The sequence below is a fragment of the Plectropomus leopardus genome, chromosome 13, assembly GCF_008729295.1.
Source record: "Plectropomus leopardus isolate mb chromosome 13, YSFRI_Pleo_2.0, whole genome shotgun sequence".
Taxonomy (NCBI): Eukaryota; Metazoa; Chordata; class Actinopteri; order Perciformes; family Serranidae; genus Plectropomus; species Plectropomus leopardus.
The window spans coordinates 8,145,433-8,716,597 of record NC_056475.1 but is presented as its reverse complement, the minus strand read 5'-3'; the positions used below and the strand labels follow the sequence as shown (position 1 = coordinate 8,716,597).

Below are 571,165 nucleotides of genomic sequence, written 5' to 3'. Positions count from 1 at the left end.
GTTTTCAAAATCAACAGTCGTTTTTTTTTATACAATGCATTGTAGTATTTTGAATATACTGTAATTCTGTTCAGTTCTATTTTTATTATAATCAACTGACTATGTTTTTTTCTACCATATATTTTAAACAGATTTTGTTACTAGGTTAATTATTATTTTTATTATTTTTTCAGACGTGTATTTATTTTGTTTATTTGCATATTTCATTAAGTTAATTTTATTTTTTCTGATTTTTATCAAATAACATTGATAATTTGTTGTTGTTTTTTGTACCATACATTCTATACAGTTTTATTTTTACTAGATTCATTTTTATTTGCACCTATTTATTTTATATAGATAGATAGATAGATAGATAGATAGATAGATAGATAGATAGATAGGTGTGTGTGTGTTTATTTTATTGTATGGCCATTTTTATTTTTCGTTTTTTTATTAGATCAACTATTGCACTTTTCACAATGCAGTATACTAAGAAAATGTTTTTTCTTAATAAATTGATGTATTTTGTTAACATATTCTACAGTCTTTAATGCTGTATATTTCTTTGCAAAGGAATTTCTTAGGTTGACTGTTAAAGAGTTACTTAATATTACATATTCACTTTGTCAAATAAACAAAAATACATCTGTGTTTATGTAACTCAAATTAGGTTAAAATCAGTGCTATTTGATAAACACACCCATCTCTGTTACGGTTTACTACTTTTGGTAAATGAATCAGTAGCAATTTATAACAAAATGATATGCTTTCTCTATAAAAATAATTCAAAGAAATTATTAATTTCTTAATTTCTTCTGTACTTTCACCATATAAAGATATGCAATTATTACCGCTGGGTAATATATATGCTCATGTTGTCCAATGTCAAGTCTATATGATCATGTGAGAAGAACAAATGGTATATGGTTGCTAGTTTAGTCTGTCAAGACTTAACAAGTTGAGCACATCTACAAGCCAAGCAAGCAGTTATTCCTTATGAAGTTAATATGGCTCATTTCCACACCTATGGAGCAACATTAACATTCATTTGAGGTTTTGGTTGTTTCCACCTGGTGGATGTTAAGTCTGTATTCTCCCTCCTTTTAGGTCAATTTTGGTCTCCACCAAGTCAAACTAAACTATGTTCACTATTTGTTAATCTTTTCCACCTGCTGTTTGGTACTGGACACATGGTTGAGTCAACCTGAGACTGTTAACGGATAGGTCCTAAAGTACTTCAAACCTTCACTGGCTCAGAGACAGTGAGTCTCGGTATGTGAAGGGGTCACTTGATTTGACTGACTCAGACTAACAAAGCCTCATATTATCTTCAGCTGAACTTTGGAACTTTTTTACGCTTTGCGTCTGGTATAGCGAGGCGGAATAATAATGCCGACGTCGCCCAAACTCTTAACATACATGACAGTTATATAAGGATAGACTTAAAAAGTCAAAGCATTCAATTGGTTGCACTATGGGCTGCATACAATTAACATTTGCAAGCAGAAGTGTAAGACAAGAACTTTTTCCCTTTAGCTAGATTACTTTTTTTTTTTTTAAAAGATGCTTACCTGGGTCGCTGCTCTGCTGTTTGCTGTCCACTGCCTGCAGTCCACCCTTTGGTTCAGGGAATGCTGGAGAAATGGCACAGTACAACAAACTGTAAGTTAGTTTTAATCTTTTAGAGACTATTCTAACAGTATTACTGCAATGCCAAATGAAACCACAAGGTGGTGCCTTCCTTTGGTTCTCTTCACTGTTTACCAGTGAAATACAGAATTTATCATAAAATTGTCTTATTTGTTTTAAATCACAGCAAGGACTCGCACCTCGTTATATCACTCAATTGCTCATCTCCTATTCCACCTCCTGACCCCTCAGATCTGATGACCAATCACTCCTCTCCATTCTGAAAATTTTGCAGTTTTTGGTCCTTAACTGTGGAATTGTCTCCCTTCAACAATCAGATTTTCCCCGTCCATTAAGACATTCAAAACCTGTCTGACAACCCATCTCCTTTCTTTCGCCTTTGGACCATCATTATGATGACATGCTCGACCACACTGCTTTACACAACCTGTATTTTAGTTTGTTGTTAGGGCAATGCTCCTTTTGTGTTATAGTTTTGTCATATTGTATGCTGTCATTGATTTGACTTACTTTCTCTAATTTATGGCTGTTTTTATTTGATCATTTCCTGTGTTTTTATTTGATCATGCCTCTGTTTATTTTATCTCATTGAGAAGCACTTTGGTCAATGTTTGTTGTTTTTAAATGCACTGTATAAATAAATGTGACCCTTTTGTGATATACTAGAGTTGAGAGTTGAGCGCAGAGTGTCGCTACACTCCTCCAACAGACCGTGACGTGAGAGGACTCTAAACGGTAACGAGCAAGTGAAGGTTATGTTGTCTGTGTTTTACTGCTCATTTATAACAAGAGAATATAATGCCCTGGAGACCTGGCATATTTGATGTTAAGTATTGCAAAATAAATTAACAGTGTGAAAATCTCTATTTCATCATCTGTCAACTCTCTGAGCAAATCTGCTATCCTAGAGCTCCTGCTAACTAGCCCATGTCACGAGCTCTCTGCACCGTCACCCCCCACATTACACCATGAGTGCCCCACTCAAAACAGCTTTTCATTTTGTATGAAAACACTATCCCACTAATTTTATTTATTTTACTTATTTCAATTATGTTTTATTTATTTCCTTTTATTTGTGGGTTTATTGCTTTTGTTGTTTTGGGTCTTTTTATTTGTGTTATTTTAATTTGGTTTTACATATGCATCCTGCATCTTGCATTATTTGACCTCTAGTTTTAATTTTATCACAATCTTCCCTGTACACCATTGCTTGCATTCAGTATGGCTTTGGCTTTCTGTTCTTGTATTGCCCTCTAAGTATCCAATTTCTAGTTTTGCTTTGCTTGTCAAAGAACTTTGCGATCTCTGTTTTATAGGTGCTATATAAATTAAGTTATTATTATAAATAATATTATAAGTAATATATAATAATATATAAATGATTTTAGGTAAACCCTGAAATGAATGAAGTGAAATGTCCCTCCATGTTGTATGTCCTAAAAAAATGAGAGACACATCTGTCTGCTGTTTTTCAGTGGTGCTAGCCATTCCTCACCAAGTGCCCTCAGCGAGTTTGCTGCCCTGCACACCTGTGGCTCCTTTGCTCATCAGCCCTCCCTGCTGCCTGCCTCACCATCTGCACCTCATTAACTCTCTATCAGAGCTGCAAGGAGGGAAGCTATTGTTTAGATTAAACTGCTGGGAAAAATGACATGCCGTCTTCAACATAATTTGCTCTGCCATCAGAAGCCAGTAGTAAATTTGATTGATCGCTGATATTGGAGGTACAAGTCTTGTGGTTGTCAGAGCTGCAAATTAAAGCAGGGGTAATTCGTACAGCATAATATTTGTGATGATTAAAATTGAAAGTAGCAACAAGTGATGAAATGTACAGTTCAAAGGTGGTTTCTGACTAATTTCCTTGGTAATTATTGAACTAGCACGCTCAACCAGACCAAACTCAGAAACTGAAAACCTGATAGAGTGCCCCAGAGAAGACTCATTTCTGCAGGCTAACCTGGAAGCTTGCGTCACCTTGATTTGATTTTTTCATTAGATTATAATAAGTTTTTACAGTAAACAAATGTTTATGATACTTAAACACTTGTTCAGTAGGATAATCTTCAATAATGAACACCCAATTTCGGGATGTGTTTTAAGCCTAAATGTAATTCCTGGAAGTAAAAAGCTATTGCTAGGCTAGTCCCATTTCGCCAATTTTTAACAACCATCTTTTTGAAGATACACAAAAGCTTCAACGTTTGCCAGTGGGGTATAAACTGATGCTTTTTTATGTCGTAGAACAAAACGTCTAGTCTTTTGTGTTAACCAGAAATCTTATTTAAGGCTTCTAAACAAAAACCTGTTCAAAAAAACCCACTGAGATTAAGAAAAAGGAACCGGTGGTGCTAACATGCTAACAGATTTCTGGGTTTGAGGACTCATTACTGGGGTTCTCTGTTCTCTCATTAGAAATAAAAAAAAAACATGTAACAGACAGTTGTGTTGTGTTGAATTTCTTTCTGATCTTCAGCTAAACCTGCTGTTTTGAAAGAGCTACTGTCCTTAATTCAACATAGCAGGATGCTAAACTTGAGACAGTGCTTTAACTTGTGCTGCTAAAAAGCTACAGCTAAGCTAATAGTCAGCTAAGTGACAACATGTCTGACATGTCTTTTATTTAGTTTTTTAATTGAACTAATGTAACTACATTCATCTCAAGCCTCTGTTAATCCCTGAACCAAAGTGCTTTTACGAATTTTAAAGTTAACTTAAGCTAGGTTGTTACTTGTTAGCTAGGAATTAGCTTAACTTAGCTTAGCTTAGCTTTACTCTGTTATTTTGAGAATCAAACCTTCTCAAATACTTGAAAGGTGACTGCAATTGTGTTTGCAGACAGTTACTCATATGGAGGGGTGCAGTTAGGTAAATAGTGGAAATTTCAATTATCAACATGTGTCCTGGCCACTGGAGGTGTAGGCTGGTGCACCTATTTATCTGTATCTGTTCAACCAACAAAATTATCTAAAATTATCTATAGGCCTGTTAGGATGGAGGTCTGGAAGTGGGTTTGGTTTTTTCAGAAACTTATGTTAAGTCAGGAAAATGTTGTATTTTCTGACCTTGCTTTAATCAGATATATATATATATATATATATATATATATATATATATATATATATATATATATATATATATATATATATTAGTGCTGGGCATAGATTAATTTTTTTAATCTAGATTAATCTCACTGCAATCCTGTAGTTAATCTAGATTAATCTAGATTAAAATTATAGATTTGAATTTTGCCAAAGACATTCAAAATAATATCTATCTATCTAAATGATGAAAATGCATCACAAACTGCTTGAGAAAGCTGTTCTACTATAATATTTGTTAAAGAAAAATAATGTTCCATAAGATTTACTTTGGTGTTTAACTTTTTTTTATTTTGTTAAACACAGACATTTAGGAACAGGTTCTGTCTCCATGTGGAAAAAGCTTTTTCCTGCTAACTGGAATGAACAGCAGAGGGCGCAGCCTCTGATAACATGACCCTAACTGAACTGTGGGCCTACATTAGAGGTCATGAAGAAGACCATTAACAGTCAGCAGCTTTGTGACACGGCTTGAGCCTAATCACTCCAGTCACTCAGGCAGACCAGCTTCCGCCTTGTTCACGCCCCCTCCGCGTAATTCGACCAGGTATACATCCGCGCTTAAACAACAAAGTGAAATTGGTGCCTTGCTCACTGTATAGACCCAACTTAGTGAATAGTTTATCGCGCGATAATTTCCTTATCGCGCGATAAGAATCCCGCGTTAACGCAGCACGTTAACGCCGTTAACGGCCCAGCACTAATATATATATATATATATAAATCTCTATAGATCAATAAATCAATAAATAAATAGATTTCTTTGTTTTTTGTTTTGTTTTAAAGGACAATTATCAAAGTACTAGGCTTGTTAACATTTGATTTTTGTATGTCATGTCTGATATTTTATTTTTATTCCATTTAATCCTGAAAGCATTTTCTGCGTCATGAGTTGATGTTTTTATCTAGTTTTAAAGCGTCTTCTTATACTACACTTTTAGATCCTGGGTGTTTTACCTTCATGTTTTAACGAGGTCGTAGATTTTAACCCTCACATGTTTGGATCTGGAGTTTATTTGGCCTACTGGCCGCTGGCTTAGCAGGTTTGTTTTTAGCCTGGTGGCTAGGCTAGTCGGTCGCTTCTAATGAAACTTTAAAGCTCCCACAACTTGTACGGACAAACTGCTAGTCTGATGGCTGAGTGTGGATCCGGGTGTCGGTCATGCCACTTTACCGTTTCAAGGCTGAAGAAAAGCATCGCTGGTCTGGAAGCTGAGCTCAGGGAGAAGGACGAGCTCATTTTGGAGTTTTCCACCGTCGCCATAGTCCAGGAAAACAGATCACAGTTCTGGGCTCCTCTGGCTGCATCAACCGGATGCGACCAGCCCGAGACACTCGGACTCTGATCCCACTGTCCAGTGTAACGGATCCATCATTAACGAACACCGGAGCTCGAGGCTGTTTCAGCGCTGCTCGTGGGAGCTGAGCCCCGAGCAACGGCAAGTTCGACCCCACGTCAACCGGAGCACTGGACTGTGAACCGCCGGCTCCACCTGCTCCACCTCACAACCTCCCGCCGACCAACAGGTTCAACATCCTGGACATGCAGGATTTCCCTCCACTGGAAGGAGGCTCCAACCCTCCAGCGGACACGTCCTCCAAGAAGTCCTCCGCTCGCCGCAGGTTGCTGACGGAGGCCGTCAGGAGAAGCACCGGAGGTCTCACTCGTCCGATGATGGCCGGGTACCCCTCTGCTGAGGACGCCACCGCCGCCTCGCTGCAGCAGTCACCGGTAACAACCCAACATCCTCAGCCGGTGAATGCGGCGCACTCAGCGCTACCTCCTCCATCAGCGCTGGTGGTCGGCGATATTATCGTGAGTGGATCGAGGGGCTGGACGTTTCAGTGGCTTTACAAGAGTGGCTTCAGACTCAATGTCCAGCTCAAAACTTTGGGTTTACAGACAATTCCAATGGCAAACAAATTTTGGCAAACAAATTTCGTCGCACTGTCCAGCCCACCTGCATGACTGTTTAAAATCGCCAGAGGTGTGACCTCCTCTGGATACTCACTCCTCATTGGTTGTCAGTTCTTGTTCTACGCAGCCATCTATTGTTGATTACACCGCCCATCACAGGCAGGAAGGAGACATAACCTCTGCCATTCCTGTTACAACCAGTTTAAAACATTATTGTTCACATTATTAACAGTATTAATAAACAATGAAATACTTGTGTTAGAGAATGCCATGTCAAAAAGTAAGGTGTTAATGGACAGTAAGTCAAAGCTGTATCACTGACACATACAGCATATTACATCATAAATGACATGTACTGAAATCAAAGCAAAACAAATGGGTTTTTTGTTTTTTAAAAAACAATATTCACTTTCATATTCACTATTCACTTTGTTTTTTAAATGAAAACGATGACCACATAAAGTAAAAAAAAAAACTGCAGGTTCTAAGTTTTATTTTGATGTATAATTTGTGTGGGCTTAAAAGAAATCCAGCTGCTACACCAGGCTTTTTTTGTTGCTGCTGCTCCTCCTCAAAGCCAGGAATGGTCAGCCTTCAACTCGCTGCCTGCTGTGCACTTGCTGGGGGCGACTATAGCATATAGCAATCTTTTTTTTTTGTTATAATGTGTAGGAAATGAAACAGCTATCGAGTGAAATCAAAGTCCTATGTTGCAAACAGAATGGGTATTTTTATCTTTTGACCATCCAAAATTATGTGAAGAAGATGTAAAGAAGTATCAATCATGGTTTTATTATCTCCTGAATAATAACGAGCAACGATGGGAAGAATAAATCTCTGTTTCCATCGCATTATCTGTGCTTCCTGAATATGTTTTTTAGATTTGGGTTCATTCTAAGGACAGAATAGGCAACTGAGCCTGAATGTATCAAAATGACCTCTGGACCGGTCAGTTTTGACTGAAGTTCTATTTGAATGTTGTCAGCTTCAGCGATGAATATCACCAACTGAATTAAAGCAACCCTTTAAATTATGAAACTTTTTGGATCTCAATTTGTGCACATCAAACAATACATATATATATATATTCAAATTAAGCTGTTGGAATCAAAAATTAAAAAAAAAAAAAGAGTTCAGAACAAATAAATTCAGATACATGCTTTTCAAACTAAAATATTCCAGTGCTTTGAATTCTGTGATGTATAAATTTCAATAAAAAGTACTCAGTGGCTTTTAGGTCATTTATTTGCTTCCACAGTTCATCCACCTCAGCTACAATGGACTCCAGTATTCACGACCACAGAGCTAAAACATTCATAGAAACCTCTCAAACTACCCCTGCAGCATAATACAGCTCTCCTCCGCCAAGTACGTTCCAAATGCTCTGAAACACAAGCAGGCACATGCATTGGCTAGCACGAGAGCACCTATCTTCTGCTCTTTTTCTGAACACTTCAATCTTCTTTATGTCCTTTGAGGAAACGGGTTATGTTTCTGGCCACCTGATGAATGTAAGTCCAATATTAACTCCCCTCTTAGGTCTGTCTAGGTTTCCACCAACTCCTGAAAAAAGAATATATCTGTAATTTTAGCAGAATGCTTGTTGCTATAACTTTGCTATAGCAATATTGTAGGTTCATGAGATCTTTTTTGGAATGTATTTATACATATAAAAATATTGTACCTGAAATAATCATTTCTGTGAAAACTACACCAAGTCATTATCCTGCACTAAAAAAAACACAGATTTTGTAAATATGCTTATTTTTACTTCAATTCTAAATGAAACAGGATGTCCCTGCTTCACCAGAAGGTCAATGTCTCCCAAGTACACACTGGAGATTTCAGGTTAAACACACTTGTGTAGGTTGCATGCTGGACCATGACTGGCTAAACTTGACACAAAATCATGTCAGTATACACAAATTGACTGCAATGAACTGCATTTTTTAGCGCTTTACCAGTGCTAGCAACCACTCAAAGCGCTTTACAACAGCAGCCAGCATTCACTCATTTATACACACATTCATACAACGGCAGCTGAGACATAAAACACTTCTTAAACTGAGATTTGAGCAGAGAAAAGCAGATGAATTTGAGAGCAGACCTCTCAAACTGTGCACATGCATCACTCTGCACAGTGAAGGTCAAACATCCACGTGAACTAACAAAAAAAAAATAAGAAAAAAAAAACATTTTTGAGTAGAGGGGACTGTAACAGCCTTGTGAGTCCTTGGGTGGCAGAATCACTATTTAACTACTTCAGACTTTAACTACAACATCTTAAAAAGCACAAAAATATAAAATTGAAACAAGTGAAACATTGCATTTCCTGTAAAGAGATCTTTCAACAGTAAATGTTGATTCCATTCAGAGTAAGGTATAAAACTGAGACGAAGCTTTGGCAATATCAGGCTCATCATATTGGCTTGAAGAAATGCTAAAATCCACAGGCTAATTAGTGCACTTCCTCTGAAAATAGGACATTCTCTGCAGTGTGATACCAAAGTCTCCTTGAACAGTTTATCTCGACTTCAAATATACCCCAAAATAAGAATAAAAGTGCCTGCAAATTCCTCACATCATTATTTGCATGAAGTCTGTTTAAATCAAATATGACTACAGGAAGCAGCCATTTAAAGAGCTGAAACATACAGCCTTAAATGTGGGACAATACATGACAGTCAGGGGGTTGGCTGGCTCAGGTTTGTCTTCACACGGTGTCACTGAACTGACAGATATTGGTAGTAGGGTTGCCAAAGGAGTGAAACCTAAATGTGTTATACAGGTAATAACTGCAATCTTAGAATTACATCTCTGCTTAACAGAAAGCAAGAAGAGTGAGGCTAAGACTGATGTGATGCTGACAGGGCTGCACAATATATGCTTTATTTATTTTAATTCAAATATAAATAATCATTTGTGTCTGTTTTTCCACAAAAAAGTAAATAACCTTGTCAAAAATAACAAATCTACATCAACCCCTTGCCTCACATTGAAAAATCCAGATTCCATTGCACATACACAGCACAGTGAAGGTCAAACATCCATGTGAACAAACATTAAGCAAAAACACGTTTTTGAGTGGAGGCGAACTTTAACAGCAATGCAAGACCTTGGACGGAGGAATCAAAACTGAACTGTAACTTCAATAATGAACAAATACAAAGTAGCAACATTTCAGTGGAATTGTACCTTATATGATTATATGTGACAAATAAATGGACTGACTGATTTAAACAACCGTTTAAAAACATGAAAATACATAGCCTAATTGAAACAAGTGAAACAAGGAATAGGAGAAGAAGAAATAAGAACTTCCCAATTGAGGGAAAAATAAAATATAGGGGGCCCTTGACTAATAAATGTTGCTGAATCTATTCAGTATGGGTTATAAAACTGAGCCGAAGCCTTGACAAAATCAGTTTCATCACATGGGCTTGAAGAAATGCTTAAATCCACAGCCTAATTAGTGCACTTCCTCTGAAAATAGGACATCCTCTGCAGTGTGATACCAAAGTCTCCTTGAACAGTTTATCTCTACTTAAAAAAAATCCCCCAAATGAGAATAAAAGCAGCTGCAAATTCTTCATACCATTATTTGCATTGAGTCTGTTAACATCAAAGACGACTACAGGAAGCAGCCATTTAAAGTCTTAAAAACAATGGAACATTATGAGCAAGCCACTGTCCAACATATACGGTATGTCTTTCTAAAACACCGGATATGGTGGAGTTTTCCTTTTAAGCTTTAGTTCTTAACAGCAAAAAAATGGCAAATTTATCTATATATGCTTTTCATTTAAACCATACGGGTCTCAGGTAGCAGTCAAACCTAAATATGCTTTAACAGGTAATCACTAAAATCTTAGAATTGTATTTTTGTTCAACAGGAAGCCAGTGGAGTGAAGTCAAGGCTTTGGTGATGTGATGTTTTTTTAGCCAATGAATAGTTCAAATTTTGGCAATAACTCTGAGTTGGAAGAAATAAGACTGTTTTGAAATGTGGTTTATCATTTAAAAAGGAAAAGGAAAGCAAAAGATTTTTGGCAGCAGTGACTGACAAGCCAAAAGGATGCCGAGAACACCCCCTGCAACTCATGTAAAGTTTCAAAAGTTGAACAATAAAAATTCTCTTCTTAGAAATTAAATGCAATTTAGTTAGTGGAAGTATTTCCCATTTGAGAGCAAAGTACATAATAATGCTAAGAAAATTAGCATGAATTCATATTAGATGAAAAAAACTCTTACATCAAGGGCCAAGACATTTCCCAGAATAATGTTACTGGTGAGTTTGAAGGACCTAAAGCACTTATTTCAAGGGAACTCAATATAGAACCTACAATAAACTATTTATTTGAGCCAGATGAGCATTGAATTACCTGAACCAAAAATACAACACATCACCTTTTCCACGTTTAATCAAACAAGAAAAACAACAATGACCGTATCAATACATCTGAGGAATGACAGTTTATGAAGCATATAAATTGAATGCAAAAAGACAAGTTAATTTAAAAATATTAAAAAGCTGTTAAACATTTTATGACTGCCCATATCTACAGCTGTAAAAGTAAAATAAGTGTAGAGAGTAAATGTAGAATTGCCATTTGCATTTTGGTTTTAGAAAACACATTGCAGATTGTTACAAAATTCCAACAACAGAGGCACTGCAAAGCGTCCTGCACTGAACCATTTCTGGCCTAATTTCTTTGCCGTGTAGTTCTAGCTGAAATTAACATTGTGCACAAAGTTATGTTTTCCCTCTTACTTGGAACTTTTACAGTTAAAAGTCCAGCCAAATGAACAAATTTCGTCAGTGACTGCTTGCACTGTTCATCGCTTCACAGAAGTCACCTTCTCTCAACACCAATTAGCCTAATGACTGTCAATCACTCATCCAAAGTGAAGCACAGGTAGAGCTGTGTTCCTTGATTGGACTTTTATCTTGGCATGATGAATCACTGCCCAACTGTTTTAAAATCCCAATGTCAGAACCAGGAAATAAATATAAACTGATCAACCTTTTAAATTCAACTCATTTTTTAGTTTCTTTTCTGGCCTTTTTTTCTAACATCCTCCAAAACATATGTGCTACCAGGGCCTTTTACAAAAGGTACAGTGTGTAGAATTTAGGGGGTTCTGTTGGCAAATGGCATTTAAAATTCATTCATATTTATGGTTTGATTAGTGTATATTCACCTGAAAATGAGAATTGCAGCATTTTTGAAGATGCTTTTATCTACAAATGGAGCAGGTCCTCTTTTATCGAGGCCGTCACGATCTTCTATGGAAGCTCAAAACCAATCCATGCTTATTTCCAACTCGTGAAATGAAGTCAGTGATTTCAGTGTCAGACAACAATTCAAAAAGGCACCTTTTGAAAGAGATGATACGCCACTGGGCACCAACAGTTTAGTACGTGGCCAGACGGCACTTTTTGTTGCAGTATGATGTGAGACATATAGAGTATTTACGGTTTTCATTCCACATCTATGTGTTACAATGTGCAAAAGAACATGTAATATATAATATTGAGATCCTTAGGGAACCGCAGATTTCAAGTTCGTTTAGTAAATTATTTCCGAGGAAAGTGCAATCCAAATGCAACACCCCAGTATTGACCGTTTAGCATTCACTTAATCATCAATTTAAAAATTCGGGTGGTCAGTTTGGCTACGTGATGTTAACAGCCACTTCTTGACATCGATGAAAGAAAATAGGATTAAAGGCTCAGTCAGTGAAAAAAGATACCCCTTATAATCTTAACTAAACTGAATATTTGGTCTCAAGTGGCTTGCCCTCAGGACACATCTATTTTGGTTTGCTAACAAAGCGTACTAATGCTTTTACCACTCATCACAGGCATGTAGAAGTGGAAAACAAATGTTTTTCTTGGTCATTTTGGAGAACGTCTGCAAGAAAAATGAGAATGACATCTAAATGACTATATAAATCAGTGTTGCTTTGAGAGAGCTCTAACGTAACGATTTTTCTTGGTTTTGCTGCATAGATAAAGACGACTCGAGGACCTAAAAAGCTGCAGCAGAATCAGGTCATCTCAGGGATTTAGCACCAGTTCTCAGAGGCGTTCAGTCAGACATTTGGTGGATGTGCTTGGCTAGGGAGTCAATGGTGCAAAGCCTCCATCTGTGGGATTATGGCCTGAAATGATAAACTAATTGTAGCAATATGTAGTAGTGGTCTGGCATACAAATGTTCATAGGTTTATTTCTCATAATGTTGCATTTGTGACACTGTCTCCCTCCCTATCTCTCTCACACACATGCCCATACATTCCTTCTTACATGCTGAGTAGGTGTGGATGAGCTGCCAGGGATGATGGAGGAGACTGAGACCATGTTCACAATAAGCTGGTTAAATGTGCAAAAGTGTGTTCTCCTCTCTGTTGTGTCCTTCGGTCTAAACAGTGTCACAGTTTTTCACACCAAAAAGATAAATGGAGCTTTTCAGACACACTCGAGTCTGCTCAGGTGCTGTGTCACAGAAGCCAAATTCCTGCCACATCTAATTCATTTAACTACGGTATGTTAGCATGTGTATCATTGAAACCTTCACCTTATGATTAAAATGTGTCATTGCACTAAAACCCTCTCACTGAACTGTATCTGACACAATGGAAAAAAAGTCTGGCCTACTTACTTTCAAACATCCTATAATTAAAAGACCAGTGTGTGGGATTTAGTGGCATGTAGTGGTGAGGATTGCAGATTGAAACAATCTTAAACTTACCCCGGTTCAGATACCTTCAGTGTAAATTGTTGAAGAGGTTTTTATCAGGAGGTGAATTATCCACAGATTATATCTCTTTCTCTCCAAAACAAGTGGGCCGGGTGATTTAAACCAGTAAAAGGTTTCACAGTTTCACATTAAAGATCTGAAAACCAGTGTTTTCCCTATGAATTCTTTTTTTCCTCAGCAGTTTGCGACCTGCAGGATGGAGAATTAATCTGCCGGTCCAGACTGAACTGGTCAGATCAGATTAATGGATAAGAGGAGCAGCTGCTGCGAGTGAATGTAAACTGACGTTTCAGTTTCAATTCACTTGACATTCTGCTGCTCTGTCTCTGCCCCAAGTACACTCTGCACTCCAACAGTGTGGTGCTATAAATTAGAGAACAGTATATATATTCCAGTAGCACTCCTAATGAACACTCCTGCACCCAAAATCCAATTGTGACAGCAGGTGTTTTAATTCTGATTGGCCGCCACAAATGAATAAATGTGCGAGAAACCCTGAAAATGGCCCTGCCTGGACCCAGTGTTTGATTTGCATGTTCTGGGCTACTGTAGACACATGGCAATGCAACATGGCAGACCCTGTGGATGAGGACTTGCTCCCATTGTAGATATACACACCTCATTCTAAGTTAACAAAGACTTGACAATTCTTATTTTCAGATGATTATACACAAAAGAAAACTTACTTTAAATATAATACTCAATTTTTTGCCAGTATATCCCCCTAAATCCTTCAAACAAGACCTTTAAGTTGATTGATTTTTTTTTTAGAAAACTTAGAATACAGGAAAAAACATTGATTTTTTAGGGCGGGTAGTTGTATACAAGTCATTTTATTTAGCTCACCAGCAGATTTTCAAAAGTCTCTCTCTGTTGGTGCTTTTCCAAGCCTTCTGCCCTTTAAAAGTATATTAAAGTATTTCTTTCTATCAAACAGTTCAAAGCAAAAACAGAGATAACACCAAGAACAAGCATCAATGGATCTACAGTAAGCTAATGGACCCGGCCCCTTCAAGAGCTCACACGTAGAAATTAATCTCAGAGCATTTGTAACCTTTAGACAGGTATCTCATTGTATATTCTAAAAGACCATGCTAACCACATTAACCAAACCTACAGGCACTAACACAGATGCAATAAAACAAATCATATTCTCTTGTCACTTAAATAAGGTAATGTGAAATGTACCATTAGAACTAATTTTATGTTCTTTTTGTCACTGTGACTGCAATGATGTGGTGTATCAATAACGAAATCAAATACATTATGGTGTCAGAAGCATAATTCTAACTGCAAAAGACAACTGTATCATTGATTGATGCAGAGAAGAGAGGCTAATCCACAGGAGGTGAGAGGAAGCTTTTCTTCAAGCAGCCTGATTCCGTTAGAGGTGATTAATGCATGCGAAAAATAAGATGGATTAAGAGACCTGTCACGAAAAATACCAGGCAAGCTTGGGACAGAGACAAGAGCAAATCAAAGTCTTAAATGTGACATGCTAGAACTGCTACACTGCAGTGGGGCAAAGGGACCTAATTCACACAGTACATGAATTAACTCTGGGCCAATAGTTTTAGTGATTCAAGCAGAGTGTGCTTACTAAGCAGAAAATTACAGCGAGAGGAGTCTGACAGATGCCCCCCTGGTGTTTGTAGGGAGAAGATAAAGCTTGAATGGGATGGAAGTCTCAGTTGAAGAAGTACGATGTTTGCTCCACTTAAATGCCGGGTCAATATGTATGAGGCACATTATTGACTTGTTTAAAATTGCTTGAACTTTGAAGTGCGCTCTAGTAGAAAAAGCAACAATGTATATCAAGTTGGTTGTCATCACAGAACAATCAGTCAGATATTTTGTCTGACACAATAGGTCTTGTTTACTCTGAAGGGTGTGAGGAGATAAATCACTACCCTTATCTATATATTTCACCTATAAAAGAATATTAAAACACCTGGAATTAAAGTGTGTGTCGTGTAAATCCAGAAAATGTAGCAGCCTAGTCACCAGAAGAAAATGTTGAAAATGAAATTGGTTGCTTAAAAATGCAGCCCTTGTAGGTATCCACAAATCACAAATACATTAAATTTGCATGTTTCATATGTAACATCAATATTTCCAAATTAGCATGGCCACTGTGTTACTACAGTCTATAGGCGGGTTTTCATTACAGATTTGCGTAAAGTGTAGGCGATTTTTTCAAAATGTTGATAAAACACAATTGCGAGATGACTGCGTTTGCATTGACTGATGTTATGCACTTCTCCTCTCACAATAACATTCCAAAAAGCATGACCATGGATGTTCAAAAAATTAGGAGGTTTACTTCTATTGCAGCCGCCGCACTAGCCGTTATTATCTCCTATCGAAGGCGCCATAAATGTATTATGCAAGCCCCATTTATGAGGGAGTGGCCACATATGAGGGATATGCGGAGGTGATAGTCCACAAATCTCACAGAGGCATTGTGGATTCAAAAGTTCCACATCTGCCCAACTTTTGAAGAGTTATGCGATGCAATAACACCTCTTGTAGGGCCTGCTGTATCATGCCCTAGGGAGCCAGTTCCTACCTACTAACACGTTGCCATACTCGCCATCGTATCTTATATTTGCAATTTCAATGTGCGTAATTTAATGGAAACCTGCTTTATGAGTCAAATCCAGCCCTTGCTCCTCCATAGCCCAGCCTCTTGCCCAAATATGGTCACTTCTGGCTCAAATAGTCCAAGATGGCAACAGCCAAAATGCCAGATTTCAAATTATGGGAGCTATGTGCATCATTTTTTATTCAGTCTATTGTCTACACACTGCTGTGCTCATCCATGTCCATTTGAAACACATCAGAGCTCCGGTACAGCCGTGTCAATCTTGTGAGTGCACTTTCCTAGCCATGCCTCACCTGTCCACAACGGTGCCCTCAGTGTGCTCCCCTGCTCAGCACACCTGTGACTCGCCCCCTCATTAGCCCTCCCCGCTGCCTCCTTCAGCAGCTGCTCCTCATTACCTCATTAGTAGCTCTGAATATATAAAGAGTGTTTTCCTGTGTCAGTTTGATTGGATGCTTGTTTCAACATGAAATATCTAAAGCTCCAAGATTTTACAGTAGGGCTGTCTTGTGTGTGTGGTCTTCTCTTTATACCATGGAGAAAAATCAAGGGAAATGTCCTAAATGATGACTGATATATTTTGTTTGTAATTCACATGGTGACAGCTGAGCAACAAGACATTGAATAAGGGACATGGGATGCCCCTAAAGTATAACACCCGAAACCACTTGAAGAGTCAACTTGACAGATCTCATCTGGAATCAGGAAAACAAACGCAACTCCCCACATGGTGGGTGCTTCTCATTATGCTAACACATGTCCCCACTCCCTCACTCGTGCCTCTTCATCATGTGAGAAAGGATGTAAGAGAGAGATTCAAGGAAGAAATGCAAGGACAGAGGAGCCACAGCTCCCAAATGAGTCTTATATGATGTCAGTCACTTTGCCATAGGTGGAGTAGGGGCAGGGGAAAAAATGATACAGCATAGTACTGTGATATTTTGTGTGCTGATATTATATTGATACACAAATGTCAAGTGTTATACATGACTGATATTTCAAATACAAGTTAAACTTTTGGTAGCCTACTGGAATAATAAAATCAATGCAATCAGTCCAACAGATATAATCTGCTGCATTAAAATGGCTGAAGTGAGAAACTATTAGTTTTATTATTATTATATATATATTATATATTATAAATATATATATATATATATAAAATAATGTGCGGAGAAATTTTACCTTGGAACATAGTTTACAGTTTAAAAAAAGGATATATATCATATATCATATCATATCTCTAGTGGTTCCCACCCATAATGTCGATGTGTGTATACATCATGTCACTTGATAAAAGACTTCCACAAAGGGTACACTTGTGTTTTCTCGTTTTCAACTCCTCCAGAGGCCTCCTCTATCCTCGACACTTTGAGGTGTATTTAAACAAGTGTTTCACCAATATCTAGACAATCCACTCATATAACTAGGCTGTCTCTGGAGTAGATGCAAATACTTTTGAAACTGGTACTACATAACTAGCGAAAACAGAAAAAAAGGACACTATTGCACAAGAGGTAGAAAACCTACAACTACCAGAATGCATTGCACCTGACCAGACACTCGCTTCTCTGTGCATGTGTGTGAAAGCGAGTGGCACAGGGGCGTATGTGTGTACATGCATGCACAACTCTTTTCTCTGGACTGTCACCTCTGTGAGATTGATGGTGAGAAATGTCCAACAAGGAGGAAACCTGTCTGACATTTTAAGGCCAGGGTAGAAGACATGCAACTCGCAGTGTTTGTGTGGGTGTCTTGGGGGATGACATAATGCGAACGGGTTCAAATGAAACAATGGTGGCTGGTGATTACATATTACAGGTAAACAATCATGTTTGAGCTTATTGAGGCAAACAATATGCAACTCAGTAACAGAATCTTGGCATATATTTGAAGAGCGCTGCTTAGTTTTACAGTTTAATCTCAGTTTTATCAGCCTCCGTTTTCACTGTGCAAGAAGGAGTATGATAAACACTTCCTGATCACAAACTCTCACTATTACATCTAACCTCACTTAAATATGTTTCCGTAAACATCTTAGGAGAGAAACAAGCAGTGCAGTAACATTATCTTTATTTAGATTTGATCAGCACTTCCTAGTTTTACCATTTGGTCAGATTTTATTCCAAGTTTGAGAGAAAGAGAGGAGCGGGCAACTCTCTTGATCAACTCTGTCTGCATTGTTGGAGGCACGGGTGGTGAGCAATATGAAAATGTGGAAGTACAGTCTGTAGTTCGAGCATCAGCCCATGAGCAGGCGAAACTCCTCCAAATAATGTATATTATGTCACTTGGAGGAGTTTTACCACGTGGGGAGGAGGTATATCTAGGCACTGGTTAGATGGAGGGAAGTTTACCACAGTTCATCCATAAATACACAGTGTTTCGATCCAAAGCTAGTTGAAAATTACCGAAATATCCCTTTAAGGGATTGGAAGATCCCCAAAAGTGGTGAAATGGGAACAATTTCTGGGTAACACAAATGGCAAGTTCTACTGAAAACTGAACTGATTTTAGATTCACTGCTGCATTTGGCTCAGAAATGCTCACAGTATACCAGCTTGGAAAATTGTAGATATTTCACTTCACAAATACGGTGAGGCGAATGTCAAAAATCATAGAGATTAAAAAAGAAGAAAAAGAAAATTGCAGCTTGAACCTGACATGCAGGAATTGAAGCAGCATCAAACAAACTGCGCATCATGGCAGGCGAGGAAGTGATGAAATTCAAAGTGTTGTTGATTCCAGCCATGCTCACCCAGCAGCTTCCCCCGGAGCAGCAGGGGAATCTCGGCCCGCAGCTGAAGCTTGTCAACAGGCTGTCATGGAGGCTGAATGTGAGTCAGTAACTCACTCTGCCCACACTTCAAAATAACCCCTCTCCTTCACTCGATCTCTGCTTCCTCCTCTTTTAGTTCCACTTCACCGAATGGCTGGCAGTCCCCTGCTCTGATGTGCCCTCTATTATGTAGGCATGGCGCCAAGATGCAGACACATTGTGAGACGTCCCTCAAGGTGCTGATCTGAGTCAGGCTGACAAGGGCGTCCAGGTTATTTACAAGAAAAGATATTGCTATTCAGTTCCCTGGTGTCAGTCTCCACAGGACATTTATAGGTTTCCGTGGCTGTGTTTACTTTCTCTTCAGGAGATGATGGAAGCCCAGAGAGGAGGTTAAAGTATTTGTTTCTGTCTGCATGTCACCATGTTCTAAGTGGTTAACTTGTGCCCTCTCAGTCAAAAGGTTACAGATTGGATTCTCTGGTTTTTCTCTCCCTGTTACATGTGACACGTTTGCCAGCATGTTTAGCTTCTATTCTAGAGTTCAAAGCATTCAGGTCAGGTGGACTACAGGTAGAACTTTGCTACAGGTAAAAATGTAATTGATGGGATTTCACTAAACTTTTGGCTTCTTTACAACCATATTTTGACTGCTTATCTTTTAACCCAATCACCAGAGAAAATGTTGGCATTGTAGGTTTCTACAACAGATATGTTACATTTGCACATTACTACATAGCAGATGCGGTGAAATTTTACAGTTCAACAACACTGTGATTGCCATTTAATTCAGTTTTGCCACAAAACCACTTGGTTATGATTAAAAAAAGGTCATGTTTTGGCCTAAAATACAGGGCAGTATCCCTACTGGAAAAACACTGAGAGGTTACTAAAAAATGCCAAGGTTTGGTGGCTAAAGACCCAGGAAAACAAACTCAAATAGTGCTCTGCAGATTGGCAACTCAAAGTCAACGCATAAACTACGTCACTTTAGAAAAGTTGACATATGTATTAAACATGCAAATGTGATGTATTCATGGTTTGCAGAAACATACACAAGCAACATTTTGTTCTGATGACTACATAAATCTCAGAAATTACTTAGATCAGTACAATTTCAGCATAACCATTAAATATAATGGGCAAAGCTATGAGAATAAGATTCATGTTGTTACTAACTGAAATGAAACTGGATTTTTAAAATTCATTTATGTTTACAAATAGATTTTTCTCAGACTGACTGTGAATGTCACGCTGCAGGAGGCTGAGTATCATTTGACGTGTCTTACATTCGCATCTGATCGTGTGATCACAGGGTTCACAACTGTTTGCTACATGGCCTCATTTTTAAAAAGGACATTTCTCAAATCAGGCCGTAATGACAGCGCTCTCCAGGGACTGTTTCGAAGTGCCCTGTGGATGGCAGTGGTCAAAGTCATCATTAAAGTATTTAATGACAGTCCTCAGGAAACCATTATCATTTGGGGAGTGATTCATTAAAAATTAATCTCTTCCTTCGACCCCTTATTATCACCACCAAGGTTCATTATGGTGTAGAGTAGCACTGGGAGCTGAGCCCAAACCTCAGCCCTTAGTGGAGGGAAAGGGGCTGACCTGATGAGATATGAAATGAGCCCTTAAAAACACTGAAGAGGGGCTCCAGTTCAATGAAAGATCTGAAGAAAGAAGTGTCTTAACAGTTGAGGAGAAAGCTATCAATGTTTTCTCATTTTGATGCTTAAAAATGGAGACTGATAGCATACTCAGACTTATTTTTGCGGATTTTTACCTTGAAACCTGGATCAGTTTTCTTGTGCCACATTCAAATGCCTTTCCCAAGCATTTAAACATTTGAAGCCTGAGCACATTTGGTTTGATTTCTTTCAAAATATTTGGAAAAAAACAATCACCAACTTGACATGAAATGGAGATTGCTGATTTTTTTTTTTTTTTTAAATGTGAAAGATGATGAAAAAATGCCCTTAAAATTAGCTTTACAAAACTAGAGAGAACCAGTAAAAATGATCATATGACTCACATAAAATATCAAGAAAACTATAATTATTATAATTATACATTTAAAATTAGGTTACAGAAAAAGTATTACTATTTTGATTTATATTTCTAATTTTTATTTATCACTTTTTCAATGTAATTTCCTGTTTTTATTCTTTTACTTTTCTTGTGCTAATTTGAGATGATTTTATTGAAGACTTTTCCTAATTGTTTTGGTCGTTTCTTGTTTAGTTACTCATTGCCTTTTTTTTCCTTTTTTTGAGAAATCAAGCCAATTTTTTTAGGTAAGGGTTAACCAATTACAAATCACAAAAGCCTACGCATGTTTTTATGCTATCCTGTATCAGTAGCATGTTTGGACCCACTTAGTTCTCTTGTAATCTGCTGTGTGTCTGTAGCACCTATTATATCAACATCAGAGAAAGAAACAATGACAAAACTGACTTAAAAACATCAAATATTGAAGAATTCAGGTATTTTGCATCCTGGGTCTGATCTATCATATCTTTTTGTTAGCATTATATAACTTCATTCAAAACTTTGTAGAGAATGCTTAACTGAATATGGCTTTACCACTAAGTCAAAGGGAAAACAGAAAAGGAAAAAGAGAGAGAATTTCCATTAAAACCGTGATAACACGCTTTTAATAGCAATGAGCAATTTTTTGTTATCTTCAGATAATGAGGCAAAAGACCAAAGTTAAGATCAAACCGCTTTCCTATCTTCACTCAGCAGGCCTGGAACATTGAAACAGACTACCGGTATTTGGTCTGTTATGTAATAACTTCTGTGGCAGAAATGTTCTGATATAAGCAGAGCAGGATCTGAGCTTTGAATGCAAATATCACAGATCCATCCAAACACCCATTTCCCAAGACTTATGGAGGAGAAATCCGTGTCTTCAAGCCATGCACATTATTATGTTCACTGCAGTCACACACAAATGGTTTATGCCTCATTTTCTTCAACTGTATATGATCTCCCAGGCTCATAACACCACATGACTCTGTTTGCAGTATCCCAGGAAGATGCACGGTTGAGGCAGACGGAAGGGAGTGTGGAAGAAAATACTGAGATGTTGGAAATAGATAGGTTATGGTACAATTCTGCTTTCACCATAAAGCAAAAATATAATAAGCAATGGCATGCAATTAGTAAATTCCAAAACAAAATCTATAAAATTGTCATCTACTTGGATTTAATTAATGAGATGACAACTGTATCGGACATGGACTAATGAGTCTTTCTGTACTCTGTGATGTAATTAGGTCTGAGGTGATTACCACTGCATGCTCATCTTTGACTGCTGAGTGACGCCAGTGACAAATGTGCCAAAACTACGACAGTTTCATGAATTTCATTTAGATAAGAAAGTTGTACTTTTCTTTCTGCTTGAATTTTATCTTAGTCACTCACAATGGGTCAACTCAGTCAGTCAGACGGGAGGTTTTAATAGTGTGCACCTTTCAAAATGGCTGATAAACACACTCTGGTAAACACACCGTGTATTCATACGCTGTTATTTATGAAGGTAAATTCTAGCTCATTTTTTTGGTTTGAAAGCATTGAAATTTTGTTCCAGCATTTCACAGGAAGACTTGTCAACATGTTGCCTGACTTCTGTTCTGCTGACTGTTTGACGAAAAGAACAGTACAGACTGCTGGAGGCTGTAGCCAACAAAACTCAGCACTTACTATCTGCTGACCGAATACCTCATACAAATCATTTTCACTGGGAACTGAAATGGCTGCATGGCTTACCGGCTATCTCACAACATGTTTACTGCAATCATGGGAATTGCAGTAACTGCATGGCATCACATTATTTATCTCTAACGTCTTTATCCGACCCAACGTTTCTGAACACAATGAGAGTCATAATGTGACAGTAGGTCCTAAATTTCACCCGAGACATTGGAGGATTATGACACTTTGGGCCCCTGGGCCTGTTCTTGGTCATTTAGTAATCTATAGATTGTTGCAGAAACCCATACATTGTGATTGGAAAGCATCACTAGAGTCACTTCTACAACCTGGATGAAGGTCAAAAAAGTCAATCTGAAACAATGGGGTGGGGAGAAATGAGTCTATTTAAATGAAAAAACATTGATACCTTGTCTTGTTTTAGCCAACAGTGTATTTCATCTCCCTCGACAGTTTACCTCACTAGCATCAAAATTTCCACAGAGGGTTTTCCACTTACTTAATCCTAATTCAGAGTATTTTATTTCACTAAACCCTTTATAAAGTTCTGGCCCAACACGACAAACTGAAAAGTCTTGTTGATGAGTTTTACACAGAAAACTTTTTTTTGCCATGAAGGCAATATTTCAGTCAGTGAAAAAGGGATATTCTCCACCCAGATGAGACTGAGTTAATATGACACAAGTGCAGCACTGTAGAATATAATTTACAGTAAATTAGTTATATGAGCAGCAAACACTTATACAGGGGAATAGACTTCCTGAACTGACTGTTGTGCAATATGAATAATTACTGTGCTTGCACTTAATTGGCAATTTGGATGTTGATAATTTGCACTTATGACACAGCGTGATCCTGGGGGATGACAGGAGGGCCGCCGTGGGAGAGGGGCTGCTTTTCTGAAAATCTGCTGATTGCGTTGTGGCCTGCTGTCTTTATTTTATCTCATTGCATACTTGTGCATTTTTTCCCCTTTTTTTGTAAATTCATTACGTTTTTTTTTTTTTATTTTGTTCAATACCCTGATATGATGAAATCTACATTAAACAGATGCTCAAATCCACCGTCTGCAGTTAGTTTAATTGCAGAGTCCCAGACTCTTGAGTGAAGACATTTTAGGAGCTGTATGAACACCAACCCTCATCTGATGTTGTGAGTGCTGATGCATTCTGTGTAAATGAATGCACGCCCTCTGTCCCTGTCCTCATACTCACAGCATCCCTCCTACTCTTCCGCTAGATCTCTCTGACAGGCAGATACACAAACAAGAAGTGACAACAATCCATAACTCCTGAAAGAGAGGTCAGCCTCATCCTTTAACTCAAATCGTTTGGACACTGGAGCTCTGCTATGTCACGGGTCAAAGTTTAATCAGATTGAGGAGGAGGGATGAATTTGTGACAGGAAATAGATCTCGCCTCCTTCTGTTGAAATGAACAGGCAATGAATTTCACTGTGACTGCAGTCAAAACACCTACCATACTTTTCCCTTAACGGCTTTCAGATTTATGATGACTCAGGCTGGGTTTTACTTGGACTGGCTCAAACTCTACAGTCTCTGAAAGCCCTGCTCTGAGGGGAAGTGGCAGAAAAAAAGGAGACCTCTCTTATGAATGCAAGATTAGTTATCGTATAGGTTTAGTGTTGATTTAACTTTGAGTTGACTATGAAGGCAGAAGGGGGTGCAGTGGAGCACAAACTTTTACTGCAGACATACCTTTATCTGAAGGTCATGAAATTAAAAAAAGACACTTTGGTACAAGTTTACTTCAGCTAAAGACTATACTTGAATACCTGTGAGATCATAGACCACCTGCAGTATTTGGAGAGTTACTTTTAAATTTTATTCCATTACAGCTTACTGAATACATGCCCTAAAATATAATTTGTATCATAATACATTACTCGAATTAAGTAACATATCCTTAAAACTTTGGATTTCTTTGGGAATGTTTCAGCATCATCTTACTGAGCCCATTTGTCTGGTCTTATATTTCCATGCAAAAAACATAAAACAGTGTCCTGACTGGGCATCTCCACTGTCATTGTCATGTGGCAGGTACACCGCACACACTTCAGAAAAAAAAAATCTGTTAATGGGAAATAGGTGCTTTAAAAGAACACTGCATCGTGTTCTCAGAGCAAGCGAGCAGCGCTCTCTGTCCACACTGAACGTGTTAAATATGCCCTTCTTCTGCATCATGTAAACAAACCACGTAGGCTACCTATTAGCTGTGTATCCACTGGAGACGTAACCACTGAAAAGATGGGTGAGTATCTATCTTTTTATGCATTTTTACTCGGCTTGGGCAGCATCACATTATTACGGTATACTGGTATTTAGAAATCCCAAAGGTATGTTTTTCAATACTGTCATAAATACAGGTGCTCCTCTTTCTATTGAACTAATTGTATGTAGTGCACAGCATGCATCACCAGAGCTCAGTCTCTGCTGCTGAGCTAAAAGACACCACAACACCTAGTGGTGGAGGAATAAGTTAAAGGTGTGTAAACGGCCAACAGCCAGCAACATCAGAGAGAGACTGTGGGGAATAACACCATATTTTTTATGTCTAACTTGGTGAATTAAGGATTTATTTCGATCAAACCGGAGCTGGTAGTTGTTCAAACAGTGGACTTACTAAATAGAGTACTAGTGATGGTTTGGGTGAGTTTTATTTCGTTTCTGCTGAGTTTGAATGAGGCGTGTATCATGATGAGTTATTAATTAAGCCTTGTCAGTCTTCCATGATGGAGAAAAAGTAAAATTTCAGAAAGTGTACAGTTGTATTTCTCTTGTTTGATAAGGAAAATAGGTGTGAGAGTATTTTGTGGGTTTCATCACAGTTAAGGTAGGATAGAATGGAGGAAAAACACCCCACAAAATACAGTTAAGTGTCAAATTCAAACCGTAAGACAACCGTAACACTAGTATTTTGTATTTAAAATATGTAACTTAGTTACTTGTATTACATTAGTCTCTGACCCTGATTATTGCAAATCATAGGCATTTTATCAGCCAGCAATATCCAACCATGTAATTACATTCATAATTTGTGAATTAAGAAACTTTATTCTATTGATATTGTACTTAAAAGATGAGCTCAATTTTACAGCAAGAATTACCTCTGGCCGTTTGAGGGGATAGTGTGGTTGAATGTCCCTATTTCCACTTTTTTATAATTGTATTTTTCCCCCCTTTTCATTAAAGAAACTGAAATAGGCACTATATACAGTAATGTCAAGGACATACCTTGCCACTTCAAACTAATTCAAAAATGAATCCACAGTGCTGAATTGGCCCTCATCAAATATCATTTTAACCACTATAAAGCATAAATATCAGGGAGCAATAAAATGGTTAAGTGCAAATTGACACTCAGACAGATATGATTTTTGGACCCGTCTCTGTTATATAACCAATTTTCTTTTTTGTAAATGGAAGAAAAAAAGGGAGGAGGATGTGTGTGCGAATTAAATAGAAAAGTAAAGATGATGGAGCAGGAGGAGGGGAGCAGAAAGTTAGAAAGTTTAATAATATTTTCAGACTTCTCAATTAAATTGTAGCTTTGCTGTAGCATGAAACCAAGATACTCAACTGATATAAATCACACCTGTTTTGAACACTGTGGTATTTCAACCCGGAGATGCATGTTGCCTCTCATTTTCATTTGTTTTGTTTCATTATTCATGATTTTTTTATCATTGAAATTTTGATTATGCTGTCGCAAAACAATAAATGCATTCATGTGTGTTAACTCCAAATTACTGCCTGCTGTTTTGCAAGACTTCCTCTAGGTGGTGGTGCTGGATAAGCAGTTGCCTGTTTCTTTGCTTTACTGTCTGTGTCGTGCATTTGATCTGGTTTTCACTGTGTCTCTTTGAAAACTGCTTGGTGAGATATTTAAATTGATAACAATGCCCTATATAGAGCCAAAATTTAATGTCAAAAGTGACATGATGCACAGAAAATGGCTTTCAAAAAGGCAAGAGAGAATGTTAAATTGCATCCCATGTCCTGACTAAGCTATCACAAAAAAATGTCATTCCAAAATCCACGGTCAGTAATCTGCTGCTCTAACACTGTCCTCTCTGTTGGGAAGGTCCTTAAACAAGATTTTGGAAGCTGGCTGCAGAGATTTTCTACCATTCAGCTATGAGAGCATTAGAGGAGTCAGCCGCTGATGTTGAGATAACGCCTGGCTCACAGCTATGATCCCATTCATCTCAAAAAATGTTAGATGGGGTTAAAATCAGTTCTTCCATCCTAAACTGGCCCAAAAAATCTTTTTGGAAACGAGAGCATATCAAATTTTGAAAGAATACAGATGAACATAACAAATCGCTTTTAAAAAAGACATTTATGACAACGTGCTGTGCTTATGTGCACTATTTTTGACATAAGGTTCAATATAATAAACTAAATAGTTGAAAGCTTTCAACCATATCACACAGTACTTATCAGAGGATGGAGCTGATGGAGTGGGACTTATTCCATTATCTTGAGCACTTTGAGCATTTTCAGCACTTTTCGTGGCGTTTTATTACATTATTTTGTCAAAGAGTTGTTTCAAGAATGAAGTTTTGTTGGAGATCACACACATTTCTGCTATTGTTCAAAACTGTCATTCTGGAAAGGGATTCATACAGACATACTGGTCATTTTCAACACTGATTTACCATTAGACCCATTTTGTTATATTTTAGGAGGAATCCCTGATGGAGCTATGGAAAAAAGAAGGGTTTATTTGTTACACATCTTTTTATTGGTGGCAAAAATTATGATAACTCTATCATGGCTGCCACTCACCCTCCCTCCATGGTAAGACAGGTTAATGAAAGTGTACTCAATAGAAAAAAATAGAAACAAAACTCAATTTAAAGAAAGAGAGTTTTAAATCTATTGCCTCTAATCAGCTATTTTAGATAACCAAAGTGATAAGGTGCTGTGCTGATTTGATTGTGACTTTGGCAAAATTGATATTAGATTCTTTTCATGTATTTTTAAAATTAAATTAAATTAAATTAATTTTTTGGATGTACATGTTGTCACGATTTATAATGTGTATGTTTGTTTGACCAGCTGTGGTTGGTTCTTTTTTTTCCATTATCAGACAAAGTAGTTATTAAAAAAGAATTTCAAGCTCAACTTTCAGGCCAACAAGAAAGAAAATTCAACAAGTAGTCAGGAAAATGCCATTTTTGAACTAAGGTACTTGTTAATTGTGAGGAAAAGATAGTGTCTTTCTGTAAATGACCATATTTTGGTGGCACAGTTCTGGCAAGAAACATATTAAATTAAAAAAATTTTTAAAATTTTTAGGTGAGTTTTTATGGCACTATCCCTGCTGGAAATGCTGCTATGTCTCTGTAACATAGCAGCGAACAGCGGTCTGCAACTTGGCAGGCATCTCAACTAGGTGACAAAAATCACCCATGTTTAGTAAGAACCTAAGAAGCCACTAAAGCATACTTTTGTTTTTGATTTTTGCTCCCAAGAGACTAACAAACAAAATAGCATTAGCAGAGCATCTCCACACATCATCACTTGGTTTGATCAGGCTTGGAAGAATTAAAGGCTTTATTATCGATGCATGTTACGACCATAGCCATGTCCTCCCTGTCATCTTTTAGGAAAAAGCAACAGCATAGGATGATGGATGCAAAAAGGAAAGGTTAAGAGTGCTGCACAATGTGCAATGTATAGACCAGACAAAATGAAGAAGTGTGCTGTGTCACGACTGATCCACTTTCATCCTCCCACAGTGCAGCACTGTTCACATATCGCAGTAGCCTCGATGTGCCACTAGGGGGAGCTGCAGTATAATATGTGTGCTCGACTTCAAAGCCGGCACTAACTACTGAAATAGCATCAACTGTGAGAGAGTTAGTCTTTAAAAAAATACTGAGAAGGGGTGGGTGGTGTGTGTTCTTGATCCTGAGGACTTAATTTTCCAGTTAATGAGTTAATTATGTTTGCAGTAGATAAATGTTGCATCATCAGGATTATGAAAAATGTGAAGCAGTGAATGCTCAAAGAGACACACATGGTAATGGGAAAGAGGCCGTTTAGCACAATTATGTTTCCAATTATATGTAAGACATCCATTAAGCACTTCACCTGGACGTAGGTTTCAAGGTCCTTCTTGAACGATGTCACAGAGAATCAGAAGCATTCGTAAAATGTGCTGAGCAAAGTGTGAAATTTGCTGTGATCTTGCACTCTGTCAGACATTCAGACAAGTTGTAAACAAACCTCCAGGTTAAACCAACAGCAAATGTGTTACCAAAACTATCCTCTGAAATCCACAATCACAGTTTACTGACCAAATTTAAGGTTGAACTGCAACCTTCTGGACTTCTGCCATTGTTTGTTTGTTTTTTTTTATTCTGTCAGGCTAACTAAAAAAACGTTTACCCACAAAAACCCTTTAAGCATAGCTCAGGTTACACATGGTCAGCATCTTGTGTGGGGAAACTGTAAGCCAAACATCAAAACACAGACCAGCAACTGAAAAAGCACTATCGCAATCATCCAAATGAGAGATCTGCTGCTACAAGATCAAGAGAGCAAAAGACAGACAGCCTCTTCCTCAGAGATGGAGAGTGGAAGCTGAGATAAAAAAGTTGCTCATAACACACACTGACTTCACTTGCTGTGATGTCGAGCTGACATGAGCAACGACGACCTCGTGACAGGAAGCAGCTGCCGTTTTCAGAGCCACATGCCCCAGCTGCTCTCCGCCAACTGCACAAGTTTAGTGTTTGATGGGAAATGACTTGCTGATGACTGAGCATAAAGCACTCAGTGGCTGAGAACCCTGACAAAGCTTTGATTCTTACATGTCCAAACACAGCTAAGTACAGAAAAGACTATTTTTTTCTCTTTACCCAACCATGGGCGAAGATTTCAGGGGGGACACAGGGGACACGTCCCCTTCAACCCCCCTCAATAAAAATAGCAAAATAGGAGAGGAATTTTATTTTAACAAAATTAAAGATATTTACACCATGAATTGATGCAGAAAAAGCACAAATTGATGCATTAACCCTTTGTATCCTGAGCATATTGGTTTGATTTCTTTCAAAAACATGGACAGAACAGCAACTTGGCCCAAGACATGGCCCAAAAATGAGCCAAAAAGTTGTTAAAATGTTACAAGAAAACGAAAGGAAACTTTGACGATTCTTATTTTCTATATACTAAAAAAAAATAAACTTATTATAATATATGCCATTTCTGCCAATATATCCCCCTAAATACAACAAACTGTACCTTTAATCACCAAGAAATAAACACAATGTCTTGGATTTACTGTATTCTGAAATGTAAGGTTCAGCATTCATTCTTCTTTACAAATGTCTGACAAATGTCAAATCGAATGTAAAAGCAATATACTGACTTGAAATGACAACGTGCAAATGATCCCTTTGCTCCTCAGGTTCAAAAATCACACATCTCTCTTTACATAACAAAGACTCACCCTGTTTGTGTTAAACATTATTGTCATTATTATTATTATTGTCTTGTGACTTTTTAGTTCTCCTGGTACATTAATTACCACCTATAAAATCAAAAAAACACCTATATATTATTAACACATACTGACAGGTGATTAATGTTAATTCATGGGCTGAGAGACCCCAGAGCACAAGGGTTCACCGCATGCTTTGTGTGAAAATAAATTATGAAATTCAGAGTTCTCACGTCTCATTCCAGATAAACACCTACGAGACTCAGAACTTTGTCAAATAGTTTTCCTCTCATTTGTCACCTACTTTTAAATGATAAGTCATATATTACTGATTATGTTATTTATATTCCAGAGCAGTCGTCAGTGTGTTCAAAGCCGCAAATAAGCATTAGGATTTCTGCAGGAGTTCACTCATTATTAGAGGCAACTCATTATGTCTTTTGACATATGAGGCATCTGCAGTGGCAACACACAAAAAATTGAAAAGCTACATTATCTAGTCAGGGTAAGGGGACAGCCAAGGCTCCATCAGTTTGTCTGTGAGCAATGGAAAAGCTGAAAGATGTAAGAATGTGATAAACCAACGGAGTATGATGCAGGAATATCTAGATATCAGTAGTTGATGCCTGCCTTTCCTAAAAAGCCTTTATGATGGAGCAAGTAAGAGACACAGGAATTAAATCATGTCCTCCCTATTCATATATTCAAAAAAAAATTAGCCCTAAACGCCACTGGAACATTGTTTATTCAAGGTTTATTTTGGTAACCTAGAAAAACTCTCAGTCACCATTGGCCTATATCAAATGCGACACTTGTAGATCTGCAGTAAACCAGTCAGAAATCAAAAGTCTTCCATTATATGAAGACGGAGTATCTAGAAACAGGGCTATATTGACATTGACATTGAATATTTGACAATTTGTTTTGTTTTCCAAATTAACAAGCTCCGCTGGACATTCAGTGTGACACTGGCCTTTACGTCATATAGTAAACAAGCTAATGGTGCTAACAATGGGTCATAAATGTACAACATTTTTTGCCAAGAGTAAATATCAAACAAAAGCCATAGACTGTTTTGTATTAAGTTGCTGTGAGCTGTAAATTCACCGATTTTAAGCAGAGGGTGTCTCCTCTCTCCACCTCTGCGCAGTGGTGGTGCTACTCTTTGGAGCATGCAGACAGTTCATAACTGTCTGCATGCTCCAAAGAGTAGCAAAATTCAAGCACACTCACTCCACAGAAAAATGTGGGGAAACAAACATCCACAAAAGTGCACTGCACAGCAGGCTGACTCATTTTATTCTCATTTTATCTCATTTTATCTTTATCAATCAGTTAAATTACAGAGTTTGGTTCTATTGTATGAAGCACGTTGTGTTACAATTTGTTTGTATGGAAAGTGCTTTACAAATTAAGTCTGACTGATTGATTTTCTTCTAATTGCCAATTAAGGTTTGCAAATACCTGACATGTTGACAGGATTAAGCATGGTGACAGTGGATCATAGTCCTTCTTTATATTTTCTGCTATTATTTCAGCAGCAATAACCTGCTTTGAGTCTTCAACAGGGTGTCACGTTTGATCATCAGACCCTAAAAAACCTGCTGAAATGCTGATCGAATGACAATAAGAGGACAAAATGAGAGCGTGCAACTTTTTCTAAAGTAGCTGAAATTATAACAAATATCTTAACTTTGCTTTTAAGGCACTTGGATGAATTAAACTTTTGGAGGTAAAAACACCTGCACACTGAGCATCATTCATGCATAAGTTGTCATAAAGCAAGGCAGCAGAAGGTGTACTGAGCCCCAGCGACATGCATCCCCACTGCGACTGAGGACTTCAGATCTTCTTTAAGTTGTTCAAACTCTTCGAGTTGAAAGCCTTTTGAATCATGCCAGCTAGCAGGGTGGCCCACAGCGACATGACATAACCATTCACTATGACAGTGTGCTGTAAATATAACTGAGTCGAAGCGCTTTCCTATTCAATTTGTTCTATTTATTCACAGTGTGGCTTCACAATAGGAGTGTGCCATCCACCAGCTGCACTGGTAGTGTGTGAAAATCCTGCTGTTTGAAATCCTAACTGAGATACACGCAGGGCTTGTCCTGTGGGACAGGAAATGTGATGTGACAGATGGGTGTTTATAAAAGAACAGAAAGCATGCACGTGTCGTGAGAGTAGATTTAGTGATGTTGAATCTGTCTGCCGCCCTCTAGATTTAGTTGGACAGTGTCCACAGACGTGCTTTTTTCCACTGGCACCTTTCTGTTTATTTATATAAACAGTTAAACGGTCCTAACGGGGAAGAATAACAAGGAGGAAGCAAGATTAATGCATGTAATTAAAATTTAAATGATTAATTGATTAATCACAAGAAAAACACACATTCACTGTATGTCATAATGATGGAATTCAACGTTGATCTCAAACAAAACTAGAAAACGGGTCGAAGAGTAGCAGCTGTTTTGAAAGGTGCAGGATGAGAGGAAGCTTGATCGAGTGAAGAGTGGATCATGATCGATTGTGGCATTAATTTTGCAATATAAAGAGACTATATAAAAGATTTTGCAAAAAACAGAAAGACTGAGGATCACACACAGCATATAACAGTAGCAGCTGTTTTAAAGGTGCAGGATGAGAGAAAGCATGATGGAGTAAAGGGGGGGAATCATGATCGATTGTAGCATTAATTTTGCAATACAAGAACGACTATATAAAAATTTTGCAATATATAGAAAGACAGAGGATCACACACAGCTGTTTTAAAGTTGCAGAATGGGAGGAAGCATAATGGAGTAAAGGGGGGGATTATGATCGATTGTAGCATTAATTTTACAATATATAGAAAAGACAGAGTATCGCACATGTTCGGGATGATTAATTCCCTTCCTGTGTGAAACTTTCTCAAGCTGAAGGTGTTTGAGGAGTAGAATATTAATCTATATAAGGGAAAAGTATAGTTTTTGCTTATTATATGCAATATTCTTGTCAAACAGCAAGATTCCAGTGACTGTGTTGACTCAAGTGCACTGGGCCAGTTATAAAATCTCAAAAGCATTATGCAAGCAGGACGGCCCAACAGATTTCAAAGAGCAGCAATCCAGTTCACAAAGTAGGCAAAGACAGAATTGTGAATGTGATCAAAACTGCAAAAAAGCCCATCTTGTCACTGCGTATATTCAATTTCAGTGAGCAATATGGCTTTATTTGCTATCTGTCTTCACCCACACAGTTTTGGAAGTTTGTTCTAGCATTAAAAGCAAAATATGAACAAAACAGACTAGATTTGATATGGAGGTGCAGTGTCTCTCTCTTAGACTGCCTTTAAATAATATTAGGGTGCAGTGCAGTGGTATTACTACATAGTAGTGACTATGAATCTTTGAACTGAACTGAACTAAACTAAACAAAAAATGTTTTGAATCAGCACAGGTTGGGAGCCTCTTGTTTAATATTTAATCTTGTGATGTGTTTGTGTCTTTGGATGTAAAATATTAATCTGAAAAGCAGCAACTATAGCTGTCAGATAAACATAGTGGAGTAAAAAGTAGAGCATGTCCTTAAGAGATATAGTCAAGTGGATTAAAAGTATAAATTGGCATAAAACGGAAACACTCAACTAAAGTACATGTATTTAAAGGGGCTCTGTACAAAATTCAGAGCATACATATCATCTGGACACAGTCCTTTGAGCAAAGTGCAAAGCCCCCGGGATAAGCTTTGGGACGCTAACATGATGTCAGGCCAAACCGTCTGACCAAAACAAACAACAGAGAAGCTCAGATTACAACCATAGACTGAATAAAATAATGGACGTGGCCACTGTAATGACCCATTGATTCATATTTAAAGCCTTAAGTTGGCATTTTGGCCATTGCCATCTTGGTTTTATAGAGCGGCAACCAAACATATTTGGACAAGAGTGTGATGATAAACCTAACACAGGCTACTAGCTAAGTTAGCACAATACATTTACAGCTGTGATAATACTGATGCTAATTATAATTAGCAGAAAAAAACAGGATAAAAAAACAATAAAACAGAATAATCTGATTATCAAACTATCCAGCTAAACTTTTCTAGTTGACCAAAACATTCGAATTAACTTTCAACCGAAAACACACTGAAAAAGTGACAGCTACAGCTACACCTACAAAGTCTTACACCATGGTTATTTATTTACTCATAACTTGGAAGGCCATCGAGAGCAAGCTCTGTTTTACAAGGACGCTCTGAATACATACAAAACATGAGATGTGTGGCTGACACTAAAGTGCACATTAAAGGCAAAAACACACGATAGGCAGTGCATACATCAGCAAATACTCCATCAACACATAGGGCAACATCCCTCAAGGAAAACCTAACAAAAATGACCCAGGTAACAACTTATCAAGAGCCAAGCCAAGGTATGGCAGGCATTGATGCAAATTTTACAAAGTGGCCAAAAGTGGAATTACACCATCTTGGTCGGTCACGTGGTGCACACTGGCCCAGAGAGACTTTTCCCCATTGGCAGACATTGGGAAAGAGATGTCTGTAAATCAGTAAATCATTTTTTGTGAGCGAAATGACTTATTTCAATAGCTTGATTTAAACCATCTTGTTTGATAACATTTGGACCACCATTCAAGCTAGTGAGGTGCTAATCCAGAAGTCGGTTGCTCCGCTGATTGAAGTTACTGCGCTCAGCTGCTCAGTCTCTAGTAAGTATGCTCTATTGTAGATCCGGGTATTTTACACAATTCCACACTCGGAGAAGAGCTTTTTGTGCTTCATGCACCAATGAGCAGCTCTCATAGGAATGAATGAGGCCCTGCCCCCATGGCTGTATTCAGACTTCCCTATAATTCATCCATGTCAGGAACGGCACACACCTTTCAGTCAAAGTGGCCACGCCCTAAAATATGCATACCTCTAAGCCTTAATAACATTTGAATAGGTGAGTTATGGAAAAAGTTGCTCCTGATTCAGTTGTAATGATTGGGGATATTAGCTTAAGAGACCAAAATCGTATTTTGTACCATGCTGTAGACATGTTTATTTCTGCTGTAAAGCTGGGCATTTTAACATGAGGTTCTATTGGGACTGTCTCACTTTTGGGGGCAGCCTCAAGTGGTCATCCAAGGAAGTGCAGTTTTTGGCACTTCGATGTTGGCTTAATTTTTCAGCCACAGAGGTTGCAGCTTCATTTCAACACATATAGAGGTAGTGTGACTTCATTGTGTGCTCAGGACATCCCATTACTCCACCATATATTTAAGTAGCAAATATTTGTTTGCTGCCATATAAATGCTGTGACTGTCGCATACAGAACCTTCAGGAGTGATAGAAAACCCTTTTTGTTTAAAAAAAAGGGCATGAATGCCAGTGAAGAAACCATGGCCCGTAGGGCATTAACATAAATATTATCTGTCCTTGAACTTTACAGATGGCATATGGTGCAGTAAATAAATCTTTGTGTTGACATTAACCTCTGTCAGCTTTTCATCTTACTTTGAAGTCACCTGCTGGTCCATTTGTTAATATCTACCTGTGTGGCAACGTCTCACAGGAATCCTCAGATATCATCTGTCATTCTTGCATCCTAATATCCACACAGTTCAAATTAAAATGTTTTATGCAATAAATATGTTATACACAGATTTAATCACAGAAATCAAATGCACGTACACACACATGCAGGCCTATCTGTACTGACTTCCTCACCCTGGAAGCTGCCAGGCTGGAGATCAGGGACTGAGGCTCTTGCCTCCCGTCCTGCTCCCTTGAGGTTAATTATGTTCACTTTACCAGCCGTGACTCACTTTCTATCTGCCTGAAAAGCTCACAGACTACTACAAGCCCCACCATGGCTGCTGTTATCACTAACAACTAGCCCCTCCAAGCAGTCTCTTCTGTTCACACGTGATATATCGCAGCCATGCCAAGGATGGCTAATTAAAATGACTGACTGTGCACCACCCTGGATGTGAAGCAGGTAGTAGGCACCATGAGGATGTTGCTGTGCTGGTGTTTAAACTCAAACTGACATTCTCTCATGTTATATGTTGTCTTTCTTTTAGTATCCAGTTAGAGTGTCTGAGTATATTTGGAAATGTGCGTCTCTTGCCTATGTCTATTAAGAAGTGGGATCCAATGTTTCTTTTGTTTCACTGTCTCTTCTTTGATATCCCTCATTTCTGTCAGTATTCCCTCTTCCCGCATGACTCAGACTGCGGAGAAGTAAACGTTATTCCAATTAATTATACAGTACATGCATGGGAAATTTTGCTCCACAACAAAAGCCATAGAGAGATAATCTTGTTTCTTCTCTGAAATATATTCCTACTTAATTGAACCTGCCTCATCATTTTTAACATTATAACCACTGATTGCGCTCAAAATTACTTTATTGTAGTGCTTAACGTACTTTCAGTTTGCCGGAAGCACTGCTGTCCAATACACACCCAAAGGACAACTCTCTCCACAAGACTAACTCACAAAATAATGGAAACACATCCTTTCAGCCCCGACACTGCACCAGAACATGTAAGGAATTTAAATTAAAACCATAAACCATATACAGCTGATTTGGTAACACACTCTCCTTTGCTTTATGTTCTGAGAGTGAGATGTACAGTAGCCTCAGCCCATTGTCATTCTCAGGTTGTCAAATACCAACACTTTGTCATGCCCTTTAGTAATGACAGACGAAAGGACATTTTTTTAAACATTGCTTTTCAGTCGATGCACCTAAAATAATGTGACATTTGGCCACTTTGTTAGCATGCAGGTCGCAGTAACATCGGCCATAACAGCCAACAAAACAAATACTATGCAAGACATCTGAGCTGTAACTTACAGTTTTCAGGGCATTTGCCAAACTTGTTGTAGATTTGAGATATTTCCTTTGGCATTTTCTGGAACTAAATATTAAAACCATTTCAGATGCCTGCCTTTTTAAACATCGTGGTAGCATATCCGTCACAGGTGGTCAACTTATCACAAAACTAAGCCTATGTCTGAGTTTAAACGTCTTTGCCTGGGAACAACTAATAATTAATGTAAATTAATTTATTCAAATACAAGACAGTCGCAGAGTAACTAGGACCAGCATTAATGTCAATAGTTAAATAACATATCGTAAATCTAAATTTAGACAATCTGCTTTTTCTATAAAGGGGTTTCAACTCTTGATGCATTACCAACAGAAATCAAATTGATTCCAGACTTAAAATATTTAACAACAAAAGTCAAATGCTGGCTAAAAGCAAACTAGAGTTGTACACACACCTTTAGCTAATTGCACTGAAAATGTCCAGAGGTTATAAGTGACAGTGTATTGGTGTATTGTGGTATATAACTTTAACAACACTGTAGGTCTGTATGCAAAAGTACAACTGGGTACATGAGTTGAAAATTAGCAGCAGTTATTCACTCTTTGTGCAATACATCACTCTTACACTCTATTGGAAAATTTCATCTTCCCTTTCAAATATTTTTTTTAAATTTAGTTCAGTTCAATGAATTATGTGATTATGTTGAATTCATATTTTTTTTAGTTCATGGGCTATTTTGGATTTTTGGGGTAGTTGTTTAAAAAAAGAGCATTAGAATACTGATTTGGACATCAATTACCATGGCAACAATCAAAGCTTTGAACCATTCAGGTCAGCCCTAGTTATATCACTTACATATCCAACACATGGGCCCCATACAAGTGTGGGGCCCATGTGGGTAGTAAATGGGATGAAAACAGGCCCTTTATGCAATTGTCCACGGGTTCCATAATGGCCCCATGCCAAATTGCATTGGTGGATAAAACACAGCCTCACAGCCCCACATGGGTAATGCTCAAGATACCTGGGTACAAAGATATGGACCCCAAAATCGTTTTAAACATTATTTTATATCATTACTTTTGAACATTACTTTTAAAATAAATTTGTTGCATAGACCTTACTACAACTTTTTCACAACATTAACCAGGTATTACAATGTGTTCCAGCAGTGCATCACATTGATACACTAAGGGGTGCCCTGTGCGTTGCTATGTGATGCCAAGGGGCTTGGCAAAGCTTCAGTATTTGACAACTTGGGATTGAGAACTGGTTCGTAGCCTAGAGAGCTTGACACACTGCAAAGTTGCAAAGTAATATTTTTAAAATTTTCCCAGAGCAGGTAGGCACACGGAAGGAAGCATGCATTCATGCAAGGAAGCAAACCTGGATAACAGAAAACTATTCTGGCTCATGCACTGGGTGAGCATTTTTTATTTGACTGAATGGTGCCATCCTCTAGTTCTTTGAACAGCTAGAGATTGATGAAGCCTGTAAGATACAGTTGAAACTGATTTTATTGACATTAATTCTAATTTGCACAGTTCAGAAATCCAGACTTTCACTTCTAATGAAGTATTCTTCCACAGACATTTCTCTCCATCATTACTTACTCGGCTTTTTCCACTGAAAACCCTCATAAACCCATACTTTTTTCTTTCCCCAGAATGTGATTGTTAATGCAGCAGCACTGTTTCTGCCAGCACGGACAGCGTGGCTCGCTGGTGAGAATGATTGAGACAGGGCTTAAAGACACTGAGATAGCTGTCAGTAAAGAGTCCACAATGGTCCATTCAGCTGCTTCAGTAACACAATAGTTGCTGCTGGTAACCATGACAGTGACAGAGTGGCCCTAAAATTACTCTGACATCTCGTAACACATCAAATACATCGGCATGGCTACACACTCATAATTGATACTCTGGTCAGTCTTGTTTCATGGCTTTGTTAACAACCTGTTAAGTCTTCATGCTTTCTTATTTGACACAAGATGACGAATGCATGCACAACCAGCATTTCACTGCTGGATAGATGGTCTTTTCCAGAACTAGGCTGTCTATTAAGTAAAAAGACAACGCAATAGCTTTGAGATTGGAGCAACATGACCGCAGAAAACAGACGAGGGACTGTGGCATCTGCTTTTGCTCAAGAGGTAGAAAACCTACAACTACTAGAATGCAAAGAACCACAGCGGACCAATTAATGCTCCCACTAGGTAACATAATACAAGTTGCTTATCCAAAAATAAATAAAAATATGGCAGCCGGTAACAAACAATCTCGTATTACATTCAAACAATGACCTAAGATATGATTCTTAAAACATTTTAGGTGAGAAAGAGAAAATGCAGTAACATTATTTTAGTTCAAATTTGATCAGCACTGCTTAGTTTTACAGTTTGGTATGGATTTAGTCTGAGTTTGAGACTAGACTCTTTCTGTGTCAAAATAAAACATCATTTTAGCTTCTGCCCAAATGGCCAAATATGATGCGTAGGAATGGGATTACATTGGATTGTCTATAGTCTGAGGGGTTGACCTGACTCAGTCAAAACTACCCAGGGGCACTTTTTGAAAATGTAAAATAGAGCCATAAAAGATCCCCGAACACACCAGTGACAGCCAACTCTTCTGGGATGGTTTAAATTACCAAGTCAATAACTGATATGAGAATTCATAAGCACACAGGATGTGATGAAACTGATACAATCCAAATCCCTTGTTTCAGGAAAAAAATATGGTTTTAGAGCAGGTTATTTTAAATTATGCCCATGATGCCTCTGACTGTCAGATCATAATATAACTTTATGTCTTCAGCCGTGAAGAGTAACTCTGGCGGGACTATAAATTACTGGCCTATGTCTACGTGCATTTGCTATTCCCCAGCATCCAATAACAGCTCTTTCTTGTGCCTACTCACTAATAAATCTTTATGACTTGTTAACCATAGCATAGGGAGGCAGTTTGATACACAGAGCTTGTCTGCTCCGCTGATCTGCTGCTAAGTGCACTGTACTTGAGCAAGACCTTTGGCAGGATATGTATGAGCTCTGCTTTTCTGGAAGCATAGGATATATGGTGCTCTGATGTTGCTTGAGGTTTCAGGGTGATGGCAGTGTAACACCGGCTGCTCTAAAATCCTAAAGTAAATGCAAAAGTTCTCCTTGTTGGCCAGAGTTCTTTTTCTGTTTAGTCGCCTTCTCTCCTTTATTGGCTTTAGGCCTTTTTAGTCATAACCTTAAACGATCTCAGATTTATTTATAAATGATTTTTTCTCACTGATGCTTTTTCAAATCACTGTTGCTTCCCAGCCCCTCCCTTCACTAGCCTAAAGCAATGTCACTTGAGGTTTCTGCCTACAGATCTTCTTTTCCTTCGCCCTCCAGACCTTGTTTGTCAGAGTTATTTTCTTTCTTCTTGCCAACGGGATATTCTTACATGGTGCGAGCGGTGGCTTACTCCTTGCTGGACTTCATCCAGCTGACCTGACTGACCTCTCAAAAAGTATTGATCACTTTTCCGGTCGTTGCATCCCTCCATCAAATATCTCTTCTTAACCCGGTGTGTTTTTGAGCCTGAGGAGGCAATGCAACCACAGGCAAGGTCAAGTGCTGGTCTGGAGGGGCAGAAAGGTGAGGGCATGTCTCAATTATTAACAGGGCATGTTGGGTATCCTGAATTCAAAGAGTTCTGAACTCCCTGTCCATATGTTGAACAATTCGTCATTATTAATATTTCAAATATCTCAGAAATCTAGTTGTATAAAAGCGTATCCAAATGGTTCAACATTTCTGTTGAGGCTGACCAGTCTGACAGGATAAAAATGTAATTGGTAGATAGAGGTGCATTGCAACCAAAAACCTTGGTATGGCACTCCAAAACCAAAGACCATAACTAGGGTTGCCCCTTGAACGTCCAAGATTCCAGTCATCAGTCAGAGATCCCTCAGTCAACTAAGACTGCTTCAAGTCGAGCAGTCTTTTTATTTATTTATCATTTTTGCTAGCCAGTGGGCTTTGCAGTATAATTCTGGGGACATTCTGTTTCCTTGATTTTGCTACTGAGTGAGTGCTCTTTAATTTCATGACAGTCTTTGATTAAAGCTGCAGCTGATGCGATGCAGCGGCACTGAGAGGAAGAAACACTCTGAGAAAACATTAGCTTAGAAATGGTTAATTTACAATGCACAGCAACTTAAGATAAAGTCCCTGGCTTTTGTTTAATACACTGTGTTGCCAAAAAAATGTTGTGCACTCACAACTAGTTGTTTGCACTGTTTGCTTGTTTACTATATGAAATGAATGGCACTGTCACACTGAACGTCCCACTGAGCCCATTCAAACTTTAAAAATGTATATGGAAAAACAACAACTCTGAATCATCAAATATTCCTACTGAACAGCCAAATCTGATTCAACTTCCAAAATTCTGAGTCATGTACAGCCCAAGCTGTGACTGAATTTCAGGACTTCGATTACGCTGTTGAAGTAAGTGGTCAGAGTTCAAGGAACACCTTTGAAAAAAAGCCATGCCAGGTCTTCCTTCATCCAAACTTTATCCTCCTTCCCCAAAAGCTCTGCTTACACGGATACTAGTAAAGTCAGCCTCCAATTATGTTTGCCATTAGGCCTAGCAATTGTTTCAGGAGGGCAATGACCCCCCCACCTTAACCTAATTATCCAGGTGTAGGAGAAGAGCAACTATAAATGTGTTACTTGAAATGCTTGGTTTTATTTTTTTCTGCATATTATTAATTACCCAGTCACATCAGAAAGTTGCACGACGAAATATATTTGTGTTTTTGCAAAAAAGGGCACTTGATGCTTGAACTCTTGTTAGCAAACAGGATAATAAATTAATCCAGTTAACTCATGGGAACATATTTGCACCACCTCCTCTTGTCTCACGGCTGACTGCAAACCACGCTGCATATCGTTCATAGACAAGTTTATACCCCAGCAGAGCAGGGTCTGACACAGCTAACTATATTGCTTCTCCAATTTTGGATTCTCACTGGTTTTTGGTTCCCTCAGAGGTCAGCATTGACAAGACAACTGGTCAATGGTCAAATCCACATATCAAAGTTCACCAAAGTTCCAGTGTATGAGAAAGCTCCAGGCAGATTTACTCTGCCTCTGTGAATTAATCCACTTATTAAAGTGATTCCACTGAATTTAGTTAATTCTGGTATGACATTAAGCTGTAATGAATGCTGGAATGACCTCGCTGCTTTCTGAGTTCATGAAAAGAAAAAAAAAGGTGTATAAAAATATCCCCACAAAAAACTCTGTGGGCAATAACCCTTGCGGTCTTTCACTTTTACTGGACAGGAAACGTGGTGCTTTTAACAATAAAGTGTGTGTGCATGTGTGTCTGTGTGTGCACAGTTTTGCTGTGCAATGCGGGATTTTTACAGACATTTCGGGTGTGCTCACTTAAGGTTTTACCTCCAAATAAAGTAGTTTACAGAGTCTGGCTAAGCTGTTTGCTTGTTTACAACCCCTTTGATTGTCTGCCTGACCCATCTGCCTTAGTGGTAATGATGTTCCCAAATCTCAGAAATTAGATGTGACATTTAGTTTAGCACTGGTCAAAATGAAAGAATGAATTGTACAATTAGCCTGAGTAAGAAATAAAGGGTAAGTAAGAGGTGTTTAAATCTCATTGGTTTTAGTCTGAAGCTTGGTTCAAGGTTCCAGATGGCAACAAAAAACATTTCTTCTTTTTCTTTTTTTTCTTTTAACCTCAGCTGTGCGCTCAGCCGGCACACCACAGCCTACAATTGTGTCACTTTGTTTCACACTTTGAGAGGCTCCGTCATTTCTGTTGGGCGCTGTAATGTGAAACAATAGCTCCCATCAACCCATTCAAACCAGGGATTCTGTTCGTCTAGTATAAGTGTACTTCATTGTGTCATGTTCCAGTGTGAACTCACTACATATTCAGTACACAGAATTAGAGTTAGCCTCACACACCTGTGGCTCATCCATTCATCAGTCCGCCCCGCCGCCTGTCTCACCAGGTGCACCCTATTACCTCATTTGTGCTTCTGTATATGTAGTCGAAGCTCTCCTCCTCCATTTATTAAGACCTGGCTGTTATGCAAATAGCAACAACTTGAAACCAAATGCTGACACAAAGAGCCGGGCTGTTATAGTAGCTGTGACTTTATACATTTTCTCTCCTCATACTTATTCATTCAAATTGTTGCGCACTCAGTGTAACAATTTTAAACCATAGCGCTGGATTTACTATCATATTTGTTCAGTAATGTTACAAAATATGAATATCAAGAAGCTGATACTCATTTAGTCTTTAAGGGCTATTGTTTGCTTTTGCTTGTATAGCTGTCATATATATATATATATATATATATATATATATATATATATATATATATATGTATACATATAATGCAGTATAGAGCTTTTACTGTGTAAAAGTTGTTTTAGCAAAGTTATAATGAGGATATCTATCTATCTATCTATCTGTTGTTAAAAAAAGGGGGAAGTCATAACATAATGGCATCTTCAGACTGATGTCAACATTTAACAAAAGACAGCTCAAACAACATAGAGTTTTAGACATGTCTTGAATACACCAGAAAATCAGTATTGTAAATCTCATGTTGTCTGCCCAAGAGAGTTCCAGATATGCTAAGTGGAAAGGAAGGTCACACACTTCAGCCTGTTAAAGTTGTTTTACTCTGAAATATTAGCATTGTTTTTACTGTACGCATATTTCCTGAATGTTCTCATTGTGTTTTAGTAAAGACACTACTGAGATATAAATATGTACGATCATTATAACCTTGATAAAATATCAAAGTTTACGGTGGCCTAAGAGCTTTGCACAGTACTGTACCAGGCTGTTCTCATAAACTGTTCTTACATTTTCCTACAAAAAGTAATGCACCCAAATTTGTATAAATCCCCCGTAATCATGAGTGAGTAATTCAAGTACAACCCATGTTTTTTTGGAAGGCTGCCATCACATGATCAATGCACTGGCAAGAGGACACTGTCAAACAGTCTGTAAGGAGGAGGGTTGGGGTGATAGATGGGTCACAAAACACGAGACTTTCCCCTGGGACTTTCCTCAGGAGATGAGTTTTTTGAATTGTGAATTGTGACTCAAACTTTGAGTCATAAGGTACGTCCCCACCATACTTCTTTTCCATATGCCTAACCACAGTAACTTTCACTGATTAAACCTAATCTATGAAACTTTACATTAATAACAGAACTTCACATTAAGGATGCAACGCCATTCATGGGGCACTAATTGTGAGGAAGAAAAAAGCTTCATAAACAGTAGATAATGATGATATACCCTTTAGTCCTTACTGCACATTGAATCTCATGTAGGGGATGGCTGACCTTGCCACAACAAAGAGCCATCAGCATCAGATGAAGAAGATAGATGCCATCTTCCATAAAGATTCAGTGATGTTTCAGTCTTGCTTTTCAGGAGGCTGCATACTTGTTGTTAAGGTAACCAGCAGCATAGGGACCTCACATGGAGATGGTATTTGCACCCCAGGTTGCACCAGGATGCATTTGTAGCTTTTTTTAAAGCTGCACTAATCAATATTCTTGTGTGAATCATAGGTCAAATACATTCCCTTTAATGTTAGTAGTCCCTCATTTTGTCGAACTCACCCGGTGAGGCTTCACATGTGTCGTTTCAAGGAAAGGGCACATTCTTAGGAAACGCTCCAAATCAATCTGTGTGACAATTTCTTTTGGCAACTTGACAAAATATTTCAAGTGGTAAATTTAGTAACAGGAGTTAATACCTCAACTCTGATTAGCCCTGTAATGCAAATACAGCCAGGCCATATTCCTCTTAAGAGCAGGAGGGCTTACCATGGATCAATTATACTTTCAAGATTATACTCAAAACAGTGATGATGAAGACTTAAAGTGGATTAAGGTCCTATTTTAAAGTTCTTGCCTCTTCATATTAATTTCACTGGCAAATCTTAAGAGGTGCCACATCAGTAGTGTTTTAGTAGTCCGGATGTTTGTTTTTTTTTAAGTATACTATGGATAGCACTATCACTGTGTGTTGTAGGTCATTGCAGTATTTGCTTGTGACTATGTCAAAGATGACTAAATCAAAGAAAATCATTTGCATGCCATGAAAAATCAATGTTCTATGGGAAGATACCATAGAAACTTGTATAGGGGCCCAACAAGAGCCTGAATTTTTTAACCAGCTATCTTCAGGTTTAACCGCAGCTCAAGTTTTAGAGAGCCATGGCAACCTATATGGAATGGCTCAGTTAAGAGCCCCATCTGATCTTTTTTTAGTGTTCCCAGATCACCGCATTTAAGGTGTTAGATCGACTGTTATCAGAACTGATCACAGAACTCATGGCACATAAAGAGAAGACACCAGTATATAAAAAGCTAAAAGTCTTCTCCAACTAAGCCCATTGAAACCTTGTTCTGGAGACCCTTTATCCAGGATCAGCAATGTTAGGCTCAGCAAGGCCAAAAGAGGGCCAGACTGTGGTGAACTCACTTCCTCTGCTATGGTCCTCTAGTCTGAAGTAGGACTGAATGGACACTTAATCGTCTCACTGCGGTGCAGAGGTGATATAGTGTCACAGTCAGAATATGTGAATAAGAGCTACAAGGTTTGCTTTAAGGACTCCCTCCCAACAGGTTAATGGGGAAGGTCATAACAAAGTAAGGCATTGTGCAGGGTAAAATTTTAGGCACGAAGACAATGGGGAAGGAATTAACATTTCCTACGGCTTTACACTTACATTGACACCTACATGTACAAGGTGGCATAGATTATATTAACTATTCTCAGTTACCCCTTTCCAGAAGCTCTTATTTAATTTTATCAATAAACTCACCATTGTACGTTTGTCTATAATCCAATTTTCCTATAAAAAATTGTTTTTTAAATAATGCTCTAATTTTGTGTCCCTTGGTCTCAATATATATTTTAAATGTTTCTTTCTTGTACAATGCACCTGATGTATTTGGTAATTTAGGTTTTGCATTTACATCTTTTTGAGAGAGTAACTTCCTGTTGCACTTGGTGCAGAGACTAAACAGAACTGACGTTTATCTGGTTGTTAAAGGGTTAAGTATGTAACATGAATTGATGTTATGTACATATATAAGTTTAGATATATAACAAATTTACTTATTTTAATCCAAACTATGATTCTTTTCCCTACCTAACCACACCAGTAAGGGTGTTAATTTAGGAAAAACTCCTGTGGGTTGTTATAGAGAGTAGGAACAAACCACGTACACAATTGTATGGCTTAGAGGACCTGTTGCTCAAATCATTAATTTCCATTAAGCTAGATGGAAGATGGATTAAATAGAAGGAAAATTAAACCTTTCTTGTGAAAGGATTTTGAAAAATCTTGAGTGTATAAAATATGGAATACATCTCTATCAGTGGAGGGAGGCATCACAGGAATGAAAGATGGAGGATGTACCATGGAGAAGAGTGAAGGATTCATCATGGGACCAAAGAAGGCAGCCTGCCAGGCTGTTAAAACAAGCAATCCCAGAAAATCCTTTTCACAAAAATGCTAGAAAGCCTGCAAAATTCCACATAATTACAATGTTGTGTCTCTACTGGAAAAGCATGGCAGGGAATGTCAGTGAGCAACAGAGTAAGTAAGGAACACAAGTACATAATGAAGGGATAAATAAAGTATGCAAATCACGAACCCATTATTCATACACGAGTAAGCGACTAGATGGATCGGATTGTTACAATTTGACATGGAAAATAATTAATTTAAAAACTAGGATATTAGGATATCTAATAAGAGGCTGACAGCTACATGTAAATGTGTTTGCTGAGCTTCTCCAAATGCCATTGGAGAGGTGTACACATAACATGAGGGGACTTGAGAATAGGCGAACCTTTTGCCAGATAAGACATCAATATTGGATGATTCAAACATGGGTGCAGCTTCTACTATGATACTGGACTAGCTAAAGGAAAGGCACCCCCCACCAATAAATCTACTGGTAGCCTGCCCAACGTTACTACATGGCTTTTGAACCAAAGTTGTTAAGTACAATAATGTGTTGTTTATTATATATTTTGTGAATGTGAGTTTGTAAGTGGATAAACCTCTTGAAAAATGTTGCATTTGCACATTTAAAATCAATGTCCCATTATAAAGAAAAACAAGTAGCCAAGGTTTGTGCTTTGATAAACGTATCTATCATTAATTAAGCAGGCAAATGTTTTAATGCACTTTTCACAATTAAGATTTTATGGTAATTGATTAACTAAGGAACACAAGCAAATGGATTCATTAAACTGTTATTTAAACACAGCATTAAGGGTTTGGGTTTGTTTACACCTCTGATTATAGTGTGAAAAAATAATGACAAATAAGCTTATTAATTATGACACACTTATGCTTTTAAGGAGATAAGGCAGCATTATCCTTGCGATAACATAAATGCAGGTTGAGAAATGGCCCAGCTTGACCACGACTGTTGTGACACTGCAGGTTAACAGTTTAAAGGAGTGGATGATGTGACTCCTGCCAGCAGTAAATAAATTGGGACCACTAGAGGCATCTCAGTGGACTCCTTCACACAGAATAAGGCTGATGGACAACTGAACCAGTGTCTTTGAGTCAAAAGGAGACAGAATTTACTACCTTAATATCTGCTATGGTATACTGTAAAGACAGGAATGTTTTCTAAGACATGGTCTTGGAACAAGCTTCTTATATCAGATGTTTTCAGAAAAATAAAATGCAGAGCATTTTAGGCTATGCTGTAAAGCATTGCAGATTAACCAATCTTGTCTATTAGAAATGATATACTTTTACAGCTAAAATGCTAGTAATGTTTACAAACAGATATCTGCATTTGTATGAAGAACCAATCTGTATTTGCACAGGAAATAATTTCTTGTTATCAGAAGTGTTCTGCTTCTGTTTGGATTCTGAGTATTGACAAATCATTTTTTAACAGCAAGTAAACAGTCCACGTGAAGAGATCGAACGCACAGGCTAAAAAACAATCTCAGAATTTATCAGGTATCGTCTGACGATGAGCTAGCTTAATGCTAGCTTTTTTTTATTATTTGCATTTATATGCAGGTATCTGTCATGGCTGTACCCAACTCAGAAATATGCCAGTTCAATCATATTTGGTTGTTTAATACGAATATTCAACGATTCATTTTGTTTCTCATCCAAAGCTTTAAAGTTTGAGCAGGCTCAGCAGACATTCAGTCTGACAGCAGCATTCACGTCATATAACAAACAAGATAATCACACCAATGATGGATCGCAAATGCGCAAAACTAGATATCATATAAAGCCACCGACTGTATTACATTAACTTGCTGTGGGATGTTAATTCACCACTTCTTCACCTTTCGATGCAGTCTCTCTTTCACCCTCTGTGCTGCTGCCTGCATGTCTGCAGCTGCAACTGCTCGACTTGAAGCAATCTCTCTCTCTGCATGATGATTCAAGTCTCCGGCTTTCAAGAGGCAGCCCTAGTATCTTTTTATAGAGATTAGGCAAAATGACTGGCGCACAGAAGTTGAAGTCTTGGCCCGGCTATTGGCTACATTGGATCTGGAAATATTGGCCCCTTGCCGAAGACTTATCATTGTCCGACCAACAGTTGATGTGTTCCATGATTGATTTGCTATTGAATACATATTAGTGAAATGTAATCCCTCCCACATTCTTTTTTCTCTTCTGTACTTATCATAATTTCTATACAACATCTGCTGTTGCAATACAGTGCAGTATATAATGTGCAGTCAAGCTGTTTTTATTTTGTGATGCACAGATCTCGACTTAATGAACATTTTCTTTTATAACTAGGTCAAGTTTGAAATTATGAGCAGCTGTTTCAAGCTGCTCATCTCTAAACAGTGCTTCAGTGTGTATCATATAGTGAAATCCAACCTGTCTGGTTCAGAGCGAGCTGGGAACTTTTGAAAGACCACCGTCTATAATCTGAGGATCATTACTAAATAGGAACAGAAATGTCACAGCAAACATCTCAAATATAAACTGAAGGTATTTTATGCAGCACCTTCCATCTTCAGTGCTGCAATAACAAGAGGGATGTCTTTGTTGAAGGTGAACACACTGTAGGCTTACAGTTGTTTGTGGTATGCATGTTTTAAATGCAGAGCTAGTGATCCTGCTGTTGTGGATTGTGTTGGTGTAAACAAATTGCAAAGACAGTTGTATATCAGCTAGAACAAAAGGGAAGTTTGATTTTATGTGGGGAGAAAACTTTTTTTTTGTTTCTCGCATTCACCACATGCAGTCAATTTTAAAAACAGGAATAAGAATTAGTATTTTCTGAGAGGAACATGACTATGGGCTGTGCACCAAATTGACAGTAATCCATCCATCAAAAAACCTGCAAAATAAAAATCATGATTGCTACAATTACTGCAAATTACATCAGGTACATTACAGGTTGCAAATATCTATTCCCTGTGCAGTAAGAAATGATAACGAGAGCTCTTGATTGTGCTAAGAGATGTGCAAAGCCAGCACTAACTACCATCTCTTTAAATAATTGATGCTGATCCTGTGTGTGTGAGAATAAAAGTTAACAACTGGCTGAGAGCAAGCTGAAGCTTCTCTTTTAGAGGCAGGAGCCAGATAATGAAGGAAACAGCAGTATACTGCGGTGAAAACACTGCTGTGCTTCCTGAGGAAGGCACCTCAATGAGATAATGAACTGTGGATGTGTGTGAGATTTTTTGACTAAGAGCTTCTCGTCGTTTCTTGGGCCTAGCCATGCTGAACATCTTTAATCCCCTACCACCATACAGTAAATCTGTTAGCGCTCACATCAATGTTTCAGCCGCCTTTTTGGAATACTTTAGAGCATCAGTGAAGAGGGATGGGTATAAACAGCTTGGACTAATCCCAATACCCAGGACAACAAAAAATAATTAATTGTGCCTAATTTGCTGCTGTCTAAACAGAGATTGGATTTCGTTTAATGCTAAACAGGCCAGTCCAGGAAATAAACACATTCCTAATTTAAAATGCTCCCCAAAGTGTTCCTCGCTTTTCTCTCTGCTCTCCACACAAAATATATGCAAATGACAGCATTTAGGTTTCATTCCCTGCACTGAGAGGAAATGGTGGAAGATCCCCGAGAGGGTTTCAAGTCTTAAGCGAGGCTGCTTCATTCTTTCTTCAAAGCCGCATCCTTGAGCTACGGCACCCTCCGCTTCCGTTGTGAACTTGTTTGGAGGGCAGAGATGTTTGAGCAACTTATGAACTCTGTCACGGATCAGGGTGGACGGTGGCCTAAGCCTGGTGTGGAGCTTTCTGATATTTTTTTTTCTGCCTGTGTTCAATCAAATGAGAAATTTGTGAGTAAAGCTGGGTGGATGCTGAGAGGCTCAACAGCTGCAGCTGCTGCTGCTGCTGCTGCTGCTGCTCGTCTGAAAGCAGGAGGGTAAAAAGAGTCGGGAGCTTATCTCGAAACCTTCTGATCAGTGTGGAGTAAAGACAGACAGATGACTGACAGAAATAGAACATGGATCTCTGACAGGACCCAGTTATTTGCATCATCTCTTGCATTTTCACAAAGGTATATGTGATGTAATTTGATTGGCACTTTAAATGCACTACTTTCCATGACCCATTATGATGAAACATCTCACCAAGAGCGGCGTGAACATATGCCACTATAAACCATTAGAATGCAAATTGTTAAGGGTGCTAAGTGTCACACATTTAAAGGCGCACTCCACATTAAGTTGAGCTTGCTTGTCACCAGGACTACTACTCAGCCTGTGGAAAAAAACTGCAAGACGTCTTCTGCGACAAACCTTCACACATAAACATGAATTTACTCGAAAATGAGAGACCCTCTCCTTAGAATAACTTATCAATGAACCAAGTTTGCAGGGTGAAGTAATCTTTCCTCTTTGAGCCATCTATTCTCCCAAAGCAAAGTGAAAGTATGTACTCAGCAGGGTAAGTGGCAAGGCTGTGGCTTTGTGCATGTACTTTTCATTTACAGGCAAGGTCACAAATGTGAACACCTTGGGATACCTGTAGTTTCTCTGAAACACGGCATCCTTCAGGCATGTCTGCTCATCACAAAGGGTCCAAAACTAAAAGATCTACGAAAAACTTTTAATACTTTCTAAAGGACCACTGTTCATGATCAGTACTTTTCCTTTTCCTTCTCTCTTTACAAGGACGGGGTTAAAAAAGATTTTCCAACACACAAAATGGAGAAATCATCAGAGACTCAATTTTTATATGACATCATATTAAGGCTTTCAGAAGCTAATACAGGCTTTTCCAGACCCACTTGAGTGTTACCTCTTGTTTGTGTGCACTTTGGAGCCATGAAATCAGCGCCTGTGTGTGGCACACAAGCCACAGAAGGACTTCAAGGCTATTTTAAATCCACTATTTGTCCTTGGCTTTGTCTAACTGGTTATAATTGACACTACAAAAGGCCAGCCTTATGGCAGGTCCACTACAGGTCACAAAAAACACTATTTATCTCAATATAAAATCTACTCAAAATACAATATTACAGAAACACTGATTTAAGATTAACAAGAAATATAGCTATTTTTGTTGAGAGACTACTAAATTGGCAGCCCAATATCCCTCAGTACACTCATATACTATTGATTGGCTTGGCCAAATCTTTTCATTTCCAAATCGAAAAGTGTAATATGGGATCAAAAGCAATTTGAACAAATGCCTACAAACAACATATCTTTATGCTCAAGTGACTGAGCCCTCTAGTGGCTATAGGAAGTATGATTCTGGTCGACTGTGAGCAAAGGTGAAAGTTGGATGTTGTTAAAGAGTCACAAAGTCTGCAGAGTAAGGGGATCGGGATGCTTAGGCCTGGCAACAAAACACTAGATTTTAACATGGGAAACCATTGTTCGCTTACTGTCTATCAACACTGGTTTCTTTAACCATGACAACCATGTTTTGGAACAGTTTTGGAAGACACTATCATGATACGTCATCTTCTGACAGGGGCATCAGATCAGAAAATGCTTAGATGCTGTTCTGGTCATAAACAAAACAATCTCGAGACCCATCGGATATCGGTATGACAGTGATACGCCTCCAGGGGCAATGGTCAAAATTTCAGGGGTTCTGGTTTAGCCAACAGATATCTGGGCCAAGATTTCCTTTTCTGCGTACTGGTCATTACAGCTAATATCTATCAACAGATATCTCCATATGAAAGATCAAAAAAAGGAGGAAAAATAGAAAATGCTAGAAAAAACTAAATCATTGTCAGACAATAGCTGATGGGTTCAAAGATTAAATTTAGCCGTGGTACTGCAGCTAAACAGTATTCTGGTGCCCAGTGCTCACCTGATGGAGCAGGCATCCCATGTACAAAGGCCATGTCCTTAGTGCAGCAGTTGCTGTTTCAATTCAAACCTCCGCCCTTTGCTGCATGTCATCCCCTCTCTCCTTCTTTCACGCTATAACTGTCCTGTTAAAAAAAGGCAAAAAGCCCCCCAAACAAACTAAAAAAACTAAAAAATAATCAGCATACTCATTATTGATTAATCTGAAGATAATTTTAAAAAATTAATCGATTAATCATTTAGTTCATATCAAAAGAGCCCCAAGTGACGTCTTCAAATTGCTTCTTTTATCAAACCAACAGTCCAAAACCTGAAGAAACTTCAAGGAAAGCAGCACATGTTCAAATTCAAGAAGCTAGAACCAGCAAATGTTGAACATTTTTGCTTGAAAAATATCTGAAATGAGTATTGGATTATCAAAACAGGTGGTGATTTTTTTCAGCCGATTTTGACTAATGCCTCCTCCTCCTTCTGCTTTCTGTAACTGACTGTCAACTTGCCGCTGAAACATGATTGCTCACTACTACTTGGAGTATGGATTAGGGAAACCAAAACACCTCTGACACCCAATTCTTGTACCTTTGCTTACTGATTCTGCATTTATATGTGTTTATAGAAATTCAAAACAGCATATAGTCATTTAATTTGGAAAACCTGTTGATTTAAACACTTCACATGATCAAGCATCATTATTCATCTTGACAGAGCTAGGAAACAAAATATGTTGTTTGCTTGAATTCAACTACTTGCAAAAACAAATATTACAAGTAAATAGCGAGACTGCCATTTGATTCTTTTGAGTTGTATTGACGTCTGACAATTTGTTGGAATTTTTCTTTCCACTTTCATCAATATTCTCTCCTATGCCCCTCAAGCTTTGTGAAGATTTGTTTGCTTCTGATGACATTTTAGCATTACACCCTTTGAATAAAGAGAAGGATATGGTAAAAAAAAAAAAAAAAATACAGTCTGAGAGTGATCTACACTCTGCAGGTACCTGCACCAGCTGACTGGGACTGTGGTGCCTCTTTATTTCAGAAAAAAAAATAGTAATAATCTCATTGTTAGATGAGAAAAATACTGCTTCCACTACCGAGGGGAAAGGATTTGAAAGAGAGGAAAGGATTTAAGAAACTTTTAATCATTAGGAGTGATGAAACACGAAGAACGTTTGGGGGAAGGAGTCAAGGGTGGCTAACAAAACAGTGTTGAGAGAAAATGAAGTTATGTTCCATGGGGATTAAGCTGACAGATAGCAAAGGTAAAGACTGCCTCCTTTTCCAATCTGCCCATGATATCAGGTTTGATCAGGAATAAGGCAGCAGAAGCCAAGTGCAAAAAACAGGACAGAGTCAAATACCGCACTGCCACTCAAGATGGGAGAGATTTCTAGAGTCTGCAGTACAAAATAATACATTTAAGAAAGAGAAGCTGGAAAGAGACTATCTTTTAGCAAACCGCTGAGGGAACTGGTAATGCACTATCATCACTATAATGCATTATGTCAGAAAAAATGTAATTGTTTGCATATAAACTCTACAGAAAGATGTAAAGAGAAAGACTCGGTAAGGATGAGGTAGAGAAAAATGATAACATGGTAACAGTAGGCTGGATTGTTACTTGGCTGAGAAGAGGGAATGAACTGGGGAAAAGTGACAGTGGCAGTAATTAGGAGAGTTAGTCATGCAAAGGCTGTTAAAAGAGCTGACCGTTAATACTGGATATGGAATAAAGGCAGCACAAAGATCAGGGAAGTGGATAAAGGTAGACCCATGAGCTTTAATACCGAGCCTCGTGTCACTTTGGATTTTAATTTTATGGGATAACAAGGTAGGAAATTGTGGTAGTGTGTGGGATTCAAAGGAGTGCCCAGCTAAGATACTGAGGCTCTGCACCTTTCTGTAATAACAGACAATTTACTTTATTGAAGCTGAGGGTATAAAGGTAAATCGGGCTGTTTGGTTGAGTTTTATGTGCTCAGGTAGTGCAGAACTGAGCTAGAATTACATATTGACTGAGCATTTTATGCAGTGTCCAAATGGTGGCAGTAATGTAACATTCTCAAAGCTATTTAACTGCAGAGGAACAGTAAGCCTGCACTGGCTGAGTCCTGAGCTGTGTCACCAGCTTCAGTCATGCTCTCGCAGCATCTGGTCATTGTGAGTAAAGTGAAATTATTTATAAAAACAGTGCATCCATATGACACATTCTGTACTGTCTTTACCAACAGAAAAATCTACATATGCATCAACCTGTATTTATAAATAAATATTTATAAATTGTCATTACGGTCTAATAACTGAATTAATGACAATTTAAGGTCTAGAGTGTCGGATTTGGCAGCATCCAGCTGAAGGGTTTAGTACCGCTCCCATTTAAAGTGATACCGGTACCGCTACATAGAATCATAATAGAAAGTAATTTTTGAACAAGCTGCAGTCAACAAGCAATTCATCTCCTTTGCTTTTTTCTTACCACATATAAGTCTATCTTTTTTCTTTTCTGTGTGTTTATATGTGTGTGCATGTGTGTGTCTGCTTGTCCTTCTCACCCTCTGTTTAGACACAACTGACAAATGTGTTAAATGAGCATGTAATTAAAAAAAAAAACAAAACAAAAAAATACACATAATCACAAGCATCAGGTATACTAGTCTATAGTAAAGAAAACACAACAATTCATAGTTTTAGGTGATCATACACAGTTATAAAGATTCGTTATCATTTCTGCCATATATTCCCATAATCCTGCACACAGGACATTTAATTGATATAGTCCTGATTCTCTCAACTCAGTTAATGAAGTTCTTAAAATGAGATTATGGTAGAGAATATATCTCAAAACAGGGCATGCATGATTACCTGATAATGGAGAAGGACCAACCTGCAGGCTCTTGCCATGTCAGTTGATACTTTGCTTTGGTGGTACGTATTCCCATGCACCCAAACAAAGTCACGATTAAGCAAATTGCCACAACCCAACTGCCAAACAGTGAACCTGGGGCTTTTGGGGGCCCCGGGGCAGTTTCTCAGTTTGCAAGTATTATGTAAATTGTTGCATCATTAATGCACCAACTCTACTTAAAATCACATTTTGTTTCATCGATAAAGACTGGATATTAGGTGACAGATAAAAACAGTATTTTGAAAATCCATGTGGAAATGATGCTTTTTACCATAGCACAAGTTTGTTTTTTATTGGTGAGCACTGATGCATGCCCCTGCAAATACCCAGCAGGTGGCTGAACGAAGCTCATATGTCTGCGCATTACACACTCTATACCACTGACAGCTCATCATTTAGATTCGCATTATGAACAACTTACTTCTTTTTTCCCCTCAACAGTGGCAGAAACCTAAGAGACCACCTTTCTGAAAAGTGGTTAAAAGTGGTCTCCTCTACAGGGAGGCTGCGACTTCAAACATGCCTCTCTAAAGAGTTAGCTGCGGGTATAAAATTGCAGTTGAAGCAGACCAGTTTCATAGCACACTAACTAAAAGAAACGACAAAATAAAAGCAGCCATTACATGCCCATCTAGCCATGTGGTTCGCCTTATAAACTGTCCCTGCGGCCTCCAATATATCAGTGAGAGCAACAGGCTACTGTTGATACAGATAAATGAACACAGTGATAAAGACAGGACGCTCGGTCACCAATGGCCCGACATTTGAAGGGAATCGATCATACCCCAAGTGATCTCAAGCAGTCATCGTGCACAGCACATAAAACCTTCATCTGTGTGAAGCAACAGTTTAACCTCTAGAAAGGAACTACAGGAGGAGTATATGTGCATTTGTATCCTGCACAACATCACCTGTTATTAGTGTGAAATTTGACTTATGAAAATGTGTCTACCATGGATTGAATTGTCACTGTATGGTGTATTCATATGCTCCTATGCCTTTTCTCATTTACTTTCTGTATTTGTTGTAGCTCAAGTTGCTCAGCTACACTGTTTATAACCCTAAGAGAAATTAAGAAAAACTGACTGTTTGAGTTTACTTTTTAATTGAGCTTGAAGGGACATCCTTGACCTCACACGGCCTATTTGCAGTTTCCAGAGCTTCCACACACATCTCCCGGCCTTTATTGGCATCCAAGCTGATTGTTTGCCCATCCAAATGTTCAGATTTTTAACTTTATTCTTTTATTGATTTATTAATATTATTGGGACAAACTGTTAAAAGAACCAGTGAAATTAAAAAAATAAAGCTTTTTCAAGCTTTGTCCATCTGTAAATTGCCCATTTATATGGCATATGTGAAAGCATTGACATTTTGTATTTAAGTGTTTATCAAAATATATCAAAATCCCTCTCCTGTGTCTTCCTGAAATGTTTAACATGTTTTTGATGACTTATCTTGCACTCAGAAATAAACATAAATGTATACAATCAAATCTGATTTCCAATTTAACAAAACGCTCTCAAATGTACTGCCAGATGACTCCACTACATAGCTGAGATCTGTATATGTATATGCACTGATGGACGGGGATGCCTGGGCCACACTGCCTGCATGAGCTGCGCATGTATGTCGCGTGTGTTTACAGCTGCGGAACATCTAGAGATTCAGAGTCTTGTCTATTTTTTCATCTTAGCATCATATGTCCTTTCACTAGAGTTGCAATGTCGATACCTGTTACAGACATGAAAACTAGAATTACTGCCTTGCAGTTGCAGGTCTGTGAAAACAGTCAAGTTAGAGTTCACATCCATGTCTGTCCAGACTCATATGTAGCCATGACAGTAGACAATGCTTCAAATTAAATCAGTACAGTTTCAAGGTGGGCACCCAAGATTTGTGTGACTAATTCAGTAATTGACCAAATGTCCTTGTGTTCCTGAGTTATCCTGTTGAATTATGGCAAGAAAACATTATGGTGTTACAGTGAAGTTGACCTTTGACCCAAAATTTCATCACTTTATCATTGTATCCTATTTGTATGAAAATTTGTCACAATTAGTTTATGAGTCCTTTTGTTATGGCCAAAAACATGTTTTGTCAGCTCACAGTGCCTTGACCTTTGGCCACCAAAATCTATTCATCATTGAGTCCAAGTGGATATTTGTGCCAAATTTGAAGAAATTTTCTCAAGGCCTTCCTGAGATATTGCATTCACGAGAATGAGAGGAACAAAAGCTCACAGTACCCTTGATCTTAGACTACTAAAACCTAATAGATATATAATTGAGTCCAAGAGGATATTTGTGCCAAATTTGAAGAAATTCCCTCAATGACTTCTTGGGATTTTGCTTTCAGGAGAATAGGACAAACGCAGTTCAGCAAAGTAGCCACAGAAGCACACCGTGTGGCACGGGCGTTAGACTGAAGCATGTTCGTCTTGAAAAAGACCTGACTGAACATACATCTACTTCTAAAAAGAGAATATTTTGTTCCTTTGTGCATGGAGCACATATTTGCATTTTGAGATTAGTTCTCATTTTCTGTTGGATCAAATGCACTGTTATAACTACGAGGGATAGTGAGCTTGAAAAAGTAGTCACTTGTTTGTGTTGTTTATCACAGCTATTCTTGTACATATAAATCATATTTAATTTGATTGACAATGACTTTAAAGGTCAAGTTTTTTCCTGCACACTGTGATGTTGCATCGATTCCAAAGCATTTGGATTGGAAATAAAACGATGCAGATACATGTTTGGGAAGGAGGGTCAGATAGAAACGGTTGTTTGTAGAACCTCAGTGGTGGAGAGATTCCCTGTTAGGCCAAGTTCAATACCACGGCAAGTGAAGCCACTCTTCAAACATGCTCCGCCTGACTGGATGTGTTTAAATCACTGTGCTGTAGTTATGTGGTCTGACAGATTGCTTTCTTTTCCACAGTGCAATTGATTTTCCTAAGTCTCTACCTGGTCTTCATTCTTGCTACTCTTTTGAACTGAATGTTGAACTAAACAGTATTCGCTCTTTCGGAAAGTATAGAATCTGTTGTGTTGATGAATGGAGCTATAAATACCTTGAACTAACACTGTACGGAGTGCAGCGATGTGTTAAAGTGAAGATGGAAAGTAATATCAGAGGTATTAATTCTATCCTCAGGGTATCAACATTAACGCTTATGAACACACTTTGCAATCAGTCAGAATTCAGTAAATCTGTTCAGTGACTTTTTTTTTCTTTAGTAATCCCGCACAAACAATACCAATACAGAGCGAGAAACATCAACAGTATGTGAAATTAGCAAATACACACACAGTGAAAAAAATCATATTCAGTCTATTTATAGTGAACAACACCCAACTCCCAACACCAGGAGCAGAAGAATAGACATAATACAATGAGCACAACTAAGGCTCAGAGTGGATGATTAAATCCTTTTTATCATGGGATGTTGAGGTTTGGTTAGGTTAAGCACAAGGGTTGGTGGGGCTTCATTGTCATGGTTACAATAATAAAAAAAACACGAGGTCAAGGTCAGAAAATTACCATTTGTATTTAAATAGATGGTAAATTCTAGAGTTTGTTTTTAAATTTGTTTTTCACATCTTGTGTGCTAATAAAATTAAATCCAAAAACAATCATGCACATGCTTTAAAAAACAAATGTTGGATACTGAGTTACCACAAATGAAATTCCAATCAACCAAATTATTTTAGGTGATAACCCATCAGTTATCAGTGTGAGAATGCTAAGCTTACACTTCCTGTTTTAAAATGAAAGCCCTTTTTTCAACTTAAAAGCCCTGGAGCAATGCATACACGGTCCAGCAATACTGGGTTTTGATCTAGTCTTGTTTTTTTATGTTTAATAAATCATGGGAAAAGTATTTTGAAAATTTTGAAAATACAAAATTACTCCTATTTAGAGTATCTTGTTTGCATCTGATTTTTTTTCAGCCATGTCTAATACCAATACCAAATACTCATGCAATTGAAATACATATTTAAGTTGGGTGATATCTATTATTTCATACCTTAATACCTTGCTGACTTTTTACCGGGGTATACAGCATATGACAATATAAGTGTTTAGGCGTGACTCTGAGGAAAAACATATAGCCAATTGATTGCCAATTGTGTTTTTTTTTGTTTCAAACTATTGTTAATACCTCGGCCTTGAAAAGTCCACTTTTGGTTGACCTCGAATAAAATAATGGATATCACAAAAGCTTTAGAAGCTGAAACTATCGGCATGACTAGATGGCCTCTACAAGAAGAGAACACATTTTTCTTGAATGCAAAATGTTCATTGTCTTTTAAATATCTTTTTTAAGTTGCGTGGGAAGACCATTTAAGTGTACATTAGAGAACTGTTTAGACTGCAAATACTTTTTTTAGGGATAATAAAGTGGGTAGACTGTGGAAACACCTGTGTCTCCCTGGTTCTCTGTATTTGTGAGCCCCTTTTCACTCCACTCTAGTAGCTCTGTAGCAATGTGTCTGCATCTGGATGAAAGACATCGGCCTGAGCAGGTGCTTGCTTTGTATAATCTTTTATAATATATAACAATAACATTATAGTTCCGTACATTTCTTGTTTTAACCTCCCAGCAGAGGCTTTCTTCAAGTAATGAAATGAAAAATAACAAGCAAAGTAGGATTTTAAAATGTAGCATCTGTAACCATCTTATTCCCAAGCCGGGGCACACATTATTTAATGTTTGGTCTGCCTTAACAAAGTTAAGGATTAGGGAGAGGCAATAAATATGGAATAGCTCAGCAGAAATGATCATATTAATAAACAGCTGTGAAGTAAAAGTAGTCTCATAGTGCCTTCATAACAGTACTGCAAGCTGTTGGTAAAACCTGTTCCAAAGTCAGAATCAAAAACCCATTCATTTTAAGGAACTCTTTATTATATTTGCCATTGCTGTTGGCTGACTCAGCTCGAGCGTCCCAACACATTGGGTGGCAGACATGCAACTGTGGAGTGCTTGGCTATTTGCAGGCAGCAGATAAACCAAGAGCCATAATTCAAACAGCGGTTTGTGTAAGTGGATATGAAAAGCCTTTGCAGTGAATGACAATGGTTTCACAGTCAAAGAAAGTTGAAGAAAGTTAAATTAGACTGGGATTCCACATCCAGTTTGAATGAATCATTTTTCTAAGCACTTTTCCTTCGGTGTGTCTCCCCATTTCGCCTCAGGGTTTTATTTTCATGAATTAGTATTTGCCAGTTTAGTGGTAAAGGCATTCAGTGAGCTGGAACGCAAAGGCATTAATTAAACATTAAAGGCTTGAGTTGAACAATAACAAGAATTTCCTGGTGGTGAGGAGCCATTCCTCCGCCTGCCATACCAGTAGCACGGATGACTGTAAAGACACTCTGGCTGCCACCACAACTATTCTCCTAATTAACTTAACTGGTCAAGCGATTATCATCACCTCATGAACACTTTGGTTAGTGTAATGATCGGTGTTTCAGCAGTGGCATATGGCATGAAATTATTGTCTGTTTCAATTTCTTTATGTATTTACAGCAAAATTATGACAAATGGTGACTTTGCTCAGTAATAACATGCATGTGTGCAAATTCTATAAATATATTTTTGCAACAACCTCAAACCCAAGTTCTACTTTCACCAATTTCCCAATTCCAAAGCACTGGAATTAGAAAAACTGAGGAGGAAGAAAGATTTGTGGAGCGATCAAAAATGCCTTAAATCCCCTCCAGACATGTTTTAAGACATAAAAAAAACTTTGCTCGGAAAAATAATTTTCTGTTATTACCCAGTTCAAAATTCTTAAAATTACATTTATAATTTGTAATTTGGGAGGAAAATCCTACAGGCATCAACTTAATTATTCATATTATTCTGGGGAAAAAAACATTTCAAGCACAGGCACAAACCTCTTGGATTAATTTCCATATATATGCAACTGGTAGTGTGAAAATTACATTTGTAAAACATTTATACATGCTTGTAAATAATGTCTACAGATATTATGAGCATGCCCACACTTTTACAAACAGTCCAAGTTGTACTTCATTTTCTGAACATATTCAGAAATATATTGTATATCAAGCCCTGTGCTTTATTGACAGCAGCTCGCAGTTGCAGCTCCACAGGTAGGCTAATGTTAATATGGAAGTAAAGAAAAACTAAACAAACTTGGCCGTAGATTATAACTCATGGACAACAGCGTGTTGTTAGCATAGGCATGAATGAGTAAGGACCACATCAGCATCTAAATGGATCAAAGGTACATTTTCACCAGCCAATTAGCTAGCTTTCTAGCTTTATAACTGTCATTACTGGTGAATGTTTGATCAATCATACAATATGCCTAATGTGGGTTGTTGTTCAAATTTTGTGGTTCATGTGTTGTGTATCAGGTTTTTTATATATAGAAACAGCAGAAATTTTGACTTCTGTTTTTTGCTGGGGATAAGATTAACACCTGATCTTAGCAACAAGCAGCCTGCCTCTGTGAAGAACGTTACCGGTGTAACTACTAGGTCGCACTTTGAATGCAGAGTTACTGCTGACCAAGCCAAAAGAAGTTTGGTTGGTGTAATTCTAAAGACTGGTCTGAATAAAGACCAACTCAGCAATTTGGACCAACTGAACAGTTGGTGCAATCTGCTCCAGGTTAGGTTCAATGCAAACATTTTTAAAATGTGTTTAAACTTAAGATATTTATGAATAGGCAACTAAAAAGACAGCCAAAGACAGGAGAAAACTGCAAATTCATTGCTGTGTTTGATATTGAAAGTCTCACATTTGCCAAAGGCTTTTAACCAAAGTTTTGTGTTGGAGTTTGTTATATTTCAAACTCTAAATATTGACAAAAAGATTTTCATTTTTATTGTAAATGCATATCAATTCCAAATATCCTTTATCGGTCTCATTAACTACTAAAAATCAGTAGCGGCATTGTCCCTGAAAAACCAATACTGGTCGACCCGTACGGAAAAATAGCACTTAAAGTTAAAAAAAAAAATCCAAGATTGTGCCAGCACATAAATGATGGTCTCCTCCACATGAAAATGGGATGTTTTACAAACAGTAGCTACCCAAACACAAACCCATCCTTCACGACCTTACTCTCTGCCTCTCCACAAAATAGAAAAAACTTTTTTTTTCAGCAATGGGATTGAATGTTGGCACTTGACGTAAATCATGAATTCTCCAACATAATTGTTATCCTTGGATACTGAGCTGCACGAGAGCACATCTCTATGAGCAATTAAATCCTTGAGAACATTATGCTCGTATGAAATATGTTTGCCACCTTTATATAAATAAATCATGCGCTCACAAACATGAGCATGCATTAAGAGTGATAAATATGAACAATAGACAGTGCCTTTACTCATGGTGATTTACAGCAACCTTGCCACTGCAGGCAAAATCTGCAAGATGGATGGCTGATGGTTGATCTGATTGTCTATCTATAGCGTTCAGTTTGGCTTTCAAATATCAAAACACACTCTATTTCGGTGCAGGACTGCTTTCTCCTTTTTCCCCTCCCTCTCTTATACCACTGTCCCACAGGAGAAAGCGAGGGTGTTTTTCAAGCTTTGCCTTTGTTTACCTGGTTCTTTGTTCTGGGCTGTCACATTATCTCTCTAAGTGACGACGCAGCCTCCCTGTGGGCTCATAATGAGGAAATAGTGGTGGCACACGGCCTTGTTTCTCTGCATTGAGGGTATCACCGCATGTTAGGGCATGCCATTGTTCAAGTGTGGACTTCTTTGGCAGTTGACAGATTTATTCTAGCCTCTATGATAACAGTCGGTATTCATTTTATAAGGGCGTATATCTTTGTCTTCTTTACTGAGGAACCATGCACAGAATTGGCATCGCTGCATCTGTAGCCTATTTTCTAAAGACAGATCAGACTATTGCATATATTGGCTGCCAAGTTTTAACAGTACCAGTTAAAAATTAAGTATTATCAAGTGTTTAAAATATCCACCCAACCAATGAAACACTGCCCTGACATTAAAAAGTTGAACAATCACATCTCTCTCCACACAGTGCAAGATCAAATCGAATGCATACCCTTGCAGAATTATTGACATCCACCCTGCAGTGCTTTCGCAGTGTTCCCATCTCAAAGCAAAAGTTCACATACAGACTCCTGTGATGTTAGACTGTTCAATCAAAATTTATGAACATCAACAGATCTCTCAAAGGAAACAAGGCAGGATGAAATCTGAGATCTCTAATACAAATCAAGATATTTAAACAAAGTTGACATTCCCAAACAAATGCTGCATCAATTTGAGATTTTACATCTAAATCAGGTGTAAAAGAGAATGAATGAAACGCACCTCCCCTATGTTTGAGAGTACACTCCACAGACAGACCTGTCAATTTTGATGATGTCATCTAGCTTTTACCTGCTACCCCAAAAGGTCTCACTGTTCGATTTTCACCTTTATGCGATTGAATTTTTGGCCCATGCAATGCTTTTGAGAACTATCCACATAACTCACTTGTTTTCAGATTTCTGTTGCACTCATACTCCCAAATCAGACATTCATGAGCATTCTGCAGTAAAGGAGCTGCTCTTTAGACAGAAGATCTTCTCATGTTTCTTATGTAATTAGCTTATATGAGGACAGTTTAAGTATCATGTTCAATAAGACAAGTCCTCTGGAATCTTATTGCTGTGTACATGATTCTGACCATATGAGATGATTATAATAGCATTGTATTTTTTTTTTGCATCAGCATGATTCACCTGCCTGTTAAACAAAACCAAGAGAAATCCACTTGCTTTTGTGTTAATATGATTATGATTACACTTGCACTCAAGGTTATTTCCATCAGCAAAATATCTGCAAGTTGTAAATAAACCAATTCTGATTTCCCCTTGATTTCTGTAAAGACTTCCTCCATTCAAATTTCTATATGGGTGCACCTGACGATTATTTTTTTATCAATTAATCTATCAATTATTTTTTGATTAATCTATTGATTATTTTTTAAGTGATCTTACTATTATTTTTTTATTACTTGATTAATATAACAATATATTTACCGAAAATAACATTTTAAAACCTGTCATACACTGCAGGGCATTATTTCCCCAACAAAAAATAGCCCAGTTCTAACTGGTAATCTGTGTTTTAAAGTCTGCAATTTTAATAACACTATAACTTTCTCTAAAAAAAATGATTATGACTAGTACATTCTTTCTGCATCAAAATAGTCCAGCCTCAACCTTAAGGCTTACCGCTGCCTGATGATACGAGTGTTGCATTTTCATATTTATAAGCACATATTCCACTCATTTATGAAGTTATACAAGCTCCTGCACAGCTGACAACCCCGTCCTGTAAATGTTTCAAAATAAAATGCATTATATCCGCAACTGATGGCATTCTGTCCACAGAGACACAGCCAGATAGACTCCCTTTTGTTCTGAAAGGGAAGCAAGGAAGTTGAGGTAAAACAAATATCTTTGTAATTCCTCATCTCTGTGACAGAGAGAGACTTTAAACTACGGTATGAATTGGCATAGAGTCAACAAACGCAAGCGCCACGCATAAAAAAAACGGTGAGCCATCGTTTCTCTAGATGTGCTGAAGCTGACACGCAGCTCAGACACTCCTGGCAAGCGCTGCTCGGGCGAGCAGTGTGCACGCTCTAACTTGATATGTTTTGTGAATCAACGTATTCACGTAATCAATTACGTCGACTACGTCGACGCATCGCCCCAGCCCTAGTTAACTCCTCTTGGAGACATTATTAAATACAGGAACTCTGCGCAGCTCAGAGTTACATTACCCTTCCACTTTCCTTCACAGCTTCTCCATATTTCGCAGGAATTGGAAATGAGCACACAATAGCTTTTGGGATGTCACAAAAGGAAAACTGTATTGTGCAAATAACAGTGAAGATAGTATGCATTGGGTGATGTAAGGTGCTGTTGATTTTTCCAAACACAATAAAGCAAGTTAAAATGATGCGCCCAAACATTCATTTGTCACATAACATCAAGCAAATCTATTAGACATCTTCTTCATATCACTTAGGCTTCAATATTATTACCACTGCTCATGGTATTACTGATTTCTAGACATATATAACAAACTCATGGGTTGCATGAGTCAGCAAAATGCCTCACCTAGAAACAGGAGGAATTGCATAATTCATGGATTAACTATAAATGCTAATTAGGTCTACGGTCTAATCCTTTAAAGGAAAACTATGGTTTATTAAAACTTTAATTTAATTTCAGAGCTTTGGCCATTGCTTCTAAGAACAAGGAAACACCAAGTTAAGAGAGTCTGGAAATAATACATATTTCAAACAAATCCAAGCCTTGTTAAACTTTCTCACAGTTGCTCTAAAACTCATGTTTATTGTGGCAAAAGTACTGTGTTGTTTCCTTTGAGACTAAAAAGAGTTTGCTACCACTCTGTTTTTAGTTCCTGAGACCTGCAGGACGCTGCCATTGTGCCTCTATTACAGTCCTTCTCTAATAACTCTGCCCCATTAAATACTTTCATAGCATCCACCATCCCTTGCAGTGTGTAAAACCATGTTGCAGGAATAGAAATAGACCATTCAATACCCTGTTATTAATGTTATGTGCCACCATTATAAATTAACTCTAATAATAACTTAGCTAATTGGTTTGGTGGACTGAAGTCCACTGACAAAACACATTGAAACAGAGACGTACTGAGGTGCATTGTTAATGAAACTGGGAAATAAACTGTATATATTCATGTAAAACATTGACTTTTCTTGACAGTTACGAGTTTGTTCCGGAATTTGTGCTAAACCAATTATGCTGCAGTCACACCAAATATTGCTCCCCATTAATTTCAGTGAAGAACAAGGTGCAATGCAGTGTGGCTGACCTTTGACCTATAAAGTAGCAAGACTCACCAATTTCTAGCTGATTTCTTGTTGAAAAATTTACAGAGTGGGCTGACAAGACAGCTCTTTTTTTTCCCACAATGCCCTTTGTTGGCCACTGAAATATGTGCAAGGGCACATATCAAGCAGCATAAATTCTGGTTTGTGGGTAGCACTGTGCCAAAGCTCAGTCAAGGTGGAAGAGAAAATTCTTGCCAGTGTGATGATTTGCCAGAGTCTTACAGTCCATCCTGAAGCTAGTAGGCAATAAACCACTGTGTGCACTATCTTGGCATTTGATAAACCTTCAAACTGGACTGGTTCATATTTTATCTTCACACCGGTGCCCTGTAGTAATGCACCCACACCAATGCAGCCCCTTGCTGTGTTTTGCTGGAGGGTTATTGTTGAAGTGCACATGGCCTGATGCATTAAAGATAGTCTTGTTATTTTGTCACTACTATTTTATTTTCTAGGCCTCATTCTGAAGTGTTTCTCTTCGTCTGATTAATTTTAGGGCTGAATTAGCAGTGGGCTTACGTTACACTTTGCTAGTTTTGTTATGGTACTATAAACACAACACAGATTTTGGCAGCCCCCACTATCTGCCTGGATAAATCAAATTAATGGTTGTATCTAAACTGTAGCTTGACAGAAAACACAAGAGTTTAATGGCTAAAATTCCCCTGTTGCATGCCTGCTAATTTACTCTCAGAATTTTAACATTACGCATACAAGACTCACACCAATGTTACCTGTCAGAAACCACAGCTTCACAAGTCCAACTTTTACATCCTGTCACTTACCAATTAGTCTTAAGTACTCCATATTTGCCCAGTCAGCATAATCCTCAATTAAACTAAAGCCATATTTCTGATGTAAGGGGCAACATCCAATTTTCATCCATACTTTGAGGCAGCTAATTAGCAAACTTAAGCAGCCTCACTGATTTGTTTCACCTAAAATAACTAATCTGTCCAGTTGGAGGCAACCATCCATACATCAATTGCATCCACTTACTCAAGGTATTAAGTGGCCCGGAGTTCATCCCAGACAACCAACAGTCACACAATTTAGGGTCTTCAAAAAGTGAGAGGAAGGAGCATGTAAATGTCAAACAAGATAGGATCGAGAACTAAACCCTGTGGGACACCATAAGAAAGAGAAGCAAGAGATGAAAGATAGTCTTCTAAATAGACTGAGGCATTGTAAATCTAGATTTTGGAAGATGTAATGGGACACCAGGACTTTAAAAAATACAGCACTGAAAACATCTTCATAACAATTTCAAAGATGCAAGAGTTTTTTTAGTAGTCTTGCATATATCTGGAGGGATGGATCAGAATTACATGTGCCAATAAAAACTGATTAATTCTGAACTCTAGGTCGAAAGGGTCTGTGATAAAATCATTGAAGTTTAAAAGGTGGGACCTCTTACTGCATTGTTATCTTTAACCTCATTAATAAACAAGGAAAGTATACTTTTTTTTTCATTTTCTGTTTCGTTGATTATACAAATCATACATACTTAGTTTTTTTTTATACATATTACTGTCTTTTTAGCTTATCCTTACGTGTATTTTCTCAATTTAATTTTTTTTGGTTCGATTCTTTACAGGGATGCATGTAACAAAAATACCGTTAGTCGATTTCAAAAGATGGTCATGCAACCCTCCTCAGCTCTCTAACATCCCCTCTTCTCAAAGCAGGTATGGCCTTAGTGACTCATCAGACAGAGCAAAATGATGATGATAGGTGTAGTGTCTCGGTAAGCAGCAAAAAAAAAGTGCAAAAGTTTTTAGTTTAATAACATTTGTAAAGAATCTTGCTACTACTAATAAAATATTGAAATTGCTTTATCTGATCTCTGTTTAAATTCCCAACAAAAAGTCCATGTACTGACCAGTACTGAACAAGTGAGTAATTGAGTAAGACAATCCCACATTTTTCAGTGTGAATATAGAGTTTTAGTTTAAAAAAATGTGCAATTCCAAAAAGGAAGGCCAACCTCTATTGAACCTCTTAGTGAAACCTCTCTGATCCTTTGGGGAAGAAAGTCAGTGCAGATGCTTCAGTGAGGAACCCTATCACCAAACTGCTCCTACGATTTACTGCCAGCTTCTTTCTGGCACTCCTTCTATGTCATTAAATCTTTTCCTATATTGGGCTGCTGTTTGAGGAGGGCCAGAGCAACAATTAACCAAATTTGTTCCCTCCTCCCCAGCTAATTTACCATCATCTGTCCTCGGCGGCTCGTTTGCAGTGCCATATATTCGCTCTTGGAGACTGGGTGCTGCCTGCACAAGGACGTCCGTTTTCTCCTTCTCCACACCACACTTCGATGCAAAGCTAGATCTCTAAATAAGATTTCTACAACAAATGGAGTAATTTGTCAAAAGTGTAAACAGAGAATAAAATAAAAAACACAATCTAACATTACTGTTTCTGGATATTTTTACTGTATGTCCATGACCGTTTGCAGCCCACACATCTGATGTATATTTAGAATGCTTGCTGTACTGAAATGTATTATTCTTTCATGACATTTCTGGTTCTTGAGATAGTCTTGTGTCGCCTGGCTGAAGGATTTTTTTATGCGGACATTCTGAAAATTAGTTTTTTCTTTTTGTTCTTGATATGGATGGAACAGACTTGTATAGACTGAATCATCGGGTTAATACTTCTGGGTAGACAACTGTAAATTGTTTTGAATTTCAGAGATATATGAAATTGGCAGACTTCTTTTTTCTTTATGTTGCAATATTTAGCCATAACTGTAATGTCTAAAGATATATTATTAAAAATGGCGGGCTGACCTATTTGACATTTTTGCTGTGCTTATTTTGATGTACTGTGATGCTTTGTTAGCATCTCTGCTAAACCAAATGTGGACGGGCCACAGCAAAATGTATTTTAGCTACCTAAACAGACCCACCTAAAAAAAAGTCATGACCAGTTATTATATATTTTTGCTATATAACTTGTGCTCACTAACTAATCAGGGCAGCAGTAAACCAGACACTTCCATGGTCTAAAATGACGGCTTTATGGCTTTCTTTAGGTAGCTAAAAACCAACTGATGCACGTAACATACCTTCCATTGTAAAAGTGTCAGGTATAATACTCAAAATTTCTGTAATTGATCCTTACGTTCATTTTATGACTTGACCAATTATCATAACCACGAGAGATTGTTGCGTAACTATCACTGGCATCTACACTGCATTTAACTGTGTAACATCAACCAGAGTCCAGCAGCATGAAGTCTTTGGACTGCAGCTGAAACTGTACACTCGAAGGCAAACATATCAAAAGTACTATGTAAAACTCTTATAACTTTGTTATTTCAGCAAGGTTTATAATGATCATACATATTTATTTCTCAGTAGTATCTTTGCTAAAATACAACCAGACCATGCAGTAAATATATACAGTAGTAGCCAGCTTCCAGTGAGTTGCTCAGCAGAGAAAGGGATAAAGACTAAATATGGAATCGAATAACCATAATAAAAGGCTGTATGTTCTGGTTGTATTTTAGTAAAGAAAATACTGGGAAATAAATATGTATGATCGTTATTCTATTGCTGAACTAAAACATTTTAGGGTGGCCTCAGACTTTTTCACAGTGCTGCAAAAATTATCCGAACCTTCTCTTTGGATATGGATGTTACCAATTCATGTATTGTTTTCTCTTTCTAATATTTTCTTTCCCTCTCTAAATATCAAAGCAGCTTTGAAGAACGTACGTTTAAATATGTACTTTAATTACAATCAGTGACTGTCACATTAAAATTAGCCTTTTATTAATAAATAAGAATAACATGAGAAGCTCTCTTTTATTACCCAATCAGAGACAAAAAGTAACACCTGATTGTTGGTTTCTTTGTCTTTCTGGGCCATTTTGGGATGAATCCCTTTGACAGACTGAAGTAGCAGCACTATGATAAAAAAATCTGCCCTCCTCAAGAAAAAAATGCACTTAATGCTTCAGTTCAGTGATGTGGCAGTCAGACTCAAACAGGCATACCTCCAGTCCCAGGCTACAAGCACGCTAACTGGCTGCCTGGCTGTTTGGAAGCAGCACGGCTGTCTGCAGGAGGAAAGAAATATTCCTGACGTTTTGCATGCATCCATTATCTTCCTTGTGGGAAAACAGCATGAGTCCTTTTGGGGAAATTGTTCTCTCAGTTCTAATCCTTGCGGAGGCATCAACAGAAGACTGATGTAGTTGCCTCTGAAGTAGCAAATGGAGCTGTGCTGTCGTCTCTCTGTTATAACACAATAAAGCACAGAGAATTTGAAAAGACTGAAGAGAGACTTTAATGCTACAATGAGAAATCACTGTGGCGCATGGCCAGCTATGTAGACGGAAAACATGTCCTTAAACTCTCGTACCAGTACCTGATCTACACTCAAAGCACAAGGTGTTCTCTTTTTCTATATTTATTTTTAGTCGCTGGTAATAATATGGAGTTAGATTAAAGCACAAAACAGAGAGACAGAGACGCTGCAGGTCAATCTGAGTTGAAGGGGCGAGAAAATTAGTCCCTATGCTGTGAATCAGGCTTGGATGGTATCACGATATTAGGGTATACCTAATAAAAATGTTCCTTTTTTGCACTGCATAATCCACCCACTAATGATTGAAAAATTATTTTTAAACTGGATTTTATATCATTTTAAAAAATCTTTTTACCTTTCACCTCTTGTTGGTAATTTTTATCTAACATTTTTAAAATTATTTGGTAACAAAAACTATATATCTTATCTCTTTACTCTTTTATTGTAAATCTGTAGCCTTTATTATTTGTTATACATATACATATTTCATATCCCCCCTAGCCTACTGTTTATACAGAATAATGAATCATACAAAATGCTGGGCAACATGCATGATTTTTTGCATAAATGTGACTGGGCAGGATGATATATATTTAATAGTTATTAAAACATTTTACACCAGTTTTAGAATATTTTACTCTCCAACAGACAGCAAACTTCAACACCAATATAATGTATGCAGAAGCAGCCACACTAGCTACACAGTCACAGAGCACTGAAGTCAAGCATGGAAACAGCAAGGCGAGGATGAGGGAGCGAGAGCATGTGGGCGAAAGATGTGGCCTATGACCAGTTCATCATTGAGTAGCTCATAATAATGCAGGGCAGTGAGGATGCAGCCATTTCATATGGGAGACAAGCGTTTACTTGGATACTGATGCGCATTCGACCAGCGTTGGACCCGTTCATATGAAACAGTCTTCACCCTGTCGCTTTACAAGAAAATTCAGTCTGTGATGTCAGTCATACACTTCACCAATAAACCTGACAATTATGAAGAGTTGTATAATGTACACGCTTTTGTTTAGTACCACTATCCATATTCAATCAATCAATCAATTGAAATTTTATTTATATATCACTTTTCAAACAAATCGAATGCAATTCAAAGTGCTTTACAGGGTTTGACTAAAAAACTAAAAACAAGAACATATGAACTGCACAAAAATGGAAAACAGAGTAAATAAAAACTATAAAAATATTTTTTTAAAAAAGACACTACAAAAAAGCCAGACTAAAAAGATTAGTTTACATTTAAAAGTTTAAATCATACTTCCTCTGTCTATGCAGGGAGGCATACATATATCTCACACTAGTTGTCTATATTTTTTTCCAGCCCAAAAAGGTTTATATTCTACAGTAATATGATCACAATTTCAAAATAGTAACACTCGCTATTTTTTATTCATTTTTTTCACCAACATGCACATAGTATAGACAAGAGGCTGTGCCATGAGCTGCATTTCTCACATACTTGACCACGTACTTCGTATGTGCCTGGGGGATTAAAGAGTATATTCACTAGACGATCAAGGGCCAAGGCCCACTCATCCTTCGCTGACACCAAAATATCTTCCTTGAGGACTTCAGAATTTGCAAAATGCATACACAACTATGACAACACTGTAGGAGGTTAATATGTTGTTTAGATAAGGATACAATCCCTATCAGTCTCACCAACTTTCAAACCTGGCCGCCATGTTGTCACTGTTCATTCAGAGTAAGCTGCTGACCTTCCTTCACATCCTGATATACTGCCACCATCATTAGTGAGATTGACTGCATATTGGGGACACATACTTTAAGTGTCTGAGGATATAAATAATCAAGGGAGTCTGAGGGAACACAGGATACATTAGTTAACATCATGCTTTTACAGATGCAAGAATGTCAATGGCTGCACAGTTGCCGGATTAAAATGTTGGAATGTTGGACGTCCCTGCAAACCCTGCATGCGTGACACTTTTATGTTTCACACACGTGGATGGCATGACGCTTAGGCGAGATATCTGCCAAGTAAAAGACACCAGCAGATCACTGTACGAGAGCAACTCCAAACATATACAAAACACTTTTTTTTATGAGAGTTCAGGACATTTCCAGCCATATGTAGCACATAAAACCTGCAAAAACAGCAGATATGTTTTAAACAGCATGTGGAATATTTCCAGCCATTTCGGGCAACAAAAAAAGGTATTGTTTATCTACAGTTTGGTACACCATGTTTTTAAAATGTTTTTGTTTTTTTTTTAACCAGTGTTTAGCACATTTCCAGCCATTTCTGGCAATAAAAGCAGCTATTTTTAAACTAAGGTGCACGATGTGTCCGGGGATTTCTAGCAACAAAAGTGAGTATTTTTTACAAGGGTTTGGGACATTTCCAGCTGTATTTGTAGCAACAAAGGCAGGTATTTTAAGCCAGAACATGACGTTTTTCTAACCCTAACCAAGTAGTTTTGGGGCCAAGACCTTACCACACATTAACCACAGTGTTGTTGAAACATAACATTGTCAATTTAAACATTAAGAAAAGTTAAGTTTAAATGTATCTGCTACATATAAAATATACAAACATGAGTTATACAGAAACATACAATGCCAACAATTATTCTGTCGTTTTGGTTTTTACTGGCCTTGGTGTAAACCACTGTGAGCTATGAAGATTATTACATCCTGCATTAGAAAAGTTTTTTGTTCACAGTTTAACTCAAATATGAATACTGACCTCAGAAGTGATATGTAGTTATTTTTTGCTGCCGCCATTCCTTTTTTGATTCGACAACTTGAAGGTCAGAGATGTTAATCCTACATATTCGGGCTCTAATACTGGGCCAACTTAATCAATGGGATCATCAGCAGTTAATTCCATAGAAATCCATTGTTTTTTAAGATACTTTTTGTTGGAATTTTAAATTAGACAAGACCAAAGCCCTATCCTCAAGAAACCATATATATGGTGTTGGAGAGTTGGACAAATGATCATCAAAATGACTGACCTAAATCACTGTGCCTGTTTTTTCAGGCCTCAACAACCTGTTAAGTTTTTTCCAATCCCCCGACCACTTTGAGGATGAGTTGGCAAAAACAGAAATGGCCTCTTAAGTGATAAGGAGATTAATTTCTCAACAGTGACTATTCTTTATCGGTGCTACCCTGCGCCTTATCAGTGCTACTTTAAAGCAATCCACCTACATTAGGAAGGACATTTCAGCTGGCCATTTGCTATAAAAACAAGTCACACTGATATCAGACAAAGCTATTGCCATTTCATGTAATTGAGGTTGATGTTGTGTACATGCAGGTTAACTGCATATTTAGCTCCTGTGATATATTTCTGTGTACAGATAAAGGAAGCTCTGCTTTTTTCAGCTCTTCAGGGTTTCCAACTGTTGGCTGCTTGCTAAATAGTGTAATAATGACTCATCCGGCCCCAGCTGTTTAGGCAAAACAGAAAAACTATTTTCAGTTTTTTTCCTCATTGCCATGCTCATGTAATCACATGAAAAGCTCAAGGATGAGGCTGTCCATAAAATCCAACCTTCACAGAAGTATTTCTCAGGAGACTTTTACTGCCACTGGGAGTGGTTTGCAAAGAGACACATGGACACGTAGCTGCTGTGAAGATATTTTTAATTTCAGCTGTTGAACTAGAGTGCCCATAAAATGAAATGAACAAGTCAGCCCTCTTTGTTACAAGCACAGCAGGCTGGTTTGATATGCATTAGTTTGATAAAAAATAAGCATTTATATGTATGAATGTGTCTCATTTTGTAGCATCATATATAAGGAAATTACTTCAAAGTGCCTCTGAATGCACAGGACGTCGTCCATGCGTTGTGAAGCTACTGATGTAGCAGCAGTGAAAAATGTTCATTTCTGCAATGCTATTTTCAGTGGCTGTGTTCATATTTTCAGCCGTCTCTGTAATAAATCATGAGGTCATCATGCCATGCAGGGCGGAGAACTCACAGTAACAATAAAGCAGTTCTAGTTCACACTGGACACAAGACGGTTTTAATAAGATGGAATATGGCTGTTTCATTCAAAGGTTTTTCTTTTCCTTAAGTCCTTGACTTCCTGTGTTTGACACCTGACCCAAACCCAGCTATGAGAGCTGTAAAAAGGTTAATAGTAACTGTCAGACAGATTTAGCCATGTACATAAGCTTTAGTTTTAATTTATTCTCGCATGAATTCATTTATATCGTTTTAATGAAATGACCCTTTAGGTATACATAAATTGGATTAACTGACATTAATGGACCACTTGGGGGAAGCAGATCAAGCTGAAAACACAACATTTTGGGCACAGGCCAATCTCGGAGAATTGTGTATCCTTTGCAAGTCACAGCCTATGGGGGCTGAGAAGTGAGGCCAACAGGGAAGCGCTAACAACTGCAGTTTCTCTAATGGCCACTTGAGGTTGGCTCAATACCCAAAAACTCCCATGTTAAAAACATGTTTACAGCCTGTTACAAAAAAATAAAACAGTTCTGATCTCTATAGCTAATTTCCTCCTACATGATATCTGTACAGGGGGTGTTTTTTTATATAATCTGCCTGTTAAGATTTTATTAAGGCTTTAAGTTACAATAAATTAAGTGTGGTTTGCTATGAGTGACAGACAATCGCCAATCGTGTCCTCTCCTTCTCAGTGAGATCCACCCGGCCTTCTCCACAGTGCCACCCAATTATGTTAACTCCTGGCTCTAAAAAACCAAGATGGCAAACACCGAAATACCAAACTTGAGGCTTTAAAGTCCACAAACCAATGGGTGATATGAGGCAGCTATATCCATTACTTTTACAGCCTATGATCATGAATACTTCACCCACAGATTGGTTATTTGTAAATAAGATAGGCATGACATGATACCTTGAATTCCTGAAGAAAACATTTTTCTCACATGACTTCACGGAGACATCAGACATCTTGACTTGTTGATTGATTGGGGACAACATTTAACAACGGCAAAAGTAGGGCTGCCCCCTGAAAGTCGGAGATTTGAATCATCAGTCGGAGTCTCCTCAGTCAACTGAGATAGCTTCAAGTCAAACAATCGGTTTTTTTTAAGGGGTTTTTGCAAGTCAGTGTGCTTTGCAGTGTGCTTCTGGGGATGTTCTGGTCCCCTGGATTTGCTGCAGAGTGAGCACTCTTCACTGTCACATCACTCGCCACAGAGAAGAGAGACTCTACACTGTAGGGCTCTGAGATACCGTTATCTTCTCTCTTCTGCTTCGATGTGGTGAATTTAAGCACAGCAACTTAATATGACACACTCTCTGGCCTTTGTTTGATATCTAGTGATGGCAAAAAATGTTGTTGTGCATTTGTGATCTGTTGTTAGCACCGTTAGCTTCTTTACTTTATCACAGGTATACAACTGTCACACTGAACATCCCGCTGAGCCCCCTTCAAACTGTAAAACTTTATATGGTAAGACAAAACAGATCATTGAATATTTGTGCTTAAAGGCCAAATCTGATTCGACTGATATAATTGTGAGTCAGGTACAGCTCTAAGTAAATCTATATCAAAACACCTGTTTATAAACTGACACAACTCATGCAATATAACCTAAGACTCATTTATCTAGTCGTATGCTCAGTACACAAACACATGCATTTTCACTGAAACCTCACTATTTAAAATTTAATTAAAAGTGAATCTTGTCTATGCTCTCATTACAGCCAGACTCCCTTTTTTCTGAAAAAAATGCAGAGTTGTGTGAGAGTTTGTAAATACATGTTTTGATGTAGTTTTTCTGATGTTAATTGTGGACCCCAATCAATCAGTAAATTTATATCTTTATGGTTTTCTAAGGACGTGTGCAAGAAGAAGTTTTCCTCCCAAATTCAAAGTAACACTGTGTGACTAATTGATTTACAGATGGTCATTTTATGGGTGAAGTATTCCTTTGAACACAAATGAAATGAGAATAATGCACCCAACAAACACATATGACAAAAACAACCCTTTTCAAGACAAGGCCTCTGCCTTATCACATCACTTGATGTGCTGTAGCAGAATATTCCCATATTCCCAAACAAAGTAATTAAATGACCACAGACTAATTGCCACATGGTGAACCTGGGGCTTGTGGGATCCCTGTGGATCTGGGGGCCTGAGGCAGTTGCCCTCTTTGCCTGTCTGACAGACCAGCCTTGTCCAGCAGACATGCTGCGTAATTGGCATTCATTTGGAGCCGAGCTACACACCACTAGTTTAATAACTATCACATATTCATTCTGCTTGTTGCTTTAGTTTGGTCTCCACCAACTCCTACTGGAAATATCTGGCTCTGGTGTACTTTCCTCATTGACTAGTCACCAGCTTTGTCAGTTTCACATTCAATGCTGGGCAGGTAGGTTTATCAGAAGTTTCTGCTGTCAACAGCTGCCTGCTGTATCTGGGAACATGGTTCATAATAGAGGCAAAAGCTAAGGGGAAAGTAAGCTTGATTATTCTCTGTGGGTTTGTTGCTACAACCCCTTTCATAGAGATTTGATCAATTGTCATTTTAAGTACACTGATGTGTACCTCACAGATTCTTATGCCTTTGGTGCACTCTAAAGAAATCAGTCATAGCGATACTCCAGATGGAAATCACAGGAGTAAAAGTGAGGAAGGAACTTTCATATAGACAGAAACGCTATCTTTTCATTTCATAGCCCTCAATTTCTAACCAGCCTTTGATGCATTTTTTTCCCAAAAATGTCATCTGTCAATAACAACCGTGCTTCAGGCCTTGTATCTTTGATGAGCAGTTGGTGCCTGCAGGCTACAAACCATATATTACCAGGTACTTGAAGTGAAGTCTGTAATTCATGTTTGCACTTGAATTGAGTTTTATGTTTACATTTATGGAGAGTCTCTTGATGGTGTTAAATGCTTTAAGTTAAACAAGACATCTGCACTGCGCAAACCTCGGATGAACTTGTCTTTCAAAGTTTGACACGTCTGAAATAAAGTTCTATTTCCGACTTCGTTGCCAGGCTGTTTTGTCTGCAACAGTTTGTGATCTGGAATAGCAGTGAAGATGACATTCTTTGTTCTGAAAATAATTGGACTGTCCCTTTGAGGCTGTTGTTTCTTGTGGTGATTGGCTCATTGTTTACAATAATTACCACACTCTCAAAATTAATTTAACAATATCACACTGACGTGGAAATTCTGCATTCAACACATTTTGCTGAGAAATTAGTTTTAATGACACGAAAAAGCTAATAAAATAAACATTATTGTTGCTGTTGCAGACATGGGGCCCATTCGGTTTGCGACATGGGGTAATTTCCATTTCCTGGCAAAACCTTTGTCTTAGACTTACACTCACAGGGCTAATAAAGTACTATGAATTGCTTATCTTAATTAATTCAACAATATATTTACCCCTAGGTGTCTTTAATATTCTTACAACTCCCTTGACTACTCTTACATTGGTGTACATAAACATTTGTTTGTTGTTATGATGATCAGTGCATTGCAGAACGGGATTTACGCTGTACTCTTGTTTACTCTGACAGGAGTTAGTTATTTCCTACATTTCCCAAAATGCTTTTAAATGCTATAACAAACTGCAGCTTCAGTAAATGTTTTATAGTTACCTTGTCAGTGAATATTTCTCTACAGCATCTCTAAAGTCTCATTTCTCATCTAAGATTGGGGACCTCAGAGAAATCCCACCACTGAACTGCACCCACAGAGCTCTCCTTCACTCACAGACTGTAGCTGGAAGCCAGTCCCAGGTGCTGAGTGTGTGGTGAGCTGCTGCCTTAATTCAATCGCTAATTACCCGCAGATTGCAACTGCAAATTCAATGAAAGGCACAGTGCAAATCTGCCCTGCGCTTTCACATATGCAAATCTGGCCTCGTGTTATGAAGGTAACGTGTCTGTCTTCCCTCTCCAGGTCAACAGAACTGCAGTGCAGAGAAACAGGCATGCCAAATTGGGAGAAAAACTGTGGGAGAGAAAAAAAATTTCAATAAACATATGGGCTGAATCTTCCGAGCAGGTTACACTTCTGGTCACACCCCAAGTGGTGATGTCACAGGTGTTTGATGATTGACAGCATGGAAATCAGCCACTTTGAACTCACTGATTGCATCTATTAGTAGAACAGTGAGCATTTACCAGAACACCAAGGCTTTCTCCATACAGAGTATGCCAACTTCAAACTTTTTTGGAAGTTCAAACTGCTTTTCCACTCTGACACCTAAATGTGTTTCCAAAAAGTATTTTATCCTATTTTCAAATGTTACTGAAATATCAATGCCGATGATGAATCACCAAGGAGCTAGGGATGTAACAGTCCACATGAGTCATGGTTTAGTTCATACCCCGGTTTAGGAGTCATGGTTCTGTGTGAGGTTTGTATCAAAAAACAACCCAACACATATGATGCATTTCTTTTCATTGATTGGAAACAAACAGTGGTGCAAGTGTCAAAGACAAACACAATCCTCTTGCTGGTGACTGAGAGCATTTTGTCCACTGGCAACTTTAGTACACTATTTAGCATTTAGGACTAGGATCATTTTAAGCACTCTTGTGTTAGACTGTACAAAAACTGAACAAACACTTTCCCAAAAGGCAACAGGTCACAACAGGTTATAAAACTGAAAAGCATCTCTTATTACAAATGTGCCATATCACATCATTCACACTAATATCAGTATTTTTTTTGTATGATTAGAAAACTCATACAGTGATAATAACAATATTTCAATTTGGTGACATAATGGCATCATATCGTAACAGATAGGAACAACAAGCAAGGCTGAAAGCGACATTGCTACCAGACAGGCGCAACTTCAGTGGTGTGGAAACATTTACAGATTGAAGACAATATGGGTATTTTGCATTGTTTAGATGTGTAATTTCTGATCTACATTTATATTAACATATGCAACTATTACATTTATTTTGTTGCAATTGTATGACATTGAAACAATTCTCAGTATTTTTGACATATCATCAATAATATCGCTATCGCAAAAATACCCTGAAATATTGTGAATTATTTTACTGCCATTTAACACCAACCATCTCCAAAAACATCCATTGTAAAAATGGGTGGGCTAATACGCTAACACCTCTGGGCCTTTGTACTTGGCTAAATGCAGATTTTGAATTGGACGGTATTAGGCTGATGACGGCTCACAAGTCCATGAGACCAAGAACAAGAATGTGCTTCAAGAACGGCCTACTGCCAAGCTGAAGTGTGGTCTTAACTGTGAAATTGTAACTACAGTGTGATGAAATCCATTTCATGTTAGCGCCAGACACATCAAGCCAATGGTCAGCTCTTGGTAAATGTCAGGCCATTGATGAGCGTCTGCTTGCTGTAGTTTTTGCAGTGTATTTCAGACTGTTGGCTCAGTCATTGTCGATTGTCTTTCAGCCAATTCAGCATGTTTAACTGGCGGTGGAGCCAGTGAAGGTTGTCAGTGAGAGAAATGACTGCGATTGGCAATTTAGCTCAGTGCATGAGAAGAGAAATGCAAGTGAGGAAAGCAAACAGATGTCAAGTGGGCATGAGGTCTAAACAAACTTCTGATTTCCCTGTTTGACTGATACATACAGACTACCGCTGCCTGTTGGTATGGAGAGTTATTTCCTCTCACAAAGGAGAAGAACATACATGCTGGTTGGCTGCAGTTTTTGTTGTGTGCTCAAGTGCAACTTTTCGGCTGAGACACAAGGCAACATAAGGCAATACAACGGTTGGCGTTTGTCTTAGTTCTGGTTTGGCCTTGAATCTACTGTTACTGTATGCACTTATAAATGAAGCCAATGCTTTCTCTGGTTGCTAAAGGCCCTCAGGCCTGCTCCGTCCTAGTGTGGTCCAAATCCAGGATCGCCTTGCTGTGAGGCAGCATCGCTAACACCTGAGCCACAGTGCCATACAGAGCCCAGCATAGGCTGCCCTGTGTGATCCACAGGTGATTTATACTTCAATTAAGTAAGAGGATCTCTCAGTAATACTTCATATCATACTTACTCTAAAGCTTTTAGGGTAAAAAAATGAACACAAACCTTACATAACACAAACCCACAACTGTGACATATCATTAATATTTATACATCTCAATTGATATTCAGAGACTGTAAGCTGAATATGTAAGAGAAGAAGAAATGAGAGCTCAGGATGGTGTGGCAGTCCAACAACTCCATTACATACACTCACACAAAAGACTGTAGTCATTATGAGTGCCTATAACACGAATACACTAATAAGCTATTTTTCTTTGCTGAATGTCTTTTAGTCTATAATGGCACTGAATGTATTACTAAGGTCATTATTTGAAATAATTTGTATATAAATTATAACATGTCAAACCTGCCAAGTATAAAAATGATCAGATATGCAAAGTGAAAGAAAATTGAGAGATTGTCTGTTCTTCAGGCAGTCCAGCAGCGCAATAAATCTAATATCAAACCTCTATTATTCTAATTTAATACCCTATTTGAATGGGACCTCAGGACATCCCATGATTTTTAATAACTGCAGAGATTGAGAGTGATTTTAATGCTATTTGAATTTTCCATAACTGTGCCGTACCAAGTAAGAATTAAATGGACACTTTGCGAACCTGAATCCTTTTGTACTAATGGGGAGGGGACATGAAACTCTAAATTACAATTCCCCACAATGACTCTTGTATACTGAGACCTCCCAATCATCAACTCTCTTACCTGACTGGTTCTTATCAGACATCAGACATTTGTCTCACAGTAAACTTACAGCCTGTATTCCCTTATGGTTTAAAGAAATATGCTAATATCAGTGTAATTGTCCATCACTGCAGGTAGGAGTTGGGTCAAAGGAGGAAAAATAAAATTGCATTTACCATCCACTTACCCAATCAAAAAAGCAAAGTGCAGCACAAAGAGAGAAAACACTCCATTCCCTCCTCTTACATTTTACATATGATTTATAGATATGACTTCTTTAGTCTTCCAAAAATAGAGAACAACCTTGAGAGCATTTTTCTTCTCTTACCCACAAAGTGACAAAGTATAAAATACTACCCTTACACAGTTGAGCAAGTTACGTTATGTATGGTATTTGAAGACACCATGTATTCCCATGGGAACAGCACATACGTCTGTTGCGAGACTAAACAACAGAAAGACCATTATCCATCTGGAGACATTTCTTAGATTTCTTGGTAGACTATATCACTCCTCAAATAAGTGCTGTGGAGGAACGCCACAATAACTCCAATGTACTGTAGCAAAATCACTTAGTAAATACTAGTAAGAACTATTCCCGAAGAGATTAAGGGGAGGAATGACAAGGTACCACAGCGAAAAAAGGATTAAAATAAGGGATAAACTTGGAAAAGTAGCTATGCTGGCAGGCACTGAGTGTGTGAAGCAAACCTTATTCAGAATCTTTTTTCCCCCACTTTCTATGCCATGTTGGGTGAACAGTTAAAGCACTATAATCTATTTTGTTCTAGATCCCTTCTGGCCTACAAAAGAAAAAACTTGGACAGACAGTAGACAAAAAGTTTAGCTTTGTAGAGAAAGGCTGTCTCCTGGAACTCATAACCATCACCAGACTCTTGAAGTCTTATTTCCAGGCTGTCTTCTCAGTGTTTTTGCATTTCAGTCTACCCCAATAAGAAGCCAGCACATCTCAACTTGTACAGAGTTTGCACACTATAGGAGAACTCTGTTCAAAGGTCTAAGTTTCTGCTCAAGCCCCAAACTTCAAAGATTCAATGCTGCTTTGAAAACTTTTTCATACAAAGTATTACTCTGTTAAATGTATAGGAAATTTCTAATGAAATCAATTGAACAAACCAGTAACAATATAGAATTACAACTAATAATCAAGTTCACTGCATTGCACACCACCTGGGTCTGGTGAATCTTATGACGCTTCCCATTCTGGGATTACAGCTGGTAATGCTGTCCCGACCCAACCATAGCCTGTATATAAAGATGGACAACATGACAGTTCCCCCAAAGTGGGACTTTTCAGTCTCAATCGTCCCCTTGTGTTCTCAGTATAGGTCATAAAGCCCGCCCCCCCATGTTAGTGAATGGGGCCAAACTAAAAACTCAAAGTACACTCCAAATAAATTTTTCCCAAAGATGGTTTCTGTCACTGAAGTTAGTTCTCATCACCCTAATGTCTGTTCAAGTGTTTGTTTTTATGATAAGATCAGTTTTGATGAGCTATTAAATTATACAAAAAGGGGATTTTCCGCCATGATTGACAGCTTTGTGTGCCAATCCGTGTGCTTGCATTAATCGGAGCTGCTCGCGATTAATCAGACAACTGTTTTTGGCAGGAACAACCCCAATGAGGATATCAACACTGTGCAGACTCTGGCTCTCGTTGACATCACCATCGCAAGATGGCAATGCCTGTATCTCAGATAGGTTAATCTCACTTAAGCATAGTGGGGGTAAGTGAGGCAAAGTCGTTCGCTATCAAAGCAAAACTGACCCAAACTGACATCCGTAATCACCATATTTAACTATTACATATGGCCAGTGTAAAGTGCACCTCAGAGGCACGGTAGTGATGTGAGAACGCCAATCCAGCCACATACTGCAGTCCTGGTGCCAAGAAAGATGGCTACAGCACCTACCGTCTGATAACAGACAGGAGGATTAACTATTCCCATAACCAGCCTCGCCTCCAGTTTAGGACACAGCTTCAGATTCAATTTTAAGTTTCTTTTCATTACTTTTTGTGTGGATAACATGACTGGAATATCATTTACAATAACTCTGACAAACAGTATGTGGAAAATGAATCCCTGCCATACACTACTGCCATCTTCCTTGCAGCTCACAAGAAAGATGGTAACAAGGGAAAGTCAGTCTCGAACTTTCTGTGTGTGAAAATGGAAAGCGAGTCCTCCTGAGGTATAGTTGTGCCCGGTCGCGACTGTAGAGTATAATGACCTCAGATAGGTTAGCCGGTGCAGCAAGCAGGGTCTAGCAAGCATGATGAAACCGGAGCAATGCCCTGCTTCCAGCATATGATCAATGACAAGAAAGTATCAGTATGTCAGCGAAGGACTGCACAGCATGCCAAAGGAGGACATACACTCCCAGAGGACCTTGCACAGGCCTCTGCGACTCAGTCGAGGCAGAAGAGGTTAACATGCTCCGTTCCACATAAGGAGACAACTTGTGGTGTCATTTGTCAAATTCATGTTCTCCTTCACTTCTCATACCGTGAGCACTCTCAGTAATCTAACAATCTGGATGTTATAGGGCTATATTTCCATAGTGAGGGTGAGCACGACATACCACTGAGGTTTCCAGACTGTCACAGATATTTAGTATCAAATAAACGTATTTCAGTGTTTATTTCATAGTGACAGTCCAATTACCGGGATTACACTGCCACCTTTTAAAGTAGAAAAGATGTGTTCCACAAAGATTTTATAGCGGCAGCTGATTTCCAACTCTTGTCCATTATTGGGCTTTCAAACGGATTACACAATTTGAAATGCATCTTCAGTTTTAAAGATACAAATAAACTATACTGCATGAAAATTAACCACGATCACGATGGCAGTTAAATTTTGATACTACATTTTTGTTAATTTTCACTCTAACTACCCCAACTTAAGAATTTCTGAGCTCACATACAGTTTGGAGTTAGGTTAGAGGGTAGGCTTGTTTCTGTTTGTTTGGCTTATTGTTTTCAAATTTTTTGGAATCAAGGAAAGTTTCATTTTGCCTCTTAGGAGAGGCAAGTTGGCTAAAACACTGATACATAAAATGTATCAGTAAAAGTGAATGAGTAGAGACTGTCCTGCTCAGTGTGTGTTGAGTTAGTTGCGGTAAAACAAGGTGCTCTGTGGTAGGTTAAATACAAAAACGGAGCCAAAAGGAGCCAGCTTACCTAAGATACGGTGGAGATGTCTTCTGAAGCAGCCACAGGCACTCCTGTATCAGTGAGAAAAAGTACAGGAAGGAAAGAAAGGTAGGAAAAATGCTGACACCTTTCAGCACACTGTGACAGCTTCAAATGGCCACTCCACCACATTTTAGGTAAACTGGCTCTTTTTGGCTCAGATTTTCACATAAAATATTGCATCAGAGTTTGTAATTTTTTCCTGCTTACTGTGACATCTATGAGCTGTTCTATCTATTCAGTGTGCAGTTTCATTTCCATAATTAGACTTTCTGACATGTCCATGTTCTGAATGTTTGTTAATGTTTTTGCATTTATAAAGAGAAAATTTACTAAAGGATTCTGCTCCCGAACCAGTTCTTTATTTTGATCCAACATTACACCCAGTATTCAACCAAAAAATATATCCCATTACTAATAAGCAAACACTACACCATTCGGAGGTTCAATGTAGTAATAGGGGTTGCGCTACCCTCCTCAAAAGTAATTGGAAAAAGGTCACACCAAATAAGAAAACATCTAGCTCTTTTTGCCAACATTAAATCTAAAAATGATTCCAGGGTAAACAAATGAACTAATGAGCCATAATTCCAAGGACGCACTCCTAATACCGTCACCGAGAGAGGCCAGAGCAAACCCTGCTAATTGGCACCAGCGTTCAAAGTTGCACAATAAAGGCGAGGCATGGTAACATATGCAACAGTTAATAGGGTTTAGCGTGTGAAATAACGGCAGTGGTGAGCTCGTGAGGGGGGCAATTATGACAAGGCTGTGCACATCCTAGATAACCGTCCGCCTGACTCAATCTGGCTAAGCCCCCAGGGAGGCAGCTCGCAGCAGCTCTGGGGGCTGCAGAAACTAACAAGAGGAGGAGGGTGGAGAGGAGAGAAGAGAACGCATCCACATAAACAGGCGTCTAACGAGCTCTGCACACACTAATATTGAGCACGTGTAATGTAAAGCCATCTGGATTACAGCAGAAATGCACATTACACAAAGGCATCTCCGCACACACCCACACACAAGAATCCCATGCGAACATAATGCGAATGCTAAAATGAAGATTAATAAGTACAAATAGTCTACAAGAAACACTTCAATTAAACCCCCACCCAACAATACCCAAGCTGAGATAATCCTGATGACATCATCAGTAGTTATTTTCACAAAATTTTTAAGTTCCTCCAAAGACAAGGGACAGTAGTAAACTGACCTTGGTTATTAGAATCAATGAAGTGCCCTTTTAATGGATTGTAAACCAGTTTTGAATTTGCACTTATTTATTCTTGACAAATACCTTAGTAAACACTTAAAAATGTCCTTGAATGTGTTGACAACTTCGTTATTGTGTGGTCTAAACCAAATACTTATTATAGTATAAATTCTTAAATCTTTACCTGGTTTATCAAACCAAAACAAAATGTCAAATTAAAAACTGAATAAATAAAAAATACATGAGAGCAGGGGTAGGCGATGTATTGCAGCTTGTTCCACGAGGGATGTATGAAATGAAAATATTGATAACATCTAGTATGAATGTCAGTGTTTCCCACACAGTGACATAAATCTGTGTCCTCCCTTTAACACATTAAAATTTGAGATTATTGTGGGTCCGTGAATGCAGCACAGCAGGTGGAGCTCTCCATGAGTTTTTTTTTTTTCCCAGCAGCAGTTTGTCACTCCAGGGGTGTTTGCATTTGTTTGTAAGTGAACACAGTTTTAGACCCAGCAGAATGAACAGTTACAGTCTCATTTTCAATGTGCCAGACGTTTTGCTGCGCCGTCTCTGCCCCGAGTATGCTTTAAATAACTGAACGGTGTATATACTCCTAATTAACAGTCCAGTTCCAAAAATCTATCTGCGACAGTGCCCTACAAATGAAGGAATGTATGGCAAACCCTTCACATCTTTTCTCTAAGCCAGGGCACCGGGGTTTTCCATGCATTCCATTTCTCTCTCTCTGTCTTTCTGTCTCTCTTGTACTCTGACATTTACCCCCTTTTTGCTTTCTGCGTCGCTAGCTTTGTCACTCTTGCACTTTCTCACACTCTGTCTCTCAGTCGCTCTCCTTCAAATTCTCCCGATTTGTCCACAAAATGATCCAAAGACTTGAATGTGATAATCAATTTGTTCTTCAATCATCCACTTCCACACTCAAACCCAACAAACTACTGTTGTTGAAAAATAAAAACTTCCCTTGCACTGTTTTCAGACCTGCAAAAACCTCAGACTTCAGAGAAGGGACACAGAATGATCACAGGGTTCAGGGACATATATCAGAAAAAGAAAAAAAAAAGTCTGACAGCCCACTGACATTTATTTGTAAAAAGGATGTTGATGTGCAGCGTCTGTGCTTTTAGACCTGAAAAAAAAATCACTGCATTTTTGTTATGTATAGCTAAACAAAGTAAATATTAAACTCTTAAATTTAATGGCTGCACAGTGTCATTAATGCACAGCATCACTCTTACTAAGGGGCCCTGGTGCTGTTTTATGTATGTGTTCATCTCCATAACGTACTGTTCCAGGAACCGGCTGAAAATTTCTAATCATATTATTTCTCAAGAATGTAATAAAAGAAGACCTTTATTCAAACACTGAACAGCAGTGCCGTACTGAGAGTGGTTACCCGCTTTGTTGGCAGTTCCAATATAAATAAGGACAAGTGTTAAATATTTCTGTTCACATAACAACTCCCTTTATCCTACACTTTTATCACAGCCGGTGCTGATACTTGTACGCACACATACAGACACACACACACATACATACACACACAGTATGCTGATGCAAAATGTCAGTCACGTCATACTCATCATGATTCAAGCTGAAAGATAACAGCGCAGAATAATTCAGACAAATAGCAACATGCACAACAAAGTAAACACACAATGACAGAAAATGCTCCTCATCTCCAGCTTTAAACCCAGCTCACCCAATTTCAACTCGGTATTCTAAATTGCAACATCACCACAGTTGATACTTCATTTTTTTGGGGGGGGCAGTAATTCTAACACATATACAATTTTTGAGGTAGAAAAAAAAGAGAATCTGATGATGCTCGAGGCCCTAAAAGACATTTTTGAAGGCCTTGCTGCCTGTCTCCTTTAGTTTGTAAAAAAAACAAAAAATACTGCACTGAATCAAAACAAGACCAAGCCAGGAAAGCCTATGTGAGCTGGAACACAAAGTCACAGTATACTGCCAACAGATTTTAACAAAAATGAGGATGAGTCCAAACTGGGAGGGGCCACTTGCATCCCCTCTTAATATTCAAAGTATTAGATTGGCCCAGTCTAAGAGGCAGCGCTCCACTCTCTGCTGTCCGCCCATGCCACAGCCAAGGACTATACAGTAACTACCGACATCAGAAATTGAAAAATAAAAATTCTATGACCACAGTCCAGTTTGGCCAAGAAAGGAGCAGCCATTCGGGAGTCTTCCTGAACATCCCGATGGCCAAGCCCGGCCCTCAGTTGGACGATCAGACGGCTTTGAAACAAACCCCAAGGTTATCCAAATTTGTTTGAAAGTGAAAATAAAAGGCAAACAGTGGAATTATAGCCCAGATTGTCGGTTGTAAACATCCATCACAGTTTATGAAATCTTTGTGGAAATGTCCATGTTGCTACTTTTTGTCGCTGCTAAAAGACCAAGAGTTACTCATCCACCAGTCAGTTCATGGCAACTGTTAAATGACTGCTTTTGCTTATTCATGCTTGTATGTAATAACAGTAATTATCCTTATTTGTGTTCTATACAATAGATGTCTGGTAGCTACAGACAAAATCACAAGGAGGAGAGGAAACGTCGGCATTTGAAATTCTTGCTTGTGTTGAATGAATAGAAGACCCAAGTAGTTCGTCAAAGTGGTTCAACAAGACGGTGTAACTGACAGATGATGTGTGTGATATTAAGTGCAGAAAAACCTCTGAATTGAGCACTTGTCACTGACAACAGAAGCAAAGAAAGGAGAGAAAAAAAGGTTCCAAGGATCTTGCTACCTTAGGTGATGAAAATGAGATTCTAATTTGTAAACCACACTTAAAACTTTAAAAGCACTGAGCCAGAAGTGTCAAAATGACTCTAAATTTAGCTCCAGCTGTGCCTCATGAACCTCTCATTGCAACATTATCACTGAGTTAAAGCACATCAGGGTTGTCACACTAAATATCTGCAATTACAATCTTCTGTTTTTGCCAAAACAGGTTTCTAGCGGTTAAAGGTGTTGACTACACTGATATGGATGTAAAAATACACCGGGCCTGACAAATTCTGCTCAGTGTCAAGGGTTGTTTGAAAAACTGAAACATATTCAGTTTCTATTCAGCTTTTGTCATTTATTGTACAAAAACATAATACCTTAAAGGGGACAGCTGATTTATACTGACAATGAACCACTATCACTTGTTAATGGATGCTGCATGCCTGTGAAGAGGCCACTTGGGCAACAGTAAATATCCGTATAATCATATTAATGTGGTCATTTCTGACTCAGCTTCATTGAAATGGATTTATGAAATGACTGTATTCTGGGGATGCACGATATTGGATATTTTGCAGATATCCGAAATGCCTAAAACAACCTATTTGGTTAATAACCAATACCAAGATATATTTCATCCCCACTTAATTTTTGTGATGATCAAGGCTCTTCTGCAGTGGAATTAACATCATATTATGCATACTCTTATAGTGCTGGCCCACCAGCAGATGGAGACATGAAATACTTTTCGGTGTATGTAATATTCATTCATTGTGCAAAATAAGAAAATCATTTTAAATGAGAGTAAATGTTTTGTATCTGTTCAGTTTGTCAAAAATAATAAAATACATTGGTTTGTAATATCGGCAGAAATTAGCAGAAATATCTGATATTTCATTATAAGGCCGATATTTGCCGATACCGATGATGATATTAGCATTCATAATCCATCCCTACTGTTTTCATGTTTATGTAGTTGTAATGCCACCAATAACAGTGAAATCCAATTTTTGTGTGTAATATAAAATAAGGTAAAAAAAAAAGGTCGTCCAGATATTTTTTGATAGACTTTAGAATTAATTTTTTTTTTTTAAAAAAAAAACATTAAACATTATTGCACAAAATATTCCACCAACTAAGCCATTTACAAGTCAATAAAAATGAATATTCCACTAATATTCCTGTTTCTATGCACAGCCATGACACAGCTAACATGCCTGTTGGGGGGTTCAGCATGCATCTCTACAGCTTTGTAAACCTTTTGGTTGGTTCATGGACAGCACATCCATGACCACGCACATAGCATAAACTGGCAAGAGGCTGTGTCTCACAAATCACAGTAAAAACCTGAATGGAGATATGTATTCCAAATACACTGTATACATGTCCAAAAAACACTCATAACACCTGAATATCATCACCTCCCACTTATCCTGATCAGAAAATGCTACATTTGGAAAAAAAACATTTGAATATCCAGGCATAATATGCTGTTCACATGACCCATAACAAATTTAGAATATTGTCACATTCAGAATAATCGTTAAATATAATTGTGCGAAGAACACAGTCACTGTTCGATGTGGGTAACGGTGCAAAAGAGCACACTCCTCACCATAGTCCTAAGTCAAATCCCTGGTCAAGTCCCACACAAGTCATAATGTGCCCATTACTAAATTTAATGTACGTCTAATTCTAAGTTCTTAAACATTAGGTTAATATAAATTTACAGAAATGTTATGCTTTCAGAAATTTATTTTCTTACTATAACATAAGCTTCATAAACATTTAAAAGCAAAATGATGTGGTTTGCCTTGTCATGTCTTCCTGTGATGACGACAGGGGTGCGATAGCATTTCGACTCTGACACAAGTTTCAGATCCCTAACATTTAGATTCCAGTCAGCAGGATTAACTTCAAATGGAGTGGAGAGTCATTGGGTTTTGAGTCGTTTTTCATTTTGTCACATCTGAACTCATCTGACTGATGACTAGAGGTATTTGAGTCAATCAAGTGGATCGAGTACACACATCGAAGACTCAAAAAAAATTTTCTGAACCCAAATTGACTTGTTGTTGGTGCTCGGAGCCTCTCAGAACTGCTGGCTTCTCCTGACCAGCTTGGTTACAGATCCATACCCAACAGGGACCAGGAACAAGATCCTCCAAAGTGCTGTTCTATATCAACCTGCCCATGAGCTCCTGTTGCTATCATGTAAGCCTTCAATTGGCTGTCAGGTACACTTAGACTCCTCATCCATTTTCGTTATTCCACATAATTAAGCCTTTGGCCTTAGTCCTTTAAAACGCTGGAAATGATACCTGTGTGTAAACCCACCACTGTGCAAATAATTATCTGTCTCCAAATCGCCAAGAGAAGCACACGTTCAAATTAGGAAGTATTACAGAGATTTTAAGGCAAAAATAAGATTTTTTTTATGGGAAAATAAAAAAGGACTCATGATCATTTTACTATAAACCCAGAATCAAGTTTAAACATGTAATTCAACTGAATAGATGTTATGCCACGACCCACACTCAATGCTGACAACTTGACAACATTGTTGCTTGATCAAAACCCGGTATAGACTGTGTGATTTGGGGCTGTCCCAGATGAAAGATGACCATTGTGACGGTGTTGTCACGGTCTTACGATCAAAGAGAGGCGGGAATAAAATTCTGACAGTGTCAGAATAGAACCAACCTATAGAAATTCAGCATGAAACAACACACCGATTAGCACGACACTGCTAAGTGCTAGTAGATGCTAACAAATACTTTGAGCTCTTGTTGCCTCCTTTCCCCTTCCTGGACCATTCCCACATCCTCCTCCTCCTCCTCCTCCTCTTCAGACTTTTTTGCGACACACATAAATGCCATTATAGCAAGGGTTCGGTTTGTTTGTTTACATTTTGCTCTTACTATTGCTGCAGTATAAAAAAAGTTTGGCAAAAGTTTCGTTCTTGCATATTAATATCAATGGACGTAGGTCGTAGCCTGCGATCCAGTAGGTAATGCCATCGCACAGTCTGCATACATCAAACATGATGTCATACACAAGTTAATTAGGATCCATGTTGCAGTGTAGACTGCAGGAAATTTAATAGATTGTAAAAATCTCACAGTCTACATGAAGTTTTAGTGACCATGCAGACTGCCAATTTATCTCTCCAATGGGACCAGAGAGAAATCTAAACTTCTGACCATGGCTGGATCAACAAGCCTTGTCTACGGAGGGCAATGTTAACATGTTGACTTTAAAAGCTATTTGTAAGGTTTCTTATCATCCACTTATGTTTTCTATAGTGTTCTAATGGCCAAACTGCCTCCTGCATTAAGTGTAGTCCCTGCCTCTCCAAAGTGCATGGGGCTGCAGCGAAGATATTGATATGCAAATCAGCATTTGATGTCATTTGGCATCTTCTACTGCCTTTTTGAGCAGCCAATATGTACTTTTGTGGGAAGAGAGGATGCAACACCGAGAGCATGCTAATGGAAATAGGGGGCCTGCCAGCTTTTTATCTCCATCTCCATCATTCTCTATGCTCACTCTGAAATGCTGCAACTAATACATTCACCTCTCTGTAACCTCCTTCTCCCCTGGCACACCTCATTTAATATCATTTTGATCACAAAGTCAGCTCAAGCGATACATGTGGAGAACGGAGCACATTCACTGGAGCCCGCTCCAAAGGCAACAACCAGCTTTTCAAAACCACAGCTGCCAACTGACAGACTGCCATGTCTGTGTGTCACTTTTTTTTTCACAACCATTAGGCATGTTGAAAGAGGGGATGCATGTGCCATCACTGAAAAGGACATCAAACCAAAGTTGGTTCTAGTTCTGCTTGATAGAAATATATCCTAACAGAGAGATTTAGTACAATAAACTTGAATGAACTCAGAGTGGGAGTACTCGCTCCCTCCGTTTGATGTGCGGCTCATTTCATTGTGTCGCTTACACAAGTTTCAAACACACGGCTGTAATGCCTTTGTAGAATAGGCAGAACATACACATATGTCAGGGCTATAGCACTTGAACGCACTGCCTCCTGGCACTCCGCTCCCTGCTCTCCCTCTGCCTTGGATGCCCTCACCTGAAAACACACTGCCTTTTCAGAAGAGCACAATAGGGAGCCACACGCTCAGTCGGGTTGGATTTTGGAGTGATTTTAAAGGAATAAAGAAAATTCTTGATGAAGTGAAGTCATAAAAGTGAAAACGTTTTCTTGTCAAAGCCAGACTCCGCTGACAAAAACAGTTATTTTACCTTGCCTGACACAGGAGCTGCTGGTCTGCAAAGTCACTGCCTCAATCTGTAGTCTGAGCGTTACAGTGTGACTTTGGTGTTTTAAAAGTTTTGTTCTGATTCAACAAAGTCACACAATAATACTAACTTACAAACTGATTGAGGCAGTTGTAGACCAGCAGCTTCCATGCAGTAAAATTACTTTATTGTCAGTCTGGAGTCTGGCCTTGAGGAGTGCACAGATAAGTTTTGCTTTTAATTCAGTTCCCTGTTGTAAAGGGCTGTCTGTTTGGGAAGTACTGAGCAGCGTATGACTTGATAAATGAGACTTGGATAGTACTACACATGTTGTGCTTAGGTTGGCTGTTCATCAAAATCATCAAAAACTTTCTATGTTTTTGGATTCCTTGTGAAGTTTTCTTCACAAAGTCAACATAAAACAGGGTGGGTAATTGATATAGTGCAAATGGTCATTTGGGGGCGAAGTATTCTTTTCAGCTATTTGATTTTGTATATATTTTATTTCTACAACTGGGGATAAGCCATTCTAACCTGGATACGGCACACATCTGATGAAGGTATTTTATTTCTATAGTTCCAGTATGCTACTTCCCCTAAAATGGCATTTTTTTAAAGGGGAATTACATAATGTAACCAGCCTTTTTGTTGTTGAACAACTGTTTCTCCATCTGCCTAGAAGTGTGGGTTGCCAGATATGGTCAGTGAGCACAGGTTATCGTGAAGGTCTCTGAACAGCCATAATGGTGCCAAATGTCACAACCTCACAGTGATGATAAGACTCAGAGATTCTGCGAACCATCAGTGCAACTCTGTTTGTTCGTTTCTTATCAGGAAAGAAAGACACTAAGCATATTCCCCAAAATCATATACTCCTCTGGTTGATTTCTTTAAACAAAGCTTAACTAAACACTCCCCGTCAACTCAAATGTTGACACACTCTTGATAACAGCAAACTAAATTTGTATTTACTCACTGAAATGACCAAAGGCCTAATCTGAATCAACAAAGCATTCACCACAAACAACTTGTGCAAAAATAATCAATTCTGCATTGTGTGTGTGATCAAACTGCATCATACAAATGCAGAAAATTAACATTGACCAGAATATTCCATAGGCACTCTTAGTTCAGTATATGGACAAAAGTGTAGTCTTAAGCATTTTGCCTGTCTGAAACATGATCTCAAAAATGACAAAGTAGATTTTCTCCACAGAAACAGTATTGTCTAATTTAAGCAGCTCCTGCAGTTCTGTGCTCAGACAACGTTGGGAACTAAAGGGCAAAATCAAACTGCATGCACAACAAAGTTCTCAGTAAGGCAACAGCTAGGAATAAAGTTGTCAGGGGGGTTAAAAAAAAAAAAAAAAATCACCGCTGTGCTACTGCAACTGCTATGTTTCAGAATCATGGGCTTTGCTTTACTCTTAGAATGAACCACAGTTGATCCTCAAACACTCAAATAAGGTGCCTCGAACACGGCTCGGTTTCCATGCTTCAATAGAATAACAGAAGAAATTTGTTTATCCGATGCAATGATTTAATACCAGCCTTTTGTCAACTGAAGATGAGCAAAATCCAACTCGGAGCATTAGCAATCTATGCTCTGAATTGCTCCCTGTCTGCAGATAAAAGCTTTGCCTTATTGATAAATAATTTTGATTTCTACTTTAAGATGTCTCATTAATTTTAATCGGTACAGGGTTACACTTGGAAATTATAGAAAGTGAAATAAATAGGAAAGAAAACCAACACTCCACACTCGAGGAAAAAAAAAGTATACTGTTGTGTTTGCTCTGAATCAAATAACCCCTGTTTTGCACACAACTGCAAAGTACCTGAAGCAAATCAATAAGAAAGCTGAGAGATTTCATTAAGTGAAGAGTCCTTGTGGTGACTCTCGTGGAGAGCTGCGCAGATCCAACAACCTGTCAGGGCCTTGTAGTTGATTACAGCAGGGATTTCAGAACATTATTATGGGTTCAGGGGTCAAATTGTACACTGCTGATCCCATCTGTGGGGACTTGCTTAATCTGAAAGCAGTTTTGAGCTGATTGCGTTCCTCCTCATTTATTTTGCACACCACATAAGAGTCGGAGGAGCATGATCTATAAACAGCAAAGAGTAGTGTGCTTAAACACCCAGAGCTATTTATGCAATAGTTTTACAAGGTATAGATGACCATTGCTGACTCTAAACACATTTTAAAGACAGATTCAAGTACTTTAAGAGGTCAGTTTATGAAGGTTGTCTTTCCATTAAATATAGGACTAGAGTAATAGTAAAAAAGGGAAAAGGCTTTTGCAAGGGGACTCAAATATAAGAACTGGAAAGAGAACTCAAATATAAGAACTGTTACTTTAAAGGTCTAATGTGTCGGATTAAACAGGAAACTAGCATTGAGCTTGGAAATAACAAAAACTGAAACTTCTTGTGCCAAGCGCAAATTTTCTTTTCATAGGATGGCAAAGGCATGACCTGCCCTATTTTTTATTTTTATTATTCACTAGTACTTGTTACATTTGGTTGTGTTGGTTAGGTTTAGGCATGAGGAGTGAGACTGGTTAGGGTTGGGGCAAAAATATCAGGATAAACCAATCAGAGGCAGAGTAAGGCAGAGTAAGGTGGGTCATGTCTTCACCATGAGATGAGACTTTATCAGTCCCATAGAAATATTACAAAAATTCAAATATGCTCATTAAGTATTATTATTTAATTTTTACTTGCAAACCTGCTCCTCATGCAGATATAAAACAGCCCATTCTAAGGTCATAGAAAACACAAGGATTCTTAGTTTAAATAAACACATAGATAGGAATATTATATTCAATTTTTGACAATATAGCTTGCCCTCCTAAAACCTATACACTGGACCTTAAAAGAAATGTTACTCAAGTACAAGTTACACATTTAGACTCTCAAATAAAGTGCATTAACTTCAAAATAACTTCCTACACGTCAAACCAAAGAGCCATGATGTCAAAACCACAACAAAATTATGGTCTACAGAGGTGCTGTGCTTTTTTATACAACTAATCATCAATTATGCAATCAGAAAAGAGGACAAGACTCTAACGACTGAACAAAAGTGATTGACAACACATTAAAAACAATCAAACAAAACCTGTGGAAACCATGGTTGGTGCAACCAGAACTAACTATCTGACACTTCTACAGCAGAATAAAACATCTCCAAAACAACACAGATATAAACAACATAAACATCAGCTACACCCATTAACAGCACTAAAAATAAAGCTGTAGTTTTTGCAAAACGTGTAATGCACACGCGCACGTCAACACGAGCAGAGCACGTGTTTTGTTGTACTCACCTGTCTGTCGAGCTCCGCGAAGCCCTCCTGCTTCTGCTCCAGGTTCAACTTCTCTGCTCCTTCATCCGCCAAGCCTTATAAAGCCAGTCCACAAAGCCTCTCTGGCCCCAGTTTATCCAGTCCACACAGCCTCTGTGGTCCCAGTTTATCCAGTCCACACTGCCTCTGTGGTCCCAGTTTATCCAGTCCACACTGCCTCTGTGGTCCCAGTTTATCCAGTCCACACAGCCTCTGTGGTCCCAGTTTATCCAGTCCGAACAGCCTCTCTGAGCTGAGTGAGGCTCTGCAGTCACACGAGTGTTGTCACAAACAGCAGAAAGGCTTTACGCACCTCACAGCGGGTGAAAGCTCCGGAATGTAAAAGTCATGGATCTGTTAAGTAAAAGTGAGCTCGAGGATGCATGGGATGTTAGCTCCTCGCATTTTACCGCACCCAGAATGCACCTGTCACGTCATGGGTGTGTTTGATTTGTGTCACCGAGCGTGCTTGCGGGGTGGAGCAATGAACCTCTGATTCATTAAGGCAGATGCACTATCTTTTAAACATGATAACATATCATAACATAACACATATCAATAAAAGTGTACATTTGAATGGAAGAAGTCAGATTTTGCAACTGATCCCAACCCTGGCTACAGTTTCAACATGTAGAAAATACATCAAATTTGGCAAGGAAACTCTTTATGCAGGAGGACCACTGCTCAACACAGCTATGTTTTGGCGAAAATGCTGGAAACATCAAAAAGTCCAAAAAATGAAAAAAAAAATAAATAAATACTTACATACTTTAGTGTACAATAAACAGTAATGGTTGGCTCTTTACTAATGGACCATTACAATGAAGAAGATGTAGATATTAATACAAAAAAATGAAATATTACATCATCACATAAAAAATGTAATTGAAATTATCACTTTATTATGTTAACTCCAATGATTACGTAACTCACAATGACCTGTTCATAAATGTAGTCTATACATTTTAACATTCTTTTTTTTGTAAAGGCATCAATATGCAAATGTAGCAAGCAACATTTGACAATTTTCAAATTTGGGTCAACTATTTTTTATTGTAATCACAATGACTTGTGCATGATGGAAAATGCTATTGTGGGATTTTATTATGACTGCTCAGCGTGGAGACGGTTGCAACAAGTTGTTAAACCCTATCAGCCGTGACGGAACATCATGTGATGGCTGGACACACTGACCTGGACACGTGCTAACCATGTCATTTGTAGTCAGCAGTACAATCAGTTCAAACTAAGTAAGTTTTGGTTCATTCACACAAAAGGTCAAAACAGTATGAAAGAATACAACTGAAAAATATTACGTTTATATCTCAGAATTTAAAAAAAAAACTTTAAATACTTTTTTTAAATTGTATTTTTTACAGTGATTGCAGTAGCAGATGTTGAATGTGTCCTCTATTATACTGGTGGAAAGGATGGTCTTACTGAGCATGTGCAGTATGAATACCATAATTCTGGCATGTTTATGACTGGATGAAAAGGACTGTTGCAACTGTCACATGTTGCAACCTCCACCCCTGATTTTGCATATAGTCTTTTGATACTGTCACGTTCATCACTCATTCATCTGGTCTATATTAATGGATATATCATTAATTAATTCATCATTTTATGTGCTTATAATTTATTTAAAGTTACACCTTATAGACCCACATAGAAAAAAAAGCACATGAAAAGAAATCAAAGTTAAATTTAATTCACTCCGAAATAACTAATTTCTACTGATACTTAGAAGTTCGCCAACTTTTTCTGAGTTTAATTTCATCTAGCAATGTTTTGGGGTGATTTAGTTAATTTGCCAGAAATCATGTGCAATTTTACATTATTTATAATTATTTTTAATTACTTTCTCAAGCACACCATGATTGAGCTATACTTACAACTGCTTCAAAAGATAAATTCTGTTCTCTGTGTTAAATCAAGCAACTTTAAAGTCTCTCCCTGATTTTCATGCTGTGGTGAAATGTGGTAAACATGTTGATTATAACGTTGAGTGTTAATCCCGAATAGAATCTGTTTTGGTGGATTTGGTGACACCCCTGGGGAGCGCTAACAACATGCTGTAGAGAGCTCAAGTGGTACTGCTTCTGTTTCTCACTAAAACACAACAGCTCCATTTTCTGTTTGCTGTGTAACAAAGCCAAACACAGATGACGATGTGCCTCTGCATCAAGATATTTCCAATGCAGCTCCATTTTGACTGTGGCAAACATCAAAGGCAGAGGTCATGCTCATGTGTCAGGCCTTCAGTATCAAAGAGTTATAACTTCTTTTTAGATTTAAAATTTTGCACTAACATTATCCAAGGGTGGATTTTCCTTTTAAGTCCTCCGGTTCACTTGGCAGCAGGTGTGTCATCTCCCGGTAACGGAGTTTGGAGGGAAGCTGCGCACAGCTAAAAGACAAAAAGAGGCAGAAAATCATTTCATTGCACTTATTCACCCATACTTTGCTCCTCATGAGGTTTGACAGATATAAAAATCTGACAAATGTTTCAATAGTACAGTAATTTTCTCTTCAAATGTAAAGCAAAGAAATACATTTCATGGCCTAGTAAAGTTATTATATAACATATTAATTTGGAGGTAATGGTATGTACTGAGGCCTCCTCTTCCACTGACATTAAATTATGAAAAGCTGTCAGCAAAGACAACATGCTATAAATGATTCTCCCTGTACTTAATATTGTCAATATTTCTCTTTTCAACTGTCCTGTCTTCACTTGCAAGACCTATAGTGCAACCTACCAGACTTTAATGAAGTTGTCAATTGCAGAGCTTCTTATAAGGAAGTAGGCAGCCATATGGGGTGCCAACTATAGAGGAAAGGTGGAAAGGCAGTATGATATGCCAGCAGACAAACGGCTCGCCATTCATACTCTGTTAATTACTCAAATGAAAAATTTAAAATGAAACCACTGAAAAGTTATTGTAGTGGCATTCATCGAAGCTGCAACTAATGATCAGCAGTTTATGACATCTGTTACTAAAAGGCTACCCACTGGGCACTCTGACATGTTGTGTGCAAATGAATCAACAAACTGTGGAAGATACACTTAGTAGCTTTTATCTGAAACCCACTCACATAGACCAATATCTCAGTTTTAAGTAAAAGCGCCACTAAAAACATAAAAGACAAGGAGTGGGGGCCCTCCTACACATAGCAGAAAATCTTGACAGTGACGAGGAGGAGGATAGAGAGAGAGGGAGATGCAGCTGGTATTGGGGGGGGGGGGGGGGGGCAGCAATATGAGAAGCCTCAAAGGACACTGCTAAATAGACAGGGACCACAAGAGGTATCCCAGTGGGACAATGAATAGCACCTTTCCCCTGCAAAATCTTACAATCACCCTGCACTGATGTACATCAGTGCAACAGAAAGACAAAATTTCTGTCTGTATTAGACATTTGACTGCACTGATATGCTGAGCATGATAACGTGTTATGTTAACCTAATTTTAATGTGTCATGTCTTGCCATTTCTGAAATCCCCACCTTTTGTTTAATGGAAATAACAGATTGTTATCATTATTAAATCACATCATTAAAACAACAACAACAACAACAACAACAACAATCTTGAGATATTCTGTCAGCGACGCTGTTGTTTATTGTGTGTTCGGGCAGCAGAAGGGGCAATAAGCCAAAGCAAAAATGAATCTCCCTCAAAGTAACTGACCCAGGTTTTAATTAGGTGTGTTGTATGATATTTCATAGCACAATATTTTATGTTTCAAAACCACATTGAGCCAAAATTGGATCGCAATAATTAGCAAATGCCATCAACTTGCTACCACACATGTTGCAAACAGCATGGAGTGAGTTCCCAAAATGAGAGTACAGACGTATCAACAGGCACCAGCTAAGTCGATGACAGCTCTAACAGACTGATTTGTAAAACTTCCCAGGTGCTTCAGTTAGGCTCATTTTCTTCCAGAACTTCACACTCGAGTTGTGTGCAATAACGCTCTTTTATAACACCAGCAATCAATTGTTTCCGCCACTTAAAACCATGCAGACTGGAAAGGTTGAGGCCAACAATGTTTTATTAAAATCAATAAAGCAATAAAGCAACTAAACCTACCTGTCCCCGGCTATTAGACAGCGGATGAAAATACAACTCAAATGGTCAATAAATAAGACCTGAAATAGACTCATCCTTGCCTTTTGACCCCGGCTGGTGACAAATCCCATCTAGACCTGACTCAGTACCTTCCTGGCTAATTGGTGAATGACTGAATGTAAGGAGGTGTAAATTACAACGTAAAGTCATGTATTAATTGAAAACTATTTATAATGTGTAAAACACTATTTATAATGTGTAAAACACACATTTGGATGTGGTATCATTTCCCCTCATCCCCCAACAATCTAGATAATACATTTTCAATTTCTCATCATGTCCACCATCAGTTAAGGCGTCAAGAGCTCTGAGATTAGCCAGTCTGTTTTAAAAACAAAATCCTTCTCTAAAAAGTAGACTGAAATGATTTTAAAAGCAATTTTTCAAAGGGGTGTACCGCTAAACCTCTCTGGCAATTTAGGGGGAGTAGTGCCTCTTTTTTTTACCCTGCTCCCAAGAGTACATGCATGCAATTACTTGAAATACTGCGAAATATCCATGAAAAACACACACACCACTGTGGATGAAACAAAGCCAAAGGATAAAATTGCACACACAAAAAAAACCCTCACTCAGCCTGAGGGATTCAACTCACATTTGGTTGAGTGGCATGAATATTTATCATGTGGAGAATATAGGACTTGTGTATATTTGCTTTTAAATAATATCTCCAAAAATATGAGCACAACCTAATTTCATTAAAACATTAGGAAATTGATATATCTGGAGAAAAAAAAATCATTTTGTGGCAGACACTCAAGGGAAAACCCGTAAATCACCTTAATAATGTGAAATAAAGGTGCTCTAAATAATATAGTCTTGTATATAAAGACTTCATTACAACTGAAGATATGTTTTCATTTAAATCAGTCGACACTCTGGCATCAACCCACATAATGATGAAGGCGGAGAGTGGTGCTTTGAACACCATGAACCTCACACCACCCCTGGCTCTTTTCGGGGGAGGTGACTATTGCTTGGCTTGTCAGCCTGCAATCCTGCCAAGCTCTCGACAGACCAAAGGTATGGACGGTTCACAAACAGAATGTTTAAATCTGGCCCGCATCAAAGGCTTGAATAGGAAATCACAATCAACTGGAGAGAATGTCAATGAACTGCATAATCCACAGCTATTAAAGACACCGTTAGAAGGTCCAGGAAAAGCAAGGTTGTAGATTACGTTATTTTTTCTTTGTCACCAAAAACAGATTTGTTTCTCATTACAGGTGTTGGAAATGCTTCAGTCTTTTCATTCGTTTGATCTGCTTTGCCCCTATTGCTAATACTGTGATGTCCACACAGCCTGTTTTCTTTACGATGAACCACGCACTAAACCTGCCTTGCAACCGTGGATAACATGAATAACACCACAAACTGTCCGGCTGCGTTCTCTGCTGAAAACGTCCAGTGGCGTATCATGCAGACGCAAAAGGTTCCATTCAGCTGCATTCAACTGATGCTGGATATTCATCTATTATGCAACCACTGAAGGCACTGTCCAGCTTTCTGGCAATCTACAATAACACTGCGAATGTCTCTGTCCCGTTGCATTCTGCACTGAAAACGTCCAGCGGCGTATCATGCAGACACAATAGGGTTCCATACAGCTACGTTCTCAACTGATGCTAATCATCCCTGGATCATGCTACCATGGCAGGCACCCAACAGCTGTCCAGCAACATATAATAACACTGTGAACATTTTTGTCCAGTCACGTTCTCCACTGATGACCTCCAGTGGCACATCACAGAAATGCAAATGGTGGCTTTTGGCTTCAGGATCTTACACTAAAAGCACTGCAAAAGTGGTGGTTGGAAGCAGCAGAATGGCCACCATTGACCTTTCAGAGGCTTAGTCACCAGTATTTGTTTATTTACAAAGTCCTATCTTCATACATTTTCAGTTTGATTGAACAGAGATCTGACTGTTGCTATAGTCTGTGATCTCAAGATTTAGTTTTGTTGTCTGTTTCTTGTGCATGGACTGAGCTGGGAAAGAAAGCTTTTGTGTGCTACCCTCACTTTGTATAGCCTCCAAAAGGACTGAAACTGAGAGAAATTGTCTCTCTGGCTGATTTTAAAGCTCTTATCAGTACAAGGGTGAATGAATCAGTTGGTACTTGTAATTGTGCATAGGTTTTTAACATTTCCACATTTTTATGGTATATCTTGTTGTTTTTATTGTGGTTGTTGTCTATAACTTTTCTTATGTTGCTGTCTGAAAAAGAAAAAGAGATCCTTGATCTCAAAGAGACACACCTGGTTAAATGCGGGTTAAATAAAAAAAATATATATAAATTTGACAACTTTGGCGTGAGAATGGGCTGGGCACCTCCTGGCATTCACCTGCAAAATGTCACTTGATGTAACATGTACCAAACAGGAAGAGACCAAAACAATCACAAAGAGATGTAAAGGAATAGTAAATAGATACACAAAAAAACATTAAATGACCAAAAAAGTCACAAACTTACTTAAAAGAAAACCAAAACAATGACAAAGAGATGCAAAACAACACTGAAAATAAGAGGTAAAATCACAATAAAGCCTGTGTCTTGCTCGTATGCAGGAGAGGTGATGTGGCCATTTTCATCTCTGTGCCGAGGTGCTCTTAATTCGCCCGTGGTTGTAACCAACAGGAATTCAACAAGTTTTCATCAGTGTCAAGCAGATAAAGAAGGGATTGAATAAACCAGCTGATCAAACTTGCTTATGGCTCTTCACACACTGAGCCATGCTGTCAAACGGCCGCGAGCAGTCGAGCTGAGCTGGCATGCTGTGAGTTCAAGGCACAGCAAGGTAAAGCTGTTTACCTTAATGTTGGAGGTTTGCTGGTCACAGACCAGAGTTCGAGGCTATCGCCTACAGCCCTTTCCAGCTCACTGAGGCTGCTACTGTTTGTAGCATCCCTCCCTGCAATATTTAAAACTGATCTGCTGACCAAATAGCCCAGAATATATCCATAAGTGGTTGATCACCCACCTCTACATAAGAGCAAGATACACACACTTTATAGTTGTTAAGCTTGTTTGCATAGTTACTTTACACCTTTTGTCATTGTTATGCACATTTTTGTGCTTTTTTCCCCAATAATATTTTATTAATTTTACATTAACAAATGAAGAACCAACAGCACAGATCTTACCAAATTACAAAATAATAATAAAGTGGGTTACATTACCACACATTTGGATCATACTGTATGCATTATTGTTTGCGTTAGAGTCATGTCAAAGGAAGAAATTTAACAGTCAACTTATTTGTGAAGGCAGGGTGCCTTTTTGTGCCTTTTGTTGTTGTTTTGTTTCTCTTTGTGGTTATTTGCCCCTTTTATTAGTCTGAGTCTGTCTCTTTACAGTTCCTTTGCATCTCTTTGTTGTAAACCTGAATCTCTCCTTGGTCAGTACTTGTTAATAGCAGTGATATTTTGCAGCTGAGCCCCTCTTGTACACTTTGGGCCCGGGCCTGTGCCCAGCAGGCACCTTCAGTAATCCTCCCACAAGGCTTTGCCAGTGGAAAGCCTTAAGCTTTTTGAAAGATTTTTGAGCAGCAAAAACTCCAGGAAGGGTTCGCTTTGCATCTGCAGTAACTTATTGCAGCTCCAATGTGGCAGAAAGCTATCAGTAAACAGTAAAACAGGGCTGATATGTGAGATTACAAACAGGAACACAGGTGTGAGCCTAAACTACAAACCACAGAGATTCAACAGAGATGAAAGATGGCGAGTAATTACCAGCTGGACAATAGTGAAGAGGGATTATAACAAAGCAAATAAACGGGCAGATTGGGCAATAATAATGCTCTCTTAAGGAAGCTGACCGTTATCATCACCAGATCATAATGACGTCTGGAGAAAATTAAATCTAAGTAAATCACTTCAAAAGGTGTTTTCTTTTCATGCTGCTCTGGGGAATAATACCAGTTTGTATTCCTATGAGGTGACCATGTCCCCAGTAGGATGTTTCCATCAGCATAATTGAATCTGAAGAATCCCTGTTCCATTCTCACCCAAACAAGTATGGGGATGAAGGAGATTTGGGGAAATATGAGGCTGTGCAGAATTGTGTAACAACAGACATGAAATTTAAAAGAATTTGTATGAAATGCCAGATCCTGTTTAATAATTAAATATGTTTGGCCAGTTAAAATACTGAATGAGAAATTCAAAATAAAGCATTCTGTTATTTCTTTATAGCAGAACTTTTGCAAGTGCCTTTTTTTAATTGTCAGCATCTGTTAAGACAGAAAAAGATCTTCATCTCTCAAGAAAAACACTTGTTTTCAGAGTCATACATTCAGTCACTGAAATGATTGAAACTACAGAGCATATTTTCTAGAGCAGTGAGATCTAATGAGAACATAAATCAGTTTTAACAAATGAGAAAAAGTCGCAGTTTTATAGGGTTATAAATGTATATTGGGGTTTTAACACAACCTCACTAAACAGCCCATTTCCTCTGCTCTCTCCGCTTCTCTCCTTCAGTTGGATCAATTACTTTCTTTATCCTGTCAATATTTTGAAATTTGACAAAATGAAAAAGTGCAATTATCATCAGCGAACTGTTATGAAATATTGTTTTAAAGTTTTGCTTTATATTTTTGAGCAACATACTCTCTGTTCCTTTTTACTTCACTCTCATATCCCTCCTCTTGTTTCACATCAGTGCTAAAAACAATGTCATTGTTATTCCTGCTGTACTGTTGCATTTACATAAATGTACACAAGTACCTGCTCCCTCTCAGATGTTGGCTTCTGCATCTCATCTTGCATTTACAAATCAATACAGCTGAAAAATCAACTTTTCAAACTGAATTTACGGCTTTGCAGATTGCAGTTTCACTTTCAGTTTACATTTTTTATTTGTGAGGTTACAGTGACCTTGAATTTTGACCTTTAACCACTAGATTCTTATCAGCTCATTCTCGAGTCCAAGTTGACATTTGTACCAAATGTGAGGAAACTACCTAAAGGCCTTCTTGAGGTATCACATTCATGAGAATGAGATGGTTGTAAGGTCACACTGACCTTGACTTTTGGCCATCAAAATCTAATCAGTTCAACAGTGAGTCTAAGTGAGTGTGCTAAATTTTTAAGAAGTTCCCTCATGGTAATCTTGAGATATCGCATTTAGCAGGATGAGACAGACGAGGTCACAGTAACTTTTTGACCTGATTTTTGATCATCAAAATCATCATCATCATCATCAAACTCTAATAAGTTCCTTGCTGATATCAAGTGAACATTTGTAGCAAGTTTTAGGAAGTTCTCTCATGAGATATCATGTGCACAAAAGTAGGATAGATAGATGAATGGATGGACAGAGGGATGAATTGACAACCTAAAAACATAGTCCATTCAGCCCTGGTTACTGCTGGCGCAAAGACGTAAAAAAAGATAAAGCCAACTTGCAATATTAGCAAAAAAGACACACATATGTGGTCCTGCTGCAAGCTGAAAAAATAAACGTTTGCACACTGAAAAGCAGCTACACCCATGGAGCAGGCTCACTGGAGCAGCTTTTGTTGATCACAATGGCAATGCAGCCCCACGCTATAAATGCTACAATCTACAATCTGTTGACAGCTGCAAAAGATGTGGTGTTCACCTTTGTGTTCACTTCAATATGAAATGGCTTATTCTTGCGATGAAACATCTTTCCTTGGAGATCTTGGGCTATTACCATGTGTGCACACTTAGAATTGAATCACATTGTGGTAACCTGTTAAAGGAAGACCGCTCAATTCCAATGGTGGACCAAGTATTCAGATCCTACCCTTGAGCAAAAGTTTTAATACCACCCTGTGACAACACTCTGTCTGTCACAAGAAAAAGTTCTATATTGAAAATGGCATTTAAGTAAAAGTAAGTGAGTATAATCAGCAAAATGTACCTTAAGTATGAAAAGTACAAGTACCCGATGCAGAGAAATCTTTAAAAAAAAAAAAAAAAAAGGAACACAGCCAAAACACTTAATTATTTTTAAAACAAATGTTAAAAAAAAACCACAACAAACTTTCAAAAAAGTACAAAACACCAATGCAATTACCTAAAAGAAAGAAAAAAAAGAAAAACCCTTAAAATTATAAAACACAATCCAAAATAACAACTCAAAAAAAAAAAATAGAACAAGACTTTATCAAAATAGTTGGCAATTCATTTTCTGTGTATCGACTGATCAGGTTAATCAACTACTTGTGGCAGAAGTACCTGTATAAACTGTAATTTAATTTATTACACACATTTCTTTTTTTTTTTAAACACAGAAATCTTTATTTGTAAAGTAACTATAGCTGCCAGATAAATGTAGTAAAATAAAAAGTACAATATTTCCCTCTGAAATGTAGTGGAATAGAAGTGTAAAGTAGAATGAAAAGAAAACACTCAAGTAAAGTGCAAGTACCTCAAAGTTATACTTAAGTACAGCATTAAGGAAATGTACTAAGTTACACCACTAAGTCCACCACTGCTCAATTCCCTTATGCTCAACCAATGCATTAGTATGTATGTTTGTATTTTCACACTTAACCAGATTGTTATCTTTGCAATTTAATAGCAAACTCCACCAGCTATTGTACTATAAATATATAAATGCACCACAAATTATGACTCTCACGTTAATATAGTTACCTGGGCCTATTGTTTTGTGATCGTATGTGAGACTTTTGTCTTGATAGACAAGAAGGTTTTCTAAATCTTGAATCTATTTTTAAAGTGTCTCTTTGAAACATATTTTTCTTCTGTGAGTAAGACTAACTTCTCTGTTTCCTCACCTCCTTCTCTTTCATTACAGGAACCACAGGAGGGATGGTGGACCTTTAAAGCCTCTTCAAGAAGTTGCCCCCAACCTCAGTCTCACACTCTGGGTTCCTCTCTGCAACGCCTCCTGGCTTATGCCCAGTACTGATCCCCATATGAACCTCTGTTCATCATCTCCTGCTTGACCCCCATTTCTCTCCACCTCTGGACCCCTCTCTCATCCCTCTTTCATGGACTCTCATTCACCACCCCCAACCTTAACCGTCCTTACCTTACCCCATAATTACCAGATTTGCATACACAAGTGGCACTGTCTTTGTTAGTGAAAGTACTTCATGTGAAATGCTGCTGTCAGATTATTCTTACGAATACCAATGTTCCCTTTTATGGCTTTAAATGCAGCCCACACCTCCCTGTAAAGTGCTGGTTAAATCATCATAGGCTCACACCACAATATTTATCCACTCTCATCATCCATCATGTAATCCCTCTTGGCCTCAGATCACAGGACAGTGGTTACATTACTTTCCAGAGAATCAAAAAATCTGCAGGCAGCAGAGTGTTTTTCCTTCTCTGCAACCTCCTCCACCACCAGCGATAAAGGAAGCACTGACTGTGGAAACCTTCAAATTGAAACTCATAGCCTATCTGTTCTCATTGTCATATGACCGACACTAGCACCGTCTGGCTCACTAACGCCAGTCTCTACTCCTACCCCAGCCCAGACACCTATGATACAGAAACAGGCCAGTGGGAACCCAGTGCTACCTCCAACACTCCTCCTACAGTTGCTGCACCACCACACTCAGTCGCCCTGCTATATGTCTTCTCAGTAGTGGACTGAGGTTATGCTCCTACTTCTGAGGACGCTGATGCTGGCCGACCATCTGCAACACTATGTTTGTCTGAACCATATGCCTTCATTTCACTGTCACCTTTCATTTTTCTTTGTTCTGGTACCTGTTGTACCAAAACATTCTCATCCCAAGTCGTCACATATTGCAGCTTTTTCTGTGGACTTCAGTGTCTAAAAATATACATGTTTTAGGTATCCCTCAGCATCTTCTTTTTACACTCTAGGATGCTGCTACCTTGATGTCAACAAAGGCACATGGTGGGATGATGCAGCACATAGTTACTTTTAGGTAACTATGTGCAGCCTCATTTAGTTTTAATTGTGTACAACTACACTACACTAAACTAAACTAAATGGCAACCAAAGCCAGAACGTCAACTAATGCACATGCTGGCATTGATGGTTAACTTTAGGTGACAAAGTCAGGGATGGTTAAGTTTAGGCGAAGGAGGCACTTGGGTAGGTGAAGAAAAAGTAACATCACATTAAAACGGGAAGCGAACACCAGACTCCCGCCATCAAAGTCCAGGTTTGTTTGACCCATCCATCTCCCCTCCTTATATTACATCGTTACCGGCAGCGTTCCCATCTGACACCCTCCTCCTACATTTCATGTGCATGTGACAGGTTCTGTGTGGCCATGTTTTCTGACACTGCCTGTGTGTGCATCTGGCAGAGCAGCAGGTGCTGTCCAAATGCGTTCTCACCTGATGCCATCCAGCGGCATTTCAGGCGCCCAAGAAAGGTGTCTTTTGGCATTGCACTCCTACGCCAAAAGCACTGACAAAGAGACTGTGTTTTACTTGGACTGGTAAGGGCAAAGAGGTAGAGGCAAGGGGTATATTGGGATTGGGCCTTGGTGTAAATGTTTATTGCCCTCACAGGACAATTGTTAATGGTTCCAAGATGACTCAAGGGCACTCTGCATTAAGTAGACATTTTCAAGCATATTAATCTTGTAAAGCCTTTATTTGTGGACCAAGCGAACTAAGCAAAGAATCTGCAGATGTTTAGGGATATGCATGCAGCTCTTTTTTTCCAATTGTGCTGCAATACAACTTCACTGACACAGGTTCATGTGATGAGGTTGGTAAAAGTAAATATGCCGAGTTCCTGAACTAGTGCTGAGCAGATGCATGTATTCTGGGAAGCAACTAATAAAAAATCCAGCTCCAACACATCAGGGCCCAACTTGCACTCACACTAGTTTTGCAGCGCCACCTACAGCCTGGAGAAGGACACCAGCCCATGTCCTGCAGCCTGGATTTCCAAACAGCTCAATCCAAAGTTTTCTCCCCACTGCAAACCTCTGCTGCCAGGCCATATCTTATCTGGGCCCTTAGGCTGCTGTTAAATTAATACGTGTGCGTGTCGGCTCAGCTCACTACAGAGTTGTCTATCAATAAACTTTTTTTTCCCAACAGAAATTACTACTTTCCTTTGCATATCACAAAACTGTTTTAACACTGGAAACAGCAATTTGCATCTTTACACGGTCTCTCAAAGATACTGATTGCAATGGTTTGTGACATTCCTCTTTGTTCATTTTCTCTATTGTGGACCAATTATGCTCGTAATTTCGTAGGTCTTGACCAGTGAAGATTAATTGTTATTTTCAGTATTTCTTGGTTCATGCCTAAAATGTACATTGTAGAATATAAATTAACATTTGACACGTTTTACTTAAAATGTGTCGGGGCAATTTTCATTCCAATTGTTTCATTGTGAACAAGGCTAAAAATAAGGCAAGATAAACCTTTGATTATCTTCAGCAGAAAAATCACTAAGCAACAAAGGACATACATACACCAAGGAGGGAAAAGAAACAGGAGGTACAGCAGAGTACCTGCAGTACCCACTGATGATTAGCATTCAAACATGTTTAAAATGTTACTACATACAGAATGTCATGTAGCCAACCTAAATACATTTGGAAAAACATAATAAAATATCATAAAGCCTTGTACCCAAAGAATGACAATTTTCCATTTGGGCCAGTCATTACTGTATGTCAGCTTGCTTTGATCTTTTAATCCCTTTTGGGACCAATCAGTCGAGTACAGTCTGAATCGTGGAATGCATAAATGAAATGGATAATATACAAACACATCAAACTCAGGTAAGCCTCCACAACAAAGATTGTAGCAAACAAGTTTGTGCTTCATCCCTCTTGGCCATAGGGGCCCACAGAGCTAATTACCAAACTATAGGGTCCCTGTGAGCATTTTTTAATAATCTAACTAAGTGTATTTATGTTTTTGGCAATTCTGCAACTGCCCCATGGCAAAAAAATGTGCATTTTTAAATTCTGTTTACACCCTAGTCAGATCACTTTTAATACACTGCACTGTATAACTATTAAAATTATGCATAACATAGCCTAACTCATTTATTTTAGAAATTTAAATCAAATGGCTAAAACTCATTCATGCATTTATTTCACCCTCACTCTCCGACAACACTAAGGACGCTGATCATTTCATAACCTCATGAGGTCTGGTTATTGGCATCCATTGTGTGGACAGGGTGCAAGGATGAATTAATAACCAGACTACATAAGGGTTGGTTATACATTCAAGAAGAGCTAAATTGCTGGTGTCAATAGCTCCTGTTAGGGTCACCCAAAGATAACTGGTCCGAAGCATGGGGTCTGACCCAGAGTGATTCCAGTATCTTTTGGACTTTGAAAGCACGCTACCTTGCTACGTCTGGGAGAGGAGCTTGTTGGTGAGCACCTTGTTACTTGCAAGCACCTTGTCTACACAAGGCATGAAGGAATGACTGTTAACACTTTCATGTTACTATCTCTCTGGTGAAGGATATCACGCTCTGGATTTAAACTCCCAGAGTGGATGGACTCTCATTTTCTCTCAGTTTCCCCGTGGTCAAGTGGCCACATGCTGGCTCAAGGGCTGGCCTTACTAGAAGGGTTTGGATGAAATGGCACCTGTCTGATCTGATACTGAATGAGATTTGTCATTGGATGCATTGTCCATCACACCATGGTCCAGCAAAAGGTGGTCCATAAGTTGTACCTGGTCTCAAAACCTTAGCCCATAGGTCAATGATTGACTTCATGGTCTTCACATCTGCGGCTGTATGTATTGACTAATAGGAAAAGAAACCTGGTAAACCTACACAAGTACTAAAGGTGAAGGCCCCTGTCCACATGAACTCCAGTTCCTCCGTGAAGGGATTAGAAGGGATTTTTCCTGGAGCCTTGGCGCGTTAGGGGACACAGAATCTGAGTGAGTGATGTTCAAGGCCTGCATTGTGAGGCAGTTGGCCAGAAAGTCACTGAAGCTTGTCATGGCAAAACCAAAGATCCCACCAGAGTGCATACAACCACTGTTCTATGTTTACATTTTGCCTATTTTTCTGTTTCTTTGTATAATTATTGTATATTGTTGCTCTGGCTTTGCTTTTACATGGATGACTTTAGGCCAACCATATTGATGCACCACACTGTGTTCAAAAATATTGAACATTAAAAAAGATTCAAATGACCTCATGTTTGCGTATGTTTACATGCTACATCTAAAAAATGGCCTCTGGGCAGATACACTTTTGGAACAGCACCGACTTTCTGCATTTTCCCAACCACGGCTTTAACAGCTCCAACTTTGCACAGTATCTATAAACAGACTTGAAGTGAAAAAATGAATTCAGTTTAGGTATGTGGGGGGATTTCTTGCAAGCTGCTGGATCTTAGCCACCCTGATATGTGTATCTTTGTCAAATCAAAAGAAAATCAGACACTAAATAGTATTTAATTAGATAATCAGGCATGTTATTAGTTAAAACAAAACTGCAACTGATTATTTCAGCTTCTCAGTTACATTGGAAAATGACTGTGTACCTGTACGGTGCCTGTGTGTCTGTTTGCATAACCTTACCTGCCATAATTGGCCTTCTACTTTTTGATGTGTGGCTGTAGTATTTTTAGCTATTTGAAAATGACCCACTGACATCCTGTATCTTAAAACAATCTGGATACTTGTCGTCCTCTATCAGCTTGACAAACTCTTTGTGTCTCAGACTTAAAGGTGGCCAATATTTTTTACCCAGCTTTATTTTTCTCAACATAAGTGAGAGGATTACAAAGTCATCATCACAGTTTGGGAACTCCATTATGCTTCATAATACATATTTCTGCATGACATAAAAACAACAGGCTGAAGGCATTTTTCCACTATGGGAAATTAATGACCCATAACGTTAACTTTTAAGAACCTGTATCTTTCAGATGCTAGGTTTTGCATTGTGTTTTAACAACCATAATGTTTTGGATATACATAAATCCAAAAGGGAAAAAACAGAGTTTGTCATTACAATGTGTGGTTTTGTAGAACAAACAACTGAGTAAGAAATAGCACTAACATTATTTTCTTTCAGAGAGTGAATAAGACCAGCAACAGACCAGTTCTCACCTGGCTGACAGGCACTCCAGTTCCCCAAAAGACACACTGGTCCCCAAGAATCACACTGGAAGAATATTCACTGAAAACAAAATTGGGGACGAGCCAAAAGTATCACTATGAAGGACTGTAAAGCCGCAGTTGAATGAGCAACAGGTGTGCCTGCAGAGCTCCAGCACCAGGAAGCCACGCCCAGCCTCTGAAGGCACGCAGAAACACAGCAGCAGAAAACACATAAAAAAACTTCCAGGAAAAAGACAAAATCCTGAGACTATTAAGACCATGATTTCAAACTTCATGAAACTCTAAAGATGGAGGGTGTGTCTTTCCAAGGTATGTTATCAAAAAGGTATATTAAAACTCACTTAAAGATAGGTATTGAATCATAATTCTGCTGCACATCTTAGCTGTAACTTATTTTGGGTGATACGGCGATAATCAAAATCTTAGACAGTATCTAGTCTCTTATTAGTGGGATTATTGTTATCAGTGTATTGGGGAGCTTCAGACAAAAACATTGATTTACGGGCATTTTGTGAACAGGTCGAGTAATTTTCACCTGAAACTGTGAATTTAAGATTAAGTGAGAGAATTCTGCAGCCCACTTGGTCAAATTAACACTACATTTGGGGCTGAGCGATTGATTTGAAAAATATTTTTACAATAAATAAATAAATACATTTAAAAAAAAAAAAAAGCTTTACTTGAAAAACAAACAAACAAACAAAAAAACTTTGGTTGCCAGTAAGGACATGAGATAGCAAATAGCTCATAATGATCTACAACAATCTTAACCTCTTGAAACCTACAGAAACTTTGTTGCCATTTGATTGTTAAATATAGGATTCAGTTGTTCCACATTTTACTGTGTACAGTTTCAGCAGCCTTAATTAAAAAAAAAGTCAATTTGAGACAAGGCAAAAGCAGGTGGCAAAAACAGAACATGGAGAACATAAGAGGCTAAAAATAAAAATGAAGATAAATGAGGCTGAAATGAAAAAAACTAAGTTTAAGTTTAAGAGGAGCAATTTTTCAGCAGTAAATTTTTCCTCTGGGCCTGGTCAGGAAAATGGTATGGTCCCTGGGGCCTCAAAAATATTGCAACCAGCCCTGCCTGTCTAAAATGCCCACTACAAAAGGTTGAATTAGTCCAGGTAGTTGAAATACCAAAACTACCATTTAAAAAAAACCGAAACTTTTGGTAAACTGTTCAGTTTAAGGGAGGCAGTGAAAAGACCACTAATGTGAGGATAGGACCCATCCAATAACAGCACACAAACACACAGCTCCCTGCTCACCACTTCTGCAGCACAACACGTTAAAAGCACCGAGAACATTGCTGAGTTTTCCGCCCTTTTTTTTCATTTTAAATAAATGCAAAGAGTTGTGGACTATCAGACACATTCATTACAAGTAACACGATTCATCAAAACTGCGAATTAAATGAATATGGTAAAGAGTATAGTACCCTCCCTCCCGTCCTCGCATCTCATTAGCTGAGTCCCGTCGTAGCTATAGGTGAAGCTGCCTCTCTCTGCCATACTGAAGCAGGTGTCCAACATGGCGAACACTGGCAGCGGCTCTCTCGCGACTATTCTCTTTTTATTCGTGTTTCAAGCGGCTCTTCTTAAAGGTAGGACTTTTTCCTTTTATACCTAAACGGAGTACACACTTTCCTTTCAGATTTCCATGGATGCAAATGAAGGAGTGTAATTTTATCAGCGTGCTTGGCAATTTTTGAACGTGCGCGGCAGAGCATTTGGATGTATGATGTTGTTGAGCAAGTGAGAAAAACCTAACTGTCCGTAAAGTTGAAATACGGACCTGAATGAGCAGATTTATGTGTCTGCCATGTCCAAAAACAGGCGTTACAGATACGCTGCCGAGGAATACATCACTTTGGTCAGCTCACCATTATAAATGGCTTTGCCGCTACACAGCTGGCAACTCTTAAATGTAGCCAATTCTGTTGTGAAAAAAAGAATTAGCGTGGTCTTTTGTGGCTCGGGAGGCGCCGAGAGATACATTTGGCATGCTTAGATGGCTGTTTGTTTGGTCAGTTCGCTGGCTTGGTTACTTTTGTGGCATATTGTTGAGAAGGGAGCCCGGGCTGCTGTAAATCACAGAAAACAGCGGTGCGTTAAAGTGGAATATGCAGCAGCCCTGCCAACGTGCAGTTTGAGGAAACGCCACAGCAAACTCTATTCACAGCTCTCTTGATTTAAATAGACGCCACTCAGTCGAAAATTCACATAAATTATAACTTCACTCAAGACTTATCGACAATAATGAACCTTTCTGATGAATTCGGCTTAAAGACAGATCCTGAATCTGTGGCTGTTTTCCATTAAATCGCAGTTAAAGAATTCATTGACAATCGGCCACCCCGCTGGATTTCGGTGGGAATACTATCACAACGGCGGGAGAACCTGTTATAAAAGTTCTAATTTCACTGAACCATGTGGTGCTTGGTGTTTTGAATATATGCCGAAGTGAAAAACACCTAAGTGTGATCCACATTATGTCTTAAATTACCTCCTAATACGCACGTACTATCGCTGGCAAGTAAGAAAACATTAAATTGCCTGAGTTTCCAATGAGGTTCCGGGCTGTGTTTTGGTGATATCGGGACTGAATTCGCCGTAGCATTATGCATGGAAACATCAAAGCTTCGTGCGGGTGTAGTGAGTCAGACGCTTTTAAGAAGAGAAATGCTACAAATAAAGCTCGCGAGGGGGAAAACTGCGACATGAATTTTAAACGCTTTTGGCTTTTTGAACGATTGGCGATGTTGTTGTGAGTGATAATTGCGAGTTGGCGGGCTGCGGAGCAGGCACACACGTTTATTTACAACACTAAGATGGGATAAAGTGCTTTTTTTGCATGTCAGTATTTAGTCAGCGTTTTATGGGCTGTGTGTTAAGTCGTGAACTAGCCCACTCAGGGATGCACATTGGGTTTGGGGTTATTTATCTTTGCGCATTGATACGATGAAGATGTTGTGAAATCATAGTAGTCTGGGCAACGCACCCCCCTCGCAGCACGCGCATGCTGGTACAAACTAGAAACACAATTATATAACTGGTTAAAGTATGGATTTATGCTGAATTTCAGCACTGTTTCTGTTCTCTTTTATCCTCCTGTTTGCTATATTACGTCGAGTCACTTCTCTCATGAATGATTACAAAAGTTATTCGGTGCAAAGCTGCTCCACGTAAGAATGTAAACCCTTTTATGCTGAGTCGGAGCATCTAATGGTGAGCATGACAGGGAGGCAGATGTCGCCGTTTGTCACATCTTGGATTATCCACCAGGCTTAATCCATTACAACGTTTTAGCCATTAAAATGGACGCGCGCTGATTATGTTTCCCCCCATTTAAATCAGTTAAACAGTCCTGTAAAGCGCATGAAACTAAGGTTCTGTTGATCTTTGGACAGTGGGTAGTGCTGGTGTACCTTCATGGAAACGGCTCCACTGATTTCAAACAAAGCTCAGGCCACGCTTGCACAGAGCATATCAATTATTTACCTCCGGCGCACACTGTAGGCTCTCATTGTGCTAAGCATTAGTAGATTTTTTTTTCTTCTCACTCAATAAATGGAAGTTGGTGCTAAGAGGGTAAGAATTGCAGTGCAGTCAGAGAGAGAGCTGCATTAATTAATTTCACCCCCAACTATAAGTTCCATTTTGGCACACAGGCTCACCTCATCCAGTCATCAAATCACACAAGTGCTCCAAATGAAATGGATTTATGAGAAAGCATTCACAGTTCACTGCGTTAGGCTGCCGTGGCTCTTGTTTCAGATGGCTGAGTGGATACAGTGCAGTTCATCCTTTGAAAATAAGCAACTAAGTGATGTGTTTTGATTTGTCAGTCATTGGTCTATACCATCTGACTATACAAATCATTTCAGCTGACAGGAGGAAGGAATTTACCAGGCTTGAGTCTCAAATGGTGCTCATATTTCACACAAATAGTGGTATATTCAAATAAATAGAAATTGACTTTGGTGATGTTGTTCTTTATTCAAAGATAAAGGGCTCCAGCTGAGCACTGAGATGACCACCGCTTCATTTTTAGACAACAAAGAAATCTAAAATCTAATTATTGTTTGCAGTAATTAGAGCACTGAAAATACATTATCCCCAAAATATAAGCACACAGGAATGTAATAAAATGTGTATATTCCTGTATCTTAATTAAGTCTGCACACAATCTTATAATAGTGTGATTGCAGTTTGGCTTCTACAAATAATTAGAGTTAGAAACGGTTGACATTTTGCATTTAGATTCTCTGCCTAGATTCAGTGTCTTTAATGAAAGTTTCATTTATAGATTTGTACATTTTAAGTTCTATTTATAGAGGGCACATTTCTGTTCAGAACATGCATTTTGTTAGTAAAGGTGGAAGAATAAGCACAGAGATTCCAACATTAACTGATGTAACTTGTAACTAAAGTTTCATGCAGGTATATCTTGCATCGTTTTGTAATTATTATTATTAAAATGCCTGTCATTATATTCGTCTTTATGCAGCCCTTTATGGGTCTGCTCAGAAATATTTAGCAAGTCTGATTTTAATGCACATTATACGCTTGGAGCACCAGGGGCACGGTGCTTTACAGGTGTTTTAAAGAGTGCCAACGCAGCATGCTCTGACCACAAGCTTGCTGAGACTTGAAAACTTGCTTAGGCAATCCATCAGTTTTAGTGAGAAGCATTTCTGCTTTCAGTTCTGTGATATTACGTAATGGTGCCACAGAGCAGGTGAGAGCAGGACTTGTTTGTGTTGAAAGCATGTATGCTGACATGACTTTAACATGACAGGTAATTGAATGTAGGAATGGTAACAGATGGCCCAAAGATTACCTGAGTTTTTTTTCTCAGACTACATGGTTTCTACGTGTTTGATCTTGGATGCCAATGATGCTTCTCATCTATGTTTCATGAAGTTGCAGTGGAGAAGGCCTTCGATTCTGTCTATTGTGTAGATTTAAAATCGAACATATTGATGGACATCTTTAAAGTTAAGGTTGCATGTTTTCAGTTTGCAAATAATCATACTTTGGACAATAGACAGGAGTAAATAGATTCTTTTGGAACTTTTTTTTTGCAGTGCAAAACATTTATTTTTAAGTTAATCCATCTACTTTCTCCTTGCATTGTCACCCATTTGTTGCTTGCATAGAGCATACTTTACATCTTAGCAAAAAGAGTATTTTACATTTTTGTTATTGGCCTGAGTTCACTCTTTTGTTTTATTACTTATGATGACTGAAATATTTAAACTGAAGGGCGCATCAACTGCCTCCTTGCGATGATTGAGGGATTTTAAACTTAAATAGAGAAAAGTCATTTGAGATCTTCTAAAAATCTATAGTGCTCCTGAAAATAGTTTTTACTCCTGTAGTCAGAGTTTAGGCTGCAGTTTGCATTTGTTTGCCTTGAATACACAACAGATCTCCGATGTGATTGTTTACATCCTCCCTTCCATCAGCTCATTTAAGATTTGATCTCCATCCATACTGCCAACTTGTCCCCTGCCACCCTTAAGCCTGTTGTGGTCTTTGATTTGTTGAAAATTTAGAAAATTACTGGTAGGTGCTGGCGTACCGGCATTGTTTTAGGGGAATTATAGTTTTCCAGCAAGTCACCGCACACAAAGCCATCCTACTTTGTTGATGAATTTAACATACATAATATAGTTTTCTCATCCTTTGATAAAAACATCCTTATTTAAATTTTAAATCAATATTTCCTCTTAAGCCATGTGTATTGCTTGCACAGTTACTTCTGTGAAACGAAGACGTAGATGAAAAAAATGTCTACATTCAATATAAGGTACTGAGAAAATGATTGTTTCAGTTCCTATACCAGAATTCAAGTGTTTTATTTGCACTATTATGGACACATTTTAAGACACTTTGCCTTAAATGGGACACCCTGATCTATCACATACCACACTGTATTTCTCTCACCTCCTTCACTTATTGCGAAGAATCTCCATACTGTGAACAAGTTTTCTCATAACAGATGACGGCCGTTGTGCCAAAGTGCATGCCATCGCAACAATCTATAGGATGTGAAACACAGTTGAGAATTTGTTAATACCACACACACTACGGCCACTGAAGAGCTTTATTGGTGCTGATATGGCTGCAGAGTTTCATTGTTTTATTGTTCTGTAACAATCTAAATGCTGTTTTTTTTGCCCTGACAAAAACAATTAAATAATAGTAATATTAATAATAATAATAATAATAATAATACTTTTTTTCTTTCCTTATACAAACTTTAGATGTGAAAATTGCCATTTTTGTTTTCACTGTGAACTGGCAGTAAACATTGCCTACAGGCAACTTTCCTTCCAAAGAAAGCCTGTATCAGACTCAGCCGTATCCTCGTACTGCGTGGCTTGGCTCTGAGTCAAGCCAGTAGGAGCCCTGGTGATGGAAAACAGGTGTGGAAATGGACTTGTTCTCCCTCTGTGCCCCCCAGCAGCCTCTCCAGCTGTAATGAAGAACAATGGCTTTATTCCTGAAGGGAGGGGACCCCGAGTGACCCCTCCTCCTCCTCCTCCTCCTGCCCCAGCCAGTCTACGGTGACTCGGCTGGCAAGCCAACAGATGACTGGGCTGGGTCGCATCTGGCCCCTGTGCACTTAGTGTAATCAAAGAGAGAAAAAAGGTTTATGGCCTACTTGTTAGTGAGCCGTCGACTGATGGGATGTCAAGTAAGCACCCTCCGATTCCAAATCTCTTGAGGGTTTTGCAGGGGGGTGGGGGGGCTGAGGGGGTGGGCGTGGGCAGCAATCTGCCATTCTGAAAGCAGCCTATTGGCCTCGGTATCGAATTAGACTGCGCTGTACAGTTTCGACAATCTGGCTGTGAAAGAAGCGAAATGAGTCAAATTCAACTGACGTTTGAATATTTATGATCATATTTACATAATGTTGATGTACAAAAGGCTACTGAGGTGAATGCAAATATTTTCCAAACATCACTTGTAGGAGTCTTGTCCGGCTGAGGCCTCTAGCAAGCGTGTGCTAAAAACAAATGCAGTTTTTAAAAAATCAGCAAATTGCTTAAAGAGTAAGAACGACAGAGAATGAGAGTCTAAGGCGCTAAGGCAGGCTGTGATACATTTATTTGGGGATTAAAGTAAACGTGTCGTGTATACAGCGCTTTTTCACTTCATGTCATGCTGTACTTTACATGCAAAAAAATTCACTCAGCCAGTTAAAATTTAAAGGAGCACTGCTGTGATTATATACATCAAGATGTGTTTACTTGTTATGCTACGCAGACAGACTGTGAAAACAGTTGTTCAATGTCTTTTGTGACTCTGGAGGAGCTTTGTCAAGTTTGAGAAAGTATCCCTGATGATGTCTTCAGGGTTTTCTCAGCTCGGGCTCGGACAGATTTATAATAAAAAAGCCTGTTACAAACTGGGGCTTGGAGTTTTAAGACGTCAGCAGTTTTTTGGAGCTTGACCCATACTGCAGGCTAAAAGTCAGAATAACTCAGCCTCCGCTATCTCGTTATTGAGCATTCTTGTTTTTAATCAGCCCCTTGTGAGGCTCCCAACTTTGCAAAATCACTCTTTTTAAGTGATATTTTTCACCTGCATTATTTTTCTCAAATGAAGCACTTTTTTATAGCTAGATTTAGCTTTTTAGAGAAACTGTTTGATGTATGTATGCCATGTTTGTTACTGTGTGAGCAGATCTAGTTGTTTTGGTCAAGACCTTTGAATCCACCCACTCCATTGAGTTCGAGTAAAATGATTCTTGTCTGAAATCGTGGCATGAAATAGTGGTCTCCCGTTAAAATATAAAACAGCCAATGGGGAACAAACGATTAACCAATAAGGGTTATTGGTGGGACCAACGTGTGTCAAGCTGTCAAGCGGTGTGCTAGAACTAAGGGATAACAAAAAAGGGTGCTATCGACACGATAGATGCTCCTACTGAGTCTGTTCAAATGTCTTCTCAATATCACCTGAAATCATAGTTTGTTTAACTTCACTCTGATCCAAATTCATAACTCCGACAACACAGGTGTACGTAATGACGCATCATGTGGTTGTTGTGAAGTAAATGCTGCAGTTGCTGCTGAAATTTAGCCCTGGATCCAGTGTATCTGTTGGCTCTGATAACTGTCAAATAAAGCACAGACCCTGCTGACTTGGCACACTTCAGGCATATGCCGGCATACTAATGGTGCAGACCCACAGTGGACATATTAGGTGGATATTTGGGTCTCTCATGATTGGTTAAGAAAATGGAATCTCCCTATTTCACATAAATTAGTTAAAGTGGACACAATGTCAGACTAAAGATGGAAACTCAGTGTGACAACAAACAACTGATAGTTGATAGTTCATCAATCAGTATTTTCAAAAAATATATAAGTCATTGACATGTTGGTGACCAAGGTCAACTCGACAGAAAGGCACCTGTGTGGTCCTGGTCTGATAAGATTATAGATCAAAAGTGAGACCAGTCTCCAGTTTTAGTGTCAGTTTTTGCTAAATGCATAAAGGACTTCAGCACTTCCTCCTTCTGACACTCTCTTCCTTCTGCCGTCACTTCTCTCTTTCAGTGAGAAATGAGCCTGGTAATATTTTGAACCTTTACTAAATAAAGTCAGCGCAGCTGTCAGCTTTGAGCAGGATTGACTTTTCTTTTTTGGAACAAAATGTTTCTTAGTCATCACTCGCTGCTTTTCTCTGCTGTCCGTCTGTGTTACAGCATCGCCACGGCTCAACTGTCACTGTCAGAGACATACAGTGATTGGCTGTGCTACGCTACGTCATGCATATAAAAACACATGACTGGGCATGAAAAAAGCGAAGTCAAGACCGAGACAGTCTAGCATGCTTACAGCAAGAGCTTACTCTCTGCTGTTTAAGCAGTTGTACGTGCTCAGGTTAAATGAATGAAATTCAGATATCGTCAGACGCTTGATGTCTTCTCTGGTGACTCTCTGCTGGCCTGTAATGCTGACATCTTCACTTTTTGCTTAGTTCAATGGCATTTTCCTTTTATCTTCCAATTTGGCTGAAAAAACTAAATTTATCCCAAAGCTTGTTGTTTCAGGGTTGGAAATTTTGTCTCAGGTTTGGAAATCAAATTTGTTTTGGTCAATTAGTTTGATGTGAAGCTTTAACCATCACAACTTCAGGCCAGATTTGGTATGAATTTTAACCCAACCGCCAGAGGAAATGTTGGCATTTTATATACCTGTAAACCATGGATATGTTACATTTGTATTTTATTATGCAGAGGATACATGGAACTTTACATTTCTTTAGGTTTCGACAACGCTGTGCTTAACACAATCCCAGCTGGAAGTGCATGATTTCTCAGTAGAAAAACAATGACCTTTCTTGGCACTATCTCAACAAGAAATGCAGCGATGTCTTGATAAAAAACATTCACTTTGCGTGTCATTATGCCCAGTGGAAATACAATAACAGGTTGCTTCAAAGCACCCACATTTGTTGGCTAAAATGCTGCTTAAAATGCAGCGATGACTTGCCAAAAACAACCACTTAGGATGTTGGTCCCAAACAGTCGTCTGCAATGAAGTAACATGGCGTTCACTGCGTCCCAGTGATCAGCCATCCCAAATCAGCTCATTTTCACTTTAAAATCATTTAAAAGCCTATCTGTGTAATGTACAAATGTAACTTATCTGTGGTTTGCAAAGACATTATCTTCCAACATTGTCCTCTGGGGTTTGGGCTTGGATTTTAATGACCAGAGTGCAGGTCTTTGTTATAATGGACACCATCTGATCCTTCCTCTTGTGCTTCTATCATGACCTGGGGACAACTGATGTTGTGCTTTCGGCACACTGCAGAGCAGAGTGTTGCATGGGGTTTGACATTATTTAGAAACAGTGGCCTGTGCAGCGACAGGGTTCTTCCATTAAAATGTTTTTGCTGTCAGTGTCAAAACCACACAATAGTGCTGTGTAAGCTAACTTTTTAAAACTTAAATATTGTCTCATTATGTGACACTGGGGGGTTAAAAAAGGCAAACTGCAGATCCTTTCAATCAGTAAACCATCTGTTGATCCAATTTCATCTCCAGGTTATCAGCTAGAATCCACGATATGCCTAAAAGTAAAAGGTGTTTTTCACTCAACTTGAGTTTTTTGTATTCTCTCTCATGGAGAAACAATGAAAAAAAAAGGTGGCCTTTTATTGTGAAGCTCAAGGAGGAGCCCTGGCAACATCAGAGAGCAGCCTCAGGCAGGTGGATCTGCCCCGCGCCTCTGACACATGGAAGCAATCCTGACCAAACACTGACAACACCCACACACACACACACACACACACACACACCAACACCCACACACTCACACGTATTTGATCAAAAGCCAAAAAAAAAACAAAAAACAGAAGAAAAAAAAAAATCTGAAGAGTTTAGCCTACGTACATTTACAGTGTAAAAATTTTGGATGTTGATTAAAAATACGTTTTGATCAAGCAAGCACATTTCCATGCTAATATAAATATGATTATGGCTTCTGTTTGGGTATTAATGCTTGAAATGATAAAAGAAAGGTTGAAATGAATACAGTCGTGGTTTAAAATGACACATTTAAATGCATTGCTTTCCTAACAGAATTCAACCCCTGTGGATTTTTCCCCACACTCATAGTGCCGCTGGCTGAATGCATGCTTGATTAAATTTTCGTGTAGTTGTTGTTAACAATCTCCATGCCATAAATTCTCAATACTGGCCTTTATTTACATCATCAGCAGAGAGAATCAAGTCTTTATTTAAACAAGGTTGCAGAGACGGTCCTTCAGGCTTAATTTTTTCTAATCTTCGGTTCAGTTATTTTGATGTAGTCAGTATAATGCACATTTTAATATCACCAACTCCATACAATTCAGACATGCCATACAGAAATACTGTTTTAATTTGCTAATTATTTCCACTGTGCTGTTTTTGGTTCATGGTTAAGGTACATCCAGTAAAAATGTTTTACATTAAAAGTCCCTCATCACCTCATGGTTATAATCCCTCTCCTTTTTGAGGTAGTTGAGTTTCACTGAGATTATCTTAACGGCAATAATAATTGCTAAGTGGGAGCAGTGAAAATCATAACTGAATAAAAACTATTTGTAAGTAGGGCTGGGTATCGGTACTTAATACTAAATAAATACTATTGAAACTTCTCCAGTCAGATGTTTGCTGCATTTGATCCTTTTTGTACCCAGACCATATTGCTCACTGCCAATCACCATAAGACTTATTAAGTTTAAAGTGAGCAGTGATTGAAGTAATTGACATTGAGTTAAATAGGTATTTTAAAAACTGGAACACTTTCAAAATATATTTGTGTAAGAATAATTTTGGTGGTGAGGAATTTTTGGTAGAATTTTATGAAACTGGATGCTCCCATTTCCATAATGGTTATCAAACTAAGTAAATAAAAAGGTAACCAATAAAGTACCCTATTGACATCTGTATCACTTGAAGGGGACTGGCACTGGTATCGTAATTTTTTAAACAATACTCAGCACTAACTGTGACTGTAACGTGAGTCTGTTGTACTGATGAAAGTATACATTATGCCTTCAGTATTGACTAATTTGGTAATCAGAGACCGAATGCAGAGACCAAAGCGAATCTGACCAACAGTCTGAACACCCAGTGGGAATTAATTTGCAATGATATGATACACAAATAAGCAGCAACTTGCCAGATATGGAACCAACAAATACTTGAACATAAGTGACTAAAAACAATGATTAAATATGCAATTTATTTGTACTTGGTTGGTGGTTCAACTCATTGATAAATTGACACATTATTTCAGCCGTAGTGTGTGGTCATGTCAAGGACACTGGAGCATTTGTAAAAGTAAGAAAATGTGGAGGCCGTATAATGCATGCGTAGGGTTGACTAATCTAATCTGTAGTCCCAAGTGAGCCATTGTCAGTCACAGCAAGAAATGTTTTTCAATTTCAGTATTTGAATTTACAAAAGACAACAAGTGGCCTTTGATTGCTCTTTTCCTCCCAGTTTGAGGCCTTCATCATCTTGCTCAGCTCTGGAGTCACAGGGAGGCATCGCTTGCTGTAATTGGGCCCATTTTGCCGGCATTCATAGATACAATGCCAAGTTCAACAATGAATGAATAAGGAATCAATGCATATCATTTGTGCTTTCAACCAAATAAACAATACAGCTGGTGTTCGGCTGTAATCATCCGAGGGGAAATGAATGCCCTTCTGAATACAATACAGGTATGCATCAGCCATCGCAACGCAGTAGGCTTGAGTGATCTGGGTTCTCCCATCTTTCATTTTACATAACACTCCAGCTTGTATTACATTTCAGTGAATTTGCTCCTGATGAGACCCTTCAGGCTGTTTCACTGTCTCGCATGGAACTGGATCACTTCTCCCCACTGTGCTCAGTTCCCGTCCTTTGTCTCATCTATTGTAACCCTGTCTTGACTGATATTTTCTGCACTAATGCCAGACAACTGCGGCACAATAACGCACCATCTCATTTTCTTTGTGTCCTAGTTGGGTGATGCGGAGGGGAAATCTTACCTGCTAAAGAACAATGGGGCTCTCCCTTGTGCAGAAATTATAGATTGGAAGGACGTGAAGTACCACTTAATTCTGTTTAGTATCACAATATGATTCTCTTTTGCATGAAAAAGAAATGGCAATGGCGTTAAAACCTCCCTGAGTCATTTTGTTTTTCAGTAGTTGTTATTCAGATGAAATAACACAGGATGTTTCTTCATTAGGGACAAACACTGAACACATTAAAGCACATTTTATTACTACCATTGTTCCAGTTAACTCGCTGCCATCCACACCTTGATTGAACCTGGCTCAATTTTTTGTCTACCGACTGATAATATTGGCCGATCAAACTGACAATCTGTTGTTTACCTTGTGACTGACAGTGCTGTTTTCAGTTTCCATTATAGGGAGTTCTTTTTGAGATTGAGCACAACTGAAAAAAACAATGGTCAAAGCTATCGATACCCAGTGTTTCCCACATAATTGGAATCTAGGTGTGGCAGTAGCTGACAGTGACTCTATCTATTGTTTTTGTGTTTCCTTTTTTTATCATTCTTTGCCCCCTCTCTAAATTTGGATGTTTTGGGGGTACGCGAACACAGTTTGGATATGCCTTTCTGGTCAGAGCTGATGAGATTGATGGATGAGAGGAGCAAACTTTTATATCCAGTGAAATGAACGGTTAAGTTTCAGTTTCACTGAGCCTGATGCTATGCTGCTCCGTCTGTGCTCAGGGTATGCTCTGCGCTCTGAGAGGTGCAATGGAAAAGCAGGGGGTATCTATATTTCAATAGTGTTCCACATGAGTGGCCCAGCCCCAAAAATATAAAATCAGTACATGGCAGCAGATGTCATAATCGTGGCATGTCACCAGAAATAAATAAATGTTTGAGAAACCCTGATATATACTATATTTTACATAACCATCTGTATGTTACTTGACTAAGCAGTGACAGCCTGTGAAGTTCTACATCGTGTTAGCTTCCCGTAGGCGTAAGACATGTCCGTGACCAAAGTAAAAACTAACAGCAGCAAACCCCAAACCCCTTAGATGAGTTGATTTATCAGTATAGTAAACTTCTGTTGCCTTTTTTGCTTAATTTTGCTCTGAGCCGGCTAGCTCTCCTGATCAAGTTGTCAGGTTCTGTTGCCTACCAATATGAAAAACCTGAGTTAAAGCAGAGATGGCATGTTGGCACCAGAAATCGATTCTTTTGCCCAGCGAGTCTGTTCAACATTTAGAACAGTAAGAATTGGCAGCAAACATCTTATTGATGAAGACTATAAAGAGGATGTTCAATATGAACTCAGGGTTTTCCTGACTCACAAAGCACCTTTGATGGAGTGCTATGCTCACGGTGCTTTCCGCTGCAAGCCAAGGCTCTCTTCAGTAAGGCCTTCTAAAATCGAGTATTTCTATGGGGAGATTTGGCTGCGAATGGGTTGCAATGTGTTTATTATGACTTATACTGTAAATCTTGGCTTGACCTTGTCTTTTGGAAGAAAACTTAAGAGAGGAAGTGACATGTTCATTAAAACACCTAGAAAAGTAATGCATCATAACATGTGAATACTTTAGACCATCGTATGAAAAGACCATGATGTAACCCACACCAAAGACTGAAATGTAAGAAGTGATTGTTTACATTTTGGGCATGTGTTTTTTATCTAATAGGTGAATGTTTGGTTTGTTTATGTCCTGGAACACAATTAATCAGGCCTTGGAAACAACAATATTTCAGGAAGTAGGACAAACCACCCCCAGTTTTTCATCAGCCTCTGATCTGACAGACTTTGAATCCAGTTCACTGCATTTGTCCTCCTGCACTCTCTCTTGAAGAAGTTAAAAAATGATGAATATTTTAAATACATCCCTCTATAAACAACAGCAACAAAAACCTCCTATAATTGGCTGCTGCATATCTTGTGGTATAGTTTTCTTTGTGTCTCCCACAGATAACTGCCCACACAAAAACATTGTTCGATTTGATGGTTCTAATATAGCTACATGGGAGTGATAGCGGAACATAGTTCAATTGTCTTGTATCTGGTTTTAGTTTTAATCAAAAAGCAAGTTCTTCTTCAGACTCACCCCCCAGCACTCACACTGAGCGAGCACTCAGGGTGAAATCGCATCCTGCGGGAGGTACAGATACCAATTTGTCCACCAAAGGGAGCAAAAGCAAAGTGCCTGCACACATTGCTCCCACACAACTTTAATGGACGTACAACACTCACTACTCAGGCCTCTTTGCCAGGTCATGGCTCTTTGCTGTTCGACCTCAGGACAAGCTGTTATGCTGAAACTGCTGTCCGTCCTTCCATCCATTACAAGTTCTTTATGGGAGCATGACTGTGTGTGGGCATTGTAATTTCTACACAAGTTTTCCTTAGCCCAGCACTTAATAAGTAATGTTTGTATTTTTCTTCTAATTATCCTCGATGCAGCGCAGCCAAAAGACACTGTGCTCTGTGTAGGAGGTGAAAGACTCTCTGTGAAATGTAGGACATTACTAACTGAACTTGAAATAAATGAGGCAGACTGAGACAAAGTGCCTACAGATGCAATTGCAGTTGAAAAATCATTAAAAACACAATGAAGTGAACATGACAGATTGATGGTATCTACTTAGTAAAAAGAGGACAGTGGTGTGTCTATATGTTGTGGGTCTTGAGCATTTACACAAAGCTTTACTTGCTCCCCTAGCCCTAACATACTTGCCTGAAGCAGCAGATCCCTCTTTAAATGAGCTAAAATGCTTAGCTAGAACATCAGTGAGGTTCTCTTTATTTTAGGGTTTACTGAAAGTTGTTTAAAACACCATGGGAAGGGTATGTGTCTCAGGCTGAAAATAGGAATGAAAGGAAATGTTTGAACCCGGCCGTTTTTCCAAAGCAGTTCCCGCTGCTTTGAAGTGTGTAGTATTTGTTGGGCTTCACTTGGCTGTCAGATTAATACCTTCTCGACTGAAAATGAAAATGGGTGAAGGAGCAGTTAATCCGCATAAGAATATTTTTTGAGGATGAGAAGCTGCGAGTCTAGCAAACTGTCTGCGTATTGATTGGTTGTCTGGCATTGCAGAGTTGACCTGACATGCCGGGATCATCTAATTCCCTCTACACCGCTGATTGCTGAGCAGAATCTTGGCTTATCTTAACATGGAGTTACCGGTGACGATGATACAATACCTGCAACAAGGCAGTGTCTGTAAAGATGGAGGAAAATGTTGCATTCTGAATCTGTGCGTTTCAGGGAGCACTGACCTTTTTAAACTGTTTACTTGAGGTGGCTTGGTTGCTTTCCATTTATAATTGATCAGTGATACCATTACGCTTACTTAGGAGAAGGTAAATGTTGGCAGCTTCACCTACGTGCAGTGCTTTACAAGTGTAGTTTTGAAGATAACTGGAGTGACCTAACATGATAAGTTAAGCAGATATTAACACATTATACATCCATCCATCCACACTGGGAAGGGAGGGGGTGAAGCAAAGCAGAAACAAGTAGTACCAGTATAATATGGAGGAATATTCACATCTGCTACCAGTGGGGAAAGAAGTAATTAGATCCTTTACTTGAGTAAAAGTACTAATACAGCCCTTTGAAAATACTCCGTCCTGATTTGAAAATAGTACTTAAGTAGAAGTATGTATTGTCAGAAAAAGGTATCTAAAGTATTAAAAATACCCAATGCAGAAAAATCTTAAAACAGACAAGCACCAAAAAACTCAAAACGATTGTAAATAGAATAAAACTCAAAACTCAAAATTATTATTAATTTAGAAAAAGCAGAAAAAATACCATCAAAACCCTCAAAATTATATATGTGTATATATATATATATATATGAAGTAAATGTTTATCAAGAGAGTGCAGCAAGTAATTGTTGCAGCTGTACTTGTATTGTACTTGTACTTGTATACTTGTACTTGGGCAATTTAATTAATGACAAAAGATACTTTAGAAACTCTTCTTTTTGGTTTTTGATTTTTATGCAAAAATCAAAATTTTTAAATCAACTAAAGCTGTCAGATAAATGCAGGGAAGTAAAAAGTGCAATATTTCCCTCTGAAATGTAGTGGATTGGAAGTAGCATGAAAAGAAAATACTAAAGTAAAGAGCTAGTGTTTCAAATTCCTAGTACAAGTACAGTACTTGAGTAAATGTACTTAGTTACATTCCACCATTGTCTGCTAGAAGGTAGAAGGTAGATTTATTAGTAATTATTCGAAATTTAAGAAGTAACACAGTTTTTGTACATGCCTATTGTCTTAATTCTCACTGTTCTTTAAACTTTGTAAACATAATTGACCACGATCAGAGTCGACCTTGTAAGTTTACACACAATGCCTTCAGTAGTTCATGAACCAAGCCTTTCGGTCAAATTGAAATCTGAGATAATACGTTCCCTCCATCGCCGCCTACATAGCCACTTAGCGTGTTCCCGTCGCTGTACATCCTTTGTGTCAACTCTGACCTGTTCAACAATTCTCGCGGAGGACAGCGCTTTGCTCCACATACATTATATTACCTCCTACACCAGAATGATTGGCCAATAATTGTAGCTTTGAAGGCTCTATTAGTGCTTCTTGAAAGCCATATAACACCATTATACCTCAAATAGAAGGTCGGGTTTTTTTTTTCATATATCAGAAGCCACTATTAAGTAAGGCAAGAAAGTGTTCTTGTGCCAACTTTATACTTAGTCTTAAAGAGCTCAAATTCTCCAGACTTACCTTAATTTGGTGAAAGACTCTCCTGGTAGTTATTGTAAAATTGTAGCAATATATAACACATTCATCACACACCCTATCAGAAACCATTTAATTTGCTATATTCTGTGTAACTCCACATATCCCAAAATCCTAATATCTGTGCAGCTGAATCAGATTATTCCCACAATTTAGCTTGAAACAGGCAGCTCAGTGAGATAAAGTTTGTTTGTTCTTTTATAGAAAGTGGCAAAAGAACACTGCAGAACTTTCTATGTGTCCTGTTACCCAGGAGGGAAAAAAAATTAAACCTAAGAAATTTTTTTGTAAAGATATAATGTGAACAGTCGGTCTGTAGTACATGTACCACCTCTATTCCTGGCAATGCAATTCAGCTTAATGTGTTTATTAGTGAGTGATCATCTCTGTCAGCAGAGCATACTGGAGCACTGATGGGTATGGAGGAGTGGAGTGTATGTGGAGAGCACAAGAGAAAACGAAAATGCAAAAGCCATCTGGCGCTAAAAAAAAAAAAAAAAAAAGGAAGACTATATTTGCAAATCTGTACATACCATATGCTTTGATTGATTATTAATATTATTGTTTGTTAGCTGAGTTGTTTTTTAGTTGATTTCTCCATTTACTACCTGGTTTTCTTTTTTTATGTATATATTTTTTAGAATTATTATCGTTATTATTATTTTTTTTTTTCGCGGGCGGGGGAAGCTTGCTTTGGGTGCCCAAAGTGCAAGGTTCGGCACTGCTGATATAAAATCTATAAAAAAATTGGAGGGCTGCTTCATGGAATTTTTTTGTGGTTAAAACAATACATTTTTTTCCCTTTTTGGGTAAAATGTTTAATTAGTGACAAACCATCCATTTTATATTTAAGAAGCTGGAACCATCAAATGTTTTAATCGATCATCAAAATGTATACATTGTTTTTTTCATCAACTCCCTTATAGCACTAAACATTAAAACTGTCCAGTACAAGTGTACTAGAATCAGCTGGAACACATTTACACAGAAACCCTTACAAATATGTAATGTAAATTGTATAATTATTGGTGTCCAGTGTGCCAGAGATGTAAGCAATGTAACAGTATAATTATAATCCGCTCAAGGTTAAACAAATCTTCTTTTGCAGTAACTGTGTGATCACAGTTGAATGGTTGAATTGGTAATCAATTCATGATTCATTCTTATGTTTCTCTCTCTTTTAATTTGGTAAAATATTCTGTGGTGGGTCAATAATATTAAAAGAAAAGTAGCACAGTGTGAAAGAGCACATCAGACAGTAAAAATCAATTCATTGCGTCCTCTGTCATCCACAGATGGTGCCACTTCAATCTCCTTCCTATTTTGTCACGCTAATGTGCTGAAAGATGACAAGGGTGGGTCATTTCGGAGCAAAAATAGCAAAGGCTGAGTGTGACGGCCATGTCAGTCTGCCTTCTATTTTGTCTCACTAATGTTTGGAAAAATGACATCTGTGGGTCATTTCAGAGGGAAAATGGCAAAGGTAGTAGACTGTGACTGCAGGTCCAGCAAGCACTGCTACATTTTCTAGATTTGATCTCCTACTATCCACTGTAATACCAAGATGAGTCCTGAGCAGTTCATGTGAGACTGTAACATATTGCCCATTAATCATAAGGGACCACATTAATAATTTAAAACTGTGAGCTCTCTTCTTAAGTCTTAAAATGCCAGACACCATCTGGGCATTCAGGCAACAAGAAGTGGATGAACATTTGCTCAAGTGAACATATATTCTTGAAAATTTGCATACAATTCTTTTTTTTATTTTTTTTATTTTTTTTTTCCCGGTTGTACAAGAGGGTGTTCATCAGTTACGAATATGTTAGTTACATGCTATAAAAGCACATAAAACTGTAATGATGTGGCTGTTTAGGTCTTTAAGAACATTTATTTAATGCAGATTTTTCTTCTGCGGAGTTCTATTAAAATGCTATATTTCAAAAGGCCTTTTTAAATGACTGATTGTAAGGACAGTGATTCATTGGCAACACTGAACCTGGCAGAGGAATGTTGGCTTTGACTGCATGGTTGTTTTAATTAAATATCAAAATTACCACAATTAATCAGCGGACAACAGGCTCATTGAGTTCTTGATATAAAGCCTTCACCTATGTTACCCCTCACTTATTAAAGATGGCTGCCGGAGAACATTAACTCAGGTAAAGACTGAATAACGAAGACCATGATAGACTAGACTCTACCTCATATTCACATTTAGTTATTGATGTTTGAGCCTTATCCATCTGTTTTATTCATTTCTCTTTGCTTCTCAGATACATTTTGTTTAGAACAGGGTATTAAACCCATAATATTTATTTTTTTGTACTGATTGTAATATGTCTGTAGCATGCAGAGCAGGTGATTTTCAACGTTTTTTTAGGCCAAGGACCAAGGATTTAGTTAGGGGCATTGTCTGTCTGAGAGACAGAACAGGTACTCCTACTAAATGTATAATAAGAAACTGAGCTGCATATTTAAACTGGCTCTACAGTGTGGAGGGCATCGTGTTTTTGTTGAGGTGGAAGGCATTTTCTCGCAGATATTCTTGCCTGAAAAATTACAAAATGATACATTGTGGTTCACAAGAATGTTCATACTCTTGAAATATGCAGGTAACTGGCCAATACATTTCAGCAGTCTGTAACTGTTAACTGGTTTGCCTCGCCGTTATGGGCACATGCCATACAGTGATGAAGCATAAACTGTAACATGATGGCTCAATGACTGACAGAAAACATCATTATTGTTTTGTATTTCAAATTTGTATTATTTATTTTACAAATTGGCCAATATATCTTAGCTAATAATATGTTGGAGTCATGTTAATGTGTGTTTTATTACATTTTAATTTTGGAAAAAAAATAACAAATAACTTTGTTTTATGTTGGGTCAAAGTTGCCCCCTAAACATTTTAATCAAAATTTTGCCAACTATCCTTCAGGCATTTTTTCTATCGCTACTTATGTTCAGACATTTTTACAATTTTGACCATTTGATAACAGCCGCTCTCTTTCTAGATTAAAGTTTTTCAGAAAAATATGTTTGAAATTCACTATTAAAAAGAATTTGGCAGTGGTGCTGAAACTCCACTGAAAAACTAGTATCTACATTTTTCAAAAGACACCCAGCTCTTGACTGAATATGATTATAGCATAAAACGCACTGTTGCCATTCTTAGCTCTTACAGACACTGTTTTGTTTATACATCCTGCTTGATTTGACACATAGCTCTTTCCCAAAAGCGACTGCTCCAATCAAATTCTCCCCTGGGCCTCAGAAACTCTTTAGTTGGCCCTGACCTCTGTACATACTGCTGCCCGGCATTTCTGCTCGAATACGAGCAGCATAAGAAGAATGCTGATTCATTTGTTTTTTCAGTTCTCATAGAATGGGCACAGATAGGCATCAAACACATGGCAGCGTGTTCATTTAAAATTCAGAACAAGTCAATGTACCCCTGGCAATTCTGTCTGTCGGCGTGTTATCCTCACAAAACTTTTTGAATCTATAAAGAACCAGATTCTGTTGGTCAACTGCAGAATGAAAAACTTTGTTGTATTGGTTTTGATTACTTTGTGAAGCTGCATACCCCTCACTGTTCACATTAGTCAGATGGAGACTCCTGCGGTGCCTCACAGATTGAAGCTGCTGAGGCTCACACAGCCACTTCCTATATGATTTTGAGTTGGTGCCAGCGAGTAATTTACCATGGCTTAGAGACTGACAATGTGTTTCCCACTGAAATTAATGAGCAGTTGGAACAATTGAACATTGTTTAATGGAAGCTTAGCTTGCTAAAAAAAGGAGGATTTAAGAGGGTAGTTTTGTCATTGCTGTTCATTTAGGCAGTGAGTGTTGACCTTCGAGGTTAGGGCTGAACTTAAAAGGCATTTATTTAAGCAGAGAGGTCGGTGCCCACTAACTACTTGCCTAATAGTCGCTGTATCATAAGCCATCTTCAGAATGAGAGTACTGGAGTATGTGTGGGTGCTGCTTGGCCTTGCTGTTGTTTAGAACATGTTGGCAATCATCGAGTGTTGGTTTTAAAAGGCTTGTTTTTCAAAGATTTGTATCTTATTGTGTGGAATTGGCTTTAAAGAGACTATTTTGAGCATAATTTGTGAGTTATCAACAAGGCTGTAGGTATCATCAAGGCCAATGAAGGTATATTCTCTATATTAATTTTTTAATGTTGTCTAAGTCATTAGTTTTATCTGTTTGTTTTAGTATGTGAATGTAGTAGCTAATCCTAGACCCACACCCTTTTCCAATGCTTTTTACACTGTACATACTGTACTCTGTACATACTATACATATGTGCTTCTTTTTCTTAAGCTTATTTTTCCAAAGATTTGTATCTTATTATTATTATTATTATTATTATTATTATTAATTTATTTTTTTATAATAATTTCATTTTTATTCTATGTTAAGTGCCTTCCTTTGTATATATATATAGTTGCATTATTTTGCCCTTTTTAACGAATATTTCATTCAGTCACTGCTATCTTCTTTGCTGCTGCAACCAAACAATTTCCCTCACGGGATTAATTAAGTATTTCTATTCTATTCTATTCTATTACATCACGTTATGGCCCCCCTTTTGGCTGTTTTTGACTGTGTGTTTAAACTGGACTACTTTTAGGTCGATGCCTTAACTAGTCTTTACTAGGCATTTTTCTTCTATTCCTAGTAGTTTTCAGAAGGCTTTGAACAGCATTTAAACCATCTTGTTTATGGACATGTAAATTAAACTATAGCAGAACAAGAAGTATATGAAAATGGGTGGTGACATTTTGCTGAGGTGACCTCAGTATTATTTTGGCCATGGTTATGGACTTGGTTGTAACATGATGTAACATATTATACTATAGATCTGGTGTGGTGAATAAAACCTATTGTCAGTGGCAGGATTTTATTTGCAAGTGATTATTATCATAGTTTAACACACTGTGGTCATTGTGCTCTTAATGTGATAGCTGTCATCATGTTAGTGACAAGATCATCAGCAAACAAAAAACTGCACAAATTATTAATAAATCATTTGACACACTAAAATAAAATAAATAAATTATAGTTCAAGTTTCTTCAGGATAATCTGTCACCTGCTCCTACAGTGACAATTCTGATCATCAACTAATTCTAAAATTAATTTGTAAAAACAAAGAAATCACCTTCACCTCAACAATTGTAATTATAGAAAGCATTTGGTGTTTTGATGGTTTGAAAATTAACAAATTAAACATCTTTGTGATTTGACTGGCATTTGCAATTATTATTTGGCTTTTTATAGACAAAACAATTCTTGTGACAATTCATTATTAAACACGGTCTTGACTAATGCTTTGTAAGTGCTGCCAGTGCAAATGAAAACAACAGGATGTGAACACTGATGGATTTAAAGCTGTAAAATACATATACTGCCCCGAAGAAAATAAATGTTAGTTGTTTTTGCTCTGACGTTTTTAAAAGTTTTATCACTTCATGACAATACTAAACCTATCATGCTTAAAAAAACCCCAACAAAAAAACAACAACCTTAGTTATTACATAACTGCTGGCTGTACTCGGCTGTTTAATGCAAACAGACAGAGCAGACCACTGGTAGATCACTCACGCCTGGATTCCCCCTAACCCAGCACAGCGCCATGTTACAGGCCTCCTCTGAAGTTTTGTTTTATTAAAGTTCCCGCATGTATGGCAGCACAATCAGGGCCCCCTCAGAAACAAGGGGATTATGGCGCACCCAGGCTAGTCTCTGAGAATAATCAGTCAGGCCTGTGGAGAGGCAGCCTGGTAATTTTCCCCACTCGCACTGTCATCAGTGTAGCATCACCATGTTGCTGCATGGAATAAATAGTGCATCAGTCAGCCTCAGATCTTCATGCTGTTCTTACTACCTGCCTGTGTGTCCATGTGTATGCATAGCCTGCAGCCATCAGTGACAGCAAGGTAGTCACAGTGACTAAGAACTTTAAAAAATCATATTACCTGTATTTAATAGGAAAAAAGCATTAGTTTCTAAACCCTTTGATAAAGACAGTGGTACCAAAAACTAAAAAATACAGTGCGTACCATATAGCATAAAACCTGGATGGAAATCAGACACCACGTTTCCTTTTTTGTTGCATCTGTATTGAAGAAAAAACACATCTTGTTGTGACATATTTTTGACATAATTTGCTTGAAATACTGACACTATTCTTACTTTCATGTTATCCCCTCGTCATTTGGTAATGCCTTTTAATAACCCTATAGTCGGTAAAAATGTGGCGTTTTCTTCTGGTTTTCCCACAATCTTGAGTAAAGTGTAATAATTCGGATGTTTTTCTAATGTTAGTAGAGGTGCTTTTCATTTCAAGCCTCCACCATAAAATGCTACGCAAACCCTGACTCTTAGAGTTGTACTTTTTGTATATAAACATTGAATCAGAGGATCAAAAACCGTTGCAAGCGTTGCTGATCCCACTGAGAATCAACACTTTAGACTACAGATATTTGCAGCTTTTCGCAGGTATTTTAGCAGCTCATTGTTTTTGTTTACAAGTCCATATGCTTCAGTCTCCCTGGCTGTCCTAAGAGAGAGTTACATTGCATTTTTATAGTGAAATTCAGACTCCAAAAATGGAAATCAAGGCGTGTACATTTACGGTTAGGGTGCTTACTCAATGGAATTAACCTTTTCAGTATTCACAGTTGTATAACAATGCTCATGCAGTTTGCTTTGCAAAAATTAGTTCATGCTTGAAGCTAAAAGTGTATGCCTCAGCTGGTCTCTGCAGAAACCCCATGTGGTCCAGATTGCCCTGCAGTCAGTGCATTTAAAGAAAGATCAGACATAGACTAGGTGTGATTCGACCCCTTTGAATTCCTTCAAACAACAACTGCATCAAGTCTATATAGAAATATATTCTGTAGGCACAGCCAAACATTGGGTATCTCACTGCTTCCATATTTAGACGCTGTGAACCGCTTTGGATAACATATCTTGGCTTGCGCATGACTAGGATTAGGGCAGCTTCTCTACTCCCCAGGTTGAAATTAATCTATTACTAATAGGCTCCATACTGTTGCCAACTAATGAACTATTTTAAGGTCTGTTGGATTGTGCAGTGTGTCATTGCATTAATACACTACATCAGTTAAAATGTAAAATTTCTCATTAAATATGTATTCATATCTTATTGGCTAATATTTCACAACCAAAAGCCAAAAAAGGGTTGCTTTAAATGTGCAGATTATGAGACTTCTCATGAATTTAACAGCAGCTTCATATACACTTTATTAACTATACTATGCTTTACTATACGCTGTGCACATACTGTATGTGGACATCCATATGTGGTCGTTGAACATGACATTTTAGCATCCTGGGCATTAATATGCTGCGGGAACAACCTCCACTCTTCTGGGAAGGCTTTCCACAATATTTTGGAAACGGGCTGAAGGTTTCAGCCAAGAGCGCCAGAGAGGTCGGCCACTGATGTTGGCCGATAAGGCCTGGCTCGTGCAGAGGTCCAGCTCTCCCCATAGGTGCTGGATAGGGTTGGAGCACGCTATGGTCTAAAATATTGTATGCTGTATCATTAAGCTTTTACTTCATGGAACTAAGGGCTCTTACCCGAAACCATGATAAAACTTTCAACGAAAAACTACTATATGTGTGTTCACAGTCTTTTGGCCATATATTATAGAATATGTTTGGTCTTGTTTATGATCCAAATTGAACAAAATGTTTTAATTGGTGTATTTTGTTATTGAGTTTTGTTTAGTTGTACCTGGCCCCATTTTAAGAAGATTTTGTCTTTTGAAGCCGACCCCTTAATTGGCAACTTAAGTCCAATCCACATTGATTTTAGGTATAATGAGCTTTACTGTTATAGCTTGTTTGCTACAATTGCACAACATTGCCCTGATAAACCTTTCTTAAGACTTTAGACCAAATTAACAAAAAAAAAAAACCAACCCAGAAACAACAGGTTTTAAATAAACCATTAAAAAGATACTTATGAATACACCCACAAACAAAGGATGGGTAATTCTCTGCGGTGACCTACAATGATGCCAAACAAAGCTGACCTTTTCTCCCAGTCACATACAATTGCTCACACTTCCCCAAGCAGCAAACTAAACCTTATGGCTCCCTCCCTGCACTTAGCCTTCATCAAATATTAATCACTTCCAAGACACTGTGGCTTCGTTCACACCATGGTAAACTTATCCCGGCTGACAGAAATATGGCATGAGCTGTGATGCTTAGCACTTGCTAATTTATTTTTTCCCTCTCAACCCAAATGGAGCGCTATGTACACATTCATTAACATGATGCTGCTTGCTCGCTCTCGTCTAGTGTCTGCTTTCAGAATGCTCCTTATGAGCCTATTAGGAGACATTAACTCAATCTTGTCATTTAATGGATGTTAGGTCTTTATGAGATCAGAGAATAGGTGATGTGTTACCCAAATGGGTGAAAAGATGGTCAAAATGGAGACAATATTAGCAGAATAATAACATGTTGGTTCAAATGTACCACATCTAGTTTACAGCAATGTTTCCAGACCACAGAATTTCCTTCCTTGACAAAACACAAAGTTTTCAAAAGCATGGTTTCTTGCAAAGAAAATAGCTTTTTACTCTTTGCGGTTTGCCCTCGATTCGTAGGGAAACAACACTAAATCCATCCGATGAAATCTGCATGATACTGGATGGAGATGGACCATTCTCTGTGTGTACAAAACTATTTCATGGGAACTCCAAGCAGCCTCCTAAACCCCTACTGCGGGAGGCCGTGTATTTGAAATCGAACACATTTCACATTACAGACTATCAAAGCGGCAGTGAATAGATTTCTCTGACATGGTTGTATTTTTGTGCTGTGCGCTAGGCCTCAGCTCAGGCAGGATGCAGTGTCTCCAAAGAGCAGGCGGAGCACCACAACGTTTCAAGAGATTAGAGGTTGGTCAGCCAGAGGAACCAAATCGATACATCCTCTCAGGGAAGGGATTGACCATGCATTGATCCAGACCTAACAGGAGCTGGAGATGCACCAGACCACTAAAAGTAGAGGTCTGATGATTACAGTATACCCACCTCACAGCTTGATTTCTGAATCACAAAAAAACAAGGTGGTATTTATGTGCTTATCAAAACAGTTATTAGGTGAGGTGTTGAGCCAAATTACTGACTTGGAAAGGCAGAACAAAACACAGTGATGTCCTGAGAGTTCGTACCTCCTACCGGCTTTTGTTAATGTGGAAAATCAGCAGGCATGAACATCCAGATAATATCACACAAATGAGAAAGTCATACTTCCCTTTATTACAGCATCATGTTGATTTTTTGACTCATCAGTAACAACTGACTGAGTACTCAAATGTCAGATTAAGAAAGAGCCTTACAGGTGAGGTCAACAATATATATAATTATAATTTGACAAGGCAACTATGTCAATACTTACTGTGAGACTACTGATGTTTTTGTTGCTCTGCTGTAGAAAATAAATACTCTAAAATATTCGAAAGACCTTGCAATATTTTAAGTAGGTAATTCATATTTTTGCATTGAAATGAAAAGATATCATTCTTCTAAAGTGAAGTTAAAGATTCATGTTTGTGTGGAATTTAGAGCTAGTATTCAAATATTTCCCGTACAAGCAATCTTGCGGATCTGCAGATGTAGGTGAAGGCATTGAAACTATTGTTATTCTACTCTCTAATATTTTTCTGCCATAAGGTTTTCGTTCACTATTTCTATATACTTTCAGCCCCAGAAACTATTCAAATACCAATATATTTAGTTCCTGAAGATGTGTGCTTTTATATATTTCTTGTTTCCCCCTTTAATAGTTGTTAAAATATTAAACTTTTTTCCAAATTAAAAAAAAAATATGAAAACAATGGATAGAATCTTGAAATCCTCCTAAATCTACTCTACTTTAAACAAAGCCACTGCTTTCACTTACTTTCAGCTGCAAACTTCATTTAAACTTCACACAGTTTTCAAGACTTTGTATAAAGTAGAAGTAAAGTTTCTGATATCAATTACAGTTTTTTAAATATTGTAGGCAATGTGTTTTATATTTCTGCATTTTCAGCAATTCTTTGTAATTAATTTCAGCATTCACACACATTTTCTGCAGAAAAATGCATTTTTTAATTCAAATTAAAAGCCTATCCCAATACTGGGGAGGGATTGTTCTAGGGCTGCACCTAACGATTATTTTTTTATCGATTAATCTATTTTTATCGATTATTTTTTGGTTTTTTTTCGTCGACCCAGCCCTAGATTGTTCCCTCTGAGCAAGAAGATGGTTTGTTTTTGTTTTGTTTTTGAGAGAGAGAATGAACACTGAGATTATTGTGATTGAAACAGTATTTCTCTTAAAAGAGAAACTCAGAGCAGCAGAGTGAGTGTCACACAATTTAATTGTTTTTTGGTGGAATTAGTACTGTGAAAATGTATATCCTAAATTTGTCAAGGTAACAAGTACATAAGGAGGAAATTGTGAGTTTGCAAGAAAAGCAATAGCAAAAAAATCCTAATTGGAGCAAAACCGAAAACAGGAAGACTTTTTATTGAATTAATCCGATACAAAAACAGGATACATTTGAAATGAAAGACCGGCTAAAAGTCAGGGGTAAATGAAGACCTCTGTTTGAGAGTTAATGGTATGTAGCATATTCGATGCCGCACACCTCAGTTTGGGACTTTGCAGCTCCTTCATACATTGACATGGGATTCTTTCCACCATCTGTCACATCCATCTGTGTCAGTGAACTCCTCACCTTTGTGCACATGCCCAGCAAATTGCCTCGTCTTCTCAAATGTAGGGGACAAACAAAAGAAGTGAAAGTTAGGCCAGTTGAAGGTAAGACTCATTCGCCTGTCCCTTCTCTCTGCCTCCACTGAGGGACTGAACCGCCTGATAGACTTAAATCCTACCAAATGAACGCGAGCTTGGTGGTTGCTGCAACATACTGTATGCATAGTAGAATCTCATGTACTGCCCTTGCTTATATATAAGGGCACATGTCAGATGGAAACTCAAAACATGGAGAAAGCACATTATTTATTCCATTCTTATCCATGATGATGCAGTTAATTTTTTTTGCATAATTTCTCAATCCAATTATGACCCTGTTCAACCTACCCAAAGAAGTTCACCACTTTCTTTGTACTGTTTGGTTATCTCTTGCCTACTGAAAAGGGTCAAAACATCCCAAAGTAAATGTCAAGCATCATTTTGTAAATAGTCAAATATAGTCATTGGGTGCTGGGCTGCTTTGTGAGAATGTTTGTCTCTGTAAGCAGAGACTGGAAGAGTGTGGGAAGTGAATGTGAAACGAGTAAGAACATCTGCAAATCTCCAAGGAAGCAAAAACCAACAAAACTGAGATAAACATTGTCCAAGAGAAACAGGGTATCCGTGCTCATGTGGATGTGGTTCAGTTATAAAAAATCACACAACTGGAGACTGACATGTGGCAGTTTTGTGTGACTAAAGCCAGGTCACTGTTCACCTTGACATACATATGTTTTAAAGCTGTTTGCTCAGTTTGGACCAAAAGCACGAGTGTTCCCGTGTATTGTCAAACTGACTGCACTGCTGACACATATTCCCACCGTGTTGTTATCTTACCAGAAAACCATGTGATACACAGGTTTCTGTTAAAAAAAAAAAAAAAAAAAAAAAGACACAGATTCAAATAAGTAAACTGTATTACTGTCATGATACCAGAATTTTAAGCTTGGAAACAATACCAGTATAAAAAAGGATACTTTATACCTCTTTTAACATCTGAACAAAACAAAATGTATGTATTTATTTGTCCTTTCTTTTCTTTTATTAATTATTTAAAAGTGCTGGTTACATTAATGGTAATCACAGCTTGGGTTAAAATCTGATTATAGATTTTTTAAATTTATTTTTTGATAGCTTTGGTACTTTTGATACTATTGAATGTAATTAAGAGAGACTGCATTGTTTCAAACATGTGGTATTGACAGGTAGATACTTTTGATAACCTTATAAACTGGTTATGATTTGATGAGTCTCATTGAGCTTAAAAGCATGACTAAATGTTAGTCATCATCATGTTTTTCCAAAATGTAATTTGCTGTAGCTGAGCAAGCAGCTCCTGCATGACTAGAAAGTAATAGTTTTTCACCACAAATAATAATGTTTTGTAGTATTTCGACAAATTATGTTCACAATGAAGACCTTATTTTATGATTCATATCAATTTTTAAAGATATTGGCGTAAAATGTCAAATGTACTAAGTGAATATAATTGGGGGTTTTGCAGAATTATCCAATATCAATTTTGTGTCCTGGCAATAGGGATGATCATTTGCTGTGTCACTGTCTGACATGACTGATCATTTAGAGGAGCTTCATTTTTGTTTAGCTGTGTTTTTTACCCCAGTGCACCGTTGCCTGTGAGCGCCGTGGTCAACAATATGATCAGTTATCATTATATGTGTGTTTGGACCTTGTATTTCCGATCTTTTTTTGTGTATGTGTTTCTCTCTCCTCTTCATATTGAAGATGATTCAGTTTGTGGATTGCTGAAGTTGTAAGAGTAATAGTGCGTTATATGCCGGTGTCCTTTAATCTCAAAGGTGACCCTGACATCTGCAAGCTTTCATATACGGAGCACTACATTGTTCATCACAGAAGCTATGTAGCAGCCAGCATGTGCCATACTTTATAGCTGCAGGATTGGACATGCCTATGTGTTAAATGAGATTAAGATGATGTCAGTTTTGACACATATGCTTGTCTCTAAAATGAATATGTTTAAACTTTAAACTTTTATACGACTGCTGTTGGTGCAACATTCTTGTTTTCTACCACAATGTGTCCTCTCTCTTCTCAGAGGCAATAAACCTGCTCTTAGAGGCTGTCTTTCTCAGGAGTGTAATCTCACCAAAGTTGAGCAGCATTTAATTGCTATTCGTATGCTCCTGTTATCTTCCATAGGAAGGAAGAATTTAAATGCCCGGCAGACAAAATTAGGGTTCTGTTATGCGGAAATTTATCCTGTAGTATAACTGCTGCCCTCATAATTAGCCCTGCCAATGACAAATGCAGGCTTATTGCAAAACAAACCCGAAGGCTGGATGCTGATGTGGATTGGATTGTTTTGGTCTGACACTTACCTATTCTCTTTGCAACCTGCATTATTACTGAGACTTTGAACGCTGACCTTGTCCACTGGTTCGAACACTGAAGACGGCAGTTCATTGAACTCAGCTCAATAGTTCTTATAATGCCTGTCTCTGTCTGTTTAACAGAAGCAATTAGACAGTTAATTCTTGCTGCGGTTCTGATCTAGTGATAATGACTGAGAAGAATGGAAAGCATGTGTCTAATTTTTTTTTTAGGTGCCTCGCGGGTACAAGTCAAGGGTCTGGCTTTCTCCAGCTTTGAGGGGTTTCTCATTTGGTACGGCAAATCAGGCCTCAGAGCTTTGGCGGGACCCTTTCTCATCCCTCTGGCTTTGTCAAGACTAGTTCATTTCAGTCTATTCAGGTGGACCACATTGTGTGCTGCCTCTCTGCCCATGCATTTCATTTGCCAGGCCTTTGTTTTGAATCCTGCTGGAGATGAACCGGAGGCACTGAGACGGAGCTAAGGCAGGGATTAGGACCACTCGTTTCACGCTTTCTTGGAGGTGGGCTAACTTTGAAAATGTCAAGGAGGGTGAGGTGATACAACTCTATTTGAATACATACTGTAGGCACATCGCAGCAATGGTGTGGAGCTGGAGCTAAAGCCTCATGCTTAGACTCGAATGGTTAAGCAGATATGCGGCTGACTACACGCTTTGTTCCGAGTGTCTGCAGCTCTGTAAGAAAGTCTGCAATAGACTCTACATGGCCAAAAGTTTTTTGATGCCCATTCAACATCTTAATTCCCAAACCATGGACATTAATCTGCTACTATAATAACAGCAACCTCCACTTCTCTGGAAGGCTTTCCACCAGATTTTGGAACCTTGTTGCTCTCATTCAGCTACAAGAGCATTAGTGAGGTCGGGCAATAAGAACTGGCTCACAGTCCATGTTCACATTCAACCCAAACTTGTTGAATGGGGTTTAGAAACAATGCAGGCCAGTTTCTTCCACACCAAACTGGGAGAACTGTTTATTAATGGACCTGGCATTGCGTATTGGGCCTTCTCCAAACTAGTGTATAAAAGTGAAAGTAGACTATTGTCTAAAATTCATTGCATGCTGTAGTACTAAGACTGGCTGATATAAGTGTGTCCGTAGAGTTTTGGCCAATGTATTGTAATTTTAGGAAGAAATATCAGGTCTTAACCCCCTGAAACCTAAGCAAACTGGCTTAATCTCCTCACAAATCCTGGCACAATGAGCATTTTCATAGGAAATTCCCTTAAATCGTCAATCAATTAGTAAAAAGTTACAAGAAAATTAACTAAAATATTATCAGAGAAAAAAAAAGAAAAAGGTAAATAAAATGTAAATGGCATTAACTTTAAAATATGTAATTACAAATATATGTTTAAGAATAATAATAATAACAACAATATTTTGCTGATATATCTCTCTCTTTTGTCTTTTTTATTATGATTTATTTTTTTATTTTTTTTAATTATTTTTAAATTGCCAGCTTGTCAGCTTTGCAATTTGTGGGACACTTCTTGCCAAGTTGCTCTTTGCCTTTTTAGTCATGTTTTCAGAAGAAATTTAACTAATTTGCTCAATCACTTTGAGTCTTAAGCAGGCTTTCTACTCAGTTTAGAAAAGTATGAAATTTGATTTTAGTAATTTCCAGCATAAATATGGAAAAATATTAATGTTCCCAGACTATTATCCTGATTCTGTATTCTAAAATATGAGACTCAGAATTTCTAAAATTAAACTTAGTAGAAGCAGAATGTTTTTCATGGTGTTTGGAGCAGGCAGCACAGCAGAAATGTTCATCACTGTGTGAGAGATTCAGGACAGAGTAAGCTTGATGTGTTCAAAAACGAGACAGGAAGTGTGGCATGCCACTGAACGCACACTCCTACGCAGAGCTGCCTGTATGTCACAGCCTGTTTAACAGCTCTGCCCCATGTGCCTTCTAACTCTGCCAAATCTGGACATACAAGTCCAAATTAGTTTGATAGAAAATACGCAAGCACCTTTAAATTTTATATACATACATAGCATCACAAATAACCAAATATTGAGCTTGTTTGAACATTTTTGAGTTATGCAATAATTAGTTATCAGAAAAGTAAAAAAGTGAAAAAGGAAACCTTTATAGCTGCGGTCATCATCACAGAATAAACACAGAAGCACAGATGCTGTTAAATATTTTTTAAAAAAGAGACTTAACAATGTGTGGGAAAACAAAAATATAATATTATTTATTCATTATCTTTAGGGAAAATAATGAAACATATATTTTCAGCATAGTATTCTGTCATGGTATGACAGAAAAAACACTGGAAGAAGTCTGGAATTGAAGTTTTGAAAAGTATCAAATTTTTAAATGGATAATGTGTGGGAACCATATTTAAGGTCGTTATTCTTAAAAAATATATGTAATCCAATTTAATTTCCAATTTTTTTAATTCTATACTATGAAACATACTTTTATATACACATACGCACCCGTTACTTTTATGGTGGTAAACCAGTATGTGAGCCATTTAGTTAGCACAGCCTTTCTGGAGTGTTCTTATTTTGTAAAATACCAGAATTTTAAAATCCTGCATAATTTTTAAAAATATGTTCCTAATTCTCTTTTCCATTTTACCTTGAAAAATAATAAGTTTAACTGCAGACACTGCATGTTCCAAAAAGGCTCATCTGTTGTCGTCCTGAGCAAATATTCCATTCAATTTCTCATTCATCCAGCATGTTGCTTCGGCGTCACCTTTTGTTTCCTTATTATCCCATTCTTCCCAGCAGAAAAAAAGGAAATCCAAACACCAAATCAAAATAGAAGCCGAAAACTCTCATTTGCTAATCAAACTTGGGACAAGAGGTAATTAATTCTTTGGAATCAGTCAATTAATTTGCATAATAAGAGGTACCATAATTATGACTTCTGCTACTCAAGCCCAAAATTGTAATTAGAGATTTAGTCTGCATTACAGCAGAAAAGCCTGTTTTTTGGGAGCCGGTTCAGAGAGGAGATTGAGCATCCGTAGCTCTGGGATGGAAACACTGGCAGAGCTGCATCAGAGTAAAAGCTTTTCCTCCACTGCTCTCCTTTTGCTCGGCCCTGAGGGGAAGTGCTGGGAGGACTGATCTTCTAATCTGTAAAGAACCAAGACCTCAGCTTTCAGGGGCCCCGGTTTCACTCAAGTCAACCAGGGCCTCTGTTCCTTGTCTTTTTCTCCCCAGCTTATTTTTCTTATTTCCATTTGCAAGGAAATCCATAATTTTTACAGTCCGCACTGCTGCCACGAAGGAGAAAAAAAAAAGAAGCAGGGGTGGAGCTGGAAGATGAAGGGTTGCATTAGTGTGGTGATATTAGCTTTCTGCTGCATGCTCACTCAGCTGTGGGGCCCTGACAGGGAAAAAAAAGAAAATAAGGCAACGCAAAACATAAAATAGAATAGGGAGGAAATGTCACTGGGTGTCGTGAGAGGACTTAGATCGATGCCAGCTAATCATCCACTTTACTTTGCTATATATGGTCAATTAAAAGACTCCAGTCATTTGGAGGATGTATGGTGTCGGGCCACAAAGCAAACAAGAGGAACTTTCAGCCCTGTGCTGTTATGTTCTTCAGCGTTATGACTTTCTTAGCCTTATACGTACAATATCAAGTCCTGGAGCTGGCTGTGACTTTTACAGCTTTGGTATTCATTTGCATATATGAAAGAAAATCAGGTCTTTATCAGAATTTGTAAGTATTAATAGGCTTGCAGTGCGAACACAGCCATAAATTGAATTTCCAATGAGGTAATATGATTAAATATCATAAAAACTTTATGTACTGTGCTTCATTTTATATGTCTACTAATATATCACAGTATAGCATCTTTTACTGTACTGCAAAGCTGGCTGGGTCAGCAGTCCATTGTATGTTAACAATTTTATGAAGAAATCGTCATGAGATCGTAACTAGGCCTATATATACACATATATCAAGCTTTACTATGTGACTCTCTCTTTGCATTTCTCTTTCCCCTGGTATTTTTTGGTGTGCTGTGACACTGCTGTGATGAGTCTTAATTAGATCAGTTACCACCAGTGGCAGAGGTGGTCTCAAGCTGTTGTTTTGCAAGTCATGAGTACAAAAAGTCTGTAGAGTTGACAACAAAGTCCCAAGTCAACTAATCCCTATGGGATAGAAACAAAAGTAACACCTCATTTAGATAAAGAGTATTTTTAAAGAGTACTTATTAGTTGCGATTCAACAATTCAACTGTTTTGCTATGCATGTAGATGTTTTTCTATAGAGTAAATGTGACTCTTTGCTACGTTTTTGCAGAAAAATTAAGTTGGACTTGGACTTTTTCACTTGACCTGAAAAGTTAAACTAAAATAGTTTGAAAATGTCGGTATGTTCATGATTTGTCACAAATACTCTGTTAAACATCTACAGAATGAAGCAAAACAATTAAAAACAGTTAATTATTGACTCAGCTGATAAACTGTTGAAAAAAACTCTGTACACTAACTGTAAAATAAATTGTTAATCCAATCAAAGTGTTAATTCAGGGCCAGCCCTACACAACTTGCATAATAGGTGTAGGGTCACTCAGCTCCGCTTGTGGGACATTTTAAGCACTCTTGGGGGCCCTCTGCTTGCTTCAGGGGCCCTAAGTTGTCGCTTCGATAGCTTATGCGTCAGGTCAGTTGCGTGTTAAATCAATGTGTCCTTTACCAAATGTAATACCATTGAAAACACAAACACCACTATGACATCATGTGTTAGGCCTACTATTTCTTGTGTAGTCTTAAATATCTCAAAAAGAAATGTGGTATTATGTTTATTGCCCTACAATAATTAAACAGGGGAGTACAATAGAAGAGGTAATAATTCAGTATATTTTTGTGTAATTCCACAGAGGGAGGTCCTCTATAAGCCAGTTATCTTTCTTTTACCTTTTTAGCAATCTTAGTAAGAAGCGCAAAGGTGAATCACCTATAAATCTGCTAAGTGGCTAACTCGCCATGAAGCTAATGTTGAGCTTTAACATCTATTTCACTCCACTGTGTAACGGGGATTACAGGGTGTTTTTGTGTGTGATGTTAACACACTACCGCCATGTCATTATTGGGCAAATGCTTTTCCGCCACAGGAATATTCATGAAGTCGACGTGGCCGTAAATTGAACTAAGGCTGTTGTAAGATGTGGTGACAGTAGCTGCAGGCCCCGGGCTGTCGCTTCCTGCCAGGGTTGAAGGCGTTGAGCTGAATGTGGCGCAGACTCCCTCTGATAGCGTATTAACCGAACGGTGGAAACAGCTGGAGTTACATAACAGTTCTCCCGCATTTAGTCCGCTCAGAGGGAGAAAAGCTGTGGGTGAGAGCGAATGCAGAGATACCATTTTTTAGCTGCGTGCCTGTGTGCATGCTATATGTCTAAATGTGTCCATTAAAAGAAAAAAAACAGAGCGTGCCTCTCGGAGATGCTGTGATTCTGTGCCAATGTTTGTATCAGCAGGCTTGTGTGTGCGCAGTGTGTTGTTCTGCCTGTGATGGTATATGTGTGTTAGCTTGCTCCAGCGCTCTCCCGGGCTGATGGGAACCTGCACTAATTCAAGCATGCAACCTCTCTTAGCAGCCACCCCCACCTCTTCATCCCTAGTTTGTATCCTGCTCTTACATGGCCGCAAATGCAAACTGGGATGCAAGCCAGACTTGGCAAAGCCGACCCTGCTGCTCCAGAGACCGATGCATATTATTCTGCCTACAGTGAGAATAAACCAATCTGGGATTTCTGACATTGATACAGATTATTCAGATTTCAATTTTCCAATAACTAATCCCGTTGCCAACAGTATTGGCAGTTCTTGAATTGGGCACAAAGAGTTTTCATGTCATGGACAGATTCTAACTGCATAACAGCAAAAATGGTTTTATGCCTTTGCGTCGGCAACAGCCGTGGCCGCAGGCATTGTGTTTTTTTCCATTCCTCTATCCATCCCATTCATGTGAACATGATATCTCGAGAACACCACTTATTTTTCACTGACCTCACAATACATGTTTTTTTTCAATACAATTTTCAATACTTTTTTTCAGTATTACTTCAATACTGTTACTTTTCAATACTTCAATACTAAGAATTCATACAGTGCTGAACAAATGACACAAATGTCTAAAAGGATAAAATAATGAAGTGCTGACATTAGATATCCTATCCAAAAGGGAAAAGTCAGCTTCAATGTGATGTCATGATGTTTTGCAGAAACAATATTCTGGCCATTGCTCAACATCATATCTCAGAAACAGAAGGGGAGACATTTGGTCAGATACTGAGTTGGTCACACTAATCTTGGATGCCCACCTTGAAATTATGCTGATAGTATAGATCTTCTGTGCTGCTGGTGAAAACATGCGCGTCCACATTTTCACAGACATGGATGTAAAATGTGAACACATTTTTACTGAATCAAGGAGGCACACATCTATTAGGCAGTAATTCTAGTCTGTCTTAAGAAACTGTGGTTGTTTCTCATTCAGCTGTTCTTGGGGTGAATTTAAACTTGTCAAGCAGTCAAAAAAAAAGTGTTAAATTTGAAGTTAAAATAACTTGATTGGCTTTTTACCTCACAATTGTTTTTCGGTTTTGTAAAAAAAAAAAATAGAATGAAAAATATGAAATCTGAAACAGTAATAGGCCTGATAATAAAATAAAATAAAAAACAACTGTGTATAAATTATAACCTAAAATAATCATAAACCAATCTTCAGTTGGGTGTATTTGAATGAAAAATAGACAAACAATGACAATGCAAAGATTAGGTTTTTTAGGATTTTTAAAAACTTTGTTTCTAATTAAAAGGAATCTCATATCTACAGATAACCAAATGAATGGTGAGTCTGTAGTTTTCAAAACTATGGACTCTTTATTTTTATTCTATCTTTTTCCTTTTCTGCCTGAAGGTCAAAGTCAGTAGCAGATGCCATAGGTAATGAACCAGGAGAACACCGAGATGCTACAAAATTGTTTCTTTGTTTTGGCAGCGCCCAGGTCTGCATGAACACCTTCAGAGACGCACAAAGTGTCAACTGCTTCGGCGTGCTTTAGTGTGCTTTTTCCAAATGGACTCGAGGCCAGCTGCCGTCATTTGGGGAGATAAAAAATTAAGTGGAATGTTATGTTTCAAGCTTTCCTGCATGAATTTTCAGTGAGCTTGAATGCATATGTGTGGGCGTTCAGTGGACTGTCTGACAGATGTTTAAACCTCAAAATAAGTATTTCATTGCTTCTGTCCATCGACTTTGTTCGCTAAGATGAATCAACATCCCACAGGCGTTGCTCTGATGTAGCGACTGAAAAGCAGTGCTGTACAAAGGGTCAGAGAAGGAGGTTTGCTGATGTCCTTGGTCATCAAAAGGCAGTTAGAAATGCACGTGTTGACGGAGCTCCGCAGCTCCTCAGTAGCCCAGAGAGAAGGACCTTGGCCATTCAGTCGGTTGTGCGCAGGAACACCCACAGCTTTACCAAGTTTGAGCTTCTCCCTCCACTGCTCGAGCAGCTCCATTCACTCAACTGTCAACAAAGGCATTTAGTAAGGAACAAGGGCAGCGTGGGTCAAGGTGGAAAAACCCACCTGACCATCTTGAAATGAACCATGGCTAGTTGCCCGTGGCAACAGTGTGTTTTCACTGTACCGTCTTTGTCTCGGAAAGCAAATGAGGGTGATATTCTGCCAGACTGCCTCCTGGTGCACTAGTGTATAACCATATTACAACAGTATTAAATGAGATTTCCCCCAAAGTCAGACGAACACACAAAATGTTTGTATTTATTAAAGGCTGAAGGTTAGCCAGGCAGGACAGTGAGGAAATACATTTTGTTCTATAGCAATGATCCGGAACAGTCATATCCAAATAATGAAAAAAAAAAAGCTTTAATAAAAAGGTACAACAACGATGGTGCAAACACAAGCGAAAGAGGGGAACAGAGGAAAAACTAAAGCAAACGACAAGGCAGGTTACAGCTGAGGAACAACAGGCATCATGTGGATGACTGACAAACAGCACGGGCAAGCACAAGCGAGGCCTAGTTTAAAGGGAATAAAACACGCAGGGAAACAGCACGGTGACTGTCAGGGTAGTTATTAAACTGGAGAGCAACAGCATGCATCTGGATTAATGTCTCTGATGGCAGCCTCAAAAACAGGAACAGATTAATTTGTCCAGTTGGAGTCTTATGCAACTCATTCCAGTCTCAGCCCAGTGAAGTGGAATGAGAAAAAAGCCCAGGGGAATATTGGTGTTTGAGGACTTTATATGTAACAGACAGCCCAGATATGGTATGCATGTAGCAGCTGAAAGCTTTTGTAAATAAATATACTCCTGTGCAGGTAGATTTGTAGATTTACACAGTGGAAGCCAATTTATAAAGTTTTATATTGTCATTACCAGATTATTGAAATGATGGTGAAGCCAAAATATGTTAATAATAAGTTGAAAATTTAGTTGTAAAAACCTTCAGATTTCAGCCGGCCTTTGTGGTCATCTGAGGCTGATGTACGAACAGAACAGGCAACATGGTGCAGTGCAGTGGAGTGGGAAGTAGGAGGCTGAATATTAAATGAACAAATGTGAACACATCGGGCAAAATGCTTTGCATAATAACGTCCACAGAAATATTAGATATGTGATGAAGACTCCCACGTGTAAAAAAAAATTATTCTTAACCTGACAACCTGGCAAAGCTACAGAGCTCTGGAAGTCTTGAAATATGGCATTTTGTTATCTCAGACTTATTATCTTGCACACAAAGAGTATTGATGATTTGCTGTCTTTTAAAACAATGCTGTGTGCACACATTATTATCTTGTTTGCTCAATATGTCTGCACCTAGATTTTACACACATTTCTTTGCTCCCTGCTTAAGGAAGTTATGATCCACATAGTACAAGTTGCATTTTTATAACAAATATGCTAATTTGCATTGGGTAGTAAAATTAGTCTTGTTAAGTGCCACATTTTCTGTAATAAACTAACCCTCCCAGGTGAGCTACAAACAATGTGGAGAAGAATTCCATGTATCTTTTGTTGTTAATGATACTTAGTGCTCTCTTGTCATAAAAAATGAGTGTGCCATGAAAGAAGCCTTTAAAGTGATGCATCACTGTGGAGGAAAATTATCATTTTTTTGCAGTCTCCTTGAGGAACATGACTCAGTACCACTTTAGTTTTGAAAGCACGGTCCATAAATTGTATCAATACACAAAGTGAAGAGGTAGCTCCTTGTAATATAACATCCCAGAAGGTTTTTTTATGGAGAGCAAAATTTAGCTTGTTTGGGTTCCTTCAAACAATTACAGCCCAGCAAAAAACGGCCTGAATAATAGGGGCTAACAGCATATCTCCTGGGAAGGCATTACTGAAAGCTGACATTTTCAAACCTTAAATGGAAGTTTGCGCCCCACCAGAGTAAAATATCAGCCAAGTTCATATGACAGCAGTTGTAAATCGAGCACACAAGCTGTGTGAGAATAGCCTTAAAAACTCCCTTTTTCTGTTTTCTTCAGTGATTTATTAGGAGGCAGCTGACTGAGTGCTTTAAAGTGAGGTTTTTGGAAATTCATATCTTCAGGAAAGCACTGCCAGGGCCATATTATTAGCTCGAATGGAGGAGAACTGACTACTACTGTAACTGGTGACCTGCTAATGGATTTCTGCTACTCTTGTGCATATTACGGGAAAGCAACTGAACAAATTGCTAAAAGTTGTAAATGAAATGTTAGTGTGGCAGAAAAGAAATAAGGTTATGGCTTTGGTGGCGTCATTATGCACTGTAGGAGAGAACACTTGGTAACTGCTGGTTGATGTACTCAGGAAATGAATAGATATTTGTACCAAAAAAAGGGATTTTCAATCTTGTGAACATTTCCTGTTGGCAGAAGTTCACTAGTTTTCACTTAAAGCAAAGCCAATATTGGTTAATTGTAAATTTTAACTCTGAAGAAATACGTATGCTGTACAGAAATAAAAACTGTGACTACAAATTATGACCTTCTCCTGAAGGCTACTGCAACATACGTCTCGTGCTTGAAATCTATCTGAATGGGAGAAGAACCAGGTGCACCAGCCAGAGTAAATACAACATGAGCTCATAGACTCATCTTGTTCCCAGGTTGTGTTTTGTGCCTAAACCTACCTCATCTGTAACAGTGGTGTTGGTAGATGAGGAAACAGTCATACAAATCGCCTTTTTTTTTTGCAGCAATTTAAAAGGCTTTTGAAGTAAGTGTTACAGCAGATAGTGGTGTCAGATCCTTTTGAAGGCGAAATGTTTTGCAATTTTATTTTGAGAACTTGTTGTTTGCTGGTGGTACAGTCCAGCATGGATTTATCCTCTTGGCATCATAAATATACTCAGTAAATTTCACAGAAAACCAGCCATTAGTTTTCAAGAAATTTGCCTTGTGTTTCACATGAGCAAACAGAAACTTGTGCCTGATGGTGGCTAAGGTCAAAGGTCAAAATTGCATTTTGGCTTTGATAACAATCTAGCTAGCAAAGTAATACTCATGCCTCTGCCTTTCAGCAATGCTGAAGAAGATGCAAAATATTTCAAATATAAAATGCATAAAAACTTACCTTTGTAAAAAAACAAAACAAAACAAAACAAAAAAATGTACACGGGAGATTTATATCTTCTTTACCCACTGACATTGCAAAATGCCCAGCCCCTGTCAATTTCAGTATTTAGCACTTAGGGTCATTTGCAAAAAACACAGCCTTTTTTTCATATTTATAACTGACACATTATTGTGTCATGCTCACTTTGGTGACGCTCTGGAATGGCAGCAGTGACAAAGCTTTCCCTTTACTTGTCTCTCAGTCTGCCCAAACTTTTTTTAGGGGTCAGATCACTGGAGGATAGATGTTCCTGAAATTATCCAGCTGCTACTTTTGGTGCAGCCTGATTTCACTTTTTGCTGCTCAGTTGTGTCAATGATAAAGCAATCTGTGGGTTTTGAAAGCTGGGCGCTCTGCCAGGCAGCATCTTTGCGGTTAAGCATCTTGGCTGAACTGCTCTCAGGCCAGAAACCAGGGGTATTTTTAATTTTCACATTCTTTAAAGTATCAAATTGGATTGAGTGTTTTAGGCCATTTGCATAAACAAATACATGGGCAAGGGCAATGTTGGATAATTGACCATTCCAGTTAAAAAACTCAAGATATCAGGGTGTGGAATATAGCATTGTAAAACATATCTTTTTTTTCTCTACATATTTGGTCTAAATACTCATTTTCTGCAGTATCGATACTCTGCTACTAACCATGAAAAGAAATGATGTAATGCTATAGCCTTTTTATATTTATCTTCTTTAAAACAAATTTAAAGTTGTATTCTGTTAATGTCAATTTTGCCCACAGTATCAAAATTAGTTTTGAATATCAATATTTCTTAAGGTATTGTCTTAAAGTTATAAATGCCACTATTGTAATAACACTAGTAGAATATAATATAATATGAAGTTACTGTAATAACAAACGAGCATCTACAATTCAGACGTTTTCAGTGTTGGTGAAGTTAGCCTGATAACACTCGCAGCTTGCAGCCTTCCCCCAACTAACTGATCTAGAAAAAGAAAAAAAAAACTAAAATCCTCATGCTCTGGCCTTTCACTGCAACACTGCAAGGGGCAATCCATGAGATAAAAATGTTAACACCTAAAAAGACGTGGACATGCCCACTTATCTCTGTCTTCCTCACCTTTCCTCTGCAGACTTCTGTGACTATATCTTCCCTTTCCCCTGGCAAGGACAGATGAATAATACTATCAAAGAAATACTTCTGTCCCACTTGATAAAAAAAAAAAAAACATTGATAAATAAAAAAATAATGTTTCTGCAGAATCAAAGTATCAATAAAAAAACTATTGTAACTGGAGAAATACACTACTACCAGCCCAGTCAGCCAGTACTTTGTCATAATTGACTATGTTCTGCAGTAATACATGCTAAACATGTCACAATATCAATGTCATTATTATAATGTTATTGTAATGCAATTATTATTGTAATTTAATTTGTCTTTCAAATTACATTACAGTTAAAAAAAAAAAAAAGGTGACAGGACAGTTACTCTGGATGATTTAACAGGTGTGTTCTGCAAGTTGATTGCCATAACTTACCTAAATGAACCAAAGGTGCTTGGAAGGTTAATCATCAATTTTTGGATTATTGCAGATTGAAATGTGAATTATTATGAATGGGCTATACCAGGAAACACAGTTGGTATCGTCCGTCTTTCATTAGAAATAAAGAGACCAGAGTAAATGCATCTTTAACCGTGTTGATCAAATCCACTAATGCCTTACAGGAGGTAAATCAGAACCCTTACTGTGTAATCATCATAAAGTATTTCACAAATTAATTAAGTCAGGGGAAAGGGCTCATGGCAGCTTTTGAAGCAAACCCTTGAGTGACTTAATGTGGCCCTTGTGTTTCGACTAAGATGACGGCGTTTCTCTTTGTAATCTCGTCATGTGTAACTGCGTAATCTCACAATCTATGCAAAAGTTCAATGCACCTGTAAACACAATTAAGATGTTTTCACAGGAAACACGATTAAGCATTTGTGTGATTGAAAGTCATAAATCACCTTGTAATATCCCTGTCAACATAAACTGAAGTAAATGGTTTGTAATTGGTGTTTTTATGGCCCAGTCTTATGCTGCCAAAAGTGCAGAGGCAGATTCAATTTTCGAGAGTATGATTTTGAAACAATAAGCTACAATTAGGAGAATGTCATTAGGCATTAGCATACATTCATGGGGCAAATAATAGCTAGATACGAAATTTCTATCAGTAATGCACTATTAAAAGGGTAAACTCAGCAAAAACATTGGTACCTTTAAAATTTTAAACTGTAAGACATCATAAAGACAAAAATTCACCTACAAAGTATAGGGTTATTCAATACTTTATGAAGAAGGCTGCAGGATATACTGTTCTCTGCATATATATTGCACTTCATTGCTTGTTATTACTCAGCTCAAGTCCCCCCACAACCCCTCATAAGATAAGCAGTTACAGATGATGGATGGATAGATGCGTGTTGTTGCAGACTTGTGTAGAGCCTTCAAACATATTAAAGCATAATCTGGAACATGTTACATCTTGCTCCGTCAAGGTTGGTTCTTCCACATACTGTGTCTTTTTATATGGTAATATGGAGTTGTTTACAGTGTCATTTGTCAAGATTTTGGTATTCTTGATGTTGAGATTCAGCAGATAATATTGTTCTAATTAGCCAACAGCCTTAAGCCCCATTTTTAATGGCTCTGCAGTGATAACTGAAGCCCGAGGCATGATATTTTTGCTTTCTCCATTTGTCTGTACGTCCATCTCATTCTCCGGAAAATATCTCGCAAATGCAAATTTGATGGTCAAAGGTCGCTGTAACCTTGTGCCCATCTCACTCTGGTGAACACGATATCTCATAAGGGCCCTGCAAGAATTTCCTCAAATTTTGCACAAATGTTCATACAGACTCCAGAATGAAGCGACTAGAATTTGGTGGTCAAAGGTCAATGTGACATTGCAAAACATGTTTTTGGCCATAACTCAGGAACCTAATGCTACCATAAACACCAGAGGCAGGATAAGAACTTATAAATAGAAATAGAAAGATACAAATGAATAAGTAAATAAATAGATAAAATGATAATAGCAATAATGAAATAAAATAGATAAGTAAAATACTGTAAATAAGAGATAAATGACAGGATAACAGCACAAAGTGAAATAATAAATATGTCAAAAATGATGAAATGATACAGAAAGTAGTAAAACTGTGAAACAAACTAAAATATATAAATAAATAGTCAATAGATAAATAAAGTTCAACTAAAAGCCAAACTAAAAAGGGAGGTTGTGAGGTTGCATTAGTTGTCCAAATACTTGGAATCTTGAATCTTTAGCAAACAATGCTGTCCAACTATAGCGAGGCTGTATTACATTGGTTAAATGAAAAGAATAATAATAAATGCATTCAGTGGCAAGCCTTTACAAGAACATGTTGCTATGACATGCAATGGCAAAATTGGGAATGTTTTAGCAGTTGTTCTTCACATGGACTTAAAAAAAAAGATTAATTCAAAGAACACTAGTGGCTCAGCAAACTCATGAGTGGATGTTACTGTAAGTTCATAATTAGCATTTTAGGGGGATAATGCACTCCATTCATGCTGTGGGAGCAATCACGCCATACATGAAAAAACAAGGCGGGAAGGACACTTGGGGAGAAGGGAGGAGGAGGAGGAGGAGTGGGAAGGTCTGGGAGGTCACGACTCGTGCATTGTTTCTTAGCATGCTCCAGTTCCAGCTGTCATCTCAGCTCTTTGTTTAAGCCTGAGCACAGGGGGGGTCTGGCTCCTGGACACTGTTGCCAGAGGCTGGAAACTCAAGGGTCAGCAGATTTTCCAAACCACTGCTTTATAGTGGACTATTCAGGGAAAAAAAAAAAAATTGCTCTACTGTACTCGTTCAACAGGCGTCAAGCTCAGTTTGGGCTGTCACGCTCAGGCAGAGCTGATGGCCAACAGGATGGGTGACTGAGTGGTCAGGCAGTGATTGAGGAAATATTCTGATCTTTTTTTTCCAATTTGACAATAACTATACAAAATATAGAAAGTATGAGTAATACTTGTACTTGTTTACTGTACTTGAGTAAATGGAATTATTTATTTTCCAAAACTGCAGTCGGGATTTGGGAATGGCACTTTTAGATGCCAGAGCTGATTTAGAAAGCCATCCCTCTCAGAAATTAAAGCATAATTGTGTTTTATTACAACTTGGGTCTTATGCTTACAGTTTTTGCCATAACTGATAACAGATTGCACTCACCAAGGGATTTTTTACTGGGATTAATAAACTACTTTACAGAATGTCTCTCCAAAAGTATGAAATCTGAGCAAACACTATGATCCTTCGGATATGGCAGAAACAAATGATCACCCTAAAAGTAATCAATCTTCTTGGCACTTTTGAAAAAAATACACACAATTATGCTCTCCCAGTTTCACACTGCGTGCAAGAAGCAGTTAGTGTTTGAATGAAGTTCTCTGTGCATGTAAACAAAAGCGCCGGCTGACTGATGACTGAGCAAAGTGGTCTGAATGAATCAGCAAGAGGGAACAGAAGCTGTCTGAGAGTCCATCATTGTTATCAGACAGGCTGAAAGAACGCAGTTAGTTCTAACAATCTGACTTGCAGACTCTATCTCCAAATGTAGCCACAATCACAGTGACAAAAGCCTTTTTAGAGACCCATTGTTGTCACTGTTTGAGCTGTTTTGGTGACATTTTGGAGGAATGCAGTGAGCTCTATTTTGAGCATCAGTCAGCGAAGCTCCTCAGCATGCAAAAAGGTAAAGGTTTGGATGAGTGACAGGAATCTGAAAAACATGTTTTGTGTGATGTCCACTTAAGGAGTGGGAAACATGGTGCAGCAGTCTTAAATCACAGCATATTGGATTTAATAGCTTTGTCTTTTGCAAAGCGGTGGAAACAATTCTGGAGTAAATTTGATGTTTTTGTTCCGGTCAGAGCTGATCAGTTCAGATCGATCGATGAGAGGAGCAGCTGCTGCGAGTGAATGCAAACTTTTAGACCAAGCAGAATGAATGGTTAAGCCCCCCCCCCCACATTGCGCAAAATTAAAACACTGGTGACTTTAAAGGTACAAAACAAACAAATTAACAAAAACACACAAGGATAGAAAAACAAAATAAGCTGATATACAGAGCTTGAGAAGGTGTTTAAAAAAAGTTAAAAACTTAGATTAACATAAATAAGATTGTTGTATGGAAAACCTGTTAATGTGAAATATGGTGTGGTGCTTTAGATAACTGAGCATCATGTTCTGTATATTCAACTAGCAACCCCAATGAACACTTCAGCACCAAAAATAAAAAATCTATTTGTGGCGACAGATGTTTTAAATGTGGCGGGCCACCACAAATAAAGGAATGTGTGGGAAACCCTGAGTCAGTTGTCATTACCTGAGTATTGTGAGAACATTTCAGTAATTTCTCTTGGAAATAGTTCGCCTGAAATTAGTACAAGCCTAAAATTGTAAAAAATAGAAAGTGAGAAGTTAATTGCGACTTCCAAGGGACATCTTAAGCCCATTTTCACACAGAGATTGTGCAATAAGGCAGCGACAAAGTCCCTTCTTTATGCCATCTTTGCTTTCCTATACAGAACCAAACAATGCAGATATAATGCTGCTCCAGTTTGTGGTTTAAGGTAGCATGTTGGTATCACAAAAGCAAAAGAAGCATGACAGGTTTGACATTTGACACACACGTTGTCCTCTAGTATGACATATAACATATGTCCTTGCAGCGCTTTTTAACACTAACAATGGCATGACATGGCAATGACAGTCATGTACAATCCCAGTTATATGGCGGCTGATCTTGTCCCCTGCTTGGAGGGTAAGGAGCTCCCAAATTTCACTGCCGAATCCAATTTGCAGACATTTAAAGCTTGAATTCTGGGAGCAATTTTGATTCTCTTTGGGTTGACATTCAGTCTGTTGCATAAACACTGTTTCACACAACTGCCATCTCGATTTTGAGCATCGTATAACTGGGTGTTTTTCTCATTTCTCTTTGCATGGATGGAGTCACTTGTGTAGTGCATGTACCGTATGTTGTCTTTTGTAGGCTTGTCGCAGTGGGACAATTTTCACACCAGTGCAAGTTCTCCCCCAACACCGTCAAACACTGGTGTTAGCAACTTTCAAATGACTTCCCTTAGGCTACACTGAACAGATGCTATGATGCGGAGCAGCTTGGCTTTACAGTCATATTTTGATGTTTTGTGCAGAAACATGCGTTTCGCACAGACACAAACAACAGCAATCCCCTTTTTAATATCTTGTAAAATAAATAAGAAATGTGTGACTACACTATTAACTTTGAATGGTCAAACAACGTAGTTAAAATGCTGCGGCTGGACTCCACGGGTGTAATCAAAAGAAAACACAGGCCACACAAACATTTCAATTTTCTCTGACACACTGAACAAACACTTGGTTGCTCAGATAAGATGGCTTAATGCTCAGCCTCTTACTACTGACAGTGTTGACGTAATGATGTGATGTGTTTCTTTGGTAACCAATTTCCATAATCTCACTGAAGTCACATTTCCTTCTGCACAGGTCAGAAGATATTTAACCTCCATCCCTCTCACTGATCGCTGCTTATTTTTATGTACATCACATTTGTTTTCACTCAGTCGCTGATCATACGGTAATACCACATTCCCCCATAAATCACCTGACAGCTCAGATAACTAACTGTAGGAAGACATGTTCATGGGCAAAATCGGACTTGTGGTAATGCTGATGTTGTTTTTATCAAGATAAATTATCATAAAAATCATGATAATGGTAAATGTAGGAATAATTATTTTGATACATCAACGCATGTGTTTCCTTCCTAATGCTGACTTACTTATAATCTGTGTTTCGTGTTTCAGTTCAGGCAAAGATGCTGGGTTATAGGCTGATTGGCTGATTAAACCTCTGGTGTTTTCTATCAGAATCAGTAACGGCTCTTTTTGACATAAACATGGATTTTTGTTAATATCTCGATTTTCGGTCATGTTGTGTTGGTTTTGTTTGATTTTAAATAGATTAAGTCTTGACTTTCAGAATATGTTAATTCAAATCTGAAGCGGAAGCATGCAAAGGCGTGAGAACAAGCTCACAACGAAGACTTTTCAGTCTGATCTTACTAACTGCCAGTCTTCCTCTCTTCCTCTATGTCGCCCTGAAATTATGAATGAAAGGCTTATTGTTACAAAGCATGGTTGGGGACAGTGGGTTTTTGTTTGAGTCCAAATCAATAAAAATATTTTCAAAATATTAGAACCTCTTAAAACTCATTGGGTACCCACTGGCAACTCACTTGAACTAACATTGTTCCAAGTGGTTTAGTATTGTGTAACAAATATTATATTTAAACTTGCATAAATTAAGTTAAAATGCAAAACACATTGTTAGCTTGTTTAGTTAGTTCACAATTTGATTGTTAAATTTTTGAAAGAATGTGCGCCAAAATCTAATTTATTCAGATTTATCGATGTGGTAAACAAGGGAGACATAAAAAATGACAACTCCCTACTTTTGAAGCAGTCGTCAAGTCCAAATTTGCCCAATTATTGATAGTTAATATTTCTTTAGTCCATATGGGTTTGCCAATCAAAAGAATCAAAACAGCATTTCATAAAAATTAATCCAACTTGTTTGGGATTGGCTGCTCACTGTCTGTCAAACAGACCACAGTTCTACCAGTATAATAATTACATTAATTTCTCATCTTCCTGCACCATGTTGTTGGGTACGCAAGCTTTTCTGTGTATTTTCCACCCTGAAACAGCTCCTGAAGTAGAGTATGTGCTCCCAGTTTGGGAGGCTAATGGTCTCTGTCACATATCTTCATGGCCACTGCAAACTTTGAAGTCCTTTTTCCCAAAATCATGGCTCCGGGACAATTATTATGTAACGTGACATATTTTGCTTAATATTTCAAGTACAAAAACAATTATGCTATAATTAGAAAGCTTAGTATCTTCTCTTCCTGGAATGTATAAAACTCAAAATGTGATTCAGGGTCAATGTGACTGAAACTAATAGCGCAAATCACAAATTAATAAACAGAGGTTGTTGTTTTTTTTAACAGAGACTCTCTAATGATTGAAACTAAACCATTTTATATGGTTTATATTTTTTTTTATGTATCAAACCCTCCCTTTTGAAAAATAATTAAATAAAGATGACATTCTGCATCGGGTTGCAATTTTTATCCATAAATAATCAAATGGACATGGTATGATAACCATCGATTTTTATACCACAGTACAAGCGCCATATCCATAGTATTAAAGGCAAAGACTAGCCAAATTTGACCAAGACTTGTCCAGTTTGTGGTATGAGTGAATTTCTGTCCTCAAGACATCTATTATGTTGGTAATTCTGTACTCAGGTTAACCGTCCAGCCCTCGCAGAAAGCATTATAGTTGAAATAGAAGATGGTGCTTTGGCTCTTAACCAGGCAGAATGAAGGAAAATATTAAGTGTACAGTACGTCACAGAAATTTCATAGACATTGCCAACGGTCTGTGTGCCCCGTCCGTTTTCTTCAGTGATTCTTGGACAGGAAGGGTTTTATGGATTGGTCCACTACACTATGAAGCCAAGGTTATGGCAGGGCCAGTCGTGTCAGCTCTCATCATCTTACTCTTCAACTGCTCCAGTTCATGGCCAGACCGACCCCGCTGCTACGTCCAGACACTCAGACTGTCTCAGTGCCTGCCGCAGTGCTTCACTCTACTATTAACATTCTGATTGCTGTCTTGTTTCGTTTGCTTTGCCAAGCACTTTATTTCCAAAAAGAGACCGGCCTCGGCGCTGACCTTTCCATTTGCAGAAACAGAGCAATCATTCACAAATCACACTACTAAGTGTAAAATATCCAAACTGTTTGATATCACAGGACTAATGAAATGACTCGCACTTCTTTGCTGCAATTATAAGAAAAGGTCAGTGCCATAACTGATGTTGAGCTTCGGCATGATTGTCCTACTTCACATTATCCAGTGTTAGGCCCATAAAATATCAGTATAGGCCATATTGTATGACATTTTGTCTGTACATTTTTTCACACTATCAGAAATAAGTAATTTGTGGTGGATGCTCAGTTTGGAGTTTACTTTGAAATGAGTATTTTATGGTACATTTGGCTCAGTTATAATTCAGACATTTATGGGTTTGAGGGATATTAGTGGGCCTCAGACCGTGACTGGGAGAATTACCCTTACTTGTAATTTTGTATTTCTTTGCAAATGTAGTCCATGAAATCAAGGAAAAGAGGAGAGTGGGAAAAATAAATTACATTCTGTAGTCACAGTGACTTTTACAGAGGTCTATATACTGTCCAGTGTTTGATTTCTGACATAATACCTCTGACCTGTAGAAATGTAGACAAAACAACACTTTTTTCAATGATAGGATGAAGTAATAGGAAAAACTTAAATCTGTTTAAAATATCTAAAACATCTATTTCAGCTGAAGTAACTCCTTTTGCAACATGTAAAATAGGGCCAGATTTCTGTGCTAATTACTTTAAGTCTTTCTTTAGTTTTATGTTACTTCCTGAGCCAAATACACACAGTTTAATTTATGTGACCCAAAACTCTGTTTCTGGCCACGTTTCCTCTGACTGCTTACTGTGATGTCACATTGCGTCACAGTCCATTTCTAGGCCTTTTGTTGTGTTTTGTTTGTTCCACCCCCTGGTATCACAGCCACCTATTGGTTTTGTTTGGCCAGCCAGTGATTGTGAGGTGGGTGGTGTCCCATGCAACAGTGACATCAATGCATAACCTCAGCTCTGTTGATGGTCGTCAGTCAGGAGATAAATAGTCAAATTTAACTTCACTTACACAGGCTGTGAGGGAAATCAAGACATTTTTCTCCCTTGATTTCCTTATTATCAGTGAATACGATATAGTCTGACGACTTACCATAATGTCCATAATGTCTCATTATGTATTTATGTCCAGCTGGACTGAGCAAATTAAATAAATCTGAGGAGCCATGTAAGTAATTAGTGCCATGGTTGAGTAAGATACCTGAGTAGACTAAAATAAAGAAACTGTATTGTCTAGAGGGGGAGAAATGTGTCTTTAGCTCAACAAGAAACTTTATGAGCACAGGACCATATACAGTACAGCAACACTATCAAAAACAGGGCATTGTAAAATACAACAAATGGCAATAAAGTAAGAGAAATCATGCAAAATACCGCAGGCCAGGTTTTGTAAAAGTTTCGATTTTGTACATGGAATAAAAGGCATTCTGCAGCACCTTCCAGAGATCACAGTATCAAACTGTGTATAAAGAATGCAAACTGGCTACAAGATGTTCGGAGCTTTACTTCTTGTCCTTTCTGTGCTTTAGGCCCACGCATAACTGGCAGAATCCCTTTGGGTCTCTATTATCTACTATTTTGCTATGGAGGGAGTCCTACCTTAAGCATTGCATGTTGATCAGTTTTTACACTTAATGATGTGATGGATTTTATATACTATTGATAATACTATTATTCATCAGTCTAAAAATAAGTCCTTAATTGGTATTAAAATGTCTATGTATGTATTTTTTTTAAAAAGTCTTAAAAATGCTAAGGCGTGAATAATTGCATTTATATGAATCTTCTCTTCTTTTTCTGGTTTTGCTTTGTAAAATCCTAAAATAATGGCTAAGTTTTTAGACAAAACAACAACAAATGCTTCTTGCATTAAAGTAAAAAAAAAGAAAAAAGTATTTCAGAAAATTTCTCAAAAATTCTTAAATTACAGTTGCATTAAGTTGTAGGAACCGTGCATAATCTTGTCTTCATAACATGTTTTTTTTCGCCAACATATAACCACACGTAAACTTTCGACATACTGCCACATAGTTAAGTACAAATGTGACCTATCAATGGTTTGCAGAAATGTACAATGCCAACATTTTATTCTTGCAATTGGCTTGAACAGTTTTGACAGCAGTATGGCTTGTCACACTTTTCTACATTACAGTATAGCGTATGTAATACTTGTATAACTCGGCCATATGCTAAGTCATATTAAGTGTCACTCACAATATAAGTTCTGATACTGACTAGTGAAATTGCTTGTGGCCTGTTATCAAACAGCTTGAAGTCAGCTCACAGGTGCTTTAACATTCAGCAAGCAGAAACTCTCCAGTGTGTAACCCAATTTCATAAATATTCATCTGAGGCATCTTAGTTGAGTGGTGGCTCATTCAGTATTTAGTTATGCACAATGTTAATACATGAGGTGTTTATAGGAAAGATAGATGCTGGTCATAACTGTCAGCTCTGGGATGTTTTCATCCTAACAAGATGGGTTTAGCTGAGTGATTATTGCTGCTATTATAATTAGTAGTAGGCTTAGTAGTGGTGGCAGGATCAGCGTTGACATTTTTTAAATTTTTTTTTTAAAGAAAGCACATGTAGAACTGAAGTACTGCCTGTTTTTGTGTTTAACATTCACAGCTGCACTTTTGACACCTCAGCTTTTGGGTCACAGTGGCTATGACAAGTAGCCATCATATCTAACATGTTGCTTATTTCAGTTTAACACAAACGTAATTACAAATGTCTTTTTTTGGTGTTGAAATGAAAATGAAAATTGCTGACTCACTGCCAGAGATTTAGCACAGTACATCTTCATTATTTTGTTCATCTTTAAGTAATTATGTTAAAATATTCAGGTCCAATGCCATATTCAGACATTTCTATTGTTACCCCTCCCCCCTGTTTTCAGTGCCACCTTGAAACTGAGTTACACAGGTTAGTGGTTGAAATCTTCCCATATGGAATGAGTTAACCCTTTAAAACCTGATACATCATCGGTAGTCATCGATGCTGGCATTTACGCCCTACCCCTCTATCGGGACACCTTCAACACATTTGATTGTCTAATTTTACCATGATAATGGGGAAATCCTTCAGAAAAAAAAGCATTTTGAGTTGTGACACAACTGAAGCTTGTCCGGGAGTTAGGTTTTGTTTCGCCCAGTGACGGCATGTATTTGCATAAAAACCAGGATGTGTGACAGCCAGCAGCCTCGTGTTATGCATTTGTTCGAGGCGGTGTAAGACTTCATCTGTGATAAACCGAGGATGACTCTCAGCTGTGTCGTTCTGTCTTTGCAGTCATGCAAGTTGTCGTGGCGGTTTGTGTCTGGCTGGAAAGGTTTCTTCATGGTGCGAGGGGATAATTATGATGAAGTGATTGACGTTTCACCTGAGCGGACGTGGGCCGACGGCGTGTTCCATTCACCAATGTCCCTGTTTAAGTGTCAGCTAGACGGAGGAGAGCTGAGTGATGACGTTAATGGATGCTGCAGAGGCAGACTGACAGATGTTGATGTTCAAGCTGTCCATGAAGTAGCTTTGCCTTATCATCTACCACCTGTCTGCGCTCTGAGGAGTGTGTGTACTTGTGTGTGTGTGTGTGTAATTGTGTGTGTTAGTTGCTGAGAAGTTTCTTCAGGAAATATAAGATTTTATGATGTTTTGGAGATGCATGTTATGCATCTAATGGTATCAATGAAGCTGTTCCCCAGGAATGGTTAATCGAAATAAACGCCTAAAAACATTGCAACATGCATTGCAATTTTTTAAGAAAAGCTACTGTGAAATCAGGGATTTTATACCACATCAATCCCAAAAAAGTCTGTAAAAACTGAGTCACCCTTAAAACACATATATGGCCCTTAAAGTACTGTCCTAGGCCTGTTCATATCCCATTTTTTTGGGATACCTGAGGATGCATCTGTTTTAAGTTCTCCATTGCAACTGTTCAGTTAAACTTTTTACAGTGTTAAGTGCTCCACCATGGACATTTCTGTGAGCACATGCCAAGTGGTGCAGGGAAGAAACTGCCTAGTGTGGACATAAAATTAAACTCCCAGGGCAAAACAGCCTGCATTCTCACTCAAAGAATTAATATTTCATTTCCAGCCATCAGCAGAATATTGGGAATAGTTCTCTAAAATAAATGCAAGGGAAAAAGGCAGGGTGTTTCTATTTTAAGCTCTATAAACATGACCCTGTTAGAGGCTAAGGCTACTTTAGGGAGAAGTTCCCAGGCAGTGGAAGCGGTTTCCTTCCCGGGGGATTACATTCCACTGTTGATCCCCCAAAGATGGATTAGAATCCTCAAGGAGAGAATGTATTTATTGACAATTTTACTTCTGGTATGCTGCGTTACTTCAGTGTCATAGATAAGAAACCTAATGTTGTGCAACCAACCGCAGAAGCAGCTGTCATAGAGAGCTTTGCATTAAACACTTTTAAAGGGAAACTCCAGCGATTTTGCACAGAAAATACCAGTTCAGGAGTCATGGCTGGTACTACTCAGCTTGTGAAAACGGTGGTGGGATGTCTCATGTAGCTCCGGAGGAGCTTTGGCTAACCAAAAATGTGAGCCTGTGTTCAAATTGTGACAGTGTTTGAAAGATATAGGCGTGTAGGTATAGCTGCCCCGTGGTCTGGCAGCAGAAAATACTAAGTTAGCATTTAGCTAGCTATGAAAAGTTCAGTTGAAAGAGAGGCATTTAAGCCAAGGGTTAGGGTAAGGGTTAGTGTTAGAGCTTGTTACATATACTTTGACAAACAAAGCAAAGCAATATTGGGATACATAGAAGGTGATACAACAACGGAAAGCCAAGCAGTCCTGCTGAAAACAAGCAAGAAGAAACTAGGGTTAAAGTTGAGTATAAAATTAAAACCAGAGGACAAATAATGAAAAATGCAGGACACATAATATCAATATGAAATAAACCAAAAACAACAACAGAAACAATTAAAGGAATCAAACCACAAATAAAAGGAAATAAAATAGATGAAGCATACCTTTACAAAATAAAAGAAATAAAAGAAATTAAAAAAATGACATCACATTAAAAGCAAATCTATGAAATTAGTTTTGAGAAGTGATTTAAAGGAAATGTCTCACTGCACTTTTTAAATAACTGTTGCATTAGTGGTTTTGTCTAGCACTGCTGGTGGGCATGCTTTATTTAGTGGCTTGTCTAGCGGGCTTCAAACAGAATGTGATTGCAGCTATAGATGTGTCGATGTAGGTGTTTACCAGGAAACAAGGGGAACAAAGTGTAAGCTGATTTTTGAGCTAAATAGATGTTAGCTGTTATAAATCTCTCAACATTTACTGGGATGCTTTTAATGTCACCTGAATTAAGGAAAATTGAAATGCTAAATTCCTGAAGTACATTTTTAAATAGTCATACCTGCAATCAACTGATGCACATTTTTTCATGTACACTCTTAAATGTATGCAGAAACTGCAAATAATTTTCTACGAGTTCTTCTTGGGTTAGAAATCACGAGATAATGAGTGTGATTTATAGCCTTGAACACAAGACATACCCAAATCTAATCAGCAGATTGTCAAGAAATTTGCTGAGCACATTGATGCTTCCAATGATACAAACCGTCTGGATTTTATTGTCCCCATGGTCCTCGCTTTAACAACAAACTATAGCGGCGCTCCAAGAATGGCTACCTCATCAGTATGTTGTTTTTAAGGGTGCTAATGAGCACTGCAGCTTATGGGGTAGTCAGGACAGCTTTGCACTTTGGGTGGTTGATTTGCCAAGAAGTTGTTGCCCTTTTTAGGGTCAAAGATAGTGGATGTTTTGGATAATGCAATACATAATTTTGCATCAAGCTCAGTACAAACTGGCAGTGAAACCGATTGCTCATCGCAATTTCTTTTATATGACTTTTATTTTGAGGAAGCATGTGTAGAGCATTTTGCACTGTTGTCTCATCAGGGGAGAGGTTTTCTCCCCAACAACAATAATAATGACAGTAATTACATTATTAACAAATAGCTGAGGCCTTCTTATAACTTACCATAAAACAATCCAAATTTTTAGACTGTTGAGGACTTCACATATCCGTGGACTCACACAATAAAGTACATCCGGCTGTTTGTGTGTGGAATGTGCGAGGACATAGCATGCAATGTGTCCATAGTCCCAAAAAGCTTTTCTTCTTAAATTGTTGTGGCATTTTTGACAGCAATTATTTCCAAGCAGCGCACCATAAAATTACCATTAAAATTGCTTCAAACGACAAGACACGATTTTCTGTCGGTTTGATTCTTTTTTTAAAAATGTCCTCAGAATTCGCCGGTGCTTTTACTTCACTTGAATAAATAATGAAACCTTTCCCTCCATTTGACAAAGTAGACAGCAAATGAACCTCAACGAATAGTGACAAGCGTGTACAGTACAGGACGAACATCTGCCGCCCGACTTCAAACTCATCTTCTCCCCCCACTTTTGAATTATTTACCATTTCTTTAGAGGTTGCCTTTTATTTATCAAATGAGCTTTTTTACAAGGAGGGTGTTTCTTTTTCAGCTTGAAGCTGGTTTCTGCATCATTTGTATGACAGATGCAAAAGAGAACCTTCTTGTACCCACAGAAAAAAAAAAAACAGGTGGAGATGGCTGCTCTGTTTTAATATCCAAACTCACCATTCTCTGAAAGCCACATTTTACTCAGAATGATATGCGTGGATTAGTGGAAACTTAGCAGACTGCATGAGAATATTCTGCCATGGGGAAAGACATTTCATTGCATTGAGAGATTAGTGTGGTGCGTGCCTCAATCACTCACTCTTTGTCAGGATAAATATTCCCTGTGTCTGGGGGCCAAGCAAGCGGCTGGAATCGGTGGTTCAGTTTTCGCCGTGCTCGAGGTGCTGCTGTGTCTTGTACCAAGTCATTACCGTAACACTGCGGGGGAAAAGTTATGCACAGAGACGACTTCCTGAGAGCGCTCGCTGAGCCTACCGGACAAAGCCACTAGTGTGAGGGTTATTTCAGGTCGTTTGCTTTGCCTGTTTAGCATGGGAATCGTCACTTGAGCTTACTTTAACCGACTTAATTACCCTGACACCCTCCAGTCCCCCTGAATTTATCATCTTCATCCAAGTCCAGGGAGTGCAACTAAAGCAATAACATCACTTGGGCCAAACCAATAGCTTATTGATTGGCACCCTATATAGTAAGGGACATGTCTCTGCTGTAATGGAGTGGGACAGTAGAGTTTGTCAGGAAAGGGAGAGGTACCTAGCTGTTTTCTCTTCCTCTCCTAAATTTCCTAGCTTAACTTAATGAGAGGCAAAGGTTCCCTGCCGCACATTTCTAATTGCCCTCATGTCGGCATGCAAAATGGCCGAGAGCAGCAATTTATCGGGTAAATCAACATAAGAAGGAAAACGGTCAAGGACTGCCAAGCCACTGAGGCCCACCAACTGCGAGCTTGATCATTAGTCTGCGACTTTTGATGACCCGGCATCCAGACGATTACAATGGGACTGTGCGAAGACGAGTTCTGGAACAACCTGCAGCAATAGCCCAGTCCCCATGCAATGATTAACTGCTGGGATAGCAATTTCTTTATTGCCTATCTAATATTCATGTATTCACTGATAAATATCACCCAAATATGAGTGGTCGGTGATCAGAATTTTGTGAAATTAATATTTTGGCTTAAGCTTGCAGATGGCTGATATCAACCTGAGGTGGCAACAGAATGATCGAGCAATGTGGGAAAAAAAAAAAAAGACTCACAATGGACTACAAGCAAAGCATTTTATACATATATGAACTTGTGGCTCTATTTTTTTTTTTTTTTTGTTTGTTTGTTTGTTTTCAGGGGGAATGAGTCAAACCTGCAGTCTAATAAATGCTGTTTAATTGTATTGCTTCATATAGAGAGATATAGACCAAATCAAAATGTTTGTTTCCAATAACTCCCAGTAACATGCATAGGATGAAACAGCGCTAAGTAGATGCTGTCTTCATTGGTTGGTTTTTAGCAACCTTAAAAAGGCCTACTAAAAAGGTCAGTATTAGTTCATGCTTTATTTAGTTAATATTCATAACATTTGAACCGCTCTACCCTGCAGTCATACAGCCATCTGAAGGGCAGCTGAAGCTGTTATCTTAAAGCCACCAGACTCCATTGACAAAAACATCAAACATCAACGTTATTTCAGAACGTTTAGTTTCTGGTCTACCACCACCTCAGTCAGTTACTGTGTAAGGTAAAGCTGTGAAATCATTCCAAATATACCATACACTTAAGCTAATTTGTTTTTTTTTAGGTTGGTAAAATAGCATTTTGTTGCAGCCCCCATAGATAATGCCACATTGCTTAACCCTTTTTGCTGGTGGATTTATTATCAAAGAATCTGGCAGAGCAACACAATACAGAGAATAAGCCCAGCAGAACTGAAAGATAGGTTGGATCATTGTGTTTAACTACATACTTTAAACATTAGGGGTGAAAATGACAACAGAATCAAATAAGTTTGCAGATTTCAAACATCTCTGCAATTCAAAACAATTACCAGTTTGTGTGGTTTGATCCATAAGCTGCAATCCACTGTTAGGTGAAAGTCCATAATTTTGATTATTCCCGACTTTCAATCTAGGAAATGTGTCTCAATGTATCTGCATAAGAAAACCTCGACACCTGCAGCAAACTGATGTTTGTATGGCTCTGAGCTTCACAGGCATCTACGGTTAACCTGCATCAATTACCACAGCGCCATTAGCGCATAAAATAATCAATAGCATAAAATTGTTGTGTACATTCATTTTGTGTGGATGGAAATGGAGATACTTACGCTTGTAAAGACTTCTGTGAAACACAAATTAACTAAATGGAAAAAGCAGCTACAGTGTTTTACAAAATGAACACTACAAAGTGAAAAGACTGACAAAAAGGTCATTCTGCTTATTTCATTCTGCGCGCTGCCATGTTGCTGTGACATCAGCTGTGTTTATTTTGGCAAACTTGTGCTATATGGATCTTGCCCAAGTTTCCAGCTTTGAATTCTGATTTTCAATGACTGCTCCACTGCACGTTTCCATGTCATCAGTCGTTCCAAGTACAGTGAATTGAAGGGATAGTGGTAGAGTTTTTACAGACCGTCTCCGTGTCCCTCCACTCTAGCTACATTCCTCATTCGCTAGCCCTTTATTATTGCCATCACCATCCATCCACTAGATACCTTCTTACTATCCCTTTTTACTGCGTCACCTAACCGCCCCACCCATCCACTCACCTGCTCCCACTTCCCTCATCTCCTCTAACCTCGCCTTCCCCACCCACCTCCTCACCCGCATCCTATGTGCTCATCAGACACTCTTTTCTTTCTGTTGCCTTTTACCTGCCTATTAAATGTCTGCTGGGCCTACTGCCTAATTTAGACTCTTGTCGCTTGTAAGCATATTTCACCATTAAATCACCGAAGCAATTTTGCTGCAAATACCAGCCGTGACACAAAGAACTTGTTTTTCTCTGCAAAATGGCAAAGACCTACTGTTACAGCAAACAAAACCGACCGAGACTAGGATCAGTTTATAGAATAAATCGGCAAAAAATGGATTTATTGTCAGATTACTCTTTAAATTGTCTGTTTTTTCACTGTGAATACCAGGTAACAACTTCAAATGAACACAAACGAGAAAAAGTGGTAGAATTCTGAAAATGAAGCAGAAACTGTGTCCCTGCAACAGTTGATGTATATTACTTTATCAAAGTGTACACAAGTTAATGGTGTGTATATCTGTGTCTTTTTATATGGGCACTGTAGCATCTTTATGCCTTTTGTCTTCCCTTGAAAGCACTTCTTAGTTTTATGCGGCATCTTCTCAGTAGTATTGTTTACATTAAATGTGCAATTCCCTCAGTGAACACAATAACCTTGCCTTCTCTAATAACGCAGAATCCTTCACACATGCAGAAGCATTTAAACCAGCAGTTGGTTTAAACACAGCATGTAATGAAGATGATCATCTCAGAGGGCAATACCAAGAATGCAAGTCTGCTCTTTTTTACTGCCACCGTAGTAATAAAGCTGCTACGAGCACTTCCCCACCATGAAATTTTTATACTTCTGTGCCATAACTGCCAGCTAACTGTGTACCGCAAAATTAAGCAAAAATTAAACACAATCAAATTTGCACAGCTGGCAGTGAGGACAGAAGAATGGGACTGTCATATTGTTGGCACGAAGAAATGGTGCAAAAAAAAAAAAAAATGAAAGCAGCTTGTTCTTTCTTGTTTTTAAGTGGGATCACTCTTGGCAGGACTATAGTCAGTCAGCTTTCAGTTCAAGCTTCTGCTGTGTTTTCAGGTTGGTTTGCTTATCCTTAAAACACAATTTTAAGGATAAGGCTGGTGATATTTCACATTTTTTCATCTTAACTATAGACCTTGTCCTCAGAAAACACACTCCTAATTTGCAACATGTCAAAATGAAAGAATAAGATGCATTAAGGCAACAAAATACATAAACATGAATTAAACCAAAAGCGAATATATCAACTAAAATTTGGGCTAATAATTTCCACATTTTATGTAAAAAGGAAAACTCTGTTTTAGTAGCAACTGTAAGCATAAGTCTGACTAGACAAAAAGCAAGCCCACACGCACCACTGCCAAGCGAGGAGAAGCTAGCAGCCACCATTGATTCAAAGATGCGCCATCAATCAGAGGCTCCATGACAACGAGCCCTTTGTCAAACAGACTCTTCAGTCTGTGGGGGAGTCTACAGGAGGTTCCTGTTATTAAAACGCGTTTTAAAACAGGTGGTATTGATGGATAGGGAGGAAACAGGTGGGACCTTCTCGGAGAACATGTCCAGTTATAATCAGAGAGTGTGCGTCTTGGTGTTTATAGGTTTAAAGAAGTCTGAAACATTGCATTGGATAAAATGTTGTCCTTTTGAGAAGATTAACCAGTCATGCAAACCATTTTCTGATTCTAGCATCAACTTTTCTTTCTTTCCCCTAATAATAAATCTGTCGCCAAATTACTCTACATTCTAATGAGCAGTAAAAGGTCTTCAAAAGTCTTGAATCGAAGGTGATGAAAATTACAGGGCGCTCTTCTTAGTGCGTCTTCACTTCTTAAGTTTGGCTGAGACCAAAGCACAAAGGCAGATGTGAAAGTTTCCCAGAACGTGTCAAAATGAGCCGGAGGAACAAAGGGGAAAGATATGGCAGTGACTTGGCAAGCCATGATGCAATTTGGGGAAAAAATAGATTGCTTATGTTTTTCAGGAGGTTTAGAGAAGGCCATGAATGTGTGTGTTATTGCCTTAATGATGATAAGGATCGGTTTCTTCATTTTTAGAGAAGGGCTTGTAGTGATTGTTGATAGAAGGGGCTGGTGTTCTGTGACAAACAGGGACAATGAAAAGTATCCTTGTAACGCAAGTCTGCATGTGAATGGCAAGAGCTGCTCTCCTTAAATTGAGAAGACCAAATATGCATAATGTGGTGTATTGTAAGCAAGGCATATTCATTAAGCAACACAGCGCACCAACAATAGATGAACAAGTCGAATTCAGACATTAACACATTGGCAAACAATGGGCTTGTTGAGAAAAGGTAATGTCGCCAGCAAAATAGGATAAAGGATTGAGATAAAGTCGCACAGCAGTTAAAATGCAAAAGCATCCGGGCCACCAGTGACAGAGAAGACATCTGGTAACACTGAGTGGGAACAAGAACTATGGAGACGATAGCATGATGAACGCTATTCTGATGGCTCTATTTAGCTGCATTTATGGCTCATGATTCTATGCCAGAATTTTAAGAAAGGAAGAAAAAAACATTTGTGCAGTGATTTGTCTGGATGCTACAGACCTCAAAGAACTCAACTTTCATTACAAAATACAAAGGAAAGGATAATACGTCAGTGGAAAGACTTATAAACATCTGATGCCGAGACACTAGAGTTCAGAAACGCCACAGTAATTGAAGCTTTATAAGAAATTGATGTAAAATAAAATATCATTCTTGAAGATTATGCAAACTGTACCTCGTTCAAAACCAATATGACTATTCCATCATGGAAAAAGGAAACAAAGTGGATTTCCATGTCAATAAAAGGGGGATGGTATGCAATAAGGCGAGGCTGTAAAACCCATTCCCTCTTCCTTTCCTGCCATTTTGCCCGCGACTCATGCTGAAGCAGTCACTCATGCATGTCTGCCCTAACACATCATTGCAGATCAAAGCATGGCTGGGTTATGTAAAGCTGAAGGGGCTAATAGAGTGACCACATCCAATACAAAATGTATTACTGTGCATTTGCTTCTGACAGGGATTGATGGGATACATTACCCAATGAAATTGGGGGCTTCTGCAACACAGGCATACTTACTCCAATATGGCCCCCGTGCTGGAGACTTTCCTTGTGCTATTTGAGCACAAAGGATAGCTAGATTTGAGCCATTGGTAAGCTTTACGTTGAAGTGTTCCTCTGATTATGTTACTCGTATATGCAAGGAAAGACATCCTCATCATCGTTTGCAGAACTTGAGCATCTTCCAAAAAGAATATTCTGGAATTTATTATGGAAAACAGATACATTTACTTCTTTGGAGACTGCAAATCTGTAAATTTTAATCCGTTTTAAAGATGGAATCTGTCTCAATTATTATTATTATTATTTCTACATGGAAAGTACAGTGGGTATTTTTTATTGCTTGTTTTGTAATACTTGGTTAAACTGCCACCATATCCAGACAGTAGTACATGTGTGAAAAAATCATGCTCCTCTGGCTCCTCCCAGTGCTTCTTATGGCATTTGCAAGAATCAATCAACCATGCCTGAACTAAAGCAACCAATCAGAACCATGCTGCTCTGTGAATAACTGCAGACATGGGAATAAAGATATAAGATATAAAGATATTTAGCTTGAATGAGTGATTACATACGTTTGGGAGTGGGTCTGTACAGCTTGTGCATGATAGTGATTGACAGGCATAATAGCTGGTATGCTGTTGTTGTCAGTGCAGCAATACAGACTCCTCCTGGCTGTGATTGGTTGTTTTTGTTCAGGTGCAGTGGATTCCCGCAGATACCATTAGGAGAACTAGGAGGAGCCAGAGGAACCTGATTTCTTGAGATTTTTTGTCTCATGTACTACTGTCAGGATAGCAACAGTTGTGGCAAATTTAAATTTAAAGTTATTTTTTATAGAAGTTGTGTACTGTAGCTTTAACTTGATAATTAAACCTAGTAGTGACTGACATCTGTCACCCTGCCTATGTAATGTTGAGGTAGTAGTTGCAAGGAGCAGTTAACATTTTCAATGCCTAATAACAGCTACGCTGATTTAACTGTTATTATTTCTGTAAGTCAGCTATTAACATCCTGTACACCTGTGTCAATCTTTTCAATACACATTGGAAAGGTCCCCAAATTACCCCTCATTGGATTAGTCTTTCACCTGGATGTCTTCAGTGAGTTTCCGCTGATTGTCAATCTTTCCTCACTTTTTCCGCACTACTTCTCCCATGCATTTGTGAGTTTTATTTAAAACCGTTGTGAGAAACGACTTCACACTCTCCAAAGTGGTTCTGCTCACAGAAAATGCGACCCATTCTGTTTTCCTCTCTCCATGTCGGGAAGGCAAAGGGTGCATCACTACAGCTCAGAAAGCTATCAGAGTTGAGACTGGCGTTTTGGACAAGGAGCAGAGGACATTATGGATTACCTAACATTTTAGAACACGCTGTCAGAGTAGAAAGCGTACTTGTATGAGTCCACTGCTGAGGGAATGCGACAAAGAATGGCAGTTGCAATGATAAAAACGGAGCCGCAGGGAGTCATAGAGTGAAGAGTATTTTTGCCCCAGTTGCCCACTGATGCCAGCAGGGACTGAGTCACTATGCTGCAATGACTTTCACCTTGGACCACGTTGGCTGGAGTGTGTTGCTGATACCACTGTAGAGAGAGGAGTGCTGGTGTGTGTGACAGCTGGGTCATTAAAACTTCCCTTAGTCATTAACTGACAGATATAGCAATTACCGATGGGAACATACAGTAGGATTAACTGTAACGCATCTCTTTTGTGCAGTTGCGACTGTATGTGGAGGTTCAGTGTTGATATATTTTCCCTTTGTAGGTAAGTCCACTGATGATGGTGATGAGATTAATTGATGTTGTTTTATTCTTTTCTTTTGCCACCTATTTGCTGTCTGTAATTCTATAAGTTTTTCCTTAACCTGTAACTCTTGTCAGGCATCATCAACAATGTATCAGTACTTCTGCTGATGTAGCTGTTGGTTGTAGCTAGTTAGCAGAGCTGATACACATAGGTTAATTGTATTTCCCATCCGTTACTAATTGGACAAACCCGTACTATCATTCAATAGCTGTGTGTTTCATGCAGTGGCTGATGTTTTTTTGGCGGTAATTCAGAAATCTTTGCTTTCAGGACATGATGGGGAGCTTATGCTAACAGCCAGCTAAACACACCCACTCCCTGAAGCTGAGCAGGTTTTCACGGCTGACTGTTTTCATGCTTCATCTCACTCTACCCTACCTCCCATTAGGCTTGTCAAACCTCATGGGATGTGTTGGATGCTAGAAAGCAACCGTGGTTGTACCTTTTGTTAAAATAACGAGGTACTAAGATTTTATAGCAAATCCAGCAGCAGAGACCCATTTTTCCTCATAAAACAAACTTTTGATTGATTGATACCTTTTTTGAAAAAAGTGAAGAAAAATGTTTAGTTTTTCTTCAAGGTTACCAGAATGCTCTGCATTGAGTGCACCTGTCAAACAATCTCTTAGAGCCTTGACTGAACAGTCAATGATAGGTTTGAGCTGACCTTGGATTTAGACCAATAGCTGCAAGGTCCAACACCAAAGCTTTGGCTGAAACATTTTATCTAAAGATAAAGTTGAGAAATAATCTTGATTGAACTGTGAAAAAGCTTTATTAATCTCAGGCTGCCTAACAAGTTTGGTAGCTTTTATAACATGTTGTCAAATTAAAAAGTCTATGCTTTTCGATTGACATTTGTCATATTTACTAAACTATGATCTCAACTAAAAGGAAAGCAGGCAAGGCAGGCGAGCACTAAATCATGTTGACAATTGCTAATGAGTGTTCCAGGTGCCAGAAAAGCAGGCTGCCTCATAGATGATGTGAAACAAGACCCCAGGTAGAGGATTTACATGAGACATCATAAGCAGCAGTGTACTTTCCTCTATATTCCAAAGCATATGAGAAGTACTTTGAGTTCATCAAAAGCGCTAACTTTTTTCCCATGAAAAATAAGCGATGCCTCTGGTGGTTCACAGACAAAAGCATTGTCACGGCATCTGGATTACACCATTTCACAGCAGGTCTCACTTTTTTTGAGGAAGAAAGGAAATAAAGGGAGAGAAAGCAGGAGTATAAATACAAAGAACATTGGCTGCATTGCAAAGAATCTTGCTGATGCCACCTTTTCCGGATTGCTCAGCAGCTTCCAGTTTGCAGTGTGGGACTCGAGGGAGTAACGAGGAGAGTGGACTCCCTCATGATCAATTACTCCACTTGTCAAACTCGCAACACCACCAACTTCTTGCCAGTGACCTTTCACCCTGGAACATCAGCTCTCATCCTCAATTTTTGCTTTGCCAGCAGTGTTCCCTGCAAGCTGCTGTTGCACACGTTTGGACCACCTAATGGCCATTCATCTCGAATAGCATAAAATAATATATAACCCAGTAATCTTTAGAGTAACTGTCAAAAGACTTAATATCATTTCAAAGCACTGCTGTCTTGTTGGCAAACCTCGCAGCCAGATAGGTGCATGTTTCTGTCGGTGTTTCTGATAAAGTAGATACCGTGTGTAGATTGCTGACACATCTCAGAACTGTGTTCAGTAGTTATTTGTGTTTGCTCAAAGCACTGTTTTGCAAAGCCTATGGCAAAAGCAAACTATCTTACTTTGTACACTGTTCTGAAACCACAAGCAATTCTTCAAGAGACAAGAATAGCTGCATGTTATAGACAACAAGGAGCAGCAGTGAGTTATTGATGTGAGATAAAATCCGGACAGGGACCATACATATCAGTGTGCTTTATGGCCAGCCTCAGAACACGCTGGCCATCGGCCTGATGATGATTCAGCCTCTGGGGGCTTAAATACAAGATATGCTCATCTTGTTTTTAACAGCCAAATTACGGGGGTTCCTGTATAGCCGGCAGATGTACGGGTAACAGATCATTGATGCCAGGGACAAGACTTCCTCTTACATGTGCTGGTCATTTCTTACAGTCCAATTAGCAACTCGAGACAGAAGAATGTACTTGGAGTTGAGAGAAACATGTACAGCATGATTATTTCACAAGTAGCCAGCTAATAATAAAATACTGAATTGTTGTCGGATGATAGCTTGTGGCTTCAGAAACTGCATTTTGGGCAATGTCCCCCTGCCTCTTTTGCCTTCCAAAAAGACTTTTTGAGGCTGCTGTGGCTCAGGAAGTAGTCTGCTAGGTAGTCTACTAGACTAGAAGTTATCTTCCAATCAGAGGTTCAGTGGTTTGATCCCTTGCCCTTGTGCAATATGCTGAACCCCAAATTGTAAGTGTGCCTGTAAATGTTTATCTAATGAGCAGCTGGCACCTTTAATGGTAGCCTTGGCCACCACTGTATGAATGTATGTGTTAACGGGTGAATGGTGTCTGTGTTGTCAAGTGCTTTGAGTGGTCGCTAAGATTAGAAAAGCACTTTATTACTGCAATCTAGTTTACCTGCATGCAGCCAAAACCCACTCAAACATGACTGGTCAGTAGTGCTTGGACTATAGCAATCTCTCACTTCCAAAATCGTGTGCCCACAGATTCTGCATTTATATGCAGATATCCCTAAATGTGTGTTAAACGTTTCTGTATTATATGATTTGGTGTTGGTGTAAAGCCAAAATTATTGAATGCAGCAGAATATCAAGAACTATAGGCTGTAGCTACAGAAGGCACCAATGTCTAACGGAAAATTAGAGAACCGATGTTGTTGTAAAGACTTCATTAGAACTCATATTGTTTCCTCTTATAGATGCCATTATAACACAGTGACTAAACTCCCTGTCTTTTGAAATCTCTACAGTTGATTGAGTATTCTGAATATACCCTTTAATATAATGGCTCAGTTTATAAAATATGTTGGAAAAAGAATAGAGAATATGCTGTCCTTGCCTCACTGAATATTCCAAATATTTGTACATTAGGTGTGACAGAAAGAAAACGTCCAAATTTGTTTACTCTGTGTTTGCTTTCAGGTTTTCCTCCGGCTCTCCTGAGATTATTGCTTTGCTCTTTTTATGGAAAAATACTTATTGTCCTTGTCTTCAAAGTGCCTCCTCAGAGTATTGCTTAATCATACCTCTACCTTTAATTATCATCATTCTTGTTAACTAAAACCATAACTGAAACCCTTTTTTTCCAGTCTGCCTTACTTTATTGCATTGTCCAGGATAAACTATATGTGGCATGGCTCAACAAAGATGGATGAGTTCATTTATCAGGCCTCATGTTTTGCTAACACCGTGTGGCTAAGTGCCCAGCAGCCCACGTAGAGTCTCCAGGTCAGTTTAACCTTGAGCACAGGGGGTGTATCAGTACTGTAAGCAGCTGTAACCCTGCCAAGAGGCAGGGGCACCTTTCACTGGCTGCACTACAATAAGCAGCCATTGTCAGTGAGATCCAATAGTTTTTAAATGGAAATGCCCTTAGCCAGAAGGCTAAAGTTAAGGTCTTTTTGTTCCAGTGGTAGACAAAGTATTTATGGCACAGCTTAAACTTATGTTGTGCTGCTAAATCTAGATCAGTGTTTTTTATCTAAACCCACATATCTTTAGGAGACATGAAATGAGGTTACTTGTTCTCATTGTACTGCTACCAGCAGGGCTGAAAGGTGACAATGTTTGTTCACCTGTGGTTTATTCACCCTTCCATCATTTTGATTTAGAGCAAGATGTTTACTTTTTGTGAGTATAGCTTCTCATGGCCAGAGGATGTTGACCCCCTCAACTTTCTCAGCCGTCATCCGGCCAACGATTTCGACTTGACATCCAAGTAATCAATGAATGCTATTTTCATGAAACATGTCGAGGACATTTGTGATCTCTTAAAACAAACTTTTCATTCTTAGCCTTTCTAGTAAGGCACTATCGAGCAATGCAGTCCATTGGCCAAATAAATATTCCTAGTAAAATACTCACATTGTACTTTCGGGATGGTATATAATCTTGATTGTAACACAATACCATTTTTGTTTAAACATTCACTTAGACTACAACAATTATTAGTATTTTCAAGGGTCTAAGGGTAATGAATTTGGTACAATGAAACATATTTGAAATCCCACAACCAAACTTTGCATTGTATAAACGGAGTTTGACAAAAACCACAATGGAAAAAAACCCCAAACTTTTATGGGCAACAATTGTTTTTTCTCGAAATCACAAGTGAAAGCAACCAAATCCATTTTGACTAATATACAGGCACAGTCGCTTTTATGAGATTGTGTTGAGACAGAATATGTACCTTCAACAAGGCATTAATCATGAAGTCAGGAGCAGTATGGCAAGAGGAATAAATCAAAGGCTGCTTTGGTCCCTGCCCCCAAGTTTGGCACCAAAACAAGACCTACTCATCACACAGCGCTGCGACTTATAGCCCTCAGGCATGGTTGTGACATTTCTCAGTTTTAAGATACAGAGAGGAAAATGGTAATGAAGTGGCTGGATGGAAAATGTCAGTTTTTTTGAGGAAATGCCGCTCTATGTTTTGCGGTCGGTGCTTATGTGTGCCTCAGTGTCATGTTGGAGAGGCAGAAAAGTGACTACAGGCTGACTTTTGACTTTTTCTCCAACCCCAGGGGCCACGGCAGAAATGCAGCGCCACAACAATGGCTGACTCTTTCTGCCTGGAAAGAGGTGGGGAGGTTGGGGGGGGGGGTTGGAAGGGGTGCTGGAGGGGTTTATCTTAGTCATGGTAATTGGTTTGCTGGTGTGGAAGTAGGATCATTCGAGAAAACCTCATTCAGTCTGACTCCCTCCCATTTATCTGTCTGGAAGGCTGCAGGGAGAAAGGGGAGAAGGATAGAGAGAGGGAGGGAGGGGAGGAGTGAAGGAGTGCTGCTGCAGAGGCATTTTCATACAAAGGCTGGAGAAAGTGAGTGAGTATGTCTGAAGGCTCAATCTGATGCCAGCCTGAAATGAAGGATACTTTTTTGCATCCTGCCAAATAGTGCTTACTCTTTATCCCCTGGCATCCGCCTATGATGCCCAAGGTGCCTGTTTGCATGCACGTGTAAAGAGGGCTAGATACGGCTTCAATATGACAGGGCAGGAGTGCCATCATCAAATCATTTCTCAATTTCAGATTAGATTAATGAAGGCGGAAATTGAGCCGCTCTTTTTGGCCCGGCATTGTCTTTAAGCGGAATGGCTGATTCTCAAAGTGCGGTAATATTCTCGGCTTATCAGTACAGGTTTATTAACTGGTGATGAGGCTGATGGAAAGACCTGTGTGACGACTCTAGGAGCAGAGACTTATATCTGGGTGTTTAGCATGCCTGTCCTATGGCACTGTTGCTGAGGCAGCAGGGTCCAGCTGCACAGATATGTGATATCTCTCCAATCACACACCATCAGCTGTGTCCCAAGTGGCAACCACCGTGACAAGGAACTGAAACCACTGCAGAGCTCCTGTAGCTCCCGTCACAATGTGGCCACTAGTTGATAATTCCAAATATGCTCATCTTGTATTTAAATAGTCCCAACTTTGCTCTCAGAATACAAAATATTTTCCCCAACATGGACTGGAATCAAAAGAAAACTAGTTCTAATGTGAGTTATTGTCAGTTTTAAGAATTGTTCGTAAGGATGAGGTCTGGATAGGGCTGGCTGATGTGGAGAAAATCAAATATCACAATATATTTGACCAAATACCTCATTATCAATATTGGAACTATATTGTACAGTTGACAATTTTTGCTTTCACAAAATATTTAGACAGAGATTTTTTCTATAAACAGTCATCAGTTATGTGGATATAATGACTAAGTGGGTAAAGGCAAGTAGATCAGCTGGTTTTTAAAAAAGGGGAATGGACTCACAAGTTGCCATTTTTTAAAATATATATATTTTGTTTTTCTGATTCTTTTAATACACATTGTACTTGTTTTCTGAAAGAGATAGGGGTCTACATTTTTGGGCATTCTGGTTTGGAGTAAACTAGGGTTGTTCTGATATCGATACTATTATGAAAAATGCTTCCGATACCTGTATGCCTAAATGCTGGGTTGGGTACTACCGTATTAATATTAATAAACTACGAGATGTCTGCAATTCCATATCTAAGATGAAAGCAGTCTTTTTAGTATTTTTAGAATATGAAGCGCTGTGGTCTATAAACTTACTTTATATGGCATCCACTTTTTATTTTGTATTTACTTATTGACAAGGAAATGGTTTCATAGTATAAAGCTGTTATTTATTCATCTTTTTTTAACATGGTGGCATTGTATTGGTACCTGGTTTCAGCCAATTCGCAAGTTCAGGTATCAGAATTGATATCGTAAAGGAAAAAATGGAAAGAAAACATGGTTTAAGTATGGCTTGTTAAGAGAAGTGGCTGTATCATGATTCAGATAAATTGCTCTCAACATGCTTGTGATGAGTTTACCCTTAGATTCACCTCCATTAACTAGTAAGCTGTATTTACTGAGAGAAATGTACCTCTCATGTCTTTTACTCTGTGGCCCAATTTCACAGGTGATCGGATATGTTCCCCTGGCCCACTCTCTCCCAACTCTGTTCAATTTGTTGATGTTGCTATCTTTCAACTTTGGCTCACCTTGCAATTTGTTCTCCTGGCCCCAATCTCTCTTTATGGGCTGCCCATTTGATTTATTTATTTACGTATCTATTTATTTCACAGATCCGTCACTGTTAAATTTCCTCCGTTTTTGAGCGCTACAGGGAGTTTCTGCACGACACACTAGCAAGTCTTGCGAGGGTCACTGCACACAGATGAATGATATTGGAAGGGAAGGGGGAAGTCACCGCTGGGCTTTCGGTCTAAGGTTGTACGGCCTGTAGCATGCCAGTTGCCAGGGTGACAACTAGACTCCCATAGCGATGCATCATCAAGCCTAAAAGGGAGTGTGATGGAGAGGAGAGAAATTGTAGAAGCAGATTTATTCATTTTTCACTTGAACTCATTTGTGCCACTCCTTGTGGCACAAAAAAAAAAACAAAAAACAACACAGCACTTGCTCTATAGATGAGCACAATTGAAAGCAAAAATAACAATCTATCCATATTGCATTAAAACTTTAAATTTAATTTTCAACATTTCATTGTTACCCTGTTATAGACAGAGCCCAAGAATGGGGACATTAGTCTGTCACACACTCTGGACCACAGCCACATAATTAACCTTTTAACCTTTACACTGTCAGGGCAGAATATCCAATTGAGCAGCAGAAATGTCAAAATCTAATGGGCATACCATTTTGAAATTTACTGAGCATATTATTGCTCAGAAGGGAGCAAACCCTTTATGTATGATATTTTTAGTCCCAATTTTGGATAGGCTTTAAGAATGACAAGTGACTGACCCTTTACCTCAATGCACCAATCACAGCTAAGCTAAAATGCTGTCAACTATCCTGCAGTAATACATGACTCTGAATGCCTCAACAGACATTACAGCGACAGACATCCAAGATGATTCAAAGATGTCTCATTAACACAAGACATGCTGTACCCTAATATGAACCACTGAAACTGAATGAACAAAATGAACACAGAGACAGAGGAGACTCTAAATCAAGGCTATCACTTACATCGGTAAAATTACCACCTATAGCTACACAAGCCAAGTCAATAAATCAATATTAATTAATCCAATCAAATCCTATCAACAGTACCAGTTCTCAGGTTGCCACTGGGAACCATTTTAGAAATTTTAACCCATCCTTGACCTTTGCTACCATTTTCCACTACAATCAGAGGCTACCACTTTACAACATATAACTATAGGGACAGCACACAGCCAAACATATACCTCAAAATGAATAGTGAATAATAGTGAATATTTTTAATATTTATGTCAGTAGTGATATTTAAATATTGCACATGCATTAGTGTGTTTACTTGCATGTGCACAGGCAGCTGCTTTAGACAGAGGCAAAGCAAGTTAAGTTGTTTGCAATGTTGATAGGTTAGTTAAACTTTTCACCGAACAAATGAATATGCATACAAAAACAAAACAGAACAAAAGTTTTTCTTGGAAGCAAAATATTCCAGTTGAAAATTAAAACCGGAACATGTACAACATACACCTTGATGAGTGACGCATCAATTTCATATTCTTCATATAACTTCATAGCTTATTAATTACAAAAAATATGAATATGGCAATCATGATTTCAGTTTTGGCAACCAAAAGCTTATGCTTGGCTGCCAGCCAGACAACCACTTTGGAAAGTTAGTGCTGAGCCCTGCCTGGGCTGGTTTTCCATGATAAACCAACCCAAAAAGAAACAAGCAGGTGCATTAGCACAGACACTCATCAGCCACATCTGCATCAGTTAACAGAGGGTGCTACTTTGTTTACTGTCTATTTTTATCAAAATGATGCTAACTGAACTGCAAGTAGACATAAGATGGATAATAGAGCTGCTTGAGTATGCATACTAAGATTTCAAGCTGTGTTGTGGGACTAAAATTACATTATTTTGTATGTGAGATAGACTTTAGTATGGCATTACTGATGCTGGGCACCACTGAGCTGTTTCAGCTGCAACCTCTGGGGGCCGCTAGCTGACGTGATTGTTTTTGTTTTTTTGAGTCAGCATGACTGCAAAAATGTTTGTTCATCTTTATTGCAGAAAAAAAACAGATGCAGAAATAATCCAATGCTCTTTCTTAAAGTGAGTGATCCAAAGAGCCCATTTTTGAGCTGAAAAAGCTGTCATGAAGCTATGACCCAGCAGCTCGCCAACACCAAAGAGCCATACATTATGCATTGCATTGTGGGGTATGCATGGCTGCTCGGGCCTGTACTCGCACAGATTTTGATGCATCAGCAACACTGCCTTTTGAGCTCTCTAACTCTTGTCCATCACCCCTGCTATTCATAGAGCCCATTAATGATTTATTGAATAACAAATCGTGAGTAATGGGACCCTAATCCGTCATCCTGCTGCCGTAATGCTCGCGGCTTCAAAGATGCTTTCTTTATTTAATTTCCAAGATTTCTAAATTGAATTTCACAATTACTAATGGATTAATTAAATTTCATTTTCGAGGGAATGGAACTTGGTTTAAGAGCAGCTGACCTCTTTGAACCTCCACTTGCTTTTACACAGTGATGAACAAAAACCTCTTACCAGTATTGTTTTGGTATTCCTGTTAAGTGCAGCTCTCACTTGAATTACTTTTACCATTCAGTTTAGTGCCGTTGACATGTTTTCTAAAGTTAGAAGACATGACAGTTACAGAAAGCTGCAGTGGAGTGAAGGCTTCTGCATTTAATAATAGCAGACAGATTAAACCTCTTTTATTTCTCGCATTCTTAGATCAATCCATAAAACCAGATGGCCTGTGAAGAGGTATTGTGTGTGCAGTGGGGTAAAGCAATATCATTCATATTCTTTTTAATTGGTTCCCCAAGGGCACTTGATGATGTGAAAAAGACAAGCTCGAAAGTAGTACAGAGGCAGAATTTTGTAGAGTTAATTTGAAATAAGCCTTTTCCCCCTATTTTTAATGAAAACATATTAAGTCTCAACTGCATTCTTAACATACACTGAGAAGAAATGGTGTGTGAGTGTGAGAACTAGCGTTTCCACATTTAGACATTAGGCTGTTAACCTTACAGATGCATATCTCTCACTTCTTAGCAGATGTTCCTCACTCCAAGGGGAAGGAAAATGGAGTAACTTTTGGAAGAAAGTCATATTAATATCATTACGCAGTAGTAAGGGCGATAGCAAGGATTTTTAGAACTAAGGTCATACATCCAAGTCTCCCCAGTGATATGCATGAAGGCTGACCCCCCCAGTTTTTAAAATGCCGCAAATATATTTCTCTGATCAGCTCTCCCACATATATATTAATTAAAAAAATGATATATATATATATATATATATATATATGCAACAATGCAAGACCATCATAAATAACAATATATTGCATATTTGTATAGTATACTAAATAGCTTAACTTGCATATTTGCATTCGTTTAATTTCCAACCCAATATGTTCAGCTGTAAAGAAATACAAACATGAAACAGTGATGCTTCTTTTAATGTCTGTTTTGTTTCACCATCCCATCGGTCCAGCCATTAGGAACATATACAAAATTGTCACAGGCAATACACCCATCCATCTATTTGACGGTAAAGCTGATATTGCAGCTATACACTTAAATGGAGCTCAGCTCATAGTTGTTGTGTGAGATGGCTTGCATTGACCTATTGGATGTTTTAGCGTCAAGCTACCTTGCAATATGTAATAACACAACAGTGGATCTTTGGGCACTTGTGGTCAGACACACACATTAGATTTTTTAATAACCTGATAACCTGAATAGGCAACAAAACTACTTGGTTAGGTTAGTCTTCATACCACTTCAGTTGCTTTCAGTATCAAGTATAGTCATTGATGGGTCTATGTTGAAGTTGCATCGGTGTATCACAAAAAGATGCTAAAAGGTGCCTTTAGGCGAAGGGGTGTGACAAAGTGTCAGTATTTGACGATCCGGGGGGCGAGAGTTGGCTGAGCCGCCACAAAAGGTGGGGAGCACAGCATCCCATAAAGCATAAAGCAGCACCTTGATGCAGTTGATGTGTACCAGCCTTAAAACACTAAATGCGGATGACTTTTCTGTGTAGTTCAGTCTGATGTTTTTTAGCCTTAGAGTCAAAGAGTCTAACTGCCCTTAGGTTCAAGAAGTGCGCAGATGGTTATGAGACTCATGCTTGCTGTAATCCCCAGGTTATGGAACATAGTTACGTGATTAATTAATAAGCTCCACCAGGCTGAAGGTATGCTGTGGTTTAGAGCCAAGAAAATGGCCCTAACTCTCCTGCTCACAGCAGGGCTGTTCCAAGGGAGCTGGAAAATGTGCAGCAGAACCTAAAAACCCACAAATAAACAATCAAACTGTGTGTCACCAGGGCTGAATAAGGAGCCCTTATTAAGACATCGTGCATCTGAATAAATGATTCAAATATGTGCAGGAGAGTCTAAGTCTGAAGATGTGCTTTGCATAAAACCATCCTTGCTACTGAATCCGTCTGCAGGAGCTGGCACTTACTGAACTGGCTTTCAGGTAGCAGGACAGCATCCAAATCCCCCCTCAGCTTTGTGAGACATGTACAAAAGATTTTTTACAGCTCACACTCAGAGATGTGTGCTAAAGTGCGATCATATCTGGAGCACTTTTATCCAGTCCCTTCTACTGTACAATATACAGTACACATTAAACAAGTCATTCCCTATACAGAAAGAAAGATTATAGACCCCAAAGTGCAACTTTATTTTCATTTCACTTTCAGCTGCAATAGTTTTTAATCATAATGCAGCTTCTTGCTAATACAGATGATTATGTATAACGTTTTCATTCATGCATTAAAATAATTAAACTCCTTGTACCCTGAAAAATAAGTCTACTCTATGTTCAGCATCCCATGAAATACAATATTTCTTACCACAGGGCTGATCAGACACTTTTAACACTTTTGGATGTTGGTCTAGTGTGATTAAAGTACTTAAATAGCATCATTCTGTGACATCTGATGTTTGGACTGGCCACTTCAACATTTTCTACAAACTACTTGCACCAAATCTTTATTAATGGCACATTTTCTGTTAAAAGCATTTAATCCACATTTGCAAACTGCATGATAATGATGTTGTTAATGGTGTTGACTGCAGTTAGAGGAAGGGAAATTTTGCAGAGTTCACAATGCTCTATTTGGTTCCTTTGGTCAATTAACATGCCTGATGGTTCGTTTGTTGGACCTTTTAAGACTGACGTGCCAAGTTTTCCAAATGCACAAACCTATTCAAATACACCCTGGTTGTTATGCCTCTGTGCCGGTGATAGCTGTGGCCAGAGGCATTTTTTTTTCAGGTCCTATCGGCCATCCCATTTTCAGGAACACGTAAAGGCCTTCAGGGAATTTCTTCAAATTTGGCGTTTGACGTTCACTTGGACTCAACAAAGATCTGATAAGTTTTGCTGGTTAAAGATTAATCACTGTGATGTCATAAAATATGTTTTTGGCCATAACTTAATAATTCATGTTATGCTTATGACAATTCCACACAAATGTCTAATGGGACGAAGTTATGAAGTGATGACATTTTATATACAAAAGGTTGAAGTACAACTTCTAACTAATGTTCTGCCAAAACACTTTTGTTGCCAATACTCAACGCCATAAACCCAGGAACAGAAGATGAGAAATTTGGTCAAGTGGTGACAATACTCTTGGGTGTTCTTGAAACGATGCTGATTTTTGGTGCTGCTGGGTCTGGACAGACATAGATGTAAACTGTAACTGCACTTGACTGGTTCAGAGAGACAGTAATATAAGTTTAAACAGCTTTGCCTACTTCACTACCTGTACTACACAATCAACAGCTGAGTGGAAATGGCTGAAAAAAACAGTTGTTTGTCGATGGAAGCCATCACATGCACTGTCGGTGAGAGACTGGCTTGCTCAAAAAATTTAAATTTTTGGTCAAAGCTGCTACACAAAATAAGTGCTTTATTATAATGATTTGTGTTTTGCCAATCTAATTTAAACTGTGATTGTCTAAACCTGTCAATCAGTTTGATTACCATATTACATAACATATAACATATTACATATAGTGTTTTAGATCTTTAATTTTACATCTTTTCACCTGTATACATACAGCTTATGTACACTATCTCTTATTTCTGTTGATACCATTTGGTGGAGATTCCATTACTTTTCTTTATTTCTGGGATCCAGCTTTGGCCATTGAGTGGGACGGGTAGTTTTTTTTTTTGGTCTTATTTATTTGTTTTTATATTTTTTAATCCTGTGCAGTGCCTAGATCTACGATATAAGTGACTCAAAGGTGGGGTGGAGGGGGTTGCAGGTGGAGGGGGTGGCAGGTGGAGGGGAAGGGAACATACAGGCAAACTTCACACCACAATGTGCTTTGTTGACTACATGCTACTTTGGCATGCACTTTGGTTATTGAAATGATTCCTTCCAGTTCTTCTCAGTTAACATTAGGTCACAAAACACAGCTTAGTGACTGTTGTAGCTGTGGCCCTGTTTGTTTCTGTGAGAGACTTGCATTGGCTTGCCCACTGCAAAAAGTCTTCCTAAATTCTAAAAATCAGCTGTAAAGTTCTTTACAGTCAAAAATAAAGCACTGAAACATAAATATAAATATTAGAGGTCTCCTGTATACTTCCTCATGCTGGCATGCAATGAGTACTGTGGTGCTTTTTGAAGACTAGCATACTGATATTACCAAAAAAGAGATTTAGAAATCATGATCTCTGTGTATTTTCTGTCCCTTTATAACCTTCCCATTCCTGTAGTTATATGCAATTTGTGCAACCACCACTTCTTAGTAATTAGCATTTATTCATGCTGATGACTGTCGCTTTGAAGTGGTAACCTGCAATCTTCTCTCTGAACTGTTTGACTTTACAGTTAAATATAATAAGTGTCATTTAACTCTTTAAAATGAAAGAGTCATGTGAGGAAACTCAAAGCAAAGCATCAGGCAATTATATAGCGAATTGAGGAAGCTATGAAGATAGACATAGTTAATTGCGACCGATATTAAGAAGCATTTTGAGTGATGATACAGTTTTGCAGTAAATAACTTAAATCTCCTTGCAGTGTTATGTTTATAGAAAGTAAAACTTCTTAATTTGTTACTTTTTGGGGGATTTGTTTGGGCATTTAGATGTGCCGTTCAATCTCATCTAAATGCAAAAACATTGTGAATGTTCTAAATGGCCACTCTCGAAGGCCGGGCGAAAACATGAGAGGCTCCATCTGGCTGCATCCCACTCCCAAAAAGTCTGTCTTTTAGGAATCTTTGTAGTCTCTGTGCAGTTAATTATACAAATGCAGGTGTGGAGATAATGGAGACTTTAAGGCACTCTTTCTCCAAAATCAAGTGACAGAAGTAGTTGTATGAGGGATGACAAAAGATCTTATTTTCACACCTCTGCACATCTGGACAGTTGTTTCGGAAAGTGTGCCTGGTTGTTGCATTGTCTGCTTTGCAAAGTTATGAAAATAATATATCACAAATGTCAAAGACAGCATACAATTTTAAGTTGGAAGCAGCTGAAACGCGACGTTAATGGGCTTCATTTTGTCCATGTATCAACAATGATACTTTTAAAAGCATGTAATACAGTAGCACTGGGTGACATATTCCTTCATAACAATGAACATGACCATTGTAGTGATTTTTTTTGTCTGCAGCTGCATTTCTATCCTCTGGAGAGTAGCTCCATGACATTTGGACGTGCTTCAGTGTTGTGTTTGCAAAAGGAACACAGATGCGATTTTTATGCACTTTCCTCCAGCATGGCATACTTGTTATCTTTGGAAATATTTTTTCCCCCACAATCTGTTTTATTGATATTTTCAAAATAGAAGACACAATAATATCTTGTCAGTGCAGTCATGATAAATCAAAGGAGCACGTAGTGAGTAAAACAGAAACAATACAAAACAAAGACAGGACCAAGACGAGACATGTAATGCAAACCAAAGACAGTACCGACCAAGAATGAAATACTAAAGCATAACATAATGGTTGTTGGTAGGTCTGTCACATCACAATTCTGTTGTCTCTAAAACACATAGCCAAACATTAAGGGATATCTGGAAAGTCCCCTTTTCATATAGACAATGCAAAATGTTCTCAGAGAGACTTTCATGCACCCAATTTTTTTTCTAGTTTGACAAAATTAAGGTGTTCCCTTATCTGTAAAATGCGCATTAGAAGTATTGAAGACTTTTGCTTTAGCAATAACAAGCGTCTAGTAGGGTGACAAAGGTTGTAAAGCTGCCTGTAAGGAAAGCACTGGGGCTGTGGGTGGAGATACAAACAATGCAATCACAGCATCAGGTTCAATAGATTTTCCAGTAACCTTCAACAGTGATCTAAAGATTTTATTCCCCAGTAGGACTGTTAAGTGGGACAAGACCAGAACATGTACATGTCTCGCTGGTGCTTTGCAACATCTGTTGCATGTTGGATTCACATCTTTGTAGATCTTAGAGAGCCTAACCTTTGTGAAGTGGGTGCGGTGTACAATGTTGCACTGGGTGAGTCCATGCTTAGCACAGATAGATGCTTTTGTACTCAATCGAGGGCATCTGTACAAAGTTGCAGAGGAATCTCCTTTCCCAGATCCTCCTCACAAAGTGCTTTAGTGGGTCTGTTTTTATGGAAATCTTAACCTGGCTAGAATTTAAAGTTCTGAGATTTGACTAGTCTGAGTATGAATGATATGACTGTTTCAACATTGGCACCAACAAAACAAGTTAAAGGGAGCTAAATTGCTTAAATGGAGTATTTGTGAAAACAGTTTAGTGCAACCATTATGAATGGTTTTGTAGTTGTGGTTCTAAAGATTGAGCAAAAACAAAGGTGTGCTCCTTTTCATGAAAGGCTCCATCGATACATTAACTGAGTGAGCAAGCACTCAAGGTCAGTGCTGCATTCAAACAACACAATGAACTAATGATTTTCAACATATACACATAGGCCACTTCAGGATCTTTAAAGATAATGCATGTCAAGATCTGAGGTCAGGCACACCACAGGAGCAGAACCAGATTTTAAACCTACCTGATGTCGTTGTGAGGATTCAGCCTTCCTTGAGCTCTCCTTCTGCACTTTGATATCTATAAAAGTTGTTTTTTGTATTATTATTTCTGTGTCTCTGTGGTAGCTGAGGAGTACTACTTTATGTCCACAAATATACCGTAGATCTCACTGTTAAAGTTGTTGTTTTATTTTTACAGTCTCTAGTGCTGTTTTAGCGCTCTGCAGAAAATGGGCCCCAGAACAGGTTCGAGGAAAAAGAGGGAATTTTAACTATTCTTTTAATTCTGTTTTATGAGCCACGGCAGATTCTCCTAACAACAATTGCACTCGGCAGATAATGATGGCTTAAATATACACTCAACTGGGGCCTCGTAATGAAATGATTTGAGGGGCTATGCAGCGAGCTGTGATTGTGTGCCAGTAACTGTTTTGTTTCTGATAATGCTAATACTGGGCATATGGAGCGTACAAGAATTTTCTCCTGGTTTGGCTGTTGTAGAGAGGCAAAAGTGACATGGCTTTCATTCACGGTGGTAATGGAAGGTTCCTTGCTTGACTAAAGCTCCTAAAAAGCATGGCATTTGAATTGTTTTGGTTACTTGAACTTTAAGAGGGATTTGACATGCATGCTCATTCAATGAATAAAAATGATGTGAAGTGAGTGTGAGCGAGCAGAGGGAGCTGCGCCCTGTGATGCTGTGTTGACTTGCTCATCAGAATTTCACAAGAGTTATTTTGATCTTTAGCATCGTCAACTGGCATACTCCACACCATGCAGTGAAATGGATGATTTTTGTCATTCCGACTGTGTGTGTTCTATGCTGTCAAATTTTTATTTTGGTAGGTAAATGTGAGGAATTGGCTGGCCCTCTTAAATAGTTGGAATCTGGTGGTGAAGCTAGTTTGAAGCTTAAGCTAGACTACACTTAATCAGACTGGATTTTTTTTGTCCACACACCACCAACCTATTTATATGGGTGGGAACTACTTCCATCATGTCACCTTTAAACAACTGTGCAATCAGCTTGTGGTTATTTATTTCTTTTTTTTCGGCATTGGTCCAAGGACTGTTTTTCTACATGTTGTCCTCTTTAGCACTCTTTAAGTAGCTACATGTATTCTGCTCAGCATCTCCATCACTTTGGATTTGATGCCGCCATGTCTTCTGCCTTCAGAGCTAGGTGAAGTTCCAATTTGACACCGTACCTTTATGGTCACAATTGGACTTGTTTCACCTTTAAACTTGTTTGTCATTGACCTCGGTGACATTTGAACTTGTAAAGGTGTAAAAGTTTTCATGCAGCCAAACCCAATACTTAATCATAGTGTTCTTACATTTCACATTCTCTGAGGGAGCGTGTTTGTCCGTGTGTTCCTCTGCATATACTGAAGACAGGGCGAACTTGCAAGCTCTTTCCTTGATTGGTTTAATTTGCATCACTCTCTCCTATTGCAAGATGGCAGATCCCAAGAGGTTCTGTTAGATTGTCTCCTGGCGAACTCCCTCATGGAGGACTTCAGCCCATTCTCCCACTCCTACTTCTGACAGACCTTGGACATGCTGGCACTTTTAAATGAAAAAAGCCCTCCTCTGAGTCAGATCAAATCACAGTGAGACTGGTGAACACAGATCATCCCTCAGAGCTGCAGAAACACAGAGGCTTTTACTCCAAGCAAGCCCAGTGAATTCACAGAGGACCCTAAAAGCCATGTGGCCTGTCAGGCTGTATTTATAGAATGTCCCCTAGGCAGCCATGTCCTGATTCTGGGAAAACACAATATAATATTTATATAGTGTGAACAGAACAATGTAGGGATCAGGCTTTATGTTAGGGCAGATGTAGACAGTTTGTCTATAAATCAAGCAGAGAGTTATGAAGTCTTGATAAAACACAGTTTGGGCTACATCGGGGAGGAGAGTGAACAGCACCAAAGAGCAGGAGACAAATACTGTATACTTTGGTCTTAAGCCTCAACATAACATCATCAATTTGGTCCCAGAGCTTTGGATTATACCCTTGTCTCACAGGAAGACACAAACCAGAAGCACAATTATCACATTAAGTGGCATTCATCAAGACAGAACTGGACAAAATAGTGGAAATAATAGGTGTCAAGCCTGAAACCAAGAATATCCTGGCATCTATTACACCAAGACGTGATTTAATTTGGAAGTGCCACACTGGTGTAACAAAGTATGAAATATTGATATCACATTTTTTTGTGTCATTCCTCAGAAATGTGTTTTGTGTTTACCTCACCAGCTGCTGTTACCAAACAGTCTAAAGCCCCGCGGGCTTTCTTTCCATGCGGCTTGTGTTTAGCATAATAGGCACAGTAGTGCACTGCCCCGGCGTTTTGCCTCTGTCAGCCCTATTAATCGGGAGTCAAATCACTTCCATTAGATTTCTGGGGTAAAGCATTTGGCTGCTGGGATTTGCTGAAGCAGGACAGAGTGAGAAAAAAGGCAGGAGAGGAGTGGAAAGATAGAAAGAGGAGCACAAGGCAGAGAGAGAATGGCTGCTGCTGATAAGCTGCAGGCAAGAAATACGCAAACCACCGCAGTATATGAGAATGATGAATCAGGGATAATAGTCACCCTGCAGTGAGTGTTGTCATCATGGGACATTTTCTTCAGAGACAACATTTACCTGTCACAGCATCTGCGTTCAGAGGCGCAATAATGGGCTTTGTTCCCAGGCTTCAAGGTGCAGATGGGGTGAGTGGGTGGGGGTGTGGGTAGAAGGGTATATGGGGTTTTATAGGGAGAGCAGCCTCGGGGGAACAAATTCACTTTCACCGATTTGTGCAGATTGTGCTAAATGGGCCAGGTAATAATTGCTGGCAAAAGTAAAGAGGTCATACCCTCTGCATTCATTTAAGTTTGTTTTTACTGCTCTTTATAGCTGGACTCAGTTTAACGTGTTGGTGGCCTAACTGGCAGCGAGAGGTTTAATGATTTAGCAAATATATATATTAGTGGAGAAAATATCTTCAGGTAAATTCTCTTTGAGCTCAATTCAGTAGAGTTTAGTATAGCCATTTTTCATTTTCTTCGAGGTGAAAGTTGCAGCGCCATAAAAGTGCATATAACAGCAGGTAATGTAAAAACGTAAGTCAAAAATAAAGTGTGTAATGCTGCTAAAAACACCTGTATTAAACCATAAAGCTTCATCTCAATACACAGAGACATTATGGCACAAGTAAAAGAGCAAGCCACACTATACAGGCCATGACTCATGACAGTAAAATGTAGGTTTATGTAATGTTAGTGATACCAATAGCCATGTTATTACCAGAGCGGGGACAAAGTTGTTGCTTTGCAAATCACACGTGAGTCTCAAGTTATTGCACTCAAGTCTCAAGTCAAGACTGCCAAGTCCCAAATCAAGTCCCAAATCGTAAACAATGAGTTTTGAGTCCTGATGCACTCTTCACCAAATGTCATGTTGTTTTAAACAGAGTAATATATTAGATTTTAAAAAATCTGGAGCACTTTTTAAGATTGTATTGCATTTATTTGTTAAAATAATTGTGTTTATGTCAGTTATCCATTAAGCTGTTATCTTGCTTACAATGTTTTGCATTGGCTAAAGTTCTTTGTGTAACTTCAGATGTCAAACAAAGTTTTTCTGCACATTTTGCATTCTGCAGTTTGTTTTGTGTTGACCAACTGTGGATTTAATGCACATATGAAATCATCCTTGGTATCATTTTTCCAGCTGTTGCACAGTCATAAAAATAGTTCTTCATGGTTTTTCAAGGAATTGAATGTTGTCTTGCTGGGAATAAATAGCGATAATGTTAGTCAATGCAGAAAATAAAAGTAAATAAATTGATTCTTGGCACACTTTTTTTTTTATAACAATAACATTTTTAAATCTTTGGGCTTTAGGAAAGGTTACATGAGTCACTGGCGTTAAAGTCCAGTCCCAAGTCTTTTATTGATTTTGTCTAAAGTATAAAGTCACTCAATTTTTGCCTCAATTGTGACTGTGGACTTCCGAGTCCACGACTCTGGTTACAACCAATAATTAATCAATAAGAAACTAGAAATACACAAAGAATAATACTATAACTTATATATATATATAAAACAAGTTCCTACATGGATTAAAAGAGTAGATCATAAAGATCCTGAGGTCTCCCCTGATACGCCACAGCTCCATATACTGCGTCTGGCACTTCACAGGATGTTTATATTGTTTTAGTTTAGTAGTGCTGCTATTAAGCTCCCTTTACTTCTGCTGTCAAAACACGTCCATCCGTCAGAGTTTGTGGCTGTTAGGTTGCTTTTGCTCAGCTGTTATTGTCTCAGTATGGGTTGAAGTTTAGGGGCTCCATATGACTAATGGGCACATTAGACAGCAGCCAGCAGTCCTTGTTGAGAGATTATTCGCCATACTGAATCCACGGACCCCCGCTGGCCCGCAGGACTCCCGCCGCCCCGCTGTTTAAGCTCGGTGTTGACAGGCCAACATGACTGACACCGGAGCAATTGGTCATGGTGGCCCATCTGGGTGTGTGAGAGCTGGGAGGCAGAGCGGCCTGACCTCACACTGCGAGGCACCAGAGCTCCAAGCTGGCATCCAAAGAGAAGGGAGCTTAAGTCTTATTAGAGAGGGTATTACATCCAAACACAGACACGCCACTTATTAAGACAACACTATCTGGGGAACAAAACAGGAGATTAAAGACCCATCCCATTACACTGTAGGTCACAGAGGGCTTCTTGGCACTCTTGTAATCTGGAAACAATCACCCATGGTTGACTAACCAACGGGGAGTCTGGAAACATTTTGTCTCATTGGGACATTTTTCCTGCAGTGAATCTACCAGCTGTTGAGGGCCACTAAGGCAATACAGCAGTCAATTCACCCACAATAAGGTCCCATAAGATCACATTGGTGCAGTCTTCTCAGCCCAGGTGCACACAGCATAGAAACAAAGTTATTCCACCATGCTCTGTAAGTCATTACCAAAGAACAAACCGAACAGATTTCCTTGTATTGCATACCAGCCCGCATAACGCTTGCTGTTTTGATTTCTTGCCTTTCTGCCTCCCGACACAGCTGATGGCCTCTCTTCCAGCGTGGGTAATAAGAGCCGAATGCATTAACCTTGTTTTCATTTACTCCCCGTGGATACAGCATGTTGGAAATTCTTCTTCTTTTTGGCAGCGTACTTTATCATTGCTGGCACTTTCTGTTAAATCCAGGGACCTTTTCGTGACCTCCCTCCTCTGGTCCTGGGAGAATTCTTCTGGAGGTGACTGCAGCCTCCGCGAGTGGATTGGGAGTTTCTCAGCCCTCGATCCATGCCGCAGGCTGCCATGTTCATTGCTTAAAGGCCTCCCAAACTGCAGCTGCCAATAAAAAGCCGGATGGGGTTTTGATACTGAATGGCCCCAGCTTAAATATGTCCATTTGAAGACACTACAAAGAGTTGAGTCTCACTGTTGCCTCAGTGGAAGGCACGCTGAAGCCCACTTTTAACTCGCTGTTCATCTGTTTTTCACTAAGTAGACAGGAGCGGAGTGGAGAGGAAAAAGATTTCTTCAGAGACTGAAAAACAAATAACGGTAGTTGCAAGTTGAAGCAACAGGAAAGATGTATTTCATCATTGCTCATTTCCACCCTTATTTTAGGTAGTATTTAAACACAGCCACACATTCTCATTTCGCTCTAATGTCATTTCCTGCACAACTCTGGGAAAATAAAGCTAAACCAAACTCAGTTACCACAAATCCACACATTGTGCTGTCAAGATAATGAAATCCTGTGTACATCTACAGAGGTTAGAGCAGTGTCACTACAAGAAGTCAGCCTTTTCGAGGTAATTGAGTTCATAAAATTTAATGGAGGATATTACTGCTCATGCCTAAATAATTTCCCCAGTAAAAAACCTCACCGGGCTTCCTCTTACAGCTCCCTAGTTTTCATATCTTTCTTTCTACTTATACATTTGTCCGATTTAGAAATTCATATTGAGCGTTCTATAGATAACATACTGTACAGTCAGAGCTGTTTCATTAACAGGGTGCACTGAATGTCTTTGCTACAGCACGGCCCTGCTTCTGCTCTGCTCCTTTCTATCCTGCTCAGCATTGCATTGCAGTTCAATACGCACTGGGGCCAGAAGCACAGTTGGCACTCTCAAACCTGATCGTGCTTTTAATGTGCACAAGCTATTAATCAGCAGTTTTATTCTAGGCCATGGGGTTTATGAGACACAGTGTTACTAGAACTGTGGGTTGCCCTGCATATTTTTTCAGCCCATCAGATTGTAACAGCTGCTTCATGTCGTCGGGGGAACTTTGAGGAAGATCCAACCAATAAAACCTATAGACCCTGGCCTGTGACACACAGGATGAAAACAAACACTTTGTCACTTTTCACTGCCTGTGTGGACAAGGACAGTTGTGTTTCACCGGGTAAGAGGCTTACTAAGCTTAAGAAACCTAAATATTCATGTGGACAATGGATCTTTTTCCCTCGTTGCTTAATCACATACAGAATATTAAGATCAATCAATCAGTCATTTATTTGTTACGTTGAATTATACGAGGGTCACCTTATTTTAACTAATTTATTTTTTTTTTGCGTCTTCTTATATTTTTGGCTGCTGCTTTATAATTGTCCATGCCTCTGGGTGGTTCTGGATGTCTATGCTTTCTGGTTTTGGGATGATTAAACTCACACATCCCAGTCCCAGTAAAACAGCCTTATGGTCACTTCTTCCAAACACAGGCAGCTACTTCGCTCTGTAGATACCTCTGAATGGTGTGTAGCGGCAATCCACAGCAGGAACAGGACAGCACCTCACATTTCCACACCAGTCCTTATTCACTGCAAAGCACACACCTCCTTCTCTCTCTCCTTCCCCCGCTCCATGGGATCGCCATATAGAATAAGAGTCTCCTGGTTGAATGTTGCTATCCGAATTTAAGCCAAATTTTCAGTAAATCAGTAGACTGCAGTTCCTGATTTCTGTTTGGAATATGTTACGCAGAGGTTTTGCAGTTTATCATGCCCATGCTTCCGCCACTGACTCTGATATGAAGTTAACCAATATGATGGTTGAGAAACAGGAGTTTGATGCTTTGGTTTGCATGGAGACAATAGACTCGAGACCAGGAGCCTGTCTGATACAGAACCATTAGTTAGCTTTGATTTGATTAGCTCAGTGTCTGAGTGTGTTAGTACTCAACAGGGACAATGTGAAAGAACAATAAAGCATTAAATTTGGTATTTAATTTAAATGGATTTCATGATTAAAAAAGTTGCCACCAAAGATGAAGAAAGATAACCGGAACTGAGTGTGAAGAAGTCGAGACTCCTTTGTTGTGATTCTTAGCAAAAAACCATAGCCCAATATGTATAAAGTGGACAAAAATTACCCCATTAATTACTAGTAGTTTGTAGCAGTGACTCTCTGGTTAGGGGGCAAAAAGGCTAGGTATTGTACTTCCCCAGAGTATTTATGAGCTTTTGTGCACCAAAAGGTAAAATCCTTATTTACTTTTCTCTGATTGTGTTCATACACTGGCAAGTGCTGTCTGTGTTTAAGCACTAAATGCATTTTAAATCAAGCTGAGTGTCAATATTTCGAGTGGCAGACTGAATAAGTAAATAATTTCAGTACTTAGCAATTTCTATCTGGCATTTCTCTTAATAATGCAAGAGCTTTGTTACTAAATTAAATTAGCTTGCACTGCATCTGGAATACTATCTCTCAGTTTGCTTGTAAGCTAATGAAGTATACCAGTGAATACAAACATCATTTGCAGTAGCATGAAAGAATAATTGCAGGTTGCTTACAGAGCAATTTAGTCTGGCTATGCTGAGATCATGGCTTATAAATCGGCTGAAGAAATATGGGTCTGTTTTTCTTACAAACAGAGGAACATTTAAAATGGCTTTGTGTTTTAATCGTAGTAGATCAACATGTAGCTGTGTTGGATAAATTTATCAGTGCAGAATATTTAAAAATATGGCATTTCATTTTCTTGCCGAATGGTCAATCAAGGGCTGCCAGCATGCTTTGAGAATTTATAAGGAGAGGGGCTGCGAAAGCATTCAAAGGGAATCTCAACAGGTGTCATGCAAATAGAAATTATAGTACAAGGGACTGTAATTTGCCGTGCAATGAACAAACCACCTGGATTTCAAATCTGAGATTTTGAGGATATCACACTTGCAGTCAAGCAGAGTACCTCAATCTTGCAGGCTATTGGCTATTGATCTGTCAAGGATAAGCTCCTGAGGGCAGTGGCCAATATTTCGTAGGTTCCGGTGTAGCAAGCAGATATCTGGGTCAATACTTCCGCTTCTGATGCAGATAAGTAATCAGACAATAGCCAAAGGATTGGCGTACTGCCTCTCCACAGGACTGTTTACCCGCTGCTCAAAAATGATTAGTCATACTACTCACTACTACAATCAGAAACGCAAACCAAAACGCTTAAAATACCCAGATTGTGAACTGTTGCCTACAGGTTCTGCATACATGCAAATAACTATTTATAGAGATGACAACAAGGTTGTAGGTTTTGTTTCAACATTGGTGGGGACACATATAAAATGGGATGTTTGGGGGTCCACCACAAAGAGTCAAACACTTAATTTCCTGCATTCCAGTGATGTTTTTATGCACCAATTTGTGCATTTTCTGCATCAATTTTAGGTTTAAATGTATTTAATTTTGTCTAAAAAAGTCCTCTCCTACTTTAATGTTTTTTTTTTTAGATAGGTGACAAAGGCAGATGTTCTACATAATGATGGGGAATAGTTCCTTGCGTCCCCCCTGAAATCTATACCTATGGATCACAATTTAGCTAAACTGCAGTTAGAGATTTTTAGCTGTAATGTGGATGTACAAACTGGAGTTCAGGGGTCATTTGTGTTGGGGTATCTTTATATCTGTTGTCGGTCCCTCCAGTTTTTATTTACTCTGCACTGACATGATTACTGGTCTAAAAAGCTTCATAATATTTTGACTGTCTTACAGTTTACACCAAAGTCTCTGTTACAGTCCTTTAAAAGCTTAATTGCGCTGCATAATAATTGGCTCACAAATGGCTCGTTTGTGGTGCCCTGTTTATTATTAGTCGACTGACAGATTAAAATATTGCCTCATTAAGTGAATGAGCTATCGTCCACATGTTCTTTCATCGTCATTTGTTGACAAGCTTAGGAATGCACCGAGAGATCCACAGATGTACAGTACATGAGCACTGCACACAATCGACTGTAGTAACTACAGGCCTGTGCCAGTGATTTGTCCTGTATCCACTGCAAACTAACCCCATATGACCCAGGGAGAGGGCCACAGCAGGAGTCAGCAGACGGGCTCTCTCTCAGGGAGCTCCAAGAGGTCAGAGGGGCATCACTCCAAAACTTTGGCAAGGGTATCCTCCCATCTGTTGAGAAAATAAGTGCTGTCCAACGATTGGCCATCCGATTGACTGGGGCAACACGGTTGTGGGTAGGCGGAGGCAGACAGAGAGCTCCCTGCCAACAGCTGCATCCCTGCAGGGAGGGCTGTTCGGAGTTGCCATCCATCCATCCTTTGCCCTATCTGGCTTATTTAAGCCATGCTCTCAGCGCAGCAGATAGCATTTATTGCATATTTGCATATATATGAGGGCCCCTATTTTGACAGCTTTTTAAGCAGCACTCTCTGTATTGAGATTACATGAGACCAAGGACAGAAAGTGAGAGATGCTGTTCCATCTTGAAATCGGAAGATAATAGTGTGCGATGCTGCAGATATTGCCAATACAATACCCGCAAAAGAAAGGTATCGCTATGAATTTACAAATCGCAATGGACACTGTCATTCCATATCCCCAAAGGAATATGAAATCACCAGTATTAAATGTTTCCGGCTACCTCAATGGCTTGTCACACTCTTAAACACAAGATATGTCACTGCCTACAGATGTTTTCGAGGGGAATAAGCCACCAGACACTTAGTTTCACACGTAGCTCAGGGTGTCTTCTGAGCCAGGAAAGTAACAGGGCAACAGTGTGACAAAGTCACATTTATTATATGACATTCATTCCTAACCATAGGTTGAAGCTCAAAGCGAGTTCATGGTGTTAGGGAGGGATAACATCAGGGTTAAGATCTTGTTGATAGAATGTGAAAGGGTCTTTCGCTCTGTGTATTGCCCTCTTTCAAGCTAAAGTTTGTCCTCTGCACTGAAACTGAGAGATTGTACCAGGTCTACCTGTCTCTCTATTCATTATGCACTTTCTACGCTGCCAAGCTGTTAGAGGAAGGTGCTTTTTGGCCCGAAGGGAGTGTTACAATGTTTATCTTGTTGTCCGTGTCACACAAAACACTTTAGGTGAGATGTTCTGAGACACAGTTTTAAGCTATGGGAGATGTAATACCATCAGAGTGTTTGGGAGTCTGGGTTTGTCCCAGGGTTTTTTTCCCACTGAGAAGTGTCTAGAAACTCTCTAAAAAGAGCTGCGTGAAGCACTTACCATATGGGGATGATGGAACAAGAGTTTGACAGGAGCATGGGCATCAGCAGTAATGCAGGTGTCATACTAGGGGCAGTTCATGTGCCATGTTTTGTGCACCTTCAAATCCATTCTTATTGATGTAGACACGTGGAAGGTGGGCTCAAAAGTGAGACTGATGCCATTGTGATGTGATTCCATGGCTCAAGCATTTCCAAGCGCCTTTTTTTGTGGCCTGAGATAAACAAAGTTCAAACTGTGAACCCCATGTCATGTGACAAGGAACAACCAGTTACATCCAGCAGATATCATTTCTTTCTTCTGTAAATATCAGCCTATAGTGAAGATGGAAATTTTAGTCCACGGCTACCGAGAGCTTTACATTTTTCCCAGACAACATTTTAGGCTTCATACACACTTTGAAAAAACACCTAGAAGAACATCAGCTTTGGCAGTGTAGCAAAATCAGGTGCAGTCTGCCCTGTGTTGGGGCTGCAACTAACAGTTATGTTTAACAGTCTGTTAATCAGTTGTTTATTTGTTCAATTTTCCATTACTTTATTCAAAAACTAAATATTAATTCAAATTGACAACAAAAGTGAAAAAAATGCACAAACGTATAGATGTGGCATAGATTGTTAGGCCAAAGTCAAAGCTCTCATTCGGTCAGTTTCCTTTGCACTGTGTTTCGGCTGTCTTATGAGGAGCTCTGACCTTCAATGGGAGCTCGATGAAGAACTGCTACTCCTAGTTTGAAACAAGCCGATTGAGATTTCCCAGGGTTTGTTGCAAGGCTATAACTTGCAAATAAAACATGAGGTGAATTTCCCATAATTCACCTTTAAAATGTCTAGTTCATGGAAGTTTGCATGACTGTACATGTACCACACAGGCTGATAAATGTTTAAATTCCCCCAGTTGGACCTGTGCTCATTTTCTTTCTCTCAAAATCTCTAGTGAAGTTTAAGGATGAGGGTAGCATACGCACTCAGTATAAATACCCGCTGATGTTCACTGGTGCATATCCTGCTGACTTGTTCTGGCAAATCCCAACCTTCTCACGGGTTAAGTCTCTCTGCAGTCTAAAACCCACCAGTCATGTGGCTGCCAGCATGATAGATGGCCACACAACCGATTAACCATGTTTTACGCTCGCTTGAATTAGATAGATAGTATTTCTGTCAGCGGAGCGGGCTGAGACGGGAGGATTAGGATGTGGTGTTTTTCACTACAGCATCGCCTCTGTTGTCTGCTCCCATTTTGTTCCATTCAAAGACAAACGCAAACAGACATATAAACTCATACATACACAGGCTCCTGGTTGTTGTTGTTCTCTATAACAGTGTGAACATTGCCTGCCTGGTATAACACAAATCCTTGAAACTTTTACATTGGGGTCCGTGCCGCATCCATGAATAATATTGCATAAAACATTTCAAGGCATGTAGAGGTATAGTTCCAGAGCAGGAGCCATCACAGATATATCATTTTTCTTTGTGTCTGTGCAGGTAAATGGGTTTTCAGTCTGTGGGTGGATATTTTGTAAGCTGACAGGATATGAAAAACACCAGTTTCCTTGGTTGTTATGGCTTTGTTTGCTAATCATGATCCAACTGTTTACCAGTAGCAGTTAATTGAATTATCTCTTGGATTACCTTCTCATAGATGGATCTCGCAGTAAATTATCTCTTACCTGCCGTTTGTTTGCCAAAACATTAAAATCAGACCACTAAGTAGTTTTAATGCTGTAGACTCACACACAAAAGATTATGAATCAAAGTTTAAATTCCTTGTTTGTTGCCACTGTTAGGTTTGGTTAGAAGCTTTGCAGTTTCTGTAGACCAGACCTCAAGTCTGACATGTTAGGATCTGGTCCACATAGTCTCTTCAGCTGTTCAGAGCCTTTATACTCATTGGCTATCCACATTCTTACACAAGGATATTTATACTGAAGTATAAGTGCCTGTTTCAGTTATATGCTCTGCCATTGGTGATTGCTATGATGAATCTCATCGATCATTAGATATCATACATTATCATATAACTTTACAAGCCTAGTTGGCAGAAGTAAATGTTGGCATACATGTCTGCAAACCACAAATTTATTAAATTTTTACTTTTCATACATATAATATCAACATTTCAAGGTGACGTATTCAGATAACATTTATATGAGTTGACTTTCTCATCTTACGATTGTTTTTTAACTAGATTTAGCAGCATTTCCATCATACGTTAGCATTTACATTAGCTCAATAAAAAAACAAATGTTCTACATGCATGGTGTGCAGGAATGAAAACCACAGATTCGTTACATTTGTACGTTTCATACTTATATAACATCAATATTTTTAAAGTGACGTATTCAGATAACATATATACGGGCTGACTTTCACCAAAACTGGGGATTTTTTTTTTTTTGCAAAAACACTGGCAGCATTCCCAGCCAATATTTTGGCAGCAAAACCAGATTTTAAACCAACACATGATCTATCCTAACCACGACCAAGTGGTTCTTGTGCCTGAACATAACCGCAATGTTGTTGTAATGTAAAGAAAATATAACTTTTTAACAAAGCTTCATGAAAACAAAAGTTCAATATGCACGTTTTGCAGAAATGTGCATTACAAGTTTTCAGAGGACTAGCAGTCCCTTAATGTTCAACAAAAGAACATAGTCCTTGCAGACTCATAGCTTTTCATTATCTATGTGTTTGTTTTCTTGTGTTTTGCAGTGCTTTGTTTTAAAGTACCACTGCACCATTTTATATCTCCATATATGTCACATGATTTACATCTCTCTTTATCTCTCTTTCTCTCTAGGTAAGTGAGTTTGGGCTTTCCTCTTCTTCCATCTTCAAACAAGCACCTCTCACCCTACCCATCAGAGAATGCCCCCTGGAGATAGCGGGTGCCAAGGTGATTCATCGGTAGCGGTGCTGGTTAAAAATATTCCTCCTCCTCCTTCTCCCTCTGCTCCACTTCCCCCTGACTGTCGGAGGAAATTAAGCCAGCTCCTGTTCACCACTAAACAGGACCGGGAAGGGGCTCTGTAAGCTTGAATCATTTTAATGTCCCCTAACTCTTTCCGGGCATAGGATGTGTGGTCATGTTGTTGTAAAATGTGACCAAGAGGCTTGAATGATGTTGAGGCAACAGGGAGAAGTGGGTGTGTGCCTTTGAATGTGGAAGACAGATGCAGTTAAAGGACAACAGTGTTTTTTAGAGGGTGGCGACATGTTGTCTTTGTGCTAAAAAGCTGTCTTTTTCAGTTCAGCTCCTGCTGAGAACCGATTATTAGGTTGTAGGTTTGTCCTTGCCTTGCATTGGTGCACAGGACCAATTAATCATTGTTCTTTATCTAGACCTTTATTAATTTGGGTCGTTGACGAGGCATGTTGTTGACCTTGTGCTTTGTGGGTTCTTTTTCTTTTTGTCTTTTTCCGATGTACCTTTCACAGTCAGACACTCATTAAGCATTGGAGGAAAATGAGTAAGCAGATCGTTCTGTTTGAGGTCCAAAAGTTTCCACAACTCAGGGAGAGAATCCTGACCTTGACGGGGGACGATAAATAATTATCATTACAATGTCTGATACAGTTTTGCTCCATGTGATTATCCTCCCTCCCTTGTCCTTCCTGCTGATATTGGCCTGAAGTACGTTTTATCTTCACCTTCCAGGCGGACCAGATTAATCCAGTGAAATGTGTTTTAGCTAAGTCAGTGCACTAAATGGGGAGAAGAGGGAACCCAGTGGTTCTGTGTCTCTTGAATTACAATGAGTTTGGCTCCTTTTTCAAAAACGGGAGAACGGTGTTTATGCTGCAGAGATCAATCACTTCATAGAGCATTGTTTGGGTTTTAACTTTTGAGGACCTTGTTGGCTTTGGGGATGACGAATTTTTCAGCAATGCTCCGGTGGACCCAACATCCAACTGATGCAACGGGGCTGCAATTGTTTTTGCTTTTGAACAGTGGTTTCTCAGATCGCCGGAGTTGCCTTACTGTGTCTCTGCTAGAGTGGCTCTGCTGCGATTCGTCATTCTTCTCAGCTGCAGACTGCAGCTCTTATTGGGAGATTGTGTGCTGGGTGAGGCGCAGCAAATTAACCAAGGCCTGCGAAGGTTAAATGCTGCTACTGGGGACTTTGTGCATGAGGCGGGCAATGCCACATTATTGGCAGCACCCTTCTAGCCTTTCCGTCTTGTCAATAACGGCTGTCCACATCACAGCCCATTCATGTCCCTGTGTGAAACAGTGTCTTTTGTAATGGCATTGCATTACGCAGAACACATTCATTTTTTGGCAGCAAAACAAGAGTCCAACATTCATTTTCACTCCATTCATGTTCATATTTCTTTGCGTGTTCACAGTGTGGTTGAATGGAGCTTTGTTCACATCTATACAGATGACCTCTTAGTTTTGTCCTCCCATTTGTCCTCTGTACACTGGCTCAATGGGTTGCTGTGTTCACTCTGATACAGACAGCATGCCCCTAAAGGCCTGAGGACTCCCAGATGATGGAGTGGTTGAGACATCTGCCATGGAAGTACAGATGGTAGCCTTGGGTACACTGTACCCTGTTGAAGCTGAGAAATATGATTTCAACCTAAGTAAGCTGTATTGACTGAGACGTCTCCTGCAGTAGTCCTCAGGTTGTTGGTGCAGGCAGTGGGTGGTGGATTGATTACTGTACACTATTCCTACAAGAGTGCAGTGACCTATAATTCTAGCATAAACCAGCATTATGTTGTTTACATGGAGACACACTACCCTGGGAATAAACTGTATGTGCATAGGCAGCGATGACATAATCATAGATTGTGGGGTTTTAGCAGAAGGTGTCAGAACCAGTCAGTGTATGTGTGTTTGACTTCTTCTTTTCACAGTCTATAAGAACGGTATTTGTAGGGTGCAGTTTAAAAAGAATGTTTTACTGTTATGTACTGTTACGGTCGATATAAGTTTTACCGTTGTGCATTTGAACAGCTCTGACAGTCAATCTTACTTGCCATTTATTTTAACCTCATTCGTGATACCGTGAAGAGAAATGTTTTAATAAAATTTAAACATTTTTAACACTGAACACCTCAGTCGGCAACAGTGTTGAGTGTCAGGTTACAGTTATAAATTCACTAATAACATTATAGTTACTAATCGAACATGTGCTATTAGTTGCTTTACAGAAGTTCGTCAATTATCTGATTATATGATGGACGGATAGAAAGAAGAAAATCATCAAATGTGTTGACAACAGTAATGCTGGGGCTCCTCAGTCTGGACAGTGTTGCACTGACTCAGAGATGGAACAGGTTGTCTGAAAATGATTTGAGAGACTGCTTCTCATGAGGTGCAACCGCTGCTTTATAGATAAACGTGTCAAATAAGCTGGAGTATGCTTTAAAGCCATGGTTTGGTGAGCGAGCAACTCAAGTGAGTGTGCTTTGCTTATTAAGTGCCATTCATATGCCATTTAAACATTCTTGTAATTTAAGTCATCATCAAAAGGTGTTAGGAAGACTAGTGTCATTATTTTTATTTAAGTCTGTTGCTATGTTATTTTGAGGCTATTAATATCCATATTAGGCCGTGTTAGGAAGGCCACTCTCTTTTTTAAATATTTTAAAATATATTAATAAATTAAAATTAAAAATATATATGAATTAATTTTAAGGCAGTTCTAGCCTTCTCCTGTCTTGATTCTCTTAATCCTTTCTTTAGGCTGATATGTGGGTATATGTATGTTGTAAGTTATATCATTAAGTTGCTCCAGGATTTCACAGGCTGTTTTTGGGATTGTTGCGGCCTGAAATGCCTGATTTCAAAGCAGGTTTTCTGAAAAATTGCAATACATGTTGCAATGTTTATTGGTGTGTTTTTGCAATGAAATTGCAGGAACATATGAAAGTTGTAAAAAAAAAAAAAAGCAATGTTACTATCTAGCACTGGTAGCATATTATTATGAGTATTCAGTGTTTTCCACAGAATTAAAATGTATTTCTGATGGTTGGGCTATAACAGCTGATTGTTGCCTCCTTACATTCCCAAAAATAATGTAATGAGCAGCGTAACAAATTACTTTCTAGAGTAACTGAGTAAAGTAATCACTCCTATTTAAAAGAATGTTTAATGTGTAACACATTACTTACTATATTTTTTGACATATGTTAACTTTTGCGTCTAGAATTTGTTTCATGTTTAGTATGAACTAGGGATGGTAACAATGAATCAATGATCGATTAATCGGTCGTTAACAAATAAATTGAACATTTAAAAGTTTATGGATTAATCGCTATGAAATGCTGTTAAATTATATGCAAATAATTGTAAATTTAAAAAAAATTAATCTATTAGGGAAAGTGCTTACAATTTGCAACCCTAGTATGAACACATCTTAAAGATATACTTAACAGGGTAATTCAAAAAAAAAAATTTAAAAAATGCAAAGGCTCATACAATCATCCCTCTCAGTCATCACTAATGACCCACTTGCAGTATGTGGCTGTGTAATTTCCTGCAGAGGCTCTACCTTGTGCCTGTGTTTTTATTGTTTGTGTTCAGGATTTTTATGTGTGTGTATTCTGTGCTCAGCTGATGTTGGGGCTTTATAAAACAGTAGCGACCAGGTGCCAGATTATACGCAGCAGGCATCCAAGAGACATAACATAAAATAAATGAAAACATAGCAAGTCAAAAGGCCAAACAGTAATGACTCTGAATCTTGGTTTTTACTTTCAGTTTTGCTGGCGAACATGTTTTTAAACAGCAACCAGTAATACTGTGTTGATCCCTTTAAGAACAGTAACATTATCAGCATTATCTAACCCTGTACATTCATACATCACTAGCATGGCTTTACATCTCACCACTTGTTGACCAAAAATTAATCTTGCAGAAAGTAATTATATCACAGATTATAATAACTCAAATAAATACAAACACATGCATCGGATTTTATATGAGAATGGCTTTAGAGCGATCCACATACACACGCCTCGATCATGTCCCACCTGGATGTACACTTGTCATTTTTCTTGAAAACAATTGCACTGAAAAAGCCTCCTTGAGCTCGCCAGGCTGTCCTCTGTCCTCCTTGTGCGCTGTGTGGAAGGTGTGTGTGTGTGTGTGTGTGTGCGTGTGTGTGCGTGTGTGTGTGTGTGTGTGTGTGTGTGTGCGCGCCAGGCCTTCAAACACTGCCTGTCCATCCTCCCTTTGTACCCACGTCTGGCTGGTGTCCTCCCACTACTGCTGCTTCGTGTTTGGAAGGGCCAGCAGGGCCAGCATGGAGATGGGAAGGAGGGCCGTCTGTGCCCAGCCCGGCCACCTGGCTGCCCAGAGGGGAAGGGGGCGTGGAGGACGGTGGAGCAGAGGAAGCGGGTCAGCGGGAAAAAGAGACATTTCCCCTCCTCTTTCTCTCCCGAGTTTTCTCCACGGCCTTCTGTTCTCTCATCCGCTCCTTTCTTCCTCTTTCTTCCTGCTTTTCACACTTTGTCCCTCTCACCTCCATCCTGGTAGTCTCGCTATTTTTAATCCTTTGCTTATGTGCTCATGGCCCAGTTCAAAGAAAGACTGTGAGAAGCAAAAAAAAACGTCTTCATGGGAAAAATAATATATATAAAATCAAGTTAGTTTTCTGATGAAAAAATTGAACTTCCATAATATAATCATCTTTTAATTAGTGTTGTCAATATCACATCGTGTGAAATATATATTTTTTAAATGAAAAAAAAGAAACTTATGACAAAACGATGCCTGTGGTACTTTCATACTTATGCAACTTTTAATACTGTCCAATAGTTGGATATGAATATTTTCTCGACAGAAGAGATAGAGTCAGCTATATTACTAATGAGCTCGAGAGCTGAGATTCCTTTTTTTCTTCTTGTGGACGGTGCAGAATCTGTTACTGTTTGTTCCTACCTCTCTGTTCTCTGCCGTCCTTCTGCCACAACCCCATTTCCCGTCTGCTCTCTGTGGTGGACGGACTATGCCTGCTCATGCCAGACTGCAAACTGCTGGGCATTACCTATGGTTCACCTGGGTGAACATCTGATGAACAGAAAAATGTGTCCTATGTATTAAAAAAAAAAAAAGAGATACCTTTACACCAAAATATGCAGTAATTAGACCTGTGTTTTAAAGGCAACAATAGACAACTTACATATGTGCACATTGTTATTATGCACTTCATTTATGCAACACTTTCCATTCAATAATTTCACCTGAAAATGTCTTACACTGAAAATAACTCCATAGGAAAACTGCTATAAAATTTGGATGAACCTCCATGTACCCAGAAGAATCACACTAACAGGAACATCTCCGGTACAAGCTGTCCTCAGCCTGAAACCTTTCAGCATACGCAGCAAATGTTTTCATCTTTGGCAATGACCTTTCTTGACCTTAAGTTCTGGGAAAAAAAAAACCTGCTCCAATGTGGAAATACAAAAATATTCAGACATTTATTTTTATGTGGGGAGGAAGATTTGCTGTAACCCTTGCTTTTTTTCCCGATCTTCAAAGGGCATCACATCAAGCAGCAGGGCGTAATCTTATTTAAAATGTTACCTAAAAGTTTACACCTTTGTTATCACCAGTTAAAGAAGCAAAGAAGTTTTCTTTGGATCGACTTGGGTTTGGTTGTACGTCTCATGGTGGTTATTTTAAGCAGCAATTTAACAAGCTCTTTTCTCCCATATCACTATGCGGTGTGTAATACACTTGTGAGCACTTAACATGCATGTCGTTATTTGAATCTACTTCCCATTCCGAAGACTTTTGCTCCTTAATTATTTTTAAGCTCTTCTGGAGGAGCTGACACATGGTCCAGAGGTCAAACTGTGAGGCCAGGTGAAACTAAACTCACCATATTGCAGTCTCCTCTGCCTCCTCCTTCCACTGCCTCTCCCCTTGGGCTGATAATAGAGATTTGGGGCTCCCCTGCTGCTTGAGCCACCTGTGATATTATCTCTGAGCTCTACCAGGCAAGGTGGGACTCTTAGCCCTCTCGATGGGACAGGGGAATTAGAATTAACTTTATGGCTAAGTGGATAGGATGTCTGGATCTGAAGGATGAGCAGAAGGCATTAAATTGAAATTGTTTCTCCTTTTTTTGTGGGAGAGGAGAAACATATGTGCATGCATAAAAAGAGGAGCTCACTGGTATGTGGAGCGCTGCTTTATTAAACCTTATCGATTTACCCAGCCTTTGACTCTTAGATTAAATAGGTGAAATGTATGTAAGTTTACTGTTTTTCATGCATTTTTATGGGGTTAATCATAGTCACATAAAAGGACAATATAAGTCCAACTTGATATCGAAGGCCTGTTACTCACAGAAATATGAAACCTGCCAAAGAAAAGCATCTCAAAATAGTGATTTTTTTTTTACTTAAAGACAGAATATTTAGATTAGGTCCATATATTTTATTCTATTTTTTAATTTGTATATGTAGATAATTAATGGCCATGCAACTGTTTTAAAGCTTACAAATGGTGTTTTTGTATGTAATATGGTCGATATTACACATTAGAATGTATATTTATTTTATTCATTTATTCTCAAGGACAATTCACACTGATCAATATCAATGTAAATTTGCCAGTGTTGGCCCAAAGGATAATATCCAACTGTTGTCGCTTGGCCTTATGTTAAATTGGCCATTAAAATAACAAATAAAACACACAACATATAAAATTAGAACTGGAGAAAGCAAAATATGGAAAGTGAAGTGGGTTTAAAAAGCGTAGAGGAGTAAGGCAGCATCATGCAAAGTAGGACCTGTGTGAAGCAGGTAATAATACAAAACAATGTTGAGCGGACAATCAGCAAATATATATAACACATGAGAATATAAAAATTTCAATATGTAACAGAAGGGTAAAACCAAAGGGGACAAAATCTGACAAAAAGCCAAGCAAAGGAGAGCAGACACGGCGAGCATCCAGTGACGAGTTATGATGGCAGGTCTGCTTCTATTTTAGCCAAGTTTTAAGGTTATGTGCAAAGGTGGAACAGTAAGAGTCCCCATGTCGTATATTTAACGAAAAGATGTTCCAAAACTGGGAAGCTCTTATTAAAAAAGCTGAAAAATGTTTCCTCCTTGGGACAATTATGCCTCCCGTTACTCTACACCTGGTTGAACTATCCCTTTTTTTTTTTTTGATGGATGAATATAGTAAGTGGAGGATGATCAAATTCATTGAGAATTTTGAATATTGGAAGTATATTACAGTGATGTTAGCTTTTAGGTTTATTACCCAGGACCTTAAGAGATTGTTTTTACAAAGATTGTACCTGTTGTAAGAGACCAAGAGGTTATATAGTATCTTATATGCAAGAAAATATTATTCTAATACATGTGAGGGCAGTTTCACACCGCAACCATACAAACATACATACAAATAGAAGAAAAAAATTGTTCTTTGTGATATAATATGCTTTCTTTTTACAAATCTGGGGCCCTATTTTCATGGAGGCACAACGACGAATCTGTGCAATCAGGGCTTCAACTGTGAAGTATTTCCTGACCTTGAGTGTTTCTCTGGCCGTCTGTGGTACTGTGTTTTGGTGTCCAGCACAGAGGGGGAGATGAGGCGCAAACAAGTCAGAGGTTCATTTCAGCGAGTCAGTGCAAAGTTAGTTGTTGGTGTTTTTATAAAAATATGTGTCTCAGAGCTGAGAATAGACATCTCAGAACTGTCTGTTTCTGACACGACTTTAATTTGCTGTTTGGCTGAGCGATATGGAAAAAAAACAATATTACAATATTTTTGACCAAATACTTAAATATCAATATTGTGACAGTATTGTAGGGTTGACTATCACTGCTTAAACCAAATATGTACTTAATGAGATTTCATAATCATCAGTAATGTGGATATTATAATTAAGTGGGTAAAGGCAAATAGCAGAACAGCTAGAACAGTCTGATGAGTTCAGAAAACCACATCACTTTACTGTAATGCATCCTTTAAAAGGAAGAAAAGACAACACACAGAAGACAATATCTACTCTCATGTCACAATATCAATGTAATATTTCCCAGCCTATATCTGATTTGTCCACAAGAGAAAAACAAAATACTTTGATCATATTTGCTGCTGTATGAATATAATGTTCAGATTTACATAAACAATCTTAATTAAACACTTCATCCGCTAGATGTTTTTAAAATCAGCTTAAAAACTGAATATTTAATGTGGTCAAAGCAGGAATGGCGGTCTGCATATAAATAGAGTAATATGATTGATTCTTACAGTGTCTGTTGTCCGCAGCTGCAGATGTCAGATGACAGCGGCTCATCAATCTTTGCACCATGCTTTCCTATCGTTTTTTTTAAAGCAAAAGTGTCATTTCATGTTTTCTTTTTCACATGCATGATTGTGCAAATGCTGCTGTGTCACACGTAACAATGTAATGTGACCATTTATGACACAATCCCGATAAAGTAGAGTTAAAACTGTCAGACTGAGCTTCATCCACATTTTAAAAAATTACTTATTTCTATAATCTTTGAACAAATTAAATAAAAACCCACACCATCTGCTTCTGACTGCAGATTTTGCGATGCTGAACCAAAACAGGTGCACTTGGAGATGCCCACACAGTTCGTGCACCCAGGACGTAACACTTCAAACTTGTTTTTGCACTCTTTCGCTTAAATTGGGACCCCTGGTCATCAGCAGTGCAAGGTCTAGCTGTGATTTTGCCTTTATGCATTCTTGGTAAAAGAAAGGTTGTTTTTTTAATAATTTCGAGTGATTTCTGAACCCCCCAAAAAATCAGGAGAAAAGAGTGCAACTCTGAACGTTTTCTGCACCACGCAGAATAACGTCTTTGCTTTGCTAAATACGACTTTGAAGGACCTGCAATGTTTCATGCAAATATTTGGCACAGAAACTTAGACTTAGTATGTAATAATACTTAATACCGTATGGCTCATAAACTTGGAGCAGAAATGTGTCTCAGCATGTTGGCAGGGAAGGGTTTGCCTTTATAGAAGTGTAACATTGTCATTCATCCCCCTTTATGCATAATGTTAGTGCCTGCAAACTCGCCATCCCTGTGTTGATTGACCCTGTGTTCGTGCAGCTCGGTGTTTGTGTGTCTGTCAGGCTCTAAGTGCAACAGTTTGAAATGGTTTTCCAACCTATGCCCTCAAACACTACCAGGCCTGACATTTTCTGTGCATTCTGAAGTTAAATGGAAACAAACCTTTTTCTAAAACTGTCAAATTCATCTGAGGGAATCAGGAATTTAAACCACGTGGCGGAGTGTAGAATTATGCTCAGAAAAAAAAGTGCACCACTCACATTGTATGCAGCTGCTGAAATTTAAATGGAAGCTCTTTTGAGGATAATTTGTAGGTGTGCAAGGTGACTATTATGAGATTTTTTTAACTCAAATTACCATGTTTCTGTTCTATCTCATCAGTGGAGCTTTGTGAAATCTTAATAGATTTTAAAACATCAGAAGTTTCTATTTGTGTCATTTAGTTACAGAAAAAGAACCAAGCAGCCTTGAATATTACTAACCTAGTACTCCACAATTAGCATCCCTTTCAGGAGCTAGTAGGACATAACATATAGGCTAATCACATAGGCATTATGGGTAATTTTATGGAAACCTCCCTGGGTGCACCTGTTAAATGGGCCTTATCATTAAATATGTATGTGAAGTCTCCAGAGGGAAGGTTAAATGCTGTTTGTTATTTTGTTGAGATACCTCCCGCTCCAAATGCTCTATAATGATCCGGTTTATGTAAATCAGGTGATTATTTGAGAATAATCAGAATGAGTGGCTTTAAACTGGGGAATTGAGATGGTTGTGAGGAATGTTTTCGATAGAATAATTACAGAAGATTTCAGATGTTTTCATTCATGCTGTAGTGAGTCTGCAGCCCTCAGTGTTAACAGTCTGATTAAATTGCACATAGTCAACTTTTTGCTCAAATTACACTGCAGTCAAATAACACATGAGGAGCCAGGGACTATTTAACTAATGAAGTGAATTCACAATTGCATCATCTATCACTTCACGCTCATACCCTCAAGCCCCCCCCCCCCCCCACACATCCACCATCGTCACACTCATTCTGCTAGTGCAGATTTTTCTTTTGCTCCCCTGACATCCAGCTTTAAGTTGACGTACAGACAGCCTAATAAAGCATTGCTTTTTATATTACAGACTTTCTTCTTTTCAGGATCTAATGCCATAATAGTCTACACCATATTTAGTCACCAGAGGGTCAGGAGCATGCAGCGCTTTCTCAGGTAGTGTCAGTGTGGCATTGATCAAGGTCGTTTTCAATGCAGCTACAATATTGGATGAGCTTTTGGACATTTACCTTTACCATTCACCTTAACAGTGTGTATTCATATAAAAGAAGTCTTATTTTTGGAGGTTTGGGCATCCTCTCTATTGTGATAACATTGTAGTCACTGCATTAGCTAATATGTGACATCGACATTGAAAAAGGGTCGGACATGGTGAGAAACCCGAGCAGTCAGACTGGTTGTTAACAGGCCAACAGTTTTAATATGATTTGATAGATATTTACTTTGGACGTGTAAAACAAGTAAACTGAAAACAATAAAAATGAACTAAATGGCAATGACAAAGGGACGATAACCTCCACACGAACTCAATGAATAGATCCGATTAAGCAACAAGAAATTATATCTTGCATGCTCAAAAGGAGTACGAGGAAGTATGAACTTTTTATTTCTTACCCCTTTCTTAACTAATCATCAATACATTTATTCATAAACCTCATATCTAACTTATATACATACACTTACATATTCACACACTCACACATTTCCATATATATTAATACATATGCATATATACATTTCTGTTTAGATGGATAACACAGAGCACTTTATTTGGAGGTGAATTGAAAACAATTACCCCTGAAATGTTTGTAATTGTATAGACATCTATATATACATCTATATCTATATATACTTTTTTGGTTGATGTTTTGTTTTTTTGTATTTTTTTACTATATTTTTTCCTCGAAACAGTCTGACTACTTCTGTTTTTGTCCTGTCTGACTAATTTATTTGCAGCATCCCTGCATTTCCCAGATCTCAGCAGTTATAGGATAAGTTTTCTCCAAATAAATGTTAATACAATATTCCATTTGTTGGGTGTTGGGTGTTGTAATTCGTTAGATATCATACGAACCATTGAATGAGGATGCATTGAATACTCAGGGGCACATTTGTATAGTATAATATTTCAGGGTTGCTGTAATTATTTATATGTTAAATTAAATCCATCTTTAGCCTGAGTCCAATAGAAGAAATGGGGGACAAAGTCCTCTGTCTCTGTCTGTGTAAAAATGCATCGTCATCCTCAGCTGGTGCTAATATTAGGCTTCAGCAGCATGAGTCAGCCTAATCAAATGAGAACATTTGTAACAGTCAAAAGCCATTTTGCTTTTGCAGCTCTGAGAAAAGTATCAAGAACTCACCTTGGTAATGACATTTTGATCAACACATTGCTTTAAAAGCTGAGTTTGAGATTTCCCACTCTAATGTGTGTGAAAGGTTCTTTAAGCCCTTATTGTGCACAGATTAATGTTCTTAAAATTACACAATGTTCCCAGTGGGGTGCAGCAAGTCTGGTGATAGAATCTCTTTGATAAGACTTCTTTTACTCTGTTTTCCTTTGTCACTTCGTCAAATGCTGTGTAGTAAGTTGTTGCCTCTAAGCATTTCGGCTATCACCGTGAACAATGTGCTGAATAGTCCTTGTGGCGTCAATCATTCCCAAATTTTGTTTCTTTTTAAATTTCACAATCACCCATCATGAACCAAGCTCACGGTACCTTGTTTATTGCGTTTATCTTGGGTCTTTTATTCAGGCTTTTAAGAAACATGAAGGTGCCATTCAACTTTTGGCAAGTAACACTGATGACTATTTAATTGCTTTAAGAGTTGGTTTTTTTTTTCATTTACAAGCGTGTCCTTGGCAATTGTTTTATTGGCCTCAATAGATCTTAGGTATTTTTATAGCTACGCTAAACTAGTTTTCTACAAGAGTTACACCAGTGTTGTCTTTTAAAAATAAGAGGAGCTGAAAGATACTCTCCTCTGCCAATGATACAGTTAAGATTCACTTTTTTTAATGTTAGGTTCTGGTATTTCGTTTTTTCCCACTGGAATGGATTTGTTTAAAAGTGAGTTTCTTAACCCTTTGAAACCTGGATCAGCATCGGTTTCTTTGTACTGTGTTCAGATGCCTTTTACTTGTATTAAAACCTTTGAAACCTGAGAAATTTCATTTGGTTTCTTTTAAAACTTGGAGTAAAAAGGCAGTGTGCAAGGATGCCTCACAAATTGCAAGAAATGATCTGAAAATGATGTGTTTTTTTAAGGCGAGAAAGAGATAAAAATAAATTTTAAAAATAGGGGGAAAATGTCCAGAAGACTCTGTTTATAATTCTAATTATATATTTAAAACTATGTTACAGAAATATTTATGTGTGTATCACATTATTAGCTATTTTCAGGTCATTTTCTTTTCTTTTCTTTTTATTTTCAGAATTTTTTTTTCTTCACAAAATTCTTGCAAACTTTGAGTAATTTTTGCTCATTACCATCTCTCCATGTTTTTCAAAGAAACCACACCAGTTTGCTCAGGTGTCAAAAAATGAAATAGCCACATGGTCCTGGTCTCTTCTCAGAAGCTTTGACTTTTAGTATGTAACTGCATACACTGACTGGTTGGTCGAATGTGCAGTTTACTTGTCAGACAATGGTGATTAAGGTATCCAAATTCAAACAGTCACTAATTTTTCATAAAGAACAAATGCATGTAGGGATAAAGCAAGGCACTTCTCCCTTTTTATCCTTTGTCAATCAGAAGATTTCTAGAGTAGTTTTCTTGGTTTCTAAATTGTTCAGTTACTTCTGAAGGCGTTTAGAAAGAGTTTCTGGCTGATAAACACATGATTTCTGGACAATTTCTGATTTTGCTGCTCTACCTTCCAAACTATGATTTTTATCAAAAGCCCCCTATTAAGTGCGACACGAGAGTTCGCCTCTCACCGAGTGATAGGCTGAATATTTCACTGCTACCAAATTGACCATTTGTCTCGTTGTACTCTCATTTATGGCACACAGGTGGCAAATGAAGCAAACTGGACCCATCATTTCATCCCCCCTCAGCAGCAGTATTGATACACTCTGGAACGAGGGATCTGGGATAAACAGGCAAAAAAGCTAAAACTGCCATGAGATCCCGACTGACCTTGCACTAAGTCGTTCTCACATCCTCTAACAACCTGTCTGGGCTTCAGTGTAGCTACTGTACCACAAAGCTTCACCAAGGCATTGATTTTATTCCCGAGCAAACATCCTGTTTCACAAGCTCTGATGATGTTCCCTAGTTTTAATCTTTATGATTGGACTTATCGCTCTAGATTAAACACTTCGCAGTCTGTATTGACACAAGGGTCTGTTGAGGGTGGATAGATACCTGGGGAGGCAAGAAGTCTGCGGTTATTAAATATCACTCCATCCTGCCTCCCGGTTGTTTATCTTTCATCATGCTGGATTTTATTAAAAAATGCTTATGGAAATCTCTGCGAGCTCTGGCCTCACTCTGGCCTCTCCTGTGGGACTTAAGATGAGGACGAGCATTTCATTTGCTGTGTTCTCTCAAGCAAGGCTCATGGTATTGGCCATTGCTTGTTATTAGCAATCCTAATGACTCCAAATTTGATATGAGACCTCTCGCCAAAGCTTCCTGGTTGGTGGCTGTGCGCCTGTCCCCTGAGAAACTAACCACTGCCTCCTTCTCTTTTGATTAAACTTTCATATGGCGGTGAACTGCACCATCTAGCAGGGACTGAGTCACCGGCTCCATCTCCCTGCCATTGTTTACCCAAGTGAAAGAGGAGAGGATATCTGATGTGCACCAAATGAGACTGCTGAAGGAAAAAGCGGATTTCTTAGTGGAGTCTGTGCAACAAATACAACTACACAATAGTGTGGCTTGGGTAAGCAGCACACTGTTTGTTCAGTCTTTATAAAGTGGGTTTGGAGGAAGCTATAGCTGTTACACAGTGACAGGCTGTCTCTCCCCTGCTCAATAATTCCTGTCGGCTTTGGTATTTGACTTTTTAATGGAAGCTTCTTGCTTTTACTGTCACATCCTTGTATTAGTTTCACCCCCATAACTGCATTTGCTGACTTTGAGTACCAGAGCATCTCCAAATTATTATCTGCACGCCTAAATTCACATCCACTATCACTTCAGCCTAATTTACCCCCCCCCCCCCAAGTAGTTTGAGGATACACACTGCATCTATTGATTGTTACCGAAAAAACATATGCAGCACCTCCTGACTTCGTTACAACCACAGAACCACATATTGTTTGTTGGGAGCTCTGTAGCCTTTCCCGTCACCATTAGCACTGTCTGGTTGTATTGACGTCCTGTCAAGCCACTAGCAATAGGGGTGTATGCTAGGTGCTAAATGGCTGAGGTGAGGTCTGACTGTGATGGTGACTAAGCTCCCACTCAGGGCCCTTTTCCCGCTGCCTAATCGAGTGCACCCAAAGTTTAGGGCTGTTGTAGAGAAAGATCGTTTGTCTGAAACCCAGGTCTACCAAAACGAAAACAAAAAGCAGCAAGTTCACCACCGTGTTCAAGTTATGATGTAATAAAAGGCTTTTAAGATGATGACAAGATGGAGCGACTTGGTAGCCTCGTGGTCGCGGCATATGCCATGTAATCGCGTTGTCCTAGGTTCGAAATTTTTTTTACTTATACCAAAAGTGCAATTATGAAATAAAATATGAAAAGTGTAATTTTATTTTATTTCATGTTACTGTTTTTGCACTTTGTTTTTTTATCATACTTGGCACTTTGTTTTTATTATCTATTATTTTAATATTTTACTACATTCATATTTGTTTTTTTTTTCGCTGCTTATACTTTTGTACCTCATAGCTGCTGTAACATTGTGAATTTCCCCACTGTGGGACTGTCTTATCTTATCTTATCTTGTCTTGTCTTGTCTATTGTCTATTCGATTCTATTCGATTCGATTCAATTCTATTCAATTTCAATTTTTCAAGTACAGAGTGGTTAAACAGTAAGAAAGTCATTTTCAGGTTTTTCACAGGCTAGCTAGTTACTGGTGCTTGGGGCTTGTTGTGATTAACGGTGTTGATGTTAGTTTAGTTTCCACTTCTGGTGGAAGCTCTTGCCCAAGTCCAACACATTATTAAATATTCGGTTCAGTAGCCCAAAAAGATCCTCCTGTCTTCTTTCAGTCCGTTCACTCTCATGTAATTTCTTCTGCTGCAAAACTCAAGGTCTTCAGTCCGACGGCAGAGGGTCGACACTAGTTTGGATAATTCCATAACTAGAGCATTTTCTTTTCCCGAGTCATCTTCCAGATCGTGCATGCATTTCTCTGCATTTAAACCCTGTGTTTCACCGCTTTAGAATTTCTTTTGAAGTTTTGAATGGCGGAGTTAATCTCCTCAAGTTTAGCAGTAAGGGCTTCTTGGTTTCTTTGAAATGTATTGGTCAAACATATCGCCCACGTTGGAGCCTCCTCCTCACTAAAATGATGCAGCTATGCTGTAAGTTTTAATTTTGCTTGCCAGATTTGGAGGCACTTGTCTTTGAAATTTATGCTTCTACCTCAATACAATAGAGTAGAATCGGATTTCCACGTTTTTAAAATGTGCACAGGCAGTGTGCTCTGTGGATTATCCATTCACCTCAGTACCATCCACTGTTTCTGGAAAGGATGTTGCTTTTTCACTGCTGTCAGAAACAAAAATTAAATTCCATGCACATCCATTATATAAGCCTGGAGGACAATATATTTTAATATCTGGACATATAAAACCCAAACTTTCTGCATGCTAAGATACTACATAAAGGTTTTACATTGAGACTGATACATTTCTTAATTACTTCTCCTTATCTTTTCATGCCAACTTCTTTGTTCATTACTCACATGTTACTAAACTAACCAATCAGAGGCCAGGTGGATCTAGTCTGAGGTAAATGTGAAGATAACCACACAGGCAGATTCAGCACATTATTGTAACAGTTTCAGTATCATTGATTAAAGTATTTAACATGTAGACATATTAACTGTGTAAATCTAAATTTGTAAATAGTGTAAACATAACTCACCAGTAGCTGAAATGCATTTTTTGACTTCACTACTTAGATGGATGAACTGCTGAACCTTCAAATTAACCGGGAGAGGAAGGGCAGCTGTGTGTTTAATGATATAAGCAGTTCATCTCCATGTTGTCCCAGAAAAGTCTCAGGAGACGATGGTTTTCAAGCAGTTCACCTGCATTAAATATGTTGTCCCAGGATAGTAGGCTAATTTATTGTGACTAATTAATTTTGGTCAAGGCTAGGTTAGCTATATAAATATATATTTCCTGATTTAGTTTTTAGCAGTAGTGCACACAAATCCCTAACTTCCTCATTGGTATTGTCAATTGACTTTCAAGGTTAAACACTCTTTTTTTTTTTGCAGTTAATTATATATGCAATAATTATAAAGTTTTTCACTAGCTGTTATCCTTTCCCCTTAGACGTTTTTCCCTAACTTTAATTTTTTTTTTTTTTTACAATATGGGGTTACATTTCTTAAAAAGTTGCGCATTGCCCTTTTTACTTTTTCTTTTTTGAAAGAAATAGCATACATTTCTGAAGGGTTCAAATGTTTAAAAACTTGTGAAAGGCATATAAATGCAGTACAAGGAGAGTGACGTCACTCCAGGTTTCAAAGGGGTTAAGAGGCACGATGGTTATTACAATAAAACTTGTTATTGCAGCTAAACCTGTCGCGCCTCCATTGTTTAATGGGGAATCGAATAACTGAATCACAGGGACGTAACATTTGCCCTGCCTGCAGTTGAATGTGAACTCTTTAGAAAAGACCCACACAGACAGGTACATTGCTTTTAAACTCTACAGGCAAAATATGTATCAGCAACGAGGGGGAGAACGACACCCATGACTCACCACTTCCCATTTGTTGAAAGCGCGCTACATTTCACCATTATTCTGCACACACAAAAACACACACCTTTCCAAGTTCATCCGTCAGTCAGTCTATTAAGGCCTCTCAGGGCTCCATAATGACCCATTGTTCAGGGATTGAGGGTCACTGATGGCCAGGGCTGATAGTGTCTGAACTGTGCCTCCTCGGGTGAACTCAAAGTCTTTTGATTTACATCAGGCTCATCCCCGCTGCCACCTACGTCTCGGCACTGGTGACAAAAGAGCGATGCACATGCTGATTCTTTGCCCAAAGACTGATTGATCTCATTCGACCCAGATACCGGCAGAAGAGAGACATTATTACCTTTGTTCGGGAGCACAGTGGCACATTTCAAAGAGACACTGTGGAGGGCGAACTAAGTCACTGGGAGTGTGTGTGTGCCTTTGACTAAGCCTTTTGATGACTGCTCCTTCACAGTGGCAGTTTAGAAAGAAAAGGTGATCCATGTCGACATAAAACCTGCACAAATCTGATTTAAATTTAAAGGGAGAATAAGCTGCTATGACATATTAATGGTAATCCTGGCAGATACACTTATGTTCTCTTTGGATTTGAACTTTCCCTTATAATTTCCTTCTCCCATGCTGTTCCCTCTCTGCGGTTGATTTGCTCGATAAAGAGACAACCCGAATTCATTTTAGTTGAAGCTCCCATTGAAAGACTCCATGCTAACCAAACACTGCAGCAGCTGATTGCTCATATTAAAGCTGTTTTTGTGATTGAGAGTGTCTTAATCAGTGGAAGTCAGGTGCTGTATGTTTTTACTGGAATGAAAACCTGCCAACTTTTGATGGTGGTGATTCCTCTCCAGAAACCAGAGGAACAAAAGAGTGAAGATCTGAAAAAGAAAGCATAAAACAGAAAAGGCTCAGAGGTGAACTCTCAACATCGAAAAGCTCTCATCCAAAAGCAGAGAGAGGGGGGACGTGTTCACTTAGGCTCATTCATTATTGATACGATTATGGCGCGGTAAATAGGTCTTAGGCCCATTTCCCCTTCACCGGCCCCAGGAGACAGCTCCCATTTTGGGGAAAATGTACTTGAGCGTGAGTGATGAACTTCGAAACACAATCCCCGCACAGCAAATGTCGGCTCACACCTTTCTTTATGTTAGTCGGGTGGGGTAATTAATAAGCGAGGAAGGATTGCAGGCGGAGTGGTTGCAACTGTTACGTGTCACATTATAGAAAAAATAATTAGATTAGACCGAGCACAAGCACATTTTCTGCGACTGTTACACATTCAATTTGATCTCAGTATGGGTACAAAATAACTAAAAGAGAACCCCTTTTATGATTTTAATCAGAATTCCCTGGAATTACACCTCAGCTGCACATTAATTTTGCAAAGTGCTATGAAAATGAAAAAAAAAAACATTTCTTTGAAAATGAATTGTGTGATGTGCAAACTATTTGCCTGCAGTTCTCTGTGATGAGATGAGGGAAATGAGAGGACAGGAAGCCACAGTTAGCAAATGAGATACACCCCGAGGGAATCAGTGTTGGCCACACTTCGCAGCAGGGATCCCAAGGAGTTGAAGTAAGGGTATTAATTTTTAATGTTCACTTGTGTGACGTTCAACTCTATTATTCACAACAACAGCATGTGCAGATATTTGTTTGTACTCGATAACACTCACTTAAAATTATTAGAAAAACTTGAGCCTTGTGCCAGTAAAAGAATAGTATGGGAGTACTCCTTGATAGTTACTAGGAAAATAATGAATGATGACTTTCTGCAGACATTGCTTTGATTGAGAGATGAGCGGTTGCAGGTCAAATTGATGTGCTTTAAAGTTTTAAAATACAGGAAAAATATCTTTTATATTTTTCAGCATGAATCCGTTTTCTTCTGGACTTAATTATCGTAATGAACATGTTGTTTGGAAAAGAAAAGAACAGATGACAGGCTGCCTCTTTTATTTGTGAGAAAAGTCTCAGGAGGGTTGTGGGGAAGTTTGGCAGTGGTGCGCTATAGTGCCAAAGTGAAACCTGTGCTCAATTATGAGCAAGTTACTTTTTTGGATTTAACTTTGCAGCTTAACATTCTTTAGAGGGGAAGCAATTCACATCCGTATTCACAGTGGCTCCCAAATGTGTTAAAATGTGAATTATTTTTATTGTCTTTAAAATGATTTTAGAATTCAGTTTAAGACTGCATTGATTACTTATATGGCCTCAAATGGCTCCAAGTAATATTTCCAAAGCATTAAACTTTTATGTATAAGGGTTCACTTAACTCAGGAAAGCATTGGCAGTGGCTGTCAGTGTCAAAGACATATCCAAACATGCTATCCAGAACTTTTGGAGACAAATACCAGATACTTTCTTTGTAGCATCACAGCTAAGTTAAAGGTTTTCAGTTGGGTGTGCTTAAACTACAACCTTTTGCTACAGTTAACACTAAATGTCCAATTGTCAAAGAACATTAATTGAAAAGATGACATGATAAACAAACATTATGCAGCTGAAGTTGCCCATAACTTTAGCGGCTATTACCGAACTAAAGCTAACTTAACCTAGCAACATTTACTGACAGGTGACTTTATACAAGATGTTGTAATAATGTTTGAGGTTATACACACTTGTCACTTTGCAATTTTGCTAATGCTATGTTAGCTTACTTTATAATAAATGTAGATACACTTGTTTATCTTCCTGACCTTGAGCTGCCACACAGTTTGATATAAAGGGGACACTTTGCCCGGTTTATGTCAGATTCAGGGAACAGGAAAAAGTACACTCCTTTCTCTGGCCTCTCAGGTTTGACCATTTTTTAAAGTTATAACTGCATAAATCTAAGTAAAACGGCTGGAAAATTAAAATTATTGGTGATTTTCTATGGAGGTCTACGAGTAAATGTACCATGTACGGGTGCATTGTGTAGCTGCATGAAATGTGATTGGCTCATGGTGTTCGAGGGTGGGGCTTAGCATTAGGTCAATTATGTTGACATTGTGGCTCTTCAAACAAAGGTCAAGTGTGTTGATTTTGGGGGGTATATTAACAGGAGTGGAATTTAATACTCCTAACTATGTTTGTGTGTAATCAGCTCGGTACAGTTGTGTTGTCACTACCTTAGAATGAGCTGTTTACAGCTACTTATGGAGCAGCTCCTCTTTTACAGTCTGCCATGTTGTTCTACAGTAGCCCACAACAGACAAATGAAACACTGACTCTAGATTGAGTAATTTACGTTTTCTCGGCAGCCACTGTAGTTCCCCTGCACCATCCTGCAATTTGATGATACTAGATAAAAAGTCATGAGGAGGAGGATCACTGAAGTCGCTCACCGGGCTCACCAATCAACCGATATTTCCATCCTGATGTACCCCACTAGCATTACATAATATAATAAAATGGGATGATAATGGGATTTTGAATCAGATGGCTGAATGGATGGCAGTGTGGGAGTGCAGACCACGTCATGATAGCAGTGTTGTTCAGTTTTGCTTCACTATTATATAAAAACCTTGAGCTGAACTTTGGATTGTGTTTTGCATTGTGTTAACTCATAAAAGGCTCTGCCTCTATTCCATTTCTCTCAGTAGTCTTTCTTCTTCTTCTTCTTATGAAATCCACCACCTACACAGCAAGGTAAAGATCAACCTTACTATTGAAATCAAAGGAAGTTGTAATGTGGTCTAGCACTCCCTTTCTGGCACATTCACATCATATTGGGCTTTCAGTCCTCACAGGAAAGCTGTAAATGTCCACAAAGGCAAGTCTTTATTTTCTGTTTCTGATGCACCATGTGGCTGTTTCCCACGGTGGATCCCTCTTGGTCCCAACCTGGCATGAAAATTTGATGTTTCTACAGTATGTAGAGCAGAGAGGGAAATCTGTTACTGGATGAGTGAAACAGCACACGTCGACCTCGGCCAACTTCTTCTCTCTGTCTTGTTAAAGCATAATACATTTCACTGTCATCTCTAAAAGCTGCGGCATGCTTATCTCTCACACTGAGAGAGGATTTAAAGGGAGAGCTTTGTTGGACATATTGAGCTTTCCATGTTTCACAATGAAATATTGCCAGATTTTTTTTAAGTGCTGCCTCGAGCCATGTTTCACCACAGCGCTGCTCTCTTTTACTATGAAAGTTGGCTGTCAGAGAGCTCATTTGTGGCTACTGTATGTGCTCTTCCATCTCCTCAAGACAGGAAGAGAGTCCTCTAAATTCGTCTTATTGTTCATGTCTGGACAGGGCATGTATTACCTGTCTTGGCGTCTCCTGTCTTTGAGATGTTCTGTGAGCAAATGCGCAACGCAGTCAGCTGTGTGAGACAGTGAGGCACAACAAGACATGTCAGTTGCACTACATGTCAATGCAAAGACCATTTTGCCCAGTTTTTCCATGTAAGTCTGTTGTGCTTATCTTTCCTGGCAACCTATTTTACTCCCAATCTGATGACACATTTAGTCACAGCTCAGTGATAACTGCATGCATACAAGCTATCATATGTACAACCTGTGTGTGGAGGGGAGTGTTTTTGCCCATTATTTTAACCAGAGATGAATCTCATAATAAATCTTCCTCTTTGAGCATAAAGATGATTTATGGGTAAGGCACTTAAGACACGCACATTGGTAGGATAAAGAGCGGAGTGCTAGAAAAGAGAAGGGCAATAATGGCAGCTTTGTGCCAGACATTACGCCTGATTGTTGCAGCAGTGGTGCTATTTTTCGTCTTAATCGCTCTCTTAGAGGTGTTTTCACAGCAGGAGATAGGAAGCAGTTGAGCAAGCACTCAGCTATTGGTCTAGATTTCCTTTGTGACAAGCAGGTACAATTCTTCATCAAGCGCTGAATCTGTGTATCAACAAAAGTACCTGTACACTTAAATGGACTTTTCACCTCCAAATCAAAAATACCTATTATGTCTCTTACCTGTGGTGATATCTATCAATCTAGATTGATTGTTGTTGTAGTGAGAGTTGCTGAGTGTTGGAGATATCGTCCAGAGAGATGTCTGCCCTCTCTTAACATAATGGAACTAGATGTTATATAGTTGCCGAGTGTTGTTGAGTAGAAAGAAAAAATAGTTCCTACGTAGAACTGCTCACAACAAGGTCTGTAGATCATGTTTAGTAACAAGGTCATGATTTTTGGAAAGAGACATTGCTGTTAAGGTTTTTTTTTATTTTTTTTCACCACAAACTCACATCTAGCTCTGCTATATTGGAGAGAAGGCAGACATCTCTATGGCGATATCTCCAACACTCTGTAACTCATATCAAATAAATTATGAGTGACTGATAAATAGCACTTAAAGAAAGACAGGCAATGTTTTTTGATTTTAGAGTGAACTGTCCCTCTAAATATGAATACTTGCTAAATCAGGCCAACCAAAGAGGGGTCACACCTAAAAACCAACAATGTATAAAATTGATTTTTTGTGTAAAGTCTGCTTATTAGTTCACAGTCCCAAAAATTCCCCAAATTGTCTTGACTGTATCAAAGATGACAAACATTGGATCTCTTTGCAACATTGTTGAAGGCATTGAGCAGTAATTCTGGGTTCCTCTCTAACCTTTGCTTGTGTTATTAATGAAAACTGACAGTTAACCAGGTGCTATGAGATGTTGCCCTTTGCCAGTTGTAGGAGCAAATTGGTAGCAGATTGACTGGAAGGCCTTGATACGCCAAGCTGAATGTTTTCAGCATTTTGGAGCATTTGTGGCCATCAATCACCTGTAGTTTTGCGGTTTGTCCAGCATTGTTTGCAATCACTGGCCCTCGTCTGTTCTATTGCTCAGTAATTACCTGCACATTCATGTCAGTCCAATAAGAAGTGTAATGTCATTACCATGACAACAAGTTGTGCCTGTCAGTCAGTGAGGTGTGAGTGCTATTGCGAATACAGCAGCAACGTGATTGCTGTTTGCAATGCATTATGTTTCTCAAACTGTATGACTATCAGTGCCTATATGTAGAAATCACACACTTTGTGCCAGGGTTCAAGGCACTAGTTACAGGCAAACTATACGTTTTCCTTCTCTATGATTGGTCATTGAATGTATGAAATTATTGTTACATTATGCACAGCTTGCTGGAATTGTTCTGGGCCTTTGACCATATGCAATATTCATATTGGGACCTTTAATAAGAAAGTTTCAGAGCCCTTGGCATAGCTGATTAAACACGTTGAATCAGTGGCAGAGGCAGTCGGTTAGAGAGCTGTCTTAACAGCAGTGGTGGACAAAGTACACAACTCTATTTCTTGAGTCAAAGTATAAATACTCATGCTCAAATATTACTCTAATGCAAGTGAAAGTTGCAGGTCAAAATATTACTTGCGTTAAAGTACTGGAGGACTTGCTTTTAAAAACACTTCAGTACTTTTTTAAAATCTCAACTCGTTGTTTGTTGTCACAATACATTCATAGAATCTAAGGACTCATAAACAAAGTTATACGTTTCTCAGAAAAAATAATACTCAAGTACAGATACACAAAAAGTGTTCTTATGTACAGTACTTAATTAAAATGTACTTTTTAATTTTCCATCACTGCTTTTCAGCATGTTTAAGTTCAGCTTTACACAGAAGACATGAGGTGACAACGTTTAATCATCATTTGTCACCAGTGTTTCTTAAAGGTAGGCTTGGTATGTCAAGAAATGGGAAATGTTCATTTAAAAAAAGAAAAAACAAAACTATTGAAGCTAAATGTAGCGCTCCATAATTAGTTTACCTCCTGTTAGACTTCATACTTGTTTGTGTGGTTTCACATGTGCGTAGTTGTTATGCACTGATTTACTTTTCAACATATCTCTCAAAGCATTAACAAACTGACATGACAGATGTTTAAATGTGGTAAAGTGAGGCTTGACTTAACACGGACACGGATTTGCTGCCGGTCTCCATGGAAACTTATTTAACTTTTTCCTTCATCTGTTTATCATTTCTTATTTCATATTTTGTTTGTTGTCATGTCATTCCAAAATGAGCTAATTACAGCAAAGGATGGGAGTCACACTGTGTGAGATGGCAGGGAGTCTCAGATGATGTCCGATGGACTAACATGCCTGTTTACTTTAGATTCAAAAGTGTTCATTTATTAATTCCTGGTGAGTTGCTGCTGCTGCAAGTCTTTGACAGTGATGTACAAAGCAGCGGCCACACAAACACTTTTCTTTTCTGTCTTCCGACAAATGCTCCGTGATTTAGTCCAGCCAGTTGAGCAGATGGCTTACACTCTATTTCCAGCCTGATTTCAAGTAACATAACTTTCTCCAACCACCTACACAACGACTGAACTTTTCATACTCGAGAACCTCAATGCTCTTAATGTACTGTTGCTCACACAAACTTAAGTTATCATCAAAATCAATGGCGAGTGCCACACAGAGAAATATCTTTGACCCCAATTATTGCATGCATGGTCAGAACTGCAGATTGTTTACTTGTAGCAGTTGGCTTTTTCCATTGATTTAACGTGCCACTTTCTTTTTTCAGTTTTATACTTCATCAGTGGCAAGACCCTGGTAAAGCAGAACGGCAGACATAGGAGGAACACCAATGCTAATTTTAAGCTATTAATACTTCTTTTGTTTGATATGTTGAATAAATTATTGAATATCAGCCACTCATTAAATCCACTCCAATAAGATGCAGATATAAAGTATTGTAACACTTACAATAATAATAATATTATTTGTTTCCAGTAAAGAATAGTGAAAGGAATCACTCAAAATTTCAGTAATAATATGGCAGTATGGCAGGAGTCTGGTGTTCACTTATAATATCATGTTTTTTTTCTTCACCTTACCATAAGACTCTTTTATCTAATCCTAACCATCCAGGCCAGTGTGTACTCTTGTTGATATCCCAGCATTTGTTGCCGCATGCATCGTAATCCCCCCATGTGCTTGTGTTGACATCACATGGCACCCTAGGAAGTAAATAGCAAACGCAGAAGGATACCTAGAGTGTAATATGTAGACGTGGAAGTCCACAAAGAGGAACGTGACGACTTGGGATGTGACTGTGTAACAGAGTCCTGCAGAGCTCTGAAGCCCTGCCTCTGCCACTGCACAGACCAACGTAGTGCTTGTTATTTGAAGTTTATTAACGCTGAACATGTCACATGTCCGAATTGCACCAAATCAGACACTGCACGTCCTTGCATCCCCTTCAATAACGCTGCCAAGTGTAAAGTACTTGAAATGAACGGTTCTTGTGATATGTGAAGGACACACAGACAGAGATTACTTGCTTCATAGTTAGATGTGATAGGTGACCTTGAGAGTCGTAGAATGCATAGGTACTGTAGGCACATCGAGTTTTTTTCAGTTATTAGTCTGAAAAAAGTCATGAGACGGTTCAAATGATGAAAGACCGGTCGGAGCTGATGTGGGACAAGCCTGAGGCACCCGTCAGTCTGGTAAACTCACTCTAAAACCTCCCTCCTTTGTAATAGAACAGTTATTCTCAAACATTATCAGGACAGACATTAGAAGACACATTAAGATGCCATTTTCTCGTAGAAACAAAGTTTCTGGTTTTGTTTTTCATAAGTATATTTGGATGAATGGAATCTTGAATCCTTTGTGATATTGCATCTTAAGGCATTACCACACAGTCTTACTTTGTTTTTATTCACCCCAGAGAGAATAAACAGTGAATTTAGCATTTTCTTGGAATATAAACTAAACTATTTAATGTTCCATTTCGTTTAAGAAACTTAATTCCAGCAAAACATATCTTAACATGCATACAAAACTTATTGCAAAAGCTTTGGGATTCATCAGTGTTTAATTTTTTCTCCGAAATGCTGCTCAGAGCTACTTAGGAATTGATGCACAAGTGCTTTATGGTGGGCAGTGGCAAAATATAGTAGCTGTTGGGAAAATATAGCAAATCAAATACTACAGTTAAGTCAGTATTTTTCCTCATTTTAATAAGGTCTCTCCATCACATTGCACTGTATTGACTTTGTACCTGAGTGCTTTTCCTAGTCCAGATCTTTCAGATCCCATTTACAAGATGAGTGAGATGAGGTGCCCAGAAAGTCGCTGTCGGTTAATAAAATGCGACCCGAGAGAGTCGACATCGCCTGCAGTTTCCCCAGCAGGGATGCTTCAGAGCTAGAGCGAGGGCATTACTCTTTAATGCCTGTGTTGAATAACTCTGAGCTAGCTAATTTATAGAGGCCTCTTAAAGGTCAGGCAATAGGGCAAGAATACATACTGCCAGAGGTTATTGCCTATACGGCTAAATTGCAAATGCTCTCTCACTCTTCAAAGAGGCATGGAATGCAAAGATAAACCCAATGTTTGCTCTCAATATAAATCAAAATCCAATCAATTTACAGTACAGTAATGTCTGTATTTTGGCCAGATATTGACAGTTTTATTGAATGTCATCATTAGCCTTTGCACTCGTGTGGGTGGTCAGACATTTCATCAGCTGAGGCTTTGCTCACACTGCTCTGCTCTCATTTGTACTCACTTTTCCATTTACAGTATTTGATTTAAAATTCTTTTGGTCTCATTGAGGCTTTTTAGGGACTAATACCACGCTTGTACAGGCTCTGCCTTGGAGGGTATGTGCCAAGAATGAGCTTGGCCAAACATCTTTTGACTGAGACCGCATTTTGCTCAGCCACCCTTGTTTCCCTTCGTAGCATTAATTTGTTTCAGCTAATTTCACAGTGTTCCTTAGTGCAACGGGGAACAGAAAAGCACAGGCTTTGCTGTAAATCTCAGCCACAAGAGGATTTGTTTACCTCAAATTCCCAGTAACGGCTAAGCTGACTCTGCTGCCTTTCTTCTTTTGGCCTTAACACTCGTTTGTCAAAGGGTGCTTGAGCAGACAGGGACATGAAGAGTCACAAGTCATGTTTGGCTTTTAAGATAACCGACAAATGGCATGTATCTATGTTGTGTACATGTACTTTTAGGCCCACATGCCATGGCTTGACCTAAAACTTCTAATGCTTTAAAGGTGTAGTTTGTTGGATTTTGTGGTATCTAGTGGTGAGGTTGCAGAACAGAAACTGTTCAAAATGTGTGGAAGAACTGCTGAAAGAACCACTGTGGCCAATGTGAATCCATGAAAATGTGGAAAATGGCCCTTTTTAGAGGTCAATGTTTGATTTATCTGGATGACCCAATGGACCTGAACATAGATGTAAAAACTAATTCTAAGATAACAGAAATGCAAAAATTCTTTTTCTTTTTAAGTAATTACACACTAATGAATACAAATGTATTAACAATAAATACAATGTCTGCCAATAGATGTCACTAATTCCTAAAACACTAGACCTATCAATCCATATAAAATTTTCCATAACTTGTCATCTTCCTGCTGATTTCCCACAATGGGTTTTGGCTTGAGGAACCCCGTCTAGAAAATACTGAGCATCAAACAATTAATTTCCTGCATTCTGGTGAATGTTTTTACACCATTTGTGCCTTTTGTGCGTGGATATATGTTTGAAATGTTTTTATTATCATACATTTTATATATAGAGTACTTTTCATACAAGGGATGCAGTGCAAAATGCTGCACAATAAAAATGCAACACATTAAAACAAAAGCAAAAATGACAACAAAATTAGCTGGTTATAAGACACTGGATGATAAATAAATAAGTTTAATTTAAAGCAGAGACCAATAAGAAAAATAAAAGGGAGAATTAAAAAAATATATATCAAGAATTCCATGAATATAAAGGCAAACTAAATAAAAAGGTTTTTTAGTTGTTATTTGGGCTTTGACGGCAGTGACAAACCTGCTAAGAATCAGTGCCAGGGCGTACGGTTGTAAAATAACTAAACAGACAGACATTTAGTGAATGAAATACACTGTCACTCCGTTTTATATTTAACTATAAAACACTAACAAAAGTCAAGTATTTTGGCTCTGCAGTCTGCCTCCATAGTTTGTCAGCCTTAATATCCTTGAAATTACATCTTGCATACTGCCCTTGCCAACATTTCACATTTGAAGCACCGGATTTAGACCCAAATTTAATAAATTGTCTTTACATGCAGCATCCAGTCCGCCCAGCTTACTGTGTTTCACTTAAATGATATTAAACCTTTATGCACAGACCCAAGGATTTTCCCACAAATGAAAGGAGACACATATTCATAGAATTATTCATCGATAGCTGGAAAGTATCCACCTATTCCCACATTTTTTTTCCCTCATCCACTCACATGTTTTAATTTGATCAGAGGGTTTCCGGATTAACAGCATGGGTTGTTTCAGAGACTTGTCCAGCCAATTCAGATGGGCTGGCCAGCCTACCTGCAGCCAATCTGCTGCTTTATAAATATCCTGCCAATGGTTCTGGGCAGCTACTATAACGTCTCCACTGTCTCAGCAGTAAAGGGTTCTTAATTTTGGGATTCTTGAGATGCAGACTCTCAAATTCTAATAATGCTAAGCTATCAATCAAAAGCACTAATGGACACTGTGCTTTTGTTCAGATTTGGACAGCCTAAAAGAAATGAAGAGAACTAGGATCTAAAGAGTCTTAGCGGGGGTTTGAATTACTACGCTATTAACCGTAGTAAAGTCCAGGCTAAACACAGTTTATGGGTGATTATAATGGTAGTTTCCTGTGTTGTTATTGCTGATTGTAAAACATCAAGCTGCCTTCACTTATGAGCACAAGCTGGGTGGTTTCAGGGAAGGGAATGAAAAGGAGTGTGCAATACAACTTGTTGACTCTCTGTTTTAAACCCCATATTTAATATGTAGGATCATTTTCCTCAGCAATTCCAGGCAGCCTTTGTTTCCCTGTATTTCAGCGTCTTACGCACACTGAACATCGTGTTCATTTTAATCAGTTTTATTGTTCCATGCGTCGTGCTGAAAGCAACATTGTGAAATTGATTTGCTGTAAATATGTGGGCATGACATCACATTGTCTAGTTACTATAGCACTGTATATAGCGTGGATAAATTAATTAAACTAAGCTAAGCTATCTTTTTCTGCTAACATACCCTCTAACTGCACACAGACACATGAAACGCCATCAGAATAGTTTGAATGGCTCTGGATAAGTAGGAAGAACAGTCACAGTCCCCAGTTTGAGGAAACTGAAACTCTCCCAAGTTCCCCTGAAGCCAAATTCCCCCTTAAAAGGTTTTCATGGTGGATGTTTCGTTCACTAAAATGAGGTACCATTACCATGCTCTCTGGTTGGATTCATTAGCACACTGATCATATTGAAAAAGATAACAAGCGAGAGATGAAAGGACTGGATTTTATTCCCTGCCTTCATTCCCACAAATTAGGCATCCGCAAGAAACAAAACATCTATCTGTGTTGTTCACATTACAGATAATGATGACAATGATTCTGTATTTCTGATTTCGGCTAAAGCCGCTGTAAGGAAAGGGAACAACAGAAAGAAGGAAAAATGAAATCGGGGAATCTGACCTTTGGTTGGAGCGCTTGCTGTCGCCTCACATGGATACACCATTTGTATCTCTGGCGGAGCTCAGTTCCCTTCTGTTGGCCTGCTGAGAATAAATGAAACTTCTTCAGGACCCTCGCTGCGTCTCTGGAACTGACTGGAACACTCTGAAGCACTGAAATTGGCACAAGTCCTTCCATACTAAGTACACCACCCATTAGGCCCGCTCTCCTTAAACCAGCCAAGTCCATTTGGTTAATGGCAGATTTTCACCCAAACCTTTTACCCCCTTAATGCTAAAAGGAGTGTCCAAAGACGTAATTATTTCTTTTCTCGGGTAACAATTTTAACTGCCACCATATTTAAATAACCTTTAAAAAGACATATTTTCCTTAGTGCTTTTTATAAATGGATTTATTTATTTATTTATTACAATGAACAATATTTGAACTGTATATTTTTAATACAATATGTCCTTGTGGCTGATTGGTGTTCCATGTATAGAGGCTGCAGAGTGCAAAACTTACTGGCTTTTCTACGTTTGATTACAATTTATTCATTAATTGATTAACTGAAAATATTTCATTTTTATTAACCTTTTAAAAGGGAATGACAGTGGGAGGTCATTGTTTGCATGATCCTGTTTAATGAGCTCTAAAATAAAAAAAAATCATGTCTGATGTTTCTATTTTTGTATTTTTTAATTACACACACATTTTCTATGCTTTAATCACCCATAATGGTTTATTGACTTACATTATCTTTTAGCATAGGCGATATGGGTTTTAGAGATATGAAGCATTTGAAGATACTCCAGTTAAACAAAAAAAACCAATGTAGGCACTGGCAACCATTTCTATTGCAGAGTTCAAAGGGTTAAATTTTCCTTTAGATGATGCAATTGCAAAAACTGCTAACTAAAGTGTAATTTTTTTAGTGATCATTATTCTTTTCTTCATTAAAAATCTCAGCTCCAAATTATATTTCATCTCACATTGCACATTTGCTTGATGCTTTACTTTTTCCTGTTCATCTGCACTTTAATATCAACACCTTAATGACCCGTTTGCTGGCGGGTTGTTGCCTTTGAATCGTGGCGGCCGCTGTTACACTGGCTCATGTGCGTCAGAGGAGGTTATTCCAGCTACAAGTTGACTTTGGCTACCTGCTGAATATGAACCAGAGCAGCCCAGTGGCTGGTTTTAAAAGGGTAAAAGTTGCTTGGCTCATGATTCCAGCCTTCTGCATGGATGAGCCGAGCCTGACAGGTCAGCCAATTTGGATGTTTTTTGGCGTAAGAGCAGAGGACTGTGGGTATCCTCCTGCTCATCATCGGCGACGCTTCCTGTCAACACATGTCCATCAAGTGCAGCCCTGTTGTCACATTCTGCAGCTTTCATTTTGGAGTGTGCTGATTCACCGGCGTCCTGACAGCTGGTACTTGTGTAATCTCAGTGTCCGCTCTTTCAAATGACTTTTGGCCTGTTTGCTGTTCCCCTCACTTCCCTTGAATAATGCCAGCTTGGAATAGCTGAATATTTGATTTGTTGATATACTGCTCCAGATCTTGTTGGGCTGCTCTTAAGTATTGCATATCCTGGTGCCAAACAGCTCCTAGGAAAAAAAAAAACAGTACCAAATTAGCTGCTGACTGCCTAGCTTCTTAACTATGTCTTGGAATTGCTCTTTAAATTGTCATTATTGCTAAACAAATCAGGCTTTTAATTAAGACGTTGAACAAGTTTGTAGCAGCCATATCAAATGGGCTAAATTACCACCTTCAGACTAGCTCCTGGTTGCTGTAATGCTAACAGATAAAGTGTGTGCTGATTGATATTGCATTAAGAGACTTCTGTTGAAGTGCTGCGATATTAATGTGGGCAGATCAATGTGGCCCTTAAATGCACAAGATAGTGGGCTGAATTGAATAATATATGATTTCAGTGGTAAGCAGCTCCTACTGGAGCAGTCATAATGCTACCCAAGGTATTAATAGGGCTGGGCAACACAGAAAAAATTAAATACGATGATATTTTTTACCAGTTACCTCAATAGCGACAATGGGTTGACATTTGGTGCTTTCATGAATTGGGTGATTGTTCAACTTTTGTGATTTTTGTGTCCCTGTCAGAAAAAAGAAAAGAATAACAAAAAAAAAAATAAATAAATTAACTAATAAACTAAATATATATATTTTTTTCTGTTACACGACCTTGACCCCAAAAGGAACACCAAAAAATTAAGTGGCAGGTCAGTTATAAGTTTTATATTTAAAAAATGGCCTCTTGTCTGTTTTTTGCTATATTTCCTTGTTTAATTTAGATTTTACTGTTGATCTATTACTAGCTTCAAATAAAAGTGACACAAGAATACCTATTTTAACAAAAAATATTATTTTTGTAAGATATATTAGTACTTCATTTTTTTTGCTGAGCTAACTGGTTTAAGAAGAATTAATATTTTGTTAAATTTAAGAATATGTTTGTTGTCATTTTCAAACAGCTCATATTTCCATTGAATATGCAAACAATCAGAAAAACAACATTTTATATCAACATATCTATTTTGTGTACATTTTAACACTAAACACTGCTAAAACTGACTCAACCTGTTATTACAGTTTTTTTATGCAACTAAATGTAATTTCCAAAACATTATTTTTTTTATCTGGATGGGAAAGATAATATCATCATGGGAATAATAATGCCAGTATTATATTGCTGAAAACATTATATCAATGCATTTCCTGTGGGATTTTCTAATCCACACTACTATGGACCTTAGTAACAGAATTACACATTTTCCACTGAGATTTTTGATAAATAATCATCAGAAATGTAGAAAAAGACAATGATACGATACGATACCAAACGATGCGATACGATAATGATATACAATATGGATATAACGATATCCAAAAATGATACCTAGTTTCATCACAATATCGATATAATATTGATGTATTGCCCAGCCCTTGGTTACAAAACATTTTCCAAATATTATGTGAAAAAATAACCAAAATAATACCAACAGTAACAGGAATATTGTCTCTTTATAGCTAGAGGAAATACAGCCATTAAGCCACTTAGCATTAGGACAAATAGTAAATGCTAAGCTTAACAATGTCAACATGTTAAAATATCTAAAAATGTTCATTTGCATGTGAAATATTGTATGGGAATTGAAGTGTCAGTTGATGTCAAAGCACTGAAAGTTTCCGTAAACTGTCAGTTTGTCTGAGCTACTTAAATCTCTGAGAAGTACCTAGACTAACAGTTTAAGAATGAGAGCTGAAAGCAGTTAAAGTGTCAGCTGAGCAAAATATAAAAAACTGTTATTTGATATCTTCCCCAATGCAGCAGCAATATTTTATTTGATTGATGTGAGTTGGTGGTGGTACAATTGCGGGATGGAATTCCCTTGTGTAGATAGAAATTGATGCTTAGTTTTAGTTAAAAAAGAAAAAAAAGTCGAACATCTTGAGTGACTATGCTGCACTTGTGTCTTTTATCTTTGGGTTTTTCCCCGTGTGAACATTAGTGCAAAATGGCAGCTTGTAGAAGGAATCCCTGGCTCTCTGACTTCATGTTTTAGACAGCTCCAAAATATTCTGCAATCACGCTCCACTGTGGCTTCACTGGAAATCTCGATGTGATGTCTCTCCATGCATGCTTGGCTGGATGTGTGGAAATCAGGAAAAAAAATGCAGAAAGCCACAATGTAGGTTCTAAAATCCATCGTGCTTGTATTCTTCACTGGTACTTGCTGCATTTCTCTTCACTTTTGGCTCGAGCCTTTGATTATTTCTACAGACCTTGTCTGCCTTTGATTATAATGATAGATTTGAATGCGTACTCTGTTCAGAGACAATTGGCGTGATAAGTTTTTCTGATTGTCACGGCCTTAATAACCTCATGAATTAAGCGTTGAAATCCTCAGTTGACCCCAGTCGATGGTAACTACTCCATCTGTAGAAGACTAAAGACCTTTTTGTGTTTTGTATTCCTTATGTTTCTGTCGTCTCTGACATTAACAACACACTGTTTGCTTTAAAATCAAACACAACTCTATACTTTCCGTACTTTGCCTCTGTGTAATCTGGCTGCTGTGAAATCACAGTCTGATGATATTTATTATGTAATTTCATTGTTACTCTCCTCACTTTGTAGTTAACAAAGCCCTCGTTTGGCTTTGGAAGTGGCGGAGGGTGTGGGAGGTTTGATTTCAGCGGGTTTGTGAGGTGTGCACAGATGACAGCTTATTCAGATGTGACAGTTTCATCTGTGATTTGTGTCAGTCATGGAAATGTCAGCTGTCTGTTTTCAAAGCTGGTAATTTCCATGTTCTCCTGTGTGGCTTGTAAATGAAATTAAACAGAGCTGGGGTTTTCTTCTATTTGGAGTATTTGAGTAAAACTCTTTCTTATGCAGACTTGTGACTTGACTTTGACTTGTCGTCATTGACTTGAACTTGGACTTGCCCCGGCTCGGCCCTGCAGCTATCACGACACAGACATAAAACCAGAGACTCCTGTGTGGATTCTCCTTAAGGAGACATCAGTGACAGTTACATAACTCCACCAGTGATACATATAGCTCATGTTTATGCTGTCAGCTGTCAGTTTACCAACTCCACCCAGCTTCTCTACTTCTATCATTCTCTTTTAAGTGTCGACAACACAGCTGTCTCCCCTTTTATCTGTTTATCTGTTGATTCTCTCTTTTCTATCTCAAACACTCGCTGTGCTCCTCTCTTATCTTTGGTTTGTGTCCCTTGAGTGTCTGTCTTTGCCCACTTTTTCCTTCCTACCTGATCTTTGTTTGCAGTTTGTGAGTCAGTTTCTTAATGACATCTTACCGAAGGACATTTTTGGACATTCCCCGCCATTATTGTGATCCTGTAATCGTGGTTATATTTTTTTTCTGGTCGCCCTGTATTGAATGTCAAATTGTCAAACGGTATGTCACCATGTGTTTGTGTTCTGCTACTCTGTCAGTTTATGCTTCAGGGAAATAAGCTTACCTATGAGACGTCATTGTCTCCTAGTGACGGGTCAAATGCAGCATCTCCACAGGGAGCGTGCAGCTCCAAACCGATGGCTCTCTCACTCTCTATTCTTCTCTATTAGTCGCCAGCGGAGGCCCTGCGACAACAATAAACAGCAGTCTTCATTAGACCATATACTCTTACACTGTGTGTAGCTCAAAACCCTCACTTGCTGCTTTCCGCTGACTGTGAACTAGAATTAAAAATAATGAGCTAATTTAAGCCAGAAAGGGACACGGGGAAAAGAGAATCACCTGCGAAACTGAGGTAGAAAGTAAATGCTCTGGTGAGAAGCGAGTCTGTCAAGGCGAGATTTTGTGTTTCGTTTTTATTGCAATTGGATTTCATCACTGCGGTGATGAAATCTCATTCAAATTGTCCGCTGGTGATGTTTCAGCGATCTAGCACCTGGCCAGATGTGGTTGAACAGGCAAAAGAAAACAAAAACTTTCTTGTTTTTTTCTTTTTTTGTTATCATCCTCATCCCTTTGATTTATTTCAGTGCAGCATGCAACACAGAAAACAGCAGAGCAGGGCTCGGGTTGTGGCAAAGGGGAGAACTCTGACTTCAAGAAAGCAGATAGCACTGGCTGGCGTATTGACTTTTTAAGATATATATCGACATATTTTAATACAAGATACAGGAAGAGACGATTCCATTTATACTGATAGAGTTTGAAGTTGTGTTGCATAACCTGTTTTCTTCTTTAAAGCCCTGCCAGTGTTTCATCTCTCACCCTCTCCGTGTAACCCCGCCCCCACCAGCTCACAAGCTCTCCTGCAACATGGAGGGAGACATGGTACTCTGTTTTAATCAGTCTGTTACTGTTGTCGAAAACAACTGATTCTCAGAGATAGGCATTTTGTGAGGCATTAGTATTTATTTGATATATGTTTTACAGCTCTCTAGTTTTAAACAGGGCAGGAAACTCTGTCTTTGCATTTTATTTTGATCTGTCTGTTTTGATGAAAGGGCTTGTGACATCTCACATGTGGCTTTGACTTACAACCGAACATTTAGCCTACTTCATAGAAACATCGAGATGTGTATTGATATACACATCAGATATGACATGTGGTCCTTAATTCCTAGCCTTAACGGTGGACATGGGAATCTGCTGGCTGAGGCTTCATGTATTTTTCCATTAGAAGCTGTCAATGAGACGCTGTCAGTTTGTTAACCATTGGTTTTATGTGTATGATAAAGCTAAAAGCTAAGCCTTGTGATTGCTTTAACAATATTAGATTCATTGTGATGGAAACTGTCAAATCGGACCAAAAACTACCTTTTTTGAAATAGTCTGTGCTATCTGTGCTATTTATCACTTTAAATTGTTTTGTGTGAGTTGCTGAGCGTTGGAGATATCAGCTGTAGGGAACTAGATGGCACTCCGCTCGTGCTGCTCAAAGCGCAACCCCCCCCCCCCCAAAAAAAAAAAAAAAAACGTTTGAAAAGCTCAACAGCAGTGTTTCTCTCCAGAGATCATGACCAGGTTATAATTAAAAGGTATATGAACTAATGTTAATGTTGATGTTTACATCTCGTACTCTCACAAACTTGAGCCTCTCATCCATGAGTCGATGTGTGTCTCCTTCCATGCGATGATGCGGTTGGTGGATGTAGTTTGGTAGAAAGGAAACAGTTCCTTCATGAAACTTCTCACAACAAGTTTTGAGGATTATCTTGAGTAACCAGGTCATGATTTTTGGAAAGAGGCATTGCTGTTGAGATTTTTCAAATGTATTTTTTTGGACACTTTAAGCACCACAAGTCGAGTGCTATCTGGTTCATTTATATTGGAGAGAAGGCAGACGTCTGTACAGCTGATTTCTCCAACATCCGGCAACTCACACAAAAGCAATTTAGATTTATAAATAGCAGTACAGGTAGGAGGAAAAGTATGTATTTTTGATCTGAATGTGAACTGATCCATTAATGCGAGCTTAGGACTGCCCGTTGGGTTGCTGGTATGGAAAGTGACACAGAGTACACACACGTGTAAACACTTTTTTTCCCTCGGTAATGTCGAGTTACTTTGAAGTCTTTGGTGTGATTTGCAGTAGGGGCTATATTTACAAACCATGCAAGTCCAGTTTTAAGCTAATTTTAGTGGTTGGCATGTGCCAGGTTTGTGTGCAGCCTGAGGATAAACTGCCTCAGAGACTCAATTTGCAGCCAAAAGTTCTCCTGCTTGCTGCTGCCCATTAAGCGTGTTGTGCAATTGGAAGGCAGCAGCTGAACTTTGCGAACCTTTCCTTGCTATTAATTCAGTCTATTCTGGCCTCTGGGTTATGATGGACAACGCCGGTCTTGTCAGGGTCCAAAATTGGATTTTGAAGTAGAAATGATGCCCTTGATGAAGATTTCGAAGGGAGTGTTGAAGTCACTGCCAGCACGAGTATTCCTGGCAGTAAAACCAAGACTACACACCACGCTTTACGCTTCTTGACCTCCTTTCAGCAAAAAATAGCCCTAAGGTGAATTAAAGACAAGCTTTTCAGCTTTAAATTGTGTCGAGACGTTCTTGAGTGGTCACACTGAGCGAAATCAAAGTGAAGCGGACAATTCCCTGATGTGACAATGGGGTCACTGCTGTCATCTGGATTAGATGCAATAACCATTTTTCCCTCTGGGTTTCCGAATCTCCCCATTCTTCATCCCTAAACCATTACCATTAAGTATAGCACTGCACTCGAGGAAATTCTACCATTTGTCAGGGGAGGTTTCATCTTCCTTTATCTCCTCACCCATCTATTACGTCAAATACCACGGTGAGCTGATAGAGGTCCAGTTCCAGAGCTGACCGCGGGGAGATTAGCACAACCGCACTTCCTGTCACTCTTGACCTCCTGCCGCCAGGGCTGCCTCACAAGTAAGTGCACTGGCACTGGCAGAGGACACACCGAGAGAGTGAGGAGAGAGAGACAGAAAAGGCCAAAGGCAAATCCCCACAGTGCTGCGGATTTGCTGCTTTCTACGGAGCTGCAGGAATACAAACTGTATACGCCGAGGCCACGGTGACAGGAAGCGAGCCGACAATCGATGAGGCTTGATGAAAAACAATTTGAGCAGAGAACGAAATGGCAGGAGCTTTTGATATGGCTAATGGCATGCTGCCCACATGCACCCACGCCTTCACGGCGCCGGGATGAATGTGTCTGCGTCGTCTCAAGACATGAGAAGGTCTCTATGCAGCTGTTGAGTATCACAGCTTAACAATTACCGCTGTGCAACAGATATGAACGGTAGTGATTCTGCTTTGGCGAGAGGAAGATTTGCCATCTTCAAAGCACCTTCATAGAAAGTGCCAGACCTCAGGTACAGAATAATGGACACATTATTTCGATCATGATAATGAAGTTGGTTGTCTGTACGTGACCGTCAAGTTAATTCTAATGTAAATGTCAGTCCACTGGACCAGCGCCAGGCTCCAGGCTCAATTCTGATGTTATTTACCAAAGGCTCTGTCAACCCGCGGTTGGTTACCTCCTGAGTGGCTCTCTATTGGCAGCGCCATTAAATATCAACATTTAAAAGGGATTATTTTGCTGCATCCATGATAAAAATATAATGCCCCGCCAGTCAGTCTGCTTTATATCGATCTACATTCATTAAAACAGCTTACAAGTTCTATCACAACATTAAAAGTAGCAAGAAAGAAAAGAGGGTTTGTTTGGTCCTCTCCAGTGGTGGTAATAGTAAATCTGTAAGGTAGTTTTTAAGCACAAAGACAAAATGCAGGCAAATATTATCCCCTGCTGAAAAAAAAAAATATTTATTTTGTATTTATTTTATTTGTGCAAAATAACAGAATTGTAAAAGAAAAACAAAGATATCTCACAGAGGTCAGTGTATTTCATTTCTGTTCATTTCTGCAGTCTGTCCAATTGGAAATGGCAACCACAATACCAATGACATTATGCACCAATTAATTCAGTGTGGAGCACCTTTGGGATAACATGCAAAACCACCAGATGGGTTATGTGGAAGCCCATATATTGCCTAATGTTCTGGAAGAGCACATGTTCATGTTATGTCATTTTGGAATCTAAAGCAAGAATTGAAAAATATATTCAAAATTCATAATAAATATAAGCATAATGGTGCTTTATTGCAACATTTCTCATGGTGGAGACAAAAGTGGTAAATTAAAGCTAAATCAACGTGTGTGCCTGCAGCAGCGCTTGTTCTTCTTTCCACCCTTGCTTAAATCAGTGCCCCACTTAGGCCACCACAGTATAAAACAAAGTCTGGACACACCACTGTTGTATATATTTGTAAAGTTGTCATTTATGATGATGAAGAGTACTTGGGAGGGAAAAGTGAGACGTCTTCTTTCTTGTGTTATTGGACATGTTTTGTAAAATGAAAGAAGATATCCCTACACTGTAAATCTCCATTAATCTGCAACACACAGGAGCCAGAGGTTCAATCACAGACAGCAGTGGTTGCTTTGAGCTTTACCACGCGACCATATTTTTCCCTCCTCATTTGATTTGATCTTCCTTACAAATTCTGACAGTGACATTCACAGTTGGCAGCTAATGTGAAATTCACACCTAGCTTTTGCTTTTGTTTACTGTGCTTGGTATTGTCTTCGCCAGCTGTATCCACTTGCGCTGAATCTCGCTGTCGTGTTTTCAACAAAGCCTTGCCTCTCTTTCATGTGATAAGTTCTGTAGTATCTTTGCTCGCCTTTAAGATAATGGTAAACTAGCAGGACTTTGTGAATGTTTATGAGAGAAACAGTGTAAACATCTCATGGTATGCCGTCTCCGGAGATTTCTGCAATCACAAGCACAAGAGTGGTGTTGATGCCAAGCCCGTCTTGCAGCGTGCTGTTTGATGTTTTTACTTTATTTTATCTTATTTGCTATATACTATTGCAACTGGTTACCAGTTGTGAGTAACTTTTGTTCAGTACAACTCAATGAAAAGTGGCTTTAAAAAATCTCAAATCCTCTACATGCATACATAACATCTTCTTTATTCAACATTGCAACACAAGACATTATCTAAGCAGCCAGAAAAAAGAGTATGGTTATAGATGAGGCATGAGCACTTTGAGGATGAAATTTAATCGAATGAAGCAGAGGAGTACAGATGGCTTGTTTACTTCTACCTATTGGATTGGTCAACAGTGCACTCTGCATATCCCTAGTGATGAATGGTTTGGTCTGTCCCTTCATCGCTTTGATCCAAAGGAAAAAACTAAATTTTGACAAAAAAGCACAAAATTAGAACAAAATTTAGTATGAATATTCATGTTTCCCCAAATGGATGATTCCAACTGTTCAAACGTCCCACTGGTACACAATAAACCTGCAAATCAAATGGACAGATTGTTGTAAAAGTGTCAGTATGTTGTTTGTTCCATCCACCACATTTTCATTGTGTGGTATAATGAACAGAAGCTTTTAGGGGCACTAGCAGGCTCCAGGCTTTAATCTTGTTTCCTCGTTGAATTTTCATGCTAACAAAGCGCTGACTCCACAGGAGGAAAGCGATCACAGACTTCACAATAATCCATTTTTAAACCAGTCCCATGCCTTTGGGTTGAGCAGTTTTACAATTTGCTTTTCAACCAACTAAACATTCAGTTTATGGCAAAGTTTTACATTTTCAGGAAAACTATTTTTGTGATTTAAGTTTTTGCAGAATTTTAAGGTTCGCTTGAAATGACATCAAGTAGACAGCAATTTAATCCAATAATTAAGCTAGTTGTTATGCAGTTTGCAGCGGCATGTCCAGACATTTTTTACTGAGATGGACAAAGTGACTTCTGTAGGAGTGGCATGAAGTGCGAGTGCTGCTGCAGGCACACGTGTTGGCATTGCTTTAACTTTAACCATTTTTGCCACTACTACCCAAACTTGAAAAAAAAGACCTATAAATCCCAACACAACAGAATGACACCACACCAATGTAAAATAAAGCTGCCATACTTTATTAAAGAAATTGTTCCTCAGTAAATAATACAATGACAAGTATAAAGTGCCAACAAAATAAAATTGCCAAAAAATTAAAATAAATCAGCCCGTGTGAACAAACTTTTTAACAGCTCAATGATGTTGTGTTTTTGTAAAACACAAATGTAAAATTTGTCAGGTTTGACTCTACTCTGGCATATTACTGCTTCTCAGTTTAAGACTGAATTGTATTCATAAACGAAAATTCAAGTTCAAATTTAAAATCATAATGGGACAATCAGATTTCAAGGGTGGCCCATACCACCCCAGGCCGCTCCCTAGACACGGCCCTGTTATTTTGGTTGTCCACAGTGCTTGTATAAACTTAAATTTGTGCTCAATGACAGCATGTGGTTTGGAAGAAATGGTAACACCAGTAAAATGCATTCGCAGGGCAACTTTCCAATCCTGAGTTCAGTTTGACAGGTACAAAGTAAGAATTAATAAACTCTTGAGGGCGCAGAGGGTGAAGAGGAGGCTATGTGTGATGATTAATCTTCTCCACTCAGCAAAGTTGTCTTCATCCCAACAAGTCGAGGCTCTACAGTTCCAGGCTCACTGTATTATTTGCAATGAGTTTGCTACATCCGTAGGGAAAAGTCTGCCCGTGTTTGTGTCCAGTGTGAATAATTTTTCTTGAGCCAATTTATGTTTTCCTTTTGAAGGGGGAAGTCTTGAGTCTGGGTGGCTGGTGAAAAGCTTTCAAGCCCTTTTGCTTTGAACATCAAACCGCTTGTCTTAAGATTTGCTCTCAGAGTGAGAAGTGAAGAGCACAGAGTGAGGGGAAAGGAAGAGAGAGGAAGAGAGAGGGAGACAGACACTGACACAAGGAGCACCAGGCAAGGTGTCAGGTGAGTGATTTTAAGGTTCTCCTGAGGGGCGGCACTGCAGGCACAGATAAGGACAATCCCAAAGTGTCATGGCAGCTTTGAATTGAAATGAAATTATTATTTGACTCAGAAAGGACATTTTCTGACATGCCCAATGAATAATTTAAATTACGCTTTAAATGAGCCTTTCAATTAAACAGCTGTCCCTCAGGAATGTAGTTTGTGGTGTTATCACCTGGTCACGTTCCCTCTGTGGCTGCCCCCGTGCTATCATCTTGTTCTAGTTCTTGTCAACAAATGAGTCGGAGGATGTGATTAACCTTATCCCAAAAGTATGGCTAAATCATTGCTCACTTTTAGGAAAGACCTTTTCCTGCTTGCAGGGTTGATGTTATGAGTGAAGGACATCCTGTGGTTTATACTTGAAAGTACTAGAACTTAGTTAAAATAGCTGAAAAGGTCAAAGGCTCTTATGAAACTCTTCTTTTTTAATAGCACTCCTTCCATTAGGAGAAGCTGACTTTTTTCACACTTATGCAGATAAAAACCGAATACTTATACAACCCAATGACCACCATCTGGATATGTTTGAGGTGATCTCTTCCAATTTGAGCGTAACCCTGCGCTAGTTCTCCTTATAGTCCAGAAGTATCATGAATGTGTAATGTAACCCTTATCACCCAGTTGATTAATTTTTGTTTCTCAGAGTCACCACTCAAACAGGCGTCGTTCACAAACTGCTGGAACTGGTGAAATTTAGGGCTTATTTACGCCCAACGTTAGGGAGATAGCTGGTGCCCTCTGTCTGGACTCTGCGTTCATTTTGTCCATATTGGCACACGTTTTCTGAGACCTGGAGAGATCTCAGCTGACATTGGGCAAAGTGGGGGTACACCTGTGAATGTATAAAGAGAACAAGATACAGCATTGGAGGAAGGGCCCTGTGCCTTCCTCTGAAAGTTGCTCAGTGGCACATGAAACCAAAAAAAAATAAACTGCCTATAAAATCGCTCAGATTATCTGCACTGCTTCTGCACTGTGTTGCCCATAGAGCAGGCACACTAGAGACTTCTGCTATGTCAGACACTTCGGGTTTAGCGCTCCACTAACTTAAAAAGGGATAAAATGATTCATGTGGCTCTTCTAGACTTTCCGAATGTTATTCAAACTAATGGATCAAATTTTGAGTTATTTCGCGGGGGTTGTGACACTCAAAACAATGTTTCCACTGATATATAGATGTCTCTTTGGCCTTGTAAGTCTATGGGAAAAAAAGTCTCTGTGGGCCAAATAGCATCAAGTGATGGACATAATTACAGTGTTTTGCCTCGAAGAAAATTGGCTTCAAAGCCTGGTACACTACCTGCAGACCTGTGTGCACCCTGCACAAATCACCAGGCAATCTCAGGGCTGACACACACACACACACACACACACACACACACACACACAACCAATCAGGCTAAGATTCATACCGACGGGCAGAGTAGAGTCAACCATTGCTCTAATCGGCATGTCTTTGGACTGTGGGCAGAATCCAGAGAAAACTCATGCAAACATGGAGAGAAAATTCAAACTCCACACAGAAGGGCCCCAGCCAGCATGTTTAAACAATTAGTACATTTACATGCACAAATAGTTAAATTTTTGCCTTTATTCCAAAAAAAGACAATATTCCTACCAAGCTGTTTACTTGATTAATGAAAAAATATATTCCACTAATACTCCTGTTCACATGCAGCTGTGCATACTCAAACTACCGTGTTGTTTATCACTTCAAAATATGGAACAGTAGAACAGCTGGAGCAGCTTGTTATTCTGTTTCTTTGCAACAATCATTTTTTTTGTAGTTTCTTACTGGTGATGGGCTGGTTGGACTCCGTCTTTCCGTCCTTCACCTTCTTGAAAATGTTGGTCCTGCAACATTTGCACATATCCAAAACCCTGTTGATATCCAAGTCTTTCATGAAGTTTAAATGCAGGTGTGGTTCTCCTTCCATCCCCAAATGTGGGATTTTTTTTTTGTATACATATTTACCCCACAGCTTTAAAAACAGTTGGCGAGTTCATTTGTGTACAACATATCCATGAAAATGCACAGCGTCTCCCGTTAACAGACAAGAGGTTGTGTGTCGCAAACTGCAATGAAAACCTCAACTGAGACGCATATTCCAAATTGGCTATAAACATATTCTAAATAATGTTCCTAAAACCTGAATATTACTGGCACATCCCATATGTCTTAATCGGGAAATGCTAAATTCGGAACAGAATATTTATACAGGATATGCTGTTTATATGACCTGCATCAAATTCAGAATATTGTCATGTTCACAATAACAGGGGAATACTGGTGGGCATGTAAGCGCAGACAGTGTCACCTCTTGCAGTGAGGGGACAGTGCTAACCATCGCTCCACTGTGCCGCCCGAACCATCAAGTTTTAACATCCATAAATTCCTTTAGAAGTGATTCTATAAAGTGCTCCTTCCAACTTGAGACCTTGACTCATATTCAAATTTAGACCTTTCCAATTGTATCATAAGTAATCCTGCTGATTACATAAACAACTATTCCCAATTTTAGATTTAAATTGTATGAGTCAGGAGCTAAGGATTAGGAGAGGAGGAATGTATGATTCAGTGTGTTTTAAAGAACTGTGTTGATCCACACATGCTGGGGAAAGTATTTCTGTTGCTTTTTGCACTTCTCAATGAAATTGGACAACAGACTGAGATAAAATTAGAATTTGATAGTTAAACAACAGTTTTTCTTGTCCAACTCTTCTGTCATGTTGTTCAGTCATTTTCCTCTCTTTTGGCACTGTCTTTAAGCTATTTTTATGAAACAACTCCGTTGCTCAAACTCATAGCAAGAATATAGAGCACAACCAGTCATGCATTCACAGAAAGCTCTCCAATGTATCTCAAATGTGTCATATTATCATGCCACTAGATTAAATATTCATTTGCGTCTTGGCCGCCAAAGACAGGACTGCAAATGTTTACGATGGGCATCGTTTCCAAGACCTATCACTCCTCCTCACGATCCAGAGCTAAATTTCACTCCTGTGATGATGGCCATCTGGTCGGACCCGAACTTGGGAACGTGTTCAGCACAGCAAATCTGTGTTGAAATGCAACCGTAGACTTTTAGATGCACTGTTGTCCACACTTTGTACTCTTTGCTGGCTGCTTATATTCTCAGTGTTTTGTTGTCCGTCTTAGTCCAACCAGAGAAATACAGGAGTCATACGGCAGTCGCCTTTTGGCAGTGAGGTTAATCAAAGAGGGGCTTTGTAGTGGCAGCAGTCCTTTTGGTACTGAGGAGGAGCCAAAAGCCACTTCTGTGGCAGCAGTTGTTGGATCCTCCAAAGTGGGTCAGACTGAGCGGCACACAGAAATTTATATTTAATGTTCCCTGTGGGACTGATGCTTTAGACCATGAAGAATTTTTCATAGGCAATGGCAGCCTTCAGTTATATGCTCCTGTATACACACTGCACTGTGTGACCCGTCATGCTCGGTGATTACATATCCAGAAATTAGGAGCGCAACCGATTTTCTCGTGTTGGTTCTTTTTATCTTCAGTGTGAAGTAGTCTTTGTTGTTAAGGTTCTCTGTGACAGCATGTGTGCACTTGTCTCTTTACACCAGTATAAGGGCGTCTGTGCCAGTATCAGAAATGTGAGCATGCCTGTATCTTGTCTGGACATTTCACGCCACCCTCAATTGTGTGCTAAGCGTTACTGCACAGTTGGTGTGGATTCATTGGCTTGCGTCGGTGTGTGAAAGTGGCACCACTTTGTGAGCTCGGTGCATGAAAGTGGCATTGCCTCACCAGTCAATAGCATGAATTATGTATGGCAGGAGAAGGTGAAAGCCATGTTCTGCATCATCTGCAGGCTGTTCAGCAAATTAACATTTGGACAGCCATTTGCTGGCTTTAGGAGGGGTTCGGGCCTTATCTAATGGCTTGCTTACAGTTCGGAAATAAATTTCCCAGTCATTTTTCTTAACAGGTTTCCTCTCTAGCAAATCATTTGTGACTGCAAAGCGGTCCCACTTTAAGGGAGCAGACTATAAGGCGTGGGCAGTGAACAGGGCAGATGGAAGTGATCTTTAATTGGCTAGCTTCCCGTCAGGTCTAATCAGGACTGGTGTTCTGTCATCCACATCCTTTTGCAGATTGTTTCTTTAAAAGACAAGCATTCTGCCTGACATGTTCATTTCCCCCTCAAGGCAATATCACTCAGGGTTTTCCCTAAAGCCTGATTTGCATAGGTACTAGTACTGCTTTGCATCCACCTGTGATTTGATTCGACTGCAGAGGTTGTCTGTATTATTAATACAGTGGAAATATGTCATGTCAATAATCTGTGAGCTATAACTTTCCACTGCACATTACCATATTTCACCAAACACATCTGATAAGGTTCAGTCCCAAATGAATCTGCATCCCAAAGCGAGGAGAGATCAGGGGAAAGGGCGGAGCAGACAACAGATTTCTGTAATGTTAGGATGCTATTAATGCACTCAAGAATACATTCATTCAACGTTCCCACTGCAAAAGAGATGTCTTAAGGTCAGTTGAGTACTTGGGTTTTAACAGGTATTTGACAATCATCTAAAACCGTATCTCGTTCTACTTTTTCTTCCACTCCTACCAGCCTTGCTCTCTTATTGCTGTCATCTCCTTGTCCCGCCTTCATCTCAAGATTCAGCCTTTTTTTTTTTTTTTTTAACATTTTCACACTCTCTATTATCCCTTTGCTACTTTCTTTCCTGGTACTCACCTATCCATCTGATCACTCCTCCATGGTCTACTGAAGATGTTTTTTTCAGATCACATTGATATGCTGTTAATGCACTCAAGAATACATTCATTCAACGTTCCCACTGCAAAAGACATGTCTTAAGGTCAGTTGAGTTCTTGGGTTTTAGCAAGTATTTGAAAATCATCTAAAACCGCATCTCATTCAACTTTTTCTTCCACTCTTACCAGCCTTGTTCCCCTACTGCTGTCGTCTCCTTTTCCAGCCTTCATCTAAAGCTTCAACCTTTAACATTTTCACATTCTCTTTTATCCCTTTGCTGCTTTTTTTCCTGGTACAAACCTATCCATCGAATCACTAAAACTACCCAATGAGTTAGTTTATTCCACCAGAATGAAATTTGTGTTTTCCATTGGTTTATGGGGCAAGTGAAATGATAGAAATCCCTAGTGCCATGAACAGATGGCATCTCTGGGGCTGAAAAATGAAGCAAAAGCAGAAGTGTCAATAACTGCAGTTCCTGTAATGATCACTTGAGGCTGGCTCCAACAGCGAGTCAGTCCCCATAGACCCCCATTTTAAATTGACAAACTTTACAGCAGAAATCACAAAATGGATGTCTACAACCTGGTACGAAAACGGTTTCGATCTCTACACTGTAACACATTTTCCTGTAAAATGATGGTAAACTACTAGCAGCAGTTAGTTGTACTGCACTGTAGTTGCCAGTATAATACTGTAATTTTACTAAATGGGAACCCACAAATCAATGGGTGATGTCACGGTGGCTACGTCTATTTGCCTATTTTATATATAGTGTATGGCCATGACCTGTTACACATTTAAAACACACCAAACCTTTTACATGAGGTAAAAAGAAAAAAACACAGATGAGAATCAGCTTGCTTCCAAACCTCTCTGTATTCCTCTCAGTAGGCCTCAATCTGGTCGTTAGTCATGCTCACATATTCTGTCTCCCATGCACTAAGAGCTTCAACCCAAGTGACGCCTACCTTCCATCAATCTTGATTCAGGAGAAAGGTCCAGAGCCTTTGGAATAAATGAAGCCCAGTAATAAAGGCTATGCATCCACTGACTGACTAAAACATCTTAACCCCGTTCCCATCACTTTCTGCATTAGTGGCCCTCTTGGGCAATTTGAGCTGCCTCTCTTTATTACTCCCATGTCAGTTAGAGGCATATAATATTCCCGTGGCACATTTTTAGCTTTTTTCCCCCCAATCACTTTCATATAGATTAGTGTTATGTAAATAGCCTAGAGTTTTTCAGTGTTGATTAAAACTGATTTAACCTGATACGGAGTTTGAAAATGTTCCAAATGGATATTAGTCGTGACTCAAACGCAGCAAAACATTTTAGGAACTCTATTTCCTACAGTTTAAAATGTAACATTGTATTTTAACCCTTTGAAACCTGGAGCGACATCGCTTTTTTTGCTGCTTTCGGACCTCTTTTCAAGTAAGTGAGAGAATTGGTGTGATTTCTTTCAAAAATATGGGAAAAAGGCAATGAGCAACTTGGTAAGAAGTGTCACACAAATTGCAAGAAGATTATTAGATTTAGAAAATTATTGTTGAAAAAGCTAGGGAAAAAGTATTCTTGCAATCAGTCAGAGTTATTATATTTTTTTTTTAAAGTTTTTTGTGTTTTTTTGTGTTTCACTTGAAGGGATATTTTGGCTTGTTTGCCACAATGGTGATTCCAGGGTGCTACTTTTTGTGTTTGCTTTCTGTCAGACTCAAAAGTTTCCATTGACTAAAGCCAGATTATAAAGTGAGACTTTTGTGTCTAATTCCTCCGTAAATTCACACCGACACTTTTTCAAGATGTCACATTCTTTTTAAATTTGGAAATCTCCTAACACAGTAACCATTAAACTTTAGGATGAAAATGGGTCTAGATGGAAGTGTTTTTTACTGCTTGGTCACATATTGCATATCGTTTTACGTGTTGTAATAACTTTTTTGAAACATGGAGAGATGGTACAGTCGCCGGGATGATAATGTTGATAAGCACTGTCATTTAATGTGTTGTTGTCACACCGCTGAATACTGTCAAATGTGGACTCTTCTGGATTTTCCAAGTCTGGTCAAAACAGGTCCCACCCTTTGCCTTAGAGGTTTTTCTTCCTCAGTCGGCTGCGTAATGACCGCTGGATCACCACCAGTTTCCTAAGGTTGTCCTTCAGGACAGTCCTGCTGTCATTCTTTCTCTGCCTCCATTCTTTGTCCCTTCTCTTCCATTTGATTTAACTCCTCGTCTGTGTACTGCATTTGAATAAATAGTCGGTCATTTCAGTGAAATGACCCGTAGCCGTCCTCATAATAGTCCATGGGATAATTCGCCATTGCACTTAACCTCTTGAATATCCGCAGAAGACAAGATAACCACAGTGAAAATAAACCCCACATATATACGCATTCTGGCTCATGTGGATGAATACGCAGAGTGATTAGGTCAGCCGGCAAGTTGATTGTAGATCCCCATGCAATTAGCCATAATGGCCATTCAGGGAGGCTACTTTCTGCTTTTATTTTCAGTTGAACTCAGAGACAAGCATTTGAAATGGTTCATGTAAAAATAACTTAATTTGGAAAGCTGTAGGGGTCTCACAGAGATAGCCATGATATATGTTGTTTTTCATTTTTCATGTTCCTCAGTTTGAAAGCAGAGTAAATAGAAATGTTTTTTTTTTTCACTGAGAAAACTCTGCCAGTAAATATAGAAAGTCCGCCAGCAAAGAGCAGACAAGGGGTAGATGCCATGAACTTTAAACCTCAATAAACACATTTTAAATAATTGCCGCTCCACAAATCTCATCTTGTCAAATTAACAAACATGAAAAATATTATTTAATGTGTTCAACATTATGTTCATTTCAAATTTCATTTCAAAATGTTCATTTTCTTTCATTACTGGCCTTGTGTTAAAATTAGTTAGTAAAATTTTGCAACACCATTGTGGAGGATACAAACGAATCTTTGAAGATGAAGGGCCGTCTAACTACCACCTTTGCATTCACCTAAATCTTTACTATTGTTATCAGAAACATCATTGTAATATGTCTGTGGCATTTGCAAAGTTTCAGCAGAGTTTTCAGGCTACAGTACATCCCTTGCATAGCACATTTTGGAGGCCGCTGCTCTTTACTCTAGCTTTGAAGTAATGTTTTGGCTTTGAACACCTAAGCCTCGGGGAAATCACAGCTTTTCACAAATATCAGGTTCATAGGTTCAGATCCACTGGAGCTACGGTCTGTGAGTTATGGACTGGAGTTGTTCAAAATGCTCTGCTAATGTCAGATGGAGTTAATATTTGTTGTGAACTTGTTTTGACCATAGTGTACACCTAAATGCGACCTTAAAGAAGAGAAAATTGTGTCCTCCTGCATCAGTGAAAGTTCATGGAGGGGGTGGAGGAGAAGGAGGAAAAAAATCCAGGAAACAGCAGCCTGCTTATTCCAAACTGTTCTTGGATATAAAAAATGCATCCATATTGTTTTTAATAATCCATATATAGAATAATCCACGTTTCTGTCTGTAATACATTTAAATTGTGGCATGTCCAAGCACATAACTGATAAAGCATGTTCATTTCAAAAAGAAATTTTATCATTTCTACAACAGCATAACTGCAGAAATAAGACCTTCCCTTCTGTCATATTATTTTCACTTTTATATTACTTAAGTCTCCCACAGTAGCTTTTCCCCCCATAACTTAATTTAATCCTTAATAATGGTGATAATAAGATGAATATTCCTAGAATGCACCCAGCGTCGGTTACATGCACATAAAAAAATGCAGATTTCATTAAGCTTAATAGAAACTGACAAAGAGGATTCGATACATTTCTCCCTCATGCTTTATACATTTTTTCTGACTTATGTTAGTCCTTTTTAAGATGCTGCAGAGAATACATTATACTCCGGCAAAGGTGAAAATTAGATTTCAATTCTTGGTGTTGTAAAAAGCTAGAAGTACCTTGTTGGAAATGTTTTGGTCCTGTAACCATTTTGGAAATGTGTTATTGATATTTTATTCCTGAGCACACTTTATTATACTGTTCTGTATATTTAAATCCCCCACAATCCATTTATTAGATACTAGGAGGAAGTACAGTTGGGATTCACACAATGAAATATACATAGATTCAGCAGCCAGGAAAGGCATAACCATTCCCTTGAAATCTACCGCTTTGCCAGCTCTAACACAATGGTGTATTGAGCTGTTGAATTACTTACTGGTTGATGAGGCTTATTATGAAAGTCCCATCAGTTTTATAATTGTTTTCATTCTGATATAGATTTTGAGTATCAAAAAATGTTTAAAACCATTTAATAAAGAAAATATGTGAATAGAGAATGAGTAAAAGAGAATTTTACGTATTCATTTATTTTTAGGTGCATTCTCTGTGAGTGTTTTTGCACTAATAGGTTTTAACATCAGACCTTGGACACGCCTATTTCTGCAGATAACCGTGGTGATGAGTATTTCTCACCACAGGGAGTTTGTTGTAAAGATAAGTGGCCATTAGTAAAACATGTGGGAGATGTGTTTGCCATATATGTAATATTAGGCTTTACCAGGTGAATCATGAAAAAACGCTAAGTGAAAAACGTGAGGCTGCTGAGTGTATCATACTGTAATGCGGCTGTTTGAATAACCCTGCTTCCCTCTCTCCCTCTCTCTTTGTCTTTTCTCCTAGGTAAGCACTTTCCTTGCTCTTTGTTGGTATTGGTGATGGAGGAGGGATTGGCCGAGCGTGCATCCTGTTGCTGTCAGCCCTGGTGAAGGTTTCGTGCAGCTGAAATGTGAGGCAAGAGTGATTAAGGTGATGCATTGAGCCTGCGTGCCCATAACAGAGATGCTTCTAGCTCTGGTTCTGGCAAAGTCAGCAGTACAAACACAATGGAGTGAATCCCACCCCCCTCTTCCCACATCACACACTCAACCACTGTACCCGGGAAGCCATCAGTAGACAAAGAGAGGAGAGCAGAAGGAAAGATGGTCTGAATTTGAAGGTGTTTTCACACTAAGGTTCTTGTCGTGTTGGTTTAGTGGTGCAAAGTGCAGTCCGAGCTGCAGAGTGTGCGGGTCATAATGACTGGGTTTGGTGTTTTTCAGTGTTTGATTCTAAAAAAGATTGTTTTTTTCCTTCATGGAGCTCTGTGGTCTTCTTTACTAGTTTATATCCACAGAAATATATGCATTCCCTCCTACTTATGCACATTGCAGTGAAGAAAAAGCCTTCATATATTACAGAATCAATTCTTGATGACAGATTATTGTTGGGAATCCTGTAACTTGATGCAGGAATGATTGCTTTAAGGGATCATACGAGTGGTTTGTTAAAAGTTTGCTTAACTCAAGGCCCGTTTTGTTTTTCTGCTACTTTCTTGTAAAGCTGCTGGTGGTCTTTATTGAAAAAGGAGAATTGGTCGCTTACAACATTTCTCATATTTCACCACCAGATATCGTTTTTCTATGTATCATTTTGTGCGCCATATTCATGAAAACTTCAACTTTGATGGCATAAATGGGCTCACACTAAGAAGTATGGCAAAATGCAGTACAGCATGAGTAACCAGATTGTGTATCCATTAAAAAGTTGAGTGTGGTACGTGGTTTATAGTAACCGTGTTGCATATGTTGCAGAAAGGGCGTGCCACAAACACATTTTAAACTTTTGAAATGGTGGCCGAGAAGCAGACTACCGCGGTCAACACTGTACAGTCAACAGTAAATGTACATTGAGTTATATATGTGTATATGTCAGTGCTGCTATACTTCTGTTGAAAAAAAACCATCAGTTTGTGTGTTGTGTTATTGTGCAATAATCGCAAACAGTAACAGGAAAGATAACCTGAATGCTAATGTTAGCTCTCTAGCTAACTAAAAGCAGCACATTTGATCATCAGGCATTGACTTGACGTGTTTTGAGATGTAAACTAAACAATCTATGGGTGTTAGTTACATTTGGTGTTGATGCGTGTTCAGTTGCAATATGCTCAGCAAAAGTGGCAAAGTTGTTCAATCTTGGGACTGTCATTTCCAGTGAGCAATGGTCATATTTGACTGGAGACACATTCTGTCAAAATTTGCACAGTACGTAAATTAGTAAGCTACATAGCATGCGCAGGTTACATGAATCTGATTGAAAACGTAGTGCATGAGATGCAGATGAAGGTCATGAGTAGACCTTTAGTGAAGATTGTTAAACTGTTCAACTTTTATGTCAACCATCCCAGTTGTTTGACATGGTTTGACTATAACACATACTGTTTGGCTAGCCACTTAGAAAAACCAGGCTGTTGTGTTTTAAATATTTGAATGTAAGGTGTCTGTTGGAGTTAATGTTAGAGTTTCATTACATTCTAGACAGTGTCTAATTTCCATTAATTTCATTACAGTTAGCACAGATTTCAAACTAGTTTAAGTTGTGAGAGTGGTAAGTGGCTTATGTGGTTTTGCCTAAAATTGAAATAGATTTGAGTTTAGCTGGTCGCATATTCTAATGCCTGATGCAGTTTGGCAGCACTATTGGAAATATGGGTCATCCTTTACACCAGTGTTACAGTGTGCAACTTTAACTGTCTCCTATCTTTCTCCTCAAATGCATCTTGCTGTCTTCAATCTGGCACAGTCAAACTCTCAGCATGTCAGCAAAATACCAAGGCCCGGCTGTGAAAAACAACTTGTGCAAGAAATACCACTTCACTGACACAAATCTTCTGCCATTCACCATACACCTTGACAAAAATAGAATGCTAAGCTCGTTTGGAGCAGTGTATTCGTACTGGCAACCCTTGCATACTTGCAGCGTTTCAATCTTGGTGAACCAAATAACAACACACAAATACTCCAAATGCAGGTCATGGTGGTCTACCATGAAACTGCAGAAGTGGCAGTTACTTGCGTTTTGAAAGTATAACATGGTATAAACGAAGAGCAGACTGCAGTCTGGACTGATAGGTCCTGTTATTTTCTAAACTGGCATGAACACCAAAGGAAGCAAATTATGGCAAACAGCTCGGACACGTCCATTATGCTTAACTGAGTCTGGAATGTGATGTGTTTTGACATTCTGCACTGCCAAAATCTCTAATCTCCTGGGCTGACAGGTTACCAAAACTCAAATAAATGAGCAACTTTGAAAAGTAGCTTTTTCACAAATCCTAACTTGCCTGTAATTGGGCAGTATGTGTGTACTTGTGTGCAGGATAAGCCTGGTGTTATTCTGTCTTTATTTATTGTCAACAAATCCCATGAAAGGATCAAAACCAACAACTTTTAAACTAAGCCTACCAGTCCTTACTTAAGGCCTAAATCATATAGCCTATAATTGGTCACAAGTACAAAGCTGGACTTTTAGCACGTACTGTTCAATCAGAGGTAAATTGGGGACTATTTTCATCTGCAGATTAATACAAATTAGTGCTCTAATGAGTATTTATGCCCTCAGAGTGGTGTGTGTCAGATTGACTGGGTTCATTATCATAATGGAACAATAGGTTAAGCCATATGTGGCTTTGGATAAACAGGAAATGCTCGTTCAATTCATGATCAATTCATAGTTGTTGACAAGAATATTACCAACGTTATCCTTTAAACTGTATAATGGACCAAAGAAAAATTACATATTATGCTTTGAAGCCTGCTGCTTCAAGTAGCAGGTGTCCTTTGCATGCTCTCTGTCATTTCTGTATAGAAATATGCACAGTCACATTTGATGTATCCATGGGGGAGACAGTCAATGGAACATAATTATCCTAAGTGCACTGCATCATTGTGCTGCAGAATAGGACAGGCATCTTTCCATTTCAAGCATTCCACTTTGCATTCACTGGAAAACACAGCCCATCTTTTATAACAGCCTCTTGCAATGTGTCATTTTCAAAGTAGTACGGACATTTAAGGGAAGGAGGTTGGATGCATTTCTTCCGTGGCTTGACACATCTTTTTCAGAGACTGTACCATTGATAACTGACTAATCCAAACATTTACCAGACAGTTTTTATGAAAGTTGTTTACAGTGTCTGAAAGATTCAAGAAATTGTTCTCATCAAAGGGCTCCTGGTATCTTAAAAGGCAATTCGTTTGGATGAGGAAGTGAAACAACAGGACAAGAGAGGCAAAAGAATAAAGAAGAGTAAGCAAAACTTCTAGTCAGACAATTAATGTGATAGCATATAGCCACTCCAGAAAATGCCAAAGAAAATGACAGCGACAGATCTGCCTGGCTTCACGTTAAATTCACTTGAACCCTTTTTTTTCATCACTCATCCTGTGCTGAAATGACGCTTCCTCTTCCTTGACATTTTAACAACATAATGTCGCAGCTCTACAGCTCAGACTGAGTTCTCTTTATATTTGTTTGGATTTTTTGTGTTTAATGTTGCTGGATGGAGTGTTACATTTTGAAGCATTGGCACCCAGCTAGAGCTTTTGTGCAAAAAGACCAACTAAGCCTGTGTCGGACATTTGGTTGGGACAATAACATATTTTCATGATACCATATGAAATACGATATACATGTTCAAGTGTGAAAGTACTGTTTGCCCTGTGACAACACATTTTCAATCCAAGCTCTTCAACGCAGCAGCTTCGTCGGTGGCCCTACAGTTCAAACTATCACGCTGTAGGTACCCCACTAGTGTCAGATTTGGACTTGTCAGTTTCCCCTTGTTACATGCTTACATTCTTACTGGACGTGTCAGTGTCAGCTCATTACAAGCATACAGTGTCTTTTGATGTTTCAGGCTCCACGTGTTGCAGTCATATGGTGTCTTTTCAAATAAACTTCAGTTTCCACAGGAAATGTACAGTTTAGTCAGCCAATACACTTTAAACATCAAAGATGCTGTAGGTACCCCTCTGGCGCCAGTTTTGTACACATCAGTTTCTGCTCATAATGCACACAGTGTCTTTTGGAAAAAAAACCCAGTTTGTGTTCACAGGAAATGTACAATCTCCGTGCATTACATGCATTTAGTGTCTTTTTAAAATGGACTTTAGTGTTTGCAGAAAATGTAAAACTCCTTTAGGTATAGAAAGAAAGGTCATGTTGGGTTAAAATGAAACCGACTTTTGGATTCACTTAGGACACAAACAGCGGTCTCCCTGGTAAAAGTCCCGTGTTTGTTTGACCCATCCATCAACACCACCCTCCTCTCTATATGAACTTTCAAGCTCTTTAAACCATGACAGTTGCTCTGAATGTTTAATACTGAAGCTGGAAGGTTTACATTGCAGGTAGTTGAAGTTGAAGGCCACTGACCAAGCTGCTGTACTTGACAATCTGGGAATAATAACGTTGCCTGGGAGCAAGGTCAGTTTTACTCAGTCAACTAATGAGCTTTTTGCAGAGCCTTCATGGGCATTGAAAAATAAACTGTGATAGGATGATAGGAAGTTTGTTTAATTTGTCCAGAGAATCTACTTTCAAGTAAATCAAACATAATGGCTATGCTGTATGTTATTTGAATCTCTTTCTGTAGCTTTGTTGGTTTAGGAATAATGTCTGCTGCAGCTTATGTCCTGTTGATACGTCTCTCTTTATTTAAATCAACCTCACTTGAGGAATTTCCCTTGAAAAGGAAATGTGAAAATTTTTATGACCTGACCGTACTCCAGACGCTTGCTGTAAAAATCTCCTCATTTAAATCTAAACAAAGCATGAAATTACAAATGTCCTGCAGTTGTAGTGAGGCCTAAAATTGCATAGTAGGCAGTTTCTAAAAAGCATAAAGAAAAATAAAGTGATAGGGCCAAGCTGTGTGAGCCAAGGAGCCATATGCCATATAACCCCCATGAAATACAATTTCATTATCATTTTATTTAGCACTTAGTAGTGAATGTAGTTAGCCTGCAAATCCCCAGGGAGGACATCAATGTATCATTTAACGCAACTGTTCTGCTCTATATCTTAATGACGGTTGTAAACACTTTTAATGCAACCAGTGAAAGAAGATGACCCATCTGTTCATCAGCCAGACACTCAGTTAGTTATTCTGACTGACACACAGTTTTAGTGTCATAATGTTATCATACCAAAATGTCCTCAATAAATTTGCAATTATATTAAACTTCAAGAATCGAAATAGGTTCCAGATTTTCTAATAATTGTTTTGTTATTGCAAAATCTGTCAGGAAATAAACTTGGACCTAAACTGATTTGCAAACAATTTAATGAAATCGTCTTTTTTTTTAAACAGTTCGCAGTGTTTCTAATTTGTATGGTTCCTTAAACTCACAAATCAAACATGGTTATTAGGAATCAGGCCATTTTTGCAACACATTCTGCACAGATGTCACATTTAGCTCCATTTTGTAAAAAATCAATCAAATGATCTGTGGATTTCATCCTAATTTATTGATGAAGCCGGTGGAGCTGGTGTGCTTTTCACTGACCACATTGGCAGTAGGCCTCTGACAAGCTGATGACCAGCTGATGAGACTGCCAAACGTCTGATTGTGCTGTCAGATTAAACGGTCTGAGCCGTTTGCATTTGCAAATCCACACTGTAGCCTCACCTCTCAATTTATAAGTCCTGACTTATCTATAGACTCAAACTGTCCAGCATTTAACTTTCCTTGTTGACCCAAAATCCTCATCCGAGAGAGCTGGACTCACTGGCATATATTGTAAGATGGAAATTGAACCCAATCTATTTCAATCCTTGAAACAGATGGTCCTTGAGCTTTGGTTAAGAGTTGTAAATGACCTGCTCTCTGTCTGCCTGTATCACTGTCTGAATGAGGAACTGTCCGCTGACAAATGGACACATTAACAGCTCAAGGATATAGATTACAGATCCCCTCGAGTTTAAATGTAACTAGCCAAATTGTCTAGGAAAGTGTGTTGTGTCTTGTGGAAAGAAAAACACACTCTAAACCACTCCACATCCACATCTGTTAAAGCTATTGGAATATTAAATCATGCCAGCAAGTGATTGCTTCCATCCAATGTGCATACACCTGTCAGCTATATGAGTCCAGTAAAAATAGCCCTCTGCAGAGAAGCAGAAAAAATGGACTGACAGCAGTGTAAACAGCAGGTCAGTATCAGTTGCATTTCTGTGGGAATTCTCACCCTATGGCATGCTGTTTTTAGATACAGAGGCAATGGAAAAATACAGAAATGTCAAGATATCCACTTATCTTCCACTTCACCAAATCCAAGAGAGGTTCAGGAGTTTAGTGCAACAGCCACTCTCTGACCTTTCTATACATTTCTTCAGTCGAAACCAGCAGCACACTCACAGCATTTTCCACAGATCACACAATGTTGACTGCAGAAGAATATATTCTTCCACCATCAAGGAGTTATTTTACTATAGCAGAAGGACGTGCTATTTTGACTCTTAAAGGTCAAGTGTGTGGGATTAAGGGGCATCTATTGGCCAAAATTCTATATGTATAAGAAAGATGCACAAAACAAATTAAATTATTTTATTCTGAAAAAAAGAAGATATTTAAAAAAAATCAACTATAAAGGCAGCTTAATAAATGTAGTGGTATTGAACTTTGGATCACTGTACACAAGCAGTATTAACTCAAGCATGTCAGACACTCTTGATTATTAAGGTGCCTCTAGTGCCACCATCAGGGTGATTTTTCTACAAAATAGAGTCGAAACAAATACAGAAATCACCCCCTTCAACAATATCAGAGGTAAAAAGAATGATCTCGCTGCAGGAGTCTCTCTTCGCCCTCTGGTCTGAGTACGGTCTTGTAGTCAGTGTGAAGCTCCTGGAGCAGCAAAGTGTTAAGGGTCTCATTCAAACAAATTTAATAATTGGAGAACATTTCCAGGCCCTCTGGTCCCTGCTAACAGTGGGCGATCCACTGACCCCATTCATTATCGTGACCAGAGGTCAGCTTCCTCTAATTGGTTAAGGCTGACACCTTTAAGTGCTCAGTGTTCATGATATAGCTGACACTCAAACCTGAAGTGAAGAGAAAAATCACCTCATTCTGTTTTTTTTGTATTGACTTTGTTTAGAATTTAAGTTGTCTGTGTTTGATTATTTGGTTTTCAGTTAAACTCCAAACATGAACTCCTCTGTTCTGCGTGTTTCATTTCATGCAGGATTTTCAGACCCAATTTTCACCTGATAGGAAAAGAAAAAAAGTATGTTCATGCAGATGTAGATGCAAAAAGAGCCAACCTATTCTCATTCCCAGGTCGTCAAATATCCATGCTCTGTATCAGCATCTGATACCGAAGCGAAGGCAAGATCTGGCTATCCGATACACCCAAATTTCATGAAACAGTGTGGGATAAATATGGCGTTTAATACGCAGAGATGTGTCCTCTGCCATTTCCTGAGAGGTTATGCAGTTGCTGTTGTTGTTAACAGCCAAGTGAATGGATGGGCAGTTTTAAAACTCAACATGAGGGCCCAATTCACTCCCACTTGAGCAGATGGACTAGTACTTTGACTAATTTGCTTTTTAGTCCAAGAACATGAATTGTTGAGCTTATCCTGAAAAACATTTCTGATGAAAAGCTAAAAGTATGTCTCTCAGCTGAAGCTGCATTCATGTATTTATTGCTCTGACAACCACTTGACTGCTTGAATTTTTTTCCCTGTCCATATTGTGTGAAGTGTACACAGTCAAATATTTGTCCATGCTGTCTTCCTGTATGCTACCCAAAACTGCAAGTTTCTTATTTTGTTTTAACAGAAAGATTGTTGTTTAATGTCATATAAAAACAAAAAAACCCAAAAACAATGTTTTCTTTGAAGGTTTTTGATTCTGTCGAGCTCTCTCCTGCATGACTTTGATGCTTTTTCACAAAGTTTAGGGGGAAATCATACTTTATTCAAAGCGCTCCATAGTTTCAGGGCTTTCTTCTCAATTTTAAGGTCTAATTTTAATATTTCAGCGAAGCCCTTATTCTTTTAACATTCCATTGTAGTTTGTCTGAGGATATTAAAGCTCTCAGAAACTCTATGAAGATTTTACTGAAGTAGTTTTTAAGCCTGCACCCTTGAGACAACATTGCATTAGACCAAAGACAAGTACTTTTAGAAGTATTCAGATTACCAGTGTTATTGTAGCTATTTTTTTACACAACAGCAACTCCTCTTGTTGCTATCAGTATTTTAGCTGAATTATCTGAGTACTTCCGCTCCACTTTGATATATATATTTTTTTTTCCATTCAGATCTTAAAGTTTTCTGTTCTTATTTATTGTTTCTGTTGGATGTCACTGCCACCAGTTGAGTTGTGTTATGTTTGTCGAGGACATGTTTGCATTTTCATTGAGGACTCTGAGCAAATTATGGAGCAACACTAGCCCTAGACCAAAGATTCTCAACTTCTAATCACATCTCAAGCAGGGGAATCAGTTCGAGGATGCCAATTAGCATCTGGGCTCGAGCACATCTCCGCACCTCTGGGTCTCTCTGAGCTCTCAGGTTACCCCCCTTTTGTGGCAGCATAGCCTGCAGTGGCATATTCATTTGAAAGTCTGAACAGGCAATTATGAATTACTCACATGGGGTGTCATGGGTTTATTTTATTTATTTTTTTTAACAATGTTGAAAAAAAAAAAACACTTAAAAAAACAACAAAAAAACATTTTTGCATATTTGGTGGAAAGTGGAGCTTAGCAACTGAAGCTCATCACAACTCCATCTAGGAATGTGGAGTCGATGTGTTGGTGTTGCAAGTTGTTGCAAGGTCCCTGGTGAGCTCAGATGCTCGGTGCAGCTGGCGGGATCTTAGAAGAGATGAAATGCCATCAGAGATACAGTACGTAGGAGTCTTAATTAAGTCAGTCTTCTCTGATTGTGAGCTTTTAAAGCAGGCCTATCTCAAGCTTGCCTGCTTAATTGGATGTGTGTGTGTGTGTGTTAGTGTGTGCCTGCTTTGTGCGTGGGTGAGCCTCTTTGGAAATGTGCATGTCCGTATCGCAGTCATTATATGTGTAAACAGGAGCTCAGCAGGGAGCATGTTGCATAGCACAAACCATTGGCATGTAGACTCTGTCTCCTTTCTCGGCTCTTTTCCTTCATTCTTCCCAGCAGCCTGGTTGTCTGCTTCGCAACTTCTGTGAGTCAGATGACTTGGATGTGTAGGTGGCGGGCTTACTTCACAGACTTCACACTCAAACACACACTTTAATCTCCCCTTTACCCATTCCTTGTTAGGCAGATCAGCCACCATGTGCTGCTCTTTTCAATCAATGAGTGCCAAAGGCAGTAAATCAGGGATTAAGGTGCGGCATGGCACTCTATTCCGCATGCTCATGGCCCTTCATCTCATCAAGGTGTAAACAGAAAACCCTAGCAGTTGCGCAGCTATGATGGGGCCCCTACACTTTAATCATTGTCGGTGACCTCACTCATCACCACCAGATTAAAAAACAATTGTGCCTTTGCTTTACTCCCTGTCGCAGCTCCCTGCTAGTTTTATTTATTGCCTCTCGTCTCACTGGTTAAATTATTTTTATCAATCAAACAAGCCCATCAAAGAAAGTGGCTGCCATTTAGATAAAGGCCCACCCAATTGCTGATAGGGGATACTTAACCAATAAGGAGGCTCGTAAAAGCAGATGAAGTAGTACAGTGCAACTCTCCAGGGAGCCGGTGTACATCTGATTTTGGTATGAAGCTATCACCGAGTTAAATAGGATTTCAGAATCAGTTTTGTCCCGAGGGAAATTCAATAGATTGCCTGATGGATCAAGTCGGTGTAATGGGCGTGACTTATAGAGTCATATTGTCCTGCTTTAAGCCTCCTGCATGGCACAAGCACACACAGCTCTGTTGAGAAACTGCCTTGCATTTCTAGGCCATTTCAGACTTTGATGGCGCGCTGTATTTTTTTCTGATTCAGCTGATATGGAACTAAGAATAGATGACAGAAAGACAGTCGTAGTGCAGCTGGAAATATCTCCAAGTGGGAAAACTGCAGAAATTGCACAAACATTGCAGAATTTGCAGAAAGCAGAAAATGAATAATGAATTTCAGCTTTTGTTGTCTATCAGAATCAACAAAAAAGTGAAGGCTTCCAACTCAACATGTTGCGTTGATATTCAAAAATCACACAGACAGACGTCCACCGGAGGCGAGAAAGACAAATCCAGAGACCAGAATGCACAGCAGCAGATGACATGTTATGCACTTTTAAGCCTAGCTGTTTTAATCAAATGAGACATACCTGCTGTCTGCACCCTCAAGACTAGACTCTATCTTTGCACTTCTGTCTCCATCCACTCACTGATATCCACTCCGTGAGCTATCTGTCAGTATTTTAGTGCACATTCTGTGCTTTGAATTTACACCAGTCCATTAAAACACTGACTGGTAAAGTGAACTTTGATCATGTTATTAAAATGCATAGTTCTGATAGGAAATCTTGGGTCTTGGCTTTCACCTAGAAGCCACTTGACCTGCACCAACAACCCAATCCCTGTTACAGACCAAGTACACCCCCTTATGGCACTCTCAGATGGCAGTGGCTTCCCCAGTAGGACAATGTGCCATGCCACACTGCAAAAACTGCAGGAATGTCCTAAGGAACGTGACAAAGAGCTCAAGGCATTAAAATGACCTCCATATTCTTCAGACCCCAGTCCTATGTGCCATCTGTGGAAGACACTGGTACCCAAGTGGTCCTGTGTCCATGCCTTGACAGGTCAGAGCCAAGTCCAAATATAAGGTAGGACCTATGGCCTGTCAAAGCATGCAGGACCTCTGGGGGAGTCCTTTGGGATCTGACACTAAGGCATTGGAGGAAGATCCTTTGAGTTGTGTGGGTTGCGAGGTGGCATATATGTCCCACAGATGCTACATTTAATCTCGATCTGAATTCGGAGGCCCGGACAATGTCTTGAGCTGTTTGTCACATTGCTTGGGTCATTCCTGAGTAGTTTTTAAGGAGTGGCATAACACACTATCCCTTGGGAAGTGCAGTTCCCATGAAAGGGGTACTTAGTCTTCAACAGTGTTTTGTGTGGCTAGTGCATGCAAGTGGCATCCACATGAATGCAAAGACCCAATGGTCATGGTAATGAGATGATCAGTGTTATTTACTTCACCAGTTGGTGGTTTGTATGTTGTGGCTGATCGCTGATTATCATCTTGGTTCAGTTCATGTTGTAGGTATCGGCTTGACAGTAAGCAGCAATTGCTCTGAAACTAATCTAGCAAGAGTCAAAACTTGATGATAACAGTAGCTTCTGCAATTCTGTGGCTTGAAAGATTGTTTGCCTTTACGAATACATTCAAGGATGACATAACATTAACTATAAACTGAAGCAGATTAAGTACAGTTGTTTGGGGGGAATGAAAATGCACTGAATATGACACATTTACCTCTGAGTGTAAATATACCAGAGGGAGGATTTTTCCTTTAAAGACCTTGTGAGGTAGCATGAAGCGTTACCCTGATGCAACAAGCAATGTTTCAACTTAACCTCTGGAGACAATATTTTGACCAAAGTGCCTTTAGTTTCTGCTACAGGGTGCGAGTCAAAATTGGAGCTGAAGTAGCTGCAGGCTAGAGGTTTTGCAATTCTTTCGCTGTTACTCGATTTCAGAAGGTTGTGGCAGATGAAGGAGAGCAAGATGCTTTTTAAAGCCGATAGGATTTATTATGTGTTCTGTGCCTATAGCAGACTGGCTTTAGCCGATCCCTAGACATCTCTTTTTCCTCTCTGTACACACAGCTGTCATGCAGAATATCTTATCACATTGCCTGAATGTGGGTGGGTTAGTCTGTCGCCTCTCTCTGTGTGCATGCTGGCCTGTGTGTGTGTGTGTGTGTGTGTGTGTGTGTGTGTGTGTGTGTGTGTGTGTGTGTGTGTGTGTGTGTTAACAAGAGAAATGTGGCTTGTGGTTAAAAGGGCAGTGGAATAATCACTCAGGCACCTGCTCAGGCTCCCATGCGTTGTTAAACATCCCGCTACTCACAAAGTCAAATACAAGACAAGCCCTAATGGCTCCCCAATGCTCATCTTTGTAAATGATGGTGTTAACTACAACTCTCTAAACACTTAAGCACTTTGGACCAAATATAATACATATTCCTGTGGTTTGTGCCTCCCATTAAAGGTGTCAAATTCAAGTCTGCAGTGCTTTAACTGTGAAGGTCCCTGTTGACTTTTCAGCTTATTTGTTTCAAAAATAGCTTTTTACTTCCATTTTCCATTACCGTGAGGTAACACCCCTCTTCATCATTGTGCTTTTTTCAGTGAAATAAATTGCCAAGGTAGGTGTCCTTGTGTCCTGTAAAAGGAGGTGCTGTCAGTTTCTGTGGTGTGCAAATCAGCACCATCAAGAGAACATCTTACAAGGGAGAGCAGGGCATGATGTACAAGCAGCAGCTGTGATTTTAATCTGTGGCAGTTTTAGGACTTGGTTTATTGATTTAAAAGCTAAGCTTTCATGTAAACTCTTTACTGGCTGATTTTTCATTTTACTTTACACTTTTAATAACACGCAGATACTGTGATTTACAATAAACAAATGTTTGTCATATGTCAAAACCAACCCAATCACTAGAAAAAAAAGTTCACTTTTCACGTCTGTGCAAACCACAGATACATTTGTAAGTTATTATTTAGGGTATGCTCAAACTTAACACATCTAACAATGCCATGGAGAATGTGTGGTTATATTTAGGCACAAAAACCACATGCTCAAGTTAGGAAAAGATCAGTTTTGGCTTCAGACATCCAAGTTTGGTAGCTGTAAAGCTGCTGGAAAAGCTCAGATGGGTTGCTAAAAAAACACCCATGTTTGGCGGCACAAAAGCTGAAAGGCAGTGACCAGTCGCCAAAAAACACTCAGGTTCAACGGCACAAAAGCTGCTGGAAAATGCTGCGATAGTCACTAAAGAACACCCAAGTTCAGCAGAGCAAAAGACGCTGGGAAAGTGGCAATGGGTTGCTAAAAAACACACGTTTAGTGGCATAAAAACTACCGGAAAAGCAACCACCTGCCGCTAAAAAACAATCTGTTTTGCTTGCTGGCCTTGGACAGTGGTCTGCAGCTTGGCAGCCGTGGCGCACAGGTGTCGTGCCCCCCCCCCTTCTCAATGACAAAGTCAGCTCATTCACTGCATCATTTTTCATTTATATATGAAACATACAAATATATTGTCTCTGTGATTTGTAGAAATGAGCAATGCCAACATTTTCTCCTGGCAACACGGCTGGTGCTACAATGCATTCTGTGCCATTGTTTTGCTCACATTAGCCACCCTTTGACAGACAATATGCTCATGTCAAAAAATCTTTCTTCTTCATCCTTCTGTCTTCTTTTTTTATTATTTTTTTAATTTTGTGGGTCTACAATATATATGAGCACCCTAGGATCCCTTCCGGGCGGACTGTGACACTGTTGGTGCTAGTCCCACTCCACGTGAGGTGAGATGAATGAGCTCACTCATCATTATGATTTCAGTGGATGTTGGAGAGAAAAGATTAGAGAGACTGGTTCCATAGCAGAACATAATTGATTTATAATGCATCAGCTAGTAAAGCAGCGCGTAGCTCCTCACATGGATGAACAACGGTGGTGGAGGGCGTTTGGAGGTTAACAAAAGCGAGGTTGGATGGCTACATGACTTTGGAGAAGCTCCGAGGCAAAGTGTGTCAGTGTTAGTCAATGTTTATCCTCCGTACGGCAGGTGAGCGGAGAGGCAGGCCAGATGAAAGCTCAAGCTGGGGATGAAAGAGTAAAGATAGTCATCTTCCAGGCTATAGGTATATTCCATGCTGTGTGATGGTCTTAGGAGTGTGCAGATTTCCAATTACATGTACAACAACAGCTCATTGGCACAGAAATCGTTACATATGAATTGACATTTAACAATTTCTCATAGTTCCACTGCGCGGTAACAAACTGCTCTAAAAATACAGCAAAATTCAGTAATGCATAGTTTATCAGAATACAGTAAAACATTGTAAATCTTGGTTCTTTTTGGAACAAATATTACACCCTACAACTGATATTCAACTGTTAAATACTGTAATATATTTAACCATAATATAACGTTGAAGTAATTTAAGGTATTGACACTTTTAAATACTGGTAGGATGCTGGTAACTACATGTCATTTAACAGAAATCTACACCGCGACAAATTGCTGTATAAAAATACGGCCAATTCTAACAGAGATGTACAGTTTTTGTCAAAATACAGTAAAACACTGTAAATCTTGATGCTTTTTGGACACATTCACATTATTCTGTAAAATACTGTAATACATTTAACAATAATTTTAAGTTACAATATGACACTGTAAATTAACTCAATTCAATCACTTTTTTTATTTGTCCCAGAGGGCGTTGTAGCAAATGTAACAACATAGTAAAAACACATAAAGCACAAACAATATGAAACATACAACAGATGACATCAATCTGTACACAGCGTGACTTGCACCTGTGCAAATTCACAGAGCCTATAATAACTCAGTGAATGTTAAATATGACAACATATGCTTATAACATAAACCATTTCCAATGTAGCATACATCACCGTCAACAAGTCATAACAGTCACAGTAATGCAGCATTGGGACCAGAATGCTGGCACCTTCATCAAAACCCTAATTTTACAGGAACATTTGTTACACTGTGACTTTGGATTAAGCTTACTAAGGTGTTTATTGTAATAAAGTTGTAGCTATTTATCTAGAATTGGCTGATGAGACCACAAAACACAAAGAGATGATCCTTGAATTACTATCTTTCCCAGTGATCATTATAAAGACATTACTCCCAAAAGTTCTTGGTTTCAGTGCAAACTGTACATCTGCTAGCAGCTAATGTAGCATGAATTTCCTAGAGAAAAAGGCTTTAACACAGCTAACTGTGCCCACTGTCTTCTTGGCAACATTTTACAGTAAATGTCTGTGACTGTATGCAAACTCCAGTCTCTTGCACAAAAATTGGACGCGCTGCATGCCCATTTAACACCCTGACCTTGAAAGCCTTAATTTCAAGCCTGCTAAATAATGGGCACGCTGCTTTCTTCAGTGGTAATGAACATTGGCATTGAACAGAAATTCTGGCTGCAAAATCTTCAAATATGAACCTTGCATAATCTCAAGAGAGATGGCCTGAGCTGGGATGACTCATGGCATCTATAACACAGTCACATTGTGTTTTGCTTAAGTCTTTCTTGGCACCAGACAATGCAATATTTACAACTGCTGTGGAAATTCTTCGCTTGATCGAAGAGTGTGCGGTAGCATTTTACCCATTGGGTAGATGTTAGTCACCCACACACTCCATGTCCGTGTTTTTACAGCTTTGTTGCCTGAGTGAAGCATTGTCTAGGATTGTGAACATGATCAGAACTGTCCTTTTTTTGCTCTGACTGCCAAGATTGAATGTGTACCTTGAGAGAAAACACTGGCATGAACTGCGTTTACATTATCTGAGTTATAGAGTTTCCTCTCTCTAGTTTCTTTACTCCAGCCTTGAGTGACATACTGAATAAGTGTGTGTGGTTGTGAAAGGAAAGCATAGGATTTGAGATCTGCAGTCAATTCTCACCCATTACCTTTCGCCTTTTCAGATTTCCCTCAGTTTACATTGGCAAAAATCATTTTTTAGATATTTACCAACAGCTGAGGTTGTGTCAGTCTCTGATTGGCTCTCTGAAGTCCTCTGAAGTCTCGCACAGTGACGGCAGAAGATTTGTGCCTGATGCCTGTGTGTACGGTTGATATCTCATTCCCGAACCTGCTGCACTACTTTTAATAGCGGAGCTCAGGGCTGCAAAGGAATCCCGGTTATTAGGATTCAGCGCACTTTCTGAGATGCTGCTAAGGAATAGATAAGAGCAGTGGGAATGTGGTCTGAGTTAAATAAATAAACAGATCATGCACCAAATAATTAACCTCTCAGGGTCTTTGACATGCTCTGAAAACGCTGGAGGGGTGGGAGGTTGGCTGGTTGTGTGGGGGGCTGCTATATATATATATATGTATCTCCAAGGTTAACCTAGATGCCCAGATGGTCCTTTATAGGGCTCTGTTTTCTTGTGATTATAGTGTTTTTCATTTTAATAATACATTTGTAATCATTTGGTTTGAGCAGTATTTTGAAATTTCCTGAAGCCAGTTTAGGGATGTTTTTGGGGAGTCCTGCTCACAATGTAAAAATGCTGACGATACCTTTATGTATGTAATGAATTACTGTTGTCCAGGGTCATCCTTTTCTTTAGATTTCAGCCCATTCAGTCCCCATTCAGAGGATATAGATTAAGAGAGGAGCCACATTTGAGTCCCTAGTCGATACATAAAAGCATCTAGTGAGATTTTGTCAAGACCTGGGGCAGTGACGTCACTCTTCACTGTGTTACAGCATTTTTAAAATGACACCAATTAGCTGAGCCAGTGAGCTTTTTGGCGGGCTGTTTTCTCACGGAGAACTAACGCAATAATGAAAACCAGCAGAGTTCTAAGCCTCTTACATCTCCCTTTATTCTGAGTCCTCCTTCAGCCTTTAAATTACCATCAGTTGACAAAGTAATCAGCATTGTTTTAATTAAGTTGTCTAACTTGCCCAGATGCATTTTTCTCTCCCTATTGCCACACTGCCTGCTCACATCACTTCCTCACTCCTGTTTACACACTCGCTGTTTACAGAAGTGTGTTTCAAAAGACCGAGAAGTTGCTTTTAATTGAAACTTTGCAAATAGTCTCTCCCAATCTCAGTGCAATCATTAGGATTGTGTGTCCAAAAGGATTTCTCACACCAGAGCAGTTGTCACAACACCGTCACTGATGTCAAATATTCATTTCAAAATGACAAATATGTGCTTTAAGAACAAGTGACAGTTTGTCTTGTAAAAACTAATTGACTTTTGCTGTGATAAAAACATTTTTTCTGCAGTGTTTTGTAAAATAACAGGTTGCTAACAATAAAGCTGCTGTCACAGTGTTAAAACTGGACATTACGTGTTTCCGCTATGTCACAGTCAATTTCAAAGTTGTAAGAAATCTTAATGTGTCAAACAGGGTTGCAGTGGTATGTTTGTTAAGTGGTTAAACGCGAGAATATTTTTGACTAGCCACACAGTCTGTAGCTTCATTTTGCTGCTCTTCAGTTTGCTACAATGCGCACCAGTTGGGTCTGATTGGAGCTAGCTAGTGGTGGGGCTCATTTGGCCACTGTAGCTAATAACACCATTCTGACCCAACAGCAGTGCTGTCGAAACCTCGTGTCCACCATCTGGTCAGCTTTCTCATGTAAATAAGCGGCTTAATTTTGAGGAGTAAAACACATTTTTTAGCATTGCTGACTTTATTCTCACGGTTAGCTCTGATACCACCATTAGCAGTGTCAGCAGGGCTAGTGGTGCTAACATAGTTAACGATGGGGATTTTGAGGTCAAAATACTGTTTACTCAGTTAGGCCACCTGGGGGGAGGGACTGAAGGATGCGTTATGTTTCCACAGCAATGCGTGCTAACACTGGGATAGCATTACCAGCTGATTGCTGAATAAGCGTCGTCGCTAGCAAGCTAATGTTAGCTGCCACCCAGCGTGGGTGGTGTGCTGTGCAGAGTGGCTGAAGAATACAGGAGACCGCAGGGGCAATGGGAGGATATGTTTCCATGTGTTTACATGGCTGGTCGGCTGCAAAACCAACAGAAAATAGCAAAGGCAAAACATTTACAACACAAAACAATAAACAAACACTAGTGCTTTGACATGCAGGGTTAAAGCTAAATGAAGCAACGAAGTGCCAGACTAAAAGAAAGTCCTCCTAATTGTTGTCTTTTTTAAATAGGCACTTGCCCAAGGAAAGCAAAGTTAACTGAAAACTGAAAATTGACAGTCATGCACATTTGCTTACCTATGGTATTGGAAAAATGCAACCGTGCGGGGAGTTTCACTATTTTGTTTATTTTCTAAAGTGAGACATTATACACACACTTACATAAAAAGTCAGTAAATATTTTGATTATAATAAAATCTTTGTTTAACTTAATAAATAGATAAATAACTACACCTTTTTTTACGTAATTGAAACTTATAATAATAAGTTTGTAACACCATATCCTGTGAAACTATAATTATCTGAGAGGGTAATTGTACCATGAAAAAAAATTGCATACTGTTGTAACCATACTGTCAAATATAGACATATAACAATGAGAGGTAAATTGATTTAAAAAAAAAATGAATTTAAAGGCAGCTTACATCATCTTCCCTTTTGTTTTGACTGAATTGCTGTTGCTGTCCATGGTGCTGTAGTTTAGCTCATATAACAACACACACTGCCACAACTCAAAACAGGCTTTCCTGCTCTATCTACATGTTTGCATTCATAAAATGAAAAATGGAAAATATGCACATAAAATCATGGTCTATAATTCATAGCCTACAAGTTGCAATAAAACGTATAATCTTTTATTCTTTAAACAACTATTCATGAGTCCCTTGTTTCAGGCTGCTATGCAGAGGATGTTTTATGTATTAGTTTGGCCAGTTTGCTTCATTGGCGTTCTGCCAATGAGTTAACTGAGAAGTGCAGATCTAATTGTGTCACATAGAGAGGGCTCATGATATACAGGTATTTAATGAGTTAACTGTGCGTCTGTTAACACTTGAACTGAAGAGCATCACATGACAGAATCTTCATATTTACCACAGAGCAGTTGGATTTTTGAGTGCCCTACTACACACATTTGCATATTATTTAAGAAAAGCGGCGGACACTTGTAGACTCCATAAGGCACTTTATGTAGTTTGTGTGTTGAATTCCCACTACAGCTCCTCTTCCCAAATTCCACCCTCACTGGTTCAGATTTTGGCGTGTGGTCCTGATAAGTCTACGGGTGCTCAGGGCTGTCTCACTGCCAAATTGGCTGGAGGGCCTTCAGATGGACTTCTTGTACTCTGTGCACACACTCCGCTGAAGTCTAAAGTCCTATAGACTTTTGTTGAGGGAATAACAAAAACTTTTTAACATTGTATTGATCAAGTAACTGTCAGGGAAACAAACAAGAGGCGCAACATATAATATGATGTAGACAGTATGTGGTGCACTGGAAACATTTTGCTCATATCCCCGCGGGGCTCTGTGCCAACTTTATTTCACCCATGTATTTAATTTGTTACTTTATTTTAAATGAAGTGTGCACATTGCAGACATAATGCCAATACTGGATTGTGACTTTTGGGTAGACAATACAAGATGGGAACACATGCAAAAAAGTTGTGATCAGGACATCTCTAGAAGTCAGTGAAATTTCCGCTGTTTTGATGGAGGAATGCAGTCTAACCTCTCACTTTTACACTCAAGACCTTTCTCTCCACCTGTGCTGCACTTACAAGTGAGAATAATGTATGCTCATGCATGCGTGTTTACTCATGACAAAAGACAGAGTGGCACACATGGCTTGTTTTAGCTCAGTAGCGGGGCGGAAATTGATCATTAATATGGGAATGTGGTCTTTTTCACTCCTCGGGGAAATCACGAAAGAAACAGAGCATGCTCCCTCATAAAACAAAGAACTGTCACCACAAATAAAAGGCTGGTCTGTTACGTGTTACAGGCATAGGTGTCAACATTTAGAACATTTGTCTCCCCTGATAAAAACATAAACGCAGAGGACGTTTACTTTGACATAAATAAAGATGTTTACACCCTAAATTGATGCAGAAAAAGCACACATTTGTGCTTAAAAAAGTGACTAGAATTGCATGAATTAAATTGCTTTCCTGGCAGAGGATCCCTTAAACCCTACGTTGCATATCTGTAACCCTCAGTAATAAAACAAATCCTGCATTAGAGTCACACAATTAGCAAGTATAGGATAATAATAGGATTCAAATTCGGTTTTCTCCCACAACATTTTTTTTTCTCTCCTTGCAAACTGACATAGTATCACATTGCTTGTTTTCCACACTGTGGGCAATAAAGTTTCTTACAAACTGACTAACTAGCTTACATCCTTGACCCAATCTTTTATATTTTCAGCGAGGTCATTCCATCATCTAAGTGAAAAACACCTTTAATGACACTGCTTTCCAAAGTTTGAACAGACCTCCCACGCATAATTTTCTACCTGACCTTGCATTGGCATAGTGTGTTTTTGTGCTTCTGCTCAGAATGAAAAGCTTTTTAGAACGGTGTTAATGAAGGAGTAAGTAAAGTTAATAAATAAGTTATTCTTATGGTCATTTAAACGATGTGTGTGGGAGCCAGAGAGGAAGATAAGTGTATAGGGGTCGAAGGATGACAAAATATAACAATGAAGATGGGAACTATGTTTCCACGAATGGATATTAAAGTAAGAATTTGTTTTTGGCTGACTTTTTGCAGATAAATTTAGGAATGAACGACTTTGCAACTTTGCAACATTTTCACATTACGCTGTGTCTGTCAAAACACTACTGTTGAATACATTGAATCAAAACTGATTTTGTAAAGAGTTTCCAGAAGACAGGGTTGGTCTGCAGAGATGCATGTCCCAAATGTGCTGCTACAGAATTTGCCCAAGCCATGAAGAGAATTAATGATCCATCGATTTGCTTTTGATCACCTTACGAAAGGTTCAAACAGAATAAGCCTCCACCATCTGCTTTTGATTGCTATTGATAGAAGTGCTGCCAACAGGGACGCACAAAAGAATCTGCAAATAATGCTAGAAAACAAGAATCTGGTTCGAAAGGGTCTCCCAGTCCAATTCCTCACTGGATTAACTGACTGACATTTAGATCTCTGTTCTGGATATCTCCCTAATGTTGAGATCAGGGAATTAAGATGACATGCCTCCTCCCACACAGCCCTGCATCACCACATACACACTTGAATTTCATTCAGAAGTAGAGTCAAATCCCTGACCCAGATTCTTCTGCTCTGTTCCTACCGCTCCTCTCCATCCCAAGTAAGGCTCTGTGCGTGTGTGCATGTATGCAATTTCAATTATTTATAAGTTCAATCACATAACATGTGCTGCTGTATTGAAATGCCACCTAGGCACAAAGCGCCTGCTCGCATAAGGCAAACAAGTTAATGAGAAGCACTGTGAATGAGGAATATTGAGCTGCTCTCTGTAATAAGTTAATTGCATTTTTTTTCCCCTTAGTTTCGCCTTTCTCTGCTTCTGTGGCATTAACAGTGCTTAGATTAATTATAGTAACATTTAATGACTATTGTTTTGAATTAGACAATGAAAGAATTCAGTTTCTGTTGGGAAATAACTGAATATGCTTTGGTTATATTGTGCTGGAAAAAATAAAAAGGCAAAATAAATTTGTGAAATTCCAAACATTGTGTCAGATTTAAGGGGGTTTAGTGGCATCTAGTGGTGAGGATTGCAGATTGTAACCAGTTCAAACTTCTCCCTGTTAGAATTCCTTCATTGTTCCTTGTTCAGAAGGTTTTTATCAGGAGGTGAATTATCCACAGAGGTCTTTTTCTCTGCAAAACAATTGGATCGGTTGATGTAAACCACTAAAAAGCACTTTCTTTCTTACAAATCAGTGTTTCTTTGCCGCTGTCTGGCTCATAGCCTTCAGACCACTAGCCTGCATCTGCTAATGTCTGATCAGCTATTTTATGACTTCATGCGTACTCACCTTGTTTCTGATCTAGAGATTGAGGATGTTTTTAGCGGGAGGCGAATTATCCCCAGACATCTCCTCTTCCTCTGTGATTTAAACCACCAAAAGAAGTTTTACGTTGTAAATAAGTGTTTCGGCGATTCTGGTTAGCATGTCAAACACATCCTGCTTGTCCCTGTTCTAAACTTTTTTCTCTGATACCTTGCTTTTTGCTTGCCTTAATTCTGATCCAGACCTTCAGGAGGTTTTATTGGAGTAGAATTACCTGCAAAAAAGCAGGTCCACTTTTTTGGAAAAAAAAAAATAAATAAATAAAAATTTGCGTGAAAGTGTGAATGGCCTTATCTAAAGCCAGTGGGTGGTTTTTCCTTTCTGGTTAGAAACATTGTGCTATGGAGATATAAATGGCTCCTTTTAGGGTAACAAAAATTATGATGATTATATACTAACGAAAACATACTTCTTATACAAAATGTTTGCCAATTTATATCCTCTACAACCTACACACTGGACCTTTGATATGTATGTATGTTGTATTTGCAGATAGTGTTGGTTTTTATTGCCATAATCATATTCTAGGATCCTTTTAGGAAAATGTTATAATCACTGATGATCTGTAGATCAATAAAGATGTCTGTGTGGTTGTTATACTGAGTTTGTATCCCCTCAGCAAAAATTTTCAACCCCTGATCAAAACAAAAATGTAAAACCTATTTACTGTAAAACCGCTCCAGTCAAACTAGCCATTTGGTTCCCGGTATGTGCCTTCCCTGTGATTTCCTCCACGGTTGGCTTCCGTAGTGCAGCCCAGGGGAACAACACTGACGGCTCTATTTTCCCCGTGTTCCTCTGCCTGCTCCTTCCTAAACACCTTGATTAGTAAAGACAACATTAGTCCTCTCATGGGATGTGGAACCTCTGAAGCAAGGGCATGTTGGATCTTGTTCATGTTTCCTTCGGATCATTGACGGTTTAGAGAAAAGTGTACGATCACTTAAGAGGACCACGGGCCTGTTTCCTTTTTTCTCTCAGCTTTTTTTTTTTTTTATTGTCAGACTCAGGAAATGAACAAAAAGCAATGAAACAGCTGTTAAAGGCAACATAATAATCTATGACCTCTATAGGCAGCCAGTGGAAAGTGCATCACCAGCAGAGCTTATCTCCTTTTACATGTTGCCACTGCAGATCTCTATCAACAACTTATCAAACGCTTGCAGATACATTATGGTCATGTGTGCTGTGGGCCAGTAAGGACCTTGCTCATTTCCCCTTAAAGCTGATGCTTTGGTGTGGACGGAGCCAAGCGCAGACTGTGGTGAGTGATATGCTAATCACAGCCTCTGTGGGTATTGGATCATGGTCAAAACGACTGGAGATCAAACAGGCACACAAAAAGCAGCCCTGAAAAAGCTTTAGGCGTTGTTTTTTTTTTGTTTTATTGTGACATTTAGACCCCAGTTCAACCGAACATTCAAACTGTATCTGGATTACTTACCTGGTTTAGGAAAAAACGCATGCTAATGCCAGCTGTAAATACACTACTAAATGCATCATTATTACATTTATGATCTGGCTCGCATATGATCAGATTTCAGCCAGGTACAACTGCAATATACTATTTGGCGAGATTTGTGAAAAATGAATCAACATGTTTAGACAGTGAAAAGCAGCCTACGTTTTTTTTTTGGCTGTTCCCTTCTGTCACATGACCCTCACATTGCACAGTGTAGGAGGTTTGCAAGAGGTTTGCCCATTTACCTGACTGAGGACGGCTTTTGGGAGAAGTTTGCCCCCAGGGCTCCCTGCCAGAAAGCCTTTTCTTGGTTAGGTTTTAAAAGATCATGGTTAGGGTTAAAATGAGTAGATTTTTTGCCAGATTTCTGCCATGTATCCTGAAACCCAACATGTTTGTTAACAAGCCATGCCAGGTTTGACTCCATCATTTCACCAGTCAAAATGCAAGGAGATAATGAGAACACTTATTAATACCAGATTTGAACGCAAATGCCATGATCATATTATCCAGATAACTTCTCTGGATACAGATGCATGTGAACACGTGTCAGTTAAGAACTGTCTGATCTCAAGTAGAGCTACGTGTAAGGACTCATTTGTGCTCACCGTCAGAGACAGAGACAGATGGAGCCTTCTGTCCACATTCTGCACTCAGTTTGTCTGTATTTAGGCACATTTTCTGAGAGTTTTTGGGTACAGATGAAGCAAAGTAGCATCACAGGATATCGTGGGGTCAGTGTTGCATATTACAAGCAAGATACGATTATAAGAGACAATGAATAAATTTAGTTAATGGAAGAATAGAAGGAATGGCTAATATTAAATAATGCATAGTAATTTATTGTGAAATCAGATAAAATAAGTCTTGATCCACACGTTGGATGTACATAATGGACACACAGACCTCTACAAGACCTCTGACTACAATGCCACCTCCTTTTGAAGGTAGATTCACGATTTAAAAAAACTTTATTGTCTATCATATAGTGACAGAGAATTGTCTTCAGTTAGGGGCTCAAACAACATCAAAGAAAAGCATTCACACCCAGTAGACTCACATTAAGTCACACAGCAGGTCCATAGATCAATAAAAACACCTGTGCAAAGCTACATTAAAAAGCTGTGACTATTTTGCCTTGTTTTGAGAGTATATTGCAGTGGGAATAAAAGAGTTCTTGTTAGTACTCACAGTTTTTTCTTTGCTTTTTAGGTGAGAAAGCTATACCAGGATGCAATTTTAAATGTGAGGACTGATTCAGTGTTACAAGTTCCATCTATTGGCTGTATTTATGACAACTTAAAGGATGCATGGAATAATGAGGACAGTGATGTTTACTACATTGAAATGCATGTATTTATTTAAGAGAGTATAAATTAACCTGAAGAGTAAATGCACCTGAATGTGGTTTGAGAGGCATTCCAGCCCCGTGATGTACAGGTGTTTTGCATCTCCAGTCTTTGCAGTCTTTATCAGTCTTTACTTCTCACAAATATAACAACAGGAATAAGTAGTTTGTAGAAATAGCTTCTTTTAGGGGTTTTCCTATCTGTGCCCTGTACAACTGGAGCTAAATTTACACTGGAAATTAAATTAAATTAAATTAGTCTTTGGTCTCTTTGTTGCTTGAAATAGGGTAGAAAAGAATCCCCAGTGATCAACATATGCAGCCATACTGAAGGCCCACCAAGCTGCTGAAGCGTTTACATGATCCTCGATCAGTTTGACCGTTGAATAACATATGTGGCTGAGGACACATTGTGAATGAGAGTGTGCAGAGACTTAAAAACTTTTGTTTTGCTTGCATATTAGTCATCTATATGTTTGTGTTTGTGAATAGTTGTCACTTTGGTAGCAATTATTACTATCTTTTAAATGATATACATTGCAAAAGTTTCTCTGCTGGCATTTTTGCAGTTACCAAACCAGTGTAATACCACCACCCCTGCTAGACTGGAGCAGGGCCAACCTTGATTTGCATGTAGCCTGGAGAAAAAACAAGATGCATTGCAGTCTAATTTGTGATTTTATCATCAGAAATCCATATATGTGAATTTTATCTAGATGTGACACACAAACTGACAGTATAAATGGGGCCAATAGATGTTATGTCTTCTTTCTTTGAATACCAATAGTTGACAACTATGTTAAGTTGTTACAGTAAAACAAAAGCTCGGAAATGCTAGCAATTACTTAGACAAGAGCCAATGTTTGTCTTGAAAACCCAGAGTTTGGGCCTTTTTGAAGTGATGTTTCTCAGCCAGACAAGTCTCCTTTTCATAGCTCAACTGCTGATCTGTCAAAATTGCTTCACATAGCCCGGGCCCCAAGTGACTCCCCACTGTCAAGCCAAATCCTGTACCTTCACCTTTACAAAGTGCAAATGGGAATGTACTGTAAGAGCTCAAGGCTCAACAGCTTTGTTACCAAGGAAACTTCAGTGGAAATTCTGCTCTCAGCTGTCCACAGGGACACAGAGCCTTACTTCACAATCCAGCCATTGACAGAGGTATGGAGAAATAGATGGAGACTACCAACAATGTCCCCTGAATGCTTGTGTCCAATTGAAAATGGCTTTCATGTTGAGTGTGGCAGCAATGGGCCAGGGGCAATAAAAGGTCTGCTTTGCTGGTTTATCACTCACTCCTAGAGTGCAGCTGATTCTCTGTATTGTGCGGCTCTGTGTAATGTAAGCATAGATGACAAAAGAGCAACGGGAAACCAGCAATTACACTTAAGTTCACCTTAGACCCCTCTGAGAAAAGTTCCTTTTTAACTAATGTCACATAGTTCAAGAGCAACATTTTAACTTCAAACGCATACATAGATCATGACTACCAATTATTTTGTGAATGATATCTCAAAATCATGGCTTAATTTTCTCATTATTTATCAATGTCATTTTTTTTATCTTATAATCTCTTAATTATCTCATCAAGGTCCTTAATTGTGTTTTTTTAAAGCCCTTTATTCTAAGATAAAGGTTAAATTTAAGTGTTATCTGGAAAAATCAAACGCTGTTTTTTCATGATCATGAGATAAGCGTTGTATTATTTTAGGATTACAGGCGCACTTAATGGTATATGGAGTCATTTCATTGTCTACGAGAAACAGTCAACCTCCTCAATGGAAAAGAACAAGTGGACACTTAGCATCATTGTGTGCACAATCTACTGATCAAAAAATGGTTATCATTCATTTCAAGTCTATATTTTTGAGATATTGTGTTTTAACGGTCAAAGACAAATTAAACAATGGCTAACATGTTGTAACTTGCTGGTTTTTAGTTTATGATGTAAATGCTCCAGAATATTGTAATATAGTATATTGTAGTATATTATTTTCACTGTTTTCCTCTCACCATTTATCAGTCTTTTAGTTATAAGTCACAATTTTATTTAATGCGTAATCTTACTGGATACTGGACAAAAAAACCCCCAAAACTCTGACACACACTAACATCTAGCTTTTTTCATGAGTGGGAGAGGTCACAATATGACATTCTCACCTATCAACTATTTTTAACAGGTTTTCCCAAAAAAAATGTATTGGAAGAGCAGACGGTAAAATCAAGTGCGCAGTAAAAACACAAATTTACACAGTATTTTCTTCTGCCATCTGACCGCCGTGGGGCTTCGTACATTTGTCAGTAAAATGGTCCATAAAATATGTTGGTGAGGGTTTCCAGTCATCCAGGTCATGGTAATTCTAGGTGCTATACCATAGGCAACTAGACTTGCTTGCATTCCTTGAGGACATTTCATCTCTCATCTGAGTGGCTTCTTCAGTTCTAACAGACTAGACGGGAGTCCAGTGGTCCATAAAACCAAGGATATAGAGCAAAACAGATAATATGTTATCAGAAGAAACAGCTTGATATCTTAAATTAAGTTCATTCACTCGTTCATTTTCGTAGTTGTCGTGTCGTGTCGTGTCGTGTCGTGTCGTGTTGTGTCGTACCGTACCGTACCGTACCGTACCGTATCGTATCGTATCGTATCGTATCGTATCGTATCGTATCGTATCGCATCGTATCGTATCGTATCGTATCCTTTCCAATCCTATCCTATTCAGCTGTCATTGGGTGAGGGGTAGGGTACACTCTAGACATGTCACCAAACTATTAAAAAAATAGACACAGACAACCATTCACGCTCACATTCACACCTATGTGCAATTTACCAATTATGCTAACCTGCATGTCTTTGGACTGTGCGAGGAAGCTGGAAACCCAGAGCAAACCCACATTGACACGGGAGAAAATGCAAACTCCACACAGAAGGGGCCCCAGCCAGCAGGCGGGTTCAAACCCAGAATCCTTTTGCTGAGAAGTGACAGCACTAACCTCTAAATTAAGTTTTCTTAATATACAGGCTTAACAACCACAGCTATTTTTAGCTTATTTTCTTTTTCTCTTCTTGTTACCACAATCTTCTCAACCAATAGTCCAACTGTCTCTCAGTGTCTCCCACATTAAGTCTAGAAAAGTTCCTTTGAGACAGGACAAACAGGAGATCTGATTATGGATGTTTAACTCCATTACCAGCCACGAAGCTGCCCATCTTCAAACTCAGAGGAGCACTCTTTGCTCTGTGCTCCTCTATAGAGTACCAGCAGGGCTTTTCGCATCACTACAGCGAAAGTTGTACAAAGTAATATGGCACTTCTGTATGAGGGAGCGGTTTTTACCATTATTTTCACAATGTCTGGAAACCAGATTCATTTTCTTCTTCTCATGTCAAATAGGTTTGAAGGAGCCAGTGTGAATGTAAAACTGGACAGAAAGCTTTTTTCTTTTTTTTTTTTTTAAATTTCACCATCCCACTTTCTCATTACCCAGCCTTCACCTCTTTCCAGCTGAGTGACAGTGTCTTGCACCCTTAATTCTGACACGGGTTCAGCATCACCTGATGTGATGGAGCTGCCAGGCAGGCCGGTGATGGCGTCCTCTGCCTACATTCATTAAGACTCCCAGAAGAAAAGGCAGATTAAGGTAGCCTTAACTGGAGCATGTTTTACCCCCACGCATTATGTCGAGCGCTAACCTTTTCAGCTCAAACTAACAAATCACTGAGCGCAAGTGCTAACAGGGATATTTGCCCGCTAGCGAGTGTGTCTGCATTTGCTGTTTGCTAAGTGCAAAAAAAGAAAGGGGCTGTGCGCTGTTGGGGAAGGGACGACTGGAAGGAAGTTGACATAACTGAAGACAAGCACTCATATTTAACTTTGTTATCTCCAGTGAGGCAGACCGTCTCCTCGCTGCTACCCAGAGATGCAGTGCTCAAGGGAAAATAACAGAAGGATTTCTAAAAGTAGTGAAGATTTCATCTTGTAGGTAAAAAGGTGAGGGTAGTATTTAGTTTATAGGACAGATTTCCCTGTTTTAGCTCGGCTGTAACAGTCTGTGGGGGAAGTTAATCAGTCGTTTTTAAGTGGCTGTGGCAGGAACAGATGACAAGAGCTGCATTCGTTAGCTGATGCTGAGAGGAAGAGTGAAACTCCTCTGATATTGTCCAATTTGGCTCGTCTGTAGACAAACCATCAAAAAGCGCCGTGTCCACGTTTCTCATTCTCTCTCAGGAAAAAAAGAGGAAACTTATGTAAGAGCTGTGAATGTTGCCATGGAAGTTTACAGAAATTATTTCTTTCAGAGTTGCAGAGTACACATGCCAGATGTCAGCTTAGGGTCTGTTTGTGCAATACCATCAGAGAAGGAGGAGGCTTTTTGGAGTGGAGTTACAGTCCAGTGAAGTCCTTTACATTACAATAGTATACCACAGTATACCGCATAAACACCTTTTTTCTTCTGCTCCTGAGAGCAAATTTATCTTTACAAACTGTTTTTCAGTCATGGGAATAAATAAGTATAGACAGTAAAACACCCAGGAATGTGAAAAAGCTGAACTCAATTTACATTTAAGCAAAGATTGTACTGTTCTTTGAGCAGTGAGACTGAAAATATGAAGTTTGCCTGGAGGTTAACACTACAGGAAAACACAGGGTTCATCCTCTGGCAGACGGCTGTGAGAGTAAATTTACACACACTGCTTTCCCAAGACATTTTGTTAGTGCTTGTGGAAATATTGGCCTGTTGGTGGCATGAGAGAAAATGAGGGTAGGGTGAGGACAATCTGAACAACAGCTGTAAAGATGTCTTGCCTTGGACCAAAGTGTTGGACAAATGGACAGTGTTTAAATTGCCCTGAAGAGCAACATGTTTCTAGTTTATCTTAACCACCTTCAACAATCTTTACTAAGTTTTTTTTAAATAAAATGAAATTGAATGAAATCCATGACATAAATCCTCCACATCAGACTCACCCAGTACAACAAACAATCCATACAACAAAACAACATTGCGATATAACAATAATTACAAAAATTACCAAAAAATAGTCAGAAATCAGCTTTAAAAATTCTACAAAATAAACTTTGTCGACTAGAATTCATCCAGTGTATTTTCAAAAGAGTTGACTGAAGGAGCCCTCACTATGCTCTCTGGATGCTTTTACTGCACAAACTGGGAAGAAAGTTTTTTTTTTCCTCTCTTTTCAGTGACACACCTTAGTGGAAGTAATTTTAAAGATTTCTCTCTGAAATCATATCTATTATTCCAAAAGCAGATAGCAGGCTCAGCTGAAATATATATTCTGTGGAAAAGCTTATATTTTTTGTAACATAAACTTAGCCAAAGGATTTAGAAATCAGAATTAATTTATAGAAATCATTTTCTGTAACTTTGTTTTGGAAGCCACTGACAAATTCATCCCGGTGCAGCGGTGCCAGATGAGAGGATGCTCATTTGAATGACCCAAAAGACATCCTTTAGGAAAAATGTTCTGCAGCATTGAAAACAATGCCATTTCAAAAACACGACAAAATTCCAAAACTAATACTAATAAACGGAAAATGGAAATGTGCAACAGAAGCAGAAGTGCAACAACTTAATTCACGGAGCTACAAAAATCAGTTTCTCCTTAATAATATTTCAAAAGACAAAGGCCAAACATGAAAAAGAATACATACCTTTTAAGAAACCTCTTTTTTTTCCCACTTCAAATCATGCAAACATGATTTCTCATTTGGTCTCTCTCACCAGTTCAAATATCAAGCTGTTCCACTCAGTGCTGCCCCCAGAGGCCTGGAGAACTTCTGCTGTGTTAACTGGATATGCAGCATTTTTATGATGTTTTTTGTTGTGTGTTTTTGACTTTGCACCTTTTCTCTTAATGGAAATGACTTGGGCTGTGTGTTTGCCCTTGACAGTCTAATCAGTTGTTTATTTCAGGCATTGGGACTTGTTGGAACAATCAGACATCACCTTAGGATAAAAGGGGCACTCTAGCCGCTATATAAATATAAAATCTATATCTATAAAAATGTTTAAAAAATCTACTCCTGCAGTTTCTATGCACCCCTCTCTCATGAGAGTGCCCACAACTTCACAACTTCTTGTGATGAACTTAATGAAGTTAGCTTTAGCAGGAAGCCACACTTTACACTTTAATGTTCCCCGTCTGGAGAATCATCCAGTGCATTCATTCTTTTGAGGGTCTATTTGTGTATTCCCTTTAATGGCTCTCCTGCCTTATCACTGTGCTTGGTTCGCTCTTCTCTTTCCTTCTCTTTCTCTCTGCTTCTTCTCTTCTTTACATCTTCACATTTCTGCTGATACAGTTGCACACCTTTGCCAGCCATCCACGATTTTCCGAGACTGATTCAGATTGTACATTACAGGGTGGCCCCTGTTCCAATTATGGCTTCTGTTTACAGTATAATTACAGTAATATTTTGCCTCTATAATGCAATAAACTGGGAGATAAGCCTGCGGATATCAAGCTGTAGAGGGGATCACTAGTTCACCATTTGAAAAACCTAATTGTGTTTTGTGCAGTGGAGGCTTTTTAAACAGCATTTAAAAGCTAATCAAATCAAGGATTTGCCCAAAAAGGCATCTGGCGAGACAGCTTTTTATAGAGGCCTTTGCACAGCTTGTCTCTAATCTGAAAATGAAATTTTACTTTCAACAGTCTGTTATCTTCTCTCACTGTTGTGCATCAATGGTCTTGTCCTCGCTCCAAATGAAATTGTTTTCTCATGCCTGTAATATCAGTAATCTTGTGTATTAAATTGCAAGTGAAAACAAACAGCAAGACAAAGAGAATGACTCAGCTTAAAGAACATCCTGGCAGACACTACAGTGAAGGGACAAGGATACTGTGCAACTGCTACCGATCCTTTTCTGCTGCGTGCTTAGCTCAGGAAGCCATGAGCCACTTGAAAACAGTCAAAAGTCCCACTATCTAAAACGTACAGTAAAGAAACATAGACTGAATATAAAGCTGACTCAAGGACAATTAGAAATTAAGTATGTTTTTGACATTGGTTTACTGTCTGGTTTTGAACACTGACAGTTTTATTATTTAAATGAATTGCTGTTGTTAATTAATTGTACGGTAAAGCTATCCCCGGGCAAAGAATCCAACCTAGAGTTCCTTCAATATTGCAGCTCTGCCTCCTATGTTTAGAAATATCTAATCTGAAACAGCAAATGTGTTTTAAGGGAAATGAAATGCTGAATTATGTTTTTGATTAACATAATGAGGAAATGTTGATAATTAGGGTATCTGGCAAGTCACTGAAATGTTGATACAAGGGTTGCAACGGTTTGAGATTTCCACGTTATGATAACTGCCTCAAGAAATATTGTGGTTTCACAGTATCACACTATTATTAGGAATTAGGAATTACTAGTATTATTAATTGGAATAACAAACAATGAAATCGGAAGGGCTATTTTTGGGTGAACAGATGTTTTATTAGTATAATTAAAACTTGATACCAATATTTAATGGAAAAATGTCTAAAAAGTCTCCAATTTTCATAGCACACTATACCTTGAAACTGGCTGCAACCCTAGTTGATACTGAACATTTCAGGAAAATGTTCACTGACAACAAATATCAATTGTTTCCTGCCAAAAAGGCAATCTTGCAAAACAGAATTCAGTCATACTGACAACATTATTGTTTGTTACCATTTTTATAAACATTTAACCAGGAATTACAAACTTTACCAGACCTTAACTGAAGTGCATTTGTTGCCCATACCTAAGAGTCTCGTCCAAACCTGACGTTCTAGTGTCAAGGTCCTGCACTTTTTGTACGCCCACCGTCCTCCCCAGTCAACCCTTTTTACTGAGTCTATGCAGTAAATCAATATAGTGTTTCGTTAACTGAAAGAAATCTGACCTTGGTTATCGTTGTGTTACCACAACAACATAATTAAGAACATGGTTTAGTAGCATACACACTAATTTCTAAGAGACAGTGTTGCTTAGTGAAGGCTTTTTCTGCAGTCTGGCTTTAGACAACAGTTCATATTCACAAACTCTAACTTTTCTAATTAATCAGTCCAGGATCAAAAGCACAGCATCATGCTGAATATTAGTTTTAGGATTGACTTGGGGCGTTACGTGTGTCCCTCATGACACTGCATTGGAATCTGACTTTGTCCTAAGTGGTTTACTTAATTGTCCTCAGTGGAAATGTGGTCAGCCTTTTTTTGCCCATAGTAAATTATGCAAATGAGGTGTGTCCTACTGAGATACCACTGTTTACCTACTGTTAAATAGTGCATGTTCTGAAGGCTATACAACCATGCATTTCCCACCAGGTTTCCTTTGCTTGCATTAACACATATCTGAGGCATAGCGGTGCATATACTGAGGCCTTGCATATCTTTCTGTGATTTAGTTTCATATAGCTGTTCATTTTTATATAGTTATAAAATTAAATACCTTTTGATAGACATTGTGCCTAAGCAGAAGGCTTTCAGCTTTTATTTTTACCCTGCTTTTCTGGTTTAGCCTTTACTTTGAAAGTTGTAGCTTTCAGCTCATATTTACAGATGTGAACCGACAGAGTCCAGTGAAGCAAACAGACTGACGGGGGAAATTAGTGATCGCTCCTCTTACTTAGCATATGTGTTAGCATATGTGCATGTTTACTCATTCTCATTTATGAAAAAAACTTTACCTCAGCACACCTGATTAGCCCTCTGATCAACTAATTATCCTGACTGAAACACCTCTGGAGTCACCAGGTAATTGGCCCCTGATCATAACCGGCTCATAGGTGTACTGAACATGCTGGTCTCAGCTAAGGTTAGATGTCCTTTTCGAAGGTAATAAACACTTTTTATTAAAGCTGCTGAATGCAGGTAATAAAGTTTTTCAGAAATTTCAAACAACACAAGGAATGTCGCGGCCCTAACTCTTCATAAGTGAGATTCTGATAGACCCAGTCCTGCCTCCTAGAAATGCCATTTATATACAATTAATTTGAAGCAAATGTTGTGAGGGAAACTTAAAACAGAGTGAATTACGATTTCTATTAACAGCATGAGGAAATGTTGCTAATAATCATTACTGGCAAGGCGAAAAATACTGAACAGCATATTAGCAATATATTCATTGACAACGTATTTGATTTGTTTTCTGCTAAAATAGTCAATCTTGCAATACACTATCCACCTGCAGTGACTATGGCATTTTTATTTTTGTAATTATAATTGTAATCACAATTAACCAAAGTCATGATCTTTCCAGTACCTTAAGAAATGTTTTTTTGTTGCCTACACCCAAACACAGACTGGAGTGTGGTCAGGAACCCTGGATTCTGGTATCACAGTCCTGCGTGATTATGTTGTCACCACAACGTAATCACAAATGCAATTTAAATATATATGAATGTTTTAGGTGACGGGGTTGATGGACCTCACTGTCAACAGTTATTATTGGACCTACTTTTAAGTAAAGGTATAAAAAAGTAAGTATTTCTGGAGGATAGTAAGGAGATCAAAAAACAGGCGTGTCTCTGAATCACTGTGGAATTTCAAATGCACAGGATGTACAGTTGTTTTAGCAACAAGAGCAAAAGTCAAGGTTGGAGATTGCAGCGCTCTGAACTTTGCCTTCATTTACATAGCCTTCCAGCCTAAATGGACATCTTGTTCAAGGCTGCATATTCAGATGTGTAATTTCAAGGTTGGGCTGTCTGGAAAGGCACGTGCCAAAAAAGTCAATTAAACACCACTAAACAATGTTTCAGTGAAGGATTAAATCTCATATGATGTGAGGAACACTAATGAACAATGAACTATAGAGCCTGCTATTAAATACCTTAACAGATTGTTAACTGTCTCTTAGACATTACGCACCACTCTTACATGTTGAATGGTGAGGACCCAGTAATGCGGCTCTGATGGCGATAGTGGATTTTGGAGCTTTGTGTATGTCGGGAAGCAGGTGGCCACTTCCTGTAACAAAAATAGTGACTTCCATCCAACTCATATACTTGATAAAAGAAAAAAACAACTATAGCTTTATGATAATCATCCAAGATATTTTTATTTTAAGATACACGGAGCAAATTTTAACTATTTAAAGGCAAGATGAAGAGAAATTTTGTATACAAACAATGGGGTTCGACCTTATACAGGTCCTGCTCTCTTTTTGACTCGTCTGGTAGGTAGACAATGGCAACTAATCTTTAGCTGGTCAGTATCAGTGTGGCTGGCTCGATGTTATGTTGTCACATGGTGTTGATTCACTGGGCTCCACCCACTGTACCAAAAGAGTGCAGTAGAGGGCGGAGCCTGTGTGAGATAGAGCGAAGGTTACAATATTGTAACCGTAGTTCCATTAGCGCAGGCGGAGCCATCTACCTATAGCTATTTTGCGAATCCTAGGATGGTGACAGATTGGCCTGCCTTACTCTTCCTCTAATCAGCTTACCCTGACATTTTAACCCTAAACAATCCTACTCCTCTTACCTAAACCAAACCAGTCTAACCAACAAAGGCAACGAGTAGTAGCCCATGTTATGGGGCATTTCCAGCAGCAGGTCGGTTCAGTTCAGTTTGGAAAGCATATTTTTGCTTTTCCATGGTGTAAAGCTGTGGATAGTACCTGTAGTACCTTTGGAAATGTCCTCAGTTTTCATTACCCCTCTGCTTTCGGTACCTAGCATACCTAACATTGACAGCCCCTGGTTAATTGTAGTCCAATGTTAACTGGTCTGCATTTACTCACTGCATGTTTCAGTCTTTTCACCAGCGTTTCATTCTTTGCCGCTCAGCAAATAGAATCAGAGTCCGAGTTAGAAAAAGGCACTAATGAGAATGAGAAAGAAAATACTAAGCCTCTAATGCACTGAATTCTTCAGCTAAGGCTTATTGGTACTTGTGCCCCCAAGTATTAATAGCAGCTCTGACCTTTGCTTTAATGCATTCACAGTGGGCTGGAGGGCACATTGAGACTTTATCTGTCCAAAATAATGTGAAGTCGGTGCCGCTCTTTCTATGGAAATTGCTTGGTTTCATTAGCGACAGAGAAAATTTTCATAAAGTGGTTTTCTTCTTGTGAATGAAACACTGCAGAAGGTCTCAGATTGTGAGAGGCCCGACTTAAGTTTTGTCCCTGACTGTTCAAAAGACGGAAATAAATCTTTGAAAATGCACAGTGCGTAAAAACATCTTTCGACAAGTCACTTACTCTTATATTGAGCCTCCAAGACTTGTTTTTCATATGCCAAGTAAAAAATGTGGTGAAATAATGCCACTTATTCCCAGAATCCATAAGGTTACACATTATTTTCTCAAAAAGTTTACCCAGAAAATGATTTTAAGAATCAAGGTTATGACTAAGTAACTACCACACACATCTGAGGTTGTACTGAAGCACTCTCGCTTCTATTTAGAGCAGAAATCAAAGCTGGTCTCTCGAATGAATGAGAAAACGCAGGGAGGTGGATTTCGTAAGTGAGTCAAAGCACTGTTGAGTTGTCTGCCCATCTCTGTAATGAAGTAAGCAAGGTGGCCCTGATTGAAATAGGAGCCCAGGAAATGACAGCTTCAGCGGATCACACGGCACCAGCCCTGTAACAATTTACCCTAGAGGAAAATTGACAGTTGCCAAAGTGGCCATTATTCTCAAGCAATGAGGCTTTGTAAAAGTGCTGACATCAGGTGAAAATTACCTCTTATTCAGAGCAACGGCTCCGGAGTTATTCGGGACATTGCCATTGTCACACAGGGAGCACCTCATCCATCTCAATAGTCTGATTAAAACACAGATGTGGACATAAGTTAATTTAGCTTTTTATCAAATTTAATGGTGCCATGGACTCACACTTTATCAAATAAATGGAAAATGATTCAAGTTGTTTTTCTTTTCTTGCACATTATTTGCATATCAGTCCCTTGTGGCGTGAAAGCTTCGCATGGATTGACTAGGTGCATCATCAACCCCGTAGGCTATACCTTTTTTATGTATCTGGGGTATGCATCCTCAAACTGTCAAGCTGTCATGTTAAAGAGGATAAATGCCAAGGGTCTTGGCTTTTCAAATGAGACTGGGTGCTCTGGTGAGTCCATTGATTTAAGATGCTACATTATTTATTTCATTTAGTGTGTGAAAATAAATAAAACACTAAAAAACAATTCATGTTTATTTTAGTTAATTTGGCAGCATATTGTACATGGTAGGGTTATTGACAGCATATTGACATTGATTTAGCAAGCACTGCAAGTAAATCCTTTTTATACAAAGATCATGCTATAGGGCCGCTAAAAAAACCCTTCTTTATGCCGCTCCAGTGTGTGATGTTAGACAGCATGCTGACATTGTGAAAACAACATAGGCATGACAGGTGAGACATAACGCAACAGTGTCGGCCTCTTGTGTGACTTCTATGTGTTGCCAGTGCTTTATAAGCGATAACAATGGCATAACATGGCAATAACAATCCATTTACCATCACTGTTATATAGCTGATCTCTTACACACCTCCCGTCCTGCTGGCTGTCCCTTTTACAACAGATGTAATTTCTGCACTGTTACTACCTCCACTGCTGGCTTAAAGGCAAGCAACTCTATTCCCCCATGCCACAATTGTACAAATTGCACAAAACAGTGAGGCGTAATGTTTTGAAGTTCCTGCCTTGAAGAGGCAGCATAAAAATGGGCTTGGATTGTTTTCAGGCATCAAATTCACCCATTATAGCCTAATGGCACAGCTACATTAACTGACCAATATAATTCTAATTATTGACACATCAGCACGGATTCAACAATGCTCTAACACTTAAGCATGCGCTGATATAGACCATGGTATATGGTATGGTTGCTGGCTTAAGTGAAGGTACTTGACAATAATGAGTAAGCTCATGCAGAGAATTCAATATCATAAGTGATGATAATGTACACTCCAGAATCATCTGCGCCCAAGGGCATGTGCATTTGCACTGTTCTTATAACTCTTAAGTGTAGAACTGTTTACCATTTTAGCATCTTCTAAACATTAGAATCACACACACACACACACACACACACACACACACACACACATATTTATATGTATATATATTAATATATATATATATTTGTATAATCTTTTGTTTTCATCAAGAACCCACAAGGCATTATCTTTGCAGTCACGTTTGTTGTTGAACTCCAGGTTAATCAATGAGCAGCAGCTAGCAATAGCAGAAATTTTAGGGCCATGGCACACCAAACCCACATTCGGCCGTAGGGTATCATTTGGCCTTGTGAGGCTGACCATCAGCTGGATTTTTCGGCTGCGCCATTTGCCCTAGTTGTTTCATCTCCAGCAGTTTAGCACAATCTGTGAGAGAGGTCTTTAATTGGCTGTTTAGCGTAGTGAATTGCTGATTCTAACCATTTACCACAGTATCCTCTGATTTTTCTGCTTCCGCTTTTATCTCTGTGCACTGTCTGGGAGTTTTTTTTACCTCAGCTCAGTTTGTTTTGCTCGTTACGCTGATCCGAACACTTACCTATATGTCAATAAAATGTAGCCATATTCAATTTTAAGGCCATGCCAACAAACGACTGATGCTGTGGTTTATTCTTGGGAGGATAGTCTATTGCTGACTCACACGCTTGGTGGGCATTAAATCATGAGGAGCCTTGTGATTTGGATGTCCTCCGGACAATTTGTATATGTCAAACTGGAAAAGACTGCAGACACTGTTAAGCTTTATATGCGCCTTATCAGTTTGTTGCTGATATGATACATTAGTGAGATATGAATATCTGTTAATAATCATTATGCAAACCATTGATCTGAAAAAGCTTGTAGTGGAAATTACCATCTTTATGCATCACAGCACTGAAATAAATCTGAAAATTTTACTTTGCAAGTTATTAATTCTTAAAGTTCAACATCTTAAATAATAATTTGGCACAAGCATTCTATTTAACATAGTAAATAGTCACAATGGTGACCAATTCTGTATTCCATTATAATGTTCTCCCTTCTTTTTGCAAAAATAGCTTCGGTGTGACAGTTTGTGATTTGGAGGGGGAGGCAAGACTATAAATTGATATTAGAGGAGCAAAATTAGCTTTGAGCTGGAGAGCTTTTCCCACTGGGGATTATGGAGGACAAAGTCGGCCCAGATCTTGGATTTATTTGTTTACTTGTTTGTTTTTGGAATACTGAACCATAAACCATAGTAAGATTAGATTACAGACAAGAATACAACATCACATTGTTCCTTTCAAATCCCTGTCAACACATTTCCGACCCATCAGCCTGCTTATGTTCTCACTGACAGTTCTGTGGCTTCAATCTATAAAGTTCCTGTGAAGGATTTTGGTAAAAAGACAGAAATACATCAATTCACAAGGTCCTCTGATCCCTGCTCTCCTTGTTGTCTGCCTCCAAGTCAAGAGGAGGTGTGTTTTTTCCCAGTCTACAGGCAGCCATAGGTTACCATTGAATTCACATTGGTATATTAATTGCTTTCATAAAGGTATCCATCACAGTTAAAAAGCCATTGTTAGAATAAAGTAATGATTTTATGTGAAACAAAGTCATAATCATGGTGTGAAGTGATAATATTTAGATGATTGAGGTCTGCTTACCTCTGTTTTAAGTTATAAATATCAAAGTAATATTCTGATACTTTGACCTTATAAAGAGGCACTGTTGTACAATATGTCTGCACTGCAGTTTGCATACCTTTAACTAAATATACTTGTAGCTATACACTGAGCAGAGAGTGAAATAAAAACTTTAGCCCAGGGCACCATAATGAGCTAATCTCATTCTGTCTGTTGTATTTGCTAAGGAGTATAAATTAATCTTTTTTGTCCCAGGAGCAGAAGCATTTGACTTTTTTTTTAAGGTACCTTCAGCTACAGTCAAAATGCATTATTAATATCTCAAGGAACACTAAATGCAACAAAGAGAAATGTGCATAAACCTGCAGGTTTTAAACCTGGTCACTAAAATGTTTCATTTGATGGTATTGATAATTATGAAAGCAAAATTACAGCACTTATTTTAATCACCTAGTGACCCACAACCCACAGGACCCAGGTCAGGTGTGTTTAGGTAAGTTTAACAGAAATATCATAGGTTTGGGCAGGCAGTTCAAAAAGTGACAAAGCAGTGCTCTGAGTGATTAAACAGAGCGTTGAATAGTCCACCTTCCACCTTCTCTTCCCCTCTCCCTGTAACTCTCTCTCTATATTACAAACACAATTGTGCTGTTATAATGCATAAAGTTGCCAGTTTGCATGACTGAGTTTGGGTTTTAAATTAATCTAGCTCACAAAAGATGAATTTGGTAACTATTGTGCTGCTGAGTTTGCCATCCCTGATGACTCAGACAAGTATGTTGGAGGACGTAAAGGACTAACTTGGGTATTTCTGTAGTGATATGTATAGTTTGTAGGTATAGGCCTATTGGGTTTATGCCTAGAATATACCTACTTTTGTCTAGGTATTATAATTCCCAAGAAACACAAGCTAGTTTGGATGTGTATGCCCGGGATAAACCCTAGTCAGCAGTAATGTTAAGCATTACAATGTCAAATCTTGAAAATCAATGGCATGGTCTTTTATATAAAGTACCTGTGGACGGAGTTGGTTAGAATATGTACGGGAGAATCAAATACTAAAACCCAAAATGCATCTAATATTTTCATGTTTATTGATTTATACAACCGCATCTTCAACCTCAAGGTGATCTTGTGATTTTTTTATACTATGGTCAGTTGCCTGCCCTTGTCCTCTATACTATCTCAGCTGGATGTACTGTCATCTGAAGAGAGACAGTGACAGCACTGTGAGACATGTACAGTGGCATTGCTTGGTATTTTTAGCAGTGTTGACTGAAAGCCTGGGCCATTGCACTTTATCCCCCGATGTGCCCTTGGGGACGCTGCGGCTCCTGTTTTCTCCGGCAGCTGCCATGCACCTTCCCACCACCGAGGAAAAGTAGCTGTGTGTGTAGGCGGCGACAGGATGACAGCACTCTAGGGATGGACAGTGGGATAGTGTGGCCCGTTGGCTCAGCTAGCCAATTAGCACACAGCGACTGACCTATGAAACATGCTCAGAGAAAATAAAAAAACACAAGTTTCTCTACACAGGGAGGGCGGCAACCTGGAGCAGACAGCTGTCAATTAGCACTAAAAGCCTGCATGTTAGCGTATGTCCATAATGCTGTCTGGAGTATCTTTTTAAGCACTGTGTTTTCCACAGGGAGTTGCTGCATCATTTATCTTGATTGATTCTCAAATTCTTCCTCTCACCCCCGTCTATTTGCCCCACTGTGCCCCCTTTGCCCTTCGTCTGTTGCATTCCTCTCCCCATATTTATTCAGCTCTGACACATCTCCTCCTACTTATGGATTTGATGTCTCTCCTGCGTGCTCTCTTTGTCAGTCCAACTAGCTCTCCTCACTCCTTCCTCCATCCCTCGTCTCAGCGTGAAGGGGCCAGCCTTCACCATGTGGGGCTTCATTAGGTCTGCCTGGACAGCTCTCACTTTGGTAATGAGATTCCATTATTGGACCAAAGTGAGAGATCCCAGCAGCATGTGTCTCTCCTCTCTCCTCCATCTTTTCTGAGCTTGCACTCCTTTTCTGTTCCCACGCCTTGGTTCATATGCTGTGACTCAGCACGTGCATGCAGCAGCAGCTGGATTTGCAACTGCATGATAAACGGTAGATCTTTAATCAAATGCCTATAGGGTGCATTGAGTTCACCAAACGTCTTTTGGCATTACACCTTTTTTTCCAGCCTCTGCTACTTAAGTGACTGTTTCACAACACATGCATGTGTGAAGCCCATTTTCACCTCTCTTTTTACAGATGTGCAAGCACAAGACTGCTAAGTTCTTTTTTTCCCCTTCCATTACCACCGTACGTAAATGTGCAAAAGGAGGCACTTTAGCCAGAGGCATTTTAGCATTAGCAGTGCATTTGCTGAGGCTTGTCTTTTTGTTTGTGATGCTTAATGACGCTTAATCAATTATAAACCATATTACTCCCTGATTTTCATGCCCAGAGCACTCTGAATACAGAAAGGGTTTTTAAAGTTTTATTTTTCACCAGCACTCACCTCAGAGGGGGAAATACTCAGGGGGTGGCACCATATATTAGGAATCCACATACAGCATAGGGGATTGCTCTCTCTTGGTTGGGAGAGAGTTGCTGCCCTAAGCGAACGAGTTAAAGTATCCTAAGTGAGAGTACAATAGAAGGCAAGATGGATAGGTGGTTTGGCGCAGTATCTACGGTGATGTGGGCATTGTGCGGTACTATCATGGTGAAGAGGGAGTTAAGCAGCCAAAATGAGTTTCCTCTGTAGGATGGTCGAGCTCAGCCTTAGAGATAGGGCGAAAAGCTCTGACATCTGGAGGGAGCTCTTAGTATAGCTGCTACTCCTTTGTGGTGAAAGGGGCCAGTTGAGATGGTCTGAGTATCTGATCTGGATGCCTCCAGGGTGCATCTTGTGGCGGTTTTCCTGGCTTGTCCACCTGGAAGGAGGCCCCAGGGCAGACCCAGAACATGCTGGAGGGATTGCATACGTCATTTGGCATGGGAAGGGCTCAGGATCTCCCAGGAAGAGCTGTAAAGCGTTGTTGGGGGAGAGGGACATCTGGAGTGCTTTGCTCAGCCTGCTGCCCTCGTGACCCCTGCCCCGAATAGATGGATGAATGAATGGTTGGATCATCTTGTCATATATTACTGTAATGTTTTTGTTCTTTATGACATCTATTTCACATCTGTCCATCCTGAAAGATGGATTCCTCCTCATTTGCTCATCCTGAGGTTTCTACCATGTTTCCGCAGTTAAAGGGGTTTTTCTTTGGGGGGTCCAAAGATAGAGGGATGTTGTATGCTGTAAAGCCTTCTGAGGCAAACTGTGATCTGCCTTCTCAGTCACAATTTGGTTGAGTTTAGGGAATTAAAACCTCTTGGTTAAGATTAGGTTTTGGGTTAAAGAAAGGTATGTTTGTCTTTCTTCGAAGACTGGACAGTCGTTCACACGATCACAAGAGGTCAACCAGTGATGCTGCTTTTACTGATTAAGATGGCATACCCCAGTCAGGTGCCCCTCCACCCCACTGGCTGCTCAAGCTTTCACTTTGGAGTCAGAGAGCTCTCCTGATTAATCACTTAAGAAAACTCCCTTCTTGCTGATAAACTAATTACATTGTGCATACTGACCAGCCAATGTGATCCCGGCTTAAGGCATAAGTCAAATCAATGCTCCCACTGTTAATTTATCTCTCTCCTGACAACCCAATAGGCTCTAAAGAGTGAGCTGGCTAATGAGGACTTCCTAAAGGTTAAGTAAACACGGAGGATTTGGGAAGGAGGGGGCATACCAGTAGCTAGTCCACCCTAACTGATCCAAGACGGCAGGATGATAGGAGGATGGGTTTGAGGGTTAGCTGCCAGACTTCCGTTTGACAGAAACACTTTGTGTAATAATCAATGATACGTGATCAGAATGAAGCGAGGTGGCTAACCTCGTTCACCTCTTATTTTTCTGTACAGGCAAGATCCTTGGTCTTGTACAACAGAGGTCTGATTTTTTATGTTTGGTTTTTATTTTGGCCATTACTCCTGTCAGAAAAAGGATAAGATTGAATCCCCATGCCAGTTTCTGAGATCTGGAATTTGACTAATCCTACACAGTTTTCCTTTGTTTTAGATGCGCTAACTTTGGGATATGAAATCGTTTAGATAAACTGCCTCAGCTTTTGGCTTGTTCACAACATTTCTGATTGCTTCTGCTTCTTACTTTGCCACACAATGTTGTCCAGCTGTTCTCATGCATGGTTTGCAACTTTTCCAACAGAAAGTAATGCACCAAAATTTGCATATCCAACGTATCCAAAGTATAACTTTATGTTAAGTAACGCCATTCATGGAGTGCAAATTCATAGGGTATCATGAAGGGTCGTATGAGGATAAGTTGCTGTTGTAGCATAGTCACTGTGTTGCAAGATCTAAGCAATTATTTTGGTTGCAGTCATAATGTGTAATGTTTTGAAGAACTACAGCCAGTAACTTCTAGTGTATTTATGTTTGTTTTTAATTATTATTTAATGATTACTTATACAGTGGAAATCGCTTATAGTGATCGCAGTTACAGTGATTAACAGCTTAGGTGGATTAAGAAGCTTGTGACAGAATCATTTCTATACAGATGCTGTTTAAATAATCTGCTGATTATAATGAAGATGGTTGCTAACAGTCCTCATTTTGGGTATTTTCATACATGATGGCATATGTAAAACATTAAAACTATGGTAATGCTACTTTTTTCTTGATATTTTCTCTTTATGAAAAAAAAGAAATCCTCAACCAGGTAAACGGCCACTTACACTTTTAGAAATGACAAAACAAATCCTTAATATTATCATTATCATTATTATTATTATGCTTTACTAGCATGATACTTTGCCTTGTGGTAACTTTTTTTTTTAAAAAAGGGCAAAGATTTGATATTTTGTGCATGTAAACGTTGTAAGTCATGGCTGCCTGTGATTAGGACAGAAAACAATGTGCACAGGGAAAGCACCTGTTGTTGAAGCCGCCCTCATCAGGTGGATTGATAATGCTGCTCACGTAATGCCCAGCAACAGTCAATAAAGTTCAGTAAATAGCGAAGCTGTCAGTTTCAATACATTATATCGATGCAATAAATATACAAATGTCAATTAGATGGTAATCTGCGTAAGAAGTAAAAAAAAAAAAGACAGATAATTGACTATAATAATTTTTCACTTTTAGGGATTAGTAGACAGACATGGCGTGTAAAACTATATTTTTGGTGCACTGTAGTCATATTGTGATAAAGGCCAAGCATTCTTTCTTTATAGTGGAGTATAGTAACAGCTTGGTATCCCTCTTACAAGAAGACTTTCTGCCTGTTGCAACAAGTCTGAACCAAACCTGAAATGGCTCCTATTAGAGGCAGCACATATCCGACACAGTCATGGGTGAAATGGCTGCTCAGAGTTTGATCAAAGGAGAAACACAAAAAGTGAAAAAGCTTGACAGTTGAAGCTATTTAGCGTGATTATAGTATATTCATACAACCAAAAGGAAAGGACTCCTCAGCTCCTTGTGTGCATTCTCCTCTAAGCTGCGCCGGATGAATTTCCTCCTCGCTTGGCCTTGTCAGGTTATTGTTTCGTGGCACAGTGAAAAGAATCTCTTTTCTTTGACTTACTAGTTTGAATGAAGTTGTGTTTCAAGAACAAGGGGAGAGAAGTTTTCAACTGAGATTGCATTATACTGGAATTTGAATAGCATGAGCGAGTGAATGATATAAACCGTATTAAGCTGGGCACCCTGCTTACTTTCTCATGAATAAATAACAAATGAGCGTGAATCGGTGGATGGAGACATCAACTCTATTACCATTCTGTTGCCCCCATCCAATATGTGGGGAGCAGAAATGAGAAGTGAATTGCTGCATTATGCACCCAATTTTCTATAAGGCTCCTGGCCTTCTTTCTAGATATTTGGTGAGTGGCTTGTATGGAAATTATATTTTTTTTCATGTAAGAAAGTAGAAAACACACTTGCAAGTGTTACTCTTGTTTTAAAAAAAGGCTGAGCATCAGTTCTTGTTCAAATTCATATATTTTAGAAGGATCAAATCCGCTTACTTTTTGTATAAGTCTTAAAAATGTATTTTCAGCTGATTCTGTCACCTTTTATAACCTTGACAAAGCAGGACTAGAGTTCAGAAAACAATGTCATGGCCATGCTGTCTTTTGTCTCCCCCCTCGCTGTTGCTTTCATTGTTTATTTAGTCATTTTCAGACAGTTTTCCAGCTAATCCCCATCATCCCCGGCAGGGAATTCAGAGGGGCAGCCAGGCCTACATCACACTCCAAACCTAACACAGTGCTGGATCCTACAGGGTCACAGGTGGAGCTCCGGCTCCTTGATGTTTGTGTCCATGCTCCCCAGCCAGGGTCCTGAGTTATTCTTCTCACACTCAGAAAAACAAGAACAAAAGCTGTCAGTGATATTTCTCCACCAGAACAACAAAGCATACATCGAAGACTGTATTTGTGTGCCTCTGTTTACATTTACAAAATGATAAAGTACTTTTGATATTCTAGTGTCTAAACATGACCTCTTTCTTAACAGTCTTTAGACACTACTTGTTTGTCAGGGACCTTCAAATATACAACCAATGTGAGGAAAGCTACTTTTTTAAAATACCCTAAATGTGTGAAATGGCAGGATAGGTAGATCCAAAAATGAAGTTTGCTATGATTGTATTGCTTTTTTTCTTGTTTTTAGAGTTGATGTTTTTGCAGTGATAAATGGAGGATTATAACAACATTACACCCCATCCACTTTTGCTTTTCAAAGACAATAGTCAACAAGATCGCCAGAATAAATGCTTGCATAGGACACATCTGCAAATTACAGATATACAACATCTGCACACAGCAGTGGTCATGTTTGGGTACAAAAACCACTTGGTTGTAGTTAGAAAAAGTTAACGTTTGGACTTAAAGTACTCAGTTTTGGTTCTACAAATGCCACAATTAAAGCAATGTCTTGTTTATAAAAAAAAACTAACAAAAACACTGTTGTGGTTGTTTGCTGGGTTTGAACAGTGGTTTGGCAGCTTGGAAACTGTCTCACTGAGGTGACAAGCCATCTGCCTGATAAGGTGGAGTCACAATCATAATCTCTCATTTGAACTAGATCACATTAGAAATGTTTATATGATAGATATAAAAATTTTTTAAAAAGTAACATCCATGCAGACACTACAGACATGTACTATGTCAGCGTTTACTCTGGTAAATGGGCTATATTGCTCTCACTCCCACAAAAGGCCACTTGTCAACTAATACTGTAGGTTTTTTTCAGCGTTTAAACTAACAATTAACGCTGTTTTTCTCATTGCAGACAATGATAATTTCAGTCTCTAGGTTATGTGTTATTGTTTGGTCATATAAATAGGAATTAGCTGTTTAGAGTGCCACTTTTGCCTAATGCACAGTCTGCATGCCACATTCTGCTCAGCACACTGTTTGTCTGACTGTGAGTTGCTGCTGTCCAGAGACGACGTGCAGGGGTGAATTTAGTTTGACAGTGACTAGAAAGCACTACTGTTTGTTGTACTTTGTGGCCTCAATAGGTCTGCTATAAAATGAGTGAGATTGGCTGAGTGTGTGTGTGTGTGTGTGTATGTGTGCCGTGATGGATGAAGGTATGTTTCATTCTGCACTCCTTGACACCGTCCCATCTGCTCTCTCTTTCTTCCCTCCATACCTAGATTTTAGCCTCTGTCCTCTCGCTTGGCTCGACAAATAGTTGTTGTCACTTCCCCCAACTGTAACAAATGAGAGATAGCCAAACACAGACATTAATTAGAAAGAAGATCATGGTTGTTTACTCATACGTTCAGTCACGCAAATGATTTGTTTCCTTTTTTATTTGCATTCAGGGTTAAGTGGGGCTGAAACCTTATCCAGCACGCCAAAGGGCAGGAAGCAGGGGACACTCACCAGTCATAGAACAGACGTGTGTATGGGTTATCCAGAGGTTTAATTTAACATGACGAACAACCACAAGAAACATACGTACAGGCACGTGAAAAAGGCATTAAAATGTTAGTTTTATTAAGCCAGACAGCGATGCTATTGTCCCACAGGAAGCGAAGCAAACCTAGACACTTAATGTATCTATGACACCCATTCAACTTCTGGCTATCTACACTTTAGCATGCTACATTGAGTTTTAGCTGAGCATAATCATTATCTCAAGAATGGAAATAAAAAAGTAGCAGCCGAGTGTTAAGGCAAATCATTTATGAGAAAAAATAACCTTACAGATAGTTTTGATGGAGAAGTGGAGGGGTTATAATGCCTGTGTAGTGAAATGCTCTAACAGCTGTAATCCAGTGTGAGAATATTTAGAAAAAAAAATGAATGTGCTGGATGTTTGCATTGGTAGATTGTGAGACAATCACTATATGTTTACATGTATAAAATATTCTGGGTTTTACTCTTATGCAAAAAAACGAAGACAATATCCCTTCCAAGCTGTTTACATGACTAATGGAAATGAATATTCCACTAATATTCTCATTTACATGCAGCCAAAAACATATTTCGATTAACGTGCCCCTAGCATGATGTTTATCACATCGAAAGATGGAAAAGTGGAACAGTTGGAGCAGCTTGTCATTTTGTTTCTTTGTGTCAAAATATAATTTTTTCAAAGTTTTTCACCAGTGGTGGACTTGTTCAACCGTGTAAACACCTTCTTGAAAAGGTTTGTCTTATCTATCAAAATTGTTTTTTCACTGCTTTGCTAATTTCAGTGTAGGCTAAAATGCATTCATGTTTGTGTTCATATTCTGTGTCAGGGTCATTGTAATTTTGCCCTAACCAGTCAGTGATGAGGGATATCATCCTGTAGTCATGTAGGGAGCAGTTCAGGTGGCGTTTTTCACATCAATCGAAGTTCCATGCCATTTTAAGAGATGCTATTTCACTGAGTAATTGTGCAACGACGTGCACAGCTACCTTGATCTCATTTAAAATTGTTGCCATTTTGTTGCTATTTTTCTTGCTTTGACACAGCAAGATGACAATCTTTTCCTTAATTCTGCTCACTAAACTCAAGTTGAGTTGGTTTCTCTTGCAACCAGGGGCAACCGCCCTCCCTGAGCACAACACCGGACCTATCTGAACTGCTGAAAAAAATCTGAGATGTGAACAGCAATTCCGAGGTCTGGAACCATGCAGCGAGCCTCCCACACTCGCTGGGCCCAAGGCCTGTTCTTTAATCCATCTCTGCATAATTGTATAACAAAGCATTTATTGCAAACCAGTGAAATTTATTATGGAGACTTGTGAGCACAGAACTGAGAGGCTGTGACATGCACAAACAATTTGGGTTAAATTGACACAGTCTTGCACTTCTTTTTGTACAGTATCATTAACCAAAGCCTAAGATCAAGACCACTGCTTCATCTTCAGGATTCCTCTCTAACATTAGCTTAGGTATCACTTTCTATAAGATATCTTGACATAACTAATATCTCACACGCGTGCTTAAAAAAAGTGTGAAAGTTTACAGTTTTGCGATGTGTGATTTGTCAGGTTTATTTTTGGTTTACCGGCTCCTGATGATACGTATAGCAAATGACATATTGTTTAACATATATTTGCTTTATCAACAATTTGTTGCCACTCATGAGAGGTGCAAATTTGCAAAGATGTGTCAGAGATGATTTCATAAACTACTGAACATATCACAGCATGCTGCACCGGAGCAACTTTATGATGGTGGATGTTTGTCCCACTAAGAGTTTAGAGAATCACTGTTTTGCTAATGATGGCTCTCCTATTCAACAAAGGAACAATGCTTTTCGGAAAGCCACCCCAGGTCACCAGCTCAGAACTAAGTTTGTACTTTGTTTACTTCAAATTGCATGTCTTCCTTTGGGGGACCTGCAACCGGGACACTATAATTTTCTTGCATTGTGACTTTAGATCTTTGGGCCACCAACGGATGGGCATTCACCGCTTTGAAAAACAGAACAAGGGCGGAGAGCAAGTGTTTTTGTGGTAGACTTCATTGTTGATTTCACTGACTTAATGATGACTTCTTCCCAGCTGCCTCCCACACAAAGGCACACACAGAACCTTTGCTGGTGTATATTTTATCATCTCCCGGAGACACAGCACTGCACCAGACTGACTGAGCAGTGCAAAGTAGCTGGGTTTCCTCTCTGCTTTCAGCTATGTGCCAACGCTCATCGACTAGAGTATCTTATTCCTCAAATCTGCAATATGCAACATTTTGCCATCAGAATAAGAATAAATAAATATGATATGGGTTCAGCTCCTGGCAGCGGTGCCTTCTGCTTAATTTGCCAGGTGCTCCAATGAATACAATAAAGTGGGAGGCATCTAGGGCTCCTGAAGTAAAAGTCTTGCTAGTTTTCTGCATAGACGATGTTAGTTCATTTGCAGTTGGAGCACTCCTGAGGCTTGGGATGGGCATGAAACACTTAAATAATCAGAAGAAAAGTCAAAGCTACAAACAAGACTGTGTATACTTAGAAGTCCTCCAAGCAGCATTGTGTAAAGCATCTAGTAATGAAGTTTGAAAATGTTGTTGTGTTAACAGCAAACTCAAGCCACATATTGCACTATTTACTTTTTTTCTGGCAGAAAGTCAGTTAGTGAAGGCACAGACAAAGTGGCTTCTTATAATACCAGTTAACACTAAAGTTAAACTTTGAAGAGCCGGGGCGTTTCGGATGCAGCTGTTTCAAACTCTTAGCCAATCGAATGCCCCCGCTCAGGATTTCATAAGACCTTGTTATCCTGTTTTCGGTCCCTGTTTTAAGGGCATTTTCTTCGAAATATATATAAATATATATATTTTTGCTGCCTGAGTTGGTTAACAAGGGCCCACCTAAAAAAAAAATCAGTGTGATTGTACACTATATTTAAATATTTCACTTCTTTATCTTCCTGTCAGACAGCCCTTTCCAACAGGAACCGAAACCATTCTTTCTATCAAAGCCACCAGACTTTTAGCTCGCTCAAACTTTTTTTGCTGTGGCCCTTGTCCGCAGCAGCACACTGCTTATTTTCCATGCCAACACTTTCTCATCCCATCTCTGCAAATATCACCACTTGATCAGTGTTGTTCACGTCTACATATGATGTGCTGGGTATCCTCCTGCGTCTGTTGTTTGTATTCCAGGATGGCATGTTAATGTAGCCGTGTTACATGCATTGTGACTTTTCAAAATACACTTCAGTTTTCACAGGAAAAGTTCACTTTCTGCTTGTCAGATACACAAAGTTTTTTCCAAAAATTAGCTTACAGTATCGGTAAAACACCTTGTATTTATGCTTTTTCCTTGTGCAACTTAAGCACATGGTTAGTTTTAGGGGGAAAATGTGTGATTAGGTGTAGAAAAAGACATCATGGGCTCCTGAGTGAAAGTCCAGTGTTTATTAGACTCATCCACCGCCCCTCTCAGCTGCCCTATAGGGACTTCTGGCATATCATATCGCCTCAACAGGTGCCGTCTGGCCTGACTGGCGGCGTATCATACCACCGCTGAAGGTGGCTTTTTGTGTCAGTGTCTGACGCTGAAATCACTGGTCAAGCTGCATCATTTGATGAGTTCAGAATGAAAATGGGCTCTTCTTGCCAGTCGATTTGGTTTATCAAATACACAAGCAAAGCAACACGGTATATAAAATAAGCCCAACAAATATGTTAGACAGGTCAGACCACCATATTTACCTGTATATCATTAAATGCTAAAGATGTGGCTGAAAATAATGTCATAAGACATAAAAAAAACTTTGCCGCAACTGCTGCATTTCAAACCAGTTACTAGTTGTCTACTCAGAAGTGTTAGCGTGACTTCACAATTATTAGGTCTATTTGGAGGAAATATCACCACTTAAAAAATAATATTGTGTTGTTCATGCAGTCCCTGAATGTAAAAAATTATGGAAAAAGTAGTTTACATTTTTATTAAAAACATTGTATTTAGCAGTATACAGATAGTTTTGTTTTGGACGCTTTGTACACATTGATGTAATAAAACTACAAACAGTCAAGAAATCCCCTGAAATTGATTGAAGAGAGAGAGTGATGGCTGCAGTGGTGAGAAGGTGATAACTACCCAGCTGAGCCGGAGAGAGTACAGCTGCCCGCCCCCACCCCCACCTGCACATTCCTCCATGCTTGGTTGGCTCAGCTAAGAGTAGTCAAGTGCAATGGAAACCTCAGACGATGCCGAGGCTCCATTCGCACCTCACCGAACTCGCCGCACTTCCAATTCCCAGCTGGTCCCTGACCAACCTCCTGGCCTCCCCGCTCCTCCTCTTCCTCTTTCTAACACCTCAGAAGCCTCATCCCACCATCGTGGCTGCTGATGCTACTTTTATTACTGCACAGGTAGTGGGAGGACAGGAGCTTGCCCACTGGCCCATGTCAGGTTGTACTCCTACATATCTGAAACAAGAAGGGCTCAGTGTAGCATGAGCACAGGTGAGTGTGCTTGCAAAGTCAAGAAATAATCTGAAGAATTAATCACGCATAGACAAGTATCAATGCTTTGAGCAGGGGTTTCTGATACATAAAACTGGTAAAACCAATTTTTAATCTTTAAAATTGGCATGACCTTGTTCAAAAACAATCAGCAATAAAATGACCTGAAAATTAGCAAGAAATATGTAAAAAGTGGAAGAAAATTACTTGAGAATTAGTGAATAAAAAAGAAAGAAAAAAAACCCAAACAAACAAACAAGGGAGTGACCTGGAAAAAGTGCTTTAAAATGTATAATAATTCTGTAACATAATGAAAAATATTTATTATTAGGAAGATAGTTTTTCCTTTGCTTTTTTCCTCCTAGATATATTTCCCTAGCTTTTTTAATTCTCTAAATCTATTAAATTCTTGCAATTTGTGGAATGTTTCTTACCAAATTGCTCATTGCCTTTTTTTTCCGTAATGTTTCCACAGCAATTTGCTTGGGGTTCAGAGGTTTAAATACGTGTGATGTCTGAGAGCAGCACGGAAAGTGATGCTGCTGTAGGTTTTAAAGGGTTAAATTATCAAGTGGCAATATGCTACATAATAAGTCACTGCTTGCAGACACTATTGGCCAGCAGATGTGCAGTTGGAAGCTGTGTTAAACCCACGGAGCCCTGTTAGAGGCTCTGCCTGGACTCATAGAACATGATTTATAAGTTATAATTATCAATATTCTTTGGGCCCCAAAGGAAATTAGTTGTGTAAAAGAAATTTTATTGTGTCTTCATTGGCATTTCAGAGCTGGAACTCTTGAATATATAATTTTAATTTGTATGCGTGTTTATTTCATGCTACAGTCAGAATTCCTGTTGATGTAGCTCTCTCCTGATTTAAGAAGTCTAGTCTAGCGCCGTCTGTACTGGTGAATCACTGATGCCTGCATGACTGTCAATCCAGTTATCTTAGATAAAAAGAAACATGATATTCATTTAGCAATCATGTCTGGAAGTTGGCAGCGGTCATGTCAGACACATCCTGTGGAGGAGTGAGTGGTATCCCTGTAGAGTACGGATTTTTGGAAATCCTGGAGTACATTTCATTAGCTGTTTTGCCTTAAAGTGTGTTTACGTGTGTGCATAAATGCATCTCAGTGGGCGTATGAAAAAAGCACCCGGAGACAAAGCGGTTACTCAGGCAGAAAAAAACAAAACAAAACTGTGCATTTGGGAGGAAAACAATTCCCACTTGCTGTTGAGGGAGGGAATAATTCTTTGATGCCAGGCAGTGAAAAAACATATTTAACAAATGATTTCATAAGACCAAGGGAAAATAAAGAAATGTACGCAGGCAAGAAACAGATGACACAGATGTTCTACCCTGATCTGTCATCTGAGTCTGGGCATCCCGTACATCTCAGGGACTCTGCTTGGCCATTAGTTATTTAGCAGTGTTGCAAACCAACACTTAAACATGCTGAGTGTAGGAAGACGAAAACTGCTGGCAGTTCTCTTGTTGTTCAGCACTGAGTCACATTTGCTTGAATACATCAGATTAGTTCTCTCAGACCTATTGTATGAAAGCCACAAAACAGATGTGTAAAGCTCTTAGTGGGTTCATTACTAAATTATTTGGTTTCATAAATTTCAGTGGCTGTGCCCTGAGCTGGTGTGCACAAGCTTGATTTCAAGTCCCACATTTAGTCATAAATCTGACATGCCCTTTAGAGGATACTTTGTCATTTTTCAACAATCTTTGAATAACAACAATGTGGGCAGTATATGTAAATGGGCTATGATAGACTTCCTTCCTTCTCACCAGCGGCCACATCTCCGTGCCCATCTAAATAATATCCAAATATTCACTGCCTCTATTGCTGTTGCTTGAACTGCAGATTGTATTTATGCATTTTCGTATGCCCACCACAGACACAAAGAGTATAGAGGCGTATCAAGCAAGAGACTCACCCCTAATTGGCCTGGCCGATAATCTTTCGACCACTGCAAGATTCTGTTACTGTGTTTTCTATTTCTCACCTAAAATGTTCTCAGAAACATATTTTAGCTGTAATTCGAGACTGTTTGTTACTAGCCAGCTGCCATATTTTTCCTGTGGAAAAACAGCCAAGCTCGCGTTACGTCACCCACTAACATTGGTCCAGTGCAGTGCAGTGCATTCTGGTAGTTGTAGGCTTTCTAACTCTTGAGCAAAAGTAAATGCCACAGCCCTCTTTCTCTGTTTTCTCTAGTCATGTAGCATCACTTTCAACAGCCCTTCTTTTCTAATGCACATTTTGCATCTCAATACTTACAAACTGTCCCACCAGTTTTTCAGCCCATGAGTATAAATAACAGCAAATTCACCATGTGTGCATTATATGGATCGCTGAATGTCTATTTTTTTTAATGCTTTTTATCTCTTTTTTAGTGTATTTTATGTTTTACTGTAAAGCATGCTGATTTTACCTGTGTATGAAATGTGCTATACAAATAAGATTGCCTTGCATTGCCTTACTCATGAGTATAACTGGATGGCTATGGCTATTTATAGCACCTGTACTATCATTAATTCATCACATGGAAACCAGGCACATCGGCAGTGATGTCTCAATCCAGGGGTTTGAATCTGGAGACTTTAACTTGAAATGACTTCATATCCTCCCCAAGCCCAATGATTAAAAAAACAGATTTTTGTATAATTTAGATCATCACTGTCAGATAAAAAAAAGACTATGCTGTGGTGTTCAAAAACTGCAAGGATACTTGCAAAACATCAGACTCAGAAATGATCAGATATTATAATTATGTCACAGGAATAATAATATTAATAATAATATCAATAACAATGATAATAATAATAATAATAATAATAATAATAATACCAAGGTACAGATCAGTTCACCTTTAAATTACATTTATTTGGACGTAATAAAAGCATTAGACAATAGTAAATCATTATTCTTTTAACTTTGTTAGACTTAAAAGTCAAGACATGCAGAACTGTGACACCTCTGTCTCTATAAAACAACAGAAAGATAACAATGATCTATTTTAAACTTATTTTAGTCTTTACAAAGTACTTCACGATGAAGGATAAGATCAAGAGTACGTAAACACAAAAGAATAAAATAAGTAGACAAAAAAAAATACTGAGCTCACAAAAGTTATTACTCCAAATTAGATTTAGCAGTGTGCTTTTGATTTTTACAGAGCCTTGCTCAGTCAAATTGGCTTATAACTAAAACAAATATCTTTTAGTTATTTGATTTTATTACTTATTGTATTTTTCATTTCCACCTTAAATTGCAGTTGGCCAGCTCTTGAAAACCATGTGTACTCATGGTCTTAATAGGTTTGAGGTGCTTCCTCACTTTCTGTTTTTACAAATATAAGTTTGTGTGTGGGGACTGCCGTCATTTCTATTATTTATTTGGCTCCAGATGTTCAGTACAGCAGTACAGTAACTGTCGGGGGCTCTGTGGGCTAAGGAAGAGTGTTTTCTCTTTGTGTCCCACTCCTAACATAATAAAGATAAGGTCTCCACAATAATGCACCGCATCGGATAGGTTAGCTGCAAAAGCAACAGCTCCCAGTTCAGCTTTCAGTGTTTTCCTGCAGCAAACTGTAGCACTGCAACCAGCTAACACCCAACGGAACAGCTCTCCTGGGCTTTCGCATAAAAGACCACAGCAGCTGTTCCACCATTTTACAGCCTACCAGCTTGCAATGTTCTCCATCACCCTCCACCTCTCTCCCAGTTTCTCTCCCCCCTCCCCCCTCGCTCGCTCTCACCTGAGGGTGTGATTAGCAGAGTCGATTAGCGCGCACTAATCAGGCTAAAACACAGACTGACAGATGTAGAATGCCAAAAATGACTTTTTTCTGCTAACTTTTTCTTTCCCCAAGTGATTTCCTTAAATTAGTGAAGGGCGTCTTGCCACAATTCATCATCAGAGTAATTGTTGGTGTGTGTGTGTGTGTGTGTGTGTGTGTGTGTGTGTGTGTGTGTGTGTCGTACGTGGTACATTACAGACAGCTCCGTGTCAGTACAAGCTTCTCTTGAAATAAACAAACCACCATCGTGTTGCCTAGCCGCTGCAGCTTTTAATGTTTTTCAGTCAGACGCAGGGGATCCATGGGAGAGACATTTCTGTGTCTGCACAGAGTTCATATTTTGCATCTGTGCTCTGACCTTGTTGTTCACTGTGAGCTTTTCCTTTAGAGTTTAGCAAAACGAGAGAATAGACAGCTGGAATTGATGATACATCCCAACCCCGAGGGGGACATCAGAAGAATCAGAGCCACAGGTAGATGCTGGGTTGGGTCGGAACTGATAAAAAGCGTCAATGGTAAACAAAGCCTGCATGGTGAGGAAAATTGAAGAAGCAGAGGTAAACCACTAGCCTTGCTCTGCCCAAATAAAAAAGAAATACTGCTCCTCTAACGCTCACAAACCAACACACACTGTAAAGTCAGACGGGTTGATCTTACTTTAAAATATCTGAGATTCCAACTGCCTTGAAGGTAAGTAACTAAACCTTAAATTATGCTTAGATCTAATTGTAAGTTTACTTAAAATTTAGTTGTATTTACTCAATTTTGTGATGTTTTTGCAATTAAAAAATGACAGTTGGCATTAACTTGTCTTTGTAAGTGTGAGCAAACCAAGTTAGTCTGACTTAGATCAACAGATGTGTTTACTCACTAGAATTTAGTAAACTGATTGTGTTAGATAATAAAGTCAGCACAACAAAGACTGACTCCAGATTTCAACAGGGCTCCATGTCACAGTTTTAACCCAAATACCAGGATTCAGTCAAGCTTTAGTCATCTTACAGGCTACTGTAAATGCAACATCCCACCAAACTAAGCAATTAGTTACCAACACACAATGAACTAAATCCTTAATAGTTTGTTTGTTTGTTTGTTTTTTCCCTTCTTCTTTTTAACTGTGATATGGATCCCACTGGGTCTGAAATAAAGAATAAAGCATCTAATAATTCGGATAATTATGAAAATAAAGGATACCAATTACCTTGAGATATGTAAGAAAATATAACAATTACTCTACATTTATGCTATCTAATTGTTAAGTTTGCTTAAAACGTAGTTATATTTACTAAATTTTGTGACTCTATTGCAACTTCAAAATAACAAGTTTAATTAAATCAGTCTGTCTAAATTTTAGTGACTTCAGTAAGTAAGTTTACTGTGCTATATCTATATGGCTTGTTAAAAACAAGTCAGTCATATTTATATTTTCCTAAACATGTTAATGAAACAGATCTCCTAACTTCATCACTGGCAAAATCCTCTATGTCGTGATTAAGCTAAGTCAGACTAACTTGGGTACTGAAGTTGCAAACACAGAAAAAGTAATTTCACTTGTCATTTTTTAAGTTTCAACAACTTCACAAAATTAAGTAAATACAGCTAAATGTCAAGTGAGGTTGGAACTTTAATATAAAGTAAACATGAACATATTTATAGTTATATTAACTTTCATTTTTCAAGGCAATCTGTTTCCAATATTTTTTTTCATAGGCTCAATTTGTCAGATTTTATTGACTTAATTTGCTAACGCTTAAAAAGAATGAGTTTATCTCACTTTTCAATTTTAAGGCAAAACAACTTCACAAAATTAAACATGCAACTAAATTTTAAGTGAATATAACAGTTAGATAGCACTTAACTTTTTCAAGGCAGTTGGTTTACTAGATTTATTTATTTATTTTTTCAAGACCATCTTGTCAGATTTCACTCTGCATTTTATTTCATCTGTTGAGTGTTCAAACAAAACATGAAAAAATGAGATTTTGTGGTCTTTGGGGAGGGTACATCCTGTAACCGTTTCATGAGCCAGGTGCAATGACTGCGTGTAGCTTCCTTTAGTCTTGTCATCGCAGTGAGGCTTCCAGGTTTGGTACCATTATGCCTCTAAAGAGACCAACACTAAACCTGCTCTTACTGACTGTATCTGGCAACCTACACTGTCGCTGTAAGAAACTGTACAGAAGTGGGCGGATGGATAAACTGTTTCATTTCAAGAAATCCTTTCCCATTCCTGTTAAAGGACAAATGAAATAAATCATGTACAACATATTAAAGACATTTATAGCCATATTTCCCAAAATGTTCAACTGTTATCTCAGTCCAACATTGGTGTAACATATCATGTCATGTCTTCCCGCTGAACCTAACGGTTTAAATGTACCTTCAGTAACATTTTCAGTTCACACATGATGTTGTTGCTTTTTTTTCATTGTCTTAGGTGACAAAATTATGCAACTGTGGAGCACATGGGTGGGCACAATTCTCAACCAGCACAGACACCAAAGATTTATTTCGCAGTAGCTACAATCCAACAAACAAATCGTGTGTGTGGGAAGCCAGTGAGGGGTTATGTCCTTGTTGATGGGAGGAGTGCATCAGGATCTGCAGGGACAACCTCCCATGTGTTACACCCTCCAGTTAAATCCCTTAACTGGCAGACAGAAAATTGCCAGCAACACAATGTGATACCATGTGTCACAGACGTTGCGCTGTCTCATATCTGTCCACTCTGTCCTTTCGCCAACAGTGGACTTGGCAAGGACAAGGACTGCAGTGCAGATGCTCTGGAGAGAAAAGAAGAAAATAAAACAAACAAAAAAAAAAAAACAGTACTATATCTAAAATCAGACAATAAAAGGAGAACAAAGGGAAGCAAAAGCAGGTGGGGACCTGCTTGTATTTTCTTCCGCTTCCATCACCCTTAATAATATCTTCTCTTTATTGATATGCCAGCAGAAACAAGAAGAAGCAAAAAGAGCCTCCCAATATCTTTTTGTTTGAGAAGTCTCTTTCCGACACACTTAACAATGTCTGCTCTCTTTTAATATGCCACCTCTTCCACCCCAGCCAAGTGTAAAAGCTTTCATTTTCATTTCATTTATTATGGGCAAATTCAAAATGTGCATAAAAACTGGCAGAAGGAATTTAATGTGAGCAGCAACATTGGCAGTAACATAGTGAGCAGGACATGACAGCTTGAATAGACTGCTTTGTAAAGTGGGCTGGGGATGTGTGAACAAGTGTGTTGATTGTGTCATGTTGTCTGAGTGTGGTAGCATGACTTGTTGCAGCAGCAGGAGTTGCCTGCTTGAACTGCGTTACCCTTCGCAAGGTTGCTTTCATATTTATTTACTGCTTCTTTCCATTCGTGTAGTGTAACGTAGAGCTGAGCCTCTATGGTCTCACAGGATGTTTCTTGATGATTAACACTGTTGCAAAATCCCAGTGTCTGTACACGCCCAGTGTTTCCATTCTCATCGGGGAATGGAGGGATTTGACATTGCATCCTAATCATACAGCATGACCTTCCTGTCATAACAACGTCTCAAGGTGATCCAGTCATGTGTCTAACTAAACATAAACTTGGTGAAAAAAAAAAAAAAAAAAAAAAAATTAGCGTCTTGGCTATTTAAAATGAGCCGTGGATTTGTCATTCTCAAAATGTATTTCAGCTCAGAACTTTGTTACTTCAAAGTTGAAGAGGCAGATGTTTAATTTGGCCTTGAGAGTTTTGTGCTTTGTGGGGAGTTAATGCTTAAATGTGTTCTTGCAAAGCCATGTAATCCTTTATGTGATCAGGAAGGCATGAGGTTTGAGGGTTGGGGGAAATGATGTGGATTGGGTAATCCCCCAAGGTCTTACTGCACTTGGAAAACGCGAGACATCCCCTATGGTCTTTGCATGTGGTTAAATAATGATGTCTTTTCTGCACACCGCTCTGCTTTTTCCCCTCATGAATTAATAAATATATGAAAACTGTGTTTTATATGAAAAGTTAGCGTCAGCCAGGAGCCTTGAAAGAACACATTTTAAACACGAGGCAGTAGTGCAATATGAAATTTTGAAACGCTAGTACTGCATTTGCTCCACTGTAATACATATAACATGTATTTAACTGAGATGGTGGAAATCAGTCACGCTGTCTGATGGTTACCCACAGCAGGGGACCTTATTTTACAGTGTGCATTGCTTTGAGCAGCTGCACTGACCAATGGAATAAATCATTTTAAATGAGATGACTATGGTAATTTTTTGACTAACATGACTTTATAATGTATCAAAAGCTGTTCACATTCTGTTCGAGCTGAATCTGAAATGTTCATTATGCATCTGTAGCTGGACTTTCCAATCTGCTGTCCACTCTACAGCAACCAGGCAAAAACCCTCATCGCAACCCCTAGAGGCTGCTGTGTTTATTCCAACCTTAGCGGACATACTGGTGATTTATGCATTGGAGGTAAAAATGTGAAACATGACCTCAAATGTCACCACAGAATAAGTCATGGAACGACCAAATTCATGAGAGTTCACTGGGGAGGAGGAACATGCACACCAGCTGTTATTACACTGTCTTCTTACAACATGCAGTATTATGCACAATAGTGATTCTTGGCTTGCAGTTATATCTGCGGCAACATGGTTAGTACACACATGGGGCAGGTAAGGTCATAAAAATGAATGTTTTAATCAACAGCGGATATCATAAATATCTGGTTTTTTTTGGGTTTTTTGTTTTGTTTTTTAAATATCTTTAGCTTTAAAATAATGTTTATTCATTTAAAACCAGTCCACTTTGGTGTATAATTGTAACCCTATTGCCATGCTTAATAATGATACTGAGTTTATTAAATACTTGTTTTTGAAAGGCTAAACAGCATCAAGAAGTAGAATGAAGCAGAATATTTCATTAGATAACATGTGAATTTTGGAAATGATTTCTCTTTCTTTGATTAAGTTTGAGTTTTGGATTCTTCCTTGCTCTTGAGTTACTGGAAATGTTTGGGATCCGCTGGCATCCTCCTCAGCTTTGCCTGCGATATGGTGGCTATTATTTTTAAAATACAGGTATAGTTTGCAGATATAAGCTAAGTCTGTGTATGGAAAAATCTTTTTTGTCAGCAGATATATTTGTGGTAACACGACTGAGCAAGCTAATTATTTCTGTGTTTATATGTGGTGTATTTATTTAGTTTGGGATACCTCACAATCTCTTGAAAGCATAAGCACAAGTTGGCAGGCAGACTCAACAGGGACTAGAAAATGGCTCAAACTACTTGCTGGAGTATTAAACTAGGTTTCATTATACCGACGTGACTGATTGTTTACTCCGTGTATTTCCATGGAAACGCATATAACAGTCAAGGCAGCGCACACGCCACACGTAAACAATGACGTTATGACGTAAAGGTACGTGCCTGGCTAACGTCACTCTGCTAACTTCGTGCAACAATATTAACGTTATCTGCTGTGTTTTATCAATGTTCGACTGAAAAAAATGGGCATAAAGTCTGAAATTCAACCGTGTTCTGTCGGGAAATGCAGTGACTAACCAGCAGTGAGTAGGAAAAAATATAAATAATACATGGTAATCGTTAAGATAAACTCCGTTAGCCGCTAGGCTAATTTGAGCAATGTGAAAGTGCTTAAACTAATCCTGTGTTACTAGCAAAAAGCAGCTGTTTTGTCTGTGCACCTTGACAGTTATGATTAAGCTGAATTTATGTGCAATGATCTTATTGTTACTCCATGTTTTATGGCTGTTGATAAAAGTGTGCCTTCAGGGCTGTTTGCCAGGTAGCTCTGAAGTTTTAGGAAAAAGATCATAATTTGGATTAAAATGAAACGTTTTTTTTTGCCCAGAAAGATCCCATGTGCTGTTTGATGTGTGTTAGGGGAGTGAGTTGAAAGTAAACTTCACTGCACTTAACCAGTTACAGTTATAAACATTATTTATGTGATGTTTTTATCTTTTATGGACAAAAGCTAAGGAGAAAGTTGTGGCAGCTTCCTTTGTAACTGACTGTGTTGAAGGGGGGCAGTAAGAGATGTTGGTGGGTAATATGAGTTATTCTTTAGGCACGTATTCTGAACTGTTTCATGTTTTTATCCAAAGGTTTTTGATACTTTATCTCCAGCGAGCAGCCCAATCATTTTCTAATTCACAATAAAATTAAAGTTAATAACACTGAGAAATGCTTTTGTACTATTAGTATAGGTACCTGTGTGAATAAAACAGCATCAAAATGGAGCTTATCCCTTATGTCCTAAAGTCCTACAAATGTCCTGAAATCATGTAAATGCCCTAAAATCCTGAAAATCTTCCTTAAAATGTCCTAGATCCTAAAAATATCCTTAATCATAGGAATGTCCTAGAATCCTGAAAACATCCTAAAATCCTCCTAAATGCTAGAAATATCCTAAAATCCTAGAAATCTCAAATCTGAAGAAAAAATGTGTTTAACAGAAATATCCTAAGATCAGAGAAATGTCCTAAAATCTGAAGAAAAAATGTATTTAACAGAAATGTCCTAAGATCAGAGAAATGTCCTAAAATCCAAAAAAATGTTCCAAAATCCGAGAAATTTCTTAAAATACTAGACACATCCTAATATCCTAGAAATGTCTTAAAATACGTATGATGAGTATTCTTGCTCTAGTGACAATAACTGCTCAAAGTGAGCATTTTTAGGGGCTAAAGATGCCTATGTGTGGCGTTAGAGGGGCAGGTGGAGCATTTGGAGAAGCTTTGCCCCCCCGTGCCGATACCTATAACCAGCCTCATGGGCTCCTGATCTAAATTGAATCGAAATTTGATCGTGGCAAATGTCGTGCCGTTATCCAAAGAATCTATATTGTATTGTTTTGTGATGAAACTGGTGATTTACAAATTCTATTGAATCATTCACATTATCCTGTTTAAACTTGAGTCAATGTTAGTTTTCTCTTTTAAAATGATGGATTGTGTGTGCCACTGCAACAGCATGTGTTTGAGCTCTTTTAATGGTTTTTAATAAAACAATGGCAGCCTGTGACTTTGTTGGAGGTAAGCAAAGCTGTGGTAGTACAGAGAGTGCTAGCTTCTGACTGTGGCAAATACATTAGTAGGTTCACTTCAAAGACATTAATGACACAAAGCAACTAAGCTGCGCTGCTGTTATCCTTTTAAGCAAGGTGTGTAATGCCCGGTCCACTGGATTGTTTGAGCCTGGCTGAGTTGTTACTGTGACAAAGGGGAAGTCCACATGACTGACCGGCCTGCCAAGCTGTGCCTCTCTCCATCCTGACAGATAAAGACTTTAGTTGCGCCTTGTCACTGTGTTTCACTGCAACAAAACAATTTGCCTTGGCTTAAGGTCTGTAGCTTTTGTCATTTTATAACACATGGGCGGGAAGGATGGGAGTAGCTGTCTGACAGCTGTAGACTTTCTGCTAACAGTGGTGCTCCCCTTCAACAAGTTTCTTTTAAGATGAAAGCCCTGCATGCTTTTATCCCACTTCCACATTTGATATACAGGCAGGGGTTGTGGCTCTGTTCTTGTCTCAAAGTGATATTGTGTCATTTGATCTTGGCAGATGGGAAGACATCTGAGGCCTGATTGGGTTAGAAAAACAGTGACGAGCGCAGTTTGACACTGCACTAAAATATGTGCCATCCTGCTTTGAAGAGACAATTAACATGGGAGCCAATTGCTGTTGCCTTTTTGTCTTCTCGGTCCTGTCACAACACTGGCCTGACATCTTTTTGTAGTGTAGCGCTCAATTAGCATTACCCTGACTTGAGAAATGGTGTAAAAGATTCAGATTCTGTACCAGTCTGTCAGACACCTCAGAGGCTGCTAGGTCGCCAGATATAATGTAACTTGTAGGCAATATGACAGTCCTTGGCAACACTCCTGCCAAATCTACTCCTTTCTCATCCACGACATACAATTAACCTCATGACTTACTGATAACTTGCTGCTAAATTGGTCCAAAGCAGAACTCATTTGGCTGAAACTATTTGTCCCTGAAGCCAGAGGTAGCTTCCGTGACATGAGAGGAAAGTAGGGTAAAGTTTAGAACATGAAATCTAAAAAGGAGGACATTTTCTATTCTCCCCCTTAATTAGCTCATGCCCACATATCCACCCTCACCTAAAAGTTTCTAAATCTGCAGATTGGCCTCATTAGAGGAGTAGAGCACTGCAGTTGGGGATGTGTGATCAATGGCCCAAACTGAGAGTAGACCCATGCTGATCACTTGCTAAATCCCACTTCTGATAGGAGTTGTTGTTCGGCACCAGCAGAGCTAACTCAGTTGATTAAATATGCACCTTCCTACCCTCCTTTTTCCCTCCCATCTCTGCAGGCCTGAGTGATTGCCTGGGATGGGAGGGAGGGCTTGCAGAGGGAGGGAGAGAGAGCGAGAGCGAGAGACTGATGGAGGAATGAATGGAGGGCAGAAAAGAGGAAAGATCAATTGTGGATTTAGCTGAGAGCACAACCTTGGCAAGTGCATGCAACCCACAGCAGATAATATGATTATCTTGGGAGGAAAAAAACAAAACAAAACAAAGAACCCCACCTCGCCGCATTATACAAAGGAAGATGTAAGAGGAGTCGTGTCTTCCATGCAGGCTTTAATTCAACAATATTTACTGGATGCCATGCTCATTTTTTTTATCTATGCCGCCAGCTTAAGAAATATTAATAAATAAATCATAAACTAATACCATGGTCCAGGGTGTATTATATTGCGGGGATGACAAGAAGCTCACTAATGCAGTGGAATTGTGCATTATTTGTCAGTGGGAGTGAAAAATATGGGGATCTGGCACATCAATCAAGGTTGCCATTTCAACATGGCAGTATTGAACAGTGTGGATTAGCCACCCACTGCGAGGAATCGGCGAGGGACAAATAAATGTATGATGATTTTCTTTTTTTTATCCAGTGTCCCTCTTTTGTCCGTGCTGTCACTGTGTGCCTCTGAGTAATTATCAGCTGATGAATGGTAGATTGTTTTTCGAGCTCCCTTTCTGCACTGTAGCTGTTTAGCTCTGGAAGGAGGCTGAAAAGAAACTGTTTCAGGAATTTTACATCTTAAGTTTCAAGTTAGGAAATATCAAAATCAAAAGCAGAAATGATAGATATGTGATGTGTTTTTATTTCCTAGAGTGTGAATCATTTTTCTCCATGTCCTATTGTTGAAGTAATCTCTGAGATCTGGAATTGCTGTGACATCGCTAAAAATAGTGCCGGTCTGACGAGGCAAGAGCAGTCAGATGATCAGACGGGTTGTAAAAATGTTGACTTTAGGCAGATTACTTTATTTGGAGGTAAAATCATAAGTTATCCACACCAGATTTGGAGATAAAGTCACACACTTTTAACTCCCAACCATCCATCTGATACCCTCCTAAGAGGTTTTGTGTCATAATTATTCCACCTTTGATACTGAGAGCGGGCGGTCATTATTTGCATGACTGCAAGAGGTCGCTAGTCAGGATAACATCAACCCCGGTTGTTTTAAGCTTTCAACCAAATGACCCATGCTGTTGTTTTTCCTGGTGAGGACAGCCTCCATCTGGAACTATGACCCACATTCACCAGGAAATTTCATCTCGTTCATATTGGGCTTTAGAGAGGATTTTTTTTAAAGTCATTAATCCTTCTTAAAGGATTTGTTTTTACAACCTTAGTCTTGTTTTTGCAGTTTGGGCATTGTTATTATACATGTTGAGAGCATTTTCACTTGTCAATGTCACAAAGGTGTGGCAAAAATGCTATAGCAGTGGGATGCTGACATGAGCTTTGTGCATCCATACATTGTCTTAAAAAAATGAATGTAACCAGGGTGACAGCATTCATTGGTTTGTGGACTCCTGTTTTGAATGTGTGAGCTTGGCATTTTGACCATCGCCATCTTGAATTTTTATAGCCAGAAGTGTTGAGAAGTGACCATATTTAGGCAGAAGTGTGGAACTAACCTATACATCACCTGCTAGCTTGGTTAGCATGGTGCATTTACAGTCTATGGCTAACTGTGATAATTACTGTTACTAATTTTGCCTTGTGAAAAACAGGCTTCTGTGTTGGCTTTGATTTTTTTTTAGCCCTGGAGGTTGCCACTTCTCTACAACCAGGTTGTAAGAAAGCTAAATTGTGAAGCAAGTTAGAGCAAATGGGGATGTTTTCATACAGTCACAAAAGTTAGCAGGGAGGAGGTTGAGTTGGATGGATGGGTTGGATCTTGTATACAACAGTCAATGTGTGGCTCTGATTATGACCACATTTTTTTACAACCTTTATTAAGAAGTTCTTATTATGTTCTCTGACTTCGAACAGTTTACCTGATTTGGGTTAATTTAACCCAATCAATGATTTTTTCCCTAACCCCAACACAGTCATTTATGCACCTAAAGCTAGTTAAACCATAACCACAGTGGTGACAGATACCAGTGAAGGCACTACTTGTGTGTTACTGCAGAGCTGAGGGTGCCAAATCAGAATGGGCAGAAATTACCAGCTACCTATTTTGTCATTTAGTTTTGAGGACTACTTTTGAAGTATGTTGTTTAAAAAAGCTGATTAATTTGAACTTTTTGCTCTGCGCGCTTTGCTGTAAAACTCTATGTCTACACTTGCTATTTACTCTGATTTTCTCTTTGACATTGTTGAGTAAAATCATAGAAGGTCCACTTGTAAACCTCCCCAAACCAAAGTTTGATCCAATTCTTACTGGCTTTGGCCTTTTTCTTTGACAACTCTTGTCCCTTGCTGCCAGAAGAGACATTTAGAGTTCCCAAATATTATACTCTTGGTGAGGATGAGTAGGTGAGAACGAAATATAGACTTCTGTCTGGACACGTTGTCTCCAGCTCAGTCTCCGTCTGTCTCTCTTTCTCTCACGTAGAGGAAATAGAAGCTGCTCGCTGGAGATAAGCCTCTCCTTGCCTGTGAATTGCAGCTGCCACTGTCAATATGCAGCAGCGTTTTGGTATCCATTTCTGCGTGTCTTGTCATTGGCAGAAGTGACAGGTAGATTGGATGGAAGACCTGCGAGCTGGGACGGGTCACCGGCTTGGGCATCTGACGCCTGGAAAGCTCGTGTCAGCCCGCTGGCCATTGGCATTCAGACATACAGCTCAATGTGCATCGAAAATGGGCCTGTGAAGTGAGACAAGGCTGGATGCATGTATTTCCTCTCATAATGCATTGGAAAGAGGGGGATGATGCATAAATGTGTATGAGATTTGAATGGAAAACATTGGCCACGCTTGTTTTTTTTAGCCTGTAATGTTTTACCGAATCAACACATGACAATGACAGGCAAAGGATCTCATTTGTCAGTGTGACAGTTCATATAAAATACTGATGATGGAAAATATGAAAGATGAATCTTTCATACAGACTGCACTTTTCTGTAGGCCGTGAAGTCGGTATCGCCCTCATTCCCTCTTCAAAAAGCCTATGGGATTTTTCCATTGGATTTTGTAGAATTGCGGAAAATAAGCTCTTTGGCAAACAAACGTTTATGATGCTCACACATTTTGTTTAGCAAGATCATCGTCATGATTGAACACCAGTTTTAACAAGCCTATGTGCAAATCCCAGAGGTAAAAAGCTAATAGCAGCCCACAAAAAAACAACACTACAGTCGCACAACTTAAAGTCTGCACTACAATGAGGCTGTAAAGACGTGTTCGGTACGATGCAGCACGGTAGCTCTGTAGTCTTATTTAGCCACTTGTTAGCAACTGCCCCCATTGGGGTATTTACTGACTTATTTTATTTCATAGCACAAAATGTGAAAGTCTCTTAACCTTGTGTTAACCAAAGACCATATTTTAGGCTTTTAACCAAAAACCCTTTCCAAAAAGGGAACCAGAGGTGCTGAAAAATGCTAACTGTTTTCTTTCTAAAAATATACAAAAAATTATCAGTGGGGCTTTTATTTTAATTATAGATTTAGTATGCAATCATGCATACTAAGGCATGGCAATGCTAAATTGGATTTTAAGACTTATTTTAATTTAATGCACAAGAAATGTGGGATTTCAATTGAATTGCATTTCATTCTGATCAAATGATATTATCAGCAAGCATATATACTTCCATATGTAATGAAATTCTAAAACAAAAGATGAATACATAATGCATTCATACTTAATGTGTCCCTGGATATTTATAAAATGTGTGATGTAAATGACTTTGTTGCATATTAACACTGCTCTGTGTTAAAATATGGTGGAAAACGGTTTGATAAATGAGGCCCATTTTATTTAAACAGCACACCTACTAGGCGACAGCCAATTACCCTTGCGGGCCAGCATGCAGGAATCTGGTCCTCAATACGTTTTGACAGCGCGGTGCTATATCATAGTTAGCCCCGCAGACACACTCGTCAGCCTCATACTTGATCCTGAACACAAAAGCTGTCAGCCAGGTCAGAGGCTTGGGGGGGCTGACATTGTCTGCAAAACACAGCCATATCTTCCAACAAATGGTATACGAGTTTGATGTGGTGCTGGCTTATGTGTGGGTGGTAGTTGGGTGTGGGGGGGTATCCAGAAATTCTCCCCGCTTGTGTTGTGCAGTGACATTATAAGACTCACATAAGCAGGGTGAGAGAATCCAGACTACTGAAGGATGCAGGGGCCCTGAGAGAATAACTGCATATATAACTCCATGCCTCAACCAATATTTTATTAAAAAGAGAAATCTGTAATGGCATTCTTAAATAAATAGTCCAATATTTAGTCAGGGCTTATTTTCCATCAAAGTCAGATAAAAATATTGATATTAGTTTCCTCCCATGTACTCAGTAGCTCCGGGACATGATGACCCAATTTCCCGCAGGTATCATCATGTGATCTCTGTCTGGATATTTTATCTGCAGAGGGAAAAGGCTCATGTAAATACACTCAGAACCACTGCAATTGGAATGGGATCAGATCGGCCGAACCACATCTGGGGGTAATTTGGCACACAACGGATGTGATCACAACGTTGGGATTCAGAATTAAAATGAGGAGAGGGCTTACTGTGTGTAAATGCAAAGGTGTTATTATGGAGATAAGGGATCCAGATCCAGATCACATGTTGATACGGGGAGTAAATGTGGTTGTTAATTCAAGCTTAGAACAAAGACGTTCAACAGCTACCTTGTTTACATGGCGTATTACGCTGTACATTCATCAAAAGGTCCTGCATCTCTGGCTAAGACGAGGTACACTTCATGTGAAGATAATTAGCAACCTGGCGAGTTAGTTTTGAGAACAAGGCCCTTGATTAAATCTCAGCAAGCAATATTTTAGACGGACAAGCCGATGAGCTGAAGATATATACTGCAAAAAAAGGGTGGTCGTCATGATAGGGACTGTTTATAAAGGTGATGTGAAACAGCACATTTTTAGGTTTAGTTTGCAGGACTTTTTGGAATATGAGGGCAGGACTTCAAGAAATTGAAAATAATAATATATTAAATTAAAATTGTTGGAAGCTTTGATTCAATATTCTTTTGAGCAAGTTTAGCACAAGTTTCTGCACTCCCATATTGATTTCCCCCCCTTTTTTGACATTTGACATTTCTGTTATCAGCAGATTGTAACCACAGATCGCTTATCATACAGTATATGAATTAGCATTCTGTAATTTGTAGGTATTTTTCATTTTATTCATTTTTTGGCATAATTTATTTATAATTTATATGAGTGCTTGATCAATTTGTTTTTCCATTTTTGAGTTTATAACATTGAACGCAACTGTGAAAATTCAGAGAGCTTTTTGGAGGCTCTCACAGGGTTTGGGGTGTAAATCAGGAATTCAGATTTGCCCGAGTAGGCTGCTGAGCATGGAGAGCCATTAGGAAAAGGAGAAACCTCAAATCAGTGATAAATATGACGCATGCAGAGATCCTTTTTATCCAGTACCAAAAGTAGAGGAAATTTGTATCTGAAGCATTTTGCAAAAAAATGAGTTGCCCAGGTAATAGTCCACTTTGGTTTGGTATTTAAAATCTGCAGCATCATAAATATCCATTTTATTCTTGTTGTGTGTTGATGATTTGTTGACTCCTCAGTCAAACTTTACCTTCAACACACAATATATCAGTATACATTTCTTTCAGTGTAGTCAGTGTTGTTTTACTTTCCTTTTTCACTGGTCTTTATCTTTATTATGGGCACTCAGGAAAGAGCATGAAATTGCTCTTTTCCTCTGAGACAGCAAAAAAGTTGGAATGTCCTTTAATGGAAAAGATGAATGCAAATTGTTCATACCTAAGCCCATAAAAATAAAAAACCACCTCATAGGTCTCAATTCATGTATACGTTCAAGCATTAACTCCTATTGCTCCGATATAATGATAATACCAATGCTGTTATTCATGGAAAACCTTAAAATGCGAATCATATCTTGATAATGTACCTGTAATGATGCAGTATATGGGGAGCTTTTATGGCAGTGAATAAATATTTCATCCTTTAATGATCTTTATACATGACGACCTCCTCCCTCTGCACTGTACCTTTACTCTATTGGAGCCATAAACCGGTCTGCTCCATAAGGTATCTGATGCAAACTAGCTGCGGCAGTCCAGCTTAAGGTCAGCCAAGGAGACCCTCCGCCTGAGGCAGGAGGAAGGGAACAACTGTTCACATGGAAAGTGTGTAACTGTGTGTGTATGTGCAAAATCACCTGCAGTGAAGTAGGGCACCGTCCATGCACGTTCAGACTTAAGTCGAAACGACAGGTGCATCATTTGCACCACGAAGCCCCTGTTTATTCCTGGATACACAAATACAGTTGTCATTGTATTTGTTTGCATCCAATTTTAGTAAACCAGAGAGTTTATCCTGAGGTAGCTGGAAGCTGCTCTGGCAGTTTACTGGAAAATGTTAATTTGGTGCCATTCAGTGTGTGAATGTGTTGCTCCATAAAGCAGCTACAGGTAAACTGAGATTCAAAACATGCTGTTTTTTTATTTGATTTTTAGCTTTACTGTTATATTCTGAATCATGAGATCAAATCTCTCTTTCGGGCTGTACTTCGGCACAGTGGTACTTTGAGCTAAATGCTAATGTCAGCATACTAACATGCTCATCATGACAATGTTAGCATGTTAGTAGCTATAATGTCTGCTATGTGCACCATCTTAACTTAGCATGTTAAACTACTTACATTTGCTAATTGGCGCCAAAGTGCAGCTAGCTAATGCTGATCTCAGTGCTTTTAGTTTTGCAGATTTGCTCATAAAACAAGCAAAGTTCTGAGCAAACTAAAATTTTGTCCTGATGACAGCACTAGATCATAGATACTCAGATTGATTTGTCAGGGGCCCTTTTTTACCACATGACAAAAGATCAGGGGTTAGTTAAGAAGTAAACAGTATAATGGATATATAAATAATAAGCCTATACCACTGTCAGGGGGGTTGGGGGATTTTTATGTTAATTTTTTTTTTTTTTTTAAAATGAGCTTTATTATAATTTTTTTTTCTGACTCTGGCACCTTTTTTACATTATTAAAAAAAACAAACATGTAAATCTATTCCTTTGTTATAGTGAATTAGAAAATGTTTGGCGGCCCCCCTCCACCATATTTGCCCTTTGGCCGCAAGTTAAGCATCTCTTTGCTAGATGTTAATGTATTTCATCCTGTTGGGAACATGAATGTCTTAACAGAACTTCATGATAATCCATCAAACAGTTGTTGAGACATTTCACTCTGAACCAAAAAAGTCAAGCTCCTGGGGTCACCAGATGAAGAGTCTTGTGATCATTAAAGTCATCACAGCCTATCCCCTGGGAACCAAGAATATTCTTGCATATGAGTGTAGTAGATGTGAATATAGTTCAAAGGATAATTGAAACACTGACCAGTTAGGTGAAAAGTCAGAGTATCATGAGTCATTAGAAGTCATTCTTGACTACCTTTAATATCTGTGCCAGATTTCACAGCACTCAGTTTATAAGATTTTGAGATGTGTCACTTTCCAAACCATGGACTGAGGTTTTTTTTTTTGGTTTTTTTTTAACTTATACTTGTATCCAGGTGCTAGTGATTTCTGCAGAATTCTTATAACTCCCATCTCCATAACTACAGATCACCTACCATACAGTATGATTTAGGTAACTGCCATTTATTTATTTCATTGGCAGTTTTACTTGTTTTTTGTAGTTCTCCAATTTCTGGGTTTATAACCATGGACACTGCAGTGAAAATCCTGAGAGCTTTTTGGAAGCTCTCAGAGGGTTTTAGGTGCAAATTTAGGAAGTTCAATCTAAGTTCAATGACCTGCTAAGCATGGAGAGCCATTTGGAAAAGGAGAAATCTCAAATCAGTGATAAATCTGACACATGAAGAGACCTTTTTATCCAGTTCCAAAAGTAGAACGTTGTATCTGAAGCATTTTGCAAAAACACAAGTTGCCCAGGTAATAGTCCACTTTGGTTTGGGAATTAAATCTGCAGCAGTGTAAATATCCATTTTATTTTAGTTGTGTGTTGATGATTTGGTGACTAATCGAGCTTCACACACAGGTCAATCTACTGTATGTGTATACATTTCTTTGTAGTCACTTCTCACAAAGCTCACACTCTTTCTTTCTTCTTACTTTTCTGGCGGCTGGTTTTGCATTTTGTCCAGGTGATATTGAAGGAGTTCCAAAAATGACATTACTTTGCTTCGACTTCATTTTGAAAATGATGATTTTAATTAAAACATCAACATGGAAAAACATTTACGTCTTTCTCATACTAAATACAGCCGATTGTTCTATTGTAATGACTGGCAGTTTCATTTTTTTAATCACCTTGGACTGTTGACATTAGAGGATTTCCTGTTATGTTTACTGGCTTATGTTGACACATATTAGCAATTCATGACTCCAGGTGGGAGATATCAGAGCCTTACAAAAAAAAAATCAACAACAAAAACAAAAAGGAGAAAATTGGATGAAGACAGGTTCCATCACAGTGTGGATATTTCTGTTGAAAGGATGCTTTTTAATCAGGTTTTGGGTTCAACTGTTGGAGATTATGTTGGCCCTGTCTGTTTATTCAGCAGCAGCAGTGCTGGCAAACATTAGCTACATACAGCTGTACTGATGACAATATGAAAACAGTAATTGTCAGGGGAGCAGAAACCAGGAAAATGATTCAGGTTGAAAATGCAACACATTCTCACTCCCAACTCATCAGATACAGATGCTTAGTCAGTGGCTGGTCACAGTTAAAAAAATGACTTGCTAGGTACCCCTTCTGGGTCAGTTTTGCAGGTTCGGGGACAGTCAGTAATGTGCTGTTTCTGGTTTTTCATTGCTGACTTTTTATTATAATAATAAAAAAACCAGAAATTTTTTTTAGGATTTATTTTGCACCAAAAGCTTGTTATTAGGGTTATCAAAGCCATTATGTTTCATCTTTAAAAGAAAGAACCCAAAAACTTACACTGCCACTAAAGGGTGTCTTTGTGCCTCCATTTTCAACACTGATGCGCCCTGACCAAGATATTTGAGGAGCTGGGGGTGAGATAGGACTAGAAAATAAATGCACTGTGAAGCACTTGACATAGACGAATGTTGCCCAACAGTTTTTCAGCATTGTAGTTGCTGTCTTTACAGTATGGGGCAAAATGGCTGTAAGACATTCCTGTACAAGCTGAAGCATAAAACAGACTTATTTAGCATAAATGGGAAAAGTTCCTGTGCAAGTGGCTTTACTTTATGTGCTTTAAACTGGAAACTGACACTTTATTGTTGCCAAGATCTCTCCTTCTGTTAAACTCTGGGCTCATTTATAAAAAGCCACAGGCCTTTGACAGTGTCAAGAAATAAAAAGAAATCTGGGGCACATTGTGAGACATTTGCCTTTGGAGTGCACTTTGCTCCACTGTCATTTTTTTTTTTCTTTTTTTTTTTTTCTTAAATTCCAAATGACCTTCACAGTCCTTTTTAGCCCAAAAAGCTTTGCCGTACAGCATAGTTCTTCATTTGCCTGTTGCAGTGTGATCATAAATATACACAACTTCAACTGTCAGTTTAACAAGAATATTTTGAGTTAATTTCAGTGGGGATTACGGGTTTAATTGATGTTATTAATATCAGTTGGTACAGTGTATATTTTACAACAAGACAGATTTGCTAGCAGCTTAAAGTATTCATTTCCCCTTCTAACTCTTGTATCTTTGTAGACTTTGGGATCTGTGGAGCCCACATAGTCACAAAAGATTATATATTTTTATTTTCTTATTCACACAAGATAGTAACTAGTGCGCACACAACACATGCATTCACAACGTCTTTTCATTAGCGTACACCACATGACCGTAATATTTACATAAATGTATGCAGAAGAGCAGTTTATTACAGCAATAACCTTATGACCACATTAAGTAAATATGAGCATTGACTTATCGATAACACTGACATTGATGGCCAGCTGTGAGCTGAAACACAAAGATGGTCCGCAGATGAGAAACTTTGGAATGCAAAGCAGGATATGAATTAGCCGAGACCTCAGGCCAGAACGTGTAGTGGAGGAAGACATCTTAATCCTAACTGGTTTTGTAGCATAAAACACTTTTCATCCTCGCGCCAACATCTCATATGCTGTGAGGGATCACAGACATGGTCTAAGCATGCTGCCAACACGGATTTAAGGCTACCTTTAAAGCCGATGGCACAATCTCAAGAAAGCTAATTAATATCTTCATTAGTATGCATGCATGACTCTGAACATGCAAGGAAAGAGAGGGGGGAGTCGTGGCACGTTCAGTTTGAGTCTTGTGCTCATTCCTGAGCTCTGGGAGTAGAAATTGGACTATATGATATTAAACCGTTCTCATATCACGGCTCTACCATGGTGATTAAGTATCCTATCTAATAGGAAGAGGAAATGTATGAGTAGTTCCTTTTAATCAGTGTATGTGACAAACTAAGATAGTGACACCAGTTTATAGTGTGGTTAACGAGAGCTCTGAAGCATGCTGGGTGAAGAGGGAACACAGGGGCCTAGATTGAAGAAGTTGGATGTTTGTAGGAGGGTTCAGTGTATATGCACATGTTAGCTGAAGATTAATGCATTGTGTGTAATCTGCAACTCAGACATGCTCAAAGTCGCTTCGTGGTAACTACAAGTCTTCATGTGTATAATTGGTTCCTTTGATTCTAGACAGGGTCCGAATTATGTGATCGGGTCGGACAGGGGTCAGTGCGTTGCCATGGGTCTCAGGTCTGAGTTAATATTGTTATCCTATCAAATCCAACTGGACTCAAAGGAGGAATACTTTTTTTTGGTAGAATTAAAAAAAAACAAAAAACTATCATTGTTTTAGTCTGTGTCTGCTCTCTAATTGATGGACGATTAAGTAGCTGCTAGTGTCTCTATTTGTGTCAGCTGCATTTTAGATCAGAAACGATTATCTTACCCCATGTCACTCTTAAGTCACTTACTGAATCTTGCTCAGTGGCCTCAGTGTCAGAAACAGAAGCACCGAGGTATCCTATAGCCTTTACAGCAGTGATGCCATCTTTCACGCTGTCCTTTATTAGAAGATTAAAAGTATGTATTATTACAACATACTGAATTCAAATTGATGGCATGGTCCCTTTTGAGTTTTACTCTTCTCAAAACTCTGCTGCTGTTTTAAAAAAGCACAAAAACCCTAGAAATGCAATAATCACTAAAATTATTTTTAGCAATAAACTTATCTCCCGTCTCATTTTCTGCAAAGTCTTAACTCCGAGTCTTGCCGAGACATGGAGTAATGATATTTTTAGCTCGTGCTTGTCTATGAAAGCAAGCATTCAAGAAGTCAACGCACGCAGACACACGCGTGATGTCAGTTGGAAGGTGTTCGTGAGATTTTGCATCCTTCTCTTATATCCTGTCACATAATCCTCTCGAAATACATCTTTCTCTTGCTCTGTCTGCCCCCTCCTCCCCCCCGTTAAAATAAAGACACAACAGCAACCTGGCAAGTGGCAATGGCAATTCAGCAGCCTGGCAAAGGACGTGAATCACGAGAGGTTTCCAAGAAAGCCTTGAGCTGTCAAAGAATGGAGGCAGTCAGGCTGCTGAGATCTGCCTTCTCATTCAATTAAGGCGGCTTGGAAATATTAAACTGTGCAATAACAGGTCCGATAACATTGCACTGTTGCCTTTTCTTGTTTTGCTTCGGACTATTTTTCTTATTTCGTTTTTATTTGGTTGAAAACCCCCACAGTGTTTGCTTAATTTCAATGCAAACCATTTTCCTTATTGTGTATCGCTTGGTTGTCTGCAGTTTCACACTCTGTTGTAGGTAAATTAGCTTTAATAAAATTTGAGATGATGTTTAATTGCAATAGATATAGCACGGTCTTGCATGGAGTGAAGTGTTTTAGCAGCTTAATATACCACAAGGTTCACTATTAGCGTACCGTGTCAGATTAGAAAATAAATGGAGCCAGCTTGAAGCTCGACACACACCTGTTCCCAGCTGTAACCACACTTGAGCATTTGTCTGGCTGTCACCTACACTGAATTTCAAATCTGCTATTCCAGCAGTGTCACACTCCTGATAGGATGTGATTCTCACACTTTTTTTTAAAGGTTGACATGTGACCCCGGTAAGAAGAAAACATCTTTACTCCTCCGCTTCTCTTTGACTTTGTACTCTCATGGTGACGCATCATTGGAGGAAACTGACAAATGTGAAAAAGAGAACCAGGCTGCTTACTGTTTTTGCTAAACAGATAAGATTGCTTCTTTGTTTCAGAAAAGCTTGCCTCTTACCTCACTCGTCCTTCTCTTTACTCATTGCTGTTAATGGTTACAAGTGTTGTACAGCTAACAGGTTGCCTCATCACATTCAAGGTAACCGGCTGAGTGAGCAAACATACTGCTGCTCCATATGTTGCACTTTTAGTGTCTTGTGTCACTGGGTGCAAAAGCGGGCGATGAACTTATGCCAGCCTTACACTCATTGACTTTTTAAGCAATTTCACTGTCCTAGACAAATTTCCAATGTTGGAATAAATCTCTCCGTTGGTGCACGTTCCTGTGATCTTAGTCATTTGTTGTAAGGTATAGATAAAACTCATCCATCTATTTCTTGAATTGCCATTCTGACAAAATCAAACATGTTTAATATTATCACAAATTTTTAATTAGGCTCAAGCAAATAGTGAAGAGTTGGTGTGCTCTTTCCAGTATCGAACAAGAAGCAGCAAACTGGGTAGACAATAAACATGGACGAACTGTTCTCATTATGAACTCTTCAAATTCCTCCTCTTGGTCAATGATTTCAGCATCAGACACCGATGCCAAAAGCCATCTTTCGAAGTGAGATGATATGTTGCATGTCAGTACCTGTTGCAGTTGTATGACACGCGACTGGATGGCATCAGTTTGAAACGCTGCTGGTAACAATGTAATATAAGGAAATAAAAAGTCTTAATAGGGTGGGTGGGACGGTTGATGGATAGGTCCAACAAACCCTGAACTTTCACCCGGGAGCCTGCTGTCCCCTCTGTTTTTAATTATTCTTTAACAAGTCCTTTAAAAGTCTTACATTGTGTGTAGGTATTGATTACATTCAGCTCGTTTAGCTTGGACAACTGGATCATCTCCTCCAAAACTGGTTATATTCAAATAATTTCAAAAGAAATAAAAGTAATAGAAGTCACTGCCACACCAGCTCCTTCTTTAGTTGATGTTCCCCTAAGATGAATGAGCTTCAGGGTCAAGATGACTTGACTTTTAAAGAGAGAGAAGTAAACATAAGTTTGCAATTTACTGACAGATGACAGATAATTATGAAAAATCCCTGTCAAGTTCCCAGAGCCCAACATGACATCTCCAAACGTTTTGTTTCAAAATGGTCCAAAACATGTTGAATTCACAATGAGAAAAGCTGCAAATTGTCAACTGCAAGATATTAGAACATGAAAATGTATGTTCAGCTACAGTGCACAGAAAGTAGACCTAGCATAAAAATATGTTTTTGGTGTGTGAAGGGTAAATGAGACATGAGCTGGCATGGACAGCTATATTAATTAAAATCTGTTAGGTTAGACCTGTGAGACAGATGACTCAAAAACATGGCTGACACATTGAGTCCTGCAGGTCCGTAGGATGATTTGAATCACTTCAACCCCCAGCTGAATCATCAGTCTGACTGACAAATGACAACTTTTTATTCTCCAGCATCCTCCTTCCACGGAGCAGTATATATGTAATCATCAATACTCAGTCTAATATGCACTATGTGAAACTTCCATTCTGTGCTATTGTTTTTTATGGACCAAGTAGCAAGTTCAACTCATCAGGATTTCGGCTAAGTTTTCAATGTCTAGTCTTTTCTCAAAAACGGTTAAATGTCTCAAAAAGTCAAAAGTTTGAATGCACTTGAAGCATCTTAAAAGACGACCGTTTCCCAAAGCAGAGCATCGGTTTTCAGATTGATGAATGAGCTTGTCCTACCTCATTTCATTACGATATAAAAAACTACTTGCAGAGACGAGAACTTGCTTGATATAGGTAATCCATCACAGTAAACAGCATGTCTTCTTTTGTTTTTGTCAACTTTGGGTTGTAGTTGCATGGTAATGCAGTTGGGAGCAGATAGGGTTTTGAAAACGTAGTTGTTGGTGCATTCATGTGCTTGTCTGAATGTAGGAAAAAGCCAGCTGTCCTTTTGTACCTTAAATGGAGCTTCCAGGACATGCTGTAGCCTCTCTAACTATAATGTTAGCATACTGTGCTTTGTAAGAATATGTAACTGTAAAAAAAACAAACTTCAAACCCTTTGTTATCCAGGTTCACTTGTTGACTGAACCTGCACGTAAGGCAGATGAAAAAAGATGCAGTGTTGTAGGAGGCCAGACTCTTTTAATCAACACAATGGTCTGTTGAGCAGTTTAAAGTATCCTCCTCACTTTGTGCCTAGTCTCTCTAAAACCATCTGTCCTTTCTGAAGCTGTTATACTGTGACCTTAAGGAATGTCACAGGCTGATATTTTAACTGTGGGGTATAAGCAGATTTTAGAGGATCAAGCAGTCACATGCTGAAGTGTTTTGAGGACATGAATCATATGCGGATGATATTCATTTTTAGGGATTGCTACAAATTGAAATAACTTGACTCATAATGGTTTAGTAATCATTTACTAAGTCGTTTGAAGGACTTTCAGAATAAAAAGAATATTAAGTTAATGTTTTACCTCGTCACATAATTAGCTTATATTAATTACTCAACCCTTAAAGGAGCAGTGTGCAGGATTCGTAGGATTTAGGGGCATCTAGCAGTGAGGATTGCAGATTGCAACCAACTTAAACTTCTCCCATATGTCAAATATAAGCTCCTAGTTTGAATTTCTTTTGCTTAGGAGGTTTTTATCAGGAGCCAAATTAGGTCTCTTCCTCTCCAAAACACACTGACGAGGTGATTCAAAACAGTAAAAACACTGAATAAAGCAGGTTCACTTTATAACAACTGTTTTTCCATTGTTGTCTGTGATAAATTAAGAGCCAGACATTCAGGGTTTTTTTGGGGTTTTTTTTGTTTTGCCAGGGGCTTAATTATCTGCAGAGGTCTCCTCCTCACAGAAAAACAAACAAAAACAACAACAAAACAAAAAAAAACAATCCAGTCTTTGATTTTAACCAGTAAGAACATTGAATAAAATATTATTCTAAAAAATAAGAGAAGTCTGTTTTTCCAGGGATGCTCGTCGTGGAGGAGCTGCTGTTTACAGTGGCTGACAGGCACATGGCCCTATCTAGAGCCAGTGTTTAGTTTGTCCATTATGGGCTACTGTAGAAACATGGTGACATGGTGGTGCAATATGGCAATCACCAAAGACAAGGCACTGCTATCCCTCTCTCTCTCTCTCTCTCTCTCTCTATATATACATATATATATATATATATGTGTGTGTAAGCTAAAGACAAAACTTACATTTTGTGAAAAAACATGATTCTGATCACTGAATAAAGAAAGCCTTATGCTAAACAAGACTAATTACAATTGCATCTTGTTTTCTTCTGTCCTGTTGGTTATGATAGCATTGTACACACTGAAGTAACTCACAGTTCATCACTTACAACAAAGTCCGACGGATTAACAAACACATCGTTCAGATAATCAGCCAGGCAGTAAACAAGCCAGCCGGTTAGGCAAACTTATTGGGAAAATGTGTGGATTATAAAAGCAAACTCAACTGCAGTGTCCTGCCCTGGTGGCAAATTTGTGACACCTGTGCCAGAGATAACCTTGAATACTAATGAACAATCAGGGCTTTAATTGCACCCTTACTTGTCAGCAAGTTTCCCTGTGAGTCGAGCTAGCGAGCGCTGTGAACATGCTGAAGGAAAGTCTGCCTTCCTCACATGAACCAGCTGAACTGCTCTGTACCATGCCTCTCAAACTTTCACAGTAATTACCTTCCCATGATTTTTTCTTTGTGATTCTCATCTTGTCAATATTGCAGCTGGAATCCATTATTTAATATTTTCTGTTTCTCTTTTTCTCCTCTCCTTTAGGTGAGTGTCAGTCAACAACGTGTGGATTATTCCAGTCAGCTGTGAACTCCTGCTGAGCCCCTCTGCATTGCCTTTTCCTTGCACATCGTTGTATGATTCTGCCATCAGGTTTGAAAAGATTGCCCCTATTCACTGTGATTCGCTGTGATTTTGATCAAAGGGAAAAGGCAGTGTGCCCAGAGAGACGAGCTTCATGCAGTGGAGTGCCATGGCGGTCTCTTCTCGGCGGCTCTGGTTGCTTTTGGCTTGAGACATATTGAGATAAAAGTAAATGTCACTGGCATCTGAGGGCTTTGGTCTTTGTCTGACGTTCATGGTGTTCATTGTCTCGGCTTGACTTGATCTCTGTTGACTCTGTTAGCTTCCAGGGAAACGGATGGCTACTGTATTTAGGAAGCCTTTATTTGTCTTTTTTTGGAGTACTTGTTATTCAGTGGTGTGCTCTCCAGCTTCTAGTGTTTGCTGCAGAATGTGGCCCGTTTACTGATTACTGCTGACTGGAAATGAAAAGTAATCACTCGCTGAGTATTCTTTTCTTAGCAAGTCCTCACATTAATTCTGAGGACATTGGAGTGTTTATGTTTTGTTGGTTTAAGCAGCTTTCTGGAGTGTGGTTGCAAGAAAATCTCTGACCTTCTTCAAATATTTCAATGGACAATGACGAATTGCATGTGAACAGAATGAGTGCTGTTGTGATAAGTGTGTCTTCATCCATGGAGGGTTTGGGTTAAACCAACATATTGTTTTGCAAAAGTTATATTGTTTCCTGCTTCACCCTGCATTTGCGATGCACGAGCCAAGATAAGTGATAGCAATGATTCGACAAAGACTGGACATAATGTAAGCAGAGTTGCAGAATACAATCAGTGCAACCGATAGGGATTTCATACACAAATACAACTTTCAGTTTTATCTCTGGATCATGTTATACTCTCTGCCAACCCCATCTCCAGAATCTTGATATTGCACAACTCTATGAGACTAACACAGCTTGGCTTGTGGCCTTCATCAGGTTTATCTAATGGCTGAATTTAATGCATACACTAAAGTTTGGGAAAATTTGAAACTGATATCAGTGATGTGGAAAAACTTGCACTCTTTTAAAACTCAGTTGTACCTGCATATATAAGTTTAATTACATAACAAGTCTGGGATCAGAGAAGCCTTTGCCACAGCGCATAAGCATGGACGGACACAGAGACATTTCAAAACTTTAAGTACAGAACATTTCAGCCTTATACATCGTCTGTCCCATGTCATTCACATTCTTATTATGTCACCAGACTCCAGCTGGCCACCAATGTCGTCAGACTTTGATATTTGTTTTTAGGTTGTGATGTCTGGTGACAAAATTCAGTGTCAGGTGTTTAATGCCCATGTCAATTTGACGTGGAGTACTTAGAACACTGATATTTTGATTTTGATGTTTTAAACTGTGTTGTTAAGAAACCAAATTCCAATGTCTTGCCAGCATTTAACGCCAATTTTTAGTCTAATATAGGTTAATGTCATTTAGTTGAGAGAAAACAAAAACCCAATGTCTGCAAAACGTCATAATGTTAACGTCCAAGCAATGTGTAACGTTTTTAGACATTTGAAATATATCGTCAACCTGAATTTTATTTCAACCAAAATGTGTCTTCTGTCAGATGTAAGAGTCTGGCATATTGATGTCCGGTGCCAGATGCATGCTTCTCAGGCCAACATGTCTATACACAAATTGAACATTCTTTGTTCGGAGTCGAGATATGCAAAACTTTTCTTTCTGTAGAGCCATACACTTCTATAGGACTCTACAGGAGTCAAAAGTCTAGTTAGGAGCAATATTTAAGTATTATGTCAGAAATAAGCATATTTCTCAGTTGTCAGTTGTTCATCCTGACGTAGAGCAAAAAAATCAGGAATTTCATCAGATGATAATCAATACTATTATTCATGACGTTGCAAGAATGGTGTATCAAAGCAGTTTGGCTAAACTATAGTTTGTCTTTTTAATGGTAAAATCCAGTTCTACATTTCATAAATGGGATCTGTTGCCGTTTGTCTGTGTGTAGACATATCAGCATGATCAAATACTAATTAGTCAATAACAAAGATGAATACTTCCTCTACAGTTACAAGACCTGTGTTTACACTACAGGTCCCCCAATTTAATACATGATGCTTGATTACATTTTGCATCACCTAGCTACATAAATTAGTATATTAATGGCAGGAGATTAGCAGCCTAACTGCTTCTTGTCAGATGTGTTCAATTAATGTTACATGATCTGGGGGATAATTTAAGACTACAGTGATTTTATTTCCATTGGAATAAAAATAAACAAAGCAGACCTTGAGTATGATGTGGCACACTGACGTACGGCATATAAAAAGCACAGTATTCTTATATTTTGCAATATATAAAGTCATTTTTTCAGTCTCTTCATCCATCAGAGTGACATCCAGAGCAACATATCTCAAGTCCAGATTTAAATTAGATGTGCTGTATTTAATAATGGTCCCAAATAGTTGGATTCTAGCATCTTTTGTGGCCGCTTATCTCATGTGTCACAGTCAGGTAAAACACTATGGTACATGGCAAATTGTCTTAAACACCAATGATCAACTTTTTGTGAAACTTGCATCGGATAGTTTTTGTCACTGCAGAATTAATCCTCAAGTGTTGATGTTTCTACCCATGAATTAAAAAAAGAAACAGAAAATAAACCTCATGAAAAGAGCTGAGAGCAATAATGTCAATCAGAGGATAAACCTTGTAGATTGTAATTGTTTTCCTGGTGCACCAGCTCCAGGGCTAACCTAACATTTTCAGGTGCTGGTATCATTATTGACACTATTGACAAAAATCATCAGTGTTTGTTCCCTCCAACACTTTCACATTAGGCTGTTTGGTTAACATTGCATTCTCTCTGAGCTGCTTCAAGAGCCTTCAACTTTTAGTCTAATTGCTTTTAAATCTCACAAACATTTGCCATCAACTGATGTAATTTAGTCGAGGAAGCTTTTGTACAAAGCCACTGTGAAATATTGATGGCAGGATTTGCAGCAACTCTGTAACAATAAAATGTGATGTATTGGTATAATATGTTTTTTTACTTGGCCCCTGTGGCTAAGACCAATCTCTCCAGCAACGCTGGCACACACACGCACACACACATATACGCACACTCCAGTGGTCATTAAAAGCTCACGTCACTAGGGGCATATCCCTGGCAGCACCTGCCAAGGCCATTATCTGCCACCCTGTCCTAGACGAACGCTTTGGCATACATCTGAGCAATTAGGCCAGATTATTGGCAACCTTCCTTGGCCTTGCCCCATTATCAAGACCACTAATTACTAGCAGTGTTCGGCGCTTTCTCTCTCTCTTGCTTGCTCTGGTGCAGGCAGGGGAGGCACAGTGGGAAAAGAGAGGGAAAAAACGGAAGGACAAAAATGAACGGAGGTGGCTGACCGAGGGTGTGGGGTTTCATTAGAGGCGGCCGCACGAGCGGATGTGGCAGATCGGTGACACCTTCCATTTGAGACACCTTTACATTAAGTGTGTGTGAGGTCCCCTTGGGAAATATTTTGTCAGAAGAAGCAGTATCCACATGTCATCAGCAGAGTGACTGAAGTCTGTTTGAGGTGTAATGATGGCTGTGGACTCGTGTCAGTGAGGTGCTGGCTTGTCTGTTGGTTTCGGCAGAGTGGAAAATCATGCCTGCTGGGCAATTGCAGCTTTAATGGAGAATGGCACACAAACAAGGCGCATATGGACACTGGCGTGCAGATGGACTCACACCCCCATATGTGCACACACGCAGACAGTATATAAAAGTCCATAACGGCCCACAGAGCAATAGGGCAAGATGAAAACTGATGGACAAAATACTGTTTTGGACTGTTTTAGGTAAAATGAAAAAGAATAGTTGGTCAGTAGTTACAGACTGATGGTTTTGTACACATAACACACTCTCAATATGACTGCTTTTATAAAAGTCTCCTCCAAAAGCAATACAGTAACTGGGAACAAATTGTTTCTAAAAAAAAGTCTTGTCTTTAGTTGTTAAATTTGTATCTATAGTCTCTTATTAGCATTTAAGAACAAGCTGTGGTGTTAATTTATTACACCTTGCTGCATATTGTAATGTGTTACTTTTATGCTTCTTCTGTAGTATTTTATCGGTCAGATCTCCCTCGAAAATTATTCTGATCACGTTTTTTGGTGTAAAGTTACAGTTGTACATTTTTTGTCTGAATATGTAAACATTTGGTACTTACAGGGTTTGGTATGCAGATAGTTTAAGACTAGTATGCTTTATATTGTACTCAGATTGTTTTTAATTGTTGGGAGAAAAAGTTGCAGTAGCTAATACCTGAGAAGACATTGGTGTAGATTTCAAAGAAGACACAAGGGACAAGCACCCTTCAATCCCCCCTCAAGAAATAAGCAGAAGAGGTTTAGATTGACAAAATTACAGACAATTACACTATAAATTGATACAGAAAAGGCAAAAAGTTGGTGCATAAGAATTCAAAAGAAAGCAGGAAATTCAGTTTTTTCAGCTCAAAATTTTCTGGGGGAGGACCCCCAAACCCCTGTTTCATATGTGTCCTTCGATGTTTAAACAAAAACTATGCCCTTAGATATGAGAGATTTTGTACAATGTGATGAATTGCCTAACATGTAAAATATGTTTTTAGGCATTAGACTGATGAAAAAAAACTGTAGAAAAACACGTATTGCTTTTGAAGAGTTAGCTGGTGAGCATCAGCCACCGTGCAAAGAAAGGAAAATAATGAACTATTGGCCTAAGAACTAAGAACATCTTCAACCCTGATGGCACATTTGTTGATTTTTGAACACCTGACATCACCTAACAATCCATAAATTTTCTCTCAGCTCTCGGTCAAAGTATTGAAATTACTGCGATGACATCTTAGGAAGTTAATTGGCTCTTTAATAAAATGAGGGAGTTTATCTTTAATAAAAACTGGATTCTGATAAATGAGATTTAATCAGAATATTGGCTTTATTATTTACCCATGTCCTGTTTATCTCTTAATACTCCCATAGCCCTTGTCCTTTCCTTCCCTGCCAAAACACACACACACACACACACCCAGACACTCACACACAGGATTGCTTTTATCCACTCCATACATCTGTCTTGTCCTGTTGAAAAACCAATGCTTAGTAAAGGTCTGAGACATGTTCAGAAGTGGAGAAACCTGCATGCTAAGAGTGTGGTCAGCGGATATACCGCCTCAGACCTCAGCTCCAGCTGACATTACCTTCTCCAAAGGTCAGATATCAGAGATAACTTTTTCTTAGCCGCAGAAGGGCCAGACTACACACCCTCACCATGACATGCAAGGAAGCAGCAGTTTACTGTGGGGAGGTTTTTTGGGAAGCATAAAGGAGTCAGTGGATTATAAACTTTATTTTCAGGCGTTTCCTTCCTTGCTACCAATCTCTTTGTCTCTAGCCTCTTTTTTTACCCTTCCTATTCTCCCTCCATGAAGTCCGCCCCTCCTCTGCAGCAGACCTAGCACAGTGTGAAGCCTGGAAGGAATGGAAATGAAGGCTTATTAATTCTCCCTGGAGGCTAAAGGACCAGTGGTCCTGGCCGTGTCAGAGGACTTTGGAAGGCAGAGTGGGAGAAAGTGAACGCTTGTCTTCACGTAATTTCATAGCAGGCATATTTGGACAGGTTTATTTGAACTCTGGAGGGTTTATTCCTCTAATTTGTTTCATTTGGGCAGGAGAGAGCAATGCCATTTGAAACAAATAACCACATAGAGTCTGCTGGAAACGCAGCCCTCAGTTCTCCTCTCAGCAAACTGTGGCTTGGTTTATTAGAAAGGAGAATATAATCGGTTCAACAACGGGAAACGGCCCCAAACACATGCTTTTATTGGTATATGGGGACAGATGGAGTCAAATATAACCAAAATAAAAACAGTGCAACAAAGCAAATGTTTCCACTATGGTTTAGACCCAAGACAATGAACTGGACATGAGAATGAAGTCATGGTGAGAGGTTTAGGCAAGGAGAAACAAATGAGGCAGGGAGTTCACAGAGTGAAATGGTGCCTTTGTCAAATGGAAAGTATAACCCTGTAAATTGTTTGTATATCAAAGTACTGATCTGGTCCATGGATGAATGGATAGAGCTGGTGGTGGGTGGGCCGTACAGAAGGCTTCTTTTACCTGCATGTGGCTGCAAATTGCATTTATAACGGAAGCGAGGATGGAAACAAAGCAATGGAAACGCCATATCCAGATTACAACGGTATATTATATTGGTGTAGTTTCCTGTAGTGAAGGAATAAACAACCTTGCGCTTTAATAATGAGCACGATTTCTGTAAGACTGAGATTTTACTGGCATAATTGGACTGAAGAAGAGGTAGGGATGTTCAGCGAAGCACAAACATGCTGAGTGTATAAATATACCAAATTTATTTTTATTATGAAGGCTATGAAAAAAATAAAGTTACAGCCTTGCTTTACCTTAAAGACCAAATTGGTTTGGGCATGTTTTGCTCACACACTTGAGTGTTATTTACATCGAGCATAGTAAAAAGCATGCAGACGTGTTTTTCCTGCCTTCGAGGCAGTCAATTATTTTATCTTTTCAATTTCAGTACTTCAAAAAGTCCACTAGCAAACACTCAAAAGTTGCTTGAGCCTGGTTGTCAATTACAGCATATTAGGGATGAGCAATATGGATAATAACTGTCATATTACATTGCAATATCATTAAATGTATAGAGTGAAACATGGATGCAGTGAGAAGGAGAATGTGGTTTTGAAAGCTGCTTGCTTGAGGAATTTAGCTGTTTGGCAGCCAACGTTTGTAATGTGTTTGCATGTGATTATTATAATAGCTGATTAAAGAACAATCACTGTAATGCATTACTGCCCCCCAAAAAGTGAGCACATGTTGCAAAAATTAGTAGATTAAAAAGTGGACGCACGACCAGCTCCAGTTTCGACAAAACACAGGGTTTTTTTTTTTCAGTTTTTTATTTTTCTTTTTTTTTTCTGCCGGGACAAAAACAAATATACAAAGTGCTTGCCAACAGGCCTGCATGAGACTATTGAACCAACCTAATCACCAGAATAAATTTTGGCATTATTGTTTCTGCAAACCACAGATATGTTAAATGTGTTTGTTTGTTGGTGGAAAATAAGTTTCTTAATGTGTAAGCAACACTGTATTTAAGGTGTGGTTAGATTTAGGCACGAACACCTTGTTATTGTCAGAAAAAAATCATGTTTTAAAATACTCAGATTTGATGGCACCATACCAGCTGTAAACACAGGGATGTCTCCGGTAAAGACAACTATTTGACCAGTGACTGGGCTGAAAAGCTTTTAGCTCCTAAACATGCATATGATTAAGTCATCCATAGTGTCATGTATTTGATGACATGATTTATGTTGTTCAGTTTAGTTTTTCTGTCATCAGGGGAGCTGTCATATTAATGAATGATGTTACTGGCTTAATCACTGTTTTTCTTAATCTTTAGTGTGGTTACATAATTGTGCTCATGTAGTCTTCATTGCATATCCACAGCAATTCATTTTGATGAATGCCATCAGTTTGTCACCTGAGGCAGGTCCCAAAGGTCTACTTTCATTTAAAATGCCTGCGTGGGATTTTATTTACATGTTTTCGAGCTCGTAAAATCGACCTTAAATCATATGTGACCGCAATGATGCACTTCTGTATCTTAGTCACGCGCCTTCATTTGCTTTCTTCTAACAATAAAAGCATTGCTGATGAAGAGCTCCTCTTCATAAGGGCTGAAACACTCGAGGCACTTGAGAAAAGTTGGGGGCTCAAAGGTTCAAGAAACACTGAGCCTTTCATCTTCATTGAGAGCCATGTGTCAAATTGGAAGCCCCCGCTGTGGTTTTGAACCTTTGTCCGTCTGAGGAGATTGAAAAATGGCTGGGCTGGCAGAATCTAACACTTAGTTTGCATCTGCCATTCCCTTTAAAAACGACCACATGGTGCAGAGACAAAAAGGCATTTTAATAGTCCACAGATGAATTATCTATAACTATGACTGAATAAATCTTTAATCGCTGTAATGAACTTTAGAGTATGGATTCAAAAAGCCATTTAGCTGATAAATGACCCATGGAGGGCTCTGATACCAGGATAAATCAAGAGGCTGGGGTCTTCACTTTTTGTTTTTTTTTCACCATAGACCAGCTGATTTGAATAATTGACTTTGGAGTACAGCAAGCTCAGAACATGACTGCTGATAAGCAAGAAGATTACGCTTGTCATATGTAAATCATAGAAAACAAAATTAAAAAACAAAAACATGAATCAGATTCTGCTGTCAGAATTAAGGGGGTACTTTGTCTATTTTTAATCAGCTTTGTTTCATTACAGTGTGGGTGTATGTGTAAATGAACAATGGTGAACTTCACTCCATCTTACCAGTGCCCAGATCTCCCCGCTCATCTCCCAAATAAAATCACTTGATTTTTGCTGGTTCACACTTTGGATTGTAATTGCACATTTTTGAATGCCCACCAACACAGACACAAAGACTATAGAAGCAAGGTGAGAGAGAGCTGCCTCTCTTTCTCTCTTTCTACTCAAACCAAACTCTGATCAAATGGTAAAACTAGGCAGTGTTGATCCATTATTGCCTATTTCTTAACTTCAGAAACATACAGTATTTCAGTGTACTGTTTGGCAATTATAATATGACAATTTGTGAACAGGGAGTTTTCACAATGACTTTCCTGTATTGTGAAAATGGAGGCTGAAAAAAAATCAAATAACACTGAGAAGAGCTGATCAAATATGAACTTAGATTCTGTTACTTTATTACCTTTTTCTCACCTTAAATGTCTTCAGAGACATATTTGAGTGTACTGTTTGGCTGTAATACGAGAATCTGTGAACAAGATTCTGTATGTCATGAACAGAAGCTGAAAAGTCTATGATGAAACGGTAAAACTAAGCAGTTCCGATCAAATATGAACTAAGATTCATCTTTGACATACAGTATTAAATCTAGGTTGCCAAATCTCCCTGTTGAACCGTGGATAAAAATGCCTCTGCAGTGACCCTCCTCCTATTACAGACCCGTATGATACTCATACTGCTTAGCTTTCCAAAATGACAGCCTAAGGTCAAGCACTTCATGTGTTTTTTTTTTTTTTTTTTCTTTAGTTGGCCAGACCCCCAGCAGCGCACGTCATGTTTAATACCTCCGGCCATTAATTTCTAGCATTCGTCACAATACTTTCATCGTACAAAAGAAAATAGGAGATTTTTTTTTTTCTGTCTATGTCAGCGGTTTTATTGCGTGTGAGTGCCCTGTTTTGAGCCATGCTCATATTTCAGGCGGGAAGTGAGATTGTCTTTTTTACCTGTATATATTATGTTTGTCATTTTGATTTATAGGTTGACAAAAGCATCTATCCATAGGCAGGCGTAGCTGCTCTTTCAGTGAATAGGAACCGGCCAGTGGCCCTGCTTTCCCAGCTGGATTAGTTGGTGTGATCTTGATTTTTGCAGAGCTGCAATATGCCAGCAAATGAGGCACAAAATGAGAGCAGGACTACATGAGTATTAGAACCAGTGGGGCCAATATTGGCCGCCGCACACCATCAGCTGTACTTGTCTTTTGTTGTACAGTGCATGTGTTTTATTCACAGCAGCACCACCTCAGATGCGTTATGGCACCCAGCAAATGTCAGTCACATAATTCTGACATTATGTAAAAATATAACAAAGCTATTTGTGCTGGCCTATTTACCTGAAATAGCCTCATTGTTTATTTACCAGAATATCTGAATATCTGTGAGCATATTTGGAGCTGTAAACAAACAACAAAGTATGAAATATGAAGCGCCTTTCAACAAGCTAACATTTTTGGCCCTCGCTCAGAAACACTATGCATCACTATCAATTACGTTTTTTATGAAGATGAATTGCTTTCATAGTTTCTCCACAGAAGCTCTTCTTTTATGTAGGACTCTGAAGCATTGATGCACAGGCGTTGCACCGACCTCATTTGAGCTTTTGCTCTGCCTAGCATTAGTTTAAGATGAGATCACAAGGCCCTGAAATGTAACATGGAATGCTTCTCACACTTTGGCTTTTCCCCTGTGAGACAGTCACTTTGGAGATTTCCACCCACTAGCCTGAAAAGAAATCCAACATATTTTTTTCTTTTCTTTTTTGTTTGCCAAGCCCAAGTACTTGTACATGAGAGCTGGTTGGATCAACCAGCGTTCACAACACCCAAATCCTCTTAATTTAAAATCTAAAAAACTGTCAAAATCTGGAGAGTTAAGAGTGAAGTGTTTTTGTTTTCCACTCTTGAATTCAAAATGAGCAATTTCTTTTACATTTGGACCTGTATTTGTTTTAGTTATTGCTGCCATCCACTATCAGTGGCGCTCCCTTTATATCGAGGAGAGGGACATTAGATATTCAAAGTACACTGCTGTTTACTGACAAGGCGGTGCAACCTTCTCTGCAGGGGCTGAAAGGTGCTCAGCTTTGACAATTACTTGGCTCAAAGTGACTGAGAACAACAACGACTGAGATGAAGCAGAGGCAATAACATTCGGCGGGGAACCCGCTAAAACAGCGGTGCCAATTCCCTTTACTAAGGAGCTGTCATCTTGCCAAATGATGCGCGTCACTGGGTTTCACTTCCCTTTTTTTCCCTGCCGTTGCTTTACAGAGTTGTTTCTGCATCTGAAAGCCTACTTATTACAATCTTTGAACTCCTGCAGAAATCTTTTTTTTCACTGGTAGAGATGGCTGACAGCTTGCTCCACACTTGGGGAATGTAGTATTTTGTGTTGAAGAGATACTCATGTGGAATACGGGAATCAATTCAGCTTTGGTGTCGCATGGTAGTCATGGAAAATCTGGGCTGTATCGAGAGAGCTTTGTACAACACACTTGTCTGCGCTGAAATGTCCGGGTGGTTGGATTGTGACTGATGGCATGATAATGTACACCTTATTCATAACAACCTGAGTTGACTAGTAAGCAGCTTCTAAGTCGGAAATACCTGAACACAGTCCCGACCTCAGCAGCTGTGTGCAGAGCTCTGTGTGACAACAGGTGCTAAATTATTTCGTGTAAAGATATGAATCTGTGCGTGTTACCATCATCTACCTTTCATGTGACTGTATTGAGGAAGATTTGACAAGAGACTATTATTTATTGATTGCTACTAACTCTGATATATAATGGCCTTTTGTAAACAAATGAACTTTTCTCTTATGATTCGACCTACTTTAGTAATACAGAATTTTTTAGAGTTTTACCGGAAGAGGCCGAGGCAGACACAACATTTATTTTATTTCATGTTATTTATTTTACTTGTTTATTTGTCAGGGACGATGTACATTGGACATTAATCTGAGATCGAGAAGAGATGTGTTTCACCAGATATAGCTTAATTTCCATCTGCAGTCCATGTGGCAGTTAGACAGGAGTATGATATACATTAGGAAGGGTAGATAAACATAAGGTGGTACACAGAAAGAACTGTCAATTATTGTCAAAGTGTACTCAAAAAAATCAGCTTCACAGAATCAGATTTTTTATATTCTCTCTTTTTTTTTTTTTTTTTTTTTTTACAATTTTCCCAAATCTTTGTTGAGTTTAGAAACATTTAATCTTTTATTTGCAAGATTTCAGCTTAGTACTTCCATTTCTGCATGTTTTAAAGGTCCAACTAAATTCAGATCACTTTGTGGGGCAATGAAAAGGCACGTAGAGTCACATGTTAATTTACACATTGGACCTTAATGCTGTGAGTTTTTAAGTGCAGAGTTTTAAGAGATTTTTAAGTTTAGTGTGGATTTAGGGGCATCTATTGGCAGAAATGGATCATAATATTCATCACAATGTTTCCCTCGTGTATAACCTGAAAAAAGGAATTGTTGCGTTTTCATAACCTTAGAATGCTTTTCCATGGAGTAAGCCACGTTGTTTCTACAGTAGCCCAGAAAGGACAAATCAACCAGCGGCTTTTGATGGGGCCATTTATGTTTTTGCATCAGCCAGTGTAGCTTTTGTACATGTTTGACACATTGAAAAAGTTTCATTTCTGGACTTTCTCAGCTAGATGCCGTTTAATCCTCCACACTGACTTTTAATGCAGGGACATTAGAATAGGTGGATGAAAACTTGCCTAAAGTCAGAAGACCAGCAATAAACTGGGACAAACTCTTTCACCATTTCAGGTAATAAAAAAAAAAAAAAAAGTTATATGTGCCACTTCCTGTGCAGCACTACAGTGCCTGGATATTATTCGGGAACTCATAGATCAGAATAAGCCGTTCTGAAGAGTTTAAAATGAAACTAAATGTAGTTTTACACCCTTTAGGAGTCGATTGTAACGCTGGTTTAAAAAAAAAAAAGAGTGAATTATCATTTTACACTGAAAGGTGATGGAGCTTTAAATGGCCTTGCTCTGAATTGAACTTCAAATGTTCTCATAAAAACTTTGTACAAAACAGCCTGTAATATCGTTAAGATACAGGAGCAGAGCCAAAAAACAAAAGCTTTTGGTCTCCCTCGTCTCAACTGATCAATAAAAATCCTTTCTTACAAACTAGCGAGAATGTTTCAAAAGGGCTGTGGCACCGAAGTATCTAAAATTTGGCTCACTTCTTACAATCTTTCTCACCTCCTTGTAAGAAAACAATATTTTCTTGTGTTCACACCCTTCAGTCTAACATCCCTCATTATGAACATTTTGTTACGGTTGGATATCTTTTATTTCTTGGCTACACCTGATGTTTTTTTTTTTTTTTACAGCCAGTGCTGCATTAATTCCTTTAGCAAATGCTTTTTTTTTCTTATCTTGGGCCATAACAACGCTGCAACATTTCAGTTTCTGATGTTGACTTCACAAGATATAAATTCTCTCTGATGAAGGAAGCTTTTCTTTCTCTACTCACTGCTAATGAATCTAACGACTGTGAGTTAAGATTGTGGAGGTAATATTTCTTATAATAAAGCAGCAGCTATCTGCCTGTGAGAACATGCTGGTCATGTGATAAACGCAGGCTATTAAAAAGTGGCTGAACATTAAATAACATTACATTTCCCCATGTGTCGGGGGTTGGCTAGCCTATTCCCTGCTCTGGCGTTGAAGGTTGAACATGTGCTTGATGTTGTATTAATTATAGGGCATCAGTGTCCTGTATTATTTTAGCTGAGGGAGTATTGAATAGGGTTTGTGTGAGCCCCCTCATTCATATTCCACGTCCTTTGCCAGTGTGATTTTCACTCAGACTATTGAATGGAAAATGAGTGCAGGATACTACTTACGGATCCAATAAACATTTAGTACAAATTGGTCTCATTACATAAGATGGCTTTGGGTTCCCAATCATGCTCTGTTAAATTAAAAAGAAGGAATAAAAAGCCAGTCATGGTGCTGAATGACACCTTCCTGCCCACCTTTTTATTAGTCAACCTATCTACACACAACAGATACTTATAAAGCCATTGCTCTTTCACATGCTTTAGTATTTGATTGCGGCATTGAGCTTCATCATAATGCAGCAATGTTAGCCGTTGGCACAGCGAGCCATTATCTGTCCCTTGAGCAGGCTGGTTAGCTGAGTGGCTGGCAGGCAGGGTGGAGGTGTATTAACAAGGCCACTCTATTTTTCTATCTCTCTGACGCTGCCACGTTGCCTTTGAATGGACAGACATTTATTATTTATAGGCCTGCTTTGGAGGTGTGTACAAGGCAGACACACATGCATCCATCAACCTGTGTGGGCACGGGCTACTGTTCTACAAGACGTACCCGTTTTGCTAACGCACACGGACACATGGAGACACACAGTTGCGCATGCAGTGCTGATGTAGCCTACATTCACTTGTAAATGCCACACACACACAGATCTCAGCACATTGGACATGCTGCTGACATGGCTTTAGCAAAGATTAGCCAGGATTAGATTGGATCTGCTGCAGAACTGAATAAATAATTGAAAATATATTCTGCTTGGGGCAATTAAGAGCTTTAGGACTGCTTAGTCGTGATTTAAACAGAATAGGCAACACTTTTACCTAAACACTTGAACAGCATGTGGATTTTTTTTTTTTTTTTTTTTAAGTTTACAGGACAAAGTAAGCTCTGCATTTATTCCAGAATTTATTACACCACACTGTGCTAGAGCTCAGCATAGATGACAACCAATACTCATTTTTGGCAGGTTGGAATTTGTTAAAATAGTCCTTTATATGTATTATGTATGTATATGTATTTATATGTATATTTTATTCACTTTAAATCATTAATTTTAAATTATTTAGTTTTCAGAAGACATTAGTTTTTGTCAGTTGTCAATCACTAGATACTATGCTCTTGTTCAACTAAGGAAAATGACCATAGGCTGTATAAAATATTAGCTACCATGACATTACAGATTGGTTTTTAAGTCACCATCTTGTTTTTTGGAGCCAGCTGTAGCCATATTTGGATGAGGAGCGAGGGATGGATCTCACTTATAGACTGTGGCCAGATAGCATGTCACTCAAATGTCCCTGTCCTTAAATATGGGTAACTTTGAGCCTAAATATATTGTAAATGGGTGAGTCACATAAAAAGTCACCACCAAAACCAAGACTGTTTTTGTACCAGGCTGTAAACATGTTTATTTCTGCTATAACGTTTAACATTTTGACTCGGGTGTCTGTAGGGATTTACTTCCCTGTGGAGGCAGCCTCAAGTGGCCAATTAAGGAACTGCAGTTTTTGGCACTTCAGCATTGGCTTCATTTCTCAGCCCTGGAGGTTGCCACTTGAATATGACCTATTGTTTAAAACATGGCCCGGGAGAATTCTCCATTTTGATTGGTTTGAAGGTGTGCTTTATTCTCAGAGAAATCCTCATCACTGTCTAAATGATTTTTTTCCTCCTCCTGAGACGCTGCTCTTTTCAGCTGTTATTAGACTACAGCTTCACTCCCTTGTTGGATTAATTTTTCCTTTCCAAAGTTGATTAAAAAAAACTGAGAAGTTCTGAATGAACTAAATTTCTGGTTAATGGCCTTCATATAATTGGAATAATCCATAAAGACCCGTTCAGTTACGGAAAAATAACGTACAACACAAAGGCTAATTAACCACTGATATGAAAATTCATCAAGTCTATAACAAAAATGGGTCTCGTGAAAGTGGGTATTAAGCCGGTCCTTAGAGAATATGAGAATCCAGAAACGCCACAACCAAATATGTGAGAAAAAATTGGAATATGAGAAAAAGCAATATGTGTTATATCTCAAGGGAACCAATCAAAGTTGAGTGGGGTTTTTTCTCTGCCTGTAGTGCATTACATTGTTTTATTAAATAAAAAAAGTATACACCGTCAGTCTAACTCCACAGCTGTATTAAAATTAAAGCTTAACATGAGTTAATAAAGCTGTGCATGAAAGAGAAAAACAATCATGTAGATTTGTGGAGATAGATGAGGATGTTTGTGGGATGCAGCAGTGAGATGGAGATGCTGTCATTGTGGGGGAGTTGATTAGTTGCTGTCTCTAACAGTTAGCTCCCCCCACAGAATTCACCACATGCTATATTTCACACCCCATAGTGTACACAGCAAATACACACACTGAACCACCACCAACACACTCACACGCTACACACACATCTCAGGAACGGCCAGTCTGATATTATATATCCTCTATATGGAAAAGACATATAGAAGAGCTTCTGTCTTGTGAACACAAAGCCCTGCCTGCCCACAGATGTATGGACACATGACCCCAAGGACACACACACACACACACACACACACACACACACACACACACACACACATACACACACAGACAGTTAGAGAGCCCAATTCCCCAGACTTGCTCACTGGCCTGTGGTTGATGTGACACATCCTCAGCTCCTGCAGTGATGCCCAGCGATGAGCCACAATGGTAGGAGTGACACACAGATCTTATACCCACACACACTTACACACACGCGCACACACACATTAAACATGGATCAGGTGACCTGTGCCTTGCAGACTTCAACCATGCTCGCTGGCCCTTGGATGATGAGTGGCAGGCAGCTCCTCTCTCACTGTCTGTCTTCTCTTGTCCTTCCCATCCTCCTCTTCCTCTCCAAGCCCGGACATGCAGGAATCACAATCTGTTACCACCGTGTAGAGGAGGAGTATGTAAAGATTTTTCTTATGTTCAGCACAGAATTGCAATCAGAGGGAGTGGATAGGGTTGTGTTTTGATCAGTACCAGTGTTGTATCTCAGACTTGCTCAGGTACTGAATTTGTTGCCTTTTCAGAACACACATTCTGGTGTTTTCTTTGGTGTCTGAGTAACTTAAGCAAAAAGAAATAGCACAATATTCATCTTATACATAAACATTTTGTATTTATTGTATTTTTTGTATTTATTTCACTGAAAGACCAAAACAATAAGCTAAAATGCTCGTGGAGCGGAGGGGTGATAATTCTTTGTGGATTAGACACTCTGAGTCAGTCTTTCCACATTACACATAGTCGTTTAATCTCTTGTTAACAAAAAATACTGATAAGTGCATCCCTAAAGCACATTTGGATTGGATTTTTGATGTTATGGAATTACCTGTTGCATTTAAAGCTATGTATGTGGACTTTTTTGACTTTATTCATTCATTCATTTAACTTTGTCAGTTATCTAACTTTTACTTTTACATCAGGGCCTTACTCTCCAGGCTACTGCTATTTTCACTGGTTGCATCAGTGCGACTGTAATCTAGCCGGCTTGACTGACATTTGATTTACGTCACTGCAACAAATGCACAGCACAAACGAACTACTAAGCGGGTGATGGTTTATTTATTTATTTATTTGAATAAGCCTCCGTTTCATTGATGATCATGAAATAATGACATTGCCATCCACCTAGAAAGAAACATTACTAGATTTCCATTCTGATGCAAGTTTTGCACTGGGGGGTTGCAAGAATACATTAGAAGCAGATATGAGAAGAGTTTTGTGTTGAGTGTGCTTTAACAGTTATATGGTGTCACTTAAATAGCAGATGTGATCGTAAAGTTAAAAACGGCACTTGTAAAAACCTTTTGGGCTGTGGTTTTAGTGGCACTAGTGTGGCAAATTTATGCATGCAGTGAAATTTTGTGCTTGAAGTAATGACTATTTGAGTGCTAACAATGTAAAAAAAATCAAATGAAATATCATGGTTTCTTACTTTAATCGTCAGATTGGTTAGTGGTGAGAATAATCCAAGTGTCAAACGACTGAGCCACACTGGGCATATTTTCAGGGCATAATGTGAATCTTAGCCCCGGGATAAGTGCTGTGTAAAAAGGCTTATTGACTCATCAATGTCCCAAAATCATTAACCTAATCAGTGGCCATATTCCACTTCACTGGAGGCTATACTTCTTCACCACTGGACAAAAGAAAGAGCTGCCCATAATACATTAATGGGTCAATACAGTGAGCTGGTACCATGACACAAGGGTGTGCTGTTGACAGTCTGCAGTTGAATGGCACTTATTTGCTTACAGTTTTACTTCCACCACAGAGGATTAGCTGCAACCGTTTCACTGTTAGAAAGATTTACATTTGCCAACATTACAGCTGAACCATAATTTAAGAGCAGACACTTCTATGGGAGCGGTTATTTCCACCAGTGGTTGGGAATTTCAGGCAAGAAAGGACAATTCAGATGTAAACAAACAGAACATAAGCTGGATTTGTGGATCATCAAATTTCTATTTACAATATAATGCACAATGCTTTGTGAGACTAAGAAGATTTGGGAAGCCAGTTAAGGCCTCCAGTATGCAGTGCAGTCTTTACTGCCTTAGTTCAACTTTTTTGTCAGATCTCTTGTGCAATCACTTTTGGCCCTTTCTCACCAACATGGAATCGGTTCTGTTCTGGCTCAAGCACCTAATTTTGAACCATTTTGATCAAAAGTAAATCAATTTTGAACCCAAAAAGTTGGTTCTTAGGTGGAGTAGAAAAAAAGAAGGTTATGCTTGACCACGATGACAGCTGTGGGCGTGTCCTGTTCTACAGATTGGAAAGAGAGGGTGGAGTTTTGCATGTAATAGTCTGCTATGTCTTGTTATCAGTGATCATTGATCAGTGCTTGTTTTTCAGGGATTTTTCTTAGATAAAAACAATTATCTGTAATAAGAGAAAAAAAGCTTCCATGTAATCACTCCAATCAGTTATCTGGCTACTACTTTTTACTTTGATGACACATCCTTGATTATAATGGTTCTGGTCAAAACTGGTGGAAAAGTGGGCTGGTGTGCCAGATAGCACCAATGTTTCAAGAATCCTGAGCAAAACCGATTGAAGAACCAGAGCTAATTTGGTGAGAAAGGGGTGTTGATTTTGTTATTGATGTTGAGAAGTTAAATCACCAGTATTCATTTATTTAGTTAGTTAATTAGTTAGTTAGTTAGTTTAAAAGGGACCATGTGCAGTTTAAAACATAAATTTCACCATTTGATTCAATTTACTAGATTATAGTTTAGAACTTATTCGTATCTGTTGTCCCTCAGCAGATCAGGACAAATATAAAGCACAATGACGCGATAGCATAAAGTTGTACAAGAATAAAAGAAAGAAAAAGACACACACAAGACAAAGAATACACACAATAGCATATGATATAAAGTGACAAAAGGCACAAGACACACAATACAACATCAAAAGCACATCACTTACAAAACGCAGAATACTGCATCACAAGTGAATGCTCATCAAATTAAAAACAAGTTTGGACACTTGAGCCATGTCGTGGACAATTGCGATCAGATGTTGTGATGTGTGATAACATCAACCAAGATAAAATAGTCTTTGCCTCAATCATAGACCAAAGAGTGAAGCATGGACGGATGAAAGACCGTAATATTCAGATAGAAGCCCAGATGCCAGAGTGTTACAGACAAGGGCAGCCTGTTTCCCATCGCATTTGTTTACTGTTAATGCCCCTGGTCCTTCCTAAATAGACATATCCTTGTTCCATGGTCCTTTTGAAAAATGACTCTATTATGAAGAAGTCAAGCAGCCAAAATAGCCTTTGGTAGAGTGAAACCCCTGATTTATCATCATCCAATTATAGTATTCAGAAGGTGCCGCACTCTCCATACAGAGTGCTCGACTCATTCATACTTGATAAGGAATCCAGTCAGCATGTCGCATGCTGTGAAGACGACCACAGCAGGTTTCTCTACTCTGCAATAAATCTATGATCAAATAAGTGGCACCAAATCATTGAAATCTGACTGGCCAATGTTGCAAATTTATTATTAAAGGTCATTTTTGGCCCAGTAGAATTTCAAGATGATGCATGGATTAAACCTTTCATGACTTTCTTTGAGGTTTTGCAGTGACCCCCATTACTGGCTCTGTTTACATGAAAACATGTAGAAAGACATTACCTCTAAGCTGAAGTGAATATTCCACTCATATTCCTGATTACATGCAGCCATGCATACTCCGATTAACACGCCCTAATGTGTTGTTCATCACGCCAAATATGGAAAAGTGGAATGACTGGAGCCGTTTGTGCTGTTTTGCTCAATTTTTACCACCATGTCAGACATTTTCGACCGTAACGCACAGGGCTGACCGTACAAATCCGACCAGACGTGTGGTAACAGTTTTTTATACTTGGTGCTAAATTTTGATCTGTAGCAAAAAGTGTTTTGATACTGGAGCTGCAATTAGTAATTATTCCCATTATCAATTCATCTGGCAGTTGTTTTCTTATTTAGTAGAATAATCGTTTGGTCAATAACATGTCGTAAAATGGTAGTAGTCAAGTCTTGTTTTGTCAGTCCGAAGTCCAAAGATTTTCAGTTTAACATGATATGGGAACTCTCCATATTTGAGAGGCTTCAAACAATATTTTCTGCTAATGTCTTCTCATTTCACTTTTTATAAACAGAGTGAAGAGGTGTATTTCCAAAATTGTTTAACTATTCCTTTAATCTTTACATCTTCTTCCTCCCTCATTATTTATGTGAAAGCCTTTGGTTTGCAGTACATATAACTGCTAGGGCTGCATACATAAGCATAGTTTGTTCACTTTGAACAACACATTGTAAATATATATTCAGTGAAACTTTTCGACATCACGCGCCCATTCACATAGCCAAAGCAAAAAAGTAAACATCACATGTAAACATGAGCAGAAGCAGGGACACACACACACACACACACACACACACACACAAAAGAATCTGAATATTTTGCATTACATTATTTGCAACATTATGTTTACACTTTCAAATGCAAATGATATTTTAATGTATGAAAATCTGTGAAATTCAGTGAATGCACACAATCAGTCTCTCTTTCCTTTTCGTACCTGTCACCCCAAACGGTAGTTTTTTTCTTTGTGTATGTGTGCGTGTGTATGTGATGTTTTCACTTTCTTAATATAGATGCTGCATGAGTTAGGGTTCATTATATGTGTACACACAATATATACATACACAAACACACACACACACACCCAGAGCACAGACTCTCCTGTGAGTCATGATTGCTGAGGCAGAGGAGGCTTGTTGCTTCTCTATTAATCTCTATTTTTGTTCTGTCATAACACACACACACACACACACACACACACACACACACACACACACACACAAAGAGCTCTTTTGCATTGACTCGCCTTCCCTCCTCCTCACTTCTTCAACTGTTTCAAAATCTCTGTGTTCTTGTCATCCTTTCATTCTCATCTCAGTGCTTTTTTTTTCTCTCTCTCTCTCTCCTTCTTCTCTCAACATATCGCACCATGCCCCCCCTCTGTTTTCACGTGCTTTGCGAACAGGGATGTATGGGTCTTCTTCCCTCTCAGCAAGCTTCTCATCGGGAGGCCTACAACCCCTGTAGACACTGCCACAAAAACATTCTTCTCTGCGTGCGTGTTCAGACCCTTGGTCACATTTCACATGGAACCAGAGCCGTTTTTAAGTCTTCTGAAGCAAGACAAGTTACAAGTGTTTGGATGTGAAAATTACAAAAAGCCAAATTGAAAAAATCACACCAAATACGTTTAGAGGAAACACCTCGGGTGAAAACATAGTTCTTTCATACACTGGCCAGTTTTAAGATTTTGCTCAATCTTGCCTCCATTACATAACTTCCTTTAGACTTGTGTAAAGTAAATGTCCAAAATACACATTTAGGTGTTTATTTAAGTTCAGATTTATGTTCTGGAAATGTATCTAAATAGCCCATATTTAATAAGATAATGCACAATTTGCATATTCAAACACAACATTTCAAGTAAACTTGTAATACAGAAATAATTGTTTTAATGTGGGGACGTTTTATGGTGATATCAATTAGATTTTTACCCTTTACATCTGCACTGTCGTATTTTAGTCTAAAAATGTAAAAATATTACAATGCTAAATTTAAATACAAATTTAAAGGGAATTTGCTTTTTTTCTGATACTCAGCCAAAATGATCTGCTTCAGTAGCCCTCACCAAACGATTATCTTCCATAGCCTTATTTATAACATTGTGTTCCAAAAATAAACTAAAAAAATGCCATTTTTGTGGTTGTTGACAGTATTTTATGATTTATGGAGAGATTAAAATAAATATCCCAAATTCTCTTTGTAAAAACGTTTGACTACTATGTCAACAAAATGAAACAAGAATTTGGACCTGGCCTTATCCAATGTTAAGACTTTTTCCAGGAAATGCTACCTTTATATATTTAAACATTTTAAACATTTTTTCCAGAATATTCTAAATGTAAGTAATGAACGGGGGAGTTTCATGACGATATTTATATGTTAAAAGATTTTACCCGATTCACTTGTAGTGCTGCCTCATTGAAACAGAAACAGGTCATATAATGTCCATCTGGAAGAGATAAGTCAAAGCATATGTATGTTTTAAATACAATACAGCAAAACAGAGTCATGCTGAACAATCTGCTGCTGTCTTTCTATAAGAAAAATATTATTTCATTCACTAATTAATTTCAGGTGTGATTAATTTTCAGATTAAGCTGCTAAAACTCAACACTACCTGCAGATGCTTCACATTAAAGGTGAAGGCCAGTTTCTGCCCTTTAAGCTGCTGGAAGTCTTTTAGCGTAACACATCTGTGCACAAAGTTTTGAGTTTCACTGATGGAAGCTGAATGGAGATTAAAAAAAAAAAAAAAAAGCAGAAAAAAGCAGCAAAGTAGAAGCGATTGGAAATAATTAGTGGATGGAAGCAATATTTCTGTTTGAGAACAAAGTGGTTAACACTGATTGATTGAATTAGTTGTTGAATTCCCTCAGCAGCGGAAGAACTGTTTGAGAATTCACTGAATCTTACCGTGTGTGTGTGTTCATATTGGTTACATGCAAAAGTGTGTTTTGATACCTGGCTTCCCTCCATTGGTTGGACGCCTGCCTCACTCCACAGGTTCTCTGAGACCACCCTAGCCATTCTTCTCTCTCTCTCTCTCTGTCGCTGTGTCTTTTACTGTGTGTCTCTCTCTCATCTGTCCCAGATTAAAGGCTCGTCTCCACTCCAGAAACCTGCCAGCCTACAGCCTGTTGATAGGCTTGGAACAGGGTCACAGCACTGATCTTGTCCAAGAGGCTGCCTTTGAAGCAGGCTGGGACACATGCATAGACACACACACACACACACACTTACTAAGACAAGCATCTCTCTTGCTCTTCCTCTCTCTGCATGCCGTGATGAAGTGGCCGGGGTGCGACTCTCTCTTTCTCTCTTCTAACACCTTTTATATTAATGAAGTTGGCTAATACACAGGCATGGATAGTAGAATTGAGAAATGGAGTCCAGGGGATGATTTTCAGCCAATATCGAGGAAGTGTAACTCCATTCTGGAAGTTAATCAACTCGTCTTTGTGCCTGTGCAAGGTTCGCTCCTGTAGCAGAAGGACACATAGAGGCCATCCGTATAATATAAAACTCTACGCATGCTTTCATTAACATTATATTGTCTAAAGTTTTTTTTAAATATGTCCTATCCTGATAATTATGATGACATTTGCTATTTTTGTCTTATTTCATCACTGTGCTGCGGATCCATTTGAGGTGCTTGTTAACTCCGGAATTTAACAAAAAAAAAAAAAAAAACCTCTTTGTCCATCTTCATGAGCATCAAAAAGTTTTTCAGAACACCTTGAAAACTTGGAGCGATGGTCGACCACGTCGCTGCCACATTATCCACCGATAATTAATTCCAGGAAGTGTGAAGTGTGTCACGCTAAAAAGCAGGGTGCCATTTGATATTCATGAGGTGTCATCCTGTTTCAAATGTCCCCTCCGGTGTAAGCGTGACAAAATGCAGTTCTGTTCAATCCCAGGCCTCCCGCAGATCTTAACTGGGGACTCATCACTCATTTCCGGTGCGCGGTCGGAGGATGGGAGGGTGCGGCCTGGTGTGCAGGGCCATTTGTGCATCAAGGTGAGGGATTGCAATCTGGCTGGCGTTTTCTTCTCCAGGGCCAAGCCTGACTGACCATTAATGTCCTGTGATATTTAGTCTCCCATTGGCTGTCCACGAACATATGCACAGATAAGACTGCGGAGAAGTCTTGACTGTTTTTCCCCTTCTCCCTGTTAAGTGTTTTTCTACACCATAAGTGTTTATAACCATTTGATTAAGTGGAACTGATGACATAAAGTAAAACTACTAAACTACTTTTCCGTGACAGATGCATTTGAAAAAGTACCGGAAATACTACATGATCACGTCTTTATGTTTGCGAGCAATATTTAATATAAAGTTTGAGTCATAAAACCCTCAAATGTTAAGAATAATACAACACAATATGTGGAATTTTGCAAACTGAGTCTCTTGTAAACCCTCAAAAGCTCAAAATCCATGTTTTTTTATGAGCACAGCCTTTCATGTATGCTGAAAAGTAAACTTCAATAAGAAAACACAGAGTATCACAACAATATCAAAACAAATTCTATCAGTCTGTTACTCCACTGGTTCAAAAACACTCATATCTTGAAAACAATATGAAAAAATGTCCAGTTAATTAACATAATGGTATAAAAACCCAATATTACAGTCATGTTATTGTCTCGATAACACCTCTGACATTTACATACTATCTGAACATAAGCACAATTTTATAGATTTTTCACAGATTTTGTTTTCATTGTCCATTGATATTTAATGTCAGTAAATTACTGAAGGTATAAAGTGGGTCCTCAGATACTCTTTCACCTGTTTGTACACATTTAAAAGCTTAAAACGTGACTTTCTTGAAATTCTAAACATATAAATTTTTGACAATAAATTACATCATGCGCATCAATAATGCCAGGAACCTTGTAGAGTTCTTGCTAATTATTTCTAAAACTTTATTTCTACAGCTCTAGTAGTCTGCAGAAGTCCTATTGATAAAAACTAAATAAAATCATCTGCCATCAAATTTTGTTACTAGACTCACGTGAGTGAGCATCCGGGAAACTTATTTTTATTCTTAGTTTCCCTGAACTTTCTTTTCATTCTCTTCTAGTTGGAATTTGTGGAGGCAGATGAGGAAATTATAATTTTGAGTTCTGTTAACAGATTGGGTGCAAATTTAGGGGCCTCAACTAGCCACTCTGCTTGGAGAGCCATTCAGAGAAGGAGCAAAATCCATCAGAGGATCTTCAAAGATAATTAGCTGGATGACATGCATGACAACATTTGTTTTTTTTCCAGATTGTAGCCTTGGGGCTCCTTGAGTTTAATGCACAGCACCAAGTATGGACAATTAATATATTGTCAAATTTCTAAATCACATGAGGTCTGTGGGTTGTAGTCGTCTCCTATGAATATGGCTGATGGACATAGATGTAGATTTTGATAGCCAAAGTTATTTGGAGGGAGAAATTAAGAGTAATTTTAACTGATATTTTGGTTAAACTGTGGCCTTGTTTACATTCTGTCTGTCTGCTCATCTTTCTTCCCCCGGTAAACTTTATTGTAGTATTTTTTACCTTATTTCCAGATCTTCGCACTATCAAAGTAAAAGTAATAAACTAGAACTTGCTGCTGTGTTCTTCCAGCGAAACCAGACAGATAAATGCCCGTCAGCTCCTGATCCAGTTCTTAGAAACTCACATTGACAGGATACTACAGAAGAGATGAGCTTTTCCTCTCCATCTTTTCATTTGTTTACAAAAATCTTTGGTTTGGAAGTGGATAGAATAACATAACCAAAACCCTGTGAGCAAGTTTGGACAATACAAAACAAAAGAGTCTGTTTGCAGCCAGAAATGCTCAGTTATATATTTTGTATTGACGGAAGCCTGCAAACACAAATATCCTATTTTGGCTCCAGCTGCACAATAAGAAAGACATTTCACTTTATCATTTCCTTTCCTCTGGATAAGATCTGCTGAAGCTGGCAGAGACTATTGTTTATGAATAAGTCCAAATCCCTCCATCACAAATTTACTGACAATAATGCTCAAATATTGTTTGTTTGGTGTCTGCTGCGGAGGCAGCGGTGGCATCAAATTAAATATTGATACTTGGCCTTTCTTTGATAATCTGTGAAAAATGAGAAACACTAAAGAAAGTGTTTTGTCGCTGCTAAAATTCAGCGTGTTGCTCATTTCGAGGAAAGCTGCACCCGTAATTAGATGAGCTGTTTTAGAGTACCTGAAGCCTGAAGGAATTTAGTGAGGTTTTGAAATCTCTGTGCTTTGGAGATGTTGTAATTTAAGACAGAAGGAGGGGAGACAAAAAAATAAACAAATCATCCAAAAACAAACGCAATATATCTCTCACAGCAGATTTTAAACTACTTCAGTACCACATTGAGTTGAAGTTAGTTTCCCAAACGTATCATTTTTTGTCGATGATTGCGTGCGTGTGTGTGTGTGTGTGTGTGTGTGTGAATACGTCCACCTCTGCAGTGTGTAAATGCCCTTGACAGCAAAGGCTGTTTAGGAATGCTGAACAGCGACGCTTGTTACCGACTATTCTCTCCCTGCAATCATTTCATGATTGTCAGTGATAGAACACAATCACACACATACAGTAGTAGGTACATAGTGGGTATTGTGTGTGTGTGTGTCTGTGTGTGTGTGTGTGTGTGTGTGTGTATGTAAGCCTGGAGAGATGAAGAATGAAGCCTTATAACTCAGACTGAGCTTTGTGTATTTATGCATTCATAGTGAAATATTAAGTAAAATTTGCATGAAAACATCAATTTTCACAGAAATAAATATGCAATTTTTAAAAGTAGAAATCAATTTTTATTTTGACTTGGACTTTGACTTCATATGCACCTGGTATTAAATTGCAACATGTATTGATAACAACAACTCATCACTGGCCTTTACATTTACACTTAATCATGCTCATGCTGGCTCTGGTCACTATGACACTGGTCACTCTGATCTGTGGGCTAACCTTGTTTCCACATATTTTTTTGCTTAAAAATATATCTCCAGTAGGCTATGTTAGTAGGTCTACCAAGTTGATGCTGCTGAGTGGGCTCTACATATTGTTTCCCTTGCAGAGGAAAACATTGTCTATAGCTTTTTGACAGGCAGCCTGAGAAACAGAGGAGAGAGGGTTTTTTTTTTTAACGTATATACCCCATCAAGAAATTATTCCATTTCATGTACACTGACCCGTAAAGCCATTACAAAAAAGTTTTCCCCAATGGCACCATAGCTCTTTCCCACAGCCGCACTCATCTTCAAATAACAATGCAGGACCCGCCTTGCTTCATATTGATATTGTGCTTTGGGAACTTGGGACTTTTGGGGCCCTTGGGGGTTTGGGTCCCCTGGGCAGTTGCTTGCTTTGCCTGTTTGGTAGTCTAAACTTGTAGTTCTTTTCCAGAAACTATGAAAGTCTTTACAATAAATGATAAAATGAAAAGAATATTAAAATGACAAGGGAAAAACAACCAAATTGAAAAAAAAATTAATCAGTCTAAATTAATAACTTTGCATATTTAATTTAATTTACTCTTGGTTTTTCAATTTCTTGTGTGCACATTCTGTGCATTTTTTGTTGTTGTTATTTTATATCTGCCAGTATATGAATAAGTGAGGTGAAGGCTGGTGGTGTGGAGCACATAGGGGCAGCGCTGAGATGACAGCTGAAAACAGCAGGGAAATGTCCAGATCTAAAGCTTGATATCAACATTGTGATTGGTTTACAGAGGTCATAGTTGAATCAGATTAGTTTCGTGGAATTGTGGGAACCTCCAAAGTCAGCCGACATACTGAGTTAACAACACAGAAAACATGCATTAATATGAAATGAGCATGCCTTTGAAAGTGAACATCCCTGATTAAAAAAACACTAAGCTCCATTTGTCGGTTTCTAATTCCCATAAATAAGCATAAGTGGCATTAGAAATGTATTTAAAGATTTAACTCGTTGCAACTTGAAGACACCTTGTTATCTCTGCTGTGTGTTTCTTTTAATATATGTTCTCATTACATGTGCAAGGCAAATTCTCTCGGGAGCAATAAAAGGTTGCACTCCAGCTGTGTTTCATTTCGCTCCAAATCCATGTTTAATACAGAGCAAGTATATCACCCTCCGCAGCTAACAAGACCTCTCAGCCTGCGACCTGTGAATCTATAGAGAAAATGTCTATGGCTCAGCTGTAGTCAAGAGCAGCGACAGTTTTCCCAGCACAGCTGACAATGTCACGGCTTTCTGTGCCTGCTGCTGAGGGCAGGCCGGCACAGTCAGCGGCGCCATAAATGTCACTCTATCTTTGATGGGCCCTCCCGTGGATCGATGCCAATATGTAGCATACCTCCCTCCAGCTACCTAACCTCCATCTGTCCATCCATCCATTCATTCATTCAGCCATCTATCCATCCTCCCCCTCTTCGTCCCTCCCACCCTCCTCCCTCTTTCCTTTCATCTTTGTCCATTTTATATCCATCCCCTTCTCCTCGGCAGCTAGTCTCCTCTGCTCCCTGCACTATTTGGCATGCATGTTATATGTATTTAGCTAATTTCAAGAAAATTCGATCAAAGATAATCACCATGAGTGACCAATGCACAAGTACAATTACATTTCCATAATGTTCATGTTGACATAAAACCCACTTTTCGAGTTTGTGAAGTATAGACGTGCTTTTTATTTTATTAATGGATCATATTATGGCCGTTGCCATGGCAGTTTTCATTGAATTTTGCTGCAGAAATTATCCAACAAAGCTACATAGGGTCATGGGGTATTTAAGCATCAGGGCTGAGAATCGGTGCTTGATAGCCTTCCATTAAAGTATAGACTAAAATAACCCAGTAGTTTGCTAAGTGGTATCAAAACATCTCCAGTCAAACAATACATGCAATCCTTTTTAAACTGGGAGTCTGACCCGGGCCATCCCGACTCTCAGCAGGATGAGCACATTTTCTGTTGCTGAAGTCTCCACAGCCTCGCTCCTTGGCAAACAGTCAGTTTAACGTTTGCCTAGTAGTGGGGTGGCATAGCTAACCTATAGATCATTTTGTTATAAAAGCACCAAATTTGGTACATATAAGGCTTAATATGTTAAGAAGAAATCTGGATATTTTGCCATTGCAAACTGGCATTCTGATGACCATAACGGCCATTCTCCAACATGACTGCCAGCTGTTACTGGTTTAGAGCATTTATGCCACTCCTAAGCTGTTTTCATGTTTTCTGCTTTACAAATATTAATTACACACAAGTCAAAGTGAAAATATGTTTTATTACAATGTAAGGCAATAATAAATTAAAGAAAATTAAAACAAAATGGTAAAATTGCCTCTACATGTTATAGTAATAACTGCATTCAACTGTAGCAGAAGGGAGTATGGTTATGTATAAACAGGCTGTGTAGGTCATGTGACAATGTTTAGTACATGTACTAACACAATTAACTATGCTACCTTACTTTAGCATGAGCTAACACAGCAGTAGCATTAAACATCCAACACTGAGATGTTTAACAGTCCCAACAAACTTTATGTATCTGTCGTCTGTGGGGCCGCTGTCCTCGTCAGTCGTCAGCGACTGCCTAGTTAGCATGAGCTAACACAGCAGCAGCAACTAACAACTAACACCACAAACTCACACCAATACCAAATAGCTTGAGTCTTTAATTAAACCCGTTAAAAACCGTTTGGTAACCTTAGTCTTGTGATGCTTACAATTAGCCCTGTCACTTTGTGTGTGCGGTCAGACACACTCTCACTGTCCTGAGCGCTGCTCACACTCCCTCAGCAACTGCTACAACCTATACAAACTGTAGTGTGCGATGGAATTGGCAATTCATCGCCAAGACAACATAAGTACTGGTATGTAATTTTTTAAAGGATGCCCAGATCCATTAAGCATGGGGTCTGAATCCTTTTTTGTCTTCATGTTAAATGTCACGAAATACGAAATACAAACCCCCAAATAATACATTGTTGCCTTCTAATTTTAGGCCTGCTCTGTTGTCATTGGGTTTTGTCATGGTCTTTTTACTGCAAGGAGACACAAAAAGCACAAATCACCGCTTTTGTAACCGCTTGGACTTCCTTATTATTGAGCAAAATCCTGATAATTGCATGCTGACACACGTACATATGTACTTTACATGCACCTCATGTGTGACAGCATCCTTTACGCAGAGGTGCACATTTTATATGGCCCTTAAAAGGGAAACATAGAGAGAATGTTTACAAGAGGATTGTGCTATGATGTACTAAGTGTGTGTCCAAGGGTGTGTTCACTGCACAGATTTACCACCGTCTGCAGTGTCAACTCTCTCTCTCTCTCTCTCTCTCTCTCTCTCTCTCTCTCTCTCTCTCTCTCTCTCTCTCTCTCTCTCTCTCTCTCTCTCTCTCTCTCTCTCTCTCACCTGTGAGTTAGAGCTTTGAAAATTATAGACAGCCAAGGGGGCTTGGTTAGGGTGACCTCCCAACACGAGCGTTGAGAGGCTGCACATCTTCGTTTTGTGCTATCCAAAGCAGAAATAAAGCACGGGAGGGGTGGTGAGAGGAAAAACGACTAAAGCATACCAGAATAGACCCACCACTGGCACAAAATCAATGCCATCCTACACTTTATCACAGAAGCTACTGTGACGCAAATGCTAAGTAAGCACTCTGAAACTCAGAGGCCAGATGAATAGCTGAACAGCTGTGCTTGGAAAGGTGCGGACAATGTATGAAAGGCATCATATCAGTCCAGATAGTGTAGAATAACAGCAGCATATTGTAAAAGAACCATAGCACCACTGAGTGCTGTTGTTTGAGAAATTTTGGCCCATGAAAAAGCTCAAACCACAAACGACCCTGTTTAAATAATAACATAAGGAGGCTCTTAGTAAACGACTGATTGGGGTGAATATTTGTCCTAATTTATGTCTGAGAATATTAAATATTGTACATGCAAATCCAGTGGAGAAGTGGATTTATAATTTGATTTCAAATTATTTTTATTCATTTCACTACTCATGTCTCTTCTGTGTAGAATCTTGTTAGAAGATTCAAAACGAATTTAATTCTGATGGTTGTCACCACATTGGCGACTGCCAATGGAAGGTTGGGTAAAGAGGATAGAGAAAGAAAATGACCTGGAAAATAAGTGACAAAAAACACCCACTCATGAAGATAGTTTATGCTAACAAAATTACAGTCTTAACTGGCTCTACTTGGCACATTTTGGAGCAGCCATTTCAATATAGTAATAACATTTTGCACACGTGCATATTTTGCATATCCTAGGATCAGAACCAAATGAGTTTAAAGTCATTTATTTCAATGGAAATAACCAAACTTTGTAAGCTATGGTTGGGTGACATTCAATTCAGGGTCAGGATTAGATTATGGAAAGTCATTGACAGCCCACTCTCATTCACAGGGTGTCAAATGCGGCAGTTTGGTCAGTGGCTGTTGAGACCTACAAGGCTTAACTAATTTAAACGTAAACCCATCTGTGGCCATGACAGTATAAAGATCAGTAAGTTTACTGATAGGGGTGGTGGATAGGTCAAACATACACGGGACTTTCCCCCAGGACACTGCTGTTCTTGTACTCTTTGACATATCAAGTTCTTGTTTTTTTGTTTTGTTCGTAATACAAAATGTGGTTAAAGGTACCTACCTACCCACTCCTCTTCATCCCCTATGGAACATAAGGCTTCAGTGAGCTTTTTCCATTGCATTTGGTCCTTGGCAGCATTTTGCGCTTCCCGTCATGACAGGCTCATCTTTTCCAGCTCATGTGTTCTGCGCCAGGTGGTTTTTGGGCCTCCCAGGTTTTCTTTTGCCTAGTGTTGTCCATTTTAAGATGATTTGTGATCTGGTCCTGTTCCATTCTCAGCACATGGCTCAGTCGTCTCAAACGTCTTTGTGTGATTTCTTTGGTGATGCTCTGGCTACCTGTTTTCTTGTACAGTTGATGGTTGCAGATTTCGTTTGGCCTGAAGATCTGGCATACACATCTGAGGCATCCATTGTGAAATACTTCCTCTCTCCTGGTGTCTTTTCTGACCACTCACCAAGTCTCTGCACCGTACAGCAGAACAGACCTGACATTGCTCTTATACAAGAGCATCAAGACCAGTTAACATCACATGATGTACTTTTTATGTGATGTATGTCACATATGTCATGTAAATATGTCATATGTTGTTTATTTACTTAAGTGACAGAATAAACATACAAATTTTAATCCAAACCATTACCTTGTCTGTTAACCTAATCAAGGAGTTTTGTTGCAGAAACCTAAAGCAGACACCTAGCATTCTGTTAACATATAAGCTTGTTTTGAAAATTCATGTGACATTGTCCCGGAGGGTCCAAAACTGACGCCAGAGGGATGGATAGTTTGTGTTATTTACTTCCAGATCATGATCATGGACTTTCATTGTTGTTTCGTTCCGTGTTTTAATTGTGTTTACATCATGCAAATTGTTTACTTTGCTTTACCACAAATTGCCTCTCTGGGGACAGTAAAGTTTCGAGAAGCAAAGTCATAAAAACAAGAGAATTCTCCTACAAACGTCCACAAACTGTAATTGCGAGCTGACTGGCAGAACTGGGCCATATGTGTGTCTTTGTCTTGTTCTCCTGTGATGCCTATCTTTTTCCTGTCACCTGCTATGAATTACTTCCTGCCCAGACAGTTAGCCTTTTTACTCTATTTTGACATCTATTCTGACCGAACCGAGGAGGACTTGAACTGTCTCAGGGTGCAATGAAAAGTCTGTTTGGGACAGGAAGGCTCTCAATTGATTGAACTGACTTGGAAGTGATTAAGTGGTGGCTATGATAAAAGGGGGGTCACATTCTCAATGCAAAGCAAAGGAGCTGCAGCACTTCTCTTCCTATTTCCCTTAGCTGATAAAAGACAGGGCCAGGAGAGATACAGCTGTCCCAGAGTGCTTTGCTCTTTTACGTAGAAATTCCTTATAACCTGATTTATTTTTATCCATTGGATTTAATGCTATTCTTTTTTTTTTTTTAAGTGATAATTTTTAAGATTTTCGTGATATCAAATCCTATTTCTCTACTTTTATGGCTGGCAGTTTTTCAGGCACAGCCGTGTAGTGTATGTGTATTCTTTGTTTGCTGTTTGTTCGTAGTAGTTTTCAGTCGGCCGATATTGTTTTTTCAGGGCCGATACCCATTCAGATTACTAGCAGTTAATGAGACTGATAACTGATATGCATTTACAATCAAAATGTACATGTTCTGTCAATATTAAGAATTAGAAATATAACAAACTCCAACACAAGACTTTGTTTAAATGCCTTTAGCCAAATGTTTAATCAAAAATGAAACTTTCAACATCAAATACAGCAAGTTCCCAGCAACAAAGTGAAATTTCAAATTTAAAAAATGAATAAATAAAAAGAGCTCCCTGGGGTTTTACAGGGTAAAAGTTCCTCAATTGCAGACACTTTCTTTGCACTTTTCAAATTATTTATTTCATCGATGATCATTGAAATAAAACACAGATACAGATAATTGACAAACTGCAAAATATCAGCCCCAATAATCTGCCAGGTCAATAATCTGTTGTAGTGTAACTGGCAGAGTCTGCCTTTACCACTTAGGATTCAAAGTGCCTGGACTGAAACACACACACAGATGTTTTTATGTATAACTTCAGCATGACTATTCACCTCTTTTAAACAACATATCACAATATAAGAAAATAGGGAACAAAGAGAAAGAGCCCCATTGGGGTGTTTTTCAGTACCTTATGTTTTATGAACTTAACAATAGATTGTAAAAAATAATTGACAGATTAAGATGAAAGTAAAGTTTCAGGTGGTACGCTGTTACAATATCATGATCTTGTGGACTTTACTGTTTAATACATTTATAATTATATTATAAATTTAATACCGCTGTGATACTGTAGATATCTGGGTGCTTAGTGCTGTGAAAGAATGGCATTTTTTAATATATTTTGATGTATTTTGATTAATAAAAATGTCTGTATAATATTTGACTATTGCCTACTCTCAGTTCAGCAGGGATTCTCCCAGCACTGTACTTGTCTTTTTTCCACTTCTTATAAATTCTCTTTTGCATCTTTCCTCACTTGAAAGGCTTTTCAGTGGAGTTCATGGAAAAGTGGTTAGGCAAGGAATATATTTTCTGACTATTCAGTTCCACCCAAGTAGACTTGGACATTGTTCATGATACATCAGTCCAGGGCTGAGTGACCAGTCGAAGAACCTACTGATGCACTGGGATGCAACTAAATATTTTTTCCCCAATCAGAGATAAAATACAGGGCTTGGTTTGGTGAAAGCTATTGCTTCTGGGGGTCTTTTTCTGAATACACTTTTCACATTTTGTGTGGAAAGCTTCAGTGTTGGAGGTGACGGACTTTCTTGCTGCAGAATCCATTGCATTGACCAGGACTTAAAAAAATGGTTCAGTTATTTGCTATTAAATGTGTGGATTAGGATGTAACAGAGGGTTGTTGGGTGCGATAAGCAGTGCAGCAACTCCTGGTGAATCGATACTCTCAAAAGTATCCTGAACTACAGGTTTCTTTGAGAAGTCAGATCAATCACGACAGTTTTATTTTTTCCATGATATTTATAGATAGAGTGGAATAAAAAATAAGCTGTCATATGAAGTGCAATTAAAAATTCAAACTGTTTTGGACATCAAAAGGTCATTTCACATCACCAACTCTTTCATCAAACTAAAAGACCCACACTGGGGAAGTAATTTGGGCTTGGCATTAAAGGGACAACTCACTTCCAATCAAATGTCATACCTGTGTTGCTATCTATCTAGATTGTTTTGGTGTGAGTTGTCAAATTTTGGAGATCTGCTGTAGAGATGTCTGACTTCCTTTACATATAATGAAACAAAAAAGAGCAAAAAGCTCTTTTTATTGCTGGTATCTCCAACACTCGATCAGGTTACCTCAGAGTGTGCTTTGTGGAATGGATTTAAACTGATTTATAAAATTGGGCAAACTGAAGTCAGGCTTTTCAAAATAAATCTGGGTTGTCTCAACATAAAATCTGGAAATGCAACATTGCAACAGATATACGATTACAGGTATGCAATCACGGTATGCATTACCATGCAATCTTTATGATATTCTCATTCTTTTGTTAAATTCAACAATTGGTGATGGAAATTATCCTCGGATGTTACAACAGTGGTTGTGTAAGTAAGTTATATGGGTATATATATAAATAAATGAAAACTTTATTTTCTCCTTACAGAAGTACTATGCAACTGAGCACTTCTGTCCTTTTCAGCAGAGCTATATCTAGAATGCATAGAGGGGATCTCATGAGAGTAGCCAAGTCTGCTGGATTATGACCGAAGGTGGAAAAACAATGCTATCTATTGTGCCTTTTTGCAGCAGAGGGGAGTTATCTCTTATCTCAGAGCCATCTTATGATTCGTTGTCTCGCATATCTTTCAAAGCTTACAAAGAAAACATTGATGACCTCTCGACCGTTGCACACATCTAAAGACTGTGCAAGTGAAAGATAATTTTCGGGTTTCAACACTCCAGGAACTTTCACAGAGAATTGACCTGTTTGAAAGAGCTAGCAGGCCTGATGTCTCTGTGCTCTCGCCCGTCGTACACTTTGTTGTATCTTAGGGAATTCTTAAGACATGCAGATTTCTTGGTTGGCGAATCATTGCATTATAGTTGAATCCAAACCTTCAGCAGACCTTAATGAAGAAGGACATCAGTTTTGTTCTGTGCCACTAAAGGGAGCCTCGGGTCGTTATGGTTGCCAAAATGAGTTGCTCTTTCATTCACAAATCAATGGTATTTGGCCTCCCTCCTCTGAGGTCTCCCTGTCTATAAAATCCTGCAGTATTGTATCTGCTGTTGGCTGGCTGTCGAAGCTAGATAAGAGGAAAGGCCCGATTTCACACCCTCAGTCATCAGTGCTGCTGTGCTCTATCTCACACCAATACTTTTAATTCACTGTCTTATGTGACTTTTCTTTACAAGTATTGTAATCAAGCAGTTTACTTTAACATGTGCAGAATACTGCAATCCTAGTTACCCCGGTATAACCCCTGTGAGGTCGTTACAGCCACAAGAATGAGATAGTTTGCCTTTCTTGAGATTTCTTGTTGAACTGATTTCAAGAATTTACATATAAAATGAAAACCAGCGGCACCATGAATGCACACAATAGATCTTTCAGGCAGCTCTCTAAAAAGGTGACAATTGCTTTTCTCTCTCCCTTTTGGTTGGTACTATTTTAACCATTGGATTGATGAATTTTCTATTTGATAATGAGACGTTTTGTTCTGTTTTAGCATATTTTGATGAAGACAAAATAACAATGGAGGATATGATAAAAATCAATGTTAGTATAATATACCAATCTGTAATACCTCAAAGGTTATATAGAGTGTAATCCAACCTAATACAATATGCATAAAAAAATTAAACTCTAATATGAAACAGCAAAAAGTCAGAGAAAAGAATTTTACTTTTTATACTAAAACATTGACTTTTTCTGTCATGTCATTTCAGTGGAAGTAAGTTGGAAATGTACTACAGCTGCATGGCATAAACAAATCAGTATATCATTTTTTTTCTTGATGCATTAATATTAATTATATTAGAAACATATTAGAAACAGCAAGATTGCTGCTTACATTTTGTAAAAGAATAATTAAAATATGTTAATATGAGACACCTTAAATGAGTTAAATAAGCTTTGCCTCAACACACTCTGTGACACTGAAAGTGAAAACCTACTCAGCCTTGTAACTGACTTTAACGATTGATGTTTCTTGGCAGCAACAGAGTGCTGATCAATCTCACTTGTGCACACGCCTGGTGACCCAATACTCAGGCTTTAAAATCCCAGTTATTCAGCCAATGTTACCTCACCTTGCCATTTTCCAAACTCCCTCCTTCCCAAACTATTTGGTACCACCAAAAGTGAGAGCACTGCCTATCTATTCCCAAACTGAAAATGATATATTTTTTGCATCCCATGGTTAGAAGAATTGTAGCATTTCACATTTAGAATTGGCCAGCCAAAGTGCTGTTCATGCTGTATCATTATCACGTCAGGACCACTCCAAGATGTTTGCAATGGCCTCCAACAGGGCCAAGTATTAATACACACGTCCAGCTGTCATTCCTTATTGTTACCAATGGCTTTTTCTTTCATCACCAACGCAAGGCAGCTTGGCTTTTGTCAAGTACTGAAAGTCACAAAAGACTCATTAAAATCAATTCTGATGGGTACAATTGCACACGATATTCTTGTGTGAATATATTTTCATTCTGTATATTCATGCCAGTGACAGCTGTGGCCGGGGGCATTATGTTTTTGAGTTCTTCATCCATATGTACATCCCATTCTCATCACATGATATCTCACAAACACCAAGAGGGAATTTTAGAAAATTTGGCACAAATGTCAACTTTGACTTAACAATGATGTTATTAGATTTTGGTGGTCAAAGGTCAAGATAACTGTGACCTGTGCATGAAATATCTCCAGAGCACTTTGAGGAAATATCCTCAAATTTGGCACAGACGTCCACATGGCCTCAGAGATAAACTGATTAGAATTTGGTTGTCAAAGGTCAAGGTCACTGTGACCTCACAATAACTGGCCATAACTCAAGAATTTATTGACTAATTATGACAAAATTTCATGCAAATGTATAAGGTCAAGGGTCAGATTCACTGAGGCATCATGATATTCTGCAAAAACAATTTGCTGGCCATTATTTAATGTCATAACTCAGGTACAGAAGGGGAGACATTTGGTCAGTTACTGAATTGGTGACGCTTATCCTGAGTGTGCCCATCTTGAAACTGTGCTGATTGTATAGATCTTCCTTGCCGTTGCCATGGTCAGCTTTCATGAGTGAACATCAGTCTGGACAGACATGGACATAAACTTCAGTTGCAACTTGACTGGTTCATAGAGGTACACAACTTCGGGGCAGTAATTTTTGTTTGTGTAAAACTTAAATCAATGGATTAAAAGAATCCTGCCCAGTTTAAGTGGCCATAATTGTATACATAGGGCTCACTGTGTTACAGCCATTACATCACGTTTTATTTGGATTAAGGGCTAATGAAGTCAATGAACTGGAAGATCCACATAACGATAGCAGTACAGGAAGGTGTTTGTGTAGGCGGGTATGTTGGCAGATCTGTACAGTGTGATGATGGTCAGATGTGTGGGTGCATGTGGGGAGGTCGTGCTGACTGCTGATTACCCAGATGGCATGCTCACCATAGGTGTGTACGATTGACAAATGCCACATTCATCATGGCTCATATCCTTCAACATGTCCCCGATGATGTGATGTCCTTTTGGATTCCGTTGTGGTTTATTTTACTTGGTTTATTAGATCATGTCTATCAAGTTGGTCTCTGAGTGTAATACATTTCCCTGAAAGGGATAAGAAGGGACTGTCCATATTTATGCAGAGCTGGCGCCGGTCTGTCTTATTGCTGTCTCGTCACACATTTTGACTCAAGGTTGGTGCCAGAGAAAAAGCTCATTGACTGTGAAGTGAAAATGGTTTATCATCTGGAGACCATAAAATCCACAATAAATATATGCAGATGCTCACAAACAACTTATTTTTCATGTCATGAACGTTGTCCGACTCATGTTTAAAATAAGGAAGTGCATGCTCATGCATGCCATTCAAACCTTCTGTGGTATCATCAAAGATGAGCATGCTGCGTTTCACTGCTTTGATATTCAGCAGAGTTACAGATAGTCATCTGGGTATCAGGGAGGTCACATTGCATGCTGACTCACTCATCCACTAAGTGGTAAGATCAAGGGTCTTCTTAATAATAGAGCCTCGTAGGAAGAGTTTGATGATCTCATGATTCAGTAAAGTGAGTGTCCTCGCCACTAGGCACAGTAGGCCGGAAGAATCTAGAACCATGTCAAACAACTTTTAATGTATGTAAAAGACCTACTTTAAAAGAACACTTCATCCATAAAATGACCATTTTTTTCATTTATTACCCATCCCATGTTAACTTGAATGTGTGAGAAAAGCTATGTTTTCTTGCATGCCTCTACAGCAAACAAAAAATCAAAAAAAAGGCTCACATTCTTGATGAATTGAAGTTCAGGAGGACAGTTTTTAACAACAGCAAAACTACATCAGACATCTGTTAAACAACTCTGACAACTCAAACAAAGTCTCATATATTGAGTTTTTGCTTAAACCTTACTATTTAAACACTTGTACGGAAGAACGCTTTGGCAACTCAACGGAATCATGAGAAGAATTAAATTACATTCACTTCCCCGAGCATGCTACGTGTTATGTGGAAGTGTTTTAGCGAAAATGTATGTTTTTGAAGGATGCAGAGTGTTTTGCTGGTTAAATGAATCGTGCATTATACTGCACAAGTTTTGTGAGAGTTTGTAAACGGATGTTTTGGTGTAGTTTTGCTATTGTCAATAGCGGTCCTCCATTACTTGATCTTCACTGAAATGAAGATGTTCAAGAGACACTCTTACTTTGTATTAAATCTTTCTTTAATTTGATTGATCCGTGGTAATGTAACACACACCATGACTCAGCTGATAACTCCTGTGTATAGGTTAAACAGGGCTTACTTGGCCCATATGCAGCTGATTAACTTGAACAGGCAAAATTAAGGCTATTAACCACCCACAATATAACACTCTATTTCAATTTCTATCTCTCATTCAATTCAAGCAAACATGCTGTTGTGAAAAATATCAATCGTCATTGTCATCCAATGTGTTATAACAAGCCCATAGTTTAAATGAAATTTCCAAAAGGAAAATAATATATTTTGCCAATAAAGTATCTTAGCATTTTCCGTAGTTGCCTAGCAACGACTTACTCTCTGAACATGAATATTGGAGTTTTCACAAAGATTGTTCCTATCCCTTTTTTTTGCAACCTGTTATTCGTGTCTAGTCCAGTCCTTTTTTCAAACAGCCCAAAATTACAAATTTGTCTGGGAGGGCTTTACAATCTTTACAACATATAATTCTATTTTTATCTCATTGTTTACTGGAGAATATGCTCTGTTGCTAAAAACTGGGGTAGCCAGCCAAGTCTTGATGTCATCAATCTTGACATCAAGCTTGATGTGGAGGTTATTATCATGATGTTGAAATGGTTGACTGGGACTACCATCCCTTCCATGTGTTTTAAGCATATTTATGTGCACATATGTTTTGCTGTCTCTTTGCTTTAGGCAAAGTCAGACACTTTAGTCAGTGTGATGGGGGCCAGACCAAAGCCAACAAAACCCATTAGCCTTCAGTCTAGCTGATTAAATATCTTCCTTCAAACACATTGACTTAATATCTAATTAGTGCTGGGGCGGTTTCATGTTGTCAGCAAAATGGCAGGTACACATCCCTATCAGGCATCGGCTCTTCCAAAATAATAGTGCTCCTGACAATGCCTAGTGGCAAGCTCAGCTACTGTTTGACTATACAAATCTGCCAATCACGAGTATAGGAACTATTTTGTGTATGCGGGTTTAAGCGGACACAAAATAATGACTCACGCTGTTATTTAAAATGCCAATAGTTATTTGAGACCTTTGTTTGAAGACTGCACCCTGTCTTGTACGCTCTTCCAGTGAACAACTGAGCTGTAGATGTATATTCCTCCTGTTCTAAATATTGCTGTTAGTAAATATGGACATGGCCTCCGTTAATTAACTTGCCTCGCTAGAATATGTAGAATTAACTGTGAATGGCAGCCCTAATCTCACACATACTCATGCATGCACACACACACACAGACACACACAGACACAGACACAGACACACACACACACACACACACACACACACACACACACACACACACACACACACACACACAGATGTTAGACTAAACTGTGAGTGAGAGGACTGAGGATTTAGCCTACTTTTCTCCACCGTAAAGCTGGAATGATGTCGATGTATTTACATGCCTGCACATAAGCCTCTAGGGGAAGTTCCCTTAACAAGCATGGCATCACGTATTAGCTAGTTATCTTTGTGTAAAAGCGTGTTATGTAGTGGTGTGTGTTAGTGTAGTGCAAGTTTGCATGAAGGATATGGCATGTCACGTTAATTTGCAACTGACTGCACCGTCACACATGAAGCATTGTAACGCAAGGTCTAGACTTAAGGCTATCTGCCCATCACGTGACAAATGTGTGCATTGTGTGGCTACATAATTTATAATACATATTAACAAAAAAATCCAGTGGAAGATGATTCACCGCCAGCTGCCCCAGGCAGTTTAGCCTGGTGGAGGGCCCAGATGGCAGTGTGAGGTGGCAGTCTATGTTTCCCACTCGAAGTTCTTCCTTAGATCATCTGTGATTGCTGCAAATGAGTGCAAGAGACCCTGATTCCAAATACAAATGTCCTCTTTGATATTCTCACAGCTGTTAAGTGTAATGAATGTTTGGTGTTGACTGCATGCCAAGAGTAGCATGGTATTGATGGAAAGTTTAGTCTTTGGTGTTTAAACACACTCAGCTTGCATGTCTTCTTTTTTGATTGCATGAAGACATAAATCATGTGTAACCAAGATCTGGGCATTTTAATATACAGTAGCTTGGGTTATAAAAATGTTCAAACTGGTTTGATATCAATCCAAGCACCAGACTGGACTGGTATCCTGAATTTTAACCACTAGATCTGTCACATTTGCTTCAGCGGCCACTGCTGAGTGGAACAAAATGACACCGTGTCCTAACTGCAAAGGACTTACAGATTATCACATCACATCACATCTCATAAGACTGGAGCTCTCAGTCCACACTGACTCCATTAAATATGCACTTCTGTTACATAATTATCAGCTGTGCACTCGTAATCATGGAGACGTGACCTATTTAAAGATGGGTGGGTACTCTATGTTCCGACGTTCGTACTTTTAAAACTGAAAACATACATTTTATATTGTGGTGTTTACTGGAAATGACATACAATAAGAGCAATATCAAGCAGCCCAGATTGTTATTAGTGATGGTCATTTACATTACTGGAAATTTTCAGCTCCTTGGCAATCGATTTTGCTTTTTTCAGAGAATAAGGAGGTATCAATAGATAATTCCTCAATACAATGCCGTGAGTCAGCTCTTCCTTGTCCATTGTGCTGCTTTGAAGTGCGCCACCGGGATAAATAAAAACAGGGTGTTAGACAAAAGTCCAGCTCTAAGCGGTGTACTGAGTCAGTCACAGTCAGTTAGGACTCCTCTGTTGTTGGCTTCAATTCCAAAATGCTGCCATATAGTTGCATATGAGTTTTCCTGAGAGTCACTCATGCCTCGTCACCCCAAAAAACACATGAACTTCTCTGAATTAAAGTATTTGGGTGTGAGGCGATGTGAAATCAGGCATTCTGTATTTGGCTAGTTATCCATGAGCATATTTAAATAAGAAGGTTGTTGTAGTGTATTGAACTACCTACATTAAAGTGCTATCTTGCATGTTTTCAATGGACTCCTCAGCTCCTCAGAATTTAAGTGGGAACTGCCTTCAGGAGGATCGCCGAGCCGCTCTCCGTCATCACAACACTGTGTACAAGATGTCAAGACAAAATGTCGCCTAAACCCCTTTCACTGGGGTTGCCTTTATCTTGGACCACACCATTTTCTAAATGCTTTTTGCCTTGCACCACCTGTCATCCTCCCTCCTATCTTACATCTACACCGCTCTCAGGCGTGTTTTCAAACTGTACTATACAGAATGAGTCAGCACTGACATTTAAAAGCAAGACGGATGGAGCAGAACTTGTACCAAAAGGTGGAAACATGAAAGAAAACATGTTCTTTACAGAACTTTTTCAAGAAACTTTATTCATGCTCCTCTGATCTGTTGTTTGGGTTCATAACATGCTTCCTTCTGGTATTTATATTTGCTCCACCTCATCACCAGAAGGCTTCCCTTTGTTATCCTCTTTGCCCTGCTCCTCTAAGCAGACCACGATCTCACGGTGAGCGCTTTCATATATTTACGCTGGTGAGTTACGAGGAACAAATAGTTAATTTCACCTTTTCTTCCTGTAACGTGCTCTCTCCACCAGCAAGCTCATTTCCACCTTGATAAGCTCTCAGGTCAGCAGCATCTGTGCAGAGCAGCCCTGTCTATAAAGCCGTTGCACAGCAGGTAGAAAAAGAAAATAAAGCAACACAAAAAGACTTTTTTTAAGCATAGGTTCTCTGTTTAAGGCAATGCTGCCTGAAAATGTTCCCCATCTGTTCTTTCTCTTATGCAACTCATTTAAACAGGTGAATATAGAGCGCCCCCGCATCTCGGAGAAATTGCTACAGACAGTGACTGACTACACTGTGTTTGTTCACTTTAGTATTTTTTCCACATTCATAATCATGCTTCATCCTGGAAGCTGATTTATGTGTCCCGTTTGCTTGTTGTCAAACCCCACAGCAAATAAACTGTAGACTGCTGAAGCCAAAGGCTGTCGCTACCACTGTTTATTTGAGCAACACTGAAAACTGGAAAGGCAGCGTGGCTCTGCCCCATCTTTGAAACAGGGTCATCGCCATCATATGTCACTTGATGCTGTGTGTCAGTGATAAGATCATTGTCATATAGCTCAGTGTTTCTTCATATGCCCGTTCATCTGTCCAAAGCACGCTTTAGTATTCAGGCAGTGCACGCTGCCAGCGAGTCATGACTAATATGAGCTTGGAGCCACCCAGAGTCCAGCTTTAGAGCATGTGGCACATATTTGCATATTTTTCACCACCTGGTATGATATCTATCTCGGCACGGTGATGTCTGTTATTGGAGAGTAAACCCTCTGATATTTCAGCGGCCTTTTCATAATCTTCAGAGTCATGTGGGGGGCCTCAGAAGCTTTAGAAATGACAGGATGAGGATTCTCCCGTTTCTTTTCCTCTCGCTCTGTGTGTCTCACCTTATGCTTGCTTATCTTGAAAGCCACGTTGTCACATATTCAAACTTAAAGACGGATTGTTCCCAAAACCAAGAGAAAATGCTTCCAAAGTACCAAACATAATTTTTTTTCCCTTTTTCTGAGCATCTTATCATCTTCTTTGCACAAGATCCATATTGTCCGCATGCAACGTATTATCTTGTTTGCTCAAGATAATAATTTGTGTGTACAAGTTTTTATCTTGCGATAACGTGCACACACAAAAACAATTTGTACATACAACAAGATAATTTGCCTGCACTCATCTCAAGATTAGGATCTGGATAATTTGTGCCCACAAGATGATTTGTTTGTGGACACAAAACACTTTGTGGGCTTGTTTGAGGAATTTTCAAAACAGAGGGCAAATTGCTCGTGAAAAAGACATTTGATTTTACCACACCACCCTTAATTAATAGTGTGGAATTATACTGACAAGTGGTTGAAAATTCTCATCTCGTTGGCAGTTATTCAATGTTTTAAATGACCAGTGTAAGATTAAGGGGGATTTAGTAGCATCCAGCAGTAAGGATTGCAGAATGCAACAAACGGAAACTTCTCTTGTCGAGAATTTCCTCAGTGTCGGTCGGTTTTGATGCTGAATCATCCGCAGAGGTCTCTTTCTCTACTAAACAAACAGATCTGGGGATTTAATCCAGTAAAAATGCTGAATAAAGCAGTTTCATGTTTCAAGTCAGTGTTTCTTCAATGCAGTGTAGCATGTTGGAGATGGGCAGCATGCCTACCACACACTAATGTGTGCTCACCTTTTTTCTTTAACGTAAGATCCAGATGTTCAGGAGGTTTTTTACTGGATGTCGTATTATCTGCAGAGGTCTCTCTCTCTCAAAAAAAAACAAAAAACAAAAACCTGGTAGAAATACTGAATAAAGCAGTTTTGCATTTTAAAAAAATCTGTATTCTCCCCAACGATATTCATCACATATGGGCTTCTAACTGCTGTGGCTAATGCGAAAACTCCAATGGCTATCTGGAGCCAGTGCTATGTTTTTGTGTTCTGGACTTCTATAGAGACATGGTGGTGAACATGTAATCTCCATAATCAAGAATCTGCTCCCTATGTAGATACAAACAGCTCATTTTAAGACAACGGACAAACAGCAATTCTTATTTCAAGGTGATTATACAGTAAAGAAAACATGATTATTGCATTTATATTCCTTTTCTTTGCCAATATATCCCCCCAAAATCCTGCACACTAGACCTAATACTAACAAACTTTTCCCTTCCACTACCATTAAATAATGTGAAAATAGCACTGGATGTGATTATACAGCATGCATTGGGTCAGCTCAGAAAGCAGAATGCAAGCCCTGCCTCTGAATTTTGTTTTGTTTGCGGAGGAATGACGAAAAGCAGACACGGAGCTGGAGAAAGATGTGGCACCAAATACGATTGTTGCCCTCCATCACCAGTGGGACCTGGCTGTTAGATTGGCGTGCCACCCAGGCTCTGCCGAGTGCTCAGTCATCCGCCATCTCCAAATAGTGCACCGACACCGCCTCTCGCTACAATCTGCTTTTGATGGATAAACACAATGTCATCATGTAAACACATCCTTCTCCTTCTTTGCATTTCAAAGCCTCTAGCAATACATCTCCCCAGCCCCGCTCATGTAAGAGGGGCTCTCAGCTCACCTTTGATTTGTGGCCATGTTGTTCTCTTTGCCCTGTCACCAGGAAGCAGTTGGAATGACTGATTGAACTTTGAAAGACTAACGTTCATGTCAGGCCGGGCAAATCAGGGCCACGACAGAGAAAGTATTAAGGCTAACAGGGAACAGAGCGGGAAGTAAGCTTCGTGTTCACTGAATTCTTATTCTGCAGACAAATGTCTGGGGGCATGCCAATTTCTTTGCACTGAGGAATAATTTTATTTTGCAGAGACTGAAGAAACTGCAACAGAATAAATAGCACATTTTGCGTGCACTCTTCTGCATCCTTTTCTGTGATTTAGTCTCAAATTACAACACTGGTTTGGTGCCAGCCAAGGCTTAGAAAGAGAATTCTCCTCTCCAGAGTGTTGCCCCGAGAGCGAACTTTTCTCTTTTTTCCCCCTCCTCCATTAGGGAGCATATCTGAATGGAGATACAGGCCTTGCCATTTGAACATTAATAAGCCAGTTTTATAAACCCAGAGTGGTTTGCCTGGTAGAGAACTTTCTCCCCCTCTTTTCCACCGTCAAACCCACCCCCTCGTCTTTCCCTGTTTCTCTTGTCATTTATCAAGCAGCACCATAGGCCTGTTTGGCTTAATAAGTCTGTTTGTCTTTGCCCTCGCAGGGTTTGCTCCCCCTCAGCAGTCCTCCACAGCAGAAAGTGTGAAAGGATACCTTGGGGGTCGTAGCTTTAATTAGACCCCACCATGGCAGACCTGTGTGAGACAGCAACGCTGGGTTTCTGCATTTGATTGCATCTGATTGCATGTTGTGAGCTTTCTCCACCACGTTTGGAAAGCAGCCATGAATATAAAATCTAAACTTATTTTCAAAATCAGTGTAATTTACTGTTGGATTTCATCACGCTATGGCTGTGTCACGTTGCAGGGGCTGCCTCCTTTGAAGGGCGAATGCGGCTCTACAGATTGTCAGACATGGTGTCATTTGGAGTTCCAGCCCCGAGGCAATGACCTGAGGACCACAAATGTTACAACCAGTTGTGTCCTTATATGTGGGCCATTAGAGGGTAGGGCTGCACGATTAATCTGAAAAAAAAATAAAATTGCGATCTCAATTCATACGTCTATGTAATCTCATTTCTAAGTGAGGACAATTCACTCACTCTAGGCTTGTGCTAATAATGTTAGCATATTGTGTTTGTTGAGAAAATGTGTCTAGTATACGGCAATGAATTTGTAATATAGCCAAATTACAAAACAGCATTTAAATGCTGTTGTTGTTCCTGGCTTAATATCAGTAAAAGAAATCTCTGATAGCCTTTAGGCTAATTTATAAATGGTAAATGTCATAGGCTTGTGCTAACAACGTTAGCATGTTGCATTTGTGTGGAGGACGTGTCCAATAGATATAAGACAAGTGTTACATCTTGGAACTGCTAAGTTATAATAAAGCTGATTTGTGTTAGGTATTGTTGCTATTAAGCCATGCTTAATGTGTGTTTTGGGGTGTCTTTTGAATCAAACAAATTAAACAGCACATCACAAACACCCCACCGCTCACCAGTGATTTTGAGGTGTAATTACAGGCTACCGCAGCAAGCATCTCGAAAGTGTTTTTGCACTTGAGCATCCAAGAGTGCAATAAATGTTACTAAGAATAGTGTGAAAGAATCACAATCTAAATTCTTATAGTGATTCACATTTTAGCAAGAACTGTGCAGCCCTATTAGACCTGTCGATCACAGTTTAAACTAAAAATGTTTTTAGTAGCTTAAAAAACTTTGTTTTGGGGCGTTAGGGTCAGGGTCAGGCAGTTATAGTCAGGATTAGACTTTGTTTTAGGCTACTTAAAGAAAGTGTTTTACTGCATATGCAGACAGCAAAACATTTACTCAAAATGTATTTGGTAAAACCATTTTTGTAGTATCGAAATGTAATTTTTGGGAGACAGTTTTGCTTGAAGAGAATATCCCCTGAACTGGGACAAAACATTATGTGCTTTTAAGATAATAGTGGTTCCAGGTCATAAGGAAAACATGAACTTGAATACCCATATCCATCTGCCAAAACAACAGGGGACACTTTTTTTCGTGGTAATACTTAGAATATATACCATATTCTGGCTTTTAACTGCAGGTTCTGCTTCGTAATTTTCTCGCTTTGATTGGATCTCACTGTCCCATTATTTCTTTCTCTCTTTCTTTAGCAGCTTTCAGGATGTAATAGACACCAAAAGTTTGCTTTGTTATCTTGCTCTTATCTCTCCTGTATTTTTGCCTTTGGTGGGATTTGATCAATAGTCTCCTTGTGAAGTGCCCATGTGTGAATGTAACAGATCCAAGCCTATTTATGTTTACTAAGATCAGTATTGACTCTGGCCATGGGGTGGCTTTCACCCTCTTCTTTCTCTCTCTCATACAGACCGATTCTCACATTTATTCTTTATTCCACAAATGGTTCTGTTACAAACTTAAGTAGTCTCTCTGTGTTATTTCTCTGCTCTGTTAAGATGGAAGCAACTTTGAGGTCCAGCCAGAATTTTGTCAAGCAGTAATAACAGTTTGATTTTTTTTGGCCGGGGAACATGAATGATACTCAGAAAAATGATAAGCTCACCACACACAATGGTTGGCAAAATAAAGAAAGAGTAGATTTTGTATCCTGTTTCGAAGAGAAGCACTGTAACTGTCATTTGAGACACTTAAGACTCCAGCTTAAGTCATGTAATATTGTAACTATGATGACAAAGGTCCCCTAACTTTAACAAAGTAGTAAGTTTAACTCAAACCCATGTTATTTTCCCTAAGCAAAAGGTTTGGGTTTAGCCTCCAAATAACCAAGCCATAACAATAGCACCACATTAGTTTTGTTACATTTATTTTACAGCTAATTTGCATTTGCAGATTCTCAGCAAGGAAATATTATATATATATACCATATGATACAAACACTGTTTACCTACAGAATTAGAATATTTGCATCATTCTGTGTCCCATCTCTAAATTCAGAGGTTTTTCTGGGTCTGTGAACGCAGCACTAGAGGAACTCCTCATGACTTTTTCTTTCTTCAGCAGCACTTTGTGTAGTTTGAGCCGCAGGGTTGATAATTGATCAGATTGATGGTGGAGCAGCTGCTAGAGAGGCGAGTGAAAGCAAATTTTTCCAACAAGGGCAATGAAAAAGTTTCTCTTTCACTGTGCCTGGTGTTCTGCTGCACCATCTATGCTCAGATTGTTGTGCAATGAATAACCGAACGGTATATTAATAGGCTAGGCTATATTCCAACAGCACACCTAATGAATGATCAAAACTAGATATTGATATTGTGGCCACAAATAAGTAAACGTGGGAAACCCTTCAAATGGTTAAAAGCAAAATCATTTGGAAGCAAAACAGTTTAAAAATAGTACATCATACATAAAATAATACCAAATATGCACTACAAAACACTTGATTACATACAAAGATTCAGATCAGTGATCACGATTGGTTTGTCTTGAGCTATGTTTTAGGTGTTGTTTTAAAATGCTGAACCCTGTTCATTCGCTCATATAGGTGGGAATTGTGTTTCATCTATGTGCCACTCAGATGGAAAATCCTTATTGTCCATAAGCAAATTTTCTGAAATTCACCTCTTGCTGATGACCTTGTCTCCCCAGTATTGTGCCTGTGGAATGGTGCATATTGTTCAAGTGGTGCTGAAGCAAGACCATGAATTAATTTATACATCAGGCACATATCTCCAAACAAGGACAACTGTCAAAGGTCAATAGATTATTTTTTTTGAATGATTCATATTAAAAGAGATTCATTTTTCAACAGTCATTTGAAACAGTTTGGACTGCATAGCTAAATGATAGAGGCCTCTGATCAGAAAATGTGTCATTTTAGAAGGAAAACAGTTTATTTTTTTCGTTTAATCAGATTTCTGCTGACATTCAGTCCATAGGAGTGCTCGAGAGAGTGGTTCAAAGCACTGACCTGAAAGCTGACTGAGAAATATGTGGATTTAACAGCTACTTGGGGCCCTAGAAAGGCTTAGTCAAACCCTGCAGCAACCATATCTTCACCAGTGTTTAATTTAGACAACAGGTCAAATCTATGGCATCACACCTGAGGGGGTGGCTGCCCTTATCTGTTTGTTGCCTCTCTGTTTTTAAGCCTGATAAGGCACGTTTATTTTTATACTAATACAGCGCTTCCTGGTCTTTCAAAATACACTTGTGTGTAATGTGGTTAAAGCTGTACAAAGGTGGTACTGGTGGAGCCATTGTTAAATTAATGACATTACGCTGCTCACGTTTAGCACTCAAAGCATTGTATTTGTAGCCTGTACATGTATTTTTAAGCAGCTCCCAAGTCTCACACCCCCGGATGTTTTCCATCACTTCACTCAGTATTACTGAGCTCGATCCGAGAGCATCTTCTCGCACGCTGAGGCCAAAGAGAGCAGCTGAAGTTGAAAACTTTAGCTTTACCTGAGAGGAGAGACGGAGCGTCTCTTGGCACACCAAGTGGAGAACTCTAGGGAGACCCTAGACCTAAGACACTGAAAGTAAACTTAATTGTTATGTAACACTTAACCTTTTCACCTCTATTTTTAAAGGCTCGGTAAAAACAAGTTTGACCCAAAAGCATGACTCCGAGACCAGGCTGGTAATATAAAAAGTTCATTCAAAGTTGAAAACAAGCCAGAGTCAAAACTGGGCACGCAGGGGAGATGAGGTGAACTTAACCAATGGGGGATCAGGATGGAGTGCAGGAGTACAAAGGGTAGGTTGGGGTCATAACAGCCAAAACCCAGGCAGGCAGAGAAAATGGCTGGAGCGCTAAGGCAGAAGCACAACTGGTGATCTTGCGGGGAATGAATGGAAGTGGACTGGTTTACATGCTACTAGGCTGATGGTGGAAGTGGCAACAGGTGTGCAGGTGGGCAGAGGAGGTCAGGAGATGGGGAATGAAGGGAACACTGCAAGGCAAGATCTGAAGTGAAAGAGTTAGCACATGGAAGGGGAAAAAAAGCACTCAAGAAAAATGTGAAACTAGGATTTGGCTGACATTCTGATGTGTTTAAACTAACCAATTTAACATAGAATTAAAAGAAACTATGTCTTCACAGCAATTTGTCTAATCAAGCTGTGCTCTTACATATTTGCATTTCTTTGCAAGGTCTTATGACCACCAGCAGACTCCTGCATGTGTCTGATTTTCATGCAATATCTACAATACCGCACCCGCCCTACCACCCGGATACATGTCCAATTAGTTCCACAACCCAACCCAACCCGCTGACACAAGATCCACGGCCCACCAGACACTGCAAATCCTATAATAAACCATGCCCTGTTCAAATCATTTGGTTAGGCAGCACATTTCAAGTGATCATTTTAGGCTATTTTATACATGTGAAACTAAGTTAATGTATTTTAAAAGAGGACAATTCAGGAAGTATAATTAAAACTCATAGTTTTTCTTGTTCTCATGATAATAATAAGCAGCACATCACCACAGTAAAAGTTTGTGAAAAATCTGATTGGAGCTGCTCTTATATTCTAGGTGGTGTCAAAGAGAATGCCAACCTACAAAGCAGTAATAAAAATAATATTAATTTAAGTTTGTTTGTTAGACAGCTGATGTTTTTAGTGTACAAACATCCAACGCAATTGATTTAATGCAGTAAAGCTGTCCAATTTATTAAATTATATTAATGTAGTAAATGTATACACATCATTAGCAATGGATTGATGCAGTCAGAGGACTAAACATTTAATTTAATTAAATTATTAGTATTTTAATTCTATTTTAAATATATTTACTATCCACCACCCATGATCCAACTTGCCCATTCTTTGTGTTTTCCTTGAATCAAATAGGCAAATAAAGTTAAGACAGGATTCCTCTCTCTAATCCCCTTTTTTTCACGGGTCACCCAGTGGGTACCCCAGCTGATGCAGATCTTGGACCACTAGTGAGGAAAGATAAATCCATAGAGAGAAGTGCATTAATCTGTCAGTCTTAGAATATACTTTATTTTTTAAAAATTAGTCAATAAAGTCCTAAAAATGCAGGATGCTAATCATCCAAACTGTCCAATGACTGAGTTACCTGTCAGTCTATGACTTAGTGTTTTGACAGACAAAACAGACCAGAAAATAATGGCAGCAATGTCCACATTTATTCTTTAGCCTGCAACAACTGAGCTGAACTCATCAGCCATCTACAGAATTATTTTTTTTTCCTAACGTAATACAAATGCATTCACATTACGGGATATTCTTGTGCTGTCACCTATGTATGTGTAGATATGATCTTAGGCAGCGCTCTTAAAGATTTTTTGGTATGACAAGCACATAGTCTTATGATTATCATAGCTGGCTTCCTTTTTCAAATCATAATTAAATCTATTCTTTCTGAAAACTGTCACTGAAGCCTGGGTCCTTACCCAGCCACTTAACTCAATTGTCAAATGGGTCATCTGACATCATTTTAGCTGCCATTGAAACAAAAGTTATTTCCCTCGTGTCTAGTCTCAAGCACATACATGACCATCATGGGCGAGCTAGATTACAGGTTTCAGGAGGAAAAAAATGTCTGCACAAGTCTTATTTCTTCCATCTAACTGTCTGTGCTGCTGGCACATGTTGGCCTGGGAGACAGGATGTTGTTACTGCATTTCAAGGACAGTGCAGCATCAGGAGACGTGTGGCAAAGAGAGAAAGTGAGATTGCTGGCAGGTAGCTCTCCAAGGGGGAAGCAATGGATGTCGCAACTCTCGCAAATAAGCCCCTTCAGACTAAGAGGAGTTGAGGGCGAAGCGGCTGTTGAGATCGCACGTTTACATTTGTTCCAGCTGTTGACACAGGTTGGTGGAAAACAGATGGGGTAATGGAGAAATGAAGAGGAAGCACACGTCTGCAGGGTAGTTGGTTATTATACTGTCATTCCTTATGACCCTGGTCAATAAGTCAGATGTTCAGTCAAACGAAAAGCCTTGCCTCGACTCTCGTGCAGGTGTCTGCTAATATTGTAGACAAGGTTAGAAGAAAAGTGTTGAAGTAAAAATATGCTGAAAACATCCATTGCACTTTGTGCTCAGCCAATCAGCATCAAAATCTGTTAAACCTTTTTTATTTTACACATCCTGATTGTGTGTGTTGCATAGACGGGGGCTCTGCTGTTTAATGATAGCTTAATGTTACCTTGAACCAAATGAGGAATAGTCTTTAACCAAATAATTGCCAATATCATGGCAGACAACTTACAAATATCAGTTTTGATTTTGCATAGGGTTCAAACAATGTGCTTGAGATGTTGAAGTTCATGAACTTGGAACCCAGAAAATAAGGTACTGGAATACCTTGATAATCAGACAATTTTGAATATAGTTCTTGAAAAAAATACTTGAATAAAATGGAGAGGAAATAATAATAATAAAATTTATTTGTATATCACCTTTCACAGAGATGCGGCTCAATGTGCTTTACAACAAAAGAAAAATACATGTACCAAGTGCTATACACGAAAAGGCATATAGGCATAATAAAACCTGCATGTGAAAATAAAATAATGAATCACTTCACGAATCAATTAGAAAATTGTTTTAGATAAGAAAAATGTTTAAAACTATGAAGCAAAGAACAGCTTTGCTTGCAATTACTTTCTAATTTCTGCTTCTAATTTCCTGCTTTTGTCCTTTGCCAATCACATGCCTGAATATTAATAACCAAATAGATAGAAATACGAGTTAATTTTAGGTCCTGGTAGCATGTGTTTGCTCCATTTATGAATTTGTACAAATTCTTTTGCAAAAGATGATTGTGGAGAAAACAGTTTTAACCTTGAAAATAAAAAATGAGTGCTTAAAAAAGTACTTGGGAGTCCTTGAATTTGACCTGTTACTGCCTGTATTAACCTTGCTTCCATTACTGAGGATGTACAAAAAGCCGTTGAAACAGCACTTAAACCATCATGTGACAGCAAAATCTGCATAAACCCTTTATAAGATTATTTGGGTAACCCTTTAAGGATAATTCTAATTTTAGTTTATGTAGATTATCCAGCAAGTCCTTCAAATTAAACTGCAAATTATTGGAATTGCTCTCTAAAATGATGCACATTTTCTGATCTGTTCAGCAGGACAACATTTGTAAGTGCCTTCCAAAACCATTATAAATCACAGTTGGACAAATAAAGCAGTTTTATTATACGTCAGCGCCACCAGTATAGTGGAGGGTATGCACAGGTGTACAGGGTATACCCACGTCTTTGCAAACATAAGCTCATATCTGTTTGTAGAGGTTATGGTCGGGGTGCTTTTGTCTTCATTGTTACAGTAATAAACATCGAGTTAAGTTTAGGGAGTGATTGTAGTTAAATAAACCAACATTGAACCAACACTGGCAACTGATAGGAAATGAAAAATGAACAGTCCAAGCCTTTGTTGACCCACGCATTGCCCCTGACCTCCCTCTGAGGATTTAATGACTCTATAACATTATCGAGCAATCTGCCTATTCTTTGCTCCCGATGGACAAGAGTCGTAATTTGTATGACAGCTGGCATTTGTTAGTTCAGCGTTAACCGATTTTCATTTTTGTGATGCCAGCTATCATTTCCCAGTAATGACAACAGCTTCTCCTCCATAAAAAACAACCCAAAACTTTCTAAGATGGCAAGAACCTTAAAACTTGTTTGTGTAACTGTTCATTACTTTGTTAAAAACAGTGTGGAGTATTCAAAAAGGCTTAACAGACATGTGACGCGGTATAAAGGCACATCGTCATATTTACCGTGTCATTATCTCGTTATAAGTGGGTAAGTGTTCAGCATACTCGGTATGATCCACACCGCGACACCCATCAGCTCTCAACTGATAAAAATGTGGAACACCCAAAAGGACAAATGGAGTGGCTCCTCATCTCTGCTGAGATCTCATCCAGCATTATTTGTGCGTGGCGTTGCTCTCAGACTGCTGCTTCCTCGCCATGTCTGCAAACAGAAGGCTCCCCAAACGGCCTTGACTGTTATTTCATGCTTTGCCAGTTGAATGGGAATGATTGGTACGATGTGTTTGCACACCAAACTCGCTGCCTTCTCCAAAGCTGCCAAACAAATTGAACTGGGGATGTGGCAAATGTATCCATCAGAACAGCTCTCTATTTTAGCCTCGAGCCATGGCTGATTGATAGCTTTGATAGCTGCAAAAGCAGGATTGTGGTTTTTCTTCTTTTATGCGTGCGAGTAGAGCCGTTTTTTCTTAGCGAGAGCTGGGTGGGCGATGGACACTGAAACAGATAAAAATAGCGGGTGAAAATTTGAAATGACAATTGTAATGCCTGCTTTTTATCACCACACCAGGGAGGCAAGGAAAAAGATGTGACAGGTGGTGGATTGAGACCTATAGGAAGCCACTGAAACAGCAGCTAAATTCGAGATCGTTGTGTGTTTCTGTGTGTGTGTTTCACCTTAGATATCAATCAACCCAGGGAAGGTTGTCATGTGATTAGCTTGCCAGGTTATACGGAGTCAAAAAATGAAAGATTGTCAAGCAGAAATCACTAAAGCTCACATTTTCTCGGTTCAAAGCTGCTTTGTGATGTTAAACCAACCTACATTATTCAGCGCAGGTTTTTTTCTCAAAAGGCCATAGTGGCTGTTCATTATATCTTTTCTATAAAAGTCTACTTTTACAGTGACTAAACATATTATTTGTGTTGAGGCTCTACCATGATGGCTAAATGATTTTGGATTTGTTGCTTGTCGTTTTCTGAGAGTGTGAACACTGGCACCACAAGTTGGACAGCAATCAATCAGAGATATTGATTTTGAAGAGTTTCCTGCTGTCATGTTGGATTAATATGGATTAGTCACACTGTGCATCTGAACACTATGGTTAGTCAGTCGGCTGGTTCAGTATGATGAATTCAAAAAAGGGTTTAATAAGCATGTTGTGCCTCTAACATCGGCGCACTGAATGCTTTGATGTTTTTATCCGGCTTTGCAGTTCTGATTTAGTGCTCGCGATTCTATGTGACATGCATGATAATATAATTAATCAATCACAGATAATTCACCAAACATGTCAGTGTTTGCTCCTCCAGATTGTCTGAATGAAGGAAGTTGTCATTTTGATACTTTTCACACCATGTAATGCAGCGTATATATGATTAATGTTAGCTGACGTGTGTTGTGAGGATTGTATATAACTACACTTAGAGAACATATTGAATTCTGTCCTTCTGAATGCTGTATAATCCACTGGAGACCAGTGAGTTCACATCACCCTGGAGTACGCTGTCAAGTCGCATTTGCATCTTCCCTGAATGTGTTATGTCAGTGATCATATTTGGTTCAATCTATTGACTCGACTGCCTCTCTGGCATCGTGAGATTTCCCGAGAAGGGGCTTCCTTTCCTCTGCTGTATGAAAGGATACAGATTTCCCCTACGATATCTACACTTAAACAAACACACACACACACACACACACACACACACACACACAGACAGATGTCTTCCCCAAGCTCCGTCAGACTTACCGCCAAATACAGAAATTTTATAGCAAGATAAATATTGATAGAAAAAAAAATCCCCATAACAAAATTACTTACCACTATACGCCGGACCACAATATATCATTAAGAAAACCAATAGCAATTAATTTAAACCAAAAAGTGATCTGTTGCTTCGGTTCTGTAGGGTACATGAGCACGAATTTTTGGTCCTCATTTTGTCCTGATTAAAGTAAATAAGTTAATAGTTATTTGCATGAATAGCATTGTGAAATGTATCTAAGTTGTATCTAAATGTATGTCAGTTCTTTGAAAACAGCTGATGACCCCAGTGTTAGGGCTTGGCGATATGGAGAAAATCATATATACAAACTCTAAGATGATATCTAGTCTCATGTCATGATATCAATATAATTCTGATATACTGCTAAGCCCTAATTCTGGTATAACACACCAAAAAAAAAAAAAAAAAATCAAATAATAGAAAGCCACACTCATCTACCGCAGAGCCATGTGCGTGCCTCTAGTCCCATCCCAAATCAGCGGGAGTCTATCACCTATTTTAGTGGCTTTTTCCAATTTTAAAAACCTTTGTGCACACTCTTATTTTGGTGGAAAAGGGGTATTAGTGTCCCGTTTAAAACTAAAAGTCTGCACTGAGTTATTTGTCAAATGAGTTGTTAGTGACATCAGCTGACTTGACAACAACAACGATCTTACCTGAACAGTAAACGAGTAGTTTTATTGCCTAAACCCTAACAGCCACCCCTCTGTGTCAACAAAAACAAAACAAACAATGCAAAAGGCAACTTCTGCCCAAGGGTCAAAAAACGATGAGTAGGAATGATAGCTTAGGTATAATAATGCACCTAAAATTCATAAATTAGAGACATCTCAAAATTGTCTTGTCCTGGGGCTGTTTTAAAACTTCCCCCTCACACACAACTTCACCCATCATATTTCGATAGTGTGAACTGGGTAATTGTGCTAAAAGAGTGGCTTAGATTAAGCTGTGGCTGACCTTTACAGTGACAAATAGCCTGTCGCTGCACACCTATTTGATTACATCGCCCAGTCAGTGAGGCACACAAATATTTGACTTGCCGTAGCTTTAAAAATGTAGTCTTGTGCATCTTTTGGAGTTGTTTGACGCAAGGGAGGAGAGGATAATGTTCCTATGTTTTGTACTCTTTCTGAGTGACTGATTTTTTTTCCTTTGTGAGCCTGTCAACAGCCCCCCACCCCCCCTCCCCCTCTCCACTTACCACCCACCTCCCCTCCTGTACCCCTCCTTATCACACAGGACCACAATGAAAATACGCCTTCAGACATCGCTGTGCTTTTATTTTTCGATAATCTGTTTTAAATGTGTGCAGAGCCGGAGGCAGTCTTGTACATAATGTTTATTAGATTTTCCAAATAAATGAAATCACTCAATAAGGACAACTGATATAGTACATTAAAATAAATTAACACATTCACTCAAATCAACTGCAAGCTAATTGTGGTGGCCTCAGAAATCCCACAGAAGTCCCGTCTAATTACAGTAGTCAACTCTGCTTTTTTTCTCTCTCTTTAAACAAAAGAAGCAAGAATCATATGGTTTTTATCACTTCCTGGGATCTTAATGCCTTTGTAAGTAGGGCTTTAAATCCAAAGCTGTTGGATATTGACTTTCTCTTCTAATCTGTTCTCTAATGAAACCAAGGCCTCTTTCAGTAGATTCACCTAAAATACACAGGGTTATGATTCGTCCTTTTTCTTACTTCCTGCAACACTCACACGCTCACACACACGCCTCGTAGCGTACAGTATCTACCAACACCCTCCAGGCTTTCTTGATGCAACTGCCTCTCGGCTGGGAAAATGTGTGACAGGCTCTGAAATGTGTTTGAGTGGTAAATTGAATTAGAGCAGGATGCAGAATATGCCAGAATGGCAGGTGTACAGCAGTCTCTGTGTGGACAGCCTCGATTGGCAGCATCTGTGACAGCCAGTGTTGCTCATTCTGGCTGCTGCTCCACACTAAGTGCCTACAGTCAACATCTCTCTGACCGGTGTGTGAGATCAGCATGACCAGGAAATAAAATTACTGGACAGCCAGATTAGCTGAGCCAGATACACACTTAAAGTTATAATTGACTTTTCAAAAAGATATACCGACAAACAGCCCAACATAAGCACTACAAGCAGCAAAATCAACAAGTGAGCAGAAGTCTATTAATTTCATATGAAGGTGAAACAGCAAGTAAACAGTCAACTGTCTTGTCAACAGAGAGCAGGACATCATCATGTCCATCAAAAATGGACATTTCATGGCTACCACCCGAAGTTCAGCAGACCTCTGTGACATTCATTCGATAAAGTTCTGATTGTACACTTGTCATGAGCCTGGTTCTTAATGGTTTCAGTGATTCTGCTGTGCTCAGCCCCGACAAAATGTGGCAAAATGTTTGAACGGAAACAGCGTTGCATTAAACATCCTGCTGTGTTACGCAAGTGCCCCGCCTTTGCAACCTGGTCTCACTCCCATCTCGTGATATACTAACACTTGGTCAGTGGCCCTCGGAGTCAGATACTGCCACAAAGAGGCACCCTTTAGCGGCTGTATGAGATGCACCGGGCAGCAGTAGTTTTTTGAACCACTGCTGTAGTTTAAGGAGGGGGGATGGATGGGTCCAACAAACTCGAAAAAATAATGTTTCGTCTTGTACCTATGTTATAAGTTTATTTAGAAAAGAGAGCACATTCATTTAACACATATAACACATACAATAAGCATTTATTGACATGCTGTCCCTAAACCTGGGAGGGACAAGTTGGAATTGAGAACCAATTCAAAGATATGTATATATATATATATAGCTGTACATATATATATATATATATATATAGCAACAACAAAAAATGAAACAGCCATGAAAAATAGTGACAGCATATTTGCCAATGGCTAAAAATGGCAAATGGATGAGATTGAGACAGCTGTACAGGTTGTTGTATGTCAAGTTACAGAAATAACAACTCTCACTTGTCACACTCAAATCCAATTGATTGGCAGGCCAACATGCATAAGAAGCACATTAAACATCAGGTGGTGTCGTGTATCTACAGCACCTTACTGGCAAGCACATTCAACACTTATGTGCTCCAGAAACTTGTTACAACCTAAAATGCCAGTTACTATCATGAAAAAACCCTAACATGACATTACATGAAGACAATTGCTCTACACCCTGCTCCCATAACAAGTTAAAACTGTAGATAGAGATTAAAACATTTTTAGTAGCCAAGTAATTATCTCAACCGATATTAATTTGAATTGTCAAAAACTAAAGCAGGATAAAATGTATTATTTCCAAATGAGACATCTGCATAGATGCAATGAAAGCTTTTAGCATTACCTACCGCACATTCAGAACTGAGACCCATCAACACAGCTGATGTCAGCGTGAACATCACTTCCAAAAATGTGTATTTGGGCTCACACCATTTTTATTTGTGCATATCTCTATCTTGGATGACAAAAGAAAGTGAGAAACAATGTGTGAGAGCTTTGCAAAGAAAAGACAGATGTCTGTCGAAAAGGCTGAGTCAACTGTAGGAACTGCTAAAGAGATGCATTTGTCTTCAAGCTTTTTTTTTCCACTTTGGTGATTCTGCGCCAAATGAATCATTTGGCTGTTTTTTGAGATGCTTTTTTTGGTTAGTACTGAGTGTTGACACCTGTAATTCCAGATTGCAGCAAGGGTCTTGTATCTGACTGACAGAATATGTTTTTGGAGGTTTAAGATACCAGATCATGGGGGCCTCAGGTAAGGAGGAGATGTAAAATGGATGCATATCTAATCAAATGCATTCACTTGTAATTCACAAGAGCAGATCAGGCCATGAAAAATCCAGTGTGGGGTGAAGGAGTACATCCACAACTCAATTCTCCCAAGTGACCACATACAACTGAGAACAGGCTACAGAGCTGAAGTCCATTGATCCCACATCTGAGAGCAGAAAAGTCAAAGATAGACCTGCAGTTAATGGAGTTTGTTTTGTATCCGAGCTGAACTACAAAAGTTTCCACTTTCTTTTTATTGTGTTTTTTTCCTTTCCAGAGAAATGCACAGCAAGTACATGCTTGAAGATCTCTTTTGGTTATTGTTAAAAACATGGAGCTGGATTTTTTTTCTTTTTGCAGCAGCAGCAGAACAGCATCTTCCTGTGTTCTCTCAGCCCTATAAAAAAGCTACAAAACACTGCCGAATCGTCCATGTTGACACCAAGTAGTTAGACGTCTAACATTATTGCCATTTCAAACAGCCCAAGACAAATCGGATCTTTGTAACATCATGGGAAGTACGGTTGAAGGATGAAGCATATCCTATCACGTCATCCTGGCTCTACGCTCCCTTGATCTGCTACAGTTTATTGCACCATAGATCCCCAACTAATTTATCACAGACCATCATGTTGCTATGTTGGCTCATCATCTCGGTCCAAGCGTACCCTCACCATATTGTATGAAGTAGGCCGTATATGCTTGGGGAATTCTCTCAATCCGCTTACCAGAGGTCTGAACCAGTTAAGTTATCCTCAGCATGGAGCATATGCTGGCTGTTTTTTTTCTGTGATACTGCAGTGTGAGAGGCGCATCTGCCGGTGCAGTCATCTCAACAGTAATTTGCCTTGCAATATGGTGTTCAAGGGTTGGTTAGGACTGTGTCTTATTATTATTTTCTCTGACATTCTCATTGTTATCTGGCCTCATTTTCTTTTTAGTTGCCAGTTTGGAAAATGTGAGAAAGTCAGTCATGTTGCCAGAATAAAATATGAAAATGTTCTTTTTCTGTCTGATCTGTTGTTGCACCATGGGGCACTAAGTGTAGCTGAAAATGGGAATGGAAAGTGCTTTGGCTCTTCTAAGTAATGGTTCAAAGCTATATACTTTTTGCAGTTAATGCCAGGAGGTGCCACAAGGCAAAATGTCAATGATCTAATTAGCCTTACTCAAAGAAGGGATATCATCCTTCTTCAAAGAGCCATTGGGTTTTGAAGACCCAACAATTTAACTTTACTTTTTTAGGTCATTCTATCAGTCAGGTTTGAAGTGATATCATAGTGACCACCATCTGCAAATTTTAAAGCAGAGAGCTCAGGTTTCGAGGTTGAATATCCCAAGTTTCACTGTGCCTCTTGGAGAAGAATCCTCTCAGTTGAGTCATGTGAAAGATCAGTTGCGTGGGTGGTCAGATGAAATTATACTTCTAACACGTGTGAGGGATCTTTATTCCTGCCTGCCTTTTGCAGAGGATGTGAAGTGTCTTACATTCAAGCTCTTTAATTTGCTCACACAAATAATACTTATCCCACATTCCCATTGTTACTGTTAGCTGCTCAGATGCGGATGACTCACTGTGTCACTTTGCGGGACCAGCAGATGCAATATTTGCTAACCTTTTCTCCATAATCACTGCTTTGTAGCTGAATGTCATAAGCTTAATTTGAACATGGGGGAGGCCACTACAGCAAAAGCTGACAATTAAAGATTCAACATTGGAGCGGCTCCAACTCCCTCCCTCAAGATATAATGACTCAGGTACAGTTTGGGTACGGGTTGGGCCTCTGTATGAATAATTTATGGATCAATGGTGGACTGAATCTGTATACGACAGAAAATACTGAATTTAAATGACCTACAGTTTATTGAAATGTAACCAATGGAAAAACATTCATATACTGACAGTGACTTCACTCAGGAGTATAAAAGAGTTTTTGATAGCTAACTGTGGTGAATCAAAAGCATGCCGCCAGACATAACCCTCTTTTAATATTATCTTAAAAGAAAAATTTTCTCGAAATCACTAAATGACCATTAACTTACTGGAAACGCATGTCGAGAGTCGTGAAGCAGACACAAGAAAATATTCTCAAATTGCTTCATGATTTATTTAGACTATAAAAACAGCCCACATTTCCCAGAGCTTTCCTAAATGTGTGCCGGTTTTTGTTCCTTTTGAGTGCCTACCATAGTTGTTTTCTACTGGGAGTGCACCGCAGATTCTTGCTTTTTCAGCATTTTTTTTTTTCCCAGATTGTGAGGACTTGTACTGTAATTTAAAAAATGTATAATGGCTCTTCTGGGGGCAACATGGAGGGCCAGTGGTATGCTATGTGGATTCAACTTACCAAGTTTGGGAGGACTTTTGTTGCATGCCATCTACCTTACTTTGTCCGGGGTTTTTCTCACTGTCTCTAGGCAAACTGTCCAATGATAGCAAAATCCAAAAACATCTCACAAAATCCACCTTGCGAATGCATTGAAAATGTATGTTGTGGTTCATCACTTTTTTATGAATACATAAAAATGCCATTTGAAATAAAGATAGCCAACCTAGGACATACAATGCTGCTGAAACCTAGTTGGGGCCAGAAGTTTTCTCTGGCAAAAGGTCTGAATATTGCTTTGTCTGAACTTGTTAAAGTGGTTGGCTTTTCTCAGGGTAGCTTTGCAGTGCTCCCTCCTCCTGCAGTCTGGGGAATTGCCGCCACCTTCAAGTGCAGAAAATCCTTAGACGTAAGTGTGTTAAGCCCTGTGTGCTTTGCCGAGGGTGGAAATGAAGACAGGCTACCCCTATGAAGAATGATGGCTCCTTCAAGAGGCAGCTGTCCTATTTTAAGCAGGCGACACTCACCACAATGTGCTGTCTGACTCTGCCTTCTCCCTCCTTCTGTTTTCTTTTGTTCTCCTCTCTCTGTCCTTCCATCTTCATCTATGGCATGACGAGGCAGGACCTTTGAGATTGGGGTAAATAAAAGTCACAGGATGTGAGCAGGGCCTCAAAGTCTGTGAGAAGATAATGTGTAGTCCCCCTCCAACATCTTCAAGGATGGAAATGTTATTGATGCATGTTAAGTCCTCTGGGGGTTTCACTCAAAGGACATTTGGGGCCTTTCATCCCTGACATGAAGGTGGAGGGAAACATTATTGAAGCTTCACAACATGACAGAGGTTTCTCCTTTCAGTAGGAGGCTTGAAAGGAAAAAGAGTCATCTTTCTCCACCCTTTGAGAGAGAAGCCTCATAATTGGCTGAAATAGCTGCTCTTTTCTTCATGCGTACTTCTTGAGGTAATTGGTATTTATGAAGTATTTATGGTCCATCTTTGCTGGTGTCAGCTCCACACAGAGCAGAATATATATGTTTTTGGACGGAAGAGAAACCGTTTTCCTACTTTTCCTTATCCTGGAAGAAAAGTGTCACTTTTTGTTTTGCCCATTTTAGATATTCATAAATTCAGCAGAGTCATGCATTGTTGCACTTATATAACAGCCTGAGCAGGACCAAGGGGCTGTTATTATTGTGTGGTTTCACACCAGGCTGCCGCCCCATCTGTGATGGTGACTTGAGGGATGTAAGCAACGCTTCTGCTAATAAAGAAATTTTTATCATGCAATTAAACCATATAGACAATGAAAATAAATTAGCTATTGCTGATGGATCAGTCCAACAAGGATCTGTGACAGTGGAGCTAGCAGTAGTGGGTTTTTTGTCTGTTTTTTTCTCCAGCTGGTGACGTGGCTCTAGGGACAGCCATGCCAGTCAGTTGGATGGTCAGTCAGTCCGACTCTTTGATCCAGATTGAAATATCTAAACTATTGGGTGGCTTGCCAAAAACTGTTATGCTTGACTTAATTCTTCTTTTGTCAATATGAGATTGACAATTTTAGTTTTTGGTGAAATGTAATAATAACTGTTCCCAGATTCCTTAAAGCTTTGTTCATCCACTACTTCCTAAAGCCAGCATGAATCTCTAAATAGTAGACTGATTGTATAATAATTTGGTATGAACATTCTTGGTTCCCAGTTGAAACCTCATTAATTGGCTGATGCAATTTTTCTATTTAGTGCCATCAGCAGGTTGACATTTTTGGTTTAGAGTGAAATGTCTCAACAACTTTGAGCCCTGACACACCAAGCTAATGGTCAGGCCACAGGTGAGCGTCTTACATCCTGGCCAGTGTGGCCTGCACCACTGGCACTAGTTGGCCTTTGTTTTTTGTTTTTTTTTTCCTGGCTGATTCAGCTTGTTGGACCTGGTGTAGCCTGTCATTTAGTGAAATTTCTCTGATTGGCAGTTCAGCTCAGTGCCCAAGAAGACAAACATAAGTGAGCAAAGCAAACAAACAATAGTAACGAGGGCATGAGATCTAAACAAACCTGTTATATCTGGTTAGTTTATATCTTTAGCCATTGAGCTCTTTAACAGAAATTATTCTTAATTTTTTGAGATATTGTTCACTAGCACACAATAAATATCCTTTGTTCTTTCAGCATCGGGTTGTGTTGTCAATGTGTTAATGGCTGACTAGCATCTTGAATCCTTCCTGACGGTCTTCTGGTTTCCCCTTTTTTAATGGTGAATACACACTAGATAGAGGATTATTTCCTCTCAAACAGGGGAGGGGACTTCGGTGCTAGTTAGCTGTTGGCTGTAGTCTTTTTTGTGTGTTCATTGTGCAACTTTTTGGCCAAAGACAGGCTGAGGCAGTGCAGTAAGGGGCCTTTATTGTTGCTAGTTCTTTGATGTCTGCTGTGCCCAGGCCTTTTGAGATGAATTTCCATGTAATTTTAGATGTTGTAGATGTTGCTTACTCCCCTACAATAGAATTCTGTGCTTTGCGTAACATTAAAAATACATGAGCTGACTAATGTGAAGAGTTTCATAAGTTTTTGCTAATGTTTTTGGCAAGCTGCACAGCATTGACAGCAATGACAATGCACGCAATGCGAAATGAGACTATCCCATCTTTGTCAGGAGGTGGTGGGAACAAATTTGTGTGTACTTTGTGAGCTGTGTGTTTCTCTTTGTTCTGGCACCCATACAGTTCAGGCTTATCTTCCTGCTTTCCTATCTTTTTTTTTGTATTATTCTGTTTATCCTACTGTACAGCTATATCCACATTCTGAGTGACTGAGCTAATTGTTCCTGCTCATGCATTCTCTGCAGATTCAATTATACGCCACTCTGGGCATCCTGAAAAAAAAAAATGAGGGTGGGAAAAAAGAGGGATGTAAGCTGAAAGTGTGGGAGAGTGAAAAATGAAAAGGTAAAAAGGGGCTTGAGAAGGTCACAGATAAAAGAGGGGAAAGTTGAGAGATGGGAATAAAAAACAGAGGATGAGAGCTAAGAAGTAAAAGCAGGAGGGATAAATTAGAGAGGGGAGTAAGAGCAGTCCCTTGAGTCATATATTTATGTAAGGGGAAAATCAGCTCACTGGAGTGTACACTGTAATGGCACCCCTCCGTATAATGATTGGCGCTGACCTCCCAAATAAGAGGATTAGTTTGTGCCTGAGCTGGCCAGAAATAATGGACCTCACCTTAGCTTAGCAGCAGTTTGACACAGCATAAAATAGGTAGGGAAATAAGAATACCTCAGCAGCAGGAGGCTTGCCTGAACCTCATTCATCTGCATCACCATTGTGTCAAATTGGACATGCATTCCTGCATATCTGCCGAGTCTGTGAACAGATGGCATAAACGTACTGGACCCATGTGGACTCATAAAATACTGTAGTAGACATCATGGAAATAAGGTGCTGCCGACTATGACATGTTGTAGTTAGCCCCCCCCCCCCCCCTTTTCCCCCCATAACAAGCAGGGCAATGACTTACTAGTTTCTGTTATTTACATGCTAGGTTGTCTACAGGAAATGAGCTCTCGTTATTGTAGCTTTCAGTCAGGCAGCGAGAGGGCAAATCTTCTGCTCTGAAGAATATTGTGGCTCGGCAGTGAATGTTGTGGCTAATGTCTTACTGCAGGGCACGCTCTCCTTTTGTGTGCTCTGAACCAGCAGGATTAAAGCATCCATCTTGCTCTCCTGCTTCCCCTAATGGTATTAGGAAAAGGGTGGATAGGTTTCAGTATTCCGTTAAGGAATATCTGATATGGGGACTGGCTGATTCAATTAAGTCAAAAGCAAGGTGGGAGGGAATGAGTACTGGTGTAATAGCCTCTGAGCTGCATAGCTCAAAGTGGGGCATTTTAATCTGGAAAACTCCTGCATTACCCACCCCCACATATAAAAAACATATATTATACGCTCATTACCAAAGGACTGTAAAGGGTCAGTGTGCAATTTCTGCCTCAGTGCAGATCTCGGTCATTCACTGTTGTGAATGACAAGGAATCTGAATAGACACATCGGTCTTTCATGCAATGCATGCTGGGATAGCTCTCAGCCCCTTGAGATCTAGAGGTAGGTAAGTAGGTATGTTTTACAGACAGATGTATGGACTGTATCTTAGTAACAAACCAAGTTTGCTGCTCATTTCAAGATGTAACATAAGCTAAAGTGAGATTTATACTTTTGCAATGAATTGGCTGTAGCCTCATGTGCACCTACACACAAATGTACATTAATTACACATCCCAGACCTTCTGTTTGTTTGTGTAAACTGAAAACATTTCCCCTTAGTGGAAAAAAAAACAATCATTTTGTTGTATCTCACAGATAAAAAAAAAAAACAGTAAATTATGAAATAAAGTCTGCTGTCAGCTAGGCTAATTTATACAATGGTAAATGTCATAGGAGAGTAACATTAGCTGGTTGTATAGCCTATGCTGGGAAAACGTGTCTTGTAAAAGACAGCTGTTTTGTTGGTGAACCTTGTGAGTAATAATTGGGCAGGCTTTTGTAACGATTCCTTTGTTAAATGTAGCTGCTTCGTATGAGCAGAGGAACGTCCACTCACCACAAGGCTAGTTTTTGCAATGTAAATTGTCATAAGCGTATGCTAATAAAGTTAGCATGTTGTATTGGTGGGGAAAACGGTCTAGTTTAAAATAAATGTTTTGTCTGTCAACCTTGTGAGATACCCCAGCGCCAACTAGCATTTCGGAGGTTTCAGAGCCACACAGACACACCAACATTTGGCCATTTGCTTAAGCTGTGGTGCAGGCCCTGCAAAAGTCGACAAGTGTTGAAAAGATGCTATAAAACACATACTCAAAACATTTTAGTTTCCTTTCCTTACAATAACAATAAGGAATATTGTATTTGTTCTATTTATCAGAGAATTTACAGTATAACTAAACATGTAAACAACTGAATATCAAACCACCCATTGTCTACTATTAATAGTATTTAATATAAAAAGTTGTTTTTAAAAGTTTGATATGTGTTCCCCGCTTCCCCAAAGTGGAACTTTTAACCACTGTGCAACTTCGGCTGGATATCAAAACAATGCCTCAAAAGTGTATCAAAATAATAGCCTGCCTTATGGTGGCATACGGGAAGTATGTGACGCTGTGAACATATTTTTCAGTGTGTTTTTCACATTCACAGTTTGCAGGGTGTGAACTAGCTACATGTGAAGTGAAAAACAGTCATTACTGTTACATTGTGAGTCCACAAAATAATGGAGACAGCAAAACTCTTTTTTCCCCCCAACAGAGTGTAAAGTGACAATAGCATTTGTGAACTCCACACTCCGCTGTTGCGTGAAGAACAATGTAATGTTTGGAACTACTTTATCACACCTTGTCTTAACATGTGGAAGCAAGCACTTTAACAACAGAAATTGGCTTTTCTCCAACCCACAGGTATCAGATCTTAACTTTTCTTCATACCTCCTGACCTTTACAGTTTAACATTCATAACTGCCAAAATTGCAATTGCTCAGTTCCACCTCCGAGGTGACTTGATTCGCAGACCAGTTGCAGTTGGGTTGAATGATAAGATAAAACTTAAGAGACTCAAATGAGATGGGTCGTATTTTGACCAAAAAAAGAGAGTTTACCTGACATCTTCAGCTCCGTTACACTTGAACGCCTCCAAATAGATTTCTAATGCATTACGCTTAAGGCCTCTCATATTGTGTGGGGGGCTGAAAACCCAAATCAGTTTCTTGACTTCTTCCACTTCATACAGTTGAGTGGTCAGGTTATCACACTGCCGTTTGGTGTCTTCACGCCACAAAGTCCCAATGCTGTCTGGAGCCATTGGGTTTCCATTACCACAAATCCATTCCACTCATTTAAAATTAATGGCTGTGGACCTTCGCTGACCCCAGAGATAAGCTCGGCCAAGTCTTTTTCTTTTAGAACACCTTGGGGATTAAGCTTTCCCTCTCCTTATCAATTCTATCATTGGGTAGATGGTATGGTAATATTTGGCTGGTCGCTGGATGTTTCTACTTCGATTTTCTGCAGAATGATGAAGAAAAAAACAGTAGCTATACAAACATCATATCTATCAATACACATTTTTTTGCAGTTTGTATTTCCAACTTCCCTCCAGTCTGTGGCACTCAGCCCAGGCCTAGGGATTTCTATTGAAACCATTTGTTGACAACAAGAAAAATACAGAATAGCAGCACCCTTATCCTTGAAATCCAATTCTAGATAACTGACATCATAAAGCACGGATTAACATAGCTGGAGGGAACAATGGAAAGCTACAGTTTTTCAACTGCGTTATAATTATATCAAATTACTCTCAGTGTGAATAACCTGTGCTATATTATTTTCTCTTTCATGGCAGCTGGATGGAAATTTACACAATAGAGGCTCTCATGAAACGAAGCTTATCCACGTTTGAGCGCCAGCATTTGTCCTACATTTCCAGTGCTAAGTGTACACAATCTACCAGATGGTACTATAAACACACACACTCCAGAATGTACAATTTCTCTCTTAAAAAGGGCCCTTGATGCATAATGTTACACTGTCATAAGCTGAGCTGCATTACGTTTTGCTCATTTCTCTGGTTGCTCTTATCCACCATGAAAATGCGCGGCCTATCTGTTCAAAGTCATGAGACGCACGAGGCGGTGTATTCAGCCGCCACCCATGACTTGGTGAATGGTGAGAAGGGGTGAGGATCGGGGGTGCTGGGGACATTACCCTGGGCTCCTTCTTTTCCCTGTCCCCTGAGGACACAGCCATTGGTGGTGGAGGGAGGGCGGGAGGCTTCTCAGCCTTATCAGCAGGACAGCACCCAGCGCTCTAATCGCCAGGTCCCAGAGACAGCCGGAGGTAAAGGCACAGTGGATGGGTGAGCAACATCCAAGGAGAGAAAAAAAAGGAGGAGGAAGGAGAGAAGTGGGAAAAAAAGGCAATGTTTATACCTCGTAGGTTACATCAAATGACAGCTGCTTTACAGTTCAGTGCATAACTGAGTAGAAATCCTTTTGGTGAGACGAGACAAGTGCAGATTCTGTCCCACGGCACATTGTTGGTGATGAAATATAGAGACTTTGCAGTTGCATCATGAGTCTCTCAGCAACCACAGCAGGTGCCATCTTGAAAGCATCCTTAAGAAGAGGCTACATGCAAAAAGACCTGAAAAGATAGATGGGGGTCAGTTCATTGAAGTGTCCCTCCCTGGAGTCCTCGTTCCTGTGCAGACTTTGTCGCTTTGTAACGTTACCTGACTTTGTCCTTTGCTCGTATTTCCAAAGTTGAATTTTACAAAATCTCAGAAAGTCATACAGAGGCCAAATGACGGGGGAAGATTCGATAGCGTACTTTTCTAAGTGTTCATGCAGGCATGTGGAGATTTAAAAGACACGTTTGAGTGCTGCATCAGGGTTTGGGAGGACACAAATAAGAACTTTTTTTCTGGTTTACCTTTTAAATTGTGCAGCATTATAGGTAAAGCAGCTTGATTCCCTGCAGGCAGCATATTTTGTCAACTCTCCGCGAGTTTGTAATACAATAAGGAAGTGCTACAGGCAGTAAATAATAGATTCATTTTTATCAAAAAAAAAGCTTTGAAGCAGCCAGGATCCAGGTATGGTTGTAACCCCAGAGCTGATTGTGATAGAGCACATAGTGTTCCATTCTCCACACTTGATTTACTGCTGTGACTGGTTTAAAAGAAAGACAATAGGATTGGTGCTATTGATAATTAGTTTTTAATGTGCCACACTCATCATGTCCAATTTCATGCCCCTTAGGCAGCTGATCACAGATTTAATCAACACATTATTGCTTGCTATACTTAAACTGTGGGGAGGGGGGGCCTCTCTGTGTGTGTGTGTGTGTGTGTGTGGGTGCTGGTAGGAGTGTTACAGGGACACAGTGTTAGCGTGTGTTTGTGTGATCGAGGAGCGAGCTAGAGAGGTTGTCAGCATGTGCATCCATCCCAGCAACGTCCTTCTTTGATAGACATTGAATGTGTGTTCCAGGCCATTAACCAAGAGTTACGTTTGAAGATGACGCGCTTGGAAGCGTGTTGTCGTGCTGTGTCGGAGGAAGCCATTGTTATTATTGTGTTTCTGGCGAGGAGGAGAGTGTCCAGGCCTCCCTCACCTGATGAATACAGATGAAAGCAGGGCTGTTATGTCTGAGTTTTTTTTAGTTTTTTTTTTTTTAGACTGCTCTCATAACACCTGAGAGGTTTTTTTCATTGCCATGTGAGGTTGGCTCTTTTTTAAAAACGTGTCTTTGGTTTTATTATTTTACAAATGCTCAGTGTCTCAGTGGTGGGACCAACATTGTTCTAAATTCATAGGGGGTAAAGGTCCTGTTCCATTGCAGCATATCAATATATTTAGATTCACTAGTGGTGTGCATTTTGCAATCCTCTACTATATTGTTTTTTTTTCTTCTTTTGTCTAGGAATGGTGATTTTGGTCAGCTGGTTTGTCTGTCCATTCACGCACACACATTAGAGTAAGATATGGTGTGTTCATTTTTGCAGTGTGCACTAAACTTACACAACGTCACAATATTTCTAGAACTAAGACCTGCGCGTACATTTTTATGGATCGACAACCATGAAACATACATTATTCAAAGGATTCTTAATAATAAGATATATTGCTTCAGCAGAATCCAAATATCAGTTACAGTATCAGGGGCAGTGGTCTTTACTGTCTCCTTTTATTTATGGAGTGTGGCCCCTTTAGGAGTATGCTATGGCAATAACACTGGTATCACAAGATATGGCTTTAGTATAGGTCTGGTTTAATGCAACTTGGGTCATTTTTTCTAGCTTCTCTCTGTATGAATGCACATAATACCTACTATATATTTGCCTGTATGTATATGTTTATGTCTATGCATCTATTATCAATACAACTAAATCCAACAGGGCATCAAAAAAAAAACCCAAAAAACAGCTGGATCATCAGACAGGTTGTAACAAGCTAAAAGTTAAGCCTACACTGTATTAAAAAATGAATACATTTTTCTTAGATTTTTTTTAAAAAGGTCAAATGACTGGCAGGAACAACACAGATTATCAAACACCTTAAATATCGTGACAGCACTAAATGTTCTACAGAGAAATGCTGTTATTTCACAAATGTTTCGCCTTTAATAAAGCAAAAACTGGTCAAATTACTGGCAGTATGGCTGCCAGACAAAAACTGTAAATTTTATGTTTTCATAAATATTCATTACAGATTTTGCAGAGTACTTTGGGGTCAAATGTCCAGTTTGTAGGCTTTAGTGACATCTAGCTGTGAGGTTGCAGATTGCAACCAACTGAAACTTCTCTCATGTGCCAAGCATGTAGAAGAATTATGGCCAACATGAAAGTGTAAAAACACAAATGTCCATAATTGGTTTGTCTGTTCTTTGACTCCATTGAAAAGGACCCGCTCCTTATGTAGATATAAAGAACTCATCCTAAGGTAACAAAAACACAGTGATTCATAGTTTCAGGTGATTACACATAGCAATGAATGTTATATAACTTTACTGCCAGTTTATCCCCCTTAATCCTACACACAGGACCTTTAAAAGTTAAAGTGAGAGCACCAAACTGTCCGAAATATTGCCTCACTCCACAGGAAAGATGTGCACAACTGGATTAAGTGCTGTGGGCCAATTTTGAACGAGTAAGTTTGTCTGTAAACGGTGATGGATGTTTACAACGGACAGCTTGTGTTGTAATTTTCCATTCGCCTTTGCTTTTTCTTCCAAATACTCTGGCTTACCTGGAGGTTTGCTCACAGTGTCTGATTGCTTGTGTTTCTTGCCTCATCAGACTTTTAGCAATGTTTCCAGATGTCAGCATTTAACTTGTGAGTTGCTCTGTTGAGTACAATAGGATAAGAATAACAGACAGCGATGCAGAAATAATATTCAAATTATATAATATATATACTGGATTCTCAATGTCCATTTTAAGTCCTCGCAATGGCAAAACATGCATTTGCATTTTTTTTATGTCCTTGGGGACATAATAACAAACATTTACATAAAGTTTTAATAGACTCCACAGTTTTTTTTAAATATAGGCATCTACCAAATGGTTGAGAAATTACAAAATTACAAATCATTTATAATGATTATAATATGTTAGTATACAATTTGACCATAGCATTAGCGGTATTACCAGTACTAATATTATTTCCACGCATATTTACTATTAGAGTACTTTGAAAACACCTCATAAATAGTGAAAAAAATCATGCTGATATAATTTCTTTCACCAAATATATGATGGAATAACATTAAATATATGGTATAAACAACAGTGGATATACATCCATTTTTTATTTCATAAAAAATGTGAATTTATTATCACTACTTTTTTTGTTTGGTTTTAGACAGTTTGGTTTTAGACAGTAATATATATATTATGGATGAGATTATTAAATGTATCATTACATTTATTACATTTATTACATTTATATCTTTTCAAATAGTCAGTCTTAATTTTATTAGCTTAGCTTCACAACCTCTACCATAAAAGGCCAAATCAGCTGTTTGGTAGAGTGTGTTTTTAAAAAAATCTATATGACCCCCATACGATATACATTTTTTATATAAAGTTACATAAATCTGTTCAGTAATACCTCTGAAGCCATGTTGAATATAAATGCCTACCTCTGAAAATCTCACCACACAGAACCCTTTTGTCTGGCGTGATTTTTCTTGTGACTAACTTCCTACAGGAGGTGAGGTTTTACCATAACATACCTAAAATAAATGGTAGAAATGGCTCAATCAGGTTGAATTAAATTCAACACATTATTAGTCAGATATAGTGACTCATTAGTATACATTATAGTAACATTTTATTTTATTGACAATTGTTTTTGGCTCACTTTGTACTTGACTGCTGTTGTTTTTTTTTACCTGACAAGATCTTCACAAGTGGGTCTTGACTGCTGCTCACAACAAACAGACTATAAGTTGACGCGCTGGAGAGCGAGAATAGTGGGAGGAGAGGCGGGCAGAAAACCCAACAACTGTAGCCAGAAAGAGTAGTGGCTGTGTTTATCTTGAACTACTTAGCTCCCTGGCTGTGAGTCAAACGTAGAGAGAGACATTGGGAGGTAGTGGAGGCCTTCATTAAATGCAGCTCAGGCCCTGGTGAAACCCTGGTTAATGTCCCTATCATCTCTGGAGTGGTCCAACGTCTAGCTCTCTGTCCAAATGACTCATGTTTAATGCATCTCTGCAGTCCTTGTCATTTAACCTCACCTCTGGAGGTTGTAGGTCGGGGTGGGATAGCGAAGACTCCCACAAGACCCATAAGGGGCAAAGCGACCGAGCAGTTATTCTTCCCCCGCTCTCCATTTACTTAACATGGGGAGAGCTGCTCCATGTCTCGCCTATTGCTGTGTAATCTCCCCAAAGCAAACCCCCCTCACCCCATCACACCGCGTGAACCTGAACTCGACGGTGGTCTGGGTTGACTATGTGGCTCTCTGAAGCACTTTGTTACTCTGCTTCCTGTGTGCTGCGGCTGAATGCTTAAGCAGGAGACAAGTGATGCTGTGCTGGGAGACTTCATGACTTCCTCTTTACTCTTTAGGTGAGCGCTGCAGCTTATAGCTGGTAAAAGCTTTTCAGGTGAGATTGTAGGCTGTCAAACTCCATCACCTTCAATCTTTTGTTGTAGCTGCCAGACTTTATCGAAATGGCATGAATTTGAATTTGCATTGCCCATTAACCCCTTAATACCTCGTTTGACAGCAGTTCTCTTGTGCTGTGTTTGGACGCCTCTCACAAGCAGTTTAACCCTCTGAATCCTGAGCAAATTGGTGTGATTTTTGGAAACATGGGGAAAATAGACCACAAATTGCAAGAAATTAAGATAAGATAAGACGGCCTTTATCGATCTTCACACCGGGAAATTCACTTGTTACTGCAGCTCAGTGCAACATTAAACATAGAATATAAAATATGAAAAAGTGAATATAAAACACACGCACTTAAAAAACAAGAAAAAATATATAGAAAAAAGAACAGATATAAAAATATGAGTCAATTTTACAACTATTAACAACTATCAACATATATACAATATTGCACAATATACAGTGTGGCACAGGGTTATTTATAGGGTGACAAAAAAATGACCCGAAAATTTGTTTAAATAAACGGGAAATATTTATTAAAAAATATAAAAAACTAAGGGAACAAAGTCCATAATCATCATTATTATATATGTAAAATTATGTTTTTCAATATTCTGTACATTTCTTGGGGTCATTTTCACTTTTTTGCTGATTTTCAGGTAATTTTCTTCTTACTTTTTATTTAATTTCTGTTAAGTTGCTCATGACCTTCTTTCCATGTTTTTGAAAGAAATCGAATGAACTTGCTCAGGTTTCAAAGGGTTAACAGTTTAAAAATGACTGCAGTAGCTTAGAAATGAATGTAATTTCTATTTTTGGTTTGGCTGGAAGATGCATCGTACCACCTAGGTGGTTTGAAGCACTCTGAGGCACTCGAGCTTGCAGCCCAGAGTTTTTAGAAACACAAATGAGAAACATCTTTATCACAAATGCTTCTGTGTAGCAGGATGTAAAAGAGCCGGAATTCTTCTCTTTGTTTCACTTGATCTTCACGCTGCATTTTCTTCCGATTTTCCCCCGCTTACATGCAAAGACTGCCTCCCTTTCACTCCTCTTCTTCTGCCTCACTCACACACACACCCACTCCATCTCTGCCTCTCTGTCTTGCTCGGGATAATGGTAATTAGAATATCACCATGATTGAAATTTGGCAAAAGTTGAAGAGGAAATAGGTTTTCTAATCAAAAGCCTCCTCGTAGCTGGAATCCTGATGCTTACTTGGCTGAAAAATGTTCTTCAACGATGGGGGCCTAAACGGGTGCCAGACTGTAGACTGAGGGCCAAGGCTTCTCTTCCCTGCAATGCTGCATTTTATACACATGTCCCAGCTGAGTCAGTCTCAGCCAGTTAGTTCATTTTTACTTATCTATTTAAAAGTGTGTGTTTTGCTGCCACGTTTACGATGGGTTTGATGAAGAAGGAGATTGATAGCACTGTCAATATGAAGCTACAGCCAGCAGACTGTCGGCTTTACCCTTTAAATAAAGAGCGACATCACTTTCCTTGTGCTGCCTTTAGACACGTTTTAACAAGTATTTACACTTTATAACCCTGAGTTTTCTTTATTAGTATTGTTATTAGTAGTATTACATGCCCCACATACTGCAAGAAATGTGTAGCTTTATAGAATTATTCTTTTTTTAAGTTATGGGGAAAAAAAGAAAAAAAAGCTAGGGGAAACTATGTTTATAATGATCATAATTACAATAAAATTATGTTTAAAGAATAATTAAATTTTTAGGCTCTTTTTCCAAATCTTGTTTGTCTTTTTTTCTCAAAATTTTCAGGTAATTTTTTTGCACTTACAAAATTCTTGCCATTTTTTGGGGCCATTTCTTCTCATTGCTCATTGCCTTCTCCCCATGTTTTTCAAAGAAATCAAGCCAATTTGCTCAGGTGCCAAAGGGTTAACCTATTATAAAGACTACAGCTAATCAAATCCATCCAATGGTTGAAAAAAAATCCACCCAACACCTCTAAAGCTCACCAGTTAACACCTTATATCAAGTATGTTTTTCCCTACAAAAACCCAATTATAAGAGTGGCAAGTTGCGGTTGTGTGGGGGTTATGTACTTGACTGTCTCTTGGCTCATAGCAATGACTTCCTGCTGGTTGCCTGGCAACTTCATGCTGTTGCCTATGGTGTCATTTCTCACACATTTATTAACCTGAGCTGACTCTGTTCCGGTTTCATCTCGCCAAACTATGCATGAAAGGCAAAGGTAACGGCGTCGTTATTGTGTGCTGCTGTTCAGAGTTTTGGCATATCTCTGTGGAGCTGTTTCTTCTAAAAAAAAACTTCCAAGGATATTTGTGATTTAGAAGTTTGGCATGGAGCTAGCCAAATATGGATGAAAGATGTTAACACGAGGTATTTTCGCAGGACTTGGGATCCACAAATTTTTGGTATTAACTTCAAAAAGATGATGCTGATCAATGCCAGTTTGTAGCCATAAGTTTGCCTTTGGAGTTCAAACCTCACACCTAAACATCAATGACTCCTTGTTTTGCAAATCTGCTGTGTTCTGTTATGGTTTCTGCAGAGGGGAACAGCATGAATGACTTGTCTTTGCGTTCTTACCTTGCTTCTCCTGTACTTTACAAGCATGCACCTCTTTGCATGAGCAAATGGGGGCAATTAAATTTAAATGGGGCTTTGAATGCTAACCCCCCCTTTCTGTTTTCTTTCCCTCCCCTCTACCCTTCCCCATCTATCCTCCCTCTCCAACACAGGAGCTGCACAGGAACCAGGTAAGCCCTCCTCACACCTACTTTCCTTCTCCTCACCACATCCTCTATCCATGTTGCAGCTTTTCCTGCTTCTTTCTTGCTTCAAGACATGCTTTCCTCTCAGCAATTACTGTTTGTGTGGTGCGTACGATCAATCCGCATTCTTTCTCCATTTCAGCTTCTCTCAGTCTCTCTTAGATTTAGATTTGGATCAGATAGATCTGCCTTTCTTGCATTCTTCATAGTTCATTTTTTCCAAATCTCTTTCTGCTTTTATTGCTGCTGACTGATACATCTGCAGTTGCTCACCAGTGTCTTAAAAAGCGCCAGCTGTAGCATCTCAGTGTCTGCTGCAATTGACCACGAAGTGCTAAGACAGAACTCAATGACCTGAAGAGTCTGATTCAGCAAGTGTGCTGGCCTTGCTTGTTTCATTGCTTTATTGTAGATTGTCATTTGTTCATGTAAAATTTGGTAATTGATCACTAATTTATTCTTGCTCCATTTTCTTTCTGCAATTCGACAATTTCTCTTTAGTTGTTTAATTTCTTCATTCAAGGTCAAGGGTTGACCCTTATTTACTGTTAAAATTATCTACAATAAAATTGCAAGAGGGCGGTAAAAAGTCTGCAGGAGTGTCACTTAAAAGCTCAATAAAATTTGTGTTAAAATTAGCATTTTTGGACAATTCCTTTTGGAATATCTTGTTGTATAAAACCACTGACACTAAAAAAAGACTCAAAAATGATCAGAGATGCCCATATCAGTAACTGAGGATATTTGTGCAGACAGGCCAGAAGTTATTACGAGGTCCAAAGTGTGTCCCTTGTTGTGTGTAGGCTGATTGACATGTTGGGTAAAAGTCTGTGTGTTGTGTTCTGTCTGCTGGTGACAGTGACTGGGATTGTCAAATAGTCACTGAGTGCATGTTTACTGCAGGGGGAGCCAGTGGTGCCATGGAGGGTGGCTGATAAATGTACCTGGGTCAAGTGAGGTCATTAGTCAGTCACTTGAGCTGGTGGATGATGACGATGATAATGATAAGTGAAGTTGGTTTGTGGAAAGCTGAATGTACATGTGGTGCAAAATTGTAAAGTTTATATTGGCGGAAAGCTTGCACGATCCCTGAAGATTTAGATGGAGGCCGTCGCGTGCTAAAGAGTTCTTGCATTCCCATAATAGATTTAAAATTGATAATAAAAACAACACTGCGCTCTCGGCGGGCAGTGGCGAGACAGGCACTGAGAGTCAGAAGCTCGGAGAACCGCGCCATCCCGCCGGACAGGACCGGAAAAGAAGGCTCTCACTCCGGGTTGTTGCAGGATGAAAAAGACGGATAAAATCTTGTTTTAAGATCTCTCTCCATCACTGGTGCCCACATGAACCATTGACGGGGGCGCCGGGGAAACACAGAGTGGTGGAGGATTGTGTTTTCACCTGCCCGATGATGGAGTCCACGATGACGATGGTAGTGGGACCAGGCCGAGAGCCCCGACCAGGGCCGCGGTGTGGTGGAGGCAGCCGAGGGCTCCGGTTCGGCTGCGACTCTCAGGTGGTGGTGGTAACGGAGAGGCCAAGCCCGGTGGAGGTCCCGCTGGAAGAAGGTGATGACCGCCGGCTGGACACAGGGTGCACAGATGACCCAGCCGTAGGAGATTAGTCTGTGCGGTGCCCGAGAGAGTACCAGCAGCACGAGCCGCCAGAGTGGAGTCCGTGGAGGACCCCCTGAGTGTCCGTTGACACCCTCCTGCAGCATCCTTCGGCGGTTCCTGGTTGTGGTGGAGTGAGCTACCCGACCAGCGTTGGTCACAGGTGGAGTAGGTGCAGCGGAGCCGGGAGCTTGAGCCGCGACCGCCGGAGGATCACCAGGACGGGCAGGAGCCATGTCCACCAGAGAGGTGAAGTGGTTTGTGATGGTTAAAGGAGATAAAGGGGGAACCCTCGCCCCAATCCACTCCCACTTACGGCCACGGCGCACCACCTCTGTCCAGGCTTGGGAGAGGAACTGTGAGCCAGTTCCATGGGCTTAGTTCCCGCGCCGACCTCCGGATCATCTGGCGCTGTGTTGTCCGGGTCCAGAGGAGCAGCGGTGGTGTTCGGGCCCAGTGTCCGTGCCTCCAGTGTTCGCAAGCCGGCCTCTGCTGTTGGACCCTCCGGGTGGGCAGTGGAAATGCCGGCATGCGTCGAGGGCAGCCAGGGAAGGGTTCCCGCAGAAGCCCAGATGGTAGATGACACTGAGGAGCGGGACGATTGAGTCAGACAGCCAGACTGGGAGTAGGAGATATGTGTTGCTTGAGCAGTATGGAGACAAAGCTCTCCAACAGCCGGTCCGTCTTCCGAAGATCCGACTTTGGGCGCTGGATGTCCTCTTTTAAAAGTGAGTACTTTTTGCGACCCCCCCACACGCAGCCATTATATTTTATTCCAGGACGAAAATAACATAAAACAACCCGATCGTTAAAAAGGAAATCTTCAAGCTAGCAAATCCTCCATCCAGTTAAAAAATGTAATTAAAATTACCAAGGTTTAAAAAAGTATATCAATAAGATATGGTGTAAAAAGTCAAATCGCGATAGAGCCTCTGACAGGTAGACACAGAGACTTTTGGCTACCTTGTGACTGAAAAGCTCAGAGCTCCACGCTCCTGTCCAAATATGGTCACATTTGGCTCCAAAAAACGAAAAAACAAACAAAAAAACCAAGATGTCAATGGTAAAAAGACCAAATTTGAGGCTTCAAAACAGGATTCACAAATATGTGGAGCCCAGTGGGTGACATCACGGGGACCATGTTCACCTCTTTTAGTCAGTGTATGGTTTAAGCCAGGGTGTTAATGTTTGTAATAATCACTCATTCATTTTAAAAACAGTTTAACGTTTTTATTTCACTTTCGTTTTGTATATTTGGACTTGCAGCAGTTCACAAATTCATTGTGTTGCTGATGTTGTCAGTTGACTTTTATGAATATGGCATGGATCTTGTCAAACTGGAAAATCAGAAAAAAAATAAAGAGCGTAGATAGACTTCACTTCTAATTCAGTTCCCCATCGAAAAGGGCCGTTTGTTTGGGAACTTAGCATACGACTGGATTAATGAGACTTGGATATGTGCCTGGTCAGAGTCTGCTTGCATAGCAAGGTTATCATAGTTTACCCAAACTAAACTAAAACCACGAACTAGGAGTGAAAAATGAAAATTTTAGTGAACTGAAATTTTATAAAAAAAATACTTAAGATGAAAAAGAAAACAAAGTGAAATGATATTGGATATTAACAAAACTAACTAGAATATAATAAAACAGGAAATGTCATTAGTTTGAGTCTTAATTCCATCAAATTTTCAACACAGTACGTCTGAGAATGTATTGTAAATCCTATACTGACCTTCTTAAATATTGCCCTGACAAATAATCTCATAATAATAATAATAATATGGTAGTAGTAGTAAATAATCATAATAAAAAGAAAACCATTTCTAACAAATAAAAACTGAAATGAATAAAAATGAAATAAAGCTAATGAAAAATACAAAATTATTATAACTCTATTCCAAAGCTGTCCTTACAAGAAAATAATTGTATGCTGTAGATCAAGTCATGCTGCCTCTGTGCTGCCTTCACTCCCCCTCTCTCCTGTCTCTCCCCTACCAAGCCTTTTAATCCAATTAGCAGTGCCAGTGACAGTTATTTATATGTACATGAATTAGAATTGAACAGTAAGAGATCCTCCCTCGGGGCTGATTGGATGGAGCCCAGTCCTCCACAGGCCTGTTCTCGGTCACAAACCTATGCTGCTGCCACCAAGCAGTGGTGGTCTCTGCATCCCGATGCCAACAGAGCAGCAACAGAAACACACACCAGCACACACTGCCAATGACAATCATCACCTCATCTGGCTTTAATGTAAAAATCATATATCAGTGCACACTTTTTTATCCTCAGCAGTGAAATACTTAGAAAATATGGTTTCACCTTTTCTAAAAGTGTCAAGACCAAAAAAATATTTGACTCGTTCAAATTCAAGCACCCTAATAAGCCGCCTGCTCAGTGTTCAGGTTCATGTTAGATCTATCTTGCATTCTATTGCGTTGGACTGAAACAGATGTGCCAAATGAGTATGTAAGCTGCCAAACATGGCGCTCGTACCCTTTTGAACTATTTGCCAATGATTGCAGTACTTCAGAGAGTTAGAAATGTCGCAATATTGGCAGCCTAACCCCTTTTAAAGGTTTTAAATACAATATGTTTGAAATTAATATTTAGAAAATGTCAGAAGTTGGATTCATCATTGATGCCGTTATTAGTCCAGTCACGCAGAATTTGGTGTTTGTCTCCAAAGTCACTTGTGAAATTTTATACTTAAGAACCTAATAAAAGTATTTAATTTAAAAAAAATGGAAATCTACCCTCTTGCATAAGCTTTTAATTAATCTTCCTTTACTCTGGAGTAAGAGCTCTCCGTGTGTGCAATAAATAAAACTGAAATAGAAAGAAATAAAAGCAACAAGATAGAGATCACATGTAACAGAGCCAAAGATGAAAACAACAAAAATGCAGTATTTCCAAGGTCTGTATTCACTTTATGTGTAGCCAAAGGCAGCCTTACATCTCGCATGTGATGAACTCCAAACCTTCATCTATGACATAAACTAGGAAAATGCTCCCAGTAGAGTGCAGAATCTCCGCCAGGTGTGTCTGTTGGTGGGAATCAGGCAGTGCAGGGCAGGCTGTGTGTCCAGTGTGTATGCATGACAGCACTGGAACCAGAGTAGACAGGCTATATGGACAAACAAACAAACCCCCTCCCTCTCCTTTCCCAAACAAAGAAGAGTTGAATCTCGCTATATTGTCCCTACCAGCTCCATTGCAATCAAGATTGTGGTGAATATAACAAAAACAGGAACTTATTCCTTTTGCTTTAGTTCATCATAACATATCAGGTATGGAGCAGATTTTCTGTCTTTAAATTAGCCCACACTTTTCTGTGGTTTGTCAGTCTTTGAGCCATGATGAATGCCAAAATGTAGCATGCAACAGAATAGATGTTTGTTTGTAACTGTATCTGATTGCTGGAAATGTCTTTCACAATAGTGCATTTCCAGCAAACACATAAACACCCACAAACATTTGGCTGTTGTTTTTTAGTGACACAGGTTACAGTCCACATTCACTCCCAAGATAAATAACTCAGCAGTAGTCACGGGTATTTATCAATCCAGCTTCGACTTGCTTCAATGGGCAGCAATGGAAATACAACACCAACTTGGACTCATAAATTTTAGCCCCTTTGCTGGCATGATGCAATGACAGGTCACCACAAAATATTGTCCATGCCCTTTCATGCAGAACTGGAACATCATTTAAAATGTTGTTGACACAGATTTTGAAAGAAGCACTATATAAGTAAACCAGTTTTAAAAAGAAAATATTAACAATTGAAACGTTTTCACTGACCTCGCGCCTTCTACTGTTTATTAACCTGTCTTCCAGCCCCAACATTAGAAACATTTTTTTTAAAAAGAAGGAAGAACAGAAAAGCATCTCAACTCGGGTCTACTGGCCATGGGAAGGCAGTTCATCATCTATTTTTCATTGGTTTTCCTGTGTTTAAAAACCTGCATACACACACTCATTTTGATGGGAAATGGGTAGTATTTTGTAGATCACTTGCGTCCCTATCGGTTAGGAGAAGTGAGGATTCAGCTGTCAGTTAGTGTAAAAAAAAAGACTGGCCAGTAAAATAGGTTTTCCAAAAACTGTGAATCACTGCAACCATGAGAGGTCCTTGAGCACACAGACATAACTGGGCACAAAAAATTGAATGGAATATAGTAGAAGAAAATCGAATTCAATTGAACTGAATTGAATTGAATTAACTGAAAGCCTTTAGTGTCATTCTACAATTACTATGAAATTTGAAAATGCCACATCCATAACAGTGCAAGTATTAAAATTTGTTGTAGTAGTAGTATCAACTAAGAATATAAGAAACAAGCTCAACGGAGCATGGTGATTGGAAAATAGGTTATTTCCTTGGCTTTACTGGAGTAAACCAGATCTAAAAATGGAGCATATTTGATAAAAAAAAAAAAAACCTGGAGAGCAAGCAAAATATTTCTTGTTGTCAAAGGTCACAGTGCTTCCTTAGTTGACCTGCCACTACAGACAAGACTTCTCTTCTCCTGCGTGGGCGACCCGTGTGTTTGCTCTGTATGCCAATCAATAGAATGGAAGACATGAGAGGATGGAGGTGGGCTGAGGGACGCAGCAGTTAAACACAAGGAGTCTTATCCATGTGTGCACAGCGAAAGGCTCTTTAAACACACACAAACATTTATGTGTGTGCATTCACACACACACACACGCACCGGCGTACACACACAGCTCAGATTAATGACTAAATCAATCACACGCATGCAGTGTTTGCTTGTCATCCTGTATGCTTTTCTTTTATAACACAGGTTCAATTTCCCAAGCTACTGAAGCTCTATCAGCGTTGCCTCAGAATATGTATTCAGCAAGGTCATCTCTCACTGCACCAAGAAAATTTTCCCTGCCACGGGATGTGTCTTTGCTATTGCAATGTCAATAGTCCCCAGTCCAATGCATTGCAATCTACATTTTGTCAATACATGAGCTGCTTAGAGCGACACTGTGAGCTGAGGATGCAGCTTGTTCATTAAATAGACCTTGTTTTGACTCCTGTTGACTCATAGATTTGTTCAGGTAATAACGGGATAAAGTTTGAATCTTACTCAAGCTCTCAAGTTGTGAAGTAAATAAAATAATAATAAACGATAATGGGAAAAAAAAAAAAAAAACATTACTACAGATAAAACTGTTCAAGGTCAACATTTTTAGGCCTCCGTACCAGCGATAGCCATAGCTGGAGGCATTTTGTCTAAAGGTTGTCCATCAGCCCGTCCCTCCGTCCATCTCATTCTCACATTCAGGGTCAACCTGACCTTGCATCCAAACTAATCTCATTCTCATGAACAGAATATCTCAAGAACGCTCTAAGATAATTTCAAATTTGGCACATATCCACTTGGACAAACCAAAAAACTGAATAGCTTTTGGTGGTCATAGGTCAAAGGTCAAAGTCACTGTGACTGTATCTGTTTCAGTCTTACGAACATGAAATCTCAAGAACACTCTCAAGAATGTCTTCAAATTTAGCACAAATGTCCACTTGGACTCAATGATGACCCAGTGAGAATATAGTGGTCAAAGGTCAAGGTCACTGTGACCTCACAAAACATGTTTTTGGCCATAATTCAAACATTCTCATGCTAATTATAACAAACTTAAAACAGGACATAATGATGAGGTGATGAAATATATATATATATACACACACACACACACACACACACAAGGTCAAAGGTCAACTTCAATGTGACATCATAATATTCTGCATCATTTTGGCCATTACGTCATGTCATATCTCAAGAACAGAAGAGAGGACATTTGGTCGGATACTGAATCACTGAAACTAATTTTGGGTGCCCACCTTTAAAACTGTGTTGATAGCACAGATCTTTTATGCTGGCGGGGGGGGAGATGTATGTAAAGCATCCATTTTTTCGCAGACATGGATGTAATCTGTAAAAAAACCTGACTGATGCACAGGCATACAACCGTTTGCCAGTTTCTAATTTAGCGAAGCAAAAATGTTGCAAGCATAACGAAACTATAAATTTGTCATCCTCAAATGATGCATGCTATAAAAAAAACCTTCCCATATATAGAATAAGGCATGGCTATGAGAGATAATACATATTCAACAATAAAATCTAACTAATATAAGTGCAAAATCTAAGTAAAAAGTAAGTCTAAAATTAAAAGTATGACAAATGTGGAGGGATGTCAGTGGGCTGACATGAAGTGAATATTGCACGTGCCCAACAATGACAGCTCTGAGTTTAAATTATTCAATTTCCAGCTGTAGATTCTATCACCACCTCTTTGTTATGACAGGAGGAAGGGAGTGAAGACAATTTAAAAAATCTTGAAGATGAGGAAACTGCATGCTATAAAAAATTACGACTAAAATTACACTTTACAGGGAGCAGAGAGGTTGGACTCCCTGCTTTTGTCAGTAATGAGAGTACGCACTGAGCTCAGTGAAAGAGCTGTCATGTGGGCAGCTCCATCTGCTCAGAGTGAACTACAAAGACAAAGTTGGAGGACATTACGAGGGTACAAAAGGGCAAGTTTTTTAATGTGGATTCATATTTTTTTTACCAGTTGTTTTCATTTTTTAAATTTAAGGCTGGCAGTGTTATTTTACAATTTTATTATCATTAACAAACCTCATAAAAAGAAGAAAACAAGCAGTGTGTTTGTCTGTCTTCTGCTATTTACCATCTTCATAATGCAGACAAGATATGACAGTAACTGTTTAAAGTAATTATCTTTGACATTTCAAGATTACTAAAATTTTGTCATGCCATGTCACCTGATGAGACAGAGTGCTCAAACCTAAATTTAATTTAACAGTTATCACAGATTCTAGAGATATTGTCAACACAAGCAGCTGTAAACGTGTTACATGTATACGCATGTAAATATAATGTAAAACACGTATGCTTCTCACAAAAGAAAGTAAATAAGAGACAGATTTGTCCTCTAGGTTGTTACTGGCTTTGCCTGTCTGGAGTGAAAGAGGAAGATGATTAATTATGCTTAAATTAAATCAGGTTATAGGGCTATTTAATCATAGTTTTGGATAATTCAACTTCAGCCTGATATTTACAGTATGGGGTAGTATTAAATATTCATTCTTGATTAGCAAACGTAATAATATGTAATTTCTCAACAGAGGGTCGCACGCAGTCATTTTATAATGATTAAATTATTTGTCCTAATTAAGTCATCATGAAATAATAAACGACTGTGTGCAGCCTTCAATTGACAGTTTAGTCGAGTCGATGTAGGTATCGGCCAGCCAATCAGAAAACTTTTCAACTTCAACAGCCAACTCTGTGAGTCCTAAGAACTTTGCTTTTATAAGATAAGTGGGGGAAAATAACAGTGCTATCAAAATGTTTCAAAACTTTTCCAAAAGATGTCGACTTTGTGAGCATCCCAGTCACCACAACAAAATGATGGGTTAGTACATTTTGCAAAACGCAGAAAGTTCTATTTGCATGTCGCATACAAAGCAACATAGCATATCAGTTTCTCTAAAGTGGCACAGTATATGAGCCGATGGATGAATGGTGGATGGTGATTTGGCTGCCAAGCTGCAAACCACTGCAGACCACTGTTCAAAACCACCAAACAAACAAAACCATGTGATTTTTGGGGACCTTTTGTGTTATTTCCAGTGGTGTTTGTGCCACTAAACCTGGGTGTTTTTAGCTGTACATTGTGGCACTCCCCAGCGATGTCTGTGGCACTGAAACTTGGCGTTCTGAATCTCGGTATTTTTCACCGACCTGTCCTTCTTTTTTAGCCACTTTTGTGCCATCAAATGTGGGTGCTTTAAACCAAAAAAAGTAATCAATATACATAATTAAGGGTTTTTCGTGCCTACACATTATGACACATTAACCACAGCGTTGTTGAGAGACGCAAAAGTTTCAGCGTATCTGCTCCAGAATTATGAATAAATGTTGTGTACTAGTGGTTTTCAGAAGTGTACAGTGAGAGCAGTTTTTCTGGTGATTGGGTTGTTGTGCAAATTACTTAATAAATTGTACAAAGTATTTGAATGAAGTGTACCTGCATTCGAAACAGGCTACACCAGCATTATGAAGACTCAATTACAAAAAAGAAACACTTAATAAGAATGGAACCTTTGGAATGAATCATTGTAATGAATCTTGAACTTATAACATTGGTAGCCTACAGTATACAGTAAACTACAACTACTTACATCGATACAGTATTTTTCCTGCACATGACTCCAGAAACCACGAGGGATCCGTTACCTGTAAGGTTACTAAGTATCACAAATCTACTCCAAGTAAGAACCTAGAAGTTCCTAAGTGTGTGAGGCTCCTGTAGCTCCTGCAGAGGTGGCGTTATGACCACTGTTGTGGAGGCTTCTCTGGTGTTTCATGAGTTATTTGTTTCATAATGGAGGAAGTAGAACTAGAGCAAAGAAAGCCCTGAGAGAAATATAAGTTTAAATAAATGAATTCTACAAAAGAGCAGCAAACAAAACTTTTAGTGATGGAGTATTGACTGTTTCCCACAGCTGCCTGCTGGGAACTACGGACAAAAATCAGAAAACCCAACTGACTTTATCCCAATGTGTTTGCTTCCTGCTGCATGTTGCCACACTGGTGTTAACACTTAGCTGGGACTAAGCTTAAGGCATTAAGACATGCTGAATCAAAATTGTTTAAAATTAAAATCAAATAAATGTATTATAATACATTTAATGTGAAAGTTGGTCCCTTGTAGTGCCGACTCCCCAAAGAATTATCACACATTTCTGAAGCTCTCAGGATGTTTTTACCTTTTTTTTTTAGCTTGTTTTGGTATCAGCCTATAGCAATGCACTAATTCTTACAGCCGCAATCGACCCTGTTGGTAGATTTTGTTGGCATTGTCCCAGACAGCTGGCCTTAATGTAAATTCCTAAGTGGACCTTTGATAAAATAAAAAAGCACCCCTGGCCTATTGGCCGGAGTTTATCCACTTGATGTATACTCAATACCACAGCTCTCTTGATTTGCATATAAAAGCTGTTACAACAGCTGATGCCGCAGGAAGTTCAAAAAACCTCCCTGACTCTCAGTTACAGCTGTCAGTGTATCCCAACGCTGAGTTTAATCAATAGGCATAAGAGTGTCTTAGTGTTTTTGAGAATGCATGTTTGCTGACAAGCTACACGCCCACTGACATTTTTCACTCCATCATTAACATTGTCTCCAGAGACTGCCAAATGTCATTTTTCATTGTTCCTTTTTTTGCCAGTCTGGCCTGAAGTATGTCAAACAACTGCTGAACATGAGTGCTGTCAGTGTCATACAGTCTTTATCTCTCTCGGTTACAGTATGTTAATATTCATTCATACACAGAAACTCAATGAAAACAATGAGTGTTTGATACTTGGGCTTGAAGCTGTCAGAAACAACACTGATTGTGCTCTTTTATTCAAATTCAAGAACAATAATAATACAAAACAAGATTGGGACAATAACAGATAACAGATTCTGTATACACCTCCCAGTTTCTTAGTACTCGAGGTAGGATATTCAGAATACGATGTGGATGGATGCTCTAAAACCTAATCAGAAATTGGTTATTTATATGTAAACACACTCACTGACATAAACTTACATACTTTGCGTAGTTACATAAAGTCTGTAAAGTCACTTAATTTTGTTGACGTTTGGTTTCTCATTCTTTGTACTTTATTTGTGTGTCCACCATGACAAAAGATCCTCATTGACTCTGCATTGGCAATGTTTTTATGTTGCCAGCTTGTAATTTCAGCACGTTTTGAGCCCACCACCACGCAATGCATTGTTAAGACTTTGTGTCCATGTCAGGCATTTCTGCGAAACTGGGCTGTAACAAAAGGTAATCCTCAGTGTAACTTTGTAGCTTAATGGCATTCATGTTTTTTTAATTACTGCATCTTTCTGTACGGTTGGGATACCTGCCCTGAGCCATGCCATGAGCAACCGCAATCAGAGCCACACAATGCATGCTCTACATGAGTTTTTTTTTCCCCAACAACAGCCTGTATCTCTTCGTCTAACAAGTTCATTGATGCCTCTTCTTTCACTATTCAGACTGATCCATTGACAAAAAAGCATCAAATAATGTTTCTATCATGTCAGAAAGAATGTACTAGTATTTGAGTGCTTGGTAACAAATGCCACAAGATTTTCTGTGACCACAACACCAAAAAGTCTCTCTGTGGTTTACCAGTGAAAAGCTTTTAATTTGTAGCAGCAGCAGGAAGTGTGCAGCTAGCATTAGCAGCATCCAAAATCATACAGCTGTAGGAGAGCGGATCAGAAAAGAGAGAGGCTGCACTGCAGTGTCTTAGATGAACAGTACTGTAAGAAAAAGGACGTGGGAGTGGGGGAAAAAAACCTCAAACAACAGAAACTCGCATGTTACACAGGAGCTACAAAAGAGAGCAGATTGGGTTTGAAAAATGTCTGTGGATTGTTGACTAAGGCCAGCCTGAAATTCCCTCCTCGCCTCTCACCATATACACCCCTGGCCTTTTATATAGAGTACTATAGAAATCAAGAAATTGTCTCCTTTTAAAGCATAATCCAAAGTCCCATGGAGTCTACTTGAAAACATTTTTTTTGCCCATTGCATTTCTAATTTTAGTCAAATTGGTGAAGTCAGTACGTTGGCCTGCTGTAAACTTTGGATCAGCGCTTCATTAGCGCAGAAACACCGCTGACATCTCCAGTTTGGTGTGAATTGAACTACAATCAGGCTACAAAAGTATGTGTCCCCCTGAAGTGAGATGTTCCGACCTAACAGATAGTCACTAACAGTGTATTCAGGCACTCTTCGGCATCTCGTAGAGTCAAAAATTCCCAATTATGTCACTAAGGGAGTGCTCTCAAACAGCCACCAAAGTGCTAATGGTTAACATAGTCGGGTAAACTCAGTGTACAGTCACAATTTATTGCAAAAAGCACCATTATTGTTTCCATTTAGCTACACTAAACCAACATTGATTAACGACACATCCAAGCTGCTAACATGTAAAAATAGGTAACAGTGTTAACATTACTCATATTTTTAATAGCCGATGAGATTAATTTAAAGTACAATTATTCAACTTTAAAGCATTTCATCAAATGACTGAAAGGGAAGACAAAATATCACACTTTTCCTTTTGTTCAATGCATTTGTTATTTAAGTCTGTATGATTTATTGATGTATTTATTTCACCTTTGAGTAATCACATAGCCCATTAGTCATATTTTTGAGTCGCACGATTAATACGGGGTGCTGTTTGTTTGATAGACTGCATTGCCGTGCATTCTTAGAGCTCTTTCTGAGACAGACGCCTGCGTAGTCAGTTGTTTGTCACTTATCATGGCCCCTGAGGAGTAAACCTGCTTCGCCCTGCATGTGTCAGGAGATGATGGTGAGATATCCCCGTTCTGCCTTCCCACGCTGTTCCGCAGCTGCCTGACTCGACATAATATCCACACGACTTGCTACACTTTTAAAATGGTTGAGTCAGGATGCACAGTAGCCCTACATGATGTTTTCCACCTGCACTCCGTATTTTGAAGGTGACTTTTCTTCAGTTAGAGCACCCTCCGGTAAACAACTGTGTTCACTCATCAAAGAAGAAAACGCCTCACATGCTACTGTCAAAATATCTTGGATACTCACGACTTCCAGTTGGGTAATTTGGAGCCAGACTTGCACAGCTCGTTTAGCCGCCAACTGTGTTACTACAAACCCCGTTTTTAATAAAGTAATAAAGTGTTAGGACTCATTTCAGATTTTATAATCTGCCAGACACATAACTGCCACTTAAACCAAATGATGTCGGTGAATTTTGCTGTCTGACTGAAGAATTGACAAACTGTCTTAATTGGAAATCTGAAAGCAAATGACAGTCTTTGTCATTAATGTGAACAATGCAGCCTAGGGAAAAATAATACATCTCTCCCTAAAAATACAGCAAACAGAGCAGCAACACTTTCATAGATAAAGCTAGTCACAACGTAATGAAATAAGAAATTATAACAAAATATGTCTTAATTTTGTGCCTGCCAGAAAAACATTTATTCAAAGGGGGGAAAAAACTACATGGGACTATGTTGTGCAGATATTGCATGCTTTTCCGTATTTTTTTTTTTTTTTTTTTTTTTGAGTCTACAAATAAGTATTAATAGTTGATATTACTACACGGGGCATGCAGGACAACTACATACAGACACAAAACAACCAAAAAAGACACAAATATACTCCAAAGAGACACAATACAAACTTAAAGCCTATACTGTACAGAGACACATTGATTTTTAAAGGGACACAAAACATCAACAGATACATGCAAAAGAGCTACAAAGAGACACAAAACAACTACAAAGAGACACAAAAATACCATAAGGACAAACAAAATTACCACAAAGGGACACAAAATCACTAACAGATGCTGACAACTACAAAGAGAGGCAAAACAACAACAAAAAAGGCAAAGCCAGCTCAAAGTCTCTGTTGCGCGTTTGTAGGAGAGGTGGTGGTGCCCTTTGCATGTCTTTGCCCATCGGCCTATTGTCTCGTAATCCGCCCATGGTCAAAGCTAAAATATAACACCTGCATTTTAATGAAGTGGCATTATCCTTTGAACATGTCCAAGTCATTTGTATTGTTTTATATTCAGGAGTTGAAGAGACATTGATGCTTAAAGGAGACACTAATGAATCTTGATATGTTAGAGGACAGAAGGATGCTGCAGTGCCCTCTACATCCCTCCTCTATTCTCTAATTCTCTCTCTCCTTCAGTGCCCCGTTCGACCCCAGTAAAGGCTCTCAGCTCACTTTTGTTTATCTGGCAAGGGATGTAGGAGCACCTCCTCCTCCCCTTGCCACCACTATCCCGCTCTGTCTTTCTTTCCTGAAAGATATTTCCAAATGAGTGAGCCCAGACCACAGCTGCCTCTCTGACGCATTAATCACTTGGCTGCCGCCCCCTCCACTCCTACATGCGCACACACACTGCACTCTTAGATGCACACACACACACTTTCACTCATGGATAACCTGGTTTGACTCACAAAAGTAAAGGCATGTACCGCCACCGTATAATATAAACACATGTCAACGCACACGGCTTGAGCAGGTAGGGAGAGACAACACAGCAGGATGATACACACATACGCGAAACATCCGCCCACCACTCAAGTGATCTTGACTCTTTATACTACACCATCTCCCTCTCGCTCCATCCAGCCATGGCTCCCACATGACCCTCCATTTTCCTCATCATTAGCGACACCAACCAGCAGCCGTATTCCATCCATCCCTCCCTCCCACCCTTCCTGCCTCCCTCGCCGCTCCTCTGTTTACTTCTCGATTTCTTTATTTGAATCCGGCACAATACCTCCCCTCTGTCTCCACTGAGCAGAGAGGAGCGGAGGGCGGGAGCAAAGTGAGGCGGAGAGGAGAAGAGATGGGAGGAAAGCCTGCGTTAGATGTTAATTTGTAGGAAATTATATGTAAAGTGATGCGCCTGGTTCATGTAACAAGCCTGTTGGAGATGAGTAGAGGATGTTACACATCCCGACAGGGAAACCTAGCTCAATGAGGCCAAGTCATCAGTGAGGTTATACTGATATGGGCTATTGCAGGCGATAGCAATATTATTTAAACATAATGGATTATTTTGAAAATCCAGCTTTGTTGTAGCCCCATGGTTAATTACTATTACTGTCTGAGGACATTTACTTAAAAAATTCAGCCTTGTTCTCAAAGGTTCTCAGATAAACTCCTGGTATCATCCTGAATCGTTTATTTTGAAAATCCAGCCTGGTCTAGAGCTCTCTGGTAAACTTGTTACAATCTAGGGGCTTTTATTTTGAAAATCAAGCCTCGTTCAGGCCCCACGTTAAACTCCTGTTACCATCTGATGGCTTTTATTTTCCAAAATGTAGCCTCTTTCAGTTTCCCAGGTAAAATCATGGTACCATTTGGGGCTTTTATGTGGGAAATCCAGCCATGTCCAAGTTCCCCCAGTAAATCTTTTGACTATATGAGGACTTTTATTTTGATAATCAAGCCTTGTCCAGATGCTCCCAGTAAACTCTTGTTACCATCCGGGGGCTTTTATTTTGAAAATCATACCTTGTCCATGGCCTCCCAGTAAACTCTTTTACCATCTGGGGGCTCTTATTTTGAAAACCAAGGCTTGTCCATGCCCTCCCAGTAATCTCTGGTTACCATATGGGGAGTTTTTTAAAAAATGTTTTTAATTCAGCCTTGTCCAGGGTCCCCCAGTAAACCTCTATTACCACATGAGGGCTTTTTTCTACCAGTAAACTCCCGTTGCTATCCATGGGCTTTAATTTTGACAATCCAGTGTTGTCCAAGCCCCCCGTTAAACTCCTTTTACTACCTAGGGGCCCCCATTAAACTGCTCTTCTTTGGATGTTAATTTTGAAAATTCAGCCTAGTCCTGGGTCCAAGACAAACAACTGATACTATCATGGTCTTTTATTTTGAAAATCCAGCCTTGTCCAATTCCGTCTAAACTCCTTTAATATGAAAATCAAGCCTCGCCCAGGCTGCCCAATAAACTCCTGTTACCATCTGAGCGCTTTTATTTTAAATTTCAGCCTTGGCCAGAGTTCTAGATAAACTACTTTTACCATCTGGGGGCTTTTATTTTGTGATATGAATTAATAATTTGCTGATATACTTATATACACACATACAGTATATATAGTTAACTATAGTTCTAGTTAAATCTGATTTTTTTTTCCTGAGTGTCAATGCCAATGAAAATTTAACAATGCAAACATTTCCATTCAAATATCAAGTCGTACTTAAAGCGAAACTAATTACTGTGAAGTGAAATGATGGTGACATTTTCCCACTGTATCTGGAGACTTCATTGCAAAGCTTTGTGAGCTGCAGTTGTGCCGTCTGTATTTCAAACAGCATGTGCTCTTGATGTTAAGTGGCTTTCGGTGAGCCAGAGAGCATGTAAACGAATCTGAAAATGCAGCTGAAGCAGCATCAGCTTAGATTTCATAGCAAATATAACTAACATCAGTTTAGTGTGGCTGCAGAGAAGATAATGATCACCATCATAATCACCACCACCACCTATTGTTTTTGAATAAGTGACCTCTGTCGTGCTTGTAGACACTAGTATAGTGTTTGTTTTTTCTTTTGTCTTTTAGGGGAAATAAACTTGAAATGAGTGTTACAAATGTTTGTGTAATTGAACAAAAAACTTAAAATCCACTCAGCAGAACAGCCGGTGCAAAACTGAGTGCACTTCTTCACTACAGGACCTGATGGTCACAGTTCATCAAATATTTTAGCTCAGTATTTGTGAACAGCTACTTATAATTAACCATATAATAAACCATATAATAGTTAACCATATAATTAACTTATAGTTAACCATTATATATATAATAATGCCATGAGGTGCCTGACAAGGTATTTTGAAAACTAATGATTACATTTATATAAATATCCGGGGTCCTAGTGGATGAATCTTCGTGTTTTATGGGACCCTTGACCTTTCATCTTCAGTGCCACTAAAAATACTTAATTTCAAAATCAAATTAGCAGTTTGTTATGAAATGCATGGAGCGCATTCATGTTCCCAAAATGATTAACCTTAACTCAGGTCCACCATCATGGGGAGGTCAAAGGATATGGAGGGAGTCAGTGTGGGAAAAATGGGTCCCCCCTGTCCATAATTCCTGCTGGCTGGCCTGCCTTAACTTGGCTCTGCAGCTTTGCATCACCACCCACATCCCCAATTTGCTTTGCATTTCAAGTGAGTCCTTCGTTTTCTCATTGATGGCTGTTTACAATGGTTGAAGAAACAATCCATCAATCAAAGTTCTGTACCTCTTTTTGTACCATATCCAGAAAAAAAAGCCACATCTATGAAAAGTAATGATACAAATAGGCTGATCGCCAGCTTTATGTGTCATTCTAAGTTGACTTACAGATATATAATGACTCTTAAACGAGGATATTTCTTATTTCTGGTAGTTGATTGCTCCTAGCAGCTGCTATCGACGCTTATGTTGACTGGAAATGACTGTGGCCGCACAGATAATTAAATTGTCTACCCAAGGCTGCACGAATGAATGGAGTGAAATGGCATTTCAGTGGGATTGCTAGATAAACCCTTTTCATTTTAACATCCCTCAGGGTCTTTCCTTGTGTCACCCTCAGGACAAACGTTAGACTCATTTTCTTTTGCTTTGCATTGTCAGCTGTGTCGAACATCGCAGCCTCTAGGGGACGCTATTGAAGCACTTTAATCGGGTTTTGATGTCACCTCGTGGAATGTGTGTTGAATTCCTCTGAGAATCCATTCAGTTACATGTTTTCAACAACACTCTAAAATCAACTTTGGAACAGCTGTTGCATATTTATCAATAATTACTCTATAATTGCCTAATTTTCCCAAAGACTCATTTACATTATAGTAACACTGGACTAAACTGACATACATATTTTGACTCCAGGCATTTCAGCTTCCCCTATCTAATGAGATTATTTTCATGACGCAGCAATGTTTGAAATAAATGTTTGCAGAACTTGCAGGATCTGCTTTTTATTAGCTCCAGAATTGGCAGTCACAAAACAAACATACAGCAGAGAGTGGTTGAACATAGAATATAACAGAATGCAAATAAACAACTAAATAGGAGTGCTGGCTGTTTTATTTTATATTATAAACAAACCACAATATTGAAGCACACTTAAAACCGTGAAATCCTCCTCCTTTTTTATTTACTGGCATTGTTGGAATTTGCTTTGCACTCATTACGCTCAGCAAGAGATAAAGGCGTTTTGTGCAGCATACAGCAGCAGTGGTAGCACAAAAGCCACTTACATGCTCACTGCAAGCATGTAACACCCTATAAAGCTCTTCACACCCCGTTCTTACATAATGTGTCACAAATCCACCGAGCATCAGTGGGAGAGGTACAAAGTGTGTGTGTGTGAGTGTGTATGCAGTGGGGGGTTGGGGTTATTGGAATATAGCTGTTGGAACTATTTGCTATAATTGCAGATGCTTTATTTCATGTTAGTTACACAAAAACGTGGTTGAAGTTTAAGGGACACTTCACCCCAAGATCAAACAATTATATTTTTTCCTCTTACATGTAGTGCTTTTCAATCTAGATTGTTTTGGTGTGAGTTGCCAAGTGTTGAAGACAATGGAACTAGATAGTGCTTGGCTTGTGGAGCTCAAAGCGACAAAAAATTACATTTGAAAGACTCAACAGCAATGTTTCTTTCCAGAAATCATGACCCCGTAACTCAAGATAATCCACAGAGCTTGTTGTTAGCAGTTTCATGTAACTATTTTCTAACTACCAAACTACACCCACCAGCCATACTGCATAGATGAAAGCATGCATCGACTGCTATCTTACCTCGAACCACTGAGCTAGCTGACGTAGAGCTCAGCCGAAGAGGACGCAATTATTATCTCATGCTGTCACAAGCACAAGTTTCTTGTCCTTGAGTAGATGCACGCTTCCTTCTGCACAGTGATTTATTTGGCCGGTGTTAGGCAAGGCAAGTTTATTTATTGTAGTAGTAGTTCTGAAGACAGAAAATAGTTCCTACATGAAACTGCTCATAGCAAGGTCTATGAATTACTTTGAGTAACTGGGTCATGGTTTCTGGAAAGACACATTGCTGTTGAGTTTTTCAAATTTATTTTTTAGCGCTTTGAGCACCATAAAACGAGTGCAACTAGTTCCATTATATTAAAAAGAAGGCAGACATCTCTGGCTGATATCTGCAACACTCAGCAACTCACAGCAAAACAATCTAGATTGAAAAGCACTACACGTAAGAGGAAAAAAAAATGATTATTTGGAGTGAACTGTCCCTTTAAATATGGCAGGGATTTTGCAGTGGCAATGTCAGTTAACCAACTCACCATTTGCCCAGACTTTGGTGGCTATGACTCAGGTGGTAGAGCAGGCCGTCCATCGATCAGAAGGTCAGGGGTTCAATCCCCGTAACTTTCAGACCACATGTTGAAGCATCCTTGAGCAAGATACTGAATCGCAAATTGCTCTCGATGGCTGTTTCATCAGTGTGCACCTTGCACAGTAGCCTCTGCCACCAGTGTATGAATGTGTGTGTGAATGGGTGAATGTGACCCGTATCGTGTGAAAGTGCTTTGAGTGGTCAAACAACTAGAAAAGCGTAATACAAGTGCAGGTCCATTTACTATAATATCTCAGCAACTATTGCCTTGGCGTTTTGTACATTTGCCATAACTTTGTTGATCCGCGTCATCATCTGGTCATACTTTTAATTTGTCCAATATTTGTTTGTGCTTTGTGGTTTGGCTCAGAAAATGTGTGAAAATCTGCTACATTTTTTGAAGATATTAAGTGTTTCATTATTTGTGACAGAGAATGTAGTTAAAGAGTTTTATATTTAACTGCCTTAACGGTGACCCGTCAAAATCTCTAAGGCTCTGTGTGTGTCTTTGACACTTTAAAGCACTTTATTAGCAATTCAGTCAGATGCATTATCTTACATTTTACTGAATCTCAAAGGGGGTTCTGCTATCACCAGCTTTGGTCTATTATGAATTACGTGGTTGAATAATGCAATGCCAGACTGGAAAAAAAGGAGGATGTTGGCACTGAAAAAGAACCTTCATTACAACTTTACAGCAACAAACATTGGCACACGTTAGATGAAGGCTTGTATTGGTTAATATCTACACAGCTTATTCTGAAAAAGGACTCTGAAGGCGCTGTACATGTATTATTAGTTACAGTGGAATCGGGCAAAAAGTCATTTGTTATTTTGTTCCCTTAAGGTCTCGATTCCTTTATGTCAAAAGGTGAGTTAAAGAAGCATCCTTAACAAGAAAAAATGTGCTTGAAATTGTATTTAATGTATATATTTTTTTAACTATATTTCTATCTATAAAACAATACATAAAGTAACATATTTTTTTCTAACTATAGACAGATACTTATTGGTGTATTTGTATATCTGTAAATGAAGAAACTCTTTGGTTAACAGTACTCTAAAAATGTGTTCAAACAAATATTGTCACACCATACAACAAACCCTTTAAAACTTCAAGGCCATGCCAATGTGAAAAAATTCAATCACCTCTGTAATGGCTCCATTGTTGTAAGGATTAATTTACTCCACTCAGGATTATGATTTTAAAAAACTGCAGCTGTTTATTTTCACTTAATGACAAAATGCTAAGCAGTCATCGTATGATCCATTGTAATGTGCCACCCACCAGGGCCCTATAAAGCCATTCACTGCTCAGTAAAACACATTAAAAGGTACACAAAACATCAATAATGGAACAATACAAATTTGTGAGCACCTCTGTAGTTACTCAGCATCACATATAAATCTTTAACAGGTGAAAGCAGTGAAAAGTGATGGGAAACAGATAAAACGCTGTGCTGATTTCTACAGCTGTGAATGTTATGCACACCTTTGGCACACACAAAGGTGCTGTAAGAGGAGTGACCTCTCTCTAGACTGGATTTTTATTTTTATAGCAACATATAAAATGTACACCACTTTTAAAAATGACATTTTTTTTAACCAGACTGGTCACCCTGAAACAGTACCAGCATGCTATGTTGCCTCTGTATAAGAGGCTAAGGAGTTAACTTAAGGCACAATTGTGGAGTCTGATCACCAAACTGAGCAATGGGATCATCTCCAACAAATTCTGTATGTCATATCTTGGAGCTTCGCTCTGACACACAGATTAACTGCGCTGCCTCCTTCAAATCCTCACCCAGAGGGATTCCACTGTTTGAAGTGGTCAGGCCATACAAGGATCTTGACCTTTTCCTGGCTGCCTCTAGCTGTCAGTCGGCTGTACTAACACGGCATTCACATGGCAAGCAGCCTGGTTGAAGGTTGATGTTCTCAGAGATCGTGGTTAAAATGACAGGCTCCTTTCATCTTATGCCTGCGCCACACTGCACGTGTGAGCAGTGTGTGCATCACGGAGCCTCTTGTTTTTTTTATTTCGGCACCCATGTTAACATATTAGAGCAGCCGCACTGCCCATGTGAGTTGCGCTGCTCAGGCTGTGCGCAGCTGTTGCTTAGCTGCGAAACTTTCATTAATTTTGTGGACAAACAGAAAAATACAGAAATTAACAGTTCAAAGACAGTTTTTCCTTTTTTCTTTCCTTCTGGTTTTACCAAAAATTATGTAAAAGGGACCGCAATGCAAGTACAATCTTTCCATGCTTCCTCATACATATCAACCAAGTAAGTACATTGTGTGGCCTGCAACCATTATTATGGAAAAGCATGCTCTGATATGTAATAATGCTTCACTCATACGCTTGTTCATAAAGATTAATCAGAAATCAATGCTGCTTGCACACATCTGTGAAAACATGAGATCAGACAGGACTGCCTGCAATCAGACAGTGGCAAAACACAAACGCAGTCCCTCTTACATTCTGTCTGTCTCACACACACACACACACACACACACACACACATTTAAGGGCTCAGGCCCAGTGCACAAAAGATCTGCTATTTTATCAGCAGGAGCCACACCAACAAAAAAAAAGAGAAAATGATTGTATGCTGTTCACTAAGCACGCTCTCAGATACACATGTTCCTCGAAATGTCAAAGGAAAATTAATATCTCTGGATTGGTTTTGGTGATCACAAGCAGTGCAGAGAGCAAAACGGCACCCAATTGTTAAGTACATAAATTAGGAAAATGTACCATACTGTATAAGATTGCTGTATGTTGCATCATGTTTCTGATTGAGACGAAGTATGAATAAATGTATGTCTAACAGTAGAACTTATAAAAAATGCAATACTAGTGCTATTACTACTAATAACACCACAGGGAGAGGCAGGGTGGGAAAAGAAATACATTGACAGACTGATGCCCGAATGAATATTTAATATTTTCAGCAAGCCTTTTATCCTTCAATCCTGTGGACAAGTGATTTGTTATTTAGAAAATAATATCTACAAATAAAATTGGTATCAGCCTGACAGTTTGTTTGATTTCCTGATGAAATCTTTCTCACTGTCATGGTGGCCACCTGTGTGACCTGACTTATTATGCATACATTTCTTATTCAATCAAATGGAAACATGCAGCTGTTAGCCTAGGACAATGGAACATAGCGCTTTTTTTCCTTCCACTGCAGCCTTGGTGAATTGTGGGCCTGAGGCTAGCTTTGTACGGTGCGCTGCGGAGTGTCATTGTCTGACAACTTTAATCTAGGATTGGCTGCTTCGACTTTTTGACATGGATGGCCGAGGGCTGATATCCAGCCCCCTCTTCAGTGCCACAGGCCAAATATGTTAGTGAAAAAATGTTGGAAACACCAGAGGTGCACGATCTGGCTAAAACTTCAAAGTTAACTTTGACAATTTTGACCAAATCTGTTTGCATTTGTGAAAGTATGAAACGTCTTGAAATGGCTGTACAACATTACACTGCAAAATATTCACTTTATTCTGTCGCAACCAGCAGCCGCAGGTTTGACACAAACACACAGTCCTTTGCATGTTGCCCCCTCTCTCTCTCCCTTTCATGCTTAAGCTGTCCTTTGTGTAATAAAACCAAAAAAATAATCTTTAGAAAAATATTAATTAAAATATAATAATAAATAAAGCTGTGACACTGGATTTTCTTACTACGAAAAAACAATGACATCCCTTTGATTACAAACAGAGAACAGCAGAATGACAGAAATAAACATTAAAAATAAGAGAGAGCAAGGAGAAGCAGCTGGTACCAGGGTTTGGTCAAATATTCTGTATCAATAGATATAAAGAACTGGATATTTATGATAACACTAATAAATGTTCCCTAGCATTTACTCATATGTACTTTTGCATGTTTTTACGAAATGAGTAAACACCAGTAGCTTTTGGAGGTAGAATTTCATGTATAATTTGCTTTGAAATACAAGAATTTAAACCATATTTCGTCAGTGTCGGTGAACAATAGCTCTTCAGCAGTTAACCTATCCCATAATGATATAATGTTTCCCAGCAGCTGCTGATGCTTGCCTGTGTAGCCTGAGAATAGGAGGCCAAGTTGCAGTGATTTATTCCATTTCTCAGCTATACCGTTGTCTAGATTGATGCAGATTATCGTAGCATCTCCACCTTCCAGGCAGTATATTGCTTGGGAGATTGGAAAGATGTGCACTTCAAAGCTTTGCTGAATGAGTGACAAAGCCAGACATGTGCCTGCTAACTTCTTCATAGTGCCTCTGACTGCTTGGCACTGACATACTGGATATTCTGCTTTTCTCAGCATTTATCTGTGAGTCTGCAGTTCGTCTTTTCATCTGTCCAGTGGGTAAATGCATGGTGACAGTGCCTTTGTATTTGTGTTTGAACGCACAAGCTCATTTGTAATGGAAAAAGGCAAATTAAGTGATATATTTAAACATTTGTGAGAAATGCATTAAGTGCAGCTCAGACTGGCAATTATATATTACTCCCACCGTCTCCGATGTGTCATTATCATAATGTCTGTTTCAGTTACGCGACTTTATCTTCTACTGTTTTCATACTGATGTGCGGGACTGTCAGCTGTAACTAAATGTGTCTCACTGAAAGGTTCGACGTGAGTGTTTTGTTTGAAGGTAGTGCGTTGTTAGTCCCGTCCTCCTGGCCCTCAGTTGGTTAACTTGATGCTCCAACACTTGTCACGTCTCGATGAGCTGTCTCTCATGAAAAGGCTTATAAGCAGTTTCCATAAAGCCTCAGCAGGTATTAAAGAAGCACACAGACTATTCAGCAACTTGCATTCAAAAACACCAACCCCGAGCTCCGCCGTGGATATTACAAAGGCCATGTGTATGGCTGTTTTGTCAGTTTTCTGGTGCTCATGAAGTATTTATTCTGTGATCACATGGAACTATTCTGCCTTTATTTTGAAAAATATACTTACAAGATCATAGTTGTGACAGTTGGCTATGTGGTGAATGTGTTAATAACATTATATTAGATCCCTGAAGGTGCCCTGTGTGGTCTCCTTGTCTAAATATGCCGCTTGTCCTTGTATACATGCTAGCAAGGAGATGAGATTAAAACAAAACAAGGATCAAAACATTTCTCCATAGTGCCATTAGCGGTCCAAAAGTCAGTGGGGCACCTTTTAATGAAAATCGTTTCTCCTCTCTTTCTGTGACGCCTTCTTTACTGCATTATCAGAAGCCCCACTACGAGCATCGCAACCCAGTTTAACAGCAGGTCATGATCCATACATCATGTTCATGTGCAAATTGCTGAATTTGGCACAAATGCATGACTGGTGATGTAAAAAAATATCATATTGTGTTCTTTACCATTTATTAAGTGATAAATGTTTGCAACTAGAATAAAGTCCTAATGCAGAAAGGCAAGTTTACTTTATTTTTCAAATAACTCTACTATACTTTAAATAGAAGGAATCATCTGACTAATTTTGGGCTTAGATGTGTAGATAAAGACCATAAACAGCTCAAATTATTTGATCACAATCAATTATGGTCAAATTAATTTACTCTTATACTTGTCAGTCTGCATGCAAAATAACAGTTGAAAAAAAATCCTAATTACCAATAATTGCACAACATCCACATTGTTACTGAAGTTGAAGAAGTGTACCAAAGTTATATTCCTCAAAAAGAATGATTTCCAGCATTTAAGGCCCATTTATACTCCCTTTACATGCAAGAATAGATACATTCATTTCAAAAGCAATCATCACTGCTCTCAAACCTCCGTGCTTCCTTTGAGTTGGCATACATACATCCACTGAATGACACAAGAGAACAGAGCCAAAAGTTTGTGACAACAGCTAACAAGGTGACTGTGGAGGAGGTTTTTTGAAATGTGGTCTTCGAGCCCAGTAAATACATCACATGAAGACAGAGAATTTGTTTCACTATATTACCGATTTGTTCCATTCCACAGTTGTTAAAATGTCTTTGCCATGTCCTGCGGTTTTGTCTTGCTTAAACTATCTCTAAAACCATCTCCTGTGGTACTGCTCAGCTTTGTCCTTTTCCATAAACTTTCAGCAAACGTGCAGGAATACAAATTAAATAAATGCAGGAGGCTTCATCCATGTCTGTATACACATCTAACATTAAGTATAGATAAGCCTTAAGCCGACAGAGATTTTATCGTTGTTGGTTTAAAAAATTAGCTCATAATATAAAAATGCATCTTTGACAAAAATGAATGTAGACTTTGTTCATTTAGATGGATTATGTAATGTAAGCAAGCTTCAATAATATATGAATTAATAAATCAATAATGAAGATATAGAAGTTCAAATTTATGGATGGTGACATTGTAACAATAACACATTAAGTTTTACAAAAATACTGAGCAGCATAGTTTTCAAAAAGTTTAGCTCTGCCATTGAGTGTATGTGATTGTAGTAAATGGACTTAATCACGTAGAACTATTGGTATGGTCCTTTAAGGGACAAAGTCTTTGTGATGGTACCCATAGGTCATATTTAATAGACAGCAGGTTATTCTATGAAAGGTTGCCCAATAACAAACTGTTCCAATTACAGGCTTTGGCCCTTGTTTTTTTTCCCCTTTGTTTTTCAAAGTGGCACTTTGACCCACCTTCCCCTCAAGACATTCATGCCAAAAACACTTTTTGAAATGTTAAAAAAGCTTCATGTTGCAGCTTTAAACAGCCTTCTACCACCACCATGTCAGAAGTGCTTTTTCTGTAGCACCTCTGACAGTGTCCTAGGTGGCCGCGGCACATGGTTGTTGTTGGCCATTAATTAGTGTAAAGCCCATCGCCTCCCCGTACCATCTTCCAGCGTGTCAGAGTTGTTTATTTAGCACAACAGGAACAATTAAGCAGCTGACAAGGCAGCCGCCGTTTGAAGTCCTTCGCACTACCTCCACTGGCTTTAAACACAACTTAGCAGACACCTTGCAGCACCCTGCTGCTGCCTTGTAACCTTCAGCGGATGTCTTGAAATGCATTTTGTAGTATGTTAGCGTATTATCATAACCAGATGCCCACCCTGCCGCCCACCTCTGCACATGTTTGAAAGAATATGAGGTTCAGTTCTGAATATTAAAGACAGCGTGGTTCATTTATTTAGGGCTGTGTTTGGGCCACCAAGGGATGCTCATTTGAATCTCGTTTGTTAAGCTGTCTATCCTTATCTGTCAGCATCAGAGGATGCAATTTCTGTCTTCCCACCTCATCCTCCTTGTCTCCTAAATGGCAGGGATATTTAGAGGTGCTTGACAACTAAGGCATGTAAATTAGCAGTTGATGTTTCCTGCATTCTTTTAGATTCTTTTGCTTCAACCCCCCCCCCCAAAAAACCTCTGAGTTGGTCCTTTAAGCCTCTCTGAGAAGATGCCTTTTGTGATGCTATTTTTGTAGCTATGTAGGTGGAAAGTCGAAGGGGGAATTACACTTTATCCGTAAGTTTTCTCTCAACCTCAATTGCAAGCTTGGCAAAACATTAGCCTCTTTATGATCTGGTGTTTTCTAGAGTAAGTCTGTTTTTAATAGTTGTCACTTTAGTCGGGTGGAAACTGAAACTGAAACTGATCAAAAGCAACGTTGGACAGCAAACAATGTGATCTCACAGAAATTTGTAAAAATAACCATAAGAATTATGTGGTGGTGACACGTATTGTATTGAAATTACATGGTGGCAGGACAGTTGGGTTTAGGCCCCAAAACTACTTGGTTATGTTTAAAAATAAAATCAGATTTCTTTATTGTCATTTTCATCATGCACTACTGTACATAAAAGAAAAAAAAACATTTACCCTAAAAGACCACAGTGCAAGTCGGTGCAAGTCAATAAAAAATAGAATGAAAATTAGCTAAAAGTTATGGTTCAAAAACTTAAAATTTAAGCATTTATAATTAAAATCTATAAAGTGCATCGTTGCTGAGACATAAAGGGCCCCTTTAAATGTCCATAATTTGCACAGAGTTTTGTTGAAAAAGAAGATTGCAAAAGTTGACTACACTTGTTACGTACCTGATGTAAGTATGATGTGAAATGACAGAAGTATGTCACAGTAAAGAACATAAGTACATTATGTAAAAAGAAGTCTGGGTTGACTTGTGTTCATACGGGACACAAACTGCGGTCTCCTGGATGATAGTCCGCTGTTTTTTGACCCGTCCATCAACCAGAACTCTTCCTCATATTTCACACATAGGACTGCCTATAGGGTTATAACATAAACCACCTCCCATTATGGGACGTAGTTGAATCAGGGAATTCATATGTCCACCACAACAAAGGATCCTAATGGACTCTGTATCTGTAATGTTTTCCACGTGATTTCAACACATTACATGCTACTTCCACCTAATGTGTTGTTAAGAGGTTGTGGTCATTCCACGTACTTCTGTGAGACCAGGTAACGTCAGAGGCTGAATCTGCTGAGAGCATCAGATGTCAGGACTGGGTTTTCAGTGCAGGTCTCAGATTACGCAGTTAAGGCTGAAAATGGTCCATTCTGACACACATGCTGCATCAGGAACAGTTTTATCTTGCATGGTGTGTCATAGTGTAATTCTGTGTCTGGTACGCCACACAAGGCCCTGATGGAAAGACGAGCACATATCCATATATATATATATATATTTTTTTTTTCTTGTCTTGCCTACAGTAGTTTGATAAAATCTGTAACAAGCTTGCTGACATACCTAATCCTTTGGACATCACAGAGGTTGTGAAAAAGCACAAGCAGATGCTCAGTTTGATTTTTTCCTACCTTAAGTCTGACGTGTGTATCGGCAGAGTCAAGGAAAGACTTTTAAGTAGATGTTAATACTTACTCAATACGTGATTCTGTGTTTCGCATTGACTCCTCTGCCAGTCGAATGTAATTTGCTGCTAAGTGTATTTTTCATAAGATGTGAACGATTTGCTGGACAGTCACATTAGTGCACACCTACAGTGTTACCATCTGTACCTTTTTTCCAGTATTGTGGTCTGATGTGTTAGGTGTTATTGTTTCTCAGTTACTGAACATATTTAGTTGATATCCTAAATTGGTGATTTCATTTTTCACTTTGACTGTCTGTCTTTTTCCATGTCCATCTAGCCTAGAGCATGTGTGTGTGCGTGCCAGTCTCACCATAGAGATATTGCACTGGGGACTGACATAACTAGCAGCGACTGCTGGTGAGCTGCCAGGTGCTGTTTTTGAAGCAATCATTTAAAATAAACCAAAGCCACTCAAGACTTAGCTTCAGCCTCAACAATGGATGCAACCCCAAAGCAAAGTCTGAGATGTTATTACTGTAGTTTTTCAAATCAAAATAGCACAGAGCTACAAAGAATCCATTTTTCATTCTTCAGCCAAAGATATTGTTTGTGAAACAAGGAAGTGTAGCAATCTAAGTTGCGGCTGATGACCGATGACGGCCGTGACCAATTTTTCTCAGCCCACAGGCTTGTTGAGTTTCTCTGGTCGCTCAGTTCAATTTATTCCCGTGGACACGCATTAAAGGGCTTTGGTCCGCCACCTGCTGCATGTTGCCACTCATTAAATGTTATATTACACCATAACACTTACTCAAGAAAGGAGATTTAGAGGACTACTGTTCTTTATATTGCGCACAAGAAGCAAAGTTTGAAAGCCACAACATTCACAAAGCTTATTGAATTCACTGACTTTACTCGAGTGCCCTCGAGCATTGTCTGCAGTGCTTGTGATCTATTGTTGCATGTCTGTAGCTTCTGACCTAATTTCCTTTATTCTATTTTAATCATTTTAATGCTCAGAAAGAGTAAAATGATCCTTCCATTCACTAGTAAAAGCATGAGTAGAGAAATATATGAAAAAGTAAATATCCTTTTGTGTAGTGTTTTATATATCTTTTCTACTCTGTTAATCATCTCATGATGTCTTGCATTTATCTTGCGACCCCTTGGGGCACCCGACTGACAGATTGAGAAACATTGTCCTATCAATATCCATTAATTTTCTTTGGAGATATCTGTCCCCATTGACTAAGTGCTCTACCTTGTTATGTGTTGTTCTGAATTTGTTGATGTTGTGCGCAGTCATTTAACAAAACTGTCACATTTGAAAGTGGCCCAACAGAAATGATTGTCCCCCCACAATCTTTTGCAGCATTTCTTTGTTTGGTCCTGATTTGATTTATATTACTTGCTTGCATGGAGACAGAAATACACATACATTCTTCAAAAGCCAATTGTATTGGATCAATTTAAATCTGCTCTTAATAGATCATGTTTGTGCTTTACCCACTATCCATGTCATTATTTTAACATTTGACAATTCTGCAGATGCATTCACTAATTTTCTGTATATTATTGACATATTTTCTTTGCTAGTTCTTCAATAATGCATAAAGGAGGGTGTTACTATAGCTGAATCCTAGAGCAAATCAAATCCGGTATACGAAAACATTTGAACAAATGATCTTGAGGGATCCCAAGTTTATCTTTAACATTTTCAAAGGACATGGGGATGTTATCTCTACAAAGGTCTAAGATCTTCTTTTAATCCCTTCTGAGCCCAGGGCCTGGATCTGGAGTCTGACTCACCTGGTGTAAATAATGTGTTACCCCAAATGGGAGAAAACTGTGATAACCCTGGTGGTTTCCTAAACATATCTTGTGATTCATACCGAGGTGTCGTTGTGGTTTTAACAAATGGATTAGCTGTGTTCTGCTTAAGCCTTCTGAGAGTGTCAGGGTAAAGATTTGTATCAAGAGTCAGTCCTCTGGCACTGTCTTTATCTTCTGGACCCGTGGTAGATTGGAAGGGTCAGAGAGAAAGGTTGATCTAAGCTGAGCTGTCTTAAAATACCAGAAAATGTTGGATGGCTGAAGCCAGCCCCTATGATATGGTAGATTAATTAAGCAAAATCTTGATTGTTCAAAAAGACTTTTGCCGAAACACGTAGGTCTTGGGCAAAAAAAAGCTTGCTGTTCTTAGAATTGTAATTGCCGTTGGTTTCCCTTACTTTGCTCTTCTTCTTTTTGTTTAGTTTTTTCTTTTTCTTTTTTTAAATGCTTGTGTGTCTGTTTGTATCAATCTGTATTCCCTTTCTAAATTCAAGGGTTTTTGAGAGTCCATAAATGCAGTGCAGGCAGAGCCCTCTATGAGTTCTTTTTCCTCAGCAGTAGTTTGTCACTCACGGGGTGGATAATTGATCTGTTGATCCGTTCAGAGCTGATCAGTTTAGATCAATGGATGGGCGGAGCAGTTGCTGCAAATGAATGCAGACTTTTAGACCCCGCAGAATAAATTGTTTAAGTTTCGCTTTCAATCTACCTGGCATTCTACTGCTCCATCTGTGTCCAGATTAGGCTCTGTTTTCCATGAGATTGGAGCAATGACTGAATCTATCTATCGTTCTGTCCATCCATCCATCCATCCATCCATCCATCCATGTTTTAAACGTGGCGGGCTGCCACAGATATATTAATGTGTGGGAAAACCAGATTTATCAATACACCTGTGCTGATCTGTGTCTCTTTCTTTGTCCTGTCCAGTGGTGAGTCAGAACCTGGTGACAGACAATGTGTCGGTGGTGGAAGGCGAGATGGCGATCATCAGCTGCCGGGTGAAGAACAACGATGACTCTGTTATCCAGCTGCTCAACCCCAACAGACAGACGATTTACTTCAGAGACATGAGACGTGAGTATCATGCACCATTACGATGTACATTACTGTCATGTGTTCTTTCATCTTTTATTAAGGGGTGTTCTTGTGTACTTAAGTGTGCTTTTAAATGAAACTGATTTTGTTCTGGCTGGAGGAAAACAGCCATTAATATGCATGCAAGTCCATCACTAAAGCAGCCAGTTTTCAATTTCATTTTGAATTTTGTCCTCTTCATATTTCAAACGGCATTTTGCTGCGGAATAAAAAAGAGATACCAACATGAACTTAACAGGCTGATGGGACTATTGTTGTGATGTTATTGTTTGGCCTTGTTTCCCGTAAGTAGTTTTGATTTGTAGTTGCTTGTTCAGCATTTTGGCTGCCAATGCCAGAACACAGGGTCAGGGTTCATTCCACTACAAAAATGTAACATAATTAAAAATGTAGGCAGTTAAGGCTTAATTAGCTCTCTGGTGTGACTACAGAGCTAGCTAATCATCTTTAAATAATGTCTGATTGCTCCCAAGTCATTAAACAAGAGGTTTTCTCGTGTCTCCCATGTTGCCGCCATGGCATGAATGCAGCAGCATTAGAGCTGAGAAAGCTTTCAGAACAAAACATGTTCGACTTCACAATAAAGACTCATGCTGTCAGGGTGACCATACACAGGCATTATTTATAATCCAAGTATATTGAGAGAACTGTAATACTTTGTGACATATACAGCAAAAGGATAACACAATCTTAATGTTAAAAGAAAAACTTAGTTTAGTCCTTAGTTGAGCATCTAACGGGTTATTATGAGGCTGTCAGAGGAGAAAGTAGCTCTCCTGCACGGGAGGAATCATCCAGCACTGCCGTGTCTTTATGTGATTGATATGGTATGTGTGTAATTATAGTCTGAAGCCTTTTGATGTGATCAGATGACATGGAAATCAATCCAAGTGAGGCATTTATTTATGTCAGTTTCGTTGGTTCATTTTGCAGGCAGTCATAAAATTAGACAGACATTTGACACATCATTTACATTCGGTAAAAATTAAGTCAAGCTGCGGTTTTGAGACAAAGCTGATAAATTAAGACAAACATCGTAAAACGTGTTCAACCAAATCATGTGATCGCAGGCGGCAGGAAGGCAGCGTAACATTGATTAATATTCCTTGACTTTACTTGTACTTCCAGGCAGCTGCATTAAGTTTGACCCACATGTCTGCGGCAGGATTAATACCAAATGAGGTTAATACAATCTACCAAACATGTTTCGCTTTCAGCATGTCTGCTTGAATAAAAACAGCTCATATCCCTAAACATTTAATGACCTATTATGTTTATTCTTATCCTGCCCAATTATCATGTCACAGCTTTAATTAGCTGTGTTGAGCTGGACATGCTCTGTTCTGTTCTGTCTTGCCAGGTTTTGGTTTCTTTAATTATGCCTTTAAAGCTCCTGAGTGCAGAGTGTCAAATGTAACATATTGACCTCTGTACCTATATAACAGTATTATGCTGTAAATTCAACATGTACAGAGGTTTGTTGTCATTCATTAATAACGTTACATTTGTGTAGTCTGTATAGCTCTCAGCAAGCTGTTTAAGACACCAACCCAGTCTCCTAAAATATTTTATATTGGTCTAGTATGTGCTCTAGGGCTGTACCCAACCCAATTATGACAGTCCAATCGGATTTGGCTGTTCAATACAAACATGCAATGATTCTTTTTATTTTCCTTTTAAAGTGTTACAGTTTGATTGGGATCCAGTGTGACAACAGCATCCACACAAGAGGAAACCAGCTAACAGCGTTAACGACTGATCACAAATGCGCAACATTTTTTGCCGACACTATTCATCAACAAAAGCCAGAGACTGTATCTTATGAACTTACCTGCAGCTGTTAGCTGCGGTGCAGTCACCCTCCCCCTCTGTGCCGCTATCTGCATGTCTGCAGCTGCAAAGAATAGCATGAAAGTCAGGAGCACTCACTCTGCAGCAAAATCTGTGCTACAAAACGTCCCCAAAAGTACACTACACAGAATTAATGACTGCTGAGGGTTTCCGACTGATGATTCGAGCCCTTATGTGCTCCTTGCAACTGCAGCATGATAAATGTTTATGTTAAGGCACTCAAAGCACTTGGTGTAGCTGGGGAAAGATTGTGGTTTTAGGATGAAGGTTAACCCTTACCCCCTTTAACAAAACCACAATAAGACCCTAACCTTAACCAAAGGTTTTAGCAGACCAAGCCAAAGAACACATGGGACAAAGTAGTTCCATTTACGGATTAGAAAACACGTGACGCTTGTGAATGTGATCCAGGCATCAATTATGTTTCCTAGCTGGCAAATCAAAACAGCAAAAATACATTTCAGGAGACGGTTTCGGGCATTTCAACCGTGCATGTTTGATAGCATGACTTTGAGTAGAGAGTTTCATGAGTATTGATATATTTCAGAACAGGATGAGATTTTACTTTTTATTTGAATTTGTGGGAAAATGTGTTATTTTTTTTAGAAACTGAAATCCCTTTCAGAAAAACTGCCATCGATCCAGCAAACTCCAACAGTGCTTTTTGCCTAGACTGGTTAATTACCTGAGAAAGGTAGACAAGTGACAAATATGATTTTATTCTTTGCACAAAAAAAACAAAGTAGCTTTAGCACCGAACTGGAGTTAAACTGTTATTTTAGCTTTTGATAGCTGTTTTTACCACTAATCCTCAGGACTGCTGGGATGTTTGTGTATGTACAGAGAAGTTTTACTCCAAGTTGGTGTTCATTTCCAACCCTTTTTTGACACAGTTCACACACAGTTTGCTTTAATGCTATAATGTTGTTTGCTGCTGTTTTACCACAATTTTTAAAATATATTTTGAGCTTTTTCTTGAGGTAAGACTTTTGGCATGTGCATAAACATACAGTACACGTACTCAACACTTTCTACATTCTGATCCACCTGAGACTCCTCGGCCCCCTGTGAGGTGACTGTCAGGCCCGCCTTCACACTCACCACCCCTCCTTAGTTATGTTCACCGTCTTATAAACACACCTTCTACATACTATACAAGGGCACGCTCGCAGAGAGCCTCGCTGCGTACGCCACACCGAGCTCAGTATTTATCTGCTGTTGTGCCAAACTGCAGTGAGCCGACTCCCACAAGCTGGCTGTCAAGGGCAAGGTGTTCTTCTTTGACGGGGGGGCTCCTTGATCTCCTGTGATCCCTCCCAGGCATCTTCGCCACAGCTGCACTGCTTCATTATGACATGGCATCCACCAGGCAGCCTCCAAACAACATTGCCCCCTTCGAAATATCACATCTGCCATCTCCGTCTGAATCCACAGTGGTGGATTATATTTGTGAGTGTGAGATGAAGAGCAAGAGAGAGTAAAGAGACAGAAAGGAAGCGGGGCTTTGAAACTAGCTGCAGAGTAACTTGACTATTGGTCATCTTGTTGATATACTTCGTGTCATTTAAAGTAGCTCTGATGCATTCTGTGAGCACCTTTTTTCAGTTAAGGTGATTTTAATCAGCTGTTTAGCTGATGACATTCAGAAGATTGATGTGTTAACCAGAGTTTGTCCATATGCTGATGTTTCCATGGCAAAATGACCTGTTAAATATGAGGTGATACTGTTGCGCTAGAAGTAGTAAACACACAGCTGCTATGTTGTAGCTCAAACTGCCAGATGTTGTCAATAAACATACATTTTTCTCATTCAATTAAAATGCAATCCACCCCACAACAGCTAATGTTATGTTAGTAAGGTAAGGTAATAATAAGGTACGGTAAGGTAATGATATATTTGACAATACTCAGTTCCTTATTAATGACTTTTCCCCAGTGGCTGAATGTTTTGAATTCCTAATTTTTTTAACTCTGCCATTTCTCTGTCATTCTTCACCATCTTCACATAAGAGTAAAACTGGTTGGCCTTGTAGCATGAATGAGATTGATGAACAAAGATGCAAAAACCTGTATTTATACTGCAGCCTTTATACTAGAGGCTGTAAAGAGATCTCATATGTCTTTGCCTCAAAAGAAAAAATGTTGAACTCATACAAAGGTGAAATGATTGGACTGTAACAAACAATTCTACATTTTAGCAAAAAATCTTGACATGGTCAAAGGCTTAGTTTACACTAGTTTACCTCAGTTTTCCTGAACATGCTATTGAGAGCACAGACACAAACTTGTGACTGAAGTATCCTCTTCAAATACACAGATACAGGGCCGGTTGTGTAAACAGATCAAGTACACACACAACCTGTGCCCTTGTTCTCCTGTGGAGGAGCAGAAGATTGCAGCTTCTGAAGCAGTGGGTGATCTGTCCACTGAAGGTCAAGGTTCAGAGTAAAAGGCTTATGTGAAATCAGCTTAATGAGACAGCCTGGAGGGAGACAACGTTTATATGTACGCTGTGTATATGTAATGTAATTCTATTTAGACAGGGACAGTGCACAATAAAATATTAACCTTATATAAATCCGTTCGTAGTCCCTGGACCTTCATGTATGAAAGGACACAGTTAGACCGAGCAAAGAGACTAAATTTCACCAGACTATTTTGTTCGATGAATAGATTTAGTAGCAATTGAGGCTACTGCCATTATTGACGTTACTTAAATTGAAAAACACACTTGAACTTTAGGTACTCTTCAGAATTTTGAATCAAGACTGGTACAAAGGTGCAAGGCTATCAAAAAACAGAAGAGGAAAAAGCCACGCCGCTTTCTCTATGTCACACAAATTTATTCCAAACATTTCGATCCTGCTTGAGGTTAAATCCTTTAAAAGATGAAACCACACCTTATATTCATACATAATGCATACCAATAAGCATGACAAGCTCTATGGTGGCAGATGTGGTTAACCATCTGAACCACAAAGGGTGGTAAAACTACTGAGAATCAGCAAATAAATAAATTACATAGAAAAAAACTGTGACGTCAAGGCCATATTACAAAATAGAAAAGATTCTCGAAATCAAAACTCACATTTATATCAAAATCCATCATCAGTTTACATCATTTATGTTTAAAGATGTGTTAAATTAACTTTTAGGGCGTAATCTCCAATACATAAAAAAAAGACATCTAAAAAACAGATCAGGTTCAAGATTAAGTGGATGGTACAAAAATTGGCCCATTGGGTATGAATAGTAACCTAAGAGTGATTGAAGTGCCATGGTGGTTTTAGAGCACAATCACGATGAATGTTGAATCACAAATAGGCAGCAGTGTCTCACTGTGTATCCGCAACAATCAAACATGCTGTTTTCTACACTCGTGAAGCGAAAAATACCACACACTGGCCTCAGTGTCGTATTATGACTCATAGCAAGAGTTAAAACCAGGATCTTTAACAAGAACTAACTGTTAGATCATCCCCACACTTAAAAGGGGTCTGGCATGTTAATGTCAAGTGGAAACAGCAGGAGGGAGTTCAACTGGAACAGGCTGGATGAGATAGACAAGCCTTTCAACTCTCTCTTGGCTTTGAGTTTTTCAAGCAGCTCTTCTTGTTGTGCATCTGTCTTCAAGTGGAAACAGACAACTTTAACTTTTCCCTCACTAGAGTTTCCAAGTGGTATCATTATTGCTGCCGATGTCGCAAAGATAATCGGAGCCCTTTCGTTTTTCCTCAGAACCTACTGTAGCAATGGGGCTCTTCTCTTTTTCTTTGGGGTAGTTTCCACATTTACTTCAGTGGTTCAACTGTCCACCCTCTCCACTACTGGGGACAGTTACTGCAAAGAAGTTAAATTCATACCCTTTGGTAAATGGAAATAGCTACTGATAGATACCAGAAAAAACAAAGCACTATCCTCACCCTGTTTTGGTTGTGCAATGGTTGACGTGCTTCCTTTGTGCTATAAAGTGAGCCTTCATGTTCCCAGAAAGCATATAACAGTGGCAGACAGAAAAGTGAGAGCGAGGCTTATGTGGAACTAATGTAAATGCAGATGATGCCTTCATTATAGCCACTGCACTGTGCAATAAACATTTACTTCATAATGATAAGTTAAAGCAAAGAAATGTGCCTGTTTCTACTTTTAATATGAGTTTAATATGAATTTAGTTTGATTTATAGTTGAGACATGCACTTTGGCTTAGAACCTTTAAGAAAATGAGACCTGATAAAAAAAATCATGTCTCATGTTAGGGTTGCCTATTGGTTCCTATGTAGACATCCAGCACACATCAGTACAGCCACTTATTTGAAGTTGTGTTTCTCGTCAGCGACAGATTCAAGTCCGATATTCACAATCAGTTTTGCTGCAGTTTAAGTCTCCTGAAAAAAATATCAGCAGCTCTTTTTTCGGGCGTTTTGCCTTTATTGATAGGTCAGTTTTATTGTGTGAAAGGGGGAGAGAGAGAGGGGGGATGACATGCAGCAAAGGGCTGTTGCGGTGAAGACATAGCCTGAGCCTACCAACTGAGCTATTGGGCACCCCAAATATCTGCAGCTCTTAAGATGCAAGATTTGAACTTCCTCAACCAGTTAGCTGTTGACTCCTGAGCAGATAGTGAACACTTAGCCTGAAAACAGTTTTCTTAGATCAAGCAATGAGCTAAAAGAGACTAAAAGCTGGACTGAGTGGCAGAGTTGGCTAATAGTCTTCATTTGATTAATGTTAATATCAAAAGAATTCAATGACACTTTGATATAGAAAGGGACCAAGGTAACACTTGGAGCATTGATAGGAAAAATTGTGCACCATTGCACTTTGGCAGACAGCACAAGAAAATCACTGGATTTACAGAATAGGTATTAAAGCTGGAGTTGAGTCCATTTCAAATTTTTCCGGTCTGGTCTAGAGTACAAACCTAAACTGATTGGATTTTTTGCAAACTGGCTGAGCTTTATTTGTCATTATGACATGCTCTGGCAAATCAAAAAGTAGCCTACATCAGCAACCTGTGCTGACGGCATCAAGGCGCTAATCCAACTCTCATTGCATTAGCAATAAGCAAAATGGCAACATGATTACATAGTGTCATGTTTATGTATGGACTAACACAGTCTCAAGTTTCTGACAGGCTGTTTGCAATTTACTGCTGCACTGAGCACTGGCAACATGAAGAAGATCAAATTTCAATAGAGTCCAGAAACCAGTTTGAAATGTTCAAACAGGCCCAACCTTAATAGAAGCAGACCCTGTTCAAGTATATATTACTGTGAGGTTTTTTTTCTTCAAATAAACATTAGATTAAAGGAAAGCATGGTGAAGGTAACCAAAATTTTTGTACAAAGATGAGACTGAATGAGATAAGATTAGATTTCAAAATGATCTCCAGTGAGAAAGTCCACAGTTACAACAAGTAATAATAAAATGCACCTTTTAGAAAAAAAGAGTATAATAATAACAATTTAGTAAATAGAATTGATACAAATATACATATTGGGGAAGATCAACATTATGTTTGACAAATAATTTCATTAAAAAGTTCCAAAAAGCAGAACATATTAAATTGATAGAGGACTCTCTGATAATTTAAACCTTTGAAACAATGCATCGATACAAAATAAAACATTAAAACAGGCAGTTCTTTGATTACAACTAGCCGTGCAAGAGAGAGAAAAGCCCCCGTGAGTCTTACCAGCCGCTGAAGTAATGCTTAATGTCCCCATACTCTGGATTCAGGTATTGACTACACAGTGATTTGAAAGCCTGGACTTCACCTAGAGTGGGGAGGAGGTTTTCTGAAAGAATGTAATTACCCCCGCCCCACCCCGTCTCACCCACTCTGACACCCAATAAAAAAACTTTGATGTGCTCCTCTCAAAAAGTAGCGGCAGCCACTAATCACAATTGATTGCAGCCACTTAGGCGAGGCGCACTCATCATCCCCTGCTCTCTCTGGATGGGAGTCATCCTCGGCTGAAGCCGGAGAAGAAGGGAAAAAAAAAGGATTCAAATGAAATGCAGAGAAAGAACGAAGATGAATCTGGAGAGGGAGAAGAAAAAAGCAAGATGAATTAAAATCATGCAGTCGGCACAGGTGAAATAGTGGGAAAAAAGAGCCATTAGAGGACGTATTGATCCCAATACTCTTATGTTAGTTTATTATCCCCACAAGACTCATCAACTCTAATTTTACCTTGACTGTCTGCTGCATTTCAATAGTGGGATCATAGCAGCTTGATGGATGATAACGTGTGTTTACGCAGCCTGTTTTGAGACTCATAATAACCAGACTTTTTCTATTTTCTTTTGGATATTTATTGGAACATCAAAACATGGTATGTTTACCGCCACTCAAGCTGACCGTGTCTTGCCACAACTGCAAAAGTAGAAAAGAAACTTTTGAAAAGGTTCAAATATTAAGCATGTTGATGTAATAGCCTTCATTTTGTACTCGCAACAGATTTGTAAAGACTATCAATTCAAGTGACCAGACAAAAACAACTTTGCAGGACTTATTTGTTGCTGTAATCACTCCTCCTCTCCATACCAGCAGTTGTATATGCTTTTAGAAATTGAAAAAGTGGCTTTATTGTCTGGTTTACAATCAATAAATAGTCAAAGTAATCATCAATCAAATCATTGATAAAAACTTAAATGTGTTATTTTTCCTCTGCAGAAAGTGCAAAACACTTCACATGACAAATTGCATTTTCCTGAGTAGTGGCCTCATTTGGTCGTGCCAATTATGACTGAGACATTTTGATTCCCCGCTCCTCCCGTCCACATGTCAAAGTGTCCTTGAGTAAGACACTGAACTTCAAATTGTCCCTGATGAGCGGGCTAGCGCTTTGCACGGCATCTCCGCTGCCATCAGTGTAATGTGTGAGAGCGTGTGCGTGCGTGGGTGAATGAGAGGCTTTGGAAGGCACTTTGTCCTTCTCAGGTTGAGAAGTGCCATCTATACGCAGTCCATTTAGTATCCAAAATTTTAAGTGCTGACTGCTAATATGAGATGGGACATGATTCTGTTAGTAGTCTCTAATGTAAGCAGGGGTCAGATTTTTTTTTGAGTCTATCTTAGTGCACTTCTCAGATGCCATATGTACACTGAAGGACTTAATGGTTGCTGTAATCATACCTCCTCTCCATACCAGCTGCAAAGCTATACACTTATTGACCATAAAAGATGGCTGACACATCCACGGTCCTCTTTACAAAAAAAAACAAGAGGAAAAAGCTACCATTATGATAAATAATGAGTTAAATCATGTGGGTATGAATTGAATTGAAAAAAAGAGACTGGTGCTAAAGCTGAGTATTTAAGACAGAGGTTGATTTAAAGTGTTCCAGCACAGACAATATGTGGAAAATTTAATTAAGTTAAAAAAAAATAAAAAAGGAAAAATAAAGTTTTTTGACCATTAAAGCATGTAAATATGTCCTAGTAGCTACCCCAAATCCAAGTATGAACCTAAAAATGAGTATTAGAGGTCCTCTTCATGGTATGTTGCAAGTATTTTGTCCTGCAACAAACCTACATGCAACTGCCAGCACGGACCCCTCCTACACTCTACCATTGTTAGCAACACAACACTGTTTATGGAAAAGACTAACTTTGAAAAATACAGCTCGATTTAGCTCAAACTGCAAGTCCAATTATGTCCTTGAAGTGTCTATATAGTGTTTTTGTTTCTTTCTGAACGCAAACATTTATTTTCAGTAGTTCCCAATGAAAAGAGTAAAAGCACTGCACCCAGCGACTTTTTTTGAGCAGCCACTCCAAGCACCTCTAGCTGAAAAAGCTGAAAATCTCTGAAGTTCTCAGAAAGGCTCTGTCAGCGCTTTTCTGCCAGAAACAAATGATACGTGGGCACTCACCCTAAGACACCCGCCTATCTACCCATGATTCCACACATTTAGTTAAAACTTAACCATTACACTATTTGATCTGTGAAACTCAATGTCGAATCAACTTAAAATGTATTTTTCCTAGTTGTCCTTTGTTTGGAGTTGAGTGTGATGTACATACAGACTATTCCAAGCAAAAATGCTCACAGAATACAGAACAATAGGGTTCATTAAAGCCAGCACACTGTGAGTCAGCAGAAATCAGCATGACCAGTGACACTGAACTCAATGACTTGTAAAGGGAGAGGAAAAGTTGGACTTTCACTTTGTCACCCACCGCACAAAGTCTCCTTCTACTGTACTGTCTTATCACTGCTTTTAAATTAACTTCATCGCTATCGCCTGCAAAAACTGACAGATCAGATAATTTACAGCCTTTCAGAGTTTGGACAGACTTCTCTTCCAAAGACTTGACTATCAATTACTATTGTCAGGCATCTGCGATGTCCTTCTGCTATCAGATATGATAGAACAAGAGAAGAAGAACAGGGCAAAGAGAGCATGAAGCTAAAGGTCACTCTTTTTTTGTCTAAAGTACACAAAGAGGAGTGAGATATTTATTCTGGTGTGCTTTGACGTAACAATAAAAGAACAGTCTGCAGTATCTGCGGCTCACCTTCCCTTTGCCACGACTGCCGCTTTTTGCTTCTGAAATATACCACTGTGTTCAACCCTGCTGTTTGGACCGGGCTGTTCTCCATCGTCTGTCCTTGTATCTCTTTGAGCTGACAGCGTTGTCCCGAGCCTTAAGCACGGAGGACTGTGTCCTTGCCCCAGTGCCATGGTGCCTCAGTGTTTCCTTTCAATGTGTATTAAAACAGTATTTATTCATTCAGCTCATGCTTCTACCACAATGCCTTATTTAGAAGTGATACATAAGAGGATTATAAGATCCCCGAGAAATGCTTTTGTGAAATGGATTATATCTGATTGGCAAGGATTTTGTCAAATAGTTGGCACACCAAATACTTCATTCAAATATTAATAGATGTCTCACAGTTACAAAATGTGAGTTGTTTGGTATTTTAACAACTGTGACCTATAGTATATCGGATAGATTCCTTGGTGTTCATGTTGACAGCAAGCTGGACGGGAACGAGAACATGAACGTTATCCTGAAAAAGGCCTAGTCAGGATTGTTTTTTATCAAGGCATTTTAGCAAGTGTTATTGTCTATGCAGTTTTTTATTGTTGCAGTGGCAGCATTAATATTGAGGATCAATAAGTTATAGAAGGTGGGATCAAATATTGGCCTCACTCCCGATTCCCTGGAGTCCTTCACAGAGCAGAGAACAAGAAGGAAACTTAGGAAAGTCCTGTCATGGGACGACCGTCCCCTGCGCAGTGCCTTCATAAGTAGCAGCCGGCTCCAAATGCCGAAGTGCTCCACGGAAAGGTTCAGGACATTATTGCAGCCGTGAGGCTTTTAACGAAAGATATTGATGCACTGTGCTTCCTTTCACCATTCATTTATTTATTGTATCTATTTTTTTAGTGTTTGCAGACATACCTTTTGTTGTCATTGTCTGCTTACTGGTCACGTGATGGATTTTTAGCACTTTCGCACTTTGTGTTTGTATGAGACCGCTTGGCTTTGACTATTGACTTTGTTGGCTTTTAGTGGCGCTCTTGTTGTTGATGTTGTTGTTTGTTGCTGCTGCTGCAGTGGAGCTACATGCTTCTGTTCGACTCCTCTGCCTGGTGATCTGGTGTGAGGATCTGTCTATGTCTTTGTTTACATGCTGTATATGTTTTTGTGTTATGTCTGTGGTGATACCTGATATTCACTACGTAAGTCCTATGCGTGTTTTGACCTCTGTTAGGACGGTTATATATTTGCTTTGTATGTTTGTGTCTTATTTAAAAGGAGCAAAATATTCCACATATTTGGCTACACATTTCCTTGAAATGATGGGGGGGGGGGGCATCATTGTCTTGTATAGATGGCACGATGCCTGACTGCATCTGTGAACAGTGACAGGAAATGGCAATAAGTATGGATTAAAGTACCTGTAAATATTGTTGTAAGTCAATTTACAGAACTCTCAAGTCAGCATATTTATTCAATAGACAAAAAAAACATTCAAATGTTTTTTTTCTCTGTTCAAAACAAAAACTGAAGAGCTACAATAAGTGAAGCACCTGAGAGCCTGAAATGATAGACCTAAGCTGATCACATCATTTGTAGAACAGTGAATCAAGCAGATATATTTGAGTCAGAAAGACATCTTTATCCAAGATAGAGAGCCAGGCATCTCTGCTTTAGGTAGAAGTACAGTCAAAAGGTGATTGACAGACAGCAGCCTTAATGGAAGAGTTGTAGTTTCCAAACCATTTACTCAGCTGAACTTTACGGCTGCTCTCCATCTCTCCTTTAGAGTTGTTTGGGCACATGAGGCTTTCCCTCAGGACCCATCAGACCCCAACCTCACTCAACATCTTTTGGAATATTTGTGAAGAGATAAGGTGAAACACACTGGAACATATGAGGACATTTCAGCTCTAAAGGAGGGATGAACTGATGTGGATTATTCAATTTCTCTAAATTTGAATCAATCCTTTTCGGTAGAATTCAAACTATAGTTGCTGATTGCTTCAATTAAAGTCCACAGACTGTTGGTAGGTGTCCAACAAGGATCAATATCAGGCTCTCTGCTCTATACTCTAAATGTAAATTATGTTTATTTTCCAACTGCATTGTCTAGTTTTATGTTGATGACACTATCTTTGTGTGATTGATTCACAAACCAGGCTAAAACCTGTCTTTGGTAACCTTTAGACCTCTTTAATTACTTTAACCTGTAATTAGAAATCCTCTTGATGAATGTCCAGAGGGACAGAATCATAAATATGACCAACAAATTATGATGCCGAGCAAGAGCAGTGTGCGGGATATTCTTTTCTCAAGATACTTTGATACATGACTTTCCAATGCACCTGCACCAGGTAGTTGATTGTTTGAATATCTCCTTTTAAAACATAAATTTAAAGCTTGTTCTACACCAGTGTTTCCCAATTTACAGCCCACAGGCCAAATCTGGCCCCCGATAGGGTGCTGGGAGGCCCCCCAACCATTTTTTAATTCACACTAAAGATAAAGTGATTCACACTGGCAGTTGTTTTTGTACTTTTAGTAAACATAAGGTACCAAACTGCATAAAACAGCATTCAAATAGAGCTTGTTTATCAAAAAAAGCACCAGTGGTGATGATAGAAATGTCCTAAAATCCTAGAAACACCCTAAATGTTCCAAATTCTAGAAATGTCCTAAACATGTTTGGAGCTGCTGCGAGTGGCCCCTAGCCTCCCGTCATTTTGCAAAAGTGGCCCCCAAGCAAAACAAGTTGAGTATTCCTGTTCTGGACTCCGTGTTATCCTGTCAGAGCTCATATTGAACACATTTAAAAACTAAAAATTCAACTCGCATCCTTACACTGTTTCTCCTTTAATAATAGAGCTACCAATACTGAGATACATACACTGCTGCCACTCTACTTTACCACAATAGCCTCGATTTATCTACTGTATTATATATATGTGTATCACCATACATAAAAGTAAGAGTAGGCTATGTTCCCTTCCAAACAGCAATACCTCTAAAAGCAGGGTGTGTGCTTTCTTCAGCATCTGTATACCGCAGCATCGGTACATTTGAATCTTGGAGCATTTAATTCAATTAAATCATTAGGATTAGAGTCTGACCTCTCATTTTAATGAGGGCTAACAAGGCTTTTGAATGAGCTACACTAATTAGGGGCATATTATTCATGTGCCACAATAAGGGCTTCATTGTGCTTAGATAAAAGAATCTAATCGTTGCACTAATGGAAACCAACCATTTAAGGTTTTTTCTGGCAAATGTGGGAAATGTGCGAGGGGAAGAAATAAGCATTTGCATGGGAAATGACCCCCTTGTATGCAGAATTTTCACACTGCTTTGTTCAGACTTTCCCTGGTGTGTTTGAACTTTTTTGTTTTTTTTTTTGTTGTTGTGAATGATGTGAGCAAACCTCACTGGCAGGATAATCAAAGACAGAGAGAAGTGGGAAGGTGGCAGCAGCACATTGTGTCATGTGCAAAGCACCGACAAAATGGCCCGAGTCTTTTTTTGTCTATGGGGCCAAGCAGAACAGAAATCTATGTTGAGATTGAAGTCTTTTAATTTTTGGGTTTCTTTCCACATATTTTTCCTTAATGTGGTCACACACACACACAGAGAAAAAAAACTCATCTCCAGTCAGCCTTATGGTATCACTTAAAATGTGCCTGATGTTCTTGTTTAATGATGCACAAAATCAATTGTGGTGATTAGTATTCTTGCTTCTCACTGGCGGACTCCCTCTCCTTTCTGCCTCTGTTTCAATCACTCTCTCTGTTTCTCTTGACATTAAAGGCAAATACAGTATGGCCACACAGCTGCAGCATCTTTCTTCTGCTCATCATCTGTGAAATCATAATGTAGCCGATGGTTTTTCTATCTATCTATGTCTGTTTCGAGGTCTTGTGTGTCAGAAGTTTCCATGTTTAATGCTTTAAGCTGTAAGAAACAAAAAGCAGAGCCAGAGGATGAGTACACAGATCTATACTAGGAGAGTGCAGAGTGTAAAGAGCCTGGAGTTGCTGTCAATCAGTGCAGAATTTATCAGAACATCAAAGAGGGACGGAGACGGGTAGGCTTTCATCTTAACCACATGTTGTCATTTTACATTACAGCTGATAGAGTGTGCTTAGGTAGATGGGCAAACAAGGTAAGGGGAGATGAAAGTGGCTGCAGATGAGGAAGAGACAGGATTTATGGATTTGTCCTCAATTCTACTGTAGGCTGACCAAAGGACGGCAAAGTATGAGGCCTCCGTTAATGTAAACCATGATGTTAGCATGTGCTGTGTGTCTGCACATGCTAAACAGAAACCTTTCAGGCGTAGTGGTCACTACAGTGGATAGATATTGAAAAGGCATTTTCCTGTATATGCACTTGTTTTGATACCATAGTTACCCATTAAGTGGTGAAGGGATGATGTATTTTTGTAGACCAACCAGAAAGTAAACATCGCGCTGGTTCCCTCGTCCAAAACCTTATGGGATTTTTGATTATTGCCAAAAATAAGCTCTGTGATGAACACAAGTTTATGAGATTTATGGTTTTGTTCAGCATGATAATCTTCACAGATGAACACCACTTTTTTTGTGTTTAGAAGCATAAATTAAAGCTTAAAGCTATTGTTAGGCTACACGAACTACATTGTGGTCGCACAACTTAAACGTCACAACTACAAACACTGTAAAAATCTAACCTTTAAAAAACAATCTAAAAATATTATAAACAGATAAATCTACAAGTTCGAGTGTGACTGTTGCTGTAAAGGCAGATGAGTGGGTTAAATGAGTTTCTGTGTCCGCTGTGATGACGTCTGACGTCTCTGACAAACACTGTAGTCCCATTTCACCACTTGTTAGGCGGGACAGGAGGGAGGAATAAAAGAGTAGAAAGAGAGGGGAGATGCTGAGAAATTAGGAGAAAGTTTTAGCATTTTTGCATCGAACAGTATTAGAATATGTTGAAATATGGCATACACTCCTGTAACAGCATTAGAATTAGATTTTATTTTATATTTGATCTTCTTAATTGGTCTGTTAAATACATGCATTTCTTAATTTAAAATTCAAATACAAATGGACATGTGAAAGAAAAATACTTGAAGAATGAGCATCAAAAAAAAAGTTTTTTTTATGCCTAAAGTGAAATAAATTAGGAGAAAAATCTTGACTGCGGTGGTCATAATTCATGCATGAAAGGGGAATTATTAAAGTGTAAATTGTCTTGTGCTTTGATTTTCTCTCCTTTTCTTTTCATTGCTGCACTCTGTGTTACATCACTTTGCTCTGGGATTGATTGTTGACTAATTAGATTGAGGAGGGTTTTTTTTCCCTCTCTGGAAAGTTCTTTGAAGCGTGCTTGAAGTTGTGATCCACTTCAAGCGAAAAATGACTAGGGGCATCTTTGTCCATAAAACCTGTAAAAACTATTAAATATTTATTTTTACACATGCAGGCATAAACCCAAAATAGCAGGGCTGCTGGATGGCTCTTTGGTTTGGGTGAGTGATTCTTACTAAAACAACTTAAAGAAACCTGTTGACTCAAAAAAATAAAATAAAAAAAAAAAAAAACAGACAAAAAACAACAACCTTTTATCATTGTTGTTATATTATTATTTGTTTGAATTAACAGGAATGCAAATGAATTGCTTCTTAGTTGGTTCCTGTTTTGCATATCTTACTTATTTATTATTTATTTATATATTTGTTTATTTTTTGCAGCATAATGAATAGTTCTAATTACATTTTAGTGCTACTGTTGTGGTCCCATCACATCTGACAATCTGTCGACTAGAAGGAAAAGCTGTGTCTTTTCATTTTTAAACACAACTTTGCTCGTAGTAGGGTTAATATATTTAATTGAATAATTGATTGACGGAGAATCATTCAATTATTTGGTTTATCTAAAAATTATTTCAGACAGACATGTCCTCGTTAGTGAAGATTTTCTGTCTTTCTTTGTCTCATGTTACAGTAAACTGAATATTTTTTTCTTCTGGTGTTCTTGTTAGACACAACAAGCAATTTGATAACACCACCCAGGGTTTATTAAAAGATTGATGAGTATTTATTTTCCTATTTTATAGACTAAATGGTTATTTAGCAAATCAAAAATAGAATAATTTGTGAGTTGCTGCCCTGGATAGAAAGACAATTTCTGTTGCATCATGAATCAAACCTAAATAGAAAGAAAATAGTTAACACAAGATGGGTTTTATTTTTGTAGCTCTCACCATCATTTCTACTCTATCTACATTAGACAACATTGTTGGAATATCACGGATCTGATCAGAGCTCTGTATGTGGGATTAACAGCGGGATATCATCTTCCCAGAACCCCGCAGAACAGACCAGAATAAAATCAGAAAGTCTAATGAAATGGCAGTTCAGTCTGATTTTCAGGCGAGTAGCAAATAACAGAAGAAAAGCGAGAACGGTAACAATGAAATATCCTTGACTAGCTGTCTCATCTGACCTCAATCCACTGAGCAAACAAACAGAAAAATAAAGCTTGCTGTAAAGATGGCCGCTGTACAGGCCTGGCACAGCATCACAGGACCCACGCAGGCGATGATTCGGTCTTCTGATGTGTGCGGGTCGTAGACCTCAAACAGTCAATCACTGCAAAGGATTTGACAGCAAATATTGATATATGATGAAGTTTGGTTTGTCCATTTATGTTTGTCCCACTGAAATTGAGAGATCATATATATATAAATAAAAAAAAAAGGCTCCAATTCCTACACGGTTTCTGTGATGCCAGAGTGTAAATATCACTGCTATATACAGATTAAATAATTTAAAAAAGCGTATGTGTGCCTCCCATATGTGTAAATATATGCCATATAAATTATAAAAATGGTGTTTTTCTTTTCTCTTTCAGCACTGAAAGACGCACGCTTTCAGCTGGTGAACTTCTCAGACAACGAGCTGCGGGTGTCGCTGTCGAATGTCTCGCTGTCAGACGAGGGTCGATATGTTTGCCAGCTCTACACGGACCCCCCACAGGAAGCCTACGCTGACATCACCGTGCTAAGTAAGTACAACAGCAAAACACACACACACATACTGTATAAAAAATGCACCAACACTGGATGTTAATATTAGCGGGGAGGAAAAGCCTCTTAATCAACATTTAGCATGTGGAAGACAGCATACATTGACATGCTGAGCAGCATGGTGGCAGCTCACTATGATGCCTGCAGGAGGCCCTGACGGCAGCTGCAGTGGAGTTTGGAACAAAAAAATGTGTTTCATTTGTGTTTATCAATTCTTGTCATAATGTTGTATAAACAAGCTAATATATAGTTGCCAGGGTGCAATATTGCAAGGCCCACTAGGTCACATATCCATGAAACAAGCCATACAGGCTGCTGAAAAGGCACACACACACACACACACACACACACACACACACAACTGTAATAAACCATGTGCTTTTTTTAGGTAATATGCATGCAAGGTTTCACTTCAGTGCCTGTGGTGTCAGTAGTATGCATTAGGGTAAGATGATATCTGCACAACATACTAAAATCCATATCATCATAACTATGGATATTTTTTCCAATATCGATATGGCACAAATGTGTGTGAAATCACATAAAACCAATTGATGCTCAGTGCAATCGCGGAAATGAATTTCCACGAGATGACCACGTTGTAATGATGCGCTCACTGAAAGATTATTGAATCACCAGCCCTTGTATGTTAAGTATGCATTCCTTCACCAGTGTATGTGGGAGAGAGTTAAAGTTACACGACCCCTTTAAGCAAGAGCCAATCAGGTTACTTTATAAGAACAATGAACAGAATTAAACTCTGCACAGAGTTTATTGAATGATGAAAGCAGTTTTTTTTCCCGATGACACTCTGATTGATGCTAAGTTCAGCTGTCATTAACTTTCATCGCAGACAAGCTTGTTAAAGAGCTGCATCATCCTGTTTTAGTTTAAAAGTGTCCTCTTCACATACTCATGAAAAGCATTCAACCAAAGCCTGAGGAGGCAACTACAAAATACAGTAACTGTGTGCTTTATGGGTGTTTTTTAAATATCACTATGAGTTAAGAAGAAGAGCCTCATGAAGTGATGCGACTAGTGAGTGTATGGGAAGGTCCGAAATTATAAACATATCATTGGGATATCAGCTGACAACTAATCAATCATCTATTTGGGTTGTTTTCTTCTATTTACTGTAGAGTGCACACACACTGCTTTATTTAGATCACTGTATGAAAAGTATACAATTTTTACCACAGACAGCAAAGAAATTTGAAAGCAGATTGTGTATTATGACTTGGGGTTTTGCAGTTTTATAGGTTTTTGTAATCATATCATATAGGTTTGGCTGTTTTTCCTACCAAGAGAAAATTCCTTGCATTGGATTGCACTTGGATTTTACCCCAGTTGCAAGAGTAAATATTGGCATTGTGTGTTTCTTTAAACCATGAATGCTGGAAATGTGCCGATGTCACCCTAAAAATACCCACTTTTTGTCACCCCAGCCACTGCAGGGAAATTTAATGATGTTGCCTTATGAATACCTGATTATTGTTGCAGCAAAAAATGGTGGAAATGTGCTGTTGTCACCTTAAAAGTGCTGAGTTGTTGTTGCCACAGCCACTACTGGACATGTGCTGGCTTCACCTTGAAAATACCCCGTTTTTGTCACAACATCCAACACTGGAAATGTGCAAACACCTTAAAAATATGTTGTTGTTGCCACCAAAAACACTGCTGGGAATTTCGTGTGTTGTGAAAAAAAAGTGGTCTGCTGCTTGGCAGCAAGTTTTCCCTATAGATCTCAGAACATCAACCATCCCCTTCTCCTCCTGATAAGAAACTAAGGTCATATGCATGTTATCTGAACTACATTACTTTAGAAACGTTGGTATGATACTTATGAAACATAGAAACGTAATGTATCTGTGCTATGCGGAAACATACAGTGCCAATTTTCTTCTGATGACTGGGCTGAGGACTGTAATTTGCAACAATAGCAGTATTTTTGCCAAAAGTAACTTGGATTTTTTCATATCAAACTGTCAATATCAAACTATGTATGCTGCACTGATAATAGTTGATAAATTTAATATGATACTGAGTTTTCTTTTTTGCATGCTTGCATAGCATGATTTTTTATGTATATAAATGAACTTCACATAAGGTGTCTATAAAGCAAGTATTGCAATAATTCAGTGATTTGGACATGGACATTTTTGCCCTGGATTATGGGTGTTCTGCACTTTTCTAATTGTCATGTGACCTACTTTAAAAATGTCAAACCTAAAAAGCCCTCTACAGTATGTCAGCTGTGATGTGTTGTCATCATGTCGTGCTCAGAGTGTAGAAGTACTCTATTCCCTCAGTGTTTACAGAGTTCTGTTTGTGTGTCCTGCTGCAGTTCCTCCAGGTAACCCCATCATCGAGGCCCGGGATGAGGTCCTGAGCGAGGGCAATGAGACAGAGATGACCTGCACTGCCATGAGCAGTAAGCCTGCCGCCACCATCAGATGGATGAAGGGAGATAAAGAGCTTCCAGGTAGGTCGACTCAGCATGCAATCACAATCATCAATCAAGAAATGTCCTCTTTTAACACAATGAGGCACTTATGTAGTGCAGAAGATGGGAGTTAAAGTTCCTTTCACAAATATTCACTCTTCTGGCTACTTTTTTCTTTTGGTTATCTGTACAAAGAAAACCTCTGTGTGACAAACACATTGAGCTCCATGAACCAAAGAAAAAGGGCCATGATGTGACTCCTCAAAGAAAGAAAACTACTCCTGTGTCCAATTTTCCCCTCGCTTTGAAAAACCGTGGCACCATTCGTACATTCCACATAAAGCAAAGGAAAAAAAAGAACTGTGTACTGTTTCTCCTGTCCTCTGATTGATAATCTAAGATAAGAGTAGAATTTTCTAGCTTTCCTCGACCAAAACATGCAAAAGATAAGAAAGAAGACAAGAAAGAAGAAGTTATCTAAACATGGATCAGACCAATATGGACTTTTGATCTGAAATTGAATCTGAAATTATCCAGTGAAGCCTGAACAAATAGGTTTGATTTCTCTCAAAAACATGGGTCAAAGGCTATGATCAACTTAACGAGAAGTGGCCCAAAGATCAGCAAGAAAGTTTTTTAAATTTAAGTTTTTTTAACTTTTAGAAATTAGATAGTAAAAAGAAAATTACCTGAAATTAAACAACACATTGTTAATACAAAAGCTGAAAATTATATTTTTTTTCCCTTTTCTAAAACTAATTTTAAGGTCATTTTCTCAGCACCTTAAACTAATTTCCCTTTGTGGGGCATTTTTTGCCACCTTGCTCTTTGCCTTTTCCTCCATGTTTCAAAAGAAATCAAATCCAATTGTGCAGGTTTCAGAGGGTTGAAATGACTTCCGAAAGGCATCTCACCTCAGCACAAGAAAAGTGATGGCAATCCAGCTTTCAAAGGGCTAAAGATAGCTGGCAATATTAATAACACTTGAGGTCAATTGCTATAGTTGATAATTAAATAATAGCTAAACCAATGAGACAAAATGTCTTGAGGGGCAGCATGTCACAGCAGCCGAAAACACCACAAACGCAGAGAGCCGTACTATTTCAGGAAGAGGAAATGCTTAGATATATCAAGTCGATGCCAAATAGCACAGGCCCCGATGGTGGGTTTCAGGGGACACTGGAGCTCGATGCCCTTACTGAGCATTTGCTTTTAAAGTGCAGTGTGCCTTATCAGTGGTGTTGTTCCACAGAGGGAAAAACCTGGAAATGGATAAAGCTGCTATAGGCCAAAGCAATTTTGGTATGCACCAAATGACACACTTCATAGGGTGCGTGGCATTTCAGACATGGTTTGTTGCACAAACTAACAAAAAAACACCTTGTTTTTAGGCCTTAAAGGTCATCATGAATTATTGTATAGACATGGAGTGAAAATCCATCTTTATTTCAACACTTTTTGCTACTGGTGATGCAATTGCCATGGTTTCCAAAATGTGCCTGTACACAAGTTTCTGTAGGTGTGCACATTTAACTTTTAAGGGTTGCTAAATTGCAACTTTTGCATGCACGTATGCATCTTTTAAGCCCTTATGCCATGAATATAAATGAACCAATTTTAGGGTCAGTCTCTTTCTTTCCTTGCTGGCTTTCCCTATTTAGTGCTTGCATCAATGCTGTTGCTTTTTAAATGGAGCTCTGCTGCGACTTTGAATAGTTTCCATTAAAGCAATGTGGATGTGCAGTGGTGGCCAGAGCCTGTTGGCACTGTGACAACTTTCATGCCTTCATCAAAGGTAGCTGAGCTTTAGAAGTCTGAGCAGAGCTCAGGGGTGAACAGGCCTCCTGCCAGGCAGCTCCACCTCAGAGCCCAGACGGCGAGCTTTGTAAAGACTTTGAAACAAAGGTCCTAATCAGAAGTTGTGTAGAAGGCCCTGAGCAGCTTCACCTCTACACTGCAGCACATTAAACCCTTAGTGGTCAGCTCAAATCTGAGATTGTTCCATTGTGCCAAGGTCACGGATCGTCTCAAAACTACTGTAGCTGTTAACACCACAAAAAAAATTACAGTTGAATGACGTTCTCTCAAGTCTTCTTGTTTCTGCCGACCAGTGTGTACAGTGGCAATGCTTAGATTGTAAGTATTGAATAGCCAGTAGTAGACAAGTATTTAGCTCCTTTATTCAAGTAAAAGTACTTATACTACACTGTCAAAATACTATGTTACAAGTGAAAGTCCTTCATTGAAAAGTAAAAGTAATTCAGTATAATCAAGAACATGTACATAAAGTATTCAGAGTAAAAGCACTCAATGTAGAAATCTAAAAATATATAGATTTAAAAAAATTTTAAAAATGATGAAAAAAATGAATCAACTAAAATGTTTATATTAAGATGGATGTCACTGAGAAGCAGCGGAAGGTCAAGTGGTACTTTTGTGTTTTGTAGATCCCAACATACAAACTCAGTTGGTCCTCTTTTCCTGTGCATCCTTTATGTTTCCATCACCATCATCCTTTGACCACATTCTTGTGGAGCGGTGAGGGAGTGGCTTCGAGTTAAATAAAATGTCCCTACACTTCAATCCCTTCACTTTGCCCAAAATATTCTCTTATCCACTTGTGGAGTCTTCCTGCTGGGGGAGAGCAGGGTAATTGAAATCACCCTGCGGTTGTCTCATAAGACTTGAGGCTAATGGCTGTTCTGGTCCCTGTCAGTCAATGAAGTGCCCTACCTACTGGCTTTTCTTTTTTTAAACCCGTCCTTCTTTCTTCCGTCTTGAAAGAGCAGAAAAGAATGACCCGCACAGCTAGATCCAGCACTGCTACAACTCCTTCTTTTCATGACTTTCCCTGCAGTCTAAGAATAAGAGCTAGAAATATCAGGTGCCAGGGCATATGTTGATAAATCACCAAAAATCAGGATAATAGTAAAAGAAAAGATAGGGAGATAATAGTGAGATAATGGGTCTGTGCATATTAAGAGAGATAGTTGGATTTACATTGGCAAGCATGACAATTGCAACCTTTAAATGATATTTAAGAGAGGCTGATTATCCCTCCAGGTAATTAAGTTAAATTCTGGGGACGTTTAATTAGAAATAAGTCTTCCAGGCAAGAAGCCACAGCCGAAGGTAATTTAAGTAATTTTGCCCTAGTGTCAGAGCTCTGGCACCCTCAGCCATTCTTTTTCTTTCCATCTTTCATTCCCTCGCACTCCTTTGTTTTTCACACTTGCAGCATCAGCAGTGCAGTACCAGCTTTCTTTTTCACAACATCGCTGCAGTGTCGACCAAACAAACTGTGCAGTTATTTGACACAGTTTACGAAAGAGCTAGCATTAAAATGGCAGCAGTGTCAGGTAAGTTGTACTCACAAAGACCGTATTTATGTAAAATGAGAAAAGATGGATTTTCTAAATGGGCCCACCATTGTTTTATCCGTTTCAGCTAGTAGCACCTTTTCACCTGCGGCGAAAATGGATAAAAGCAAATGGCGTGCTCCAAATGCAGTCTTGTGACCGGTGAGCCTTTAAGTACCACTGAATATTGTGCTATGGCAAAAAATTGCATCTATCAATTTTAGAACTTCAAAGAGTGCCGAGTCTAATCTGCAAATGGCAATCCATTCCTGACAAGTGTGAGAAAACAGCATGGGCGTCGGGGTCGACGGGGCATCTAGTGTTATACAAATCATTTTTTTGCCTTTCAACAAAAAAAGTATATCACTCAAAAACTCAGGTTAAGAGGTGGTGAATACTCAGTTAAGGAGGAAAATATTCCTAAAAAGAAATAAAGTCATGGCGCACTAAAAAATAAAAACATGCTGCATGGAGATGGTTTTGTATGGAGACGCTGTGGCAGGATCCCTTTTAAAGGAGATGCTGTGTTCACTGCAGAGTAAGTGTAACAGCAGCGTTAGTGATCTTTAAGAATAAACACATTGGATTGGATAGCTAGATTTATTTTATTTATTTTACTTTTGTTATATTCATTTATATGAGCTCTTACATGAAATAAAGCAAAGACAAGTATCACTTTGACCGTCCTGTGGCAGGATAATAGGAAACATTATTACATGTACACAAATATTTAGACATAAAGTTTTGAAAATACTAAAACAAGCTCTTGTGGTTGAGGTGATTCAAAATGGTTGAAAAAAACAGATTTATTGGCTGTTTTTTATTCTGTCGTTGACTGCCATCTCCTCATTTATTTTGATTTTTTCATTTATCATAATTTGTCCTTAATATTTGTGCTTCCAGCTTTTAGGTTACATACTCATTTCTTTTTTGGTCAATTTTAATTTGTTAGTTTGTTCATTTGCACCTTGTCGTGCTGCAGCCCACAGACAAAGTTAAAAAAAATGTTAAAAGTCCAGGTATGGAGGATGTGGATCAAAGATTTGTGGCTGTGTTTTAGTTATTAAAGATACATTCATCCTCATAAATAGCTTAGACTCTGTCTGCATTTCACATACAGTACCTATTGGCAGAAAAAGTAGATCTGCTCTGTGCAACATGACACGTGAAAAATAGACGAGGCGCATGTTTGTATTGGCTCTTGTGAAACAGATTTCAGCGTCTGGAATTACAAGAATTGTCTAGAGTGGCCACGTTTGCCTCCCGGTGGAGATTTGCACTCTACTCAGTGCATTTTTAGTTCACTTTATAATTTTCTGTTATGACACGAAAGCTACATGTCATTTGACTACAATACTTAGGAGATTCAATGAAATCAGTGATCACAGGAACATTACCTTTGGCTATTCACAGTGGTGGAATCTAACCAAGTACATTTACTCAAGTACTGTACTTAAGTAGAATTTGAGGTGCCTGAACTTTACTCGAGGACTTTCTTTTTGTGCCACTTTGTACTTTTACTCCACAACATTTCAGAGGAAAACATCTTACTTCATTAAGTTTATCTGAAAGCTTAAGTTACTTTACAAATTAAGAATTTTTGCATAAAAAGCATACAAAAAGTTTATAAAATATGATGTTTTATCAAAAATTAAACTATCCAACAATCAATACCCGTACAGCTGAAACAATCAATCCATTAATCAATTAGATAGTTGACAGAATATTAAATAGCTATTAGTTAAAAGTTACTCTCTCAGAATGCTCTAAGTGCTTAACGCAGCGTTACGTTTTTTTTTAAATATGGAGAGTTTCACTAATTCATCAATACTCACTTCACTTTTTAAGGGCTTTTCTAGTTCTGATTTAGTAAAAGAAATAATTCAAAACTAAAAGAAGGGCAGAATGACTGGTAAGCATTTAAACACAAAAAAAGACCAGTACATGGGCAAGAACCCAACTCGATTCAAGCCTGGAGGTATATAGAGAAAATACAGCCTGGCCCACTGTGAGCCCCGGCGGGTCGAGTTGGGCCAAAACTCCAAGAATCAGATCTCTAATTCAGACAATATGGGACACCACAGTGACTTGATTTATTTCAGTTTCTTAGCACCAATGGTAGTTGTTTCTCAATGGAAGCAACAGACAATCAGAATTAAGTCTCTGCTGCTTTCGCCTTCTTTAAAAGCAGCATGAAGGGCCCCTAAACTAGCTCTACTTGAATATAACTGTGCTCTGTTACATGTTGGCATACATGCGTCCCTTAAGTAAACTGTCGTTGCCCAACAAACAGCTTCATTGTGACAAGTGCTAGCATGTTCCTGACTAGCATTTCAGTGGTTAGCTTGCCAGGTATATTAGTTTGTCCAGTAGCCCTACAGGCAGTCATTATGTCACCAATTTTCCAGCACCCCATTTTTTTCTGAGCATGCCTGGATATACCGCTCTGCTGCTTTCCGGTGCTCAGGCCTGTGCTGAAAATGCAGGATATATAGACACGGATCGAGAAAACTAGCTGTACATGAGGACCAAAGGGCAACACACACTGTCTTTATCACGTAGCATCAAGTGATTGGACCTGTATTACTTGCACACACTGGACGAGCCATACACACAGAAAAAGTAGTTAAGGTACATTAGCTGAGATGTGCCAACCCAGGGAGACAATGTGATTAAATTGCTTTGTGGAGTGCTGCTGCATGCCGACTCTGGGTGTTTCCTAATGCAGCGATGTGCATCAACCAAGTATGATTCCTCCAGTGAGTGGGCTTCAATAGAAAACAATGGGTCCGTGTGTGCATGTGTGTTTCCCTCCAGAGCTACATTGTCTCTACTTGAGCAGATTAATATTTGATGCAGCACATATGGAGTTCTGTCAGATGTCCATCTTATGAGACCACTCTGTCTCCTCTGCCGTCCTCAAGGAATGTGCGCCAGCCACGTCTTGGGCTACAGTGTGCACAGAAGGATTCATTTGTTTTATCTTTACCTCGCACACACGGATCGTGAGCGAGCAGCTGCTCTGCGGTCATTTGAAGATCCAGGCAAGGAAGGACAAGAAACCCAAATTTGCCTCTCAAAGTGTAGTTCCCATTTTGTCACACATAGTGTTCCAGTGAAACTCAGGATTTGTTACATATATTTTTAGAAATGGTCAAGTTGTACAGTTTTGGTAATGGCAAATGGTTAACCCTTTAAAACATGGAAAGCTCAGTTTTGTGTGTTATGTTTGGATGCCTTTTGGAAGCATTTATACCTTTGAAATCTGAGCAAACTGGTTTGATTTCTCTTACCTGGCTAAAAAGGCAACAAGCAACTTGGTAAGAGGTGTTCCACAAATTGCAAGAATTTAGGAACGGGTGACAAGAAAATGAACTGGAAAAAAAAAAGACAGAGCAAAGAGACAGAGACAGAGATAAAAAAAAAAAAAAAAGAATTTAAATACTTATTAGAAAATAATAATTCCAATATAATTATATGTTTAAAGTTAATTAGAATTTATTTTTATTTTTAATTAATATTTTACTTTTTAGGATTTTTGTTTCTTTTTTGTGTGCTAATTTTCAGGTAATTTTCTTGTAACTACTTACTAATTACTTGCTAATTTTGGGTAATTTCTTGTGAAGTTGCTCATGGCCCCCCCATTGTTTTGAAAGAGATTAAGCCAGTTTTCTCAGCTTTTACAGGGTTAAAGAAAGGAGGGGCAGAGCTTAAAAACGAAGGCTCATTGCTCATCTAAACCACATTACCATTTATGGTAATTTTACATTATTTTGATGTCTCCCTTCGCTCCTTGCCTTTGTACAGGTTTCAAACCCTCTGACACTTAGCTTCTGTTGAAAAGTAATATAATTTTACAATGAATTTCCTAAGCTGCAAAGCAAGAGATCCAGAGACACGGGATTTGAATAAAGACGTCTCTTCACCACTGTTTCATGCATCTCAAAAGACATTTTGATTTGAGCAGACCCCTTCAGGTCCCCGCTTCAGGTGCTTTCATGAATCTGAAGCCTCTAGTGGTATTTATTCATGACAACCTGTTCCTTTACACCAGGCACATCACACAGGTTTGCTTTTGCCGGCATCCAAAGAGACAGCTGTCACCACGGTGACGGTATCACCACAGTGGCTGAGCTGCAATGCAGGAGTGGGTAGAGAATGTGCTCTTAGTACATATTTTACAGCTAAAATATAAACTGATGGATGCAAGCGCTCACATTAATAAGACAGATTTTCTCCTGTAGCAGCATTTCTCTTGGCAGGCTCTTCCACTTTTTTGCTTCCAGTATTTGTTTTATTGATGGGACACAAACACACTTGTGCAACAGACTGTTAGGAAGTAGGACAAAGGGGTAAAAATAATCAATCTCTCTTTGCAACTCCGCCGTGAAGCGCTGTCTGCAGCCATCCCTCTTATTTTGTATGACTATGATGAGGTATCCTCTTCATTGCTTTTGAGAACATATTGTCTGTGTGATATTACAGAGAAGACACTAATCAGAGGAGGGTTACTTTGCAGGCTTCAGATCTGGCAGTGCTGCACGAAAGGGGGCCACACAATAAATCTAGCTTCATAAAGCCTAATGAGTGATTCACAGTCGCACAGTAGCCTCTGACAGCAGGCAATTGTTCGCTGATTCACCTTCTCTGACCACTCTCAAGGACAGCCTCCTCACTTTCACTCTACATATTTTGTAAGGTCAGTGGAAGAAAGACATTCTACTTGCGGCCAAACAATGGCTGTCTTTGTCAGGCTTCAACATTTTTACAGCATTTTTTTCCCCCGGCAGCCTTGTGTCCAAAGGTTTCAGCTTTGTTATTGTGTCAAGTAAAACTTCGAAGACTGACCCTTCAACAGAACAAGTTGTTCGCAAAGTACACCCAGAGGAACCAAGGATGCATAAAATAGAGTTTCAGAACAAGTTAGGAAGAAATCAAAATGTGAACTTTTGGTTATGTGTTCAGAAAGATCTTTTTTTTGTATAAAAGCATACATACTTTATTTATATTTTCTTTGTGAAGTCAGCCCAAACCTCTAGAGCTCGGTTTTCATTATATGACTTAAGTTTGGAAAAGACACTGAAAATCAATGGAGCCCTGAAGGAGGAAGCCAACCAACCAGCAAACTATGAGGAGTCATTCAAGTGATTAAGACAACAAGCAGAGCTGTGTTTAGTGTTTTTGTTTAAATTAGACATTAAAGCTGAAAATACTGCAGGAAAGAGCTGCAAGCAGAATGGAAAGAATGATGGTGCAGTGGTGAGCACGGCTACCTCACAGGAGGGTATTTGGTTTAGATTATATGACTTTATGGGGATGTACTTGTATGTTTTCTCCACGTTTTCTCCACGTTTTCCTCATCCCACAGTCCAAACACATGCTGGTTAGGTTAATTGGAGACTCTTAATTGCCTTTACAGTAGGTGTGAATGGTTGTCTCTTTGTACGTGTCAATCCTATAATAGACGGTTATGATGTCTTGGGTGTACTCCACCTGTCACCCAGTGTGAGCTGGGATAGGCGCCAAACGCCAGAACAACAACAGAAAAATGATGATGAATGGATCGATGGTCAGACCCAAACTATCAGTCCAGACTCTACATGAAGTTGCAGTTTCTGTTCAGACTGATCTGAACCTTAGCCAAGGGAGCGGTTTTGGGCCTGAGCCTTATAAAAGAACTAAATTTCCCCTTAATATTTACAAACTAAAGTCAACTAACGTTTTCACTGTGGTAACAAACATTGTGACAAGAGTTTCAGAGTCTCTCTGAGCGCCAGAGTGCACTCGGAGCACCAGCGTCAGAGGCTCAGGGCACTCTGTCTGAGGGGATAGAGTAGCAGACCACAGCACATTCTCATCCCGACTTGTCAAATGGTGCCGCTCTGTCAGTGACCTTCTGCGTCTGCCTGTGACGTTTTAGGTATCGTTCTGCATCAGCTGTTTATGCTCCGGTTGTTGTTGCTGTGATGTCAACAAATGCACATGCTGGGATGAAGCAGCATGGTCCTTATGCTTACAAAACATGAGCACATGGCAAACAACATGACCGTCACGATGGTTAGGATTAGGCTGGTGGACGGCCTGACGGCCCCAGGCACATCCACATGCGAAGGTGGATGGGTCCTTCAATCAATTGACTTTTGTGCGGGAGTCTGTGGGTCTCTCTCTGTGTGGATGTGTGTGTGTGTGTGTGTGTGTGTGTGTGTGTGTGTGTGTGTGTGTGTGTGCATGACGTCTCTTTTTCCTAAACCTAACCACTTGCCAAGTTTGGAGCAAGAATGGGCTGGCCCTCTTAGCCTTCTGCCTTGGAGAATTTTGAGCCAGTCAAACTGCAAAAGACACTGAGAAAGAAGTCCTGTATTCTGGTATTTTGGTCACTGCACACCAAAGTTGTGACCATAGGGAAAGGTTTAAGCTTAACCCTTTGAAACCTCGATTCCTTTCATAAACATTGGAAGAAAGCAGGAAGAAGTTACCAAAATGTAAATAAGAAATAAGTAAGAAGTACCCGAAATTATAGATTTTCCTTTGCTTTTTTCTTTTATCCCATTTTTTATTTTCTAAATCTACTCATCTCTCTCAGTTTGTTGAATATTTTTTGCCAAGATGCTCATTGCCTTTTTTCATGTTTTTGAAACAAATCGTAGTTTCAAAGGTTTGAATATTTTTAAAGTCAGTTTAAAGCTGTCATGATCTTAGGTTTGGAGTTATACTGTGGACTTTGTTTCGCAGATTCTTTTTGTGTGTTTTTTCCTCGTTTCTTGTTACTTATGTCCTGTTTCTTGTTTTATTTTGTGTTATCACTTCTCATGTGTCATGTCTGGTTTAACTTCCACCTCCTTTTCCAGTGTCCACCTTCCCCAGCTGTGTGTGGTTCTCCTGATTTCGCCCTCAGTGTGTGTATACCTGTGTGTTCCCCTCTGTTCCTCATCAGTTCGTCTACGATTCCACCCTGTGATCCTGCCCTCTTATTCCTGCTGTGATGCTGCCCAGTTATCCCCCCTGCTGTTTCCATCATGTTTTGCTCCTGTCTTCACCTGTGTTCTTCCCAGTGATTCCGTTTTTTTTTTTCAGTTTAGTTTTTGATTCTTACTTTATTTGTAATTTGTGTTTTTGGTAACCTGTTTGTTTTTCTGGACATCATCAGCATTTAAAGCTCGCTTTTCGTTTGCACGCCTGTCTGCTTTTTTCTTCTGCCTCATCTTGAACTCCCCCGTGACAAAAGCAGCACAAGAAAATGGATTTTGCTCCAGGTTTCAGAGGGTTAAATAATGGTATAAATTAAAGTTGTTTGGTTTAGCTTTTAACGTCTACTAATGCTTGTTAAGTTTTGAATTTTTTACTTAACCTGACTGAGTCTTGCAAGTCCACAGTGAAGTGAAGTTTATGGACCTTCTATGTGAGGCTCTTTCATATTTTAGTTGAAATCCAAACTGCACCCGTATTGCTGCTTTTAAGTCTGCTTGTGTTTGATGTTTCCCACAGGCAAGCCTAAAGTTGAGCTGACCTACGACAAGATGTACACAGTAACCAGCCGGCTGACGTTCACTGTTAGTAAGGATGATGATGGAGTAGCAGTGGCTTGCATCGTAGACCACCCTGCAGTCAAGGACTTCCAAGCACAGAAATACCTGGAGGTGCAGTGTAAGTACTTCTGCTCCGTAATAAATTAGAAATCAGCATGGATATTTGAGCTGCATTATGCAAGTTTTTTTCCCCCTTTTTTTCAAGTGTCTCATCAGCTTAACTCAGAAATTGGACTGCAATAGAGAACAGTGTTCCATCCCCACTAATTAAATGGCATAAATTTGCTACTTTTTCCCAACTAAAACTTTAGTGTATGACATGTATGGCAGTGTCATTGAAGGGAAATCATCTCCCTGCACAGGTTATGATGAATAAAAGGGGAAAATTGGACTGCAATAGAGTAGACTGTTCCATCTCCACTAATTAAATGACATCAATTTCCCACATTTTCCACCCACTTAAACTGTGGTGCATGGCATTGTCAGTAGAGGGAAATGATCTCAGTGCATGGAGAATAAGAAGTGCAAATGAAAATGCATATTTACCAACTTCCTCCAAAAAATCCAATAACATATTTGCACTTTCGTCAAAACAAGATTTTTTATTTTCATCTTTTTAAGACAATATTATTATTAAGTCAATATTATCAAGTATCATAAACTGACTGGGTGGCAGTTGCAGCTGACTTTATATTACAGCATATCTTTTTGCTTTTCTTATGGTACATATATTAAAAAATATGTTACATACAACGCACTTTTGAGTTTAAAAGTTTAAGTAACTGTAACTACACAAGGAACCAAGAAGCGTGGAAACACGCTGCAGACACAGGTTGTCTGATAGTTACTGTGTATTGCAAAACCGTAAGTCAGTTCCTGCTTTTTTAACTCATTTATTTTGTCTGCAGCTAAGATGTTTTGGTTTACAACTCAGCATTACTATGCAATGACAACGTGCAGAGAGCCCTGAGTGGGGTCAAGACTTAAACTCTTGAGTATTCTCACACAAAGGCAGAAATTTCACTATCTGTGAAATTGTGTGCTTCTAAATCCTTCCAGAAAAGCCATAAGTGGATGCGGAGGTGAATGAAGTGTTTGCTTACGAACAAGAAATTTCAGTTTTTGTGAGAATAATAATGCCTGTTTTCTGTGCTCTTATTATTTGTACATCTGTCCGTGAAATAAGTGAACCCAGTAAAATTCCTCTCAAATCAAGAAGACTAAACAAAATTCAGCCGAGTGGAGGTCAGAGGTCAGGGTTCATGTTGCAATGGAAAACATCACAGATGAGTATTTGCACCATCTTCTCAGTGGGTAATACTCACCTTCAGATAATATTATAAATTAAACTAAGTAGCAAAGCCACGTGACAGCTAATTAAAATGCTCGGCCTCTGAAATGTGGAGTTTTAGATCTTTTCATTGATGCAAAGTGATGGGATTTATGTATTTTATGCCTCTGTAACCTTATGTCTTTGGCCTCTGGCATGTCCTAGCATTCTATTAAAAAAAGAAAAACTCTTCTGTAGCTATCTGACCTTTCCCTGGGAGAGCGAGAAGAGGAGATCAGCTCATCTACAGAGGCAGCATGGCATTTTGTTGGCCTCTGATAACAGGGAGCTCACATGGACCACCCGGCTCAGCGCCTCACGCTGCTTCATGCCGGGGCTGCTGCTGTCATGCTCTCTGCATACTGTAATGGGCAACAGCCAGTCCTGCACTGCACCTTCTCTTTGATATCTCTGCTGTGCACTTTAACATTACATTTAGTATTGACGCAAGGCTTTTTCTGTTTGTGTGGAACATCAAGACAATGATGGGTTGTAATCTGAAACTTCTGTTCTTAGTTTTTTTTTAAAAAATTTACTAGTAAGATTCTCGATTTTCCAAATAAATTTCCTTTCTTTTTGCACTTAGAAAAAACGATAGCAATCAGTAAATTAATTGGAAGTGTAGTAATCGTACACTAGGGGTGTAACAGTACACACAATCCACAATTCAGTGTGTACCTCAGATTGTTGGCCTCATATTTTTGGTTCCATTTTGTTACAAAAGAGAGAACAAAAGAAACACAGGAGAATATTTATGTTGGGGTTATTTTTATCAGGAATTACATAGATTATGGCTCACTGGACAAAATAATGCTGATTGTAAAAGTGACAGTGCTGAAATATTGGCAATTTTATTTTTTTTTTTAAAAAGAGCCACAAATACTAACAACAATAACAATCTCTATTAATACAGCACTTTTAAATCTTAAGCACAAAGTGCTTCCCAGATAAAAAAAAAGATGTCAGAAACCCATGTGGCCCCTCCCATGCCCCCTTATGACATAACCAAAACTAAGAATGTTAAAGCACCAATAATAAAACAGCACTTTGTAAAAGAACATATGAGGGTCCAAGTTCAAAAATACATTTTCATAAATAAGTAAGTAAAAATGCTGATAAGAGAATTAAGGTCATATGAGCAGATACAAATTAAGAGTCAAAGAAATAACCATATATATAAGCAGATAAGACGCTAATAAAGGAGATGATCTCATATAAGAACAAACTCTTGAATTTAAATCAGATAAGCGTGCAAAGTATATGGAAGTGCGTCACACCCGTCTGCATGTGATATTGATGCCAAAGCCCCCCTTTAGCGTCTTAATGAGCTGTGCTGGGCTGTCAAAATCCATCTACGGCAATTCTGAGAGCAACTGATAGAGCGATTTTGTCCCCGTAAAAAACAAACTTTCATCGAGGAGACACAGTCTCGTGTGAAACCAAAGGTCAGTGTTGTTTAATATAACATTACACAATGAATGTACAGTTGTCGCACACTGACATCACACGTGACATGTTACGTTCTAACGTCACGTAAAAATATATTTAATTTGACCCAGAACATTTTTTTCCCCAAACTAAATCAAGTAGTTCTGTAGCCTAAACTGATCATTTTACAATATAAACCAGATTACAGTATTTTAGTTATGTCACAAAAATATGCTAAAGATCACCCTGTCCTAAGAATGAAAACAGGTTGAAATATACATATATCCATAATGCCTCATCTTGATTTCAAGAAAACAGCAGTATTCTAAAGTACATAATTAGTGTAAACAAATAAAAAATATTTTAAGACAAGGGCAACATTTGTCTAATTATCTTATATCAGTGATTAGAGCCAGCAATGCAGTTTGAGCTTTTCACAATAACTAAAACAATTTATGCCTATAAACAGTGTATGCAGTTCAGTAGCTCCCAGGGCAGCGGATAATTCCTGGACCGCTTGTCCGTTAGGGACAAACGCAGTAAAGGTATGGGTTAAGCGTAAAGGAATCATAGTCCATCTTGAGCCCTGTATTACACATTGGTGTGATGATGTCGCAAATGGGTAATTTATTAAATGCCTTGTTTGATTGTGTTTTTAGTGAAATGTCCACAGTTTTTGTCCATTCCATAATATTTAAATTGTATTGTTGTTTTAATTTGGGTCCTCCATTTATAGCTCTATATCCGGGGGCTACATTAACTAGCATAGTTTAGATAACAGACAACAACACTGCCAAAGCAGCTCATACCTACATATTAATGTTCTGCATACGCTGAGACATTATAGACCGAATTGAAGTGCTTTAAGTGTTTTTGGAGTGGAGTGTTTTTTTTAGTTCATATGACGTAACAAAACGAATGTCATGTTCTGAATGGTTCAAGAGGCTTAAAAAAACAGTCTCCATTTCCCCTTTCATTAGTACCAAATCACATGGTCCTTTTCGAGAATCCAGTTACATATCGCTCCCTTTATTCGAAATCTGAACGTCAGTATGTGTAAATTAAAGCACACTTTCGCTGTTACCACACAGCGAAACACTGTGTTTGTTTACTGATTGTATATTATACTGATGGACAAGGTGATTTACATTTCAATCACTCACTGTGTGGGCAATTTGTGAGTGGAATGGAGTGCATTGTGTAGTAAGAGCCAGCAGAAAAGGCCATTGTCAGGGGATAGCATAATTAAATAAGCCTGTAATGTTTATGTGCATAAGCAAAGCAAGCTGTTTTGCTCCGTTGCCTGCTTGGTTTTCCCTTAAGGTCAGCCCGCTGTGAGGAGATGGATAGTGCCGTCTTGAGTGCTTATGAGGTGAGGCGCACAATAAAGCAAATAATTCAGTTAGCATAATGATAACGGCCCTCTTGCATACTGTAGATACTATTTCATTTGCACTGAAGTAGCAGCATCCAGATCTGGCAGTGCAGTGTGTGTTTTTCCATCAAGCAGAGACAAGAAAGCTCCGACATAACTACTTGAGGCTATCAAAACAACTTACAGATGCCTGGCGTCCTTCATGTTTATGGCTCCGAGATGACAAGGTCAGATGACGTTGTGAGCAAAGAAAAAGTTGCAGGATGCCATGTAGTGCCTGGAGTGGAAACAAAACCAAAGGGTTGCTGTCTAAACTCGTGCATGCCCACTGAGCAGAAGACTTGGCTCTTTGCCCATCTGCTGTCCATCATCAAGACTGAGAGCCGGCCACTGGCAGGGTGTGATTTAGACAGATGGATGGCCAGACACGTGTTGTTTGTTGCCGAGAAGGTCGGACAGCAGTGTGAAACTTTACAGCCGGCTTTGAAATCATAACTCAGGCCCTCTGTCTGAAGGCTGATTAAAAATTCAAGCACCAAACTGGGCATTTAGGCTATAAAAATGGGAAAAGAACAAGAATAATTTACATCATAATCGAAAAACTGTAATTACACCATTGTGACTCAGCAATCAGTCTGCTGTGAGATGACTCAACTTAAGAGGTATTTATCTACAGCATCTAATGGAGGAAAACTTCAACAAAATAACATTTTTGGAGTAAACAAGCTTGGGCGTAATGTTCTCAAAGCATTCAAGTTTGGACTTCAGGTTAATTAAGCTATGAAGTATTGCCAAAAATGTCATTTTATATAGCACTGCTGGTGAACAAATCCTGCTTTTATTTGATTGGCATATTTCCTTATAATGAATGCACTTCACACATGCACTTTAGAGACAGTCTAACATTTCAATGAAGGATATAATATAATATAAAAAAAAAACACTTAGGGGGAGACACAGCCTGGGTGAATAAAAATAAAAAATTTAAGATAAAGACTATGCATGAAACTTCACCAGTTGATTACTGACATAAAGACAATAATTTTGTTATTAATTAAAAGTTTTCCAAATTTTTATGTTTTATTTATTTTCTAATTTGGGTGCCTTTTCAGAATAAAATTTTAAACATTGGATAAAGCCAGGTTCAAAATTCTTGCTTATTTTGTCGATATATCAGAGCCAAACGTTTTTACAAAGGGAATTTGTGCTATGTTGGTCTTTTATCACTATAAAACAGAAAATACTGTTACCAGCCATAAAATATTTTGTCATGTTCAAGAAATAAAATGTTCTATAGATCATGCTTTAAATGATACACAAACAAATCCCTTTATACACACCTTAAGCATATCAAAACAAATGCAATTGGAAAGTTTAGTGTATGTACTGTAAGTTCTATTGAAGTGGGGATTTTGGCTCAAACCAAGAAAAAAAACACATTTTTAGAAAATACCCTTTAAAGATAGGTATTGCAGAATTCCATTCATTTTTGGAGCATAGGACACTACAACTGAATGGGATTCACTTTTAACTAATTACCACAAAACATCTCCAGTTGATTTCTTACAATAACACAATTCATTTTGTATCACACATTTCTTCACTTTTGTGTTTAATAAAAGATATGTATTATAAAATTCTGTACATTTTAAGACAAAAATAAGACACTAAAAAGGGTAAAAAGATTTAACTTACAGATATCATCTTAAAACTTCCCTAGCTCATTACTTAGATTAAAACAATTGTTTTTTGTTTTCTAAAATTTTATGTTTAGATATGAAAATGAGGCATTATCTAATTAGATAGTGCTTTTTGCATACATTTCCAGAACAGACATTTGACCTAAAATAACACCAAAATGTGTATTTTTGGACATTTTCTTTGTATAATTCTAAAAAAACATATGTTATGGAAGCAAAATAGCCCCCAAAAAAAATTGACCAGTATGTGCAAAAACTGTTTTTACCTGTGGTGTCTTGCCAAGATGAATGACTTAATTAATATGATACTGTTAATTAGTAGTAATTATTAAGTATGACAATCCACTGCAAACAGATGCTCCCACTCCCTCATATAGAATTTGGTATATTTGATGAGTAGAAAACCATTTGTTTTTCACGTCCCCTCATTTGAGATTTTCGTAGTGGGATACCTTAGGAGGTTTAAGTCAGAGCAGGACTTTTGCTGCGTTTGTTTTGCTTCAGTATTACTTTCAGTACATGGTAACAGTGAATTCAGTCCTTTACCCAGATGAAAGATCGAATAAAACATTCCATTTTTGTCCAGAATAAAGGATCATCTCTCACACCAAGATGAGAAAAGGCTTTGATAACACCAGCAACAGTCAAGGGAATGGGAACAATAGAAACTCCATGGTTGCAAAGAATAGCACAGCAGCGACTGTCAAAGCACCCCACTGATTGTCGAAACAACATTCTTCCATTTTCTCTCCAGCTGCCTCAGCTCGTCAACAGTGTCTCCTGTTTTGTGTAGCAACTTTATCAGGTAACGTCTGTGGACGTACTCAGGGCTACTTGTGTTTCTGCACCGCTTGTCATTCCCCAAAGCTTTGGCTTGTGTTTTGGTGTGAGGTTGATTTAAAATTCCATCAATATTATGCCAATGGTAGACTCAACACGGCTGAAGAGTGAGTTGATGCAATGGGCGAGCAGGTTGAGGTTAAGGCAGTATAGCAGTCGCTAGATGTAAAGGAAAAACACCTTGAATGTATGTTTTTGTTTACATTATGTCACGTCAAATCGAGCCGGACCAAGCAAAGTTTGTGTGGCATGTAGCTCAATCGGTACCAAAGTTTAAGTTCCCTCTCAGCGACATAACCTTGACATGACCTTCTCTTTAACTTCAGCACTGCTGGGGCATGCTGGGGCAGGAGAGGGTGGTTGTGCACTTTGTATTCTGTGTGGAGAAAAACAGTGAAAGCACTGATGGAATCACAAATACCTGCTTACGATACACAGTAAAATCTAACAAGTTGATCTTACTTAAAATAATTTTGGAAACAGATTCTCTGAACAAATCTTAATTTACGTGTACTTTACATCTAAGTGTTAAGTTTGCTCAAGATTTAGCTGTAATTACTTAATTTTGTGAAGTTGTTACAACTTACAAAATGACCAATAAAATTACCTTCTTCTTTCCTAGTTGACAATCATGAAATTAGGAGATCTGCGAGTTCTGTTTCGTTAACATGTTAAAGAAAATACAAATATGACTGACTCGTTTCCAACCAGAGGTATACAGATATATAGCTCAGTAAACTTGGTTTCCTGAAGTTTCTTACACTTAGAAAGATTGATTTAATTAAACTTTCATTTTTAAGTTGCAACAACATCCCAGTATTAAGTAAAAATGACAAAATTAAAGTAAACGTAACACTTAGATATAAAGTAAACATAAATTAAAACCAATGTTACATTAACTTACATTTCTCTTTCCTAAATATTTTTAAGTCAAATTAACTTGTCGGACTTTACAGTGTAGGATCATCAAACAGTCAGCAAATTAACTCAATTTAATTTTCTAATATTAGCAACTGAAAGCTACACGTCATTTTTTATTATGTAAGGCTGTAGCAACTGGACTAACAGCGTTACAGCAGCAGCTGACATGTTTGTATCATCCGAGCAATTTTGTGAGGAGTCGGGTTAAAATATCTTTATTGCACACCTCTATGAATATGATTGGATGCTACTAGTCAGCAGGTAGCCTGATGGAGAGCAGCTGATGCCAATCAGCAAAGGATTCATTTAACTGCTGTGCCTGAACAGCAGCGCCTAATGTTTCTTCTGATGTGACATGAATCTTTACTGTTTGCTGTAGCACCTCTTAGGATGTGTCGAACCAAACATCAAAACTTTGGGAAAGTTTGATAATTTAAAGTGCTACCACTGAATGTAAATCACGATGCAGAGCTGTTGCATATGGACATAAATGGAGACCAGATTGTGAATGAACTGGGATGAACATTTCAACATATTTTGCAGTTTATATAGCGAGTGTAATTCTGACAAAGAAGAAAGGAGATGCAGAGTGAAGATAGATAATGCCTTGTCTGTTGTGTTGTCAAAGCATTTAATTCTCTGTGTGTCTCTCTGTCCTTTCAGACAAACCGGAGGTAAAGATCGTGGTAGAATTTCCTCAGGGACTGACCAGAGAAGGAGAGAATCTGGAACTGACGTGTCAGGCCAAAGGCAAACCCCAGTAAGAAAATCACACACACACACACACACACACACACACACACACACACACACATGCACTTTTTAACCAATTAAAAATGTGCCATGGGTAGGGAAAGTGCATTTATTAGTCATCCAAATAATGTGACTTGATTTTAGTGTGCATGTCAGTGTCTCGTCGCAGTGGTATGCTTTTTGTTCTTTGTGGTTAAGAAGAGATGAACACTGAACTTTTGTTGCAGCAAGTAGTTGAGCGAGAGTTACATCAATTGAGAGCGTACACATATACGACGCTATTAACCTTCTACCACCCACAGCTCTGCCTTCAGGCTGGAACATTAGTATTGAAATGAAAATGTATATAAACAAAAAATATAAAAAGATCTGACCTATACGGTCATATAAAAATAATCTGGGTACAATGCACAGATAAGTATGTAATGCAAACATTAGAAATATTGCCTCCCTAACTTCAAAGCACACTCACAGTCTAAGAAAGGCAGCCAAACCCAAAAGTGGGATGATTGTTTAAAAGTTTTTAGCTTACAATGCAGAGGGGATAAAAATACAATGGTATGTGCAAAATGAGACTTGATTGATATGCAATGCAGTGTGATTATGCAAGAAGAAAGGGTGTCAAATATTGAAACACCCTCTACAAAATTGCTTTAAGTAAATTCACCATTAAGAATATTGCAGTATTTTTCAGCCAAGGCTGCAACACCATAGATGCAACTGCACTGTTCAAATTGAGAAAGCAAATGCAGACCTAAAATACAAGAGAATGCAGAAAAGAGAGAAAACGGAAATTCACTGTTCATATTGACAGCCTTTAGAAGCAACAGCATTTTGATTTGGTAAAAATGCAAAGTATTTTAGTGATTTTTCTGAACAAAATTGTAGAAATTTAAGTTGTCTACTTGTCATGTGTTGTGCTCTGGCATTTATTATAATGTCACTGCTGAGTCATTCTATGACAATGGTTAGGAGTTTTTTTTTAAGGAAAAATATATGAGGTTAAACTGCTTATCACCTAGCTGCTCTGAGCATAGCTGTAATTTATCATACCCCTTTAGAAAGCATTAATGCTGTTTATGTAGGTGTGTTGAGTGAGAGTAAAGCTTAACAGAGGCTTTCTATATCTTCTCTGCTTTCCGAATGCTATAAACTGCTTTCCAAGAAAAGTTTTTCTTTTGTTTTGGTTAAACCCTTTTACTATCCTTGATCACTTCATTTCAATCACTGGGATCATGCCTACCACTTTTCCTCTTCTTTAAAGACATTGTGCCAAAGTACAAACATCCAGGCCATCCTTTATAGTCTCTGGAGTTCCTCAGGGATCCTTACTTGGTCCTCCTCAATTTACATTTTAGATTATGCACCCTGTTTATCCAGTTAATGATGTAACTTAATATTGTTACAGTTTTTATGCTGGTACTTAACAAATGACCGTTAATGAAAATGCTTATGATTCATGGTTGGAAAAAATTTGAATCTTGCCCAAAATGTTGACACAAGGGCCTCCTCCAGATGCAAGGTCAAGGGTTTGTTCTCCCACCTGGCTGTCAGTCAATCCCCTTAGCCTGCCCAGTGATAATCAAAAAAAAAAGACTCATTACCTTGCAGACTCACAACCTGCAAACTGAAAGATGGTGTTTGGGGTTAAGGTGTGATGGGCAAGACACTTTCAAAATAGAACTATTTTCCTCACTGGGAGAGGAGATCTCTTCTAATAAAGATTTGGAGTGGAGGTGATGGATAAGAGAGTTGCCTTGATACAAGTAAATGTTGCAGAGAAGAAAACTGTGACTAAGCTGATCATAATGTTATATAAAGACCCTGAAGCCACACTATTCTAAATGACCATTCCTGGATACATAATAGCGTAATTGAATGGCTGCTATTTTCTTTTTCAGGAATTTCAAAGGGGAAATTTGAAACTGCCCTGTAATTACGAAACACATCAGAATTACTGTGTGATATTTCGAGCAGGTGTTTAATTACTGCTTCTCTGAAGGCGAAGAACCAAGCAAAAAGGGGCATTAATGATAGTTAGCAGGCTGGGTCTCTAATATCTAGCAGGAGGATTTTTAGCAGGAAGAGGGTTGAATAGGCAGGGTGTTATTTTAGTGATGAGTGCTAATTCTCTGATGGTATCAAGAGTGTGTGAGACTGAGAGAATGTGTTGATGCACTCAAGGCACTAGATGTGCAAAGATGAAGCCAGTTGTGTAATTAAAGTTAAAAGATGTTTGTACACAGAGCTGAGCACAAAGAACAGTCTCCAACTCATTTTTGCCCAAATGTCAAAAATGAACTTACAGTGCCCTTTATCAGTGTTAATCAGCTCTGTGACATGTCTGGCATTAGCATCAGAAAGCTCTTGTTTGACACTCATTTGGCTATTATTCCATGTGCATCATCTATAAACCAAGATGTTGTTTTGTTTAGATGACAAGTCTTTGTGAGAGAAGATGTAATGGAGTGCAAATGAAGTCATTAGAGCACTTAAGGGTGAGTGAAGCAATGAGAGCATCAGACTCCAGACAGGAGACCTGCTGAACTATCCAAACATCAGTGCAGTTGGTGCTGTTGGTATCAATCATATTAGTTTGTTGACAAGACAGTTCAAATTTGAATGGGACAAAATAATAATTACATGAGGCTGGAGCTATGAATATTGCACCAGAAACAGTAATGTGGCCAACTTCCGGGTGTGGCATTGCAGTGGATTTTTCATGTGCAAGTAAATACAAATGTGGCAATAAATGACAACCTTAAAGAAATTACCTCATTAAAGACCCAAATTTTTGGCATCAGTCTTTCATTTGTAGACTTGAAAGGTGGCTCTGAAAAGTCTGTAGTTTGGCAGAGGAAGACAGCTGTGATAAGCTTGGATTCTCAACAGCTGCAGTGGATTTTTATGAGAAGCTTCAAAACATCCACTAAAATGTTTGGAGCCATTCCTGTGGCATAACATTGCCAAAATCCCAGTGCATTTAACTGTTTATGGCTTTCATTCTTCAGCAGTGTTAGAAGGCATAGTTACAAATAGGATTTGAGGATTGATTAGGAAAGATTCAACTGTTATTATAACAGAGCTAAGGGCTTAATCATCTCACTACTATTGAAATTATTAAAAACAATTAGCAATACCACATCAGTTATCTTGGGTTGTCATGACATTTCACTCTAAGCACCAGAGAAAATTCGTAAAGACCGTAAATTCTGTTGAAATATACCGTTCAGTTATTCAGAGCACCACACGTTTGGAGTGTCAGAGCGCCCTCTGTCCGGAGAGCAGAGCATGAACTGAAGTAAATATGCTTAACTTCATTAGGGATGCACAATATTATTGCCACTTCATTGGTATTGGCCAGTATTCGCTTTAAAAAATGAATTGGGTAAAAATGCATTTTTCTTATTTTGCACAATGAACAGTTAAATACATTGAAAAGCATTGTATTACATGTCTCAATCTGCTAGTGAGCCATAACGATAAGAATATGTATAATATGATGTCAATTCCAGTACAGAGGAGACTTGATGATCACTAAAAATAGGTGGGAAAAAGACATATATTAAAATAATATCAAAGATATATCAAAATTGCCATTGGTTATCGGTACTGGTTTTTAGTTTGGTATATTCCATCAGCATAGGAGCCACAAGGGTGCAGTGAGGCTGCAGATGCAGCAGTGTTTCTGACGTCAGTCACTCACATGTCTAACGGAACAGATTGCTATGCTCCCATTTTTATTAAATGTATTGATCAAGGCTCCCAGTCTGAGCTTGCCTGTTTTACTACAGGCAAATTCCCCTCATCTGCCACGTTGGGTCGAAAAAAAAAGTCAATGAATCAATAAATAAAAACACTGTTGATTTCCTCCCATGGAGCAAACATGAAAACTATTTTGGTTCAGTACATTTCTGCTGTCAGCTTGATGAAGGCAGGTTAGCCAGCCACTGTCCACAGTGAAGTCCTCACTGTCCTCAGGGAGCTGTCCTCTGACAGATAGCTGAGACTTTTTCGGAAGATTTAGTCGGTACGGAATGAGTGACAGAACATGCACTCGCCACTCGCGTCTCACTTCTGTTTGTTTCCCGAGGGAATTCCAGTCAGTAAGTCTTTCATAAGGTTGCTGGTGTTACCACCTTCAAATACATTTACATATATTGCATTCAGCTGCAAATGTTAGTAGTGAGCTCACATTTTTGAACATTTTACTGTGTCAGCCATGGCTGGAGTGCACAGAATGTAAACACACAGTTGAGCAACGTCGAGCATCATTGCCTGACGTCAACGGTTTTGCTAGAAAATGATGTTAGAAAATGATTAGGACTTTGCCGGATATGTGAGAATGAATTAATGTTACAAAAATACAGATAGTAGCGCTGGTTGTCCCGGAGCTTTTTAGTTTTTCAGTGTTGACCAGTCAGAAACTGGTAAACTACAATCTGACAAGCTGATCTTACTTAAAATAATCTTGGATGTAGCTGTATTTACCTAATTTTGTGAAGTTGTTGCAACATAAAAATGACAAGTGAAATAACCTTGTTCTTCCTAAATCTTAGCAACTTCAGTAAACATAGTTAGTCTGACTTGACCTGATAATGATGAAGAGAGTTTTATCAGTTATGAAATTAGGAGATCTGCAAGTTCTGTTTTGTTAATATGGTTAAGAATATTCAAATATGATTGACTAGTTTGTAACCAGCAGAAACAGATATTAAGCACAGTAAATTTGATAAACTAAAGTTGCTAAAACTTTAAGATTGATTTAAATAAACTGGTCATTTTTAAGTTGCAACAACTTCACACAAGTAAATATGACTAAATTTTAACGAAACTTAACAATTAGCAAATGTGAGTTAAAAGGTAAATATAAATTAAGACCAGTCGTTATATTTACTTACAGTCAAGGCAATCAGTTTCATAGACTTTTAAAAAAAAAAATTCAACTTAGACACAACAGTGTACCAGTTTTGTACCAGTTCTTGGTGTCAATCCCTGGCCCCAAATGGGACATGTATATATTTTCTGTTATTTACTGGAGCATGCTGAATGTATGAATTGACAGAAACATTTTAATAACTTGTTGGCCTTGAAACTGGGCTGCTGTTGGAATCCATTGTCAGTGTTGTGTATTGAAGTTGAATACAGCTTTTCAAAGCCAACCTTCAAACCTTTCAGAGTTTTAAAGTGTTTCATACTCAAAACATAGGCTTTTTTGAAGCGGTATTCTATAAACCAAAATAGTGGCATTGTTATGATGCAAGGATTAGAAAACAGGACCAATGCAGGACTTTAACTTTGTCTTAAACTTAACCCACATTTAAAGCTGATCTGAGATGTCATCTTAATCCTAAATCAGAGTTAGGATCCATCCTCACTGTACAGGAATTACTCTCACTCTGCAGTGTCTAGAAGTCTGTATGATCCTCTGAAGGGTAGAAGTACAAGAGCACGCAAACACACACATCGAACCAAACACTGTGTACTTCAGACCTCCTCTATCCACCAGCCCCCTGCAGTTTTCATACTTGGCATAGAGACAAGCTCACTACCCGTATTCATTTTATAAAGATGAAAACACAATCAATACAGTGAGCCGGGAATTGGAAGTCATTTTCATTAGAGCTGCTGAGAGTTGTGCAGTCATTACCAGCAGATAGCACAGGGGGCCCCGGCTGCAGGCAGCCATTTGTATTCTAGACGCCTGCCCTTCCTCTCTCCTTGCAGCCCCATCTTACCTCTTTCGTCTATCTCTGTCTTCCGTCTCTGGATTCCCTTTTCCCCTTCTCTCAACATCTCATCCACCTATAGAAACTATTTTTTCTAGGTCATGTCTCTCACTCTATCATAGGAAAAGATTTTATATTTATTTTTTATTTACATTTCATCTGGGGAGCACTTGTAATAGACACGGCACTCTCTTTCAAGCCGTCCACCGCAGCCATTAAACGCACTTGTGGTTTGTTTGTTTTTTTGCTATTGAGCTCCAACTGCTATTTCATATTTTCTTCTCCCGGATTATTCGCATCATCTTCCCCCACCCCCCTTCCTCTATTTGCCTGCTCCCTCCACACCAAATGTTTTCAAATGGAGGGAAACAAGTTAAAACACCACAACAAAATGCAACAAGAGAGACCATCAGCACACGCTCAGGGGAAATAACAGTAGCTGGCAGTGGCCATTGGAAGTTGCAGCAGCAAAATAGAGGTGTTTTGTCTTCTTTTTTTTCTCTTCACCCTCGGTGGCTCTGAGTGCTCTGAGCTCATTGTCATAAAAATGGAATCTGTCACCCTGCTATAGACCTCAGTCAAGGTAGAAAAGAGAACAAATACAGACGCTTGGTAGGCGCCCACCTACACAGCGACACTCACAAGTCTACAAGCGTGGAAAGCCTGCAATTTGAAGACAAAGCTGCTACACAGTTATTGTTGCTTATACACAAAGGGAGGATTGTCGTTTTAATGTGTTGTTTTTTATGTCCTAACTCTCTGTGATTAGCCTTTTTTTGTAGTTAACACAGCTGCTTGAAAATCTATTTAAAAAGGCGGTATATTTGTTTATCTCAATGACAGAGTAATCTTTAAAAAACTGTTAACAAATGTAAGAGTTCTCAAGTGTTGTCATGCAGTGAACCATCAAATAGATGTGCACTTTATTAGGGTAATAGATCCCATTGCAATGAAATAAAAAAGACAAACTCATACTTAGATAAACAATTGGCAAAAACGAAAATGACAAGGAAAATAGAGTCTGGTCTTTTCTAACATTAAAAAAGTGATATGTTGATATTAAAAGTACACAAAGAAACTAAAGATGGTGGCTGAAGCATTGCTGGCTGCAACATCAGAGAGATGGAGCGTGGGTGGGGCCAGAGAGAGCTTTTAAAGGCCATCCAACAGATGCCAAGGATCAGGCACTGATGGCAGGAGGCATTCAGATCACCTGCAAGATACCACAGGGTGCACAGAGTAGGAGTTTGGACATAACACAGACACACTGAAACATTGTTTTCATACAGCTATTGCATTGCCACAAAATAACTTAAAAACGGAGAGACTGGCAAAATGCCCATAGAATTTGCTGTGTATGTTTTTAGAGTTCAGAGGATGATTAAAGGGCATGCTAAAATGTTTCTAAAGAAAACTTTACTTACAGGATAATATAAATGTGAATCAGTCATTCAATGTCCTTGCACACAAGATATTGTTTGATGTAATTCGATAATTTTCATCACAGTTGCTGAGGACGTCCATGTTTCCCATACCCCTTTTCTACCAAATTAGCTCCGGTTCTTGAACTGGTTCCATTCAGGATTCTTCGAACCTCGTGTTGTCTTGTGCACAAACCTTTGTCTCCACCAGTTTTGAGCCATTGTAGTCAACTTAAGCTAGATTCTGTTATAAAAACAGGATTAAGGACTTTTTGACCACTGAATGCACTTGTCTGGCTAGTAAATGCTTCTAATTTTAGTTGTTTTATGTAAATAAGCTGATTGTTTCAACTCTTTCTTTGTTTTTGTTTTTAAATTTTTTTTTGTTTTTTTGTTTTTAACTTTTTTGCTGTTGTGTCTTTAGTCTATTTGTTCCTTTTATATGAAATTTGCCATGTTGTTTCTCTCAGTTGGACTATTCGTGGTTGAATAAAGGTTTTAATAAATAATGGCGGTTACACTGTCATCGGACGATGTTGCACAATGCACAACGAAAGTAACCAGAGGTAGCAAGATGGTGGGTTGCACTGATCACTGGAGAGCTTTTGCTCCGTTATAACAGATATGCCAGTATATTTTTATCCAAAAAACAAGCATGGACCAACTGTTAATGATAAGAATGAGACATATAAGACTCCATTCTCTCCTTTCAGCCCGTAGAATATGGCACGCTCACTGATGTGGTCACTGTACGCTCTTGCTGTTTTTTGGTTCTAGCTGAATGCCAACTTTTCAAAACTAATTTATTTTTTTTATCAAAATGCTCAGAAAAAATCAAAATAAGTGTGCAAACTGGAACAGAATCGTGCCCCTGAAAAGAGATACCAGAGGAAGAGATCAATTAAATGTGGCAATACCATGATCAGGTGTGTGTCCCACAGAGGTCAGATTTGACATTTTTAGTTGCTATTGGTGGTAGGAGTCTAAGAATAGCAAATATGATCCGTGTGTTTTTCACTCCACAATTTTGTTCTTTGCGGTTTAATGAACACTGCAGCCCTTAGGGGAGTTTTTTAGAATATTAATTTGGTTATTTAAACGATCATGTCATCCACCTCTTCCGCTTCCGCTCTCAGTGTTCGAGTGTCGATCATATCCACAGGATCTTACTGGTGCTCTGCTTTTCCTTACAGGCCACAGCGGGTGAACTGGGTGAAGGTGGATGACGATGTGCCATCCCATGCCGTCATCACCGGCGGCGATCTTTACATTGAAAACCTAAACAAGTCCTACAATGGAACCTACCGCTGTGTGGCCTCCAACGCAGTGGGGGAGTCTTTCGATGATTACATCCTCTACGTCTATGGTATGTAGGTCTAACGCTGACCTTCCATCACTTTACTATCTCTCTTTCTACCTGTATCACTATATCTTGTTTTTCTGAAGCCTGGAACACACTACATGCGTGAGCAGCAAGGGAGCATCACGGAACCTGTTTTTTGGGGGGCAGTTTGGTGCCCATGTTAACAGGTTTGAGCAGCCACTCTGCCTGCATGAGCAACGCTGGTCAGGTGCATCTCAGCTGTCTCTCAGATGTGGCACATCCAGAGTAACTGTGGCTCTCTGATTTTTTTCAGCATGGTGTGCACGGTAGTCAGCAACAATAGACAGTGAAAATGGAGTTTTGATAGTTATATCAACTCTATACCACCTTTTACTACAGTCTTCATTTGTCACAGATGAGGAAATAAAAATATAAATATCAGAAATATTGTTTTTCGTAATAGTCCTCTGACAACATTTCTGTCAATAGAATACCCTCAGTTATTGACACGAGGACATTTATTGTGAAATATTTGCAGAATTGTGTTGTTGACAATGCAGGACTTTGCACGGGTTCCTAAATGAGTGGAATATGTGCTTATAATTGTGGAAGCACAGTACTCATAGCAGCAGAAGCATCGCAGAGCTGCCAATATAGACACTGCCAATGTGCAAGGCGCTGCAGTTCGGCGAGGTTTCTGTTTCGAGCTGCTCAGGCATGCAGTGTGTCCCAGCAATGACAGATTGTCCCATATACGTTAACACCAGGATCATTCATATGGTGCTATTAACAACATCGGTGAAATGTTGGTTCTCATGCAAGCATCTGTAGCATACTGAAGGCTGAGGCCATGAGCATACTCTAATGTATGCAGACTGACTTTAAAATAAGGGCTGTGTTTTAATACAGGTGCAGTATGCTTTTAATCCCTCCCTGTATGCATTGCACTGTGGATATGGACAATACCTAAAGTTTATCAATTCGCTCTGTCCACTTTGTTCACACGATTGCGCTCCCTGCTCGGCACCTGGATCCATAAAAATAGGGTCCTGAGGCTGCATTAAGACCGGCACAGTAGGGGGAAAAAAATCCTTGCAAGCTGTTTTGGCCCCTGATAAGCATGCAAACTCATTATTACTACAACTCAAACTGGATTGTATTTCATCTTCCCCCTAATGCCTGTAGCAACACACCCACACCAAAGCAGCTCCTTGAGATGTTTTTAACACAGTGCTATTTTTCACTAACAATGAGGAGGTCATGTCCTCAGTTTTGTTTCTCTCTCTCTCTGTATTATTTGGTTATTTTAATGACCTGAAGAGAAGTTTACATTCTGCATTTACATACACATTTTGCATTGTGAATTTTGAAGACGGGTTCTAACTACAACCAGGCAAACATTCTTAAATTAAAATAGAAGAAAGAGATTGAGTGTTTGTCTTGAGTTATATACCGGCAGTGCAGAGAAGGTTTTGAAACAAGTAGCAATATCAACCTCACCACTAGAAGCCACTTAATCTTGCACACTGAATCTTTAAATAAAGTAATCAAATTAAGTTTAAAAAATGATTAAAATAATCAAAACATTGCCAGTCAAAAATTGCCATGGAGAATTGAATTGGGCAGTATTGACCTTATGACCTCAGTATTTCTAAAATCCCTCCCAGCAGCCCAAACAGGCCATGTCAGGTTTTTCAAAAAATAAGGTCAGTTAGTGACAGGAGGCTGTGCGCAAATAAAATCAATATTCAGCAAACACAAAAGAGATGTGGTTTTGTTCTAAAAGTAAACCTGACTACATCAGCTTCAATGTGTCATTGGATTTCATTTTCAGTATGTGGCTCAATAGGCCAGATTAAAATTTTTGGAGTGCCTCATCTCATGTTTATGCAAGTCAAGTCGATGTTATTTACATAGCCCAACAATACAAATAACATGTTTGCCTCAACCTGTGCAGCATACAACAAACTCTATCCTCTCAACTGAGAAAAACATAAAATGCACTGCTAACCACTGTCCATCAATATGTTGTGAACCAGTTTGGGTTTTTTTTCTGTTTTTTTTTCATGGAGTACAGCAGCCAAAACAAATCTGGAGATCAATACATGAGTGCGGTGTGTATGTTCTACCTCCCACAAACCCGGGGTAATCCTTTAACCTGCCTCCGCCTTCTTCTGCCAAATTTCTTTGGCTTCCTGTTGATCTTCCTGTAGATGTAACATCCTCCTCTCTTTTTCTGTTTCCCTCTCATCCTCATAAGCATTATCTTAACATGCTTTTATACTGTTGATACCACTAACATTTTCTCCCTGAGCAGGACATTACACTCTAATGCGCTCATTTTCCCTGACCAAAATTACTTCACTATCACTTTTGGTAGAGCCTGAGCCCGCAGAGAAATTATTTGGCTGCTATTGTCAGAGGGAATTAGCGGAGTGAAAAGGCTTCTTTTTTATGTAGGGGGGTAAAGAGGGACTCTCAGTGCCTGACGGACACCAGCTGAATGGATGTTATTTACAGCAGAGCGGGTTGCTGTGCTAATGATGAGTGCAATAAAACAACAGAGGTGCCGCTGAAAATCAGGAAACAGCTTACTGCCACCTGCTATATTACAGCTGTTAGTCTGCACTAACAGTGTAGTGAAAGTCTGTGTGTGTTCTGTTTGTCAGAATCAGGCTGACACATACGGACAGCTTTGGATTGAAGACGTTTTCAGTGTTGACTTGTTTAAGAATTTGTCTGCAGTTTGGAAAAAAAGGATTTGAGTTAAGATCAGATAGTTTAGGATTAAAAAGTGAAATGTGAAAATCAGAAGTGAAAATTAGGTCTGGAGTAATTTTCAAGGGAATTATTAGAGGTTACTATGGTAAGACAAAGGTGTGTTTTTGCAATCAGATCAGTGACAGGACTCATAAAAGACCGTTAGGAAGAGCAACCATTTTACTTAAAGCAGCATCGTTGCTCACATTTGTGCAATCCATTATCCTCAACTTTGCATGAAGTATGAATTTTCTGGTAATTTTAGAAGCCTTTTTGTATGTCTCTCTCCTCGGGCCTAAACAACAAAATCCCATGGTGAGGGCTGCAAGTCGCCCCTCTCTCTTAACCACCCACACATCCCCCCATGGTGAGCAAAAGACAAAGATAAACACGGTAATGCAACATGTGGGCTACTAAAAGCCTTGCACAAAAAAAAAAACAGCCACCATTAAAACCATATAAGGCCTCCACCCTTTTAGAGCTAGTCTTTTGATGACTTTGATGTGTCCGCAGCTCCCACACGACTAATGTCGACTGTAATTCAACGGCAAATCATGCCGAACCTTCGCCTTGCTAATGGGAAGACAGGATGTTGTGGCTGAGCTGTCAGAAGCTGATTCTCACATTATGTTCCAGACCCCCCTCCACCACAAAGACACACACACATCACACACACACAAACACACACACACACACACACACACACACACACCACCTCCTGCTCCTGCACTACCTCTACACCTCAGTAGTCGACCACTTACCTAAACAGAAGCTGGGAGGAAGGCTTGTTTGTAGACACACAGTCTCGTGTACGACTCCGAACAAGCAGCAGGGGCATCAGCATGTTTACTCGTACAGTGGTGATATAAAGCATCTGGCTCTGGTTGCAGCATATTAGACTTGTCAAGTTAGAGCAGATTAGCCTTATTTTTGCTGGTAGGGTGCTCTGACAACTAATGTGTTTGGTTTAAAAAAACTCTTGTGTGTTTGCCTGTATGCCGTGGTTCATTTTGACTAGTGTAAAAGCTGTGTGAAACTTTGGTGCAGGCTGAACAACCAAACCATGTCTTGTCGTATCGTATCGTACTGTATTGTATCGTATCGTCTCGTAAGCCAAGACTGCCTACAATAGCAATAAATCCATCAGCTGGTTATGAACTATTAATAAAGCAATCTGGATCTGTATAAGTGATATACCTGATATACCTTTTTCTGCATATTTAAAATACATAAAAAATAAAAGCTTTACTCTGTTTTTTCATCCCCCTATTTTAATGGCTTCTCTCCTCTCGTCCAAAACATTAATTCTTGTGTCAAGTTGAGGTTGACTGGCACCCAGCAATGCAGCGTGTGTCCATCCTGTTGGCCGCTACTGCTGAGCATCACTCACCAGAAGTGTCAAGCACTCCACCATAAATCAGGCTTTAGACTATCTAAGGTGAATTAGTTTCACAAAAGTAAAGACATGCTAATTTTTGTTTTAAAAAGTTAACCTTCATACCTCCAGGCTATTTCAGAAAGATACATCTAACTTAAATGCGGCAAGTAAAAAGTGGAAGACTCTAATAATGATGAAGTCCCTCTGAGAGTCTGACAAAATGTACAGTGTTTTAGATTTAATGCACCGCAAAACCCCAAAAGCTGTCATAAAATAAACAGAAGTGTTTTCCACGTCTCCTGTGTTAAGATTTAATTTTCTTTATTAAAAGTTTAAAGAAAACAGCCACAATATCACCACAAGATCCCCAACTGTACATTAGAGATGTGTAATTTAATGATAAAGTCCACATGGAGCCTCCGCCCCCAACACTCGCCCTGCTTGACAGCCAGAACAAATGCAGCTATGGCCAGCATCTCCTCTAATACATCTGGTTCCCGAGTACTGTGACCCTAAGTGATGGAGAGCACTGTGAGACTGGCTGACACTAACAATGTTAACAGCGAAAAGAATGCAGTCTGTACCGCTCTAACTCTCACTGCCCCTCTTACTTCACAGGGTAAGAAAACACAACCATCAGGGTTTTCCTCTCACAGTCGAGTGAGATCCAGCGCCGAGGGGTTTTAAGTTGTTTACAGGCTGCCGCTTACCCAATAACTGAGTTCTCTTCCTCCCGCTCTTTTACCAGTACTGGCTTTATTGCACACCAGAAGCATGTTTAGTGACCCTGTTGCTTTCAGTCGTCTTCCTACCTACTTTACACGTCTTCTCCATTAAAGCACATGGAAGTTCCTCCACAAGTCACCGTTAGCTCTTTAAGTGGCATCCAATATTTCTTCAGGGGTGCAAAGTGTCCCGAAACATCCTATTCAAGCTGCAAGCGCTCTTAGTTTGCTGAAATTGCTCTTGAGTGGAAGTGAAATTGCTGGTGTAAAATGTTATGAGGAGGTAGAGTAATTCATCACTTCCAAAACAAATTTGCAGGGAAGTTATGTTTTGAATGCTGTCTTTTTCTTACCAATTCATTTTAAATGCTTTGATTTCTCTACCGTCTATCAATTTGTGAAATTACAGTGGTGACTCTGGGACAATTCTATAACCTAAGATCCCAACATACATCTCCCGATCACCATATGGATTGATTTAGTCACAGTAATTATGATTGTCTATTTGATTACACCCAAAATTTCACATGGATAAACTCTGGAAGGCATCTGCTGTATGTATTCAAAACCACGTCAATATATTTTTTTTCTCCAAATAATCTGCACCATATTTTTCTGTAGAGAATGCTTCTGTTGTGGATTCCAAAAATAACACAGCTTAGAGAAAACTACCCTTCAGTCTTCAATAAAATTCTGTTTAACCAAAAAACTACATTAGGTTAGGGCATTTAGATTTTCGTCTTCTATAAAAGGTTTTTAAATTACCACTTATGGAATAATTGGGAGCATAAGCACAGTTTTAAAGTTGATTACTCATAAAGAGTTTAAAGTGTTATGTACTTAATTACAGTAATTATGAACTCAAGTTTTTAAGTTGAAAATGTTTAAAAATCGAGTTGCTCCAGTGTATTTTTCTGATGTATTTTTAGGCCTTGTCAGCTTTTAAGACAATTAAGAAACAACAAAATTGTTAGGCAACTTTTTCTATTTTTTTGTACTGCAGTTGGGTATTTTTCCCATACAATATTTCAGTCTTGACTAAAACAACACAAATTTAAATTGCCCCACAAATGATAAATAAACAGCTTGTTCATAGGGCCTTCGGGAAATTCATAGTAGATTGCTCCAAAGCTGGAAGCCTGGTCACTTTAAAAAAATTTCCACAGTAAGAGGGTCTTTTCAATCAGGTCTCATATGGCTTTAAAAGTTCAGAGATGTGCATGAGGCCAAACTTTCTTTGAAAGAAACTGGTCGATCAGAATTATCTGAAGAATATTTGTTGTTGTTACATTTATCACTTTTCTATTGTATCTTCTCTCTAGGAAGATCAAATCAAAAGTTCAAAGACACAAAGTATTATTCTTTCACAACATTGGCATTTACAAATGTAACTTTGAGTCAATGTCAAGTGTGTGTATGTAAGGCCTCCAATCACAGCAAGAGTGTCACAGTTGGTCACTGGTTGAGATTATACACAGGGCAAGGACACCTCCTGAAGGGGCCAAGGAAAAACTTATCCTGACAAAATACATGAAAAAAAGGAAGAAACCTTGGGATGGAAAAAAAATATAGGTAACCCTTGCAGGGCTAAGCAGCACTAAATGAACACAAAACAGTAAATCAATAAAACAGTTAGGTGGTGTAGCAGATCAGAAAACTGAAAGAAGCAGGGAAACATGAAAGCAAACAGGGGAGAAAATCATTTCTGACGAGGTCACAGCGATACACAAAGAGGCATCTAACAGCATTCAGTCTGTTAGATCTCTAATGCTCTGGCAGTGGCATTATTTGCTCTTTTTTCCTTATATCAAAGTTTAACCCAAACAATCACATCACGTTTGTCTTTGGAAGAAAATCGTTGTTTTGACTTTTTTTATTCTGTCAGATATACCCTTAAAAATTTCATTGTGAAACTTAAACTAATGGCCAAATATGTTATTTTGAAAAACAACTCACTATCTGATAGCTTCTCCCCTATTTGGAGCACAAGTTTATTGTGTTTTAGATGAACACTTAAATATTCTACATAGTTTCCCTGTTTTACTACACCGCACTGCACTTTTCTATAGTGTATAATGCTGTATTATACAATGTTATACTATACCATACTTTACTGTATTATACTATACTATGCCATGCTATACTATATACTTACTCTATACAACACCACACTATACTATATACTATACTATACTATATCACACTGTACTATACCATACTGTACTACACATTATTTTGCTTTACTTTACTGTACAATGTGATAGTTGCTATAATACACTGTACTGTACTATGCTCTACTTTTCTTTACCATACCATACTACACTATACTATACTATATTTTGCCTTACTTTACAATACTATACTGTGCGATACTTGCTGGACTGGACTGGACTGGACTGGACTGCACAATACTATACTATACTATGTCACCATACCTTACTCCACTAAACTGCACTGTACAGTACTTTTATGTGCTACACTACACTACATTAGACTATAATTTTAGAGTAGTCTATGTGCATTAGTTTCCATTTAATGAGAAATAAGTCACTGTCATTATGTGGCATGTCTTAGAATAAACTTTTTTTTAAGATGTGCCCCGTATTCAATAAGATTTTGTTGGGTTTATGGGTTTAAAAATGCATTTTCCTAAAAGTTATATGTTTCATGAAAATCTCTGTGCTGGAGGTACTTTTTTCAGCTTTCATTTTGTTTGGTGTGATTACTGGCGCTGTGCAGATATTGAGTGTTTCTCTCATCCGGTGCTCACGTGGAGTTCTTTAACTCACCGGCTTTAGCGGGAATGATTCCTGTCAGGCTCCGTCTCTGAGCTTCCTGCGGTCCTGCTCCATTCGTTCAGACCAGAAACACTGATTCATAAGCCTCATCAGTAAACAAGGCCCGGTGACTCAGCGGGAGGGAAAACACATTCTGCCTGTCACATTTGAAAGTCAATGAGCTCCAGTCTCTTTGATACATTTCACCAGCTAGCCACAAAAAAGGGGGATTTGGTGTACATTCAGACAATCATCTTTCTTTTAATCTTTATTTTCAATCTTTATTTTACTGTTTTAATGAGTTGTTGACACTGATGATCCCAAACATCTGCTGGACCCTCACAGTTCATGACGGGATAAAACCAATTAGACAGCACCACCCCCGAGCTGGAGTTTTGTGGCTCTCAAGCATGTGTGAAACTCATCAGCTCAAGCTTCATCTGCCAGCCGACTTCCCAATGGATCATTTCTCCCCGCCTTTGTCTGCACATTGGTGTGCGCAGTCTTTTGTTTTGTCAAGGTTGTCTTTAAAAGAATGGAATTGTTGATAGATTAAAAACATAGCGTACATCAGCAAAGTTTGAATACTGATCTTGATCACCTGAAGGCCTTCATTTGCATTTTTAAATTTGCTTCGGGCAGAGTTCTGAGGAGCTTCACAGACCTTTCTGCCTTGTATTTGTAGTACAAGATGCATTTTTCTTTAAGTGCATAAAATAGATGATTTTCTAAACTAACAATTGTGAGCAGATTTTTTTTTTTTGCCGTAACTATGAACAACTTCTGCCCTCAGGGAAGACTACTTTCATATGATAAACAACCTTCGTACCCTTAGGGAAGACATCCTGCTCGACAAACAGCAGGGTAACTTTTATCATCTCTTTAATGTAATTTCCAGATGCATTAAATTTTCTATTTGAAGTGATTTCACAGTGAAAATACATTCAATTGAAACATCAGAAATTACTGATGCACATTTAGTAATGCAATTACAATAAACATGACATACTCTATGAACATTAACACAGAAAAAATAATCATAGTGCTTCTCCCTTTAATATAGCTTTTTGAGAAAATGGTACAATTTTTTTAATGGCATGGTGCTGCTTGTTCATTTACATAGATTACAATCCAGAATCTGTACTATTTATAAAATCTTTTAACATTAAGGAATTTGATTTCTTGAATGTGTCGTACCTTTCCTGGCAATCAATTTTAAGGAAAAAGCAAGTGTTAGTGTCAACAAATCCCAAATTAAGACTAAAATCAACAATGTATTTGTCAGGGCGTCTGGTGGCTCAGTGGATAGAGCACGCACCCCATGTATAGAGGCTGTGTCCTTGCCGCTGCAGGTGCAGGTTCAATTCCAGCCATGGCCCTTTGCTGCCCTTTGCTGTCCTTGCTCTCCCCCCTTCACCTGTGTGCTGTCCTATTGATTAAAGGCAAAAGCACCCCAAAAAAATCTTAAAAAAAAAAAAGAACAATGTATTTGTCTCTCAGTACTCTTTCTCCACGGGTCTGAGTCCAGCGCCCATTTGTTTTAACTGACAGGACAGAATGAAAAAATATCGTTTTAAAAGCCTCAGTAATTTCCTAAAACAAGTTTTTTGCAAAAGTTTTTCAAACAGTAGTAAATCATTTCTTTGGTACTTTTTTTTTATCAGCAAATTTAATAAGCTATTAGAAACAAGTAATAGGCTCTGGCCTTGCAGACAATACTTCTTTGCAGGATCAAGTCATTGTAGGTTTAGGTTTTCTGTTTTTTTATCCTATGATTAAGTGGGTGTAATTAGTGGTTATCATTAAATGAATGATATGGGTTAAGAATCCCGCAACACCAACTATTCAAAATGCTGTTATCAGCATATTAAACAGCAGTGTTTATTTTTATGCTGCAGTGGAGGTAGTGAGCTGACGTAACATTAGTCAAGTCAGATTAATTCATCGAGCACATTTTATAAACGACAAACATGGCAGTGTCCTCCCATTGAAGACACAGTGGTATTTATGCTAAGTACCTAAAACCAGAACCAGCCAATATTACTCCTAGTAGTAGATCCAGAGTGCTAGCAATATCAAGACCTGCACTTCATGAGCCCACACAACTCTGATGCAGTCTCTTTTATTTTGACTTTATAGGTCACAATTTTGGCACATTGTCTCCACCCCGAAAGATTGAATCAGAGAGTAAATGTGCAGCTTTCTTCTTTTCACTTTGAGTCCCACCTGCAACCTCTTCTTAAAATAGATGTGTGATTTTCTACATATCTCTGTGCACACTGCAAAATTTGACAAGTTGATTTTACTTTTAACAAAATCAAGGAAACTGATTGCCTTGAAAAATATAAGTAAATGTAACTATAATTCTCAATTTATGTTTACCTTCTATCTAATTATATGTTTTCTCAAAATTAAGTTATAGGTATATAATTTTGTGAAGCTGTTACAAATTAAAAATTACAAGTTTAATTAAATCAATCTTTTTAAGTTTTAGCAACTTCAGTAAGCCAAGTTTACTGTGCTATACATCTTGCAAACTAGTCAATCATATTTGTATTTTCATAAATGTGAAAAAAAAAAACCCAGAAAAATAAAAGCTGCAGATCTCCTGACTTCATTAGGAAAATCCTCTTTGTGTTGATTAAGTTAAGTCAGAGTAACTTGGTTTAGTGAAGTTGCTAACACTTAGGAAGAACAGGGTACTTAACAAAATTAAGTACAGTTAATTTTGTAGTTTTATTCACTTTTCTTTTTCAAGGCAATCTGATTTCAAGATTATTTTAAGTAACATCAACGTGTTAGATTTTAAAGTGAATCATAAATAAGGCAAGAAAGCAGGTCAAAGCTAAATTTGTCATTTGTGTCAGAGGCAAAAAAATAAATTTATTTATATAGTTTATTTGATAGGGACAGTGTGAATTAACATAGTACAACTTCCGCCTGATACTAACAAGCTGATGTTTCACATATAGAGATTATAGCTATTGCTATTTTCCAAGTCCGATTCATAGATAGGCTTTTAGTAAAGAAAAATGAAGAAAATAAAAGAATATATCAATGTTACATACAATATGGTGGTTACAATGACAGTTATGGTAAAAAGAAGACAAAAAGGTTAATATTTACATTAAGATTACATAGAATTACAGCATATGGTTAGATTGGAAAAAAAGACACAAATATCAAGCATTACAGCTATAGCTTGTTCTGTTTCATAGCTTTTGTGTGCATCCAGTAAAACTGCAGGTGATGCAGAGTCCTACCATGCAACATCTGACACTGCAGAGTCCATGTAACAGCATCCCTTCTGTCCGTCTTCTCTCTCCTCTCTGTCTTTACACATTTCCTTTCCTCACCTTCTTATAACCCCTTATTTCATTAAAGTATAGACTAGTCTTCTTCCTTATCAACACCCAGCAATACCTTATATTTCTCTGCACCTTTTAATAACCCCAGAAGGTTTTTCAGTCCATTCCTAGGCAATCTGAGCAGCATGGGAGGTCTTTAGCAGCACTGCCAGCGGCTTCATATCAGTGCAGCCCTGCCACTTCAACAAGGAAAATGTCACTTTTGATATCTCCCCCTGGTCATTGTCAGGGTGGGGAGTCTAACCCGGATAATGAAGTGAAAAAGGAAAAGCTGTGGGAGTAAAAATGGTCTCTGGTCAAAGTGTATATTCACCAACCCTGCCAGATACTGTTCATTAATTTATTTTATTTTATTTTATTTATGTGTGTATGTTATTCCACTCCTTCTGTCATTGTGCACTGCCATTTATTGTGTCATTATGTTTGAGTTTATACATCAGATTTTTTTTGCTTTTGTGTTGCCTTTATCCTCAACAACTTTGTGTTCTCCTCCTCGGAGAGATTAAGAATGCGCGGACACGTTTGTTTGTCAAGATAGCTCGGTGCATAACAATGACAGCATAAGTACAACACCAGCATGTGTTACTCATTAGACATTTAATCACTTCTAACAACCATGTGCTCGCTAGAATTGTCAGTATTTCATGTCATGGTGTGTAGCCCGTGAGTAGACATAAAAGAGAAGAGTTTCCAGCAGGATCGGCTCAGCTGGTGTGAGACCAGACAATGTGTTGCAGTGTCATTGTGTACATTATTTAATGCACCGCCATTGCCAATTCATCAAAAGGTCTGCAGACGACCTTTAACTCACACACACATGGCAACACACAGTGAGCCGTTGGTCGTATATCAAGCAGTGATACCATCGTGACTTTACTTTATCTTCATGGCCTTTTTTACTCATTTGTCTCCCCTCTGTGTTTGTCATGTATTTGTCCTCTCATCCAGATGCTCCCACCACTACCCCTATACCCACCACTGCCACAAACACCACCACCACCATCACCACCACCATCTCCTACCCCGAAGCCAATCAAGGTACAGTATCACCCTCACACAACCTGTTTATCCGTGTGTGTGTGTGTGTGTGTATATGAATGTGAGCTCCCTGAACCCCCGCACAGCCTCGAATCACTCCATATATCTCCATCTTCATGCCACAGTGGAAGTCATGTTTATATGCATGTTTCTTTATCGATGGGTAAAGGTCGCACAGTTTCTGTCATCATTTTCCTTTTTTAAACAAAAAAAAGCTTTTACGGTCAATTCCAAATGCTATCTATTATTTAACAAGTAAAAAGTCATGGCTGTGGCAGAAACATGTATTCACATATCGTATATTCTTGAATACAGTAAAAGCCAGTATTAAGATTAGTTGCCATTCACTGATGAAGACTGTGAGAAGCAGAAAGATCAGACAATAAACTAGTAAATGGATCTATTTTATCACAAATGCTGATCCCAATGTCAATAATGAACTCCCATGCTGAAGAATAATTCAGCATTTCAAGAGGTATGCTTTTTTAAATGTCTCTGCGATGGCGATAGCTGAGGCCTGAGGCCTTATGTTTTCAGGTTGTCTGTCCATCAGGCACGTGCACTATTAATAATTAATAATAACTAATTATTGCACTCAATAATGAACTGATTAGATTTTGGTTGTCAAAGGTCAAGGTCCCTGCGACCTCTTCTGCATCATTCTTGTGGATGCAATATCAAGAAAACTTTGAGGGACTTTTTCTTTTTCTCTCTTTTTTTTAAAATTTGGTACCAATGATCACATGGACTAAAGATCAAACTGACTGGATTTTGTGGTCAAAGGTGAAGGTCAATATGACCTCGAAAATCTTATGCTTGTGAATGCAATATCTCAAGACCACCTTGAGGGAATTTCTTACTGGTATCATATAAAACTAGAATCCTGTAGTAACGGCTAAGTCGTGCTAACCTCTCAGGAAGGGGGCTAAATAATGCTCTGAAGTTGGGATACATTTTGTCAAGGAAAAAAAACCTCTGACCTCAAGATATCTAAATGAAAGTGGGCTCTGTGGGAACCCATGAGTCCCCCCCCTTACAGACATGCTAGTCACATGCAGTTTGGGCCACAAATATATGAAGATTTCTGCATATTGGGGTCCTTAAACAGTCTTACAACAGCTACCATCTCTAAGCTGAGAATATAGATGCATCTAACCAAAGCACTATTCTGGAGTGTGAATCCTCACAGACCTGTGGATGAAACTAAGTTAACAGCACCTGTTAAATGGGCAACAACTGCAAAATAATGGCACTGTAAACAGGGGGGGGGGGGGGTGGTTAATATCGATTAAGTATTGAAACTGAGTCACTGATTGTGATTTAAAGAATTAACCATTTGACAGACCTTCTTTAAAGCAAATATTTATAACCATTTTTGCAAAACTATGTGTGGTTTCTTTAGTAGGTCCATATAATCACTCTGTTGTCATTTAACAAGTGCATCTCATGAGTGCATAAGTGGATCTGTACATGTGAGGTTTCACCATAAATAACTGTCTGTTGTCAATCATTCTTCAACTTTAAACATTTTCTTCAACACAGCCATTATAAGGTCTCGCACGCTGCCATTAACTTTGCTCGTTGTGATTTGCAAATGAAATGCACAAAAGCTCAATGAAATATTAGTTAACATGGAAACATGACAGGTAAAAATAGACTTTGACAGAATGTGTACAACTGCATCTATCACAGTCACGAATCATGAGTAATTACAGCACTCCACCACACAGAGTGATGTGCCCCCACAAGCTTTTCTACTTTTTTTAAATGAGTGTGTGGGTGTGTACAGGTGTTGGGATTGAGAGGACAAGAAGGTCAAGGCCCAGCTCATGTTGCTTGGTTGTCAGTGTCAACCACTCAGAGCAACCTGGTGTCTGTCAATACCCTTCATTCATGGCTTTGTTCCCAAAATCCTTTTACAACAGGCCTGGTTTGGTTTTCCCGACCAAACTGCTCCTCAATCACAAGAGAAAAACAGTCATTACAGTTGTAAATAGCAGTGTTATATCTCTGACATTGCATGATGGGAAACACCCAAGCAAACAAATTGCTAAGAAGGCTGTAAATGATGAAGCATGGTTGCTGGATTCACTGCGGTAATCATATGAGTTTGATAATTGTTCTATAACATTTACTCACTGCAGACACAAGAACTGCCTTTTATATGAAACACATCTCTCATTCATAAAGTCAATTATAGATCATACTCTAGGTGGGTTGTGGGAGGAGGGTAGCAGTGGGGATGAACAATAACCGAACATGAGCACTTGAAAATTAGGCCCTTTTGAAATAAGCAAATTTTATCTCGCTCTTTCAGAAACAGAACTCGGGGCTATTGTGAGTATAAATCTCCAAAGGGTGTAGATAGAAAACATCACTTTATGCCTCGACTCAGAAATCAGCCTGAGCTCCAAATGCAATCAAAGCCTCTCTGACAGACCGCTCAATTGGAACAAATCTCACGAGGCTGGCAGAAATCACAGGCATTGTGCTTGATTATGCCATCTGATTGGATTAAAGAGAATACCTATCTATGCAGGCTGATTGATAGCTCCTTTGCCTCAGATCAAGGAGCCTGGCGGCTGCACAGGCCTGTTCTGATTATAGCTATCCACGCTGATTCGCACTCGGATCTCTGCTGATTATTCCTAATGTTCCTGCTGCGAATAATAGAGTTACTTTATAAGTAAATAACTATACTAAGGCATGTATTTTCAGAAGATTACTTGCGCAAAATTTTTGAATCAGTCAATGAATAAAAATGGTTACGTAAATTAAAAAAGAAAAGTTGCAAAAGAAAAGTTGAATTTACGAACAAGTGAATTGCACCTTTGCTTAATTTAACTCACTCATGACTTTTTCTGCGCTAGCATTATTTGGTCTGGTATGACCAGTAGCTTGTATTGTTGTCATATTTAAGGTAGTAATGGTCCTGCTTCAATTATTCCTTGATTTTGTAATTTCTATTTGTGGTGACAGTGGCCATTGTTTAGATAATGTTTCATTGACTATGCTTACATGCACAAAATATTCTGTTTTTTACCTTTATTCTAAAAAGAAAATATTCTTACTTTGCTGTTTACATTGCTAATGAAACTACTGCATACTCTAATTAACATGCCCTATAATGTTATTCATCACGTCGTGGAAAAAAGGAACAGCCGTCACTTGTGTCAGGTTTTTTTCATAGTTATTACCGGTTGCGGATTTGTTTTACCGTGCAAACACAGCCTCTCTTTCATTCCTTCCTTTTTGGCTTTTGGGAATGCATCTCTACCCCACAGCCTTGCAGACTGTTGGTTAGCTGGTTTGTTTTCAATGCTTCTTTAAGCAAAAGCTGACTGTGTACAAGCATGATGTTGTGTGGCGCAAACTGAAGTAAAAACCACACTTAAGGTGCATATTCCAAATGCCCCTGTATACATGTCCTGCTCCAAATGCTGCATAATATGGACATCCATGTCTATATCGTAAAATACTACATTTGAAATAGGGTCTAATTTGGAATATCAAAACAGAATTTGGTGTTTAAATGACCATTATCAAATTCTGAATAATGTCATACAGTGGAATGTTAGTGTGTAATGTACCCATTGTCTTATTATAACGTGTGCATTTCACTAAACAGATTCCCAACAGGGTTTTTTGGGTTTTTTTAGCATTTGTGAGTGTCTGATTTTGCAAAAATGTATGAAAATACATGCAAATGTCCACTAATTAGACACTGCTTAAAGTTTTAGCACCACATCCACTTTCTTTCTGTCAGTAGCAATAGCATTATACAGACAAAAATGGCTGGGGTGTGTGGAGAAATCATGAAAAACAAGTCTAACGGGGCAAGAAAAATTAATAATCAGCATGCAACAGCATGTCAGGTCCAGTTACTTTTAGTATTACCAGCGACTAAAAGGGTTTTGATATCTGGCTGTTGGCAACCTGTTTGAGCATGGAAGTTCATTCTTCACCCTGGGAACAGAATGGTAGACAAAATAATTTCCATCCCAAGTCCTCTAACTAGCTTTTTGAGCTCTCAGCCACAACTGGTAGTCTTCATAAGAAAGTACAACATTAGTCATGTACAAAACAAGCAGTCATTTATAATGCTATCTCTGACTGCCACTCTACAGCCACCCCCATACTTCATGACAGAGTAAGATTCAAATAATAATTCCACCGAAGGAAAATACTAAAAATCACTGCACAGTATGTTGGCAAGTTATTTCAGTCCCTTGTGAGCAGGACTTACGTCGAGATGTGTGGGCTCCACCTGATAAAGCAAACCTCACGTCTGCAGTGCCAATATTTTCAGGTTAAAACAACCTACTTACAGTTTCTGCCAGATGTCCTCTCTTTGCTTTCAACTATCAGGGGCATTCCATTATTACTGTGTATATAGATTGAAGGCAGCAGACTCATATGGCCATAATACACTCTGCCAGTTGATTTCATTTACCCGCAGCATGCCGCCCACTGCCAAATGAATCTATCAGAGTGGGATTTTTTTTTTTTTTTTTTATCAGTTGCCCATTAGAGGGACAGAATAGAGCACTTTAAAAAATCTATTAGAGCCTCAACACATGGCTCTTAAGTGCTTGGCAGGGTTTATAAAGTGACATGGGGAAATGACTAAATTGCTATTTTCACCACTAAATAAATTTCTAAATGGAGTTATTTGCTGACCAACTCCTACAATTAGAAAATATTATTAATTTTCATTTACAGTCTCCTGTTTTATATATATATATGTTTTTCCCCGAAAATGATTCAAGAACTGAATGCTGTGTTTCCCCCCCTTTTTTTTTTTATCTTCTGTTCCTTTTCCGTTGTGCTTAGCTGTCCATATTCTTTTTTCTGCCATTTCAGTGTCAGTGTGGAAGAAAGATTTTCCTTGAAAAGCAACATTCTGTGCTGCACACTCTCCTTAGGGGCAGCAGTCTATTATCTTTTTAGTGGTAGTCGGGCTAACAGGAAGTCTTTTGTGAAACACGAGCCAACCCCAAAAGTACAAATGCACTGCGGTCTTTGTCGGGACTCAACATTCATCCTCCCACGTATCTCTCTCATTACCTCACCTCTCCCTCCTCCATCAACACAATATGACTAATCATCCCCCAATTCAGCACACTGAGGAATGAACAATGCCACTTAATCCCTGAATGAAGAAAATAGATAATAAATGTGGATCTTGTGCAAATAAAACAATCAGGCGGCAGGCTAGCATTACTTTTAATTGATGAAGGACCATAAACGGTGCTGACAACCAATTCATTTAACCCGCGCCACAGACAGGACAACAAAACAGGCAAGGGGAAGGGAAGAGAAACAATTATCTATTACATTTGTCTGGGTCTTAAATTACATAAACACCATCTGGTGAAGTGACTTAAGAATCTTATGAATTTAGATGTGCCTCCACCTCACATTCTCCAGACTATCAAAAACACACAATGCGCCAGATAATGTCTGGTATTGTTCTCACTTTGCCCGCTTTGATTCCTTGTCCATTTTGAAATTGGAGCAGCCAGCTATAACTAATTTGATTAAGGTCAATAGCAACACAATAAGTGCCGTCATGTGACATATGGCCCAAAGAGAGCGTCGATGATATTGTTGCACTCAGCATCATGGAAAATACTAGTCTGAAGCCCAACTCATCTTCTTAATGTGGAGGTATATTGTCTTCTCGAGGTATTACTGCGCTCCACAATAGCCAAAAGGAGATGACGCTCGTAAAGAAGAGCCAGGAGGTAATCAGCTTCACAATATCTGGAAAGTACCACTGGTAAAGACAGATTTGCAACTATTCCACCCAGTATTTACACATATACTCATATTTAGACTCCCTTTCAGCTCCTATCCTGCACAAAGTGTGTTCAAATTTGTTCGAATAACTGCTAAAGTGTGCGTATAAATCCTGTATTTGACACCTTTCATTATTTTACTAACACTTTGTAGTCATTGGCTCTTAGGCACAGCATTTTTTTAGGTGAATCCATCAATTATTAGGGATTGCAGATAAGGCCAGAATCTCCTATCATGGTATTTTTAAGCTATTGTTTTTTTTAATGGTTACCAAGTATGGCAATATAAAAGTAATTGACACATTGCAATTTAACCAGTTTTTATTAACAAATTCACAACACATTCTTGCAAAGAAATAGGCCCTCCTGGCTCCCTGCACAGTGAAAGGCAGTTGCTATGCCATGTTCTAACATTTTTTTAAATCACATGATCATTTTATCATTTGGTTATTTATTTTTATGAATTTGTATGTTGCCATTTATTGTGCAACCAATGAAAAACTGCCCAGTATCAGTAGGATGAAAAAAAGGCTTGTAGGCTTGCACTTTTTGTAAGGTGGAGGTGAGTTGCTTAGTTAGTCGTTAGCAGATTTTTCCCCTGGAAGTATGCACTCTCTAATCCACTCCTCCATAGTTTGATTAGGTCACCATGGAGGTAAATGTATCCATATTGTAGCAGTTTAGTTTTCCACCAGGTCTATGTTTACAAGGCTATGTGGAGTAATATGGAGTTGTGTAAAGAAATTAGACGTCATTGCCGTTACGTACAGTTATTATATCACAGCTAACAACCAGCCAGATTGGTTGATCTGTTTTCGTCGTAATTTTGTATCACTGTAATGATCTATGATCATGATACAGTGAGTGCTCTGTAAATTGGATTAGGAAACTGTTTAAAATAACCTTTTCTGCACTGTGTCCTCTTTATTTTAAAACTTCCATACAAATTTTTAAAAAAGCCTCACTTTAACACACAAAAAAAAAAAAAAAACGTGACATTAAAATGGAAGCATTAAGGTTCCATAGATTAATAATTTTAAGTGTAAACAGATTTCTGTATTGAAGACTTAGCTTACCTCCTTCGAGTCTGCCCAGATCACTTAACCTTTCATGGTAGCTGGATTTGCAAGATCCCTACATCACACACCTGTTCAAATGTTATCAATCTATTAGATATTCATTAGTTTTGATCAGATGGAGGTTAGAGGGCTCCTGCTAGACCAAATAGTGAACTAATGTGTTAAGAAGGGTATTATCATGTTTCCATTATCATGCTTGTTGTTGTGCAGCGACATGATCACGAGCTGACTTGGTCATCAGGAGGTGAAGGGGATGGTGGATGGGGTGACATATAAGCGGGACGGCTGTCAAGCTGTAGATGACTGTTTGAAACTAACAAACAACACCATTTGTTCATTAGCAAGACATTGAGGCATTTCCAGCAACATTTGTGCGACCAAACATGGGTATTTGAAGCCATATAATGATCTTTACTAAACCATAACCGAGTGGTTTTTGTACCTAAACTACAAACAAACCTTAAGTGAAGGGATTTGGGAATGTAAAGTTTTGCCAACAGCAATTTATTTAGGTGATAACAAAATTCTGAATGCAGTTGGCCAATCAGAAGCCTCCATCATATGTCCATAATGCTAACGCCTATTTGAAAGTTATACCATTCAAAATCGCAGTTCAGTTAAACCGTCCCACAGCATATGCTGTACCCTATTCAGTATGTTAATCAAGGATTTCAGTTTGAACTAAAGTGGTGGACTTATCAGAGATTCCTGTTCGTAAGATACAATTAACAAACCGAGTGCTGTTATACATCTTGTATGTAAAAGCCCATTTTGTTGTTTGGTCACAGAGTTTGCCTCAGTCCCGTGTAAAAGTGGCAAAAAAAAACAAGAGACAACAACCTTGGACAAAAATGATAAGTCAGTGTAAGCTTTTAGCTCCTCGGGACTCAGAAATAGAGTTTCTTTTGTAGTTTCACCACCATTCAACAGTTGTTAGGAGAAATCTATTGCTGAAGCAAAAGAGATACCAGCTTCTCTATCAACACAGCTCTGTGGGGGACGGCAAAATTCTGGGAAATGTAGGAAACCACAAACTAAAGCTGAAGTAGAGAAGGCAGGTTAGAGAAAGTGGATCCAACAAAAAGTAATCTAGCTGCCAGCGGGGACACCCAGCAGCCTGTTGGCATTTTCAGCACCACAGGGTTCCACCTAATCCATTTCTGCCAATACAATTATGATTGGCATGCCGTTATCTCTGCATGTTGAGCTGGATGTCATGTCACACTGAGTCACCAAAGGGCTCATGGGAAGCATGGCAACTAGTAATGGAGCTGATGTGCCCGCATCATGTCAGTGAATGTGTGAGAGGACACTGCCGATGTCTCAGTTGACCTGTGAAGCCAGAGATGGTAGGCTGCTCAAAACTGGACAGGCAATCACTCAGCAATGGACATATTGAATGGTCCCACATGGCTGCCACCCACAGTGTAATGAGGGTTACTAGGCCATGCTGCCTTTCTGTTGACTGAAGCTTGCAGGAACAGAAGCTTCATTTTACATTTTGATGCCAAAGAACACTAGTGCAGCCATGACACGGCTGCTGGACTGTTCTGTTGAAAAATGTCAAATCCCATGAAAATGAAAATCCTCCAGTCAGTTATTCCCCCATTTTTATTTGACATGTACGGCTGTGCAAACATATATTCACTCCCAACTTGTCAAATACAAATGCATGGTTAAAGCTCAAAGGGTCAAACTGTATTGCTCTAAGTGCCCCTCCGGTGTCGGTTCTGGACGGTCAGGGACGGCCTGTCAATTTATGCTCGTTACATGCATTGTGTCTTTTTAAAATAAATGTCTGTTTTCAAAGGAAATACATTTTCTGCTCGTTAAATACATACAAGCTCTATTTATAATTAACATAGAATGTAGGTTAAAACATTTTTAAAACATTTAAGGTTAATTTCCTTTGGTTTAAGCAACAAAAGGAGAGGTTAATGAAATTTATAAACTCTAACATACAAGAGACACAGGTGACGCGATTGAGTTGTAGCATATATGATATTTTGGCAGAGTCTGTTTTTCACTTTTGGATTAATAGATATAATTTAAGAGGAAACTCTTTAAAATTACTTCCACTGAGGTGTGTCTCTGAAAAGAGAAAAAACGTCATCACAATTCGTGCAGTAAAAGCATTTTGAACTTCCAGAGGGCGTAGTGTGCACTCCTTCAATTAACTCTTTTAAAAATAGCTTGGATAATAAGGATATTTTGTATAATTTTAAAGCTGATTTGTGACTATTTCTGTAATTTTTGTCATTGTATGTATACTGTGATATTGTTCCTCTGTGTGGTTTGTTTGTTGTATTTGGTGAGTCTGGTGTAGAGGACTTCTGTCCTGTACCAGGAAATTTAATAAATTGTAGTAAGGCTTAGAAAAAAAACCCATCAGGGTTTGACTTAAACTAAGTATTTTCTTACTAAAATAATGTGGCGACATGTGACATACGTCACTTTAATAATATGCTTCACATACTAACAGACTCCGTTGTTATATAAGGACACAAACAGAAGTTTCTCTGGTGAAGGTCCACAGAGTGTTTGATCCATTCACCTCCCCTCCAACCTGCTATATGCAGGCTTCCCTGCTCTTTATCCTAGTATTTTGGAGCATCAAAAAATGCCACTGCCAAGTGCGCTTCTTATTGCTGCTAAACGGTGCCTCAGTGCGTCAGTACTTGATGCCGTTTGATGTCTGGATTTTGACCGAGTTAGGTCTGTCTTAATGTGCTTTCTTGTCAATACTTGTGCTTCATTGACCCAAGTACTTACCTGAGTCCTCATTTAGTCAAGTACGGTCTAAATGCCCGTGAGGGTTTAATCTTCAGCTTCTTTATTGAAAAAAAAAACAGGTATTAGACTGGCAAGTAAGCTTCCATGGTCATCAATGGGGAGAAAATTCTTCTCTAAGTAAACCGCTCAATAATTCACCAGTTGCACTGATGTCTTGTAGCCTTTTAATCATAAACTTTAATTCCTTTTAATAATAACTTAAGGTCTTGGAGTCTAGATCTAATATTTGTTGCCAAAATGATCTGGCTCAAGGTAATGTTAAAGCAGGGAATGCTGTTTAACAGCCTCAGTGTGCTTTGGCTCCGTATGTGTACAGATCTGCTTTTATTGTAAATATGCATCACAGTGCAGATACCTTTAAAAAAACAACTGAAGAATCTTTAAATATAAAACTACCCCCTCCTCTTCAGGGCTGCAATGATGCAGAACAAGAACAAAATAGGCTGCGATCAGCCAATACTTGTCAGGAATCCTGTTGTTTCTGAAAGAATGTCAGTGCAATTAATGTGCAACTGAAAATATCACCCGTTATTGATAACTGTTTAGCTGGTTTCTTGTTTGTTACATTAAAGCCAGAATAGGTAAATTGGTGCACTATTTCTTAATTACCATGGGAAGCAAGGTAATTACTGATCTATAAACATGTCAAAGTGAAATCTTTATTACTTTTAACACAATGCTTTATCCATGGCGGGATCCTGAAATTAGGATCCAGTATGTTAATTGAGGAAAAGGGCTGTTTTATAGATTTTTATAGATGAGTCTTGTGGCAAAGGTTATTAATGTAAACAAACTCACTAATTTGGATCTAGTACAGGTGCAAAGACCATGCCACAATAATGGAAAAATCACAGCCCTAACAGTGTTTTTACTTCTTTTCTCAGTAAAATATGCTAAGAAATTGTCTGTGTAATGAGTGGCCTGTGGCACTTTTTAGCACTGACATGACTCAACTACTCAAGGACCTTGTAGAGAAATGGGTCCTCAGAGGCCTCGGTAATTCTGAGATGGACTCAAAACAGTCTCACCTTGTGAGATTGCTCCCCGTACCCTGAGCCTCTGGCGGCTGAGCCGAGGTGTGGTATTGGCCTATAAACTGCTCCCCGAACAATTACACATACTGAGCATCATTCTCTCTCTTACACAAACATCTGTCTGTGCCTTAATAGCTTTCCAGCACTTTCTCATGTCTCCACTGAGACAGAAGGCCAAGGAAACGTATGGCACACTAATGTACATTTAGCCTCTTGAAATGACATTGCAGCTGTTGAAACTGTCTATTTGAACATGATCAGTTTGAGTGTGTTTTTCATGGCCATATTCCAGAGTTGACCAAATGTTGTTTTTATCATTTTGAAATTAATCTCAACACTTTTACTGTGTTAAAAGTTGACACTTTGATGCAGACACACTTTGATAAACACTTAGAAGGCAATGTTTTCGGACAAGCCCCATTTGTCGGTGGCAAGCGTCTCCCTCAGAAGTGTTTTTAAAAAGGCATACGTTTCCTCCAGCACAGAATTTCATTCTCAGCAAGACATGATCCTTGCTTCTGTTTCCCTGGAGTGCAGTAGTCTGCAGTCTCATTGTAACTGTTATAGTACATCAAAGCTACACACCTGGTCTGGCTGTGATTTGTCTCGGCTTTGTGCATTGGATAGATCTCATATAAAATCTTAATCAACTTAATCAATGCAGCTAGTCTCACTGGTTGCATTTACAGTGAGCTGATGGGTTTCAAACAGAGACAGAGTTGCAGTGGAAAGCTATTTTTAGCAAAAGGTTTCAGTCATTGTAAGATTATGAATCTGCTGCCATGCTCTGAATCTAATAAACCATCTAAATTGTATGAATTTACCACGCAATATACATTAATCCATCAATATTTGCGCAACTTCTATTAATATTATGTTATCACGGAGCAATGTAATTGCAAACATATTCTTTGTATAATATACAGTATCTACCTACTTTGTCTTTTGCATTTTTTTCGCGCTCAAAGTTCAAGATATAAATATAACACAATCACAAGAAATAAATGTTGGCACTGAGTGTTTATTCAAACCACAAAGTCTTTACATTTGATCATTATTATGTAGCGGCTAAGTTGAAACTTCAGATTTCAACAGTGCCATGGTAAACTTCTGCTTAAGTTACAGCACAAAAAACACTTTGTTGTGGTTAGGAAAATATCACTTTTGGGCTTAAAGTTCCACATTTGGGGGGAACGCGAGAAGCCCCTCACTGCACATTTAACGAAGTGAATTGCACACTGCATTAAGCAGTAATTGATCAGTTTGGCTTTTTGTTGGTCTGCAGCTTGGCAGCTGTCTTGCCAAGTGACACCTCATTCACCATTCCCTCCACCTCTCAATGACAAAGTCACCTCATATATATTGCATCCCTTTATAATCCTTAAAATGATATGTATAAAATGCAAGTGTTAACTTAATCACAGATGGCTGAAACATATGATGCCAACATCTTCCTCTGGCAACTGAGCTGATAAATAACACCCTCAAAATCCACCCATTACTTAAAAAGAACTGAACTTGTTTTACTTTACTTTCCTCTTGACCAGCTGTGTTGCTGTCAGCAGCACAGATGTAACATCTAAGAAGACACGAAGGTTTAAGACAGAGTGAAAAATATTCTTCAAACCAAGTGCTTGTCAGATGTCATCTGACAGCATCTGAAACCCTCTTTCTGAAACATGCAATCTGACAATCATGTCCACTTTTCTAAAACATTTATGCATCTGGTAGACATCTGCACACTGGCTGCAATTGCAAGATCTCCTTCTAGTAGTACTACAGCTAAAATGTCAGATCACCTCAGCAAACTACATTTAAAACTGAAAAAAGGTAAAGGTCATCAAATCATGTTTGTAAAAATATTATTCAGGGGTTCCCATGATCATTAAAAAGTCATGGAATTTCACAATCACATTTTCCAGGCCCAAAAAAGTCACTGATTTACTAAAAATCATTGAACATTTTGGAAAAATCATGGAAATGTGTTGAGTAATAAATTAAATCATTACTGTAACATAACAGTAAATTTATAAATATCACCAACCTTTTTTAAAAGAAAACATGCTTTCCAAACCTGAGGGACAGCAGGTTTGAAAGGTATGGGATGCTGAAATTATTTTTTTGGTCCATTTTTGGTCATGGAAAATGTTTGAAATTTTGTCTATGAAAATGTGTGGGAACCCTGCTATTCATACCAAGCTATTTGCAACACTGAACACTGTTACTTTGTTAAAACTTAACTTGAGTCATTGCCACGCAAAATATTCCCTTTGTAGATACATGGTGAAGTGTTTTCCAAGCCATACACTGTTACATTAGGACAGCGGCACACTTTTTTCCTCTTGATAGTTTGTCTTTTCTCCACACCACAGTTGCCTAAAGCACATGATAATAGTCTCGCCCATATCTCCTCAAGCAGTAGCCTTCCTCCCCTCTGAGTGGAACATCCAGTGTGTGCAGTGGGAAGTGTGTTTGTTTGTGTGTGTGTGTGTGTGTGTGTGTGCGTGTGAGTGTGAGTGTGTGAGTGTTTGTATGTAAGCTTATGTTTATCTCTGCACTGCCTTTGGTTCCCTTTGATTTCCCTCAAGCCTTATGTCTTTTGTCATGTTCTGGTCTTCTGAATGCTTGCTTATGGGTGTCATTTGTTTTCTCCCCCTGCCCCGCTCCCTCCCTCCCTGCCTCCTCCCCCATTTCTCCTTTATTTGCATGCTGTTCCTCCTGTTCCACACCTCCCTCCTCAACTGCCATGTCCTCTCCTTGTGTGCTCAGACACTGCGCCCAGCACTGAACCTGCAGCTCATGGTTGGTATCTCTACTTTCCTCTTGATGTCTCTTTTTTTTTTAACGTGTGTCTTTCCTCTGCAGCATGCCTACTTTTACTGTTGCATAGTTGACAGCTGTGCCAGGCTGCCCAGCCTGGAAATGTCAGCTGTGTGCCTGATGTCAGTCATGTATTGATCCAACAGACCTGTCTTAGGAGCCTCAGAGCACCTGCCAAGTAACAGGCTACATTTTATTTTTGTTGCGTTAATTGTGCCACAAAGATCTATTTATATCACTTACTGTCATTGCAAAGAGGCAGACATAGCATAAACACCCTTTAAGAAAAAGCTTTGCATTCTCCTTGCTGGAAGTGCAATTGTGAAATGGTTGCAGCAACCAACCAATTACGGTGGTTCCCTGAAGGTGCCACAGAGGAATAAAACCCACTCTGAGGCCAGGACTGATTATATCAACAGCATGAGACGATTCTGTGTGGAGGCAAAAATAGACCTCATTTACTCGTTTTCATTAATTTGAATGAAGATGATACGCATCATTTTCTCATTTTGCCTAATTTGCATCCCTTTTTTCATTATTTTGTGGCAGCAGTTTTGTAATTTGTGTGAACAAATTCATGAGCTTGTGGTCACAAACTTTCTATGAAGCATGTGCTCGGTTTTCCACCAGGAAATTTTGAACAGATGTAAGTCACTTTCTATAATGGGCAAATTAGGGGTAGCAAAAAGTAAGCAACTGGCACGTGTTTAACCCCCTGTTTGTGGTTATATAGTCAAATTATATTTAAAGTTGCAAGATCATGCACTACATAAAATGAACAAACAAATACAAAAAGAACCTTTGGGTCCCCTGAGCTTTGGGGGCCCCATTGCTAATGCCCATTTTGCCAGGTTGATAATCAAGTTTTACTACTATGTGGCATATACGTTAAAACTTTATGTCTCAACATGGCTATGACTAATGTGTGTTTATGTTTAGGCCCAAAACCAGTTGGTTATGATTAGGAAAAGATCACATTATGGCTTTGCTTGCCATAAAAAGTTCCTTTTACATGATTTTATTGCTTTGTTTTTTGCAGGTTCTTTTCAGTGGATGGTCAGATTTTATCAAAATAAATGATAGGGCCAGACAGGCGTGTTCAGGACTTGCTGAGGTGTTTGAAGTGTAAACAACTCAAGTGTCTCACAGAAAACAGCCAGTCTATCTTTTTAAATAATAAAGTTGAATGACTCACAGTTCCCAGGGGGATCAGTTTAAAAGGGGTAGAGACATTTGACATGGGCAGGTTGTTGCTCTTCTCGCTCAATTTGAATTATTTTTGCAATTTATGGTGTGAGTCATAGGACCTCTTTTACTGCAGATTTTCCAATTTAACTTGCAATTCAATTGTATGAGTAAGGTGTCTATTTAACAGACAGAATCCATTCTTTAGTGACGTTTTTATGTGTCCCAAAAACAATTTTCATAATACTTCCATAGACCTGTATTGCAATGATACTTTACTGCATGAAATGTGCTGTATTATGAACTCCTGGATTCCTTCAGATACATCAAGGCAAAAGCTATTTTACCTCCCCATTGCTCATGCCATTTTTTTACAGCTTACTGTATTGAATCTACAGATTGTGAGTGTTAAATATGCAGGGACTGCAGGTTGGAAGTGTTCGTGAAGAGCACTATGTGAATACATAAGTCACTTCAAATGGAAAAATGTCAGTGACAGATCTTTCCATCTGAATGTGCTTTACCACCATAATCATCCTGGCTGTGTCTGCAAGCCTGGTCGACAAAAAATGTTGGCATTGTACATTTCTGCAAACCATGATTACATTACATTTGCAGGTTTCACATGTATCTTATCAACGTCTCTAAATTGACGTAACACATGAGCTGACTTTGTCACGGGTGACAGAGGAGATGCTGGATGATGTAGCACCTAGTTAAACCACTGTTCAAAACCAACAAACAACAAAAGTGGTTGTGATTTATTGAGACATTGCTGTGTTTCTGGTAGCTTTTTAGGTGTTTTGTAGCATCCTGTCACTGTGTTTCCAGGGGGAATAGTGCCACGAAAAGCTGTTGTTTTTTTGTTCTTTTTCAGACATCACTGCTGGTAGGACTGTGCTGCCAAAACCGAGTATTTTAAATCAAAACATGATCTTTTCCTAACTATACCCGAGTGATTTTGGGTCTTAATATAACCACACATAAATCACAGCAATGTTGAAATGTAACGTGTAAATATAACAGCCACATAGTAACATTCAAATGTAATATATCAGTGGTTTGCAGAATATAAACATGTTTTCTGGCAATGAGGTTGTGTACACACAGTTTTACAATACATGCATAATTATAACTGGCATTTTGGTTGCATTCACCATCAATTTTTAATCCAAATACATTGTTAGGTAGATACAATTACTTGATTAATATTGAAGGTGAAAGCCCATAAATTAACACCTATGTTATCATCATATTTGACATTAAACTAAAAGATCCCTAAGCTGGGTTGTGTTTGGGGATATTTTTGGTATCACACAATATATGAAAGTAGATTATTTGGTTAGATTTTGAGACTAGTTGCATAAAAGCAAATACACACCTTTTTTAAAATGCTTTAAGTTAGTTCATCTTGATATCTCTGGTGTTAAGGAAATATTTTCTCATTTATGTATGAATGAATTTAATTAATGATGTAATTAGCATGTGGCATGTCTGATATATCACAGTGGGATATGAGGCAGTTGAAGTGCCTCCTGACATGGTGTTGACTTCCTGTGTCAGACAGACACGCCTGCAGCTGTAGTGTGATTCTACATGTTGGCAGCTTGTATTGGCCAGTCCACAGATGCTTTTTGTGAAATGTGTTTTTCAATTTATTCGTTTTTAAATGGTTGCCCTAGATACTATATTCTATCTCAGCGCATAATCATTTTTAAATTATAATAATTAGCTGCAGTTATTCATCATGAATATATTTAATGTATATTACCTGGAGGTTTTACAAGAAACTATGGGCTAAATGCAATAAACAGCAGCTGTACAGAGTCACGATTGTGGGTATTACAAGGTCAGTGATAAGTTGCATTTCCCACTGAAACACACTGAGGAAAATAGCTTTAGTTTTTGGCATAACATCTCTTCAACTGCTTGAACTGAATTCCTTTAGGGCCAAAGTAAATGAATAAGAGAGTGTGAAACAAGCGTTCTGCTTGACTTTAGCTTGTAAAAGTTACTTTTCAGTTTTAAATAAAAGTTTTATAGTGGGTTTCAGCTTATTTTTTACTAATTTAGTTCATTCCCACAGCTCTCATGACAACCCATATATGTTACATTTGCATGTTATGTAGTGAATACGTTGAAACTTTATTTTTTAACAAGGCTGTAGTTAACTTGTGGGTGAATTTAGGAACAAAACCGCTTGGTAATGCTAAGGAAAAGATCATTTTTTGGCTTAAAAAAACAAAAAAAACCACAAAAAACCATAATGGGTCGCTACAGAACACCATGTCTCGTGCCTAAGAAATTGCTGGAAACACAGCAATGACTCGTTATATCACAACTGGTTTTATAGTTTGTCTCAAACAGTGGTCTGTGACAACCATCTCACATGGTGACATGCCATCCTGCCATCCACCATCCTTCAGCTACTAAAGTCAGCTACTAAATTACTTAAGAAACATTGATGTAATATGTATGAATCATGCAAATTTATTATTTGCAGTACCATACAAAGCCAATATTTTCTTCTGGCAACTCGGCTGCGTATAGCATATTACTTTTGGCCGCTTCAGAGAAAAAGCTCTGATAAACCCACTGTACACTACCTGCTCAGCATCAAAGGGCTGACAGACAGAGACGGTCTGTTCTGCATAGTGGAGCATTTAGCAGCTAAAGAGCCAGATATTTCTGACAGGAGTTGGTAGAAAAACAGAGCTAAAAGAGAGTGAATATTAAACTTAGATTGACCAAGTGTCCAGAAACATGACTTCAGATGAATGATAATGTTGTTCTGTGTCTGCTGGATATGTAAATAAGCAACCCTTTGCAAACAAGTTTGTCATATCAACTTGGTGAGGGCTTGTTAATGCTATGTGGCAAGGCCAATAAAATCCATTATGGCAAGTTTAAGTAAATTATGAAGTGAAAATGCTTAAAAGGTTTGAAAACATGTCACTTGTTTGACTTTGTTTACATCTTGTGCTTACAGTAGATGTCAAAGGAGCAGGTGTCATTACTGAGTGTTTAATCAGCCCACTGCCAGTCTAATATCAAGAAACACTAATAACTACATTAACATGTAAGTGACTTTATATCATTTTGATTTGTTAAAAAAAACCAAGAAAAACGGATATTTAGTTACAGTATTTTCTTCTCATGAAATATCTGTAAAGGGCAAAAGAACATGGCTTAAACCAAATGAATGGATTTTCACGGTGGATTGATGGAGATGGGATTTCATTAATATGCATACACGATTTAGTAAATGAACATTAGCAGAGGGTTCAGGTGTTGTATCGAATATTTAAATATAATTAACACTCACTTATTCCACAAGGCTTATGCTGATGTGCAATTGGGCTTTCAGTGGAAATACTACGCAGTTTTTTTCTTTTTTATACCAGCTGACAAATCATGTTTTGACCCGTGAAATGCCTGTTTTTTTTTTCTTAATGCATCAGCCAGCCACACAACAAAGACACACAGCAGAGCCTTAAAGCATTTCTTAATGCACATACTGTATATCCTTAAATGCAAGCACACATCATATAGACCACATTTTCACATCAGATTCATAGTGCTTGTTTTTTCTTGAAGGTTAAAAGTGCTTTGTTCTGAAAATAGCGCTGCACTTTTTCCCCTCCAGAAGATAAAACCATAAATCCAGCTGCTTTATAGAGGTTACCAACAATGATCTATAGACTGTAAGAATGAGAATGGGGTGCTGACAAGATGCCACTGACTTTAGATGTACTCAAGGTCAGCATTTAAACATAAATTTAAATCAATCCAGGTGAAGTGTTAGTCCCCTGTTCATTGTAACACTTAGAAGGTGGAAACCCACCTTTAGTCAATCTCTCCTGATCATTGAAAAACAAAGTATATCACACATGAAATTGTCAGCTCAATGGTTCTTCTATAGTCTGTTTCAACACGTTTTCATCGCAGCTCATCCAAAAGTTTGGTCAGATGCCCTACACATCAAACCATGAAGCGCTTGGTAACCGTCCAGCCAGGGAGGATGTCAGTTTTTACTCGTAACATACATTGTGTCTTTTCAAAAAAACTTAGAACATGGATATAAAATTGATAATTTTTAGGTTTACTTCCTTAGATTTAAACTACAAAACTATGTGGTAAGATTTAAAAAGAAAACATCTTGGTTTGGCTCAAAGTGACATATGTCTCATACATCATGTGACAGGTATCAGATCGATCACGATGCACTTTTTGGGTTTTCAACTGGACATGAAAAGCAGTCTTTTGGGTGAAAGTCTAGAGTTTGATAAAGCCATCCACTACCCTGAGTTGTATACATTTTATATTTAAAAACTTTATTTTTAGACAAGAATTGCATTGCTTGTTCCGTAGAGGATCATTTAGCAGCTAAAGAGTCAGTTATTTCTTTCATAAGGTGGTGGAGACCAAAACCAGAGCTACAAGAGAATGACTTACATTCATCAGGTAGCCACAAAAATGACTCCACGTGACTGATAATGTTGTTCTGTGATGGCTGGATGTTTAAAAATGTAACAGCTTGGTTCTGCTGCCCACAAGTGGTTGAAAAAATTGTTAGTGCAGCTTTAACGGAAAACAAACAGGACAGTCATATACATCAATCAGTCTGTATACTCCCACACAGTCCTGAGGAGAGGTCTTATCAGCCAGTCACCTGTGTGGGTGTCCAGCCTGAACACAATACGGACAGTAGTTCAGTAAATAGTGAATCACTTTGTTATGACTTGGATTTTAAGCTGTGATTCAATGAATATTGTCAGTGATGAGTCAGTGACTGGCAATGCAGTGATAATAACATCAATAACATGTGTCCCCAGGTAGAGGTAGAGGTAGAGGTAGAGACGGTCAGTAGGTGGGCTAGAAGAAGTTGTGCATATAAAGAATCAACTCAAAAAACTGGGCAATACCTATACAACTATTTTCACAGCTGTTTAATATGCATATGGCGGCATATTTCACAGAGGTCTGACACCATGGAAACACAGCTGCAGCTCATGATCATTAGATTAGAGTTTTAGTAAAACGAGTTAATGAGTTGCATCAACGATTGTCAATATTATTGAGAATTCTGACTAACTGGCACATTTAATTAAGGTAAACAAAAGTGGCTGTAGCTCAAGAGTTAACATGGTATATCGCTTTATATAAAGGCACTATATGAATTAGTTTGGGGCCTTTGTCAGGATCTTTTTCATCCCAACACCATAGACTAACAATAAAGTTGTTCTGTGTCCTACATGTGCAAAATGCGTTAATCAATCACCCAAACCTGATCTGCAGGTCCACAAACCGGAGCTAAAAGACACCTGACACCTGAAAAAGTACAAACATAGCAACTACTCACCCATCTTTTAGTGGTTACCTCTTAAGTATGATTTCAAGTAACAGCAGATATCCTACGTGGTTTGTTTACATGAGCACATAGCTGATATGTACAGTTGTTTGTTTACATGACAGAGGCCTAACAGAAATGCATATTTACCAGTTTCAGTGTGGAAAGAGATGCTTGCTGTTAGGACATAATGTCAGGTCTACATATTCTTAATTTCCTCATGCAGTTCATATTCAACAGTTCATATGATATGATATGTAAATATGTAAACACGGTGAGGACATATCTCAAAATTTGCACAGTTAGATTCACTGGTCTCCTGGGGAAAGTCCTGTGTTTTTCCACGGCCCTAAATTGGACTGCTTGGGACCACTTTCTTCATTACTAATGTCAGCACATTACTACCGCTGTGTATGCATGAGTAACTGCCTCACTATTATGCAGGATAAACATGAATTTTGGTGCATCACCTTTCGTAGAAAGTGTATGAACAGTGCAAGAGAACTTGTATTCTTAGTGGGAAATATTTTCACTGGACATTATGAGCAAGAAGATTTAAATATGTCGCATTTCAAAAGATTTTGCTGTTCAAAAACCTGATAACAGAAACCCTGAGCACAGCACAGCAGCACAAAGCTGCTTGCTGTCAGTGTTTGAGAGACATAGAGACAAGTTTACCCTACACTTGACCTAAGGGACAACCCACGAGCTGTTGGTTGACCCACTCATTCCTAGTTGCTGGACATTTACCTCTTCAGACTTTTTCCCTTCTCCATGGACTTTGAAAGTAGGTGAAGGTGTGCCAAAAATCCGTTCTTTGCCTCTATAAAAAGGCTGAACCCGGCACAATTTTTTCTGCAACACCATTCATCATTATCTTGCCATATCCTGTCTTGGCCAGTCAAATATGTGCAAGCAGAGAATTCTGGTAGTTTCCATTCTTTTGTTAAATCCTTCTACACCCACTTCTATTATAAACCCCTGTGCAGTGTTTGGGCATCTGATAAAACTTTTAACTCTTTATCAATTATTCAAGTTGTCCTACCTGTTGTTGTCTCACCTGTACCTGACACAACGTGCCCCCACAAACCCAACAGTTTTATGTTTTTTAATGTATTACCCTGATGAAAATTTGATTGGACCCCTTGAGTCCCTGCGTTTTCTCATTTTCAACACCATCTCTAACTGTGTAACTCATATTAAAAAATCGACTTTATTTGTGATTATTTCAAGCTAAATCAATTCAGAAAACTAAGTGCATTTCAGTTATTGCTCCATTCAAGTGTCATTTACAATTATGATTAATAATTTGGGTGTCAACGGGGCAATCTCCCAAAATGACTATGTATTTGAAAAATGCTAATTCATGTCTGTATTTTGGTGCCCAGGGAGTGACACCAAGTCAGAGTCTGTTAGAAAAGCATCAGCGCTGACCGCCTGGCTCCCCATATCCTCTCAAATGTTGTTGCCATGGCGATGCCCCGCTTGTCGTGACTAAAAGAGAGAGGAAGCTGAGGCACTATTGAGCTTGAAGGCTCTTCCCGAGATTGTCCATTTCCCTCTCAAATAGGCCAGGTACAGGGGAAGAGGCGTGGAGGGCAGGCGGGAACAAATTAAACATGCGGCAGAGAAAAGAAGAGGCTCTGAGATGAGCTGCCAGTGGACTGGAGAAGAGGGTGTTGAAACGTTGTGTTCTTATAAATTAAGCTTTAGCTCTGATGCTGAAATGAGAGAGAGACCCAGAAACTGGAAAAACTCCAACATAATGACTGATTTTATTATGCATGTGGATAAACACCGCTGCACTTCTGGCTCTTGGAAGCTCTTGTGTTACAAAGTCATTTTCGATTGTGAGACCCGCAGAGTTAAAGGGGCTCATTTGAAACAAAAACTACAGGAAAAAGAGCTGCGTAGATGCCCACACAGTAGAATGAAGTAAAGCTATACCAACCCAAAGAATAAAGGAGGGAACAAACAACTTGATTACAAGAGCTTTCTCACTTACTTTGACCAAAAAGTCATTGTCAGAGCAAAAATACCTCCTTAAACAACACAAACAACACTTGAGCACTTGCTATTTAGTGATTTCAAGGACCTGTAGAGGATTGCACAACAAATCACACATAAATTATACATGCAGAGGTTGGTTACTGCTGGAAAAAAAAGTTTTTAAAAGGGATTTAGTATTTATCCACCAGAGTTATGTTAAGCTTTAAAACCACATTAAGACCATTGTGAATGGAGATATTAGGAAAAGTATACAGACTTCTTTTGGTGGCTTGTGAGAAAATTCTTAGGAGGATGGGATTACAGAGATTTATGAACAATAAATCTCAGTATTTCTAATACTCAAGCTTCGGCCCTGTGTCCAATCATTAACTGGCAGTATATAAGTATAAATCCCAATCAGATTGTGTTCCAGTATGTTTACTGTAAAGTGCAAACTGTTTATTTTTGTTAACTAGTGCAGTGCTGAAAACATGCCTGTTGCTTCTTTTAGCTTCAAAAATTGCTCAAACATTCACAACACTATGCTTCTTGGGTCCTGAGCAAAACACCTGACCCCCAAACAGCCATTCTAACTCACCACACACCAAAATAATAAACAGAAAGCAGAAAAAATATGCAGCTCAGCAGTATTTACTGTATACTTCTACTTCAAAGGAAAACATTGCACTTTTACCTGAGACAGACATGTTACTGGGTACGTTACAGATTAGACTTTACTCGCAATTAACAATTGAAATATGATGCATTATCATTCATTAAAATATCCAGCATTATATTAAGAGTGAAAGCTCCACCTTGAGCAGATGTTATGTAAATTTAAGAACAGCTTGCTGAAAATGCCTCTCTTTCGCTCTTCACTTTAAATAAAAATATGAGTGAAGGACTCTCACTGGGCAGTATTAGTAGTTTTACTATAAATAGTTAATAGTTCGACTGCAGACACTTCCTCCACAATTGCAAATAGCCTGTTAACATTCCCAGTTAAAGAAAGGGTGAAAAACGGCACCCAGTAGCTTACCTGGTAGAGCCTGCGCCCCATGTACTGAGGCTGTGTCCTTGCAGCAGCGGCCATGGGTTCGATTCCTGTCTTTCTCTCTTCTCCTTTCACATTTAATTCCTGTCTAATAAAAGTAAAAATTCCAATAAAAAGTGGGTGAAAGGTAAAACAAGACGCTGTTTACCCAGGGCCCCCAAATCACAAAACCTGCCCCCAAAAAACACACCTCATGGCTTCACGGTTTGGGTCACAATTGAGTGGCCCTGATGCTGTTAACCAAGAGTGGCCAAACTACAGCCCGTGGGCCAACTGCAGCCTGCTGCCCATTTTTAATGTCCCACAGCAATTTTTTTTAAATAAACTAGATTATGGCTTACATGGGTGTAGACTTTCTTGACTTGACTTTCTTCTTGACTTAACTTTGAAAGTGCACATCTTTTGGCCCTCAGTGATTTATCAGCCAAGTGTGACGTAAATCAGATGAACTGTTTTTGAGTTATGCAAAGGACACAGAGACAGACACAAAGACAGAGCCTCCTCACTTTGTAGTTTGTTTATAGTGCTTGTGCACTGATTTGGCAGTGGCATAGTATGTTTGCACCAAGAAATGAGTCACTGTACCTCTGGAACATTTTAACAAATAAAGTTGAGGAGAGAAGCCAGTTAATATTACTTAACAAGAATTTGTTTCTTATTTTGTGTTTCTGGGTTGGAGCCATTTAACCACAGTCAACTTTTTTTGTCACTTTTGTGCAGTTGCATTGTGGGACAATAGTGGCCATCAACACTACACTCAATGTAGGCTTTGCTTTGTGGAGGATTTTTTTCTGTTGTCGTAATACCTGCATGAGATAAATTAACTCCCCCGTAGCTTGTTTTTAAAGCTGCATGTGGTCCACAGTTTAGAGCCAGCGTTTTGGTGTTAGATGTTCAAACAGCGTTTCCGTTTCTCATCTCACTTCTATCTCCTCACTCTTAATGAAAGGGCATGCTGGTGGAAGATGTCAGTTGCTTTAGCTGATGGCTAGCAGCACTGACTAATTTCCCATCCGGAGAGGTGAGCGCGTCTGGAAAGGACACACCTGCCAACACGGCTGTCAGCAAGCGTGTGAAAGTAGTGGGATAATTGAGCCGCTCTCAGAGATCTGGTAGTGGAGAGAAATGTAGCAATATAATGGCCACTTTGCTCACAGCAGGATTGTGGCAGTTGAAGCACGGGACCTTTCTCTTTAATCCAAGGACTAAGCTGTCACATTTGGATGTCATTAAAGAGACAAGGCGTTCGTTAATTGACAGAGCCACAATGTGCCAAATTATCACCAGGTATTGATGTGCATCAAATGTCTTGTTGTTTCACATTCTTGATTACTGCTGCTACATGGGGCAGCCAACTTAGGAAAGTACTAGTGAAGTTTATGTCTGTTGTGTGTTTAATGTGAACGCTCTACAGCTGTAGTATGGTTCCTGTGTTGAGTATGAAAGAAATTTGAAAAGACATTTGATTGGAAATTTGGCCAAATTCCAAATGATGTCCTTATGACTTCAAGACGGAGTCCTTGCAGACCTCGGAGACAGCAGTGCACAGGTGATCTTGGGTCGGCTGACTATCAAAGGGACAGATGGTATTGCCAACATCACTGACTTCATGTCATACTGCTAGGTTAAAGGGACACAGTGGCAGCTTTTGACAGCCACAGCATTAGTTTGATGATTTTTTTGCATACAAAATCTTTTTTTTCTGGTTTGATGATGATGAAATGGTTTTGGCCTTGGTTGAACCTGACACGCAGTGGAATCAGCATGAAAGAAAGCCACCCGCCAAAACACCCGTACAACCAAATCGTGAGCAGCTCTATTGAATGCAAGTGCATAGATTGGCTGTCACAGCTGTCAGTTATGGCAGAAAATCCCCTTTTTGTATAATTTAATTACTCACGCTTACAAACACTTAATCAGGGTGATGAGTACTATCTTCAGTGAAAGATACCATCTTTGGGAAACATTTATTAAGTGTGTACCATGAGTTTTTAGTTTGACCTATGTCCATTCACTAACATGGAGTGTCAGACTTAATGGGTGTATGGGCAGGGGATGCCACAGCTCATCATTTTTCAAATCGCTGCAGCTCAGAGTCTGTCTTCAAATTTTTGCTTCATTTTTGTACAGCAAGAGCAATTTTAGAGTCCTTGTCCGTCTTCATATATACAATCTATGGTCATAACTCAACCAAATCTAAACAAATAGAAAACATAATGGTGATATCAGAGAAACCTACTCCCTCCAGTGACAAAGTCGCAGATTCTCTGATGTCAATTGAGCAAAAAACATCAATAAATCTGCTTAGAAATCAAATAAAATGATGCTCCTTTAAACTTCAGATCTCGCCCTGTAGTCATTAAACTAGATACTTTCTTCCATATCAGAAGTTGTTGTGCAAACAGAAACTGCTGGCAGCTAACTCAGCATGACTCCCCATGGTGCAGATTCACTAACATGTAGAGAAATACAGGGCAAAACTCAGGCTCAGGTGTGATGACTCAGTGGAATATTGTCCTTCCTCTTTACCCAAAGCATGATATGTAAATAGGAAAAAGATATACAGTAGGAGAGACAAATCTCAGGAAGATTTGTCTTTTTATTTCTTAACTTTTGTTTTTACACTCTCTGTTCTTGACAGTAGCACCCTCCTCTATCCGTTTATGTTACTACATTTGTTGTGTGTTGAAAATCTGCAGGGAAAAACCCAAGCAATATACAGTTTTCCTATCAAAAATATGTCCTCAAACATGTGCAGTACAAGTAAACCTGATGGCATTTTTTAATAACCAATTCTGAAAATATCAATATTTGACATGCCAGAGTGAAAACACAGTAAGGGTTGAAAGAGTTGAAGGATTTCTGTTTAATACTCTATGCAGCGTTAGCTCAGAGGCTGTAGTTCCTGGGTCCACGCTGGTCAACAGATTCGTGGAATAAATCTGAAAGTGGAAGACAGAATATTATGAATTCTCTTTAGAGGGCAGAGATGTCAGAGGGGTGGTACTATTGGGTCACTGCAGAAATAGTACAAAATTGTGTTTTCCACTTGCATTCACTGAATCATGATTGTAGGTAGGCTAAGCGGAAACCTGTTTAACACCTTTAGAAAAGGAATGAAGGTTTGTAGCTGAGGAAGGTGTTTTTTATGGAAAGCCCATTATAGAATTTTATATCAGTGCCACCACGGGATCCTCTTTTTTTTAAAACAAGCATTTATGTGTGCACACAGAGATAGATGTGTTTGAGGGTTGGCACTCAGTGACTTGAACCCGCCTTTGGGGCTCTATTCAAATGAGGCACATATGCTGAATTAATTAGTTTCAGATTCACAACTGAGTATGGCAGGTGACAAACAGCCCCCCCTCCCAAAAACCTCTTTCTCCTCTCATAACTCACCTCCTGCTGAAAGTTAAGTGAACCTCTAAGGTTCCGTCTGGCTTTCACATGATGAAATAGACGGCGCAGTGTTGAAATAGACAGCGAGGTGTAATCAGTAGTGATTCTTCTCCTCACCTGTGACACTGATCCGATGTTTTTAATCAGTCTGAACAGCAAAGGCTGTCTGGAGTTAAACATTTTAAGCACGTCAACAAGTGGCACACATCTTATGTGCCTTGTTTTGATGTAGAGTCATTCGTTTGATGTCCAACATTGTTCAGGAACTCCACAAGTAGCTGACCAATCACAACACAGGGCCCCTTGATATAGTCATATGAAAACAGATATAAATGTTAAACTGAACCACGAGTCCATCCTCCATCCAAACAGCATTCTCCACGCATATTACTACTACATTTCAAAAACTGACAAATCGAAATGTGAAAATATTTAAAGGAACACTAGGCAGGTTTCCATTACAGATTTGCACAAAAATTTAGAGATATTTTCGAAATGTCGATTGTCGAACACAATTGCAAGATGACGGCGTTTCCATTGAGTGACGTCATACAACTTTTCTTGCAATGTTATGCGACTTCTCCACTTGTGACAACATTACAAAAGCGTGGCGTGGGATGTCCAAAACATTTGCAGGTTTATTTCTGTTGCAGAAAGCCATCATTTTTGCCAATCCAAGGTCACGTATGCGTGTTATACGAGCGATAGTGGAAAGGCAAGCCCCTCATACATGGGAGCAGCAACGTATAAGGGATTTTTTGGGAATGATAATCCACAATTTCACAGAGGAATTGTATATTCAAATTTTCCAAATTATCTGCTCAGCTTTTGAAGAGTTATGCAATGCAGCTCAATTTGAGGGTTGTGTAAGATTTAGGGGGATTTTGTGGCATCTAGCGGTGAGGGTTGCAGATCGCAACCAGTTGAAACTTCCCCCGCTTAGAATTCTTTCAGTGTTTATTGTTCAGGAGGCTTTTTTCTAGGAGCCAAATTATCCACAGAAGTCTTTTTCTCCCCAAAACAAACAAAGCAGGTGGTAAAAACACTGAATAAAGCAGTTTCATGTTACAAATCAGTTTAGCTCGTCACAGCTGTCGGCAAGACCAGCACCTGCTGACACATTCTCACCTATTTTCTCTAACAACTTGAGATCCAGTTGTTCAGGAGGTTTTTACCAGGAGAAAAAATGTTCACAAAAAAATGTCAGTGTTTTTCTGATGCTGCTCATTGCCAACAGGGCTACTAACTATATTGGTTGATGCATAAACCTGAAATTGCTAATGGCCCTATCTAGAGTCAGTGTTGGGTTTGTCCGTTCTGGGCCACTGGAGAAATATTGCAGGCAATGTGGCAGACTTGATGGACAAGGACCCGACCGTAGATATAAATGACTCACTCTAAGGTACCAAAAACACAACGCTTCTTATTGTCAAGTGTTTACACTAGAGAAAGGACATGTGGATACTTTTATATTAAAATTCCATCTCTGCCAATATATATATATATATACCCCTGAATCCTTCACAGTGGGCCTTTAACTGTATAGACAAAAAGACTTTGTGGTTAGAAGATGTTGAAAATTACCTTTTTTTTGTTATTTATTTCAGAAACTCATTTGGAAACATTGGTAATCTCGCTGTGTAATTCTTTATCATTTCTAATGTCCTTGCTGTTTTCATTAGGCCACCAGATGAACACAAACAAGTAAAACAATTTCACATGAATCTAAACTGTCAATCATCCCCATCTGTCGCCCGCCTCTGCTACCTGCTGAAATGCTAACACCTGCAGTCTCTCCCTAACTGCTGTCACATTATCTCTCACAAGCTCTTTCCAGACCTCTTGCTAACAATTTTGCATAATACCAACAGTAATTATATGTAAGGTTTACAATACACATTAGTGTGATTGCTGACCAAAACACTCATATGTGATGTGTCATCAGCCCTGGAGAAAATGTCAGATTACCAGAGTCATACATCATCAAGAGGCCATGACCATCTGTACAAAATTTCATGGACATCCATCCAGTCATTAGATATTTCAGTCTGGACCAAAATGGTGAAACCACTGACTGCACATTCTGTAGGCCTTAATTAGCACGCAGTTTTTTGTCTTGGGTTGATGCACATAACCATTCAATTCTAACGCATTTGTTATATAGCATGTATTTTGTATAAATTCATTTTAGTTTTTTTGTATAATAATTACCATAATTTGGTTGATACCCTGAGCTCCAAGCAGGCGGACACAGCAGGTGGTGAGCTCGAGGCTGGCATTATTCCTCACAAGTTTTAGTTGCAAAATAGGATCCCAAGGCATGTGACCTGCATGTTTCTTGTTTTTGAATGCTCTTATTGTAATTTGCATTTAGGCTCAGTGTTGCCATGACAGCAACTAAGTCTTACAACTTTCATCTGAGGCAGTTATGCTGTTTTTAGTAGCTTGGCTGGGCCAGTGTTGTCATGGACGACAGCAGGGCAGAGTAAGGAAAACTCAATTATGACTGCAGTTCATAAGGAAACACCTTTATTAAGTAGCATTGGCAGGCCTGCCGTCAGGGAGAGTCAAAGTGTAGGGATGACCCGACCCTAGGCCCTGTTAGGTGGGAACACAAAGGTCTATGGTTGACCCTTAAATGGATCAAGTAGTTTACTACTGACCTACATTACTGTAAAATAAAAGTTATGTGTGTTTACATCGTAAATACATTTATCGTTATCATTATTACACATTTCAGCGTGTCATCTGATAACCTATCAGGTGCAGTTATTCAAGTTCGGACTGCACCATTTTCATAAAAACTGAGGGATGTGCAGAACACAAACACGCCACAAATGTAAAGATGCAACCTTGACTAGCTTAATATAAAATGCCTCGCCAAAAAAAGCCTCTAAAAAGGCAAGGGTACAGAGAGAACTAGAAAATGGAAGGAGAAGAGTGGCCAAATTTCTGGCCAAAATAAAGTGTGAAAAAGCACCAGGCATGACAGGCGAAGCTGAACATGGCCAAGGTGAGGAGCTAGCCAGACTAGCAATTAAAATCCCATGTGGTGTGCTTCTAAGGCGAGAGTGAAGATACTGCTATCATATGGAACTAGACGACCGGAGGCGTCCATTTGCACCAATCATGTCATGCTCTCTTGTTGGGAAGGGGCTAAATAAAGCTCCAAAGTTTAGCCAAATTTTGGCAAGGGAGAATAACCTTTTTTTTTTTTGGCAAAATTGGTTTATTTGAATATTTCTGCAAACTGGGCTTCCTAAATAGTCTTGGAATTGCTTAAATTGGGTACGGCTGAAAAGCCGAGGGTCTTGTGGAACCAATGAGCCCAATTGTATTCATGTGTGATGATGTAAGTCCTCAGAGTAGTCATTGTAGTGAGACCATTTGAAATTGCTGTGTTGGTATTAGAGCTAATGGTGGGTGGGTGTTGCTGGAAGCGGTGTAAATGAGGGGCCCAGTTTGGAAAATTTTGTCCCCTGTCCATAATTCCATGCTGGCCTGCAACCGAGGCTTTGGTCACTCTTGTGCCATTTTCTTCCCTTATGTGCACTCGGTCTGGGTGTTGGCAGACAAAGCTAGACTAAATGTTCTCCCAATTTTGTTCCATGAAGCTGCAACCAGGGATTTGTCATCGCAAGGATACTGCTTTTAAAAATCTATCAATAAACAATACCCTCAGTATTTTGTGTAAATAGGACAAACCCAGCCGTGGAGATCATCCATTGTCACACTCACTTTTCTGCAGCACTGATACAGCCTCTGGCTATAATGTGAGCTGTATGTGGAATAGAGCAGATTCCCTCCCTTTTTTTTTTTTACCTGACACCATCCATGCATGTAAGCTGGTCTGAATTTCCTTTGAGGTGAGGCTCGGATTAGAGGCCGACACCATGCACTCAGCTGAAGGATTTTATTATCACTGCTGGTTTTTGTCAGTGTTGCTACACCTGGCAGAGATTGTGCCACAACACTGCTCCTCAGCGACGGCCAAAATAGCATGACAAAGCAGGGATAGAGGGACTGTGATAACAAAGGAAATATTCTGCTAGGCCTCCATCTTTACATAATGGCCAGATTCCTTTTTTTTTCTCTTGGCTCTGCAGCGTTTTATTGCCACATCTGTATGACAAAGGTCCAACTTTGTCTTTTGATTTACACTTGAATAACCATACTGTGCTCGTTCAGTAAAAATTGAGATGTCTTCACAGATTTGGAATGATCTCTTTTAACAGACATTGTACTTACTCTTGGTTAAGTAGCTGTGATTAAACAATTGTATGAAATTCCAATTATAATAGTCCTTTTGAGACTCCCTAACATTGTTTACATGCATCCTGGTTTTCCCTGATGGCAGTCAGTCTTTATGTATGTGTGAGAGCAAGCAGAAGCGTTGTCTTCAGTCTAACGCTGATTATAAAAACTGCTGTAACAAAACCAAAAAAAACATTACACTGCACATCCTTGCAGAAGAAGTGTTGTTGGAATTTTAGTGACGTGGTGACGACTTCATGCAGTGGCAAACACTGGTTAAGGCTTGTTGTGGTAGATTTCTCCATTTTGGACTCTACATTTCCTGTCTGTCTACAGAATAGCAGCATCAAGATGATTTGCAGTTTGAAATACTGTCACATTACAGAATTTTTAATCAGTTTGCATTGCGATGTTTCAAATAATGAGCTATGAACATATGTAACAGTATTCCCTATGAGCAAAAACCTCAGGCTACGGACCATTTTAAATCTGTTTGTTAGGTCGTGAAAGACACATGGTCATCTGCCCCCACCCACCCCCACTGCTACATGTAGCTACATGCTAACGTCAGGTAAACATGTAACATTGTTAGCCAATGTTGTTATTCTTTTTCCCCAAATTCTGATAACATTTCTTCTTGAATATGTCCAGTTATGAAGATTTATGTATGTTTTGAGGCTTTTATTGATTATTCTTCAAGGGAGAAAGTGATGCTAAGTTCAGTTACTGTCATCCCATAGCTGCAAGTAAATGTGTTACATACTAATGACAGGGAAATATGCAATCTTCTTTTCTGATGTTGTTTATTTCTGCACAATTTCAGATGTCAGCGTGTGAAGATTTGCATTTAGAAGCTTTTATTGGTGGTTTTTCGTGGTAGGAAGTGCCACTATACCCCATTACAGTCATTTCTCACTGCTACATGTAGCTAAAAGCTAATGTCAGAGAAACATGTAATCTTGGTTGTTGTTGTTAATTTTCAGATCATATCCCTGCTGGACAGTTATGAGGATTTAGGAAACTTTTGGATTTTTCTTACCCTATACTCATTCCAGTGATTACCTTCCTGCAGTAACAGTGCAGAGATGCAGAGCGCACAGATGCGGAAAAAGAGGCTTAAAGAGACAGGTGCTAAAACGGGGCATGCCTTTTTTTTTTTTTACATAAAAGCATGTAAACATGATCTAGTAGAGACCTAAAGTATGAACCTGGAAATGAGCATAATAGGTCCCTTTAAAGCAAATTAAGGGGAAATTAAAGAGTAAAACTACCTAGATAAGGAATTAACAGAATAGCTTGATAAATCTAAGCAGACCATAACCAGTGGTGACAGATCATGAGAACTCTTGCTTAAGACACTGTGTCATGGTGTGTCCTCCATGCAAACTAGAGTCATACACTGTTAAAAAAAAAAAAAGACAAAAGCTGCAAATCATCAAAAACGATTCTTTTTATTTGTTGATTTATGGAAATAGGTAGAGTCAGAGAGGTAAGCCATGAAAGTGCTCGTGTAAACAGATCATCTCTGTGTCGACCTTGACCAGAGAATGTACTACAGTCTGTTTACTGCATGTATGTAAATGTAGCCATTGTTTCAGGCTCTTTTTCCAGGATTAGCCCGTCATTTCCTTGGCACAGTTCCTTCACCCAGGGATGACTCTGCTGTGTACACAGATCTACACAAAGCCCCCGATGTCATTTCACTGATACCGTTCTGTCTCACAACACCAGGATACACACAGTCTCCTCTGTTGTTATTATCACTCTACCAACAGCAGAGGAGACACACGACTTGACTAAGGGAGTCAATTCTTGTTTTTCATTGCTGTCCCCTTGACCTTGACAAGATTTTTCAGTTTAGATCACAAATTTACTTTTTGATGAGCAACGTCATTTTCCTTAAAAACGCGTTTATAACTAACTGTCAGTCATTCATTTTGACCATATCTTTGTAAAAGTCAAAAGATTACATATTCTAACACAAGGGATTCCTCTGATGCCCAGTGTCACATATTCAACATGAGCACACACACACACACACACACAAACCAGGCCTCTGGCCACCTTTCACATCCACAAGCATAAATCCTGGGGAGTTTTTCAGCCGTTGAAATGACCCAGGCTGGAGGCAGCTCGGTGACAGCGGGATGGGAGGAGAGTGTTGGGGGCGGGTTGGTGAGTGGGGGGTGGTGATAATCACGCATGAGAGAAGAAAGGGGCAGTCTGGTGGATGGAGAGAAGCTCCACTGGGCTTTTTTTTTTTTCCAAACAGTGTCCCCATTAACAGGACTGATGTGCATCTCTGCAACAAGCTGCAAACTCATTTGGCCTTGGGAGCCATAGAGAGTCCTCAATGTGTTAGGATAAGTCACTCCTGAGACCACTAAAAGCCATTATTAGAAGGTGTTTATTGAGCTAGCCATGGCCTAGATACAGCTTAATATCCTGAGAACAGTTATAGCCCATAATTATATTACATTTTGGATGAATACCGGGCGTGATTAGATAAATGATGAATAGCTCCATCAGAAAAAGAAAAAAACACAAGGTGCGAGGTTTCTTAGGAGATAATGTACTATTGGCGTATTTCTGCAAGGAGATGGAATATTTGCTTTCCCTCTCATGACTGTATTGTTTGGCACGAGAAATAGAATTCATTACATGCACGACACTTTATATTACACGAGGAATACCACAAAGAGAGAAATACCCGCTTCTTTTGTATGGCGTTCTCCTCCCCACCTACCAGGTATAAATTAAGAAAATATTCAATCTCATTTCAGACATTACCCAAGCTTCTCTTTCAGCTGTGTTTGAGCTTTCTATTTTAAAAGCGGGCCCTGAAGTGTGTGCCAGACAGTGAAGGTTGAAATCAACTACTGGTGATGTGTTATTTTCAGGAGACAATGCCTCAGTATAACTGCTAATTACAACTGTCTTTTTGTGGCAGAAAAAAAAAAGTTTTAGAAAGAAAAAGATATGAATTCATAATGAAATGAAGTGTCACTGTCTTCTTTGCTTTGTCTAATTGAATTACATTAAAATGATGTTACAGCCCCCTTTTCCAATCTGCGTAAGTGTAGAAAAGCTCATTTGGAAAGGAAGTCCAAAAATTAGAGCAATCTCTGATAAGTTAGAAACTCAAAATTAAAGTCTGTATAGATCCCTGTGAAGTTATCACTTTGTTTCTTTTCTTTTGATTGTTTGTCCAAAAGTGATTAGCTATATCTGCCTCAAAACCATTATTCAGTAGTCTGCCTAATATCATACTGCTCTTAATATAAAGACATTAGTTCATTGTTTTTCGCACTTCAGGACAACAAACCTAACAATGGCCCCTCCCTCCTCATTGCTAATTTAGGAAATTAATATAATCTGTGTGGCAAAATATAATTTATTTGTTTACATTATCTCTTCTGTCTTTTTATCTTTAATGAGAACCCAATCGCCAGAATAAATGTTGGCATTGTGGGTTTCTGCAAACCATGAGTATGTAACATTTGTATGTTATTATGTAGTGGATACTTGACATTTCAGCAACACTGTGGTTGGCGTGTGATAAGGTTAGGCACAGAAACCACCTGGTTATGGTCAGGAAAAGATGTGGGTATGGTCAGGAAAAGATGTGGGTATAATCCATGCTTGTAAAAGCAGCAATCTCTAGGTTATAAAAAAACACTTTTTGTTGCACTATCCCTGCTTGAAATCATGTTTGGGCGCTAAAAAGCCACGAGAAAAACAGCCATGGTTCGTGACAATGACTACATTTTCTTCTGGCAGGCTGTTTAAAGAAGACAGAACTCTGTTAGGATCTTGCTTTTTAAAACCTTTATCTTCTGCCATGACCTTAATGGGGCCAAACTGCAAATTTTACTCAAAACAAGTAACATAAAATGACCCTAATGATCATCAGGCTGTTTATTATGGGAAATCTAAGTTCCATCATTTTTAGAGCTTAACTCACACCAGGGACTACAAGTCAGGATATCTCAGCCATGCTGCATCAATTTTTACCATTCTTACTTCATATCCCTGTCTTTATGGAGCCCTTCAAATTTATTCAAGTGCAATTCTGAATTGCTGGAATATTATTTTAGTATCACATGTTATCAGGTTGAGATCCTCATGCAGAGTGCTTTTGGTTTTTCCAGTCACAGTAACAGATATCAAAAGTAATGAGGCCTTTAAATCACAGAAAACCCGTTTCAGAATCCGCGATCAGGCTGGTAAAGCCCAGAATGTCTCTTAAATCACTGCTGAAGTCAAAATTTAATGACATTGATTTAAATCATTTCACTCTCAACTTTATTTGACCCCAGCATCTTTTTTTTTTCTGGACGGTGTTTTTAATGGCACTGCTTATTTCCTGAAGTGCAACACTTTTTTTGACATTTTGGAAAAGACTCAATAAATCTGAGGCCAAGTTCCTCTGTATGTACACCGCATGGTGCACTACCCGAGAGGCAAAAGATTTAACTGACATTTTTAAATAGGTTCAATGAATAGGTTCATCGGGACTTTAATTACATTCACTCTTTAACCGAGAGTGTTGTGGGCAATGGGAGTGGATCTTGACAAGCCAATGTGCTCTTATGACACCCCACCCACATAGCTCTGCTGTATTCCTGATTGCCCTTCTATCTGCAGGCAGCACAGGCACACCAGTGAAATCACTAATGCTTAATTAGCAGATTAGAAGATCCAATTAGGAGATCTCCTCTGTCTCAAATCAGGCCTCTGTCAACATGTCCTATGAAAATGAGATACTTCACGTTCCCACTTAAGGTGGACATTTCTCCCGCTGCCAAAATGACCACTCTTGATTGACTGTTGCGCGTGTTGTTTAGCCCTCTGGACACCTTGTTTGAAGCCCATTCGTGATTAATCATTTATATTTCAGGCACATTTCAAAGGGAGACGGAGCTGTGTGTCAGCTTTAAGATAAATCCAGACAGAATGGACGTAATATGAAAATGCTTGATTCTGCAACTGTTTGGTTGTGCTTTGAAAAAAATCCTCTCCATTCAATCGAGGCAAGCGGTTATGATTATGTGTATATGAAAATGCCGATGTTTACGCTATAACTTGCTTTTAAACCAACACTGTCTGTCTGTGTTGGTTGAGATGAACGAGCTATACACCCAAATAACAACACCACGCTACTATGATATTTATTGTAGACATTAATAGTCCCACAAGCTGAATCCTCAAATTTTGACTCACTGACTTTTCTTGTATATAAATTCTAACCTTAAAAGCATCTAATACATACCTTATATGATGACTTTTACACCCTGCACGGTTTATTTGCAGTACCTTTGTCATAAAATCCCTTTTGTCATCAGCCTCAAAAAGACAAACGTCTTGCGTTTGCGTTTTAAAGCTGCATTAATTAGTGTTTGGCCACTAGGGGGCAGAAAAATTCCAAAACTAGTTCACTGACATACAGCACTGATATATTATTATCTAATATGCTAACATGATTACAACCAGTATTCACCAGATAGAGAGCAAAACTATCATCCCATTCCAATTTACACTCTCCTTTGGGCTGTTTTGATCTCTGCCAACTCTCAGAAAGAAATTTATTGTCCTCACGAGCAGCTAGGTTCTCAACTTTCTTATTCCCTAATCAGACAGAGCACTGTTTGCAGCTTGCCGCGTCTTTTTTTATGTTTGCTCAGCAACCGCAGTCACGTGTCCTTAGCTTAACTGCTTTTGCAATGAGATAAACTCACAGATCTGCACTTTAAAATCTGCATGAAAAATGGACAGGCAGAGGGCACTCACTCTAGCTCTGATTGAAGGAAAGAGGCTTTTCCCAATTAAAACAGTGGTCACAGGAAAACAGAGGCTCTCAGAAAGAGGAAAAATCACAGAGAGTACCACCAGCTGGTCCAAGAGCTTCGCCTGGATGATTGTTGGTTCAAGGCTTATTTTAGGATGAGTCAGGGACGCTCTGACAATCTGTTGTCAGTTGTTAGACCTATTTTCAGTTGGTACAACATTAGAAATTACTTGGGTGGCGCTGAAAGTCAGCTAACGTTAGATCATTGCAAACCATGTACCCTATGACTTGTTGTCAACGCCACCACTGAAGTCCTGCCTTTCAGTTAACCTGATTGGACAATGAAAAAAAAAATGCTAATGACGTTGGGCACTTTTTGGCTCTGAGTTAAAGTTTTGTTTGGTGCTGGGCAGGTACCATGTAGGTTTATCTGTCTAGCTGTTTAGCTGTCTGCTATTGCTGGAAACAGGGGCAGTGCAGTGTGATAATCAAACCAAACAATCAATATGCTGTAAAACCACAACAAAAAGCTAAAAAATGATAAATAAATGAAAAAGAGAGAGAGCTGCAGAGTTTGATGATGAGAGTCGATGATTGTTTGACACTCTGAGTAACAAGAAGGTGGAGAAACGGCTGTCAAACTTTATTGAAATTTCTCCCTTGAGTCATGATCACTAAATGAATGGCCAAATGGCTCTTTCAAGTAGTTATATAAATGGCACCAACCATTTTGGGATACTGCTTGCCTTTGTAATTAATATGAAGACATGCAGATTGTACGAGTTTTGCGGTTTGATGTGGACGTTAGGTGCTTCTTACTTGCGACAGAAGTGACTTTTAAGGAAAGGCAATAACTAAAATTGCCTGGAATGTGCACTTCTTTGATTGCTAAAACAATGACCTGTGCAATTTGAAGTTTGACTCCCTGTGCGAGATAATAACACAAATATACTGTATTTCACTGGGTGACAGTAATTGCTCATAAGTGATACTCACTGATATGACATGCAAATTGCTTTATGTGGGATCTCTGGGACTGAGTGCTTCCAGAAACTGACAGCACATGCTCTGCAGCTGTCATCCACGCTCTTCTTTTGGCTTACAAACAGGGCACTTTAAAATGCAACCCAAACAACCCTCTTTCATTTTTTGGTTTGATTATGACAGAAATTGTCTGCTTCGTCATTCCAGCAAGAACTCTTAATGTTGCCACAGCGTTACTGACCTGCAAAAGGTCAAGATCCAGCAAGCAAGTTGAGCTTTGTGATCACTTTGATTTGGGGAAAAAGTGTATAATAATGAATAATACATTTATTTTATTTCATTTTTTACAATTTAAAATTCCACCTTGAAGAAAACTTTGTTGCAATCAAACTAGAGAGAAGAGGGTGTCAAAAAGGCATGGCTGCCAGTGCACAATCAGTAATGAAAACACACTGTCAAAGCTAAGTCTGCTTTCAGTAACATGAAAATCATACAAGAAAATCTTCCTTTGACAACAATGGATATGAATTCTTTTTGTTTTGTTCATAGGTAGAGCACAAGAGGTGTTTGCATAACATCAAATAGATTCTTCTCTTCTGTTATTTTCCCTATTTTCTGTCATTTTTGGAGATCAGAGCAAAGGTATTTGTTTTTAATCATGTCATACTATAGGTTCCTGACGCAGATTATTAATGCATCATTTCTTAGTTGGGTACAAACTAAGTGCTGCAAAATGACATGACAAAAACATTTGTTTAAACACACTGTCAGCTTTAATAAAGAGAAGACAGGACCTGCTGGATTCATTAACATCTACATTTCAAATTCAGGGTTTATTTCTGAAATTATATTCAAATCCCACACAGCAAATTAACAAAAAGTATGCCAGTTAAGACAGGAGGGAAGGCAACTGGATTAAATCAAAATAATTAGAAATAGTACCTGACTGTGTAGCTGAAGGATCATTTTGGCATATTACAATCTTGAACCAGCCTCATGTGGCCATTCAAAGAATTGCAGTTTTTGGCACTTCTGTGTTTGCTTCATTTTTTAGCCTCGGAGGCTGCCACTTGCTCTCCATCCTCATGACCGTCTCTTCTTGAAAAACATGGCACCTTGCCACATATTTTAAAAAAATCCAAATCCACAGATCTGTATTTAAAATTCTAGTGGAGATCCCAAAGTTTCCAGAGATAACAAGCGTGTCAGGCTGAATTAATGTGAAAGGGGAAATCAAATGATGCATAAGATATGTACAATATTCTTTTTGATGGACTGGTTATAAAAAGAGAACTCTTGGTTTGGAGTATTTCTCTTAATGTAAGCATCATAACTTCAGTAAAGAGTTGGAACAAGATGTAAAACTCGAGGATCTCTAACCTTAAAGGAACCTCTTTGGAAAAGTGATTTCCAAACCGTTTGCTGTGGATTTTCATGCTCCTTCAGAATAAGAAGACGTTTTTGTGGACCCCAGAGCCTTGCCTCTAACAGTTGTTAGTTGTTAGTTGCCTCTAACAACCCAGACTAGCCCCATTTCTGGTACAGCACCAAAGGGCCGCTCTTGTTGACACAGGTTAATCCAAACGGCAGAGCTTATTACGGCATGAAGTAACATATGATGTGATGTAGACTCGTGGGCTCATTGTGGAGACTTTGATGTTCTCTTCTCCCCTCCCCTCTTAAATGAATTTAATCCAGCAACATTTGACATAGACAACCGAGAATTATTCTCTGCAGCCACCCGAGCCACCTCCACCACCCTGACCACGCCGCACACACCACACACGCACGCACTCCTGCTTCCCCCAGAGCCAAAGTCCACATTAACATCGTAATAGGAAAGTGTGTTAAAGCACAGCTTTAGCAGCCTGACAAGAGCGAATTGGATGTCAGAGGGATTCCTGCTCAGTTTAATTGAATCTGCCCAGCACTAAAAAAGAAAATCTGAAGTCAAAATAACCTATTAGATCTATCAGGTAATGTTTTGTTGAGTTTGACAGGTAGCCTTGCTCTGCCTCCCCCCCTCCTCTTTTATTCCCGCGGGTTGGGTAACGCATGGGGTGTAGAGGTGGGCGGCAGCTGATGTTATCCATGATGTTTCTCTCTCTGTTTCTCTTATTCGTTAATAAATTGTGGCCTGCTGTTTCTTTTTCTTGGAGCTCACTCAGCAAATCCCTTGAGTGTAGGACGAGGCTGGAGGAGCGTGCGGAGGGGTTTTAGTGAGTTACTATAGCTAATGGATAGTGGGAGCTGATGGTTTCCTCCACGTGCGCTGATTGCTAAGGACGAGCTGTTGTTCAATGTTCTGGCTTTACTTTTTCTGGCATTCCCTATTTTCTTGTCTTTAGAAAAGACATTAGCTCAGAAGTGAAGGTTAAGTGTGTGGCGTAATGGTACCTTAATAAGCTAAAAGCACAAAACTGCATTAGTAATGTATACATTATAGTAGATACCAAAGTGTTATGTGAATGGCAAATTAATTCCAGGCCACATCTCAACGCAACACTTAGCCACATAAGTCATCTCTCTCCACCTCCACCCACTTTACTATAGTACACAGTGTGAGCTATTGATGAAAAAATGGGCCTCTCCTTTGGGCCATGAAGGACCAATCACATCCACAAACAGATATTAACTTTGGGTTGTCATGGATCCCTACACTTGATCAATAGCTTTCACATAGCATTAAAGCCAGGAGCTCTAAGGGTTTGTTGTCAAGTCCTCTGTTTTGTTTTGTTTTTTAACTTAACACTTAAAAACATTATCAACAATCCCCACTCTGTGAGTAATTTGTGAATGTTTTGTTGAGTGCACGGTTGCTTAAAGTTTCTCCTTGCAATTTCTTCCAAGATGTTCTTTTATCAGCACCAAAAAGGCATTAAACTGAACTTTGATGCAAGAAATATATTTTGAGGGAAAAGTAAAATACTGAAGGCGAGATTTACTAACACCCGGGCCACACGGTGATTAAAAAGCATGCTGAGCTGCTGTGGCTTGCACGTCTGTTCACACTGGCAGTGTTGTTGCTGTGGCACTTCTGCAGAGCTGCCTGACGTTATAACTACTGTATTTTCACAATTAAAGGCACATACTGCACTCATTTATGAAGCCGTGCAAGCTCCTGCATCATCAACAACACGATCCTGTAAATTTTTCACAATAAAACTCATGTTTAATCAACTGAAGGAATTCTGTTGACAGAAATATTGCCAGAGAGCTTTTATTTTGAAACAGAAACAGGAATGGTTGAGTAAAACATTCCTTTGTAGTTCCTCTTGTCCGTGACAGATGAAGAAATTGAAACAGTAGTAAACGGTGGTATTAGTGTCAATATTATTATGAAGAAACCATTTACAATGTCTGTTTTTGCTGAAAACCACACATAACTCTACATGTGCCGCAGCTGAGCAGCAGCTGAGTCGTGCTTCACAGCGCTGCTCACAGGGGCAGTGTGGCTGCTCTTACCTGTTAACATGGGCGCCAGAATAAAAAATGACAGGTTTCGCGATGCACATGTGTTGCCCACGCAGGCAGTGTGGCCCGTGCACAGGGATTTACTTACATGTTTAGCCCGTTCTTATCCCCAAGGCAACATATCTTCATGCAGTGGTTCATATGATATGCCACAATTCAGTCTACAGTTAAGTTGTAGCCTGAAAGGGGAAGACGGAGGGGATGATATGCAGCAAAGGGCCAGGTTCGATTCCAAGGTTGGAATCGAACCTACGGCCGTTGCAGCAACGACATAGGCTCTGTACATGGGGCGTCAGATCTACCAGATGAGCTATTGGGCACCCTATCAATGCTCTTTTAACATAATGCTACATAACTTAAGTCTGATCGGCACATACTTTACGTCGAAGTCCATACCTATTTTATCATACTTTATTGTTGCCAAAGAGAGCTTTTTGCTTCAGTATCACACGCTAAGGGATGGGAGAAACACTGCGTATCTGACGACCTGGGAGTGCTATTGACTGCATGGGATGAGAACGTGTTGAGCATTCTGCCCCAAAAACACCTGCTGTATTTATAAAGTAGACACACCAGGTGGGAGTTAGAGTTTTCTTGGCTTTTGTGACTGTGTGGCGTGTCCTTATTGCATATGCATTTAAGGCAGGACCGTGCAAATAAGAAGAGCAGACATGCTAACAGAGGTTGATTGATTGAATGTATCCCACTAAATTGAGGTCACTTGTGTCTTCAGTTTTGAGGGTAAAAAGGAGGCGTAAACATGGTGAAGATGAGATTTACAAGAGCCACAAGGAAGATTGTAGAGTGGAGAGAAACGTGCATTAAAAATAGAGGGATGGATGGTCCGTCCGTTAGCTGTGTTCGCCTGTCCTTGTAGGTCAAACAGGGAAAGGGTGGTTGGAGTCTGTCCCAGCTTGCGTTGCACAAAAGGCTGCATGCTCGCTGGACAGGTCACAAGTCCATCGCAGAGGTCACATAGGGCAGACAGCCATTCACACCTATGGGCAGTTCAGAGTTCCCATATTAACCCTTTAAACCTGGAGTGACATTAGTTTTCTAGTGCTGCTTTCAGATGCCTTGCACATGTATTTAAGTCTTTGAACTCTTTTTCTTTAAAAAAAAAACATGAGCAAAAAAGGCAACGAGCAACTTGGTAAGAAATATTCCACAAATGTTCAGAAATTTGTAGATTAGAAAATTCAAGATAGGGAAAAATGTCGAAGGAAAAATGTGTAGGAAAAAAGAAAAAAGCTAGGGGAAAATAACATAACTTTTAAGCACTTCACTTTCTACCAATTCTTGTTTGTTTCATTTTGTTGTTTTTTTCTTTTCTGTGCTTTTTCTATTTAATTTATTCTTATATTTTTAATGTCTTTTTACTCATTTTTAGGTTGTTTTCTTCTACTTTTTACTTATTTCTTGCTATTTTTTGGGTCATTTATTCTTCTTTTATTGCTCATAGCTTTCTTCTCATGATTTTGAAAGAAAGGGTTTAAAAGGGTTAAGTAACATACATCTGTTTGGACTGTGGGAGGAAATCCACACAGACACATACAGAAAGGCTTCAGCCTAACACTAACATTAACCCCAATCACTGCACCACTACGTTGCCCATTATATATAACCAAAAAGTGATTACTAGAAACAGATATGAAGAAATCAGGCTATTATTAATTTATAGAGCAAGATTATAATATCATAATTTTATGAGTAATATTCTGAGAAATAGTAATGAGTTCTCCTTCACTTGCAAAGTGCATCTGGAGGGCAGCAGCAGCTGAGTGCATAATGAGCTGCTGCCTCAGTAAATCAGGTGCTAAAAACACCGATTGCCGCCGCAAGCTTGATGAAAACCGCAGCGCACATTTGCGCAGTTTTCTTAGTAAATCTGTCCCTGAGTGATTTCTCACAGTCCAGCAGGGACACGGTTATTATTATCCTGCTCACTTTAATCAATTCCTGATTGCAATCCAAACTGTTATCGCTGTGGCAGTTTTGCAGAGTGGATATTAAAATGCCAACCAGAATTTTTTTTTGTTTTTTAAAAAGAAGCCAAACTGGTCTCAGGGGAGTTAGTTGGAAACAAACAATACCCAAAGACGGCATATTCCAATGTGAAATACCTGTAAATTTTTAAACCTGAAGCAATAAAAGGAACACAAGATCAAGAAGTCAACCTACACATCCCACATCACATCTAACTGTCCCAGGAGGGACGTGGTGGCTGACTGCCCTCCCACAAGTTTCTTTTTGCTTTGCTTACAGATTCACGGGCTGGAGAGGGAGCACCCAGAACGGTGGACCATGCAGTGATTGGAGGAGTGGTGGCTGTGGTCGTCTTCGCCATGCTCTGTTTACTCATCGTCTTGGGACGCTACTTCGCAAGACACAAAGGTACTGGACCTGAAAATACAGCTCTATAAGCAGTGCTAACAATTTGAATTTGTTTACTAACTAAAGCTGCTTTGGGCAAGATTACTATACACATTGTGCCTGAATGAAACTGTGGGAAGATGAAAATATTCACTATCCTTAGGAGGTAAAACAGCAGTGGACTCACCAACATTGATAGACAGCAGTAAACTGGTAGAACCAACTAATAACATCCCTCCGTACCGCCATACATTACCATTACGTGCATCGCCAACTTTTGCACATTTCCCTGAATAATATTTCTGCAAATCCTGCACAAAACTGTACAGATTTCTCTCTCTGACATATTTGTTACATTATAGTATTTTAGGTATTTTTTTCTTATTTATATTGTAATTTTTCCAGTCTGTAATTTTGTTTTATTTCCTCTTAATATGTAAATTTTATCTTTAATGTCAGTTTTTAAGACCAGAGCAAATTCCTTGATAGTGACAACCTACTTTGTAATAAATCTTCCGAATTAGGATTCTGACTCGCAGGCATCTGTTTATAGCAACATGCCATGCCAAAAAACAAAACGACAATTAATTACGGACTAACATCACGACAAACAAACAACATGATTTGAAAATATAGATATAAAAAAACATAAGACGTTACAGTTAGTGAAACAGGCAGCTCACAGAAAACACACTACACTTAACACTACTGCAGCAAATATGGTGAACATATATCACAGCAATATTTCACAACAAAATCCTTAAACATTAAGTCAAAAAAAGCGCATTTTAAAAAACATATTTTGTAATTTAGATTTTTTATGCAGCACCTGTCAGCCTCTCTAAGTGACATACTGCTCACCTCTCAAACACGAGCTGATCCAGCAGGCTGTAATATTTATGAGATGTGGCCTCTTTACTTTATTTCTGTAAAATCCTCTTTTAACATCCCTTCCAAACAGTGGAAAGATGGCTGTTAAGGCTACGGGTTACTGATGGTGAGTAAAATTACATTTTTCGTGCCGCCCTGCTGAATAGTATAACGCATCTTGTATGCTGCCCTCATAACACAGAAATAATTATAATCTATAACAAATTTCACACTTTGATATTTCTCATGCAGGCGGAAATGGAATTGGATACCACTTTAAAGAGGAAATAGTGTAAATGAGGCCATTAAAAGGTGAAGAGACATTTTCTTATTATATGGTGCTTCTGAACTCAGTGTTTACTCTCTGGTTTCTGTCCAGCAGCTGTGTGTTCACATAAATATCATCTCTGCTGTTCGATGATGGATCTCAGTGAAGTAAAACATTTCTGATCTGAAAAAAACACCATTAAACTGTTAAAAGGTTCATTTTTATCTCCGTTAACACCCTTTAGTGTTTATTATTCAGACTGCAGTTGGTGGTGTTGTACTGGACTGCATTGTTTTGAAATTAATTCAAATATTTTATTCCATCAGTGATTGTAAATAGAAACACCTCTCAATATAGTCCAGTACAACTCCACTGCAACCTCAATAATAAACATGTAGTTAGACGAATACCTCTCTGACAGAAGTGATAAAAACTGAATATTAAAGTCTCTGCAAAAGTAGAATTTATGACTGAGCTTTTGCACTGGATTACATTAGCACCTTCAATGGTTAAAATGCACCCTGATCAACACGTTCTCGTCCCATGTCATCGCTCATCGGTCAGTATCGCTCACATCTGCATATGATGCGCCAGGTACCCTCCCGTGTCTGTTGTTGATGTTTATGCCCTTTAAATGCACTGTCTGTTCAAAATACACTTCTGTTTTCACAGGAAGTGTAAAGTTTCTGCTCGTACATTTTCAGAATATACTTACAACATCGGTAAAACACCTCGTATTTATCTTTATTTCCCCGTGCAACACAAGCACGTGGTTAAGTTTAGAAAAGACCATCATGGTTTGGCTCAACATTCATACAGGAAGTGAACAGTGGGTTCCCGGGTGAAAGTCTGATATGTTGGACTTATATGCCTGATATTACATCGTTTTCAGCAGCGTTCCAAAATAATACTGTCTGAGGGTGAATCATACAGCCACAAAAGGTGCCGTTCAGCCACATTTGAACTGGCACTGCCGGTTCATAATGAGAACAGGCTGCCCCTTACTGTAATGCCTAGTAAATAGCGTCTCAGTGATCCTGTGCTACATGCATGTATTTTATTTGGATAATAAGTATAAATTTGGCGCAATATTGCCCTTTGTATGCAAATGAGCGTCATTGCAAAAACAGTCCAATTCACAAAGACCAGCACTGAAAGCCACACAGTGAAATTATGCGTCTTCAGAGAGTTTGTGGTAATCATGCATCTCTTCTTTAACAGTTGTGCAGTTGAAAACACCAACAGTATTGACAGACTAGGATATTAAGGCCATCAGACATTTTTTCTTCGCAAAGTTCAAATTCCTCGCCTGAAGTTTTGAGATCGTTGTTCAGGACTCGTAGCTGTGTGTGTATACCAAACTAATCAAAACAAAGCTATATCAGTAAAGTTCTCATAACTACTAAAAAGAAGACACAAGCTGTAGTAAATTGGAATTATACTTTAATGTTCATCTGGCGTTGTTTTCACGATGCCGATGTTACTATTAGTTTGTTCACATTTTATTGTTTTTTACATAATAGCAATGAAATGCAAATAAACAAATCACATGGAGGCCACTTTGACTTATGTTAGTGAGGGTGTGTGTCACAAGCTGTTTTAAGTGCAGTGGTGGCCACATATGAATATTCATAACACAGTAGTAATCACAGCCAAGAGACGAAAGAGCGATTCATTTATTTTTTGCCTTGTTCAGGCGGCTACACGTATGCAGAGGAGTGTTAAGATGTGAGACAGAAACCAGGGGAGGTCACTAGAATTTCAGGATGTTGAGGACAACCTTTAACTACCTCTGTCTGAAACTTTCCATAATAATTACTCAACAAAACACTTACCTGAAGCAACTCATAAGCATTAGAACAAACGTAGGAGTAGGGTTGTATTAACTGGCAACGGGGGCGGATTACAGCATTATTCTGATATGAACTGAGGCCGCATTGCCAAAAGTCTCAGTGTATCAGATATAGTATAATGGCTGCACAAGTGGAAGTGATTCAATGCTTTTTTTCTCCCAGCTGTCATAAAAACCCGATGTTAAAGGAGGAATGTGTGGAATTTAGTGGAATCTCGCAGACAGGATTGCAGATTGCAACCAGCTGAAACCTTTTTTCACCACATTACAATTCCTTAATTTTTATTGTTCAGGAGGTTTTTACCAGGTGCTGAATTATCCGCAGGGGTCTCCTCCTCTCCAAAACAAAGTGACCAGTCAACTTAAACAGTCAAAACCACTGAATGAAGCAGTTTCACATTATAAATCAGTGTTTCTCCGATGCTGTTTAGCTCACCTTTTGTATTAAAACAATGTGGGGAGTATGTGAAGATGAACTGTGGTAAATCTTAAAATTGTTTGTTATCAGCTGGCGGCCATTATGTCAAACAGACGACCTCACCAGCGGGAGGGGTTATTGGTCTAGTACAGCATAGTGCATCCTGGTAGTTGTAGGCTTGAGCAAATGCGAATGCCACAGTCCTTTTTCTCTTTTTTCTCAAGTAATGTAGCACCAGTTTAAAAAATGTGATGGCTTAGTTTTATGTGAGGACCCTCTTTACATCAAAAAATTAGGTGTTAGGATAGTTTTTTTTTTTGTAAATAAGTCCTAAAAATTCCAGGGCACACTGCAAAAGTTAAAAAGCCTTTAATAAATGGAGTTGCAGCCTACGTTTTTTAGCATTAATCAGGACCCTCTGTACATCAATCGAACACTTCTTTAGGTTCAGGAGGTTTTTAGCCGGGAATAAAATTATCCACCCAGGTCTCTTCCTCTCCATAAAAAAAAATGGACCTGGTGATATAAACTGGTAAAAAACAGCAGTTTCACATTAAACATTGTGTCACATTGTGCTTTTCCAATGCAGCTCGTCATGCAAGGGCTGTTAAATGGTGGGTGATATGAAAATGCAAATAGCCTATTGAGTGCCACAGTTCGGTTTGTCTGTTCTGTGCTTCTCTTATTTTCAGGTTTTTATACACTGAAGAAAACAAACATATGAAATTATATTCCATTTATGCTAATATAACCCCCACTAAATATTACACACTGGATCTTGAAACAAGGAGAAAAAAAACATTGAAAATGTAATAACATGATCTGGCGTCTGGTAACGAAATGTAATGTAAAATAAAAACACATCCCAGTCACTCTCCCTGTGGTACAGCACCACCAAATACCTTGTTTTCATCTATTCAAGCAGCATTTGTGCTTTTATTTCCACATTTGAAGTGAGTCTGTGATACCGCCTTCGTTATCAGCCTCGACTGTGATAGATGTGGATGAGTCTGGTAAATTATGTTTGAAGGGGCTCGCCAGTTCCTTTTTTTCCCCTTCTGAACTTGACAAGGTTAATTTGAAGGTGTGAGCCATGCTCTTCCCCACACTCGAGATCATTTCAAAACCCTGCTTTTCGTGTGCCAATTTGAATGAAAAAGAGGGCGAACAGTGTATAATCTGAATATTACAGCTTGCTGGTGTTAGGTTTGTGTAAATGGCCACACGGAGAAGGATTTACATAATTAGGTGCTGTGGGATGTAGAGGCACATTTTAATCTTTTGTATCATCTACGCAGCAGGCTATTACCCAGTCCGTGACACTGTCCTTCATTCCCGTCCTCCTCAGGTACCTACTTCACACACGAAGCCAAAGGAGCAGACGACGCAGCAGACGCAGATACAGCCATCATCAACGCAGAGGGTGGCCACACCAACTCGGACGAAAAGAAAGAGTACTACATCTAATCAAAGCAGGACCCCTCACTCCAGTGTCCTCTTTGGGACACCGAGCTGTTTTTGGGGCCGGGGCAGGGGGATGGGGGGGCAGATTGAGGGATTACAGTTGGTTCAGGATCACTTTTAGTGAGAGTAGAGGGGTCGAGGAGTAGAAGACAACTGGGGTTTTAAAGAAAGGCCTGGTTTTAAGCCGTTGTTTAGTCTAGTCTGCAGATGTAGATGGAATGTTTTGTGTGTAAAAAAAATTAAAAATCAAAAAAGGACAAAAAACGGGGAGGGGGGGTCGGGTTGTCGGTAAACTGAGATGGGGATGGGGGTGGGAGGGGTGCGCCAGACGTTGCCAGAAATCACTGTAGAGAGCTTCACCATTCGACACCTCCCTAACTGCTGGTACGAATTTTATTTAGTTCAACCATTTGCAGAAAATTCTGTGCCTTGTTCTATCCATACTTTGGATTTGTGTTGATCCTCATTTGCATAACCCTGTTGCTCCCCTTTTTTCCCGTTTCATCTTTCCCCACTCGTAATTATCAATGTGCTGTTGGCTTTTGTATGAGGGTAAAATTACACAGCCACTTTATTCATTTCCCTAAATGTGTCTGCACACACGCATCCTCTACTGCATAACAAAAACTCTTTCCAGTATACTGTGATTTGTCTCAAGCCATTACTTCCCTCTCTTCTATTTTTCCCCCCTGAAGTTTTGACAGCTCCAAAAATGCATGGAATGCTTTACATATCATTGTACAAAGGACATAAATGAGAAACAGGTTTGATGTACTGTATATGCTCTCCCTGCCCCCTCCTGAACACAACCACATTCAAAACATAATCCAAAAAAAAAAAGGCAGCAAAGGATAATATGAAATGATTTTATTGGGCCGATTCAGTTTTTAAATTTTATGTTCTGCAACCTCAGTTTGTTCTTTAAAGCAGATTTACTACTGCCTCTTAAACAATTACCTTTCTTAGTAAAGAGAAGTCGTACATTATTTTCTCCCGCTGCGCTGCCATTTCATTATTTTGATTTCTTCCTCTGTTCAGTACTACTTTTCTTCTATTAGTCTGAATGAAGCCCTGTTTTTCCACCAGCTTTTATTGAGTCGTAATGATGAGATTCAATTGATTTCCATCTGCTCTCACTCTAGAATATTTTTCTTACAAATGGCAAAGTAAGAAATTGTTTTAATTTTTTTTTTTGGCAGACTCTCAGTCAAGATGCCTCAATAATAAAAGGCTGTTGAAAAAAATATTTGGTATTAATATGGGCCAACTGGCAGCCAAAAGATGCTGGTGTTCTGTACATAACCGAAAAAGAGAAACAGCCTTAACCAAACCCCAAACGCATTCAAATTTATTTTAGAAAATACATAAGCTGCACAAAACATCCTCCCTACAGTGGGCTCATGTTATCTCATAGACACACAATCCAATGTAAATCAAGCCAATGGAATCACAGCTGTATTGTACACTAATCCTTACCAAGAAATATTTTTTACAACTTACTAGAATTACAATGGAGTACCTTTGTGGATTTTATTGTGTCACGCTCATTGTGAGTTTTGTCAAAATGTAAAACAAGCAAATGTTTGGGGAAGTCTTCAAAGTGAAACGCTCTGAGAGACAGGCCAGTCTTTCCACTTCCATCTCACCTTCTAAATATATACTTTGCTTTGATGCAGCAGCTTGAGTGCGTAAGCAGTTGATCGTTTTTTGCATGTGTGTACGTGCTAAAACTCATTTCTTTCTGCTTCTCGATCTTGCTTTATGTATCACCTGCCAAAAGTGAATGAGGATCTGTTTTGCTGTGCCAGCTGGGGAGCACTGAGGAATGCCAAAAGTGATTAGTTGTTTGTAACGGAACTTAATACACATGTTGTGCTCCGTGGTTGTAATCCGTGGGTTATATTAACGCCCTGGCTTCTTAACATGGCAATGAGGGTCTATTCATGGAGTTGATTGTCCTAATTATGTGTTCACACAGCGAGCAGCTCACCTAATGAGTCTGTTCTTTGTATGACAGCTGTGGGTGGATTGAGGTGGAGGTCTAGGTTGCAGTGTTCACCTTCAAAGTTTTGAAGAGGCTTCGTGTATTATGATATCACATCAATTTCGATATTTTATCAACACAAAGGATAAAGTTTTACTCAACTTCCTGAGTGGTTGCAACCATTTTTAAGGAATTTACTCCAACAATTATTTAAAGTAAAGTTTTTCTCAAGTTTAAAAGCCAGAATCAATAAGACAAACATGAATATATCGAATGAGTGGATTAAAAAAAAGTGTAAATTAATTGCCTGATGTTGGCACCTTATCTAAAAGTGAAATTCTAAACATTTTAGCAGCGCAAAATCAAAACTTGTGATACTATCATCTTTTAATGAATATGTTATGATGTTATAAAATGATTTTTGGGGGATTCAGGAATAAATTATCACTAGCAGTGAGTTTACACCTTGCATATCAGAAGGAGATAGGTGTCTTTATAATGATACTGTTTGCAATACATTGTATTGCAACTCAGACACACAACCCAAATGTGTTTTCTTTAAAGGGACTGAGAAACCAGTGCAACTTAAAAAAATCACACTAGTAAATACTTTTTTTTTTTTACCAATTTCACAGCATATACACCTGTACATGGCATCAAGAAGCGTGCTGCAAATACAGTTAAAGATGTTCCGCAAGTCGTACAGATCACAACGGGCAATTCAAGGGGACAGTAGAGACTGATGAACTTGTCAATAATGTTTGAAAATTAGTTTTAGTTCTAAAATTTTTAATGTGTGATGCCCGTATTATTGGAGATATTGCAATATACCCACGAGTGTAAACCTACTAGTTACGTACTAGCGTCGTCAGCCATTTCCACGTTCCCCTGGCGATTGTCCTGTAGTTCTTATGTCCCGTACGTGCTGTTTTCCGTAACGTCAGATCTCACTTTAGCCTTTTGGTTATCCATCATATTTACATTGTTTTAGTTTTTTATATATGATATATATCAATATCAAACATATCTAATAATGACACATACTCAATTTTCATTATTAAGTCACATTCACCATTAGGATTTAATGGTGTTGCTTGCTGTGTGGACACTCATATCCAAGATTTAGTTCTTTATTGCCATGTTAAAACATTGAATTAGATTTTCTCAATGTGCAGCTCAGATTGCAACACATAATCAATGTGATAGCTTTAATATGTCATTGTCATGCATGAAGGCAGCATTCAGTCTTTCTATATGGAGATTGTGGTTTTGGGGTTGTCCAGAAGGAGTTGAGATGGTTCTTGTGAAGTGCATTACACAAATTTCACTCTCCTGAACATTACGCATCTGTGCATTTTGAAAGTCATTCAATATTTTTTCTGCAGTTTTTAGAAGAAAGTCGGAGGGCAGCTGTGGACATATATTTAGCTTTTTTGCTTTGGATATTGCAGTAGGAGATGGGCTACAGGAGTGATGTTGCAGACAAATATCAAGGGTGCTGTGTCCAACTCTCTCTATCTGTTAAAACTTGAGTTCATTTTAAAAGTTCTGTACTCACAAAGGAATTACCACTAAGTTAACACTGTATGCTGATGACACTGTTTTGTGTTTGTTACGTGGACGGGTGGGGGTGGGGAAGGGTTCTGATTAGGTTCGATGTTTTACAGTCTGGTGTCTGATAAAACTATTAACTGACTTGTTATCGTTGCTTTATGAATCACAGAGCAGATGCCACTTCATCTGCAAGACTGAGATTGTGTGATTTGTATTTTACAGTGAGCACTATTTCGCTTCAGTGACATGTGGCAGCTTCCATTGAAATCAGACTTCAAAATATGTACTTGCCAATAAAGGAATAGAACTGAATATTGTCTTCTCCCTTAAGGCTGATGCATTAATATTTTATTTGTGCATATGAAATCCTTTGTGCGTTGGAACGGCCGGAGTGTTTCTCCAAATGTTTTACCTACAATTATTTTGCTCTCACAAAGTTCCAATGTAAAAAGTTTCGTGAGCAAAACAAAACATAAACATTCAAGTAGGTTTTTAATATTAAGAAATGATGAGGATTCAATTTGAAGTAAATAGCAGACTGATATTTAAGGTTACTGTATGTATCATTTTATTTTCTATCAAATGCCCAGTAACGTAAAAAAAAAAATGGTCCTACAGTGTAACTGGTGTAGTTTTCTCCACATTAAATTGTTTTGATAATGTCCTGTCTCTGGTTCATGCGTTGCTGACCGATGTGACTGCATCTCAGGTAGAATGCAAAGTTTAGGCCCCACCAATGACATAAAAGCAAGTACAATGCATCCTCATCGAATCAACAACACATTATTTTAGACCCAAGAGGCAAAATTGGTGGTATTTTGCATATATGTTGTACATGTTTTCTGTATTTTTCTTAATATTTGGTGCATTGTAAAAAAAAAAAAAAAAAAAAAAGAAAAATGTGTTAAGTATTGCTTTGTGTTGACATAGGTCATAAAGAGTACACTGTTTATTGGAATGAAGCAGGATCATAAACTTGTTGTGGCTGTACTACTACTGTCACTTTCAACGCACCACCGCCTTCGGAAGCTCGTTTGATTCCCGAAAAGTTTTGATTGTGTCACCAGTCATTGTTTTTAGATTGATTCTTTTTGTCTCTCTGCTGTTCTTGGGAAATGTTAATGTGTATCAATGGAGGAAAGGAGTTCCACATTCCCATACACATTTTGTATTGGTTCATAAATAGACATTTTTACAAAAACAATGAAGAGTTCTTGTCTTAATAAAAAAGGAAAGATATTAATGTCCAAAATAATCAGTGTTGGTATTATTTTTTACTTTAAATGTTGCTATATTAACATGACGCACCACATGTAAATGGAGAAAATGTGGAATAATACGGCCATCCATGTACACATTATTTATTTTTCATCTTCAGTAACCATAAGTAGATTATGAAGCCTAAGTATATCTACCTGTTTCATACTGATAGCCTCATCATGTCAGATTTTGACAGATAGAATTTAAAGGGTAAGAGCAGCCAACATTTTTTAAGCCCATCCCTCCACCATAATTAAAACCCCAACCATTAATCGATTAGTTGTCAACTGTTAAATTGATGACTGTGGGTAAGGAGGTAGAGCAGGTCGCCTCTAATCAGGAAGTTTGCCGTTCGATCCTCAGCTCCTCCAGTCAACATGTCAAGGTATCTTTGGGCAAGATATTGAACCCCAAATTGCTCCCGATGGCTGTTCCATTGGTGTGTGAATATGTATGAATGTTTAAAAAGTGAGTTGCAAGTGGCACCTTGTTTGGTAGCCTTGGCCACCAGTGTGTGAATGTGTGTGTGTGTGTGTTAATGGGTGAATGTGACTCATAGTGTGAAAGCACTTTGAGTAGTCAAATGACTAGAAAACCGCCGCACAAGGGTAGGTCATCAACTAATTAGATAATTGATTGGTAAAAGCACTGAATAAAGCAGTTTCCCGTTACAAATCAGTGTTTCTCCGTTGCTATCTGGATATTTGAATATGTTTAGGTTGTTGACAAAACAAGACATTTGGGGCTGATCACACAGAGATGCATCATGCCAGGCATGACCACTCCCAAAACACTTTGGAAGCACCTGTGGAGCGGAGCTGCGTGCGCGGGGCCAAAAGTGACATTGACGAGTGCTGCTACTCCACGCCTTGAGCAGAAAAGTTGAAAATCTTTTCAACTTTTCGCCAGACAGGCACGCTGTACCATAGGAAAACAATGGTTCTGCTGGCGCCGGTTTTGTTGGCGACAGTTTTGTAGGCGATGGTTTTGCTGGCGACGGAATTTGGGAAAAACACTTACATTTTTCATCATTTTAGACCAAACAACACATTGATTTATCAAGAAAATAATTGACTGATAAATCTACAATAGAAATAATTGTAACTTGCAGCGCTAACCCATCATCCTCCCTGGAACCTTTCAGTGCCATGTAAGAATGGTGCACTTTTTCCCACTTTGACACAAAACAAATATGTCATTCTTTTCTTTTAAGAAACGTCCAATGCAGGATATTCTCAGTAGACTGCCCCTCAACAATGAACATTTTTACTAGGATGGTGTGCAGTGTTAGAGATACAAATTTCTCAGAGGCTTTAAAGTTTTACTTGGTGATATTTTAAGTACTTTTTGTGATTATGTAGATTTTGGTCTCCAAGTTAATCTGAACTAATTAACTACTGTACCTTCAGTCTCACAATACATCATTATGAGAATGTGTTCAGAGATGATATTCGGCGTTCAGGCTCTGATTTCATCACTCCTCATGAGGAAACACCAAGTGCACCGCAGCAGGGATAATAACTTCCCCTCCTTGGGGAATATAGACCCATGTTGTGCTCATGAAATGCTTTATGGACAGTGACAGAAAATAGCAGCAAGAGATTGCACCTGTTGCAGCATAACTTTCAGGTGGGCAGTGTGGCAGCAAGAAAGAGCGATCGCTGACAGCTTAAGTACACCGCCATAATGTCAAGGGGGCAGCGGATATAGGTTGATATGCAAAGAACGGCTACGAGAGAGGAGCAGAAGACTTGAGTTGAATGTCTGGAGCGGCGAAAAACTGTCATCATTTTGTTGTATAATGATTACCACCTTCCAGGGACGACTGGAGGGACACTTTAGTCTTGTTTTGGAATGTCTCACATTATACGCTATTATCTACACAGGTTCAACTTCAATGAACTTACTGAATATTATGAAAGCGTAGACTGAGACGGAGACAATGGAAGCGGTAAAAACAGGTCGGGTGCATATACATCCACTTATTCTTTGGTGATGTTGAAAGCTCTCCTTCGCAGTCTGAAGTGAAACCTGGCAGGCGCCAATGTCATGAAATCTTTATCACATGCATAAACCAGTGTGAACATGAAGTATAAAGCAAGCGCTCCTAATTAACACAAATATAGGGTAATACCTTGAGGAGCACCGTGAAAGCTTGAATAAATTCGACAAGGTTTATACTCTGAAAATCAATCTCTGCTTCCCTGCTCGGTTGGCGCAGTGAACCTTTTTAACTAACATCTTAAATAAATGGAGATAGTTATTGATTCCAGCAGAGCAGATGGAATTGACGCGAGGCGAGCTATCTGTCATGGAAAAAAATGTATTCCTCCATTCATATTAAATGTTCATGAGTCAGGCTTTACTTTAGACATTAACACACCTATAATATTCAGTATTCAGTAGATGACTTCAGTAGAGGAAGATATTATCTTTTTAATTACATTTTCACCTCAGGCTCTCATTATACTTCAAGTGCTGTACATAATGAGCCAACACCTTAAATAAGTAAAGGTGATACTGCTATTGATTAGAACGTGAAGACCTGAGGCAAGCTATCAGTCATAGAAAATGTACTTCTGAGTTCATGCTTAATGTGCGTGCCAGTTGGTCTGTTATAGACTCATTACTCAATATCCTTGAATAACTTAAATAGAAAGAATTTCTATTCATTACAAGTTAACTGATTCCATAACAGCAAATGGCTGCACTTTATAAAGCCAGAGTGTAATCATTTTGCTGTGTTTGTCCTTGGTGTTTTGTCTACGGTAATGAAAAGGTCAATGATGCTCTCTTGTCTTTATGTGTTAACCTTGCAGGCTCAAAAGGTTAAAGCTGCAGTTTCCTGAAATGAATAATATAGCATTTATCCATTACACGTGCACGGCAGCCACATTATTATGTGACTCGGTATAAGCTGGTCAGTGTTTTGATCTTGATCTAACCACCTCTGTTTAAAAAAAGTGTCCTTGCTTCTACTCAAATATTATTCTCAGATTGGATATTTAGCGCCTGCTGCCCAGGGGCCATTAAGATTAGAGGGCCATGAAGAGGCCCTGCAAAGCAAAACCCCTACAGCCTGATATCAACAAGTGAACCAGAAGTGATTATGAATGATTTATTGATTGTGAGATTGTAAGGGGCAGCAAAGAGCAGACCCATAAACTCTTGTGGTAATGGCGACCCTTAAGGGCACTCAGGAAATTAGGCCACCTGTAAGGGCTCACAACAATTAAGCTACTTGTCCTTGCTCTGCAATCAGACCAGGTCACCATCATGCAGTATTTCTCTCTTGCATAATTTTTGATACAATGATTTAAATACAAGATAACTTGTGAGGAATTGGATAGATAGATAGATTGAAGCCAGGTTTATATAGTGGTCAAACGTGGAGTTACATTTTGTGGGCTTGTCACGTGACAACATGGGGCCCAAAAAGGGACTTACATTTTCCCATAGACTTACATTGTGAGATGTGTGCAAATCAGTGGATACAATTAAAAAAAAACAAAAACAAAAGACAAACCTCTCTAAATTTGTCATTTTATTATCAGGGTTTGGTCCTCTCAGTCCGATAACATTTTGAAAGATGCACAATTAAATTGTTTTTTCCTCACTGAAGTTAGCGGAGCACTAAACCTGAAGTTAGCCTGCTCAGCCGGCGGAAACTGTTTGGATACTGAAGGTCTCCAGTGTGCTTGGTTTATGGGTCCCAGACATTAAGCTTTTTTTATTTCTCTTTTCACACCAATAAATTAACCTTGTGCCTTATACCACTGAGCAACTTCTATAGAAATGATATAAAAACACTGTATCTAATACATGTTAAGGACAAATGACAGTGCAGCGTGGTGGAAATTAACTAGCCAGAGGCGACATCCACACAAAGGAAGAGAGGTGGGAGGGGAGGACACACGTACACTAGCATGCATTTGCAAAAACAAAACAAAAAGCTCTATGTAGCAGATATGTTGTTTGCTGCTAAAATGATATTCTAACCTCAGTGGAGGTCTGCGCTCTCCGAGTGCCCAGCTTCGTCATTAATACACAGAAATACAAAAAAAGCGTGTCATCCAAAACTCTAATTTATTCCTTTAGGAGAAAAATGAAATGAGATTATTTCCATAATTATGTCCATATGTCCACATTCCTAAACCACATTTTATCCTGCTTTTTTTTGTTTTTATTATATTTTAAATCAATTGGCCTTCAAGTTTTTCTTCCTTTTTTCCTCATGACTGAAAAAAATAACAACCTCTGAGTCACTTTTGATATCTGATTGTTTAACACAATATCTTTCTGTCACAACGGTGCTTGTTTTTTGTTTAAACATAACTTCTATTCAGCCACAACTCCCCCCACTTTGAGTTGTTGTCATTGTTATTTGTGAAATCAGAGCCGCAGCCACTTACCGGTTAAAACATCACCTTTGTTTGTTTGACTCCAGCAGAAAATTGCTCTGTGCCATTCAGCATTTGTTATGATTGTTTTGTTTTCAACTGCAATTTGTGCTCAGTGGGTCATTTTGACTGTTTTCGTGTTTATTTTTGATTATTATACTTTTAAACAAAAGCTTCGAGTGCGGGGAGATGATCGGGCTGGTTTTCTTATGGTTGTATTGATTTAAAAAGAACTAAATCAGTCTGATCAGTCCCATCGAGTTTATTTATATAGTAATGTGTGACACACTTTTCCATGTTGGTTTAGCAGGTATATGGTCACAAAGCATGTTCCAATTTCAGTTTTGACATGATGATAGCGCTTGATGTAAAGTTAAGGGGACATCAGCATTTTTTATAATTGCTCCTGAGGGGGATATGAATGTCTGTACCAAATTTCATGGCAATTTAACATTTTGCGAGACATTTCACTAAACACCATAAATGTCAAACTGCTGCTGGCACTTCAGAAAAAGGCAGGGGTCAAGTTTTTGTTTTACCGTCCATAAACCATTTATGTCTGTTCGAATTTTGGTGATATCCTAATATGGGCTGCATTCATCCCTGACAAAACATAGCAAAACATCTAAACAGAAACGGCAGTGCATTGAACGCTCTGTTGTCTTAAGCACACACACTTTTTAATACAGTGGGGTTTAAATCAATTTAATTGAATTGGAAGGGCTTTATTAGCATAGGAAATATATATTTGCATTGTCAAAACAAGTGTAAATTAAAAACTAAAAAAAAACAAAAAAACAAATAAAAAAATATATTTTTAAAAATTAAAAAAAAACACTATTGACATACACACCAAATGAGAGAAAATAAATCTCAATGCCTGTTGCACACCATTTGAAAGAAATAGTAATAATAGTAATTTAACCAAGGAACTTAACAAAACAATGCCCAACATTTTGAGGTTGAACGTGCCCCTGCTGATTTTGTCTAGTGTGATGTCACTTCCTGTTTTCTGCAGTGTTGCTGCTGTTGTTGGCTGCTGTGGTTCACTGCAGGTTCAGTGCTGCCATGAGGATTGTTTGTCCTCCTCAGTCTTGATCAGGTAAGACTGTGTGTGCTGGCTTAAGCAGGTTTAAGGTGGTGCTAATGGTGGGAGGTAGTGGAGATGTGGAAGTGGAAAGCAGCTCATGATTTTAGCGCTGACTGATGTTTGCTTTTTGTTTGTGTTTGTAAGCATGGATCCAGGCCTCATGAGAAGTTGCTGAGCTGATCTACTGAAGTCGGCTCAGGTAAGAGTTGTTCAGCTGTGGACGTTTGCAACACTGACTGCTGTTTTGGTTCTTCTCTCAGGCAGTCCATTGCTTTTTGGACAGTTTGCTGCTTGGGTCTTTTAGGTTGTTGGATTGGTTGGTTGGGTTTTTTTGTCTTTTTTTAATACCTGGGATCACTTTTACGTTACAATAGTAAAACCCCATCGAGAAAGAAGTACAAGCAGTCAGATAATCTGATGGTTTAACCCTTTGAAACTTTGCAAATTGGCTTGATTTCTTTCAAAAACATGGAAGACAATGAACAATTTTAACAAGAAGTGACCCAAAAAATTGCAAGACATTAATAAAATGTTACAAGAAAATTAGCAAAAATAGAAAAAAAGCAAAAAACAAAATCAAACAAACAAGGAAATGAACTGAAAAAAAATGCTCAAAATGGAAAATTACATATACATATATATTTCTAAAGGTTATAAATACAACTTTCTTGACATTTTTCCCACTTTTTTTTCATATTTTTCGAATCATTGTCATTTTTTTGTCACCTTTCATGAGTCTTTCAGTAGTATTTCTTGCAATTTGCAGGATATTTCTTCCAAGTTTCCTATTGCCTCTCATCATCTCACATTTGAGGAGCTGAAATGTTTGTGAAAAGTGTCTGAAAGCAGCACAAGAAAACTGATGTCAGGATTTAAAGGGTTAAACGAGCCAGTTAGTCAAACACACCAAGTATCTGAAAGCAAGTAGATACTCTGCTTGCTTTACCTGGACGGCTAATTTGAAAAATTACAGAAGACCAGGGGCCAGCAAAAAAAACATTTCACATATTTATCAGAAAATATATAAATTAATTTCCCGTTTTCAACCTTTCAGTGTTTTTAGTCCTCAGTGAAGAGGCTTATCAGAGACATTACTTTTCAAATCATAAAACTATGGTGAGGCCAAAGTTGGAAATCGGTCTGTAAACTATGATGGACCTTTACGGCAGACAGTTTGGCTCTTAATTGTACTGTTTGCTTTTGTTTATCCTCCAACTACATCCGACTATCCTGTGGAGTTGTTTTGTCTGATTGTCTCACTGTTGACATGTTGGGCCTATTTTTAGAAACGCTGCTGTATTGTGAGATCTCAGCAATTAACTTTGCAATTGCACAGTGTCATAACTGAAATAACTGATGCCTATACCTGTAAAAATATGGTCCAAGTAATTATCCAAACTTAGCTTTGTGGCAACATTTCAAAGTCCTCATTGATAGTGTGTCTGACTGTTGGTGCAGCAGCAGCAACAAAACATTTATGTACATCTGTTAAATGTGATTGCTTTGTGTGTTGTGTTCGACTCTGCACGAAAAGCACTCCAATTCAAAGATCTGGTTGATTTTAAAATGGTTTAAATCATGTACAGAGCTAAAAATCATATATTACCTTGTAGTTTCTAAAAGTTTCTTCAAATGAAAGACAGTTTACATGATAATGTGAGATTGAAAACATTTAGCGTATTTTAATATGTTTTCAAAAACAATATATTGAGGGATTCGAGATGGTAGAACAGAGAAAAAAGGCACAGTAAGACAGGGGACAAGATTTGTAGCTTTGCTTTTGATAGCTGACTTTGTTTCTGTATTGATGTGTTTTCTTTGTTGTGTGGTGTGTGTGTGTGTGTGTGTGTGTGTGCGCATTTATTCAGATTGATCTGATCTTGTTTTGTCTTAATTCTTGTTTCATTGGGTCAAGGCGTGTATGGTGAATATTGAGGCAGAAACTGGGAATATTCCTGTTTTAAATTTAGTTGTTTTTTTATAAAATTGAAAGGGGTAGGATTTGATAAATATTCACCTCCTTTTCCTCCTTTTCAGACATGAAATGCTTGCATTTTTTACTGAATATGTCCAATGGGCGTTGTGGAGTCGTTTTTCTTACTTATTCTCCTTTTTCATTTAGCATGTTCGAAGTAATGATCTAAACTCACACATGCGCTTCTTCCTGAAGGTTTAAATAACGCTTCAGGGTTTTGGTCACTGGTCAGAAAGGTGGACATAAGGCTGTAGTTCATTTTTACCACCTGTGTGTTTGAGCTGCGTTCACGTCATTCAAGGCCTCACCACGTTTGGGTCTTTCTCGCCGTTAGGTTTAATATATCTTTGTGTGTCTATGGGGCTTTACATGATGTGGTCCCAGGGGTCGGGGCTTCTTTAGAGGAAGTTTTTGTTCCATGAAGACCTTTACTGAACTGGGATCAAACCACCCATTCATGTTAAAAGGTTTTTTTGTTGCTGTAGGGTACAAAGAGGAAGCCCAGAGCCATGCTTGTGAAGCCGGGGCATTAGACGTGTAATATCTCAACCTCAGGTCAAACCTTGACTCAACAGCAGGTCAGCTGTCAAGTTGTCCTGGGGGTTTAGAGCTCGGGGAAGTTGACTGCTGTATCTGAACTAATCTATCGTCCACATTAATCTTGGATGGAATTTCACGCATTAGCATGATTAGCCAAATGGGCCTGGACATCAGTAACAGCAGTGACAACAAGGTCAATAAATTCAGCTCTGACCGCTCATTTATTCCCCCAAAAGTGCACATATAAGCTATAAAGCTCAAGATTTATTACTGCCCTTTTATTGAACCACACATGGATAATGCTGTTTGATTTGGTTCTATGATATGGATGTAGGATATTTTTTTTTCTTTTTTTCGTGTGTTAATACTTATTTTCTATTAATTACAATTTTCCCTTTACCTCTTAATTGCTGTTCCAGTGTAAAGTTAATTTTCTTTATTTTAATCAACTTTTCAGTTTTGCTTTGTTTTGCTTTTTTGCCCTCCAGAAATACTGGCATCACGCCAGACATTAAATATATAAACAACCCAAATAATAATTTGCTGTGAAGATAAAATATACACACTGTACATTGTTTTAATTAAAAGCAAATGTTGGGGTTGTTTATCATCCCATAAATGATTTTAATTTTGCATGTCATTATTAATGCTGGCTCTCATTTTTCATGTGTAACATTTTTCTTTTCTTTTTTTTTCTGCATACTTTACATCTTCCTGTCTTGTATAACTTGTGCTCCCAGTCACATGTGTGCCTCTAACGTAAGGGGAAATTCAGAAATGATTTTCTCTTCAAATCATGGCTGTGTCTGGTAGTCCACATGAGTAAAAATGGTTTATATTCATCTTGCTGAGCTCATATTGACCTTTCAATTGATAGGGCTGGACATTTCAGGTAACTACCTCAGAGGAATTGAACTAGCTGAATATTGTGTTAGGTTTGAAGGTGCATATCTGTCTTTCTTCACTGTTCTTTATTGAAAGAAGCAAAAAAAAGACGAAAAAGGATTTTAGAAACTGTGTGTAGAATTGGACTTCTTGTTTTGTATGGCGGTGTTATCTTGGAGAAATGCAAATTTTTTGCTCAAATGTTGCAGCCCTAATTCTGACTCCCATGTAAGGTGCCTCTCCCTCTGTGGCTTCTGAAACAGGTGCTAGAGAGCCTTCCTGTGGCCACACTGGGAAATGCACAATTACAGCCTGTCAGACGCAGCTCCTCCATACAGAAAATGTAGCATTGAAAGGAACATGGTGACAAAAATATTGAATAATATGATGTGTGTGCCAAATTTAAGGAGTACAGGATCCAGTTTCCCCTGTCAAATGGGGCCAACTCTGATTTCAACAAATCCTCCAAACAGGAAGTAATATATTGATTATCACGTGTCCAAATTCTGCTTTCAGCACTTAATGTTTCTTTTGTTTATCCATTACGTGATTGGTGATTTTTACCAACACCACTCAAAAAAGCAGAGCCTCTATAAGATAATTAGCTGCTCTAAATGATTGTAATTTGAGTTGAACATTACTAATTGGCATCGGGACTTTCAGTAGCCCCCACTATAATTAACCATTTTGAATGATCTAGCCTCTTTTTTTATTGACATTTAGCACAATACATGAGAATCCTGAATATCAACCTAATGGATCTTATTAGCCATGTCCTCTAGACCAAGGTGAATTAATCAAAGCAGACTTGATTTATATACCCCGCCCCTTCCTTTCCTCTTCCACCTCTCTTCCTCTCCCTCTCCGTTCCTTGCGCTCTCTCTCACACCGAGGCAGCTGGGGATTCATTTGTCTTGCTGATTAATGATGAGAACCATATCCTCCACAACACCAGTAAATTAAAAGAGATTGGGGACAGAGAGAAAGAACATCAAGGTCCATTCATCCCAATCAAATTTCACAGTAGGTCCAATTCATCCTAAGCTTTATTTGTATTGTCTGCTGTACAAACACAAAAAAGCACTAGTCATTCACTTTCTCCTCCCAGACCCTCTCTGGCAGTCTGGGGATTTCAACTGGCAACCTTCCAGGTGCACGCTCATTTTTCAAGCCTGCAGGATACAACCATACCCAGAGCTTCACTCCTATGAAAGCAGCTAACTGTTTCAGATGGTGATTGTTCATCAGCAGCAGCTCCGACTCGCTGTTATACTGTAGCCTCTATGTGTCGTCTTCATGTTCTACCTGTTCATCTTTCAGTGTCCTTGCAGCTTAAAGAAAAACATTAAAGGTCATGGACAGTCGGGACATTGATGACTCATTGGCAATAAGTTAGTGTTCATAAGTTAGCTTACTGTATGTATGGAGTCTGTGATGTAATGTGGTACTACACTGTACACAATGATATAGTGTGGTTTCCAGGCGTCTGTATGGTTGCAACTACCTATACACGATGTAACAGCCAAACAGACGCAAACAGACATTTCTTGGCATGATAATGGCCTTCTGAACCTACTGGTAGGTGTGGCTGGACCCTTTGAACCCATATTTCTGATGCTTATAACGACTGCTAACGACCATTTAATGACCTAATGAACTGACTATGCTCAACTATACTCCTACCAAGGGTGTTATCTTAGTTTAACATTTTGGCGTGCTAACTAGGGGTGTTGAAGTTAATTGTTTATAAGAACGCAATGTCGCCGTGGACGATTCTGCATTGATGCAGTGACAGCCCATAATCCATTATAGCCACATAACATTCAATGTTATGCCTACAATGTTACAGGTCTGGTGGTGCGCCAGGCCAACAAGACCCCCTGCTCGGCCTAAACGTTTGTGAGGTTTGCGTAGGACGGTGAAGTACACTGTATTTTTCCCATTCGGAGGCTGAAGCATACTTGCCAACCCTCCCAATTTTCCCTGTTTTCAACAACTAACAAAACAGTAGGCCTAAGAAAGAAAAAAACACACCTGGCTGATCACACAGCTGATCAAAAGATCTATTGGAACAGACTGACAGCCCAGCAAAGTGACAGAGAAAGACAAACAGCAGGTTTTCCTATAGCTGTAGCCAGCTATAGAATAAGTTATGCTGTTATATATATATATATATTATTATATATATATATATATATATATATAGTTATATTTATATATATATATATATATATATATATATATTATATATATATATATATATAAAAACAAAGGTAGGATACATTTTTAAAAACTTGATACAGGGTGAAAAAGATTTTTTAACGCAAATAATTAAATTGCTGGTCCCCTGTGCCATCGGACTGAAGCCAAGCACGGCAGTAAATCATCCCAGGTGTGGCATCTGTTAAGAGTGTTTTCAGGGTGTAGCACTGGGCCTGAAAAAATTTGAGGGGAAGCACTGCACTTGTTGTTGATTTTCTGGCTACAGCTGGACAATGAAGTTCTACAGTTCAAGAGAACCTCCTGGTAGCAACCAGCGCCATATGGTAGCAATGTTGCATTAAATTGTGGGGGTGTGGGAGAACTCACATTCTCAAATTGAGGATAATTATAAGATAATCATGTTTAAATCGAGTCGTGAGACCAGTGAAGATGACCAGTAGCCCTCGTGCTAACATTTGCTAACTGTAAACCATAATAACATCAATGCTGTTACATGTCCCAAGTCTCAGCTGTAGTTTATATGACTCTCAGCTGTTTATGACATGTTTTTTTTTTGGTTGTCATTTCTTTTAGTAGTAATGTTTCTAGGCAGCTTTCATATCCTTTCATCCCCTGCTGTATCACATTACTGTAACCATTGCAACAAACTATTTCCCCACATTAGGAATCAATAACTTTTTCATCTTATTGCATTTGTTGGATGTACTGACTGCTCCACTCTCAGTGGGACCTTGCAGTGTGCGGAGGGTATTTGTACATTGTTCAGGGACTCAATCAAGCCCTAAATGTTTCATTTATCCTCACAGCATTTGGCAGCTTCCCAAAAAGCATAAGACATCTCAAGTGACTGGCGTCCGGAGGAAATAGATGGGAGCTGTGAGAAGCACTCAGGTCACATCTCCCTAATTAATGCTGCCTCCTTCTGCTGCTTTAAAATCAACTGTAGTTTCCATCTTTTTTCCTGTGTCGCTTTCATTTCTTCTCCCTGTTTTACCTGCCGCTGCTTTCAAAGTCACTAGAGCTTCATTTCGGATCAAAAGACGAGGAGTTACACGGAGGAGTTGACAGTCGTGAGCACCTCTGCCAGGGCAGCAGCAGGAATGAGCATTAGATGGTCTGTGAGGTTCGTAACCCGCTGACATTCACAGATTCATTGATCTCTGTAAGAAATATGCAGTAATTAAGAAAGGCAGGGATGTGAAAAATATTAAATCAGTGGCAAACACTCAAAGAGCCCTGTAGAAAAGATTTGTGTGCACCTTGGGTGTGTCAGTTAAACAAAACAAGACTCAACCTGAACAGTGTGTCTTTTGGCTCCATCTGCATGGCCGGAAGTTAGATTTGGCACCAGTGAAGCAGCACTGTGCTGATTGTGACAGACGGGTGCACTGATGCTAAAACTTTGTTACTGCTTTAAGTAGAAATTATATAATTTTGCACTTGCAAAGCCAAGCAGCAACCACCACATCAGACTGTGGAAGACTGCAGGTTATCTGATGGCCACTAGATGTATATGGTTTTATGAAATCACAAATTTTGTTGAACAATAAACTTTAGGCTTAAAATTCATTTTCAACTCTTTGAAACCTGAGCAAATTGGATTTATTTCTTTTTTTTTTGTGTGTGTGTGTGTGGGGGGGGGGGGTTGCCTTTAATAGATAGGTGTGAGCGTGAAAAGGGCAGAGAGAGAGGCGGAGACATGCAGCAAAGGGCCGAGGTTGGACACAAACTAGCCTCTGCACATGGGGCACCGCTCTATCCACTGAGCCACCAGGCGCCCCGATTTCTTTTAAAACATGGGAAGACGGCAATGAGCATTAAAGAGGAAATGATCGAAACATTTGCAAGAGATAAGTCAAAAGTAAAAGAAAATCACCTTAAAAATTAGTAAAAAACAAAAACTGGGGCATCCATTACCTCACCTGCTAGAGTGGGCGCCCCATGTACAGAGGCTGTGTCCTTGTTGCAGCAGCTGTGGGTTTGATTCCGGTCTGCAGCCCTTTGCTGCATGTCATCCTCTATCCCTCTCTTCCCCTTTCAAGTTTAACCTGTCCTATGCAATAAAGGCATAGGACAGGTTAAGGTTGTGAAAAGTGTTTTCAAAGGGTTAATTTTTCTTTCAAATTGGTAGTTTGTGCTCTTTATATGGTTACTTTGTTCCTTCAGTTTAGAAAGACATACCCTTTAATTAATCCCCATAAATGTTTAAACTGCTTTCTTGTCTCATTTGTGAAGCGCAACAAATTTCTTCGCTAATCCCTGGTGCACTGTAGAGGATTTCCATATCTTAACTGATTTTAAAAACATGACAGTCCAAAGACATAACTGCAAAGCAGCAACTATTGATGTATTTAATCATAACAAGATACCAGACTCCAGAATGACACCTGTTTAGTCCAAAGGAGTGGCTTGCCTGTTGCGTATATATGCCAAAAGAAGTTTTCCACTGAGCATGCACCATAATATTTCTGCTGCTCCTGAGATCTTGCTCGTTTCATGTTCTTTACAGGTTTCCCGCGGTCATGGAAAACCAGGATACCTGGATAGTCATGTAATTTGTAAAAAATCATTGAAAGTTTTACAAAAGTCATGGAATTCTGTCGTGTGTAACATTGTTGTTACAGTAATCTTCTGTGGATGACCTTGTACGTAATGTAACAACATGGCAAATTTATTTTCTGTCATGTTTCAGAGTAACAAAGCTTGAATATAATTTGTGACTCGCTGTTTACCATTAAATTTTCTCCATTTTTCTTATCCTGCGTTACGTTTCTACCCTGATGTATGCCAGGTAGCTGAAATTATGTTATGCTATGTTGTGTCAACATAACAACAATATACACTGTGTCAATGAGGATATATGCGTGGAAATCTATATCCAGTTGGATACACCCCTCGCTACCCCCCACCTCCACTTTCTCCTCCAAATTTAGTAAATTCTGACCCAAAATTCCAAGATTGCGACAGTTAAAATGCCAAGTTCAAGGCTTCAAAACAGTAGTCCACAAACATCTTTTATAAAGTCTGTGGTCTGGACCAACCAGCAGACATTGCCATCCATAGAGCCAGGCCACATGTATGGCCAATATTGATACCGATTCATTGTGTTACCAAAAAGAGGCATTAGAATGGCTAATACTCCGTCTCAATACATTTTCAAGGCTCACTTTGCAAATCCTCTATTCAGTCTATCTGTATTTTTCATATTAAGACGTCCACAACCTCCAAGTTTTTCCCTTCATGATACAGTCACAAGCCAATCGGTGGAAAGAGACACAAAATCTTAACTTATCATGTAGTTTTTTCGCTTTTTTAAAAAATCAGTATCTGTCAAAGTCTGCTGTCATTTTTTAAATTATTTTAATTGCTATGTATTTTTTAAAGTTCATACTTATAAACACAGTTTATGCATTTAATTTGCATCTCATTCTTCAACCCACATTTTTATCCATTCAGCCAGTAAACAGCCCTTGAACCTAGCTGCCACCTTTTCAATTATTAAGCCAGCTCGTTTGGGGCGTACATAGTTGAAGAATTTATCAGCAAAACATTCCCTATAACTGCCGAACAAATAAACTTTTCACTCATTTTTCTTATAGTCTTAAAGTGCAATATGTCAACGAAGGAGGAAGGGAGCATTTTATTTGAACAGCTGTTGAGAAGACGGCTGCCCGTGCAGTTTTGGCCTGAGAAAGTTCTTTTAATGTGAAGGGCATTTCTGCTGCACTTCCTGCTAACCCCATTGTCTTGGTCATGGGCTGCGGTCCAATAGACTTGACCTGGATATATCTAAGTGGCAGCC

At 38.9% G+C, this 571,165-nt stretch overlaps 1 protein-coding gene across 4 annotated transcripts; it reads left to right on the top strand.

The window, feature by feature from the left end:
* Positions 1–113,358: 113,358 nt before the first annotated feature.
* Positions 113,359–551,704, top strand: cadm1a (cell adhesion molecule 1a). 4 transcript variants are annotated; one of them, XM_042499346.1, is made up of 12 exons: positions 113,359–113,603; positions 412,223–412,240; positions 443,422–443,568; positions 460,834–460,986; positions 463,353–463,490; positions 474,296–474,454; positions 482,594–482,690; positions 491,027–491,199; positions 503,114–503,203; positions 516,680–516,712; positions 546,473–546,601; positions 551,337–551,704. In XM_042499346.1, the coding sequence occupies exons 1-12, from the start codon at positions 113,531–113,533 to the stop codon at positions 551,453–551,455; spliced, it is 1,329 nt and encodes a 442-aa protein (XP_042355280.1). In that variant the 5' UTR covers positions 113,359–113,530; the 3' UTR covers positions 551,456–551,704. The 4 variants fall into 4 exon arrangements, with proteins under 4 accessions (XP_042355280.1, XP_042355283.1, XP_042355281.1 ...); XM_042499347.1 differs by lacking the exon at positions 412,223–412,240 and having other exon boundaries at positions 113,360–113,603; XM_042499348.1 differs by lacking the exon at positions 516,680–516,712 and having other exon boundaries at positions 113,361–113,603.
* Positions 551,705–571,165: the final 19,461 nt, after the last annotated feature.

Coding starts and splice junctions, on each gene's coding strand:
- cadm1a (XM_042499346.1), top strand. CDS start 113,531: ATGGCGAACACTGGCAGCGGCTCTCTCGCGACTATTCTCTTTTTATTC. Junction 474,455..482,593: donor GAAATACCTGGAGGTGCAGT/GTAAGTACTTCT, acceptor CTGTCCTTTCAG/ACAAACCGGAGGTAAAGATC. Junction 503,204..516,679: donor CTACCCCGAAGCCAATCAAG/GTACAGTATCAC, acceptor TTGTGTGCTCAG/ACACTGCGCCCAGCACTGAA.